Source organism: Camarhynchus parvulus, chromosome 17 (assembly GCF_901933205.1).
Source record: "Camarhynchus parvulus chromosome 17, STF_HiC, whole genome shotgun sequence".
NCBI classification, from domain to species: Eukaryota; Metazoa; Chordata; class Aves; order Passeriformes; family Thraupidae; genus Camarhynchus; species Camarhynchus parvulus.
In genome coordinates this window covers 1891688-2433843 of record NC_044587.1, presented here as the reverse complement: position 1 = coordinate 2433843, position 542156 = coordinate 1891688, and the positions used below count along the sequence as shown (strand labels likewise).

At 48.1% G+C, this 542156-nt stretch overlaps 18 protein-coding genes across 37 annotated transcripts; 11 read left to right on the top strand and 7 right to left on the bottom strand.

Annotated features, from left to right (window-relative positions):
- The first annotated feature begins 24671 nt into the window (after positions 1-24671).
- LOC115911057 (centrosome-associated protein 350-like) lies at positions 24672-34153 on the top strand. The gene is made up of 5 exons (XM_030961742.1): positions 24672-24794; positions 30256-30353; positions 30713-30823; positions 32559-32746; positions 34135-34153. Exons 1-5 carry the CDS (start codon positions 24695-24697, stop codon positions 34151-34153), a joined length of 516 nt encoding a protein of 171 aa, XP_030817602.1. The 5' UTR covers positions 24672-24694.
- A 10270-nt stretch (positions 34154-44423) lies between these two features.
- QSOX2 (quiescin sulfhydryl oxidase 2) lies at positions 44424-68646 on the top strand. Of its 2 annotated transcripts, none has more exons than XM_030961559.1 (12): positions 44424-44702; positions 49295-49395; positions 50563-50611; positions 51690-51795; positions 51990-52080; positions 53426-53571; positions 54098-54241; positions 55964-56093; positions 57965-58087; positions 59141-59291; positions 62736-62924; positions 65021-68646. In XM_030961559.1, the coding sequence occupies exons 1-12, from the start codon at positions 44426-44428 to the stop codon at positions 65569-65571; spliced, it is 2058 nt and encodes a 685-aa protein (XP_030817419.1). In that variant the 5' UTR covers positions 44424-44425; the 3' UTR covers positions 65572-68646. The 2 variants fall into 2 exon arrangements, with proteins under 2 accessions (XP_030817419.1, XP_030817418.1); XM_030961558.1 differs by having other exon boundaries at positions 51687-51795.
- Positions 68647-70593: 1947 nt separating this feature from the next.
- On the top strand, positions 70594-76548 carry LHX3 (LIM homeobox 3). The gene is made up of 6 exons (XM_030961461.1): positions 70594-70701; positions 73289-73460; positions 73647-73849; positions 74010-74161; positions 74253-74424; positions 75970-76548. The coding sequence occupies exons 1-6, from the start codon at positions 70632-70634 to the stop codon at positions 76386-76388; spliced, it is 1188 nt and encodes a 395-aa protein (XP_030817321.1). The 5' UTR covers positions 70594-70631; the 3' UTR covers positions 76389-76548.
- A 44519-nt stretch (positions 76549-121067) lies between these two features.
- On the top strand, positions 121068-125413 carry TMEM250 (transmembrane protein 250). Its single transcript, XM_030961416.1, has 3 exons — positions 121068-121180; positions 122344-122499; positions 124759-125413. The coding sequence occupies exon 3, from the start codon at positions 124871-124873 to the stop codon at positions 125288-125290; it is 420 nt and encodes a 139-aa protein (XP_030817276.1). The 5' UTR covers positions 121068-121180; positions 122344-122499; positions 124759-124870; the 3' UTR covers positions 125291-125413.
- Positions 125414-136636: 11223 nt separating this feature from the next.
- NACC2 (NACC family member 2) lies at positions 136637-185194 on the top strand. The gene is made up of 6 exons (XM_030961404.1): positions 136637-136806; positions 170699-171622; positions 179415-179582; positions 182154-182259; positions 182605-182702; positions 184580-185194. The coding sequence occupies exons 2-6, from the start codon at positions 170761-170763 to the stop codon at positions 185077-185079; spliced, it is 1734 nt and encodes a 577-aa protein (XP_030817264.1). The 5' UTR covers positions 136637-136806; positions 170699-170760; the 3' UTR covers positions 185080-185194.
- A 20885-nt stretch (positions 185195-206079) lies between these two features.
- On the top strand, positions 206080-223724 carry UBAC1 (UBA domain containing 1). 2 transcript variants are annotated; one of them, XM_030961552.1, is made up of 10 exons: positions 206080-206456; positions 210270-210390; positions 210630-210703; positions 211387-211494; positions 212036-212138; positions 212778-212886; positions 214068-214299; positions 215498-215584; positions 216267-216405; positions 218351-223724. In XM_030961552.1, the coding sequence occupies exons 1-10, from the start codon at positions 206319-206321 to the stop codon at positions 218464-218466; spliced, it is 1227 nt and encodes a 408-aa protein (XP_030817412.1). In that variant the 5' UTR covers positions 206080-206318; the 3' UTR covers positions 218467-223724. The 2 variants fall into 2 exon arrangements, with proteins under 2 accessions (XP_030817412.1, XP_030817411.1); XM_030961551.1 differs by having other exon boundaries at positions 206194-206456; positions 212021-212138.
- A 6496-nt stretch (positions 223725-230220) lies between these two features.
- CAMSAP1 (calmodulin regulated spectrin associated protein 1) lies at positions 230221-262707 on the top strand. 4 transcript variants are annotated; one of them, XM_030961292.1, is made up of 19 exons: positions 230221-230378; positions 238776-238938; positions 247220-247482; positions 247668-247829; positions 248447-248527; positions 249484-249516; positions 252695-252836; positions 253791-253930; positions 254030-254126; positions 254553-254730; positions 255320-255414; positions 255767-255851; positions 256213-258646; positions 259328-259464; positions 259553-259761; positions 259844-259946; positions 260293-260408; positions 260667-260785; positions 261219-262707. In XM_030961292.1, the coding sequence occupies exons 1-19, from the start codon at positions 230310-230312 to the stop codon at positions 261519-261521; spliced, it is 4929 nt and encodes a 1642-aa protein (XP_030817152.1). In that variant the 5' UTR covers positions 230221-230309; the 3' UTR covers positions 261522-262707. The 4 variants fall into 4 exon arrangements, with proteins under 4 accessions (XP_030817152.1, XP_030817154.1, XP_030817156.1 ...); XM_030961296.1 differs by lacking the exon at positions 230221-230378 and adding an exon at positions 237981-238133; XM_030961293.1 differs by lacking the exon at positions 230221-230378 and adding an exon at positions 238299-238399.
- A 7333-nt stretch (positions 262708-270040) lies between these two features.
- KCNT1 (potassium sodium-activated channel subfamily T member 1) lies at positions 270041-345510 on the bottom strand. Of its 6 annotated transcripts, none has more exons than XM_030961358.1 (32): positions 345342-345510; positions 333228-333407; positions 292718-292797; positions 291232-291331; positions 289520-289576; positions 289157-289205; positions 288950-289009; positions 288155-288229; positions 287728-287811; positions 287245-287339; positions 286223-286403; positions 285982-286146; positions 285119-285255; positions 284149-284212; positions 283643-283751; positions 283355-283463; positions 282394-282543; positions 281965-282203; positions 280250-280466; positions 279038-279143; positions 278784-278956; positions 278513-278584; positions 278110-278244; positions 277797-277908; positions 277409-277510; positions 277239-277322; positions 276367-276495; positions 276020-276040; positions 274882-275185; positions 273261-273323; positions 270732-270816; positions 270041-270168 (listed from the first exon to the last, which is right to left on the bottom strand). In XM_030961358.1, exons 1-32 carry the CDS (start codon positions 345461-345463, stop codon positions 270048-270050), a joined length of 3780 nt encoding a protein of 1259 aa, XP_030817218.1. In that variant the 5' UTR covers positions 345464-345510; the 3' UTR covers positions 270041-270047. The 6 variants fall into 6 exon arrangements, with proteins under 6 accessions (XP_030817218.1, XP_030817221.1, XP_030817220.1 ...); XM_030961361.1 differs by having other exon boundaries at positions 274882-275161; XM_030961360.1 differs by having other exon boundaries at positions 280250-280460.
- Positions 345511-352456: 6946 nt separating this feature from the next.
- LOC115911056 (putative UDP-GlcNAc:betaGal beta-1,3-N-acetylglucosaminyltransferase LOC100288842) lies at positions 352457-354063 on the top strand. The gene is made up of 2 exons (XM_030961741.1): positions 352457-352462; positions 352963-354063. Exons 1-2 carry the CDS (start codon positions 352457-352459, stop codon positions 354061-354063), a joined length of 1107 nt encoding a protein of 368 aa, XP_030817601.1.
- Positions 354064-354957: 894 nt separating this feature from the next.
- PSMD5 (proteasome 26S subunit, non-ATPase 5) lies at positions 354958-362168 on the bottom strand. The gene is given in 11 exon segments (XM_030961319.1): positions 354958-356824; positions 357300-357440; positions 357880-357989; positions 358164-358206; positions 358208-358356; positions 358801-358943; positions 359289-359398; positions 360052-360180; positions 361015-361128; positions 361678-361822; positions 361990-362168. Coding segments are annotated over 11 exon segments (1518 nt in total). The 5' UTR covers positions 362166-362168; the 3' UTR covers positions 354958-356566.
- Positions 362169-363392: 1224 nt separating this feature from the next.
- LOC115910995 (protein CutA homolog) lies at positions 363393-370913 on the top strand. The gene is made up of 6 exons (XM_030961624.1): positions 363393-363486; positions 365603-365751; positions 368450-368509; positions 369633-369678; positions 369912-369961; positions 370404-370913. The coding sequence occupies exons 1-6, from the start codon at positions 363406-363408 to the stop codon at positions 370504-370506; spliced, it is 489 nt and encodes a 162-aa protein (XP_030817484.1). The 5' UTR covers positions 363393-363405; the 3' UTR covers positions 370507-370913.
- Positions 370914-371912: 999 nt separating this feature from the next.
- On the bottom strand, positions 371913-379460 carry PHF19 (PHD finger protein 19). Of its 2 annotated transcripts, none has more exons than XM_030961726.1 (15): positions 379423-379460; positions 378141-378326; positions 377807-377888; positions 377610-377705; positions 377418-377518; positions 377169-377317; positions 376732-376827; positions 376438-376506; positions 376008-376128; positions 375530-375597; positions 374934-375104; positions 374760-374841; positions 374419-374504; positions 374221-374316; positions 371913-373927 (listed from the first exon to the last, which is right to left on the bottom strand). In XM_030961726.1, exons 2-15 carry the CDS (start codon positions 378315-378317, stop codon positions 373588-373590), a joined length of 1734 nt encoding a protein of 577 aa, XP_030817586.1. In that variant the 5' UTR covers positions 378318-378326; positions 379423-379460; the 3' UTR covers positions 371913-373587. The 2 variants fall into 2 exon arrangements, with proteins under 2 accessions (XP_030817586.1, XP_030817585.1); XM_030961725.1 differs by lacking the exon at positions 379423-379460 and adding an exon at positions 379271-379324.
- Positions 379461-383271: 3811 nt separating this feature from the next.
- TRAF1 (TNF receptor associated factor 1) lies at positions 383272-394467 on the bottom strand. The gene is made up of 11 exons (XM_030961534.1): positions 394285-394467; positions 392838-393057; positions 392141-392225; positions 390634-390732; positions 389553-389714; positions 387282-387353; positions 386628-386693; positions 386023-386427; positions 385403-385580; positions 384692-384840; positions 383272-383625 (listed from the first exon to the last, which is right to left on the bottom strand). The coding sequence occupies exons 2-11, from the start codon at positions 393044-393046 to the stop codon at positions 383410-383412; spliced, it is 1641 nt and encodes a 546-aa protein (XP_030817394.1). The 5' UTR covers positions 393047-393057; positions 394285-394467; the 3' UTR covers positions 383272-383409.
- Positions 394468-403555: 9088 nt separating this feature from the next.
- Positions 403556-422912, bottom strand: C5 (complement C5). The gene is given in 42 exon segments (XM_030961410.1): positions 403556-403685; positions 403942-404080; positions 404473-404556; positions 405252-405308; positions 405311-405340; positions 405696-405782; positions 405985-406090; positions 406187-406261; positions 406352-406454; positions 406802-406853; positions 407463-407544; positions 407791-407853; positions 408073-408225; positions 408610-408815; positions 409573-409744; positions 409991-410086; positions 410541-410700; positions 411123-411198; positions 411325-411537; positions 411757-411846; positions 412390-412450; positions 412953-413174; positions 413403-413542; positions 414119-414195; positions 414564-414654; positions 415167-415367; positions 415471-415536; positions 415831-415960; positions 416351-416500; positions 416680-416889; positions 417314-417517; positions 417709-417909; positions 418120-418235; positions 418458-418584; positions 419225-419330; positions 419647-419737; positions 419886-419968; positions 420582-420673; positions 421269-421339; positions 421660-421822; positions 422408-422600; positions 422848-422912. Coding segments are annotated over 42 exon segments (5034 nt in total).
- Positions 422913-424491: 1579 nt separating this feature from the next.
- Positions 424492-451611, top strand: CNTRL (centriolin). 6 transcript variants are annotated; one of them, XM_030961212.1, is made up of 44 exons: positions 424492-424722; positions 425777-426031; positions 426313-426446; positions 426934-427064; positions 428371-428512; positions 429034-429220; positions 429317-429510; positions 430280-430336; positions 431157-431276; positions 431787-432012; positions 432462-432571; positions 433067-433261; positions 435509-435662; positions 436085-436305; positions 436911-437087; positions 437377-437511; positions 437601-437746; positions 438149-438329; positions 438813-438992; positions 439241-439420; positions 439924-440040; positions 440331-440475; positions 440942-441081; positions 441552-441735; positions 441978-442282; positions 442468-442676; positions 442838-443030; positions 443352-443482; positions 443620-443760; positions 443872-443998; positions 444167-444331; positions 445050-445209; positions 445314-445429; positions 445905-446122; positions 446496-446653; positions 446911-446984; positions 447352-447540; positions 447890-448115; positions 448293-448498; positions 449253-449519; positions 449597-449659; positions 450387-450581; positions 450766-450846; positions 450994-451611. In XM_030961212.1, the coding sequence occupies exons 2-43, from the start codon at positions 425818-425820 to the stop codon at positions 450835-450837; spliced, it is 6885 nt and encodes a 2294-aa protein (XP_030817072.1). In that variant the 5' UTR covers positions 424492-424722; positions 425777-425817; the 3' UTR covers positions 450838-450846; positions 450994-451611. The 6 variants fall into 6 exon arrangements, with proteins under 6 accessions (XP_030817072.1, XP_030817071.1, XP_030817070.1 ...); XM_030961211.1 differs by having other exon boundaries at positions 425786-426031; positions 450766-451611; XM_030961210.1 differs by having other exon boundaries at positions 450766-451611.
- A 644-nt stretch (positions 451612-452255) lies between these two features.
- RAB14 (RAB14, member RAS oncogene family) lies at positions 452256-466698 on the bottom strand. The gene is made up of 8 exons (XM_030961216.1): positions 466516-466698; positions 459671-459729; positions 458743-458796; positions 457144-457321; positions 456038-456104; positions 455156-455243; positions 454821-454851; positions 452256-454202 (listed from the first exon to the last, which is right to left on the bottom strand). The coding sequence occupies exons 2-8, from the start codon at positions 459720-459722 to the stop codon at positions 454025-454027; spliced, it is 648 nt and encodes a 215-aa protein (XP_030817076.1). The 5' UTR covers positions 459723-459729; positions 466516-466698; the 3' UTR covers positions 452256-454024.
- A 5850-nt stretch (positions 466699-472548) lies between these two features.
- Positions 472549-493024, top strand: GSN (gelsolin). 4 transcript variants are annotated; one of them, XM_030961435.1, is made up of 18 exons: positions 472569-472628; positions 473030-473085; positions 484826-485027; positions 485576-485730; positions 486561-486722; positions 486927-487076; positions 487322-487411; positions 487940-488072; positions 488297-488385; positions 488567-488782; positions 489361-489494; positions 490000-490090; positions 490304-490474; positions 491106-491280; positions 491553-491677; positions 491846-491923; positions 492348-492408; positions 492644-492889. In XM_030961435.1, exons 2-18 carry the CDS (start codon positions 473053-473055, stop codon positions 492811-492813), a joined length of 2235 nt encoding a protein of 744 aa, XP_030817295.1. In that variant the 5' UTR covers positions 472569-472628; positions 473030-473052; the 3' UTR covers positions 492814-492889. The 4 variants fall into 4 exon arrangements, with proteins under 4 accessions (XP_030817296.1, XP_030817295.1, XP_030817297.1 ...); XM_030961436.1 differs by lacking the exon at positions 473030-473085 and having other exon boundaries at positions 472549-472628; XM_030961437.1 differs by lacking the exons at positions 472569-472628; positions 473030-473085 and adding an exon at positions 475764-475787.
- Positions 493025-493269: 245 nt separating this feature from the next.
- Positions 493270-502546, bottom strand: STOM (stomatin). The gene is made up of 8 exons (XM_030961377.1): positions 502368-502546; positions 499294-499397; positions 498399-498471; positions 497392-497474; positions 496022-496225; positions 495387-495521; positions 494772-494952; positions 493270-493881 (listed from the first exon to the last, which is right to left on the bottom strand). Exons 1-8 carry the CDS (start codon positions 502414-502416, stop codon positions 493751-493753), a joined length of 960 nt encoding a protein of 319 aa, XP_030817237.1. The 5' UTR covers positions 502417-502546; the 3' UTR covers positions 493270-493750.
- Positions 502547-542156: the final 39610 nt, after the last annotated feature.

Sequence of the window (542156 nt, the reverse complement as noted above, 5' to 3'; positions counted from 1 at the left end):
AGAGAGACAGAAGACAACAGTAAATTTTGCCCATCAGTTAAGGATTGCCAGGACACAGGAACATCCCTCCACTGCCTCCATGTCTTCATCATCCAGACACAGCAGAGCCAGGCACTCCCTCCAAAACACAAAGATTTGTCTTAATTAGCATGGCAGCTCTCCTGCAGCTCATGGAATGGATTGCTGGGGGCCTCTGCTGGGGTTTGTGTGCAAAAAGAGCTCTGCAATTCACGCTCCAAGGCTGACAGACCCCAGCTGAAATCACTACAGAACTGGCACTGTAATTGTCTTCTCTTTCTGGCAACAGCTGTGATTAATCACCAGATTTTGCACTGTCTTTTTTTTCCAAGCTGGCAGGTTCCAAAAGCACCTTGCTATTGTCCTGCATTCCATTTTCTAAATCCCTCTCAACACAGCCTGCAAGGAAGTTCTGGGTTTGAACCCGCCTAGAAAAGAACCACACAGCAAAACTGAAGAAACTTTACCTTGGCTTATATCAGTTTCACAGCTGTGAAATTACATGGAAATAAACTTATCTCGGAGGAAGTTTGCACCTTTTTTAAAAACAAACTATCCCAGTGGATGCAGCTTCCTTTGAGTGCAGGAGATGAGAGCTCACAGTGGGTGTTTTTCAGCTGGATCCAGTACGCAGAGCTGGAGGGGAGGGGATGATGTGCAGCCTTGGCCAGGGCTGCTTTCCTGTGGAACATCACTCTTGGTGCTGCCTCATGCCACTTTTTAAAGTGGAGATAACAAAAGAACTTGTACCCATCCCTCCTGGGGAAAGAACAATGGCTGGAGATCTCTAATGTGCCACTGAGCTGTGAGCACAGGAGCTTGAATCAGCCTGACAGCAGTGTGAAGATGGGTAAGAGAGGAGTTGGCTTTGTGAAAGAAAAAAGGAGTAATAAAAATGCCCCTGGAGGGTCTGAGGGCTGGTGTGCAAATCGGGGCCACACACAGGAACATTTGCCTTGGCTTTGGGCTTTTCATAAAGCATAATTACATGAGTTGCAACAACAACCTCCCCAGAACAGCCCAGAGTGGGGAGGGAGCAGAGATGGGTTTCAGCAGGAGAGCTGAGCTATTCCTTTAGTTAAAACAACGAATTAGGAACAAGGTTCAGTGTCTGTGCTTGGGGAGCAGAAGCCTCCATGCTGCTGAAAGATTGAACAGGTCTAAATAAAACTGCTGCGCCACACAGCTGCTTTTTCAGGAGCTGGAAAGAAATTACAGTTTTCAAGGGCTTTTACAATCCTTCCTTGCACTGAGTCTGATCCTAAGGCAACAAAACTCCTCTGATCAGAGGGAAGGACTCAGTGAGGAACCATTATTTTATCTCCGGAGTAGAAGCACAAAAGGTTATTACAATCTGCAGATAACCTGTAATAGAGACTCACAGCCAGGAATATTATTCATACCTGAAATAAAGAGGATCATCTGAGAGTGAAGAGTTGTTTTGCTGACTGTGATTGTCTCTTTTAAAAACCTCTTGGAGCACAGACATTCAGGAAAAGCTCTGAGTAATGAGCTCCTCTGAATAATTCAGCTGTGTGCAGGCACTCCTGAACCAGCCCCAAGTGCTGAGCACAGAGGGGCTCAGGAGAGCTCGGGTGCCCAGTTTGGGGTGGCTGAGCTGGATCCAAGCCCATCCCAGAACACACATCAAGACCTCAGTGATTCTCACCAGTTCCATCCCCTCGTGTTTGGGTGCGCCTGAGGATCTGGCCTGTGCTTTGTGGATATTTACACATCCTGTGTCTCTGATGTCCCTGAATTTCCTTTCCATTAATGCTCCTCTGGGCCTCAGAGGAGACAAACAAAGCAACAGAGCTCATCCGCTTCCTCCAGCCTTCAAGCCTGACTGCAAATGCTTCATTAAATAAATAGCAAGAGACCCTCAAAATGCCCTTGCTTCTAATCTCACAGAGAGTTTGATGAGATGGAGCCCTGTGGGCTGGCATTGCCCTGCTGGGGAGATGGGGATGTTTTAGGCAGGGCCCGAAGGGGCTGTCCTGATGCCTCTGAGATAACGTCATGTATCCCTTGGATCCACCACTGAAATCCTGCTCTTTGCCTCGGAGCAGAAAGACTGCAGAGTGCCTGGGAAGGCTTTTGAACAAGGTTCAAGCACAGGAGCTGATTTTGGGCAGAGTTCTGCATCTGTGCCCCAGCATCTCCTCTCTGGTGCTGTTTCCTAAGGGACACTGGGGCACCCAGTGATGGCTGCAGCAAGCTGGACATGCTGGAGGAACATTTCTGCTTCTTTTTCATCCCTTGGTGAATTCCCACCCCTTCTCACTACCTGGGAGCAGCTCTTCTGTTCCTGCAGCAGAATTCAGCAGCCTGGTGGTGCCTGTTGCAAAAGAACCCAACCCTTCCTGTTCAACCAGGAACCCAACCCAGGTGGGAGGCTCTCAGGGGCTCACCAGAAATATTCTGGATTTTTCTGACCTCAGAAGCCTTGATGGCAGTACCAGGGAGCTCTTCTTGGAGGCACCTTATCAAAGCTCTATTGCTCAGACAAATATCCCCGAGCTCAGTCGTGATCAGTTTCTATTTACAATGTTGGCAGTGGATTTGTTTAACCAACTTCAATTTCCAAGAGTCAACAGACAAAACCCCGATTTCTTCTGCTGGAAGTCTGGGAAAACCTCCTGTTGGCATTGACTGAAATGAAGAGTAATATTGTGTTAAGAATTGAAAGCCCAGAGGGTGAAATAAACATTTTCACCTTTGAAGGGGGCTTTATTTCAAGTTGTGATTATTGGTACTGACATTAATTACAAGCATGTTTGGATTTGTTTTTAAACAGACTGTCAGTATTTGCAGTGTAATTGCATTATATAGTCAGGCTTTGCAAGTGCTTTCCAAACACTCAGGGTGGGACTTGTTTCTGTGTGGCTCCCAACAATGCAGTGAACCAGAGGCAGGCGGAGCAGAAGTTGCTGCTGAAGTGACTCTGCCACCAACCACAAGGTCACCAAGGCCCCTGCAGCAGAGCCCCTCCAGTCCCCAAACCAGCACGTGGTGGCAGGAAGCACATTCTGGTTATCACCAAAACTGCATCAAACCACAGGCTCAGGTCTGAACCCATCGAGTTTCTAATCAGCAGTGAAAGGCACTGCAAAAATACCACCATGTACAGCTCAGCTCTGCTCAGTTTATGCACATTTTTCTACATTTCTTGCATTTGAAGGTAAGGCTGTTCTTAGCATTCTAGTCAAATATTAGGATAATATTTTAGCAACATTAAGCAGCATAAAAGTAATAATTCTCATTAATATTTATCTGTTACAAAAGTAATAATTCTCATTTTAGGACTGGTAACTGGCAGACACCATTAATGCTGATTTTTGAGCAAATAATAGAGCACAAGGAAAGTTTCAAAGGCCCAAAAAATCCTTCCATATGAGAGTGAGGAGGTCCTGGCACAGGGTGCCCAGAGAAGGGTGGCTGCCCCATTCCTGGAAGTGTCCAGGGTCAGGCTGGACAGGGCTTGGAGCATCCTGGGATAGTGGATGGTGTCCCTGGATGAGCTTTAAGGTCCTTTCCACCCCAAACCCATCTGCGATTCTGGGATTTTATTAAATATTTTAGAATAAAAGTAAATGGGATTACCCAAGTACCTCATTAATCCAATACTGGTGCAGTGCTAATATGGGAGGCAGTGAAAAGGGCTGAGGAATGTCTATCCCTTGCTCCAGAAAACTGTTCATCAAAGAAGCAATCTTTCATATCATTTCAGTTAATAAAGATAATTCTGCTGACATAATATATTTAGACTTCTGCAAAGCAATTGACTTGATCTTGCTTGACATTCTGTTAAAAATAGTACCAAAAAAAAAAAAAAAAAAACCAATGTAGCTTATTTTAAATGGATGGAAAAATTAGTAACATGCATCAAAAAGTAATTATCTGATGAAGGAATTTCTAGTGTGTCCAAAAGGATTTACTCTTGCTACAGTGTTATCCAACACTTTTATCAATCCAACACTTTTATCAAAGCACCATTGCAGCCAAAACTCTGAATAACACCTACAGGAGTGATGCAAAATTTGCAGGTGAATTGGTTTTTTTGCTTAAGTGATGTTTAAAGTCTGACTTAATCTTAGGTGAGAGATAACTTTATGAACAAGAAATTTTCTGGGAATAAAAAGTGTTTTAGTCCAGGAGAAAGTGGCACACACAGAACTTGTAGTGAGGCAAATTCAGCCTGGAAATAAGAGGTGATTTTTAATTGTAGATAATTAAACAATGGCACAATTAACTTTTCAGGAGCGGAGTGCAGCCTGCATTAGGTGGTGTCTGGAAGAACGGTGCCCAAAACCGCTGCAGCTCAAACACAAATTCTGGGGCTGCAGCGTTCACCCAGTGTTTGTGTTAACCCAGATCTTTAATTCGACAATCTGCCCTGTTAGCTGTGAAAACACTCCTCTTGTTTAACCCATTGATCCGGTTATCCACGGATATTTGAGATTTTCCCTGGCGTGTTTGTGGTGCATCGATCCCGCGGGTGATTAAAGCCCGCAGGGCCCGGGGAATGGATGGGAGCGTTTGCTCCAAGTGCCCACTGTGATCCAACATTGGTGCCCTTTGCAGGAAAGAACAGCCCTGCTTCTGAGGGAGAGCTTCAGACTGGCAAAGCAGCATTTGTCTGTCCATCTCCATCCCCTCTTTTCCTTCGAAAAGCAAAAGCACCGGTGTCACTGTCATGTTTTCTGAAAAATCCCTTTGCCAGGATTTTTTCTCCTGGGAAGCTGAGACGCCTCAGAGAAAAATGAAAACAAGATTATCTCATTTGCTTCTCCTGTGTTTTGCTGCTTTGGAATGTGGTTTGGAGATTGTTTATCCAACAGGTGCTTGTTTGATTGGTTTCATGTGAATTGTTTTAACTTAATGACTAATCATGGCCAAGCTGTGTCAGGACTCTGGAAGGAGTCACAAGTTTTCATTATCATTCTTTGTAGCTGTCTGTCTGTATCCTTTCTGTATTCCTTAGTATAGTTTCAATATAATATAATATAACATAATATAATATAATATAATATAATATAATATAATATAATATAACATAATATAATATAACATAACATAACATAATATAATATAATATAATGCAATATAATATAATGTAATATAATATAATGTAATATAATATAATGTAATATAATATAATATAATGTAATGTAATGTAATATAATATAATATAATATAATATAATATAATATAATATAATATAATATAATATAATATAATATAATATAATATAATATAATATAATATAATATAACATAATATAATATAATATAATATAATATAATATAACATAATATAATATCTTTAAATAATAACTTAGCCTTCTAAGAACATGGAGTCAGATTTATCATTTCCTCCTTCGTCCTGGGGACCCAGCAAATACCACACAGCAGCCCCTCGGAGCGGTGTCCGTCTGTCCGTCCTGGCTGCTGCTGGTGACTTTCACTCCAGAAGTGATGTTGGCATAGGAACCAAAAAGGGGCATGTGGGAACCCTTCCAGCCCAGGCTGTGACAGGACAGAACAGCACATTTCCCTCTCCTCATCTTGGTCTCTACATACACAACGCCTTCCTAGCAGAAAAATTCATCGAGCCCACATTTTCCTACCAAATTCTTGCATAGTGCTGGCACTCCTTGCCCCCTAAATAACCATCATTTCCAGGTGCCCAGGATCTGCTGTTTCTCCACACCCACCCTTTGCTGCAAGCAAACAGAAACTCCTCAGGCTCAGCTTCCCTGCTTACATAAACTGGGAGGGCTCTGGTTGCTGCAGCACTTTACATCAGCAGGGAATTGAGCCTTCAACATAAGCAGGGTTTATTTTCCATTGGAGATGGGCAGGCACTGATATCTGTTTTCCTTTGCACTTATCTCCATATAGATTCATTTTGTCAACATTAAGGCAATGTTTTTGTTGGTTTGCATGATTATCTGGAGAGACAGAGAGGAAAAAAAAATAAAAATAAGGCCAGACAAACAAATTCCAGTCAGTCAGAAATGATCTTGGGTTAAATGACTGTGCTGCCTGGCATCCCAGGGGACAGCAGGAATGAAACTCCAGCAAATCTGAGGGCAACCTGACTTGACAGAGCATAACAAGGCAGGAGAGGGCCTGTTGTGTTGGCTTAGCCTGCTGCTGCTCCACTGACACTGCTTTGGGTTGGCATTTAGTGGTGAAACAAATATAATCCAGGTGAATTTATGAGCAGAGGGTCAGCAACCCCAGGGGCTGTTCTTAGCAAGTGGGGTTTATAAAGCTCCTCTGCTCTCATAACCTCTGCTATCTGTGCTGGTGTCCCAGCTGGGACTGGGCAGAGCAGCTCTGATGCCAGGGCTGAGATGAATGGCCTGCAAATTGCTGAGGAGATAGAAAGAGCTGAAAGGTGGAAGGAGGGATTTTGAAGGCTGAAGGCCCAAGGACAGCACTCCAGAGAGGAATAAATGCAGCAGGGAAGTGGAACTCTGGCTGGCAGCATCTGCTGTGTGGGCAGGACTCAAAACAGGCAGCAGCAGAGGTTACAGGAGGACCCAATTCCTAGATTCTGATTGGACTCTTTGGATTTTGAACACACCATTCCTGTTGAAGGAACAGGCTAAATCTTGCCATTCTTGGTAGCTGTTTGATGCCTTGTTGAAAGGTTGAAGCAGAACAAAGTAACATGTGAAGAAAAAGCAGTGGAGCACAATAAAACACCCTCACAGAGTGCACAGAGCTTTGAGACTTTGCCACCAAGGACTCTGAATTTCCAGCTCAAAAGGAATTTTCCTTTTTATATTTAGTGACACAAATATAGCCAGGTGTGCAGCAACCTGCACACTAAGCCATGGTAAATCAGGAGACTTTGAGGTTTACAGGATAGGACAAAAGGGCAAATTGGTTAAACTTAGAGGAGCTAAAGCCCATCCTGGCCTCATGGTTAAAGTCAGATTTAACCACTGCCCTTACTGGGAATGGGAGCCCACAGGTGTGTGATGTCTGCTCCAGGGAATTATGGACTCGGGCACTCAGGACCTGGCAACACATGGTGATGAAGGCAGCACTGCAAAAATAATGTTGTTACTGTCTCACAGCACTGCATAGATCACTGTGCTTGAGTGCCAATAAATTGGGGCATCTGAACACAGTAAATCATTCCCATTTATCTGATCTCTTGTTAGAGAGCAGGGCTTGAGGCTCACAGCACATTTTGTCTCACTTTTAGGTGTAACAGGCTGGTTTGGGAGCTTTGCCAGATGGACTCTTCCCCAGCTCCAAACCAAAAGAACAAATTGGGAGCATCCCTGAGCTGTGGGGTCTCCAATCTGGGGGTTATGCAAGCAGGGAATGGACCCTGCTTCTCATCCCTGTGAGGTTGTTGGACACAGGGATTGTGCCTGCTGCTCTGGTTCGGGGCACAGGGAACACAGAGCTGCTCCTGCCCCCACCAAGATCCACAGGAATCTTTGCAGCATCTCCTGAGTGTTTTAGGTCAGGCTTTAAGACACCTCATCACTCTGTACTGTAATTCTCACCACCCACGTTCCCTTCCTTTCTCACTTGGCAGTGCAGGGAGACAAGGTGGAAGGAAATGTGCCATTTTACCTGTAGATTGGTAATTTAAATTGCCCACTCCCGGCCTGGCACTATAAATCCTCTCCTGCAGCTGGAGAGCCCCGTTTACTACAGCAGGTTTCCATGGCAATGCTTCGCTCTCTCACATTCCACTGCACCGTGCAGGCAGCCCCCCCTTCTCACTTCAGATTCCATTCACACAGTCTCCTATTGATAGGAAAAAAACCCAAATGGGCCATGGATAGCTATTTGCTATCTTAACACACTTTCCCCCAATAACTGGGTGATGGATCTGTATTTTAGCACATCAAGAGAACACTTGCCCTTTGCCAGACACCACTTGGCAGGCAGCATAAAATCCAGATATTCTGAAGGCCTAGTTCTATCCTGACACACATTACTCCTGTTATTTTAGGACATCAGTAGGAAAATATGAGCTTGATATTCCCTTGTGTTTCTGGCTGCCAGCCAAGCCAAGGCAGCGTGTCTATGTTGCAGCAAATCCTTCCCTGAGCTTGGGCAGCCTCGTGGCAGCCTCCCACCTGCATCCAAGCTGTTCTCAGCACTCAGTGCAACTCAGCCACTGAGGGGATGGCACAGCCCATGGGAAAAGGATCTGCTGCCTCCCAGCAACGTGGGAAGGAATTAGGAATTTCATCTGCTAGGACTGAAAGCAAAAAAGAGGAAATGTTATCAGTGGTACCAGCAAAAAATCAGACTCCTCCCCTGTCTCTGGGTGTTTTACATGAACACTGATATCTCACAACATTACCTGTGGAGGAAGAAATTTGTGTCTTATCTCAGCAACTGTGACATGGCACCATTAATGGGGCAGCCCATTTGTCTCGGTCTTATAATGCAGCTGACTTGAGAGATGATAAGTACTGCTAAGAATGACTTCAAAGCTTAGTGGTCCTTTAAGCTCCTTGCGGGTTCAAATCAAATCCCAATTTATTAAGTGTCTTTATCTTTGTCCCTTTTAACTTCAGGGAGTGTTTTGTCACAGATTCCAGGGGGTGCAGGACTGGGGCTTTGGCTGTCAGACTTCAGAGCAGCACACTTGGTGCTTTTATCAGCTGCCTCTTCCCTCCACATGCTCACTCCAAATTCATGTCACATCCAGCTTGCAATCGAAGTCCACATTTGGGCTTCGATTGTTTGCTAACTGAGAATTGCTGTGAAGATGGTTTACCATGAAAATTGCTTAGTCAGGCACTGTAAAAAATCAACAAAGAAATACCATTTTCTTTCCTTTAGCTGGCTGTGTTTCTCAGAAGTGAGGGAACCCACAACACTCCCACAAAGCCAGGCATGAGGAGCAAACCAGCAAGAGAATAAAGGGGTGTGGCTGCCAGAGCTGTGGGCTGTTTGTAAGATTCTTGGAGCGCGTCTGGAGGGTGCAAAAATTTCAAAACACCGCAACTTGGGAGGAATTTCTGGTTTTGGTTCACATACATCTGCACTTCCTGAATTTTGCTAGACCTTGTGGGTTACTGGGTGAAATATTTCCTAAACAGTGACAGTGCACAGCAGCAGAAACTGAAGCCTCTGGGAGGTGAGTCCGTATCAAACAAACCTTCAGAGTCCAAACAGCCTCGTACAAGGTTGAGTACATACCAAAGCCACTTGCCTTTGCCTTGCAAACACACCAGAAATCCACACACTGGAGCTCTGAGTGCCACAGTGTGGCAGAGCTGGGCACTTCTTGCCCCATTCAGCACCGTGTGTGCAAGGGAGAAGTGCTGGTTGGGAGAAAGAAGACTCAAACCCAGACCATGTGGGATAATCCCGTGTGGGGGGTCAGCAGCACCTCTCTCAGCAGGTTCTTAGATGAGAAATTCTGCAATATCCCTGCCAGAAAAAAACCTAAAATTCCTTTGTAAACCCTGCTCTGAATAGGCCATAGCCCATTGTCTCATTTGCTAAAATGAGTAGGTGGCATTTGGAATATCTCAGTTGGGGAAATTCAGTGTTTTGGGGGCTAGTGCCTCTAAAATGCTTTAGGAGTTCAAACCCAGGGCCTCTTCCTGCCTTGTTTCCGTGAGACAGGAGCTGTGGAGTCAGCAGGACAGAACTGTACATGCCTGGCTCATGTTGCTCCTGCAGATCTAAAATACAAATCCTAATGGGTTTGCTCCTCTTTGCCTCAGCTCACCCTCAGCTCCCTCACTGGGACTTTCACACTCTGCAGAAGTGGGATTTGGCCCAGTGATAGGTTTCACTTCATCTCTCAGCAGATTTGTGGTCTAACACTCCAAGATGTGCAGCATAACACAGTGGCAATCTGTCACTCTCCTGGCTCTTGTCAGCTCCAACAGCTTGCTGAGAAAATACAGAGCCAAAATAGGCACCAGTCCGACCTGAGGGACCCAGAATCGCTGCCTGCAGAGAGCTCTGCCTGTCACAGCACAGACATTCCTGCTCCACTTGGCTCTCCCACCATCCCAGCAGCCTGGGACCAGCCCTGGGCTTTCCTGGCAGCTCTCACAGCTCCCCAGCTTCCCAAATCTTCCCTGAGCGTTGTCCTCCCGCTGCTGAGGCTGCACATTGTGTTCTGTCCCCTCTTGGAGGTTCCACCCCTGAGCCCTGAGTCTGCAATTAGGGCTCTTATCACTCGTGCACCCTGAATAGCTGTGGCTCCTCTTGGGCAGGCTCTGCATTCCCAGCACTGAAACCTCTAATCAGGCCAGAACACTGGCTTGGAACAGCTTGAAAAGGGAACTTTGTGACTCCAGTCTGGAATTCCTTGTTTGGTTAGGCTTGAAAAGCTGAAGTTCTGGGATGTCTGAGCACAGGCTCTGAGCAAGGACATTTATTAGATTAGGCTGAATCTGTTTCTTCAGGAGGAATTCTCAGAGACCACAGGGATCTGTGGGCATGGAAGGAGTTGGTGCCAGTGTCTCACCTCACTCTCTGAGTGCTTTCCAGGAATAACCAACACTCACAATCCTGACATTGCTGCTAGAAGCAAATCTAGCTTCTAGACTTATAAAGAGTTACAAAGAATGAACGAATAATTGAAGATAAAAACCAGAAAAAGGAGTCAGATTCAATATAAACCAAAATGCTGATGGTACTGCACACAGTTGGCTCTGCTCAGCAGTGGGGTGGGAGAAGAGGATATAGAGCCTTTTCTTGGGATACTCACTGAAATTCAACCCACAACAGCAGTAAGTGGGCTAGGAAGAAATGTGTTTTATGGCTTTGCAGAGGTAATTTTTATGGGTTGTAAGAAATGCACTGTCAGGACTCCGTCCAGGACATCACACCCACTGAAGTCCATCGGATGCTCCATAAAAAGAATGAAAACGGAAAGGAAAGTGAATCGTTGCTGCTGTGAGAGTTTTGCTGCTGCTTCCCAGTCCAGGCTGCCTTTGTCCAAGGTGTCACCTGCCCCTCCCCTGGGCTGTCCCAGCAGAAGTTGGGGCCGGGAGGCTCCAGACGCCGAGTGCAGCAGCTCCAGTGTGTGTGCAGGCTGCGTTTGCCCTCTGCTGTTGGTTTATCAGACTGTTCCCTCCGGATAACCCAAAACCTGGAGAACCTGAGTGGTTACAGCCCAGATTTCAAATGCTTACACTTAAAAAAATGCGATGCTTAAAATAAGTGATAGCCACAAAGGGGGGAAAGCTTCACCTGAGAAGTTGCTCTTGGCTGGGGTCACCTCCAGCTAAAGCTGTTTTTAAAAACATCAGTAAAAATCTGAGGCACACACACAAAGAGTAAATAAAGAAGTGATTTCACCTCTTATCTTCCCAGTCAATTGCATTCTTTCCAACTGTAGGAAATAGCACATGGAACATGCTCAGACAAGCCAGTGTTTACACAGTAACCAGGAGCTGCAAAACTAATCAGAGAAGCAGCGGATGCCAGCAAAAAGCGTCTCCAGAAAAAACCCAAAACATATGTCTCCCTTCAAAAGAAAAATCTGCTTTTTCACAGCTACAAAGGATTGAAAACAAATTTTGTCATCAAATGTGGAGCTGTGCCAAATCACAGGCAGCCAGAAGAAAGCTTTGGCACGAAGAGAGCTTTGGTGAGTTCTGAGTTACTGGGAAACTGCTGAGATGGGACTGCTTTGGTGCTGGAGGGAAGGGAAGGTGACAGGAGATAGTGAAAACCCCTCTTTATGGAGACAAGTGTGTATTTTCATCAGCTTTCTGTGTGTTCCCAGCAAAATATCACAATGCACAGGAAGTCACACCTTGCTGAGGAGAGCTCTGGCAAAAGCTGCAGCATCAACACCCACCAGCTACAGCACAGAGAAGCTCCCTGTGCTTCTCCTCTGAGGGTTCCTTCCCTAGAGATAAACTGATGCAATTGCAACGTTTTGTTTGCTAACTTCGGCAGGAAATACTTAATGTGTTTAAAATCGTTTCTAAAAGATGAAGTGGGAGAAGGGAAAAGCAGGAAATTTAACCCAATTCCAGAATGTTCTTACAAATTAATGACAAGAACAGACTTCACTTGTTATTTTTGCATCTGTTAAATATTTGTTTCTGAGGTGGTTTATTGGCTGGGAACAGTTTCAGTTGCCAGCCTTTAATATTTATTTAATATTTATGGGCAAGGTTTTTTGGAAGCATAGTCCCAAGTCAAAGTTGCTCTTTGAATTTAATGGTTAAGGAATATTTTTGACATTTTGACATTGACATAGTTTTTATGTGCTGTAGATGGCAAGAGGAACAAAGATGAAACAGCTTTGAGTGACAAAAAGAGCAATGAGATTGTTCCAGCCCAAAGGTAAATAATAACCTGAATGTACAGAGGGGGGAGCTGCTGAAGGCACACACAAAGGTATTTAAAATTTTGGATGCAGGACTTCAGAAAAAGTTTAGCACCTTGCTGTTTATTAGGGAAAAAAAAGGATCAAAAGAGTCACCAACCAATTCCTCCCCCAGCTGTGACCAACAAGGCAGTGGAGGAAGGCAGAGCCTGGTACCAGTTCTCTGCCCATGCTCATAATTTCTCTTATCAGATCACAATTGGCACTGCACTTCCCTAACATTATCTTCATTTGCCAGACTGCTGGTGCCTGGCAAAGTGCTGATTCTGTGGAGATGCTGAGGTCACACCAGAACATGAACAAACTCAGCAGTCACTCATGTCAGTGCATTGACCAATTTAATAATTTTTAACCCTACATTTCTTGTTTCTCTTTTTCCAAAGAGAGAGAAGCTCTGCTGTTCTCTCCCCTGCTCACTCACAGACCTGTTTGCCTGGGAGCCCTGCTGTGATCTCTGGTCCATCCAGAATGTCCCCTCCGTCCCCCAGGGCAGCCTCAGGACGCTGCAGCCCTGCCAGGAATTGGGCTGTGCATGGAAAAGCCTCAGCAGGGACATGGGCACCTGCAAAGAGCCTGGACAGCTCAAAAAGTGACAATTTCAGGGAGCTGGGCGATTCAAGAGGATTCCCAGCACAGAAATCTCCCTGCTGCCTGCATGGCCCATCTCACTGCCCTGCAGGGAGCAGCTCCTGCTCTGCCCCATGTGGCAGCAGCACTCCCATGCCCACGGCTCTCCTGCTTCCCACATCCCTCCTGTCAGCAGCCAGCAAAGCCAGGGATCAGAGGCTGGAAGAGCTGTGCGGAAAATCACCCCAAAATAAATTAGAGCAACTCAAGAAGAGGATCCAGGAGCAGAAGAGAAAGCAGCAAGCAGCACCCTGGGAGCAGGAGTGCCTGATTTTCACTAAGGACCCTCTGCCAAAGAGAACCATGAAAAGAAAGGTTTGCAGAGTGGCCTCTGCTCCTCCTGCTCCAGCTCACAGAGGTCAGTGGTGGTCTGGAATCTCTGGAGAAAGGCTGGAACTGGGTATTCCCTAGCAGTGCTTTGGCACAGCTGAATAACTTAGCAGAGATTCCACCCCTCCGTGTGATATCTGGGGGACACCACCCATGTTCTTGTGATAAATCCATTTATTTCTGCAGGCCCAAACCTCCCTGTGCTGTACATCCCACCCTGCTCACTGAGTCCACTGGATTTACTCCCCAGCACACACAAATTCATAAATTTCCTCAAAATAGTAAAGAATTTGCTGCAAATCTCCCCTTTCCTCCCACATCCTTCCTTTTGCCGCATATAAAGCATGGAATAGGAGGCAGCACAGTAGTGAGGAGAGGCACCACAGGTATTTAAATCAGGAATTGTGTAGTTCAGAGGCATTACAGGGGATTTACCAGTTCATTCAGTGGAACTAGTGTGGATCTGAAAGCAAATATTATTAGACCTTCTTATCCTGCTTTGCTGCTAAATTTGGGGCTGAAGAACCATCCATGTAGAGCTGTCAGTTCAGTTTAGTGTGGTTCAGGATCTGGGATTGCTGGGAGCCAGGTTGGGGTCGGGAGTGCCCGGGGCAGCCCCAGCCAAGGGGATTACAGAGGAACACAGCACGGGAGGAGCCGGCCTGCAAAGCTGCCCCTCATCAATCTCATTGCTGTAACAGCATTAGCGTTAACTCCCTGGGCATCCCTGGCACACCCTGCCAGCCTCCAGGGCCGTTCCCCTTGGATTTGCTCCCTGCCACGTTTTGCAGGGATGCTGTGGTGCTGCCCTCAGGTCTGTGGCTGCCACATGTCCCTTTCCAGCTGCATCAGGAGCACTTTCTGTCACCAGTGCCTGATGTTACCCTCCTGAAGCCAGCAGCAGAGCCACAGTCCAGGCTGAGCCTCCCTGGGACATTCCCAAGGGAGGGCTTGTTCAGTTTGTTTCTAAGCCAGACCATTTTATGGTTTGAACTGCCAGACAAACTGTTCCACTTGTGGGACACACACAGACTGAGGCTGGGAAGTCACAGCTCTGGACACTCAGTTCAGCTGCATCTTGTTCACTTTGTCTGCCTGTCCCCTGCTACTGACAGAAGTGTGTCACAGCTGTTTGCCAAGCGTTCCCTCTGCAGACCCCTGGGAGCCCAGTGCTGCCCTCCACACATGCAGGAGGAGCTCAGCTGTTCAGTCCCAGCATCTGCACAGCTCCTTGTAGCCTAATGGCTCTCAAACTCTTGTTTTTCTGGGTTTTAGTGCTCTGAACCCAGCTTTGTTGTCTCCTAGCCTGGTGAAGAGCATAGAATACCAGGCAGAGAAGGATTTACCATCCCTGGACAAGGAAGGGGTTATAAAAAAGCCCCAGAGATCCCAGGTCAGCAATGAGGTATCATAACTGGGAACTTCCCCAAGTATTCAGGTTTGCTGTGCATGGAAAGGTTGGCCTGGATCTCCAGAGACCCCAAGGGGAGGTGTCCCCCTGCTCCCACAGGATGCAGCAGTCAGGGCAGGGATTTTCTTGTGTTGTATGGATGGACAGGGTCATGGATAGAGCCTCAGGGATGGATCCAGGCCCCTGCTTCCTTTGCTGGGACATCTACACAACAAAAATTAAATCAAGAAGGAGTGATGCATGTTTGGTGACCAGTTTCAATTAAAAGACTCCTGGTTTTGCATTCCAAGGGAATGGGGCTGGGATTGAAGTGTTGGGTTCAGCAAGTTTGATTTTAGCGACACTAATTCTTGTCTGTGTTTTATTTTCACCTCCTGATTAAAGACCAAAGAGAGAGAAGCTCAGCGTGGAGAATTCAAACAGAACACCAGAGGCAGCTTTCAGCCAAGTCCTGTGTTCTGGAGAGAGCAGTGGCAGGGAAAGGTAAGGCTGAAAACCATGAGAAATTACAAGGACCGATGGACAGAACTGCCTGCAGCAGCTGAATTGCAGACCTGCCAGGATTAAAATTCATCAGAAATGAAAAATAAGTCGTACATCCTCAGTGGGAAGAGCTGTCTGTCACCTATTCAGTTCTGTTTCCCTAATGAATTAAGGATGCCACCAAAGGCAGGGATTTCCTGGCCTGCCAAGCAGGGACTGAATGCAGTGAAAAGTCAGATGAATTATCCAAGTCCCAATTGCTGGTTCTCAGTTTTATTTGACAGGTATTTCTAAGGGCAGGTTGGAACTCCTGGTGTCATTTTACCCATTTAATGCTACAGCTTTGCATAGAAATGGTTGCATTCAAATGTTGTGGGGAAGAAGTGGAAGTGCTGTGGGTTGCACTTTACACCAGCCAAGTTCCCAAGTCTCTTGTGTGAAGCAGAAATAAAAAAATCCAAACTCTCTAATCCAGATAGAATTATCAGCATAGCGTGCTGTAGTCCCTAAGTATGATTTAAAATGCATGAAATATGTAATAATTTCCTTCTCCCTCCTTTTTTTTTTTTTTTTTTGTTTTAATGGATTGTTTGAAAAATGACTTGCTCTTCCTCTGAGAGTGGGTCATAATAAGAGCATGCCACGTGAAGCATTCATCATTGTAACTGCCAGTGTCATGGTGTCTTTATTGGCTATTAGTTTCTGTCACTGAAAGAGCCAAGGCAGGGCTACAAAGAGATGAATGAGGGGCAGGGGTCAGAGCCAGAGTACTCAGGAATTTGATGAATTATAAATTTGCTGTAGTTAACAAAAAATTAAGTCACTACAGCTATAAAATATTCATCTGTTCGTAGGTAGGGAAAAAACCCAGGAGAATATTTAAATCAAAAGAGTTTCTTCTATCAACCGTTCTCATCAGGAATGCAGGCTGCTTATGAACTTTAGCATCACAGTTGCTGTAGTTAATGAACACAATACAGATAAAAAGAAGATTTAATTGAAATAAACAACATGGTGATGCAAAGACTGTTAGATCCACAAAATAATTTGTCTGGTGCATTCAGAGGAGCTAAGATGGGGTACAAAATAAATGCATTTTTAGTACTGCTAAACACAAAACAAAGTGAGACAGCAAGGTGTTTCCTTAAAGACATGGATGGATCCCAGCCCTCCTGAGCCCAGCAGATTCTGACAATTCCCTCTGTGTTCCTGCTGTGAACACCATGCACAGATCTGGTGAGAATTCCTTGCAAAGGAACTCCATGGGATTGTAGGAAGTGACTTCAGCCCCACAGGGAGTGCAGCTCTTCCTTGTCTGAACACATCATTCTCCCTGTGACACGATTCACAGGAGCTGCAGAGCATCTCAGAGGCTGCTGCAAATGAAGAATAAAAGCTGTTGGCTGTGAACCCTTCAGTGGTAGAGAGGAGAAGAGGTTGCCTTGCACTGTTCCCAAAGCACAGGGGGATCTCAGGGCAGCCCCACTGAGCAGTGAGTCCTTGGAGAGTCCTTTGTGTCCAGCAGCTCCCCTGACCCTGAGGTGCTGCCCCATTGACTGAGCACTGAACCACGCTGAGCTCAGGCTGATTTCAGAGTAAAATCTTTCCTATTAAATAAAACCCTTCAGTATTTTAATTGGGGGAGATTTGGGGGGGGTAGAATTTCCATGCAAAACCCAACAAAGTACCTGTTCAGCCACCTTGTGCTGGAGAAGTGTTTGCAATAAATACATAATTGTGCCAGTATTGGCATGCTGTGAATGCAAGCTGAAATTATGAAGTAAAACAGTGATAAATGTTGTCTATTATGTGACACCACCTATTAAGCAAGAGTAATTTGTTTGTGCTGCATTCTGCACAGTTTATTTCTGCATTAGACATTGTCCCTCATCCTGTATCCTCCATTGATTCTTCCACACCACATCCTGCTGATTCTCACCAGTTTAAAAATGAATTTGTTTCCTCTGGTGAGTTGGAAGTAATCACTTCAAAGGAAGGAAAATAATAATTTTGTTATCCCCTTCCCTTCAGTTCTCAAATGTGCTGGTACCCAGGAAGTCCTGACCTTTTCTCAGTGTTCTTGAGGCCTCTGGGAGTCAGTGGTTTCTGAGTAAAACTTATAAGAACTGTGTGAATACACTTCAAGTGTTAAATGATATATTTGCTGATAGTAAAGCCTTAGGAAAGCACTGAAGCGTCACATTTTACACTCCTGAACTCATCTGATTCATTACTCTGGCAGCCTCCAAAGTTTGGGTGCTTTAAAAACTTTTTGTTATCAAAGTAGCACCAATTATTTTATTTTAATCCTGCTCTGACTGAAACTTTTTAGATCTCCTCACACCTTGAGCGTGATTGCTGAAAATCACCCTTAAATAGATTGGAATAAGAGAGTTAAAATGGCCTTTAAAGAACATGTGGGGCTTTAATAATTAAATACAAGCTCTCTGTTTCAGGTGTCAATCTACCTGGTGTTTCAGCATGGAGAGAAGGTCAGAAGTTGGCTAGAAGGCTGCTGGGTCCACCCCCTCCCCTTCCACATTTGAGGAGCAGAACTGGAGAGCAGAGCACAGCAAAGACCTTTGGTACAGCTGTCCCACTACAGCACTGGCTGTTTTGGCACATCCCCTCCCAAAAAGGCTTATTAAACCTAATTGAAACAAATTAAACCTAATTTCAACAAAAGTTTTCCAGGTCCTTCTGAGCACCTTTCATTAATGGCTCTTGCAATAACAATTGGCCGCTGCAAACTTCAAATTTCACCTTTACAGGTTTATCTTCTCCCTTGAATATCACCGATTTTACAACAGACAATGCAAATAATCTTCAGAGCTGTGGTAGGAAGCAGGCTGGGAGATGCACACTATAGATACAGGAATTGTTACTCTGTGAAATGATTACATCACTGTTGTTTCCAAATCTTTCCCACAGAACCTTTGGAAGGAGGTGGAGGACTCGGGGCAATGCCAGTGATGGAAAACAGCTGCAGAGTGAAGGGAAATGAACCTGTGGGGAGGAGCCCTGGAGCCCCAAGTGCTGTGGTGGCTCCCAGCAGGGCTGGAAGGGGCAGCAATGCACCCTCAGAGGGCACAAACCAAGCCCTCAGGAACCTCCTCTTGCAAAGGCAGTCCTGTGAGGAACACAGATATATCAGGGTTCCCAGAGAGGCTGTGAAACACCAACCCCAAGGGATCCATTCTCCTTCCCCTGGACCTTCATTAAGGAAAGATGGAGCCAAGCCCAGCACCTCAGGAAGCTGCAGCAGAGGAAACAGTGCATCTCCTCAGAGACAGAAAGAGTCTGAGAAAGAAAACCTTAAGCAACCTTCAAAGAGGAGGGCAAACCTTAAAAAACCTCACGCCTACAGCCCTGAAAGTGTTCGGGAATTTATGTATCGGAAAAAGGCAGAAAGAAAGAGAAAACTCCTCAAAGAGAAAAAGGTTTTGGCACAGGCTGCGGAGATGAAGGAGAAGAGGTTGCAAGAATTGTACAGGAAACAAAAAGAAGCTATTGGGAGGAAATCATGTCCTGATGAGATGCACAAACCCCTTGGGAAAATGGGTTCTGCCAAAGGAGATCCTCAGAGTGAACTGGAGCAAGTAAGTCCTCAGGAGTGGCAGATTGAAACCCCTCCAATCTCAGTGCAGCATGAGTAGGTCATGAAACACTTCATACAAACGGTTTGAGAGAGAGAAAAGGTTTTATCTAGAAAAGCAGAGCAATTAGCTTATAATTATGGCATAAATTGCTGGGCTCATTGGTAGAGCTGGAACCCTCAATTTCAGGCCAAAAACCTGGAAATCTCCAGTGCCTGAGCTAAAAGAACAGGTTTGCTGTGTTACATGAGCAAATTATTAGGTGGAATAAAAGCCAAACATTACCCTTCTGTTGCCAGCTATTGAGTGCTTACACTGCTGGGCTCTTCTCTTTCAGAGGCAAACCAGTGGGGGAGTACTGGAAAGGAGTTTCATGGCCTGGGTGGATGAAACATCCTCCCCTCCATCACCAGAAGATCACAGAGGCAGGTACTCAGACATAAAAGGCATCCTAGAAAGCCATTTTCTCAGCTCACACTGCAGACACCTCTCTCGGTTTTTTAACAGGAATCAACTCCTAGAAACAGCCCAATCACCTAAACAAGGAGAAGCATCAGGTCCTGCAGCACCACTGGAATCTGAACACTGGTTTCTCAGTCCTATGAAATGTGAAAACTTGAGGGACTGCTCTCCCCCAGCTCTGCATTCACCTCCTCTGAGGTTTTCTGTTCCTCAGAAAGATGCAAAACCTTCCTCCAAGGACTCATCTTTTGGACTTTCTCCACACAGAAGCAAACAGGATCAAGTGAGAGCCATTCATAATCTGTCCAGGGAACTTGCAGAAAAGATTGACGTGGCAAGGAGGAGGCTGAGTGCAGCCAGCTGGGCTAAAGCCTCTGCTGACAAACGATCAACAGAGACAGTTCTGGACCTGCACAGAGATCCTCCCTCTGCCCCAGAACCTGAGACTTCCAGGGATAGGCAAGAGAGGACAATGAGCGCACAAATGCCTCTGGACACCACAGACCCTGAAGCGCTTTGTGTGACATCCAGCAGGGAATGCCATGGACTGGGCAGGACTGGCCTGCTGGGCACACAGAGGGAAATGCCAACTCCTCTGCCTGGTGGGAATGCTGAGAGGGAGGAACTGCCCTGGATCACTCACAGTGCAGGACAGAGTCACCTCAGCTCTGCAGGAGAGCTGAGCAACACCTTGCAAGGTAAATCCTTTCCACATGGCACAGCAGGGATGCTCAGGTGCCACTGCCCAGGTCTTTCAAAGCTACAAGCAGGGGTTAAACTTCATCTCCCCTTGGCTATTTATTGGAAATGTTGTGCCTTGGAAAATCCCTGAGCAGTGGCTCTCCTACGTTTTACTTTCCTCCCCTCCCCTTGCTCCTGTAAAGCTACATCTCATAATTTATCTGTGGCTTTGCCACCAATTTTGGACATGTCACTTTCTGGTGCCTAGGCTTTCCCAGAAGTAAAAGAATTATAAACCTCAGCCCATGTAGTTAAAACCTGTGGATAAGAAGAGCTGTATTGAGTGAAGTGCCTACGTAAGTAGGCAGTGAATAGATGCCAAAGCTTGGGCCATTTCATTTCTGTGAAGAGCATATTTATTAAATGTCTTCATTTGTCTTTTTAAAAGGTTTCCCTGTGAATAAGGGCTCCAAGGTGGACATAAGTCTGTGGCATGAAAAGCCAACAACCAGCCCAGCCTCTCCAGCTCACAGATTCCTCACTAGAAGGTAAACAAAGCTGGATATTTTGTTCTCTGCTTAATGTGCCTTGCATGTGTCTAAAATAAGGAGCACCAATTCAGCATGGAGCCAGACTCAGGGTAGTGGGTCTCCTAGACTTCACTTTCCTCTCATTGCATCTGTGAAATGACATTTCATAATTTTATCTGTGGCTTCACCACTGATTTTGGACACATCACTTCCCCTTCTGCTGCCTGGGCTTTCCCAGAAGTAAGAAAGGAAATTTAAAATCAACCCCATGTAGTTGGAAATCTGGGGATAACAATGCTGGATGTATTATCCTCTGCTGAATGGGCCACACAGACTTAAAATAAATAGCGGCAATGGTGGATTCCTGGGAGCAGTGGATCCCCGGGAGGGATTGGTGGATCCCTGGGTCTGGTGGGCTCCTGGAAGCGGTGGATCCCCGGGTCCTGTCCGTGAATCCCGGGTGACTCAGGTCTGTGGATCCAAGCTCCGGTTGGTGGGTCCCAAATGGCTCCGGTCGATGGATCCCGAGTGGGTCCGGTCCGTGGGTCCCAAGTGGCTCCGGTCGGTGGATCCCGAGTGGGTCCGGTCCGTGGGTCCCGGGTGGCTCCGGTCGGTGGATCCCGAGTGGGTCCGGTCCGTGGGTCCCGGGTGGCTCCGGTCGGTGGATCCCGAGTGGCTCCGGTCCGTGGGTCCCGGGTGGCTCCGGTCGATGGATCCCGGGTGGGCGGTCGTGGGGCTCCGGTCGGTGGATCCCTGGTGGGTCCGGTCCGTGGGTCCCGGGTGGCTCCGGTCGATGGATCCCGGGTGGATCCCATGGAACCCGAGTGGCTCCGGTGGATCCCGAACCCGGCGGATCCCGGCCGCGCTGCCATGACGCTCTCTCGCCACCGGAGGGCGCCGCAGCCGCGGGCGCGGGGCGGGACGGAGCGAGCCCCTGGTAAAGCTGCCCCGGCCGTTTTAATTGAAGGCGGGATATTGGGCCCAGCGTTCTTTTCAAGAAGATTGTTTACAGTTTTACAGCGTGAAGTAACCAGGAGGAAAATGAAAATTGAACAGGTAAGTCCAGACAGATGAGCTTACCAAAGTTATGAGGAGTAATTACTGGCATTTCCCAGAATTAAACCCCTGTTCTTTGTGCACAACCACTACACTCACAAAGGCTGGGCTGATCTCTGCTCCGAGAGATCGGTTGCAAGGATTATGGAGCTGTTCTGTCACAGAAGATGGCAAATGTATAAAACATGAGCAGCAGGCACTCCGAGTGTGCAGTGGAAAGACTCAGAGCTATGTCTGCACTGCACCTTGGGGAGCACAGCCCAGCAGCCGTGAGCTCCATCACTCTTGTCCTGACACCACCCAAACTCACAGGAATGATGGTAGGTGCAGCACCCCCACAGCCCATTGGGAACAGCCCCCAGCTGTAAGGGACAAGCATCAAACCAAGGAGAAATGAGACAGATTGCAGCGATCTGCTGAACAATGCAATTACTGAGAAAGCAAAGCAGCCAGAGTCAAAAAGTCCTCAGAGCATCACTGAAAAAAACACCAATAAAACCTCTCAGACAATAAATCACAACCCTCTTGCAAGTGCTGCTTCAAAAGATGAGGAGAGCTACTTGCAGATAAAATATCGCTGTATTTAGAGATTAGAAGTGGAAAGTGTGGCCGTATTGTGAAGGACTCCAGACTCATCTCCTGTGCTGAGGGCTCCCTGTGATGCAGCAGCAGTGACAGTGAGGGACAATCTAAAGGAAAGAGCACCCCATGCTTAACCCTTCCTTAGCTACTGGTAAAGTACATAATTAATACAAAGGCTCAGAGTAAAAGCCAGTCTTTTGCTCTCAGTTTTTATTTGTATATAATCTAGAGTCTGATTTTGCACCTCTCCTGAAATCTGCACACTCACAGGAAGCAGAAGTGGATGAGTCCTTTGGCACACAGAGTGAGGCTCCCGTGATCAAGTTATTCCTGAATTTGGTCTGGTATCAACTGATTCACTACAGATCAAATCAGACAGAAAGCCACCTGATAAAGGAGCACCAGTGTGCCCCAAGGAGGTGACTGAGGAACTCTGCAGGGCCGTAATTTCTTCTTCTCCAAGAACATTTGCACTTTGAGTGCATGAACTCTCTGTGGGGAGCGTCAGCAGGCAGTGAAGGGAGCCTGTCTCTTAACTTGCACACAAACTTCACAGGCTGTGCTAACAGGAGGGGTCCATGCTGTGTTCTTGGCCTTGTAAACCTGTTTCTACAGAGCTCTCACTGATGTAGCTAGAGCTGGGTTAGAAAATGCGACGGTAAAAGCAGCTGAGTTGGGTCTGTGCTCTGACTCCACTGCTAAGGAGTTAGGAGTCCACATTTGGCTACAGCAGCCTGAGTTCTGTCTCTCCAATAGCTCATCTGAACAAAGCCACCTGTTAAAACTGACTGTGTGCCGGCCTCATTCACAAATACAAAACATGCAGCACTCCAAACCCAGCGCTCTTGAGCATGACCTTCTCCACAGCCAGTTTCAGCAGCACAGTTTGCTGTTTACATGTTTAATTATAGCTCTGGAAACAGCAGCTCGTGCTCATGCAGGAAATCCTGCAGGTGCCTGTTTCCATAAGCAATGTTCCCATTTCATGCCCGGCTGCTCCCCCGTCCGCAGGGGCGGCTGGTGAAGGTTTGTTGCTGATGCAAATGAATCACTGATGGGAATTCTCCAAACTGCCAGAAAATGTGTGGGCAATTCCATCTTCTTTTGTTTCTGTTGCCTCTATAAGTGGCTACACTCTCGAGAGTGAAAAAAATCATCCCGTTTTTGCTATAAATTCAGATTTGAAAGTGCTCTGGGTGGATTCAGGGGCTGGGACAGAGAGTGGTGGCTGGAGAGTCACCTGTTGGATCACAGCTCTGCCTCCTCCTGTGGATTCAGCAATGCTTTCTCTTCAGTGCAAACCCAAAGAGCCTCATCTGGGAGTTGTGGTGGTTTATGCAGAGCTGGCTGTGTCTGGAGGGCAGGTGCTGCTGGCCCCTCCTGTGAAAACCCAGTGTTTTCTGTAGAATCTGCATTGATTTCCACTGATGCCCTTCCCAGGACACAAACCTTGGCATCAGTCTCCCCAAACAGAGGAGGCATTTCCCCAGAGCCAAAGAAAACAGTGCCTAAAAAACCATCACAACACAATTGCAGAGACAAAACTCAGCACATTTAACCAATGAACATTAGAGCTGCTTTGTAAGAAATCCCTGTTTCCTCTGTTCTTTCTCTCCCATGCACCTTTGCTCCCACTTTCTGAAGACTACATCCAAGACGCGTTAGTGGAAGCTGTACTAATCGTTTTAGCAGTTTCTGGGTCATGAAAAACAAAGAAAAGCTTATTAACGAGAAAAATGAAATAAGATTTCCCTAAGCTGATTGCTGATAAAAAAAATTCCACGTTCATTTTTCTGTATAAAAAAGAAAACATCTGTCACCATTTCAGTGTCTCAGTGTCCCTGCATGTGGTTCAGCTGAGGCTTGATCAATAAATGCCCATTTTCACACCTTCTTTCTTAATCTTTTTAGTTAAGCTCAGATAGTTGCAGACCAAAACAAAGTAAAATCAGTTAGCTGAGGTCTTCATCTGAGGGACTTGGTGCTGACAATGTTTTGAAATACTGAAGTATATGTGTCACTCCCAGATCTTAGTTGGGCCACAGCCATGCTCAGCACAAGCCCCAGACACACTAGAACAGAGTTCAGGACTTTGTGTTTCTAAACAGATTTCTTTGCCAAGGTTCCGAGCTGGATTGTGCAACCAAGTCCCAACAATGGCACGGATTGTACAATGCAGCCCCCATAAATTAAGCTTCCACACTGCAAGGTTGTTGTTTGTATTTGCCACCAGGTTGAAAAATACCCAGCTCTTTCAGAGCAGCAATTAGAGTAGGTGAAAATGAGTGTTGTTAGCTTTCCTGACAGCATCAAGGTACAAGATTTTGTTCGTTGCCAGGTATGACTTCCCAGGGAGCCTTTTGTTTCCATTTGACAAAATGTAATAGTTCTCTTTAAATGAAATAACCTTTTTTTTTGTTGTTCAAAAGATTGCTTTATACACACCTCAAAAACATAATAATTGTTGTTGTTACCTTTGATGCAGCCCGCAGGGAGAACTCACAGCATGGAGGGATCAATGTGGATGTGAGACTGTTTTGAAAGTCCAGAACCAAGAGGAAATGGCCAACCCATCTCCTGGAGAGAGCCTGAGGATCTGGGAGAGCCTGAGCTTCCAGCCCTCTGCCACTCTGAGCACCGGCAGCTTTGAGCAGCACTTGGGTAAGGTGGCATCTCCCAGAGGGCCACTCGGTGCCCTCCCAAAGTATTTCTTGTGCTGTGGCAATCGAATGAACAGTTGCTCATTGCAACAGAATTCTTGATGATGGTTCTGGCCAGGGCTGAAAAATCTTCTGGGGCGAGGAGGAATTTCAGATAGATAGTTCTCTTCCAGATTTTGAAGGTGAAAAAGGGGTGCATGAAAAGTTGTCCTCTCAACATTCATGCACCAGATTATATTGGAATATTATTAAAATTGCATAAAATGCATAGAAGCTCTTTGCCTTTTCCATGCTGTGCTGTCACAGGTGTGAATTCAGCTCACAGTGACAGCTACAGGTGGAACAAACCCCATTTAGCTCAGAGACATTTCCAGCTTCATCTGAAGGTCTCTGAGAGCCTTACAATTAACTCTTCATAATTACCCCATCTGAGCAGTGTGGGATATTGCCCTGCTTGGACAGCAAGGGACATCAAAGCACAGGACATGGGCAGGGGGAATGGAGGGATGTGCTGCAGGGTGCCCAGGGCTGGCCAGGGGTGCAGGGCATGGCCACTTCTGCCCGGAGCAGAGGTTTGCACGGAAACAGGGAAAGTTTGTGGCTGAAAGGGTTAAAATCCGACCAGTAGCGTGCAGACCGCTCTGTCTGAAGAGATCTCTGCCTGCTCCCACCAAACAGGAGCAGATGGTGCATTGTTTTAAGGGCTTTTCCGAGACAAAAGAACAAGATCAGATAACCTTTCCTCAAAGAGGGTACTTACAAAAAGCCTTTGCTCTTATTAAGGATTCTTCATTGTTTTCCTCACAACATTTTATACATCATATTGGATTTTGGGGTGGCAGAGAAGCCAGCATTGTTTACTGTGCTTCTCCCTCCCCCCCTGGGACCAGGAGAGCATCTTAGAGATTGGGCAGCAAGGCTGTTGTCTGAAGTGTTTTACCCTAAGCGAAAGACAACCTATTTATTTACTATTAATAACTCAGGGCCCCAATTCTGCAAGGCCCAGCCACCCACTATTCACCACAGGAACAATAGGAGCTGCTGCCTCGTGTCTGTGCCAGGAGAACCCTTCCCCTTCCCCGAGCATTTGCAGGAGCTGCCAGCCCAAGGCTGGGCTGGAAGCAGCACTGCCACCATGGCCATGCTGCTGCACAGGAGGCACAGAACTGTCGTGCTCAGCACAAAGTGGGTTTGAAATATGGGTCACAAGTGGCTCTGTCACCACCCAGAGCAGGGATGGGGCATTCAGGCTCGAGGCTGCATTGTCTGCTCAAGGCATCACCCAGCAGTTGGCTCTGTGCTTTCGTGGGACACAGGAGTCACCGTGCACACGCAACATAATGAGGTGTAATTCTGCAACTGCTGCCAAATGCAATATTTACCTTTCAGAGGGACACACGTCACCTGACCACCCACTGCTGTGCCAAAGAAAGATTTTCTGTAGTAAACACACTTGGCAAAATAACAAATTTCATTTCAAACATCTTAAAGCAGAGAGAAGATGATGTTCACAAAATATTTGCTTACTGCCTCGGGTAAGACAGTGAACTTGTCCTGAATTGTTGCATTTTCTTTTTAAACACAGCCAGTATAAAACCCAGAATTGCAAATCCTATAAGCTCATGCTGTGGTGAGCAAAAACTCTCTCCACAGGTAGTGTTAGGAAGTATTTCACATCGCACTTACATGAATTTCTCATCACTTTAGGCACAAAACTTGGTATAAGCAATGAGCTGATAAGGAAGGGCTTTGCATATTGCACTACTATGTAAAATCTTTCTGTCATTCCTGCCCAGCCACCAGGGCTCTTCCACAGGGAGCTGAGGAGATGAGCTGTACTCTCCTTGCTACTCCAGCATGTCCTCTGAATACAGACCACAGTATCCAAATTTCTGTATTTTTATTAAATAAGAGAACTATATGATTTTTTTAAAACCCCAACATTTTGCCCATGCCCCTTCCTACAGACTAGGGAATGGCCTTTGAGTCAGATTGGACTGAATGAGCCAGAAATCTCATTTCATCAGACCAGACTTTTTGTTTCCTTTTCTTTTGTATTTGAGAGATATCAACATTTAAGCTGAAATTAATTGTTTATAAAGTATTTTCTAAATGTTGAAGATTAATCATGGCCAGTGCTTTAAAATAATTTGCACGAGGAAAGCAAATAGAGTGTTTTCCATTGTTCTTGAAATGCAGAATTTTGACCTGAATGTATCATCTTTCCCCTAAACTGCTGATTGACATATTTTCTTGTATCACTAGAGGGAGCTGCCTTCTTGCTTCTAGAAGAGGGAGAAATTATTAAATTAGTGGAATAAGCACAGAAATGTATCAGCATGGCTTCAGCTAATTGTGCTCTGATGGAGAGTGTTGAGCTGAGGCAGCTCTTTGTGTTCCCTCCCAAATCCTGGCTGGGTTTTGTGATTCCCACAGCTCCAGCGAGCTCCAGCCCTGCCTTCAGCACCTCCAGAGCTGTCTGCAATGATGTTGTCACTGACTGAGAGAGTTTAGAATAACTGATGAGGAGCAGAAGGACCATTCCACAGAAATTCAGGATTCTGGTTAGGTCTGGGTTCAGGCCCAGCTCTGTTGCTATCCTGAGCCAAGAGCTGCCCTGCAGCTCCTTGTGACAAGGGCCAGCAGCAGGGAGAGGCACTGCCATGTGCTGCAACATCTGGCTGGGAGCTGAACCCAGGCCAGCCCTCCACACCAGAGGATTTAGACATAAATACAAAATATGCAGAGCACAGGAGCAGCACAGGCCACATTAATCCCCTTGTTTGGTAAGCAGCCACTCTCCAGTGCCAAGCAGGATACCAGCCACGTTCAGAGAGGAGAGAAGGACCTGACCCAACAGCTGTGGAAATACAGATTCTCCAAGGTACTCCAGAGTGCAGCTCAGCCTGTGGATTTCCTCAGGGAACAGGCAGAGCCTTCACACTGAGAGTCTCTTGTTTGGGGAGTGCTCGTGGCTCCCAGGTCTTATGAAAGGCCAAACTGCCCTCTGTGATCAGATTGTACCAATTTTATCTTTTCTTCCTCCCCTTTTACCTGCCATCACTGCAGGTCCTTTCCTGCACAGAGAGTGCTGAAGTCTGTGTGGTATTTCCCCTTACCTGGAGAGCACCCTGACATAATAAAGCATTTGAGCTAACATGGTAATTTTGGAGAGGGGAAGGTCTGCCCAAATGGGGGCTAATGGGGAAATTCCTTCTGGATCTGCTGCTCCACTCCACAGCAGCATTTCAGGACACTTGACACCCCATATTCCTACCCTCCAGGCAATAATGCAGACAAAGTCTTGCTTACAGTTAAAGTTGCAACTATGTCTTTTTATAATAACTGGGTTGGTCTGATTGCTGACATGGGCAGAAAGAGAAAAAGCTGTCCTTGAGTAAAGCAGCAGTAAATGCTTCTGCCTTGCTTCAAGTGATTAGAAAAATGAGACTTTTAGCCTGGCTTTTTTAATTATATGTCAGGGAGATTCTACAGGGCTGTGCTGAGATTCTGCAGGTGCAGCGGAAAGTGATTTAATAAATAGCATTTTTTTCACAAGGCTGAGTGTATGCACATTGAAGCTATCTGGGGAGGCAGTAAATGCCATTCATCATCACCTAAAAGGACGTGAAGTTTAGCCAGATGGTATTTTCTTTAATGCAGGATGTTGCAACACAAGAAATGCATCTGGAAATAGCCACAATTAGGAAAATTACATTCAAAAGAAGGGAAAAGAGATCAGAGGAAACTTTTCAATCACTTTGAGGTCAATACCACTGGTTGGGCTTTGGTCAGAATAACAAGAGAATTGTTCTGTTTGAGGCACAAATTGAAAATATTTGTCAGGTTTTAAATTATATCCTAATAGATTATCATATTTCTGACTAGCCCAGATATTAGTGCTAAAAGCTACTCAGACAACATAGCACCAATAAATACAGCTTGTAACTTTTTTTTGTAGAATGAGCTTACTTGTTAGTATTGAAGGAGCTTTTGAAAGACCCACTGAAGAATTGTTCACTTGTCTTTTTTTCTATTGCATTGCTTAAAACCATGAATAAAACTTCCCTGTACAAAACCCAGCTTTTTCCTAAATAGGTCATTGCACAAAATCATCTCTAGTTAACTATCAGCATTAAGGAGTCTGACTCAGTCCTCAAAATTAGAAAGACTGGCTAAAATGAACATTCTTTCTAAAAAGATGAACTCTTAATTTGGCGTGTCTAGATAATTTAATACGGTTTTGCCTTTGTAAACCACCCTCCAAAACCAGGAAAGGCCCATTACCAAAAGAAAGGATGAGATTTCCATCCAGTGTGTTGACACTGAAAAGGAGGGTGTTAAGAGAAGCTTCATAGGAGAAGCCTCCTCCTCCACTGTAGGAGGCAAGTGAAGTCTGCAATCAAGCTGTTGATAAAAACAGAGCAGCATTCTAATGGAAAATCTGCACCAGGCTCAAAGATTTCATATTTTATTTCACTCACACCCACATAAACACAAAACTCATCCTGGCATGCAAACAAACATCTCTGCTCCTTGTGTGTTACAGACCCTTCAGTCTGTAAAGCAAAAACAAACTCTGCATGTCATGGGCTTATCCTGCACCATGGGGAAATTTGGATTCAGGTGACCTGGATAGAGACAGAGATTTTATCTCAAGTTTCCAAATCAAACCTATTTCTATTTATGACCCACACTTCCATTCTTTTATGACGCTGGTTGCTGTGGCAGTGGCACAGCGTAGAATAAACACACAACCTGTTTGCATAAGCTGAGCAATTCATCTGAGAAGCTCAAGCAGCCAAGAACATTTCACTGGTAAACAAAATATCAGCTCCACTGTCACACACAGGCAGGGGAGGTGCAGTAAGGAAGTAGCAGTGAAAAAGGTGCACCTGGAGCAAGAGGGAAAACTTCCCCACTTTAAAATGAAAGATTTTTTCCAGGGGTTTGTGTCCCCCTGTGACAAAAGAGAGAGGAAGCAGCCTGCATCCCAATGCAGATGGAGGGGACATGCAGGATGCTGCTCGAGTTCCCACAGTGACCTTTTTTCACCTGGGAAACCTTGTCACAATGTTGGGAAGTTTTTCTTTTGTACCCAGTGGCTCTGATCCTGTTGGTGCAGCAAAGGAGCAGCAGGACCAAGAGTGACAATAACCCACACTCTGAAATTCAGGCTTAGAAGAGGAATTGTTCCTCATTCCTCTCTCCTTAAGTCCTGACAGTTCCCAATACTTGCAGGACTTTATGCCCACACATTTCTTGACAGGATATAGGTACTGACATTTTCCTTCTACAGTTATGGTGGAAGAGGTAAATGTATGCAGAGAAGTTATTTCAGTAATAAAGGCAGATGTCAGATTTGGGAGGCTTCCAAAAATAGGCCCAGGGAGGATTCAAAAGGAGAATGCAGTTGGAACAATGTGCACATTCCCCTCGTGATGATCCCTTAACTTCTGCAGGTGAGGGAGATTTTGGTGGCACAGAGCTGGAGGACAAACACAGGAGACACCTGGACATTTTAAGGCAAACCTCCTTACTACTGGCTCACAAACTGAAGGTCAGTGGGAAACCTGTGATAACGAGAAAAGGGAATTCCAGTTCTGCTATCCCAGAGGAAAAGGTGTTCCCTATCCCCAGATTCAGCTGTGCTTGGGCCATAACCAGTTGGCATCAGCTGCTCTGAGCCAGGTTTATAAACCCTATGGACTATAAAGGTGAGGTGCCAGCCCTCATTTTGTGTTTGGAGACCTCAGTGTAGCTCTCGTGGGTAAGAGGATGTTGCTGTACTTGCCCAGGGCAGCAGGATGTGGCAGGAGCTGGCTGTGCAGCTCCTGTCCTGCCCTTTGGCCCCCAGCTCTCAGGTGTTGTGTCACCTGGCTAGAGATACCATTTGTAATGTGTCACTTCCTAATGCAGCTCCAGCAGCAGCAGCAGAAACATCGGCTTCTGGTGCTGAGGGAGAAGGCAAAGCAAGAGGTTGAGGAAAGCCACAGGTTTTTGAGGGGCCTGCTGCAGCTCAGTTCTGAGGTAAGTTATGATTTCAGACCTGGGTTACACCTCTAGGCCCCAGCTCTCATGAGAGCAATTCTAAACACACAGCAATTTGTGAGCTGCTGTAGCACCTCCCCCTCACATGCCCACAGAGTTTTCTCCCAGCCCATTAATTAATCAACTCTTTAGGAATTGTTGGCATAGGAAAAGCATTATCTACAATCAGGAGCTTTCCAAAGAAGATAAGGTTTAAATGTTTTGCTTTTCTAATAGATCATTGAGGCGTGTGACAATTTGTGTGTGTGCAGGACAGCAGGAATTCCAAAGGCAGCGATCCTCCTGTGACAAGACCTGACCAAACAGAGCAGACACAGAGAGGACACTGGCTGGAAGGTGACCTTGCTGCTGGCAGCTACAGGAGGTAGGACACAGTGAGGCACTCCAAGGATTTGGCCTGTGGTTTGACTACATTAATATCTTGGGGCACTAAAGTAATTGCTATATAGTCTTTAACACTCTGATTTATGCCCAAACTACAGTATTAACACCTTTCCAGTGTTGTGGGAGATCTTGCACTTTTAAAAAAGTAGAAACTCCTCTGAAACTTGTGTGAAAAGTATAATTTTCTTCATTTTGCTTTACTATCATACTGTTGGTATAAATTAGAATACTGTATGTGCATTTTTAAAGTTCATTTAAAGTGGCATAAAGACTTGAGAATTGCTTCCAGGGTCTTATGGATGCAATTACCAGAAAGGCACCTTTGCACAGGTAAAACTTTCAGTACCACATAAAAATGAGCAGCATTCTCGTTTGAAAAGATTCAATCTCCATGGAGGTCTTGGCTGTGAAAGTAAGGAATTGAAATAATATTTCTGACTGCAGTAAGAAAATATTTCCTTTTTCTTCCCTTCAGTAATGAAGAGATGGGTTCACTGAGACACTCTGCATTGAAGATAGAAAGAGATCCCAATCCAGTGGATCCCAAAATATTGGGAGAAAGAAAACCTTTAGGAGGAGGAGGTTCGTATTGCCCAGTGCTTTAAGGGGGTGAACATGACATTAAAGGATTTAGTGGTATTGGGAAAATGCCCCATTCAACCTGGTCTGGAACACAGTTTTCTAACTAATTTTGAAAATTTTGACCTGAATATTTATGTTCATTATGTATATTCAAACTATGGCCATGTTCTTTTGTACTCCTGGCCCTTCTAAGACAGTTGTGTTGGGAGCTGAGAGTTATCTACCCTGTTGATGGGCCCCTTTCTTAATTTTTACCTGTTTGCCATGATTTCACTTGTAAGGGAGGTTGATGTCCACACCTTGCTCCTGGAAGTGAACAGTTGAGGGATGACTCCTCCAGTTCATGCTGAGGGCAGTGCACGAGCTCGGCAGACAAATATTTGTCAAAGCCACCTTGAGTTCAGAAATGGATGTTAACTTGTACTGGGGGAGTTGTTTTTTGTGTCTTTTCCTTTCAGATACTTTATTTTTGGTGACATTAACTCTGTGCCTTGGGGTCTCTGCCAGCAGATCACAGGCACAGCCATCTCACCTCGAACCTGTTGTCACCGTGGGTGAATCTGCCCCATGGGGAGACCTGGGACAGCTCTGGGGACAGCAGTGACCAGGCCAGCTCCAACAGCCAGGTAACACCAGCTCTCGAAACAGTCTGAGGAGTGTTCCTCTCTCTGGGTTGGTGGTTTTTTTGGTTTTAGTCCCTCCATCAAACTGTTCACCCGATGACGCCGATACTCTGCTCTGTCCCCAGTGGAGCGCAGCCATTCCATGCTTTGGATGTTCCAGCACCTTCCATGGTTCCAGCCTGGCCGTGGTGGAGCAGTGCCTGAGGGCAGAGGAGCTGCGGGCTCGGCACCAGGCACTGCTCCTGCAGCTCCGGAGGAAGGCTCTGCGGGAGAGGGCCAGGGCCGAGCTGGCCTGGCTGGGCCACCGCAGACGGTGAGGGCACCGCCGCTGGAGGCCTGCTAGGCCAGGACTGCTTTTCCTCCTTTCACGGGAACACAATAAATGTAAAATCTTCTAAGAAAGCAAGTAGCAAGTAAAAAATTAAGAGAGGAGAGGAGCCTGTGTGGTTTTAGTGTCTCCAGAGCAGAGTTGAGCTTCTATTGAAGCCTCCTCTGTGGTGATATGATGCACCAACTGGACTGAGGAGCCCTCAGGGATGGACGGTGAGGGGCGTCCCTCAACGTAATGAGGATAAGGAGCCCCCATAGACAGTGAAGGGCATCCCTCAGCACTGACCAGGCTGAGGAGCCCTCAGGGATGGACAGTGAGGGACACTGACCACACTGAGACACTGTAAGGAACCCCCAGTGCTCAGGAGACTCCATTTGCTTCAGGAGAGGTCCAGCCACCACAGCCCCAGGGTGGTCAAATGTCTTCCAAGTCCATCAGAACTTTCTGCAGAGCCTTACACACCTACAGCTATTTTGAGAGGAGCTTTGCTCCCATTCAAGGCATTTAATGATCTGACTCTGGTTCTCATCCTTGATCTCCAGCGTTCTGGAAAACCTGCAGGATGGTACGGGAGCCTCTGCCATGGCAGCAAAGCAGCACAAAGTCCTTATGGAGCTGAAATGGGAGCAGGTAATGCTGCAGTGAGAGGAGCTGGCATTCATCTGATATCCACAAAGAGGTGTCTGGAGTTGCTGGAGCAAGTGGGGGTTGTGTTTAAAAAAAAAATCACTTTGCATCCATTATTCTGTGTGTTTCCTACATACCCACAGTGAGGTGGCTTTTGTGCCAAAGTCAGCAGTCTGTAAATCTTGGATAAAAGAAAACATCTTTTTTTTCCTCTTCTGCTACCTCACTGTTATTGTGGGTTTTTCTATTTATGCCATAACAAACAGGTCATATAATGTAGGTTTCCACTGATTTATGCTTGTGATGTTGAAATATATTAAATTAATCTGACAGCTAATTTTATAGTCTTGGTTATTCCACTATGATAGGTTCATAATTACACTTGGTAGTCAGAAAATTTCTGTCCTGCTCCTTATGTAGTGCAAGCCTCTCATTTAAGTAAAGGAATTCCTAGTGCAAACCACAAGCACCCTGTAGTTTTGAATGATCTGAAGACAATTGATTTTTAAAGGTCTCACCACTTGGCACCGCATCAAAACATCCCTTTACCTGTCATCAGTTTTCACAGGTGAAACCCCTGTTGAAAAATAAAACTTCAAAATTTTAATAAAAAAGGAAACTATTGTATTTTCAGGGTATTTTGGGATTAATAGTGCCCGATGTGAAGAAACATCATACATATTTTTAAGTATAGCTCTTCATTCTCTTCACTCTGTTATGCTTCTTTCTTTCTCTTTGTGTAGGCAGAAATCCAGCACCTGAAAAACATCCACAGGGCAGTCCATCAAGAAAGGAAGCTTTTGTTAAAGCAGCAGAGAGAAATCTTAATGATGCAGCATTCAACAGCACATCTCCAGGAAAAGCTGCACAGTTTGGCTGGGAAGCAGGAGGTTGTGAAGTCAGGGAGTAAAGACAATTGTGTCCAGCTAAAGTGTAAAAAGAGCAAGAAATATGAGGGGTAAGTAAAATGTTTCTCAGTGATTGCTGAAGGTAAGACCAAATCTGATGGAGACAGGTATGTCCTAGATAATTGTGGGAGCTTTAGATACTCCAAAGAGGAAGTGTATAATGATAAATTTTTCCAACTTCTGTGTTCAAGCAGTTGATAAATCAAGATCACTGCTTATCATTCTGTCCCAAATGGTGAGTTTCTCAGGGCACCTTTAATGATGCCACACAACTGCTAATGGTAGTTCATGCTTTCATGGTGGCTTTTAACTACAAACCCAAACACTTTACACCTATATATTAATTAGACTTCACAATACCCATATGGAATGAGTAGAAATGTATTGATTTAATTGGGGAAATTCACTCCTTTGTCACCCTCTGGCTCTGAGCCTCTGTATCACTCAGCCCCTCAGAGCTGGTCTGGGTTTCACTGAGGATTTAACCAGAGAAGGATTTTGTAATACACAGGGCTAAATTTTAGGCTTATACTGAAGCACAGAGGTGTCATGTAAAATCCTGCCGTGAGCTATAATTCAGGAGTTTTGTCAGACTGAGAAATCCCCATCCTGCTGTTCCCCAGGAGCATCCCTGTCTGCTTCCTGCTGGGCTGCAGGAGCTGAGCAGTGTGAATGAGAACTCCACAGCATCCACACTGCTCAGAACAAAAATCTAGTTTGCTTCAGGAAGAGAAAAAGCAGTTAAAGACATGTATTTATCGATGTGAATTAAAATCCCCTTTCATTCAGTGTTACCCAGAGCTTTAGCAGGGTGGTGAGTCAGGTTTGTGCATTTACTTAAGTCCCCACAGGGGAAGGCTTTCAAATAAATCCCTGCATGGAACTGATCTATAATTCATGGTGTTATTGATTACAAGTCAGAGAAATCTTTAAAAGGTTTCTTGGCTGTGCTTTCACTTCTTATTACTGACAAGGCTGCTCGTAGGAGAACAGTGAACATTGGTGTCAGTCTGGAGCAGCCAGGGGCTGTGGAATCAAATGCACCCAAATTCTGGCTGATTGTCCATAGATCTCTGTCCTGTGTAGGAGTACAGAGTGGTGATTGTGCTATTTATCCATCTGCATGGTTATGTTCATATTTTATACTGATCAGGAACAAAACATTCCATGTCTAACTCTTTACAGCTTTTCTGCTGAGAACAAGGAATCACTGGTACAACACCAGAAACAGGTGGAGGAGTTGCCAGGTTTGGAGCAGTCCCTTAATGCTCAGAATGATGTTTTCATACCTCTGGAACCTACAAATTCACCTGGAATGGAAACCTACAGCCACACTTGTTACAAGAAAAGGCCAGAAGTGTGTGTTTCTGGTAAGGATCACCTCTGGAATTCCACTATTGCCTAAAGAAAGGGTGCCCCAGATTATATTTGCCTTAAAATAGGACCAGCACTTAGGAACATACAGTCAAAATAAGTGTGTTGGTTACATGCACTTTTTCCGTAAGACATTAACTCTGTCTCCCAAATGTTTACTTTCTAGGAATCTGTGCTGGAGGAAAAGGCACTTCTTTCAAAACCTGATCCTCAAGACAATGAAGATATTAATCCATGTGGCAGAAAGAACACAGTGAAAGGCTTGGGGATGCTTCCTACTTGGTGTAACTTGTGCCTGGTTCACGAGGAAAACACTCTTGAAGGAACAGGTCAATCATATTTAATGCTATTATGTCCAATCTGTTTCAACTACTTCGATCAAATTTTAATTCAGACAGAAAGAGAGACAATCTTCTCATTTATTACCAAAGTGTCTTGCTCACTATAGCCAATGTATAAATCACTGCTGGGCAAGATGGTGGGGATCTCTCAGAGGTTTATTAAGAGATATGATTATACTGCTTCACCAGAACAAAATCATAACTTACTCTGATTGTGTCATTAACAATTTCCTCTCTTTTGATACAGTTTTTCAAGAATTTAGGGCTGTTCTTTTTAAAAGAACATAGATCAGTTGAAGATAGACTTGGACAGGACATGCTGGAGTTATTTTTGTTTCCAGGTTTTATCCTCAGCTCATATTTCTTACTCTCAGTAGGAAAGAAGAAAAATAAAACTGTCTGTTTATATATGAGCCAGTTATATCACTTACATAGTCCTGGGTATGCATAATTTCTGTAATATAAACATTTACATATTGCGGCAGTATTTCCTGTTTCTGTCATTTTTCTAATGAATCCTATTTCTGTGTTTCATAGAATATCTTGATTTGGAAGGGACCCACAAGGATCATAAAGTCCAACTCCTAATTTACTCCTAGAGATCATAGTGAGGAGCATGATAGATTTGAGTGTCCTAAGTGATCTATCAGCAAGCTCTTCTATAAAATATTTTTCTTTTAAATGATAATTTTAAAAAAATTATTTTAAATGTTCCAGTTAAAGAAGTGGAAGTGCCTGTCCCTTCTGAGATCCATCAGGTGCATGCCAGTCAGTGTTTGAAGCATTTGGACCATATTTCTCATGAAGCTTCTGATGAACAAAATTTAAAAGCATTTTCTGAGGGATTAGCTTCCACTGAATCATTGTCCAAGTCAAATAACTTCTTTTTGCAATGTGAAAGTGCCAAATCAGACTCTTCTCACTCAGAATTTCAGAAAGTGTCTGCAGTTTGGATCAGCTTCTCAAAAAGTTCCATTTCAGGCCCAGAATTAGAGCTGAAGCGTGGAGAGGACACAGATGTCAGTGTCCCAGAAGAGTTTGTCTGTGACAGTGGTGATGTGTTTAATATCTCAAAAGAGATGCCAATAGCAATAAGCAATGGAAAGGAAACATCACCTATTGACAAACACAATGAATGTGAGCTGCCTGAGAATGACAGAGCTGAGACTTCATCTCTCTCCCAGAAATACCCTGGAGATGACTTGGGTCATGGCTGCACTGATCACCTGCTTTCCTTCATCCCAGCAGACAAAGCAAATGTCTCCAGAACCGAGTCAGCACATTGCTCCCAGTGTGAAAACCCTTCTGAGGGAGTGGATGAGCCACCCCTGGGTGCCTCACAAAGCTGCAGCAGAAACAAGGCCTGTTCTCAGGAGATCCCCACACTGGGAAATGATGCAGCTGCCAGCCCTTCATCCACCGATGCGATCTGCAGTAGAGATAAGGGTGTCCCTCCAACTGATGAGGATACCTTGTCAGAAGTGCTGTGTCCTGTGGGTGAAGTATTGTCCTCTGGAAGTGCTGACTTGCCATCCTCTAACAAAAAGGATTTGTCATTTCCAAGTGAAGATCTTCCTCCTCCCCCTTTAGGTGCAGATGCAGTGAAAAATGGTGATCCTGCCTCCAGCACGGATGATTTCACATCTCCACTGGAACAAATGACAGGCTCGGAGTCTGATCAGGGCATGGATGAAGATCTATCACTGGAAATGGATGCATTACCCCCATTACCTGATAACACCATGCCTGAGGAATCTCCCCTGCTCACTACAGAGACAAGTGGTGCTTTTTCAACTCAGGATGGTTGTGTCTCAGAACAATCTATTACAGCTCTTTCCAGCTGTTTATCAGAAAACCAGCATGGAGAACCGGAGATGCCTTTGCAGCATTTGGAGTTTCTGCCTGTGTCAAATACAGATTCTTCTGGTGGAAGCAAAAGTCCTGAATTCCCAATGAAACAATGCAAAATGTGTGAAAAGCTGCCCAGTGCTGAGGAGGACAGTGATGACCCACTATCATCATTTGAGATTGGGGACAGAGTGTTGGTAAAGCAGAGCCAGCCTGGAACTCTGATGTTCAAAGGCCAGACTCATTTTGGCAGTGGTCACTGGGCTGGTGTTGCACTGGACAAAGCTGAAGGAGACAATGCTGGAACTTATGAAGGGGTGAAGTATTTTGAGTGCACTCAGCACTGTGGGGTCTTTGTCAGACCTGATGAGATTTCACACCTGTTTGGGGTTAACAAAAATAGTTCCAGTTGCATGGGGAATGAAGACTCAGACTCCTTCCATGATGATGATGACTCCCTCAAAGGAGACTACAAATATTCTGAAGGTGATGAGCAGAGAGTGGGGTTTACAGAGGAGAAAGCAGAAGACACAAGCAGTGCAGGAGGTTCAGAAGTGAAAGAAAACCAGTCTGGGTTACACAGAGCCTTGCTGTGTGGAAAAGGGCAAAAGTTTCCCCATTCCGACCAGTGTAACTGTAATGAATTCCTCTGTCAAATGAACTTAATGTGCTTGGGATCAGATAAAGAAAAACCAGAACTGGCACAAATAAAACAAACTATATTTGCAGATGCTCTTCCAAAGAAAAGCAAGACAGATGAGGTAAACACAAGCAAAAATATTTGTTGCTTGGTAGAGGATCAGAAAAGAATTAAACTTGCTGATGATATTGCAAGTGAACTCAGTAAAAAACTTCTGTTTGACATTTTAATTGCATTTTCTGAAACAGCTCAACACAAATATAAAAGTGCCTTTGAAAAAGACATGATGAATTATGGCAAAAGCCCGAGGCAAGAAGACAATCAGAAACCATTTCCCCTCAAAGAAAATTCAGTTGCTGCCTTATCTGAACCATCAGCAAAGGTTTCTGATGTTTTACTGGGTGATTTTGATACGCTTTGCAATAGTGATTGTCACACAGTAACAGACAGAATTGTAACTAAATTTATAGATGATGCAGTTAAAGAATATAAGAAGATTAAAAGAAAACACAGATCAAAAGCAGACAAGATACTTCATTTATCTCCAGAGACTTCTCCAACCACTTTGCCTGTAAGTACAGTGAGAAAGTTTTTATTTCACATGCTGGCCCTGAAGCTGGGTCTATAGAGGCAAGAATTTGTGTGGCCCAGTTTTCCATCATCCACAGAAATTATATCAATGTTAGGAACCAGATTTCTCACTTCATGTGACCCATTCCTTATTTAAGGAGTTATTCTGTGTCCATTGGGTAGTACATGTATGGTCTAAACAAAGAAAATGGGAGTTCTTTATTGGAATTTTGAATAATACATCAGTAAGCCTTTCCTTGAGCCCATGAATAAAATGGTTTTAAGTGTAAGCTTGACTAGTTGCTTAATAATCTCAATACCTCTGAAAATATGGAATATATCATCTGTCTTTTCTTTTTCTCTCTTGAAGCTCCTTTTAAAAATCCTTGATGCTGGTGTTTTTGGAAGCTCTGAAGATTTTGAGCAGCCTAATTCTGACCAAAACATGCTGATGAGACAGACACAAAAGCAACACTTGTACAAATTAGACCAGTGGCACTCAGCTCCTTGGAAGAAAACTGTGGAAGTTCCTCTTGTGATACCACATAACAGTTCTTATGTTAAAAATTTGTCTGCATATGCTGTGGAAGAATTATGGACCCCAGAGAACATAAAATCAAATTTCAGGAACATCAATGTGCCAAAGTACTTGGAATATAGTGATCTCCCAGGGAATGATTTGGAAGCAGAATGCAAGAGGATGTATAATCAGGTATTTTTAAAGCACTAGCTGTTAATTAATTTTTGTAGTGTTCTGGAGGCTGAATAATATTAGCTAATATTTAATGTTATTCCAGTTGCTAACACTAAATATAACTAAAGCAACACTGAAAGGTACTACCAGGAGTATTTTGCAATTTGCTGCAGAATAATTCCAGTAGAATAAATGTCCTTGTAGAGAATCCAGAGTTTTGCCAGAGTTCCACCATAAGCCGTTGGATACCTGCCCCAGTGTCTGTTCGGGTCAGTTCAGGGAAAGCCAAGTTCCATGGGAAACTGGGGACTGGAATCCAGTTTTCCTGACTTCAGTGTCCTGCTGAGTTTGTTACAGGTTATATTTGATTTGAGCCATGAGTTGCTGTGTGCAGAATATCAAGCGACTGCAAAGCCAAATATGTTCCCATGGATGGAAAAAAATGTGGGATCCCCCCGTTCCAGGCATCTCTGCAGAAGGACAGATGTCAGTGATGTCAAGGTATGTTCTGGCAATGTCAAGCACAGGAACAAGAGTGAAAAGTGCAGAGATTGCAATGGCAAAAAGAAATGTGAAATTTGGGACGATTATGGCAATGTAACTGAGGTGATGGGAGAAGAAACAGTATCACCCTGAAATGCCTGAATAAATACAGACTGAGCTGATTACTCAAAATATTCCATATGTGTGGAGTTAAGAATGGGAATGGGCCTTTAAACTCTCCATAATTATGACTATTTTGTGTGTAATATTATGATTAAAATGTGTTGGTTGGCCAGTATTTATTAGCTAACTCTAGATCAGTCCCCTAAACTTTGGGATGTTTCTGGGCTTAAAGCTGGATCTTCACACTGGCACCTGTCGCTCATCTGGAACCTTCACAGCACCAGAATTCTTATGAGGAGAGTTCTTCTCAGCCTTCTTTATTTTGTAGACGTTTGTCCAGGGTGAAATTATTAAAATAATGAACCTGGAAAAGAATGACTTAGAAATGAAAAGAAAATTCCTAAATATGACCAAGTATGGAAACTGTAAGAGAGACAGAGTGGACCTTATTCTGGTAAGCAGAATTTCCAATGGGGATTTGTTTATTTCCTCTAGATTTAAACTAGAAATTCTCATCCTGTTGTGAGAATCACATTTACTTAAATTAACTTCAGAACTTCAAATTACTGCCTCTTTAAAACTGAATTGATAATCCAGTATTTCCAGCTCTTGTGAGTGGTTTAAATTAAAAAAAAATAATGATGCACAGGTAAAGCTGTTGGATTAGGTGCAGTGTCTCAGAACTTTTGAGAAACTCTTCTTTTTGAAGTAAAAATTTGTTTCCATGTTATATTTTAGATCCAGGAGCTCTGCAAAGAAGAATCTCAGTGGACTTCCTATGGTGATGACGAATTAAGAGTGAAGATGAGGATGACTGAAGCCATATTTGATAGCTTGATCCTTGATACAATCAGAGTTCTTAATAAGATTTATCTGAAAAAAACCTGTTTGAAAGGTGACTGTGCACCATCTTTTTTCTTTTAATCCACTGTGGAACTGCTTGAAAGGAGCCTGGAGATGGCTTCAGGGAGCTGGCACAGGGAATGGCAGGACCTGGAGCCAGACAATCAGGTTAAATGTCTATAATTTTATGCAAATGAAGTAAATGCTGATGTGATGCACTTTAAATTGGAGATTTTTCTATCAGCACCTTCAATTTCTAACAATTAGATGAGTGCCTGTAATTGGGTTATTTATCATGCAATTCACAGGAGCCCATTGAATTTTTACAATATCTAAATGTGGGATGCTGAGAATGTACTTTAACAGACAAAAGAGAGGAAATCAATACTCTTTTTGTATTGGCAAAACTGGAAAAAAATCAAGATTTTGACAAGGAAATAGCAGCATTTCCTCAGCATGGTAATTGTTCACAATGCTAATTGCTGTGGTCCCATCTATTTTGTACTGAGAAAATCAAATTTTTGTTAGTTCTTTTTAAAATAAATGCTGTGCAAATATTTCTTACTGGAATTCAGAAACTGTTGATTATTGAATAATTTATTGTAAAGAGATCAGATTTTTTCCAATCCTATTCATTCTGAGTGTCTTTCAAAAAAGTAAAATCAGGATCAATAAATTATAGATAAACTTAAGATTTAAAAATGCAATACTTAAAATCTGCTTGGGGGAATAGAAAGACATTTTATGTTTGTATTTTTAAATACTGTTGGCTTAATTGCTTTTTGTACTTGTTTTCTGAATAAAATATGATACACATGGCTTATTTTGTTTATTTATTTTCACAGAAATCAGAATCACAGATTATCTTGTACACACTGCTCTTCTCAGCAGTGAAGGGGTGGATTTTTGTTTTGTTTTGCTGGGCACATTAAACCCTCCCCTGCTTGTTGCCATATGAACAGAAATAAAAAGGCAACTTCTGCCCCCACTGCCTTAACTGGTGATCTTATCCTATAAACTATTTTCATGTCTCTAGTGGTACATTTCCTTGTCTCTGACTTTATCCTCATTGATCAGTTAATCCACAGAAGTTACTTGCTTTCTTGTTGTCAGTTTATAGCAGAATTTAACTCCATTTTTTTTCTCCTGGACTTAGAGTGTTGGATACGATGACAAATCTATAAATTGCAGCACTCTGGTTTTTCAGTTTATTCTCACTCTGGTTTTGCAGAAGCAGGCTCCCTGTGTTTGGAACAAAATCTATTAAAAATATCACTTAGCTATGAATAAATAGCTGAAGGACTTGTTTGATTTTAGCCTTATGTTACACCTGAGGCAGAGACCCATCAGATTTGCAATGAGGGTTTGAGTGGAGCCTGAACCCTCACACGGTGCTCTGCAGGGAAGGACACAGCTATAAAGTACCTCCTGCTGATGAGAATAAAAAGTGTGTACACAGAACATGTCATACATGTTTAATATCCCCCACCATTCTCTGTTCAAAACCTGAGATTCTGGCACCCAGATATATTGACCTGTTCACTCAGTGGCAAGGCTTCAATATCAAGATTACTCTCCTTCAAGGTCTAATATTTTGTTTGCCTTAGGTTTGATCAATATTAACCTCCTGGGTCAATAAATCTTGATACTAGCCTCAAGAGGAGTCATTATCTTTCATAGAAAATGATTATTTCTCAGTTAAACCCTACATTTAATTCTCCTGTAATCCATCTCTTTCATCTTCATACATTTAACAATTCTTCTAAATAAAATGTGCCCTAAAATATCTTAGGCACTGCAGATTTTTAAAATCCTAATTAGCAACTGCTACAAGGTTTTTCAATTCTTGGAAGCTGTTGTAGCTCTGCTATTGTAGCCATCTATTTTGTTGCTTGTTGTACCCAGAAAAAAATAGAGAAAAGCCTAAAGCCGGGCTGTGATATGAGAAACCATTTAGGTTGTAGCTGTGGATATGGACCAAAAGATATGTGTTTGAACCATTTTAGATTTAATGGTCAAATAAAAGAAAGGGTCAGGAAAAAGCAAAAGTAGCAGAATTTTACTCTTGTATTGTTTGTGGGTTGTTGGCCACAAACAATGATTAATTAAGTTCTAACCCTGAACTCCCCCAGTGGGCCTGAAGTAAGAATTTAAACCCCTTTGTTCCCTGCTTGTTCTTCAAGGATTAAAAAAAGTGTTTGTGAGCAACAGAAGCAAGAATTATCTTTTCAGAGACCTCAGACTTTCATTATCTGAGTTTTTAAATCCTCTGAAATACTTCTCTGGGGATGTTGTTGGGTTTCTGCTTCTCATTAAGGTAATGAAAACTCTTGAGCCTGTATTTAGAAATGAAAGGAGACTTCCATACTGGGCCGGAGTGAAAAGGTGCTAAAATCCATGACTAGTGCTCATCCTGAATTTATGGAAAGGACAGAGCTTCTCTCAAACCACCTACACACAGCCTTTCATCAGAGCTCCAGTCTGAGGAGAGAGGCTCTTCCCTGCCGAGAGAGGTGCTTAGGGATGAAAGAGCTCTCGACCCAAAGGCCGCCCTGCTTTCATCTCTGCTCAGCGAGAAAACCCATGAAGTTCAAACTTCTCTTTCTATATAAATCATCACATAAATTTGGCCACCGAGTGATCTCACAGAAGGCCAGACTGGGTAAGACAGGAGAGGACCACAGTGGGTGCGGCAGTGCGAGCTCCTGGTCCAGCAGGGTTATCCCAGAGCCAGGATCGTGTCCCGACGGCTCTGGGACATCTCCGGTCAGGGAGGCTCCAAACCTCCAACCTGCTCCTGTGCGTGGCCACCGGTGACGAGCGCTTCTCTAACACTTGGAGCTTGTCCGTGGCTGTTTCATGGATTGAATCAAACACCAAAGAACATTCTTTTTTAATAAAAAATTATATATTCCGTATTTCGCAACGATCAGGGGACGCGGAGAGTCCTTGCTCCCCTCAGGGACACCGGGCGGTCCCTGCTTCCCTGAAGGACACGGAGAGTCCCGTCAGGGGCACGGACAATTCCCGATCCCCTCAGGGGACATAGGACGGTCCCCTCAGGAACACGGACAATCCCGGCTCCTCCAAGGGACGCTCGCCGCTCCCCTCAGGGACGCGGGACGGATCGCGCTGCCCTCAGGCCTCGCCGCCATGGCCGGCGCGTTGCTATGGCGCGGCCCCGCCCCGCCCCTCTCCGCGCGTCCCAACATGGCGGCGGCGGGCGGGGGCCGGAGGGCGCTGCTCCCGCTCCCGGTGCCGCTCCCGGTGGCGTTCCCGGCGCTGCTCCTGCTGCTGCTGGCGGCCGCCGCCACGGCGCGGCTGTACCGGCCCGGGCACGACCCGCTGACCGTGCTGACGGCCGGCTCCGTGCGGCCGGCGCTGCTCAACTCCTCGGCCGCCTGGGTGGTGCAGTTCTACAGCTCGTCCTGCGGCCACTGCATCGCCTTCGCGCCCACCTGGCGAGCGCTGGCGGGGGACGTCAAAGGTGAGGCTCGGACCGGGTCACCGCACACGGCCCCGCCGGCCCGGCCGCTGTCCCGCGGCCCTTCGCGGCCTCCCGCCGTGCCCGGAGCCGGTGCAGGGCCGCGGCGGTGTCTGGCGGTGCCCCGGGGGGCGCTGGGCTGGGGGACCGCGGGGCCTCGGTCACTGTGACCCCTGTGGGCCATGGCACGTGTGCCCGGGGGTGTGTGAGCATCACCTTCATCCCCTGCTTTGGTGTGTGAGCATCACCCTCATCCCCTGATCTGGTGTATGAGCATCACCCTCATCCCCTGCTCTGGTGTGTGAGCATCACCTTCATCCCTGCTCTGGTGTGTGAGCATCACCTTCATCCCCTGCCCTGGTGTGTGAGCAATCACCCGTCTGTCTTCATCCCATCCCCTGCCCTGGTGTGTGAGCATCACCCTCATCCCCTGCTCTGGTGTGTGAGCATCACCCTCATCCCCTGCTCTGGTGTGTGAGCATCACCCTCATCCCCTGCTCTGGTGTGTGAGCATCACCCTCATCCCCTGCTCTGGTGCTGCCACACAGCCAAAATAGCACATAGGACAGAGCAAGGGGTGGAAGGTGGAAGCACACCTCCAAATTAAAGGTTTTGAAGGAATCCAGGCACAAACCATTACCTTGCATGCACACAGCAGTGTGGTTGGCATGTAAGTGTCCCTGTGAAGCCAAGGTTTGTTTACACTGAACTCTTGAAGGCACGATGTTTATCTTCTAAATGTTCTATCAAGAGAGCAGTTGTTTCAGAGCATAAGCAAAAAATACGGTGGTACTGGAGGGGCCGTGTACACATTGATTTATATATTGCAAATTTAGTGTAGTGTGGATGGGCTCGAAGGGGGAAAAGGACCACCAGAAAATAATACAAAAATCAAGCAAAGTGAGAACCAGGTTTTCAGATTTATCAATCAGTGACTTTAAAAGTAATGGTGGCATCTACAGTTTATGCTCAGGGACCTGCCTTGCTGTCTCTTAGCCTGCTCAGGTTTTTTGGCAGGTGCTGAAGAGTTTTACTCTATTTGTAGATGTAAGGAAGCAAACAGACCCCTGAGGTATCAATTAAAGTTCAGTACTTCTGCTAGGGAGGAAACCTGAGATAGATTTGTAGGAAATGTTATTATGCTTAATACAGCAGTGTAAAAGGCTTTTAAACTACTCTTAATTCACATTTCACCCAGGAGATGTCTCCAGGATGGATACAGCAGTTTTTAATGCATCATGGTTTCACTTTGAGAGGAACTGAAGAGCTCTGGCCGTTCTGTGACACTCTGAAAAGCATTAACAGCTCACATGAAATGTAGGTGAAGTATTAGGTGTGCACTTAGATCTATGGAAATGGAAACCCACCCTAAAATAGGTGCATCACACACTGAGGAATTGTGATTGGTGAGCAAAAACTCAAAAGCAGAGAAACACAGAACTGTCATGGTTTTCAGAGCACTTCAAATGCTCCTTACTTACATGAAGGGTTTGTTTATAAACCAGTAACTTCCTTCTGTTTAATTTGCATAAGTTTATGTAACATTTTCTCTCCTGCTTTAATTTGCTTGTGGCCAAAATAATATTAGATCTTCTCCTTCTTTGAAGTAACAAGGAGGTCTTTGAGCACAGCAGTGGAGAGCATGAAGAGCCCAAACTGGCCAGAGCTTTGGTCAAAATAAGACCGGGATTTAGACAGGATTACAGCAGTGTGATACCTTTAACTTGTAAAGACTTCCTAAAATACATATTTTCTTCCTCACCAGCAGACGTGGTAACTGCAGATGCTGTCATGCATTTGTATCAGTGAAATCAATTAAAGGCCTCTCTCCTTTAATCCATTGAGCTTTTATGAAAACTTCCATTTAGAAAGTGGATTTTGAATACTTGTGGACATTGGCACAACCAGCAAATGCTATTGGCTTTTAGTGTTATTTGTCAGCCAAATATTTCCATTTTCAAGTTGGATGAGTGGATTTTAGGAGACTGAGAACAGTCACGCTTTTCATTGGTAGCTTCATCAAAGAAACCAAACCCAAAACATTTTGCCCACTTAATCTGTCTCAGCATTTCTTTTTCAAAGATATTTATTCATCTGCTAGGATATTAAAGGATATCCTCGAGGATACAGAACTCCTAGATCACTGGGGTTATGTTTGCTGATTTGGTGTCCAAACAAAATCCAGTTAAATTGGTGCAACAGCTTTGTCCAAAAAAGGCTTGTGCTAATAGACCTAATTTTAATTTTGTTTCTCATTTGTTAAATCTTGGCAATACTACCATTGCAGACTTCACAGCAGAACATAATCCTCCTGAAAAAAATCGGATCAGTGCTTGCTTTTGTGTAATTTATGTTTTTATTTTGATACTCCCTCTCAGAACAGGCTTTAAGCTCAGTCAGTGCTGCTGCTTTCCTAATCACACATTTCATTTTATTACAGCACTGGCCAAAGTGGCCATTAGAGTTAATTATCCTTTTTCTGGCTAAAAGATTATTAAGTTTATCCAGCAAAATAAATACAGCCTGGAATTATGTGTAGTAACAAACCCTTGGAAATCCCACATAGGACAACCTCTGAATTATACACAGAATCAATTCACTCCTCAGGATTGGAGTTACTGTCCAAATTTAGCAGGTTTTGTTTCAAATCCATAATAATGATTTCCTGCTAGAAACTGTTCTTTGAACACATTTGGTGGGGAGCTGCAGTCACCTTGTTCAGGAAACAGCCAAGTGTCAAAACAGGCAACTCTCAAGTAGCTGTGAGAGAGAAGTGCCTGTGATCAGCCTTTTAACCCCCTGACTGAAACTTCCTGATGGAAAACAGCCAGGTTTATGGAAAGGAAGTGAATTCCTTGTAATTCTCTGGTCGATGCTCTGTGCCATTTCTCACATGGGAGGTTTGACCCACCTGCGGGATTCCAGTTTGTCCAACACAGCCCTGTCATTCCCTGGAGCTGGTTTAGCATGAACAGAGATTGTGTTGGTTAATGCATCCCTCATCTGCCTCTTTCCCATCACTTGTGAGTCAGTATTTCAAAACCACTAATGCTAATTTCAAATTCATCAGCATTTTTTAAAACGCCAGCCCAGGCTACAGCGCTGCAGTAACTGCAGAGTGTCAGCTGTGCACTCCAGCAGCTCTGGCACCCCTAGGAAAGCAGAAGCTCCGTTTCCAGCAGCAGGAATGTTAAGCAGCACATCCCAGCTGGTGCTCTTTAACCCGGGTGTTTGGCTGGGGTGGGGCTGCTTTGTTGTGTGGGGTTATTTGCATTGAGTTCAGAGAGCTCCCATTCATGGCGAGGAGGAGGATCCAGACAGGTGGAAAAAGGAGGAGGAGTGGTGAAAGTTGAATGAAGGAGATAACCAGAAGCCAAACTTTTCTTTTGTGTTTTGCATTTTATTTGATGAAATGGGCTGTTGTGGCCTTTGTGCTGCTGTGAATGGGTGCCCATCTGCTCTCCTGGTGCCCGCTCAGCTCTTGGCACGTTCAGCACAAACCTCTCCATCAGCTGCCCTGGCCTCCTCCAAACACAAGTAAAGGTCAAGCTAAATTTCACAGACCAGAACTGCCCATCAGCTCTTGAACTTGGTAAAGCTTTCATGCTCTTTGCTATAAAAGCAAGTTTAATTTTAGTGCTTTTTAAGTTTTATTGGGAATTGTGGGGGACCTTCAAATTCTGCCCATGGCTGGTTTGATTTAACTTGGCTTTAAAAAGCAGCTGTCTAAGGATTCTCTTGGAGTGGTTCTTCCTTAAAGTGATTGCTGCAGCAGAGGCTGGCTCAAAAAGATAAAATCCCAGCAAAAAGAGAAGGAAAAAGCTGTAAGTTAGTTGAAAGCTTTTATTGAAGTTATATAAGCATATTTATGGAAATCCTTGAACTCTCGTGGTTATTGCCATAAAGGAAAGTCAGAGTGATGCTCAAACTCAACTATTGAACACTCTGCTTAAAACTCAGATATCTTTGGGGGTATAACTAATGTATTTCTGAACAATACTGCCAGGTAAATGCAGCTTTCAGCAGACACTACGTGAGCTGGGGTTGTGTGTAATTCTGAGGCCTCTCAGAAAACTGTAAGTTGGAGAAAAAGCAGCTTGTTACAAAAGCTCTAATACAAGGTGCATCAAATTTATGGGTTTGTAATTGACAGCCGTGTGGATGAGTAAGTGCTGGATGAATTTTATTCAGTTATATTCATTCTGCATGATCTATTTTATGAGCACAGCTAATGGGAAAAAGCCGAGGAATTCAATCCAGTTCCTTGCAAGTGTTGGATTGGCCCTGATTTCATCTTCCTGGATTCACCCCTGGAACTGCTGCACTGTGTGCTGGGATTCCTCTTGTTCAGGTGCATGGAAAACACTGATGCAGCCAAGAAAAACAGGGAGGTTTTGGTTATTTTAAACATCAGTAGATTGTATTACACTGGGGGATGGAAATGAATGGCAAATGAGAATCGACCCAGGGCTGGATTTTTATGCCACTGGAATCTCTCCGAGTCCTGCTGCTGGCTTCCATGGGAAGCAAGGTAATTCATCAGCTGGGATCCCTGGTCACTCCTGCTGAAAATTGAAAGATATCTTTGTTTGCAGACTGGGAATCTGCAATTAGAGTTGGAGTGCTGGACTGTGGGGAAGAAGGGAACTATGAGACGTGCAAAGAATATGGGATTCACTATTACCCAACCCTTAGGGTAAGTGCAGAACATCCTGCCCTAGGCAAATGATGCATGTTTTCTAGTAATTAAACTGGGTAACTCATTGTTCTGTAGTTGGAGTTTTGCTTTGCTGAGAAAACTGCAGAGTTGATAACAGATTAATTTGAGGGGGTTTTGTTGAAGGCAAGAGCTGATGCAGCTGTTTTGAGAAGTAATTCAGTTCTGAATCTGAAAAATTCTTACTGAAAGAAGATATCATTCTGTTATCACATCTATATAACCCCTAGTTTCAATAGATTTATTAGATAATAAACATTTTTATAAATATTTTTCAAATTCAGCTGTTTCAAGATTATTAATAATGTTTTTGGTTTTGGTGTGTGAAAGTAAAGGGAGCACATTGAAATTGCCTCATGAAAACAGCTTATTTCATGACCAATTAAAAATTTACTCTTGATAGATCCTTCACTATTTTTGTAATTAATTTCATAATATTTTTTAATAATAAAATGCTTAAATTGCCTTTTAAAGAGGATGCCACATTAGCCAGCATCTGCCATTGTTCATTTTTATGCAATTTTTACCTTCTCAGTCAGTCTGTATTAATCACATTATTAAGTATGAGCCGAATGTGGTGGATGGGGAGGGTTGAATAAACTGTTATGACAGGAGAGGGAACAGGAGACATTTCAATGTAGGATTTGTGATCTTTTACCCTGATAGTAAAACCAATTCTTTTTTTCTTTTCTTCTCCAAAGTTTTAGGTGTAAATTGTGATATCCTCTTTATTAAACCCAGAATCTTTTCCATGTTATTTTTTTGTAGCAGAAGGCAGCCAAGCTCCCTTAGATCTCCTGTTTAACCACTGGAGGGAGTTGGGAAAATGTGAATAGTGTTCCAAGTACACACACAGTTGGTAGCACAGATTTGGTGATCAGTTCATTTGTGTTTGGGTTAAAGTTTGCAGTGCAGGATCAATACACACCATTGAATTATGCATTAAGGGATTTTTCCTCTTGCCTTCAGGAAGGTGAGAAGCAGCTTTTTGGAACTCATAGGCTAAGAGGGAAAACTGTCTCCTGAGCAGATAAAGAAAAATATTTTGTAGTTAGAGCTGTATAAGTAAAAACTCCAGAAAGCCATTTTTATTCCTAAAATGAGCTTTTTTGTCTGATACAATGACTTTTCTTTTCTCTCACCCAGTACTTCAAAGCATTTACAAAGCAATTCACAACTGGAGAAAATTACCAAGGTAAGAACATTTTACTGTGAGAAATTCCCAGAGCAGTTTTCCTGTCAGCCAGGGCTGTGTCACACAACAAGCAAAATCCTGTCAGTTCCTTTGGGCAGGGATGGGGTGGACACTAAATAGCTCTTTAAGACAGAATATTTCAAGTATTCTACAAAGTGTTAATCAGAATTTTCGGCAGGCAAAATATTTCTCCAAGAAACTTAGGAATCACATTTCTTTTTTTTTTTTAATTTTCACAAATGGCTTGTTAATTTTTTTTAAATCCATTTTTTCCCATCACACTCCTCATCAGCAAGAGATCCAATTTGCTCAATCCTGACTTTTGATCCCTCAGCCATTTTCCGGGCATCCTGAGTTGCACTGGGAGAGCCCCTATTCAGATGGTGACTCCCTGAAAATAGGCTTATCCCAGGGTTTGTCAGGATCACAGCTTGAGGTGGTTTGTCTGGGACAAAAGTAATGTTGTCCCTTTCCACGGATGAACATTTAAAAGGCCAGAGGTCAGAGGAGAGACCACCTGCACCATTAACCCTTCCTGTACAAGGGAACCTTGGTTTTACCTCTTGGGCATTTGAAGGGTTTTCTGCTTTTTAATGTGGTTCTTTTAAAGCAAATAAAATATTCTCACACTTCAGTTATTTCCTCCTCTTGTTCCATGGCTTTATGGCCTCTCCATTTGGTAGGAATGATACACTTTGGCAGGTTTTAGTTTGTGGTTATTATCCTGCTGAAGTTGCCCACAGCAACTACTGCGAAAATGTTCACATTGAGAATCAAGAATTGTTTGAAGAGAAAATCAGCAAGGCAGGCAGATGGATACATTTGGAAAAGTCTTGAGGTTTTATTTATTTTAGGATGGGATGACAGCTTTTAAATACGATCTCACAGCAACATTAAAATGAAATCCTACAACAAAATTCTTAGTTCCTTTTCTTCAGCCAAATAGTATGCTGAGTTTTAAGTCTGAACTTAAAGCAAAAACCTGACCCAGAAAAGCATGCATAGCAAACTTTCATGTGAGTCATTTTTTCCCAGTTTTCTGAAGGGTTGTGTGTTTTTTTGGAACTGTTCTCAGCAGGAGGAGATCGAGAGCTGCAGACCCTTCGTCAGATGATGATTGACTTCCTCCAGAACCATTCCCAGGAGCTGAGGCCTCCTGCTTGCCCACCACTGGATCCAGTGTTGTAAGTTCCTTGGTTTCAAATGTAGCTGCTCTCTGTTTACTCAGTTAATTAAATAAATTGTAGAAAATTAAAAATCTTTTAGAAGTTTTTGGGTTTTTTTATACCAGTTCTGCTATGAGATTGTAAAAGAAAGTTCCATGAGTAACAATGGGTTTATTGCATTCTGTGCTAAATTGCTTTTCTTTTCCTCAAAGGTCCAGTGATCTCCCATCTCTTTTTGACAAGAGCAGCCACCACTACACAGCCATTGTGTTTGAGAGCAACAGCTCCTACGTGGGCCGAGAGGTAACGTGGGACCTGTGAGGGACAGAGTGACTGTGGATGGATGTCACCATAAACCAGCTGGATTTGAGCTTATTTAGCCAAGCAAGAGCTCCCTGAATGCAGCACTAGAGCAGGTCACACGTGTTTGGGGGATCATAAAACCCAGGGATTTTATAGGGCTGGCGTGTTCACTCACACAGAGGAACTCGCTTACAAAAGAACGTGATGTCATGTTAACTTCTTCCATTCTTATTTTAGTAGAAAGTTAATTTATCAGTTTCATTCCTAGCACAGTTTTCTTTCAAGAATTTGAAAGATCACAACAAAAATATTGCCAGATGACATTATTGTTTTGTTACTACTAGAGAACTGTTTTTGTACTCATTCTTCTGGACAACTGTTTGTAATAATCTAAATTCTCCAGTTCCCTTTCTTCACATATAAATTTTGGGAAATTAAGATGGTAGCATGAAGCAGTTCAGAAACACAGAGGAAGTGGAAGTCTTTAGTTTTGCTTCCCAATAAAATATTTGATTTGGTATCATTTCCCCACCTAATGAGCCTGTTGTTAGCTCAGACAACTGTTACTTTTCTGTTCCTTCTAAGATCTAGGATAAGTGAAGAAAAAAAATTGCATAATTACCCAGGCATAATCTGTGTGGAAATACCCAGTGTCTGCAAAATGTTTCTAGTTAGATTTGATGCTGAGATGGCCCAGTGTCATGAGTGGAGGAGGTTGTGCTACCAAGAGTGGGAATCACTTTGGGGTTCCGGCTGATTCCAGGCATTTGTTCTCTGGGAGCTGCTTGGTGATGCAAGTGGGCATTACTGAAGAAATATGAAGGTTATGAAGTTCCTCAGCTTTTTACCATGCTGTTTTTATTATCTACAGTTAGAGGAGAAGACAGAGTCATTTGATTAACACAAAGTGGAGTCTGCTTTCGGGATAAAAAATGTTTGTTAGTGTTATGTGGTATTTGAGCTTTATAGAATAGTTTAGTGGAACAGAAAATAGCATTGTTTTCATGTTTGCAACACAAAACAAAATGGACAAACCTTCCCATACTGCTGAAGAAAAGGAGGACATGTGTCATCAGTGATGGAAGGAAAGAGGAAAAGAACAGAATAGACCAAGAAAAAATAAAATAATAAGAAAAGGACGATAGGGGTAATAATTTCTAGAGAAGAGTAAATCTTCTTTAAGTGAAATTGTTTGTGTGCACGGAGCAGCCATAGCTGCACTTCCTGCAAACAGCTTAATGATGCCCTTAAAGGATGATGCACTTCACCTGTTTATGTGTCTTGTCCTGCAAGATTGGATATTCCTTGAACAATGTATAATTCATGGCATCCTCTCATTCCCCAGGTTATCTTAGACTTGATCCAGTATGAAAACATCGTGGTGAGGAGAGCCCTGAATTTTGATAAACCTTTCCTGGAGAAACTGGGGATCACCTCAGTCCCCTCATGCTACCTGATACAGCCCAATGGCAGCCATGGATTAATTAACAAGTAAGTAATTATCTGTCAGAGGGTTATGGGGAAGTTCACTTAACCTATAAAAATGTCAGGATTTGGTGTCCTGGCACCTCATCAATACATTGTACTGCCTGAACTTGTGTGTTCCCTATATTATCAATAAAAGACCTAATACTGCTTTTACTTATCACTGTTGCCTATTTATGCCTTCAATTTAGTACTGTGATCATTCTGAAAGGAAAAAAAATCTTTGGAATAAAAGTGAAAAAAATAAATGAAGAATCAAAGTTCTTAAACCCATTTCTTGTGTAACATGAACTGACATTTAGATTAACATTTTTTGTTCTTATTTTGAACAGAATTTCACACCCCTAATCCAAGTGATTTGTTATTCATAAATTGAACATTATTTCTTTTCACTTTGTATCAAAACAGGCCATGCTGCACTAGGACTGTAAAACATAAACCAAAGTAAATAGCTTATTTTATAAATACAGTTATTTACTTTGGACATTCACTTAGTCTGAGATTAAAATTATCTCTCTTTGTCCATTTGCAGTTTGAAGCCTCTACGATCTTTCTTTTCTTCATATTTAAAGTCACTGCCAGGCGTAAGGAAAAAACTCCTTTTGCCACTGCAGCTGCCTGCTCCAGAAAACAAAGAGGAGAGCACAGAAATCAAGGTGTGGAAAGAGTTTGATAAGTAAGTGATGCCCTTAATTTTTATAAATTTGGTTATTAAAAATCACCTGCAGCTTTTTCCTGCTACATGGGAAGCTGTGCTGTAATTTATCATAAAATCCTAGAGCGGTTCCTTATTTTACTTCATTTCACTCCATTCAGTTCAGCTGTGAGCAGCTTTTCAAACAATTCATGGATGAAATTACTGAGGTATTTTGGTTTTAGCAGCAAATGTCTGCACTGCTCTGGAAGGAATGTTTTTACCAGAAGCATTGTGAAATATTCAATTGCCTTGAAAATACCAAGGACTTATCACACCCACTACCTGAAAGAAGTGATCAGTGTCCCTGAAAAAATTCATGATAAAATGCCAAGCTGTAACATTTCTGTAGGAGATTCTCTGTGTGTGCAGTAGTGAAACAGTGCCCACTGGAAATGCAAGTATAATAGAAAATACTAAAGTCACTGTAAAAGATGTTTATCACCCCAAATCCTCTGAGGTTTATCTTCACCCTCTTTCCCTCTTTGAGAGAAGGATGCAAAGCCTTTGCAGAGAGATAATCCCTCAGCGTCTTTAGATGGAAAAGATGTGGGGCTGAGTGCTTTAATATAATACTTATTTTCCTTTCATGGACACTATTAGTGTCATCTTCTTTCAGTGACTATTATAAAATACTTTATATGGAACATTCAGTTAGCAAAACAACTTAGTTAAATGGAACTGCTTTCCAGCAAGGCAAAATCTTGTTGACATGAATCTCCACTCCAAGTATCTTCTAAATAGGATCCTTTTGGAGAACCTCCTGCATTCATGTGGATGTCTCTTTATTTAAGAAACTTGAAGCAGAATTTTGCTGGTTTTTATAACTTAAGTGAGTACTTTATTAATTAAAGAGATAAATTCAGAATAAGTCTGTGGCTAAATTAGATGTAGTATATATGATTATAGATGATTCTGTCTTTTAATATGTTCTTTCCTGTGTGTTATTTAGGAGGTGGGAGCAGCCAGTTTTTAAAATGTTTGTTGTTTAATTCTGTTTTTTTAGCAACAGCAAGTGCTGCTGAGCTCTTACAAGAAGTGTGAACTTCCTGAACTTCTGTTTGTTCAGTTCTATTGCTCTGTCTCACACTGCCTAAAAAGCTTTGAAAGCTGGGGCTGTGTGCCTGCTGCATTTGTACTTTGTAAAGCAGGTTTAGTTATGAAGATATTTGGTTGTGATAAGGAACATGGAAAATGTTTTATTTGGTCTATACGGTTTACTTGTACCTGTCAGAACTCTTGTCTTTAGAGCTGCTGTGTTTTAACTGGGAGGTGAAAGACCTGCCCTAAAACTGCTGCATTTGGGAGAGGATTTCTAATTTAGTCCTTCCCAACGCTGCCATTTCCAGTCTTGTTTGCACCCCTGCCCTGTGTGGGATCCCCTGTTGTTCAGGGCATGTCCTGTTTCTCTTTGTGGTCAGCCCAGCAGAGAAGCTGTAATTTCCTTACACCAGAGCTGTAATTTCATTACAAGGTAAAGCTGGCTGGGAGACAAAAAGTTCAGTCAAATATAAAAAAAAACTTTCTCATGCGTGGTTGTGCCTCAATTTTCCAAACTCTTCCTGTGCCACTGAGGCTGGGCAGGACTGCAATCACTCTGGGGGGGCTTTAATGACACCTCTGTCATCAATTTACCTGGTGAGTGGTGAGGGAAGGGCTGCAGGATGCTGCCAGAGCCTGCAGGATTATTGATGTGTGTTCCAGGTCCAGGCTCTACATGGCTGACCTTGAGTCAGGATTGCATTTCCTCCTCCGGGTGGAGCTGGCCACGCACAAGGCACTCGAGGGAGCTGAGCTAAAAACCTTCAAGGACTTTGTCACCATCTCTGCCAAGGTAGGCACTTCTGGGCTCTGATTATTTGTGAAGATGAAGTGACTCCTGCAGAAAATTTATCGTGGGGCATAAGTCTCTCAAAATGTCTTTCACAGTGTTTGAGTGTGTGCATCCTCAGTAGCCTAAAAAAAGAGTCTGGTGGGTTTATTTAAAAGCTATTTTGAGGTATTGTTTGCTGTTCTGACATACTTACAGGGTTAAAATGCAACTTAATTTCACCTTAGGGGGCTCAAAATTAAATAAAGCTTAAGTAGTCTGCAGCATATTGAACGAACACTGTAAATATAGTCCATTTATCAGATTTTCTGGATAAGTGGCTATTGTTGCTCAGTGGGATTAAACCAACCTTTGTTTTTCATTCTTGACTTCTGAATTTCATTAATGCATACTTGGCAAATGCTGTTCTATTTAGAGATGTTAGTAGCTTCTGTCTGCATTTTGAATATAATTGAGGTACTGATTTTGATTAAATAGATATTCAAAAATAACTGAGCTATTGAATATAATTGAGTATTTAAAAATTAAAAATGCTTATGTGTTACATTTCCATAAAAAGAAAATACATAAAATATAATGTGATATGACTTGAAAAAGTTTAAAATTATTTTGCTTTACAATGCTAGCTTCCTGAAATGACCAATATATCTTTATTTTTACTCCCTGTGTAGCTAACACTATGTTTTATTTTTAACAAGTGAATCAATAACTCTTAAGGGAATAATAAGGCCTATATGAACCATTTCCAAATATCTGGGTTTATCTGAAAACCAGACAGACAGTTCCTTACCCAGCCAGCTCCCCCCTGCAGCCATCAGAGGTCAGAAATCTGCAGCTGGCCTCATTTCTTTAAGAAAGTGTGTGGTAATCTTTCCATCATATTATCCCCTCTGCTCTTCCCCATGGTTCCTGGCCAGCTGATGTCATTTGACTCCCTGGTTGTTGATGGTAAATGGGGAATGTTCTCTTGTAGGTGCCTGCTCATCTCCCCCTGCTCTGTCCCACCAGGGGTTGCTATCCTTTATTTTATATTTTTTTGGTCATGTGACACTTTCCTCGTTTCTCTCATTCATATTTTCAGGTGTTTCTGTTAGAAATTTTTTTATCTTCTTCTCCTGTTTATAGTGATGGTCAATCCAAAGGCACAGAGGTCTCTGATTCCCTGCCTGGGGAGTTTGCATGACTGAAATTCTGCTCCCTCTGGAAGGGTCCTAAAGAATGGCACATACTTGACTTAATTCTGTAATAATTGCAACCCTCATTAAAGCAAAATAGCCTTTCTGCTGTAAAAGAATGGCCTTACCACTGATTTACAGGTCCTCACACTCATCTACCAGGCTGTGGCTCTGTAAGTTCTGAGTTAAGGAACTCCCTGATTCCAAATCACTGTGGAAATCACTGCTACACATGAAAGGAAAATGTCCTTCTGGATAACAGCTCCTAAACTCACAGAAATCTTACTAAAAATAACTAATTTTTTGATTGATCTTCCAAAAAGTAGAAGTATTTCAGCCTCTCTGTTTCGCTGAGGTGTCTTCCTCTATTTTGAGCGACATTCTGAACTGAATTACCTTAATGTGAAATCCTAGATAATGTCAAGTTGTTCTGTAGCATTCCTGCCTGCTAAAATTTTAAAATTTTAAAAAATCTTAACATTTTGCACAAAAAACTTTTGAATTTTGTAAGCAAAAGCTGGTGCGAGATGGCTTTTTACTGCAAGCAGAACAAGTAATTAATTTGCTCACCAGGAAACAAAATGAAGCATTTCACAGACAACAAAAACATTTGGGTAAAACCAAAAGCGTCTCGTTGCTAATGAGATTTGTGCTTGAAAATGTTTTCTTGTTTGTTTTGGTTTTTTTTATTTTTCTCAGCTTTTTCCTGGCCGTCAGCCTGTGGTGAAGTTGTTAGAGACCTTGCAGGAGTGGCTGGTGAGCCTTCCATTAGACAAAATCCCTTATGATGCTATCCTGGATCTGGTCAACAACAAAATGCGGGTAAGCTGTTCCCAGTCCCAGCATCCAACAGGGCATTAGGAAAGGATAAGATTCTATATCAAAGACATCACTTACTGCTGCTTCCCCACTCATAATGGAGTTATAAGAAGGTTAAAATGAAAATAAAGTGAAATCGTTAGCAGAAAAAAAACAACCAACGCACATCCACACAAAGAAATTGAAATGAGAGAATTGAAACATGCAATCCTGGCTGGGTTTTATAATGAGCAAGCAATACTTGTTCCCTAATGTCATCCCCAGGGATGCAAGATTCCCAGAGGATATTTCTGACTTTGCTGTGCCTGCTGTCAGCAGGATTCTCTTGAAGGTCAGAGTTTAAGTGATGGGAAATTTACCCACTGAAATGTGCATTATTCCTGAGGAGTTTCCCCAAATACTCTCCAATTTCCCTGCTGGAATCCCATCCCTTTGGGAAAACCCTGTCACAGGGTTGTCTTTGCACAAATTCATAATTTCTTCCCTGTGTCTGTCTGAAATTTGAAAGCCTCCTGTGTGTTTTAGGCAGAAGAGGAAAAGTCTCAGAAATTAAAATTTTGCACTGGATTTCAGGTGCAATGAATAAGGAGTGGGTTTGTCCCAAGAAGAAATAATATGGAATTTTACAGCCAGTTAAAGCTTTACACTGTAAATCATGTAAACCTTGTGGAGTAATAGGGAATTTGGATGTACCCAGAGAAGCTGGAGCTCTGGCAGTGTACAGGAATATTTTCATGTGTTGTGTTCTTAAAAAAATATCTTCACAGGTTAAACTACTTTGTGTGCTCTGTCAGACTGATTTTTGTAGGTTTGATGTCAATGACTGAACAGTTTGTATCTTGTCCAGTTTTATGATGATGCTTCAGAGTATCTGGCACATGAGGATTTTTGTTTGCCTGAAGCATGAACTGATTAACAAGTGCAGAAAGTCATTTATTGTTCTTTACCCTGCATCACCTCAATTCCATGTGGGATCAGCAGTGCTGCCACACTCAGTGGTACATTTAGGCCCCAGAGCAGCACATACCTTAAATAAATCTCTTTTTTTTTTTGCAGATTTCTGGGATATTTCTGCCCAGAAAAGTGCAGTGGGTTGGCTGCCAGGGCAGCAGACCAGAGCTGAGGGGCTACAGCTGCTCCCTCTGGAAGCTGTTCCACACCCTCACTGTGCAGGCTGCACTGAGACCAAAAGCTTTGCTAAACACAGGTGAGCAGCAAATAGTTTTTGGTGTGTAAATCCTCAAGGAATCAGTTTGTGGAGGAGAGTGGCTGCAGGGCTGCACCAGCAGGGGTCAGAGCTTGGCTGCAGCAGGAAGGTTTGGAAATGTGCTAAATAAAGTGTGTGGCCCTAAAGCTGGGAGTAATAAAGCAGAAAAAGGGGAAAAAAAAGAAAAAGAGAATTTCAAGCAAAGAAATGTTGAGCTCCCTGAAAAGGGATGAAAATTATTCAGGTTACCTGAGGTTGCAATGGGAATGAAGTTTGAGGAAAATGAGGTTTTACCATCCAGTTCAGTAGCTATAAAAGATGTACAGCCATTAACTTATCCTTCTGTAATGTTATTTCTTAAATACTGCTTGTTACAACTTTTTGGTTTATTTTTTTTTTCAGCTGAATGTACCTGTCATTAATCCCTGCAGTGATTTACAACTTTGCCAGCACTCTGTAAAATTGCTCATTTTCAGACTTGTAGCATCTTGTGAAGCTGAGTGTTAATATTCTGGTGATGATTCCTGTTTAAGAAACATGCTGGTTATAAAATCTATTCTCCTCACCCAATGAAAATAGAATCACTAATGCTAAAATTTGGGTTTTATTTTTGCCAGGACAGTGCTTTGTTTGATTACAATTCTATTTAGTTTTCATTTAAAGCCTTTTAAATGTCTTTTCCAAAGAATATGAGAATTCTACATGGGCATCATAAAACTCAGAAATTTTCATTTTACCAGTTGTTGATTGTATGTTTAAAAGGATTTTATTATTTCACATTATAGATCCATACATTTGTCCAGCATTATTTGCAGTCAGAGCGAAAATCCTTCAAATCTGAATAATTCTCCTGCAGAACAGGCATTTTTTGGTAGCAAATCATTCTGTTGTTAATTTTTGTTTCTGATTTTGTTTGTTTTTCATAGGGCAGTAGATGGAATTTCTTCAATTTTGTGCAGTGAGTTTGAGGGGTTTGTGCTGGATGATTTTGAGCTGTTCAGGAGGATCCTGCATAACTTAAATTTCCCCTTTTTAGTCTCAAAGTGTTCTGATTAAATCTATTAATTCTTAATATTTAACTACACAAAATTGCCCCTCAAATTGTGTATTTCAGGCATGAGCCTGAAGTTAAAAATACATTGTAGGACCTGAGAACTCTTTGGCACAGTTAACCCTGGCTGTAAATCGGGCCAGATATGTGATGATCACTTCTTATGGTGAAAGAATTGGGTCAGTCTGAGACTGTGGGATTATGTCTTGGGAGGTTTTCCTCTCCTTATTGCTTGTTTAAATCCCATCTACTAAAAAGCATGATGTACTCCCTAATCCTTCCCACCACAGGTAGGGTTTTATGCTTCTTGTCCACTTTAAAGATTAGGGTTACCCTGAATTGCAGTAGTTTGGGAGGAAAGAGAAAAGGAGGATTACACAATGATACATGGCAGATGTTAATAGAAGATTCATCTCGGGGCTGATAAAAGAAAAACAACCAAAATGAGCCATTTTGCAATTGTTTGCTTTCTGAAGCAGATGGATTTGTCCTGATCGTCCCCTCTGCTCGAGGGCCTGGCACTCTGGGTGAACTCCTGGGCCTTTCTTGATAAAATGATTTTATTGGGTTCTGTTTGATGCATTTTAATGCTGAGTGGGGAAATCTGAACCTGCAGTGGGAGTAGCAGGAGGGATCCAAAGGAACTCAGGACAGAGCTGCTCACAGCCAAGGATGTGTAAAATCATTGCAGAAATCATTTCCTGAGCACACTTCATTGCAAGAAATGTGGTTTTAGGTAACAGGAGGAGTTGGTGTGAATAAGACAGGCTTGTGGATTTTATAATGAATGATCTGGCATTTTTAAATCTAGTGCTGAATTTGACAGATTCCCCCACAAAATGAATTTTCAAGGGTGTACCATTACACTGAAGAACAGATGAAATTAAATTTGTGTATCAATCTCTTGTTTCTCTACAGAGGTAATTTTCTGGTTGTGTTTATTGTTTTTCCTAAATACATATTTCAGTATAAATGGTAAAACTGTTCTGCCTGAAATTTGTTTTAACTTCCAAAATAATTTTCCAGCCTTTCTTTTTAATACAGTAATTTAATCTGCTTTAATCTCATAGCTTTTATTTATACATGTCTGTTCAATCACAGGTATTGAATGGCTGAGGAGAAATCAGGGGTTTTTTAGGATTTCTTTTGGGCCTTAAGGACTTCTTTTTGGGGCTATGTTTGAGAATATCCGGTTGTTGTTCTAAAAAAGATGTTTTGATGACAATCTTTATATATTTCCCATATCTATAACAGATGAGTGCTCTGATAGTTTGAGCAGGTTTTGTTGATTTTTTTTTTCCAAGAAAACAAAGCAATAGTACATTAATTGTGGTGTTCAGCAGCAGGAGTCTGTAATTTGATCAATCTGCACCATAAAATGTGTTTAATTTGACAAGTGTGTGCTCGTGGTAACACACAGGACATTTTTAAATACATTTTGACATAATTTACTGGGGCAATTAAGCATGAATCAGAAATTCTGTGTGACAGAGATGAAACCATTAGGATTTCAACAAATTATATCAGGTTTTCAAGGCACTTAGAGATGTGAGGAGCTACCTGCTGACACAAGAAAGGCCACAAAGTTCCCAGCCTGTGCAGGCCTCATCTTCCTCCTGAATTCATTATTCTTTTGCATTATCTTTAGTGTGAAAATGCGAATGTTATAAAAAGAATCACGTGTTTGTGTTTATTTTAGCAGGAATTCCTGATTTATTCTCCAAAGTGCTGCTCAGCAGCTGCTCTGTGCATTCAGAGCCTGCCAAAAAAGCCATGGAATTAATAATTCTAATGAGATTGTGGAGCTCTCTAATTCCTCAGAATTGAGGAGAAACAAACAGCCCTCACAGGCACCTTGTGCAGGACCCACAGAGGGGGTTTGACTCTTGATTTTTCAGTAGCAAAGTCACCATAACTTCAGTGCCTGCCCATGAATATAGAGGTGAATGCATAATGTAAACATTTATATTAAATTTACATATTGGGCAAGAGCTTGGAGAAAATATCTTAATTCCACAGGAATTGTGGCATACAGAAAGTGTGAATTTTGCATATTTTAGCAATTTCACAATGTTCTCTGATAAAAATAATGTCTGGTTTTCATTAACTAAGTTGGGTTTTCCCCTGAAATTTTAAGATGCTCTGAAAGGAGAAGTTTTGCTGTAGAGACCACTTGACTGATATTTGGTTGTGGTGTTCAGGGTAGCTTTGAGCACAGTTGTACAGACTGAATGTGTGTAGGTGCTGGTACAAACAGCAACTTTAAATTGCAAAAGTGATTTATTTCAGCTCAGGTGTCAATTCTATTGAACAAGAATGGAGCAAATTTTCTTTTCCATGTCGCCTCCTTCCCTTCCCTGCTGTTGGAGCTGTGTCTGTCCTTTGTCTTGCAGGTCTGGAGGACAGCCCCCAAATTGTGCTGCAGGTGATGAGGAGATACATCCAGCACTTCTTTGGGTGCAAGGCTTGTGCTCAGCACTTTGAGGAGATGGCCAAAGAATCCATGGATTCTGTGAAAAGCTTGGACCAGGCTGTTCTGTGGCTCTGGGAGAAGCACAACGTGGTCAACAACAGGCTGGCAGGTAGGGGAGAGAAACTCCTGAGAATGAAAAACATCATTTTCAGAGCTGGTTTCTTCTGAGATTCCACCTGTTGCTTGGTGAGGCTCTTTCTGGAGCACAAATGAAAGGAGCAATTCAGCTGCTTAGCAGTGGGTAAAAAATAATTGCATTTCTTTCTGTACCACTTTAGGGTTAAAACCTGCCTTTGTTTTGGTTTGGAAAATGATGGCAATTGAACAAGAGGCTTCCTCAGGATAAAAGAGCCTCAACTCCTGGCAGATCAGCAGCTGAATAAAATAAAATTGCTGTATAAAGGAAACCTGTGCCCCCTCCAGATCCCTGTGTTTTCAGTTGAAAGTGCTGTTAAAATACTGGTTGTGTTTAATCCATTCTGTTATGGAGGTATCAAGTAACTAAAGCACTAAAGAAAATTGGTTTCTCTTTGCACTAAATCCCTGTCTGCTGTTATGGATCTGGGTAATGCAGCATTAGTTACAATTTCAATATGCTACATTGTGTTCATATTATGCTCCTGCTGCATTCCCAAGATTTATGAAGAATTAAATACTGTTGTGAGTACAAACAGTTTGCCTCCTTTCTCTGAGGAGAAAAAAGGTAAATAATAAGAGATTAAATAAAAACATCCTCTAATTTTTGTTCCTGTAACAGGCAACTCCTGTGGACTTGGAGTTGCCAAGTGGTGGAGCAATGCACTTATTTAGAACATTAAGGTATTGGAAAACTCACATGGATATTGATTTAGGTGATGCAGCAGCCAGCTAAAATACCCTTTTAGTAAGAACTATAAACACACTGGAATAAATAATAATGTTAAATTATGCTTTTTCAGTTTGCTAAAATTTCTCTGTGGGACAGTGATGTATTTTCACCCTTAAAAGCTGCATCTGTATTTGTGGTGCTGAGTGAGAAATGATGTTTGGTCAATGAAAACACCTTGGGGTGGGGGTCAGGAGGTGCCTGGATATGGCTCTGCCCTGTTGAATTATTCCCTGTTCCTTTGGAATGCACAGGATTTACAGCATTTCCCTCTTTGGCAGGAAAACACGAAGTACAGGGAGCTTTCTGTTTGTAACCTTGCTGTAACACATTTTGTTTCTGCATTTTTTATTGAAATAAATTGATTGCTGAGTGATCTTTAGGATAAAAAAGCCAATTTGCCCTTTTGCTCATAAATTTTAAGAAGACAAATATTTTTAAATGTCTTTTGAATCCCTATTTTACCCAAAATCATTGGGAAGTTTCCTACTTTTAAAAAGAATAAAAATAATAAAATGAGAAAAAAATGCAAAATTATTATTTCTAAAATATTTTAAGTGCTAGTGTACCAATCAGGTTAATAAATCAGGGGTTTTACCAGGTGGAGATTTTTTTTCTAAATGTTATCTCCATTCCCATTTTAAAATACTGGTTTTTAGAGCAAAGTGTGAGACCAACTGCAGTGCTCAGCTCAGAAACGTGGCCAGAGCTGTGAGCATCTGAAATGTTAAAATTGGATCTAATTCAAGACAGTGTTACATATTTAAAGACTTGGTTTTTTAGCTGAAAAATACATCTTAGACATGACCATGGCTTTTAAAATACTGCAGGTGTTTGTTCTGGTAATGATGCAGAGCTGTAGAAAAGCAAGCTTGGGATGGAATGGTTCACAACACAGAAACATGAAAATATCTGAGTGTCTGGCCTTGGAGCTGCTCTTGCAAACCAGGCAGAAAACAGGGATTAAGGAGTGAAAAGAGCAGTTTGTTTTGCACCATAATTCAGGTTAACCCTGCAGGGCCCAGGCTGTTGAGTGTTCCTGCCTTCTACAAGCAGCAATTGCGGGATTTGGGCTTGGGATTGAAATGCTGCAGCTTTTACTGTGAGAAAAGGGAAATAATTGTGAGTTAGTGTTTGTATTTTGAAATGTTTGGGGTCAGAACTGATGAGAAAACTTCCAAATTTGTGATTGTCTTTGTTTATTCAGTTATTGTGCTGTGGCTTTTTATGCCAACCTCACTGGAAGTGGAAAGCACTCCCTGGGCAGTGTCTGATGGTGCAGCTTTCCCTGGTCATCCCTCCTGACTTTTTTCCATTTCTGTTTTTCTCCTCCCAATTAGGTGATTTGACTGAAGATCCAAAATTCCCCAAAGTTCAGTGGCCAACTCCAGACATTTGTCCTGCGTGTCATGAAGAAATCAAAGGGCTGCACAGCTGGAATGAAGAGCAAGTCCTGCAATTCCTCAAGTCCCACTACAGCAGTGAAAATCTCCTCTATCAATACACCCAGAGCCAGGCTGACCCCAGTGACAACGAGCAGGGAGACACGAGGGAGGTGAAAGACAAAACCCTGCAGAAGAACTCGGGGGGAAATGGAGAAAAGAAGCTCCAGGAGAAGGAGAACCCAGGAGATCAAGACTCCAAGGGCTTGGAGAAGCCAGTGGGGAATCCTGGAGCTGTCCAAGGTAGCGGCAAAGGCGCAGCTGCATCTGTGAGCCTCAAAGGGACCAGGCAGGCTGTGTCCTTCCTAGGGATTGGATTTTCCAACCTAGACATGAGTCTGTGTGTCATCCTCTATGTGGCATCATCCTTGTTTTTGATGATCATGTACTTTTTTTTCCGGGTGAGGTCCAAGCGCTGGAAAGTGAAGTCTCACCGCTCCTCGGTGTAGGAGCTCTCGCTGTTCGTGGCTGTTGGGTCCCAGACACAGCTTTAATATTTATGATCAGGGATTTTATATGCAGTATTCCTTGGGTCACAGCCCTTTCTTCCTGAGGCATTTCCCAGGTGTTCAGCTGAACGGGTGGAGCTGGCCTTGAGATCCCCAGGCTTTGCCCGAGGCCACGTCAATGTCCTCACACGGGAGCGTTGCATTTGGCAGTTAAGGTTTTTCCATGACTTCCCACCAACATCCTTTGCTCATTTCCAGAGTAAACATTGCATTATGCAACTCACTGTGCCTGCTGGAGAAGGAAACTGGATATTGGTTTGTGTATTTTCAAGTCAGGTGTTGTGTTTTTTTTAAAATTCATCCAGAGCTGATTTCACCTCCCGAGTGCTGAGCAGTTCCTCTGAATGGTACCTTGGCTGCCTCATTGGGGGAAGCAGGAATTCTGATGATTTTTTTCAGGAAACATGAGTTCTCTTCTGATTAAATCAATTCTAAAGCTCTTTGACTTTCTGAAATATTATTTACATATATAAAGTAGGAAGCATTTCATGTTCAAATCATTCATCCATTCTCTGGTGCATTCCAGCCAAGGATATATGTGTGCCATCACTAGGATGAGAGTTCTGGGGCACAATTAGCAGCCTGATTCTGATTGCTAAGTAATTATGGTGTTATCCAGGTGGAAACCAATCCTGATGAGCTCTAGGAAGGGAAAACAATGTTTTTAGTGAAGGACAGCAAGGTTTGTGTTACCGTGGCAGAACAGCTTGGAAAATCTACAAATACTGAGTTTCTTCTGATGAATTTCTCCATCACAAGAGAGCAATTAACACTTCCCTTGGTATTTCCCCCCAGAGCTGCCCTGTTCTGGGATGTCCAGTTCCCTCTAGAGCTCAGTGTGGGGTACTTGGAGCAGCAGTGAGAAGAAATCATGGAAACATTACAAAATCATCCTTGGGAGTAGGAGTTGCTGTGATCCTGGCTGGGGGGGATAATTCACGTCCTGGATAGTGAAGTTTATAATCCTATCCAATGTAATTGAGCATGTTCTAGTTATCCATTACCTAATCTTTAGTTAATCCTAATAGGTTTTGGCCTCAATGTTTTCTCATGGCAGTGAGTTTTCCAGATTAATTGTGTTATATAAAAAGGCTTTTCCTTTCAATTCTACATTTGCAACTTTTAATTTAATTGAATGTTTGCTGGCTCCTCTGTTACACGAGAAGGAGTAAGGAGTCCCTGGCCAATTCCCTGCATTTATACCATTGCTGTGTCCTCCTCTGATTTCCCTCAGAAGCCTCAGCATAGAGAGTTTGAAGCCTGGCAACAAAAAAAGCACAGAAACTCCACAGGGTTATTTTCTCATAATCAAACATTGGCTGCTCACAAAATTGAGTATTTCTGACGTGTCTCTGCAGCATCCAGTTGGATGACAGATCTGAGCTGCAAGGATTCACTGTCCCTTGTAGCTGAAGTTTATCACCCATGCAGAGGAGCAACTTTGTGGGGCTGCTGTGAGGAGAGGAAGAAATCTCAGTTCCCATGACCCTGTCAGTCCTGCAGAGGAGCTGGGTCTGTGTCCTGAGGACTCTCAGAATTCCAGAGTTCTGACAGGAGGAACCATCCCGGGTCTTTCCTCTTTAGGAATTTATGAGTCCCATCCTTAGAGCAGCTGGGCTTGGGTATTCAAACACCCTGTGAGCACAAGGATGGTGGTGACCCCATGGGGAAGGGGCTCCAGGCTCATCAGGGCCCTTTGGTTTGGGCTGGAACCCAGTGAGAGATCCCAGGGTGAGGCTCATTCAGGGGAAAACCTGGAGATTCCACCCTGACTTTGGAAAATCAGGTAACCTTGGGGTGTTGTCAGCCCACCAGCAAGGACCCTTAGCTTTAAAAGAAAATCCAAACACCAAGAAAACCTAACCCAGCACAGCAATGTTGGATCTGGAAGATTGGGCCAGTTAATTCCTGCTGTCAGTGTTGCACATTCTCAAGTTGAAATTCAGTCATTGGTTGTTTAGAATTCCAGCAAATACACAGACCTGGTTTCATAAGCTTTGACTTGTTCTGCTCATTTTTGTCTGCACGTGGAAGCAAAAGGCCTTGGGGCTTTGTAGGGATGATTTTGCCATTAAAAACCAGCAAATGTGGGTTTGGAATAAAGTTTGGAATAAAGTTTTAACTTCCACATTGTTGTGACCCTGCTGCAAACACAACAACATGAACCAATACTCAAACATCAGTGGCTTTTGTCTCTTCAGTGTATGAAAGTGTGAAATGAATGAAATTCGGATATTGTTTGTCCATGTTGGTCCTCCAGCTCTTGCCAGTGAACCAGCCAAGGCTTTCACTTCATTGTCCTCATCTGGGAAGATTTTCTTGATTCTGAACTCACTTTAGTAAATCTTGGGTTTGTTTTTTGTCTTTCTAATGACAAATTTTACCATTTTATATCTCTGTACCAGTACAGTCTGTGCTGGGGAATGGGTGATGCTGCCAGGAAAGTGTTTCTGGTTTAAAAATTGCCTCTAAGCCCCACGTCCTCAACCTTGGAGGGTTTATTTGTGTGGTGTGCTGTCCACAGAGGTTCCTGCAGTGCCACTTCCCTGTGGGAATCGTGCTGTGCTGGGGCAGTCACTTGGCCCTTTGTAATTCATGGAGCTTTCTTTGCTCTCAGGATGTTTTCAAATAGGAAATATTAAAATAAAAGGAGTAGAATGTACCAGGAGAGACAAAAGCTGCAAGTGCTAAAGAAACCTGATGAAGTTATTTGTGAGAATTCCTAATTTTCTGTTTCCAGCAGTGCATCCACCCTGCTGTTCCTGGGCAGAACTGTCTGGGAACAAAGGTCCCAGGTGTGGTGTTGCACATGAGGTGTTGAAAATAGTGACAATACCATTTCAGTAATTTAAATGTTCTATTTATTTGAAGTCAATAACTTGGCATTTCCAAGTCTGTTCCGGTTGGGTTGGATTTTTACTGTCTCATTCCTCTCTTGGAAGGAAAAGTGACTGTTTTGTACTAAATTGTAAATTAATGTGCTTGTTTAAAATAAACTGCAAACATTTGGGCAAAGTGGATGTGTTTGGGCTTTTTATCTGTGTGTGCAAATTGTTTTGAGCTGAACTCTCTTGCCAGGACAGCTCATGAACATGTCCATGATAAACCAGATCCATCCTCTTGGGGAGGTGTATTTTTAAGCCCAGACTTCTCAGGAGCTGCTGGGGAATCTGAACGAGGGAAGAGAAAATAAACCAGGAAGAAATAAATGTTTGAGTGGGTTGGGTTTTATTAATGGGGTTTTTTTTTAAATTAATGGCTGGAGCCCAAGTGAGGAAGGCCATGGGCAGGTCTGGTGCCTGCTGGCCGCTGAGCAGGAGGGCACAGGAGGGTGTGCAGGGAGATCAGCACAAGGGCTTCTGTGGGGTCCTGGATGTCACAGCATGAGACCACGGGGCTGGCAGGGGCCACTGCTGGTCCTGGTGGGACACAGCCCCTGATCTCTGTCCTGGGTGGGACACAGCCCCTGATCTCTGTCCTGGGTGGGACACAGCCCTGATCTCTGTCCTGGGTGGGACACAAACCCCTGATCTCTGTCCTGGGTGGGACACAGCCCCTGCCCTCCCTCCTGCCCGGCCAACCCTGCCCTGGCACCACCCCACACGGGTTTGCTTAAAACTCTTCCTTAGAGGCTCAGACTAAAAATCCACTTGAAAACCGAGCTTAAAAGGGACCGTGTGGGCCGTCACTGTCCCCAGAAGATGTTCCTAGCCCTGGGGAGGGCCAGGTGCTGGCGCTGATGCCAACCCGGTGTCATTGCTCACGGCACAGGTCCCACTCGGGCAGGACCTGGACCCCAACCCCCGCCTGGCGTTCCTGGGTGCTTTATTTGGGGACCCCAGTCCTGGTCCCCAGAGTGTGCCCCTGCATTTCCCAGCCTCGCAGGGCTGAGCTGTCCCGCAGAGTGGAGCCTGTCCCCGGCCAGATGAACCATCCCAGGGGACCCGAACGAGGGAGGGTGGTCCGGCCCGGGTGCCTCGGGGTCCGGGGCTCGCTGGGGGCTCCACGGCCGCCCCCAGGAGCGGACGAAAGTCCCGGTGCCGCCGTCGGCAGGAGCATATGTGAGTTTGGAGGCTCCCGCCCCTAAGCTGCTTTTATTAATTTGTAATCCCCTGCGAGCAGGAGGTAAAGGGATTCGAGGGATTAACGGGCTCACAGTAACAACCACAATTATCAGCTCCGGCTGCCTGCGGCAAGCGGTGCACACAGGCACGGAGCTCTCCCCGGACAAACACGGCCCCGAGCCCCGGGAGCGCCCCGGGAACTCCGCACACGCGGGAACGCGACAGAAATTGGGACAGAACGCAGGCACAGGCTCCGGGCACGGGTACCCCACATCCCGCACCCCACACCTCACACCTATGGGCACGGTCGGACCCCGGTCCGGCCCCCCCGCGCTCCCAAAAACCTCGCACGGCCCCGCGTGTTCCGCACACACAACTCCGTCCGTGTCCGCCCCGTCTTCAATTAGCGCAATTAATCTCCTGCAGCGGCCGCACACCGCTGGCCGCGGGTCAGACACCCGCTACCTCTCCGCGTTCGTTAATTAATTAGCGGAGGGGAAAAAGCCCTCCCGCTGCCCAAGGGCGGCGTCGGGGGAGCCCCGCACCGCGGGGACAAACGAAATCTGGGCTCGGGGGCGGCCGGCGGGCAGCGGGGCCCTGGCGGAGGCTCCCCCCGAGGGCGGCTCCCCCGAGCCCCTCCGTGAGGGGGTCCCGGCGCCGCTTTGCGCCCGAGGGCGGCGGCTGCAGCCCGAGCCCACGCGTCGGGCGCGGCCACTCGTGGGACGACCGGGACAGCGCTCCCTCGGCCGCTTTTGTGATGCTAAAGAGCCCGGCGCTGAACCGCGGCCCATCTGCGGCCCGGTGCCGCCCCCGGCCCGCCCCCCGCGCCCCCCCGCTCCGCCCAGCCCCGCGCCGCTCCCTGCGCGCCCCTCCGCGCCGCTCCGCCACTCCTCCGCAGCCACCCGCGCACTTCGGACGGCGCCCACGGAGGCCGCGATGCTGCTGGAGCGGGTCCGCGCCGGTTCGGAGAAGGCAGCGGAGCTCTGCCCCTTCCCGCGGAGCCCAGGTGAGGGGGAGGCGCGCAGATCTCCGCGTCCCCCCGCGGAGGCAGCGGCGGCTGCTCTGGGGCCGGCCGTGCTCCGTCTGTGTCCCGGGGACACCGTCGGGGCCGCGGTCGGGGCTGGCTGCGGGGAAGGGCGGCCCGACGGCATCGGGGGATCCGTCCTGCTCCGTCCCGCGCTCACTCGCTCTCTCCTGCCTCGTCCCCGGTATCAGAGCCCCCCTCGCTGCCGGCCCCGCGGCTGCTCCAGGTCCCCGTCGATCCCGGGGAAAAGCGGCGCTCACGGGAGCTCTGCCCGGCCCGGCGGAGCGGCGGCTCCCGCCCCGGGTCCCACCGCTCCCCGCTCAACGAGGACGGGGACGAAACGGGGACTTCCCGCTGCCCGACGGTTCCCTCCGACTGCGGGGACCCCCCGCGCCCCCCTGCCCGGCTCCCACGCGGCTTTTCCCCCACTTTAGAAAAACTCCGTTAATTCTTCTTTTAAATGTTTTTTTCGTCCCGTTGAACGAACGTTTCTCCTGGCGGGGCGGGCAGAACCCGGCTGCGCTAGCCCCGGGGCTCCGGGGCTCAACGTGGGAGCCCGAGCCGGGTTCGGGGCAGCGGAGCGGGGCTGTCCCGGTTCTCGCCAACATCGAAAGCTGTCGATGTGGCTTAAAAAAAAAAATCAACGACGAAGCGGGGAGGGGGCTCCGCCGGTGTGCAGGGACAGAGGTGTCACCGTCAGCGGGACCGACAGAGCGGCCCAGCAGCCGCTGTGAACGAGCCAGTGCCGCCGGTCCTACCCCGGTCCGCCTTTCCGTGGCTGTCCCCGTGGGCTGTCCGCGGTGCGCACATCGCGGCAGCTGCGCCTCTGACCCGGCAACCGGGAGCTGCTCGAGCTCCCCAGGGGCAGAGGCGACACCGCCGAAATCGAGCCCCCGGTAGAACGAAGGACGCGCAAACTCCGTTTTCCCGCAGGACACGACGCTCGTTCACGGCCCCGCGGTCCTGGCCTCCGTCGGGGCCCGGGGAGGCAGCGGGAAGGGCTCGGCGGGGCTCGGCGGGGCTTACCGTGGCCGAGGGCCGGTCCCGGGGGGTTCGCGCCGCCGGGGGGGCCGCACCGTGGGGTGCTTTGCCCGGGCCGGGGGCACATCCCGGGGTTTGCGGCTCACAACGAGCTCGGGGCAGCGGCCGGCGCCGCCTCCCCCGGCGCGACCCCCGCCCGCCGCCGGCCCCGTCGGGGCTCCTTTCCAGGGCCCCGGAGCCGCGTCCCTCCCGCCGGGCGCAGCCGGGAAGGGGCGGCGGGAGGGGATGTGCCGCCGGCCCGGGGGCGGGGGGGATTAAATACAGCGCGCCGCGATGCCCTCCCTGCCCGGCGCTTCAGACCGGCACCGGCGGCGAGGGCCGGCGTCTAAAAATAACCCGCTTTAGCGAATTAAATCCCCGGCGCCGCGGGGGTGGCAGCGCCCGGAGCGGGGCACAGCAGCCGCGGATTTGGGGGGGCTCGGAGAGGGGGAGAGCGGCGGTTCCGAGCCCGGCCCGGCGGCGGGTGCGGGGCTGGGGCCGGCGGCGCCCGCGCCCCGCGGAAGATGCGCCAGAGCCCGCGGCCCGCCTGAGGGAGTGGAGCTGCCGCGGCCCGCGGATCGCCATGCAGCGTAAGAGCCGCGGACCGGGCTGGACCGGGACATCGCCGGGCTGTGCCGTGCTACCGTGCCCGCTGCCGGTGCCGGAGCTCCATCCTGGCCGGGGCCGCTGCCTTTAGCGCTGCCGCTGTTGGGGTTGTTTGTTTGGACGCGGTGAATTGTTAAGGATAACGATTATCACCTCCACCTCTTACCCCTGTGCACGGCGATCCAGCGTCTATATCTACATAGAATTATCTTTACATAGAAATACTCTCGTGTCCGTACCCATCTGTTCCTGTACAGCCGTGTCATACATCTCTCTGCCTCTATTTACACCGATATATCTGTATTTATGTACCTCATATCCATATTTTCACCCACCTATCTCTATCTATACCTATATACTGAAATCTGTATATTTATGTCTATATATCTGTACATTTCGTTCTCTATCTGCTGTGTCTGTTTATTTTTATATCTCTCCTTCTCCATACCTGTATCCTTATCTATTTCTGTGTAATCTCTGTCGGTATCTAGAGGGGGACAGGACAAGACTGCTGCGTTTTTATTTTCAGTGCAATTCTCGTAATTTTTGGTAGTTTCTTTCCTCACCCCATTCGCGCTCCCCCGCCGTTGCCTGCAGATGGATTTTGGAAGTTTAGGAAAAGGAAAAAGAGCCTGGGATAATTACAGCTTGGCCGGCGGCTCGCTCGGGGGGTTAATTCCGTTTCCATCACTTCCCTTCTTGTTCATCCCGGTTTTCCCGGGCGTTTCTCCCGGAGTGTGCTCGGCCCGGGCATTCGCTGCTCTCCACGAGGCTGCGATAACGAATTTGAACGAATAATGCTTTTTTTCGTGCTGTTCCTCGGGCCACGCCGGGTCCGCCGTCGGTCGGCGGCAGCCCCGGGGCTGCGGGCCGGGCCGGGCCGGTCGGGGAGGCGGAGGGACCAGCGGGGCCACCGGGGCTGACGGGGGCTCCCTCCCCGCAGAGATCCCGCTGTGCGCCGGCTGCAACCAGCACATCGTGGACAGGTTCATCCTCAAAGTCCTGGACCGGCACTGGCACAGCAAGTGCCTGAAATGCTCCGACTGCCAGACGCAGCTGGCCGAGAAGTGCTTCAGCCGCGGGGACGGCGTCTACTGCAAGGAAGATTTCTTCAAGTGCGTGGGAAGGGCCGGGGGGCGGCCGGGGCCGGGCGGGTGTCACAGCGCGGGCAGCCCGGGCGCGTTTGGGGTTCAGCACCGGGACAGCGGCACCGGGAGCAGCACCGCGGACAGCGCCGGGGCCGGCGGGCACCGTGCCCGGCTCCCCCGGCTCAGCGGCCGCCGCCTGTCCCCCATGCTCAGGCGCTTCGGGACGAAGTGTGCCGCCTGCCAGCAGGGCATTCCCCCGACCCAGGTGGTGCGGAGAGCCCAGGACTTCGTTTACCACCTGCACTGCTTCGCCTGCATCGTCTGCAAGCGGCAGCTGGCCACCGGCGACGAGTTCTACCTCATGGAGGACAGCAGGCTGGTCTGCAAGGCGGACTACGAGACGGCCAAGCAGAGAGGTACCCCTCGCCCCGTCCCTTCCACCCCCGAGGGCAGCAGGGGCGCGGCCTGGGGCGCTCCTGCCCTCCGGGACAGGCTCACACACCGGGCGGGAGGGTGCCAGGAGGGCCCGGGGAGGGTCCCGTGTAACTTCACCCCTAACTCGCCCCGTGCCGGCAGAGGCTGAGTCTACGGCCAAGAGGCCCCGCACCACCATCACGGCCAAGCAGCTGGAGACCCTCAAAAACGCTTATAACAACTCGCCCAAACCGGCGCGGCACGTCCGGGAGCAGCTCTCGTCGGAGACGGGGCTGGACATGCGGGTGGTGCAGGTGAGAGCGGGGTCCGGGCGGGCCGGGCCGGGGGCGGCGGGCGGGGAGCGGCCCCGCAGGCTCGGAGCTCCCCGGCGTGCCCCGCTCGCAGGTCTGGTTCCAGAACCGCAGGGCCAAGGAGAAAAGGCTGAAGAAGGACGCGGGGAGGCAGCGGTGGGGGCAGTACTTCAGGAACATGAAGCGATCCCGGGGGACATCCAAGTCCGACAAGGACAGCATCCAGGAGGAGGGGCCCGACAGCGACGCCGAGGTTTCCTTCACAGGTCGGTGCCCGCAGCCCCGGCCGGGTTTTTCCGGGCTGTGTCCTCCCCGCAAAGCTGCTGCCGTGCCCCGGCTGCTTTCACCCGCTCGGGGCCGCGGTCGGAGTTTGCGGTAGTGAAACAGCGGGTGAAACCGAGCGGCCGAGCGGGAGAGGGGCAGAGCCGCGGATTCCCCGCGGGGCGGAAGCGGAGCCGCGGCAGCGAGGGGCGGCCGGGCCCGGGGGGCTCCGCTCTGCCTCCGACCGGACCCCAAAGCTGCGACAGGGGCAGGGAGAGCTCCCCGGGCAGCGCTGCGGTGTCAGAGCCGCCGCTCGGACACGGCCTTTCCAAGGGATTCTTGGAAATACAAAAACCGGGAAGCCCAGAACCACGGAATGTTTCCATGGGAAAACGAGTGTGATAATTTTTTTTTTTAGTCATACTTAGGGATGGTTTTATTTCTGCAGTTGCTCACTAGGACTCTTCAGTCCTGTGGGAGCTGTTCCTGTGCTGCAACAAGGAAATTGGCGCATGTTAGGTGGCTTCTGCAGCAGTGTCCCCTTTTTGGAGCCGAGATTTCTGGTGACAAGCCCAGGACAGACCAGCAGCCGCTCACCCCGCACTCTCCAGATCCGCAGGGACAGGGCCCCGGCCCGGGTTACATTTGCAGGAACATGTTCTACACAATCCCAGCTCAATCTCAAATTTTTGTATCATTTTTAGGAATGGGAGAGAAACTGAAATGCAAACCTCTGTAAATATTTACACAGACTGTGTATTTATAAACACACACTTTTTCATCTCAGCTCCTCTCCCGTGCTCCTAAAAACTATTTGATTTTCGAGTCTGTTTATGCACCCTGTGTATCAGCTCATTAAATATGAATAGTCTATAAATAATAACTAAAAAATGTCAAACAATTATTGAGAGCTCGATGCCACAAACAGGTTTGTATCCCTGGCAACAGAACAGCTCTCAGTGTCCATAAAGCCCCTAACAAATACAAACTATTTTTGCTGGGAAGTTAAAAAATATTGCTCATTTTTCAGGAGTGTTTTTAAGCCATACAAATACATTCTGTGTTCCTGTGGTTTCATTAGCCTGTTCCTGAGCAGACAAATATCTTAATTTAATATCTCTTTTGCTGAGCAATGGTGAATTTATCTTGCATTGGTTCAGGTAGCTCCTAAAAGTGATATCAAAATTCAAGAAAAATCTCAAAACCAAATAGAAATAAAAGGTGGAAAGACATTGAAACAAAACAAAAGGTGGAAGACATTCTTTTCCCCTTGAAATAATTATTTTTTAATCACAGTCTTATATTTTAATGTGTACTTTTCATGCATAGTTTTAAAATCCAAGATGTATTAGATGTTTGTACTCAGAAAAAAAAATTAATCCCATGACTGCCTATGAAGATTTATCAACAAGAATGGGAATAATAAAGAATTACAAGAGGAAGAGCGTGACTGCTCAGCTCCCATCCTTTTAATCTATTTATACCCGGAGTCTGCAGGAGTTCCTGGGTGACCAGTGCTCTTCCAGTAAAACCAGTCCTTTCCCTTGCAGATGAGCCCTCCATGTCCGAAATGAGCCATTCCAATGGGATTTACAGCGCCCTGAACGAAGCCTCGCCGGCGCTGGGGCGGCAGGCCGGCACCAACGGCAGCTTTGCCCTGGAGCACGGCGGGATCCCGGCCCAGGAGCAGTTCCACGACCTGCGCTCCACCAGCCCCTACGGCATCCCCCCGTCCCCGGCGTCCCTGCAGGCGCTGCCAGGCCACCAGCCCTTAATCTCCAGCTTGGTGTACCCAGACAACGGCCTGGCCATCATGGGACAGAGCGGACCAGGGGTGCCCCAGCCCATGCGGGTCCTGGCCGGGAATGGACCGAGCTCCGACCTCTCCACCGGCAGCAGCGGGGGGTACCCGGATTTCCCGGCCAGCCCGGCCTCCTGGCTGGATGAGGTCGACCACGCTCAGTTTTGATACAGGGGCCACCCCTAGGCAGTGGGAAGGGAAAGGACTTGGTGCTGTTAAATGTCACCTGCTCTTGGAAAGGACAGAGGGACAGCCGTGAGTGCCGTGACACGGAGGGAGCAGAGGGGATTTCAGAGATGAGCCTGGCATGATGGTGATGAAGATGATGGTGGACAAAGGCCCTGGCACTGCAGCCATTGGCACCCGGAGCGTCCCAACCAAACTGACTCTTGTGTCTTTACCAAACACCAGTACTTGTGCTTTACAGATTTGATATGAGGTATTTTGCGTTTTGTTTTCGGTGCATTCTCCAAAGCAAGGACTTGCTCCGTCACTCATCCACACCGAAACATTTTAAAGGGAAAATAAAATCCTCATCCACAGTGAAAGTTGTGACAATGTCTATATTTCTATAGGAGAAATGTTCATAGTGAATCACTTCAGAAATCCATGGTAGGAAACTTCTCTGTTCTTCCAACAGATTTTTTAAAAGTGCACCAATGCGGTATGTTTTGTTTTACTTTGAATTTACATTAACTTTTCTAAAAAAAAAATGCTCTTTAATATGCCAATCATTTATCAACAGCCCTTTTCCTTTGTAAAATGAAAATCATATGTTAATTCTGCTTCTCCCCTTTTTAATTTGTAGATTGCTAGGCTGACTTTCCATATAAGCATTAAACCGTGAATAGATGTATTTATTACCAAGTAATTCCACGTTTATCACGAGGTCAAGAGGTGAAGTTTTGTGACCCAGGGACATCGGTTGTGGGTCTGGGTTGTGGATCTTATGCTTTTCCTTGAAATTTCATTGTATCAGTTTTACTGCAAAGTGTCTCAAAAATCACCCTGATGTCTTGTTGCCAAAAACCTTCTCGGGGGGTCAGGTTTAAGAGGAGCCCCTCCCCAGGCACTGCTGGAGTGAGCAGCCCCTTCCCTGGGGACACGTCCCTGCTCCAGGCATTTATGTATTTCCACAGATATCGTGCAAGCTGCTCGTGAGGAAAGGCAAGACAATGTGTATATTGTTATCTGTAAAAATTATGGAATTAATTGTAGATTATGTGGATGTCCAGTGTCTTTTATTTATATTCTCGCTCTCTCTCTGATGATCAAATACTTCAAGGTTACAAATAAATTTGACAGCTAAACTATACATAGTCTTTCGCTAAATTCACATCAATATCAGTAAATAAAAAACCTGAAATTAAAAGCTCTTAAAACTTGATGCCATGATTGAACAAAGTGTTGAAATATTCCCTTTCAACAGAGGAGCAAACCCACTGATGTAGAAATGTTTTGGAACAAAAAAAAATGAGTGCATGGGAGGCTGGCAGTTCTTGGGAGATCTGAACAGGATTGCTCTGGCTTTGATCATATTTTTGATGGGAAATTGTTCTTTTTCAGCATTTGTGGCAAAGGTGATGGCTGATGGAAATAGAGTCTGATGCTGTCTGTCTGCAGAAAGTCGTGAACGTGAAACACAGATATGGAAATATTTCAATCAGAAAGAAAGGAAAAAATTTCTAAGGGAGTCAGTTTGACCAAACATATGCATATATTTATATTTATGTACACACAAATACGTATCCAGACAAGCGCACACATCCACGTGCCCATGGCCACACTGGTGGGAACACAGTGCAGGCTGTGCTGAGCTCTCTGGTGCGAGGATCTGAGGACAGACACTTCTTAACACACGTGGGCTCTGAGGTTCTCACTGCCCTGGGCAGTCTGGGAATATTTAAATATAAAACTGAGATTTTCCAGCGCCCACGAAGAAGCACAGCCAGGGGTGATGCCCTGGTACCTGCGGGCTGGCAGCGCCTGGCACAGCCCCCGTGCCCCGGGGCACACCTGGAACATCCTGGATTTTATTCCTCGCCTTTTCTAAAGGACACTTGGCCTCTGCTGGGAGGTTTGGGGGCTGTGCTGCCCACGATGCCCATTGCCCCCTCCTGCTCTTTCCCTCCAGGTTCTGCTCTCAGGGAGCACAAGGAGCCTGCCCGAAGCAGAGCAGGTCCATGGGCACAGCTTTAGGGAAGAATTGCTCACCCAACAGAGAAACTCCCTCTTTTCTCTCCAGGAGATTCACTCCGAGAGCCATGGCAGGGACAGGAGAAATCTCAGACAAAAATTTGTTTCCTTCAGTTCTGAGCTCCTGAGTCCAGAGCTGGGCTCAGCACTCCCTTCTCCAGAAGTGAATAATAAAGAGACAACTGTTGCTGCCAGCCTGTAGTTACATCACAGGGACATTTCTTAAGGAAATTCACGGAGTAAATAGAAAACTGTGGGATTTAAAACAAGCAGATTGCAGAACTTGACTGAAAGAGAAAATAAGAGTTTTTATTTTCAAGAATTCTGTATCTAGAAATGCCCTCACCAAATCTGGGAAGGTGTTTTGCATCAAAATATTTTGGCAGTTCAAGTATCCATAATATTTTCATATAAAAGATTAAAACAATACTTTGAAATACTCTTATTTACTAAAAATTAAGAAATAACAACAGAAAGACAGAAATGCAGTTGGTTTTAGGATGATTCTGTTGTTATTAAAAACAGTTTAATAACTGCAGTAATCGAACCTGTGTTTTATAGATATTTTTCTCATCGTTTCCCTCCCAGTAGATAACGGGTGCTGTTGTTCCTCTGCCCTGGGAATTCCCAGGGGATGGCTGAATTTAAGAAAGGAAGAAATGCAAACCTCCCCCTGCCTTTGTGCTTTGCTCAGAAAGGCAGAACTGGGGCTGGAAGTTGCTGGTGCTTGTGCTGCTCTGAACAGGGAGAAGAGCTCTGAGTGTCCTGAGCTCAAATTCAGGGATTGCATTTCAGCCTCTCCTTTCAGGGCCGAGGCTCAAGGATTCCATTAATATAAATGCTTTCTTCCCATTAAAAAGAAAACCAATTTGAAAGAGGCAAATAAAACTAACACTGTCCAACTGACTGACAGCTTGTAAAACCCAGGCAGAGTTAGGAAGAGGAGGTTTGCACTGCTCAATTTGCAGGTGGCTTTACAACCTCCACTGATTTCCATCAGTGCATGACATGGGAGGCAGGAAATTTTTTGTCTTCTCAATGAGGAAATTCTACCTTTTTCTTTTTTCTTTTTTTCCCAAACAGCATATTCACCTTTGTGCTTAAACTTGTGTTCCCTACAGAAATGTTTAGATTTTATGTCAAATAGTAAAAGCAACTTATTTTTTTCTTATTTGGATTTCCCATGTGAGGCCAATGAAACTAAATCCCTCATGCCCAGGGGACAGACACCTCCTCTCCTACCCAGCCTGATCCAGGGGAGGAGGTGACAAAAGGGGACCAAGAGCTTGGGCACAGAGCTTGGGGACCTCAGTGCCCCTTTTGGACCAGGTGAAACCCCTCATCCACAGGGAGCAGGGAAGGTGGACATGGCCAGCTCATCCTCAGGTCCCTCTGGTGGCTTCTCCCAGATGTATCAGGGCATCTGAGCAGAGGTGCTCCCACCACCCTCATGTCCCACCTCACCTCCCCCTGCCCAAATCACCATCCTCAGGAACAAGGCAGCAAAACCTCCAGATCCTCCTCCTGCAGTGCAGGCAGAGCTGCTGGGTAGCACGAGGGAGAGTCCCAGAGATTTGGTCTCAGTAAATATTCCAGCAAAGGTACTGCCAACAGGACACTTCATCACCAGCCGCCCACACTTCAGCAAAAGCAAATTCCACACGTTTTTTAGCTCCCTGGTTCTTCTTCCACCGAGGCCTGAAGAGTGTCCCTGTCTCTCCAGGGAGGGCAGAGCCAGTGTCAGGCTGGACACAAGTCCTGCATCCCACTCCCACCCAGGCCCTGGCCTCTTCCAGCTCCTCTGCAGAGCCTGGAAAAAGGCTCCGAGTCAGCTGGAGGCGAGTAAATCATTCCTGACAGCTACATCTCTACAGGGCAGTTAGAATTAATGTAACAATTTGGCGTTTAATGAAGCAACAACATGCTGGGCTGCAGAGAATAGCTGGGACCTGCTGCAGTCATCTTATAATCCCTGAGGGACCCAAACGGCAGCGGCTCCATCAGATGCCGACTTGTCAGGCTGAGCAAACGGCCCGGAGGGGACAGCGAGGGACAGAGGAGTGGCCGGGAGCTGGCAGCCCCTCCTGCTGGGGGACAGGCAGCTGAGCACGGCCCCAGGGACCGAGCCCGGAGCCCAAATCCCCTGTGCTCCAGGGAAGGGCTCAGCCCTGGACAGCGGGAGCATCCCCGGGCATCCCCCAGCATCGCCTGCCCAGCTCTGCCCGGAGCTCGGGGAGGGCTCAGCCTGAGGGGTCACAGAGATGCTGAAAAGTGTTGTTTGTGTAAAAAAAAATATTCTGTGAAGCTTGTCTAAGAGGAGTAGAGAACTAAATTAGCACTGGAGGGGGGAATGGCAGAACAATGTTTCCTAAATAAAAACCAGCTCGATCAGGTGCTCTGCACCCCAAAGTCGGATTTCTGCACAAGTTGCAGGTATTCAGCCCTTTGCAGGACAAGGCCTTTTAAAAGCACTCCCTGCATGGAGGAGGGGGAGAGGGGAATGAATGCAAATGACTTTGGAGACAATCTCCCATTTCCCATGTACATACACACGCTCTCAAAGCACCGCAGGCTGCAGCAGCTTGGATGCTTTAAAATAAATCATGCAGCGCTTTTTTTCTTTTTCTTTTTTTTTTTTTGCTTGCTTGCTTTTAAATGAAAGCACAGCACAAAACAACACCCCCTCAGTCCCAACCCAGCCGTGCTGGAGCTCCTCTCTGGGGCTGGCTGGTGTGTGTGTGTGGCCATAAACCTCCCCAGGTTTTGTTGTGAAGCCTCACGGTCAGCGGCTTTAAGGGCTTGACAGGTTTATAAAGTGCTGAGTGTCCCCCAGGGAGGGCGGCACTGTTTGCAGGGAAGATGAAGCGTGCCATATCCAGCTGGTCTAACAAGGCAGCGGGAAATCTAAATTAATTCAGGACTCACTTCTGTTTTGCCCAGGGAGGATGTTGTTCTCAATCTATGGGAGCAGCCCATTGGAATACTCATTAACAGCAGGGATGGGGTGCAAGGCTGGGCTCCCCTCACTGTGCTGGGGTAAATCAGGGCAGGGAACAGAAGTGCAAAGCACAGGAGGGAAAAAGTGCAGGGACAGGGCCTCCCTCCCACAGACACCCACACAGGGCTGGCAGGGCCTGGGGTGGAAGGCTGATTTCCACTTGAAACAGCTGATTTCCCCAAATCTGCCTGGAAAAAAGGATGGACCTCACCAAGGCCAGCCTGGGCTCTGCAGGTGAGGCCAGAGGGGAATTATTTAATGACTCCTGGCTCCCTTTATCCAGGTCTGTGTCTCTGCTGATTCCTCTCAACGATCACAGGGTCACTCTCTGTTGACCATGTAGGATCTGGGATTGAGTCTTCCCTCTGGATTGAAGGTCAGTTGTGCTGGTTGTGTTTGGGAGAGATGGTTGCAAAATCATGAGGTGTGGGGTTGATTTCATCTCGGGTTAAAGTGCTCGCTGTTTTCCCAGCATTTGCCCTGGAATTTGTGCGGACCATAAATGAAACAGATAAGGAGGACCCCTGATTCTTTTCTTAAATGGAAAAAAAAACCCAAAAACAGCAGCTGCTCCAATGGCTCTGAGCAGCCCAAATCAGAGCCATGGGAAGCCTTTAGTAAATAAGGGAGGATTTGGGCAGCTGGACTCTGTATTTGGGAATTAGGCTCCAGTTGTTGAGTGTATCACATTGAATTGGCTTCATAGGATGTGATTCTTTTATGAGAGTGTTTGAGAAGGAGCAGAGCCAGGTCCTGCCTGCTCCTTGCCACCAGTACTTAGCACAGCCTTTTCATTTTCATTTCCTGAGCATTCCCTCCTCACTGTGGCCTGTTTCTGACAGGAGGCTGCCATGAACTTCAAAATTAATTTTCCTGGACTATCCTAATCATTCTAGTTGAAGCATCCCCTTGTTATGCCTTTATTGGGATCTGACTCTGGGGGTTAAGGGTGTTTTGATGAACCTGTCTAATGTGGCAAAATTAAAACTTATTCTGGCTTTAATTTGTATTAATCATACACTCAGAAATAAAGAATTGGTCCCCCAAGTGTTTTTCTGGACTGGAGGACCAGGCTCATTTATTTGCAGGGATTAATAAGCTGCATGCTAATTGTGGGATGCTGATATTTGCCATGCCACAGCACCAGGGCAGCACAACCACCCTGAGCCAGTCTGGAGCCAGGCTGCAGCCCAGCTCCATTGGAATACAGATTTGTGCAGGTTTTTATCACTGCATTTGCCAACAGAAAAACCATTATGTTCCAAAATAAATTCCCTTGTGTTAGTTGAAGCATTTCATTAACTTAGATGAACACTAATTGACATGCTTTGATCAGGTGGGATATTTCTGTCCCTCTTCAACATGAGGACCACGTCCTGTGTGTGAGTTGAAGTGTTTGGACCAAGCACAGGGACGCAGTGAGTCCTGAGCCACCCCTCAGTGCCAGCATTTGCAGGAGCTGTCACCAAAACAACACTGCAGTAGCAGCTCAGACATTTGCAGTCTGTCCATGGTGGCACAGGACGTGTCCCTGGTCCCTTGCATGACCCTGGAGGCCAGGTGAGCCTGTGTCATCCCTTTGGGCATAGCACTGCTGAAATATGACCCCTTGGTGTCCCTGGGGGCTGGCACATTACTTGTCATGAATATTGGAGGAAGCCAAGCAGGGCTCGAGTTGCCGTGGCTGCAGGGCCAGGGCTGGGCTGCCTGGGCTGGAACGGGCAGCAGGAATGTCAGGGGAGGCTGAATATCCAGGAAAGCTGCTGAAGGCTCATGAGTCAGGGCTGAGCCTGGCCCCACCACCCCTGGCTTGCTGTGTTTGTGGGGACAGGAGTCACTCAAGAGTCACCTCCTGCCTCCACCAGGGTGGATGTTTTACTTTCTAAAGCTCAGCAGAGGATGGAGGAAGGGAAAATCAGACTTCTCTTCATTTTTCTTAAGCTTGTCCCTGCTGGGAATTAGTGCAGTGGTGGTGCCAAACTTTATCCTACCCTGGGAATGGCTTGCTGAGGTCACAGGTGTCTGCAGCAGCACTTTTGGGTGTGTTTTGTGTGTTGGGCACAGTGTGTGCACACCATGACACAGCCTCTGCCCGGGGAGCTGCCAGGGGGATGTTCCACTACAGATTGGAAAGAAAAGCCAAGATTTATCTCAGGTGTTTTTGTGCTGTCTCAGCCCAGCCTGCAGCCTGATGGGGATCAGGAGCCAAATCCACCTTGGAAAAGCAGAGCTGAAGGGACGTGGGCTCGAGGCAGGGAGACACTGGTGGTCAAACCCCTCCTAGGTCTTGAAGAGCTCCCACAGCTCAGGCAGCTCACTCTGGAATCACCTCTCCACTATTAATTAAAGCTGGTTGGTGTGAGGAGGAATCGAGGAAGGGCTCTTGATGCAGTCACACTTCCCACAGATGTTACTGTGTATCCATTATGGTCCCTGAAAGCCTTGTCAACGTTTTTCCAGGGAAGAATGAAAATGTAAATAACTTTAAAATGATTCAATGTCACTATGGTATGGGGAAAGGTCATGCTGCTAAAGACCATTTATCTTTTTGCCGATTTAAAGAGCTTTTTTCCTATTACATTTTTTGAAATTAATGTTTTTAAACATTACCCAAAGTAATGTTAACAATTAGGGGTTTATGGGATTGATCGTTATGCAGGCTGGGATTTAAATTGGAAAAGATTTGTTTTAGGTAGTCATTGCTGAGGGGTTTTAACAGACTTTTTGATTTATGGCTTATAAAAATGTTTGTGCAATTTAATGGAAAGACAAACTGAGATCCTGAATTCCCATGTAAGTATGGAGGTAGGATATTCTCTGGGAGTGCGTTTGGGATTATGGAAGCGGATCTCATGTGCATGTAAATGTTAAAATATACAAACCTGAGGTGAGCCTGGAGTGACAGGAGCCTTTTTGTGGATTAGGGGTTGGAGGAAAAAGATGTTGGAGGCTTTGCTTCCCTTTGTCCGTGTGTAATGCTGCTCCTCACTGCTGGGAAGACATTTGGAGCTCTGTGCTATATGGGGAAAAAAAAAGCCCTTTAGGACCATCAAGCCCAAGATCCACCACTAAACCATTCCCCAGGCACCACGTCTGCTTGGATTTGCTTGGAAAGGTGGGTGTGAAGATGCTCTTTCGCACCTGTTCCACGGAGGGCAGCAGTGTCAGGCTGTTGGGAAGGTGGGACACGGTTCCTGCCCGTGTGCCAAGGGGAGCCAAGACCTCCTTGTTCTCCTGTGAGCTCCAGCCATCCTGCAGCTCTTCTCTCCTTGAGCCACTGCAGATTGTGACACCTGAAAGTCTCCCAGCTCCTTTCACAGGAAGAATTTCAGCAGCACTGACCCCTGCTTTGGGGAAGGAAGGGGTGGGAATAGCTCTGCTCTACCACAACTCTTGGCCTGCCCAGACATTGCCACATTTTTCACCTCTGTTGCCCCTGCTACAGCAAGTGTGAGGCAGCGGGGATGCCACAGCTGGTGCTCTGCATGTAATTTTCACCCTCTTGTTAATGACCTTGCAGGGATTAGCATGGCCTTCTCCATATGCCAGTAGATTATGTCTGTTGGCAGCTGCTGCTACTGGAGCAAAATGGGATAGTTTTCATTAGGAGTGCTTGACATTAGGTTGCCCTGGGTGTCGTCAATCCTAAACTGTCAGTGCCTGTGAATAAAGCAGTGTACAGATGTGATTTATTAGATGTGCTGCTGCTTTGCTGCAAATGTGGCATTTTCAAGTCAGCAAGGTCTGGCAGAAGTGTGAAAGGGACCTTCCTGGTGTTCCCTGCTCACTCACAGGCTCTGTGGGGCTGTCCAGCAGCAGCGGGTGGAAAATCTGCCCTGAAATGACTGAGGGACAGGAGGACTTGGATAAGATCCCCCCTGTGCTGCTCAGTGGAGTTACTCACTTGTAAATACAAGTGTGTTTGTGCTTATTGGAAGGAATCTGTGAATTTTTCAACAGCTTTAACTTGCAAGAATGCTTTGAAAGATCATTTCTATCCAACTTGAATGAGGGGCGGGGGGAGCAGGCTGTTCCTCAGTGTGGGAACACGAGTTGGCCTTGAAATGATTTTATTTTGATGATTAAGAAAATATTCAGATTTACTACACAGACCTCTTCCCTCCTAAATCAAGCAGTGCAGAGGAAAATCATCTTTCAGTATCACCTTATTCCTATAACTGAATCAGGGGTGCATCCTGAATTATTTTTGCAGGCTGAGGGGGACACAGCTCACGTCTGGGGACACAATTTCCAGGGTGCAGGGCAGCAGGGGGGTGAGATCCTCACCCAGCCGCTGGGGAGGGATGTTACAGAGGCTTCCCTGGGAGGAACCAGGCTCTCTGTGTTCTGCAAGGTTATTAATCCTCTGTTTATCCTGTTTTAAAATAAGCAGTTTAAAGGAGGCTGTCAAGATGATAGGCCACAAATCCATGTCATTCGTTTGATTTGCAGCAGCAGAGCTAAAGCCTCATGTGTCCCTCCCTGAGCAGAGGGGGTTGTGCTCCCCATGGGCTGCAGGAATATCCCAGCCCACCCTGGCTGCAGGGACACCTCCTCAGGCTGGAATGCTCCTTTGGAAGGGCCAAACTCTATTCCTGGGAGCATCCCTAGAGCCATGCCACAGAATTCAGGGGTGTTCTTTAGGGCTGTGCCCACCTGACAGACCCATCCATCACTGATTTATTGAACAGCAGACTTGGGGAAGGGAGCAGCTGCTGGGGGGGAGTCCCAAAGCTCCTCACTCTGCTTGGCTTTGTGCCCACTCACGAACAGGTCACCAGCCCTGCTGGCCAGAACAGCTTCACTGTTGCAATCTAAGTGCTTAAAGGCTCTTTTCTCAAGTTCAGTAACCCCCAATTCACTCTTACAATCAATGGGTAATTATTTAATCAGCAATAGTTCTATTAAATCTAAATTAATATTGAGATTTGGTTTGGAAGTGGTGATGTAAAGTGAATTTTGTTTATTGCAATACAAAAGCTTGGGGCAGAGCTGGAGCAGCCCAAATGCCCAACAAGTACAACCAAAAAATAGAAACAAGGAAACCTGAGAAAAACCTCAAATCTGGATCAAGCTCATTGATTGGCACATTGTAGTGTGAAAACATCATAAACAAACATTCCCTGTGGGCAAAGCTCCTGCTGCCCTGGGGCTGAGGGAGGGATTTGGGCAGCTCTGTATGGGCTGGGGGTTGTTTTGTGTCCAGATCCCTGGGGAGAGTGGGGTGGGGACTGCCGGTGCCTGGGGAACAACTCACTCTGAGCCCCTGAGAGATTTCCCAGTCGGAAGAAGACACTGGGGAGTGGTGAGAGGGTGTGGGCAGGGGATGATGAATGAGGGAGGAGGGAAAAAAAAAGCAGTGAGAATGGAGAATGTGAAAAGAAGTGCTTGAACTCTGACTGTGGCAGTGTTACACCCCAGATGGGTTTGACTTCTGTCTCTAGCAGCAGGAATAAAACATCTCCCTGGAGAGTTAGAGGCAGGATCACACAGCTATTCCTCCCTCTGGAAAAATAGTCCAGGTTAGTTAACAGGGGTAGCTCTAGAATGCCCAGGAGGCAATTAGAACATTCTCTCATATGTATCCCAAGCTCCAATCCCAAGTAAACACAGGGAAAAATGTAATGATCATAGCTGTTCTCTTGCCACATGTTACAGCAGCAGGTATTTGCAATATAAAATTCAGTAGGAAAGTCTCATTGGTTTATTTCCTCCACTTTCATTCTGTTCTTATTAAAGAAAAGCTCCCTCCAAGGTTATAGCTAATTATTTAGGCTACTGGTGTTTTCAGCAAGGTTTACATTCTCTTGACATTAGAGGTCTAAATTAGAGAGAATTTACATGAAAGCAGCTTTAACACATTGGTTGTCAACACCTATCAAACACGATGTGATTTCGGCAGAGTTAAATTCTGGATGCCAGGACCACACCACATCAGTCTGGAGGAAGCAGCATCCTTGCTCCAGTGTTCAGGGATGATTTCCTCTCCCAGAATCTGGCACATGACATTCCCATACTGCAGCTTCAAAAGCACATAGTCCCTGCAGCTGGGTTTATCAGGAGTGATAAACTACTTGGTGGAATATTTGGGAGGGGAGAAACAGCAATTCCCAATTTAGAGACTTTCCCTGGGGCACTGCCAGGTTCAAGCCAACCCCAAGGTGTCCTGGCAGCAGGAAAACCTGGCTTGTGTGGTCTCACAGAGAGGGAAACTTGGCCTAGCAGGTGCAGGTGCAGTCTCAAGGACTGAGATAACCAGTTAGTCCTGGTTTCAGGGACTAAAATAACTGTAATAACTCTGGATTAAGCTTACCCACTCCTTGGCTTATGACCATCCCTGGGTAGATTGTCACAAGCAGAACCAGAGGGTTAAAGCTGCTTTCCAAACCACCCAGGGACCACTGAGTTACCAGGATGCTCCTGATTCTTGACTAGATTTTTTTTAATGAAGTGTAAGTCTGTAACCACAAGACACTAAAAAGCAATTGCATTAAATCAAGAACTACATTTGACTTTATGGATTGTTTATGGGATCTTTCTTTTATTAATTCTTTATCCTTTAATATTATAAAGGATTTGTGTCTACAATAAATAATGTAAAGTTACATTACATCCTCTTTGGCTTAAAATTTTAATATTCCTATTGCCCATGTCCATAAAGAAATTGTATTTGAGGTCATTGCATATGTATAGCTGCAGCCATAACCCTAATGGAATTACTATTCAAGCAGAGCTGAGATTAGTATGAATGCCAAGAAACTACCCGGCTGTCAGGGGAAAAGGTAAAAGTTCAGAGTTCAGCTTGCATCCAAATTATTTATCTCCCTAATAACTTAATAGATTGAATATATTACTTGTCAGTGACCTCGATGTACAACAATAAAGACCCCTTGGTAGTGTCAGAAAATATATGAGACTATAATAAGTAGTACTTATGTAGTGGAATAAAAACATATTCTTTATGATAATGAGTCTCTTCCCCCCAAGGGCACTGCAAGGACATGAAACCATGTAAATATAAACACCAGCTTGTGTTTGATTATAGCCAGACAGAGGCTTCTCTCCTGAAATCAGCACTGAGGGAGCTACATCCTGCAGGTGCCCTGCTGGTGCCACTGGTGCCCCCACACACAGCAAGGATGGTTTGTGCCCTTTGCTGCTTGCCCAGAGTCACATCCTCCACCCCATCTCACAGCCACTTTCTGCACAGAAGAGCCTCCTGCTTTTTCAGACTTCCTGCCACTTCTAATTATTTTCCCTCTTGATCTCCCAAGTGTTTAAAAGAATAATTTAAATTAGAGTTTAGGATCAAAGGTAATAGTGCAAATAGGCCTGTTGTAAACATGCCTAAAAATAGGGAGGTAATTTCCCTGAGTGCTGTGGTGTCTGGAGCAGTGCAACACAGTGTCTTTATTTCTCTCTGTTTCCAGGTCTATTTTTCAAGGCTTCACACTCTCTAAAGGGGAAAACAATAAGCTCTCGAAGGATATTGTTCTTTAATAAGGCTTATGATTATGGATTTTTCTTCCTCAGCCAGCAGAGAATCACCATTAATATACTCAAATGGAATGAGTCTCTTCTCTTTAATAGGTCATTTTAATCATATATTTAAAGTTTCACTTGGAGATAGAGGGGGAGAGGGGGCACAGGAACAAAAGGGACTTATTTGATCTGTTTAATGTTTTTCAATTAATCCTCCCAGTGCTTCCGCCCGTGGTGTCCATGCCAAGCTGAGCAGTGGTTGTGCAGCTGGCTCTGATCCGTGTTGGGAGCAGCCCCCTCAAATCCTGGGGTAGCTGGGGTGTGGGAACTTGAAGTGGTCCCATGTCTAACAGGAACATCATGGAAAACAGCTCTGCATCCTGCCTCTGCTGCAAATCCGCCTTTCTTCCTCCAGCAGCTGCATGCTGGGCTGAGCCTCCCCAAAATCACAGGACCCAGCCCTTCAGGTTTGTCCCTGCTCCCAGAAATGCCACTGGAGCTGGCATCTCTGTGCCTGGGCTCCTGCTCCCACAGCAGCCTCACATTTCTGATTGTATTTATGGCCCCTTAATCTGTGCTAGCAGCCAGGATCAAATACATCTCCAGGTATTGATCAGCTTTAGGCTGATAGAAGTTCAAGCTCACGAGGTCTTGGTCTTTGACCCTCAAATAGGATATGAATCTCAATCCAATAGACTGATATTCACACACAGTCGCTGCCCAGGGTTGCAGGCTGCAAGGGAAAAATCAATGAAGAGTGCTAATGATTCACAATTTATAGAGCAGCTGCCATTTTAATATTAGAATAAATGTTATATTGCAAAGGGATGGGAACATAGGTGGTGGCATGGAAAATATTTCTTTGGAGCCTCTTCTGTGAGGAAATGATGTGCACAGGATTTTATGAAGTATAATTTATTGGCCTCATTTAGACTTATAATTTAAAACTCCTTATGAAAAAGGTATTTAACTAGAGTGGATTGAGTAAGGAACCAGCAAGGGCAGAGCTGGCTGTCTTAGAGTGCTCCAAGCACAATCTGGTGGAGAAAAGGAACCAATACCATAATACATGAGATTGGATCTAAGAATTCCCCTTCTGCTTAAACGTCCCTGCAGCATCTGGCAGCAAAGAGGCCCTGTTCTCTGTCCTGGCTCTTGAGAGCAGACTTGGAAATGAAAATATATGTATTGAACATGCTGATGAGGTATGTAGAGCACATTAGGATTAAATAATGGATCATGGCAGGGCAGAAATTCTGCTGGGTTGGGGTGTGAGGGTTAGAGAGAGACTGGGGGCAAAGAGAAGGGGCAGGTTGGAAGACAGATTTCAAACCACTGCAACATAGGAACTCTCTGTCCAGATCACACAGAGTTTTTTGTATTCTCATATAATTTTTACAATTAATTAGTTTCCTTTGAGATTTCTTTACAGTAGCTCATGCGGGTGAGTAATTGCTAGACTGGCAGAAAGGCAGGAATTACAGGGATGTCAGAAAGACTGGAGGGTACTGTGCCCTCCTGCCTTTTCCTGGAGCCTACACCAGGGAGGGAAAGGGCAGGAGGGAATGAAATGTCCTTGGCTGCTGCAGATCCCAGCGTGACCCAACAGCTGTGAGTGCAGTAAGTCTTCACCTGTAAGTCCAGTTCACAGGACACTATTTCAGGGTATAATAATGTCTTTCACTGCACAGATGCAAATGGTAAAAGGATTTTTCAGCACAAAGAACCCAGGCTTTTTAGAGCAGACAAGGAAAGATGGAAATCCTACATCAAACCCACAATTTATGGCATCTGGTTTGGCCATCTCTGTATTTATTTTTTTATAGAAGTGAAAAGAACTTAAATAATTCATCTGCCTGAGAGCTCATAACTCTCTGGTCTGTGTAGAATATCTTTCATATATCTCCTAACCTGGAGCCTATTGACAAAGTGTATGAAAAATAACAGCCCTTTCACTTGCAAAAGCAAAATCCAATTTATTGATTGTGATAGACTAAATAATGGCATTTCTATGGACCAAAAGGTATTGCCCAAACAGGTTAGAGTTTACTTAACTCAGGGCATGAGATGTCCCATGCATAACATCATAAACCCAGAATCTACTCCAGGCTTTTCCTTCCTTGGTTGTACAGCCTTTGTGACCAAACTATTGAACTTCTAATGAAATTAAACTCAAGATTTCTGGGAGGGGGAGTGGGAGGAGGAACAGACCCAGAGCATGACCACGTTTTTATAGTTTGATGAGATACAGCAAAGGTTTATCCACACAGCTGCAGGAGTAACTATTAGGGATTCTGGATTTTTATAGTTTGATGAGATACAGCAAAGGTTTATCCACACAGCTGCAGGAGTAACTATTAGGGATTCTGGATTACTAAGGGGATCCCAGTTCTCCTGCTGACAAAGTCCTAAAGTTTGCACCCTGGTCTGATACTAGAACCATCTGCAGGTCAGGGTGGGTTTGTTCCAAGGTCCTAAGTTTGCACTAAATTTTGCTTTTCCCCATCTTGACAGATTTCTGCTTTCCTTTGTTGTTTTTCCCCCCTCATCCTCTGTCAGATTCTCTCTAATTAGGCAGCAAAGAGTTTGTTACAGCCTCATAAAATACTGAGAACCCTTCCTCATCAATTCTGCCAGTTGGAAAATGTTGTTCTCCAATTCCAGCCTTGCCTACATTCTGTTATTTAATTCATAAATGTTGAAATAGGGGCCTAAGAGATCCCAACTGTGTCTTTTTACATAATGAAATTACAAGGAGTGATACGTTACTACCATCCATAAACTTATTGTGCACTTTACATAAAATTCAGATGGGGTGGCTCTGCATGCATGCAGATTTGATATTTTCAACTTTATTAAAGAAATGACTAGAGTGCTGGAAAGGCTGCTGCGCTGTGTGGTCAATTCAGATCCTGGGGGCCATAAATCTGAGGGGCTGTGATTTGTTGTTCTTTGCTCACCATAAATTAAGGCTTTCTTGATGGAAAGGTTGGCTCCATTTGTAGCAGTTTAGGTCACAGTGTTTGGACAAAGATGTGCTGGGGAGGGAGTCTGTGCTGGGTCCAATGAGGCAGAGAGAATATCTTTATTTTATCCAGCTACTGGAGCTGAAACCCAGCTCTGATTCTGCAGCACAGATTTTTGAATCAGGATAACCAAGTGAGATATTTGGCCGAGGGCTGATTGCATTTTAAATGCTTTTGATGTGTTCCTTAAAGATTTTCTTTCCCTGAATGAAGCAGTGGTTTAACCAACAGGGTGAAAGGCAGGGCTGGCTGCATGTGGGATTTGGGTGGCCCATCCAGCAGCTGTGTCCTCATTTCTTGGCCAGAAAGAGGACACTGGAGCGGTTCTCAGGAAAACAGCAAAAACAGGGCAGCACCATGTCCTGGGTAAAGCCAGCCCTGGGTAGTGCACATGACCTGGTATGGCGGAGACAGACACGTGGGCATTGTACAAGTAAAATAACGTAATTTTAACTCCATCTCTAGTAATAAATGTCCCAAATTGCTACTTAATGGTGTCTCCACTGGGTAAGGAATAGGATGATACACAGGGTCGGAGAAAGCAAAGAGTATTACTGCTTCAACCATGAAATCATAATATCATTTAAAAATCAATCACTTCAAAGTGCTTAAGTCTGTCATATCTAGCATGAAGGATGATTTAGTTGATAGTTATAATTTTCCATTAAGAAAAAATAATCACTATTCCTAGGTTTCCTTTTCCTTGCTGAGATTTAAACCTTCCTGTAGCCAGGAAGGCAAAGTGTTCTTGCCATTGAATAAGATAAAGAGCTGTTGGTTAGAAACAATCTCAAAGCAATGCTGAAATAGCCAGGTACTCTGAAAACACCCCAGAGTAATGACCCTTCCCATTGTGTGTTCCTTTCCTAGCACCAAATTTTGTAATTAATAAGGGAGATGAGCTGCAAAAGGGAACGCTGCAATTTGAAGGGAAAAAAAATAATCCAAGCAGTAACTTCTCTTTTTCTCCAGCTGGAAGATTAACACTGGGAGAGGTGGCACTGGGATAAATACAACACTCCCAGCTTGTTGTCTCAAAACAAATCAAACATAAAAATATCCAAAATAACTGCTGATAAATTGGCATCTGACTTTTCCCTGGAGATGCTTTTGTTGGAAACAGAATTGTTCTAATATCTTATACCTTTGTGAGAGCTTAGAGCTGTTTAGGAATCCAGTAAACAGCTCAGGGATATTGGCATTAATTTTGCCACACTAAGACATAAGGAGTTTAATATTTTCTGTAATATTATTGTAAGACAAGATAGGTAGGTGTGGCACATTCCAAATCTGCTCTGAATAAATATTGGGTGTGGAAACTAAATGTTATTCCAGTGAGGAATATATTTCAAGTTTATTATTGAAGTGGTGAGGTCAGCCTGGAATTCCCTCTCCCAGAGAGGCAGTGCTGGCAATTGGATGTTAATCTGTGTTAGATCCCACATCTGCTCCTTATCAGCATCTCAACTTTAATTCAGGAGAAGTTTAACCTTGACCCTTTGGGGCAGTGCCTGACTGGTCTGGGCATCCTGGGCCTGCTGGGACTTCCAAGGCTTTCCTGGTGCCAGAAATTCCCTGACTTGAGTCTGTGCAGAGCTGAGCAGCGCTCAGCTGGGGTTGTGATGTGGTCTGTAAAAAATCTGATTTTTGTGCTGGATGAATGCTTTACCCATTAATTGCCAGGTATTAATTGCCTGGCAGGTGCTGGCTGAGGGACCCAAACTTGCTATTAACACCTTAGCAAGAATAGGGGGATTAAAACACAAAATCAGAGAAAAATGGGAAATCTGAGCTGGTATCTATGAAATGCATGTGAACTTGTGTCCCCACTGTGCAGGGAAAGCTGCTGTGACCCTGCAGTCTGCACATTCCTCCAGTGCTGACACAAAGCACCTGACAGGCTCTCTCAAACAGCAGCCTGAACTTGAGGGGAATTGCTTTTGCTGAACAGCGATTATAATTCCATGCTGTATATCCAGATTTTGACAAGTAAATCTCATATTTTAAACACAGGATTAAAAATTTTTATTACTACAGTGGGGATTAAGTAGTAAAGCCTCAGAATGTAAGTCTGCAAAGTAGGAAACAGGAAAATAAAGTGAAATCTATTGTTCAAAATAACTTGGGCTTAACCCTCTGTCCCCTGGTGCAGACCCAGATTGCCATGGGCAATAATTATCCACGGGTCTCCTGTAGCATTTCACAGGACAGGTAGGGGATATGGGATTTCTTCCTGTTGTTTTCCAAATCCCTCCATTTCCAGACCTGGCTGCACCATCATGCTCAGAAATGACAGTGGCATTGAATAGCATCCGAATGAGAAACTCAAACCAGCCAGGTTCATTTGCTGCTTTGACTCGGCTGATTACAAAGGAGCTCATTTCCGTTCCTCCTTGCTTGTTTTTAGAGGAAAGTCTCCTTATTAAGAGTTTCATTGTAAAAGTGCAGTAAATAAAACAATTTCTCTGGCTGAAAAGCTTTCAAGCCTTTGGGTGAAACCCTGACACACTGGAGCCACCAGAAGGACACTGAGGACAAGGGCCAGGCTTCTGTTGTACCAAGGATTCAGCTATTTCTACCAATATTGCTTTTCTGAGCAAATAATGAACTCCTAGTTTCCAATTAGCTGTTCCTCTGGCTACAGCTTAAGAATCAAATAAAAACCACAGGCACAATCTGAATTCTTATGAATCTGAAATCTTTACTTTTGGTTCTTCTGGACAGGGAGAATTCTTACAATTTTTAATGGCTTTCTGCAAAATAATTTCCACGTCTTCAGGAAGAACCTATGAGCTTTGGATTTGTTTTTAGAATTAAAAGTGAAACGGTTGATAAACATAAGCCTTCAAATGCTCCCCCTGCTTTGCTAAGGGGCTAAATCTATCTGATCACAAGTTAATTACCAGCTGTTTTCACACTACCAAAACATCCTTAAAAAACAAATCAATGTGTAATAAATGATTTATGTGTGTCCAATAATTAAAACACTAATGCTCAGCAGTCACCAGCTTTTACCACACTGGAATTGTCAGAAGGTGCTATTTCATTCTAGCAGCATCAGGTTTTATTTTACCTCCTGATTCTTGGACAAGGAGATAAAATCATTGAACATACAATTATTTAAAAGCTCTTCATGGCAGGAGTTATAACTCTGCATTTATTTATTATGCCAACCACTGTTATTTTGCTTCCTGGCACCCTCAGTTACTTTCCTGTTTCTCCAGGTAAGGAACACACAGAGGTTTGGCTAAACTGCGTACAAAGGGAGCTGCAGGCAGGAGTGGAGGTCATTCTGGGGCCAGAGAAATTTCAAGTTTTTCTTTCCATGTAATTTTAGCTGTCTTTTGATATGGTTCTTAATTAACTAGTAAACCTGCCCTTTCATTTCCAATGAAATGTATTGACGGTGCATTCTGACTTGGCTTCTAATCTATTTTCCCTTTGCTGTTAGCAGTATGAACATGCCACAAAGCTACAGGTAACATTAAAAAGATCTTTTCTTTATCCCATGTGATTAATTTGCTTCTCTATCTCCTTTCCATTATGTAACTAGTGTAACAATATAGTCTAGAAGACTGCCTTGTAGGCAAGGTGGATTGAGGTTTTTGGTAGTATTGTCATCCTTGCTTGAAGCAGACCTGGAGACAAGTCCTGGAGTTGGGAAAAACTCTGATTTTCCTTAGGAAAGGGCTGCCTTGCAGGGTCAGAGCCCATTGTGGGGGCAGTGTGTGCTGCAGTTTGTGATTGTTTTCAGGAGGAGCTCTGCAGTTCCAGGGAGAGGAGTTCTACATGTGTGCACACACGGATGTGGGAATGCAGGATTTGCTCTGCTGTGTCAAACTATTGACTCATCCTTTCTGGTATCCTGCATTTGTTTCACAAACTGAAACTCATTATCAATTTGTGCCAATTTCCCAGGAGAAGGTGGCACTGGGGTGAGCAGGAAGTGAAGGTGTGAAGCCTAAAGTAATTCTTCGATAGGAAGGATTATATCTTTGTTTGCATTTTTTTTTACCAGACGTAGCAATTGCAACCTAGAGACTGAAATGCAGAGGTGGTTGTGGATGCTGTTGTTGAAACTGAAGCTCCCAGTTCAGACATTCTTTATGTTCAGGAGATGCCCGAGTTGGGGTCACTATGGGGACACAGCCATGCAGTTACGCAGCGCTTCAGAAACCTCAAACACAAGGTGGGGATGAAACGTGCTGTTCAACAGGTTGGCTCTATAGTGCTTCTCTTGTCAACTCTAAAGTTCTTTGTCATAAATAATAGATAAATACTGGAGGATAATGTTGCTCTGCTGTCGTGAATTGCACAGAGCTTTTATCATATAATACAGACTGTTTGTGGGGCTATTGGGTAAAAGCTGTGGGATTTGGCACAACAGAAGGAAAGAACAAAAGACGACAGAAAAGGCAAACGGAGGTTACAGTTTTTGTTAATTAACTTCCTCCCTGGCCTTTACTTTCACTCCTGCCAATAAGCTCATTCCTGCTTTGTCCATAAAGCCCCATAGTCACAGGTGACTGATCCTGGGGAGAGTTTATGTTACATTTAAGATAAACATAATGCCACAGGTAAAGCCAGAGGTAATGAGTTTGGAACCACTCCCAGAGCAGCTGGGTAAGGGAAGACTGGGAGAATTGGGCTCGTTCAGAGAAGAGAAGGCTTGGAGAGAGCTGATTGCAACTTTCCAGTACGTGAAAGGAGCCTACAAGAAAAGTGGAGAGAGATTATTTTATTTTTGTCTGGAGTGATGGGACGAGGGGGAATGGCTTCAAACTGAGAGTAGGCTTAGATGGGATATTAAAAGAAAAAAAATTTCTGTGAGTGTGGTGAGGCTGTGGCACCGATTTCCCAGAGAATTTGTGGCTGCCCCAGACCAGGTTGAAGGTCTGCCAAAGGCAGAGGATGAGCTTTAAAGTCCTTCTAACCCAAACTTTTCCGTGACTCTATGATCACCACGATCACCACTATCCCGTGTCCCCAGGTGCCATATCCATGGTTTTTTTAACCTTTGAGCGATGTGACTCCACAGGCGGGAACAGCGAGAGGCGGGAAGGCGCCGCCGCCCCCCCACCAGCTCCCCTCAGCCCTCAGGGCCCCGCGCCAACGGTGCCGCAGCCTCTGGCGCCCCCTGTCGGCCCGCGCCGCGCTCCCCTCACGGATCGATCCCGCTCCATTACCCGGGGCCAAACCTCGGGGTTTTAGAGCAGGTTCACCAAATTGTCAATTAAGTGCAAATCAATCCCCGGCCATTTATCACTGTGTTAATCCGCCCGCGCGCTGCGAGGCGAGAAATCGATCTGCTCGTGTCACCGGGGAGCAATCGCGGCGCGCTGGCAGCCCGGCAGCTGCCGGATCAGGGCAACCGCGGAAATTTATAATCCCGGAGAAAAATTGCGGTTTGCCAAGAGGCACATTAGGAACTTGGGGAAGTTGAGTGCGGGCAGGGGGAAGGGGCTGTGACAAAGAGGTTGTGTGAGGAGACCCGGCTCTCGAGAGGTCCTGCCGAGCGTCTTGGGCCTGAGGAGCTGCTGATTTATCAAGGACATAAATAAAGATTATTGTGAACTCGGATCAATGCCTTAATACAAGGCTTTGGGGGAATGGCTCATTCGCCCTGCAGGGTGGGTGCAAATATCCTGCAGCGTTTGGCTCCAGTCCTGGGAATCTCAAAGGGGAGCAACAAAATCTCTCTGCCAAGTAAGAAGTGAAAGGAGCAGAGGAAACGGCCTCAGATTGTGCCAGGGAAGGTTTAGGTTGGATATTAGGAAAAAGCTCTCTGTGGAAAGCGTTGGCACAGGGTGCCCAGGGAAGGAGTGGAGTCACCATTCCTGGGAGTCGCCCTGGACGCTTCCAGGGTTGGGGCGGCCTCAGCTTCTTTGGGCAACCTGTGCAAGGCCTCACCACCCTCATGGGAAAGAATTTCTTTCTAATATCTCTCTAAACCTGTTCTTTTTCAGTTTGAAGCCATTCCCTCTTGTCCTATCACTACATGGTCTCATGAAAAGTCCCTCTCCACCTTCCTTTCTTCATGTCCATTTGGACCTGATGATCTTAGAGGCCTTTTCCAACATTAACAATTCCATGATTCTGTGCCCATCATGGCTATTTTTTAAAATGCTGCCAGAAAATTCCTTATTCCACATTTGAGGGGAAATAAAACATCTCAATTATCTTACATGGAGCTCCCAGAATTGCTGGAAAGGGTGTCAAAATGCCTTCCCTGGAGGTTTGCCAGAGGTCAGCGTGGGCAGACCCTGTTCTGGAAGAGCCCATCAAGAGAAGTGACTATTGGGGAGCTCATTTCTTGAGCTTTCTTTAGGGTCTTACTGAATGCAAAGCTTGAAATCATAAGCGCAAGCCAAGAGCTGGGGAATTAAAATGGTGAAGTAATTATTAGCTTAAAGAGGTGAACAGTTATTTCCTCTGGAAAAGAAGGGCTGTGCTGGACAGCAGCCTATAACTCAGGGGATGCAGCATCCTGGGCTGACACTGCCACGGGATTTTGGGGTGGTGATTTCTCTTTCATAACTTCCTCTGGCTGCTTTTGGGAACTGTCATTGCTTCTCACTGGGAGTGTGGAGGGATGAAACTGTGCTCTCATCAGCTGGCTTCCCTTGGTGCCGTACTGGGAATAAAAGAGCAGCTCAGCTCGTAAAGGGAAATTGAAGCAGACAAGGAAAAGTGTAGTGAACCCTTGAGGTTTTCATTCCTTTAGTCTGAATGAAAAACCTGCCCTTTTATTTTCTTCATCGTTGTGTGAAGGTCAAGAAGTTTGGTTCAAGACTCAGATAAATAACTAAAAACCAAAACCCTGGTTTAAAATTTTACATCCGTTTTCACTGCTGTGTTTCAATATAAACCAGACTGAAAAGTGTCATTGTGTGTCTCAGTTTGCTCCCTGCCAGGATCATAATTGGGTAAGCACAGCTTTCTTGCAGAAAGAAAATCTATGTCCAATCAGGATTTGTATTTTTTGGCAATGCCAGCAATCTGGTTATAGATTTAAAAAATCTACTGATTATATTATTGAACTGTTTAGAAACTCCTATATTTCAGCTAAAGAAAAAAATATTTACTGGTTTCTTCTGACATTCAGGTGATCTTTATCCATAATGCTGTGTAGTTCTTTGAGTTAAATGGGAGGAAGGCAGAGTCATGTGGATCTTCTCACTCCCAGTGACTTCCATTAGAACAAAAAAAATATATTGAAAAGGAATCAACCCATGTTTGTGTGTGTGTGTGTTACATTTTTCTTGTAAAATCTGCTAAAATATCAGTCAGAATCAGGTTGGTTGGTCTTGGTTCCCAGATTAAGGAATTAAAGATCGACTAAACTCCTCTCAAGTATTTAAGAAACGAACCATCTGTATAAGAATCTAGGACAGATTACACTTAACCTTATTCTGAAGCAAGAGATTAAGATGAGAACAGCTACTGTAATTAAGATGCTGCAGATGCTGTTCACTAAATATGCAGCAAAGGAGATCCTGGATGCTTGTGCTACAAGAGAGTGAAAAATAACACAGGGTCTCTTCTGGAAAAGCTTCAATATTTTGTGAAAACTGTCCCACTCCAACAATTTTTGACTGAACCTGTTAAATTTTCTCAGCTGTGCTAGTGATTCACTGCTAGGCTCTCTTCCCGTGGGCTGTGGGGATGTTCCCCACTAAGTCTTTAAAACCAGGCCAGGTGTCTGTTGGAAGGTTGTTCTCTTGCCCCTACTACTGCAAAAGCTTCTGGAAATGGATTTTATTCCTTTTCTGGGAGGCCAAAGGAAATGGGCAGGCTGTGCCATCCCAGATTTACAGGTTATTTTGGGATTCCCAGCTATAACAGGTCGTTATCTCACCTTTTTCTGGGCAAAATTTACAATTTATAGTAGGGACTGTGACTCAGGAGTAAGAAGGTCTTGGAACTAAGATGGGAAGAGGGTTGGGTTGAGTTTTTTGAGCTTCTTTTAGTTTTTTTTCTTAGTTTTCAGTTTTTAAAGGTTATCCTGAAACCTGTCTTGAAAGTAAAGTAAATAATCAAGTGACAGTATGAAATACTGTGTGCCCTGTATAGAATCTGTTTACTTTCTGTTTTCCTGGGCAAAAGGATTCCTTGCTGACACTTGCAAGAACTCCAGGCTCCTCCTAATTGCACAGACTGCGAGCACACAGATATTGCCAAATCAGGGATTTTTCATGGATACCCACTCAAGGCTCTTCCTATGTGACCTTTGTATCTGGTAGCTAATGAAAGAATTTTGGCTGCTCTGACTCTTGGACAGAGCTGAAATACCAGAGCATCAATCTAACTGGTCTCGCTAAAACCACCAGCTGGGATCTGGTTCCCGTTGGGAAGCCCTGGCCTGGAAGTGAGCAGATCATTCCCAAGTGCTCATCTGTAAATCGTGTTGTAACTCATCAGTCTGGTGCTTAATGAAGTGTTTATTGTACAGCAAGCTTCCAAATTGTGCCAGTAAGAGACAACTAAATCCCCAGCAGCCTTCTAGCAACTGGGACTCCCAAATGAGCCAGGAAGTAGGAATAAAACCAGGGTGTTTTTAAAAAAATTATTTATTGACTTGCAGAGATCCAACTATTAGCAGTAAGAATTATCTTTCACTGTCCAAGTGGGAGATTTTTATTAAAAAAGAGAAATGACACCGAGGTGTTCCCTGAAGGAACTGAAGTTATTTGGCCATCCTGCCTGTGCTTTGTGGACCTTTACTATTCCAAAAGCCTCACCTGAAAGAAGGGGGGGACATCCTCAGAATATTATCTGTGCTTAATAGAAAGCAACACATTTGAAAGTGCTCCAAAAATGAGTTGTGCATTATTTAAAAAGGGAAGAGTATTGCTGCTTTCCTTGGGTCTCCCTCTTCTTGCCTATCAGATTATTGTTTTTTTTCCCTGGGATGGCAGGGAGTTGCTTAAAATGAAAAATTGATCCCGATGAACAGCTGAAAACTGGTTTGCATAAGTCACAGTTATTATTCAGATATTACAATGCAAGGCAGTGAGATCCATGAATACTCTCATGGAAGCATTTAAATATAAAAGCTTAGTACTTCCAACCCCAAACAATCCCTGCAGCCTGCCAACAAACGAGAATCTTACTGGAATACACATAAATCATCTTGTTTCTGACAAATCCTGAAGAAGCAGGGGGAGGGGGAACAGAATCCCTTGCTAATTCTCCCAAGCTGTTGTTTATTGAAATTAGGCAGCAAGGATAAACTGTAGCTGGATCAATAATTATCTGTCTAATATAATCAAGTGCCTCCTATGAGAGCCTGTCGGTAAAGCACAACTTCCTGCCAAAGCCTGGGCCAATGTTTCATGCAAAGAGCTGTCGGGTGGTTCCAATGACGGGAATGCCAACGAGGATTGTCCCGCCGGATGGCTGCGGGAGAGGGGCGCTCCCCTCATCTGTGCTGCAGCTCCCGCAGCTGCTGCTCGGTGTTTGCCCCGCGCCAGCACCCTGCAGGTGCAGCACCAACAGGGAAAGTCTGATGGACTCACAGGCTGCAAATCCCCCAGCAGGTTTGGCACTGGAGCGAGCCAGGAGTGGACAATCCCGTCATGTAACACAAAATGATAATTTTTAACGTGTTTTTTGGTTTTGCAATTCTGTTCAGTCCATTCTTTCTCCAAGTCTGAATTCTTCTGCCACCACCTAGCTTTCATGTCCTTGGTGGGGTAGAGTTGAGGACCTGTTCCCATGGGTGCTCTGAAGGAGACTGACTCTAACAGGGAGTGCAGCTGCAAATCCTGGAGCACAGCACCCTCAACCAGCACTTCTATTGAAACAAATGAACTGGGAGACAGAAATAAGCAGGAGACATTTCCTGTAGTGGGAAAATGAAGGGCAGAATCCATTTTGCCATATTCAAAGCCCTGTTGCTTGAAACAACCCTCTTTACTCTCCAGATGGTGGTTGCTAACGCTGCAGAAATTCCTGTGATTAGATACCTGTACAGACAGAGCTAATTGCAACTCTGTGATGAGGACGAAAGCAGAAAAGTATTCTGGTCGTTTTCTCCTTCTCTAAACTGCTTTTAACATTCATCAAGAGGTTCCTTGCATTTTTCTGATTTTTAGGCTTCCTACTTGAAGTTTCACATCTGAGCATTATTTTGACAGACAGCCCACTTACACTGTGAATTAGGCATTTACAAGTGACTTTCTTCTGTTTCCACAGTTCAGCTGCAGAATATTAAAGGCTTGTAGGTGTTACTGATAGTCATATATTGCAGCAATAATGTGTCCTACAGCGATGAACGTCGCTGCAGAATTCATCAGATCCATGAAAAATAGTTCCACGTGCACGAGTGTGGAAGTTCACTGCAGTGCTTGTGCCTGGCCTGTGCTGGCAATAGTCATAGATCACTCCATGACACTGCTGAATGCTTCCCCACATCCATATGAAAATGTCTCCCTGAAATGGAATTCACAATTTTGGGCCCTCCCCGACACCCCCACAGGTACATATGTTCCTGGAGCAACTTAATGTGTGTTCTTGTGATAGGCACAGCCTTATCTTTATATCTTCATTTAAGAGACTCTTTCCTGCCTGTTCTCAGCTTGGATTGGAGTATGGTGCAGGATTGGAAATATCCAGAAGTTTGGGGTTATTGCAGGAATTCTTAATTTCTTTAACAATTTGTGTTTCTCCTAAATTAAATACAATTAGATAATGATCATAAAATAAAAAGAAATACAGAGGCAAGTGGTTGGTGTTATCTGCACATGTAGCCAATCACTAGGACCAGTCAGGACTATGTGATTAAAAGCTTTTATGACTAATAACAGTAGCTATGAAGAGACTCTTCTGTTGGAAAGGCCACTTTTAATGCAGATGTGCTTTCCCCAGAGAGCTTGCAGCAGACATTTAGACTTTACTAAATGCAATAAGCAAATATATCTCTCTAACACATCCTCTTTGGTATTTGTGTTTCAGCTGGCAAAATAAAACCTGGTATTCAGAAAAGGGCTCCTTAAAATCTGTCAAGAATAGGAGAGTTTAATGCCTGAGCAGATAAAATCAGCTCCCAGCCTGTGAGATCTGCCTCCTCAGAAAACTGCCTGCCAGGTGAGCGTGAGAAACATTTAATGTTTTGATGCTCCATGGCTACTTTCTGATCTAATTTTACACTTAGATGAGCAAGTTGAGCTGCTTTGAATTCAGCCAAGTAATTTAAATCATTTTTTGTGGCCCCTTCTCTTCTGTACAGGTGTTGGGTGAAAGCTGGGATCCAGATCTGTGAGGGACAGGACAGGCACAGCTGTGGCCTGAATAAATCAGTAGGGGTGGTGTGGATGTCACCTGTGCTTTTTCACACTTTTCTTTATCATTTAGCCTTACTTAACAGAAGCTCTAGCAATAAAGGGATAATCATCTTTTGATAGGCACCTATGATTAAAAATTAATTTAAATGTTCATTATTCCAGAGGGAGAAAAATGAACTTGGATATCTCAGAGGAAACAGGAGTTTGCCTGTAGAGAAACCATGGAAATAGCTTTGAAACTGTTTGTAGCACTTAGACCTGGTGATTTGTGGTTCTGCTGTTTTGAGAGCTCTTATACTTCAAGTGCTTTATACAGCCAGAGGTCAATCCTGGCTGACTTAGAAGACTATAAGTCAGCAGCAATAATATGTAACCTGAGAAAGATTTGACCTCTGGACTGTATTTAGGGATTTTCAGCCGTACCTCAAAATAGGAATGTGCAAATAATAAGATACATTAAATTTAAGCCTGCCAGTCTTTCACTACTGGGCCTTTATCCTGACTTACACTGGAAAACCTTTGCAAACAGAACTCCAGTGTAGCAATAAAGTGGCTGGGCTCAGTAGGAATATGTGCAAAGCCAAACATGCACATGTATATTTAGAAGCTTGAAGCCCTCCCCAAACATCCTGCTCAGAGAATAGTTAAAGCCATGAATAAAAGATCTCCATTTGGCTCAGTGGTGTCTCCAGGCTGGGTTCATTTCCACTTACAGATTATTACTCACCAAATGTATAGTCTATGGAAATCTAACTAATTTGTTGTTGTTTTCTGGTAGCTGCATCCTGCTGAGTTATTGATTGTCTGGACTCAAGGTATGCGTGTTATTGTAATAGGCTCCTGAGCTGTTAGCACACCATTGATTCAATATTTCTCTGGAGCAAAAGCCTACTGCCAAGGAATTTCCAGGCACTGAGAGGCTGTAACTATTCCTATAAATTTTATTCTTAGCACTTTGAACTCGGACAAAACTCTTCTAGTTGTTGCCAAAACATTTCTCGTTATTAGGAGTAGAAGCGGGAAGCTGAATAAAAAATGGGAGCAAAAGAAACTCCTCTGCTGAAGAGAAGCTTCTAAATGTGCTTTACTGACCACCCCTAGGTTCTCTGTCTTTCCAGCCCCTAAATTAGGGAGGCAGGACATCCTGGTGAGGGGCAGAAGCAGTAAATAAGCTCATGGAATTCTCTCCCTGCCTGCCTGGTGCCAGCAGCGCTCCCAAAAATGTGCCTCCCATTTCACAGGATCACACACAGAGGCTTTCTCACTGAGCAAGGACTGAGTAAGGATGCTGAGCAAGCCTTGTGCAATCTACTCCTCATTGTCAGTGAGGCAATCTGGAGACATTTAGAAAAGGAGTGTGTTCATCACATTTGGTTGCAGGACTCTGCAAGATCATGAACAGAGATTCTAATTTATTTCAGATACACTTATGCCTAACTCTGTGCTTGGCTTTGCTTTTTTTCCTCGGCAGTGCTGTTTGCAGGGGGTGTAACATCTCCTGTGGAAAAAGTGACACTGGGTGGGGTGAGGGCTTTATAACCATAAGTAAGGATCAGCTCGTATTTGTCCATGGCTAATCCCTCGCCTGTTTCATCACTGATTCTCCCAGCTGAGCAACAAAGCCTGCAAGGAACCAACTTAAAAAAAAAAAAACCTGCATGAAACTAAAGGAAATCAAAAGCAAATTATTTTCCAGATTATAGCCCTCCAGAGCTGCTGAGATATTGCCCATTTTTCACAGCAGACAAAAACATTTTCCTGGGGATCAATTTAGCTTCCAGAAGTCGGCTCCTTTCAACCCATAATCCATCATATTTCCCCATTTGCAATCTCTCTGTGTCTGAGTGTTTTAAGTTTCCTATGAATTATTTTATAAAGAGTATAAAGAGTCCTTTTTTCCTGCTGAAATGAGGGAGTTGCCTTTCTGCCCTATCAGGTCAGATACCATTAGACTGTTGTACAAGGGGGCCCTGCCATCCATACCTCCATATTGGCAACTACCTTAGTAGGCTCATCTGTCAAAGAGATCCAGTAATCAATCACTGCAGTGATCAATATGCAGCTTATGCATTCATCATTCCTTTGAGGAGACTATTAGGATGAAGTTGTCAGTGAAACAGGAACAAAGGGAGAAATATACTGAGATGGCTGAGGGGTGGGAATGCATGTTGGGGCAAGAAAGAGATGCTTAAAAGGAGGAAATACAGCTCTACGAAAGAGGGAGAGAATTTTGCACCTTGAGGGAAGGAGAAGTTTGTGACAGATTTATCTGGATGCCCAGGAACGTGGTGCAGAAGGTGACTCATCTTTCAAGAGGCAGAGTGGTGTAAAAATTTCCAGATCTCTTGATTGGTGTGTCACTATGATTTGTGGGCTGCTCTGCCAAGGTAAAACAGGTACCACGAGGAGCTGGGCACAAGCAAGGCAAGGAGGAAGAGGCAGGAAAGCTTGGGAATGAATCCCGGAGAAGCACGTTGAGGCAGGGAGAGGACTATTAATTTATTGCTCAGAACTCATGCCTTTATTCCATTTAATCTGAGCCCAGGAATTATTGCAAACATTGATGACCACTTCTGCCTTGAAAAACACACCAGGGTCCCTCCAGGTCTCAGCAGCACAGACACTTGGAGGCATTTCTGATGAGCATAAGCTCCCTGCCTGGGGCACTGACCACAGACCCCCCCAAAGCCCACACTAAATCTGCCTCAGAGACAGGACTACCTGTCCCCTTTTCCAGAGGCACAGGATTTGGGCTGGTTAACAATCCTCAACCCAGGTCCAGTGGAGTAAGGGGAAAGGGTTAACATAGCTGGACCTTGGGACTTATCAGGCTCACTTATGATTATTCCCTTATCTGATGCAGAGCCATTATTTAGTCACTGTAATAATTTACATTAATTGGATGTAATGCATAACAAATTTATGAGGCTGGGGCTAGGCTCAGCTTTTGCATGAAACTCATCTTTGTGATGTGCTGACCAAGCACAACGGGCTGGGATCTGCCAGTCAGAGGAGAAGTGATGCTGGCCCACATTGCCCAGGGACAGCAGGGAATGTGCTCAGCCCCAGCTGGATGCTGCTGAGAACCCTTCAGCTGTGGTTGCTGAGGGGCTCTTACAATCAGTATCAGTTATGGGTAGGTCTCTCCAGCAAATGGCTCCCACAATTTGGAGAGAGGGATAAAGTTGTGTTTGCCGTGAATTGTCTCTTGTCTGGTTCCAAACTGGAGTGAAAGAGGAAGAAACCTGGATGTTTCTTCAGCTGGATGTCTGAGCCAAGCCACAGGTCTGTCAGCCAGAAAACTAGAGGCAAGTGCTGACTGGGAGGCTCTGACCAGAGGTCAGAGAGGACTCAGAAACAAAGAGGGAAGGGAAAAGCCTGTGATGTGATCCCTGCTGCTGATTAACTTGACCCCAGGGATTGTGTCTTAAAGCAACTCAGATGACCTGTGGCTGTGAGGTTCTTCAACTGTGATCCAATAGAAGTTGGAGGAATGAATTTTGCTTTGCATGTGTCCCCAGGGTATTTGTCTCTTAACTGATTCATAGTGAACCTGGGAAAACATAGGGTCCTTCCCCTAACCTCCATATTCTTACTTTACAAGATATGGTTTCCTTCTCGTACCTGATGACCGATCTTAAAAACTTTGGTGACCTCTAAGATCTTAAGTCCAGCACGTGCCAAGGGTCAAGTCCTGCTGCTTAGTTCCATTCTGGTGCTTTCTTCCCCTGGTACCTCCACTCTTTTCCTTTTTTGGGTGTCCCTACTGTGGCTGGTGACCTCAGTCTTGAGTCACCAGGGCTGGCAGGAGCACGACTGGCTCTGCACTCACCTCATGCTGGAGGTGCTGTAGCTGTCAGTGCTGTACTTGCACACATTTACCTTCCTCAGCCTCTGTTCTGCTCCATGATGGTCCAACCAGTGCCCAAGAGCCTCAAGTCTTTCTCTCTTGACAGTCTCTTCCAGGGTGCAATGTATCTTAGTCATTTGTCCTAATAATTTATTACAGAATTAAGTGTATTGCCTAGGAAGCATGCCAGTAATGCTCTGCCAGTATATGTACGACACTTTGTTAATTAAAAGTATTAGGCAATATAGACTCTATTGTTATGAATTAATCAGTTTAATTACAAAGAGGATCAAGTATCATAGTTAAAATAATAGCTTTTGTCATGCACCAAATATTTTTTTCATCTAAGCAGTAAATCATTGCCCACGTTCATGTTTCCCTTCCTCACCACAATGTGTGGCCACCAAGCTGCTGCCAAGGTGGAGTGACAGGGAATGGAATTCACTTTTTTCCTGTCTTTAGCCCACCAGGGTGGGACTATTCCGGGGCTGGGAAGGGCAAGTGGCAGAGGCAGCCCGGAGCTCTCCCTCTCCAGACCCGCCGGTATCCATGGGGAGGGCTGGGAGCCGTGTGACAATCTCACAGGGCTGGGAGCCGTGTGACAATCTCACTGGGCTGGGAACCGTGTGGCAATCTCACTGGGCTGGGAACCGTGTGGCAATCTCACTGGGCTGCCGGAGCTATCAAAATCTATTTCCCTTATTTATTTGGGGGATTACTCGTTTCTCTCGGGCAGGAGTGGAGCGCAGGGGCTTGAAGGAGGTTTAATCCCCGAGACAAGAGGAAACCTTGGAAAAGGTTAATTGCTGGGCTTTGCGTGTTGTGTCGTGCGGCTGCTCAGGTTACAGCAGCGATGCCATCTGCTCAGCACCCCGCCCTGCATAATTCACCAGCCTGGCATGTCGCTGTTGGGCTGAGCGTTCGGATGAGCGCTCCTGGGCTATTCATGAGGAAGTTACCTTTAGGCAGAGCTCAGGTAACCGGTTACCCGACACCCCAGACTGACTTCTGCTCTCTTGTCCTTTTGCCCTTATTGTTCCTGTCCCCGCGGTGTGGGAGTTAAGAGCCAGCGCAGAGGAGCTGGCTGGGTGGTCTGTCCCCGGCCTCCTCCTCCGAAGGCACAGGGCCCTGTCCTGTCCCCAGCCATTCCTCCACAGGCTGAGGCCGCTGTCCTGTCCCCAAACTTCTCCAAAGGCACAGGGCCCTGTCACAGGCAGTGCTGCTCTCCACCTTGCCCTGCTCAACACCAGCTGTTCCTGAGTCGCTCTTTCAGACTGGCCCTGCACGTTTGATGCTATTCCCCAACCAACCCATCTCCTTTCCCCGTGTGTCTGGACATGGACACGTGCAATGCAAGGACACTTCATTCTCCTTTTCCCATTAAAACTCAACCTGTTTGGAAGTTCCTTCTGGCTTCTCTAACAGCCACAAGCTCACATAGTGTTTCACCTGCCACCAGAGCTGTGCTTTAGGGCTCCAGGCTGCCACTTTATGGGTGACACTTCAGCAGCACAGTGTGACTGGGATGCTTTCCTACCTCTCCATGCCCAGGCCCTATGTGGGGTAAACCATTTCCACAGGGTTTTTAACTTGATATGGAGTCAGTCTCCTCTGCCAGAGCACCCTTCTCGTCTCTGCTGTGTAACCTGAGTTCAACTGCTCCCTCCCCATGAATATTTAACTGGGGATCTTAGCAGATGAGCTCCAGCTAACATGTGGCAAACAGATTTCCAGTACAAAAGGGCCTGCTAAAACGATGGTGCATGAAAGAAACCCTGGAAGGAAAGGGACGGTTCACGTTCTGGAGAGGGAAGTGCAGTTGAGCACAGTGAACTCCAGTGAGCTGAGCAAGGGGAGAAAGGAGCAGCAGGGCTCTGGCAGAGCAAGCAAGGAGGGCATTGGGGTGAGGGACAGAGGCAAAAACAGCCCAGGCAGATAAATTGGAGCTCTTCTGGTTGGCCTAAACCCTAATTTAGGTGAGCTTGGAGTGGTTTAATTGATATTGCAGCCTTAAGCAACCTGCTGATGAGAGACTCCTGGGTTAAAAGCAGTAGATGCAGATATAATGCATGAATTTGCACAGCCTTTTTAAGGTCCTTCATAGGGTAAACTTATACAGATCCTCCAGCAGTGAGTTCCATCATCCTGTAATGTTCTGGGGGAAAAAATAATCGGCCTGATGATTTTGCTGTATTCCACTTAATTCTTCCACAGAAAGGAAACTATGTTTTATTCTTTTCTTTGACTATTATCTTGATTATTTGCAGACAACTACTGTGTACAATTTCTCAATATACTCTACCCAGGTAAATCTGTGGTTCTGAGGTTCATTAAACACAAAATAGAGGATTAATTTCAGATCCAATGAGAGATTAATTTGGCAATTTCCCTTCACCGATGAGGTGAAAACAAGTAGTACTGTCAATAGCAAAAGGTCTTTCTGCTCTATTGAACAGCCTGAATATTAACAGTAATCTCTGCTGCCAAAAAAGAGATGCTCTGACCCCCACCCCCCAAGGACTCATTAATGATAAAGGGCCCAGATTACCAAATTAAACGGAATTGCTTTGACCCAAGTAAGGGCAACAGGTTAATTTTTGCATAAACCATGACCGTGTTCATGCCTGAATTGCTCTCCAGGCCCGTGCCTGGGTGTGGGGCTCGGGGACACTCAGAGGTGAAGGTCTCTGGGAGTCTGTGCTCCTGAAATATTGGCTGTTTCACCAGCTCTCCCTCCTGAGAGAGATGAGCAGGATTTACAAGGCAGGGCTGATTTGAACTGAAGCAGCCATTTGCACAGAATAATTTCCTTTTCAAGCCCTAAATTCAGACTTTATGGCTTCCCCTGCTCCTTTTGGTCTGCTGTGTGTCCTCCCTCTGATCTGACTTGTCGTTCACACAGCTCAAGGCAGAGGCTGCCCTGCCAGGGCCAAGGAGAGGTGACAGGAACCTGCAAACTGGGGCCCTTGTTTCAATGTGTAATCCCTGGATGTGCTTGTATTCCAAGAGCAAAGGCAGGCAGTGGGAAAGGGCTGCACTGGACCCAGCTTGGAGGCTGGAAACCTTTAACAGAGCTGGGGTTTCGGGCTGTGAATAGAGGTGCAGTTTCTTGGGAGAAAATTCCAGCCACCAAGGAGATGGAGGCTTGGCCATGTCTTAGCAAGCCCAGCCAGGAATTCTGGCACAAAGCCTGGGCTCACTCCAGTGCTTCTGGGACCAACAAGACTCTCCTTCCTAACACATGTTTAGAATTTAAAATGAATCTGCTGCCAGAAGGAGTGAAGAGATCCCTTGAGGAGAATGTGAGGCTTTGGAAAAGGACCCTCAACATTTGGGACTCCAAAGCAAGGAGCAGGGTCTGCCTAGCCCAGCTGCTCCTGCCCTCCTCCTCTCCCAGGGCCTCCTTGCTCCTCTCCAGTTGTTTGGGATCCCCAGGCAAGGGATCCTACAGGGATAACTGGGATTCCTCTGTGGTGCAGAGCCTGGGGGTGGCCCAAGGCAAGCGGGGTTCAGGCTGCTCTGTGAGCAACCTCTGGCTTTGTGCTAAGCTGGGAATTTATTGGTGTTAGTCAGGTTAATGTTCTATTACTTTGCATATTAATAATATCTTATTACATTTGTTCTTAAGAGTGGTATCATGTTGAGGCAATGAGGATTAATGGCACCTCGGTAATATTTACATATTTACATTATTAAAAAGCAATACATCTTTTAGACAGCCCTGGGCATGGTGTAGAATTGCAGATGCTGCTCTGAGCCCACCACAGCCTTCACCCTGTCCTGCTCAGAGTCACCTTTCCCAGGTGTTCAGCAGGTTCAGCCAGGGTGAGGAGGCTTGGGCACCCTCTGGGCAGAGCCAACCCCTCCTGCTGTCCCACCTGCTCCATCCTCCAGCTCCATGGGCCCAGTGACCTCAGCTCTCCCAAAGGGTGCTCAAACCACCCCTCCCTCCGTGCCTGGGAGATGCTGGGGGCTGCAGAAGGTGTTGGTTCCCTCCCTGGTGTGCCTGAGGACGATGGACAAGGGAGCAAAGGTTTCTCCCCCACCACGTTGCATCCCCAGGGAAAGGCTCTGCGACTCGGCTGGAGGCTCCCAATCACCTCTACAGTCCTAAACTTAATTAAAGCTGCCAGCTTCTAATTAAACTACTTAATTAAGTGCCACATTGTCACTAGGTAAAGATGGAACAGACTTAATTATTTAGCACAATGACATAGAAGAAAAAACCCGCTTTAAAAGCGTGACATCTCCTAGGTGGGCAGGAGCCCACCCTGCCCTGCAGTGCCAATGGCCCAGCCAGTGCTCCCAGCAGCAGCCTGCTGTGAGAAAGGCCTTTTGGAGCTGTTTTGAGTTTCTCCAGAAAGGAGACATCTAAAACTTCCAATGGCATCACCAGCCCTGCCTGGGACACTCCAAGTGGGGTCAGCACCCATCTTCTCACCCTCTCTCGGCTCTCCTGAATCACCCCCAAATGTGGCTCATGAACCCCAGACCACACAGGGGTCACCCTGACCCTGCTGAATCGAGCAGAACCCAGATGAGCAGAGCCCAGCAGCCTCCCCACGGTCAGGTTCTGCCTTCACACTCTGGCAGAGGCTGCTGGGTGCTGTCCCTACCCCAGGGCCTCTCAGAGCAACATTTAGCTTCACCCATCACCTCATTTCCATCTTCCTTTTAAAACTCTGGCTAAAGGCTCCTGTCTGCAGGGTGATGTAACCTGAGTGACTCCCAGGCTGGCATTCTGCAGGGAAGATTAATGGGCACTGTCTTGTCAATAAATCCATAAAGACCCCAAACCCGGTGATGAACGTGCAGAAGGTAAAGGCAATGGTTAATATCTTCCAAATAGGCCCCAGAGCCTTTGAGTGCAGGCAAAGAGGAAAGCACTGGTGACCCTTGTTAATCTTTCCACTGGCTCCAGCAACTATTGGCACCTTTCTCTGGCCAGAAATTTGCAAGTCCTTGGGGAGCAATGATTCCACAGTCGGGGTCTCTTTGAGAGAGGAAAAAAATTCCCTTTGCTCCTAAAATGGGACCATTCTTCCAAATGAAAATTGACATTTTGGTTTGAACTTCATGACCTCCAGCAATCACACTAATGGCCTTAGCTGGCTGGCTGGGAGGGAGCTGGCTGTGGCCAGGACTGATGGGACCTGTATGGATCGTTGGAAATGGGAGATGAGGATGGCAGAGGCTGCTAAGGCTGGGCTCTAACTGGCCAAGGCACTGCAGGGGATTTCTGACCTGCTCTGGAGGCTTTGAACTGCAGCAGGTTTGATCCTGGGTATTGACAGGGTGGTCACGGAGTGCTCTGAACCATCCATCCATCCATCCATCCATCCATCCATCCATCCATCCATCCATCCATCCATCCATCCATCCATCCATCCATCCCCACCCCTGTCCATCCATCCATGCTGAGCTGCTAAAGCTAGGGAGCACCCCTGGAGCTGGCAGAGGGCAGTTCCTGTGCTCTCCACAGCTCCCAGCCTTTCTCAGACACTGCCCCTGGCACTCCAGGAGCAGCAGCACTGGAGAGGGGCTCCCTGCCAGCCCCTCAGGCTCTGAGTCCAGCTGTGCACACTTGTCCAGGAACAGCACCAGGATCCTGGTTCCCAGGGCAAAGCTGGAGCCAGGTTTCGCTTTGCCCCCTCTGCAGACACAGTGAGCAAATGTTCCCCTTCTCCCCTCTTTTCCTCAGATAAAAATCCCCATTTCCCACTTGTTATCCACCTGCACCATGGTATTCCCAACCATGGGGTTGGGAATTGGCTGTAACTAAGAATGCAAGAGGGTCCTTTTATTTTATTTTTTTAATACCTCATTTAGTAGGTTAATATTCCATGTTATTTTAGGCTGTTTGTTCCATACATCTGCCACCCAAGCCTGTACAGATGTTTTAGGATTCTTTAATCCTGACAAAGGACTTAGCGTTAAGGAAAAATGGGTTACATAAAGATCCTTATCTCCTTAAGAAATAAAGCATGTTTTGGGCATATTGTGTACAAAACAAGACTAAAATAGAGACAGAACATTCTGGGGCCACTTACCAGATGTCCAGGTTGGGAGATGTGGGTCTGGTTTGCCTGCAGTTTTCCTGCCTGGCTCCTGAACCAGAGTTACAGCTTGGGATGGGCTCTGGGATCCCTCTGGGATGAGGGATGAGGGAAGAGGGAGATGAATCTGTGGGAGGCAAAAGTGCCAGCTCAGTGTGGAACAGGGAATTACTGAGTTCATGTAACTTCCCACTAACTGCAGCCTTCTGGAGTAGATGGCAGGAGTTTTGCTTGGGAGAGGACTTCTCCCAGGACAGCAGCTCAGGCTGATGCTCTGCCCATGGCAGGAAAGGTGATCCCAAGCTAAAATCTCTCCCAGCCAGAGCTGTTGGAGTTTGCAGGCTCGTGTACAGTATTTCATCCCATAAAATTGACACAGTTCTCACATTTTTGTGACTCTGGTGATTGATCCAGCCCCTGTAAATTACAAAAAGGAGTCACAATCCTCTAGGGTCTGAAGCAGAATATCAAAAGAGCATGGGCTCATGCTGCCTTAATTAAAACTTCATTTAATTAAAAACCTTGAGAGCTTTATTAGACGCAGTAATTGATTTAATTTTCTTGTGGAATTCTATTACAAAACACTTCCAGCACATTGGCTTTGGGATCTCCAGCACCATCCTCCTCCCTGAGCAGCACCTCTGCCCTCTCCAAGGCACAAACCCCAGCAGATCCCAGAGTCTCAGGGACATTCCTGCTCAGTGTGGGGATGAGGTCCTGGCTGGAACAGGCAGCACCTCAAAGCTCTCCCTTGTCAGAAGAGTTTGTCCCTGTCCCTCAGCTGGCAGAGCAGCCAAACTGATCTCCTCCTTCCAGAAGGAGTTGGGGAGTAGCTGCGCGTGAGATTTGTGCCCTCAAACACTCCCTAGTCTCTCTGAGGGGACAGAAATCCCTCTGGCTTCTCCCTAGGGCTGAGCCTGCTTTGGATTCACCGTGGTTTTTGCAAATACACCGTGTACAGGAGGAGAGCAGGAAAACCCAATCCCCATCCCAACAGGTTTTGCAGCACTTCCCAAAGGTGAGGGTGCCCTGTGCCACCCTGTGCCACCCAGACAGGCTGGCATTGGCCTCCCTGAATTCCCTTTTTGCTCCCAGCTCTGCTCCTCACTTGCTGCCTCAGACCAAAGCGGGTGGCTCTGTGCTGGGAATCAGCTGCCACATTTCCCCCAGGCCAGGCTGCAGCTCTGTGCCAGGAAGGATTGGCAGGGGGGAGAGCTCTGGGAATTGCCCCAACACCTCCTCCCCAGCCAGCTGGCAGTGGATACTCTGGAGAGATGATGGGTGTTGAAGCCTTTCTGGTCAGGACACAGGGAATCAAACAGTAAAATAAGAATAATAATAAAAAAAAAACTCACCACCACACAATGATTGTCTGATCTATATCTATTTCACAACATCCAGAATTAATAGGATACAGGAGTTAAAGCAACCATGGCAACTGAATGCAGAAAGGGCTGTCCTTGTAAATAAATGAATTCATAAATAACTCACAAGTGCTGATATAAAAAGTCATGGGAATCTAATGCAATGCTAATGCAATTCAAGCCTTCCCTTTTTTCCATGCAGAATTAGAATATTGGGTGCGCCTGGCTTTGCTCCATGCTACAAGTGTCATTCTTAAGATAATAGAACTTGCTAATTGTACCAGGAGCCAGGCTGTGATTGATGAGGGCTTTGGGTTTTTTGTCTCCTTCATGTTCTTCCCAGCAAAATGTTGCACCAGTAAGTTACAGGCTGGAAGTGAATTACAGAAAGTTAGGGAGCAAGGAGCAGGATTCATCCTGGCAGAGACACTCCAGCAAAATAAATCCCTTGGGTGACCCTCAGTGTGGCATTTTTGGCAGAAATGTTCTCAGATCTTCTCCCTGTGCTTCCTGTGGTTATAAAATATATATCATATTACTGGTGGAGGGGCAATTTTGCCATGGAGATCCACATAAGGAGAGGGGCAGTGCTGTGATCTACACCAAAATCAGCTTCATTTCCTTGCAATGATTTCCCCCAGTTTGAAAATCGTTCTTGATAAATTTGAAGCCAGTTTTGTCTTATAAACACTTTGTTCCTTTTCCTCGATGATTTTTATTGATATGGATTTTGCTACTGTTTGATGCTGGAAAGCCATTTTCTCCTTTGTACTACACAATCTATGCATAATCAATGTCAAAAAGACTCTGAAAAGCTTTTGAGCACCAGAAGTTTCTCTCAAACTGTCAGCAAAGCATTTTTCCAGATTGCAGCCAAATTCTTCCTCAGACCTCTTGGATTGCCAGTGCCGATTGCGGTGGGAACACAGAGAGAAAATTCCACTGAGCAAAAGAGAAAAAGGGTGCAGTTTGCCCCACAGAAACGTGAGAGTTTGGTTTATCCCCCCCAAAACAGAGGTGGAGAAGCCTCAGGGGCTGCAGTGGAGGATGGAGGATCCAGCCCGGAGGATGCAGGGGGGGGTTCCCTCTGATGGTCCTTCCCGCAGGCACCGCTCCATCCCGCAGCTGTGATGGATCAGGGAGACCGGGACGAGGGGCACATCCCTGCTTCACACCGGCAGAGCCTCGAGGGAGAAGTTTCGCCCTGAATTCGAAGCTTCCAAGGTTTCGGAGTTGGTTTTCCCCCTCCCAGCCTCTCCCTGCCGCCGGCGGCGCGGCAGCCGCAGCATCCCTGGGGCAGGAGCACCGCCACGTGGGGTGTGACCGCAGGCACAGCCCGGCCCGGGGACCCTGCGGGGACCCTGGGGGCTGCGGGGACCCCCGGGGGCTGCCCACGCCCCGGCCATCGGGGCTGACCCTCGCCTCACACGGGAGATGCTGCCCGGGGAGTTTGGGGTAGAGGGATGCTGCTCTTCCCTATTGGTTTTGAAAAAATAATAATTTTAGAAAGAGCTCTTACAGTAATGGACATTAAAATTAGATTATTAGAGATGTATTTAGAGCATCCCATCAAAAAGCACGGGGTGTTTTGGGTTCCTGGCCCAGTGGACCCTCTCGTGCTGACAGTGATGGTTAATCCCAGGCAGTGAGGACCTGACACTGACTGATGCTCTGGGATGAACCCTAAGAAATACAGGAAAACTCGCCTTTCCATTGATCCCAGGGAGCTGAATGCTGTCCCTAAATCTGACACTTGGCCAATGCCCAGGGTAGGTGATTTCACTGATTCAGAACTCAGGCACAAACCCCTTTGCCAAGCCAAGATTTGTCTCTGCTCTCTCCTGTCACCCAGCACTGTGGGTGACACAAGAGGAGGTTGCTGTGGCTAAAGTGACCCCAGAGCAGACAAATCCCATCCACATTGGAGGATCCTGATGGATCTATGTGATGAGTTTAACAGGACCCATCTGCACATGATATGACTGAGATATAGTGCTGAGGAACGGAAAATCAGGGAACTGAGATTCCCAGAGAAAAGTTGTTCCTTTGACCTGAAATATCACCCTTAGAGAAGCACTTTGCAGAGCCAGAGGGTTTGGGAGGCTTTCTCAGCCATCCCACCAAAGCTCAGCTCCACCAGGCAGGGATGGATTGGGTTCTACTGCCTCCTGCTTAAATTAGACCCAGCCTACAAAGGAACAGAAGGCAATAATGACACTTCTCCTCAAGAGTTTTCTGCATAATAAGCAGTTTCTGACAGCAGCCAGATCAGGACTCGCCAACATGATGCAGCAACAAGCTTTGGCAGGAATTCTGTCCCTGGCAAAGCATCCCATTCTATTTTCATTTGTTTTAGAGACAGTTACTCACTCACCATATGTGTGCAGCTGGCTCCTGCTCCAGCCCCCACAGGCCAGCAGGAATCTTTCCATGACTCCAGCATCTTTAAAATAACCACCTTCCCATTTTCCAGAGGTGGAGAGAACAGCCAGCCCAGCAAGGCTCTGTCTTTGGGGGTAGTCAAGTGTCCCTGCTATAGGACAACACACATTTTTTACGTGCATCAACCTTTTTGAGGGTTCTCTGGGATCCCACCCACGCTGACACCAGACTTTCCCTCCCTGTCCTGATCCCTGCAGCAGGGAGGGAGCAGTTTTCTGGGGCAGAGGGGAAGCAGGCAGCCCCCAGCCCCTGAGCATCCCCTGGTTTGTTTTCAGAGCAGCAGAGGCTGGCAGCAGCAGATTATTATGCCCAAAAGCAGCCTGAGGTGTCACGTAGATGGAATACATCAAACATTACTGTCTCACCGAGCCTCACACCAATCATTTATTTCTTTAGAAACTGCAGACTGCTCTAGTTTTATATTTTGCAAGTCACCTGTAAAATATATATCCATAAAACCCTTCCAGGAGGAGGATTCCTGCAGGGACACGGCAGCCTGGCCTTGCTGAGCTCCACAACCCAACCATCTGTGCTGGCACTGCTGCTCCCCAGCCTGCACGGTGCTCAGTGCAGGGCTTGCTGCTCTCTACATCCCTCACTCCCTCGGGATGCAAAGTTGCCAAACCCCAAATAACACCCCAAAACTCTGCTCCCTGGGGAGCTGGGAGTGATGCTCCAGGGCTGCAGAACTGGGAATTAGTTCCACTTTCTGCTACATGTCTTTTTATTTGGTTAGGCTAATAGGCTGCATTATTATTTACCACATGTAAATCTCCTCAAACTGATTCAAGCTGACATTTCCAGCCATAGGATGAGATCTGGAAAGAAGAAATAAGGAAAAATTATTTCATAAGTTCTGCACTTTATATTTGCAGGGAAGATTGGTTACATTTAAAATTTAAGGGCCAGACTCAACCCTAAATCTCCTTTAAGGAAAAGGAAAGAGTTAATTCCTTCATTTGTTGGGTTTTTTTGCTCAGCAAAACCCAAGGGAGTTTAAGATGCTGCTGGTTTTGAATGGTGCTTGTGGATATGACTGGAAGGCAGCAGTGAATACTTGAAAAACACCATGTTAACACTTTATTATCTTTAAACCCTGAAGAATTACGGATGTCTACATGGCTATGGAATTGCTGGGGAAGTAATTGTTTCTGGGTCACCCAGGGAAACTTGTTAACGATTTTTCTGGACATTCTCTTGAGCATAAGGATTTTGATTTACCAATTTATGCTGGGGACCAAATGGTGCTGAGTGCCAGATATTTATAAAGCACAATCTCCATTTCAAATAAAAAGTGGCCAAAATGGTCAGTTAGAATGTGGAAAGCATATTTTCCAGAGATAGAGGAGGAAAGTCTTGCAATGAGTTCATTCCCCCAGCAGCTAGGTGGACATTGTTATTTTTTGTAAAACAGGTGTGGAAAGGTTAAAGACCAAGTATGGGTGTGATTTTCCTGAGGTTCAGGTATTTTATAGGGTTGAATACACCTTAAAGCCTCCTTCACATGAACCTGTAATGAGAACCTCTCCATAAAACCTTGCTTACGCCTGCAGAAGTGTAATGTTTAGCTCTCCATAAGTAATGGTATTGAAAGCTTTCCTAGGCAGGGGTCAGGCCCATTTTATTGCAAGTGCAGATCCATTCAAAGTGCAAAAGGACTGAGCTAAAGGACATCTCAATATTGCAGGGCTGTTACTCCAGCTCCAGCCTAAACGACCTGAGCAGGCTGAAGGCAGCAGGGCTGGAGGTCAGTGCCCCAGGGAAAGATCACACTCACAAAATGACTCAAAAATAGGGAGGGAACAGCTCTGCAGGTTTGACTCCTTCACTCATCTCAGGCTGAAATGAGATTGACTCCATGGGCTAACACTGGAGCCATCCATCCACACAAGGGCTGTCCATGACGGGTGTTTGCTGGCAAAAATCCCCCTCCAAATGGGCAGAAAAAGATCTTTTCATTATAAAATGAATGTGGCAACTCAGCTGCAGTTTTTTGCCCTCTGCCTCAAAGGCATTTCTTGCATTCCTGCCTCAGCATACACCTCAGCGGCCCTTCACGTGCAGCACCACAGCAATTCATCATTACCCAGTCTCCAAATTATTCTAGTGTTGATTAAATTAGTAAATGCAATCACAATCTGAAGCAAGTTAATTGAGAGAATTTATTTGGCCCTGACAGTTTTATGCATGTTTGATTAAGTATTATAAGGTTTGTTTTTGATTTTGCATAATTTAACTTTAAATCCTGCACCGGGTGGGGGAGGGAGCATCAACTATTAATGACCAAAATAAACTCTTTTAAGGCACACATATTTATGATTTATTTCTAAAGGCAGTATCTTCCAGATTTTTTTGTTCTGTTGCCAAAGTGACAAATATGTTCAAAGCAATATTTTGAGCCGTCCGCTTCTCGCTATAAATCTTGCGAAATGTGCACAATTCATTAAAAGTTTTGAAAGGAGTACAAGTTAGCATTTATATTGCAACAAGTGACATATAAATGTGTATGTTTGTCTTCAGAGAGGGCCATAAAACACCCGAGGCCTGGCCGGCGGCGCTGACGGGGACGGATGGGCCGCTCTCGGGGCTGGTGATGAGTTCCACCACAAATCTCCAACGCTGTCAGCACAAAACTGTTCAATCAACAGGAATATGAGTTGTGTCTTTAGGAAAATTAGCACGGGGAAGAAATACAGCCCTGAGGGCTGTGGGCGGGGTCCGTGCGGGCTCAGCTCCGAGCCCTCCTTCAGGGTCTGATCTCCCTGAATGTCAAAGCTGCCATTCCTGCTGACCCCGGGGCACTCCCTTGTTTATGAAGCATTTCAGCAGCACGGAGGTCAAAAACTGAGAACTGAATGGGGCTGTGCTGGTTTTCTGTGCATTTCAGTAGCACAGAGGTCAAAAATTGGGAATTGAACAGGGCTGTGCTGGTTTTTGGCACAGAATCAAGGAATGGTTTGGGCTGGAAGGGGCTGAAAACCTCCTCTCATTCCAGGGGCAGGGACACCTTCCATGAGACCTGGCCTTGAGCTGAAGGTCACCCTGACCTAAAAACCTGGAAGGGTCAGCCTTGGCAGTGGTGCACACACGTGTTTGGGTTGTGGGGTCACTCAGTGGAACTCCCTGGGGTTTTCTGGAGGGTAGGAAAGACTTTTCCCACCCAAAGGACCCCAGCAGGACACCAGGAGCCCCCAGTGCAGCAGTTCCATTCAACAGCACCTTCGTGATTCCCCAAGGCAAGAACAACCAAATGCCCTCATAATTTTGCTGCTTGGGCTGAAATTCCCATCTCTGGGTTATGGCTCCAGTCCCAAGGAATGGCAGAGGGAATAAATGGAATGTGGGTGGCTCTGCTGCTTCTCCAAGTCACCAAACAGCTGCTCCCAGTTCCAAGCTACCGGGGAAATTTATCAGCTCCTCACATCCCCTTCTCCTGCCACAGGAAGGGCCTGGGGGACGTGGAGATGCCAATTTCCCAGGAGAGCTCCCCAGAATTCCCTTATCTAAATTCCCTCTGGTGTTTCAGGATCAAACTGCCCTGCAGGGCAGGGGAAGGGCCCGGCAGGAGCTCCGGGACACCGGGAGGGTTTGGCCTGTGCAGAGCAGCAGCTCTGAGAGGTGACAGATGGCCCAAGTTATTATTATTTAATGTTTGTCCACCGTGGCACTGCCCAGACAGAAAGCAGGGCAGGGAGCCAAGGCCAAAGTTTATGGAGAAGAATTCCTGATTCAATCTAAGGGGAAACAGCAGGGAGGAAGTTCTCTTCCTTCCCTTCATATTTCTTTGAATTTTTCTCCACCTGTTTTGGTTTTTAGGAACATTTTGGGTCTTTGGGGACTCTCTGGACAGCTCTGGACTGCCACTCTGGTTACACTGGTGTGACCCCGGTGTGACCCCCCGTGTGACCTCCTCTGTGTAATCCACGGTGTGAACCCCGGTGTGACCCCACCAGAGTGACCCTTGCAGTGACCCCTCCGGTGTGACCCCTGGTGTGACCCCCGGTGTAATCCGTGGTGTGATCCCCGGTGTGACCCCTCCGGTGTGACCAGGCCCTGCCGCCCCCGGTTGCCAAGGCAACGCGTCCCCGCCACTTCCGGCCGTGGCGCGGCGCGATGACGCCATCACCGCGCGCCGCCGCTCCCCGCCCGCCGCCGCCGCCGGAACCGGAGGAACCGGAGCCGCCCCCGCACATGCGCAGAGCGGGCGCCCGGCGGCCCGGGCCTCGCTCCGCCCGGGCCCGGCGCGGCCATGGGCACCACGGTGAGTGCGGGGCACGGCCCGGTGGGCGGCGGGGCCGGGCCTCGCCCTGCGGCGGCGGGAGCTCCGCCCGGGGCCCGGCGGTGCGGCAGCGCTCGGTCAGTGCCCGCCGGGCCCGGAGATCCCCGTTTCCCGGGGGGAATCGCGGCCGTGCGGGGCTGCCGGGGAAGGCCAGGCCGGGCTCCCTCGGCAGCTCCCGCCGGTCGGGCTCGGTGCGGGGTAGGCGGAGTCGGCGTTTCCGCCCCTCCCGGCGCTCGTCCCTCGGCTCTCACCTTTATTTGTCATTGTCCCCATCCCGTGCGGCTCCTCCCGGCGCGCTCGGGGCCCGCCGGAGGGTCCCGGCAGCTGCGGGCGGGTCGGAGCCGCCGGTGTGCGCCGGGAGTGCCCCGAGCCCGGCGGGTCCTGCCCGGTGTGCGCGGAGATGCCCGTGCCCTGCTCGCCGCCCAGCCCCCTGTAACGGAGAGGGACGGGAAACTCCGGGAAACGGAGAGTTCTGGGCGTTTGTAACGGCCGGGGAGGCCTCCCGGTGCGTGGTGCCGGGGGTGCCTCGCGGTGGAAGCCTCGGAGCTGGGGATGGTGCCCCGGAATGACCCAGGCGGCCCCAAAATGATGGAAGGGGTGTCCGGAGCTTTGTGTGGGCACCACGGGTGAAATCCAGGCTGGGGGATAATCACAGAATCACTGCAAGTTTGGGGTTGGAAGGGAATTAAAAACTCACCCCATCCCACCCCCTCCATGGGCAGGGACACTTCCACTGTCCCACGCTGCTCCAAACCCTGCCCAGCCTGCCCTTGGGCACTGCCAGGGATCCAGGGGCACCCACAGCTGCTCTGGACACCCTGTGCCAGGCCCTGCCACCCTGCCAGGGCAGGATCTGCTGTTCCATATTCAGTTTGGAAACTCTGTGCTCCCTGCATGGTGTTCCACGTGCCCCAGAGCAGTCTGTGGCAGGGGAAGGTGACCAGCACAAGATTTTCTGTCCTGCCATTAAGTAGCAGCTCCCTGATTGTTCCCAGCAAGGATTACAAGCTGGAATCCATGTATTGCTGAGTGCTGGGCTCTTTTTAGGGTCTTCATGGGCTTGAAAATTCATGCTTGAGGAGAGGCCTGAATTGTGGGAATGTCAGTGCACAAATTGAAAATGATTGTGCTGTTTTGTCTTTTAGATCAGCTCCTGTGCAGCGAGTTGTGAGTTTGTGAAGCACCTCAGCAGTTTCTGTCGCTCTTCCTAGAAGGTGTCACAGGAAAACTTCACTCTTTTGTTCCGGGGATTCAGTGGCATCCCAGAACGGCAGCGAGCTGGATGGCAGCACCCCTAAAATGTAAAAAATTCAGAGTTTGTTTTGTCCTCCCGGTGTTGCAGTGCTGATCTTTGAGTTCATCCAAAGAGCAGGAACCCACCAGAGGCTGTTTGTTCCCAGGGTGGGCACAGCAACTGTGCCAGAGTTTGCTGGAAAAGTTTGTGAGGGAAGTTGCAAGGAGAGGCTGAATCGTCAGGAATGGAATGCCAAAAATGGGATTTTTGACCTGTCTTGCTTTAGTCTTCCAAAAATATCTCTGAGAGCCAACTGTGAGCAGCTCAGAGCCATCATGTGGGAAGTGTGGGGGGTCACATGCTGCAGAACTGGGATGGGTTTAGGCAGGGTTGGTTCAGAGTCTGAGCAGTTCCTGTGCCTTGCAAACTCCACATTTTCTGACTGGCATTTCCTGGCTCCAGACAGGAAATAGGGCAAGAGGCACCCAAAATTATGAGACTGTCTGTGATGATTGAGGAGAGCCCTTGGTTTCCTAAATTCCTTACATCATAATTTAGCCCTTACTCATTTTTGGTGCTCCCTCATCCATGTAGAGCCAGTACTGCCTCACATTTCTGTAAAGGCAAAAAGGAATTGGAACGTGGGGCTGAGCAGAGAGATCAGAGCTGAAATTTCCATTTCCATGGAATTTGAGGCAGGAAAGAGGGCAGAGACTTCCTCACTGATACACATTGAATCAGAGAAGGATTTTGGTATCAAAACTGCAATTTCCTGCAGCTTTACCATTTGCTCTGTGGTTAGTTCTGTTAGTAACAAAACTAAAGAATTCTTGGAGTAATTCTTGAATTAGTTTTAATTTTAAGAACAGCCAGATTTGGGGTTCAACAAAGGAAAGATCTGCCTGGATCTGAACACTTGGGTGTGCAAGGAGTCTGGGGAAGTCCCAGTTGTTTTCCAGCATTATCTGATGAGTGCATTGTCATTTCATAATTCCCGGAATTTGGCCCATCAGAAGCCTGGGGTGAAGCAGAGAGCAGCTCAGAGGCTCCTGCTCATCACTCACACAACAACAATGGGTGTGTGGAAGGATGTTAGGATTATAAATCCTAAACACTGCAGAAGATCAAGATAATTTCACTTATCTCTGCAGGTCCCCAAGGGGAGGAATAAACTGGTGGATGCCTTTGAAAGGCTGCCTGGCCCTGCCTTGCAGTGACAGTGAGAGCACAGGGCTGGCCTGAGCCAGGGGAGGTGCATCCTGTGGAGTGTGAAAAACATGATTGCCTCATTGTTCTTCCCAGACCTTCCATTATTTTCAGTTTGTTTATTTGGTGAAGCTTTGCCAAGTTTGGAAATGAGCACAAATCTGGAATTCTGGAATCCACTTGCGAAAGTGCTCAGAGAATTCTTTTTTTTTGTTTTTCTTTTAAAGGAAATGTGACCCCATGCAAACACATTAATATTGCTGTTCTCACATGAATATTACTGCTCAGGTGGGTGGGCTCTCGAGGGTGGCTGTTAGATTAGGAAAGATCTATGAATTAGCCAAGATAATTTCAGACCAAACCTCTTTGCTGCCTTAACACTGGCATTGAGTAGCAGCTCCCCAATTGTTCCCAGCATGGATCACAAGCTGGAATCCATATATTGCTGAGTGCTGGATTCTTTTTAGATTCTTCATGGGCTTAAAAATTCATGCTTGAGGAGAGGCCTGGTAATTGTGAGCGTGAGATAAAGTTTATAACAGGCTACAACTGGTGCTGGCTGGGGAATTTATTTGGAATGTGGCACGGAAATAGAGTGTGTTTGTGTGGGGAATAAGAAGCAAAGAGAAGGCAAATATGTTCTTATTTTGCAGTGATTAAGGGGGACCCATTGCAGCTATCCTCAGTGTTCAGATCCTGGCATTTGCTTCTACTTTCCCCTGAATTTATTTGCTCCAGCTTTCTCACAGAGATTCTTCTTCAAAACAAAGATGTTTTAAGGGAAGAAGCTGAGGTTTGGAAAGGGTGTGCTGATACTGAAATCGGCTGGGATAAGTTGCTCTATTGAGCAGCTTCAGGAGAACCAAAACTTTCTATCGTTTCTTCTTCAAAACAAAGATGTTTTAAGGGAAGAAGCTGAGGTTTGGAAGGCAGTTGTAAGGGTGTGCTGATACTGAAATTGGCTGGGATAAGTTGCTCTATTCCAGCTGGGATAAGCTGCTCTATTCAGCAGCTTCAGGACAACTGAAACTTTGTATTGTCTGTGTTATTTAGAGAAAATGTCTCTTGCCTGCGCTATCTCTCAGCACCAAACCAAGCTGCTCGCTGTTCCTCCCCGCAGGTGTGTCCCTCGGCGGCCGTCCAGCCCAGGGTTAGCCGTGCCAGGCTGTCCCGCTGCCGCCTGATATGTGCCCCGGGGGTGGCCTGGGGCGGGCAGCGCGGGGCGGGGCCCGATGCCGGTGATCCCCATTCCGCGGCGGGTGCGCTCGTTCCACGGCCCGCACACCACCTGCCTGCACTCCGCCTGCGGCCCCGTGCGCAGCGCGCACCTGGTGCGCACCAAGTACAACAACTTCGACATCTATCTCAAGTCGCGATGGATGTACGGCTTCATCCGCTTCCTGCTGTACTTCAGCTGCAGCCTCTTCACCTCCATCCTCTGGGTGGCTCTGTCGATCTTGTTTTGCCTTCAGTACCTCGGCATCCGCATCTTCCTGCGCTTCCAGTACAAACTCTCCATCATCCTGCTGCTGCTGGGGAGGAGGAGGGTGGACTTCAGCCTCATGAATGAACTGCTCATCTACGGGATCCATGTGACCATGCTGCTGGTGGGGGGGCTGGGCTGGTGTTTCATGGTCTTTGTGGATATGTAAATAAAACCAAGCGCATGTGGGATCAGGAGGTGACTTTTCTTCCAGCCCCGAAATGTGTCAACATCCTCTTCTTTCTTTTTTTTTTTTTTTTTTAATATAAATTAATTTATTTCGCAGTGGTAATTTTTGTGGATAAATTAACATGCTTGTCTCTGGAATTTGTATCTCTTTGATGGTCGAGGTGCCATTTTGATTATCAAAGTGCAACACTTGACTGGGTGTTTTATTCTTTGCACGGTGCAAGTTAGTGTAAAGTTTCTTCTAATCTGTAAGAACCTATTTCGCTCCTATTCCTGTATTTCTGTGGCCATGAAAAAGGCAGGATTTATCTGGAGGACAGAAGCCAGATAATTTTGCACTCCACGCTTAATCCATCCTTACCATTTTCCTAAAAATGTTCCTTAATGCCTCAGGCATGTAATAAGTATCTTTCTTGTAGGTTTTTGTTTTGTATATTCCAAATAAGAATTTGGGCCCAAAATTCAACAGACTGTAGGGATTTTTTTTTCCTCTTTTATTTTTAGATGTATGCAAGACATACATTTGCCCCACTCCTGTTTCATCCACTTTAAGGTGATTATGTAGCTTTGAGTGGCTTTGTCCTTTTCAGGCATTTAGTGCTGAGTAATTGAATCTTTCCCTAACAGCACAAATCCACAGGAGGGATGGGAGCAGGGCTTGCTATCATGTGCTCCTGAAATTCCCAGTCACGGCAGATATGTTCTCATTTTGCAGTGATTAAGGGGGACCCATTGCAATGATCCTCAGTGTTCAGATCCTGGCGTTTGCTTGTGCTTTCCCCTGAACTGATTCGTTCCAGCTTTCTCACAGAGGTTCTTCTGTATCAGGGAGCACAATGAGGTGAGACTGTCTTACCTAGGAGAGATGGGAAGCTGAGTGCAGTCTGAGCTGGCAATAATTGTTCCCTGAAATGACACAAATTGTTCTGCCTCTGCAGCAGGGAGAGGGAGGGTCACTGCAGAGGGTTACCCTCAGCTCCAAAAGGCACTTGAATTTTAAGCTTAGTTCTACTGGTCTTGATCTAAGATGTCACTGTGCAGTCAGTTAAGTAACTCTATTTATGGAGCCCAGAAGCTGGCCTAAAGTTTATTTTTATTCTGCTTTTGTTTGTTTGTTTTGCCTTATGATGGAATATTGCCTTTTTCCCCGCATTCTTTAAGGAACTGTTTGAAAACAAGTTGGTAAAAATTACGCAGAAACTTTTTCCCTCCCTCCACAAAATCTTCGGGGTCAGTCATAGGGAAATAAGCAAAAGTGAAATTACATAACTGGTTTTTTGTCACCTCCTTGGTCAGAGCTGTGAGTTCCAGTTGCACACAGGGGAAGATCCTTCCCATTTCAGCTTGTGAGTGGTGCAGACTTTTAGTTTGGAGGCTTGTGGATAGAAAATAGAGAAATTTCTATGTGGAGCCCAAAACTGAAGCACTCCCCAAAACTCTCTCATTATGGAGTGTTACAGATAATGCAGCTGAACAGCAGAGCTGAATAAATAATGGCCACGCTGGTGTGAACTTTAGATTAGCCCCAGGAGAGGCAAAGGCTCTTTCTGCAGCTAAGATGCAGCATCAGCATCTGTCACAAACTGGTGTCTGGAACTTTCCTCCCAACAGAGAGCTCCCCAGAGCCTTTTCTGGGCTTGTTCGGAGCTGCTGGGTGTCCTGTAGGGGTGAGCTGCAGCTCGCTGTGTGTGCAGGGAGTCCCAGGAACGCCCAGCCCGGCGCTGCCCTGCCCAGCGCAGCTGCCAGCCCCGAGCACCGCGGGCTGGGGAGGCTCTCCGGAGGCTGTAATCCACATCTCCTACAGAAAACCTCTCACAGCCCACAGCAAACAGCCCTGGCAGAGCAGCTGGGATCCTCCTTGCGCGGTGGGACCTGGTTTCACCTGGAAGTGGCTGAATTTCAGCGCTCCTCGGGTAAAAAAGTGGTGATTTTGCGGTGATTTTGTGGTGATTTGTGGTCCCGCGCCTGCCTGGTCCTCAGTGATGGACACACTCAACTGCCTGGCCAAACCTGGGGTGGTTTGAGGAGATAAAGGCCTGGGCTGTCGGCAGGTCGTGAACTTCTCTGGTTTCACGGTGTTCTTTGAAAACCCCCACAGGAACAGGGTGACACGGGCGGCTTTGATGTGTGTGCGCCTGCAAAGGGAGCAGCGATCATGCGATTAACACATGAATAGCAGGTGGTTCTTCCAGCGCTAATTTGGTCAAGGAACAAAGGAGCTGGTGGGTACAAGGAGTCTCACAACCTTTTTCATCACTTGTAATTTGACTGCGAGCCAACTGCTTTATTCCATAAATATGACAGCCTGAGTGAGCCTTTTTTGAGCTGTCCCTGCTGAGCAGCTGCCGTGGGGGGATCTGGAGCCGGAGCCTCACAAGGTCACTCCTGGGGGCTCAGAGACCCTTGCCAAGTGTAGATGTGGGTAAGTGACTGATGCTGAGCAAAACCTCGGTGTCACAGAGCATTAAAATCCCATCTTGGGAGCCTCGGGGTGTTATCACGTCCTTGGTGAGCAGGAAGTTGAGCCTCACTTTTACACCTCCCCTCAATAAACCCATGTTGGCTGCTCAGATTTCCACTGGCCCTGTGTTCTGAGGAAGAAGGACGTGTCCTTGTTAAATGACAAAAAATAACCTGTGCCAAGTGCCCAGATGTTCCTCCAGAGAGGCCCTGGGGCTGAGCTGCTTTAGCTCAGGGACTCCCCAGATCTCCAAAGGTGGCCAGGTACCTGCACTGAGAGTGCCCTGAGGATCTCCTGTGGCAGACAGAGTTAGGCAACCCCAAAATTAAATAATTGAGGTGGCCTTAAGCACCATGATGTTGAAAAATCTCTGATTTTTGGTCATTACCAGCACTTGGACGCCTTGGTGGTGTGATCCTACCAGCACACTGGGGAAGTGAAGTCCCTGTGAAGTCACACTGGCAAGGAAGAGGAATTAATTTTCAAATTATTTGTTTTATGATGTAATAATTTAGACATTTTAGCTCTACCTGAGTGGAGCAATATTTGGCACTTTTCCTCTTCAAAGCCTTTTCCAACTGGAGCTAATTAAACCTCACAACATCCCCAGGAGGTTGCAGAGTAAGTAAGATCTTGGGAATGGTTCAGAATGTAAATTCATTGGTTTTAATTTTTTTTAAAAAAGCTTTCAGGATTATTTTGCCAAAGTATTTCTTTCTTGCAGAATTGAGATTCCAAAACTTTCTTAGAAGCTGAAAGGGAGCCAAACCACAACTGAGGGAGGGAGAAAGAGGCAGACTAAATGTTGTATTAAGTTTATGCAAAGAATAAGTTGAGCTTTTCCTCCCCTTTAATTTCGTTGAAAAACCTGGCATTATTAATAAAGGGACACACAAAACATTGTAGAATACAAGTAAGGAAACAGGGGAAGTTGAACTTTCAGCTTTTCAAGATGATATTTGCCAGAAATATTTCATGTCGAGCAGGTTCTTGCAAATTGTGCCTCGTTAGGGAATTTCATGTTCTTTCGGGTATCTCACTCTTTCCAAATTCAGTGTTGGGAGGAATGGATCAGGCTTTAAAATATATTAAGTCTATTAAAGATATAAATGGCTTTAACTCTAAAATTACTGCAATTTTCACTTCATCATTCCTTCATGCAGATCCCATCTTGAACAGCGAGAGCAGATGGTTTGTCTGGATTGTTCCTTTCTTTCCATGTCTGGTCTTTAAACATTGCCATTCTACACTGTGGGTTAAAAACCCTCTTAAAGACTAATCAGGGAAAATATTATAAATACTGATTTGGGAGAGTGTGACCATTGCAGAGCTATCCCAGACCCTTTGGAGGATGAGTCCTGCTGGCTCCAGGGCTTGGCAGGAGTTTGGGGGATCCCTGAGGAGCCGTGCGGTGGCGAAGCCGCCTTGGGCCTGATGTTCAGCCTGGAACGTTGGAAGGAGCCTGAAGTGTTGGAGTTTCACCTCGTTAACTCCTCAGAACATGGCACCAGCTGGTGTTTTGGGTGCCTGTAAGATTCTGTATGAAACATGCCACCTACATTAAACTTGGGTTGTTAACATGTTGGTGGATGGGTTGGGAAGAAAAAGGAAGGATTTCCTTTTCCTCTTCTCGTGGTGGTTGTGGGGATGTCCTGGTGGTGGGATGGCAGGGGGGGAGCACAGTTCAGGCTGAAGGTTGGGCTTGATCTTGGAGGTCTTTTCCAAAATGAATGATTTTGTGGTTCTCCAAAACAGAGCAATGCAGGGTGGAGGGGATGGGAGGAGCTGTCACTTCCCACTGAGGGCACAGCAGATAATTCCTGGGAGGTGCTGCCTTTCCTCCTTTCCCTGGTGGAGCTGAGCTTGCTGTGCAGAGCTGTAGTTTCAGGACACAATTGTGATGCTTCCTATGAGAATAAAGGGATATTCCTGCTGTGGTGGACACTGTCATTCCCATTATCCTTGTGTGGAAAGTAGTACAGTGATGCTCAACAGCATGAAGATGCTGGACAGGACTTTGCCACAAAGTCCTGGCAAAGCTGGAGTCCATGGAGCACAGGTTTTGGAGAACCACAGTGGTGTGGACAGGACCATTACAGACCAAGCTGGGGACACATTTGTGTGGCTGGAGCAGCCCACCATCCCCATGTGGGTAGGAAATGCTCCTTTCTGTTACCCCAAGACCTGAAGGGTCACAGGGGAGAGCCTGAAGGGAAAGGAGGTTTCTGAGAGAGAGCAGGATTTGGATAAGGGTGGATGTATTTTTACTTTCAGTAATATGTGAACATCGAGCCTTTGCCATCTCCTGGGGAAGAACTTGTTTGCCCAGGTCCTAGAGGGAGCTTTGGGGCCAAGTTTTGTCCCAGATTATAGCTGCAAGTCTCAAAAAGTCACTGGGAGCAGACTGGAGAGGAAACCAGCACCTCACCTGCCTGAAGGCTCACTGCAATTCTTCCCAGGGTTCTCCTACATCGTTGGCTTGATTTCCCTCCCTCCTGGGGAGGTAGGAGACAGTGTTTACTTCCAGTTGTGGAGAACAGCACAGCACATTTCCCTTCAGGAACAGCTTTGGCTGTTCTGGAGCCTCCAGCACACACAGATAGAACGCTGTTCCAGCAAACACGTTGCTGGAAAATATGAAGCCTTGTTATCTTTCTGCGTTTTTATTTAGCCAAACAAGGTTTCCATAGTGCATCAGTCACATCACAGACACTTCAACCCAAAATATTCCTCTACAGAAAGGAAGGGGAAACACAGACCGATTATGCCAGTCTCATTTACATGCTCAGCTCAGAGAAATCAAACGCCTGACTCTGTCTCTGGCAGTTTCTCACCGAGGGTATCATCATCGCCTGCAGGGCACACACGTGGCCACCTCCTCCCCTTTCCACCTGGCCAGAGTTACGTGCCCTGCCAGGGTGACCTGAGCATCTTGATTTACAGGCATCTTGCCTGTGTTCCTGAGCAACACCCACATCAGAAACAGTGAGGGGGGTCAGGGGATCTGCAGGGAGAGCCTGAGCACCATTTATCGCCTCAGCAGTCAACCGAGTGGTCAGCTTTAAATGAATTCAAATTATGAACCAAGAAAGACTTTGAAAAAGTGGTGGTTGATCACTTTCTCTGATCAAAAAAGTGATCAGAGAAATGAGCCACACTCTGAGAGGGTCTGCAGGGAGTTTGGGCTGGGATACATCCTGAGGTGTTGTTCCATGCCCCCAAATCCCCCAGGCTGGCCCCCTCCACATTACAGAGATGCCCAGGGAGCAGCTTTACCTCCTCTGCCAGACCCAAAGGAGAAGCTCCTTCCCAGTTTTCCAAACTCTTCGAAGCAAACGCTGACTCCAGTGCAAAGCTGCAGCAGCAGTGAGTCCCCTGGGAGCTGCCTCAGTGTCCCAGGGCTCCTGGATCCAGCACTGAGGGGATGTCTGCTCCCACAGCCAGGTGTCACAGGGTTCATCTGGGGAGCAGAAATCATGGGCAGAGCTCAGAGAGAGAGCAGGCAGCCAGAGCAAGGCTGGTGCTGTCCTGTGAATTGCGCCAGCTCGACTTAAATACCATTTCTGGGCTTTAGAGGCAATTAAATACCAGCATCATTTACCAGACGAGGCTCCGTCCAGCAGCACGTTGAGTCTTTAAGATGAAAGCAGATACTTTTATGGAAATTTATTTTAATGCTGCTCCTGGGAACACAGTCTGCAGGCTGTGTCCAGGGAGGTCAGAGGCTCCCAGGCCTGCAGCTCGGCTGAGCCAGGCTGTGAGCACCTGCCCTGAATTAACACGGGCAGAAAACGCCTCCCAGGGCTGGCCTTTCTCTTCTCCCACTTGCACAGGCACCACACCATTATATAATAAATAATTACTAAAACAGGCCAATGATACATGATTTTCTGTTGTTGTCCTGCTCTCACCTCGGGGGACCCAGCTGGAAACAAGCAGTGCCTTGAGCTTCTGGAGCAATTCCCCCGCAGGATCTGAAGGATTTCTCTATTTACTAACAAGTAAAGCCTTTTTACACACAGCCTTGTGCCAGTTTAGGCAGGACAATGCAGCTGCCTCGGAGACATCTCATTTCTGTTTGTTTTAACTTATTCCTAATCATTTTAATGTAAATCAAATAAGCCTGGCTGGAGTCAAAACAATCCACATCTGCACCGTGTCAGCTGCGTGGCACAGGGCGATGCTCGAGCCTTGTGTAGAGGCTTCATGTGAAGAACTCAGGGATTTATTCGTGGTATTCATAAAAAATAACAATTTAACTTCACCCCATCCCTGGAAGTGTCCAATGCCAGGCTTGGAGCAGCCTGGGATGGGGGAAGGTGTCCCTGCCTTGGATTGGGGTGGTCTTTAAGGTCCCTTCCAAACCATTCTGGGATCCCAGGAACATCTGGGTGCATCCCATCACCCCAGGAGTGAGTGCACTGTGCTGATGGGGGAAAGCCCTGCCCAGAGCAGTGGGGTGGCAGAGGCTGCCAGCAGAGCTTCCCTGTCCTGGCTGACATCAGGAGCTGGGGTGGATGGAGGGCTGGGAGAGCTGGAGCCATCACACCCCTCTCAGGGCTGGGAAGGAGAAAACCCCATGGAGAAAAAATGAGAGAGCTGAACAGCCACCAAGGACAACAAACAGAGGCTTTCGTGGGTAAGGAATCATCCCCTGGGTGCTGTGGCTTTGGCTGAACAAAGATTTCAGGGGCTTGTCCCAAAATGTGGTGTTAACACCTCATCCCTTGTCCCATGTGTGGCACTGGAGGCTGTGGGGGACGTTCACTGTCCCAGCTGCAGTGGCAGCGCCTCTTGTCACCACAGGGCTCGGTGGCAGAGACCTCACAGGGTCACAGCCAGGTCCAGAGAGCTCAGACACCATCAAAATGCCAATCCTGAGCCTCCCAGGGGAGCTCTGGGGGCTGACATGGAAACATTGCCGGGCTGGAATGAGACCCCCCGTGACCCAGGAGAGATTTACTGCAGCAGGGTTAGAGCTTTCCCAGTGAAACCCACCCCAGGCAGGCTCCCTGATGGGAGCACAGAGACATCCTGCAGCGGGAGGAGATGGACACACCACAGCACAGGAGGCAGGGCCATCAAACCTCTCAGCGTCCATTTTCCAGGGGGAAGGTGGTGTAAGAGCTGCCTTCAGCCCCGATTTGAGCTTTGTGGCTGACAGGGGAGCACCTGGAGGGTCCCTGCTCTCAGTGCCAGAGCCTCTGTCCTGCTGGTGGCCTCAATTCCCCACAGAACCAGCTCTCCCCTCACCCGTGGTGCTGTTTGGTTTTAAAGATTGTCTATATTCCTGCAGGAGGGAGCACCACAAGCAGAACCCATCACCTGGCAAAGTTCTTCTGTGAACAGCAGAAGAAAAGGCAGATCCCTCTGGCATGAAGAAGTGAAAAGAGGGGTTCTGGTGCATTTTATTTTGTTGTTTGTCACCATTCTGGGTGTGATGCTGATCCCAGGGAACTTGGCTGGGCTGTAACAGAGCCCTGTGTCCTCTCCTGCCTCCACGAATATCAATTGTGCTGCGGGGCTGGCTAAGTGGGCCATCCCAGGGAAAGCTTCTGGAGATCCTCTCCACCTTCCTCAAGGCCTGTAGCTCACAGCCCAGCCCAAATATTGGCCACACCTTGGGCTGGGGACCTAAAACTTATTCTACCTACAAAGCAAACTACAAAAATTCTTCCTAATGTGACAATTGAGGTCCTCTGAAGGATTGCTGCAGGAGAAGGAGTCTCCTGGCAGATTCCTGAATTTTTGCAGGTCATCCAGCACCTGCTCAGGGTGATCCCACCACCACAAAGTGCTGGGAATCACTCCAGGGGCATTCCCAGCCCAGCATCTCTGCGGGCAGGAAGATTAGAAAGACCTTTTTGCTTTCCAGAGTTTGCTGGAAAGTCACGTCCCTGCACAAAATAAATCAGAGGTTGGTGCAGCAATTGATGGTTTGCCGTGGGCTGGTCCCCAGCCAGGCTGGCTCCCTCACCCAGACATCCAGAAATCCACCTGGAAGTCAAGCTGCAAGGTGTATTTTAGCCACCTGCAGTGGCCTTAGAGCCCAGAATTTGGAGAAGGAACAAAATCCCTAAAGCTTTGCAGTGAACAGCAAAAGTTCAGCCGCAGGCAGAAAGGGTTAAAGGGACGTGGGATGCTGCAGGATTGTTTCTTCTGCTTCACTAAACCACTGTTCAGATGGAAAAAAAATAAAAAAAGTTAGCTGTTCTCCTGCAAGAATGTAAATGTTGGGTATTTTATCAAGTGATTTCTTCAGCCCTCAAGCCATTCTTCAATTTGAAATGCTAGATTGAAAAAAACGCAGGCAAGAGAGAGAGAGAGAGAGAAAGAAAATATTTCCGCAGCCCAGGAACACTTTGCAGACATTATGGAAAATGTTGCCTGGTTTGTTTCCTCTACTCACTGAACCAATCTTTCGCATTAAAATCAGCAGAGTAGTAAATAAACATGTTTTCTCTAGCCCCGGAGCCATTCTGAGGCATCAAATGGTACTTAAGAAATGTTTCTTTCTCCATCACAGAACATTTTTAAAATGTCCATGGCTGAAGTGAGGGAGATGCTCCTGCGCTGGAGCATTAAGGGCTCTGCTGTCTCTCCAAGCTGGGGAGGCCCTGGGCAAGTCTCAGAGCTCAGATCTCCTCTCCTGTTGGAGCACTGCAGGAGGAACTGGAGTTTTCCAGCTCTGCAGCTCCCCGTGGATGTGGTTGGATTGTCTGAGACCCTCAGGGAGCTGCTGGGGGCTCCCAAACCCCAAATCCCTGCGCTGAGCCAGGGCATGGAGCTGCTCAGCGCAGCACCTTGGGGCCACAGGAGTGCCCTGAGCCGTGTCCTGTGTGACACGGGGATGCTCTGATGTGGCTGTGGTGCTCAGGGAGGGACAGGGGACACTGCTGTCACCCCACAGGGGTGTTTGTCCCCCAGGAGCAGTGCTGTAGCCCCACGAGGTGCTTTGGGACATCTCCTGGGCCAGGGAAGTTCTTACAGGAGATATTTCTGATATTTCACCTCTCCCTATGCCAGGTGGCTCCAAGTCCTGTCCAGGGACGCTTCCAGGGATCCAGGGGCAGCCACAGCGCTCTGGGCATCCCCACCCTCCCAGGGAAGGATTTCCACCTCACCCTGCCCTCCCTCAGCTGGGACCATTCCCCCTTTTCCTGTCACTCCTTCCTGATGAGCTGATGTGGAGATGCTTCAATGAAAACCGAGGAAGAGGAGAAGGGTTCTACGGCTGCTCTGCTCAGAATGCAGTTGAGGACATATTTCTCATACATCATTTCTAAAAAAAAACCCTGAATTTATCTTGAGCAGAAAAGCAAATGTGTTTGTCCTGACCTGACACTGTTTTTTAAAGTGTCAAGTGCTAATGAAATTCCTCAGCCTTGAGCAGTTCTAGGCATTCAATGCTGATTTTTAAAATATGGGGATATTTTGCAGCAGATTTTGAGGCAGCCTCGAAATGATGAATGTTGGTGAGTGTGAGAGGAGAGAAACTTCCAGATCCAAAGAAGTTCTGACATAATCTCGCATGCAAAGCAGACAGCAAGAGGCTCCTGCTTTAAAGAGGTTTTTTGTTACTCCTTTGAAATTCCTTTAGCAGACGTAGGGCCAGCGCTGCACACTTTCATCATGCAAATTTGCTGATTTTAATATTTCGGGTTTAGGGAGGCAACAAAGCAAAAGGACTTTTTAAATTTTTTAGGCTGTAGGATGAAATTTGGAATGGAAATGTGCCCACAAGGCTCGAGTAGTCCCACCTCAGATTACTCTGTTTTTTCTGATGCTCGAAAGGCTTTTTCTGCAGGAGGAGGGTATGGAAAAGGGGCAGCCCTGGAGCTGTGGGTCAGCACAGGGCATCTCCCTGTGACATCCAGTCCGGGCTGGGATAAACACCAAAACTCCAGTGGGCTTGTTGGGGATGAAAGCTCATTATACAGTGAAATAATTAAGGTAATAAGTGTAATTATAAATAAATAAATAACAGGAATGAGATTAAATGAAAATTGTATTAAATGAAGTGAAAAATAAAAAAAGAAAAAAATAAATTATCAGGTTAAAAAAAAAGAAATGAAAAGGAAATTAGGAAGGAAATAATGAAATTAATTAAAAAGAAAAATAAAAGTAAATAAAATATAAACAGACAGAATCAATGGAATTTAAAAAGTGGAAGAGGAAAAGGAAATTAAAAATATAAACAGCAAAAAAAGAAATAATATAAAATAAAAGGGCTAAAATGAGACGAAATATTAAGCGAGAATAAAATAAAATAAAAATAAAATAGACTAAAATAAAAATAAAATAAAATAGACAAAAATAAAATAAAAATAAATAATAAAATTTAAAAAATAGAATAGAATAAAATAGAATAGACTAAAATAGAATAGGATAAAATATAAAATAACTAAAAAATAAAATAGAATAGAATAATAATAGAATATAATAGAATAAAATAATAATAGTATAGAATAACATAAAATAATAATATTAGAATAGAATAAAAATAAAAATAGAATAAAATAAAAATAAAAATAGAATAAATTAGAATAGAATAGAATAGAATAGAATAGAATAGAATAGAATAGAATAGAATAAAATAAAATAAAATAAAATAAAATAAAATAAAATAAAATAAAATAAAATAAAATAAAAGTAGAACACATTGGGAGCCGAAGGCAGCAGCCCGAGCCCCGCGGTTCCCGCCCCGCTCCGGGCCGTGCCCGCCCCCGCCGGGCCCGGGGCTGGGGGAGCGGGCCCGGGGGGTTCGGGGTGTCCGCGCCGGTCCCGCCCCCGCGGCTCCTCCCGCGGGTCCCCCCGGGCCGGTGCCGCCCCCCGCCCGCCCCCGCCCCGCGGGCGGCCCTGGCGCGGAGCCGCTGCCGGTGCCGGTCCCGCCGGGCCGGTCTGTGCGGCGGCTGCCGGCGCTGCTGGGCGAGGTCAGGGAAAGTCCATGTGAGGAGCGGCTGGAATCACTTCCTGCCGCCGCCCGGCCCCGCCGCGTCAGGCCCAGGGCAGCCTCGGGGGCCGGCGCCCCGCAGGTGAGCGCAGCCCCGGGACCCCGGCCCGGCCCCGACCCCGGCCCGGCCCCGGCCCGGCCCCGGCAGCGCCCGGGGCAGCGCCGAGCCCGCATCGCGCCCGGGCCGGGCTGTGCCGGGCTGGGCTGGGCTGGGCTGGGCTGGGGGACGCGCACATCGCGCCCCTCGCCCGCGGGTGCCGGGGGTCCCGGCCGGGGGTGCGGGAGGGAAGGGAAGGGCAGGGCAGGGGGACCGGCCGGGCTGTACCCCCGGTACCGCCGTGGGAAGCGGGGTTCGCGGGCTCCTGGCGGTCCTGCGGCAATGCGGGGTTGGGGTGTGCGGGAACCCCCCCGGGGGCTGCGGGTTAGGGGTGAATGCAGGCGCAGGCTCGGACTTTGGCTCGCAGGGGAGGGAAACGCTGCGGAACGGGAGAGACTGAAATCCAAAACCCGGCCGAAGCCCGAAATTGGGGTTTGGGGATGGACCCCCGAGCCGTGGGGCTGACGGGGGTCCCCTTGGGCGGGTGGGATGTGCCCCCATCGCAGCGGGGACCCCTCTGTCGGGGGCTGGAGCCGCTCCGGTGTGCGGGGACGGGAGTTGGGCTCGGCCGGGAGCGCTCCGTGCCCGCCGCAGCCCTGCTGTAGTTACAGCGCTCAAGGACTTCTCCAAACATCTTCCCTGCCCTAGGAAAAGCCAACGCCAGCGGTACATCGCGTGCTGCTCCGCCGGCCCGGCCGACGGCGAAGTGCAGGATCACTTCCAGCCAAGTCTCCATTACCCGCCGGCTCATTAATTTGAATATTCTTTTTTTTTTTTTTTTTTTTTCTCTTCCCCTCTCTCCCCCCTCCTCCTTTCCGGAGGCATTTGCGAAGCTTGTGGGCAGCTTGATGTACTCGCTGCCTGCCAAGTGTTTGCCTCTCGCCCTGCGTAATTGAGGGGCTGGCGTGCCGGCTCACCTTCTCCAGCTGAAATATTAAACAGCAGGAGAAGCTGGGATCGGTAAACAAAGCGGGATGATTGCTGCTGCTGCTCCATGGGGACACTGCCCCTGGGGTCCTGGGGAGAGCCGGGGCTGCTCCAAACTGCAGCATCCCAGCACGCCTCCCCCCCAAATCTCCTGCCAGATTCACAGCCTGCTCTGAAATTCTCAAAGCTTTTAACTAAAAAGAGCAAAGCTGAGCTGTTCCTTAGCAGCTGACTTGCTGTGGCTTGCCCGGCTGAGGACAGTAAGGCTGTGACCCCAAGGTGAGGATGATGGGGGTGATAATGCTTGGATTTGAAGTAAGTGGCAAGTAGAAAAAAAATAAGGGGTCTCATCCTCTCCCTCCTGAGAGTAAATGTCCTTCTGTGGCTGTAACTGCTGTGTTTTGGGGTTTTTCCTCCTGCAGAGGCCTTTTAATTAAGGCTTCACTGGGTAAAAGCTGTCGTATTGGGACAGAGGAGGGTGGGGATGGATTTCTGAGACTTAAAATTTGTCAAAAACATCTTTCCCAAGGCGGCTGGAATTACAGAGAGTGGAGTAAAGCCAGGCATCAGGGCAGGAGCAGGGAATCCCACGGGGGCCAGAGGGTGGTCTGTGACTTTGTTGGGCTGTGACTGTGCAGGGCAGTGCTCCCAAAACATTGTCCAGGGCTCCCCAAGCTTTTCCCAGAGCCCCCCTCTGTTCTGAGAGATGGATGCCATTAGCCAGGATGCGTGCGTTGATGCTGGATCACTTTGGAAGTGATATTTTTGGAGCCCTCTGGCAATATAAAAGCCTTTTAGCTCCCCCAGCCATGACTGTGCTTTCCTGAGGGAGCCTGCTGGAATTGGAGGCAGATTTTGGCTCCTCTTGGCTGGTGCCAGTGACAGGGCAGCATCCCCCACGCTCGCGGGCACACGGAGCATCCTCACTGCTCTTGTTGGTCCAGGAGAGAAAAATCCCTTCTCCTTGAACTTGAGCCTGGCTGGAGCATCCAGGTGAGTCCCTCTGGGCTGGGCTTTGGCTCAGATCCCAGCTGGAGGTGTCAGGAGGAGCGAGGCCACTTTGCAGCATTGCTGGCCAGGGGAGAAACACCAACAGAGCTCCTGCCAGAGCCTGATCCACCCGGGGAGATCAGGGCTGGCTTGGGAGCAACCTCCAGACTGTGCTTTCCTGGATGGGGACACAGCCCAGCTCACCTTGCAATGGAATTATTTATTTCAGGCTGTTGCACAGCCCCTGGTCCCTGCCTGGCCTCCTGCAGGGCTGTGGGGTGGGCAGGGATGGGGTCAGAGCTGGCTCTGCTGGCCCTGGGGTGACAGGGATTGGGGACAAACACCGTGGAACAACCCGGGAAAGAGTGCTGGGACTGGGCTCCTGCTTTGCTCTGTGTTTAAAAATACTCTGACAAAATGGGGTTAGAAGGAGGGTTCAGCCATGGCTTTGAGTTTTTCCAGGTTTTCTGAGCCAGCAGCTTTTCAGGTGGGGAAATAGGGTGGGATGTGCTGGGCCAAAGGGAACTGCTCCGAGACAGCTCCAGGGATGTGAGGAGCAGGGGGGGCTGCACTTGAGTGGCTTTTCCCCCTCTCTTTTCTAACCTTGGAGTTTACTTGAATGTAATGAAAGAAATAAAACCCAGGCATGCAGCTGGAGGAAATTAAAGGGAATTGTGAGTTCCCTGCCATACCTAATGGCCAGAGCGAGCATCGAGCATCGGATCTTGCTGCAATTAGGCTTCAAATCGAGCTGAGCCTGGGCTTGGCATCCAAAGAGCAGCTTCCCAGCCCATTTATTCCTCATCCAGGGAAGTGGCAGCACATCCCGTGGCCCTCAGCACCCACTGGGATGGGCACACCTACAGGAGGGTGTGGGTTTTTTTTTTTATTTTATTAAATCAAGCCTGTAGAGCAATTGAGAAATAGGTGAAGCGTGCTTAAAAGAGGGCGAGGCTGTTGGTTTTCTCTACCTGACTTTATTTGCGGAGTGACAGGAATTTTGACAGGCTTTGTGTCTTTTTTAGCAAATCAAGTGTCATGCCAGGTTTGCCTGTGGATGAGATCATTTGCAAAATATGTTTCCCAGCTTGCTTCAGGCATAATTCATTGTGTCAACTGCAATTGCTCATTTGCTAGGAACTGTGATTCATTAGTGGTTTATTTTTTGTTGGGGTTTTTGGTTTTTTTCTTTTTTTAAGTTCAGCTTGTTTTTGAGCAAATGTTTGGAGGCAGAACAGGCATCTGAAAAAAAAATAAAATTAAATCTTAACATTCTTTGTAGCCACAAATTCTGCTGTGAAGGGAAAACTTGCTAAAATGCTGTGTTCCCGGGGAGGGAGAGGCAATCCCAGGCGAGCTCCCCGGGCAGGATTGCGCTCGGCTTTGTCATGTGGTTACTCCTAAATGGGGACGGAGGTAATAAAAATCAGACTGCTGGGACAGAGGATGGAGGCAGAGTGTGGAGCTTCCTCCTGTTCCCTGCTGGGGGTTCAGCCCTGGGGAGGATCCCAGGGATCCAGGCTGGGCTGGACAGGAGGGATGGGGGATGCTGGTGCAGTTGGGGCAGTGGTGACGAGAGCAGTGCTTTGGTAGCTGTGACCAAGACCCCCTGAAAGCTGCTGGCTGAATGGATAAAATGAAGATAAATAGCCCTTGGCACAGGTTTTGTGCTGTGTGTGTTCCCGGGGCTGCTCGCAGCCGGCGCAGTTTGGCCTCAGGCTTTTCAGAGGTCCTCACGTCAGACTTTTCACAGAATTTTGCGTGTCAAGTACATTTTTTGGTGTTGCATTTCCTATGAAGACAAGCATTTCAGTGAGTTTTTTTTCCCCTAGGTGGGTGGATGGAGGGGGGGGCAGGAATTGCAGCCACAAACTACCCAGCGCTAACAGCCTATGTGGGCTGAACAAATTGATACACTTTTCAGCAAAAGCTTAAATTTATTTTTTTTTCATAAAACATCTAAGTGATTATGAAATGTACATTTAAACATAAGTAACTTGACAGCTTGTTTTTTTTTTTCCCCCCGGTGCGACAATTCTCTATAAATCACTCTTAAAATGTTTTAGGGTTTTTTGTTTTTTTTTTTTCCCTTGAGTATTTGCGCATTCTCTCTGGTTTTTAACTGATAAAAGACTTTTTTACAAGCCAGAGAAAATTGGGAAAGGGGGAGAGAGAGCACAGGAACGTGGGGAGTCTGCTGACTTGTGGCGCGCCGGCGCCGTGCCCAGGCCCTGCCAGTTTGCTGCGGTGCCAGGAGCCAAGGGCAGCAGAGCGTGAGCACAGGGAGGTGGCTCCATCACAGTGACCATATATAGTCACTGGGACGAGATTAAACCCTTCACCTCCCCGGTGTCATCCCCAGGGCCGCGGAGCCATGAGCAGGATCTGTGCATCATTCATGAGAAAATCCCTCTTTTCCCTCTGGGCAGCGATCAGGGCTCCTCTGGATGGATGGGCTGGGGGACAGCAGCCAGGAGTTTTTCATCCTGGGCTCTCTGGGCGCTGTGTTTCAGCAGCACAGCCTGTGCAGGGAGCTGGGGGGGCACTGAGGTGGAGGTGCAGGAGGGTCCTGCCAGCGCTGGCTCTGCTCCGCGCAGCGTTCCTGCTGTGGTACCCACTGGGAAGCATATGGCAGCCTGGGATATATATATACATTTTGTGTGGGGGGACATGTTTTACATGCCAGTTCTCCCTGTCATAGGACAAACATTTACACTTGGATTATAGGAAGCATTGGGGAAACAGGAGAGAACATCAATGCTTGCAGGGAGGCTGTGGGAGAGGCTGGGCAGTGGTGGCAGGGCAAAGGGGTGGTGATGTTTTTGGCCCTCCTGAGCTTTGTGGGGTTATGCTCCACACAGGTGAAATGTGAGACATCAATAAAGGGTTGGTGTTTCACGGTGTGCCGTGCAGAAGGCAATGGCCAGGTGCCCGAAGGAGATGGGGAGTGAGAGTTTATCCATCTGAAGGTGGATAAAAGGATTTGGTTTCCGAGGGAAGAGGCAGATGGGGCTTGCTGGGAGGATTCCAGTGGGATGCATGAGCCTGGCTGCCCTGTGGGATTACAGACCCCTCCTGGCTGCTCCACGGCTGAGATCCTGTGGGATGAAATCCCCACAAGCAGGAGTAACCTCTGTCCATAGGTGCCCCTTCACTGGAAACCTCCCTCAGCACCTCAGCAGCTGCAGAAACCTTAAAAGGTTTAAACCTGAGTAGGATAATGTGCATTTTGGTTATTCCCTTGTGGCTGGAATCACATCCTCGTGGCAAACCTAGGGATTATGATTTCCTAATGGGCGTAAGGAAGCTTTGAATCCCTCTGACTGGATTTTTCTCCCTTCTAAGAAGTTCTGATGGACTGGGAAGGAAAACTTTGTGGTTTTTGCATCACCCCTGCAGCTTGGCCTCAGGGCAGGTGACAGAGCCATATCTCTCACTTATTTCTACAAACCAAAGTTGTTTAAAACTTCATCTGCTCCCCAATTATCTGCTCCTTCTGTGCCTCCGTTTATCCATGCTAACATCATCAATACATGCCCATGCTTAATGAAACATTATTGCTTAGGTTTAATTGTCTTCTAATTAAGTAAAATAAAATTTTGCACGGCGGTTGCAAGAGCATCTTTCCTGTCTGGGAATCCTGCTGTGCTTGAGGAGCCTGAGCCCAGGGAGTGGTGGCAGCCACAGCAGAGTCATTCCATGGAGAAGGGGATGGACAGCAGCAGCAGCCTCCTCCCCTGAACCTGCTGCTCCTCTCTGTCACCCTGCTTAAATCTGATTAATTGCCAGGTTTTGGGCTTTTTTTATAAACCTGCTGCATTTGGTAAAGCTGCTGGGGTTGTTGCTTTATGGGTTTTTTTACATAAAACTTCTAAGTGATTATGAAATGTACATTTAAGCATAAGTAACCTGACAGGTTGGTTTTTTTCCCCCCCCTGAAACACACAACATGAGGTTGTGCTGAGTACCTGGGGAAAGGTGCCCCTGTTCAAAGTCAGGGCATGCAAGTGTAGGGCTGAATTTTTGACTCTTGTCTGAGCACAGTTTCTACTCTTAATGCATCATTAACATGGTTTTCTGCATTTCATTCAGTTCCCATTACAGCACTCAGTTCCGTCTGTTAATTTTGGTATGTTGATATTTTTGTTGTCAGCAGATTTTTTTCCTTTTCTTTTTTGAAGCATATAAAAACCATTAGTGTGAAAGAAGATTAAAAAGATACATTACAATTAAAATGTTAATGAAATCGGCATCATACAACTTTTGAAACCATTTAGGCATTAATCTTTCTTGGTCTCATGTCCATTAACTCGGGCGATTCTTATTCCACACTGACCCCTGCTGAGAGAGTCGTGCTATAATTGGATTTTAAGAACTGGGGGGAAGAAAAGCAGGGAGAGAGAAAAGCCTTGGAGAAAAGGGGAAGTTGGGAAGGTTGCCTTGGCTTTCTGCATGGTGTGCATGGAAATGAACCCAACCCAACCCAGCCCTGCTGCTCCATCACTCCCCAGTGCTGTGTTCCCCCCAGGGAATGGGGGAATGCTGGGCTCAGGGGCTGGGACAGAGCCCTGGGAAGCTCCAGAAGCTCCAGAAGCTCCAGGCTGGGCTCCTGCTGGGCTCTGGCTGTCACGGTGACCTTGGGCAGGACACGAGCACCAGACTCAGCTTTGGTTGATCCCAGTGTAACGTGAGCAGGGCCAGGGCAGGATGGCGAGAGGCCTTTTTAAGGCCCTGCGAGGAAGGGAATGGGAGAGCAGCAAGGAATCGTTTGTCATTATTGCTTCAGCTTTCCCCAGTTCCTCCAAAATAGTATTTCTGCATTTTATCTGTTTGGGTTTGTTGTTTTTTTTTTTTTTTTAAGAGGCTCTTTTTCAGCTTACACAATATTTGAATTGGGACCAGCCCCCCTCCCCAGGCGAAAGAGGAGGATTGACTAATTCCCAGGCTGTGTGTAGTGAATCCAACATCAGGACTTCTTGACTCACCACACAGCTCGCAGGATCTGTGCCATGGCTGCATCAGGGCCATGGGCTGTGCTCAGCCCCTCGTCCAGAACACTCTGTGCTGCTCAGTCCCAGCCTTGCACACTCCTGGACACCTTCTCCAGAGCCCAAGAGCTTGACACCTCCTGTGGGATGTTGGATCAATTGAAGGGCAGGTCCTTTAGGGAAGAACAGCGCCCTTGCCAGCATGGGAAGGGTTTGGGGTTTTTGGGAGGGTGGCTGTGCTGCTGTCCAGGCAGTGATGCACCTCAGGACTGGCTGAGCTGCAACTCAAGGGATGAGCACATCCTGCTGAGGGAGGAGTACCAGCCCAGCTTGTGTTTATGCTGCAAGCATGAATTTTTATTTAGGATTTTTTTTGTTTCTTGAGAAAAATCTGAACAGATCCGTGCGAGCTGCAGAGCTGCTGCCTCCCAGCACAAGAACTCTGGGCTGGGGAGAGCAGGAGAACTCTGGGCTGGGGAGAGCAGAGCAGCAGAGCTCTGGGCTGGCAGTGGCCTGGGGCTGGTTCATGCCGTGGGCAGTGAGCCGTGCAGCACAGAGCGTGCTGCTGGCACCTCATCACAGGGACCAGCCCTGGGCACCCCGGCTGGGGAAGGGCTTCTTGGAGCTCTGCAGTGCCTCTGCACACACAGCACAGCCTGGGCTTTAATTGTTTTGCTCCCTTTTTATGTGGGTAGGAAAAAAAAATTAATAATTTATAGCGGTGTTGTTTTGCTGTCGAGGCATCGCGTGAATTTATAACCTGAGAGAATTGGGGATGGGGATCCAAAATTGTCAAATGATGGCAGGGAGGGGGGAGGCCTTGCCACAGTGGGAGCCATCCTTGTCCCAGCTCAGCGGGTCAGATGAGCTGGGGGTGTGTTCTGCACCAGGGGTACCCCGGGGGGTGGTTTGTGCTTTTGGGTGAAACCAGCAGCATTTGTGCCAGCCAGGCTAAATGTCCTTAGGGGAAGGGAAAGTTCTAGGCTCAGGAAAATGGGAGCAAGGAAAAGCAGCCCTGGACATTCCCAGTGAATTTTCTGGCCCAGCACACAGGTGGGATTTCTAGCAGGGTGAATTTCCGTGCTGCAGGCTGAGTGAGAAGCACACCAGAATCAATATCTCAGTGGTCCAATAAAACCTGTGGGAATTTCATTTCAGCTCATTTCAAGTGATCTAATAACTGGCCTTTCAGATGACTGCTGGGTGTTTGGTTTCTTTGTGCGACTGTAAAAATGTGGATGGAGCCCAGGGTCCTTGCAGGGCTCTGGTTGGGCAGTGGGAGCCTCCATCCCAAGGTTTGCTCTGGGGTCAGGCAGTGAGCGCTGGGGTTTGGCTCTGGGTGGTTTTCACATCCACTGGTGGATTCTAATTCCAGCTTGCAGCGCTGATTTAGTGTCCATCCCACTTCTGCAGTCCCTTGGGAGCCAGTGGGAGCTTCAGCAGAGCAGCTGGAGGTACCTGAGCCACGGGGTACCTTCATGAATATTTTTGCAATCAAGTTTAGGAAGTTTCCTCATTTACCTTCCCTTTAAGGTCCCAAGCTGGCTGTTGCTTTGTTCATGAGTGCCTTAGGAGAGGTGTATCCTGCAGCAGTTGCTGACTAATCTGCATTTGGCAGGAGAAATGATGCAGGAGGGAGGACTTAACTCTTTGCAGGGGGACAGGAGGGCAGCACAACTTGGAGGGGGTGGAGAAACCAGGAGAAGCTGCAGCCTGTGTGTGTCTGGTCCAGGCTGTCACCCCAGCACAGCTTGGCAGGGCACTGAGCTTAATTTTTTTGCTTGACCATCCTGAAAACCCAGAGAGCTCCAGTGGCACACTGGTGATGTCCACAATGCAAAGTGTTGCGAGTGATTTTAAACAAAAATATTCCAGTGGCTTTTACCACTCTTCTGTAAGGTTCTACAGAGTGACAGTCATGATTTCTTGGTTCTTTTCCACACCTGCCAAGTGGCTTTTCCCCCCAAAATCCTGGAAGCACAGTTCAATTGCAGTGCATTTATGGAGCATCACAAGTGATGCCGGGTGCTCCTGCTGCCTCCCCTGGCTGTGCCTGAGGGATTGGTGCTGTTTGGCTGCCTTGGTGTCCCCTCCCCGCCCTGCAGCCTGCTCCTGACCTCTCCTGGGTGCCTCAGGAATGCTGTGTGAGACCCAGGGTGCAGCATTAGCAATGGAAATATTTGGTGCGGGCAGTTCCCGCACCCTGTGCCCGCCCTGGCGCACGTGCCTGCTGTTGGCTGGGAGGAGTTTTCCCTCCTGCTGTCCAGGTGATGGCTGCCCAGGTGACAGCAGGTGGGTTGGGAGCTTAGGAGTTGTGTCTGGTGGTGCCACCCACCAGTATGGATGGATATGTCAGTTTGGGGGCAAAAGGGAGAGATTTGCTGGCGGCTTTTGGAAAAAACCCAACCAACCTCCCAATGCTTGCAAAGCCATCTCAGGGAGCCTGGGATGAGGTGTAGCCAGGAGCTGCTTGGAACTTGTTTGAAAAGGTATGAAAAGGGGAGATGGGATGGGGTGAGGGATTGTTCTCATGTCCATGAGGTTGGACAAACTCTGCAAGTTACCCTGAGTTCTCGAGGGGAGGAATGGTCTCCTGGTTCTGGGATGGTTTCATAGCCAGGGCACTGCTTGAGCTGCCTCAGCAAGCCCAGACTGCCATCCCAGAGGATTCTTTCTCCTTGCCTTGGCTGCTCAGATCTGGTATTTGAATTTTAGTCTTGGTTTTGTAGGTGGGACAAGAACCACCCACGGCAGAGGCTGAATGATGCCCTGTTGTGTGTGTCACAGGCGTGGGTGGCACTGGCTGAACGTGCTGCCCACTGTGCTCCTCAGGCTGCCATGGGCACAGTGGCTCTCTGGGACACTCTCTGCTGCTGGCAGTGCCCTTGGCAGCACAGCCCATCCCATGGATCCTGCTCCATGCTCCACCCCAGATCTGAGCTGCATCATTTGTATGTTTGGTCCCAAAGCCCTCATCCCACTCCTCATTCCACCTCCTCCTGTCTCAGGTACCTCCCTCTGTTCCTGGCAGTTCAGGGAAGCTTGGCTCAGGTTTTAACCACTTGCCTGTGGCTGTTAAGCCTCAGTGACATATGAAGCATTTAATATCCAAGTGCATTAGCTGCCCACCCACATCCCCCTTTGGAGGGAAATCACCCACATCCAACAGGATGCTGCCCAGCAGAGTTGTACAAATGGCTTCCTCCTGCGCCTCTGCTTTGGTGTCTGGCTCCTGACCTGATCACCATGAGTGATGCTGTGAGCAGAGATCTCCTGGCTGCTCCGGCACCTCGTCCCTCGCTGGGATTTTGGGGAGATCCCTCCCTGCTGGAGGGGACCCCTGTGGGGTGTCACAGCCTGAATGGCCAGTGCTCCATCTGTGGGGCAGCTGGGCCAGAGCAGGGACCACCCAGCTAAACCAGTGTCCCTGCAGCTGGTGGCAGGCAGGACATGCCCTGGTGCTGCCACCTGTGCTGGTGGCACTGTGAGAGGGGACAATCCACCTAAATAACCACGTCTGGTGGTGTTACAGCTTCAATTCTGGGCCCTTGCTTAACCCCTGCAGCACATCAGAGGCTCTTGTGAAATGTAATGTGCTGGAGCAGCAGCGCAGGAAAAAGCTCTGCCTTCTGTGAAGCCAGACTGTTGCAGTGTAATTTGTTTTGTAAGATTTTGAAAGGCAGTGTTGCAATCTGTAACAGTAGAATAGTGGGAAGATGGTCAGGTGGTTCTTGGGACTTCAACAGACAGATTTCATGTCTGTGTGTTTTTGCAACACCTTTCTATAAAGGGAAACATAATTTAAAATATGATTACTTAGTGTTGTAACAGTCTTCTCAAACGTTTTTGCATTATGCAGAGATCATTATCAGAGGCTGATATTAACTTGCAAAGAATATTATGCAAATCATTCTCCTGTTCTTCTAAAAAGAAATTTCCTTCATAATGCAAAGCGTGACAAAAAAAAATTGTGCAGAGGCTTTTGGCAAAATTACATTCAGAAGATGTAACAGTTTTTCTGCTTACTAGCACAATCCGTTTCTGCCTTTTGACTGGATTTGCTCAACTCAAGCTGATAAAGGCTGAATTTTAAAAGCAGGCTGGGGCTGGGGGGAGTGAGTGGTACCTCGTGTGTTCAGGGGTGGTCAGGCAGGGTTTTTGGGCTTGGATCTTTGTTTCCAATCCACCCTGATGGTGATGGCAGGCTCTGATGTTCTCGGCTGTGTGGTGCTCTCTGGAATTCCGTGGTGGTGCCTTGTGTTCCAGGGCTGGGGATGCTCAGCACCACCCTGGGCACCAGCAGCAGCTCCAAGGAACAGGACTGGGATGGATCCCACAGGGACAGACTCCCCAGGTGTGCCCAGTGCCACCAGTGTCAGCCTCTGGGTCACTGGGACCAGTCAGACACCCTGGATGGGGTTGGAGCCATCCAGTGCGGGTGGGATGGGTGGTCCTGCCCCTTGCAGCCTTCACAGGGTCACCGAGGCTGGAAAAAACCTCTGGGATCACTGATGCCATTGATCAAAAGTAGCAATCATTAAATCATTTAAAAAGAATCAATCATTGAGTCCATCCTGTGCCCCATCCCCACCTTGTCCCCAGCCCAGAGCACTGAGTGCCACGTCCAGGCCTTCCCTGGGCACCTCCAGGGATGGGCACTCGCTGGGCACTGCCTGGCCACCCTTTCCATGGGGAAATTCCTGCTGATGTCCAAGCTGGCCCTCCCCTGGCACGGCTGGAGGCTGTTCCCTCTCTGCTGTCCCTGTTCCCGACCTGCCCTGGCTGCTCCCTCCTGTCAGGGATTTGTGAGAGCGCTAAAATCGTCCCTGAGCCTCCTTTTGCCAGCCTTGGCATCTCCCTGGTGTTTCCTGGAGGTAATCCTGGCCCACCTGAAGCCACTGAGGATTTTGCCACTGACTTCATCCCTGCTGTAAGTATTTTTGTGTGTGTGTGTGTTACAAACTGGCTGTGTCAGTTCAGAGCTGCCCCTTTCTCGCACAGAAATCAGATTGTGCTGAAATCCAGCTGATTGTTTTATGGGTATTGGCTGCTCTGCTCTTCTTATGGATTGATTGACAAAAATAGAGGCTGATAAATATTGTAAATGACTAAAATACTTGCAAGCTGTGCATTCAGTCAGCTTTGGAGAGGCTCTTTTGCTGTAGAACCCCGTTTTCCAGGCACTTAACACCATTTGGAGAAAACGAGCTCCTGGTTTCCCAATACAAATGTGATTGAAAAAAGTCAGTAATATTCAGACATGTAGATTGAATTAAAGCAGCAGGGAGAGTTTTCACTAACACAGGAAATTTTTCAGGCTCTCTTTTTGTGTCTGGTTAGATAACTCAATATTTAAAAATCAACCCAAATTAGATAAATAAGCTGGAAGTCATAGTTAGCATTCGTCAAGCAACTTAGGCTGGATGTTCCAGCCCTGCCTGACTCCACCTCTAGCTGCAGGGTTTCCCTGTTATGAACGGGTGAATTCTAATCCTTGTTTATTCCCTGCTGCAGAGAAATGGATTTATCCGGAGTTTTCTGCCTTGACAAGGAGCCCTGGGTGCAGGGGGCTGGGGCGCCCTGGGGCGGGTGTGATGTGCCATGCGAATTCCACCCTTCACACCTTCCACCAACACCAAATCCTTTATTTCCCTGACACCGAGAACTTTTAACACCCCGAAAGTGGCCCCAGGGTGTGGTTGTGACCTGAAAACCAGGGCAGTGAGGGGTTACATGAGCTGGCTCTGCTTCCCTGGCATCTCCTGGGCTCAGCATGGGAGCTGCTGGGGATCCCTGCTGGACCCACTGGGTGGGAAAAACTGACTTTTTTATTTTTATTTTTTTATTTTTTAGGCACTGTAAGGAAGGCTGAATCAAAGTAGGGAGGTGTTTTATTCTGAACAGTGTGGCGGAAAGGAATCTTTTTATCTTCTGGGTTTCTTTGTTTCCGGAATGTTTTGTGGCACGGACTTGTAGCAGAGCGGTGTTAAGCACATTCCTGCAAATCTCTTTCTGGTAGCCTCTGGAAAAGGGTGATGCTGCCAAAATCAAATCAAATATTTAGCTCTAAACTCTTTTTTTTTTTCCCTTCAAAGGGTGACTCTTTATGACTATTTTTTTTTGTTTTGTTTTGTTGTATTTCTTAGTAGAGCATTTGTAGTGTTCATCACAGGAGAACTGTTCCTGTTCATCACAGAACTTCTCCTGTTGTTCCAGGAGAAGCTGTGGCTGCCCCTGGATCCCTGGAAATGTTCAATGCCAGGGCTTGGAGCACCCTGGGACAGTGGAAGGTGTCCCTGCTCATTGCAGGGGTGGCACTGGATGGGCTTTGATGTCCCTTCCAACCCCAACTACTCCAGGATTCTGTGATTCCCTTTGTTTCCCCCCTTTTCCCAATTAATCTCATTTTAAGCTGTGATCACCAGCAGTGCCTTTTACCCTCTGCTGCCCTTCTGCAGGTTTTCCATCCCCACCTGCCTCACTCCAGCCCTGCTCTTAGCACCAGGCATTAATAAACCCAAAGCAGAGGCCGGCGTGATCATCCCCTGCCTCAGCCTGCTGCAGGGAAACCCTTCCCAACAGAGTGAAAATTGCAAGTGGTTATGGAAATTATGGGGCAGGGAAGAAATAGCATTCCAGCCTGGTTTAATTTGTGAGTGGATGTCCTGGAAATAAGGTATAGCAATGCATAGCACAGGTTGTTCTAACGTGGATGTTGGGCTCGCCCTTGTGTGAGCGTGATGCTGCCTCATGATGTGGGAGCAGATATTATAACCTTGAAGAATCTTGTAGGACATAAAAGTTTTAATTAAAAATCCAGCTTGGTTGAGGGTATTTTGGTTTAGTATGAATGTCTTCATTTCTTTTGAAAAAAGAATTAAATGAAACCCTTAGTATTTTTTTTTTTTTTTGATTCCTGCATATTTATTCTTGAAGTTGAAGCATTAGAAAATAATTGAGTAAAACAAAATCCACAAGGCTTCAAATTACCTCTAGCTTAATGTTTTATTTAAAAGGTTTGCTAACTGACATTCTTTATAATGAATTAGGTCACGCGGCTCCGAGGAGTGTTGTCGGTTTTCTTTTTTACATTTAAATTTGAGGCTGCTTCCCTTGAAACTTGGGCTCTGCTGCCAGAGCTGTGACTCCCTGGCTCAGGGAATCTCACTCTAATTATTCTCAATCACACCAGTGCAAATGAATATATCCATGTTTGGAGGGTGGCAGCGGTGTTGTCATGGCAATCTCCGGAAGGTCATGAGAAACTCATGGATATTGTTCTCTGCCTCTCCTGGGAGGCTCTACCTTTGCAAGACTCAGGGTTTGGGGAAGAACTTTGAAGCAGGATCTTGTTGGGGTTTGGTTGGAAGGATTTGCTGGTTCCTGCTGGGGTGATGGAGGGTTTGTGGCTCGCTGCTTGTCCTCCTCTGGGCACCACATCCCGAGTCAGGCTTGTTCTGGAATGTTCTGGGGTCCTCCTGAACCCCAGGGGCAGCAGAAGGACCTTGGGTTGGTGCTGGTGAATGGCGCTCAGTGTGCTGGGCTGAGCTTTGGATTGGGTTTTGTTGGGAGAGCTTCGCTTGTATAACTTAAAACTTACTTAAAACTTGTGCTTGTTGGCTTTGTAACTTAAAAAAAACCCCAAACCCCAAATAATAACATGCCCTAAAACAATAAAACACCCAACTTTGTTTTTCTTTAAGGCCATGTTGGGTGGAGCAGCCTGGTCTAGTGGCAGGTTCCCTGTCCACGGCAGCTCTGATGATTTTACAAATATCTGGTGTGGAAGGAAAAGGGATTCACTGAAACTGGAATTCACTAAAATTGGAATTCACTAAAATTGGTATTTTGCAAGTCTTGGTTGAGGCAATCCATGTAGTTGTGGTTTTATGGTTTTGTATTTCTAAATTCTTTTTGCTTAAAAAAAAAAAAAAACCAAAAAGAAATGTTATTGATAGCCACCAAAGCATTTTAATTTGCCACTAAATCCATGTTAAAACTGTAATTATTTTGCTAACCCAAGACATAGATACATATATGTATATAAATACATATATACATACACACCCCTAGCTCTTTGAGCCTTCAGACAGCTCTAGCACATCCCTGTGCCAGTTTTTTTTTTTGTGCAGCTGGCTTGGTCTGAAAGATCTGATGTTATTTAATGATTGATACCAATATTCTACAAAAAAAAAAAACACAACAACTAAAAGAAAATCTTGCACTTTACTGGCTGCAGAGGAGCCGTGGCCGTGCCCGCGGGGCGTCGGGTGAGTCTCTTGCATTATTTGTGTTATCTGCCCTTAATTGCTGCTGGTTGCTGAGTCTTTGGAGATGTTGAGCCTCTCTGATCTTGTCCTCTCACACCCAGCGTGTGTTCTCACGCAGCAGGGGAAGCAGACAGGTTTTCACAGGGTTTTTCAGCTGGCAGGTGTGCCCTGTTGGCCCATCCCTGCAAGGCCTGGCTTGCAGAGCCCCTGCCCTGCCCAGGTGTGCCCCTGTCCGCACAGGGCACCTCTGCCCTGCCACTTGTCTGCTGCTCTGGCCTCACTTTCTCTAGAGCTTGGCACGCAGGTTGGGTTAAGGGGCTTGAAATTGGAATTTTAGGCTGGCAGAGATGAGTCGGTGTTGAAACACTCAACGAAGCACCAAGCAAGTGGAACTTACAGTTAAAGACCTGTTTGCATTTAAAAATCATTTCAGTTGACCTTCTGGCCCCCTGGCTTGCTCATTGGCTGTAGGATATCCATTAACACTATTGGGCTCCTGGACTTGCCAAAAATCCTCCGAGCAACTTTGGTCCACTCTGCCTTGCCCACCCAACCCCTGGAGGAGAGGCCAGTGAGCTGTGGGGGGAAAAAGTGTATCTGACTAGGCTAAAAAAGGCACTGGGGAGCCTTTAATGCTGGGAAAAGAATTAACTGCAGCTTCTGCAGTATTTAACAGGGCTTCAAACCCCTCTGATTATCCCTGGCGTTGGCTTTTTGTCGATCCTTTGGTTGGCTAACGTGCCCCTTTCAGCTTTGGTGACAATAAAATGTGAGTAAGCAGAAAACTCAAATTTCTGAACGATGGCTCGTGGCAATTTCCTAATTTCCTGAGTGAGCACAGGCTTCTTAGAGTTTCATTCCTGTGCCAGAAAGACTATTTGCTCATACAAAGTTCTTCATTGTAATAGGAAAAAATCAATTTGATTACTTTCATGTCAGCATGCATGTCTAATGGCTTAGAAGTTATTGCAGCCATAAAATATACAGTATCATTTCTCTCTCACTCTGAAATTTGACAGGATTAATATAGTCAGCATGAAATCTTAGTCATAAAGTCGACCATAAGTGATGGTAAAATTAGCTGCTGAAATCGTCTGCTTATGGAAAGCATCTTCTGTTTTTCCTTCAGGGAAAAAATATCAAGGGGCTGGCTGGCGTGTGGATGGGAAGGAAGTGTTTGCTCTGATGGGAAGATGTCCATTTTATTTCATCTCTGTGGGTCTGTGATGTCCCTGACAGCCCCAAGTGTGGCTTCACCACCCGTTCCCCCCTGCTGGTGCTGCTGGTGGGGCTGGGCTTTGTGAGCAAGCCATGCCCTGTGTGAGACACAGTGCAGCTCACGCAGGGCCTGGAGAGCACCATCCCCTGCAGGGGCTGGGTTTTGGGTTAAAATCCGAGCTTTTGAGGTGTGTCCGTTGGCGCTGTGTGTTCCCCAGGGCAGGCTGGAGGGTGCTGCTCTGATTTATCTCATGCAGAACGAGCCTTGTGGTGGTTGAAAGGTGTTTTTTCCCTTGGCTCAGTGAGGTTGGAGGGAGGAGAGGTGCAGGTGATGCAGGTGAGGTGGTTTCACCCATGGGATTGGGTGGATGCTCTGCCTCCTGGTGCTGCCTGCTGCCACCTTTTGGGTCACCCACTGTCCTCCTCGCACAGACCCCTTGGGAAGTGGCTGAGCACCTTCAGGGGGCACAAAAGGGAGCTCTGAGCTGAGATTGAGAAAGCTAAAGTTGAGTTTCCCTCTGTGTGGCTGCCCTGAGAGGCACAGCAGCCTCTCCTTGCTGCTCACCCACCTCCAGACCTGCCCTTGGAAGTGCAGAGGAAGTGCTGGCTCAGGCAGGTGTGTGATCCTGCACCAGCCCAGCCTCTGAGCTCCTTCTTAATGGTTTTCCTTCATGATGTCTCATTTCAGCTGCATTGGGTAAGGTGCCCGTGCTGCTTTTTCTGCTTAGGAAGCTGATTACAGAAGGAATTAAGGAGCTTGGTATCTTTAATAGCAATGAGCTGCTATCTTTAATATCAACTTTAAAATTAAACCAAGGGAAGGCATCATCCTGCTTATGGACATTAATTGCCCATTCCAGAAGGTCCCAGAGCTGGGTTTTCTTGCCAGCTTGGCTTTGCAAGGGGAGGTTCCTCCTGTTCCTTGAGCAAAGACACAAAGTTTTGCTCCTCTGGGGGGATTCAGGGGTGCCTCACGTTGCCTCTGGATGTTCCAGCCTGGCTGGGAGCTGTGTCCTGCTGCTTTCACAAGTCCTGCCTGCCTTGGCAGCCCGTGGTGAAAAGTTAATATCTGGTCATTGCTTTTGGCTGCATCTCCAAGGCAACTTCATTCATAGGCAGCCATGCCTGGGTGACTGACTCCAGCTCCTGTTACATCCCCCAGGAGCTGTTAACTCCTTCAGTGCAGCAGGGAACAGGCACAGAGCAGGTGGAATGCCAGAAACTCCCAGCAAGTCTGACCTGCTCTGTTTGGTTTCCTTCCCAGAGCCTTTTTCAGCGTGGAGAGAGCAGAGAGCTCGTTGCTGTTTGAGATCCTTCTCAGTGCAGAGAGGTCTCAGACTAAGTTTGTTTCTCCTGGAATTATTTTGCTTCATTATCTTCTGGTTTGGGCAGAACGTTGCCTTTGGGATCTGCACTTACTGCAGAATTTCACTGGGGAAAAAGGAGCTTGGCTGCTCTCTGCAACACAGGGAAAAAATGGAATTTTGCATTGCATGCAAAACCAAGGGAGGATTTTCCCTCATGGGGCAGGTGAGGAGGTGACAGCACCACGTTCCCAGGTGTGCTCAGGATGCATGAGTCCTGTGGGATGGAGGTGTGCAGGTTAAACATGGACATGTCCTGGTCCCTCACTGCTGTGCCTATTTCTGTGTGAGTTCTCCAGATCCACATTTGCAGCCTCCAGAGACTGCTTCAGTTCTCACCAAAAGATGTAGGAAGGAGGAAAATGAGCCAAACTCTGGGCTTTTTGCTGTTTGTTTCTCTCACAGCAATGCAGAGTGGTGCTGTTCCAGGATATGATGATTTGTCCTTAAAATCCTCAGCTCTGGCTGGGATGGATCCTGAAGCAGCAGCCCCAGGAAAGCATCCATCTCCAGGGAGGAAGGACTGGCAGAGGGGCAGAACAAGTCCAGCTGAAACCAGCACCAAGCAAAGCTTGGCTGGAACTGGCTGAGCGTTGTAAAACCATGGAATGGTTTGGTTTGGAAGAGACTTTAAAGCTGTCTTGTTCCAAGGGAACCTTGCAGTGGACCAGGGTGCTGGGATGTGCCCTCTTCCATTGAGATTTCAGTCCATGCTCCCGCCCTGGTGCTCCTTGGAGGCCCTGGAGGTGATTTGGCAGAGGGGACAGGCAGGAAAAGCTCCCTGGGTTTCACTGGGCACATCCCTGCAGCCCAGGTGGGGCAGCTGAGCAGGGATCAAGGTCAGGCTGGCTCTGGGGACAGCTGAGATACACCAGCCTGACACCCTGGTAAGTTTTTAATGCATTTTGGGAGATGTGTTTTGCTCAGGCAGGGAATGGGACACGCTGGGGCTCAGGATGCTGCAGTGGGACAGGGTGGTACCTGTGGAAAAGTTCATTAGACATGGCACAGATGATCCCCAGGACCTGGGGTGCAGCCTGGGTCCCCTAAAACCTGGCCAAGCTCCCTGCTCCAGGTGCTGCTCTCCTTTCCCAGGGAGCAAAACCTGCTCTCGGACTCCTATGGAGCTGCTATAACTCTCAATTTTTAATAATAGATTACCATTAGTATCAGCCTTATATAATGCACAGCTCATTATTGCTTACTCAGAATAATTTTGCAGCCTCCTTATAGAACCTTGGAACTTTATTTGCTGAGTATAAAATATGCAGAAATGCATGAATAGTTTTAAGACTTGGTACCCTAAACTAATACAGTGTGCTGCTTTTTTTTTTTCTTTGCACCATGATTGAAGTCAAATTAACATATTTACCTTCAGTGCTCCCAGGAGTAGCATTAAAAAATTCAAGAGGTGATTCAGAATAGTCTCCGATTTACTGTGTTTAAAGCTGGATTTCATTTCTCACTAAAACCATGCAAACACTTGACTCCCTTTCAGCTTTGCAGCCTCTTTGCTCCCCGTGCAGGTCCTCAGACTTACCAACAGATGGGAGCAATATTATTACCACTGCGTTCCCAAAAGGAAGCTTTTTATTTTATTTTATTGGTTTTTCGGGATGGTGGAGAAAGCAGGGGCAGAGAGTAAGGGAGGAAATGAGTTCTAACAAATGGCACAGAAGTGTGGCTGCTGTTTCAGGCTGGAGTAAGGAGAAGGATGCAGTGTGGTTTCTGTCTTTCCTAGGGCAAATCACGGAGCCTGATTTTGGCTCTATGTTCCCATTTTCCCAGGAAAAAAAGCTGTGTAAAGGCCAGGGTGGGAAATGGAAACTGTTGCTTTATTGCCCAGCAGTTTGTTTATTCTTGCAAATGACACCTGTGTGCTTTGATTTGTCCCTGCAGCTGTAGGGTGCAGCTCCTGGAGCTCCGAGGATTTCAGACCCCACCACAGTCGGGTGCAGGGATGCAAATCCTGCTCCAAAGCCCCCAGGCTGCTCCACCACCATCTCTGTCTTTAAAACATGGAAGTGCTGCAGGAAAACCTTTGACCTGAACGCTTTTCCTGCCCCAGGCAATAAATATCCCAGGGAGAGGGTCTGTGAGAGGAGGCTGGGTCTGGTCAGCACCCTCTGAGCAGTGCAAATCTGCACTAGAGAGACTGCACTGGGTTTTTTCCATGCCTGCTGCTAGATTAGGAAGTTGTTTCAGCAGATGTTGTTTCCTAAGAAAATGGGTTAATGCTTGGTGGTTAGAATGGTGTGGCAAAAAAGCTTATTTGTGTGAGGCTTTGGCTAATTGCCTTGCAAGAGTTACAGAGCGTTGCAGCAAATTTCCTGATTTCGCAATCGCCACGGTTCTGGTTTAACTGGCCAGAAAGATCTGCAAAAATACACAAATAAATGGAAATACAGAGGCAAAAATCACTGGCTGGCTTGCTGCAAAAAGCTGGGGGGGCCTTGTGGAGATGTCTTGAGGTGTGAGCAAGTGGCTGAAGCTTGGGATCTCGGGGTTTTATAGAATTCCTGAATTATTTTCTTTGAAAAGGACTTAAAAGCTCATCCTATTCCATCCCCTTTCCACTGTCCCAGGTTGCTCCAAGCCCTGTCCAGCCTGGCCTTGGACGCTTCCAGGGATGGGACAGGACTGCTGCCCACTGCTGCCTCGGCTCATGGGACTGGTCCCAGCACACTGATGGAGCTGGGAGCTGCTCTGAGCTGGGATCACAGGGAGGAGCTTCCATCTGGAGGCAGGGATTTGGTAAATTGGGCCAGGAAAATGCAAATCAAGTGTTGCTGTTTCTAAGAGCATCCCCATGAAAGGACTTTTCACTGCATCAAAAAGCACCACAGCAATGAGCTGGTGGGGCTGAGAGGGACCTGGGGGGCTCCAGGGAAGGGTGGCCACTCCTGCCATCCTGTGCCATGGATAAAACCCTGTCTGGGCCAGAATTCCCAGAGCCACGTGCCAGCACAGCTCTGGGCTGGGGGCTCTGGCGTGGGCCAGCTCTGCATCCCCCAGTGCTGCTTAAATCACTAATTCAGTTCTGTCTGAGCAGCAGCCTAAACCAGGAATAAATGGACTTGGCTCCATAAACTTAGCACTTAAATATTTTCCCAGGCAGGGGAAAAAAAAGCCACCAACATTTGCTTTCCATGCAAAACATATAAATCTTGGCAAAGTTCCCAAAGTTGTGTGTTTAACTGTTCATATCTGTGTGCTTGTAGGAGACAAGTGGTTATTCCCCTGCATAATTATTTTCCTTTTTGAAAAGGAAGCTGGAATGTTTGTGAGGAAGACATTTTAAGCCAGTGGTGGGGATGAAGGAGAGTGAGGTTGGATGGGGAAAGGAAGCGCCTTCCCCTCATTCCCTCCCTGCCAGGACTAACCACAGATGCTGCTTTGACTTGCTGTGTTTTGGGGCTGTTTCTGTTTGTCTGATGAGTTTTAGTGAAACATGGATCTGGTTGCTGGTTTCTTTTTAATCTTACCCCAGTACAAGAGCTGTTAGTGGAGTTTATTTAAAGTTAAAATCCTGGGTGCTGCATAAAACTCAGCTGTTCCCTCTTTGGGAACCTGCAGCCAGGTGGATGCTCCCTTATTTCCTGCTCACCCCGTGACAGACCCCACTGTCATTATTCAAACAGAGATGCAGAGATAGATTTATTTTTGTATAAAATCCTTGTTTCTCAGGAAAGCCCCGAGGAGATGCTGAGCTTCCCTGGGGCTGGGGTGCTGCACAGCTCGCCCTGTCACCACCCTGTCCCCATCCTGGGGGTGCAGGTGGCACTGGGAATGGGGACAGGGGATGGAGGAGAGGCTCTGTGCTGCCTGTCCTGCCTGCAGGTTGGAAATTTTCCAGCCCACTGACCCCCCATGAGCACTGTGAACACACAGGGCATAGAAACTGGGGGATAAACCCACTGTGAACACACAGTGCATAGAAACTGGGGGATAAACCCACCCAAATCTCCTCTGCAGAGGGAAAAAACCCCAAAAACCATCCTGCAGCTTCTCCCCGCTGCACTCTGTGCCTTGCCGTCCTTGCAGTGCCCGTTCCAGAGCTGAGATGTTGAATTTATTTGTGTTCTAACACCTCTTGTGTTTCATAACAGGAATCACTCCTGGGTTTGGCCGGGAGGCAGCGGAGCTCCCTGTAATCCAGGAGTGAATCAAAGCAACTTTTTACAAAACAAGATTCTCTCTCACTGTTGCAAAAGAGCTTTGGGGAAATCTGGTTTTTGTGGTTAAGGATCTTACTCTTGATGCACAAGGAAAATTATGTGTAGCTTTTATTTGGCCCAAAGGATTCTTACAACATTATCCGTATTTCCTTTAATTTGTGGGATTTCTAGTAAATGGGCTTAAAAATAGGTCTGGGCAAGATGCCAGGGTACATAAGAAGAGCAGAAAAGCTTTGCAGGCTGTGAGCTGCTCGCTTTCACTTCTCCCTGGGTGCAGGCTGGGGGCACGGGGCGGTTGCTCACCTTTTGGGGTTAAATTTAATGATGTCTCTGGAATCCTTTGGAAGTTGATATGGCAGGGAAAAAAAATCGTTTAACTCTTTCTTAGACCTGATGCAGTGTAGTTGCTGAGCTGGAGTTGAGTCTGGAAAGGGGCAGGATGAGCTGCAGCACCAGGGGAGGGCAAGAATTGGGGAATCCTGGACCCATTCACTGATGGGATTTAGGAACCCTGGAAAACCAGCATACAGGTAGGAGCAGAATATGGCAGGAATGTACTAATTCCAATTTTTATCCATGAATATCGAGGTGCTTTGCAGATATAAAGTCTTCTGGTGCCTCTGTGAGCTGGTGGAGGTGTGGTCAGTTCATGTGTGCAGGTGAAAACACCTCAGCCCTGTTTGCCCCCAGGCTGCAGCCTTGGCTGATGCCAAGCTTTTCCCTAAAAGCTGATAAATTGGGTGTTGTTGTTTTTTCCCTAAAAGCTGATAAATTGGGAGTTGTTGTGGACCAATCCTCCAGGGCTGTGGGGTTGGACTGAGGTCCCAGGAGCCAGTGCCAGCCCCACACCATTCCCCAGGATCCTTTCTGGGGCAGGCAGGTGAATTTGCTGCAGCTGCCATAAAAAGGGCTGATATTTGGGATGTGTCTGGAGAGAGCACAGGGCTCACTGATGCCAAGCCTTTCCCTGGCAGAGGTGGAGTGGGGCCTTGAGCCTTTTCCACAGGACTGGTGCCTCACTGAGGGGCAGCTCCTGCCTCTGAGGGCTCTTCCATGTTCCAGGAGAAAACACAGCAGAGAGGAACAGCCTGTGCTGCCTCTGCCTGCTTTTGGTACATTGTGAGCAGGAATTGTTTGTTTCCTTCTGGACACGGAGCTGCTGAGTGCCAGCACCCCAAAACTTCCCTCATTAAACCTTGGGACTGAGCAGCTCCCAGCCCCAGGGCTTTCTCCTTCCCTCTCCCAAAGCCCTGACCTCCAGCCAGCCCAATTAGCGCAAGTTCAGATCTGAGCTGATGTTTCAAATTTGCCTCCTTTGCCTGAGATCAGCTTTCCCAGGCACCCCGGAGCAGAAGGCTCCTGGTGTTCCTCCAGAGAGCAAGGTTAAATGGGCAGCTGCAGCCCAGCCCCGTGGGAAGGGCAGGGCAGGTTTTTGGGGATGGTTTTGGGGAGATGGGCTGGCCCTGGGGGAATGCTGCTGGGTCCCTCACCAGGGCTGGGGCTGGGATGTGTCAGCTCCTCTTGGAGAACAGACAGCGTGAGCCCCTTTGATTTTTCTTTTTAAAAATAATTGGGTTTGTGAGCATGATTGGGAGGGGGGGAGGTGTTTAAAGATTTTTAACTGAGAGCCAGCAAATTTAATATTTTCTGTGTCTTGGCTGTGTTGTGATTTACATTTGATTTTAGGCATAATTAGAAATGCAAGTGGAGCGCTTTGTGTTTTACCTCTGCTCCAACTATTTATGGCATGATATGCAAATGAAGCAAGCTATGAATATTAAAGATTAGAGTGTGTTACAAAGTATCACTGTCTTTAATGAGTTGGGTAATGGGCACAGGCTGTGGAACATGGAGGGATCGGTGCTGCGTGCCGGCTCGCCCGGCTTTGGTTGCATCCCAGGAGAGCAGGGCTGGGATTTAAAGGCTCTCCAGCCCCTCTCGGCTGCAGTAGGTAGGTGAGATTCCCCAGCGTTCCCATGACAAAGGAGGCTGCAGCTCAGGGCTGCTGATGGATTATTTCAGCGAGGCTGTTGCAGTTCTTGTCTAGGTCAATCCGTTTCGTCTGCGGCAGCGCCGGGGATGGATGTGAGAATGTGAACGCGCTCGCCGACCTTTCAAGGTGCTTTGCAGCCATGGGAGGGAATCTTAAACACAAACCCTGCCAAAATGGAGCTGCTGCTCCCCCGGCACTGCCACCCCAAGACAGTCCTTCAGCTGCTCCTCCGGGGTTAGGGAATTATTTGGGGGGTTGTTGACACGTCTGAAGGAGCATCTTACCCACTGGGGAGCAGAGGGGTGGGAATGGGGCTCCTTGGATTAACCCCTTCTGGGGGTAGGAGTCAGGACTGCCTGCTTTGAGCTTTAAATCAGTAGCTGGGTTTAGTTCTAAATCAGCAACTGGTTTTAATTCTAAATCAGTTACTGGTTTTAATTCTAAATCCGTTACTGGTTTTAATTCTAAATCCGTTACTGGTTTTAGTCCTAAATCAGTTACTGGTTTTAGCCCTAAATCAGTTACTGGTTTTAACTCTAAATCACTAACTGGTTTTGGCCCTAAATAAGTCACTAGTTTTAGCTTTAAATCAGTCACTGGTTTTAATTCTAAATCACTAATTGGCCCTAAACCAGGCACTGGTTTTAGCCCTAAATCACTAACTAGTTTTAGCTTTCAATCAGTTACTGGTTTTAACTCTAAATCACTAACTGGTTTTAGCCCTAAATCACTACTTAGACTTAGCTCTAAATCAGTGATTTTATCTCTAAACCAGTGACTGATCTTATCTCTAAACCAGTGACTGGTTTTATCTCTAAAGCAGCCTCTAGAGCTGTAAAAGAGGAAGGGGGCTGTGTGTTTTGGGGTGCACGCAGAGGCTCCATCCAGGGCTGCCCTGCAGAACCAGCCCTGCTGGGATCCCTGTGGGATGCAGAGGATGCTGGGGGGCTGCAGGAGGGGGGGAAAACCCTGCCAGATACAGAAAGCAATGGATTTTATTCCAAATGGGGCTTGGGGAGGGTGGGTGGTGGGGAGGGAGAATGAAGCATGCCCCAGGGAGCGTGCTTTTCAGATTTGAGGTATTTAAATTACAAATTTTGATGAGGAAGATTGTCAGCAGTATTCAAAACAGTGCTTAAATTCTTTTGAAACACTGTCGAGCTGTGCTGTGGCAGTTGAAAAGTTTGGCACACAAGAACTTGGCCCAGAAGTTGCTGCTTGGGTTTTTTTCCTTTAAAACTCAATTCATCTGTATTCAAGTATCCCACATGCTTAAGGAAAAATAACCCCACCAGGCTCATACTGGTTTGAGACAGACCCTTGCCTGCAGGAGAGGCTGCACAAGTGATTGATCTCTAATATTAGAGGCTTCTGTGTTGGTTAATCAGCATTAATAAGTATTTATACTTGGAAAGAAGAAAGGGTTTTGCAGTGTTTGTGTCTGCTCATGAAAACAACCAGCGAACTAAACTGGGGTTTGGCATTTTTTGTGTTTCACTGGATTATGAGTCCATATGAATTAGATAGACCTGTGTATATTTTTGGGGGTTTGTCAGTGTTTGTTGGTGTGGGACCAGCTCAGGTTGTCAGCACTGGGGAGACTTTCTCACTCCAACCTCTGACCCCTCATTGCTGCAGAGATCTAAAAAATCCCAGATTTTGGGGGCTCTCCCAGCAGCTCAGAATTTGTCAGATATTGGTGGGCATCATTTAGCACATGATATCTATATAAAACCAATATATTGATCATTCATCACCTATATTATAATCTTTCATATCTAGAGTCATCAGCAGTGTATATATAATACAATATTCTGGGCTGCAGCGTTGTCTGGGGGTGGTTTAGGGTGTGATGCAGAAATAGGCACATTCTGAAGCTTTGGGCACACTTTGTTGCCCCCAGTGAGGGGTTTTGCTGCAGGAGGAGAGGAGGCAGAAATGAAATGTCATGTACATCCGTGCTCCTGGCAGCAGGGATCAGTCTGGAGGGGTTTTTCCCCCAGGGAAATGGGGGACGGGGAATTCTTTGCTGGACTACAAACAGTAAATGCAATATATAAAAAAAGCAGATTATCAGCTCTACCTGGGCAAAGTGGGTGTCAGGCTGGGGTGGCCACCTCGTGTCACCAATTTTGGATTTCTCAGGGGTTTTGCTGGATGACCAAGCCCCTCATTTTTGAAGAAGCTCCTGTGCAGTCTCGTATTTGCCTGTCTGAGCCCAGAAGCACAGAGTTAAATTTCTGCAGTCTCTAACTTCCCTTGTCTGCAAGCTTCTCTTTCCATTAAAGATCAAGCTCAGATGCAATTGTAGCTTTGCTTTATTGAGTATTAAAAGTTTAATGCATAAATGTCTCCCTTCACCAGAACTTTTTGGCAGCCCTGAAATTCCTACAAAACCACAAAGATCCCAATTGCTGCACGGGCTCAGCTGCCCTTGAAGGGTTAATTATACTATGTCTTTTTTTTTTTTTTTTTTAAGCAGGGACAATAAGCTATAGCCAAAAGTAAAAGTCATTAATTTTAAGACAGAGATGTAAGCAAAGTTTCCTTCCCCTCTGCAGGTTGGTCAGGGTAGGCTATGCAGTAATTGAAAAGTAAAGGCAATTGAATTACAGGCTCTGTCCAAACCGAGTGCGTTTCTTCTTCTTCTTCTTTTTTTTTTTTTACAACCTCCATTGCATCAGAACTAGGCAGTATTCCTGATGTTCTCATGTGTGTTAATGCTGACTCACAGACTAACTTGCACAAGAAAAAAAAAACACACACAGGCAGCTCCACCATACTAGGTAATGAGCTCTAGCGAGAAGCAGCGTCTGATGTTTTGTAAGCTTTTTTTAATTGACCTTTTAAGATATTTACTTTATTTTAAAGCTTTCTGTTCCGTAGTGGCACGGTGCTAGGACTGAGTCATGCATGTTATATATTGCTAGCTCTGCTGTTGTGTACCAGGAGTGAGGAGAATAGGATTCAGCATGGCACTTGTCTTTTTTGATGTGTTACGGATGGGAATTAGTGCTTGTGCTGGGATGCTGCAGGCAGGGTGATGGGGTGCTCTGTGCTTTCCTGTGGCCATAACTTACTCGGGGTCTTGACTTTTTATTAGATGGCAAAATACTCCGTTCTGCAGATTAATTGTATTTTCTAGCCATGTCTCTCCCTTCTCCCTTCCCCTTGCAGCAATCTGAGAGAGAGAGGAAAAAAAAAAATTAAAATGTTGCATTTTCTATTTTTGCTTCTCTTTGCTTTGAAAGCTCTTAAGATCAGTGTTAGGGAAGGGGGAAAGAAAGAAAAAAAAAAGCCTAATTAAATAATAATGGCAAAAGCACGCTTTGCCTTGGCTGAATGACGGCACTTTTGGAGCTGCCGGGTGGGTGACCTCGAGGAGCCGCGGTGCTCGCGGGGACGGTGACTCACCTTGCAGCAGGACAGACGGACAGAGCCGGGCTGCACCGGGGGGCTGGGCAGGGTGTCTGCAAAGAGACCCTCGGGGCAGTGATGGGGTCCCTGCAAAGAGACCCTTGGGATTGTGCCAGGGGTTGGGGAGAGACCCTCGGGACTGTGATGGCACCGGGGGGGACACACGGGGCAGTGCCAGGGTCCCTGCAAAGAGACCCTCGGGGCAGTGATGGAGACTGGGGAGAGACCCTCGGGGCAATGATGGAGACTGGGGAGAGACCCTCGGGACTGTGATGAGGAATTGGGGTGAGACCCTCAGGACTGTGCGAGGGATTGAGGAGAGACCCTCAGAGCTGTGCTGGCCCTGGGGGGGACATGGGGCTGTGCGGGGTCCCTGCAAAGAGACCCTGGGGGCTGTGCCAGGGATTAGGGCGAGACCCTCGGGACTGTGCTGGGGTCCCCATAAAGAGACCCCTCGGGGCTGTGCCAGGGGATTGGGGTGAGACCCTCGGGGCTGTGCCAGGGTCCCCATGGAGAGATGCTTGGGGCTGTGCCAGGGTCCCTGGGCAGAGACCCCTCAGGGCTGTCCTGGCATCCCTGTGTCTGTGCCAGGATCTTCAGAGAGACCCCTCAGGGCTGTGCCAGGTCCCCAGAGGAGATGTTTGGAGCTTGGTCCCCAGGGAGAGCCCCCAGGGCAGTGCCAGGGTCCCAAACGGGCACCCAGTACCCATCCCCTGGCAGTGGGGCTGCCCACACCTCCTGAGCTGCAGCATCAGCACAATTTTAATTCACTTTTCCCCCTTTCCCCCCTATTTTCCCCTGCCCAGCCTCTGGGGCTGCTCTTTCTGTGTGAACTTTGGGGGCTCCGTGCTGCATGTCTGCTGCGTGGGGGCTGCCCGTGTGTTACTGAGTAATATTTGCAAATTCACTTTCTGCTCTTAATAAGGCAGAAATAATCTTCTTTCACCCATTGCCACTGGCTACTACACTAAAAATAGGGTCTGTCCACGCCGCTTGCCACTTGCAGCATTTCAAAAATAAATACTTTGGAGCTGCAGATACCAGTGCTGCAGGAGAGGAGGCTCATTGCCATTTGATTACTGAACTTAACCTTGTTTTCTCCCCCCTGTGCAGGAATCCAAACCTGTGCTCCAGTCCCTCTCCCTTGCCCTCCTGGATTTTCTCACCTGGAAAGGGGATGCTCAGTTGTTGGGGTGGGGGTGCAGACTTTGCATTTTGGCTCCTTGGCTGCCTGGCACAGCCTGTGATGCAGGGGTTGGGGGAATATGCTCAGCCTGGACCTGAGGTGCATTTTATTTGGCTATTTATTTTATTTAACTCTTTAGTTTACTGAACTCTATTTTATTTAAGGCATTACAGCATCTCTGGGCTCTGGAAATGACACTTGGCCGCCGAGTTTGCAGTGAGCTGTTGCATATTTTCCCCTGGGTTTTTACATTTCCTTTGCATTAAAAAATGAGGAAATAACCCCCAAACCCTGCAGTGAGAGCAGGGCAGGTGCCACCCCTGTGCCTGGGGGATTGGGTGGCTTTGGGGACCCTGCCCAGTTGGGTGACATCCCCCTGCCAGCCTCAAATCCAAGGGTGGGATTTTCCCCCCCTCTCTCCTCATTTACAGAAGAAAGGGAAGTTTCCTTTGACCCTTTGGGGCCTTCAAGGGCAGGACTTTTCAGCTCTTTTCTTTCCTGGGGCTTTGGCTGGGGGGCTGGAAGCCTTTGGCTGCTTTGTCTCCCACCCCCAGAGGGTCCCTGTCCCTTTGTCCCTGTCCCAGCTGCTGCCCAGCTCACCTTCCTGGGGAGCTGCAGGACTTAGGGGATATTTGGGGGGTTTTGGGGGAAAGATTCTCCACCCAGTCTCTCTGTTGTTTAGCTAAGAAAAAAAAAGCCAATTTAAATACATTATCTAATTATTTCTGATTACTCCTGGGGGAGCTCTGATGGCAGCATCTCATTCTAGGTCGATGCTTTTTTCCTTTGTTGCTGTTGCCTCGCCCTGACCTTTCAGGCCTCAGAGCAGGGAATTAGTTTGGAAAAGAGCAAACCTGCTTTTTTCTTCTCCCCCAAAGCAGATGAATGCAGAAACTGAGAATTCCCAAACTCTCCTGGAAGTTGTCTCAAATAACAGCTGCATTTTTGAACATCTTGTGACTAAGGCTATGACTTTACAGAAATCAGGCAGAGATGTACAAATTATCCCCCTGGAGAAAGAGGCTGCCATCAGAAAACAAAATGATGTTTTGCTTGAATGGTCACATAGGTAAAATGATCAAGGTGGGGGATGTTTGTCTGGTTTTAATCCAGTTTTATCCAAGTTTTCCCATTTGGAGATGTCCTGTTGATGGTCTGTCACCTGTAGGACACTCCAGGCCAAAGGGAACTGGGTTTTTTGGGGTGATGATCATGCTGGGGGCTCCTCCTGCACCTTGGGACACAGCTCAGCTTAGGAGATGGGATTGGAAAAATACAGTTTACATCTGTAACCGCAAGGTCAAACTCCCTGCTGGCACAGCTCTTCCTGTAATCCAGATCAGACAGAAGCCATTTGGCCCCTTCAAAAAGTCTCTTGGTGCTCTATTTAAAAGAAAAACAATAATGTTTAATAGAGGAATTTTAAAGTTAGAAATTATCAAGCTTTATTGCATTTGCTGTCTGATCATAGTAGCTTTTTGTTGCCGTTGTTTTTAGGGAATGTGAGGTTTGGTGGTGAGCAGGTTCTCCTGGGCTTTCAAGACTGTTTTATTTTATTTCTTCACGATTTGGGATTGTTGGTGGTTTTGGGTTGGGTTTTGGGAGGCTTTTTTAATGTATTCTGGTCATAAAAAGGAAGGGGCAGAGGGAGGAAGAAGGGAAAATTCCAGCAGTCCTGATGGATGGTTTATTGGGGTGGTTTGGGCTTCTGCAGCTTCCTTGTGTGGCTTTGCACGTGTTCCTTGATGCTCTTTCTAAACCAAGCACTGTTACTTCGCCCCCCATTTCCCTGGGAGCTGCTGCATTTTGGGAGGGACCAATTGTGTGCAGCATCTTGGGAGGTTTTATCTGAGGTTTGCCAAAGATTTGGGATGCTGGGGCACTTTGTTGCTTCTCTCTGGCTTAAAACATTCCCTTAACCAGCCCAATTTGGTGCTTTCAGGGAGAGACAGGGGTTGCTCCTGACAAGCCTGTTTGTTTATAGAGCAAATTCTAAGTAATATTAATAATTGATATTTCTTTTAAGTTTGGCTTGTTCTGTGCTACTGAGCTGTCCTTGGCTGGTCCCACACATCCTGCCCTGCTGGGTCCAAGGAGGTCCATGAGGCCTCCTAGTCTTCTCAGCTCTGAGGAGCCCCTTCCTGGAAGAGAAGAGGAGGAAATCCTTCTCCACCCCTGTTCTTCCCGTCCTCGTGGAAGGATGAGGCTCCCTTAGGTGCCTGAGCAGTGGTGTTTTTTCTGTAACTCGGGTTTTTCACAGTGGTTTGCACAGATCCAGAGTGGATCGTTGTTTGCCAGGGCAGATTCCATCCTTTCTCCAGCAGAGGTGGGTGGTGTCATGCCTGGGAGAGGTTTTGGGCTCTCAGGCTTGGTTGTTGTGGTGTCACCTGTGATGTCCTCGTGGGATATCACCTTGGTCCCCTCTCATCAGCACCAGGCAGGGACCCCAGTGACCTCCTGAGGGGTTTGGATGAGGGTGGTGAGCATTCCCAAGGCAGGGAATGGGAGCATGGGGCTCTCCAGGCTCCGTGGGGCTGCAGGTCCTGTGGGAGTTGGGCACCCAGGGCTTTGCTGGGAGAGCAGCACTTCCCTGCCCTGGGCTTGAACTTCATGCACCGAGCATCCCTCAGGATGTGGAAGTGGAGCTGTGAGCAGGATCAGGAGGGAAGGGTCAGGCTGGAGCATCGCCGGCCCTGTGCTCCCTGCAGTTATCCTGCTCTGGGGATGGCCTCACCTCTCAGCCCTGGAATTTTCACTGTGTGTGACCATCAGAGCGCAGCAACTGAACCAAACCCGGAGGCAAGTGGCACAAGGAAAAACGCTCTGGGCAAGGGAGAAATAAGCAAAGGGAGGCCCCACCCTCTTTCCCAGAAAAAAGCACCAAACATGCACAATAAATGCGAAGGTAATTTAAAATCTGAATCCAGGAGACAATGTGACTGGGATTTCATTACTTAAGCAAATGGATTTGCTTTTAGTGGATTCAGCCACAGACTGAAAGAAGCTTTCCCCAAGGGGTAAACATTTTTCCTGCATTTGAAAGGCTTTCTTGTATTGGTGGGGGGGATCTGGGGGGGCACAGGAAGCAGGACTGTGGCTGCCCAAGGAGGAACTGCACCTTTATTTTGGGCAGATTTGGGCATTCCCAAAGCTGTGCTTTTTGGGCAGGTGCTGTTGGGGAGCTCTTGGGGTGGGATGCTGGGCCAGGTGGGAGGGTGCTGGGGGCATGCAGGGGTTGTTGTGGGGAGGCAGAGGATGCTGGAGGGATGCAGGAGGAGGCTGGGGGCACGTGGGGGTAGTGCAGGAGGATGCTGAGGCCATGCAGGGGGATGCTCAGGATGCAGGAGGACGCCGGGGGGATGCAGGGGGTACAGGAGGGTGCTGGGGGGATGCAGGGGATGCTGTCACCAGCCCTGCTCCCTGCCTTCCCCTGGCCGCAGGAGTTAACCAGCAGCAGTGCCAGCTCTGCAGACTGTTTGGAATAGTTTAAATGCTTTGACACTCTGGATGTACTAGATGGCAGGGGAGGCAGTTTACAGCGTAATTCATATGCAAAACTGCACTATAAATTTAAAACCTGTCTCAGTTGCCGTGGCACCACTAAGCATTTCATCAGCATACAGGATGTACAGTATTTCTGCCATCTTTGTTTGCATTGCAGTGACTCATCAAAAGTCTGTCTTGTACCAACACTGAGAGCATTCCTCTGGCACTGATATTTCTCTGTTTTTAAAGCTTCGGTTTGAAACTGGCATTTACTTCAGGTCCCTAATCAAAGGGCTCTATTCATTGCAGAGAGCAGCCTGAATGTTAATCTGCATCCGGCCTATTCATTTAGATGCTGTGCGCTGCCGGGGAGATTTGACTTGGTAAAAGCTCGAGATCCAGCAGATACAAACCTAGCGCTTGATACTATATTTTATTTTCCCCCTTCCCCGGGCACTCGGGGCACCGGAGCCCCTCGGCAGCGGCCGCTGCTCAAGGTACGTTCGCTCCCGGCCAGGCGAAGGCACCGCGAACTTCCTCGCTTGGAAGATTTTTTTTCCTTTTTTTTTTTTAACCATGCAGATACAATTAAATTGGCTCCGAGTGTGTTCCCTTTTCTTCCTGTTACCCCGTGGCCTTGCAGATAGGACTTTCTTTTTTTTTTTCCCCTCGGCAATGGGAACAGAGCAGCTCTTTGTGGGTTATTATTTTCTTTCCAGAGATTTTTTTTTAATCTTTCTCAGATAAACTTCTAATTTTTTTTTCTCCTTTTTGTTAAGTAAAAAAAAAAAAAAAATCGTTCTTCTGAGCTTTCAGTATTAGTTAAAGGTAGTTTTTCTTCAGTGGTATTGCAGGATTTTAAATCTCCTGGACTGTTTGGGGAGGGAGCACGGAGGGGTCTGGGCTCGGTGCATCCGCAGTGATTTGCTCTGCTGGAGTTTCAGCGCCCAGGCTGCACCAGCGCTACCTGCTCGGGCTCTGCGCACCTCGCAGCGCCCTTCCAGCGCCAGCCTCTGCTTCTGGGAGCTGGCAGCAGGAATTCTGCCCATGGCCAAAAGGTACAGCTGGCCCTGGAGAGCGGCCGGGGCGGGCTGCGGAGGGTCGGCGCTGCCGGTACTGCCGGTACCGGCGGCTGGGCTGGGGCTCCCCCTGCCCCGCTCGGCGTCTGGGGGAGGAAAATAAGAAGACAACTTGGTAGGCGGCTCGCTGCGGCAGGCACGTTGGTTTGTTTTATTGGGGCTAAAATATCTGGCTTAATTTGGAGATAAGCCTCGTTTTGTTGGAGGATAAATCTGTTGAGAAGGGGTTTAACTGTTGAAACGCTCCCTCTTTCTGGTGCAAATGGGAAGATTGCTTTTCAAAGTGCTTTTTCCTGGGAGCTCTCGCTCCGGCAGAATCCTGTATTTATTTCCGGGCAGAATGGCACATTGTTTTATAAATATCTTTTCTGTAGTTTCAACATAGCTGCTGGTTGTTGTGTTTCTTATATAATGCTACCGAGATCTGTCTGACTGCCTCTCGTTTGGTTTACTGTTCTCTCCCATTATCGTTCAGATTTTCCTGCATAAAGTAAAAACCCCCAGGGGAATAAATCAGTGGTGCTTATTTAAACAGACCACAACTTGAAGGAAATACTTGCTTTTTTTTGAAATATCCTTTGCCATCCACCAATGGCATTCCCAACGCTGCTCGAAACCATCGATAAGTAATTTTTGCAAGCGATCGCTTTTCCGCCTTGGCTCTGGGAGCTCGCCTTGTAGCCTTTGATGTTGGGTGAGGTGGGTTCCTGTGCTCCTGCCTGCCTTTGCTGAACTGTCTAAAAACCTTGTTCCTCTCTCCCCTGCCTTCTCCGTTTTTCAGATGTGCCCTACTTTGGATATTCCTGCATTGAATGTCTGAGGAGCTCCGGCCGATCCTGAGCCATGTCGCAGATGTTGCACATAGAGATTCCCAACTGCGGGAACACCGTTCTGGGCTGCCTGAACGAGCAGCGCCTGCTGGGGCTCTACTGCGATGTCTCCATCGTGGTGAAGGGCCAAGCCTTCAAGGCTCACCGGGCGGTGCTGGCCGCCAGCAGCCTCTACTTCCGAGACTTGTTCAGTGGGAACAGCAAAAACGCCTTCGAGCTGCCGGGCACCGTCCCCCCTGCCTGCTTCCAGCAGATCCTCTCCTTCTGCTACACCGGCAAGCTGACCATGGCTGCGAGCGAGCAGCTGGTGGTGATGTACACGGCGGGCTTCCTGCAGATCCAGCACATCGTGGAGAAAGGCACGGACTTGATGTTCAAGGTCAGCTCCCCGCACTGTGACTCTCAGACCACCATGATCGAAGACCCCAGCTCGGAGCCGCAGAGCCCCTGCAACCAGCTGCAGTCGGCCTCGGCGCCCTACGTCATGTCCCCCTCCATGCCCATCCCGCGCCTCACGCGCGTCAAACACGAGAACCTGGAGCTGCAGGCCCTGCCCGGCCTGCCCGGCAAGCGGCCCCTGGAGCCTGGAGCTCGGGACGGGCCCGGCGGCGGCGGCGGCGCCAGCGCGGGGCCGCTGAAGCTGTCACGCGTCTCCTACTACGGGGTCCCCAACCTGGCCACGCTGCTGCCCAACGTGCAGCAGGTGCAGTACTCACAGGGGGAACGCACCAGCCCCGGCGCCAGCAGCATCCCCACCACCGACAGCCCCACCTCCTACCACAACGAGGAGGATGAGGAGGATGACGAGGCCTACGACACCATGGTGGAGGAGCAGTACGGGCAGATGTACATCAAGTCCTCGGGAGGTTACTCTGGTAATGGATGGCTCTCTCTGCTTGGGTTTTCTGCTCCCTTGATGTGGTTGTGTGGGCCTTGTCCAGCTACCGTGGGCAGATTTGGGTTGGTTGCTGGGTTTTGGTCTTTGGGGATTACATTTGTTGGTTTTTGCCCACGTGGTGGGCTTGGTGCTGATGTCTCGGTGCCTCTCATTCTTTAGATGAGAGGCTGCCTCATCCACCAGGGTCAGCTCAGCCTTTTCTTTTTAGCTGAGGCTGCCAATGAGGAGCCTGGTGGCTGCACGAGCCCTTTGGTGGTGGCATCCATCCCGAGGTGATGGCTGAGCTCACCTGCCGTGGGTCATCCATGGCAAGGGAAGCACCAGCCCTTTTGGCCCAGGGCCAGGTGGTCACTCTGGGAGCTGTCTTCTGTCCTGGCTTTTTGGAATAAGAGTTTCCAAAAAAGTGATGAACACGGTATATTTGGAGGAAGGGAGAATATCAATGAAATAATTTTTGTTGAAGTTAACTAGGAATATCTGCAACAAGAAGGAAAGATGGACTTTTCTCCCCACTGCCTGAAGTGCCCCTCTCTCCTTGTCCTACACATCACTGTCAGAAAGGGAGAAGCATTTTTGGGGCTTCATGTTCTTTTATTTCCCCATTAGTGCCTAGAACTAAGTAAAACCCCTCTGCTGCCCTTCCAGAATTTGGGATTAAGGGATTTGGGTGTGAACAGGCCTCAGACAGAGGAGGCAGCTTCACTTTGGTGGTGCTTGGCTGGGAGCTGCTGCTCAGCCCCAGAGTGGGCACAGGGACACGAGAGCTCCTTTCCCTCCCACTTCCTTGGGCACACAGCCCCTTTCCCTGGCACCTTGCAGGGCTCAGACCCTCCTGAGGAGCCAGGACAGGGGGGATGCAGGTCCAGGGGGAGATGCCCCTGGGTTCTGTCCTGTGAGCATCCCCCATGGAAGCAGCTCCCAGCACCCCACACAGATGGAGCTGGCAGTGTCCCCCATGGAAGCTCAGCCTCACAGTGGCCTCCTCGTGGGAGCTGCAGGTGTTTGTGGCAGCAGCTTTGATCCTCAGGAGCTCCCCAGGGAGGGACACACAGCATCCCCTCGCCTGGAGCTGCTTCCCCTGCTCTGGCTCCTGGAATTGCTGCACTGATGTTGCAAATATTTTGACTCTGGTTCGTTGATTAGCTTTCCTCAAAGCCATTTGATTTTAGTCTTCACCAAGGAGGACGATTTGGCACATAGGACGATTTTTGTTACATAAAACAGGTAGGCTTCCTTAGTACTGAGAGTGGGCTCACTCCCACACGCTGTCCCATCCCATCCCATCCCATCCCATCCCATCCCATCCCATCCCATCCCATCCCATCCCATCCCAGGAGCTCAGCATCCTCTTGCCACATTCCCTGCCGGACAGTGAGCAGATTAGCAGGATTTTCCAAGGTGTTTTTTTCACTAAGCCTTATGAAAAAGGGGGAAAACAGCAAATTTACTATTTTAATATTAGAAATATTTGTTAGGAGAAGTGGACAAGGAGTTGTAGGAAGTGAGCCTCAAAATCCTGAGTGCTCTCCCTGTCCTGCTTCAGGTGCCAGTGGTTGGGATGGTGCAGGAGAGGAGTGGGATCGGGGTGGGACAAGGTCAGGGTCTCCTCCATGGCTGCTGTTGGAGCCAGACTGAACAGGAATTGTGCTGTTGCCCACTTGTTTTGGGTTTATTTTGCTTTTCCCTGCTGTAGAACCTGTGGTGAGCAATGTGGGTTTGCCTTCAGTTATTCCTTGGAGCAGTGGGATCGTGCCCTTGGAGTGTGTTTTCCATCCCTGTCACGGGGCCAGTTCCTGCAGGAACAGAACAAAACCAGTTCAGGAGGCAAGGACAGGGCCAGCCTGGGGATGGTGCAGGCAGCAGCTCTGAGGCTGCCCCTAATCCATGATGGGCAGGAATCATCCCAGCTGGAAAAGTGAAAATCTGAGAATCTTTCTCAGGTGTCACTGGAGATGCTGCAGCCCTTGTGCCAGGGCTGGGCATCCCACAGCCAAGTTTTCCTGCTTGTTTTCTGTAGGGAGAACCAGGTGGTGATGCCGAGGCCATGGAGGGAAGAGGCAGGTTGTGAGGCTCTAAATATCCCACATTTCTGCTGAAATTCCTCTTCCCCACCCGCACCTTTCGGGGGAGTTTCCTGTTTGAAATGAGGCAGCCATAGGTATCAGGCTTCCTGGAAAAGAGGGCATGCAAAAGAGAGATTACAAAAAGTAAAACCTAAGCTGTTCCATTATGGTTTGGACTTGTAGAGCTAACTGTGTTTTAATTACTCGGGATAAACTGTACCCTCTCAAAAGGTGCAGAATAATGAAACTGTGAGATGGAAGAGAGAAGGCAGCTAATCCTGCTCCTGGCATGGAGATCCCACAGCCTCACAAAGCCCTGGGGGAGGGGGAGCCCTTTAAACCAGGCATTGCCAAGGTTTCCAAGAGCCCTGTTTGTGAAAACAAAAACAAAGCCAAAGAGGAGAAGAGCAGACGAAGCTCTGAATTTCAGAGAGGGATGCTGGATTTTTTTTCCTTCTTTTTCTGGGCTTTTTTGTTCCCCATCTGAAGTGTTGGTCCTGGTGAGGGTGTGGTGGGACGCTGGTGGCTGAGCTCTTCACCTGCCCTCAGTATCACCCACCACCCTTGGAGGTGTCACCAATCCTCTTCTTGCCCCAAGGCTGGGGGGTTCTGAATTTATTTTCTTCACCCCTTTTTGTAGTCAGAACCATTCTGAATCTCCAAAGCTGGATCAGATCCACATCTCCAAATCATTAAGGTTGGAAAAGGCCTCCAAGATCAAACTTGACCAAACAACACCAAGAACAACTGAGTGCCACATACTTGGGCACCTCCAGAGGTGGGGACTCCAAAACCTTCCCATGCCTGAACACCTTTTCCATTAAGAAATTCCTCCTGATGTCCAACCTGAACCTTTTCTGGCACAGTTTGAGGCTGTTTCCTCTCGGAGGAACCCTGGGAGAAGAAGCTGGTGCCACCTGCAGTGGCGGCACTGCTGTGAGGGACCAGGACAAGTGTTGGACCTGCAGAAGGAGCAGCGGGATGAGGCCAGGATTAAACACAGCAGGGTCAGGCTGAGGTGTTGGCAGGCAGGGTGGCAGCCGGCAGAGGGAGGTAGGAAAAGCTGCCTCAGTTTCCCCCCAGGCTCTGGCCAGGTTTGGTGGCCACGTTTGCCGTGCCAGGCTGGGAGCACTGCGGTAAAATGGCTCCTGACTCCAGAACTAGGTCTGGGTGTGGAGAACATGTGGGCCTCGAGGACACGAGCGAGACTTAATGAGGTTTCCAGCATCTGATCTGAGGAACGCACAACTCCAGAAAATATTAAACAAAAGCAAAGTATTTTTATCCCTGTTAATTACAGCGTCGTGGGCCTGAGCTGAAGTGGGTTTCAGCAGGACTTGCAGATGCTCGGCGCTTTTCTGCACTGAGCCACGTTCTTGTCAGTCAGCTCTCTGCTGAGCAGATGCAGTTAATTTAATTTTGACAGGCACCAGCGAAGTTGTGCAAGGGTCCGTCCTCCTCCCCTGCTCCTGCTGCACCGGTTTGCAGGGAAAAGGGAAAATCTTGATGCAGCAAATGGCTGGAATGTAAAGGCTGGACTTGAAAGTTATGAAATCCTGAACTGACAAGAGCACGCTTCATTAAAAATTCATCTAAAATAGCCATTATAGAATAGTTGTGGTAATTAGCTGAGAGAATAGTTTTCTCTCCTGGCCTCTGATTCCTGACAGTAAGGAAAGAGGGCAAGGAACAGCCCAGAATCCCAAATGGTGCAGCCCGTGCAGCATCCCGAGCGGGGCCGGGCACGGCGCGCTGCAGCCGCGTAAATCACAGATCACACCAGGAATTGCAGCGGGATGGAGCAGCTGGCTGCCACTGCAGGGACAGCCCCTGCTCCTGCCAGCTCCCCCTGCTCCCCGTGGGGCCAGCCTGTGCACAGGGAGGATGCTCAGCAGCAAACAGCTCGTGGATTTTTAGGGAATGAAGCGGTCGAGGGCTGCGCCGGTTACCCACCAGAGCGCTTTGGCTTTTTGCAGAGGGATTCAAACACCTGCAAAGTGCTGAAAGCCTGGCTGTGTGTCTTCATGGGACAAGGTGGGGACGGGGCACAGGTTGGACTTGATGGTCTTGGAGGTGTTTTCCAAGCTGAGTGGCTCTGTGGTGGCACTGCCCCATCCTGACCCTGGCACGGTCGGAGCTGAGCCCCAGGCTGGGGGCACTCAGCCTCTGGCCTTTTTTGGCATTAAACTTCCAGCCCCATTTTCCTCCCTCTGAACCACAGATGTTTAATTTTAGGCTGGCAGATGTTTCACTCCTGGCTGAGATCTGAGGCGCAGGCAAGATAGGGGTATTTATAAACCAGTAATATTTTTCCTATACTAATTCCAGATTACCTCCCTGTATAAATAGGTCACAAATCAAAGGCTACATTTCAGTACGTTGGTATAAATGTACTATTTGGGAAATGTAAACTCTCCCCGTTGGGACTCTGTGATGGATCTATCCCAGGGTGCTTGCGTGTGTCCTCTGCTCCAGGTTTACATCTGCAGCAGATGCTGGGGATGCTGAGGCTGTGGAGGGAAGATATTTTTGAGGTGGTCCCACTGCCAGTGGAAAATAGGCTGATGGGAGAGAAATGTTAAAATATTGCTGTTTGAAAAGAGACTTCTGGCCGTGTACAGAAAAGCATCATCCACATGTTTGCATCCATGGTGGAGCAGGTGGAGATGGGCTCTCCAGCCTTTTCTGCAGGGCTTGAGATGTGTGGTTGCATGTTGGGGCTCTGTAAACATCAATTTTTGGGTGAGGCTCCATCACTCTGATCTTTCTGTGTCTCCCAATCCCATTCCTAAACCAGAAGCAGTTGTTTCTTACCCACAGGAGCACCTTGATGTTTATGTGCAGTTTGGAGAACTCAAACTGGTGGGAACTGGGGCTTCATGGCTCATTTTGAAGCTCTGCTTGTTTGGGCTGTCAGGAAGTAAGGAGATGAGTGAGTGCTGGGGCCAGGTGTGTGTCCAGCAGTTCCCAGGCACTCACCTGAGCAGCCCATCCCAGCAAAGCTCAGGTGGGACGTGCAGAAATCCCAATGCCCCCAAACCATCGTGGGCTCAGCACTAAGGGGCTGTGAGGGGTCTCTGGAGTTTGTTTTAGGGATAAGGAGGACACGTGCCCCAGCATCATGAACAGCTTGGAGCCATGGAGCATGGACCAGTGAGTTCGTTTGAGGCTGTTTCTTCAGCCCAAAAAATCCAGGAAAATGGGTTTTTCCCATTCTGCACCACCTGTTGCAGCTGCAGCCTCCAGCTAAGTTTGGGATAAAAGCATAATCCAAATAAATGAAATATTCCAGTGTTTGGCTGGCAGCTCTGGTGGCTTCCTCTGTAATGATTTCCTGCCCCTCTCTGCTGGCTGGGAGCTCCTTTCTTGTTCAGGAACAAAACTGTATTTAACAATACTTCCCATTGTTTGCCCTTTCATTCAAAGGGAAGGAGCCGCTGCCCTCTGAAGATACAAATTAATTAGAAGCAAATACTCTCCTGTTCTCTGGAGCAGAAAGGCCAAACAGAGTGGCTTTCTGTGGAAACATGGCACCAAAGTGGCTCCTTTACATAACTGATTGCTATCTGCTCAACTGAGGTGCCACTGAAAGCCCCAAACCTCTTTTTCTTTGGTATCGTTGGTTTTCTGCTAATGCTTGAATGGAAACAAAGCCCCCCAAAATGATTCATGGCCATGTTTAATAAGAGATTTATAGACAGTGAGCCAGCAGGACAGATGTAACCAAAATCCAGCAGTGGGTTGAGTTGCGCTTGGTCTTTTTAGCTGAATTTTAGTTTGGTTTATGAATTTTAGTTTGGTTTATGAAGTATGGTCCTGATGGATATTGTGGTGCTTTCGACCTGAGTCATTGGTTAAAGTAAAAATGAAATATTAAAAATTCAATTTTGATAACCTGGGCAGAGTCCTGTGCTGGGGTGGGATTGTATAGGTCACATATACAGCTCCTAGGGGTTGTATATTTAATTTTACCTCTGAATAAAATTTTACCTCTGGGACATGACTGAGGGGTCCCTTCCTGCCCTGGAGCTGCCCTGGTGGCCCTGCCTTGCCAGGGGAGGACAGCAGAGCAGGACTGGTTCCTCAGTACCCACTGTCCCTTTGCTTTTGGTTTATTTAAGCTGGAAAATACCAGTATTTAATGGGATATGGTTTGCTTATCACTCTTTAAAAGCCTCAAAATAGAGCTGGCCTTTGAGATTCTCCCTTCAGTGGGAGCTGACCTCTATCTCCAGTGGGATCTTGGCTCTGGATGCTTGGGAATGCAGGGAATATTGCAGCTGGGGGTATCAATGGCACAGATTTCCCACTGGTGATGGGGCTGCAATGGCACAGAGAGTTCAGAAACACCCTGTGAGTTGTTCTGCTGCTGTTGGCTCCTGTCTCCCTGAGCAGGGACCATCCTCCTGCCATTCCAGAACCCCTCCTGGCGTTCCTCAGGGACAGAGGGAGCCATCCAACCCCTGTCCTGAGGGTGGGGATGCCCCCAGAGCCTGCACGGGATGCCCCAGCCCAGCAGGGCACCGTGGCCATGTCCTACTTAGAACAGAACACTGCTCCCTTTGTCCCCGAGCCATCACCCTGGGTTACTGAGCAACAAGTCTGCAAAACTTGTTATTTTATCTGCAGGGAGGAAAAGTGAACCCAGAACTCGGCGATAATCGCAGGGAAAGACACCTCTGGAGCAGGTTTTGGGTTCAGAAATGCTTCTTGCTGGGGTTTCTGCTCCTCTCAGTGTGCACAGGTTTCGAGCACAGAGCTGGGTTTGGGCTTGTACGTGGCACTTGCCACTTTATCAAACAGTTTTGGGGGGAAAAAGGTGGATCATGGCAGAGCTGGGCTGCAGGTCAGCCCTGGAGCTGTTCCCACCATGTCCTGAAGTTGGTCTGCATGGTCAGCCCTTGTTGCTGTCAAAAATTGTCATTTTAAGCAATCTGGTGGTCTTGGACTGTAAATGTGCTTTACAAACCAATCCTCTGTGTGCTCACAATGCCCAGGTTTGGAGTGCTGGCAGGACAGCCCAGTATTTCCAGCTTTTCCATGTTACTGGTTGCTCCTGGGCAGTGGTGGGCTCTGGAGATGGTGCATCAGTGCAGGTTGGGAAAATCTGGTATTTTGGCTTTCAAGCTACACCTTAGTAACATTTATGCCTTGTGGATGGGGGCTTCTTTTGTTACTGAGAGGAAAAGCTGCAGAGACAGAGGAAGAGAAGGTGGGCTGGAGGTGGCTCAGGGGTGCATCTCAGGAGAGCTCTGGTGACCTTTCCCAGAGCAGAGGTGTCTGCAGGGCCTGGATTTTTACTTCAGCAGGAAAAACCATCAAGAGAAGTAATGATGGAGCTGCTGCAGGTGTCCATCAATTTGCTGTTTAGAAGCCCTGGTGAAATTCCTGCCACCCCCTGGGGTGTGTGGGGCAGCAGCTCCGTGTGCAGAGTGATGTCAGCCGTGCAGAGCTGTCCACTTTCACAAGTGATTGACGCAGGAGATGTTGAAGCATGATTAGATTCTGAGAATCCCTTTTGCAGAACTTGAGGCTGCTGTGGAGGGGGAGACCAGGGGATTTTCCCCAGCTTTCAGTGGCACCTGCCCCGTGGTTGGACGTCTGGAGGGGGGAACATTCCCAACCGCTGCGTGAAGGAATCAAAGCCTGACCTCCTGTCAGCGTCATGACGAGTTCTTTTGACAGTTTTCCCTGTCCATTTTGCAGTTGCCCAGGAGAAGGCAGAGCAGATCCCTCTGGAGAACCGCTCCTGTGTGCTGATCCGGCGCGACCTGGTGGCCCTCCCTGCCAGCCTCATCAGCCAGATCGGCTACCGCTGCCACCCAAAGCTCTACTCCGAGGGGGACCCTGGCGAGAAACTCGAGCTTGTTGCAGGTAGATTTCCCTTGGAATGCCTCTGGATTGCTGCTGTTCCCCTTCTGGAGCTGTGCTCTCCATCTTGTGTGCCCTTGCTGCGTCTTTCTGGATTTTTCATCACCAATCGTTTTTTGGAAAGTTCCGAGTTTCCTTTAATTTGCTGACAGAAAAATGTGTCATTAACAGGATTTATTCAATTGAATTAATTTAGCATTTTAATTGAATTCTGCAGCTTGTGTTCTTCCTGCTCGGTGTGGCTGCAGTGAGTGTGTTTTCATTTAGAATTATAGATCTAAAAACCCAACAAACCCCCCCTCAAAAATTGCCACATTGTAAGATTTTCAAAGCAAGGGAGATAAAATCTGTGTCAATGAACAAGCTTTGAAAAACCTGTAAAAGTTTCTTTATGAATTTACTAAGTGGTCAAACGCTGCAGCAGGCGGAGAAGGAATTGGTTTTAATCCTTTCTTCTGTCTTTGTTTTCATTTTGGGGGGAATTTACAATACTGAGAGAATTTACTTCTTCTCTAGAAAAGATATCTGGCCAGTGTGAGGTGGAAGAGGTTCTGTTTAGAGAATGTGGAACTGGAGGAGTGAAACCTGGTGGCTGTGGCAGCCCAGGCACACCCAACACTGCACAGGAAGTGTTTAACTGGAGTGACCAGGTCGAATTCCAGTGGAAATAATCACAATAATCATATTCTGCTTTTAGAAGTTCCCCCCAGCTTTACTTTGCAGTGGCCTGGCTGTGGGTTTTTCCCTTGGATGTGGCAGTGTGGGGATGACTGGGCAGGACATCCCAGACATGCCCCCAGGTGGGGAGGTTTAATTAATCCCTGCAAAGCCCTTGGTCCAAGAGGGACATGTGGCAGCACAGCCCATCCAAATCAGTTCTTCTTCCCTTGCAGTCATTTCTCTCTTGGTGAGTAGCATGATTTAATTTCCATTCTGGAAAAGAAGTCAGGATTTCAGGGGATGCCCACAAAGGTTTGCAGCTGATGGAGGACAGGACTTTGATGGAAGGCAAAGCACGGCGTACAACCACAAGTATTTATTTTGGATCTGGAATATTCATTTTGTACCCATTTCCATTTAATGTGAGACTTCTTAAAACCATCAAGTGGTGCAGGTTATTTTCACAGTGAGAGCTGCAAATTGGTTTGAGGCAACTCTGCTTGATTTACATTTTTCAATCTGGAAAAAAGCAGATTAATATCACTAACCGATAGTGGCTGCCTGGTTATTTTTCATTTATTAAAGTGAAGTTCCCCTCAGTGGTGGCTGGTGTTTGCTCTGATGCCTTATCTCTTAAAATACAAAATAAACTCCCCTAATTCCTGTCTCAGACCTGGGGGGGCTTGATCCTGCTGTGAAAGTTTTCCTCAACTCTCCAAGTGGGAGTGTTTTCCTTTTGTCTCTGGTTTTTCATGCTACAGTTGATTCAGCAAACTCGAGCAGCCCTCTCTGAAAAAGGGTCTGTAACAAGGCTTGCAGTCACCACAGCACATCTGAGGGAGGGGCTGAGGCTGTTACTCAAAAAAAACAAAAGAAAAAAGCTCATTAGATGGAAGAGGATACAAGGAGGATTCCTGGTGAGAGGTGGCATGGCTCAGAGAGGCAGAGGGATGCTGGATCCTGGGGCAGGATCAGTGTCCTGGCGTGCCCCTGGTGCCAGGGGAGGTGCAGAGGGTCAGGCCCAGGGGCTGCATCCACAAGGTCGGGGACAATCCTCTTCCCTGGAAATCCTGGAGGAGATGTTACTGCTCCAGCAGGTGTTTTTATATCTCCAGAACAGAGTGTGTTCTGGATCCAGCTATGACCCATTATTTAATCTTAATTAAAAGCAAATACCAAAACCCTCTCATGTTAAGGGAATGCTTGAAAAATGGGATAACCTCTCCCTGGAAGCAGTGCTGATGCAGGAGCAGGTTGGTCTGTGAGCAGAGTAAAAAGGTTTGATATAAAACCTGCTCTAAAGTACTGCCAGACCTCTGGACATGTCCAGCTGCTTTGCACAGAGTTCCTTTTTCTTCCAGAAAACATCCTTAAAGGCAGCAGCTTCAAAGGCAGCAGTTGCTGTGCATTAGAAGGAAAATTCCCTGCTCACCAGAGGTATCAAGAGGTGATGGGCTGGGGTTTTGGAAGCAGTTAGATCTGTAACCAAGTACCTCTTTCTGTGCTAGATGGGTTTTTTCTTTCATTTCCAGCTCTGTGTTCTACAGTCTTGCACTGGAAAAAAAAAAAAAGAAAGAAAAGGCCAAATGGATTGGGGTTTTCTTGCTTCGGAAAAAATAAATAATCTGATCTGTACATATCAAATCACAGTGTAAGCCTTGCACGGCGTGCATTGGTGAGAAAATAAGAATCCTTTCATTTGATTCCCATAGACTTCCTGTCTGTACAGATAAAACTAGGAGTTGTTATTGCCTGGGACTCGCCAAGGCCCCAAGGATTTGTCAGGATTCTCCAGAAATCCCTCTGTCCTTGTTGCAGCAGGTGGAGGAGAGGCTCCCACCAGCGAGGAGGAGCTGGGGGTGGCTCTGTGGGTGTGTCAGGGCTCATTCTGGATTTCCCTCTCCCCCCTTGCAGGCTCAGGTGTTTACATCACCCGGGGGCAGCTGATGAATTGCCATTTATGTGCTGGTGTCAAACACAAGGTCCTGCTCAGACGTCTCCTGGCCACCTTCTTCGATCGGTACGTCCTGTCCCGTGCTGCTGCTCCTCGTGCTCTGCCAAGGGATCCCTTCCCTGTTCCTTCACCTCCCAGGGGTCTAACCCTGGGTCACGAGCTCTTCATCCTCTGCACTCAGCTCTGTGCATTTTCTTAGTGATGCTTGGGAACTTTGTTCCATTTCCATGCACATTTCCCACTCCTCACCTTGAAATCCTGGTGATGCCTCACCTGAAAGGAGGAGGGCAGGGAGTGGCTGTGCCCTGGTCCCCTCTCCCAGGATGTCCCTTATAAATACAAATAATAAATCAGAAAGCTGATTTATTACTTTATGATCTATATTATGTTATATCCTTTGCCTCCCCACAGGAACACTCTTGCCAACAGCTGTGGAACTGGAATCAGGTCCTCCACGAGCGATCCCAGCAGGAAGCCCTTGGACAGCAGGGTCCTCAATGCAGTCAAATGTAAGGAGAGGGGTGTTCTGCTGCTGTGGTGGGACAGCACGGCCCAGCCCTGGGCAGGGAAGGGCACGCTGTTGTGTGGTAATGGTGGAATCAGGTTGTAGGAAAATCAATTTATTTTTTAGTTTGCATCGTTTTTTGGTTGCCCAGAGAAGCTGGGTGGGATCTGCTCTCCATCAGCCACTTCCCACTCAGTCACCTGTAGTGTTTTGGGACAGGAGGTGCTGGAGGAAACCCTGAAGGGTTCAGAAAGATCTGTTTGCCATGGGCTTCATGTGCAGTGAAAATCACTGTGTTCTCTCACCCTGGCTGAATTCTGGGGAGTAAGTCTATGTGTAAATATTACTGTGCTGGAGAACAAAACTCTTAAACAGTTTTTTTCATTTAGTTTTTAAGATTAGGAAGAGAAATCTTTCCCCTCCCTAATTATAAAGTCCAGGGGCCTTCCAGCTGCCCTGGGAGATCTGTGGCACCTGGGTGAAAGGGAGAAGAGGGCAGATGTTCAGTAATGTGGTTGAACGTGGTGGAGTCAACTCCCTGTTGGCAGTTTCATCCTGGAGAGTCCCAGCTCTGGACTTTGCATCCCTGATCCTTCCTGAGGGGAGCTGGAAGGGCATTGGTGCTGTGTGCCAGGGTGTGGGATGGGTTCCTGCTGCCTGGATTTGTCCCTGTGCAGGAGCTTTAGCTGACAGTTACTCACCATGGCAGTTCCTTGGATGCTGCCCCATAACATCAGGTGCTTGGCTCCCGCAGAGGAGCAGGGCACGAGGGATTGCAGGGCTCCTGCAGCTCCCACTGCTGCTGCTCCCAGGGCATATGCCAGCTCAGGGATGGATGCTGGAGCAGCCAGGGCCGTGCAGAGGTGGTGTGAGGAGAGGGACAGGCAGAGGACAATCCCTGGGGCAGCCCCTCAGCTCTGACATTTCCTGCAGCGCTGGGGGTTTAGGAGCCGTTAATGGAGCTGCTGCTGGGGAATTTGTGGGATCTTTTCTGTATCCACCTCTGGTTTGGCCATCCCCTGTGGCTGTGGGGGTCCCCATGCAGTGAGGGGCCTGTGGTGGTGTTCACAGGGGTCCCAGGACAAGGGAAGAGATGAGAACCTTGACTCTGTGTTTCAGAAAGCTGATTTATTATTTTATGATATATATTATATTAAAAGAAAATGATATATTAAAACTATACTAAAGAATAGAAGAAAGGATTTCATCAGAAGGCTAGCAAGGAAAGGAATGGAATGATAATAAAATCTTGTGAATCTTGTGACTGACCAGAGAGTCCGAGACAGCCGGACTGCGATTGGCCATTAATTAAAAACAATCACATGAGACCAATCAAAGATGCACCTGTTGCATTTCACAGCAGCAGATAATTATTATTCCATTTCTGAGGCCTCTCAGCTTCTCAGGAGAAAAGACCCTAGCAAAAGGATTTTTCATAAAATATGTCTGCGACAGGGGCCCTTCTGGGGTGTTCATCCCTTCTTGGTTGTCCCTTCCTGTTCGTACCTTCTTGGTTGTCCCTTCCTGGTGGTCCCTTCTTGTTCATACCTTCTTGGTTGTCCCTTCTTGTTCGTCCCTTCTTGGTTGTACCTTCCTGGTGGTCCCTTCTTGTTCATACCTTCCTGTTTGTCCTTCTTGTTCATACCTTCTTCCTGTTGTCCCTTCTTGTTCATACCTTCCTGTTTGTCCCTTCTTGTTCATACCTTCCTGGCTGTCCCTTCCTGTTTGTCCCTTCTTGTTCGTACCTTCCTGGTTGTCTCCAGCCAAGGAGCTCTGTGTGTGTGAAGAGCCCAGGCCCGTGGGTGAAGCCCCGCTCTGTCCAGGCTCAGCTTTGTGTCCCTCCCCCTGGAGGCTGAGCCCCATGTCTCCCTGTTTTCGCAGTGTACTGTCAGAACTTTGCCCCGAGCTTTAAGGAGAGCGAGATGAACGTGATCGCGGCCGACATGTGCACCAACGCGCGGCGCGTGCGCAAGCGCTGGCTGCCCAAGATCAAGTCCATGCTGCCCGAGGGGATGGAGATGTACCGCAGCGTCATGGGCTCCTCCACAAACACTGTCCCCCTGGAGCCCGACTTCCAGCCCGGCGCGGCCCAGCCCTTCGAGCAGCGCATCTATGCAGAGAGGAGGAGCGAGGCGGGGACTATCGTAGCCCTGAGAACTAGCACGGTGAACGTGGAGCTCAGCAACGGATCCAGCCAGTCCTTCGAGCAGGGCGAGGACGCCGAGGGCGCCGGCTCCGTCATCCAGGAGGCAGCTGCCACGGAGGCTGTGGCGTCAGAAACCCAAAGCACCCCCCAACCCTTCGAGCAGGGCTCGGGCTCCTCCAGCCGGCCCGAGACCCCCGTGAGGAGACAGGATGGTACTTATGGAGGGACTTTATAAAGAGAGCAAACATTTCATCACCTATAAGGGATCTGTAATACTAAAGCTGCTTGCATGCATTACTAATACGAAACAAAAAAAAAAAAATGTGATCAAGCCACTTACCTACTGAACTGCTACTGTTGCCTGAAAAAAATGTGATTTTTATTCTGCTTGTATTTAAAATTTATGAAGGAAATAATCGCATTCGTTATACTGTAAACGACTAGGTCTGTGGCGACCTACTTAAAAAAATATTGGGCTCCTTTTTTGATATTCCTGAGGTTAGTCTATAAGATTGTAGCCTTTTCTTTTTTTTTTTTTTTCCTTTCCTTTCCTTTTTTTTGTTCTTTTTTGGTTTTTTTTTTTTTGTTTTTTTGTTTGTTTTAAGAAGGGGAGGAGAAAAGCTAGCCACCCCCCACCCACCACCACCCCGTCATCACCCCATCCATCACTCAGCTCAGAAGTAAAGCCATCGTTAACCTTGTCCTCTAAGGAGAGTTTTGTCACTGAACAGGAAAGCGAGGCGTGTTCGGGTGCAGGTGCTGTGACTGGCTGCGTTTGTCTCGGGAAGGGCTCGAGCCAAGTGGGATGGGCTGGGGGAAATCGTGGCAGTGAAATCGTGGCCAGACCCCTCTGGAGGCAGGGGGAGCCGTGGCCGTGGGTGCTGCTGTCCCAGGGAGGTTCCTGCAGCCCCCTGGAGCAGGGATGGCGCTGTGGGAGTTCAGGCTGGCACGTGTCGGGAGGACTGCGTGGGATGCAGGTGGAGAGCCTGGCTGCCGTTGTGGTTGTGGTCTGGTTTTTGCCCAATATGGCTGGGTTTGGGTTTGGTTTCTCTCCCTCCTCCCTTCCTCCCTCCCAGCCTCTCCTTTTCCTTTGCTTCTCTGTGTTGGCACCTTCACGTCCCCACTCCTGGGGGGCCGGGCTCTGTCACCCCTCTGCACCCCAGGGCATTCAGGTCCTGGTGAACCCACTGGGAGGGGAGGAGCCCCCCTCAGCCTGTGAAGGGATTTAGGGAGGAATCTGAGCATGGAGAGCACGTTGTTCTTGCTCCAAAGGGCACGGAGTCTCTTGGTGTTGGCTCCTGGCAGCATCCGCACCAGAGGCAGAGCTCAGTGCGTGCAGAGCTCACCCTCTGCCCCTCCCTCCTCCCCAGGCCAACCAGGCTCTCACTCTTTAATAATTTGGAGTGTATTGGAAGCAAAAATTAAAAAGAAAAAATGAGCTTTGAGCCCTTCTGTGAAGAGGTTTTGGGGAGGAGGAAGCACTTTGCCTCCTGCTCACCCTCCTGTGCCCCTTCAGGGGAAAACCCGATGTGGAGTTATTTGTCTTTATTTTTCTTGCAGGCTGATGTCCCCAGGCTGTGGTGGCTTTGGTGGCCTCGGGATGGGACTTGTGGGTGTCCCTTGAGCCCGATGGGCAGCAGGTACCTGCTCTGTCCCTCCCCTTTCCAAACCCCAGAGTGAGCAGGGTCTGTCCAAGGGGACCCTGCAGCTTCCCCCGAGTGCTGGGGCCAGCCCGGGGGTCCCATGGGGATGGCACTGCTGGGGTGCCCCCAGGGGATGGGGACAGGGACATTAAAGCCAAGTTTGGCTTTTTCCTTTTTTTTGTTCCTTTCCTTTTTTAACGATGGTTATTTTTACTGTGATTTAACAACCTGCTTTAATGACACTTGCAGCTTGTTCTCTAACACGTTGGGGACGAGGAACAGGGTGCACAAAGAGTCACTTTTAGGCTGCTGTGGCTGTGCTCCTCTTTTCTTTCCTGCTTTGGTTCCCTAATCCAGACAGCGCTTTGCTCAGGGTTTTCTTCCTTCTTTGTATTTCCATTGGGAAAGGGGGAGTGGGGAGAGGATAACCCAACTTTTGGCCATTTGTTTTGTTTTCTTTGATACTTGAAGCAGTTTTTTTGCATCGTAATTAACGAGGCTGCCCAGCCTGTGCCACTGCTCCTGACACAACAAATCGGTGATGGGGGGGTCCTGCCCCATGCTGGGGTTTGGCACAGCTTTTTTGGGGGAGACTGTGACGCCCCAGACCAGGTTTTGGGGGCTGGTGCAGGTGCAGAGGTGTGGGATGCTTCGGAGAAGTGGGAATGGGCACGGCTCTATTTGCACTTTACCCACGTCACTGAACAACCCCGGGGACCACGGGCTGAGCTCGGGGGGTTTGTCCCCAGCCATCCCTGGGGATGGAGCGATTCCTTGGCCCTGGGGACAGCTGCTGGAGGGCAGCTCAGCCAGCTTGGTGGGGCTCAGGTTTGGCTGAGGACCCTGCTGATCCCCAAATCTTTGGGTTTGCCAAAAGTTTGAGGCGAGCTGGGAGCGGCTCCGGGTGCCGGAGATCAAAAGTCGTCCCTTGTGTGTGTGTCTGTGTGCATAGAGATATAAATATAAATATAGAGAGAAAAGATATTGCAGAGGATTCCTCCTCCTCCTCCTCCTCCTCTTTGGCACTTGCTGGGGGTGGGGAGCAGGCTGAGCCCCCCAGCTGGGGCTGCACTTGGCTGGAGGGATTAATTCTGGACCAAACCTGTTCCCAAACAGCCAGGGGGGCCACCGGGGGGGCAGCAGCAAAGTACTTGAATGGCTTAGGACAGAGAGTCTGGAGAGAGTCAAGTTGCACAGTGAAAATATATATTTTTATACCTAGCACAACTTCCTGTATATTTTGGGGTTTTTTTCTTTCTTTTTTTTTTTCTCCTTTCATTTCCTTTTTCTTTTTTTTTTCCTGATTTGGGTTTGTTTTATTAATTATTATTATTATTATTATTATTAGGAAGGCAAACTTCTAAAATGTGAAGGGCGTTGGGTTTTTCCTTATCTGGTAGATGAGGGCAAGCATTTTGCACTAATGTTTCCTGTGTGTGGAGGATTAATGATATGTTTGAAAATGTTATATGGTAATGATTGTATTCTTCCGAGAAAAAAACAACAAAAAAAAAGGCAAAAAAAAAAATAACCCCTTAAAACTGAATGTAAGGTGAGAACAGAGCAGTCCATCGATTGTATGCGGCTTTCCTGAGTGCCTTAGAATTTTTTGATCATTTTTTTTCCAAGGAAAACAGATTAAGAAGATCAGATCATAACCGACTCCTTCCTCCTCTTTGTTTACGACACTATTTTAAATTCTAGAATTTTGGGGCTGCTTTATAATGTGAATAGGAAACTGCATTCATCTAGGTCTGACAGTGTAAAATCAGAGCATCAGTATTTATGGTATGTCTGCACCTTTATTCTTATGCTTGACTATTAGCAATATTACCTGTATATTCTATATCTAAAGTTATACCAAGCACCTTTAACGAGCGCAGAGTGTAAAAGCACCCGAGTTCCCCGCAGCTGCCGTAGCGTAGGACCAGCTCCTCTCCTCCTCGTTAGCGCTAATGAAACACCGCTTCGCACAGCCGAGGGGCTGCATGACCCTCCCTCCGCCACCCCCGCTGGCGCACGGTGACACGGTGACATTCCCGACCTTTCCCGGCGGGAGGGCAGGAGCTGGGGCTGGGGATTCCCTGGGGATTCCTGGGGGATCGGGCGGGGAACCGCGGGCTCCGAGCCCCGCAGCGCCCCAAAACTGGAACTGCCCGCGGGCTTTGGGGAGCAGAGCCCTCCGTGCTGTCCCTGGGGCTGTCCCCATCCCTGTCCCCCGGGGCTGTTCCTCGGGGCTGTCCCCAGCCTTGTCCCCACCCTTTTCTCCCAGGGCTGCATCCCCAGCCCTGTCCCCATTCCTGTCCCCCGGGGCTGTCTCCAGCCCTGTCCCCATCCCTGTCCCCATCCTCCCCCCCTCCTCTCCCCCCATCCCTGTCCCCATCCCTGTCCCCCCATCCCTGTCCCCATCCCTGTCCCCCATCCCTGTCCCCATCCCTGTCCCCCGGGCTCTCCCCATCCCTGTCCCCATCCCTGTCCCCCATCCCTGTCCCCATCCCTGTCCCCATCCCTGTCCCCATCCCTGTCCCCCCATCCCTGTCCCCATCCCTGTCCCCATCCCTGTCCCCATCCCTGTCCCCATCCCTGTCCCCCATCCCTGTCCCCATCCCTGTCCCCCGGGCTCTCCCCATCCCTGTCCCCATCCCTGTCCCCGGGGCTGTGCTCAGAGCTCTCGTTTTGCTGGAAATCGCTCGCTGCGAATGGAGAAGGAGCCGTGGGAAGCCGGGATGAGCCCGGAGTGTCCCCAGAGTGTCCCCAGCTGTCCCCGCAGCCCCCCGTGGCCATCCCGGGATTCAACTGCTGTTCCAAGTGTTCCTGCTCTCCAAACCGTGCTGGGAGCGAGCGAGGGGGCGAGTGGGACACACTCACATTGGAAACCCCCCCACTCCTCCTCCTCCTCCAGTTTCTTCCACTCTTTAAAAGCGTTTTGCACACACAAAAAAAAAAAAAAAAGAAAAAAAATCGTGATTTTTATGTCAAGGTTATAATAAATTAAAAAAAAAAAAAGCCAAAACTTGCAATACTATTTTTAGCAGACAAGAATAAAAAAAAAAAAAGTAAATGAAATAATTAATAAATAATAAAAAACAACTGAGTATAAATGTATAAATATTTTTGACTTGAACATTTGGATGGCACTTGATTCAAATAGAACATTAATCCTTTGGACAGAATGTTTGGGGAGAAAAAAAAGGACTTAAAGTACAAGGTTGTTTTTAAAGCGTCTTCATAGGGTATTAAGTAGTACTGTAATTCATGACTGTTAAAAATACTTTCTGTGCTGTAAGGAAATCTCACAGTACCACTGAATTATGTTCCTCAACTGTCTCAGCCACGAACGATGCTAGCTTCTTTTTTTTTTTTTAATTTTATTTTATTTTTTACCGTGCATTATTCACTAGTATTTATGTGCTCTTACTCTGTATAGTTCAGACTGTTATTTTGTAGCCATGGCTGACATGATATATCAGTAACTAAAAAAAAAAAAGAGAGAGAGAAAACATGAAGACCCCCCCGAGCTGGAACTGTGCTCATAGCTGTTTTCATATGATGAAAAAAATCCATTTAAAAAAACAAAAACAAAAACAAAAACAAAAAAAACCAACAACCCAATGTGATCATTAATTGTAAAACGCTTTGTAAAATTCACATTTACAAAATAATAAAGTAAATTACAATTAAAAGGTTTCTTTTGCTCTGGTTTCTGTCGTTCTGGGTGGTGGGCAGTTTCAAGCAGGGGGTTGTTAATGGATGCTGAGGGGGCTCTGATGGCTCAGGATCCACTTCAAGGCATGAAACAACCCCCAGATTTGGCCAATTGAAGGGGTTTGCCCAGATTTTGGGATTTTGGAGTTCCCTGCACTGCCCTGGGCCTCACCCGCTGTGGTTTGGGCATCTTTTGGCTTTTTTACCTGGACACATCACACACTCCCTCCCTCCATTTACAAAAACTAATATTTGTTGTTATTATTATCATCATTTAAAATTGAATTTGCAGCACTCCCAAACGAATCTGGGGCTTTTCCAGAGAGTGGGGCCAGGACTGGAGGATGCAGCAGCAGCTGAAATCCTCCTGTGCCCTGCTCTGCTGGGAGCTCCCCTCCTCTCCACCAGGGAAAATCCTTCCCCAGGCTCTGAGAATGGGCAGGAGGGCTCCTGCCACCCCTCAGGGACACGTGTGACGAGTCTGCCAGGCCTCAGAGGGTGTCCCAGGGCCCTGGGGCGGGGTGGGGATGCTCTGGGGATGCTCTGGGGGATGCCCCAGGGGATGTTTGGGGGATGTTTGGGGGATGCTCTGGGGGATGCTCAGGGGATGCTTGGGGGATGTTTGGGGGATGCTCTGGGGGATGCTCTGGGGATGCTTGGGGGATGTTTGGGGGATGCTCTGGGGGATGCTCTGGGGGATGCCCTGGGGATGCTCCAGGGATGTGGCAGCACTGCCTCCCCTGCTCCAGGGGAGGTACCCAGGCACCAGCAGAGCAGATGGAGCACCAGGAGCTCCAAGCAGCATCCCAGGACCCCTGGCCCTGCCCAGGATGGGGCTGTCCTGGGGTTGTTGTTGTCTTTAGGATGAGGAGGGGAGAAGGTTTCAAAGGCAGAGAGGCTGAGCCAGAGCAGAGAGGGCTGGGGGTGTTTGTAACTCTCCTTTCTGAGAGTGGTAATTCTCCTCTCTCTAATCTTTACCCTTGTTTTCCCCCCAGCCCAATTGGCCATAAAATTGCTGAGAAGCTGCATTTCCTCAGCTTAGCAAAATAGAAGTGCCCAAAACCACTTGCATTTGGGGTTTCATTTAATCTCATCTCACTGCGAAGGAAAAACACAGAAACTCGGGTGCTTGGCGCGCAGTGCATTCCGCCGCGTTACATAAACCATTTCAAACTGATTTATTCTAAATGAGTTGTTATAATCAGAATTTTCCTTATGAGCAGCTTTCTTGCAAACGTCAGTATTTCAGGGGGGAAGAAGAAGAAAAAAAAAAAGAAAAAACCAACCCCAAGCCCATCGTAGGCCCGCTCCAATATTTCAAACTGATTACTTCTAAACACCAGTGCTAAAATTAGGGCTTTGGTGTGCGGTATTGTCAGAGTGGGTGTATTATGATCTGCAGAGAGTATAAAAAGATAAATGAGTTATTTAACCAAGTAAACGACGTTGCTGTAGAAATGTGCTGAGGGAAAATGCGCGGGGGGGGTTGGCTCAGGCCGGCTGGGCCCCGGGATTGCGGCAGCAAGCCTGGGGGTGCAAAGGGGATTTTCTTTGCATTGATGTTATCATTTTTATTGCTATTGTTATAAAACAGGCGTTTCCCCCCCTGCCTGGGGTGGGGTTGTGATTTTGGCAGTGCCAGAATGAGAGGGAGGTGGGTAAGAGGCGATGGGGCACCCATGGGTGTGCTCGTCCCCAGGGCATTAGAAATGGCTGGGTTTTGGTGTGTTCCTAGCACTTCACCTGCCTTAATTTCCTTGGGATCTGCTCCAGAGGAAGAGATGTTGGAACACGGCACCTTCTCGACTCTTTGAGTCTGGCTCTTTATTCACACCCACACAGCTGCAGGTTCTCCCCGCTGGGGGTCTCCAGGGACAAAACTGGATGGATTCTGGGATCAGGCATCAGCAGCCCAGGGACAGAAGAGCCTGGGCACTGCAGGGGTGGGCATTGCAGAAGGTGTTGGCCATTGCAGGTGTTGGTCATCTCAGCTGGCATTGGCCATTGCTGAAGGTGTTGGTCATCACAGATGCTGGCCATTGCAGGTGGCTTGGTCATTTCAGGAATGGGTTACTTCAGGGGTTGACTGTTGAAGGTGTTTACCATTGCAGGTGGCACTGGTCATTGCAGATGGTTCTGGCCATTGCAGGGATTGGCCATTTCAGGGATTGGCCATTTCAGGGATTGGCCATTTCAGGGGTTGGTCGTTGCCAGTGGCCGCTGCAGGAGTTGTTGGTCCCTGCCCCTGCAGCCAGCAAAAGGGAACCATAGCTGAGCCCTGTGCAGGGCAGGCTCCATCCCCCTGTCCCAGGGCTGCTGCCCGCAGGGTGTGAGCCCGGGGGCTCTGGGGGTGCCCCCGCTCCCCCTCCTGCCCCGTCCATGTGAGATTGATGCCAGCCGGGCCCCGGAGCAGCTGCCATAAATCCCAGCATCGCAGAATCCCAGCCCCGCTCGGGGCTGCCCAATTGCCGGGCATCCTCTGCAGTAACCGAGCCTGCTCCAGCGCCGGCCACGGCTCACATGGATCGTGCAGGACACAAAACACAAATAAAGGGTAAGGAGTGGGATGTGCATCATTCCCGGGGCCGCTCCGAGGGATTCACGGGGCCGGCAGCGCATCCATCAGCCCCGGGCGGGGCTGCGGGAGAGCTCCGGGCGTTATCGCAGGGGAGATAAGGGTAACAATGATGGGAACGATAATTCCGGGCTGAGGGGTGGTGACAGGAGTGGCACGGTGACAATGCAGGCACTGGGACAGGAAAGCTGCCAGCGGCAAGAAGCTGCTCAGGAGAGTGAGGAACTCGAATTTTGGCTCTGGGCTGGGGCTGGGGTGAGGCAGCGTTGGTGTTTTGGTACCCAAATCCCTCATGGTGGGTCTGGTCCTTGCCAGGTTCGGGCAGGGTCCTGTGGGACCAACCCTCTTCCCTCTGGGAGAGGAATTATATCAATTCAGGGACAGGGCAAAAATGGGAAAAAAAAAGAAAAGGCAGAAATGCCAAGCCATCAAACCAAGGCGGAAAAATCCAGGAGGGCAATGTAATCTCACTCACTGGGCCTCACCAGAAGTTACAATACATAAATTATTGCACCTAAAAGCATCTCTAATTTCACTTGTGAGTGATTCACCAGGACACACCAGGCTGCCCTCTGCATCTCCCCATTTGATTAGACATTTGTACCAAGACAGAGCTCACGCTTAAAATAACATTACTGGAATGGAGATGGACAAGAGAATTCATTTGAATGGAAATCAATTTGATTAGAAAAGTAAATTACCCGCAGTCTATGAGCAGCACATTGTGGCTCGGAATAATAATAATAAAAATAATAATAATAATAAAATAAATCAGTGGCAGCAAAGGATCTTAAATGCGTTTACAGACCCGGCAGCGAGTGAGCTGTGATCACTTCCCACATGGAAACAGGGCTGGATCCCACTCCTTGTGTGGGACCCTGCCAGGCAGAGCTGCCCCATGTCCCCATGTCCCCATGTCCCCTGTGCCACCAGGACGAGCCCCACGGTGACAGGGTGGGAGCTGGGCAGGGCTGGGCACAAAGGGCTGTGAATGGGCTTGTGTGGCTGCAGGGGCCCTCAGAGGGGGATTTGATTTACCCAGGGCTGGTGCTGGTCTGGCACCAGTCTGGCTGTCACTGCTCCCGTTTGGGTGACACTGGGGCACTGGCCTGGCTGTCCCTCCCTTCGTGTCACCCTCCACTGCCCAGTGTCACCACTGAGGTGACAAAGAGCCAGGCAGGCCCTGGGGGCCTGGCAGGAGCCCTGGGTGCTCCCCCAGGTCCCTCCCCTGTGCCAGCTGCAGTGCCAGGAGCTGCACACTTTGCTGAGATGTGGCACCTTCCAAATAATCAATTGGTATTTAATTCCCATGTGATAACTGTCTTATTAAATCTAAATTTAATGTGTATTTGGGAAACCCTAATTTAAAGTGTTACTGCATGCACCATCTGGTGTGCTCTCTAAATACAAATGCAATAACATAATTCAGAATTACATCATAAAAGTAAGTTATAAGAGATTAAAATGCACAACTCTGTTCTTCAGTCAAGGCAGCTTTTATGCTTTTGCTTCTGACTTAGACACAAATCACAGCCAAAACATCCCTACCCCGATTAAGTGATTTTTCTGCTGGGATTTTGGGTTTAATGGGGAGCAGGAGTGCACAGGAGGGAGCTTGCGAGATCAGGAACTCTGGAGATGTGGAAATGCTGCCCAGGGAAGCTGTGGCTGCCCCAGGAAGGGTCCAAGGCCAGGCTGGGCAGGGTTTGGAGCAGCCTGGGGCGGTGGAAGGTGCCGTGGCAGGGGTAGTGCTGGATGAGCTTTGTGTCCCTTCCACCCAAACCATTCTGGGTTTCCATGAAATCCCCTGCTCCCACCTGCCAGGGAGGTTCAGGGCTGGGCACAGGGGGACTCAGCCACCCACTGAGCTGCCTTTTGTTGAAAAATCAGTCAAATACAGCCCAGAGTTGGGTGCATCAATGATCTTTTACAGTGGCAGTAAATCTAATATCTTTGCAAAACCCCCTATTTTCCCTCTACGTTGAATGAAACATGAGATCCCTTAATAGAGAGGGAAATTAAAATCTGGCTTTATTGCAGTTCCTGTAACTGGTATCTAAGCTATTAATAATCAATCCATTCTTGCTTAAAAGCCAACATTTATCACCCCAGCTGAGCTGACGGGCACTGGGGGGAAAGTACAATTGACTGCAATTACACTTTGAAAAATGTTATCTGTGCCACTGACCACTGGGGATAAATGATGAGATTCCAGTCGCTCCTCCCCTCTTCAGGTTCATCCCCCCAGCTTTGATTATTGGGTGGTTTTGCTTCTCCTTGAGGATGCCCTGAGGAAGGATTTGAGAGGAGGGGTCTGTGCTGTCCCCTCTTGCTGTGTCCTGCTGGGTGCAGAGGGACCCCAAACCCTTCCAGAGCCAGCAGTGGCTGCAAGAGCGACTCCAAATCTCTTTTAGCAGCCCCAAACACAAGAGTTTACTGGTTTTACTCCTGCCCTTTCCAAGAGGCTGGTGCAGGAATTGATTTCCTGGAGCTCCTGGTATTAATGAAGCCGCTGACCGCAGACAACATCCCCTCTCCCCACCAGAATTCTCCAGACTCCAAACTTTCCAAATGAGTTTTTGCAGTTTAAAATTAATAATTGTTCTGTCTAGAACAAGGATAATTAAATGCCTGTTCATCCTCATTATTGTCAGCCGTGTGATTTGTTGTTTTCTCCGTAATAAAATTAACCGGTTTAACTAATGGGTGCCAAAACTTGATAATTAAAGCTGAGCAAATAATTTGCAACAAATAATTTACCCAGTGGGTTTGGAGGGGTTTGTGGTGGGTCTGTGGCTGATGGTGAGGGGCTGGGAGCCACTGGTGATGCCCAAACCCCCACAGGGCACCCCAGGAACCTCCTTTTCCTTACAATGGTCATTTTTAAATGAAAATCCTTTGGGTTTTTTTTTTTTTTAAGGAAAAAGGTTCCCTCCATGGGTTTTTGCTCACACCTGGAGCATGAGGCGGGTGTAGACTCACCTGTGGATGAAACACCAGAGGAAGGAGCAGCTGCTCTCAGGTAAATCCCAATGAGGACGTGGAGGTGGCCAAAAAATGGGAATTCCTGGAGAGGAGAGGAATTAATGAGCCAACAAAAGGAGTTTGGTCAGACACAATCTTCCAAGAAGAAAGGACTTTGAAATGATGGTGATTAGCCAGGTTTCATTCTGGCAGCAGCTAAGGAAGCTTTCGGAGGTACCACAATTAATTTGTAAGTTTATATTACACATCACAACGCGAGGGGCCATTAACGAGGCAGTGGCATTAAATTTAATGTACTCGGTGATGGGACAGTTTGTCTCTGCCCTCTGGGTGTATTCCCTGCGTGTCTGGGGTCTGGCCAGGCTGGGTTTCTCCCTGGGAGGAGCTGCCAGCGCCGGGGGTGTCACTGAGGTGCCACAATGGGGACATTGGGGGACATTGGGGGACATTGAGGGACATTGGGGGACACAGAGCTTTGCCCCAGCTCCCTGGCACAGCCAGCAGGGCTCCGAGGAGCACAAGGAGAACACGGAGTGTCTCATACCTATAACTTTAAATTAAAAAAGCAATGTGCTGTTTATTGGCGCTGCCGAGCGTCTCCGGAGCGGGAGGCTCATAAAGATCATATTACAGTACAAGCCATTATGCAAAGAGTTTACTATATATACATTTCTAAATGCTTCAGCAAACAGCAGCCTCCTTATGAGCAGAGCAGGATAACTGGTTCGTTTGGGGTAACAAATGATCCTTGATTTGATTTTAAATGCAATGACAGCAAAATTTATTTCTTATTTAATCACTTGCCAGAGCTGTTGAGGACGGGATGGCATTAAACTGCACAATGCAGCATATGACTACTGAATCAGTTGAAATAGGCATAAGAATATATTATGTTTATAGGATAGAAAAAGATTGTACAGCAATGCATATAACTAGAATGGGTATTTTTGTCATTTATACAGTAGCTTATATCATTATTCCTTCCCGCTTCCAATTTTTCAGTAATAAAAATACAGGGGATGTGATTCTCTTTGCATAAACCAACTTGATTCTTTATTAAATATTTTTATTAATCTGAAGTACTACAAAGCATTTGAGCAGATAAATCAGGCTCCGAGCAGTCATTTCCTCCCTGCTATGGCTCTATAAAGTGGATTCATTTATGAGCGAGCACTACCCGAAAAGAAGGATTCCAGATTCATTAACATGCTCCCTCATGCTTCTGGCTTTTCATCCCCCTGGACCACGCAGAAGGGTCTCCAAAAGAAGCAGGTCTTGGAAATCTGCCCTGTGATCCCTGCCTGGTTTTGTGCCCAATTTAATGAGGAGTCACCTCTTGGGTATCTCAGGATCTTTCTGGCTTTGGCTCCTCTCACACCCAGTTTGGGACATCAGCACCTTTGGGGTGATCTGGGGATGGACCCAGCGCCAGAATAGTCCCACATCACCCCAGCCACTCTCCCACAGGATGTGGGGATCCCATTATGCACCAGGGGGGGATTTATGGACCAGCCCCTCCTGGGAGGATGCCCAATACCGCGGGGCTTTTTGACCCCCCAAAGTGTCTCTGGCCTCCTGCTGCCCCTCCTCTCCTGTGACCCCACATCCTCTCGCCCCACAGACACAGGATTTGGCTGCTTTTGGCCAAAAGGTGCCCAGGGAGGTGCCAGCCCTGCCGGGGCTGCTCCCGGAGCCGGCGGGCTCAGCTGAGCCATTCACTCACCGGGGGAAGCTGCGGCGGGCACGGAGGAATGAAACCTATTTCAAATAGGAATTAAACCTGTTTAAAATAGGAATTAAACCTGTTTAAAGCCAGCCAGGTATGCAAACAAGTTTATCCTCTTGCAGCAGCTCGTGGGGAATTGGGAGGGCTCCACAAAGGTCGCAGCAGCCAGGTGGGTGTTGGGGCTCCTTGGGACAGGTGACATTTGGGACAGGTGACATCTGGGACAGGTGACATTCGGCTTTTGAGACTTGCTGGGACCCCCGGAGCTGCTGCCTGCAGCCAGCCGAGCCCAGGGCTGCAATTCCTGCCCTGAGCTGGGATCAGCCTCATCCTCCCCTCCTGCCTGCAGCACCCGGGGCTTTGATTTCAGGTTTTCCTGCAGCAGCTGTCTCACATTTGTTTGCTCTTTGGGAACGGGAATTACTGCACTCTGCAAAAAGCAGGGATGCTCTGGAGCTGCTGCTGGCTCAGCCTGGCATCCCAAAACGTTCCTGCTGCTCCAGGTGCCATCTTCAGGGGGATTTAGCCATCCATCTGCTGCTTGTGCCTGCCCTGGAGCATTCCAGCAGGGCTGTGGATGCCCGATGCCTCCAGCACTCGGGAATGAGCCCACCAGCAGCACCAGGACGGGGATTTACCTTCCCTCCTTCCCTTCCCCATCCCACTGACCCCACTGGGATCAGCTGGAGCACGGCCTGGTCCCTACAGAAGGGCTGCAGTCAATCCAGGCTGTTTCACCTCTCTATGTGCACCGGGGTGTTTTCCTTGCTGGGGGCTGCTGGGGCTGCCCATAAATCCGCCCTCAGCAGCAACTGTGTCACAGATGTCCCAGGACATGAATTTTTTCTCCGGTTTTAGTGCTGGTGTAAAGGTAAATTACGGTCGTTGTCAGCATTAGCAAAACCCACCGTCCCCATCCAGCCTGTAAAGCGCAGCAGCAGGGCCTGGGGCTGGCGGGGCTGGAGGAGAGGTGGGGCAGCTCCTGGATTCTGGGAACTGCAGAGATTGGGGAGCTGGGACTGGGAATTGCAGGGTCTGGGGAGATGGGACTGGGAATTGCAGGGTTTGGAGAGCTGGGACTGGGAATTGCAGGGTTTGGGGAGATGGGACTGGGAATTGCAGGGTTTGGGGAGATGGGACTGGGAATTGCAGGGTCTGGGGAGATGGGACTGGGAATTGCAGGGTTTGGTGAGCAGGGACTGGGAATTGCAGGGTCTGGGGAGATGGGACTGGGAATTGCAGGGTTTGGGGAGATGGGACTGGGAATTGCAGGGTTTGGGGAGCTGGGACTGGGAATTGCAGGGATTGGGGGGTTTTGGCTTTGTGGAGCTGGTGCTGGCGATTCTGCCGTGGTCAAGGCCACCAGCACAATGGCATGAGTGTCACTGCAGGCACCTCGGCCACCGGGAGCTCTTTCCCACCCCTCCACCTCCCTCTGGGTGTGGGCTGCACGCTCAGGGCCCGTGAGGAGGAGGGTGAAGGTGTGTCCGAGCTCCATCCAACCCAAACACTCCTGGCACTGCCCACGGACACCCTGGGAAGCACCAGAAGCTGGCACCGGAGTGGATGCAGAGCCCTGGCCCCTCCTTGGCACCGCTCAGCGCCCAGCCCGGAGGGGCAGGGAAGTTTCACACCTTTGCAAAACCCACTGGAGAAGGAAATGAGCAGCCAGCAGCTGTAATTGAGATGGATGAAAGGGCGGCTGCCTCCCCCAGAGCGTTCCAGGCACCACACTCGGGAGGAATATGAAGTGCTGCTGCTCTCCACAGATCGCCACGCTGCCGCTGAATTATTAATGAGCAGGAATGATTTCATATTTAATCTAAAGACTATTAATTACACTGCAGAAGAGCAACGCACCATCCTGAGAGCCCCTCTCGCCAGCTGAATAATGTAGTGGTGCCCCATATTTTACCTCAATGTCAGCGTGGGTGGGGAGGCCCCTCCTGCCTGAGCACACTGCGGTGGCCCAAGGGGCGGTGTTGGGGGCCCACCCAACCTGTGAGCCCCCCAGGCTGGGCACTGAGGGGTTATTTGGGGTCCCTGGGGGCTGGGGGCACTGCTGTCCCTCTGTCCCAGCCTCAGCAGCAGCCCCAGCTGTGGCAGCACTGAAGACAGATGTTTATTTGTCCGGGATTATTGGCTGATCACTGCGGGAGTGATCCAAGATGATCATTAAAAAGGGAAATGGGCTGTTTAATAACGATGCTGGGAGCACGCAGTGTGCCTCGCATTACCAGGGTGTTTAAGCACCAGCCCAATTAAGTCCCTCACATCCCTGCAGAATTACCCCAGTTGTGCAAAACTATTAGGCAAACTCCAGGCTCCTCGTAGTCACAGGCAATCCTGGAGCCTGGCACTCTGCTAGAGACCCATTTCTGTCCTGAAGCTAAATTAAAATCCTATTGTGCCAGTGCTGCTAATATTTCCTGCTCTTGTTTCCAACAATTAAATTGTGACATTCTGCCAAAACATTCAAGGGAAGGAGAAAATGCTCTCAATCAGCTGGAAAGGGAAGGCAAATCCTCCCAGCTGCCTCCTGCCACCCCGTGCCACGGTGACAGCCACAGGTGAAGCAGCAGCTGATGGATGAGGCAGTGCCTGCTGCAGGTGGGGATTCATCCTCCTCTGTGGGAAGTGGGACTTGGGGACTCCAGCTATGAAGGGGAAGGGTTTCTCTTCTCGGTTCAGGGGAGGAATTTGGGAGCTGGATCCATGCAGTGCCAAAAGGGAGGAGGCTGATGGGGCGGGTTTGTGGGGCAGGGGTTTGGGTGGAGGGCTGTGAGGCTGGCAGTGATGGAGCAGCTTCAGTGGCACCTGGAGCCCAGCTGGGCCCACCCCACCACAGCTGCTGCTCAGGAAGGACTTGAGGGACAATTCCCATCCCTGCTGTGTCCCCAGCACCAGCAGGGGCCTGATCCTGCCACCCTTCTCACACAGGTACTGCGCATCCTTTTCAATCTCCTGAATTCTAATCCTGTTCCCCCCTTGCTCTGCTCCCCCCAGCACTCCTGGGGAGGGCACAGCTGCTTCCCTGCCCCACAGCCCCTGCCAACCCCAGAGTGAGCCCACAGGGCCCCCAGAGCGATGTGCCCTGCTTGGGGTGGGCAGGAAAGAGCCCGTGGGGACCCCGAGGGTGCTGGGGACACTCCAGTGGGACAAGGAGGGACTGGCCCCTGCAGAGCTGTGCTGAGATCACATTAACTGCTGCAGGAAAAAGAGGAGAGGGGGAAAAAAAAAAAGCTGTTTAAGGAAGAAATGACTGTTTGGTCATGGCTTACAAGTTGGTACTTAGAAATTCCATGAATTTTAAAATAAAGAAATCGTGAGATTTGAACTTTCTTTTGAATACTCACAAAGTGCAGTGCCTAATACCTTCCCTGGCCATTAAGGAGCTGTGCTGGGAAGCAGGGAGAGCTAAGTACTACACTGATAGAGCAGTTAAACACTGTAATGGAATTGTGTTTGGAGAGGCTGCAAAGCCAGGTAGAGAGCCCATACATAAACAAGGCCATTACCAGCCAGGGTAAGTGGTGATAGAATTTCATGAATATCCCCACAAAAAGCTTTGTATATTTATAACAACCTGCAGAGTCGTTTTGAACACAGTCAGGGGCCTTTCAGAGTGACTCTGGAGTTAAATTGTACAATAGATCTGTGTCCCTGCATGGGGCTATCAGCTCCAGGCAAAGCTGGATGGGCAGAGGGATCCCTGACCCTGCCTGGGGAGCTGTGGGTCCTGAAGCAGGGCTGGCAATTTGGTGAGTACTGCCCACAAATTCTCCCAGCTTCAAACACCCTTCTCAGAAAGGTTTTTAAGATGATTTTGTGTTTGCAGGGCAAGGGAAGCAGAAGGGCTCTGCTCCCCACCCAAAATGGAAAAGGGAGCAGGAGTGGCTGCTGCTCTGCTGGCCCACTGGAGAAGTCACCAAAGGGCAAGAGAAGGAAGTTTCCACATCTCAGGTAAAGGAGAAATGAATCTGGGAGCCATCAGACCCAAAAGATCAGGATGGGGCTCTGCAGGAGCTGCGCAGAGAAGACTCAGAGCCCAGTGGGGAGCAGGGGCACAGCTCAGACCCCAAACTGGGGCTGTGGGGCACAGACTGGTCCTGCTGCTCCCCAGGGCTGCTGTGCTGCTGATCCTACAGCAATCCCACAGCATTCCTGGGACAGCCTGTCCAACAGCAGCCAAACACGTGGGTGCTGCCCGAGCCCCAAAACCTCCCCACGAGAAACCCACACTCTGCACATGGAGAACAGCAAAGCCAACCCCTGAGAGTACTTATCACTTTAATTTCAATAAATAGGTGCTGTAAACTTAGGGAAACTTGGCTCTGCAACTCTTGCAAAACCTAAACCCAAGTGATAGGCAAAGCTGGGGCACGAGCTGTAATAAAATGCTAATTGCAATTCATAAATTACGTCGGGATGCCTGGGAATGTTGAAGCTCCTGGATGAAGTGTAGCATTCAATTTATCCTGTGCCTGCTCTCGACAGTGCTGCCAGCCTCCTCCTTGTCCCCCTGTGTTGTTTTGTCATCTCTGTACTATCACCAATTCATCACAAAGGCAACTGAACTCGCCGGTGTCCACCCACCGGGTGACTTTGTCTTCGCTACTCTATGACTTCCAAATTAAATTGTCAAAACACATTACTGAGAAAAATATCGTGAAGGGGAAGTTCTTTACCCTCTTCTCCTGGCTGAAGAGAGAGCAGCTTTGATTTGGAGCAAACATGTCTGCTTCATTATCCCACCCGTTATCATATTTCTTCCCTCGGCGGCGGCGGGAGAGGAGTCGATACTCAAGTCTTGGATGACATGATGGAGCATCCCACAGGAGTTGTCTCCATAAATTCTGAGATTGCCCAGGAAAAGCTGGGGGGGGGTGGGGTGGGGGGGAAGGTGTGTAATTTTCACTCTCTTTTATTCCTCCCACTCTCAGACAATTTAGAAGAGATTACGGGCTGTGCTGGCGTGGATTCCCCCAGGCTGGGTGTTCCCACTCTGCCAGCACTGCCTGCCTTGGGATCTGCTCTTGGAGCCCCTGCAGGAGAAAAAACCAGACCAGGAATGGGACTGGGCAGGGCACAGGTCCTGCTCCCACACCTCTGCTCCTTGGGTAGGGAGGGACTTCAATAAAACTGATCCCATCCCACCCCTGCCATGGCAGGGACACCTCCCACGGTCCCAGGGAGCTCCAAACCCCCTCCAGCCTGGCCTTGGGCACTGCAGGGACTGGGCACCCTGTGCCAGGGCCTGCCCACCCTCACAGACAAGGATTCCCTCCTCAGATCCCATCTAACCCTGCTCTCTGTCAGTCTGAATTCATTCCCCCTTGTCCTGGCATCCCCTCCCTGTGAAAAGTCTCTTTTTGTGCTCCTTGTCAGCTCCCTGGGGTTTTGTTTCCTGCAGGAATCAACACTGATCTTGAGCTGCTCCCCCCGTTTCCCTGCACTACAGGGGGTGTCCGAGGGCTGTGGGCTCTGTCCCCTCTCCCCTGGCTCTGCTGTCCCCCCAAAACTGGAGGAGAGTCAGGCCAAGGCTGGATCCTTCTGCTGGATGCAACCACCGAAAATAATTCCCCTGGGGAAGGGAAACAAGAGGAGCCTTTCCTCCAAGGGAAAGAGCTCTTGCTTCCCCCTTTCCTCATTCCCACGCTGGTCTCTGGGCATAATGGATCAGCCATAAAAAGCAAGTAGAACACTGTGCACTCATTCCTTTGGCATTGGACAATACCAAGGTAATAGACACATATTGTTTATTTATTCTGCTGTAGAGCAAGGCAAGGAGGCAGCGCCCAATGTTTCGATGGGGTATTTTTAAATGCTCCCATTCCCTGGGCCCTTGTGATGCATTAGCCATCAGTAGTCAAATTGCCTCATATTTGCAATTTTATGGGTTCATTTTATCAAGCACACTGGAGCTGCATTCAAAGCACAGAAATAAAGTATTCCCCTTCTCTTAGGCAAGAGCTGCTTCAATGCAAGAGATGGCCAGAGAGCAGAAATCTCTTTTATTTTTCCCAGATATTGTTTCTCCTCTGCAGCAGCGGCTGCTGAGAGCCCCTGCGTGGCTGTGGAAGGTCCTGGGCACACCAAGAGCTCCAGACCACTGGAATTACCCTGCTGGGACATCACTCCCTGCTCGCTGGCTGCTTTAAAACAGCTCCCAGCAGAGCCTCATCCTGCTTGTCCCCAGCTCCAGGGCTCTGAGTGGCACCTCCCGATCCAGCCCCAGATTCAGCTCCCTCCATGGGGCAGGGGAAGGTTGGAAGCAGCAAAACCACCAGGAATCAGCAGGAAGGAGAAGTTTTCAGGGTGGGTTTGGTGTCATGCTCAGCCCATCACAAGGACCTGGGGTCACCCAGGAGCTCCAAGGCTGTGGTTTTGGGGAAATTCACGGGATTATTCCCAGCGGGAGCTGCTGCTGGAGGAGTTTGCAGAGCAGGAATCTGCTCCCTCTCGTGGGCTCTGGGGCTGGAGGCTGAGCTCAGCACAGCAGAAAGGGCTGGGATTCCTTGGCAGGTTGGAAAACGGGATGGGAAATGTCCCCTTGGAGCTCTGGGAGCTTCTGCTCCAGCACAGAACAAGGACAAACACCAGGGACAGGCGGCCCTGGGCTGGGGCTCCCCGTGACAGCTTTTGGCAGCCCCAAATTAACCCTGCTCCTTCATGGGCTCCAGTTCTGCCTCTCCAGAGCTCTCAGCTCCTCCTCACAGGACACTTTATTGCCTTTATTGTCTCTGGGCCTGATTCCAGCAGGATTTATCTCTGTTCCAGCTGTTTAACCAACCCCACACATGGACAGTGCAGGGCTCGCTCTCAGGGATGGATACACCACAGATTCCTCTCATTTTCAGAACAAGAACAGCTCCATCTCATAAATCCATCAACACCCAGTGCCCTTTTTTCATTTCAAGCCCTCTTTAATGGTGTATTTAACATTAAAAAACCCACAGCTTGTCAGGTGCAGGAAAGAGTGGGAAAACAATCAGGGCATAGGTGGGTGCAGAGAGAGCATGGCCAGCCCTGTTCAGTGGGATTTTTGTTGTTGTTGCTGGGCACAGACAGATCCTGGGGCTGCTCTGCAGAATTCCCTGTGCAACACAGCTGGGACAGATGTGGCATGTGAAAAATGCCAATTTTATGATTGGCTTTTGGCAAATATTCAAATGAATATTATATGTGCTGTGTGAGAAAGTGATGCTGTATTAATTTTTTTAACTAGTGTGTTAAATACAGTTTTAGGTTATAACATAATGTTAAAATAGAAACTGTGCTATGCAGGATACTTTTTTTCTAAGGAAAGGACTTGCAGGGAGGTAGCAGCCACAGGACACCTGAATCTTTTAGAGAAAAAGAATTTATTGCTCCATTATCAGGAGAAAGGAACTTCTTCCTGCCTTGCTTGGGCAGGATGATGCCATTAGGATTCAGAGGAAGAAGTTGACGATGACCAGACAGAATCCTGTGTTTGAATGGAATTTATGCATCAGGTATGAGGTGTATGAATATGCAACAGGTTATTGTTTTTAAGGGTTAATCCTCTGTTAATGTGGGTCCTTTTTCAGGCTTATGCTACCCAGAAAAGCTACCCAAACTCTTTGTTTCTATTGTCTCATATTGTCCTAATCCAAATTGCCCAAATTATTGTTACTCTAATTATACTGCCATTTTTATAACCATTGTATTACTATTAAACTTTTAAAATTTTAAAAACAAGTGATTGGTGTTTTTCACCATGGCACAAGTGGGACAGAGGTGACAGATGTGTTTTGGGGCTGTCAGACCCCCAAAATGCCTCTACCAGAAACCCACACTCTCAGCTCCTGCAGCTGCAAAGCCGGAGAGCCACTTCAGGAGGGAATTTATGGATTTAATTTAAATAAATCGGTGCTTTAAACTCGTGAAAACTTTGCTGTCCAACGCTTGTAAACCCGAACCCCAGCGATCGGCGCAGCTCGGGTGCGAGCCGTAGGAAATAACGCAGTTTGAATGACACATTTAAAGTTTTAATAATAAAATACAAAAATCAATCGCTCCCGGCTGCCGGGCATTGGGGCCCGCGGGCAGGCCGGGAGCGGGCCGGGCACCGCGGCCCGCGGGCCCCCTCTAACGGCCCGCCGGGGAACGCCCGCCGCCCCGGCCGCTCCGTCCCGCCCCGGCCGGGACAGCAGCACCGCCCCGGTGCCTCCCGGTGTCCCCGCAGTGTCCCCGACCCCTCATCCCTGCCCGGGCCGCCTCAGGGACCCCCGAGCCCCGCGGGACGGAACTACAACTCCCGGCATGCACCGGGCAGCGCCGCAGTCCCAGCGCGCACCGGGACACGGGGAGAAACCGCGATCCCACAATGCATCGGGGCAACTCCATATTAACTGCGGCGCAGCGGAGCCGTTGATAAACGGTCTTAAACGTCATTAAACGTCATTAAGTGTCATTAATAATTCACTGAATGTTTATTAAAGGTTTATTAGAGATTGAAAACTCAACTGCCCGCCCAGGGGCGTGAAGGGGAGGGGGGTTTTACGCCTTCACTTCCGGAGAAGCCCACCGGGGTAGAACCACATCTCCCAGCATGCCCCTGCCGTTCCCAGCATTTCCGTTTCCGGCCGCGGCGGGAGCGCCGCCGTGTCCCCGGAGGGACGGCGGGGCCCGGGCGGTGACACCGGCGGTGCCAGCGGGCAGGGCCGCGCCGGGCACAGCGACCGGAGCGCTCCCCGCGCCGCCCGGGCCGGGCCGCCGCTCCCCCGGGCCGGGCGGGGTCACCTTCATGGGCGGCCGGGAGCTGCCCGGGGCCTGCTGAGGCGGCGGCGGCGGCGGCGGCACCGGGAGCGGGAGCGATGTTCGTGCAAGAGGAGAAGATCTTTGCGGGGAAGGTGCTGAGGCTCCATGTGTGCACTATGGAGGGCGCCGAGTGGCTGGAGGAGGTGCCCGAGGACACCACGGTGGAGAAGCTCAAGGAGCGGTGCCTGAAGCACGTAAGGAACGGGGACCGGGCTGGGCCACCGGGACCGGGCTGGGCCACCGGGAGCGCCCGGAACCCGGCGGGGCTGGGGCTGGAGATCATCGGGGACCGAGGGAACCACCGGAATTAACAGTTCAGGGGAAGGAAAACTGTCCCGTGAGGAAAACTGATTCTTCCAACTGCCTTGTAGTGGCTCTAAAAGGAGGGGGAATCAGCTCGGGTGCACAGGTGCCTTTGTGTCCTGGTTCACTGTGTCTGCTGTCCCCCCCGAATTGCTGTAAAACTGTTCCAGGTGGAAATAAAAACCCCTCTTGGAGAGTTTTGGGTGTTGGTAAAGGAGGATTTGGGCAGAGATCACTTGGGAATGTTTGGTTCCAGAGTTTGGGGTGTGTTTTGGAGCAGTGTCAGGGATGCCCAGCTCCTGCCCGTGCTGTGGGAGTGGGATTCTAACCTGGTCTGTTTCTGTGGCTAGCTGGACTTTACCTGGTTTGTTTCCTTGGCTAGTTGGACTCTAACCTGGTTTGTTTCTGTGGCTAGCTGGACTTCACCTGGTTTGTTTCCGTGGCAAGTTGGACTCTAGCCTGGTTTGTTTCTGTGGCTAGCTGGTCTCTAGCCTGGTTTGTTCTGTGTCTGAGCGCAGGAGGAAGGTAGGAACTGAGGAGAAATTGCCTGTTGTGTTCAAATCTGAGTGCAGCCTCCCCCTGGGCTGGCACTGGAGCAGCTGAGGGGTTTTGGGGGGAGATCAAAGCTCTCCTGTGCTCTAAACAAGGAGACCTTGGTGGAGGTGGCCAGAGGGTCAGTGTGGAAGGGAGGAGGTGCCCAGGCAGGGGCAGCAGGGCAGGGCAGCACAGACTGGGCTGGGAGGAGGCTCAGGCACAGCCGGGGTTGCTGTCCTGAGTGACAGCAGCAGCCTGGAGCTCACCCCTGACCTGCTGCATTGCTTCCTGAGGGACTGCAAGCCCAGAGCTGGCACAGGCTGCAGCCTCAGCCCCTCCCTCTGCCAGCACAATTCACTAAATCACATCTGATTGTGGGGGGTTTGCCTTTAGAGTCTTGCAATGACTTTTTTTTTTTTTACATAAAACCTGTGCAATAGGAGATCCCTGTAATTTGTAACCACTTAGCTCCTGTTTGAAGGGTTAAAGGTTTTGTTTCCTGGGTGAAATAAAGGTGCCCAGGAACCCTTCCAGCACCTGAAGGAAACAGGGAGAGAGGGATGGAGCTCTACAGGACAAGGAGAAATGGCTTCACACTGACACAGAGCAGGTGTAGGCACAATTTGATAACTCAGGGTGATATTTGATTTCAATTTCTGCTGCTTTGTGCACAGATCCATCCTGGGGTGGATTTCCATTAAATAGTTTTGTGGAGGGGTGAAACAGACCTGGAGAAATCATGGCTCCTGCTTATGGACTAAATCTTGGCAACACCTTGAGATGATTTCTGCAGCCACCTTTTCCAAGAGACTGATGTTTGAGTCCTGAATGTCTCTGAAATTTGAAATCTTTCAGGAAGCAGAGGGAGATGTCTGTAGCAGGTTGCAGCTGGGGAAGTGGCCACTTTTCCCTCCATAACTTTCAGATGCTGGCTGATCTCTGAAGTGCCACTCTTGATGTTTTTATTTCCCCCAAATTTGATGTTTTGGGCTCTTTTGTTAGACAAAGAAATAAACCTCTCCCACTGGTTTTCCCCCTTACCTTTAATATTTGTTTAAACAGATGGTTTAAACCACCCAAGTTTAATAGGAGGGAGTGTCAGGGCTATTTTCAAACGTTTGTTATTAAAAGCAAACAAAAAAAAGGTTTTTCTGTATTTTAAAACAAACAAAGCCTTGTGGTTTACCAGGGTTCCAAGCTTTGCAAGAGGTGTTTGGCATCCCCAGGGATTAGGATTTCAGCAGTTGCTCAGGCACCTGTGACAAATGTTTGTCCCCTGCCAGGCAGAGCAGCCTGCTGGCAACTCCAGAATTAAAAAGCAAAGGTGAGAATGAGTAAAGGCACTGCTGGTCAGGTGTTTTTTCCATTTCCAGGGCATTTAAAGTGTGAAGATAAGCCAGGAGTTTCACTCAGCAGCCTCTTTGGTGTCTCTAGTGCCCATATCTGCCCTGTTATTCTCTGCAGTTGTTACTAAAGTGGTTGGAAGAACAGGAAATAAGAATTGGTATCCACAAAACTTTAATTTTTTTGCTTAAACTTTTACCTATTAGTTTTATGATTAATTGCTGCCCACATTATTATGTGATTATCCCCACATACTTTTTTTTTAATATGTGCTGGGGGAAATGGAAGTAGATCTGTGTGTCCACCCCAAAACCAGCTCCCAGCTGCCCCTTTCAGCTCCTCTCACCTCAGGATCTGTGACAGGAATGTTCTGAGCAGGTTTGCAGAGATGTTCCACTGATGTCCCCAGGCATTTGGGGCCCCTTATCAGCTCTATTGCAGGAGGTGCTCCCAGCTGGTAATGTGTTCTTTGGCCTGGGTTCAGCACTTCTTGGGCTGCAGGCTCCCTGAGAGGCTCCTGTTAGACAAAGCAGCACTCAAATATTCTCACCTCAATCTCAGGGAGGCATCAGAGCCACAGCCAGGTTCAGGTGAGGGCTGGGATCCGTGTTGGGAACAGGAATGTTCTGTTGGACAAACAGCAGGGAGCTGAGTTTCCATCAGCTGCAGGCAGCAGGAAAGGTGGTGGTGGACTAAAAAGGCTCCTTTGCAGGAGGCTGGTGATGAACAGCACCAAAATTAGGGATTTTCAGTGGGGTTTCTGTTGCACTAGAGGTGAACACTCTCTCCTGCAGACATGGTGGAAGTGGCTTGGTAGGAACATTTGGAAGTGGCATTAAAAGCTGTTTGCTGTGGGCAGAGCAGGCAAGGTCTGTGTGAAGTGTCCTGTTTTGTGGTGAGAACAGCAATTTCAGGTTGTTATTTCTAATCCTGCCTTTCTGGAATTGCAAGCACTTTGCTTTCTTTGCCTTGCACTCAAACAAATTGGAAGCCTCTAGATGCACTGATGGAATAATGTTCCTGAAATCTTTCACTGTGCATCTGGAGCCACTCTGGTGTGGGGAGGAGGCAGCTCAAGGCCTGTGTGAGCACTCTTTTTTTAGGATTTGAACTGATTTCCTGGTGAATTAATTGACATGCAATTTAGAATCGCAATAAGGAAATGAGCACAGAAAAAAATCCATTGTATTCTGATTATTTATGGTTGGGAGGAAGAGCTGTGAGTGGAACTTTAGTTCAGCCCTTTCAGCAGGAACCCAGGTTAGGGCTCCAGCAGGCAAATCTCTTGATTTCAGCTTGAAACAAGGTGCAGAAACTGCCCAGTTTAAGGTCAGAGAAACCCAAATCACTCCTGGCAGTGCCTTGTTTACTCAGAGAGTAAATAATAATTACGAGGTGAGGCAGGGAGTCTGTCCTGTTTGGACACTCCAAATGAGGACATGCATCATTCCAGCCTTCCCTCCTGTAAAACACTGCTGCTCTTGGTAGATTTGCATTTTTGCTTTGTGAAACCAGTTTCTGAGGGACCTCAGTGATCAGAATTAACGTGGCAGTGGGTCCTGGAGCATCCTTGCTTTGCTCCAAATCTCCAGCACTTCCAGAGCTTAGTGTGAGAGAGATGTCCTGAGAAAGCACAAATCCACCCACACAGGCACAAATCAAACCTCATTTTCTTTAATAAAATGTTTTATGTGCACTGACTTCTGGCTTAAGCTCTTGAGAAGGCAGGAAATGATGCAGAGTTTGTATGTGGAGGATCCTGAGTGCCAGATGCATGAGGAGCCTCATTTCTCTTTCTGATCTGCAGCGTTTATTGTCTCCTGCAGTGTCTTCCTGGGAGCTTGGAGGATCCCAAAACTGTGACACATCACAAGCTGATCCATGCTACTTCTGAGAAGGTGCTGACAGACACAAAAACAGTGTTGGAGGAGAACATTCAGGACAGAGGTGAGATTGTCTGGGTTTGAATTTTATCAGTCTGGAAGGAGGAGCTTGGGTTTCATCTGGCACGTTCCAAACGGTTTTTTAAGATTTTCTCTCTGCTCTGACATAGGAAGCTAAATAAATGGAACTAACACAAAATTCATCCCCAGGAGCAGTTAAATTTGAGGGGTATCTTGCAGAGCTGCTCTCCCTGACTCTCTAACCTGTGGCAGTGCCCTTCTCTCTCTCTCTCTCTCTCACAGATGTTTTGCTGCTGGTCAAGAAGCGCGCGCCGACGCTGCTCCCCAAGATGTCAGATGTGGTTGCAGAGGAGAAAGTGAGTCTGGAACACTTTGGATTAACTGCTTTATTGATGATGTGGGGAAGGGTTTCTGTGATGTACTCTCTTGGAGAGGCAGATGCTGCTCCCTATTTCTTCCATACTTAGAGGAAGCTGATTTTGCATTTTTAGCTGTCATTCTGAGAACATTTGCCTTAAAATAAAACACACAGATACACTCTGTGAAAATGTTATAGATTTGATCTTTGAACAAATATCTAATAACTAAAATACAGTTCAGCAAGTGCCTTAGTTTGTTAGAAAACACAAAGAAATATGTTGGCCTGCTGTCAGGTTGCCTTCTGTCGCCCTCTAACCGGCCTCTGGAGCTGGAATGTTGCCATTGACTGTTTTATTTTGTTTTATTGGAGTTGTTCCTGAGGGTCAGGATGGTGTTGGTGCACGTTGATGTATCACATAAACTCAGAGGCCTCCAAGTTCTCTGGGATCCATCACTGTCCCTGTTTGTGCTGGAATTTCCCTGCATGTTTAGGTGTAAGGACTGAAAGTGGGGCAGCCCAACAGGCCCAGCTGAGCTCTGTAATTGCAGGATGACACTGGGGCTGTTAATCCATGGCATTACAAGTGACAGAGCCCTGCTTGGTTTCTTGGGGAGGAATATGAAACTCTGTGCTGTGCCTATTGGGTTATGAAACCTGTTCCTGTTCCCTTCCCTGCAGAGGAAGCAGGAGCAGAAGGCTCCTGACAAGGATGCCATCCTCAAAGCCACTGCCAACCTGCCCGCCCGAAGCGTGGACCGCAGCGTGACCCACCACAACATGAGGGATGTAAGTACTGCATCTCTCAACTCACTCACCCACAGCCTAACAGGCTGCTTTCTGTTTATTTATTAATTTTTAATGCAGTTCTCTTTTTTTCTATAAGAGAAATTCAGATGTCTGTAATGTCTATGAAATAGCTTAATGTTTAGACACGTGGTGATAAAATACCGTCCTAAATTATGATTTAAAACGTTTTGTTTGTGCTTGGAAAAAGATTTGGAAAATGTGAAGTTATGGGGTTTTATTTCTTCAGTCTTAACTAATTCAGGGGTTTCCTGTGGTTTATTTCCCTTCCTTGACCACTGCCCATGGGGTGTGGTGGAAATAAACAGGACCTTTCTGCCCAGGAGCTTTTGCTTCCATGTAACACTTCACAGGAAGGTCCCAGACCTCCTGAGAGACTAAACAATGAAAATAAAGCCTTAATAAAGCAACTTAGTGTACAGAGGGCCAGGCTGCTGCTGTGTTACTAACAATAGATACATTAAGATTCACTGATAGCTGGTAACTTCCTGTCTAAATGCTTTGACAGTTTCCTTTCTTGCAGTTCCAGACAGAGCTCCGGAAGATTTTAGTGTCTCTCATAGAAGTTGCACAGAAACTGCTAGCACTGAACCCAGATGCAGTTGAACTATTTAAGAAGGCAAATGGTATGCACATATCTTTAGAGTTGTTGGTTCAATGCTGGGAATTTGTTTTTGGAGCATAGGAATGGGCTCAGAGTAAAGTTCAGACACTGATGTGGCAGCAAAGCTGCTGAAAACTTTGTGGCAAAAGTTCCACCTTGAATAAAAAGCATGGATATAAAAGGTCACTTTGGGATGGGTGAGAAGTTCCATTTAAAATTATTAGTAGGGATGGTAAAGAATAGTTGAAAATTCACAAGGATGTAATAAAATGAGGAGAGATGGTGGCTTTGGATCAGGTTGGCAGAAATGCCCATCCTTGAGATCTGCTACGGTCACATCCAGCTTAATTTCTAGAAAAATGCTTAATAGATCTTCATATATTTAATTGTATGGAAATCCCATGGTCATGTGAGAGTTAGTGGCCTTTTGTCTGAGATCTTGAACACATCTGGACAAAGTCTTTGTCCTGGAAGAATCAATCTGAGCCAGAGCGAGCTGAGTGCAGCAAATTACATGATGAGGTGGCAAAGTGGAGGCAGAAACAAAAGAAGGGATGGGAGAGAGAATGGGGCTTGAACTTAACACATGCCTTTCCATTGACACAGGGGTTTATGTGAGGCTGGAATGAATGTGAGCTCTGTTTTGTTTGTGTGTGTGCAGCCATGCTGGATGAGGATGAGGAGGACAGGGTGGACGAGATCGCGCTGCGCCAGCTCACCGAGATGGGCTTCCCGGAGAGCAGAGCTGTCAAAGCCCTCAGGCTGAACCAGTGAGTGGCCAGCACTGCCTGGCACTTCAACACAGATCTGCTTCAACACACATTTGCATCTTTTTGGTCTCCTTATATGGGTCACCTCAGTGGGGGCTGGAGAAAGCCTGAACTCCAAGAAGTGCTGCCTCAGGCACAGCGCAGGTGGCACAGGGGAGGGGGATCAGGGCTGGATGTGCTCTGCAAGGGCTGGGGGTCACAGGGCTGCCAGGCTGGCACTGTTTCCAAGTATCAAACTCACATTTTCTTCAGCTTTCAAAGTCAGATTTTACAGAGGAAAGGGCAGACTTAGCCCATCCACACTGGCCTTTCAGCTGTACAAATATACTTTGTGCTGATCTTTAAAAAATTCCCAGAATATTGTGAAGTCCAGGGAGCAACTGCAGTTAAGTAGGAGGTTATGTAGTTCTTCTCATGCCCCAAGAACAGGCAGCTGTACTGCCTCACTCCTAAGAGGGGTTTGTTAGGCAATTCTTGAAAAATTTTGGTGATAGAGTCCACAACATATTCCAATCACACTTTTCCAGTATCTCAGTAAGACTTTCTCCCCTGCTGTCCTGCAGCTTTCATGTTGTAACAGAAAAGCCAAATAGGCAAAGGCTTTTCCCTTCCATGAATATGCAGTAATTCTTGTGTGGCAAATGGAATTCCACATTCCTTGCACTACTGTTATCTTGGCTCTTTCCTTTCTGCCTGTTGGGGAGAGGTGTTTGGGGGCTCTGAGGCTCCATTAGCTGGAGCAGTGACGCTGCACAGCCAGTGATGGTGTCACCCCATGGTGTTCTGCTCCCCTGTCCCTGAGGAGCAGAGCCCTTGGCACCTGAGATGTGGCTCCAGTGCAGATTTGGAACGTGCTTTGTTGGCAGTTCTGTCCACAGCTGCAAACAGCCAGTGCTTCTTTGGGAAACTGTGCAGGTGCTGCAGAGGGTGAGGTGACCCCCTCAGAAATGCCTTTCAGAATCTGGGTTGCAGGTCCAAGCTGCACTTGGAGCCTCTCTTTTCCCAGATTCAGAGATGATCGTGGATACTCAGAGAACTGAGGTGCTCTGAGATTTGCTTCAAAACTTTCTTTATGAGTTTTCAGGTGCTAATTAACCTGCAGGTGCATCCAGCATGGGAATAAATGAGTGCACATGGAGCGTGGCTGCACATCCTCAGTGCTGTTCTCCTGTGTTTTGCAGCATGTCCGTGACCCAGGCCATGGAGTGGTTGATAGAACACGCTGATGACCCTTCTGTGGATGCTCCTCTGCCAGGTTCTGCCCCTGCAGAAGCCCCAGCTGAAGGTGCTGCCTCCTCTGCTGAGGCAGCTGCAGGGCCCAGCTCGGAGGAGGGCGGGGAGGAGGCCAAGGATGAGCTGACTGAAATCTTCAAGAAGATCCGCAGGAAAAGAGAATTTCGTCCAGACCCACGGGTGGGTGCTGCTTATCCCTGTGGGGCTTGTGGGACTGGGAGGGATCTCATGGGCACCATAAAATCCAAATGTTTCATTCATAAATGAAATGGGCCCTCTGGGTAGATGGGTGTTGTGCTGGCTTGGCAGTGTTTCAGTGAGGTGTTCAGGGAGTGTTTCAATTCAGGGATTTTACCTCAGGAATGCATCACTGTCTGGGATGGCAGGATCTACATGAAAGGCACTGTTACTTCTGCACCTGGAAACTCTCTGAGGGGGCTGACATGAGCTCCAGACCCCTGGCATTGCTGTTTTCACTGCAGGCTGGGAAGGAAGGGTGGCAGGACAGGAGTACATCCTTTGGCTGTAGAAAAGGCTGGATGGGGTCAGAAAACCCTGAGGTGGTGCAAAGTGTCCCTGCTCCTGGCAGGGAGTTGGAGCTGCATGATCTCTAAAGTTCCTTCCAACCCAAACCATTCCATGGTTCTGTGGAAAGGACAGAAGGACATTATTGTTTTAGGGGACAAGGCAAAGTACCAGCAGCAGGTTGAAGTCTTGCAGCCAGGACAGAAGTTGCCCTTTGTTCAGAGCACAGCATTACCTGCAGTGGGAATGTGTTGTTCCCCCACTGGGAGCACACCAGGAGGGGCTCTGTGGCACCTTGGGTTTACAGCTGGCTGCTCTGAGATTTGGGTCAAGAGCTGCAAATATGCTTGAGGCCTGGGTGCAATTTCTAAACAATGAAACATTCTGGTGCCATTATCTGGGTATGTTTGTCTAAATCACACTCACCAGCAGTGTAATAAATCTGGGAAGTGAAATTAAATGGGGTGAAAGAACCACAGATGCACATCACTGATCTGTTAGTGAGATGTGAGCAAGAGCTTTGTGACAGGAGAGGAGCTCCAGAATGAGGGGTTTTCCTCATTTTCCTTCTCTTTTCTACCCCAGGTACACTTGCTCTTTGCCTTGCATTCAGTTTCCAGTGTTGAGGGTAGGAACTACCTTCACTCTTAAGATTTTTAATTCTTCCATAATAAAGACACTTTTGATATAGAATATTTGAAAACTTTGTTAATAAAATTACTGAGTGCTCTGCATGTGGAAATAATGAGGGGATTTTACCTCACATAAAGCTGTGCACAGAAGGTGAAGGGATATGATTCACTCATTTCTGATCTAAATGTAAGATTTATTAAGCTGTGGGGTTTTGCTCTAGGCTGTCATTGCCCTGATGGAGATGGGATTTGATGAAAAGGAAGTGGTGGATGCACTCAGAGTGAACAACAACCAGCAAAATGCAGCTGTGAGTACAAAATCCTTGCTGCTCCAAGGGTCTGTCCCACTGATGCTTCTTTTCCTTGACTGGATCAGGTTTTGATCTGTCAGAAAGTAAACTGCTACTGAAGATTCAGGAGCACAAATTCTGTGCCTCCTTGAAATTGGATACACAACTGGAATGACTGCAGAGGGTCTGGACTCCTCAGAGGAGCTCAGGGTCTGTGAGGCTGAGGCTGGGCTGTCAAAAAGCCTTTGAGAAACTCCCTCACCAGAGTGTGAGATTGTGCTGTCATGAGGAAGGAGAGGGTATTCCCAAGGATAACTGGTTTAGGACAGGACTCAATGATCCAGGATGGATTCAAGCCATGTAATGTGTAAATTACCATTTGGCAGCAATGCTTCCACAGTGTCTGGAATCAGAAAACAGGAAGTTTTTCCAGAATTGATTAGTCCCTTGCTGTATATTAAGGAGAATTTTGTGGACACAGCTGACAGCCAGGGAAGCCTCTCTTCAGTATCCAGTGCTGGCTGCTGTTGGAGAGAGGATATTGGGTTGGATGGCACAAATGAATGTGTGAAAAGAAATGTACACCTCAGGCTTTAACTGGGAGAGGGAAAAGTATTTTTAAAATGCCACATTAGCAAAACTTTTGAGTAGAGACACTATGGTTCTAATAAAGTCTGATGTGCCTGCTGATTTCTTTCAGTGTGAGTGGCTGCTGGGAGACAGAAAACCTTCTCCAGAGGACTTAGATAAGGGCATTGACACCAACAGCCCTCTCTTCCAAGCCATCTTAGAAAACCCAGTGGTACAGTTAGGGCTCACCAACCCTAAAACTCTACTAGGTAAGTCCTGTGTGGGTTCCTGCTGGGTTTGCCAGGAAATCCAATCAGAGGTGATGGTGACAGCCCCCTCTGGGGGATAGGGGCAGCTCTGAGCCTGCTCCTCCCTTGCAGCTCTGTTTGTTTGCTCCATCCTGCAGCTCAGCTGAGCCCAGAGCAGGCCTGGGGGCTGTCCCAGGAATGGTTGTAATTCCCCAGGATTACACTTGCTGAACTCAGAACTTGAATAGCTGCTGGCTGCAATGTTTTGTGGATTTAGGAGACCTTTTGTGTGCTCCCTTTGGCCACGAGGGGAAAAATCAGGAATGTCTGTCTAGAACTCTGATTATTTCACAGAAAAAACAAGGCTGTGCAGCTCCCTGTGTGTGAGGCCTGATCACTGAGACAGAAGGGAACTTGTGGAAAAATATCCAAACAAGAAGGTTAAGCTAAGGCTTTGCCTGTCAAAATGGAGATAGAGTGGGAAAACACCCTTCCCCTTGCTTGAGTAAAGTCTGTGTGCTCAGGGTCAGAAGGCTGTGTGTGCCCAGCTGAGGAGACTGACAGAGCCCCAAATCCCTGAGGAATTGTTCTTTTTGACAATACAGAACAATGACTGGCTCTGTCATGTAGATGTAAAAAGTTTTGCATTTAATTTTTGGCTTCAAAACTTATTTGAAGCAATGCTTTTAAATAAAGGCTGTGTGCACAGCTCATTCAAGAGAGCCTTTAAAAATACTACTTTAATTAGGAGAGTTTGCAAGCCTTTAAATAATTCAAGAGCAGAACCTTCCCACTCTTGATTTCTGAACAAATGGTCTCTTCATTTCCAACAGGGGTTCCACACTGCAGCTCAGAATATAAATAGAAATTGAAATGCCATTATAGGAGCTCATGGAGCTTGGATGGACATCAGAGAATAAATTCCTAATTATGCATCTGCAAATTGCTTATGTCACAGGTTTTAATAATGAGGGTTTGCATTTAATGAGCTCCTTACAGAATATTGATAAATCTTTAGTTTTAAGCTTGTGAGTCTGTGTTAAAGAAAATAGTTCAAGTGCTGAAAGGGGAGATCTGGGTTTTATTTTGGGCTTTCCTGGAGGCAAGTTGCATGACCTTGAGCAAGGTATTAATGAGGAGCCTTTCAGAGGTGCTGGGCACTGGAGCTTTGTGCACTGGCACTCCTGGGAAAAGTAACCCTGACCTTGGGCCAGGCTCTTACAACACTGACATTTTGGTGAGTGTGCAGCTGCTTTTTTTGTCCCATTCTGTGATGACTGGCTCCAAACGCCCAGGAGCCCAGCTCAGTGGCTGTCCAAGGGCTTAAATCAGTGCCTGGCCCATTCCTCTGCCACATTGGCAGCTCAGCTCTTGCAGTGCCTGCCTGGTTCCTTCAGCATGAGTAGAAAAGTCAAAACTAGAAACAGTCAAAGAAAACAACAGAAAGGCAAACAAACAGCAAAGCTTATTGTAAAGACAGAATATTTGGACCACTTAGCACAGGGAGCAGGCAAGGGGTGACTGTGCTTTCCATGAACTGCCTTGGTTAAGTACCAGAGAGGAAATAAATCCAGGCTGGGATGTGGAAAAAGCTTTGATCAGAGGAATGGAGCTGCAGCAAAGTGTTCAGGAATGGATAAATTCCATGGCATGATCCTGGAGACAGAGGCCTGGACACATTTGTTAAGGCTTTACCTTTTCAGCCTCGTGTCCTTGAGGTTTTGTGGGCTGGCCTGTAATCCAGGCTGAGCATTTAATCACTGTCTGCAGTGAGTTCAGTGCTGGGAAGGGAGGAAAGCACAAAGCCTGTGGCATCATCCCAGGCTCGGGACCCTCGGGAGTGCCCAGCGTGTATCCCCACCATTCCTGAGCACTGCCTTTCAGCTGCAGCTATTTCTCACTGTCCTGCTGTTGAGACCTCCCAAACATTGAAGGACTAACAGTTGCAATCCCTTTTTCTTGGCAGCCTTCGAGGATATGCTTGAAAACCCCCTGAACAGCACTCAGTGGATGAACGATCCCGAGACGGGGCCGGTGATGTTACAGATCTCCCGAATCTTCCAGACACTGAATCGCACGTAGAGGGAGCTGCCAGTGCACTGTGCCACTTCCCCCTGGCCTCACTCCCCCTCCACCTCCTCAGGAGGCTGCCTGGATGGTGGGGAAGGGGTGGAGGGAAGGGAGGGAAGGGGGAAATCCTGGCTGGAGGGGTCTCTCGCACGAGAGCTTTCGTAGTTACGGCCAACAGGAGTGAGTTGCCTTGTGGATTTAGTGCTAGTGGAAGAGGTTTGAGGATTTGTTCATGTTTTCAGGTATTAGGTTTAAAATAAAGTATATATATTAAAAAAAAAATAGGAAAAAGGTTTTGTGAAAACACTTAAGAATCTGATTGTTGGAAAGAAATATTGCTCGTTCAAAAGGCCTGTGACAGTTTTCTGGCCAGTTTTGCTAGGATCTGGCTGGTGTTTACAAAAGGTCACTGACCACTAGCATAGGATATTAATCATCTCCATACAGTATTAATTTATAGCTCTTATCAAATTGCAAAACTGCTTTTTAAAAAAAAAAAATTGATTCTTAGGAAATGTTTTTTAAAAGCCCAAATCTTGGGAGGGCAAGCACATTTCTATCCAAGCTTGTTTATCTGGCATTCTAATTGAAGCAGAATCATTCAGAGATGGAATTCTAATAAATAGCATTACTTTTTCCTATTTATTTGCTGCGTTAGTGTTGTTGCAGTCCCACTGGGGTTGTACTTGCAGGAGGTTCTCTGTCAGGTACCATAAAAGGTGCAGGATCTCTTTCACCACAGAATTCACCACATCAAGACTTGGATTCCCAAGTGGCTGCAATTCCTAAGCTCACACTCTGCCATATCCCATTGCAAGGAGGGATATGTTCACACAGTGGTTTTTTTTTTTTCCTATTTTTATGTGCACAGTTTTGGCAAGGGGCTTGTGGGGGTTTTATTCTGTTTACAAAAAAAAAGCAGCTGAATTGCATGGGGGGTTTGCTGGGGTTCTGTAAAGCAGCAGAACCACACAGGTTTGTATCTTGTTTAAGGTATTTAAAGCACGCTTGAAATTGCTATCTTTAAGTTAGAAGTGGGTTTTTCTTTATACTTATTTTTACCATGGTCATACCAAGAATGTCAGGCTGGGTCTTTCCTATTTTGCCAGAAGACTGACTTGAGATTTCAGAGAGGAATTCTGAGCTATTAAGAACAGAACTCACTGTGAATATCCAGCTGGTGTTTATGACTGGGCTCTGAAGGTGTTACTTTTTTAGCAGTCTGCTAAAAAAAGGGGTTTATTTTTCAACTTAGTGCAACATGATTGACATCTGTCATTATCCCTGCCATGCCTTGTGCTTCACAGCCCTGCAGGAAAGGCAGAAGAGGCAAATCTTGCAGAGAAACCAGGTGGAGACGCTGTGCTTGAACAGCACAAAGGTGTCCTGTCAGACAGGGAGATCCTGAGCAAGTCACCTCTGAGCTGTGGGAGGGATTTAGGTGCAGTTGGGTTTTTTTAAACAAAAGTGCAGCAAGATGCAACCTGAAACCCTACAACAAGTTTTGGCCTGAACTTGGCATCTGCTCTGTGCTGTTATGCAGCTGAGGCACTGAAGTTGCCAATTTCTCATAATTAATATGAAGGGTGGGGAAATCAAAACAGCCTGAGATTTTATCTTGTCTTACTATCCCAGGATTCTTTTATTTTTTTTTAATTTTGTAATTTCATATTAAGCTTTACAGTTGATGACTGCTGAAATATTTACTTCTACATTTAGAAATTCCAAGCTTTATAGAGATGTTTCTTCTGTTCAAATTGGACAGTAAAACCATTTTTGTGGGCTCTTGCTAAGAATAGACTGACATGACATGAAATTATAACCTTGTCCTGTAACTGAAGCCAGGAGCCTGATCCTGCACCCCAGTGAGCTCAGCACAGCTACTCATGAGTAGCTGTGACTGAATATTGTGGTCTTATGAAAGGTTTTGATTATTTAATCCTTTTTTTTTTTTTTGCTCACTCCTGAAGCTTTTTACCTGTAATAATACCAGAAGACACTTTTACTTGAAGCTCTTAATATTAGAGAGAAATGTCCTGTACAGTCAGGATTGTGGTTAATATTCCTTTTAATGAGTGTTTTTAGAAGGCAAAGTTGGGAAAAAACTACCCTGTAGTTTGGTGGGAGGTTTTTTGGCTTCTGAATGGGTAAGAAGAGGTTCAGAATGAGCAAACAGATCCTTTGAGGCAGTTGTGGCTCTTGAAGAATGTAAAGGCTTGGGAAATGCTGGGTTTGATTTCAGGAGTCCATGGTTGGACTGCAGAGCTCAGAGGGATGCAAGAGCTCAGAGCTGCCTCCCTTGGAATGGCAGCACCCCTCAGTGCCACTGAGCTGTTCCAAAGGGTGGGGAACAGCACCACTCAAACAGATTATCCTTATGTGATAGGAGGTGAGAATGCCCAGGTTCAGCAGCAGCAGTTGAGAGACCCTAGGGATAAAGGAATGCTGCATTTTAGGGTGCTGGGAGGCTTGAGAAGATGTGGTTATTTCTGGATTTTGTTATTCCAGAGCTCAACACTTACTTCCACAGCTGAGGTGTTGTTTGGGATGGCTTTAACAGAGCCCTGCTTGGCTTGTGAGAACTGAAGTTTGCAGTGGCCAAAAGCTGAAGGAGACCAGAATTTAGGAGGTGTTGTGTTTGCAGCAAGGCCCAGGAGTTGATTTAAACCCAGCAAAAACTCCCCTGATGAGGTTGAAGGAATTGATCCAGACATCAGTGGTGCTGGGGTGTGAATTACAGCAGGGACTGTGTCCCATCACCCCAGGGCTGGGATTGCTGCTTCATCCCAGAAAATGCAGAGGGGAGTTGAGTCCCCTGTGCTTGGAAAGGCACAGATTGGCCCAGTTTTTGGAAAACCTGCAAAAGCTGAGGTGTCACCACGCTGGAGCTGGAAGGTGCAGCCATGGGGCACAGGGAATGTGTTGTGGCTTTGCCTGGTGAGGAGCTGTGCTGTCCCTGGGTGCAGGACTGGGGGATCTGCTCTGAGGGCCAGTGAGAGATCCTGAACACACTGGAAAGATTTTTGTTAAATAAAACCAGCAGGTTTTTGTGAGGAAGAGCTGCTCCCAGCAGTGAGGATTTACAGGCTCAGGTCCTGTGCTTGCACCTCAGGTGTTCAAGTTCCAACTAGCACAGACATGTCAGAGTTAATTTTCTCTTAACATGGTCAAGGGAATATTTGGAAGCCTGGCAGATGGAGCAGGAAAGGGATGGGGTGGTGGGTGACTAATAGTGTGATTCTTACAGTTCCTGCTCTTTGCTCCACTGGTAGCCAGACAATCTTGTACGTTTTGATGTTGCAGGCCTCTTGCAAGTAGCCAGCTATTTATTGAAATATATCTAACTTAAAATTGTGTCACCAAAATGCTGATATTTTTAATGGCAATGTACTACATGGAAGTTTGTTCTCAGGGCTTCATATTTATACTTCTTTTTAGGGGGATGCATTTAAAGGGATGTATTAGGAAAATAGGCCAGTGGCTACTTTGCAGCTTGGACCTTGATTGTCCTGCCCTGTGAGCCTGAGCTGGTGTAACCCTCCTGCTGAACCTCTGTCCCTGCTCCAGCCCAAAGAATCTGCCATTGCTCCTCTCCTGGTGAGCAGGGACGCGTGTCTTCCTTTGGGATTGCTGCATCCCTCCATGGGAATGGTCACACAGGATCACCCTGCTGGGCTTTGCACCATTTCAAGGACGTTTTGTGTTCTCCATGCAGCTGCAAAATGGACTTGCACAGTTCCCAAAGCAGCCATCAGGCCACTCCTCCTCTGGGAAGGTGTGAGCTTCTCTCCTGCACGAGTTCCAAGGCCTCCAGCTCGTGGCTGCTTCTCGGCAGCCCCTGTCACCGACCTGACCCAAAGCTTGACCCCCTCTCCCCCCTTTCTTCTCTCCTGGAAGCAAACTTCCATTTCAGAGATTGATTTTCATATCCAAGCAACTCTTTAGTGGGTCTTGAAATCCTTTTTAGTTAGGACTGTTCCAATTACTTTTTGTAGGCGTTCACACCAAAACAAGCATCGCACCAAACGAATGTATAGCGACAGTCAGCAAACATTGCCTGGGGAAGGGGCACAGGTTACTCTGAGCTCTGCTCCAGTGGCAGTTTTCCCAAAGGCTTGTGCAAAGGATAGCAAGTGTTTCATCCAAAGGAACCATCCTAGTTTTCTACTTTTAATAATAAATACCATTTTTATTAACCAACAGAACAGCGGCGCTTCCAGCTGGTGTTTCCATCCAGCTGAGAGTCCTGGAGATCCTGCCTGGATCCCCCTCTCTGGGACAGCTCCTCCTTGGAAGGATTTGTGCTGGCTGTGGCAGGGCAGTGAGGGGCAGTCCCCACCTCCCTGCACGGGCTGTTACATCCACGTGAATGTTCTCATGGTGGTTCTCACCTCCATCCCCACATCCAGTGTAGCAAAAGGGTTTTTTTAAGGACCTCTTGCCCTAGATTTGAAGATCTTCAATGCAGATCCTGTTTGCAGCATGTGAACTTCAGTAAATGTAAATGCATTAAATTCTTACTGAATTTGGGTATAGTTTTATATCAAGCTCTGTGGAGAGGGAGGAAATTGGATCACGTTTTAAACGAAGCCCCACAAACCCAAATGTCTCTGTTGCAAGCAGGTAACAGATGCCTGTAGAGATTTTTAATTTGCATATTTTTATCATGGCTTAATGAACTGTACACGAATGTGATTTGCTACCCAGCACTTCCCACGAGGCAGCACCAGTAAAATTACATTGCAAGGTACTGACTTCACATTTTCTCATTTCACCTGTGTATACAGCAATTAGGTACTGCATAGGATAACTTTGATCTGGCTCTGATGCCAGTGTGTGGCATGCACAGCTCTTCCTAAGGTGTAACATTACTTTTCAGAAGCTTAAACTAGGGCAGACATCCCTGAGCCTGTGGAATTCAGGATTCATTCTGGCCACGCTCGCGTGGGTCGCTGACCACTCCCTGAGCAGGAAAACCAGCAGGATTTGCTCCCTGCAGAAATCCTCCAGGCCAAAAGCAAGGAATGCTGCTAATTTGTGATCATTCTAAGCAGTTGCTGTTCTGAAATATATTCCTGGAAGCCAGGGAGGTGTTGGCAAAGCCAGACCTGTTCAGCCTGGAATTGTTTTGTGTGGAGATGTGGAACCCATGGCCAGGGCTGGAATGAATGCTGAGGCTTTAAACCTGCTCACACATAACCCCAGACACTGATGTTGTGTGTGCTGTACATTTATAATATATCTTCAAAATAAAGTTTTTTGATTTATTACAAGGTGTTTGGAACCATCATTTGCAGGAGCAGCAAAGGTTTGTGGATCCACGTTGTTCAGTGTTCCTTGTACCTACAGGTTGCTGGAATTGTTTCTCAGAAAGTGGGGTTTGAGAGCTGCTCATACAGAGTTTGTGCAGGAAACCCTGGTTCAGCAGCTGGTTTTGCACCCAGAAGGTATTTCTGTATTTTTCAGGAAAAATTGCTCTTGGGGAGATTCATTGCAAGGGCTTTGTGAAACACGATCTGGTGATCCCCTGGGATGTTCCAGTGCCACTGAAGATGGATTTATCTTGACAGTTGTTGAATGACAAATTGAAATATTTTCTTTCCCAACAAGGGAACGCTCATTAAGGAAAACAGCTCCAGCAAGCAGCAGCTGGTGGGATGCAGCAACCTGCACGTGACGTAACCAGAATTCCCATCTGGTTGTCGTGGTGCCAGTGCTGCTGTGGGACGTTGGGAAGCACTTCCAAGCCTTGGCCCTCTCTGTGGGTGCCTTGGAGGTAACTGATGGCGGTGAAATGTGTGAGTTTATTTCTGTAAAGGAGAGAGAATCTGTAGAGTTCATTTGGGGTTTTTTAATTAATTAGCATTTTCTTCCATGTTCAGGGCAAGGAACCTGCCAGCAGCCTGTTTATTTAGCAACTGCTGAGGAGTTCAGAGTGATTTTCATTGTGTCCCATGAGAGATGGAGAATTAGAGTGTGAGACATCAAAATGCTCCTTGTTCAGATCACGTTGGTAAATGTGGTGATGTTAAATGCAGGTGTTTGTGGTGTCAGGCCCTAACTCAGGTTTGCTGTAATGCACACCACAGCAGCAGGACAGTTCAAAGGTTTGGCTCTCCACTAATTTACAATTAAAACAAAAATTACCTTATTAGATAATGACACTTGTGAACCTAAACTGGTACAGCAGGTCTGGTCAGAAATCCACACCTTAAAAATGAAGAGGTGCTGCTGTGTGAGTGAGTGACAGGAGGGGCTGGAACTGGCGTGTGTTTGGCAGCTCCCGGAGCGCCGTCGGCACACGGACATGTCCTGGGGTGCTCCAGCAGGGATGAGCAGCAGCTCCAGCCCAGGAGCCACCTCCAGCAGGGCCCAAATCCATCACAGAGGGTGGGGAAGGGAAGCACGGGGTGCACTGGGCTGTGGAGAAGCAGCTCGGTGTTGGCAAGGTGAGCCACTGCTGACAGCACACTGGTGTGGCAAGAGTGGTTCCCAGCGCTCCATGGGCGCCGTGCCGGTGCCATCCCAGGGTTGGGCTGGGTTTTCTCCTTCCCTGTGTTCACTCCCATGGATTTGTGGTCGTGGTCAACACTGCCCCTTAAAAAGGAGCAGAATATTGTACAATTACCCATCAGCTCCTCTGGACAGGGTTCCAGCAACTGCCCAGAGAAGCTGTGGCTGCCCCATCCCTGAAAGTGTTCAAGGCCAGGTTGGGTGAGGCTTGGAACAACCTGGTCTGGTGGCAGGGGGTGGAACAAGATGGTCTGTAAGGGCCCTTCCAATCCAAACTGTTCTGTGACTGTGAAACAGATGGAAGCAGCAGATGCTTCCCCTGGGAGCTGCTGTGCCCTGACAGCCCGGTGAGCTCAGACCAGGCTGCCGTCCCCTTGGTGACAATCCTGTCATGTGCTCTCTGCTTGATCATGCTTTAAAACTGATTTTATTATAAGAGGAACTGGCCAAAGGAAGCAGCAGCTCTGGAAGCTGCTGGGGATGATTTGGTATAGGGAAATTGGGATTGGAGCAGAATTAAGGGAGAAATTACTTTCTCTTGTAATTCAAAAGCTTTCACTTCAACTGTAGGACTTGTGAGCTGGATGTGGGTCCTTGAAAATGGCTGGAAGGAGGGCAGGGCTGCAGTGTACGTGTGTGAGCTCAGTCTGAATGCCAGTGAGTGAGACCTGAGCTGGGACACAGCCCGAGCCCTGCAGATCCTGTGTCACCGGGAATGTGGGCACTGGTGGGGCTGGGGGAGGGACTCCAGTAACTCGAGCTGTGCTGGACCAGACCACGCTGGACTGAAATAAACCTGGAGAGGAGACCAGCTCTGTGAGCCAGGGCTGTGACTCGGATGCCTGGCCGAGGAGCTGGTGCCCAAACAGAAGGGCTGAGTTCAGAGCTGTGATGCCAGGGGGTCACTGGTGGCTCCAGCAGCACATCCAGCTGTGGCCTGCAGCTGGGGCACAAACCACCCGTGCTAGGGTCCTGCACCAACGCTGGAGCCTGGGGTGCAGCACTGCACCTTCTATTGTAAAACTGCCGCAAAGCGCGACTGCCGTAAAGACAGCGCTGTCGTAAAACTGCTGTAAAGCACGACTGTCATAAAACAGCGCTGTCATAAAACTGCTGTAAAGCATGACTGTTGTAAAACTGTCGTAAAGCACGACAGCTGTAAAATGTGCTGTAAAGCGCGACTGTCGCAAAAGGTGCAGTAAATCCACAGTGCCGTAAAAGCTGCCGTAAAGCGTGACTATAGTAAAGCGCGACTGTCGCAAAAGCTACCGCAAATCAACAGTCATAAAAAGTGCCGTAAAGTAGCACTGTCGGAAAAGCCGCCGTAAAGCACGACTGTCGCAAAAGGCGCTGTAAAGCGCGGCTGTCGCAAAGGCGCCGTAAAGCAGCACTGTCGCGACAGGTGTCGTAAAGCGCGGCTGTCGCAAAAAAGGTGCCATAAAGCGCGGCTGACGCAAAAAAAGTGTCGTAAAGCAGTGCTGTCGTAAAAGGCGTCGTAAAGCGCGAGCATCGTAAAAGGTGTCACAGATTAACACTGTAGTAAAAAGTGTCGTCAAGCAGTCCTGTCGTAAAAGGCGCCGTAAAGCGCGACTGTCGTGAAAGTCGCCATAAAGCAGCACTGTCATAAAAGGTGCCGTGAAGGAGCACTGTCGTAATGAGACTTTTGGGACACGGGGGAAGGAATTAAGCTCTTCAATAGCATCTCCCGCCGGGACGCGGCTGCCGCGGAGCTGCTCCCAGCTTGCCGGGCGCTCCTTGGGCTCTTTGCCGCAGGGGGGGCTCCCGCAGCAGCTGCCCCGCTCGTGCCGCGAGTCCAATGGGACGCGCCCCCCACCTTCCCACCGGACTCCCCGGCTCTGGTACCCGCGGCGCTGCTCAGCCCGGCCGCCCCGCCCCGCGCCCTCGCGGTCCCGACACCCGCCGCCCCACCCTGTCCCACCGCTCCCGCCATCCCCGCCTTTGCCGTCCCGTCGGTCCCCGCCCCCGGTTTCGCCGTCCTCGCGGCCCCGCCCCCGCTGCCCGCGAGCGCGCCCGCTCCGCCAAGTCCCCTCGCGTCCGCCGTCACGGCGCCGGTGGGGCCCAGGTGCCGTCGCTGCTGCGTCTTTGCAGCCCCCTGCGGCTCCGGATCCGCGGTGCCGAGCGCGCCCGGCGCCCCCTGTGCGCGTTGCCGCGGGAAGCCCCGCCCCCCCGCCCGCCGTTCACGCGCACGCAGCACAGCCCGAGCTGCCCGCGGCGGGGCACACGCCCACGGCAAACCCCGTCCCTGCCGCCGTTTCGGGCAATGTCCCGGTGCCGGCACAGCACCGCTTCCACTGGGACCGGGGCGCCCCGGCCCGCGCAGCCACCCCGTGCCGGGCGCCGCGGCGGCTACACCGGCGGCTGCAGCCTCTCCGTGCCTGGCGCCGCTCCCGCGCAGCGTCCCGTCAGCGCCGCCCGTGCCCGCCGGGCCAGCCCCCCATCCCCAGCAGCCTCCCGCGATCATCTCCCGCTGCCGAGCCCTCCCACCCCGCCGCCGCCCATGGTCGTTTTCCGCTCCTGCCGCCGCCGCTGCATGGCGGGCCGAGCCGCGCCTTCCCCACCGCGGCCCCCCGCCTCAGAGCTGCTGGATGGCGCGGCTCCGCCGCCTCCTGCAACCACGGCCGTCCCGCGGTTGCCCGCAGCCGCAGCTCTGCCGTTTCCGCACGCTCCCTCCCGCACCCCCCGGCCCGCCCGCCATGCGGCCGCCGGCCACGACGGCTTCCCACGTGGACCTAGTGACGTAAGCCAGGCATGCGCGGTTGCTACAACGCCCCGCACCAGCAGTATCACTCCGCGCCGCCTCATCGAACCACAGCGCTGCTTCCGGGATAAGCCGCACGCATGCGCAGTTCTATCGCCACGGCCCTGCCACCACCCCCCCACTGCTTTCGCCGCAGCTTTGGTACAGCCCGGTCCCGGTTCCGAGCCGCTGCGTGCCGCTGTGCAGCCCGGTCCCGGTTCCGAGCCGCTGCGTGCCGCTGTGCAGCCACAACCGGCATCCCTGTGCCCTGTCACGGCACCACAGCAGGCGAATACTGCAGCGCCCTCATGTATCCTTCCGCGTCTCTCCCTCTGCCGGAACTTGAGGATGTGGATCACCGAGAGATCCCTCCGCAGCGTCTGAGCCGCACAACCGATACCTGATGTGCCTCCGCGTTTTCACAAAAATCTTTTGATAATTTTCAACTAACAGACTGGCATGAAGTCACAGGCCAGGTTTGCGAAGAAGAAAGTCTAAATCCTTTAGCTGTGCCTGTGCTATTCAGCCAGCAAGCCGGTGGTCCTAGAACACGGGTGGCTATCCCGCCTCATGAGATAAAAGAATTGTGGAAAGCAATAAGGGACAGAGGTATCTGCTCCCCATATTTTAAGCAATGCTGAAAAGTACAATGGAAGGACACTCACACCAAATGACTGTAAAAATCTTGCTGGTGTAATTTTCACAGACTCACAATATGTGCTATGGGAACACAAATGGAAAAGACTGCTTAGGGTGGGAGAAATGCGTGCACTTTATGATTGGCTTTTCGCAAATATTAAAATGAATATTGTATGTGTGGTGTGAGAAAGTAATGCTGTATTAATTCTCTTAAGTACTGTGTTAAATATAGTTTTAGGTTATAAAAATTGTTAAAATTATTATTATACTATATTACACTACACCTAAACTGAATCTGCCAAGCACTCAACCCTGCACACACCGCACACAACTCGTGACTGTCACCCAACAGTCCTGGCACACACACACACCTGGCCCTGACAGGCCAAGGAAACAAAACCCCGTCACTCTGGGTAAACAATCTCCACGTTGCATTCTACTTTGGCACAAACACAGGCACAGCAAATGAGATAAAATTGTTTTTCCTTCCTCTGAGGTTCAGAGAATGTGAATCCCAGAAATATTCTTGGGAAGAACTGTGCCTTGCTTTTCTCTGTGAAGGGAAATGTGGTGACAGGTGCACCCTTGCCTCCAGGGCAAAGAATCACGGAATGGTTTGGGTGGGAAGGGACCTTGAAGGTTTATCTTTGATTTATCCAACACTTCAACAGGCAAGAGGGGGCTCATCTGCTTCAGAGCTGCTTGCTTTTCTCACGCCTTTCACAAGCAAAGTCACTTCCCAGGCCGAGCAGCCCCTCAGATTCCCATGGGTTCCCGTGGGCTGTATTTATAGTTTGCTGGGCTAAAAATAAAAGCCCCAAGTGTTGGGTTCCCTGATCCCAGCCTCGTGGAAGGAGGGATGCCCAGGAGCCCCCAGGAGGGGTCTGGTGAGGAGTGTTCCCTGGGGCTGTGATGCCTTGGGGGCTGCTCCCATGGAGGATTGATAAAAGTTTATTTTTTGGAGATGATGTAGCTGCTGCATCACTGGCTGCTCTTGCTCAGCACAGAGCCTCGTGCAGGACTCTCATCCCACTAAAAATACTTCCTCTGCCTCATCAGGCTCAGTGTAACAGAGCCTGTGAGTGGAGGGGATGGAGCCACCAGTGCTCCTGGCTGTGGCTACCAGATGGCACATGAGGAAACCCTGCACGGCCCAGCTCTGAGAAAATGTGCTGCCAGATCCCTCTGAAAAACCTCTGTACGTGCAGCACTGGTTTGTGCTGGTGCTGAGCCCCCTGTGTGTGTGCCCAGCAAACATTCCTGCCTGCTCCTGACTGGTTTCCAAGCGAGGTCCCTTTTCAGCTGCCACCATGCCGGACACAAGTGCTGGGCACTGCAGGGCAGCGGTCCAGAGGGAGGATGTGCAGGAGAAACGTGCCTGAACGTGAGGGGCCCAGTGCATCCCCTCTAAGGGGAGACCTTCCCTTCGTGCCAAGGGAAGCCAAAGTAATTTCTCCGCTGTTTCCTTAATCTGGGGCATTGTAAACAGAACTGAGGTCCAAGGGCAGCGTGGGGGAGCGGGATCTCGTCTGTCCCTCTGCCTCTGTCCCAGTCCCGCCACGCCACCAGCACTGGGCTCCAGCATCTTCCCCCCTCCTGACTCCGTGGCTCTCCTGCAAAAAAAAAAAAAAAATCCAAACAGCCCAGATCCCGGTGTGACACTGCCTTGCGGGGCTGCGTCTGAACGCTTTCCCCGTACAAAACCTTGCAGCTTTAACCAAAACCAAAGCGGGCATATCTGCTGCCGGCATGGCCCCGCAGCCCCCGGCCCCCTCCTCCGCAGCTCTGATGTCACTCGGCAGGAGCGTGAGTCAGCCCGCAGTTGCCGTGGTGATGCCGGCGATGCCGGGGAGCGCAGCGCGGCCCCGCTGCCCCCAGCCCTGCCCGGGGAGCGCAGGGCACCGAGCCCCCCGGCGCTGAGCCCCGGGACGTGCCATGGGCTCCCATGCCACGGGGAGCTGCCCAGAGCCCCCGGCGACCCCCGAGGCTGCGAGGATGTCGGCGGCGGGCGGCGGTGAGTGCTCGAGGGGATTCGCCGGTCAGGGTCTGCTCCCGGGGGGCTTTGGGCGGTTCGGGGTCGCGGAGCAGCCGTGTGTCCGCCCGGCAGGACAGACAGCGGCACCCAGTGCCCCAGCCCCGCGGGTGGGGGCGTCCTTTGCAGCACGCCCTTCTCCACGTGCTCCTGGGCGTCTCATCACCCCAGTTCCAGGGCCGGCTGGGGGGCACGGGCTGCTCCCAGCCAGTTCCGAACCCCGGGGAGGGAATGGAGCCTGAGGCAGGCGGTGTTGGGCTGGCAGCAGCCTTGGCACGCGTGGGGAGTGGGCTGGGATGGCACAGCACGGGGGCACCGGCCCACGGCGGCGGGGGGGCACCGGGCTGGATGCCGGGCACCGGCACGACAGTGGGATGGCACCACGGGCACAGGCGATCCCGCACCGGGCGATCACGGCCGGGCGGGCTGGGTGGGGGATGCAAGCACGGGCACGGGATACGGACCCAGGGCTGGGATGACCCGGGACAGGGGGTGGCGCGGGGCACGGGCTGGGATGACCGGGGCACAGGGGCTGGGATGGCACAGCACGGGGGCACCGGGGCTGGGATGGCACGGCACGGGGGCACAGGGGCTGGGATGGCACGGCACGGGGGCACCAGACCACACAGCCCCACCCGTGTGGGCAGCACCCACAGCCGATGGCCCAGGTGAGCAGCGCTGTGGATGGGGACAGAGGGGCCACCCCTGTCACAGCAGAATGGCACAACAAGCCATGTTGTGTTCATCCCCGGGTGCTGCTCATGGTGTTGTGGTCACTGTCCTCACTCAGACCCACCCTGGCGTGGGGCTGTGTCCTGCCCACATCTCTGCCAACCTCGGCAGGTGCCAAAGCCACTGGAAGGGGTTGTGGGGGGAATCTGGGGATGGGCACCCCAGGGCATGCAGGACCCCCTCTGTGCCCAGCTCTGCAGCAGGGATGGACACACAGTGTGCCCCTGGGCTTTGGCATCCCTGCCAGGAGAGTGGGGACCAGGCTGGCCACTGCCCACCCCTGATCCTGGGAGTCAGCTCTGAGCTCCATCAGCCAGAGCTCACTGCCAGTGGATGGCTCTGGCATGGTTTGCTTTCCTGCTCGGCGTCTCAATTTTACAGTCGTCAAGTTCTTGCTGTAAATAAGACCTGGACGAGCAGGATGGAGATGTTTCAATCCCTCTGACTAATTTGTAGATCCCCATATTTCTCTGGCTGCAGATTTGAGGGCGTTGGAACATGTGCAAGCTGGCTGGGGCCCAAGCGGGTGAGGAGGGCAGTGTTTGCCTTGGCATCTCCCTGCAGGCAGGGCAGGAGGGGACAGGGCTGCCAGGTGAAGCCTTTGGCTGTGGCACAGAGCTGGCAGCAGGGGAAAATGGGAGCTGCATCCCACCAGAAAACCAGGAGCTAAAAATACTGAATGGGAATGAGGCAAAATGCAGTGGGAAGCCACTGCCCACCCCCGCCAGACTCTGCTGTGGGGGAATTAGAGGAGCTTTAATTTGCTTTTGAGGCAATTTTTGCTGGACTGAAGCACATCAAAAATCACCCAGAGCGAGTTTCTGTGCTGGCCCCTGGTTTATATTTGTGGAGGAAGAAGCCTTGAAATCCAGAAATGACAACCCTGTCCTCAAAATATCCTCTGTATTGCAAGCCCATAGCTCAAATCTGCCACAGGGAATGGGAAGTGCTGGGTCAGGTACATCCCTCCTGTGGCTGGGATGGATTTTCCAGGGCCTGGCAGGCAGTGTTTGCCTTTGTGCATCCCCTGGGGGACCTGGAACAAGGCAGCCCCAGATTTGTTCCCTCCCTCTGTGCGATGGATGTAGAACATATTGGTGAAATCACCATGCTGTAACAGCTTTTTGGAAAGGGTTGGCTGAGTTGACTGTGAATTCCCAAAGGTAATGCTTAGCAGGGGATCAGGATGTTGTTTTTGAGGATAACCACGTGCCAGCTCATGGCAAGAGGAGGGCTCTGTGCCATGCTGATGGATGCCAGGCTATTCCTGTGCCAGGGATTTGTACTGCTCCACAATCCCAATGGCATTTATTGGGATGGTGATGCTGAGTATGTTCCATTTTGCTCTGGGCTCCTGCACCTTGCACAGCCAGGAGCAGGGGGAAGATGTATTTTGTAATACAATTACATTTTTTTTCTTGTTTTTTTTTCTCCTATCTTTCACTTATTCATTGATTTCCTCTAATGTTTAAGTGGTGAAAAAGTTAGGGATAAGTAATTCTGTCTTTGCATAGTTGTACAGCTGTGGTAAATATAGTTTTACTCAAAGTGTCCTTAGGAAAAAAATGCATTTTAGAAAGAAATCATCTGGGGAAAAAAAATCAACAGTCCCCATTGAAACTGATTTGTTTGAGCAGTACCCAAATGTAGTTGCTAAAAGTGGTTTAATGAATATAAAGATACATGGAAAGATAGAAGCATCTCATTTGCTCATTAATTAGATCATGACAACACTCAAAACCCTTTCAGCGCTCACCCAGCTCGTCCCTGGGGTCTCTCTGCTTGGGGTTGCCTGAGGAATGACAAGGCATGGTGGGATGAGACTCCCAGGAGAACCTGCTGGGCTCTGAATGCTATTGACCCATTATCCTCCTAAACATAGTCTAGGGACTTTAAAAATAAATAATCTTATGGATAAAAATATCTTACAGGCGAACCCCCCTCCTATTATTGATGCAGGCACTCAGAACCCACCAGCAGCACTTCCAGAGCTGTAATTGCTGGAGGTAACCAGAGGCCTGGGGATGGAGCATCCCGCTCCCAAGAGCCGGGGAAGGAAGCTCTGGCTCCCAGCAAGGAAGGCAGGCAGGGTGAGCTGTCACCCCTCCCTCTGCCAGCTCTTCCCCCTGGCAGTAACACAGTCATTAATTAATGTTTGCACAGCACTTTGAAGATAAGTGCTGAACACAAGTATTCTTTTAAATGTGATGGGGCTTGTCCCTGGCTGGGGGGAAGTCCCTCTCTGTGAGGAGCAGAGCTGCCTGTGCTCCCTGCCCATCCCATTTCTTGGGTTTGATACACATCAAACACTCCAAGCAGTGGAAAAAGAAATCAATCTGAATAACTTGTTGCACTCATCAGCATAACAACTGAGTTGCATATACATTACCTTTGAAATAACACAAAAGCATGAATGAAATAGAGCCCTACTACCTGCACTTCATTTGTTTTCTTTATTTACATGAAAAATGCTGCTCGTTGCCTGTGGTTCCCTGATGCACAAGGCCTTGCCACTGCATATTCCTGCCGAGCCACAGAAGTGGAGATAAGGAGCTGCTGACAGCGGCGCTGTGCCTCAGGAGCGTTCCCGTGCTGCTGGGAATGGCACTGAAGTGACGCTTCCATTACTGAGAATAATGTCCTGCTCTCTGCTCCCCGAGGCTGCCTCCCTGATGGGCTGTCACAGGAAACTACTTTGTACAAGGGAGGAAAAGACACGTGGAGCTGTCAGAGCAGCAAGAGCATGAGGAGGCTGCCAGCCCTCCCACTCCCCCTCGTGTTGATGGGACCCAGGCTCCTGTCAGTCAGGAGATATTTTAAGTGTCTTCTTGACCACATCTCCTTTTCCTTCTGGAATTTCTAGTAAGATGTAACTTTTGTTTTGATCTCTGTGGTATGTTTAGGATACCCAATCCGATGGGCAGAGACGAGACAGACCCCTCTGTCCCCCAGGCAGTGCCAGCGTTGGCCCCACGCTGTGACCTCGGGGTGTGCCCAGGCTCTAAGTCAATCCTGGCTGGGGATATTAAGTGCTCAGCACCGGGGCAAATGAGGCCCTGCAGAACTAAGCACAGGGAAGCAGCTACAGCAGGGTTCAAAATTAGTCCAGGCTGAAAATAGGACCCTGAGGAGAGAGCTGCAAGCAGCCAGGGCTGTGAGTGTGCATGAGCTGCTCGCTGCTCTGCTGGGGCCATCTCCAGCTCTCATGGCTGTCTTGGAAATTTTGCAAGGATAAAAGATAAAAATGTTCATTCATTTGAGTGTTTTCTCTCCCTGCTCTGCAGAGCACAGGCAGCAGCTGTTGGGCAAGACTGAAGGCAAAAAAATCTCTTCCCAGAGAGAGCCACCTGCCTTTATTGGCTGCTGAGGACAAGCTGTGGCTGCCCATCCTTGGAAATGTTCCAGGCCAGGTTGGATGGGGCGTGGAGAAACCTGGGATAGTGGAAGGTGTCCCTCCCACTGCAGGGGTTTGGAACAAAATGATCTTTAAGGTCCTTTCCAACCCAAACTATTCCAGGAATGGAAGCCCTTCCTCTTCATAACCAGGACCTATCTTCAGCCTGTAAGTCCCAGGACACAGCACATTTATATTCTTACAGAAGATATTTTTTTTACAGCATTAATTTAGATCTGCTCTCCTTGGGGACATCAGGTATTCTGGGAGCTGATACTCTTATTCTATTTGTAGTCTTCCAATATTGATAATTGAAATGAGGTGGAAGAAACCAAAATCCCAGGTTTTTATCCAGTGTGGCAGAAAACAAGCACGAGGGTCCAGCTTTGCTACCTGCAGTGAGTGTCACATGTGAATATGGTGATTTCTCAAAGGAATTGCCTGCCAGTAATTAACCTCAGAGCTCTGCTGGAAGACAAGTTGTGTCAGTTCACGTGTACACCCACTCTCAGTGCGTGAGGAATCCGGGAGACTAATAGGAAAATTATTTCATGTAGAAAAGCAATGTATTACCATTTTCCAGAAGAAAAGCCTTGGAGCACAGAAAGAAACAAGCAGCACGCAAATTACAGATGAATTTGTCGCTGCTGAATATGGGAGAGTCATTTATTTTCTCACAGAAAAGGCAAACACACTCAGCAATGCACTGGTGACCCTCCCACTTTAAATGCAGGCTTTTTATCTCCAGGACAAGTTTGAGGACGCTGGTGTGGGATGATGCCTAGTTCTTGACAAACCACTTCATCATCACCCAGAAAGTTTCCCAAAACATCAATTTTGGCTTCCACTTAAGGACATGCAAACGGCCTCAATAGCAGAGTTTCAGGGAATTACCATAGAGGAAGAAGAGGCAGCACATTCCACACCAGACTGAGAGGTGCAGAGAGGAGCAAAAGGGGCAGAGCAAGAGGGAATTCCAGGGCCAGGATCCTCCGTGCAGCAGAGGCCTGGGAAAGGAGAGTGCTCCCCTTTGTACTTTTTCCATTTTTTTATTCCAAGAGTTTCAGGATTTGAGGTGATACTGGCTGGGTTTTGTGGGGGTTTTCTGCTGCCTTCTTAGAGCATATTTTTGTTCCTGATAAGTTTAACAATTGGATCCATTCCTTTCCTCAAGGAAAAATATGTCAGAGGAAGATGCAGGTCAGTTTTCTCCTGCTTACACCTTCACCCTCAACACAGGTCACCTGCTCCAGGAATCCAAGGGCTGTTCTGTTCCTATTGCCCAATCCACCAGGAAAATGAAAACATTCTTCTCAAATATAAGGGGATTTGGCTTCAGCCTTAATGCTTAATCTAAAAACAACAGCAGCTTGTTCTGATGATAACACCACAAATCAACAGCCTGCAACCACTGTGTTGAAAACCGAACCCTTCAAACAGAGATTATTAAACAACCAGCAAGTTGTTTGCAAAGACAATTTAATTGCACACAATCCTGCAATATGGAAGAGTGATGGAGGCTGGAATAACCTTTGGACACCAGCTCGTGTTTCCTGGTGACACAAACAAAGAATGCCCTCCCCTTGCACTTTGAGAAGACACAGGAAAATAAATGTTAAATCTTAAGACAGACCCAAATGCATCTTTAATGATTCTGAAATATTAATATAATCTACCAGTTACATGCAGCAGGAAAATGATTTATGAGAATCATAACAAAATTAGGTAGAATAAGGTCAGTCTGCTATCGCTGTTGTGCAGCTATACTTATGATCACGGTTTCAGTAGATGGATATGAAGATAATTCATCCGGCCAGCACGGGCATTAAAGGCTTGAAGCTCAATCATGCAGCTTCACTTTTCAGACGAGCCCTAAAAGTCTCTTGTCAAGTGAGCTAATCTGCAGGATCGAGTTTTGATCACGAGCCTGGTACACAGCGGTGGCCAAAACCGCAGAGAGCTTTGGGCACCACAAGATAAGCAGGATCTAAAACTGTCAGAGAGCATCCAAAGGAGGCCATGGGGATGGTTGGGTGTCTGTGCAGGGACACAGGCTGGACTCAGTGATCCTGTGGGTTCCTTCCAGCTCAGGATATTCCATGATTCTACTCTAGGACTCTGTGACCCCTGCTTGCCATGCGGACAGCAGGACAGCGGGAGATGGGGCTGGGAGACAAGAGTGTGTCTAACAGCAAAACCCCCACATCTTGAACCTGTCACACATTTCTTGCTGTTGTTACAGGTCATGATGTAAAGCAGGGAAAGGAATTCTCTTTTTGCCAAGAAACATAAGATGTGTAAGTCAGGCTTCGGCCTGAAAACTGTCTGACATCCTTTGATGGTGAGCAGGGAGTAACTCAGCAAATCTTGAAGGACATTATTTGTAATACCATGAAGAAAAATATTGCTGATACTTTTTGATACAAATCCAATGTTTTATTGAGCCATGCTGACAGCAGAGAGAAATTTCAACACTTCCCGCACTTAATAAAACGACTGCTTTGGTACAGAGGAATCTATAAGGCACCTAAAGTTTCCCACAGCTGGTGGTTTTTGTGGAGAGGCAGTTTCTTTGGCATTTCTGTGCTTCCCTGCATCCAAATGGAAGGCTGGGATGTGACTCCATAGGCTGAGGATGGGGATGGGGGCCCAGCAACCCCAATTCCGCCTCCTGCGCAGGAGCTGATCCCCAAACCCCTGCAGATCCCACATTTCCCCCGGGCTGTGGGCTGGGAGCGCCAGGACCTGCCTGACAGGTCACAGGAGCGGGACACAGCTCAAGTCACTCTCATTCACCCTATTTTTAACCAAAGAGGCTCTTTCTCCATCACGACTCCCACAGGCTGGATCCTGGTGCTTCCCTGGCAGCCCTGCCCCTCAAGATGGGGTAGAGGGCAGAGCTATGAGGGCAGGAGGACCGTGATGGTTGTGGGTGCGTGAGGTGGGGCGGCTCCATGAGGATTGTGGGTGTGCCAGAGGTGCGGGTCCGTGAGGGGCCGTGTGTCCGTGAGGGTTCGTGGATCTGTGAGGGGCCGTGTGTCCGTGAGGGTTCGTGGATCTGTGAGGGTTCGTGGATCTGTGAGGGGCCGTGTGTCCGTGAGGGGCCGCGCGGGCGACGGGGCCGTGAGGGGCGGGTCCGCGCTCCCCGCGCGCGCGGGCCGGGCGCGATCGCCATGGCAACGGTTGCCTGGCGCGCGCGCGGGCGGCGGGCGGCCGTGCATCCCTCGCGCGCGCGCACGCGCAGGCGCTCCCGCCTCCCCTCCCCGCTCCCTCCCGCCTCTCCCTTTTCCCGCCGAGCGCGCGCGCGCGCGCGCCCCGGGCCGGGCGAGGCGGGAGCGGCGGGCGGGGGGGAGGGGGTCGGAGAGAGGGCGCGGGCGCGGGCGCGGGCGCGCGCGCGGGGCGGGGCAGGCGCATGCGCGCGCGCGCGCGGCCCCGAGCGCTGTGGCAGCCGCGGCCCCTCGGCGGCGGCGGCGGCGGCGGCTCCGTCCGTGCCTCTCTCATCGGCACCGGCGCCGGGCCCGCCAAGCCTCCCCACCGCCGTCCCGCCGGGGCTCCGGGCACCGCCGTGCCCCCTCCTCGCGCCGGGGATGAGGCGGCGGTAGCGCGGCAAGGTGAGGCGGCGGGGCCTGCAGGCCGCGGCGGGCGGGGGGGAGCGGCGGCGGCGGGGGCTCGGCGGGGGCCTGCGCGGAGCCGGCGCCGGGTGGGCTGCGCCCCCGCCTCCCCCGCCCTCGCCGCCGCCGCCTCCTCCTCCGCCCGGGTGGGGCGGGGATGCGGGGAGGGGCGCCGCCGGCCCCCGGCGCTGCTCGGCCCGGCCATGGGCGTGCGGGCGCGGAGCCTCTGCTGCTTCTCGGGGGCGCGGCGGGGGAAGGAGCCGCAGGTGCTGCCCGCGCTCTGCCCCTGCCCCGGCGCGGCCCCGCGGGCGGGGAGGGGGCGGCGGTACCTGCCCGCATTGTTCGGGAGAGCCCCATCCTCCCTTTATCCCGCCGGCAGGTGACGGGGCTGCGCCTTTCTCCTCTGCCTCGGCTCGGGGCTCGCCGAGCCAGGCCCTGCCCTTGACAATAAGGGATGCTCGCCCCGGGCCCCGATGCCTTTTGATTTCCGAGCGGGTTTGGAATCGCTACATCAGCCCTGCCGATGGAAATCCCGAAGGATGTCGGGCCTGTTGTGTGCAGCCTGGCCAGCCCCTCTCCCGTGTGCCTTTAGAATGAATCGTCGGCTCGTGTAAAAGTCTCTGCCTTTTGTTTTTGTTTTAGATGGTGGATGTTGATGTTTGTGCGGGTGGAGATAGTACCAGAAGAAAAATGGATGCTCTGACAGATAGTGCAGTTGAGATTGTCCCTTTGGAGCTCTATGATTCAGCCAGAGCAAAAATAGCTGCTAATCTACAATGGATCTGTGCTAAAGCCTACGGAATAGGTAAGATCACCTCTGTCACGAAGTCATTCTTGATTTTGTTCTTGCTTTTTCTGTCTCCCCTGCTGTTTGAGGAGTAATTAAATTTGGCTTTGTTTTAAATATCAATAATATGGCAGCCTGTTCTCCTGTAATAGTGTATCTTTGCTGGTACCTTAAACAGGAATAACGGGACTGTATGAGATGCCCTGAATCAGCAAACCTAATGGTGAACGCTCCCAGATGGTGCTTGGCAAGAACTGCCTGCCTCAAAATGTTTAAATCCTTGCTTTAGCTAAGCAGACTTTGTTCCACAGGGCTTTATGTCACTGCTTGCAGGCCCCAAGTCCCTCCAGGCTTTAGGTTCTTCCTTGCCTGGTCGTCTTGGCCAACAGATGCTGGGAGCTTGACACCCTTTGTGTGCTCAGTTAGAACTTCTTTTATATCACATTATGGTTTTACATTCAAAATGTTCTAAAAAATAATCTGTTTATGTTCAGCAGCATTTTTCTTTTGTGGAAAGAAATGTTGCATGAGCAGGTGTAGTTTGGGCTCTGTGACATTAAAGAGCAGGTTGTAGTAGGGGATAGAGGAGCTCTTCCTTCCCTCACATTGTCATAAACTTTTACTGTCAAACGTGAAAAAATAAATATTCTTGGAGTATATTTGTACAGTGTTTTCTGGCAGCTATTGAAATATGCTCTTTTGTTTTGAACTAGATCTGTCTCAATGTACAAGATGCATCTCGAGTTTAAGTAGCTTCATTGGGAAGAAATGGGATGCACTACTCAGAACAAAAGATATAATAAAAACATGTATAGAGTCTTGTTTTGGAAAATGAGGTGGCCCTGTTAATCTAAGTCTAATTCTCCAAACTCATAATATGCTTAATGGATTAGCACTGGCTTACTTGGTGACAAGGCTGAAGAAAAGTGGTCCATTCCTGCCATTAAATATTAATCCTAGCTGGGATATTTTTTATCAATTATTTTTCTTCTTAAACATTTCCAGCCCTGTCAGTGTCTCCCTCATCTTGGTGATTGTGGGCAAAGACAAATCATGGGGTTTACAGTGTTTAATGTATTTTGTTACAAGCAACAAGAGGCAAAAAAAAAAAAAAACCCACGGATCAGATGACGTCTGAAAATGTGGGAATTTGGGGAGGCTGTCAGTGGAGCATTGATAACTCAAAAGAACAGAACAGCCACTTCCTGATGTAAATATTTCTCAGTTACTGGAATTGTTTGTAACATTTCCTGAAACTTTTTAGCCATCCCTGATAAAACAGTTATTCCAGACCGGGGGATGCACTATTTATATTGTGACTTTGTGTCGAAGGAAAGCTGATCCTAAATGGGAAGGGACTGGCACGGATCCTACGCTGCAGAGAGAGCTCGGTGGCCTCGTGCTGCTGGGTGGTGTGTGCTCCAGCACTCAGGGCTGTGTCTGAACCTCTTGGACCAGTTAATTGCTTAATGGCAAGTCTGTTTATGCTCCTGACAACACAGGTTGTAAAAGTATTTGGCTTTCCTGTGACTAAAAGCCAAAAAGAATCAGCTTTTCCCATGGCAGAGCTGGGATGTCTGGCTGCAGCAGCCTCTGCCAGTTATTCTCCTTGCAGTTAGGCTTCTTCAGATTACAAAGAACAACATTTAAATGCCACAAACAATAGGAAAAAGTCATTTTTTCCCCAGTGAGTGAGGATTGGTGTCTGTGTGTGTCTTAGCAGGACTGTGGCCCGTGGAAATGTAGTTTGATTTTTGAAATGGCTCCTGCAAGTCTCTGTCACATGTTAGCCATTACTGCTGGAATAGCATTGCACAATCCCTAGAAATTTATAAGCCTCTTTAATTCATAGAGAGATGGGTTTAAGAAGGTTTCCTGTGTGATTATAATTTTGAATAATACTTGAATTTAACACATTACTTATCTCTCAGGGTTGTGTTATAGTTTTAAGATATTGGATGTTGTTCAGTGAGTCTTGGGCAGCTACAATCAATTGTGATTTTATTATTTAAAATTTCAAAGGGCTTGAGGACTTTTTATTATTTTAGAATTGTTTCTGGTTAATTTGGTAAAAAAAAAAAAAGTTTATCTGTTTGTAACATTAAAACACTTCTGTTCTGAAGTAAATCCTACCAGGTTTCCATAACTGCCTTCAAGTGAATGAATATTTTTCTTTGGATTTGGATTTATGAATTGACATAATTTTGTGCCTTAATCCTTCAAATTCTGGTGCATTTCATTTTCATCTGAGCTCAGGTAAAGCTGAGCTCCTGGTGGAGAGTGGAAAGAGTCAAGAAGAGGAATTTGATGCTGGTGTAGACTGTTACTGAAAGTCATTCATCACTGCAGGTTCTACCTGCAACTTTATTTCCTCTTTGCTGTTAAAGGATATTTGAATTCTCAGCTTCCAAGCTGGTATTTAAATAGGAAAATTCTTTATTCATCCTTTGTTTTTTTTTCCTCAAGGACAAATCACAGGCAGCATGCATGACAAATACTTTGAAGTCCTAGTTTGGGCTTTGTTTTATTTGCTAATACAAGATGATGCAGTCCTCCTTATTTTTTTCACCTTCTGGCCATGAAAAGAGAATTTTGGTAGCCAAACAACAGAGCAGCTCCACAAACACTGCCAGGCAGCTCTTCTTCTTGCACAGGAGTTGGGCTGGATGGTTTGTTCCTGGAAACCTGCAGCTCCTGGCTGGCACAGATGGGCTCCAGAGGGAGGTCCTACAACTGTTTGTCTGAGTTCCAGAAAGCAGAGGGGAAGGATGGCATGAAGGAAGGTTTTTCTCCATTCGCTGTCATCCATCTCCCCAAATAAATCTGGGAGTACTGACATGGATCACTCTCACTGAGCACATCTGGAAACCTTCTGTAGTCTGGAAAGGTTCTAAGTCCCTTTAGCCGAGACAGTGGTTTGAGAAAATGGAGTTTAATTAGACCAGAATTAGCTTTTTTCATCCTCAGACTTTGATGAGAACCCAACGGCCACTTCAGGGAATTCAAAGTCCTGACGTTTAAAGGGTTGAGGAGCAAAGCTGCCACTGAGTGTGGGGAACTTCATCTGACAGAGGGTGAGTGTGGGAGGGCTGGGGAGCCTTGGCAAGCCCTCCATGGGGAGATCACTTTTCCACAGTGCTTGGAATGATCCGGATTGCCAGGCAGGAATGAGGCCACGCACAGCAGTGGGAAGGGGACCTGGCCCTCAGCTCCACTGGCCCCTGGGGCTCTGAGCAGCAGCAGTTGGAAAGAGCAAACTCAGGATGGTTTCATTTGGTACCACTTGGGAAAGTGGACAATAACAATGAAAAATCCTGATTTCTCAGCAGATTTAATGTGGCACTAATTTATGTGTGGAAATTATGTTTTCCATCATCATGGCTGTAATATTAAAATTTAGGTATTGAAGGATATGGACGTGTCTCAGTGTTGCAGCTTGCTGTGAGCGCTGGGTTCTTTCAAACCTTTCCATAGCAAATATTGTTGATTCTGTAAAACAGTGTGCAAAATTGGGATTTTTCAAAAGGGACCTGATGGGTTTTACTTATTTATCAGGGCTGGGAGCTTTACATAGTTTCCAGACTTAATGGTGACAGTAGCCTGAAACCTTTGGCAAGATGCAGGCAGGAAAGCCAAGGACCAATGGAATGCATTGGAGGGGAAACGCAGGTTTGGGTTTTTTGGTCTTTGAATACTTAGAACTTGCTTGCTAAATAAGGTTTTGCAGTGCTGTAATAGCTCCCCACAGTTACCAGCCGGTAGAGGCAGTGTGAGGATGTTTCCTGGGCTAAATTCCCTAAATCCCTGGATTCCCTGCTTGTCTTTTGTCAGCTTTCTTCTCAGGCTCGTAGTAAAAATCCTTTTAAGAAAGCTGTTGTGTTTAGCAAATATTAACAGTTAAGCATTTGTTTCTTGAATAGCTCCTGTTTGATAAACACTGAGTATTACTGTGTGAAGTTTACAGGGGTGAAGGATCCCATAATTATTATTTTGTTTCTTCTGCTTTATCCAGGATTGTGGCTTTATCCTTGATCAAAAGATATGGTAATAAGTGCAGTCACTCTCCCAGCAGTTTGCAAAGCCTTTAGCCTGGGGTTTTCCTGCCTGTTGTATGTAAATTTTCATGTGTCCTATTCCAGATCACTTACAGGCTTTAGAATTCAGTGCTGTAATGAGAACCAACACAAAATATTTATATTCTCGTGGTCTTAGTGCTGACAAGGCGGAGTTAGTGCTCAGCCTGGACATTCAGCAGTGCTGAATAATTCTGGGAACAGATACTGATACTGATGAAATCCTACTCAGAATGTGAATAAGCTTCGTGCTGTTTACCAGGACAGCTTGGCTCCCTTTCCAGGTGAAACCAGTTCTTCGTGCTTCTGCAGGTAAAATAACATCTGGGGTGGATCCACCCCCTCAGTTCAAGGGATAAGTCAAATTTGTTCAGATTACTGTATTTTTCTTTATCAAGTCAGAATCAGGTGGTTGTCTTTGAACAGGTTTTTGTAAGGGAGATGATAAAGAAATGCTCCCTCCCCTGAAGCAAGGAGAGTCTGGCAATAATTGTCTCTCTGTCAGTTGTTGTAAGTTAAGTTATTTTTGTAATCCTCTCAAGGATTTTTTTGTACTTGAAGATTTATACTCACAACTGACAGTTTTTGAGATACTAGAACTCATTGATACCATGGAACTGACCAAAAGAATGGCTGAGTGAAAGAATTGTACTGGAGGCTTCTTTATGAGCAGAAAATAAGGACATTATTTAATTTGGTTTCCTTTAGTATGATTTGTTAAACTGCTCAAGCAGAAATTTTGTAGCTATAGCTTAGGTGTTACTTTCTCAGGAGTTAATTTTTTGTGCTGATTTTCTCCAAAATCCAAGGGATAAATGTGTAAAAACTCAAGTTTTAATGAGCAGAACTTTTCTAACCTCCAAGTTCAGTTATAGGTCATGGAAAGAAGGTGCTGGAAAAGATGCTGATAGAAACTGGGGCTTGGAAAGCCTGGGACATTTTCTTCCAGAAGAGGATTGGCACATTCTGTAGTGAGACAAGCACAAAGCCTGTGACACCTTTGGTTTGTCTGATCCATAAAAAGTGGGGAGAAAAGGTGCCCATGATAGCAGGGGCTGCTTATGTGGCCATGGTGTGTGATTTAATTAGCACTGGGTAAATCTGGTGGGGTGCAGTTGTTCTAAAAGTGACAGGGTATTCCTTGGCACTGTGGGAATTTTGTCATTTTTAAGGGGGATTGGAGAAGGAGCAGCCCTGGGTGCTGCAGGTAAGGATAATTAACAGGTGTGAAAGGTAAGATCAGTGTCTTCAGTTGCACTTTCAGATGCAGATTTCAAATATTGAAGACACCTTTCAATTAAAGCTCTTTTTTTTATCTGTTCTGTGTTACCCCTTTTGAGACAACTGCATTGAGTACAGGACATCAATTCTATTTGGAAGTTTCCCAACTCAGAATTATACACCTATTTAGCATCCTGTTTTCATTACAAGTTTTCCTGCCATTTATTTCTCTTTTATTTGTGCCTGCCATTATGTCCAGCATGAAATAAATTTGAAATAGTAAAGTTAGTATTGTCACTCTTGAGCTTTGATGTGGTTTTTGTATCTTTTTTTTTGTGTATATCATTAGTCAGGACATAAATCAGCTACAAGGCTGTTCCTGTGTGTTCTATGTACTAATGTGAAAAATAAACCTGGGCAAGTGTTTACAGTGAACTAAATTGCAGTTATGGGAGGATTAATGTTGATTAATAACTTCCTGTGATGGTAGGAAGTGAAATTATTAATCCTGTTACCAAAAGTTTCCCACCCAGCCCTACCCTTAATCCTGGTCAATCCAAATCCATTCAGTCCTTAAGCAGTTATATGGAGATCAGAAACATGAAATTAGAGGAGTCTTCAGTATAAAAGGAAAAGGTTTCAGGTTTGTTGACTGGACATTCAGATTGAATGGCACGATACAAGTTGGAGGCTTTTTTTCTTCTTTTTTGTTTGTGTGCTTTGGGTTGTTTGTTTGGGTTTGTGGTTTTTTAACATATTGATTTCTGTGACATGGAATCTCCTCACTAAGAACTAGATCCATTTAGTGGTAGAAAAGTCTTTTAAAAATCATTGAAATGAAGCTGCTTTAATCAGAAATTGATGTGGGAGCTCTGCCTGCCCCTGTCACAGGGGGGCTCAGCTCCCATGGCCTCTCCTGTGTTGGTAATGTGTGTAAAGACCCCAGTCCTATGGATTGCTTCCCTCCTGGGCGTGTCAGTGCTGCAGAGAATCCCTTTTCCTTGCTGTGGTTACAATCTATAAAATAATCCCAGTCTCTCTACCTTGTGGAGAAGGGAAAATCCCCAGGAAAATCCAGACTGTGGGGCAGGAGAGGTTTCAGGGCTCTTTGTCCACCATTCCAGCCCAATTCCAGGCAGTCACCTCAGTTCCTGAGCTGGTGGAGAGCAGGTGTTGGAACAAAACCCCTCATCCAAGTGCTTCAGATGTCAGGCTTTTGGGATTTGCATCTTTTTTTTGTGTTGTTTTAAAAAAAGCCTTTAAAATTTGGAGTGGTGCTCATGCTCTGCCAGAGATATACAACCTCATGGATATTTTATGAGCTTGTATTATTTCCTTTCACAAATAATTCTAGTACAAAGCAACATGTCTTTGGTTGTTAAAGGTGTAGCTGCCTGTAATGAACTAAAATGTTGAATTATATGAGCTGCTTTGCATTTGGATTTTTGCATCTTTCCTCAGTCTTTAGAAATGGAAGCTGGAGTTCTCTATCTGGAAATGGAAATGGCCATTAACTGGAATGAGCTTTCAACAGCCTTTGATTTTAGGTCAGGTTCACTAATGTTAAGAAGATTAAAAATATCTGAATTTATTATGTGTTTCACTAAAAATGGCCAGCCATGTTAACAAATGCTACTTAGATGGTGCCACTTGGTTTTATTTTGTCTCCTCCAGCCACCTTCAGTGGAAAGTCACATTCAGTGTCACAGAAAAGAAAAATAATTATCTTAATTTTTAAAAATTTCAGAGAGCTTTTTAAACTTTCTTCCCATTTTGAAAAAGGGTTAGCACTGTCTGACTAGCAGGAGCTGTTAGACAACACTGGTTTGCTGCATATTTTTATCTGAGATGTAGCTCGTGCAATAACACTCTGTCTCCATCCCTCTTCTTCATGAACATCAAGTGCTCTGCAGTATACAATTATTGTGTGCCTTATTTTGCAGCTCAAAGATATGGGTAGGAGTTTCTTGGAATGGGAAAATTTAATTATTCTGGAAACGAGCTGAATGAAAAGTAAATATGCTGCCAAATTAATAATTCTTTTAAGTGTAGATGTATATATTTAAAATGAACTGTTTAAGTGACTTTGGGGAAAGATATTCAGAGTGACTGGATTGCATCAGATAGAATTTTATGTTTGAAATTTAGGAAATGTCAGGCTTCTATTAAGACAATACACTTGAGGCTAGAAAATATTTTTCTTGGAGCTGCAGACTCTCATTATTCCTGCTCAGTTGTTATAAAGATCAATAGCTTCCAGCCTGATTACCCAACATGAGGAGAAGGATTTATTTTGGGATATAGAACAAGGGATGGATTTGAGATGTCTTGGACATATCTAGAGTGATTGGAATATTGGTTGTTGTTAGTGCCTTTCTCTCCTGCCAGCTCTGAGCTGTGCTGGGAGTAGTAAAAATGTGTTTATGGCTGGGGGTGTGCAAGGGTGAGGCCCTCTGTGTTGCTAATTTTAGCTTCTTCTAAATTACTACACTCAGGGTCTAGGATCAGTTTGATAAAATTCTAACACAGCTTGTGGAAATTGGGCCAAGGCAGAAGAAGTTCCATTTTAGACTTGGTTTAAAGTTCCTGCTTAATCCAAATGGAGTGGTTTTGCTTCCTAGGCTTGAATTATTTAAAGGCTGAAAGCTGCAAGAGTTTGATTAATACTCTTGACAAAAAATAGATAATCAGCTCACTGGTTGGTTTGTGAAGTGTTCAAGGTTTTAGTCAGATATTTTGGTCTTTTCCTTCTGAATTGCCAAAATTCATTAAAAAATTGGTGGCTTGGTTTAGAGACCCTGTTGGTGATGCAGCCTTGCAGTTCTCCAATTGCTGTGCACAGATGCTTGGGGATTTTGCTGTGAAGATGTGGATAAACCTTGCCTATCTGATTTTAACCCTGCCCACCCATTTTAACCTGTGGTAAAACGTGGATCCCACTAACATTCCCCAAGCACTCCTGGTGCTCAGTGGTGCCACACGCGCTGTTCTCTCTGCCCTTGCAGACAACGTCCCGGAGGAGCTGAAGGACCCGTTCTACATCGACCAGTACGAGCAGGAGCACATCAAACCCCCAGTGATCAAACTGCTGCTCTCCAGCGAGCTCTACTGCCGCGTCTGCAGCCTCATCCTCAAGGGGGACCAGGTGGCAGCTCTGCAGGGACACCAGTCCGTGATCCAGGCGCTGTCTCGGAAGGGGATTTACGTCATGGAGAGCGATGATACACCTGTGTCTGAGTCTGATCTGGGCTCTGCACCAATCAAAATGGTTCGCTTAATTAAATCCACCTAATCATCTTCTTTTTATTTAACGCTAGTTAAGAGCTCTTCACTCCATTTACTATTTTAATTTCTAGGTCGTTAACCTTAGCAATGTTTTGGTTTAAATACAGTTAGAACGTACCTTGTTTAAAAGGGATTTTATTTTCCAATCCTCTTTGTTTTCTCTTTCAGAGTTCTCATATGGCAATGATTGATGCTCTTATGATGGCCTACACTGTAGAAATGATCAGCATTGAGAAGGTGGTTGCCAGTGTCAAGCGTTTCTCTACATTCAGTGCCTCAAAAGAACTGCCCTATGATTTGGAGGATGCCATGGTTTTCTGGATTAACAAGGTAAAATTTACTTTGGGAAAAGCCTGCCTGTCTTTTCTTGTCACCTTTCAGATTTTTAAGATGGATTCTGATGCGTGTCTTCCTTTCTTACTTGTGCGTTTCTACCATCCCTTTTACTTTAGCAACTTTTTTTCTTAGGGAAGGATAAAGCTGGTAAATTTAAAAATAAAAAAGATAATAAGGAACTAACTTAGAAAAATTGTAAAAATTGAATTCTTTATTTTCAGAGAAGTTGCTATGAGATGTTTTTTTGGTTGGTGGGGGTTTTTTAGGTGAAGCACTGTTCCATGCTAAATAAGAAGATGGACTTAACTCTGACTAGATGGAACATTTAACAGAAGTGCTGGAATTTTTCCAAGGGCAGCAGTTAAGTTACTCTAATTCTTTTGAGTGACAAGAGTCACATTCCAAAGAGAATGTGTCCTTGCAAACCCAGGATTGTGATTTCAGCTCCTGCTAATAGAGACTTGGTTTAGAAAACTGCTGTACCATGCTTTTCTATGAACTTTTTATGTTTGTAGCATGAGTTGACTGTTAAGTAACAGGAGCAAGAAGGACACTTGTGGAAACATATCCAAGGTGTATTTTAATTCATTTTCTATGCTACTCTCTTTTAGGTGAACCTTAAAATGAGAGAGATAACAGAGAAAGAGATTAAATTAAAACAACAACTAATGGAAAGTCCAGGGCATCAAAAGGTAAAACAAATTTGTCTTCAGTTGTAATATTGTGTGTTGATGATGAATGGATTTAAATATCAGTATTTTCTTTGTCAGGCAAGTGTGAGGGCTCCAATTCTCAAAAGTGAGATTTTCTGCATGCACTTTGTTTTGTCTCTGTCATCAGTGCCCTTCCCTGCCTTTGAAGCCCACTGGTATCTCCTGACTTTCCTTTAAGTTTCAGTAGGATGAAAACAACTTGTTTCAACTAAAATAACCTGTATCAACTGTATGTGGGTAAATATGACTCAGCTTTCACAGCACAAAATATATGTTATATATTTTGAAAGCTCTTGGGGCATGTTCTTTTTGCATGTTGTTTGTCCAGTGTTTATTTAGGGACTTATTCAGGTTCTGTCCAGGAAGGATACTCTTGGCATTCAAATATTGTATGTGTGTGTTTGTAGTTTTTTCCAGCTTTTTCCCTTGAAATTATATTGGAATGCACTAATATTGCAAAATATAGCACACTTTCATTTCTGGAGAATGTCAAATAGGTCTTTCTCCAACATAATATCTATCCGAGCTCCCAATTTGTGATTTCATAAAACCTTAAATTACAAATAACATATTCTTTCCTCAAATTGGCATTACTAGGCAAAGGGCTCAAAGTGTGACCTCTGAACAAGGCACAGTTTAATTTTCATGTTAGTGGTGAAGGTGTTTATGTACCTTTTATGGAAAATAATATCCTTCATCAAAAAAGAGCTGCTTAATTTACAAGTTGATCTGTGGTCTAAAGGATCTCTTGAATTATTTGACCCTATTGGCTATTGGGTCTCATTTGGTATCTTTAAATCTCAATTTCTAGGCTACAAGGCCTCTGAAATATGAAAGTGTTTGTTGCTGAAGTGCATTTAAGTATTACTGCTTTTAACTTGCATTGCTGATGTTCCTTTCCTATTCCTACGTTCCTTTCCTTGCTTCCTGAGCAGTCTCCTTCCAAATGGTATTGGAAATTAGTACCTGTAAGTGAACTACTTTTACACCAGTTGTCATCCACAAAATCATGGCTTTTTAAACTTCCTCAGAGTGTTTGCTTCCATTGCAATGCTTCTCAGCTGCTCTTTGCAAAACACCTTTGTGAGCTTTTGGGTCATCAGGCTTTGTTTCCACGCCGTGCTTTTTGCATACTGTACAGCACACAGCATACTCCCTTTGCAGCATCTCCAAATTGCTTCCACACTGCAGGAGTCAGGGAGGTGGAGTAGCAATAAAAAAATTTTCAAAAACTAGAAAATGACCAGTTGAAATGGTTGCATTTACTGGGTTTGGTTTGAGTAGGAAGTGATGACAGCACTGAGGTGAGAGAAAAGCTGGGCAGCTTAAAGGGCTGCCTAATCTTGGAATCCATAGTTAAGATACTCAGATGTTTGTGCTTAAATAATGCTCTTACACTGCTCCTGCACCTGCTCTGCTGCAGATTTGTGAATCTGTCAGAGCCAGAGCACTGCTGTTCACTGAGGTGGGGTAGGAGATGGGCCAGCCCAGTTTGCTGGGACACTTGCTGGGATTGTGTGCTCAGTTAAGGAGCCTGGAGCTGGCACAGTGGGAGGGAAGGCAGTTTGCACTTTGGAACAAAATACAGATTTTTCTTTCTGCTGAAGTGTGAAATTGGAATATCAATTCCACTATATATTAAAAAAAAAAAGAAAACAAAACAACCAAAATGTGCTTATAGAAATCCTTCTTTCTTTTGTCAGAGTTTTCTGGGTTTATTTCAACTTGCAGAGATTTTTCCTTTGTTCCTTTGCTTTCCTTTGATGCCCTTTCTCCTGCCCTTGCAGGAGCTGGTGTTACTCATTTTCTCTCTGGGAAGATGAGCTGTTGTCTCAGTTGTTAATTCCAAAGGGCAGAGCACTTGGAAAAGGCAGGTGTGATCAGGCAGCCTCCCCATGATCCCTCTGCCTTCCCACGGGGAGCTCAGTCCCACTGCAGCCTCCTAATCCTTTGTTTGAGCCAGATCTGTAGGCTGGAGTAAAAACTTTTAAATATCTGAAATTAAAGGAAGGAGTAAACAAAGGTTGTCTCACTTCTAGTCCACTTGGATTTTAATGGTTTACTGGCAGGTTTTGCAGTCTCTCAAAGTTGTTGTCAGGTTCTGTCAATTCTGTGCTTTTTTATTTTGTGATTTTTGTTTGGTTGGAATAGAATAATCTCTATTTCAGTAGCACTGCTTCTGCAATTACTGCATACAAATGTCATTCACTGTATGCCTGGGCAGGAGGGTTACAAACTACAACACTTGGCTTAGAAAATAAGGAAGAATTCAGAATTTTCAGTGTAAAAGACTGAAGGGTTAACAGAATAACAGCTGAGAAAAAAAAATAATTAAATCCATAAAAACCCTCTTTGATAAATTTGTTGGGTTTTTCCACTACAGCTAAAATAAACAAGGAATCTTTACAGATTTTAGTTCTTGGTATTGACTGTCATTGATTTAAATTCCATTTAAGCCTATTGGAAAAGAAATATTTTTATCTGCTTTAACTACAGGAGGAATTAAAGTTGAAAAAGAATTTCTGAAGGTTTTTTTTTAATATGCTTATTTTAAGTGGATAAATGCTGACCCTTTCAAGCTAACCAATTTCCCTTGGTGTGCACACTTATTCTACCAGACTTAACAACCACATTTCTAGTGCATAATGGATGTTGCTGATGCCTTTGATTTGTTTCTTGTTTGAATAATCACCATCCTATATCTCACTGTTTCTCTCTGTAAGCCTGATCTGATGCATGCCCTATCTCACTGCATGCTGGAGCCAGTGGAATATGCTCGTGTGGTACAGTATGATTCCCATCCCATTCCATCTTCATGGAGTGCTCCAGGCTGGGGAAAAACCCAATTTGCACCTGGGAAAAGGACAGGAAAAATAACATTAGCATGCAGAGATAGCTTTGAGTTCCTTGGGAAACTTGGGGTGTAGCATATGCAAAATAAAGAGAAGAAACTGGTTCTCATTGCTCCAAGTGATCTTCATTGCTCTGAACAGATTTTTTCACAGCCTGTGCCATCCAAAACTGACACCTAGGACTGTGTGTGTGTGTAGAGCTTTCCCAGGCTGGCTTGGGAAGTGTAGGATGTTGGTAAAACCCAGCTTTCCTCTGATGAGTCAGTGTGTGATTGGTGTGCCTGCAGAGCAGACAAGAGATTCTGTTCAGTCCCAGTGCTGTCAGTGCCCTGAAGTGTCCAAGGGGTGTTTTCCCAGCACTGCCAGGTGTTTCTGCCAGGCCCTGCAGTGCATTCTGCTTTTGCTCTCCCACCTGCTTTGCTGCTCAGTTTAGACACAGCTTCCCATAGTGTGTGGATGCTCAGGAAACAGCAACCCTGGAACTTGCAAAACTTGCAAGAAGCAATGCCAAGATTTGTTCTTCAGCTGACTGGCTTTGGCAGCTCCAAATTCCCTGAGGGCTGCAGGATGCTTTGCACCAGAGCTCGATTTTGATCTGTAGTAAATCAAGGGGAGTTTTGCTGGGGATGTCAAGGCCTCCTCCTCTCTGAGTATTTTGGAAAAGGTGGTTTTTATTTTTGCACAACACCTGTGTTGCACACAGGTGTGCCACGCTCTGGTTCCCTCTGAGAGAGCTTTGCTGTCTGTGGGCGCAGCAGCAAACCCATGGATGTGGGTAAGGGATGAGAGATCACCAGCCCCTCAGAATTATTTTTGCTGTGTTTTGTTTCTCCCAAGCTTTAAGTATTCTCATGTAGCTCCCCATGTCTCATTCTTTGGATCTGCTGCATTCATGCATCTGTGGGGAAGGGTTTTGAGTTAAATTGATGATAATAAGTTAAAATGTGTGAATGAAGTGAGGAATCCAGCAGCACAGATTGCCCCTGGCCATGAGGAGACTGAATGGCAGGTGAGCAACCTGCCCTAGTGCAAGGTTGGGTTGAATGATCTTTAAGGTCCCTTCCAACCCAAACTATTCTAGGATTAAAAGGGAAACACCATTTCCTTCAGAATTGGCTTCCACAGGGAGAAAAGCACAACTTTGTCAGCTGGGTTTGACTTGGGGCAGAATGGCAGAAAGGATCCAGCGAAAAGAGTTTTCAATGCTTAACACAGATTCCTTTTTCTTTGCTTTTTGGGTTTTTTTGTCTTTTAGCCTCTTCAGCATGATGTGAACCCTTGTTTCTCTCTGTAGGTGCGTTACAGAAGGGACCACCTCTCCAGCAGGCAGTTACCCTATTTCCCTGTGCTGGAAGATCTGATGAAGGATGGTAGTGATGGTGCTGCTCTTCTAGCTGTGATTCACTATTATTGTCCAGAGCAAATGAAACTGGATGGTATGTAATAAAGGTTTTGAGGGAATCAAAGGAATAAAAGGCTTTCAGGCTTTGAAAGCTGAACTAGAAATACATGAAAAATTTAAAATGCAGCACATTTAATGGGTAGTGGAGTATGGGAGGTTGGAGGCAGGTCACATATGGAATCTGCATTTTTAAAAGAATCTCTCTTGGATCTTGGTTTTTTTACTTACTGTATTTAGAAGACTGTGTATTATGAGCCACAAAAGAATCCTTTCTTTTCCAGTTTTAGAATATGTGGCTTTCTTTGCTCAAATAACTGAGCTTGGTTTCAATGCCATAGAAATGGAGTACATCTCCACCAGTGTTAGCTGATAATTCTCATTTTTTTCTTGGCATAACTTGGCATTTTAAAATGTAGATTATGAAATAGTTTCTCTCAATCTGCAGAAATTGTCACTCTTGAGCATTGCAAAACTTGAGTTCTCCTTCCCAGAAAATGTTTTTCTTAATAAATCAATGTCCTTGTTGCATTAACTTCTGCAAATCAACATTTTGCATTGGTTTTTAAATTCTCAGATATGTTGTACCTTGCAGAGCTCCTGAGTGTTTTCAGAAGGAACCAGCACTGTGAATCCTAGGAGTAACCCTTTATTATATGCAAATCAAGATGTCTGGTTTTAATTGCTTTTGTATTTTGTCATTATGTGTGTTCTCTGTAGCCTGTTTACCTTTTCTGTGGCTGTGGTAGACAGAATCCCCTGTGGATTCAGAAATGAATGCAGAACTGATACTGTTCTCTGTGGTTTTCTTCCTCCTTTTCCTGTCCCTCTGGCACTGAGCAGGTAGAGAAATGTCACTGGTAGCCAGCAAATATCCAGTGCTGGTGTAGAGTCTGTGAAGTTCCTGTATTTAGTGTTTCTGTGAGCTGGGGGTGGAAGGGTGATCCCTTGGGAAAGTGCCAGAACTTACTCAGCCCTCTCTCCTTCCCAGATATCTGTTTGAAGGAGGTGACATCAATTGCAGACAGCCTCTATAACATTCAGCTCTTGAGAGAATTCTCAAATGAGTACCTAAACAAATGCTTTTACCTCACCTTGGAGGACATGTTGTATGCTCCTTTGGTTTTAAAGGTAAGAAACATAACAAAAGATGGATTTTTCAATAAAATGTGGGTAAATCAGGAGTGTTTTGTTAATGTGAGGTGTAATTTTCCTTTTTTTCTGTTTCAGCCTAATGTCATGGTGTTCATTGCAGAGCTCTTCTGGTGGTTTGAGAATGTCAAACCAGACTTTGTACAGCCAAGAGATATCCAGGAAATAAAAGATGGTAAGTTTGTGACCACAGATAACTGACAGCATATTATTAGAAAACACTTACATTGTAGTGAAACTGTTGCCTAGTCGTGTTTCCTTGGAAAGTTTATTTCTACCCAAGTTTTATTCTTGCTGAGGCTCTTTGAAAAGCAGTAAAGTAGAAGGAAAATTAGTCCTAGATCCACTTGAGTTCTGATTTTTTGGATGGATAATTTTTGAACATACAGTTTTCCCCCTAAACCCACTAATTAATTATTAATTTTAATTATTAATTTGTTTCATTACGCTCACCAGAATACAGGTATTTTAAATAAAGACCAGTACTGCAGGTTACAGTGTAGACAAAGTTTCCCTTCCACCCTGTGCAATGTGAGAGCTTCCTGTGCTGTTTGCTCCTCCCTGCCCCTGCGTGGTGCTGACGCTGTCCCTTTGTGCCCAGTCAAGGCAGTGATGCAGCAGAAGAGCAGCCGGCCCCCTGTCCCCATCTCCAACGCCACCAAGCGCAGCTTCCTGGCCACTCCTGCCAGCCCCAGCCCAGCAGAGCTGCAGCCCCCAGCCCAGGCAGCCCCTGAGGCCTGCAGCAGGTACTACCTGCACCCCGAGGAGCCTGACTACCTGTGAGTGTGTCTTCATCTTGTTCCACCTTCTCTTTGTGCCTCTGTTTGGATAACCTGGGGATTTGTGCTGCTGAGCGTTGTCATTTTGCCACAAACTGAGTGACTTTAGAGTCCCCAAGGGGCTCCAAAGCTGTCCAGGGCCTTGCTTGGAGCAGGCTGCTCTTGTGGAAGGTGTCCACGGAACTGGATGGTCTTTAAGGTCCCTTCCAACCCAAACCATTCTGGGGTTCTGTGAAAGCAAACTTCAGCATGATCTGATGTGGTTAATGAAAAGAGTTTTCAGCTGACATAAATTTCATGGTGACCTCTAAGTCACTTCAGCCTTTGCTTTGTCTTGAATTTACTATTTACATAAGCATTGTCTTAAATCTGCTGCATTTAGAAACTTAGTTTAATTTCAGGTAATAAGTTTACTTTTGTTTTGTTACATGTGAAAAACTTCTTGTTAAGGAACTTCTAAAAAATCCCTGATACTATGTTTTAAAGAGGATGAGGGTAACTTACCAATGTGACTTTGCAATTTGATATTTCTTCTGATTATAGAAAAAGAAATTCTTTGTAGTAATGAATTTTTGCCTTTCTGGATTAGTGGCAAAGGAGGAAGCCCTGCCTTCAGCCCTTCCCATCCACTGCTGCCTTTGAGACAAAAGCAACAAAAATCTTTACAGGGAGAAGACAGCCCTGGTAAGTCTGCCTTGAATCTGCCTTTCAACAAACAATGACTGTCAATGTCAATACTATAATTCATTAAAATGTGAGTCAATTTCTGTAAGTTATTTAGAATTTAATTAGTCTGCAGTAACACAAGTGGGTGAGCATGTTGAGTTTTAGTAAATCTTAAAGATCTTTTTAAGAAACGTAGTGGATTTTAATTTTTTTCAGGCTTTGACTGTGTCTGGTGGCAGCTGCAGCAAATCTGTTTTCTGCTGCCATCTGTTGGGGAAGGAGTTGACTCTGTTTCTATGTTTGCTGTTAAATGAGGCAAAAGAGCTGGTTTAAGGACCATTTCTAAACTACCAATTAAAAACCATTTCAGGCCATCGGCACCGTTCGAATTCTCTGACCCGCGTTGATGGGCAGCCACGAGGGGCTGTTCTGGCATGGCCAGAGAAGAAACCCAGGTAATTATTTATTACAGCATTGCTTGAGGAAATGATACTGGGACAATTTGATTGTGGTAATGTGGTATCACTGCCCTAGAACTGCACTGACAGTCACTTAATTTTGTTCTCTCCTTATGTGCACTTTCAGAGCTGACTGATTTTAGATTTGCAATTGAAAATTCGTTAGCCGTGATTTTCAGCAAGTGCTCTTGAAAATGGAAGTATCTGAAGTTGCTGCTTGGTATTGCTGGTCACTCGTGGTACAGGATGCATTTTAAAAATAAAACAACTATTTTAGCTCTCTGAATCATGGTCTTTATTTCAACAAATTGTACCTTGTTGTGCTTGAGTGTCAGTAGATTCTTCTTATCTTTTTTAGGCCTCTATCTCAGCCAACACCATTTGCTCTTCATCATTCTGCCAGTACTGATGTGGACCCTGGCTCTGGTGACAGCATTAGCCTGGCCAGGTCCATCAGCAAGGACAGTCTTGCTTCCAACATTGTCAATGTTACCCCCAAAAATCAGCCCCACCCTCCATCAGTGAAAGCTAATGGGAAGAGTTTGCTGAACAATGTAGAAATGGAGGATGAGGATGAAGAGCTCATTGCAATCATCAGATCTGAAGAAAGGCCAAACCGTGGTGACCCTGAGGTGCAGAATGCAGCGCCCAGGGTGCCCAGCATAGTGGCCACAGCGTGGTCTCCAAAAACAAACAGTGACCCTGCAGACAGCAAAGCTGAGAGTTTTTACCTGGAGCCTTTAATGCCTGCAGTCCTGAAACCAGCCAAGGAAAAACAGGTCATCAATAAAGAGGATGAGTGTGGGGAGGGGAAACAGAGGAGTTTTGTAACCAAGAGGTTAAATGAAGGACACTTGTCTTTGATCCGCAAGAAAGCCTCGAGCAGTCATGGTGAGCATGACCTCAATAGGACTTTTACTCCCATTTCTAGCTCTGATTTCACTCCAGTTGCAGATGCCAGTTCTGCAGATGCAATGGCCCTGGGGGAGGCAGGTATAGAAGCTTCCAGACCTTTGGCTAGTAGCAGTTTAGATCCTTCCTCTCAGGAGCTATCCACTGGAGGATTCTTTCTTCATGCTGCTAAAGCTGATGACGAGGTAACGAGTAAAGTCAATGTGAGTTATGGGAAAGGTCTCAGCCTGCACGTTCAGGATACAACCTGGACCATGGTGAGACAGGACTCAGAGCCAGATCTATTGGACATGGAAGATGCTGACCAGGATTTGGTGGCCATAGACAACCATCCTATAGTCACTAAGTACATTGGTGAGGAGGAGTCTGCCAAGCTGCAGGAGGACATGAAGGTGAAGGAGCACGAGGACAAGGACGATGCCAGCGGTCGCTCCAGCCCCTGCCTGAGCACCATCTCCCAGGTGAGCAGCGTGTCCATGGCCAGCGGCAGTGTCCGCATGACCAGCTTTGCAGAGAGGAAGCTGCAGAGGCTCAACAGCTACGAGACCAAGTCCAGCACCAGTAGCTCCCAAAAAACCACCCCAGATGGATCAGAAAGCTGCCCAGCACCACTGACCACGTGGAAACAGAAGCGAGAGCAGAGCCCCAACAGGCAGAACAAAGACAATGTGAATCTTTTAGCTTCGGAGCTGGTGCAGCTCCACATGCAGCTGGAAGAGAAGCGCAGGGCCATAGAGGCTCAGAAGAAGAAGATGGAAGCCTTATCGGCAAGGCAGAGACTAAAATTGGGCAAGGCAGCTTTCCTGCATGTTGTTAAAAAAGGGAAGTCTCCTGATGGTCCACAACCTCTTAAACCAGAACATTTTGCAAAAGAGTATTCCCGGCACAATGGGGAAGATTTAGATGAAGTTTCTTTGGGTTCCAAATCTGAGGAGTTTCTTGTGAAAGAGGAGGAGAGAGAAGAAATGCTCAATGATTCTCAAGAAGTAGCAAAAAAAATGCAGGAAAGCCTGGCTTTTGCTGAGCAACACAAAGCAAAAGACCCTGCTGCTATGCACGATCTGGAAAAAAGTAAAATTATTTCTGTTGCCCTCCTAGAAGACAATGTGACTGAAGCAGATATAAATGAATGTGATCTTTCTATCGAGAAGCTGAATGAAACAATCAGCACCCTGCAGCAGGCCATCTTAAAGATATCCCAGCAGCAGGAGCTGCTCATGAAATCTCCAACAGTGCCATCCCCAGGAACCAGAAGTAACTCTCAGGACCAAAAGGTGAAACCTTCAATTCATTTTGTTGAGCCCCTGTCTCCAACTGGAATGAATAGCCTGCGGAAACCGCCGCGCCTCGGCCAAGGAAGGACTCCCCGGCCAGGAAGGCCCTCAGAGCTGAAAGTCCCTAAGGACAGGCAGCAGAATTCAGCACGTGTGAAAACCCCAACTCCCAGCCTAGAAAACCTTCCACATTTGAGACCTTTCCCACCCAGTAGCTTGGCAAAGACACCCACAGAAGTGGGACTGGAAAGCAGCCCTGACCATGGGAGTGGTTCCCAAGAGAAGTGTTTCTTTGATACCTATAGACTTCATGACGAGAGCAATCAAAGGGCTCTTGTTCTCTCCACCTCCAAAGATGCAAATATTCTGTCTGAAATGAGCAAAGAGGTGAATAACAGCTTCAAGGAAACAGGGTTGAATTCTTCTGATGGCTCAGGAAAAGAAAATGTCCCAGTGGATGAGCCCCTGAGAAGCAAGGCCAATCTCATTGAAGTAGATTTGTCTGACTTAAAAGCTCCAGATGAAGGAGAACTTGAAAACCAGGATAGCTCCACGGATTTGATTAGTGAAGGTGATCAGAAGTCTGGTGTGGGTTTTTTCTTCAAGGTAAATGTGCTACTTTTCTCTCTTTGGTTCCTGTTACACACTCACCCAGCATTAGAACTGGTGTTTCCCAGGCTCCTGATGGAGCACAGGCCTCATTGGTTGCAATATTTGGATATAAAAAAGCTGCAGTGGAAAACAGTTACTTCTGGAAAAAGAGATAGATCAGCTCTCAAAACATTTAGTGTCTTAACTTGTGTTTAGCAATGATTATTGTCAACACCACAAACATGCTGACATGATACTTGCTCTTTTAATTTCTCTTTCAAGAAAGTCAAACAAGTCTCAGTCTCAGGGAATTTAACTTTGGGGTCTTTGTAGTGTGATTAATTTGGACTGATTGTCATTCACTGGGATTGTTTGTGGTGTTCATCCTGGCCCCCATCATTGTTGCATTGTACTTTGCAGGTCTAGAAGGTTTTGTGATAAACATATTTAAAACCAAGTCAGGCTAAGATGAGCCCCTTTTTTCTCCTCACAGACTTAAGGGAACACTAAAACTCTCTCTTAATATTTTCTTGAGCAATAAGATATTTTGATTTACGTTCAATTCTATAATGTAAAGATTTCCAAAAGTAACAGTTTTTCTTCAAATTTTCCTGCAATCATCAGCAATCTTGTGATGTCCAGCTTTAATATACTGTTCACTATTCCTTAAGTTTTCCATCCCTTTGGGTTTTTCAGGATGAACAGAAGGCAGAGGATGAGCTGGCCAAGAAACGGGCGGCGTTCCTCCTGAAACAGCAGCGCAAGGCCGAGGAGTCGCGGCTGCGGAAGCAGCAGCTGGAGGCTGAGGTGGAACAGAAAAGGGATGAGGCTCGGTAATGATGCACAGAAAAGAATTTCTCTGTAAATTAAGGTGAGGAGGTGGTTCCATGCTGAATTCACTGTCCTTGTGTTCCATGGCAGCCGCAAAGCTGAGGAGGACCGGATACGGAAAGAGGAGGAGAAGGCTCGGCGAGAACTCATCAAGCAGGAATATCTGAGGAAAAAGCAGCAGCAAATTTTGGAAGAGCAAGGGCTTGGGAAGCCCAAATCCAAGCCCAAAAAACCCAGGCCAAAGTCTGTCCATCGTGAGGAATCTTACAGCGATTCAGGCACCAAGTGTTCTTCCACACGTAAGGATTGGATTTGTTTGCTCTCCCTGAGTTTCAAATCTGCTGTCACCAATGTGTTGACATTTTCTCTCCTGTTTTGTAGCTGATAATCTGAGCAGTGCTCAGTCTGGTTCCAGTCTGTCTTTGGCCTCAGCAGCAACAACTGAGCCTGAAAGTGTTCACTCTGGTGGCACTCCCTCTCAGAGGTACAGCCAGCTTCTCTTGGGTTTCTCTGTCCTGGGGGATGAAACAGTTTTGGGCTTCAGTGCTGATTGCTTCACCTCACTGGCAGAGGAGCACAATCAGCATTGCTGAATTCATCTGGTGTATGTGGCTGCCAGCTGCAGTGTTCTGTGCAAACTTTCAATTTTGTTTTATTTTCTCCCAGAGGAGTCAGAGTTTTGCTTTGATTTCTAGCAAGGAGAATCCGACTGTTCTGGGGAGGAAAAGGGAGAATATTCTGTTCCATTAAGGGACAGCAGCATTTATGTGAGATTACAGGGCCAAACCCCAAAATCTTGGCATATAATTTTTTATTTATTTCCCTCCCAGAGTTGAATCAATGGAGTCCTTACCCATTCTGAGCAGAAATCCCAGCAGAAACACAGAGAGAGACTGGGAGAATGCTTCCACAGCATCTTCTATTGCTTCGGTGGCAGAATACACAGGTGCCTGCTTTGTTTTAGTTTAGTTGCTTTTGTTTAGTTTTTTTGTTCATTTATTATGAATACTAGGTCAGGAAAATCTGTGATGTGTTTCATGTTATTTTTGAGAAGCTGTCAGGTGTATTTTGTTCTGTTTAATATCTTTAAAAGTAAGTCATTCTAGAAAAATAATGAGGGTTTTTTTCTTTTTTTCTCTTTGAATGAAAATCTTAGCTTTCATAAATGTCAGGCAGATAATTTTGACTTATTTATCTTCCTTAGGTCCAAAATTATTTAAGGAACCCAGCAGCAAATCCAACAAACCCATTATTCACAATGCTATATCTCACTGCTGTCTTGCTGGAAAAGTGAACGAACCACATAAGAACTCAATATTAGAGGTAAACATTAAAATTATTAATGCACTCTCAATCACATGGGTCTGTAATGCTGATTTCATAATCCCACTGCTGTGCAGCGTGAATTCCATTTCCTATAATGTGGCTGTAGAGAGCATTTTTTGCTTTCCACGTGGAAAACACGATTTACTGCATATTTACTCGGAACTCTGTATTTAGAGTTCTGCTTTTAGATTTATAAAGGGACTGGAAAATTATGGTAAGAGGAGCAACTATTCAGCTTAAAGCTTGGCATGGTTGTCCCAGTGAACAGCCCGTATTTACTCTGTATTTACTCAGAACTCTTTATTTAGAGTTCTGCTTTTAGGTTTATAAAAGGGCTGTAAAATTTTGTTAAGAGGAACAATTATTCAGCTTAAAGCTTGGCATGGTTGTCCCAGTGAACAGCCCCTGTACCTGGTTGTTTTTGCTGCAGGAGCTGGAGAAATGTGATGCCAACCACTACATCATCCTGTTCCGCGACGCCGGCTGCCAGTTCCGAGCACTTTACTGCTACTACCCCGACACGGAGGAGATCTACAAGCTCACTGGGACAGGGCCAAAGAGCATCACCAAGAAAATGATTGATAAACTCTATAAGTACAGCTCGGACAGAAAACAGTTTAACGTGATCCCAGCCAAAACCATGTCTGTGAGCGTGGATGCTCTCACCATCCACAACCACTTGTGGCAGGCCAAGCGACCCGCGGTGCCAAAGAAGGGCCAGACTCGGAAATGACACCCAGCTCCTGGGGAGAAGGTTGGCTCACTGGGATTGCATTGACAGAAGACATGTTTACCATTTTCCTCCAGTTTGGTATGAAATGTGCAGAACCATAGACATTTTTTAAGAAGCTTCGGGACAGAGAACCGTGGATGCAAGTTCTTGAGGATGAAGGAACGTTGCCAGTGTTTTCTATGAATGATGAATCTGCTGTTACACCCAATGCTAACTACTGTGGCTTTCAGCTGACGAGGGACTGTGCATGTAGCAAGATCTTGAACAAGTGGATTTCCTTTTACTTGAAGCTTTTCATCGGTACAAATTGGGAATTATTTAATTCTCTTTCCTCTCCACCTCATTCCCTCCTTTTTCCTGGCGTTCTTAAAAGTTGGCAAGCTCCGAACTTGGGTAGAAGGATTGAACAGATCTTGGGTGAAGTGCTTTGAGTTTGGTTTGGTTTTTTAAACAGTCTTTAGGGAAATCTTCCTTTCAGACCTTTTTGAGGAACTGTTGAATACATCCAGTTGTTGTACTGTACCTACTGCCAACGTAAGTCCAGCTCTCAGATTTCTGATAAAAGCCCCAACTTGTGCTGCTCAGAACAGAGTTTACTTGCAGGATCTGTGTAGGATAAGCATTGCAAGGATTGCAAAAAAGAAGCCAGTCTTTTTCTTAAAAAAACAAATATAAAAAAATAGTTCACAAATGTAAAAGATCTCTGGAATACAATCATGAAGAGGCATAACAGGTGCTACTAGCTGGAATGTGCCTGGCTGAAACTTAAGGCAAGCTGAATGGAGCCCAGTGATTACTGATTTCAGTTTCAGGTAGTGTCCTAAAGATTTGTTTGCTTTAATAAAGGTGGATGCTGGTAGGTATAGAACATTTCCACTCTGAGCACGCTACTCCTGTACGACGGTGCACTTAATGATCACAGATTTTAATGTTTTTATTACATCATGAAATGTAATTCTACTTTCTTTGTCCTGTCTTTATTCTGAATGAGCAGCATGCTCTACAATGAAGAGTGTGTTATGTTTTTTATTTTGGGTGATATATTAATATATATTGATTTGTTTTTCTCATTTGAAAGCAATTTTTAAACAGAGACATTTGCATTTGTTTCAAAAGCCCAAATAAGTCGAATGGCTTGGATTTCTTTTCATGTTGAAATATTAAATCTTGAGTTATGACCTTAAAAGTCTTTGTGTTTCAGCAGATTAAATTTTTGTCTGTGGTAACAGGGTACATTTGCAGTTCCTTTTTTTTTTTTTTTTTTTATTTTTAACCACTCCCATGTCTCATTCTTGGCCCCAGCTGGTTCCCAAGCAGGTTTCTGTAGCTATTCCCTAATTAATTTAATCTGCTAACGAGCTCCTGCTCCCTGGGTTTGACACTTACTACCTGCAGCTCCTGTAGGTTCTGACGTGGGTTTGCACATGTTTACTTTTCTTTGAAGTGTTACTTGAATTAGTGTCTCTCGAGTGCAGGAGGCCCTGCCCGTCCTCGAGAGGAACTGAGCTCTAAATCTCTAAATCCAGAGTAATTATTGACCTTGGAGATGATGGAAGGTGCAGAGAGTTATTGTACATAGGGGAGCTGGGGGATGGCAGAAAGTGAAGCTAGCTAGGGAAAGGGAAGGTCTTCCAGTGCAGTCTCTCCGTGGTTTTTCCCCTTCCAGGACTCCCTGACTAGGCTGCTGCAACTTTGTAAATGATGTTAGATAGTTTGCTGCTTGTAAATAATTAAAGGCTTTATGGTTTCTAAAGTGCTAAGTATTAAACACCGTCATGAGTGTAACTTTTGTTACCATGCTTTTCATGCTTGTGCTTTATTTCTCACTGTTTGATATTATAAACCATATTTATTTTATGAAACACTGAAATTTAATAAAAATCATTAACTGATTTCCTTTTTATTTCATGTGTACTTTTGTTGGTGTGACACTTCATCCCCTCCCAGAACTAATACACTTTAAAGATGTGCTGTTCTGTTTGGTAGAGCTTCACCTGCAGGGAGCTGCAATAACTTTGTGACAAGAGCATGCAGTGGGACAAAAACCTCTCAGAAAAATGGGAAATAGTTTAAGGATTTATTTCATCAGACTCTTGAATCTGTCTGCTAGAGCTCCTTTGATCTGTGCAGTCACTCAGTGGCAGAACTTTGGTAATTTTCTAGTCAGTGTTGAAGTTTGGGTTAAATTTGTGGAATTCTGAATACAGAGGATTTCTGGCTGAGGTTTTAGTGCTCTCCTGTTTAACCCTTCCCTGCCAAGGACAGAAAATCCTGATGTCCTAATAAGGACATAATGAAATCCTAAAATCCTAATAAGGTGATCTGGACCCTGATAACTTCTAAAAATCCCTGCTTAGAAAATGGGGTTTTGTCCTTGCAGAGCACAGTGTGAATGCCTGAAATCAGGGAAATGTGTGGGAATCCTGTTCCCTCAGCCCCAGGGCTGGGATCCCTGCAGGTAAATGGAATTAAATTGGCAGCCTGCAGCTTAAGCTGCTTGTTTGGGTTGGTTTTCCCCAGGATTAATTGGAGCCAGGATTGTTCCCTCTGAGCTCTGTCCAAACAAGCAGAACTGGATGAAAACTCCTCCAGCTGCTGCCAGAGGTTCTGGTTGTGTTCCTGGGCAGGAGGAGGAACTGGGAGCTCTGTCTGGGACCCCTTTCTCTTTCTTACTAATAAATCCAAGAATGTACATCTTTAAAGTGCTTTAAATGCAATTTCTGCCTCTCCAGCTCTGTCCATGAGTCTGTGTGTTCCATGTGCTCTTTACATCTGTACTTGGTGTGGTTTTGTCCCATTTTCATCCTGCTCTCAGCTGGGGGAAGAGTTCAAGCCAATATAATCCAAAATCATTTGGAAAATGCTAATTTACTTTGGAAACCTTCACCTACACTGGGAGGGCTGAGGGTGCCAAGAAAATAAAGGTGATTTTTGTCCCCACTGCACTGGGGAGTTGAGTGTAGAAATCTCTGGAGTTTGGGGCTGTAGTTTGAACTAAGAATGACAGGAATGAGCTCTCAGGACTTGAATTTTCCATTCCTTTTGCTTTTTTCCCCCACAAATCCCAGAACTGATGACTAGAGCAGTGTCAGACCACCCTAAACCCCCTCACTTCCTATTTTATTTGATTTATTGTTTAAATATAGCAACAATGAGGTGTCTCCTGTTCACTCTGAGCTGACTTTCCTGGGACTTTGGTGCTGGTCCCACCCCTGGAATGGAGCAGTCCTTGTGGATGTGGACTAAGCTGCTGTGCTTATCCAATTAAGTGGCTTGCAGTTAATTAGGAGGTTAAATGTAATTAATTTTCAGCAGTTGAGGGAGAGGCAGGTGGCTGAGGGGGGTGGGTTTGGGGGTCAGAACGTGCCAAACATTCTTGGGACAAGGCTGTGCTAGGATTCTCCAAGGACATCACTCCAAAAAGAAGATTTTGGAGAAATTTGGTACCATTTTATTGCTGTTCATCTGCAGAACGGAAGAAATCTGGGGAGTATTTTGGGGTTGTATGCTTCAGATAAGTGAAACTTTATATAATAAACTTCTTCAGACCAGTTGAAATTTGGAATATTCATATGATCCACTATAATAAAGTGTATTTTCCACAATGCATTGAAAATTTTACAATTAATTCCAGGTTACCACTCAGACACTGGACTTCTCTTACCATGTAGTAAGTGAAAAATAATTATAGGTTTTTAAAATTTTGTTATTCTAGAAAGAAAATATTTCCCTGAGCTTTCTGTTGCAGGTTTGTTAAGGCTTGGTTTGGTTTTAGAGAGTTTGAAGATTTCAAGCTCCCTCTGGGCCTATAAAAGGTGCATTTTTACTCTTCTGCTGCAAGTGGTAAGTTCAGCTCTTCTTTGAAAAAATGAACCTAAATTTTTAAGGAAAATGCCATTCCAGAACTGGAATTTTCTGCTCCTTCCTTCTCCAGCCTGTGCTGAGCACGGGGATGTTCCAGTTGTAAAAATTGCAGGGTGGATTTAATTTGCTTGTCTGTGCTAAATATAAATTCACTTTTATCTTGGTGCTGAAATCCTGTCATAGTTTTCTGATCCATCCCTCTGAACTTGTTAGGAAATAACACATTTATTGTAGTGGAGGGGAAAAAAAACCTCTGGGGAATTGTGTGCAGCAGGGATCATGAAATATTCAATATCCAGCATTTGTTAAAATTCAAATGAGACACTTGAAGGAATGGTTTGAAGCCCATAAACCTTCCCAAATTATTGTGGCATTACCTGGAAATCTTGGCAAAGGGAATCCTCTTTCTTTTGACTCTGTTTTCCAGAGAACAACCATAAAAATTGAATTTACAGCAAAAATAAAAAATCCTTCCTGGGTTTGGTTTCCTTTTTGTTTCCCAGCCACACCAACCCTATTATTTTTAATGTATGTTTTAGTGCTCTTTATTTTCTTATCTGCTACAAGGAATTTGTAGTGTTAGAAGTTGATTTTCTTCAACTGGGGCAAATATTTGAATGAATTTTGATTCATTTTGCAGATTTTTTTCCTCTTTTCTGTATCTGTTGCTGTGGAAGGTGGAACAAGAGGAAAAAATGAAGAACCCACTGCTGGGAGGTGCTGAAATCCCCTTGTGCAGAGCATTAAATCCTGATCTGCAGCCTTGGATGGGTTTTTATCCACTGAGAGCTGCTCTTGGTGGTGTTAAAATCACCTTATTTTGGGTGTAATCATTGCAATTTGGCTGTCCTGGAAAATCAAAAGGATTTTGTTCTCCATGTACAGCTTTGTCTGGTTTAAAGCCAATAATTAAAAAGTCATTTAGCAGGGACTTGGCTTCCTGCTGTCCTTTTACTTCCAGCTTCCTCACGTGTATGTTCAGCCCAGAATGATCTTCCCTATTTAAGGGATATTGTTTGTGTCCTTCTGTGGGATTTTAAATAAATAGATTTTTACAAAATGCTGAATAAAAACAATCTCTGCTTACCTGCATTTGATGTCCAAGCTAAAATCTTTGTGTGTGAGTGTAGCATGCTCTAAAAATGTTGGGATCTTCCCTGAAAATCTTGGAATCTTTGGAGCCAGTGACTAATTTTGAAGTGTTGGCAGGTAGAAGAACATGTACTGAATCTTGGCTGAACATCAGTTAAAAAAACCCAACCCTTAAATAGCTACAAAATGTAATGCATTTATTAAATCAGAGACATTAGGATTAAATAAATGAATTGAATAATCTTTAAAAGCTTCTCTACCACACTAGGCTCTTTGTGCCTGAGGGCACAAAGAGTTTGAAAATAAAATTAAAAATTAAAGTTGGGAAGAGCTGCCTTGAGCCTCAGCTTAAACCACATCTTCCCACAGATTTTAAACCAGACTCCCAGAAAAAACAGAAAAACCAGACAGCAGTGTCTCCTGTTGCTGCATGCAGCTCTTTTATTGTCATTTATCTTTACAGAAATGTGAAGCATCTTCACAAGAATTGTACAAAACCCTCTCCCCCTGGCTGGCTGATCCCAGCAGAGCAGCTCCCGGCACTCGGTCTCCGAGAGGAACGACGGGAGTCGCTGTTGCTGATAAAAATCCATGCAGGAGCTGAGCTTGGAATAAAACTGTCCTGTTCTATAGAGGTTAAATAAAAAGGGGGATAACTGGAAATAAATATGCTCATAACATTGGTTGGAGTAGTTGAGTTTAATGCAGGATATGTGGGTTTAGTCCATATCAAACCGTTAGTGGACACGGAACATGCGCCGGAGCCGCTGCTGGAAAACCCCAAAACATCCCAGCTGTCCTTGTTTCTGCATCCTCCAGGGCCTGCCAGGTCTCTGCATTGGAACACAACTATTTCCTGCAGAAAATGGGATTTTTCCATGGCTGGAAGCAGTAGCCATTCTCCTGCTCCCATGGAAGCTCCTTGTGGGCCCTTTCAGCGGCAGGAAGGATTCTTTGTCGCTGCATCGACGTTTCCAGGACCATTAAAAAAATAAACTGCTTTTGTTTTTACATTAGTATTGTAACTGAGGCTAAGGAATTAGAAAAACGAACCCTTGGTTCTCAGACTTGCATTGGCCACAGGTGAGTATTTACAGGGTTTTCCCCATCCCATGGGAAGGGCGGCTGGAAATTTACACCAGAGGAGGAACCCGAGGCTTTGTACACGGAGCTTCCGTTTCAAATGCAGGGACTTTGTACACTGAACAAACAGAAGCATTGTCAAAATACAGGAATATCCAGGGCATTTTGATAATAGCACAAACCACACAGAGGCCTCAGTCCTTTTGGCACGTGGTTTCTCCTGGGATCATTTTGTCCCCGGATTAAGGGCAGGAAGGAGCTGTGTGTGCCCGCTGAGGCAGGAGGGACCCAGCACCACGGCCAGTGGAGCCTCTGGAGCACAGACCCTGGATTTGGCCCCATGGCTGGCCTGGCTGCTCAGGGCTGGGGGTGAAATTTTAAGTAAATTAAGGGTTTTTAAAAGAAATTTAATTTTCTTGCCATGGGAGGGTTGAGCTGAGGAGCTGCGCTCGCTTCCCTGCGCTGTCACACGCAGCTCACAGCCAAACAAACAAAAAGTAATAAAAATGTTCTCAGTAAATATATTCAAATAATCACACCTTTTGTTTTATTTGGGCTGGGCTTTTGTTTGTTTGCTGGTTTGGGTTTTTTTTAACCTGTAATACTGCTTTGTTCCACTCTCCCTTGAAAGCAAAGTGGGGTTTGGAAAATGATCCATATTAAATGCAGAAAATTAAATACATTCACACCCCATGATCTGAGCATCCGGAGGCTTCAAGTTACCACAGAGCCCTCGTGTCCTTCTGTACTTCAACCACACCCACTTTTTAGCCTATAATTTCTTTTTGCCATTTTTAAATAACAAATTTGGCAAGTGAAGCTACAAACAGAAATAAATAAAACATTATACCTGCCTAAACCAAACAGATCCAAAACTAATCATTAAAAATCCACCAAAACAACCCAAAAAGCTTTAAAGACAGTTCTGTTTGTGCCCACAGCTCAGCAGGGTGGGAGGGTTGTACTCTTAGTTTTTACCTGTGGTACCTCACCGAGCCTGGGATGTGCCACAACTCAGGGGCTCCTGCCTGGCACTTCAGGGAAAAACAACAATAAAAAAATAAAAGCTGGACCCCAAACCTCATCCAGGCACAGCAGGGTCTCTCTCAACCCTCTCTCGAGGTGATACCAGCCTTGGCACTGGTCCTACCCTGGGCATCTCTGCTCCCCCTCAGGGCCATGGGCAGGATGGGCAGCACGTCCCCACAGGCTGGGGCATCTCCCCAGCTGGTTAAACCTCACTTAAATCAGGTTTTGGCTTGTTTTCTTTTTTGTTTTCTTTGTAAACATTGATTGGGGGTGCACTGGGGAGCAAACAGTGAATGGTAATGGCAATAAACCATTCAGTGAGTGCAGGAAGCTGATGGGATTTCATGGCCATGTTGTGCTTTACAAGCTCCTTGCTAAAAAAAAAAATCACATTGGAATTGTAAGATATGAACATGAAAGTATAGAAAGTCAACAACTCAGTTATTCACGTGGCAGTCAAATAAACCCTTTCCACACTGAAGTTGTAGAATGTGCAAAAGCAGAATGGAAACACGTCTGGTGTTTGTGGTGGTGCCAGGTCCCTGCAGGTCAGGGGGACGTTCATGCACCTCTGCTGCAGGGGAAGCCACGGGGACAGGGGGGACAGAGCCGAGCAGGGGGGGCTGGAGCTGCCAGGGGTGGCTGGGGGGACAGGCAGGACCTGCTGCCATAACAGTGACCGTGGGGAGGGGAAGGACAGCAGGACATGGCCAGGACACACAGCGGGGGTTGGACGCCAGACTGCCCTGGCTGGAAAGGGCGAGTGGAGCCACCAAACCTCCACAGCCCAGCCCAGCCCAGCATCCCTGATCCCCCGGGCAGCTCAGCCCCAGCAGGACACAAACCCAGGGGCCCCGAGGCTCTGCCACAGATCTGGCCCCGCTCTCAGAGCCCTGGGCTCGGTGTGTCCTGGTTTGTGAGGTGCTCCAAGGCATGGGGGCCCTGCCGTGCACCGTCCCCTCCATCCCAGCTGTGTCACCAGAGTCCTCGCGGCCACCCAGAACAGAAACCCAGCCGAGGATGAAGAACGTGAGTGACAGAGCAGGAGTTTGGGTACCCTGGGGGACACCTGGTGAAGGAGGAGGAGGAGGAGGAGGAAGAGGAGCAGGGTTTCGGTGCAGTTTTCCTCTGTCTTTACCAACCTGCACCCTCCAGGCTGACACCAACCCCAGCCCTGCTCCCATTGGCATCTGGGCTCAGCCCCCCCAGCACCAGCGAACACTTTCTCACTAGTTGCGGTATCGGTAGAAAAGTTAAAATCCCCGGGGCGCGCCCACGGCCACCGGCTGCGTCCGGCTGTGCCGCCCCTGCGGGGCTCCGGGCATCCCTGCCGCGGGCACGGCCGGGCTGGGCATCCCCCACCAGGCTGGGCATCGCCTCCTGCGGGGCACCGCGGGCAGCAGCCGCCTGCCCCGGGCCGGGCCGGGCCGTGCTGTCCTCGCCCGCCCTGGGCGGCGCTCACAGCTGGGTCTCGTCGCGCGTCTCGGGGTTGCCCGAGCCCAGCTTGTTGCTGCAGCTGCTCTTGCGGCTGTGGCCGTCGTTGGCCACGTGGGCCAGAGGGTCGGAGCGGATCAGGTACCTGCGGGACACAGCCTGGTCACACTGCTGGACACCCCGGCTCCCCCTGGAATTCTGGCCAGGACGCACAGGGATGCCCCATGGAGATGTGCTGCTTGTAGAGCACGGCAGTTGTTTGAATAAAAGGTGTTAAATAATAAGAGGTGATCATGTAAATGTCATGAAATAATAGAATAAATAATCGGGTGTTACTCCTCGGTGCTTGCAGAGCATGGTAGTTATTCCTCAGGAATAACTCCTGAAGATATTCAGGAGTTATTCCTCATGCTTGCAGAGCATGGTAGTTGTTCGGATAAAAGGTGTTAAATAATAAGAAGTGTTCATGTAAATGTCATGAAAATAATAGAATAAATAATCAGGAGTTATTCCTCAGTGGCAAAAACCAAAGGAGAATCCCACAGTGCCCATGGGAGCTGAGATGGGGCTGGGGTGGTTTGGGCACTGCCCAGGAGCACAGGGAGTTGGAGTGGGCTGGGAAAGAGGCAAAACCCGTGGGTATTTATGAGAAATCCTGGGCAGCAGTGGGATGGGGGCAGCCTGGGGACAGGGTGAGGTGACACTTACACGATGTCATTGAGCTCCAGCCGCGTGTCCGGGGGGGGGTTGATCAGGACGTAGGACAAGGTGTTCTGGTGGTCGTTCATCTCATCTGCAAGAGCAGGGGCAGGGCTGGTGAGGGAGGGACACCCCCAGAGACACCCCAACAGGCAAGGTGACAGATCCCATCCTGGCAAATGGGTCCCTTCACCAGGAGAAGCCGTGGGCAATGTCACTGCCTCCGGGGGGGCACCAACAACGTCACTGCCACCTCCCTTGTCACCTCCCCAGGCTCTCCCCACCACAGCACGGCCCAGGGGACTGGCAGAGGTAACTCTTCAGAGTCCCCACTCCCCCCAGAAATAAAGTGAGAGTCTTACCTTGGTGCAGTGCGAAAGAGGGAACAGGTTAGTCCTGCCGTGTCAGGTACAGCCCAAGTCCAACCACTGGCTCAGGGCAGCTGAACCCCCCGGCGCCGCCCCAGTGCTCTGCCCACCCCTCCCCCTCAGTCACTCAATTTAGCTCCATCCAGGCCCAGGGTCAGTGCAGGGATTGCTCCTTTCCCCTGCCCAGGGGGAATCGCCTCCATGGAGTTCCAGAGCCATCAATGCCATCTTGGGGATGGCTCTGGACCAAGTGACCTCCCAGGGGGGCTCAGGGCCACCAAGAGCAGCACCCACGGGGGCAAACAGGGGGTCTCAGTGACGGGGGGCCCCTGTGCTCCCCGAAATAGCCAAGAACAAGATCATGGTGAAATGGATGGGGGTGCGAGGCTGCGGGTGCCAGGGGGGTGGAAGCTGCGACAGGTGACACCATCTCCAGACAGGGTGATGGGGTGTGGATGGACAGGGTGGGCAGGGGACGGACAGACGGACGCGGGGGCAGCATGAGGAGCACGGGGGGACACCAGCTCGCTGCAAGGCTTCTCACTGGGACACCTCTCCAGGCTGTTGGAAAGGCCCCTCTGAGGTGCAGATGGAGCAAATGGAGCAAATGGAGCTGCTCTGGGGACAGCAGGAGCAGGACCTGCCCTGGGATGGGCATTAACTCCAGGCTGGGGCTGCTCCTGCGGCCTGTCCTGCTGCTCCCACCTCCCCATCCCTGCCTGGCGTGGGGGACCCCCAGCCAGAGGCTGCCCTACCCCATGGTGGGCACAGCAGTGCCAACGGGTGCCAGATCACCCTGGCACTGCTTTTCTCCAGCACTCAGATGCAACTCCAGCCACCACGGGCACCCAGCACGGGGATGCAAACGGGTTTCCTCCCAAGGTGCCCTTGCCAGATGAGCCCCAGGGCATCCCCAGGGCTGTGCCACGTCCAGCAGTGCTTGCAGGGGGCCCCCAGACCTTGGTGTGGCTGCTCAGGCACATCCCTGTCCCCTCTGAGACCACAGAAGGTGCTGCAGCCAGGGGGACCCTCAGGGAGGCGCTGCCTGGGACCACCAGCCCGTGCCAGGGTGTCCTGTCCTGTGCTGGGGCCACCAGGGTTGGGTTTTGGCCATCCCAGTGCTCAGCCTTACAGGGAGACAGGGGTGGGGGTGGCAATGCCAGGGCAGGGGTGGCACACGGACCCTGGCACCCGACGGGACACACGGGGGTGACATGACAGGGAGGTGGGGCCGGGCTCTGGCTCTGGGCAGCTCTCCCTGCCCCAGGGAAGGTCCCTGACCCCATGCAGCCAAGCCAGGCCCTGCTGAGCACACCGAGTATATTGCTGCCCCTCCACTGCCCCAGGCAATATACTCTGCTGGCCTGGGGCTGCCTGGCTGATGGAGGACACGCTTTGTAAGGAAAATGCCAACGTTTCACCTTAAGCCTGGGCTACTCAAGCCAAAAATGAAGCTGGGATGGGCTGTTGCTAATCCTGGGGCTGCTGCAGCAAAAAGGAGCCTTTCCAGGGCATGCTGCATCCTGGTGTAAAGGTGAAAAAAAGATGGAAAAACCCAGCATGTCCCACAGAGCCCCACAGGGTGCCTGGGGTGGCTGCAGCACCAGGGGCCCCTGTGGCTGCTGTTGCTGCCTCATGCTGAGCCCAGCACCCCCAGTCACAAAATGGGGTCTTCTAATGCTGGAGAGGGGTCCAGGAAGGCAAACCAAGGTGTGCAAAGGGATTTGTAAAGCACTGCCTTGCCCTGGGCTGTGGCTGACCCAGCAGGAGCTCCAGCATCTCATCACAGCATGCACAGGCAGCTCTGGGGCACTTGTCCCCCTCCCTGTCCCCTCCTCAAGCTGCCACTGGCTGCACAGCCCAAAACCCCCTCACAGAGCCATGGAGGGAGGGTTTTGGTAATGAAAGCCAAGGGCTGTGATTTCCCTGTAGGAATTCAGCTACAAAAGGGTCCCTGAGGTTTCTCTCTCCCTGATCAGGCAGAGCCCTGCGTTTGCACCACCACCACAGGACACTGATTGGTTTTCCAACGCCACCCAACAAATTAGTGCTGAAAGCTCGGGGATCTAAGGTGAAAACTGGCAAGGGTGAGGTTTGGGCTTAGCTGGCATGATCTTGTTGTACGCTGCACGCCATGAGTCACGCGGGACTCCCAGGGAAAGGGAATTACCTTGCAAATATCCCAGGTTTACCCGATTCATCACATCACTGGCTGTTAAATTTGCTACATCCTCTACAGAACATACAAGGAAAGGCACAGACATAAACAGAGAGAGAGAGAGAGGTCAGCAAGCCATGGTTTGGCAAATATCAGAGACGAGCTCCTGCGCTGCAGCCAAAACGTGAGCAAAAGAAAAAGGAAAGGGGCAGAAGGCAGAGCAACGTTTTCCATGGGTGTCCAGACACTGACGGTGACACGAGGTGACAACACACAGTCCCTGCACTGCTGGGTGCCCAAGGAGCTGCTGGTCCCCACACTGTGCCCAGTGTCCCTGTCCTGAACCCCCCCACTGTCCCCTCTCCTGCCAGAGCTCCCCCAGTTGGCTTCAACCAAAATTTGCCAGGTGGGCCAGGACAAGGATGCCAGCCCTGACCCCAAGCTGTGCCCCAAGCCTGACTGAGGCCAGACAGCCTCCCTGGAACTGCAACAGAAACTTCTGGGATTGGGAATCGAGGGAAAAAAGGAGACGGGGGTACACCCCTGCAAGGCCGTGCCTGCAGTCCCCATCCTTGCCCCATCCCACCACACTCCAGCTCTCCTGCCCCTCTCCCCGGGGATGCTGGCAGTGCCCACAACCACCCCTGGGCCCCCACTCCAAACCCCTCCTGCACTGCCCTTCTGGACATTTTCTCCTCCTCCTCCTTCCCGTGCCTAGAGCCAGCATGGGAAAGGAGGAATCCCACCCCCAAAATCAGCTCCCATCCCAGCTGGGGCTCCCTGCCAGCCTGAGTGTGGGCAGGGGGTGGACGGACACTCCTGGAGGATGGAGCAAACAAGCAGCAGCACAGGATGGCTTCAAAGAAAGAAAGAAAAAAAAAAAAAAAACCACAACCAAACCAACCAAAGGGAGCTGTGGGCTACAGATTTTGTCATAACCAAGGGCTGGGAGCTGTCCAGCGTGACACAGATGCCAGCACCGACGGGCAGGTCAAGCTTGACGAGAGATGTGGCTGCACAGAGGGACCCTGAGCGCCGTGGCTGTCACAGCCACACACCCGTGTCACACGCAATGAAGCAACTCAGCCCTGCAGCTACCGAGAGCTTTTCCACGAAGAGTTTATGACAGATTAAAGTCCATAACAAAAGGGGGCTGCGCCAGCTGACGGGGTTGGGCCTCTCCCTGCCAAATTACGGGGCCTCTCGGGCGCAAGGGTTGTGCTGACCTGGGGTCGGGCTGTCCTGAACCACCATCTCTGCACGGCCAGAAAGTGGGGCACAAACGGGGCTGTGTGGGGACACCGGGCCCTGCTGCAGGCGCAAGGGCCACTCTGCCACTGCCAACTCCTGCCTGGAGCCATCCCAGAGCCCAGAGATGGGGAGGCTGCCTGCAGCTGGCCGGGGGTGCCAGGGGAGGGGGGGGGGTCTGCGTGGGGGACCCCAGCCTGGGGCTGCACAAGCACAAGCAAGCCGGGGATGAGGCGCAGCCCGGCTGGGACGGGCTCGGCGCTAAGCCGGGCATGGGGTTAGGCTGGCGTGGGGTTAGGCTGGCTCAGGGGGGTCGGGTTAGGCCGGGCCGGGGTTACCTGAGGAGCCCGCGGGCGGGAGGCAGCGGCGCTCCAGCGGCACTTACCGTACCCGGTGGTGGGCAGGCCCAGGTGCTTCATACGGTTCTTGACGAGCTCGGAGAGCTCCTGGCGCTCGGAGCGGCGGTACAGGCTGAGGCGCTGCTGGCTGATCCACTCGGCCGTCTTGCTGGAGTGCTTGTTGCCCTTCCTGCTGAGCCGCCGCGCCCACTGCATGCTCTTGCGCCGCAGCAGGGGGTGCTCGGACTGGTCGCTGGAGCACGAGTTGCGGTGGTGGCTCGTCTTGATGCCCCAGTGCTCCTTGACATCCTTGGTGTCCTCGCAGTCCTCAACATTGATTGAGATCTGTGACTAGAAGCCCAGCAGGTCACGCGGGATGGGGGGTGGCCAAGGGGGCTTTGGCCTGTGCCTGGCACGGTGGGGTCTCTCCCATGGGGTGGGATCTCTCCCACGGGGTGGGATTTTTTTGGGGCTTTTTTTGGGTTCCTTCCTCTGACCCCAATGGGCTCTGCCAGCACTTTGCCTCTGCACTGCAAGAACTGCCAGGCTGGCAGATTTCACAGAATTCCAGAGTGGTTTGCATTGGAAGGAGTCCACTCCTTGCCCACTCCTTGCCATGGTCCACCAGACCAGGCTGCTCCAGGTCCTGTCCAACCTGGCCTTGAACTTCCCAGGATGGGCCAGCCACAGCTTCCCTTGGATAAGCTGAGGGGAGTCTTGTGGGCACCTCACACAGGATCACCTCCGGGATATCTGCCCCAGGAGCAGCCATGCCCTCATCTCCCTCGCTTCCCTCTTACAGCATCTGTGCTGCCACATGTCTGACCCAGCAATCCCCACTGGTGAGCAGGAATTTATTAATAAAGCCTTTTAAAGCCTCTCAAGGAGCTGGGTTGCATTTAATTAAATGTCAACTTTCAGCTCCCTGTCACTGCTTCCTTACAAAGTTGAACACTGAAGGTATTTAAAGGGATCCCGGCTGCCTCCCTTGCTCCTGATCCCAGTTAATTACATCAGGGCACCGAGGCTCAGCCAATATCTCCCTTCCATGGGGACTGGCAGGGCTGTGCTGGCACTGGGGCTGAGAGCTGGCACAAAGCACAGGGTGGCTCCCATGGCCAGAGCCAGCCCAGGGCTCAGCCAGGGTGGGGGACGGGGGCACGGCCGGGCGCAAGCGGCACTCACCTGCGCTCGGATGTCGTGGGGCTGCAGCAGGCGAGGAGGAAGGGAAAACCACGAGTCAGCGCAGCAAAGGGGCAGCCCTGCTGTGCCCACCCTGCTCCCCAAGGTGCCCAGGGTGTGGCAGAGCCGAGAACATCCAGCACTGCCCAGAGAGACCCCGACCCAGCTGGGGAACCAGGACAGCACCACCCAGCGCAGCCCCTCGAACGAAATAAACACAAAAATTCCCCTTCCCCTGCTCTCTCCCCTCCCCACTCTGCTGCAGCCAGGTCTGAGGTGCTCCAGGGACCAGCACCCTCCTGGATCCCAGCTTGGCTGGCACCACAGCCCCCTCCCAGCCCGTGCCCTACCTCGGAGGTGGCGAACATGTGCGACTCCGTCCTGTAGATCCCAATGGGGATCTCGGCACTGGAGGAGCAGAGCTTCTGGAACAGGCGTCCGTACGTCCGGATCCACAGGTCGTCCTCAGTGATCTTCATCTGAGCAACACAGGGCCAGCATGGACCCCCACTGCGCCTCAGGCTCCTCCTGAGCTCCACCCACTTAATCCATGACCATCCCAAAAGTGATTTCCACCAGAAAATCAGGGGCAATTTCTGACCTCGGCCTTCAAAACAGGGAGCTTGGTCCTCGGCAGCTCTTGGGCTTTTGGCAGCACTGAGGTTCCCCAAAATGGAGGGGAACAATGACCTGGCAATGCTGCTCTGTCACTGTGATATTTTATGAAAAATCCCTTTGCCAGGATTTCTTCTCCTGGCAAGACCAGAAGCCTCAGCTTCTCCATGTTTTGCTGCTTTGGAATGTGATTTGGAAAATTGTTTACCCAGCATGTGAATTGTTTCTAATTAATGGCCAATCACAGCCAGCTGTGTCACACTCTCTGAGGAGTCACGAGTTTTTATTATTCATTCTTGTCTAGCCTTCTGTCTGTATCCTTTATCTTTCTTTAGTATAGTTTTAGTATATCATTAATATAATATCATATCATATCATATCATATCATATCAGCCTTCTGAGAACTTGGAGTCAAATTCTCATCTCTCACATTGCCCTGGGGACCCCATAACCCCATGCTGCTCCCTCCGGGGGACCCCACAACCCCACACTGCTCCCCCCCAGATCTGCAGAAGAGGAGAACCCCCAAGCCCGTGCACAGGGTGACAGATACCACCAGATCCAGGCCCCTTGCTGGTGGTTTCAGCCCAGGGCACTCAGCACGTACCGCACAGAGGTACCCGGAGCCCGGCGTGGTGTCGAGGCCCAGCAGCAGCCGAGTGATGGTGATCATGTAATCCTTCACGAATGACTGCAGAGACATTTGGGCAGCAAACCAGGGAAAGGTTGGCTCAGCTGCTCCCTGGGGGATGCCACAGCTGCAGGGCTGTGTCTCACCTGGTAGAGCAGCGTGTCCAACATGCTGATGCTGAAGACTCTCCCGGCGGCGAAGGGCAGCCGGAACATGAAGGCCAGGTTGGAGCCGTTCTCTCGCTCTCTCTGCAAGAAAAAAGGGAAGTTTGAGCTCAGATTGCACAGAAAATTAGAGGACTCATGGCAATGGGAGGGCACAGGTGTAATGTTTCTGGTGGGTGTGGCAGGAGGAAACCAGGGCAGCATCTTTGCACTGTAGAAAAAGAGGGTTTTTTTCTCCATGGAAATGTGTGAGACATTATTGGGTTTTCTGGACATGGGAAAAGCACAGGACTTTAAAGAGCTCAAATGTAGTCAGTCACTGTCAGTGTTGACTTCTCAGGCCCCTGTGAAGGGAACAACCTCCTCTTACCTTTTCTAGCTTGGAAAGGGCCAGAGAGTAACTGTCCTTTGCTCTGAACTGCATGAACCTCATGTTGGAGGGGTGGGTCAGCTCCGTGATAATGCTGAGGCTGGGGAAGAGCCTGCAATGGAAAGAGAGCTGTTGTCCTGCAGCTGTCTCAGAGGATTTAAAGCCTGAAGAACACGACAGTCATCCCTGTGCTGTCTGAGGTCAGAAATAGCTGGTTATATGCTGCCCTGCAGCAAACCCAGTGCCAGATGTGTCCCGCTGTCCATAGCCACCACCCCAGGCACTGGCACCCATCCTGGTCTTGTCCCCTCACCTGAACATGGTCTGGACGTTGACAATGGTCTTGGCATCTGCCATGTAGTCCTCCTCGGCACTCATGGTGCTCTCCTTGTCCACCACCACCAAGTTGTCAGCGTAGATGATGCCACACTGCAGCAAACTGTCCAGGCTGGGCAGATCCCAAAGAGAAGAGCGCAGGGTCAGCCCTTGGAAACGACACAGGGAAGCAGCACAGGGGTTCCACGGCGAGCCCAGGCTGCTCCCAACCTGCTCTTCACCTGCTCCCATCTCCCAGGGAGGGGTTGACAACTTGAGAAGCCCAAGGTGGGCTCAGCTCTATGCTACCAACCCTGGGGCTTCTCACGGGGTGACAGAATAGTCTGGGCCGGGGTAAATGCAACAATTCTGGCACGACAGCCACCCGTGGGAACACCTACTTGTCAATGGTGCCCTCCATGTAGTAAACCATGGGGAAACAGCAGATGGCCTCCAGAAAGTGGTGCTCAGGCCTGGGGGGAGAGCCACAGAGAGCGAGGTGGTTCAGCACGTCCATGCAGCAGAGACAGACACAAAACCCCAGTGCCAGCCAGCCCAGGTGCCCAATGGTGCCACCACTGCTCCCTCACACTCCCACCCCGCAGCATGAGCTGCCCAGGCAATGCAGGGAGGGCTCTGTGGGAGGGAGAACACCCCTGGAGAAGTACTTGCTTGTTGTCCAGCAGCAGCACGATGGGGTTGAGCTCCTTGCGGGAGCGGTAGTAGGCGCGCAGCGGGACGATGAAGTTGTAGAGGCCGTTCCCCGCTGTCTCTGCAGAAACGATGATCAGCTTGTTCTTGAACCCGTAGGCCTTGGCGTCCTCAAAGCTGTTGTGTTTGCAGCCCTGTGCGGGGTGGGACAGCCCAGCTCTCAGTGGACACGTCCTGGGGGCTCAGCCCAAGCAGCCCCCGCAGCCCCTGCACACCTTGTCCAGCCTCAGGCAGCAGAACGGGGCTTTCTCGGGCAGGAGGTGGCACAGGGTCGGGGAGCTCCCGATGTAGGGCGAGTTTGGGGGGTAGCCCTTCACGTACCTGCAGCAGGGAGAAATCTGTGTGAGGACAGGGAGAGCTTGCCATTTATCCAGCACTCAGGTGCCGGGGAAAACATTCAACAGCAACACTGGCAAATGCCCTGCAAAACTCTGCTGCAGCAGCTGGGAACTCCCTGAATATACATATCTGAATATACATATCTGAATATACATATTTGAATATACATACTTAGGAGTATTTTTTGCAACATAAAGAGCCATGAGGTTGTAAAGATGCAGGAACAGAACGCTCATGGAAAAGCCAGCAGGAGCTGAGCCTGGGCACCCCAGGGCACCACCGAGCACCTCTCATGTGCCATGGTCCCAGTGCCTCTGAAACTGGAACAAACTGGGCACAGCCATGTCACTGTGATATTTTATGAAAAATCCCTTCGCCAGGATTTCTTCTCCTGGAAAGATGAGAAGCCTCAGCTTCTCCATGTTTTGCTCCACTGGAATGTGATTTGGAGAATTGTTTACCCTGCATGTGAATTGTTCCAACTTAAGGACCAATCCCAGTCCAGCTCTGTCAGGACTGGTCAGTCACGAGTTTTTATTATTTGTTCCTTTCTAGCTTTCTGATGTATCCTTTATCTTTCTTTTGTATAGTTTCAGTATATAATTTTCTTTTAATATGATATGATATGTTATGATATAGTATGATATGATATAGTATGATATGATATGTTACTGTATAATATGGTATGGCATAATATGGTATAATATGGTATAACATGGTATAATATAATATAGGTATAGTATAATATAATATAATATAGTACAATATATTGTAATGTAGTGTAATATAATGTAATCTAGTATAATATAATATAGTATAGTATAGTATAATATAGTGTAATAAAATTTAATATAATGTAATATCATATATCATATCATATATCATATAATGTAGTATTGTGTCATATCATATCATATCATAATAAACTGGCCTTCTGAGAACTTGGAATCAATTCTCATCTCTTACATCGCCCTGGGGACCCCAACACCACCACAACAACTGGTGAGCACACAGCCACAATGAGCCAGAGGCAGCTGAATCACACCAAACCCCAGTGGAACGAACCAGACAGAGAGAGAGCGACTCACTCGAGCACTGCCGAGCCCTCCTCATCCGACTGCGTCATCTCGTCCTCGGACTGGTCGCTGAGGAGGTCGCAGGGCAGCAGGGAGGAGGTGTCAGCCAGCTCCAGCACCGGGGCGATGCTGGGCCGGCGCGTGCCCGAGCCGTTCTCGGCAGGCAGGGCCAGCTTGCTGCTGTTGGCAGGGCGGCACTCGGTGTTCTGCAGGTCCATGGCCACTGTACCTGGACACACACGGGGGAGGGAGCACGGCAAACACGCTCTAAGGGAGGGAAATGTCACAACAGCCTCCTGTCCCCAGGCCCTGCACAGGGATGAGGCAGCCCAGATGATGCTCAGCTGTTGGTGGGCAGGGGGAGTGCAGGTAAAGCCCTCACTGGTGGTCTCCACCTGTGCGCAGCAGCTCACCAGGGCTCAGCTGTCCCTGGGCTGTGCCTCTCTCCATTCCCCTCACAGTTCCATGGCCAGCTGAACCTCTGCTCTCTGAACTGCCAAACCAGGCTCTGCAGGAGTTTTTGCCAGGCTGATGTGTCTGTGACAGGACAGCCCTGCAGCCCAACCCCTGCCCACAGCTCCTCACAGGCTCTGGGAGACACCAGCCAGGTCAGGAACCACATCTGCCCTGGCACTGCCCTCCCTGTGGATGTCCCTTCACCCCAGGGAGGGGCAGGCAGGCAGCAATGCCCTCACCCCCCTCCCACATCCCTCCCGAGCAGCTCCAGGCCTTAGAATCTCAGAATCCTTAAGGATAGAAAAGTCCTCTAAGATTGAATCCAGCCATTCCCCCAGCACTCTCAACCTGCCACTAAATCATGTTCCCAAATGCCACATCTACAGGTCACTTAAATCCCTCCAGGGATGGTGACTCCACCACTGCCCTGTGCCAATGCTTCACAGCCTTGTCTGTGAAGGAATTCTTCCTAATATTCAACAAGACAGACTTCCCCATCCAGTCCTCCAGCAGCTTCTAAAAACCAAACACATTGATGGAGTGTCCCAAGAAGCAGAGCCCAGACATTGGCCTTGGCAAACACCCTGCCCTGCTGGCACTCACGTCATGTCTGTCTGTCCCTCTCATCACCTCTGCCAGAGGTCCCTCTGAGTGGAGCTGTGTGAGGAGAGCTGTGACAAACAGCGCTCAGCAAAGCGCTCTGAGGCCTGCTGGGGGATAATCTATGCAAATTGCTGCTCAGGAGTACAAACACATAAATTATTTGCTTGAAATATAATGTGCTTGTGTGGCTCAGCTCCTCCAAAACTTGCTCTCCCCAGATACAAGAGGGAAGTAATGACTCATGGTATTTTTCACTTGCACAAATGCACCGCTGGCTGCAGGGAGAACAACAGCTTGGGAACCATAAATGTGATTTAGGGTGTGCCCCACGGCATTTCTTCCTCCAGCCTTGGAAATAATTGGGGCCTAAATCCAGGCTTGGGGCATTTATGCAAATACCCTTAATGATAATGGACATCACGAGGTTTAATAATGATATTTGAGCTTGTTGAGAGCATGCAGAGTGCAAGAAAATGTGTATTTTACTGGTGAGATGGCTGGGAGAGAGCATGGAAAAGGATTTTGTGGGGGAGCGTGGCAAGGAGAGTGCAAAACACAAAATAAACCCAAATGTGGGGAGGAAACTGAACCCAAAGGAACCCAAAGGTGCGGGAGGCGATGGAGGGGGGTGTGCCAGCCCCTGCTGCCCCCCGAGCCCCCCGACTCACCCATGCTGGCGATGATGCTGTGCACGGGCAGCCGGGAGGGGCCGTCGTAGCTGCCCCTGCCCGCAAAGCCCTTCTTCTTCTGCTTCTCCTCCTGCTTGAAGATGAAGGCAGAGTTCTCCTCCTTGGTGATGTTGATGTAGAAGCAGGTGTCCGAGGCTGCCATGATGTGCCTGGGGCCGGGGTTCAGCAGGATGCTCTTGTTCTCCTCCCTGCGGATGCCGATCAGGCAGACACCGTACCTGCGGGGGGAGCAGGGGCTGGGCATGGGGAAAATCCCCTCATGGAGGGGGAGCAGGGGCTGGGCATTCCCAGCTGGGGAAAATCCCCTCCGGGACACTGTCCTCGCACAAAGAACCTCACAGCAGCCCCAGCCCTGCCCCCAGGCACGCAGACAGACAGATCCCCCTGCCCAGAGCCCCCTGCCCTCACTTCTTGTGCGCGTGGAAGGCGGCGTAGGTGAAGCTCTTGCCCTCGTACTCCATGAAGAACTTGCTGTCCCCCATGCGGATGTGATAGACCTCATTGCCCGAGCAGCGCCCGTACATCCGCTGCCACTGCTCCGGAGACTCCTGGCCCTCCCTGCAAGGGCAGCAGCAGCGTCAGCGGGGACCCCCGGGGCTGGGATGAGATTCCCAGAGGTGGGATGGGAGCCCTGGGCTGGGATGGGACCCTGGTTCTGGCACAGGTCCCAGAACCCCAGCCAGATCCCGGGGCAGAGCACCAACAGCCTCTGGAGCTGCCCCTGAGCCCGGCAGCAGGGAGGTGACAGTGACACATGGCCACGGGCTGCTGCTGGTGCTCTCCCAGGATGAGCTCGTTCTCACTTTGGGCTTTAAGTGCCTGTTTATTTAACGAGGGCCCCTGCAGAGTGCAGGGGGAGGTGCAGAGCCCGTGTTGGCAAACAGCCCCGAGCACGGGGCGAGAGGCATCTGGCAAGGATGTTTCATAACTGATTCCATGGCACTTTACCCAAAATTCAGACATTTCTGACTCACCAAGGAGTGCAGGGCACACACCACTGCTCTCCTGAGCTGGCAGAGCTCCTTGCAGCCATGCTGGATATAAACCCACCAAAAAACCCTGTGGGATCTGGGGCTGCTGTGAATTCACCTTCCTGCCAGCAGCACTGTGCCAATACAAAGATATTTTTACCTCCAGCCTCTGCAAAGTTGGCATTGCCCAACCCAACTGCACTGGTGTGGTCCCCTTAGAAAATGGGCTTTTGGTTTTGACCTGGAGGGGGGACCCAGAGCCCACTGTGCTCCCCAGAACCATCCCAGAGCCCACTGGGCTCAGGGGCCTCAGTTCTGCCACCCTCCAGGCTCAGGCAGGGGTAGGGGAGGGCAGGGACGGGCAGGGACAGCAAGGGACAGGCAGGGGCAGCACTCACTGGCCACGGGAGGTGTGCACCAGCAGCGTGATGAGGGTGGAGGTGGCAGGGCAGACACAGTTCAGGGCCAGCATGGCGTATTTGCACTCCTCCTCACACACAACGTGATCTGAAAGGCAGAGGGAACCATCAGGGAGGGGAGGGGGACAGATGGGTTCCCTGGCTGGCAGTGCCTGGGAATGGGGTCATTTTGGGGTGATGTTGGGCACTGGGTGTTTCCTCCTCCTGCCAGTCCAGGAGGGCTCCCAGCTGACCAAGAGCTGCTGCTGTGCAGCTGCTCCAGCTCACCTGCAAACTTGACATGGAATTTATTTTCTGGCTTTAAGATCTGAACGTAGAGAGGACAGTTTGGAGCAAAGTCTTTGACAGCCCAGGCCCTCAGGATGGTCTGGTGGTCCTGGACAGGGACAAGAGCAACACGAGCTGCTTGGTTGATGGTTTCTTGGTTGATGGTTTCTTGGTTGATGGTTTCTTGGCTGATGGTTTCTTTTCCCTAAGGCTTCTACCCCTGGGATGAACTGCAAAGCACCCAGCCACCCTGGAGACGTACAGCAAGGGCTCCTCCTGCCCCTGGTGCTCCCCAAACCCAGCACTGATGGGAAACCAGCAGGAGGAAGGTGAGCCCACAGGGCTCAGCCAGCAGTGTGCTGTGCATGTCTCTGTGCATCCCCAAGGCTCTCCTTGGCACTCAGCCCCTTCCCAGCACCCTCCTTTGCCGGGAACATGTGATGCCAACACCACCCCAATCCCTCCTGCCTGAGAAATGCCCCGTGCCCACCCCTGGCTGGACTCACAGCTGCTGTTCTGTCCACCTCGTTCCGGCTGCTGAGGATGAAGCAAGCTTCTCCATTGTCCATCCTGCCAGGAGAGAGCAGAGACCCCATCAGCTGCAGGGCCCACCCCACCAGGCCCCTGCTGTCACAGACATATCTGATGAAAAATCCTTTATTGAGGATCTTTTCTCCTGAGAAGCTGGGAAGCTTCAGCTTCTCCATGTTTTGCTGCTTTGGAATGTGATTTGGAGAATTGTTTGCCCAGCATGTGAAATTGTTTTTACTTGATGACCAATGGCAGCCAGCTGTGTCGAGGCTGTGAGCAGTCACAAGATTTTATTGTCATTCCATTCCTTTCCTTTCAAGCCTTCTGATGAAATCCTTCCTTCCATTCTTTAGTATAGTTTTAATATATCATTTTCTTTTAATATAATATATATCATAAAATAATAAATCAGCCTTCTGAAACATGGAGTCAGATCCTCATCTCTTCCCTCGTTCTGGGACCCCTGTGAACACCAGCACACCCTGCCAGCCCCCAGACCCAGCACAGGCTGGGGTGCCACTGTCACTGGGGTGTGCAGGGTGTCCTGTGGAAGTTTACAGGCAGCCCCGACACGGGAAGAGATGAGAATCTTGACTCCATGTTTCAGAAGGCTGATTTATTATTTTATGATATATACTACATTAAAACTATACTAAAAGAACAGAAGAAAGGATTTCATCAGAAGGCTTGAAAGGAAAGGAAGGAATGGAAGCACAAAAGCTCATGACTCTCAGAGAGTCTGAGCCAGCTGACTGTGATTGGCCATTTTTTAATTAAAAACAACAACATGAGACCAATCAAAGATGCACCTGTTGCATTCCACAGCAGCAGATAATGTTTCAATGTTTACAATTTGTTCCTGAGGCCTCTCAGCTTCTCAGGAGAAAAAGTCCTGGCAAAGGGATTTTTCAGAAAATATCATGGCTGCAGTGTCCCTCTGCTCACTTGGCTCTCATCAGGTCCTGGTCCTTGAGTGCAGAGCCCTGGAGGTAGATGACCCTCTGGGACCACAGGGGGATCTGCAGCACGCGCCGCACCTGGATGTCCATCTCCGTGGGGCACAGGATCACCACGTAGTAATCCTGCAGCAGAGAGGCCACTGCTACAGCAACCTCCTCCAGCCAGCTCTAATCAGCTCTCGGAGGTCACACTCAGGATAGCTCAGCTTCCCTTGGAAGCATAAAAATCAGCAGGATGGCTTCTGTTGCAGTGTTAGAAACAAAAAGGTTTAATAAAAGGCAAAGTGACAAACAGAAAAACCAAGCCAAGTGCTGGACGCTCTTGCTCCTGGCAAAACACTTTACAAAAACAGAGGTTTTTAGAATGGGGGTTCAGGGGACAAGGAATCTGGGCGTGTCCAGCCTTTCTCCTTCTTCTTGGCCTCCATCTTCTGCTCTGATGGTGGCACTTTTAGATTGGTTTAGAGTAGAAGCTCACTGTCTAACATAGGTGATGGATATTGGGAAGTAATTGTAAATATTGTACACATTGTTTTAGATTGGTTTAGAGTAGAAGCTCACTGTCTAACATAGGTGACAGGTATTGGGAAGTAATTGTAAACATTGTACACGTAGTTTTTAGTATAAAAAGATAACACTGCCCTGGGCAGTGTCCTGCTGAGTGGACCTTGGCTGGACAGGAGAAAGAATTTTATAGATAAGATACAATAAACAACCTTGAGACCAAGAACTGAAGAGCTCTGACGTCCTTCTGGGAAAAAAGACTTTCTAACGCATCTCAGGTCGCTCTGACCAGCAGAGACCCTGAGAGTATCCTACAGGACAGTGTGAGCCCGGCCTGGGGCTCACCTGCAGGCGAGGGTGGGCGTAGAACTCGTTGAGGAAGTCCATGAGGAGGTCGATCTTGAGGGAGCTGACGCACAGCACCACGTGCTTCTCGGTCTGCGCGCGGTGCCGGCTGTAGTTGCCCCCCGACTTCTGCCGCTCCATCCACAGGTACACCAGCTCCTCGAACTGCAGGGGGCACGGAGCTGATGTCCCCAGGGCAGGGCTGGCAGCCCCTCCCCGCCCCCAGCCGTGCAGGTCTCACCTGGAGAGGCAGCACCACCAGGGCCACGCAGATCATGATCACCACGAGCAGCTGGGAAGGCCAGATCTTTGGTGTCACGTCTCCGTAGCCCACGGTGGAAAAGGTGACGATGCAGAAATAGAAGGACTTGAAGAGGGAGAGCTTCTCACCTGCTCTTTCTAAGTGCTGGATGCCGCAGGTCCTGGAAGGGAAAAGCCCCATCACGGCAGGGAGCACCCCACACACCTGCAGCTCAAAGCCACCCTGCTGGACACGAGAGTCACCCAAACCTTGCTGGGCCCAAATTGTACCCCCCCCCTCCACCAAACTCATCCAGCAGCAGGGCTGGGAGCACCACTGAGCTCTGAAATAGCATTAGTCATCCACATCAGAGCATGGTCTTTATTGCCAAAAGCTCATGAGCCTAAAAGCCTCATTTCCCCTCCATTCAGCAACTTAATGGTTTAATATGCCTCAAACCCAGAGCAAGGGAGCCAGAGGAGAATTCAAAGCCTAATTCAGAGCTAAATAGCCAGTGATGAGCTCTGCTCCCCTGCCCAAAGGAACACCCTTGATGCTGGCAATGGCAGGGAAAGGGCCCAGTTAATTAGCAGGAGCCCCAGTGGCCAATTACACAAATGACCTGAGGAGCTGTGAGGTGTGGGGGAGGAAGAGCTGGAGCCTGGGAGTGAGATGGGTTCTGGTGAATGAACCATCCCTGGTGCATGAGCCACCCCTCACCTGTCCCTGGGGGATCTGCTGTCCCTGCCCTCGTGTCCACATCCCCCAGCTGCCTCTGGCAGCATCCTCACCCTCACTAAAAACTCCCTGACCAAACCCTAGAACAAGGCAGGATCAGGAGTTTGGCTTAGAAACCCCCTCACAGTGCTGGGGATGGAGCAAAGCAGGGGAAGGTGTGAGGCCTGCAAGAGCCCAGCTCTGCCAGCTGCCCCAGAGGGGCACAGCTGGATTCTGGGGGGGTGGGCACAGCTGGATTCCCAGGATCAGGAGGGGGCTTTAGAGAAGTGGAGAGCAGCACTCACCCCGTGAAAACGAGACACAGGAGGGTGCAGATGAGGATGAGCACCTGGTTGAACATTGCTGACTGTGTCCTTTGGATGGCTCGGTGCAGATCGTTCTGGGGAGACAGGGGAGGGTTCCCACCAGCTCACACAGCCTGGGGGCACCAACTGCTGCCTTGCTGGCTCCAGCAGTTGCCTCCCCAGTGAAGGGCAAGCCTGGATTTAACCCTCGGGAAGGGATGTGCATTCCCATCAGCAGGTGTGGGATCTGAGAGCTCCGGTGGGAACAGGGGAATGGCTGGAACACCTCACCCCAACCACCCCTCTGTCACTGTGGTTTGGACTGTGAGGGATTCCTGGTCACAGCCTGGCATTCCCAGCCTGGCATTCCCTGGCACACACCAAGCTCCAAATCCTGCCCCAGAGCTGGGGGCAACCAAGGGTCCCCTCCCAGTCCTGCTGCCCTCCACATCCCCGAGGAGCTGGAGAAAAGGGATCACTCACAATCATGTTCTCCAGGGCGTACTTGGCCAGCCAGCAGTTCAGAAACACAGGAATGAACAAATTCCGCAAAGGAGGCCAGAATATCTGCAAAACCAAGGGTTGTGTGCAGAGAAATCCACGTTCTTTTAAAAAATAGAGCCATAAGCAGCCAATCCTCCCTGTGTGGAAGGATCCAAACCCAAGCTGAGCTGAAGCTGCCACCAAACAGTGCCCTGCTTCCCTGGCTGCAGCAGAGCAGCTGGAAAGGGAGGATGGGGTTTGGGATAACCCTCCAGAGAAAATCATTATATTGTCAAATATTGAAGGGAAAATTTCCTGCCAGCCTTAAAAACCACTTGGCCAGACACTCATTTGTCTTTATTTCATCACCAAAATACAGCAATTACTACACTGAGAGCCGCTTTAAATGTCACCAGGACACACTCACCGTGATGATGAACGGCACCGTGTTGATCATCTCCAGGATGAAGGAAATGCGAAAAATCTGCTCCCAGATGTTCCCCTGAGGAATTGAAACCAAAGAAAAATTAGATAACCTTAGAAACTTCCCAGAGGACAATTAAAGTGATCCCACTCTGCCACAGACCCTGCTGGATGAGGGAAATACGGTGCAGGAGAGGTGCAGTGGTAGGAGGCACTCTGGGAGCAGGAAACATTCCCAAACTCCTCAGTCCTCTCCACAGCCACTACATCTGTCTGTCTGTCACTGCTGCCACCCAGAGCTGGGGGACAACAACCCTTCCTGCAGGGATGGACAGTGGCAGTGACAGATTGCTGGCACTGGGAGCAGGGGGTGACACAGGGTCTGAGCCTCTGCTGCCAACCCTCCCCCGGTCCCTGAGAAGATGCCATTTGTCAAGGTCACTTTTTCTGGCCATTTCAGGCGGCTTTGGTCCAAAGGAGTCAGCTTGTGCCTCTCCTTGGAGCGGTGCCACTCCCCGGGGGCAGGAGCAGGAGTGACCCTGCCGAGCTCGGGGAGCCTGGGATGTGTCAGCCTGGCACCAGGAACAGCCAGCCGGCATTAAACAACCCAGGATCTCTGAGAAAGCACGGAAAGAAGGGATTCTGCTCTGCACACCCAGCAGCCCGAGGGGGAATGAGACAGGAAAACATCCAGAGGTGGCAGACAAACACATCCTGCCGGGATGAGCAGGCTCCAGGCTGGAGAAATCCATTCCTGAGGGGGCAGAGGAGGCTGAGCCCTCCCGGCCCGGGCTCTCACCTTGTAGCTGAGATAGGTGAGCAGCATGGTCTCCAGGAAGCTGATGAGGGCGATGCTGACCTGCAGGGACACACACGGGGGCTCCAGGGCTCTCTCCAGGTGATGGGAGTCCCCCGAGCCCCCCCTGCCCCCGGGGGTGCCACAGGTGGGGCAGAGCCCCCAGCCCAGCCCCTCCGGGCTCCTGCACACCCAGCAAGGGCTGCTCACCTGCACGGCCCACAGAGGGGTTTTCCTGTCCACCCAAAAGATGTGGGACCTGCAAAGAAACCCAGAGGGGATCTGAGCTCACCTGTCAGGGTTTTCACCACCCCCAGTGCAAACCCGAGGCCATCCCTGACTCAGGAGCTGCTGCTCCCTCCTGCACGGTTTGCTCAAGCAGCCCCTGCACTGGAATTCAGCCATTCCCAAGGGTGCAGCCAATGGATTTGATTCTGGGATGCTGCTCCACATCCCTGGAACAGCCCCAGGACCAAGAAATGGCCTCAGGGAGATGCAGGCAGAGCCACCTCCATCCCTCTGCTCCCCCAGCCTGGCAGGGCTGACCCGGGGCACTGAGCAGCTCCCACTCACCAGTTGATGTTGGTGGACTGGTTGAAGGCTGTGTAATTCTGCTTCTCACATTCCCAGCTGGGGAGAAAGAGCAGGGAAAAGCAGTCAGGGGAGAACAGGGATGCTGGGATTGACCCCCTGGGATCCCTGGGCAGCATTTCCATGGATCCAGACACCCTGATTCCTATAGCCAGGGCTTTGCACAGGAGAAGTCTCCCCCAGGCAGCCTTGGGCATCTCATTACTGGAGGACAAAACCCCTCAGGTGCTTCAGCCCTACCAGAGATGCTGAGGAATGCTGATTCTCCCTGGCACAGGGCTGCAGGGAGCTGGGAATTCCCAGGCTGCAGTTAGCACAACTTGCTGAGCTGCAGCTTCTGGGACGAGGCTGGCTGTGCCCCAGGCCCCTGGCAGGCAGCAGCCCCGAGCTGAGCTCTGCCTGCCCTGCTGGGAGGGCTCTGCTCCCTCTGCCAGCCTTGCTGCTGCCACACTCCCCCGGGAAAATGGGATTCCCTGAGCTGCAGCTGTGCTAGAGCTCTCAAGGATGAGCATCCGTGTCCTGCTTCGTTCTCACAGGCCTGGAAGCGCTCCCAGAACGTGCAGACATGCTTGGGAGCCTGCAGCCTTTACAAGGAGAAAATCAAATCGCCAATTATCCAAGCTCTTGGGGGAAAAAAAAATCACATTGTACATGAGCTAAACGAAGCAAGGACACATTAAAAATAGGCTTATACTGAAAGCCAGCACAAAGCTGATGTGTGGAATCATCCATCACCTCAAGGATCCACACAGTGCACCGTATTTCCCTCTCAAGTGCTTCAATGGGATTTAGTGTTAATGCCTCCAAGGGCCTCAGCCTTCACAAAATATTTGCATGGTGCTGCCCTGGAATGGCTGAGCTCTCCCTGTGCCTGAAGGCCACGCTGAGCCCCTGACAGAGGCAGACAGAACTTGGAAATGAGCATGACCTGAGTTTTTCCATCATGCTCTGCTCAGGGCCAGTAGATGCCCCCACACCCATCCATGGGATGTGAGCAGGGGCCTCCAGCCTGGGAAGTTTTGTTAAAGCCCCAATTCAAACAGCTGTGTGTGGGAATCTACAAAATTAGAGGGGTTTTGCAGGCCTCAGAGACAGCAGAACTGTGGTTAGAGCTAAGCAGCAGCCATGAGATAGGTCAGTAGAAAAATTATTTTAACTTTGCCTGATCAGCCTCCAACCGTTACCCAGATGCTAACAGCTTGCAGCAAGCTCACTTCTTCACTACATCTGACTAACATACAAGTCAATGCCTTAAGAAAAACATTAGAAGATTATCTGACACAACGTACAGATAAATTTGAAAAGCTCCTAGAAAAACAAGAAAAAATCTGAGAAAAATCTGTTAGTATTGTACAGTTAGACTCTGCTAAAAAGACTTGTTGCTTTGCTTTACCAATCACACAAAGCAAAACCACATTGCTACTATCAATATGCTTTTGCTTCGTGTTATTGGTCAAGAAGCTTATAAAGTAAGTTGTAACATTAAGTTCTGTGTCTGCTGCCTGGGATGTGAGCTGCTGGCATTATCATAACCATGTAATGAGACTGATGCTGAACAATAAAACAGCTCAAGGCACGTTCTGCAGCAGCCCCGTGGTCTGTAAATAGCCCCCTTGCTAGTAACAGCTGTGGGGGATGAAAAGCCCATCGAGAGCCGTGGCACAGCCCCAGGAGCCCTGGGGGCACTCGCTCACCAGCCGATGCCCTCCTCGGGGTTGTCCAGCAGCACTCGCACGATGTACAGCAGGCACGTCAGCAGCTTCAGGGAGAAGTTGAAGAGCCGGATCCTCAGGCCTGTGGCGGGAGGGCAGCAGGGATGGGGCAGCATTGCTGGGCATCCCCACAGACCCCAGAGAGCCCAGCAGCCCCCCAGGCCAGCCCCACAGCACAGGAGCCCCCTGATCCCCCAGGGAGCTGCAGCAGCGCTGCCCAGGATTTGCCCAGCTCCACGTGTCCTGCCCAGTGCCACAGACACGGGAGACCAACACAGAGATAAAGAACCATGAGTCAGCTCCTTGCTGACCCCAAAAATGTGAGAGAGACACGAGGAGCTGCTGGAGTGTATCCCCCTCATTAGCAGGCATCCATCTAACAGCAGCAGAGCAGCACTGACCACATCACAGGCACCTTGCAGGAACAGGGATGGTGAGGAAAAGCTGCTGCTTCATCCACTCTGCCTCCCCAGCCAGTTCATGGGGTTATTACTCAGATTACAAGTGAGAAATCCATCACATTTTCATTAAAAGCTTCCCCGTGGGCACCCTGTTGTGCTGCGCTCCAGCTTTTTAGCAAGACAACAGGATGCAGGCGGGAGAAGAAAAGGCAAATTTATAAATTAACGAGCAGGCCCCCTCCAGACAGCTAATGACATCTTGGAGGAAGAAAATAAAAACACCATTAGTCAAGTGGAGACTAATCCCCATGGCTGGAGCAGGAGAGGGTAACTCACAGAGCCTCAGGGAGGCACAGCCAGCTCCCTGATGGGGACACTGGCTCCCTGATGGGGATATTGGCTCCCTGACACCCCCCTGCTCCCAGCCAGCTGTTTGTCACACTGTGGCTGTCCCCAGGGAGCAGAGGTGGCGGGATGTCACAGACATATTTTATTTATGAAAAATCCTTTCCTCAAGATTTTTCCTCCTGAGAAGCTGAGAGGCCTCAAAACCAAAATGTAAACAATGGTTATCTGCTGCTGTGGAATGCAACAAATAAATCCGTGATTGGTCTCATGTGGTTGTTTCTAATTAACGGCCAATCACAGCCCAGCTGGCTCGGACTCTCTGTCCGAGCCACAAGCCTTTGTTATCATTCTTTCCTTTTCTATTCTTAGCTAGCCTTCTGATGAAATCCTTTCTTCTATTCTTTTAGTACAGTTTTAATATAGTATATATCATAAAATAATAAATCAAGCCTTCTGAAACATGGAGTCAGATCCTCGTCTCTTCCCTCATGTTGCGCACCCCTGTGAACATGGTCACAGCGGGAGGGAACCCCATGGAAATCCCCCAGACCAAGCTGACAACAGGCAGCAAAGGGGCAGGCGGCAGCAGTCCCGGGCTGGGGACACGCGGGGACAGGGCCACCAGCAGATGGCAATGGCTCCTCATCCCGCAGGCCGGAGCGCGGCCCTCCCGGCCCGGGCAGGGCCCGGCTCTCGCACCCCGCGCCCGCAGCACTCACTCGATCGCTGGTTTTTGATGAAGAAGAGCTTCAGCCGCTCCTTGAAGGTGTTTTCATTCACGTAGAACTCGACCTGCACCCTGCGGGGAGAGTCCCCAGCGGGGCCGTCAGGGGGGTGGCTGGGCAGGACCCCCAGGAACCCCCAGAGCCCCCAGAGCCCCCAGAGCCCCCTGTGCCCCCATCCCCGCTGGGTGCCCCCGCTGACACCCCACAGTGACCCAGGCTCCCCGCAGCCCCAAAGCAGCAGCAGCACCAGCCAGGAGCCCCAGGGACCCCCAGAGCAGCCGATGTGACCCCGGGCCAGCTCTGCTGGGAACCAGGGCTTGGCTGTGGTTCACACACAGACAGAGAGCAGAGCCACATCCCTTCACACACTTCACAAGGTCCAAAACCTCCCAAAGAGCAGCTCTGGAGCTGCCTCTCCCTGTTTGTCTGCTCCAGCAGAGCAGGAGCTGGCAAGGACAATGTCCCCAGTGTCCCCAGTATGTCCTGGCTCTGTCCGTGCCCTGCTCTGCCTGGGGAGGAGAAACACTCAGCATGGAAGCTGTAAAAAAAAAACAATTCCGCTGTAAACGGAGAAAATTTCCCTTTGTTGCTAAGATACCACTCCTGGACATTCCAGAAAAACCCAGGAGCTGACAACCAGCTCCAAACACCGCCTGTCACCCAGGGCCGCTGGTGGTGGCCCATGCCAGGGCAGAGTGTCACCTGTCAGAGCACTGACAGCATCCGGCAGGGAGGAGCAGCAGGCGGGGCTGGAAATTCCCATCCCTGCCTTCCCTGGCTTCTCCTGCCTCCCATCCCCAGCCCTGTGCCAGCCCCACATCCCAGGGATGGGGCAAAACTCCCCGGGGCTGCATGGGGGCTCCTGCAGGCTCTGGGATGCTGCATGGAGGCTGTGCAGGTAAATCAGTCCCAGCTCAGCTCAGCCGCCCCTCCTGGCTCTTTATCACCGCCCGCAGCCCTTCGCAAAGCCAAATCCATCTCCCTGGATGGCGCTGCTCCTGCTGAGTGCAGCGGCTGCTCCTGCCCCGGCTTTACACCGAGCGCAGCAAACCCTGCTTCTCCCTGGCCGGCCACAAAGGAGTTCAGGGCCGTGGATTCCCCCTCTGGCTGCTTTCAGCAAGCCTAAGGAAGCGCTCCTGTCATTGCTCCTTTCCCTGCTGCTTACAAGAGGTCACCGAGCCCTCACCAACCCAGCCCGGGCAGAGATCGAGGGCAGCAAATTCCCGGTGACAATCGCTGCCATCCCACCCCATCCCGCAGGTGCCAGCTCCGACCACATCCTGATTTATTGGGGATGGAGGGATGAATATTTACCAAACATCCATCCCCAGCTGATCAGGCAGCAAATTGGGAAGGGATTTTACGAGATTTTCACCCCGGGCTCCATCCCAGCCTGAGGGGAGGGGAAGTGGTCAGAGGGGCTCTGCACCACACCTGGTTCGTGTCAGCACGAGAAGGGACAGCCCCAGAGCCCACTGCAGGAGAGAGCAGCAGAATTTACAAGCACGATGCCTGAGGAGCAAACAGCCTCAATGCTGAGCCTCAGACCCCAGCCTTTACACCTGCTGAAATTCATCCTTTCCAGAGCCAGACGCCGCAAATCATTTTTCTGTGCCAGGGCATAAATCAGCTGTCACGACTGCTTACAACGCTGCACACGAGATAATTGCTCCTTCTCCTTATTAAAAATGGCCAGGAAGTGCTGGGAGCTGGCTTTCAGCTCCAAATGAGCACCCCATTCATCAGAGCCCCCGAGGACTGAGAGCCTTGAGGAGCCGCAGATTCCTCTGCCAGACACTTGTCTGGGATCAAAGCAACAAACAGCTGAATAAATCTCTGCCATCAGACAGATGGTTCACTGATCTGTAGAGCTGTGGCCCACCTCGAGACAATGACTGTAATTGCTGGTGGATAAAAGCACTAAATGATCAGATCTAACTCTCTGTGATAAAGTGGCCCACGTATTCATCCATCCCATGGCTGCAGGAGGAAGGAACACTGGGAAAACAACAAAGCAACAAAAAGCCATGTCTTGACTGGGGGGAACAGGGTGTTTAACACTGCAGAGAGATGAGGAAATAGAAGAATGTGGAGGGAACACGTCCCTGTGCAGGCAACCTGCCAAGGCTGAGCCCCAGACCTTTGTGGGGACCCCACCCTGCAGGTGAATCCAACACCCCACAGCTGAACGAGGGATGGCTCTTCCCAGGCAGCAGCACCATCCAAAAGTATCAAAGCTCCTACTCTATTTCCAGCTGAGGGAAGGAGATGATCTCATGTAAAACATACCCTTTAATTTCATTGTCAGGAAGTTAACTGGGAGTAAGAATCAAGCAAAACTCTGACTGCATTATCACCACCCCAAAACACACCGTGACAGCTCTGCCTTCGCAGCAGCTCAGCCAGGATGGGGTGCTCAAAGTGCCCCCTCCCTGCTGCCATGGCATCCTTTTCCAGGTGGGCATCCTTTTCCCACCTGGAGCATCCTTCCCATCCTGGTGCCAGCCCATCCCAGGCCACTCCAAGTGTACCCAGCTCCACAGTTCCCCCACCGAGCCCCCCCATGCCATGCAAACAGCGATGCTGGTACAAGTTTAGTTCCAGCCCTCTGCTTGGAAGTGTAATTACTGCTATTATGCACTTCATAATGCCTGAGCGACTTCGTTTTCTTTGCTCGGTTATTTATTGTACTTTATTAATCTAAGATTAGAGGCAATTTGTTGTAAGATGATGAGTTCCCAAAAAAAGACACAATAGTTTGTTCAGAAGAGTGCAGGATGAAAGGGCAGGAGGAGCACATCACAGCCCACCAGCATTAAAATAGACACTGAGGGGCACAGCCCCTGCTCCAGCCTTTCCATTTCCCCAGAGCTGGGACAGTTCTCTCAAAAAGGAGGAAAACATAAAAAATTTGAACCCATACAGGGACTTCTTGTCCCAGGAAGCTTCTCAAGGAATTTCTCCCTTCATGTAGCAGGATGCAAACAAGACTCTTATGATTTTTTTTTTTTGTGGGGGGAAAAAGTACCTAACGAATCAGCAAAACCCCAGAAATCTCCAACCTGGTGGGTGCCAGCAGCCACCTCTGCCAAGGCAGCCAAAGTGAGACCCCACTTCACCCCTCTGCTCCAGCTGAGCTCAGCTGACAGCTCTGCACCCTCCATGCAAACCCACACGGATCAAACAGACAGAAAATGTGGCTGCACCACGCTGGGATTACAGAAATGTGCTGCTGGCCCCGCTGCGCTCCCCTGGGGACAGGCTGTGGGTACCAGACACGGCTCAGAGGAAGGGGAGGACAGGGCTGGCGGTGCAGGTCTGCAGCATTTCCTCTCCCAGCAGCCCCAGGAGGCTGTGCAGGATGCTCAGAGGGCACCGTGCCATGGCCAGGCTGCCTCCAGCCCTCGCTCAGCGCCGGGAGCAGCCGGTGCCAGCTGGAACCTGAGCAGAGCCAAAATCCTTCCCAGATAAACCACAGAACCTGCCAGGCTGGGGCTCAGGTACCTGCTGATGAAATTTCCCAGGCAGCTCCAGCCCTCCTGATTCCCTTTGGAGTGTTTTTCCTTTTTCCTCCCCACTTTTGTGATGGTGTTTGGACACACGGGTTTCACCAGACGGGTGCCACGGGCGAGTTGTGTGCCCTGTGTTTGCCATCCTCCATCCATCCAGGGTGAGCAGAGGATGGGACAGCTCCAGCCCTGCCCAGGAGAGCTCCCAGAGCAGGGTTTGGGGACAGGAATGGGAATTGCTGAGCAGCTGTGTGCACACAGACAGCCTGGGCGCCTGCCAAAGGCAGCACAGGCAGCGCAGAGCTGCCCCCGCAGTAATTGAACAATTACTCAAAGGAGGAGGAACGGCTTCAAACCCGGGCAGGGATGGCTCCAGGGGCTTCTCCTGCCCTGCCGGGTCCCCCACGGGCTGGGGGATGCTTGGGCTCACCCTCCTGGCAGCATGGAGCCCTGCCCAGGGCTCTGCAGCCGGGGATGTCTCGGATTCTCAGGGCACCACGGAGCACCCGGAGCGCTCCCACTGCGGCAGCTCCTCCCGGGAATCTGGGGCACGTTTTAAACAAAACAGCACAAAACAGGCAGGGAGGGACGGGAGCTGGGGCTGGCTGTGCCTGCTTTGGGAGCTGAGCCCCCCCTGATAATGCTGCTGATCCAGGGAGGGAAGGGGAGAGGGGGGATCTCAGTGCTGGGGGAGGGACAGGACAGCACTGGGGACACCACGGGCAGGGCCAGCATGGTCCAAAAGGCCAAGTATTGCAAACAGGGCAAATCTGCCCGCTTTCAGTGAATTTTCTCATCCCACATCCCTCAGTAGGTGCAGCTCTGAAGCTGCTCTCCCCCTCACCCCAGAATCCCAGGTGATCCTCGGGGATCACAGCAGCACCCAGCCCCGAGGAGATCAGCAGGTCCCACACCAGCCTGGCACAGGCAGTGTCACATCCACCATGGCAATGGCACTGTGCCACCATCGCAGCCACCGTGGCACTGTCAGAATCACCACAGCACTGTCACAGCCACCTTGGCACTGTCAGAGTCACTGTGGTATCACCACTGTCATTGTGGCACTGTCACAGCCACAGTGCCACCACCACAGCCACCGTGGCACTGCCACAACCCTGCCAGGAAAGGCAGCTGCTCCTCCTGGACCCTGCAGCACCAAGAATGATTTCCCTGCTGAGGTTCATCCCAAACCACGACCAGCAGGACCCAGTCCCACATCAGCAAACACTGCCCAGGCAGCCAGGATGCTGGGTCACATCCTGCCCCTCAAGCCCAAGGACTCATTTCTTCAAGGTTTCATGCATTTACCATGGGAATCAATCAGAAAAAAACCCTCCTGTTTTAGTATGGACTGTGATTTTTTTTTTGCCCAAAGAAAGAATTGATATTGCCAAGCACTCTGCAGCAAATTAAACCCAGCTGGGTGCAGGTAATGTCATCCTGGCTCCAGCAGTAATGCTGCAGCTGTATTTTGGGGGTTGAAAAGCAAATTCCAAGCAGCCACTACAGGAAAAATCCCTGCCCAAGAGTAGGTTTGGCCTCCAGGGCCATTTATCTCTCACCATGCCCTGAACCCATCCTGGTGTGCCAGGGGGACAAGGACTGGCACAGACTGCAAAGGGCTCCATGGGCCTGAGGAGATGTAACAGAAATCTCCTGCTTGACTTTTAGTTCTTTTATACATATATGTAATATTTTATTAGGGAGGACATTGCAATGGAAATGGGATTTTTATCGATTCCTCATTCCCTGAAGGCAGCTGTAATCCCTCCCAGCAGCTGCAGAGCTCATTTCCAGGCACCAAACCAAACACTGGAGGAAACAGGGACATGCCCAGGGCTTCAAGCTGTAGATAATAAAATACTTTGGGCTGGAGAGACCTTAAAGTTCATCCTGTTCCACCCCCTGCCATGGGCAGGGACACCTTCCACTATCCCAGCCCTGTCCAACCTGGCCTTGGGCACTGCCAGGATGGGGCAGCACCTCCCATCCAAGGTTTGGATGGTGCTCATGGCGGGGCAGGGGCACCACTTGCTCCGAAATAAGATAATTACACTTCTATTAAAGGTTAAAACCCCCAAAGGGAAGCAGCAATGGGATGGCAGGCTGTGCTCTCTTTGGCCTATTTGTTTTGCAACATTGGAGAGAGACACTCATGAGTCTGCTCCTGTAATTGCTTGTGCTGATGAATCTGCATTGTTTAATTAGGGCTGTGCATGGAGCTCATCGTTAATGGATAATTGCTGATTTGCTGCTCTCAATTCTTCCTCAATAAACTTATCCTTATTATCCTTTCTTTTAGTTACTGTTAATGAAGTTTTCTTCATACCCTTTTAAAGTTTTGAGCCTGCTTTGCCATACTGCCAATCCCATCTCACAGCAAGAAATGAGTCAATAAATTCCAGGGGGTGCCCTGGTGTTTGGCCAGCTCCAGACCCACCACAACTGGGAGCAGGGAATCCTCCCCAGGGTGGGAATTGCTGGAGGATTTGCTGCTCCCATGCACAATTTCTGGATGCCCAGAGCAGTAAAGGACAAATCCTGTGTTTATCAGCTCCCTTAAAAGCAGGATCATGGTGGAGCCACAGACTGGGTGGGGTTGGAAGGGACCTTTGAAGGTCACCTGGTCGCAGCCATGGGCAGGGACAATTCCACCGGACCAAAAACCAATTCCACAAGAGCAGAAACCAAACCCCATCCCTCCTGGCCTGGAGAACTTCCATGGATGGACCAGCCACTTTAATCCACAGTAATTAGAGCCAGGATTAACCACAGCTCCCAGCAGCAGGCACTGCCCATAAACCCAGCTCACCGCGTGCTCCAAACACCCCAAATTCCAAGGGGGGTTTTGCCCTGTGGAGAGCAGGGTCAGCTTTACCCCAGGGCAGGCCAGGGTCCCCTGTCCCTCCCCGTGGCGCCGGGAAATGCAGGCAGAGAACTTACTGTGAGAAGGAGGAATCCACGCTGAAATCCTCGGCGTGAGGCCTAAGAGCGAGAGCAGCACACAGAGCGTGAGGGAACCCCGGCCCCAGAACGGCCCCGACGGGGCTGGGACACCGGGGCTGGGACACCGGGGATGGGACACTGGGGATGGGACACCGGGGATGGGACACCGGGGATGTCCCCACTGGGGATGTCCCAACGGGGCTGTGACACCAGGGCTGTGCCACCAGGGATGTCCCCACTGGGGATGTGCCACCAGGGGTGTCCCAATGGGGCTGTGACACCGAGGACGCGCCACCAGGGCTGTCCCCACTGGGAATGTCGCACCAGGGATGTCCCCACCAGGGATGTGCCACCGGGTATGTCCCCAGTGGGACAGTCCCACCAGGGATGTGCCACTGGGAATGTCCTACTAGGGATGTCCCCATCAGGAATGTCCCACCAGGGCTGTCCCCACTGGGGATATCCTGCCAGGGATGTCCCACTGGGGCTGTCCCCACTGGGAATGTCCCCTCGGGGGCTGTCCCATCGGGGCTGTGCCACCAGGAATGTCCCACTGGGGATGTCCCCACTAGGGATGTCCCCACTGCGAATGTCCCCACCGGGGCTGTGCCACTGGGAATGTCCCCACCAGGGCTGTGCCACCAGGGCGGTCCTGCTGGGAATGTCCCACTGGGAATGTTCCCACTGGGGCTGTCCCACCGAGGCTGTCCTCAGGAGGATGTCCCACTGGCAATGTCCCACCTGGAATGTCCCACTGGGAATGTCCCCACCAGGGCTGTCCCCAGCAGCAGTGCCAGCACCACAGGGACCAGCAGCCACCCAAGTTCTCAGCCAAGGTCACACCGTGCCTGGGACGTGTCCCTGCTCAGCTCCCAGTGCTGCTCTGCCAATCACAGCCCCTCAAGGCCTGGCCTCTGTGGATAATCCCAGGTTCTGGGCCTGTTTTATGCCTTTTGGTTTTTAAAGGGTTCTCCCAAACGGCCTCGCTGCCCTGCCTCTAATGGGGCCACTCCTGTGCACAGAAATTGGGCTTTGCAGGTTTGGTGCCATCAGGAATCAGCGCTGTGCCTCTCCTGGGCTGCTCCACAGACACCAGTGATGCAGAAAAGGGGAAAGAAAATAGAGCAAAAATAAACCAAAAATCAAATAACAGAGGAATGATGAGGGGGATGAGGGAGTCAAGGCAAGGGGAGGAAGAACACGGAGAAAAACAGGAGTGGGTGGGAGGCAAAGGGCCTGTGCTTGTGTACTGTACATCCCACAGACAGACAGACAGACAGACTGACAGCACAGGGCTATCCAACACAGCAATTCCAGCTGCAAAGCAAAAATCCCCTTGTGAAAAGGATGCTGTCACCAAGACACCCAGGGATGGCCCTGGGTCCCCGTCTCTAACTGAGCCTGAGCCCTTCCCTGTCCCAGCAGTGCCCTCCCTCCTTTCCTGATTTACTGCGAGCCAGGGACATCGAGAAATATCATCACAGCCAAGGGGCCACTGCAGAGCATAAAGATTTTTCTTGCCTTTTGCTTTTGCTTTACAAGTCTGCAGCGCTCCAGCACAGTTCAAACTAAATAAAAGCAATAAATTCACATTTCAGCAGGAATGCAGGCCAGGAGGAAGCTGATCCATCCCTCAGCTGCACGGAGCAGCCTCCCTGGGACAGGATTTATTTTGCTCCCACTCCTGGGCTCTGCTCTGTGCAGAGCCTGGGGAGGAGCTCATTGCTCCTTCCTCCATCCCAGGTTGCTCCAAGCCCTGTCCAACCTGGCCACAGACATTCCCAGGGATAGAGCACCCTGTGCCACCCTCACAGGGAAGGATTTCTGCCCAATATTTCATTTAGCCCTGCTTTTTATCACTGTGAAGCCATTCCCCCTTGTCCTGGCACTCCTGGCCCTTATCCAAAGTCCTTCTCCAGCTCTTTTGGAGCCCATTTTTACTGGAGGCTGCTGTAGGATCTCCCCAGAGCCTTTTCTTCTCTGGGCTCAGCTCCTGCCCTGCTCCCTCCTGCCATTCCCTCTCTTCCCTGTTCATTTCCAGCTTTCTCCTGGAGCACTAAGTTAATTCCCACCAAAGTTCTCTCTCGTGCCACCTCTGACAGCAGGAACGAGCCCTGGGGTGGCTCTGCAGCTGAGCTGTGCCTCAGAGCAGCCCTGGCATTCATTCCTGCCCAGCACCTTGGCTTCGTGCAGCTGCAGAGCTGGGGAAGGAGCCTGGGCTGGCTCCTGCAGCTCAATTGGATTATCCCCCTGAGCACGGGGGCTGCTCGGGCCCCTCCTGCCCTTGGTTTGGAGCAGGGGCCTTTCCTGCCTCACAGGGATCTTTATGGGGAAAAAAATCAGCAAATTATTTGGTTTTCTCCTCATCTGGTGCCAGCTGGCAGCCGGGGAGGGTGGGGGAACAGGAGCTAATTCCAGCTGCAGAGCAGCACTCCTGAAAGCCAAACAGCCAAAAAAACCCACACAGATCAGTGGGGTCCTGCAGGACAGGAGGGTTCTGGAGAACTGGGGTCTTCCCCCAAACCCACGGGCTCTGTGCCTCTCCCAGAATCAGCCACAATAAACATCTCACTCACATGGAGGCATCACCAGCAAAGGGGATTCCAAAGTCATGGACAGACAGAAACCCCCCCAAGGGTGGCTTTGGCCATTCTGTGCCCTGGTTAAAGCACATGCAATGAAATAACCTATAAAATAACCTCTTTTTTTGGTTAAAAAAAGGTGCTTTTGGCTCCCAAATGAGTGAATTTTGTTGTGCTGGTCACAGAGGGAAGAAGTGATTTGAGGTGTCCCACTGAAACCTCTCCTTCTTCTCACCAGGCACCCAAATTCTCAGCAACAGCCCAACTGCTGAGAAAATATGGAGATTTCCCCAAGAAAACCAAAAATCATTCCAAATCTCATCTGGAAAACAGCCATTTTCCAGATCCCAAAACCACTTTAACAGTGATTTATGATATACAGAACCTAAGCCACTTAATGGAGTCAGAAAGGTTACTCTGGCTTTTAATGTGTTTTAGATAATCTACTTCAAATTGACCTTTGGATTTCATGCAGATCTGGCTCAGTGAGAGCAGACAAAGCTCAGCTCGTCTCATTCCCATGGAAAACAGCGACAGCACAGGCACCCAAAGGACCTTGGCTGTCCTGCAGGGTCCAGGAGAGCAGAGCTGTCCCCACCCAGGACAAGCTGGGGTTCCCTGGTGCTGCCAAGCATCCCCCCCATGCCAGGCTGGCCCAGGCTGCACCTCCCAGACCCCAGGGCAGAGCAGGGAAGGGTGGCAGAAAGGAGAGGAGCAGAGGGGGAAGGAACTCCTTGGCTGCTTCAGGTCTGCCCCCACCTTTCAAGCTGCAGCCCCTGACAAAAGGGGAAGGCTCTGTCAGGAGGTGAGGAGACAAAAGGCACGTTTATTATTAGAACAAAGCCAGAATAAAGCTGGCTTATGTAAAAGAGACAGCAGCCCACCCGTGCTGGAGGCTGAGCAGCACCTTCCACCTCATCCTGCCTCCCCTGCTCTGGCTCCAGCACCTCCCAGCAAAGGCAGGGAGCCCTGAGCTGGGCAGGGTGTGCACAGCACCCCAAGGTCTGGGCCAGCAGAACCAGCTCCCTTCTCTCCAGGGAGGAGGCAGTTCCAGCTGCAAAGCCACCAAATAATCCCCTTGTGAAAATGCTGCCACCACAACGCCCAGGGATGGCCCTGGGTCATCTGCCACCCAGATCCTGCTCTGCCAGGGCACTGCAGGATCTGGGTGGCATTGATCTCCTGTGCCTCATGCAGATAATGGGAGGCTAAGTGCTGTCCCTGTGCTCCAAGTGGGACAGAGGGACAGAGCAGCTCAGCCCAGCTCACACAGGGTCCTGCTCCCTCCCAGCAAACTCTGCTCCTTCCACCGCTGTCTCCTGAATTTTTGGTAAATGAAGAGCATTAAAAATTCACTTCTGGTGGTGCATTTCCTATTCCATTTACAGCCATCCTTTCCAAGCAAACAAACAAAAACATCCATGCCTTGACTTGAAGCCTCTGGAGTTACAGACACGAGTAATGACCTGCCAACACTGCTCCTGGCTTCAGGCTGCTTTAATAACCACTTGCAAGGCTCAGAGGCATTTCCAGGCCGGGGTGGAAAGGTGTTAAATGTGATGGCTTTCTCCCCTGGCTTTGGGAAGGGTTTAATGCCTTTTCACCCTGCTCTGGAAATGCCTTGGAGGCAGGGTCAAGGCAGGGGGGTGAGGATGAGCCAAGCAAGGTCAGTGCCTGGGGAGGCTCCCCAGAGCAGAGCTCATCCTCCAGAGACAGGAGCTGCACCACGGCTCCTACCATACTGACAGAGAGAAACTCAGCCCAAAATAGCCTGATGTGAGAAGGACAGATGGGAGGAGATGAAAAAAGAAAGTAAAGAGTGGGAGAGGGAGCGAGCAGGAGGAAGGGGAAGGCGAGAGGAAGAGGCACAGGTCTGCTCACAAAGCTGTGAGAGAGGGGAGGGAAGGGCAGCTCCCCTGCCTGCTGTGGGATGGGCAGGGATGACCCCAGGGAAAGGGCTTGAGCCTCAGCTCCCCTGGTGTGGAGGAACTCATCCAGCTGTGCTGGTGGCACCTGGAAAAGCCCCCAGCAGCTGCAGAGGTGCCACAGGGACAGGCAGTGCCACCGGAGCAGCCCCACGGGCAGGGAGCAGCAGGAGTGGGCTCAGCTGCCTCCCAGGGTGCTGCTGCTTCAATCACAGGAGCTCTTTTGCTTGGCATTCCTCTGCAAAAGGAAGCTCACAGCTCACAGCTCACGCACACAAAGTTTGGGAAGCAGCGGGCGCGGTGCCAGGGCTGCAGCAGCCTGGCTGCAGCTGGACAGGCTGATCCCAGCCCAGGGGCCAGCCTGGCCTGGAGGGACCTTCCAGAGAGCTGTGCCTCTCCCAGAACAGCCACAGATTCACTGAGCTTGGAAAGCACCTCTAAGGCCATCAAATCCACCATCAAACCTCACCCCAGCAGTGCCAAGCCCAGCACTGAGCCATGACCCCACAACCACACACCATTCTGATCCCTCCAGGCATGGGGGCTCCGCCTCTGCCAGGGCTGGACAATCCTTGTGGTAGAGAAATGTTGTCCCAAATCCAACCTAAATCTCCCCTGGCACAACTTGAGGCCGTTTCCTCTGATCCCAGTGATTGTTTCTTGCAAGAAGAGACCGATCCCACCTGGCTAAAGGCAGATGGAGAGGGCAGGCCCTGCCAGGCCTGGGCAAAAAGGCCCTGCAGATGCTCAGGCTGCTCTGACACACAGCTCCCTGCCCTTGCTAATGAGCTAAATGAGTCCCTGCAGTCCTGCCCAGTGGCTGATCCTCGTGGGGGAAGGACTGTGGGCAAATTTGGAGGTGGGATGTGAGACCCTGACGTGCCACGGACCCCCATGGCCCACTCAGAGCAGTGCCACCTCTACAGCAAGCAGGAAAGGCTCCCCTGAGGGGGGAACGTGCCAATGCCCGTGCCCTGATGGGACCTGGTGGGGATGAGGATCCCAAAATAACCAGAGCAGAAGCCCAAGTGCGAGTGCTGAGCGTGGCATCCTTGGGTGAGATCGTGGCTGCCTGTCAGGGCTATGTAGGGCACCGAGATCCTGGCAGCTCCCCAGGGCCGTGGGAGGAGAGCTCAGCCCTCCCAAAGCTCAGCCTGCTCCCCCAGCCCTCCCAAAGCTCAGCCTGCTCCCCCAGCACCCAGCCCAGCCCTCCCAAAGCCTGCTCCCCCAGCCCTCCCAAAGCTCAGCCTGCTCCCCCAGCCCTCCCAAAGCCAGCCTGCTCCCCCAGCGCCCAGCTCAGGCTGGCATCACCCTGTGCCCACAGGGCAAACCCTTTCTGGGTCTGTCCCCTTTCAGGGAGAGCCTGGGCTTTGGGAGGTGGGCACCACACACAGGAGCAGCCACAACACTTCCAAAAGCTGGAGGGAGCTCAGGGCTGAGCCAGGCTGGGACACGGCCATGCCAGGGCTGTCCCTGCAGAGGAGAGGCCACAAGGCTGGGAGGGTGGGCAGAGCTCGGGGCCCTTCCAGCACTTTGGGGCAGCTCCAGGGCAGGAAAAGAAGCAGCCAGGCCTGAGCCCTCCCTCACAAGGTGACACTGGTGGCCTCAGCTCAGAGAGCAGGGCAGGGCCAGGTCTGGCACAGCCCATCCTGGCACCTCCAGCTCAGCCTGCTGGGATTCCTGGCACAAACCCCCATGCCCAGGCAGCAGAGGGGCAGCACAAGAGCCCAGGCTGGAGCTGGGCAAACCCCACACAGGGCATGGCCCTGGCACAGCATTTCTCCTGCACAGACCCCCTCACCCAGAGCTGAGGCTGCAAACCAGCACGGGGCATTTGCTGAGGACACAGAGAGGGCTCTGAAAGGCCTTTGCTGGAAGAAGCTTTTGTTAAAGAAAGGTTAAAAATGAATAAATTGACTTTTTGTCCCTGCAGGAGGGAATTCTGCAGCACAGCAATGGTTCAGCAGGGAATTGTGTCCCATGGAGAGCCCCACCTGGAGAGCTCCTGCAAGCACTGAGTGGCTGCACTGGCCAGACTGGACCCTCTGGGGTTCATTTGTGTGCAAGTGTCAGGCAAAAAAACCACATTTAGCAAGTCCTGTTTGTTAATACCAGGCTGCCCCCGAGGGGGAACAAACATCCATTGGTCAGAAATTCTATTTTCAGACACATTTGGGTGAATTCCTCCCTCTCTGAAGTGCTTTACCTCCAAGAACCTCACATTAAACTCGGCCTAGCAAGTGCTGCTCCTTCCACAGAGGAGACTCCAGCACCTTGTTGACTGTACCAGGGCTGAGGCAGAGTCCCATTTATTCCTGCCAAAAATATCTCAAACTGAGAGACAGGGCAGGGCTGGGGGAGTGTGCAGCCTGAAGGAGAAAGAAAGGGAGGGAAGGATCCAGCTGCTGCCCTGGGCTGCCCCAGGGGAAAGGAGCAGGATCAGCAAGGGAACAATTATTCACTGAGAAGGACCAAACCCAGCACCCAAAGAAGATGAGAAGTGTCCAGTGAGATGTTCAAAACTCAGCAGGACTGGTCCTGAGCCAGCTGGGACAACTTTCAAGCCAGTTCAGCTCCAGGTGCTGTCCAAGCCCAGCTCCTCTGCCATGCTAACCCTCCTCCCAAAGCTCAGCAGCTCAACAGACACAGCTGAGGGGGGCTCAGAAGGGACACAGCCCTGCCGAGGGCTGGGCCAGAGCATCCAAGCCAGACACAAACAGGAATGTTTGCAATCCCTCTGGAGCCCCTCAGCGTGCCCTGGGACAGGCAGTGGTCACAGAGCTGGTTATCTCACAAAAACCTTCGTTTGTGTTTTTAGGGAGATCACTGTCCATGAGATGGGATCCAAACTGATGTTTGCCTGTCCTGCCCCTGCCAGCAGCTCCTTCCCAAGCACAGAGTGTTCTGTGCAGCTCTGCCTCCCCTCACAGCTTCCCCATCAATCCCCCAGCACAAGGGACAAACCTGCCTCAGGAAAAGCCTGGCTTGAGGAGACTCAGCCTCTCCTGGCTGGTTCCAGTCACTCTCACCTGGTGCCAGGGGAGGCTCGGAGCCCGGGCAGCCGCTCTGCATGGCCAGGAGGCTCCAGTTCCATCCCCATCTCACAGCAAGCCCTGGCACACAGAAAGAGCTCCAAGCCTCTTTGCTGGAGGAAGCTTCCACATGGGCAGCCTGGGCTGGTCCCATCCCACCTGCAGGTCAGCAGACACAGGAAAATATCCCTGTGCTGGATGCCCAGGGGCAGCCCTGAATTCCCCCTTTTGCTCCCAAGCTGTGGAGTGGATTTTCCCTCAGATGAATTCCAATCCTTTCCTCCTGTTTTGACTGGGAACCCCTAAAAGCTTTGAGATGCTGCAGTGACTCAGAGACAGAGTAAGGAGGTAAATCAAGTAGGTGAGAACAGATTACCCTGGCTTCAATCATCAGGAGGGATCATTTGCATCCTGAGAACACCCTGTAACACACATCTGCTTCCACCTGCACCTGGCAATTCACCCCCAGCTCCCAGGGACAGTCAGTAACGCTGCTGGAGTCTGGCTTTGGGAGACACAGAGCACCTCAAACTCCCTGCTCATCCCTTCCAAACCCATCTTCCTGCCTTTGGTGCAGCAGGGGAGAGAAGTGCAGAAAGCTCAACCTTCACTGCCAGCTCATGGCTGGGCAGCAGTGCCAGGGAAGGAGGAGATCCTGGGGTGGGAACTAAACCCACAGGCTGTGGCTGGCAGGGCCCTGCCAGGGGTGCCAAAGTGTTCCACCAACATCTGCATCCCTCAGCAGCAGCCTCTTACAGCAAGATTGCTGCAAATCACTTAAATTCCTGTGAAACCCAGGGCATTGGGTCTTTATCCAGCCCTGGGGCACCTTCTCTAGAGGGTCCCCCAAAACACCGTAGTGATGCGATTTTTGGAATTGCTGCCCTCCAGATCCTTGCAGTATCCCTAGTTAATTCTGTGCTCCCACAAAAGACAAGGAGGATCAGCCCTGGGATGAAGGTTTGTTCCCCTGGACTTGGGCAGGAATCCACCCAGCCCTGGGTGCCAGGGAGGAGAAGCCCTCTCGGGTGTTCCATCAGTGCTGAGCACAGGGATGAGTTTGTAGCAGACTCACAGCTGTATTTTCCTGGTCCCTACACTTCTGGTTTGACCACTGACCCTGTCCTGAGGGGACACCACCAGAAATTGGGAGAGCACAGAGAGGAAGCAGTCTTGCCCCAAAGGCTTTGCCCAGGATGTGCCCTCAGAGATCCAGGTACCCCCAGGACAGCTCCAGCTTTGGTGCCTCTTTACAGCAATGAAAGCAAGGCACAAAACCAGACCACAAACAGCCTGACCAGCCCTGGGAGCACACCCAGGCTGCCAAAACATTCTGAGACCACACCAGCTCCAGGGATTTAGTCCCGCAATGCCCGTTCTCAGCCTTCACACGTGTAAGCCTGGCAGAGTCAGTGCCCACCAGCTCCCCGTGTTTGCCCACCCGAGCCCCAGCACTGGAGCCTTCTGGAGGGCTGTCACACCACCCCAGGGACACTCCCAGGTGCTCAGTGTGCCAGGGCTCTGCCTCCCAGCCCTGCAGACCGAAGCGTGTGCCCGGCAGGGCAGCGGCCGTGCCGGCGCTCCCCAGCACACACCTCCCTCCCCGGCTTCCCCAGCTGCTGCTCCTGGCTCCCTGCCACCCTCCCCCCAGACACGCCAAGAGGCAGGAGCTGAGGCATTAATTCATTCCAGCCTAAAGCCTCAAACAAGTAAAATTCCCCCCCTCTGAGCAGGAGCTTCCCTGCCGTGCCCGTTTGCAGCAAACGACATCCTGGGAGATGTACAGTACACAGTCACAGGTGAGCAGCATGGATGGGCTGAAAGGCTGGGGAGATGGTGGGGAAAGAATGGAACAGAAAATGGAGCAAACAGAACGAGAGCTGAATTAGTGACATTTGCATCCTCATCGTAACTAGGGGACCTGGCTCCTTCTGAATCACTGAAATCCCAGTGCAGCACAGAGCATCCTCCTCCTCCTCCTGAAAAACAGCTCCTTCCTGGCTCTACACTCAGCTCTGGGCTTGCAGGAAGGCTGCAGCATTTCCTATGGCAGCGCTTTTTTTTTTTATTATTGCAGTTACAAATGAATTATTGCTCAGATGGGGGACTGAGCATCTCTCCTGCCACACAAACATGGTGATAATGCACAGTGGGTACTGTGGCGTTAGCAGTGTAAATAAGCTCGGGGTTTCTGCTGCACAGGGAAGGTGCAGTGCAAGTTAACAGTGGTGTGTGGCAGCCCCATGGTCTCAGGCTGCCATTCAGACATGCTTTAGGCATATAAAAAGAAAAATAAAAAATCAAGAAGCACCTATAAAAAATTTAAAGGAACTGGTTTCCTTCTGCTCCAGCTCCCTCTTTCATAACACAACTTTAGAGCTGCCGTGGCTCTTTAACATAGGATTGATCCACCACCCGTCCAGCCCGTGGAGGCACTAATCCTTTCCCTCTCATTTCAAAGAGAAAAGGTGCTGCCTCCCCCCCAGCCTCCCCAGCAGCCCTGCAATACCTTTGTCCGACATCACTCCCCATGGATCCCATCCTCCGAGACGGTAACAAGGGGCTCACCCCGTGCACATCTTCTGTCGTGCCTGCTGGGACGGTTTTGACATGGGAATTGCTCTCTGAAGGGGAATTCTTCAGCTTGGCTCTTGCCATCCTGCCAGCCTTGGCTGCCTGTGTGAGTTGCTCCTGCTTCCCCCCTGAACTCTCTCACACATAGCAATCCTCACCGCAATCACTTTAGAGCTGTCGGCACGTACCATCTCCTTCCTTCTTCTCTCTCCCCAGTCACGGCTGCTCAGTGGAACAATCCTGCCCTGTGCATTTATTTTGGTAGTGAGGGGAGTCAAGGCAAACTCTCTGGCCTTGCTGCCGCAACAAATTTGGTGCAAAACCGCCGAGAAAACGTCCACGATGCAGAAATCTCTGAAAAGGCTTTGTTTGCTAAATAATGAAATTGCCTTGCCTGACTCTGTCAAAAGAAGGATTGCACTGCTCTTATCACCACAGGCAGGGCAGGGGCTGGAGGATTATTTTTTCTCCCCATTGCTGTTTTTTGGTAGCAGCATGAGGAGGAGGAAGCTATTTTATCTTGTTCCTCTGTGCACAGAGCAGCGTGCTCGCTGCGTGCCAGGGAACACACTCAGCAGCTTTGGCTCCCTCAGCCATGCAGCAGCAGAGCTCTGTCCCCTCCTAAATGCTGGGAGCCAGCAGAGAGGAGCTCCTGCTGCTCCCTCAGAGGGGCCAGCAGGGCTCAGTTCCTGCTCACCTGGCCAGGCAGGTGCATGTCACCTGGCCCAGGCTGACTCACCTTTCCCTCTGCAGGTGACAGCAAAAGCTGCTGCTCCTTCAGCACTCCTGGCATCCATTTCTCAAGATCTCCGGCAGAAAAGGGAATTCACGGTGGCCAGGGGAGAGCTGAGCTGCAGAGAACACCTGAGTGCACAGGTGGGGTTGCAAAGGAGTGCAGGGAAAGGGTCCTGTGTCCTTCCCTCTTTGGGGAATGCCACCAGCCCAGAGCTGCTCCTGCTGTGTTTGCTGGCAGCCAGGAACAAAAAACATCCTGAAGGTGCCACAGCCTGGCTGGGGCCCAGGGCTCAGCACCACGGACAGCAGCGTCACCACAGCACCATCAGTGCCACCACAGCACCATCAGTGTCACCACAGCACCATCAATGCCACCACAGCACCAGCAGTGTCACCACAGCACCATCAGTGCCACCACAGCACCATCAGTGTCACCACAGCACCATCAATGCCACCACAGCACCAGCAGTGTCACCACAGCACCAGCAGTGTCACCACAGCACCAGCAGTGTCACCCCAACGTGCCAACCCCACCCCAGGTGCTGTCAACACATCACAGGGCTGCCCAGACCCACTGCAGGGCAGTGCTGCCCCTCTGCAGGCTGGAAATAAAGAATGAATTCACCGATGGTCACCACGTCAAGGTCTAAACAATGTGAATAATCAGGCGCCCCCACAGGATTTCTTTAAATGTTGTTGTACAAAAAGTCAGTGCGTTGACTGGAAGGGTCTTACCAAAGCCTGGGACCTGCAGCTGTGAGAGGGCTGGGAGGGCAGGGCAGGAGCTGCCCTGGATGGCAGTTCTGGGATCCAATACTTTCCTTCCAGAATGAAATGCTGACAATTCCCTTTGGCTCAGCTCCATGCCCTAACCACACCTTCCACCCCCTGCCAGGCTGTCAGAGCACCCAGAATCACCACCCTGTGCCAAATGCTGGGAACAAAAGGCCAAAAGGGCAGTCCTTTGCTTCCTCCCTGTGCCAGGAGCTGCTCTGCCCTCTGCTCTCCCCCAGCATCAGTGCCCAGCCACCACTCACCCCATGGCACAAAGGCAGTCCCCAAAGTCCCCATTTCCTGTTAACCAAATCCTGGTTTCCCTGCTCACAGCGTTATTTCTCAATGGGATTTCACCACCCGTACTTTGTTTCTGCATTTTGAAATGGAAAATGGATAAAAACCCGCAGCCCTTTTCTTAATGTGCCAGCTTTCAGCACACATTTAATTTCTTGTTTTGCCTCAAAATGATTCATTAGCTCAATACATTAATTTTCCACCCAAGTCATTCCTTTCTGCTTCATGGTTTGATTCAGGCTCTTCAACTTATTTTTCCACATCTCTTTACTTGGGGGTGTTGTCCTCAAACACCAAATAAAATCTGTTATGGCCAAATATAATCTGTCAGCCCTCTGGGTTGGTGTGCCCTGATAAATCCTCCTGGACCACAGAGCCACTGGGATGGGGCAATCAGGTGTCTCTTTTTGGATGAATTCTACATTCCATTGTATTCCTAATTGCAGAAGAACATTAATTTTAGGCTTGAGATTAGATGTGAAAAGGGGCTTAGGCTTAAGTTATTCATCTCAGCACTAATGCCCTCACACAGCAGCAGGAACAGGAGAGGGATTAGGGAAAGACCTGGGGAATTTTAACAGAACATGTAAACCGTCCTGCCATTCTTGTGCTGTGCAGAAGGTGACAAAAAGCACAAAGAGCCCCGTGAGAAACTCAGATCCTGCCCACAGAAGCCTCTCCGTGGTGTTGCCTTTTCTGTCAAGCACTTAAACACAAACCAAGAGAGGAAAACCAGAGAGAGGGGAATGATCTGATCCCAGGTCACCAGAAACTGCACCCAGGGCTGTGGGTCAGAGCAAATGTTCCCTTCTGGGGAGAGGAGAGGTGGCCAACGCTGAGCAGAACCTCTGAGAGCCTGCATGATCCTCCAGGGCAACTTGGGGCGCCCAGCCCTGCCAGAGCAGCTCCTGTGCTGTGCTTCCACCAGCAAACTCCTCTCCCAGCAGTGCAGGGCGTTCCCCAGTCCACCTGCAGACCCAGAGCCCAGCAGCCTCTGCCCTCCCAGCCCCAGCAGAGCACAGGGAGCAGGGCTGAGGCAGGAGCTGAGCCAAGGCAGCCCCGTGCACACCCAGAGCGCTGCCCCTGGCAGGGAACAGCCTGTTCCTAGAAAGAGCCGTGCTGTCACCTGAGCCAGCCCTGCAGGGACACATCCCCTGTGCCTCTGCCCCGGGGACACCGCAGCCAGCTCCAGCGGAGCTCCTTGTTTGAGCAGCGCCTCCTCCCAGGGAGGGGGCAAAACCAACCAAACACAACCTTGGCAACATCAAAGCCCCAGTCAGAATTCCTCAGGTCCAGCAGCACCTCCCGGGCCAGCTGAATGCCAACCATCTGAGTGCAAGCCAGGAAATGCATGTTTAATTTTAGTTTGAGAGCCCATTACAAAGTGCTGATTTCTCATTTCGGCATCTCCAGGATGCAGAGACCACTGCTGTGCCGGGGGCTGGAGACATGGCTGGGAATTGCTGAGCAGCAGTTGCAGGGGTAATAATATTTCAGAAAAATAAGATTAAGAAAGAAGCAGATTCTTCATTGCTCTTAATTGAATCCACAGCAACTGCGCTGTTAAATATTCTCCCTTTTATCCAGGCTGCTTTCTGTCCTGGCTGCCAAAACTCCCTTTACTCACATATCCAACTTATTAATAATAAAGCATCACCCTGTCCATTAGAAGCAGTTGATGATACAGGAAGGGGTTGAGTTTTTCCCATTTTCTGGCAAACAAACCTGCTCTGCTGAGACACAGCCCAAGGGGGTTACCTTGCAGGACCTCTTCAGGGAAAGCCAGGTTAATGTATTTTAAAATCGTGAAAGGAATCAGCTCTGCAAAGATCATTCCAAACCCACAAGGAGTAACCTGGGTGGGAAAACACACTTTGGAAGAAGAGCTTGTGCTCACAAGCAGTCAGAAGCTCACAGGAGACGTTGCCAGAGCTGCTGCTCTAAGGAAGGGCTGTGTTCATACAAATAAAGTGTAAACTGCAGGACCCCGAGCTGAAAAGCCATTAATGCTCATTGTTATCCCCCCAGGAACCCCTGGACACACTTGGCAAGCAGCTCTAGGAAAATCACCTTTCCCTGCATGGCCCCTCTGTGTTGTGCAGAGCAAGCCTGACCTCCCTTTATTTAATAACACCGAGGGAAAACAAGATCCCACGTAATTTATGACTGCCACAAACACCTCCTGTATCTCAAGACCCCAACAAATGTCACAGCATGACATTATCAGCTCAATAAACTTCAGAGGGCCACTAATGCTCAGATAAATGCACAAAGCTGCCTGGCACAGCCTCTTGCTGGGGTGTTTTTCACAGAGTGCACACGCACCAGCTCTGCCCCTGAGCCCCAGGGAATGCCCTACGTTGTCACCAGGCACCCTGCAAAATTGCTTTGCAAAAGCTGCCAAGGTCTGGAGGTTGCCAAGGCTCAGGCAGAGCCCTGCAAAAACCACCCCCCATCCCACCAAGATCCTGCAGCCAAGGCACAGAAAACACCACTGAAACATCCCTCTGCAGCACAACTGCCTGGGAATGTCCACGCTTCTGAGGAAATCCAAAGATTTGATTTATTTTCTCTATTCACTAATCGTTCCCTTTCCCAATGGGAAGTTAAAATCACAGATAAAGGAGCTTCTGCTTCCTCACCAGAATGTTTTTTTTTTTTCCTCTTGACATTTGTCTCAGTGAAAATAGTAAATTTGCCAGAAAGGAAAAAAAAAGAAAAATAAAATATGAAATGCTGGTGCTTCGTGCTCTTTCTCTGTGCAGAACTTGGCCTTTCCATGCCTGGCAGTGCCAGAGCTGCTCCCACACACACATGGGGTGCCTGGACACCCCCAGAGCCCTCTGGGCCAGCCAGGATCCCCCCAGCTGCTCCCCCAACAGCACACCCTGCTCAAGAGTGCCCCAAGGAACTCTTTTCCCAACAAAACAAATCCTTCTGCCAGGAATTCTGACTTCCACCAGCTCCTGGAATTACAGTTGGGGAGAGAGTTGAACCCAAGGAGCTCCAGCTCCTTTCACAGTCAGACAGACAATACCAATGCATTGATTAACTCAGATTGGAGATATTACAATGTACAGCAGATGCCTGGGAAGGGATTTATGCAGATATTTTCCTAAAAGTGCTTTTAGGAAATACTTTTACCTATTGATCCCGAGTCAATTATAAAACTTCTCTCCATTTTCTTTCCATTAGCCTGGAGAGGAAGGGCCCTGGCATGGGAGCAGGAGCTCAGCACTGCAGGGCTCTGCCAGGGATGAAATTTCAAATTCACAGGGGATCAAATCCCTCCTGAGGGGCTGCAGAAAGCCGGGGTGGAGGGGGACTCCTACCTGCCAGTGCCAGGAGGGGCATCCAGGTGAGCTGGGGCTGATCCCATGGGACAGACACGGATCTGTGGGGCATCCAGGTGAGCTGGGGCTGCTCTGGGGCTGATCTCCCTGGGACAGACACACATCTGTGGGGCAGGTGCTGCTGGAGCAGGGCAGGGCCAGCCACACTTTGCAATTCAAAGCACTTGCACACCAGTCCTGCCTTGGTCTCCTGTCCCCAGGGTGGTGGGTCCTGCCTTCCCCGCTGCCTGCAGCTGAGTGCCAAAGGCAATGGGAGGATTTCCCAGGATTTTGGCTTGCTCTGAGGCGAATCCATGCAGTAATGGGCTGCGAGCAGCAGGGCAGCACTGAAAGCATCTCAGGGACTCTCCCAGCAGCACTCACAGGCCTTGGTCACTCACTGCCCATTACTGCCACAGCCAAAACAAGCCTCCACTTGCCTGGGCTCCCTGCAGGCTGGAGAGGGCCAGGATGCACCAGGGGGATGTAGAGCAGGACTGAGAAGAGAGGAAAAATGCCCAAAATTCAGTGACTTCACAGGAAGGGGTTATGGCTTCTTTGAGTCTTCCCACTAAGAAACTAATCAATGATTAAAGTAATAATTTCAATGGAATTTCTCCATGCACTACACAGAGAGCACCAAGGATCAGAGGACACTCAGGAGCTGGGAGGATATTCCCAAGCCATGGGGCTTTGAGCAGCTGGAGAGGAAGGGCAGGGGGAATAACACACACCAGGGTCAGAAACACCCACTTGTCACAGACATCTTTCCATGAAAATCCTTTCTTTAGGATTTTTTCCTCCTGAGAAGCTGTGAGGCCTCAGAAACAAAATGTAATCAATGGTTATCTGCTGCTGTGGAATGCAACAGGTGAGTCTGTGATTGGTCTCACGTGGTTGTTTGTAATTAATGGCCAATCACAGCCCAGCTGGCTCAGACTCTCTGTCCGAGCCACAAACTTTTGTTATTCATTCTTTTCTATTCTTAGCTTAGCTTTCTGAGATGAAACCTTTTTCTTCTATTCTTTTAGTACAGTTTTAATGTAATATATATCATAAAATAATAAATCAAGCCTTCTGAAACGTGGAGTCAGATCCTCGTCTCTTCCCTCAACCTGAGACCCCTGTGAACACGGTCACACTCACTCAGCAGGAGCCAGGGCACAGCAAACCCACCCTGAGCCCTGCTCTGCCTTTCTGTCCCCTCCTCCCTGTGCCTTGGCAGGGTTAATGCCTCTCACCACAGGCTCTGACGAGTTCCCTGAGAAGCCATCAGATGGATCTGCACCACGTGGAGCCCTCTAGGACTCCTTTCTGACATTTGTCTTTAAAAAGCAACGCCATTCATATGAAAAGTTGATTAATTCCACTTGTTCTAATGAGGCTCACAAATAAAAGCAGCTATTTCCCCCAGCTCACAGGGGAGATAATGGTCCTTACCCTTCTCACACAGCCCTGCACTTCCAGGGGTGAGAAGCTCTGTACCCAGCACTAAGTGTTATTATTAAACCGTCATTAAAAGCATTTCAGGAAAAGTTCACAAGCTGCAGGGATTTCTGTCATCACAGCATCTGGCTGGGGCAGCGCTTGGGCTGAGTGCTGCTGCCAAAATCCCAAATTCCCTCTCTTCATTCCGGAGTGCCAGCCCAGGTTTGGAGGGGACTCACGTCCAGAGGTCTCTGTGGGATCAGCTCCCACCACGGCGGGCCTGGGGGGCTGCTCCATCCCCTCTGCCCTTCTGGGGGGTCCTTGGCATCCTGACAAAGCAAACAAACCCACCAGGAGAGAGCCTGGAGCCGGGGAACACTGATATTCACTGACACCATCACACACCCACAGAAACCTCTGGCCGAGTGGGACCACTGTCACAGAGATCTTTTATGGAAAATCCTTTCTTTAGGATTTTCATTCCTGAGAAGCTAAGAAGCCTCAAGAACAAAATGTAAGCAATGGTTATCTGCTGCTGTGGGATGCAACAGGTGGGTCTGTGATTGGTCTCATGTGGTTGTTTCTAATTGATGGCCAATCACAGCCCAGCTGGCTCAGACTCTGTGTCCGACCCACAAGGTTTTGTCATCATTCCTTCTTTTTCTATTCTTAGCTCGCCTTCTGATGAAATCCTTTCTTCTATTCTTTTAGTATAGTTTTAATATAATATATATCATAAAATAATAAATCAAGCCTTCTGAAACATGGAGTCAGATCCTCGTCTCTTCCCTCAGACCCCTGTGAACACGGTCACAGGACCACCAGGAAGATTTGCATGGCACAGGCAGAATTCACTGCCTGTGTTTTATTCCCTCACTTTCCCCATTTAGCCTTGGCAGCTGAACCAGGCAGCAGCTCCTGCATCACCCAGCAGCTCCTCAGCAGAGTTTGGGAGAGTTCTGCAATAAACTGGAGCAATGGAGTTCTGGGGAAGGAGGAACAGCTTGGAAAGCATTGATGAGAGTGTATTTAGCAGCTGCAAGAGAGCTGGAAACAGAAGGAAGCCTTTGAAGAGCTGGGCTGATGGAGAGAGATGGAAAAATTATGTAAAGTAAGAAAACACATCCAGAGCTTGCAGCAGGCTGTGAGCCCAGAGGGGGACGGGCTGGTACCAGAAGAGCCTTTGATTTCTCTCCTCTTGCCAGTGCACCCTGCATTAACACTGCAACTATTAACAACTTCCAAATGTTAGGGTTCAGAGGAGAGGACCCAGGGCTCCAGAAAGTGCCCAGTAACAGGAGCAGTGCCCTGAAATCTCCCACCCACCCAGAGCCAGAGGGCTGCTCCACTGCTCAGCTGTGCCCTGCTGGCTGCAGATGGATGGGGGGGATTCCCAAACTGAGCCCCTCTTTTGGGCTGGATGGGATTCCCAAAGTGAGCCCCTCTTTTGGGCTGGAGGGGGGGATTCCCAAAGTGAGCCCCTCTTTTGGGCTGGGGGGGGATTCCCAAAGTGAGCCCCTCTTTTGGGCTGGAGGGGAGCAGGGAGGGCAGCTCCCCTTGCCCAGGAGCTGGATGAGCCCTTATGTAACTGCTGAATCCCAGAACTGTCATCACTGCAGCCTTTGCAAAGCCGTTTTTACCTCTCTGAGTGTGGCTCATCAGCGACACAGGAAAGCTGCAAACCCAGCGTGGCAACTCGGGATGCTTAGCAGGGAGAGGGAGAAATGGAGCACGCCCGAGCAGCTGCTGAGCAAACCTCCCTACAAAGCCACAGCTCCCACTCCTGGGTGCGTTTGACAGGCTCACAAGCAGAGCAGTGAGACCCTGAAGCGTTTCAGTGACTCCCAATCCCCTCCTGCTCCTTCCCAAAGCCGCTGGCAGGTTAAAATGGCCGGAGGAAAAAGGGAAGGTGAGTGTGTACCTGTCGCAGCTGCTCAAGCCAGCGAGGAAATTAAAAGCCCTCGGGTAAAATCTAAATATACATCTGCAAGGGAAGCATGAGACGTCTCCAGGCAGAGCACAGTAATGAGGCACGGCCGAGTCACTTTTCCAGGTGAGTACAGAACGGGGTCACTCTCTGCTGCCCGAGGTTTAATGGGAGCAGCACCGAGTGCTCCAGGCAGGGCTGGGCAGCAACGAGTCAGCCCCGAGAGGAGCAGGGCAGGGAGGGAGGCAACGATGAGCTGGGGGGATGCAGGGCAGCACCCAAACCTGGCTGGGAGGAGCTGAGGAGATGCAGGGCAGCACCCAAACCTTGCCAGGAGAAGCAGAGGTGGCAGGCAGCACCCAAACCCCTCCGGGAGGAGCTGGGGGGCTCCAGGCTCCCCCAAGCCCAAAGCTCCCCCTCTCCCCTGCCAGCAGCTGCTGCTCGCTGCCTCCCAGCAGGGATGATCTTTGCACCATAAATGTTTATGGCTTTAAGCATCTGTGCAGCACTTTCCCACCGGGAGTCTGAAAACACCTTGGAGATGGCCCTGGGTACCACAGGAGGAGCAGGGCAGGAGAGGCAGAAAATCCACCTGGTGTGGCAGAATTACCGTGGCAATTCCTCCAGCCTCTGCCAAGCCTGAGTCCCACGGGTGCCTTCGAGGCCAGGATCCCCCTTGGTGTCTCCTTCTGCAGGGGCTGAGGCAGCACCTGGGACAGACAGGAGCGCTCTGGGCACCCCCAGTGACCAGGGCAGGGCAGGCAGCAGCCACAGCCCCTTCCCATCCCACCCAGCACCTGGGACACCCCAGCTTCTCCCAGGGGATGTGACGGGCAGCCAGAGCTGCAGAGGCTCCTCGTGGCACCTCTCACGATCCCCTCTGGCATTTGGTTTCGTGCCCAGCAGCAAAGCGCCCGGGGGAGCCGGGGATGGAGCCGGCACCGCGGCATTCCCTGCTGCTGCAAAACAGCCCGGGCCGCCTGGCAGAGCTCAGCAGGAAGCGATTTCACAGGGACTTTCAAAATGCCAGAGTGATTCCCACTCTGCAGTTTTAAAGGACTCCAAGCTCTTTTTTTTTTTTTTTTTTTTTTTGCATGATGTTCTTTGCTTTTAAAGTATTGGAATTGCAATGCGATGCAGAGCAGTGTCTGCCTATTGAACGGTGCTAAGGGTTTCTGCTGAGAAACGTGGAGAATTTTAGCGTCTAAAAACTTCCACAAAACTTCTAAAAAAAAATCCAAGAAAAATGATTGACATTCAAAGAAGAAATGTTGGCTTTGGGGCTCTCCATCAGCACTGCCAATTATGTCTCATGGTAATGACATTTTCTTCCCTCCCCGGGGTCGCTGGATGATGCCAGGTACCATTTCCCATACAGTTTTTCATTTCTCTCAGCATTCTTTTTGTGATGCATTATATAAGACAGAGAAAATGGCAAGTCCCCCTAAAGAGGAATTCACAGTGTGCTGCAGAAATGAGGCATGAACTCCATGGAGTCTGTGACAGCCTCATCAGGCTGTGTGGGCAGGACGAGAACAGGGGGCTGTGCCAGACCATTGATCTCCAAGAACGTTTCTTATTTTAACTTCAATGAGGAAAGATTTGCTTACCCATCAACATCCTGCTGTAGCTGGGGGTTCTGCTGTGAGCCAGGAGCCCCTGCAGCCAGGTGAAGTGCTCAGAGAGTCACCTGCAGCCAGGGGAAGGGCTCAGAGTCACCTGCAGCCAGGGGATGGGCTCAGAGTCACCTGCAGCCAGGGGATGTGCCAGAGTCACCTGCAGCCAGGTGAGTGCAATGCCCAAGTCACACAGGTGCTGTCCTGGAGGTGACAATAACCATCTCTCTTTTCTCATCCAGCCAAAAGCAGGGGTCAGCCCCGAGGCATAAAAAGGAAAAGGCAAGGATGTGTGAAACTGCACCCCTGTTGTGAAGTTTTGCACAAAAACCCCTGGAATTGCCCCCAGAGCTGCCTCACACATGTCAGAGCTGCCTGCCCAGCCAGGGCAGGAGCCAAAGGTGAACTAAAGGCACAAAAGGTGGTGGATAATTTTAAATTATCCACCACCACTGCCCTTATCTGCCCATCAGCTTTTGGTTCAACTGCCATGACCAAATCCTCTGCTGGAAAGGGAACATCCACTCCAGGAGCTGGTGTGACAGCAAATGCTGCTTCACAGATCTTGGCTGCCTCCAACATTTACAGTAAAAAGAACAGCAAAAAAAAAATACCTTGGCCTGTTCTCATCTCTCATATAAAGACACAAAAATGAAAAAGAGAAGGCTGCAATTTTTTTTACAGTGTCTCCTTAAAGACTGAACTGCAAACATCATCCTCTCCATTTATACCCATCCTGGCCAGGCAGAGGGGTTTAGGAGGAAGGATGGTTTAACAAACAGACATTTATAACAAGTGCCAGAGCTTGCAGCTTCATCATCTGGAAAAGAGTTGATTAAAGCAAGTGAGAAACTCCCTGATCACTAAAAGTGTCTAATGGAATTAAAATTGAATTATATCATGATTAATATCTTCACCAGCATGTTCAGCTGTACTCCTTTCTCTCCCTAAAATCTGCCTGTGGGAAATGGAGCATAAAAAGGTTAGAGGGGGAAAAAGGCCCTAAAAGTTTGGGTAATTGTTCCAGCTCTCCAAAGTTTCTCAGGAAGAGCAGCCATGAGGTCCCAAAGAGGATCTTGAGGTGAGCACAGGTGAGACTAACCTGTGCTGGAACAGCAGCACTCGCTGCTCTTTGTGAACCCTCCTCCTTTGAAAGGGAACAGAAATTCCAGCAGCACACCCAGACACAGCCCTGGCAAAGGGCACAGGACTCACCCAGCCCCTGCTCTCAGCCTCACAATTCCCTGCTGCAGAGAGGAGCATCCCCTCTATGCCTCCTGCTAAAATCCAATCCTCACTCACTTCCCTCACTCCCAGGGCTCTGAGGCCCAAGCTCTGCTGTTTGTCAGAGGTTTTTGGTTTTTTTTTTTTAATTCTCCCCATCAGGAAGGAGTTCAGCCCTTGTGCATGCGCAGTGAGGTCGGCACAGGTCTGCAAGCAGAGACATTTGTGCTGCTGAACCCTGGAAGGCTGAACATTGCTGAGGCACAGAGCACAGCATCCACCACTAAAACCATTTACAAGTTCTTAGCACGAAAGAAATATTTCCCATTAGAGGCCTAACAAGAGCTGCCCAGAAAATTGTTTTTCCTCTCAATTTTCACACAATAGCTGCTGGCAATAAATCTCCCCATCAGCACTGGGCAGTTCTAAGTGCAGTTACTGTGTGGGAAGAGTCCAAACAAAGTGACAATACCGAGCTTTAAAAGCATTTTGGAGGAAGATGAAAAGGAAAAATCTGTTAAACTACAGCTCTGGAAGAGGCTGAGGAGCTGTAATGGCTTTTGTGTCACCATCTCACACTCCCAGTGACCCCAGAGAGCAGCAGCTCCTGCAGCAGAGCCTCCAGCTCATGGCAGTCCCTGAACAGCAGCTCTGAGATGACAGCTTGAGACATCTCCACTCTGGAAAGAGACTGTAAAATGTTCTTCCACACAGAAAAACCTCATGGTGCTGATTTACTGACCTGGAACTGATGGGTCTTGAGAGGTTTGAGAGAAGCAGGGATGGCAGGCTGGGTAGGGAACACAAACCTCCCCTTCCTGGTGTGCTGGCTCCTGAGCGAGCACATTGCTGCACACGTGTGTGTGAGCACCTCGGGACAGGGCTGTCCCTGTGCCAAGGAGCTGGAGCTGCTCCAGGTGAGCAGAAAGTCCAATCCCAAACCATCTGAAGTGGGAACTGAACGTCAGAGGAGGCCTCGACTCTCAGCAGCGTGAGTGTGATTGCACCAAACTGCAATGAAGGAAATCCATCTCCAAAATCCAACTTCAAGAACACTAACTGAACAGCTTCCTCCAGTAAATGCCTTCCCAGAGCCCAGCTGCAACTTGTTGCTGAGAAATATGGGCAGCACCTAATCCCCACTTCTGTTCTTGAGCAAACACCGTGACTGTGCATTAGAAACACCAAACTAAATTAACACGAGTGTCCATGCCAATTATTCCAATTAAACTCTCTTCTAAGAGCCAATTACCACCCATTTGATTAAATGAGAAAATTTTCAAACAATACTCCCATATGGAGCTCTCAGCCCAGATACAATTATGCACTTCACACACTGGTACTGGACACTGGGCAAACGAGTTTCTCTGGATCTCTGCAATGCCACCACAAGCACATTTGTCTGAGAGGAGTTTTAGGCAGTGTTTTAGCTCTGAAAAGCTGTATTTAGCACCCATCTGCAGCACCCTTTTCTGTTTGAACTGCTTTTTGCTCACCTGCAAAGCAACACGGTGCCTCAGTGAAAAGGGCACTCTCAAATCAAACAGCTCAGGGCAGTGATTGAGGCGCTCAGAGCAGGGCAGAGCGGCTCAGGCACACGGAGTGCTGTGAGCTGGAGCAGGATTCCCACTGCTCCAAGAGCTCACGCTCCCCAGGCTCCGCGCTGGGAAAACGCCCACTTTTGGCAAAGCCCTGCCTCGCTCCGTAAACATTTCCCTGGGGGATTTTTTTTTCTTTTTTTTTTTTTTTTTGCTGCTTTCTGACAGGATAACACATTTCTCAGCAGTGTCACTCCTGCCCACAGGATGGCAAGGTCTCAAGCTGACATTTGCTGAACATCTTCACCACCTGCTCCCCAGAAACATTGCTCTCTCCTAGACAGAGGAGACCTTTTCCCTGACAGCTGCTGCCACCAGGGAGGTGACACAAACCTGCATGGAGCCACCGGGGAGGTGACACGTACCTGCATGGAGCCACCAAGCTCCAGCTGCTCCTGAACCCCAGCTTGTGCTGGAGCCACAGGGCACTGCCCCATGGCCGAGGCTCACACAGGGCTGGGAGCAGCGTGTGGGGCTTTTGCAAAATCCATTTCTGCAGCCAGAAACTCTTTGCAGCAAAGCTCCAGGAAAGAAACGACTTTGCTAACAGTCACACACGGGGAATGAGGCACGCACAGCAGCTCCGTGGCTCTGCCCACGGCCCAGAGAGGAGAGCTCCCCGCCTGGAGGGAGATGCTAAATTTGCAGAGCCGCACTCGGCTGCTCTGGAGGCTGCGTGGGCTGCAGGAAGCGCGGCAGAGCCGCCGAATCCAAACACAGCCGCAGCTTCCTGCAGCCTCCCCGGTGCTCCGGGATGGGGAAACACCAGCCCGACAGGAACGGGAATGGGAACAGGAATGGGGTGGGGAAACACCAGCCCTAAGGGAATGGGAATGAGAATGGGAATGAGCTGGGGAAACAACAACCTGACAGGAATGGGAATGGGAACAAGAACAGGAATGAGCTGGGGAAACACCAGCCCAAAGGTCCAGGAATGGGAATGGGAATGAGAATGGGAACAGGCTGGGGAAACACCAGCCCGATGGGAACGGAAATGGGAATGGGAAAGAGCTGGGGAAACACCAGTCTGATGGTCCAGGAATGGGAAGGGGAACAGGACTCATTCCCAGTCTGACAGGAATGGGAATGAGCTGGGAAAACACCAGTCTGATGGGAATGGGAATGAGAACGGGAATGAGCTCAGGAAATACCAACCCAACAGTCACGGAATGCGAATGGGAACGAGCTGGGGAAACACCTGCCCGCTGGTCTGGGAATGGGAATGAGTGGGAAACCTCCCCTGGGGGCCACAGGCAGCAGAGTGCAGAGTAGGGGATCACCACCCGAAGAAATCCACACCCAAACACCACCAGCCCCTGCAGATCCCAGTCATGGTCACTCACACAGGGTGGGCTTGCGGTTGGCCTCGCCTCAAAGTGAAGCTTTTTTGAGAATCCTGCTGTTGAAGCAGAGGCTGAGAGCACACAGCAGCCGTGTCCATCCCCAGCGGTGCAGGAGAGGGACAAAGCCCATCCTGGAGAGAGGAACTCGTCACAGCCCTCTGCAGAGCAGGACCAGGTCTGAGGGAGCCATGGCACCTGCAGATCCATCCACGTCTAACTCCAAGAGTTTGGGACGTGCAGAGAGGAGGATGGCAGCACATCCCTCAGGACCCTCCCTGGGTGATGGATCCCAGTTCCCAGCCTCGGCAGAGTGGCCGTGGGTGGCTGCACAGACAGGAGATGGGGACAGACCCATTCCTCACTCCCCTAGACCCCACAGACAGCGTACCCAGCACCTCAGGGACAAACACCCCACAGCAGCCAGCTTTATGTCAAGCTACAACCAAAAGCTCAAAGACAGGTGACAACAGAGGGCCCTGGAGAGAACAAGAAATGCCATTTTCGCCGGGTTTGTGGAGCTGGACGGCAGCGATGTGTGCGCCGGCCTCCAGAGGGCCCCTCCGCAGTGAGATGGCAGAGCAGCAGCAAAAACCATCGTGACAAAGGAACCGGTGACAGCAGCGACATCAAATCCTGCCCAGCAAAGCACAGGCAGCGGGGCAGAGAGAGGGACAGACAGACAGCCCCAGGGCCAGGGCAGAGATGTCACACCAGGGACAGTTTGTGTGTGACATGGACACCCCAAGGCACAGCAGGGGCGGCGCAGAGCACAGGGGACACCTGGCCCTGCTCCATCCCTCCGTGTGACACCCAGACCCGGCCAGGGACACAAACCCCGCTCTGGGTGGCAGGAGGCTCCTGAAGGAAGAGTCCTGGCCCTGCTCCTCCCCCAGTGCCAGGAGCTCCAGCTCCAGCCCAGCAGAGTGTGCCACACAACAAGGGCACAGCGGCACAGTGACACGGGACAGCCCAGCTCCATGGAGAAAACCAGGATATTTCTGCACCACCACAGGTACAAACCCACTCCTCACCATTCCTTAGCTCACATCAGGCAAGATTTTCGTTCATCCAAAGAGCAGCACCACGAAGGAAAGGTGTGATTGAAGCTCCCCGCTTCACTGAGGGACGCCTGGCTGTGTCCCCACACTTCAGTCAGTCACCTCCCCCGGTAATTCACGGTTAATTCACGGCTCTTTCACTCCACGTTATCCTGCTGACCTCACTGGATGGCAGGGCAGCGTGTGCTGCTCTCCCTCCCCACATCCCTCCTTCCTTCCTTGCTCCCCACATCCATCCATCCATCCATCCATCCATCCATCCATCCATCCATCCATCCATCCATCCATCCATCCATCCATCCATCCATCCATCCATCCATCCATCCATCCATCCATCCATCCATCCCCCCAGCTCTGAGCCCCCCATGGCCACCTGTCCATGGTGTTCCACACCCCTGCTCTCCCACCCACCTGCTGCAGGCAGGAGCACAGAACACAGCCAGGCCATGGGGATGGCAGAGCACGAGCAGGATGTGTCCCCTCCATGGCTACAGGGACCCTGTTCCATGGGGCAAAACATCACAGGAAAGCACAGGGGAAACACCAGAGCAGAAAATACATCTGGCTGCAGAAACCTTCATCCCCACACTGAGGGCTGGCACCCAGCACGCTGGCACTGACCACAGATGGTTCTGGGGGTGTCCCAACCCCGAGGTGTTGTGCACATCCACAAACTCTGCTCCCCACCTTCCTCTCACAAAACACCATTTCTAGGGCCAGCAAACAGCTCCAGGCTGCCTCCTGAAGGGACAGGAGCAGATGGTCTGTCTGGAGCAAGGCAGAAGCAAGACCAAGCAATTGTGGCCCCCGTGCAAGCCAAAGAGGCAAAGCCAGCTCTGAGCTCCTGGAGTTCCTCCAGGAACCACGGACGGCCCTGGCAGGGCACGTCTGCCCCTGCACCACATGGCTGGGGGAGTTTTAGGACAGAAAATAACTCTGAAAACGCTTCCAAGCACTGCTTCACCCACTACTTGCTTTAAAGGACAAGTTTTCTCAGTTTGAGAAGTTTGGAAAATGTTGAACATTGGATTCCTCTAATCTGCTGGCAGCGTGCTGACACCCATGGCATTCCTGTCTCACCAAGGCCCTGCATCTCAACTCTATCGCCACAAACTTCTTCATTATCAATTATTTATTACCTAGAATAATTAAAGGGGAAATGCTGAACCTGCCAGGGGATTTGCAACCCTGAAATCCTCCTTCCAGCCCTCTGGCCGTGCAGGGGAGATCTTAAAACATCAGTGAGGTTGTGGGGACAGAACAGAGAGCAGAGTCAGAGTGGCACCACAGGGACCAGCCTGCTCCAGCAGGCTGCACTTTGATCCTCTCCCTGCAGGAAAACAGCAGCCAGAAATTTGCTAAAATGGCAACAAAAAGCTTCACAAAGAGAGGAAATGAGGTCACGGAGCTGATGAAATTCAATGCTGTTAATTGATACAAAGTGTGATGGAGCAGCAGAATCCAAACTCTGAACTCTCTGGAAGATAATTATTTTTTTTTTAATTGCAGCAATGCAGCAAATTAATGGACTGATAATAGAGGAAAACTCCAGATTTGGGGGCTGGGAGGCTGCACTGCCAGCCCTTGGTGGGCAACCTGCGAGCAGCTGGCAGGAGCCTTGCCCAGAGCCCGTGTGGGCCTCTCTGAGCTGGCAGCCAGGAGCAAGAGCAGGGATTTAATTTGCACATGAACACCTCCACCTCTGCTCTGGATCCGGACAAGTGCCAGCGGAGCAGAGGCAAATGCAGCATGGCAGGGAAATCTGTGCTCGCTGCAGGGCTCCACTGGCAGCAGCTCTCATCTCTCAGTGAGCAGGGCTAGAACAGAAAAGGATTGCTCCTGTCTGTTGGGGGCACTTCTCACCACCAGAGATGTTTGGATTCAAATTCCAGCCTTTTGTTGCTGTCCAAGCCCCTCTGCTGCACAGACCACAATAAAATGAGTGAGATGCCTCACAGGAGCAGGCACAGCAGCACTCACCAACCAAGTTATTCACTCTGCTGGTGATCTCAGGGGCACACAGGGGTCTGAGGGAGAGCAGCTCACACCTGAGCGGGGCTGGCACCACCACAGGGCTGGGACAGAGGGAGAGGAACCTCTGTGTCCCCCGAGAGGGGAATGCCTGAGCTGCCAGGCACTGAGCAGGCTGTGCACAGGAAAAGCAGTGAGCAACACCTTCAGAGCAGCAATAAATTATTTCCCTTGGGAACAAAGGTGCAACTGTGATGAGAGAAGGTGGTGGGAAAACACAGCAGTAAAATTTAATGCATCCTCTGCAATTACAGCTACAGCTGCCAAGTTGTTTCTCGTGCTGTCACCACAGCAGCAGTGACAGCTTTGGGCTCAGCCCGACCTCCCAGCCTCACCTGAAGCTGCACAGCCCTCCTGGGGATTCCTGCAGGCCCAGGGCCTTGCCGTGCTGACAAACAGCAGCGTGGGGTGTGCACATCCCTGGGCTGGAGGCCCTGGGAGATCCCTGCCCAGGTTTCACACCCAGCCTGGATTCTCCCCTGGCTGCCCCTGGAGCTGCCCCTGCCCTTTCCCCGCAGGCTGAGGTGGCACAGGAGCTCCCCTGGCAGGGAGATGCCCCAGGGCCACCCCAGGAGCCACCAGAGAAGCCCCAGCGAGCTCCAGAGCCACGCCAAGACCTCATGGAAGGAGCTTTGTCCCATTTACCATGGCATGAGCCAGGACTCCAGCATCTCTCACACCCCTCTGCACTCTGCCTGCCAGGAAATCTCTCCATTAGGACTCCCTGTGTGTCCTGTACGACTGCTTGAGGGGAGTAAAACAATTCATTTTGCCCAAATGAGTGAGCTCAGCACCAGCCCAGGGGCTGCCCTGGAACGTGCCCACCTCACCAAGCCCCTGCCCCTGCGCCCCCCTTCACTCAGGTACCTTGAAATGCTGATTTCTCTTTCAAACCCATTCCCCCAACAAATAGAAAAAGAAACCAAAGGGAAAGTAAATAAGTGGGAAGAGAAAACCACCCCAGGGAGGGACGGAAATTTGAGCCCACAGTGTTAAATTGCACTAAATAACTGAAAATCAATGTTGTTCTTCCTTTTCCTCAGGGCACAGGCATACACAGCAGCACTCCAGGGACACCTCTGCTCGTTCCACCAGCCTGCTACGTGCACTTTCTTTTATTGCAAGCAAGGGCCCACTGCTGACAGTGAAAACAATATCCCCGGAAAAAAGCAATGGCCATTTTTTAAAATAAAATAATAGTTACAATTACAAGAGAACTGCGTTTCTTCTTTGCTCTATTACTTTCATAATTTTCCTAATACTCCTGCCAATGTCCAGGGGTACCTGCCTTAAGATGAAGAGACAAGAGCACACCAATAGCTGCGAGGAAACATCAATTAAAAAACTCCGAGCAGCACTGCAATTAAGACACAGCACTGGGAATCATCCCTGCAGCCTTTCAGAAACAACTGGAAAAACAAACCTCAATTAAGAATGCTGTCATTAAAAAAAATCTGCAAACACAAGAAAACCCAAATCAATTTCATAAAGCTGCCTCAGGCTTCCAATGCTCCTCATCCTGGTGCGTCCCACCTGGGGCTGGGCTCAGCAATCCACTGGCAGCATCTGCTGGTTTTGCCCCTGTTAAGGGTGAGGAGGTGCCCACACCATGCAGGGCTGGCAGGGGCAAACTCCTGCTTGTGCTGTCACACAGAACTTCCTCGGCAAAGCCTTGACTCAGGGAAACAGCCTAATCTAATTATTTAATTAATTAAACAGCCTAATCTAATTAATAACTGGTTTGGTTTTGCTTTGCCAGGTGGATGGAGCAGAGGAGGAGCAGTTTAATTCTGCTGGACTCACAGGCACTCCATTCCCAAGCTCCTGTCTGGGATCCCAGCACCTTCACAAGGGAAATTTGTTACTTGCTCTGCTCAGGCATCATCACTGAGCTGTCCCTTGAGAGGTTCTGCACCCAGGGATGGTGGGAATAGGTCTAAACACCATTTTTGAGGGAAGGGATATTAGCAATGATATCCATCCTGCTTTACAAGCAAGGGGTCACACTGCTGGGGGATGAAGATCCTCCCCCAGGGGAATTTTGTGGCACACAGGAACCAGAGCTGGATCTCCTGATTCCAGGTACAAACCTTCCCTGGCACAGAGGCTGCAGCCTGAGCAGACTTTGCACTGATTTAAAACATTGGCCATTACCTCACCAGCAGAGAAATAAATGTCTCTAATTTCTGGATACAAACTGGAATTTTCAAATTGGCATCTGCATCTTCCAAATAAAATGAGGAAAATTGGCCATTAAATCAAATAGCAATGAAGTGAGGACTCAGCCACAGAACCTGCCTGGGGAACACAAAACTCCCCAGCTCCATTAATGTAATGATGCATTTTGATGAGGAACTCACTTGGGGCATGTTAAGCGTGAAAACTGCAGGGATAAGATCCTCCAAGGCTGATATTGCAGCACTTCACTTTGCTCATGCCAAGCATAATCTGACCTAAGAGTCAGAGCCACCACTTAGTGACAAATTAGAGACAAAGACCAGATGTCAGATCACAGACAAAGAAGTTGTAAGACTCTAAAAAAACTGAAAGCAGAAACTTAAAAGAATTGGCCCCGGTTGACAAAATCCTCTTTTCTCGGTTATGCAACATCCAAAATATCTTTGATTTGAAATGGGAGACGTTAAAATTTTATAGAGAAGTTGCTGAATTCTTCTGCACAAGCAGCTTTTCCAAACATTCTCATCCATCAAAATTATTTTTTTGCTGATAATTAGCCTCAGAAAAATGCACTTAATCAAAGTGACATCCATTACTTCTCACTCCTGTAAATAGGACTGTGGCTTCTGACGATGATTTTCTGGAAAGTGTTCAGACTATTCAAATTAGGCAACAAATAAGCTCCTAATGAACACTTTTCTGAGATACAGTTTAATTTTACTTGTGGGCTTTTTTTACACATGCCCCAACCCAGCTGTCAGCACTGTCCAAGAAAAGAGAAATGCAGGAGATCAAAAACTGCCACAGCCAGGACAGCAAACATCAAAGGGATGCCACAGCTTGGGGTGTGAAGCAATATTTATCCACCCAGCAGATGTGCTTTCTCAGCTGCCTTTAATCAGCACTTGCAGCATCCCTTCAGAACAGGAGCCTGGGCAGGCCCAGCCCTGGGGATGCTGGGCTGAGCTCCTGATCCCTTCCCCAGCACCCTGGCCTGGCTCTGGGATGCTGAGCTCAGCTTCTGCTCCCTTCCCCAGCATCCCTGGCCCTGCTCCCACACCTCGCTGGCCCACAGGATTCCCATGCCAGGAAGGTGAAAAGGCAGCCAGGCCCCAGCAGGGTTTGTGCCCCCAGTTCTTCACCTTCTCTTTGCCACAGGCTCAACATCTCCAATTCTGCCTTTGCAGAGGCTCTGGATGCTTTCATGGCCACAAAACATCAGTGAGATAAGAAAGGCAGCACTGCCAGGAGCCAGCAGAACAAATCCATTTTTCTCCCAGTACTGGCATTGACAGCACCTTCCAAATGGGGAGGAAATTTCTGAACTGGGCAGGACTAATGCCAGACAACAGAGGCAACTGCAAGGCTCCAAAGAGAACCTTCCCTCCCCAAGGCAGAAATCACCCCCAGGCCCCAGCAGTCAGATTCCTGCCCTGAGAGCGTTTGTGGCCTCTGGGAATTCAGAGCTGAATGACACCTCACCCTGCTCCTCCTGCCTGGCAGAAATGTCAAGCCCAGGATTCAAGCACAGCCGAGCCCAAAGCCTTCCACCCTTCGTGGCAGTGAGCTCTGAAGATAGTGAGATGATCCTGGAAGGAGCACTTGGGCTTGACAACTCTAGATTTGCTTGTCATTAGGCTTTTCTCTCTCTGTCTCACAAATCCATTTTCCTCCCACATTCCCTTCCCAGCCAGCCGTTTCCTATTTGCTTCCTGGCCAATTTATTGCATCCACCACAGGATGTTCAGAGTGTTATTTCATTCTCCTGTCAATCAGTCCACCTGCCAAAGAGCCAGCCCTGCTCAGATTGACTGCGTCCGTCTTTCACATCCCAAAACCAAAAGTAAATTAGGAGCAGCCTCATTTACCCATTCCACCTCACACTCACTGATTAGTTCCTTCTGTTTCAGAGGTTATCTGGACCCACTCTCTCCCCCTGCTGTACCACAGCTCTCTAATTATCTACTTGTTCCAACGAGCTCTCATCTCCTCAAGCTCCAGCATTACCTCATTCCAGGGTTGGTGTCTCTTCAGCATCCCCTGTGATGAGGATGCACTAATTCATCTCCAGCAGGAGCAGTTTTAACTCTCCAGAAGCAGCTAAACCCAGGCTCCCCTTTGGCCTCTCATCCTTTTATTCTATGCTGACCCCAGAAACCTCCTCGCTTCCCGCAGCACACTCATTCCAGGGTAACGCTCAAAATCGGATCTTTGATTCTAAGCATTCCCTTGACAAATAAATGAGATATTCAGCATTATGGGTGCTTTCCTTCAGTGTTACACCTCCAAGCCCAGGGAGCTCTGTTTTACCCCTCCAGGTTCCCTGCAGAGTTTGTGGGGGGATTTTCCTCAGCACATCCCTGCCAGGGCTGCAACAAAGCCCTTCAAAGCACAGCTCTGAGCTGCTTATCATCCACCAGCACAGCAAAGCCAGAAAGTCTTTCTGCTTCTCGTTTTTTTCTTCCTAAATCAGCTCCTGATTCAGTGGGTTTGGAGCAGGCTAATGAACTAGTCATAATTACTCCAGCGAGCTCGGTTCAGCCACAAGGTCCCACTGATATTAATGACTTGGACTGGAATTTGGGCCTAATAACAACATTTCCCAAAGCCCACACTCATCTCAGCTCCCAGGGAAGTCAAGTGGACTCCAGCGAACAGCAAATGTGGGCTCAGATACCTGCATGCCCCCACACAATGAAATTATCAGTGTTTTCCAGATGAAGGGGAAATCAAATAACTCAAGGAAACAGCACAGTGAAACTGAGATATCTTGAGAAACAATGCTAATGAATTCTTGAGAAATGGGGCTAATGAATTAACAAAACAACCCAGAGTATCTCCACATTAAAATTAAAGAGAGATGCTGAATCAGAAAGACTCAAATTTAGAGGAAAATGAAGGTTAAGGGGTGTAACCAGAGAAATACATAAAGAACACAATCTGCTATTGCCATCTTCATATTTCAGATGCTTCCAAATACTTAAATATGAAAACTATTAAATCTTCAAACTTGACCAAATGAGCCATATCACAACCGTTCTGAAAGCCAGACATTTTCTGCAGCAGGAATTTCCTGTTAACTTCTCACTCAGTATCACAAAACTATATTAATGTTTAAGTGTCTGTTAAGGAAATCTGGGCTTTAAAACCTCCAGGATCACAGATTCCTTTTCGAGCCAGACCAATTTTATGCAGCGATAAAAGTTAGGAACACTTAAAGAGAACATTTGTAAAACCCACATTCACAGTCTCAAAGCCAAATTCACTTTTTTTTTTTTTTTTGTGATACTTGTACATATAAAAAAAAGAAATTATCTCTTAAGAGAGACCCACAAAAGATTTGATGCAGGTGTACCAGGCACACAGCAGCTAGTCAAGGACTAACCAGTAATTGAAAGGTTTTCTCCAACAAGAATTACATCTCTCTATGTTTGCATCATGCAATTAATTGGTGGGGAAAGATAAAAATCTGACTCCCCATTAGCACTGGTATTTATGGCATGAGCAGAGTTGAAGGGAAGGTAATTGTTCCTCTTGATTGAACCGCTCTGCCCATGGAATTCTCGTGCCACTCACGGCATTCCCTCTGTTCTCACTCAACCTGGGGATCAATCCCAGCCAGGCAGGAGCAGCAGGCTGGTGCTCAGCACAAAAAAAGCCATTCCTCTGGTCATCCCGAGGAAAGGAGAGCAGCACCACAACCCCAGCAGCTCTCCAGAGTCACCCTGCTGCCAAGACAGCATCCGAGGGCAGCCTGGAGGAGCCGTCCCTCCTCAGTAAATGCCTGTCAGCTCAAATTCCACACAAATTCACAGGGAGTTCCACCAGCCCCTCACCATCCCACATCTCGGTCCCTTATCCTGCTTGCCAGCCCCTGGTGGGACTCCAGGATGCAGCCAGGTGCCCACAGAGCTCTGCTGGCCCAGCGCACCCACAGCACTCCCAATGCATCCACAACATTCCCAGCGCACCCACAGCACTCCCAGTGCATCCCAAATACTCCCGGCGCACCCACGGCGCTCCCGGCGCGTCCAGCCCCGGGGCACCCCGATGTTCCCGAGGCACCGCGGCCTCCACCCGCACGCCCGGCGGTGCCACACGCCGCTGGATCCTCCAGCACATCCCAGAGCCCGCAGCTCCGAGCACCCCCGGCCATCCCCGGCCTCTCCTGCCCTCAGCACCGCGGAGAGCTCCGCGCCAGGATCGGCCCCGCGCCCGCAGTACCGCGGACAGCTCCGCGTCCGCGTCCCCTCCGGCGTCCCGCGGCTGTCCCCGGCGTGTCCCCGCACCCCAGGTGCGTCCCCCCCGAACCCAGGTGTGTCCCCCCAGCCCCGGCAGAGCCCCAGGTCCCTGTGTCCCTGCCGGCGGTCGGTGTCCCCGCGCTGCACCCCGAACCTGTCGTCGCTCTGGAAGGACTGGTCCCCCAGCAGCAGATCGCGGAAGCGGTACCGGGGCGGCAGCGGCAGCACCTCGGACTCCAGCTCCGTCATCTTCAGGGAGGCGATGTCCAGGATGACCCCGCTCTTGCGGCTCCCGCCGCCGTCCCCGCCGCCGCAGCCGCCGGGCGACGAGAGCCTGCGGGAGAGAGAGACAGAGGGGACAGCGACAATGGGGGGGCGCGGGGGGCCCTGCCCTGCCCTGCCCGCCCCTGCCCCTCCTCCGGGGCCGGCCCCGCGCCCCCCCCGCACCCCCGGTTACATTGCGGGGCAGGCGGTGCCCCCCCGGCAGAGCGCTCCCCCCGGGGGCATGGGTGGCTCGGGGCTCCGCCGCTCAGCACAGCGCCCGGCGGGGCGGGCAGGGTCCCGCCGAGCGCCCCGCACAGCGGCGCCGGGCTCAGGACATCTGCTGCGAGCGGCAGAGCGACGGAGAGCAAGAGGAGCCAATGGAAGAGCCCAGCCGCCGGGAGGAAACCAAACTGCTCGCAAGATAACCGAGAGCCGAGCCCAGATCCACCCCCAGGCTCCCCCCGCGGCGAAAAGTAGGGATGGGAGGCAGGCAAGGCGATGGCTCCACAGCCGTGCTGGAAGCACAAGCACAACCTCCTCTCCGGACTGCTGGCACTTAAATCATCCCAACAGCCCCGGGAGTAAATGAGAAACCGCCAAGGCTGATGAGTCAGTCGTCTGTCCATCTGCCAAGGGCCACGGCCAGGAGGATACATCACCCACCCCTGGCATGGCCATGGCCAGGAGGATACATCACCCACATCACCCATCCCTTGGCATGGCCGTGGCTCCATCAGGGGTGGGCAGTGCGTGGGAGGGACCCAAGGTGGTGGCTCACAGACAGCTGCGTGTGGCCACTACACACAGGGAGGAGATGAAACCCAGCCAGCCCTCAGGAGGTGGTTTCAGAGGGTTGAGTGCTTTCTCTGGTCTCTTTTCTCAAAGCACATTTACCAAACAGAACGTGGGGACAGCCCTGCTGCCCACCACAGCAGACTGGGGTTGAACTGAAACCTCACAAAGTAGCAAAGCCATTCATTGCAGAGACCCCAAAGGCAGCACCCCAGGTCCTGATCTTGTCTGGTTGGGCTTCATCAGTGGAGTGCATCCCTGCCATGACAGGAGCACCAGTTTCACAGACTGCTGGTGGGAAGAGGGGAGGACAGGGCTTGGAAGAGGACACTTGGTGCCTCTGAGCTGATTCTTTGTCCCTCACATGTAACTGGAGTGTGAGGCAGCAAAGAGCTGGAAGGCTCCAACTCCTGCCTGATGTTCTTCCAAGAGTCTCCTCCAAAGCCTCTCCAACCCATTCCCAGCATCTTCCCCCAGCTTTGCCTCCAGAATACCCTGCACAAGCAAAGGCAGAAGAGCCTCCAGCAGCTGAATACTGAACCAGCACTGAGCACAGATCAGGGATTCGCTGCAGGGATGGGAGCTGAGGCTCCTCAGATCATCTTCTCTCTCTACCACCTCACAGCCCCTGTAAATCAGCTCCCAGCTGAGCAGATCCCAAAGCCCTGCTCAGCTGCTGCTCCTGAGTTTCCAGAAGAGCAGTCAGCACGCAGAATTTCAGAATTTCTGCTGAGCACAGCCCCAGCAGACAGCCCGGCCCGCCCTCAGTGCTTCAGATGGTTCTCACTGCTGTTATTTGCCACTTAATTCTGTCCCCCCAGAGCTGCTCAGCTCCTTTCAGCTGCCATATGCACAGAGCAGCCAGGGCTCTGCGCTGACTAATGCATCTGTGCAGGGCCTTGGGCTTCAGGGAGGTTATTCTATGCTACCCATTGATCCAAAACTTGGTCTTTAGGATAAATCAAACCAAGCTCCTGTCAACTCAAGCACTCCCTCTGGATCCACTGATATAAACACCGAGGTTTGCTGACCACCTCCAGCTCGTGTTGCAAAGGAGGATCTAACATTAAACACAAAAAGAAAAGAAAAAAAAAAAACAAAGAAAAAGAAAGCCACAATTAAGTCTTTCCTCTTGGAGCTTAACTATGATTAATGAGGCCAAAAGCAGGCTGTTTCTAGGCCATCAGGACAGCACACTCTGAAACGCAAATTTCAGCGTGAGAAAATGCAATTTTGAAAAATTATCCACCCTCTTATTACAACCATGGTTTAAAGCGGGGAGCAAGGTGCCTGGCTCCAAATGTGGGTGATTGTAATTGTGTTTGAAGGAGGCTGTCACACCCAGCGCTCTCCTGTGGCTACCCAGTGCCCGTTTAAAGGAGCACCTTGCTTCCTTTCCCAGAGGAAAGGAGTGCTGCAGCTGCACAGCCCTGGACACGCTGCCTGCCGTGTGGAAAGGGCATCTTTACCCACAGCTGCCACCCCACAGCTCCTGGGCAGGCAGGGCCATCCTTATCCAGCCCCTCTGGGAGCTGTGGGTGCTCACAGCTATTCCCAGCCCTCCTCCTGCATACCAAACACATCTTTTGGGGTTGGGGTGCTGTTTGGTTTTTTTTCTTTGCACATGATTCTTTTCCAACTCAATCCATCTCTCCTGGCCTCAGATCATGAAACAAAGCAAATATTCACCACTGTCCTTTATCAGCACTTAGAATCTGTAGTAAAATCCAATTATATCAGTAGCTCTGGAAACACAATTTCTGCTATTTGCATCTGAGCTTCTTCACCCATTGGCAGTACCAGCTACATTATGAATGCATTTTCTCTTACTCTTGCATACAAAATCATTCAGAATTTTTAAATTTTGGCACATTTGTTTATTCTGGATGAAGCTTCACTACACTAAATACTGCATTTGCTTGTTTGTCATGATGTCTTTATCAACTGCACAGTGACTTTGAGATATTGTACATCGACGTCTTAGACAAAAGTGCTCCTGCACAGCACACAAATCCCCTGACACTGGCACAGAGGATTTACAACCTCTCCTCCCAAACACAGGGATCCTGAGCTATGGAAATGCCACAGCAACCTGGCTACTTCTTCAAAGCTGTAGTGGTATAAAATAAAAAATTCATGAACAAGCTCATTTATTGCATAGTCTTCAAATACTACAGAAAAAAAAATAATCCTGGAGTGGTTTATAGCTAAATACAGATCTGCAGCTTTATTTTTATCATCCCTTTCCTTCCTTCCTCCAGAAGCCTGTACCACTAAAACAGCGTGCTGCCATCAGCATATGGAAACCTCCCCACTCTTCACTCTCAGCTCCAGCAGCGTCTCTCTCCCAGCCTGGGCAGCTCCCTGGGGAGGGGACACGGCCCGTCCCAGCCTCCTGGAGCTGGGCTGAGCGCTGTGTGACCCAGCCAGAGCTCTCTGCTCCCGCTGCAGCCCAGCCAGAGCCAGCCCTGCCCGGTTCAGCACACACAGGAGCCCCAGAGCCACGCCTGCCTCAGTTCCCTCCATCCTTCCCTGAGCCTGGGCCGGGCTCAGCCTCCTCCTGCCCTTGCTGGTGCCACCTCAGCACCCTGCCCTGGGCTGGGGATGCCAGCACAGAACCAGGGAGAGCCCAGGAGGAGCTCGGCGTGGCTCTGCAGTGCCACGGGCTCCTGGAGCCCCTCAGAGCTCCCCGGATCCAAGAGGCAGCTCTGCCTCACAGGAAAATCCACAGGCAGGGAGCTTCTTGCGATGGATGTCAGGGTTTCCATTGTTATTTGTAGCTATGTCTGTCAAAAAGAGGAAGGACACAACCCGAGTTCCTCCTCTGCTTCCTCTCACACCCCAAAACCCACAGGGCACCTCCTGCTTCCCACCACAAACCAGCAGGGTCACCACAGACCCCACACTGCTGCGGGGTGGACCTGCCCAGACCTGCCAGGAGCCCCAGAGCCCTCAGGGACTCCTCTGCTCTGTCAGCACCAGAAGTTTCTGGAGATATCTTCTCCTTCTGCGGGCAGGGCTGTGCAAATAGAACAGGTGCACCTACATTTGGGGCAGGCTCTTACATAACCTCCAGTCTGAACCTCTCCTCTCCCACTCCGAGCTGCCAAAGGAGCCAGAGGCAGCAGGCCCTGCTGGCAGGATCTGCTCCAAGGCCATCCTTCCCCAGGAGCATGGCCAGGGAGCCTGGATGAGCACCAACATCCCCTCCTCAGGCAAAGCCACCTCACGGTTTGGGACCCAGCAGTCCCTGCAGCACCCAGGAGCTGCTGCTGTGCCTCCTGTCACCTCTGAGGGCACGAAAGGACAATCCCTGGCTGAAACAGGGGGGCAGAATCACACGCAGGGTCTGGTCTCTGGCTGTTGGCACCCACACAGGACACGAGCTGCTGGCACAGCCCAAGCTCTGGGCAGCAAACGGGCACCGGCCGGGCAGGAGCCTGCAGCTGCTCTTTGCTGGCCCAGACCATCATAGGATGGGTGTCTGGATGGCACTCAAGGGCTGGGACACCTCTCCAGAGGGTCCTTGGGCACAGCAAGGGCTGCCACGTCCTGTCCCCCCTGACCCAGCCATGGCTGCAGAGCCTGTCCTGCATCCTGGTCCATCCTCAGCCACCCCAGGCAGCACCAGGCTCCCCGAGCCTCCCCAGGGAGCCAAGGCACGCAGGGAATGCTGCCCTTTCCTTTCCTATAGTTATTTAAATATATACAATCATCTCGTGTTTGTTTCTCCTCCCACAGCTCTTCTGGTTACCAGGTTACAGTTGTTCTCCCCTCTCTTTACGGTTTGGGGGTTTTTTTTCCCCTCTGAGTGACATCCCTGTGCGGTCTCCTAATGGCTGGAGTGTGTGGGGACACAGGTTTGCTCCCTGGAGCCAGGCTGGGGGGCAGCACGTCCCCCCTCCCAGCCCTGCAGGGACAGCCCCATGGCAGGGCCAGGGTGCTCATTTCAGAGCTGATTCCTCTGCCAGCACCTCCTCTCTCTGTGAGCAGCAGCCAGGGCACTGCTGGCTCTGCCTTGCCTTGTTGACGAAGAGCCCCAGGCCCTCATCCCCTGTCCCTCCCCAGAGGTGTCACAGGGGCCCATGGTGGGTTTGAGACCTCCTGATTCAAAGAGTTTGAAGAGCTCTGAGGGTGTGAACAGGCCCATCCCAACCCCAGCCGTCATTCCCAGGCCTGAGCAGCTTTGGCTCCAGCCCTGGTTTGGGTACAAACCTGCAGAACGCACCCTCACCCATCTCCACACACATACTCACCATGTGGGAAGTCTCCCACATTAAATTCCTGCATCCCAGCTCCCATCCCCACAGACAGCTGGACTGTCCACGTCAGGAGCTGCTGCTGCTCAGAACTTGTGCAGAGCAGCTGAGCCCTGTGACAAATCCATCCAGCCGACAAGCACAGGCAATTTAGCACCACAGGCCTCACACAGAAATTAGCATTTTGTGTGTTTCACGTGGAAAATGAACAGGAAGAGTGAGTCAGTGCAAAGCTCCACAAGCCTTTCCCCCCACTGGCAAATGCTGTTTTCTAGAAGATAAAAGTAGAAATTGCACCTTCCAGGTCCAGAGCCACTTTCCTCATTAGACAGCCCTGCCTCAGCATTCGAGCCCCACACCTCCCCGTCCCTCCTGGCCTGGTGCACGTGAATGTTTTGTGTGACAGGCTCACAGGAGGCACAGCGCCACTGAGAAACCTTTTCCCTCTTCTTTGATCCCACAGCAGCCCATGGGGGGCAGAGGCAGCTCAGCATCCCCAGCCCCAGTGCAATTTCCCAGCTGGCCCTCCCAGAGGGGCAGAGATCCAGTGGGAGGGAGGCACAGCCATTCCCTTTGCCCAGGGGGATGGAAGGGCTGCCAGAGCTGGTTCCCAGCAGGCACAAAGGCAAACCGGCCATGCTGATGTCCCTGGGGACTGCAAAGCCCAAATAACCCTGGGGAAAAGGAGGGAAGGAAAGCTCATCCTGCACATCCTGGGCTCCTGCAGGTGAGGGGAGCAGTTCTCCCATTCCTCAGGCCTGGGCTGGGGCCTCCTCATCTCTTTGATAAGAAAAACCAGCCTGGAGTCGTGCAAGGTCTGGTGGAGCCAGCCTGGGCTGTGGAAGGTTCCCTGCCCAAGGCAGGGGGCTGGAACTGCAGGACCTTTAAGGTTCCCTCGGCCCAAATCCTTCTGTGATTCTGTGACTTGCAACCAGCCCATTCTACTGTGTAAATATGCAAATAAAATGCAAATTTTCTCAGCTGAGCACTTGCAGCACAACATCCCAAGCTGAGGACACAGCTCTGCTCCCATCCCTTGTCCTTGGGCTCCCAGGGCTCATTCCCAGCCTCGGGAGAAGGGGCAAACCCAGAGCACTCAGCCTGCAGAGCCAAGGTCGCCAGCCCTGCCAGGAAATTCCTGACTCAGCCCTCTCCAGGCTATTTGTGGATTGCATCAGGCCCCTCTCTGCTGTGGGAGCTCTTTGTTGAGGAGCAGATTTCCCAGTGTCCAGCCCTTCCCAGCAAGGACATCATCCCTTTCTCCCCCTGGGTTTGTAGGGCAGCCTGGGAGAACACATAAATTCTTCTGAAAGGCTCTATCAACACCAGGGCTCAAGAAAAGCAGGAACCAGGACTCACTGCTGGAGAAACAATCCCTGGGGGAGGCTCTGCCAGTCCCACTGGGAATTCTGGAGGCTCTGCACACCAGATTCCTCAGGAAAACCACCCAGCCTTTCACAGGGTGCTGCAGGGACAGCACCAGGCTCATCATTCACACCAACCAACCACCACAGATCTTAAACCTGAACAGATTATTCACCTGAAAAGAGAACAATTCCCTGGCCACGGCCTCCAGAGCTGTTCCTGAGAGCCCACGGCCAACCCTCCCCTCCTGCCTGTGCCATCCCAAGGGACACAATCCTGGCAGTATCTCACTCCCCTCGCCCCAAGCCAGAACATCCTCAGCCACGTTTGTCAGTAGCCTTCAGGCTTATGTGAAAATAAATTGAAGTCTGCAAGACGGGGAAAGTGCTAATTCCTGCTAATAAACTGCTGGGAAAATCCTCCCCTCCGCCCAGCCCCAAGCTGCTACAAACAGCAAGGGTTGGAGCATGGAGACAAAAAAACTTCTCTATGTTCCAGACTCCTGCAGAACAGTCCCTGCTATGGAAGCAGAAAATAATAGAGGCACGTGGGAGGAGGAAGAGTCTCTTCACACCGAACAAAGCCACAAAGTCTTGCAGAAATAAACCCCCAGAGGCAGGTTTGTCACCACACCTGCCGGGCCAGGACGTGATGGGATGAAGGGAGATTGGAAGGCAGGAGACAAACAGAAGGGGAGCACTGAAGCAAATATCAGTGGGGTCCCACCAGGCTCTCCAGGACTGCATGGCTTCAGAGGGGATGGGGATGACTGCAAATTATCCACTGGAGTCCCACCAAAACCAGACTGCAAACAGGAAGACCCTGTGGCACTGACCGACCTCGTGATAAAATGTCAGACAAAAATTAGCATCCATAAATTCCAACTGATCCAAAGGGAGAGGGGGCAAACATCTTCCTGCACAGGCACAGAGAGCTCTGCAAATCAGCACTCAGGAAAGAGCCGCAGCCACAGCAGATGATGCCACAAAGCCAACAGCTCTCAGAGATGGTCAAAACCCCAAATTTTAGGGAAGGATTTTTTTTTTCCAGACAAACCCACCATGGAGTCACACACACCTCTGGCTCCCCTCCTCAGAGCTGAAACAGCACAGAGAAACAGATTATTCAACTAATTCCAGAGGTAACTGTGGGTTTTAAAGTGATTTGTGCAAGGCAAGGCCAAATAGACCAGGAGGAGCCTCCAGCCTGGAGAGAGACATGATGAAAAGCAGATAAAACCAGAGAGGACAACCAGGGAGCAGGAACATCACAGGAGCTGCAGGAGCTCAGGGAAATCACAGGCAGCAGCTCAAAGGAGCAGCAGCATGTTCTGTCACACCACAGGGCTCCCATCCCCTTGTGGAAGCAGAAAGTGCCAATGGCTTCAGGAGGGAGCAGGTGAATGCCCAGGGAATCCACCAGGCTGGCACAGCCCTGGGAAGGGCTGCTCCCTCCTGCCCTCTGTCCCTGCCACAGAACCCCACAATGGTTTGGGTTGGGAGGACCCTAAATCCCCTCATTCCCAAGGGCAGGGACACCTTGCACTGTCCCAGGCTGCTCCAACCCCATCCAGCCTGGCCTTGGGCACTGCCAGGGATCCAGGGCCAGCCCCAGCTGCTCTGGGCACCTGTGCCAGCCTCACAGGGAACAATTCCTTCCCCAGCTCCCTCTAGACCTGCAGTTTGTGTCACCAGGCACTGCCAGGGGACAGCAGGGCAGGGGCACCTGAGCCCGGAGCTCTCCTGGCTCCTGGCCTGGCTGATTCATGAGAAGGATGAATGAGATGTTCCCACTCCAGCCCAGCCTGGCAGGGACGCAAGAGAAACGCTCAGGGCTCCAAAACAAATTGCGTGCAGCGCTCGGGAACGAGGCGTGGGGTCAGGGAGAGGTCGCTGCAGGACGGGCAGGATCCAGAGAGATGCTGTAAATATTTTTGCAGAGCAGAAAGAGCCCTGAGCACAGGCAGTGACCTACTTTGCTGTTCTCCAGTGAAGGGTGACACGGCCATGCCAGAGCCCCAGGGCAGCTCCTGAGGAGGACATTGAGCACACTGGGGCTCCTTTTATGGACAGAATGGTGGGGAAGGTCCCAAAACCTCTTCCCACCGAGCCAGGAATGGTCCCAAAGCCTCTTCCCACTGAACCAGGTGTGCTGGTGGGTGTTCCCCCTTTCCTAACCATCTGAGGAGGACAAGAGCAGAATTCTGTCTTTTCTCTGCCACATAAACATCCTGAAAATAGAGGATGTTTGGCCCTGTATTTTATGGCTCCCCATTGCAGTTTCTCCTGGAACAGCAAGGCCCGGATGCCCATGGGCAGCCAAAGCAACAGTTGCTGCTGCAATCCACCAGGCTGACTTTCTGGAAGCTGACAAATGTCCAAGCTGGTAATCACGCCCGGAGGAACTGATTACTAATTAGCTACAGAGCCTGGGTCGGTGCAAGCTCTGCCAAAGAAGCCTCTTCTCATCCATTTGCGGAAAATTGAGAACTTAAGAGACAACAACAGCCTGTCAGCTGCAGGGACCATCCTTGTGCTAAACTGAGGCAGTTCCTTGGATTCATGGAAAGATGAGCAGGAGAATCATGGCAGAGGCATCCTGGACCTGGATGAGTGCTCACACTTAGCAAGAATCCCATTTAATCTGTGCTTTTTTTCTTTTCTCCTGCCCTTGGACTCAGGCAGAGTGGCAGAAGGTGCCCATGGGCATTTTTAACCCGGCTGCCACTGCTCCAAGCATGGCTGTGAATTTTAGGGCCAAAAGCCCTGTGCCAGCCAGGCGGGACTGAGCACAGCCCCCTGGAGCTGCCATCCCACAGGAACACCCCGAGGCCGGCAGCTCGCTGCTGTCCAGCCCCAAGCTCAGCCTCTGTGCACGGGACCCACCGCCCCTGCACCCCCCGAACCCCTGGCACGGCCCCCAAACCCCCGCTCCCACGGCCTGCGAGCAGCGGCAGCCGCACGGATCCCCCCAGAGAGCAGGCAGCAGAAAAGGCACGTACGTCTAGGGCAGAGCCAGGCGCGCCCTAAGCAGCAGCTCCAGGCGGCCCCGGGCGCTCCCTCCGGCCGCTCCTCCTCAGCCGAGCCATGCGAGCAGCAGGACGGAAACCCGAGCCTCCTCCCGCCCATCCCTGCCTCTCCCGCTGGCCCCCGGAGTCGGGCAGGATATTTTTGGGTGAGTCCTTCCATCTGGCTGCCCATCCATCACCGTGCCCGTACATGGGCAGGCGGGGGAAATCCTGAGCTCCCCGAAGTGACAGCCTGGATCCTTGTGCAAACATTCACCCACATTTCCCACGAGGTAGGACAGCGAAATTTAGGCTCTTTGTACCCTCTGGGTGCCAGAAATGTGTATTTACTCTCCAAACAAACTCTCAAGTGCTTTTACAATTAACCCTTTGCTTTCCACCAGGGAGGGACTTTCAGGACCATTATAGAGAGGGCCAGGAGGAAGCTCACAGACATTTCCACACACACCTCCCCTCTCAGGAAACCGAGCAGACAAAATTTCTCTTTAGCAGCTTTTAAGCCAGCTCTAGATTCGCTAAGTGAAGGGATAATTGAGCTTCCCCTTATTTCAGCGGGGTCAGCCCAGCTGAGGTCCCCTGAGCACCCAGCAGAAGGTTCAGTGAGTGTGTTCTGCATCTTTGCTGCTCTACCCCGGCTCCCACATCCCTCACACACGTCTCTGGTGACATTGCTCGTCTGCCCTCACACCTGCAAGCACGTGGAGGACACAAGGAGATGGTGTTGGGCTGCTGAGCCCTGCTCTGCCCTGGGGCTGTGCACAAACCCCACCTGGAGAGGAGGGGAAACCCACGGGAGGTGAGGGAGAAACCCTTGTGGCAGGCAGGGGCCGAGAGGCAGCAGGTGGTTAAATGTGGGTGATCATTTGTGACAGGATTTGTGCCCCCAGCCCCATCTGCAGAGGAGGAAAGCGAAGAGCAGATCAGGCAGGGCCCCCTGGGACGGTCTAATGGTGCTCATTGCCTGCTCTGCCCTTTCTCTTTAGCCTGTCTCTAACAATCCTCTTCTGCTTCTTCAGCAGAGCAGCGCTGGAAAAGTGCATTAGACACCAGTCTGCTCCAAGCTGGGGAAACTGCAGATCCTGAGGGCTCCAGGCAGATTGTTTAATATCTCCAGAAGGGCAGCAAAGGGCTGAGCACAAGGGCAGGCAAGACAAGCAATGGCATTTCAACCTCTCTCCGGAGCCTGAGGGGGTTAGGAACACATCGAGCTGCAGAGAAATAATTAGGAAACAAAGTTCCTCTGTCCAGATTGAAAGAGACAGGCAGGAGGATCTCTGGGCAAGGATTTTGTAGTGCATTGGGTGAGGATAAATCACCCCAGGCAGGGCTGTGGTGTCAGTAATGAGGAGCAGCTCCTCATCTTCCCCTAATGCTGAGGTTGGAAATCTCCAGGAGCTGCTGTCTCCAACCCCATCCCTGATCTTCACAGACACAGGAACCCCCTCAACGGTGTCATTTCTGCAGACACATCAAGCACAGCTGCAAAATGAGGCAGTTTGGTGGCTGGGGAAAGCACTGTGCTCTGCAGCCACCCTGCTGTGCCCAAAATAACCAAATGGTGCCACCCAGAATGGGGGTCCTGAGGCACCACGGAGCCTTGGACGTTGTGTCACTGACAGGGAGAAGGTAATGAGGGTCTTAACCCTAAAAAAACAATATTCAAGGATTTTATGTACTGAGAGTTAAAGAACAGAGTGTTCCTTCTTTTTTCATTTAGGTTTTTAGTCATAAAAGATCATTTCCCTAAATCGTGGCAAGCAGATGAAGACATAAAAAAATCCCAGCTGGGCAGCCCAGGGCACAAGCCCAGCTAAGGTCCTAATCTGCCAAGCACGAATTGATACACACGACTCATCTGCACACTTCAGCTGGCACTGGATGAGTGTGACAGTCAGAAGAGGCACACGAGTAAATTTAACCAGAACAATGATAATAAACAACATTTTTTCAGGAAAAACGGGGATACTCTGGCAAGGACCACTTGTGAGGAACAGATGCTGCTGCCAGGCACAAGAGGATGGTGGCACTGAGTCCCCCCGATCTCAAGCAGCCCCCCCCTCACACTGGACATGACAACTTTGGCACAAACCCAGCCCAGAAATGGAGCAGGGGCTGGGCAGCACTTACAGGAATGCAGCCTTTTCCCGGGTGTATTTTAGCCCCTTGGCTTTGGGGTGGCTCCGGGGCTCAGCCGAGGCCTGCCTCACCCTCACACCCCGGAGCCCGCCCAGAGGGATCAGCACGGACCCTCTTCCCATGAAGGATGGCACTGCTCGGGGGTCTCCAAGAGCCCCTTCCCCGTCCCCGGGCAGCTCCCGACTGCCCATTCCCGAGGTGCTGCCCACAGGGACCCCGGGCGGGCCTGCGAGTGCCGCGGAAACTTTCCTGCAGGCTCGGGGCGCCGGGAGAGCGGCGGGGACGGGGCACGGGGGTCCTGCCGGCCGCCCCACCCGCCCCGGGAGGGGAAGGGGCCGCTCCGGCTGCCCCGAGACCCCCGCGCTGCAGCGGCCCCGCTGCTCCCCACGGCGGCAGCCCCGGGGACCCTCCCCAGCCCCGGTACCTGTGGGCGCTGCCATCGTCGTAGACGAAGGAGCGGTTGGTGTAGCACTCGGAGCACACGGGCCGCCCCTCGGCCGGTTTGTAGATCCCCTGCAGGCTCCGCTCCTCGCCCGAGAACGGCATCGGAGCGCCGAGGCGGGGCAGAGCCGGGGGCGCGGGCCGGGGGCTGCCGGCCGCGGGCAGAGCCAGCGCCGCCGTCCCGGTGCCGGGGCCGCCGCCCGCCGCCCATCACGGCGCGCCCCGCAGCCGCCGCCGCGGCAGCCCGCGGGCCGCTCGGGAGCTCCGCATGCCGGGGCCGGGCGGCTCCGCGGGGAGCGCGGCGGGGAGCGGGCGGCAACAGGTGCGGGATGAGCGGGGATGCGAGGGGATGGGCGGGGAAGGGCGGGACCGGCGGGGCGGGGCCGCACCGGGCGGGGCCGGGCTCCGCCCTACGCGCACCGGCGGCCGCGCTCGCCTCCGCCCCCGGAGCTGCCCCCGCGACCCCCGGAGTGCGGCAGGAGCCGGTGATCCCCCCCGATCCGCGTCCCTTGGCCTCTAGTTCCTGTCAGCACAACCTTTGAGCGGCTTGCTTTATTTTTCTTTTTCTCTCCTTTTCCCCTATCTTTTCCCCGTCATTTTCCCTTTCCTTTCTCCTCTCTTCTCCTTTTTCCTTTCCTTTCTTCTATTCCTTTTCTATCTTTTTTTTTTCTTTTTTATTTCCCTTTCTTTATCATGGTTGGATTTTTTTTTCCACTACCCACACAAATATTTGTGTTGAGCGCTGCTGCGCCTCGGGGTTGTGCCGAGAGCAAACAGCGCGGCCAAGCCCCGGCAATTCCTGTGCCGTGCTGCGCGGCCGGGCCGGCAGCGTTCATCTTCCCGGGGGGCCCTGCTGCAAAAACACCGCCCCGCTGGGGAATGGCCCCGGGCCAGGGACAGCGTGGGCAGCCTGGAAACGAGCCGGCCGCCTCCAGGAAAGGGTTAACGGGACGGGCTCCAAGGTGCGTCCCCTCCAAGCTCAGCCCCATGTGCCAGGAGGTGCCACCTGAAATGATGTGGCCAAACGTGAAGCGCCCCAAAGCCGTGTCCCCTCGCAGATGTGAGCGGCTGCCAAGGGAGCGGCTCCGAGCAGGGTCCCACTGAGCGCCCCCGGCACAGGCAGCGCGTTCTGCCCCAGCCCTGCTCCACTCCTCTCCTTGTGCTTCTTTCTCCGTTCCTCTCTCCGAGCCCAGGGCGCTGGGCAGCTCGCTGTGGTGCCATTTTTTGGGATGCCGGAGCCGTGCTGGTGAGCAGATACCCCAATAAAGGAACTGCTCCCGCGGCGGCCACACAGCCCCTCGTGCTTTGTGCAAAGCGCCACCTCAGTCACCCGAGCACTTCAGCGCCACCCGGGGAAGGTGACACCGCCCACGCTGCGATCCCGCTGCTCCCGGAGCTTTGGTTTCTCTCCGGAGCTCCCAGTCCCGCTGACCCGGGGTACCCCACCCTCCACGGGCCCGTGTGATCCGTGGGCACCCGGCGGGTCCGCAGCCCCCGCTGTGCCACAGCCCCCGGAGCCAGAGCGAAGTGCCCCCGCTCGGATGCGCTGGGCTTTGCGCTTCTCTCCAGCACCGGAGACTTCGTTTCTCCCGCAGCATCTCTTCCTCCTCCTCCTCTCTCTCCATATGGACTCTCCTACACCAGGAGTCACTGGAGAGAAAAGCAATTAATGCTCCCCGTGCAATCCACCCGTGTGATGCTTCCCAGCCCAGCCCGCTTTGAAGTGGGAAGGTTATTCTCCATTCACTAATTGCCTCACATTATCTGGTGCAAAGTGTCAACGTGCAGCTCGGCGAGGAGAGGGGTGGGTGGCACAGCAGCGTATTGACATGCTGGGTGATAACACAGGCGTGGGGGAGGAATTATTTAAAACAGTCAGATGCCGAGAGAAATGAAAAATGAAAGAGAAAGAGCCAGAAGAAGAGGACATCCCCATCCAAATGCTGGAGTTTGAGTGGCAGAGTGGGGCTGGTTCTGCCTGCCCTTGACATTAGAACCACCCAGTCCCACCACGAGCAGCTGCTCAGGCCACCACAGGGACAAGCTGAGCAATCTGGTGCCATCCTGCCTGAGGAACGAGCTCTGGGCCTGGGGACTGCTCCCAGCTCCAGCACAGAGCAATTCCCTGCACCCCTGAAACCAAGAGAGGAAGGCAGGGCAGTGCTCTCAGCAAAGGCGTTGTTCTGAATTTTGGGGTCATGGGGCTGAGCTGGTCCTTCCTGCCTCCAGCTGCAGCACTCCCCAAAATGTTATCGATGCTACAAGTCCTCATTTCCACAGCTGGTGCTGTGTGTGAGCACAGAGCTCTCTGCTCTCCAGGCTCGGGGGGCAGCACAGGGGGCTGCCAGGGGAGGCACAGCCCCTGTCTGAGAACCCCCAGGGCTGGGAGCAGGGGAGGGCCCAGCTGAAGGCTGCTCTGACAGATCCCAGCCCAGCTGCCCGAGGAGGGGCCTGGACAGGGCAGGGAGACTCAACTCTGCTGTTCCTGCGTCTGGGAGAACAATAAATAAATCTGTGGGAGGCACCAGTGGGATGAGTCAGAGGCGAGAGTGAGAGAAAGTCGTCATGCACAGAGCACATCATCCGTGTCCAGCGATCCACAGGGCTCCAGGGGTTCCTGTCGGGGGGCCCCTGTCCTGCTCCAGCCCCCAATAATCCCCTGCCAGGAGGGCGATGGGCACAGCCCCACCAGCGGGAGCCTTGGCCGTGCCTGGGGGGCTGCAGCCCCTCCCCAGCCCTGGGGACCAGCAGGAGCACAGCTGGATCCATCCAGCACCTGGAGAGGGTGGGCTGGGGCATCACTTAAGCCCCAGGAGCTGCATCCAGCTCCTGTTTCCCCCCACGACCTTGGGCAAGCTTTGCCTTTTTGGGTGCATCACCCCGGGGCAAGGAGGTGCCCAGGAGAAATGCTCCAGCTGAAACTTCTCCCATTTCTCCCAGGAGAAATGCCCAGTGAGGGCAGAGCAGCCACAGGCGTCAGGAACAGCGACACCAGATCTGCTCCCAGCTGGAAATGTTGTCAGAGCGTGGAGGGAATTTAATCAGAGCAGAGCCCGAGCCGAGACTCCGGCGCTGCGGATGTTGTGCGTGTCAAATGAATTCCATGAGAATCTCCATTTGCCAGGCACAGATACAGCCTGCAGGGAATGAAAGGACAAGGCAAAAAGCACCAAAAAAGCATCAAAAACGCGACTCACATAGCACAGTCTGAGAATTAATAACAACAAGGAAACTTCAGGCCCGCTGCAAAATAAGCAAGTTTAGTGTCAAGTTGACATCTTGGCAGGGAGAGCACTTGGGGAACCTGCTCGGCCCTGTGGCCTCACAACTCAGCATTTCACACAAGTTTTGCTCTTTCCACTCAGCTCCTGTTAAACTCAGGGCTCCCGAGGCTGAGTGCAGCACTTGCAGAACACACAGGGGGCTGAGGCTGTCGTTACCCAGGAATGCAGAGGTAGGGAATTGTCAAAGCTGTCAGTAATCTCAAGAAGGAATAATCAAACTTACCATAAAAAAGGAGAGAGCTCTGTAACTCCTAGACTGATGTATGCAAAACAGAAAGAAGAATGCAGGAAGCTTGGCTATAAAGACATGGGTTTAGTCTCATCACTGAGCCATTAAATCAGAAGCAAAGACACCTTCATCTGCACGTTGGGAGCCACAGAGTTGTTTGTCTGCTGTGTCAGTGCTCAGGTTGGCTGGCTTGGTTTTCAGCTTCCTACTTTTATTTAATGCCCAAAGCAACATTAAATATCAAATAACAAGTGAAACACACACTGTAGAACTCTTACAAAGCCTCTCCTTCCATCATTTCCCAAACCCCATTGAGAATGTGAGGTGAAGAACTGCCTGCAAGAGCTGAATCATGTCTCCAAGCACAAACATTGCTATTAGGTGACTAAGACCCAAACAGCCATCTCTATTTATTGCAACTGATGCTGTTATTAAAAACCAGACAGGTCCCTCTGCAGCCCCTCGTGCTTTCAGGTCTGTGTGTGCTGGTGAAACTGCAAAAGGCAGGTTGGAATAAAGGGGATCCTTTGTGTAGCATCCAAAACACTCTGGAAACCTGGGAGTGCTTGGTGTTCCCAGAGCATCCTGGCTGGGGACTGCTGGGGTGACAAGGGGCATCTCTGAGCCCTAGAATCAGACAAGTGAATCCATCAGAGCACAGGGAATGCTTCGTGGAAAGGGATGTTGTTCCTAGAGGGGTTCTGAGCTATCCCTGGAGCAGGAGGCAGCAAGGGAAAATTTGCAAACCTGCCTGTGGGAATCAAGCTGGAAGAGCCTGAGAGCATCATGGGGCACCATGGTGGGCCCAGAGAGGGGTGCCCACCCTGCCCAGAAGGACATCTAGGGCAGGCTGAGCTCAAGCTTTCACATTTGAACAAATTCTTATTGGAAAACCTGATTTTCACTGGATTTTCCCCATCCACCAGTCCCATCCATCCCCCTCTGCTGCTCCATCTCCTGAGAACGCTGCGTCATCCAAAGCCTTCGCATTTTCACCAAGTGAAGTGGAGCAGAGCTGAGGGAAGCCAGGCTCTGCTCCCCCTTCCAAATGTTCCCAGCACTGGGAGGGAAGCCAGGAGGCTTCAGGAGATGTTTTAAGGAGTTGCAGGTTGGGCTGCTCCCCTGCAGCACCCACTGCCTGCCCCAGGCTCCTCCTGCTCCACAGCATCTCCCACCACCCTCCTGGCAGCTCTGCTTTGACCTTTGGGTATCACAAAATAAATGCTCTCCAAAAAACCAAACCCAAACACCCTTCAGTCTGAGTGCTCACAGCTTTAGGACAGCTCAAGCTGCTCACAGTGTTACATCTCTGCTCCTGTAATGAGGTTTTCATGGACATAAAATTTAATGAAAATGTGAAAACATCTCACAGACAGCAAATTGCAGCCCCGTGGCTCAGGAAAATCTGCTCTCCTGGTTGACTGCCTAATTTACACCCCCAGGACTGTGCAGGGTCTCAGTGCAGCTGTAGGAATGCTGTTCCCATCCCCACTGACCTGACTGCAGCCATTCCAGGGTCCTGAACTCATTCCTGTCCAGGAAACTCCTGGATCTCCCTGGGAGTGAAGATTTCCCCAAACGAGCTTCACTTCACCCTCCTGAAAAGTGAGATAAGGTCACACATGAGCTGCTGGTGCTGTGTTTGCCTCAGACCTGGGGCTAGAGGTGATGGAGGGATCACCCCCAGGCAAACCTCCTGGAGCTCAGGGACTCACTTATTTTCCCCTTCAGCAGTCCTTGCCCTGCTGCTCCTCAGCTTTCTCCCAGTGGGACTCCACCAGGCTTTGTGGATAAATAAAAACCCACATCCAAGAGCTGCCTGTGCCCTGGCTGGGACTGGGGAGTGTTAATTTTATATATTTGGTATCAAGGTGCTGCTGCCACCACAGAGCAGTGCTAAAGGAATGGCTTCAGCAGTGCTGCCAGCACCACGCTGGGCCTAATTGCACCAGGGATGATACACACGTGGGGCTGATCATTACTATTATTTTATTATTCTAAATATATTCAATTTTTAATGTAAGAGGTTTCAAAAGCTGGTATTTATTTGCTAATTAAATGATTCAGCTGGAGACAGAATATCTTCAAAGAAGGATTTTTTTTTCCCCCAGAATGGGTATCTGGAGTTGCAGGGCTGTATTATTGTACATGAAAAAAATGTCCTTATTAGCCTTTTATTTCAGGGCACACATTTAACTGACACTTCCCGTGCTGACAGCTCACCCAGCTTCAAAGCACAACTTCTGTGAGGACTGCAGAGTGTGAGGCTGGGCTGGATGAAGCTGTGGCCCAGCTGACACACGAGCCCTGGGGAAGTTTTCCCTCTTTTTGGAGAGCCTGAAGCAGAAATCCACACTGAGACTTGCCCACTGGGAGTGTTTTGGGGTTTTTCAGTGGGGTAAGATGCACTTCCAAGCTGTGAGCAGATTTTGGGAACCTGGCTTGTTCTGTAATTCCTCTGTTCCCTCTATCAACACAGCTGGGAGAGCTGAGCAGCTCAGCCAGAGCTGGGGATTAACCCTGGAGCCCTCAAGGCAGAAATCAAAGCTCTTCTCCATGTCCCTGGGACACTGGGCTAATCCAGGCTGCCCTAAGGATGCTGCAGGGAGCCTTGCAATGGTCCAGCCAAGACAAACCAGAGCAGTGCTGTGCTCTCCTTTCACCCAAGGATGCAGAACAGAAACGCACCCTGACCTCTGAGAAACCTCAGAATTAAAAAGAAACCACGATCTCCCTGCTCTCCCAAGGAGGCAGGAGTTCCCACAAGGCTGAGCACCCCAACCCACCCCTCAAACAGCAGCATTGCCACCACCCAACCCTCCCCTGCCCTGCTGGGATCCCAAAGCCCCTCTCCCCTCGGTGCTCCCCAGCCCCACTGCCAAAGCCAACTGTCCCCTGCTGACAGCTCCATCCTGTTTGTGGTGTCTTTGGCACTTCCCCCTGCAGCACTTCCAGGCCCCTGTGGCTCCCCAGCCCCCGTGGCTCCAGCACAGCCAGGGCTGAGCCAACAGCAACACACGGAGCAGCCGAGGCACAGCCTGCCCAGGAGAGCCCCAGGGCTGGAGCCAGCCTGGCCCAGCAGCACCCACGGCCTCGGCGTGGCCTCCACCACCCCACACAAGGCAATGCCACAAGTTCCCACCCCACACAAGGCAATGCCACAAGTTCCCACCCCACACAAGGCAATGCCACAAGTTCCCACCCCAAAGCTCCAGCTCAGGGGATGCAGAGCCCAGCAACTGCCCCAGCCTGGGGACAAACACAGCCCCCAGGGCCAGCAGGTCAAGGACAGACTCAGCAGTACCAGGGGTTCCTCTGGCCAAGTGAGCCCCAGCATTTGCTTCACTTATTCCTCAGAGTGCCAGAAATTAAAGAAGGGAAAGGCCAGGGTTTTGTTAGCTTTGTGTTTTATGTGCCTTGCAACACGATCAGCCCCGGGGATCATCTTTCCTGTGCCCAGGCAGGTGAGGTGGAAGCCACAGGCTGCAGGTACTGGGCAGTAACTGGATCCTGCAGACCCAGATAGAGCCAGAGCCAGGAGACACTGCCCAGAGAGCCCCTGCAGCAGGGACAGCTCCCAGCACCATGCAGGTAAGTGCTGCAGCCCCTTACAGCTTTCACAGAACTGGGGTGGAAGGGACCTTAAAGATCATCTCGTTCCACTCCCTTCCACTTTCCCGTGCTGCTCCAAGCCCCATCCAACCCTGGCCTTTCCCTCTGGATTCTAACCCTGGCAGCTTTCATAGGGCGGTGTCAGGCCAAATAACAGAAGTTGTCCTCCAAGGACACATTAAGGGGCACCTCAAGCCTTCAGTAACAGCTTAAAAATAGTCAAAAATTATTCATAGCAAGTCATACTTCAGTATTTCCACACATGGATGCACAGAGAGGAGCTTCCAACATGGTAACATCCTTCTCAGTCTGGGATCTCCCTGTGCCTCAAGCAGATTTCCTAAGTTTCTAGGAGAAAAAAAGCCTCACTAATAATAGAAAGATTAGCCTAGAAGTTGTGATTGCTTTGCATGGCTATATTGTAAAATGAGGGAAAGCCTTTGGCAGGAGAGTTCAGTGTCCATGTTGCTGCTCCCCAGCTGACGCTCTGCAGGCTCCGCACACACCAGTGGTGCTTCATCCTCTGCAATGTGCTGCTCTTCCACGTGCTGCTCTTTGGGGCAGATCTGCTGGAGCAATACTTCCTGCAGTCCCTGCCTCTCTCCTACACCGATGCAAAGGCTCTGGAGATCCGGGACAGGGCCAGGAAGCTGGATCTGGATCCTCTGAAGGCCAACCTCTCTTACACCAGCAGCAGTGCAGTGACTTGCTCCAACCAGGAGATATTCCTGCTCATTGTGGTCTGCAGCAGCCCGGAGAACAGGACAAGGCGCAACGCCATCAGGCAGACCTGGGGCAACGCCACGGCCTCCAGGGGTTACAGTGTGCTCACTGTGTTTGCTGTAGGGAAGGCAGCTTCACCAAGCACCCAGCTGGAGATCCAGGAGGAGAATCAAAGGCACCAAGACATTATTGAAGGCAGTTTCATCGACTCCCCCCAGACACAGACACAGAAGATGCTGATGAGTGTGGAGTGGACGGTGATTTTCTGTCCCCGTGCCAGGTACATCCTTCACACAGCCCAGGATGTGTTTGTGGGTGTTCCCAGCCTGGCTGGGTACCTGCTGAGCTTAACCCAGCAGGAGGACATCTACCTGGGCAGGGTGGTTCACCACGGAGTGCCCAACAGGGACCCCCAGAGCCCCGGCTTTGTCCCCATCCATCAGTACCCCCAGGAGTTCTACCCGGATTTCTGCCACGGCAGCGCTTTCCTCATCTCCCAGGACGTGGCCCGGAAGGTTTTCGTGGCTGCCAGGGAGGTGCCCCTGGCACTGCCCCCCGCTGCCTTTGTAGGGATCTGTGCCAAGAGAGCTGGCATCAGCGCCAGGCACAGCTCCCGCTTCGCTGGGGACAAGCACATCAGCTACAACCCCTGCTGCTATAAATTCATTTTCACCTCTTCTGACATGAGAGAGGACGAGCTATTTAAGGACTGGAAGGAAACGAGCAATGGGGAGGATTGTTCCTTACTGGAAACCTACTACAGCCTGGTGTCCTGCAAGGTTCTGACCTACATTGATAAGTTCAAACAGTTCAGCTTGGACAGGATAAAAAGTGAGCTCCTTCATTTTGTCAATTAATGCTTAACTTCTGCATGAAGAGGCTGGATTTTCTTTCATCAGCTGTGTTATCCTGTTAACATTCAGTACAAAGGATGCCCTCCCGAAGTTTGCTCTTTTCCCTTCAGCAGCAAATGAATTCTCACTGTTACACTGTGACAGAGCAGAACTGGATGTCCTCTGCCTCTCTAAGTACCTACAAGTGCATGCATGGAAGTAAAAAAGAGTATTCCAACCAACTTGTCTATATCCACGGTTTTTCAGACTTTTGAGTCTTCAAAACTCCTTTTTTATGTGAGTGAGACATCACCTACTTCCAACGAATTCTGGAACAAAGGGGAAGTTTTCCATCCACAAAAGGAGCTGGTTTTGAGCAGGCTGGTTCAGAGAGACACAGAGCAGCTCCAGCAGGAACAGACACTGAGCCATCATGGAAATTTCTCAAGCAATGCTGTTTGTTAACATCCATCAAATGACAAGGTTTGGTTTGGGATTTTTGGTTTTAAACCAAATGTTCAGCATGTTACCTCAATTCTCCAGCATTCCATTTCGGGTTTTCCTCAGCTATTTCCACCTGTTACTTTAAGGGGGGATGACAAAAACGACACACTTCAAAATTGTAATTTCTATCAGCTACAGCAGCAGCATGTAATCCATATGGCAATGTACTGCATGGGCAGGGAACTGCCTCTGAGTAATAAGGGGAAAGTGATCAATTAATCAATCAACTCTGAGCTCAAAGCTCAACAAAATAAAGCATATGTGTATACATAAAAAAAATCCCCTTGTTTGGCATCTCTGCACATTCTAAAATATTGTCTTTGGCAAATGTACCATGCAAAGCAGATGCTAAACACTCAGCACACAGAGTAGCCTTCAAAAGCACCAGCTGAAAACACACATGGAAGAGGCTCATGAATTGCAGAACAGGTTTATATATTGATTTCTTTTACTGACATTTCAGCACAGGGCTCGTACAGAGCCACCAGCACACAAAGCCACCTAAAATAACAGAGCTGAACTGCCCAGAACAAGCGCAAGCTAAGGACTTCTACATTCTTTTATTTCCTTTTTAGTGCTTTACTGTGTTTGCTGGATGCAGGATCCATGAAGCTCCTGTGCTTTCTCCAGACATGACACACTGCAGTGCATTTCTCACTGGCAGATCTTTATTGGGCACATTTAGGGTAAAAGCAGCAGCATTGGGATGCAGGATGACAACTCAGGGACATCTTGGGCAACAAGGCACCTCACCTGCATTCAGACAGCTTAGCAAACATTAAGGGATCTCCCCCAGCTCCTCTGAGCTCTCCTGGGCAGCAATTTTTGGCAGGCAATGCCAGCTGAACCTCCACCTCCCACAGGCAAAGCCAGAGTTCCTGCAGGACAGACCCTCCTGTCACACTTTACTAAAAGAAGCCCCAAAGTATTAATTTCTTGTTTTATTCTGCTCCCCCTCAACAAAAAGAACACAAGGCTTTGACAGAAAGTACCCTGTGGTCTGTTTATGGGCAAAGACACATCACATGTCATGGAGTGCCCAGCCACTCCTGATCCTCTGCCACAGCTCTGACATCTTCAAAAGAAGATTCCAACTTCCTAAGATGCCACATTTCCATACTCCCACTTCATTCACTCCCTTCAACACAAGAGCTTTATGTTCTTATCCCTTTTAATTTAACTCAGGTAACTAAAATACCACATTTCTTTAAATAACACTTTAAAAAAATTGCACCTCTGTTAAAAAATAGTGTAAACAATTCAAGATTTGGTTCTGAAGTAGCCTTGTAGTGCTCCAGCCACTAAACTGAGCTGCCACCCCACAGCACAGCCAACCAGGGACACAGAGCTCCCTGGTGGGTTTGATCCCTACAGAGTGCAATGATTTGTTTTAAAAGGGCTAAAAACTTTTTCTTTTCAAATCCTCAGCAGAAAATGTAAACAATATTTAGGATGATTTATTCCAGCAAGACTCACACCCAGCAGGTTGAAATCAAGAGAATCCAGTCCATACTCCCTCATGTGGACAGCGTCACTTACTCAGCAACAGGATTCTGACAGAACAGACTGTTCCATGCAAGTTCCGACTTTGGCAGGTAAAAAAAGGAATTAAAAAAGAATATAAATTATGGCAGCATCTGAGGTTACAAACCTTGAGGTGTTTTGGTGGTTTTTTTTAACTGAACTGTAACCTACTGATAAAACACAACAGAAACTCCAAACCCAAGAACAATTTAAACAAACACTGATAAATTCTGCCAAATAAAACACAGCCAGCAGCTGCTAAGTGCTCACCTGGGTTACCTGCCTCATGAAGCACACAGGGAACTTCTGCCATGACATTTTAGGGGGAAATACCAAACAACCTTTAATTTGCTCTCCTGACTCATTTCAAATAGAGTCAAAATATCTTCACACTCCTTTAAAGAGACAACCTCCAGTGTGGAGAGTTTTTACACCTTGTACCTCAACACCTGTGCCAGGACTGTGTTCTGCAAGAGGGGCACCCCAGACACCAAGGACACTATTCTGCTCCTTCCACAGCTGTAGTAGAAGCTGCTTTAACATAATAGGGGCCCTCGAGCAGGTAAGCCCTGAGCCTCAGGTAGTACTGATTGCCAAAGATCTCTGCAATGGTTTTGGAGTTCACCAGGGCCTTCACCAGTTCGTATTTTGCATCCTTTGAAGCTTTGTCAGGCTCCACAGATCTGTCCACAACGTACTCCACAAACCCTGGGCTGCTCAGCATCAGCTTCTGGGCCCATGGTTGATTTGCAATGGCCTGAATAGGAAACAAAAGATGTGAGAGGTGGGGGAAACATTTTTTAAAAAGCAGTTACACAGTAGGGGTTTTAGTACAGGGACAAGGGACAGGAAAAATTAAATAAGAAACCACCACTCAAATCAAGCAGCAGGGTTTAACACTGGAGAACAAGTAGAGCTCAGTGCTTATCTTCAAAGTTTTGAGGGAATTATCACAGCAGTGCCTCTGCTAGAGAAGCAGCACCTTGGAGCACAGCTCTTGCCTTTTTTTTCCCCCCTCTCCAATTTATCAGAAAATTAGCATTACAGACATGATGTGTCTGCTGCATCATTTAAATGGGGAAGCCAAGTGGGGCCTGAGGGAAAAGGCCTTTTTCTGACCACTTCTGAGCTTCAACTAGAACTTGATGGTATTCACTTCCAATAAATAACTAAATCTGAGACTGAATGGCACCACAAGTCCCTCCCTGATGTTTCAAACCAAAAGCACTCACAGTAAACACTCGTAAAGCCCCACAGTGGAGATCAGGGAATGGCTGAGTGCTGATGCTCCTGAACAGCTCCAGGGGCTGGCTGGACAAGGATGTGAACCAGGATTCAGTCATTCTTAAAAGGTCTTCTGTCTGCTGGTCTGGCTGCATAAATCACAACAATGAGTTTGATTAGGATTATGAAAAGCTTTCAGGTTTTTGGGGTGTGTACAAATGGTTTAATCACCCCTTTAGAGCTACACTGTTAACCCAGATCCCTGAATCCAAAGACCACAGGGACTGGAGCAGTTTGCCCCCATCTCTCTGAGCACAAGGATATGAACCTGCTTACTCTCATTCCCTCATCAATGAAGTCTTGACTCCATCTTTTATTAACATTTCAGAACACCTGGCACCTTACAAACAAACCCAAACCTTTAGCAAACCAGTCAGGGAATTTCAAACCAGTAAATCCATGACTCACTGAAAGCACCACTGCCACCCAACCTAGAGGCTGCAAAATGTCTCTCACAGTTACTCAGGTGCGTGATGAGTTCATTCTTGGAGATTTAAAGAAAAACCAAAGTCAAAAAGCCCAACTTACAGGCAAGTAAAGCAGGGATGAAATCGCATCCAAGCACCGGAGCCGTAACTTGGTGGGGGCATTCTTGGCCTGGTGCCCTATTTTGCTTAAGAGATTTTGAAATCTACTTCCTTTCAAAACAAAAACAAAGTGCTTTTAATTAATTCAGCCAGGAATATTGTTACCCAGCAGTTACATTATAAATTTATTCATTAGATAAATGAACATATTTTTTATTTCCTTTCTGTATCACCCCAAACCAATTCACTCTTATGTTATAAAGTATTATGAAAAAAGATACTAACTGGTTTTCTGTAAAACCTGTTTGCCTTCCACATTTGATCCCAAGGATTCCCAGTGTGTCCACAGCCACCCCAATCATGGTTGGATCCTGACTTTCTGCCATTTCAAAGACTTTTTCCATAAAGACAGGGTAGCGCTCACAGATCTGCTGGGGACTGTCCACAACAGCCAGATTGCCAAAAAATTTAACAAATCCTGAGAAAACAAGACCAAAAAAGCATTGAGTGAAAGAACAGCAACTTCAGCAAAGGCAAAATTAAATGTAGATTAACGTGAGACTGATTTGTTCCTAAACATGTGGTATTAAGGCTGAATAGTGTTGGTAAAAAGCTCAAAATAAAGACAGAACTAAGCAACAAGCCAAATATTTTGACTGTTGCTTAATTCATGATGTTTGTATTCCTAAAAAAGGGTACAATAACACAAACTTTAAAGCTACAGCACAGCCTGCCCAGATCTTACTGAGGAACATCCTTCAGACTGGACATGTACAATACTGGATATTTAAAAAATGCTGAGGGACAATCTAATACTCAAAATTTCCCTTGAGCTTTCAGCAGAGAGGCTTGGCAGTGCTGCCCATTTAACCCAGTACCAAAGCAAGCAGCAAAGGCTGGCAAGGAGGAACTCAGGTGGCACCTGGCAGGTAGAAGCTGGAGAAGGGGTCAGACTGTGCCCCCAGGATGATGTTGGAGATCCTGTCGATCACTCCCTGCTGGGCCAGGTACTGCCGGCCCTGCGGGCTGTGGGCCAGCGCCGTCACCATCTCGATGCACGTGGCCCTGCAACACCAAAAAAACCAGATTTGGGTTTGTTTCAGCGAGGCTTGAAGCACTCAGTGATTTTAAAAAAGAAACCACACCCATAAGACACAATCCCAGCAAAGAAACCCAAATGATCCCAACTGCTCTGCTCATTCATCTCTTTAGATCTGGGAAAGAGCTTGAAGTGTTTCTGCTGCAGCCACACACGGTAATTATCACTCCATTAAGATATTAACTATTTGACACCCAAGGCAGTTTAAGGAGAGGCAAGCACAGCGTTTTCCTTTTTACAAGAAACACACACAAATACATTTGTTAGTTTTACCAATGGTGGAAATGTCCTGGGCACACTCGCCAACATACCTGACCAGCACATCCTCTCCAGTCAGCTCCCCAATTAACTCAGAGATTAACCCACTGCTGGCACAGTAATTCAGAGACTCTGCTGACACTGATGAAATCTCCACAATTAACTAAATAAAAGCAAAAAGGACAGTTTATAAAAACATTATTATAATTCACTCCAACAGCCAAATACATCTTCTGTGCTAATTAACCTCACATATACTGAATATGGAATTAATCACATTTTTATCATTAACCCAAATGTCTGCCTGAAGCAACTTCATAAGGAGTTCCAAGTTTCCAGCACTTGCATTTGATCTCTATTCACAATCAGCTCTTCCTGTGCTATCCCCATTAAGCTCCAGAATGATTAAATTGTGTTATTCCTCCTTTGCCAAACATCTCTAGACTGACAGCTGGCATCTCCCCAGAACTCTTAGCAGCACTTCCCACCCAAAAGTCAAGAGGCTACATTGAACTATTTTACTTTTATTTTCAGAGAAACAAACACTTTCTGGTGCCTTTAGTGATTCTGTGTAGCCCTTCCAATGCCTTAGGCACCACAAGTTAGAAAATGAACAGCAATTCACACTTTTACACCGAAAAATGAGAAAGAGAAGTTACTGCAGCATGGGGTCTCTGACGATGTCATCTCCCTACTCCTTTCTAGTTTTGGTACAACACAGACATGAAGGGAAGAGGGTAAAGCAGACAGAAACAACGATGTAAAAGCCATAAAAGCCAGGCTGGGAGCAGGAGCAGCAGAGGAGGTGCCCTGTACCTCATAGACCCGGTAGCGAACGACGTCACTCGTGGCCATGACCCTCCTCAGGTCACCCAGCAAGCTGCTCCCAAACAGGGCCTCCAGCCCCTCCTGGCTCTGGGCTATCCTGGACAGAGATTTGATGGCCTGCAAGCAAAAACAGGAGCTTGTTACTGTGAAAAATGCGTGGTTTATCACTGGCTTTTGGCAAATATTCAAATGAATATTATATGTGTTGTGTTATAAAGTGATGCTGTATTAATTCTCTTAAGTAGCGTGGTAAATATAGTTTTAGGTTATAACAAAATGTTAAAATAGAAACTGTGGTTTCTAAAATAGAAACTATGGTAAGGTACTCTTTTTAAAGAAAGGACTCGCACTGAGATAGCAGCCACAGGACACCTGAATCTTTCAGAGAAACAGAATTTACTGCCCCATTATCAGGAGACATGAACTTCTTCCCGTCAGGATTCAGAGGAAGAAGCTGACACTGACCAGACAGAATCCTGTGTTTGAATGGAATTTATGCTTCATGTATGAGGTGTATGAACATGCAACAGGTTATTGCTTTTAAGGGTTAACCTTCTGTTCACGTGGGTCCTTTTTCGTGCTCCTGCTGCCCAGAAAAAGGCACCCAGACTGTCCATAACTCTTTGTTTCTATTGTCTCATATTGTCCTAATCCAAACTGTCCAAATTATTATTACTCTAATTGTATTACTATTTTTATCACCATTTTATTACTATTAAACTTTTAAAATTTTAAAAACAAGTGATTGGCTTTTTTCACATTATTAAACAGCAATAAATCAGACAGAGAAGAAAATCTGAGACTATCAGGTTTTAGTTCTTTATTAACTTCTTAACTACAGCTATACACTTAAATTTAATTATAATTCACTTTCCACTGATGACAGCTCATTATTACTGCCACCCAACCACCTCAGCTGGCAGAGGAATGGGACAATAAAGGCACCTTTACCTCTTTGGCCACTGCTATTTTCTCTCCACCAATGCAGTTTATGATTTGCTGTAACAGCTCAGGGCTGTGCAGAATCTCTGGGACAGCAGCTGAGTCCTCAACAATCCTCCCAACCTGATCAAAGAGACACAGAAAATAACATGAGAACAAATTCCTTCCCACTGTAAGGATACTCAAGCACTGGAACAGCTGAACAGAAACCAGAGTCACAATTTTTTGAGGTTTTTGGCTCAAAACCCAACTGGACAACACCTGAGCAGCTGATCTTAGCTGAATTTCTAAAATCCACCCCAAACCACAACATCCCACAATCCTCTCCTTTGAAATCAACGCAGCAAGTGTCAAGCTCTCACAGCCTGTTTGGTGTTTCCAAAATAGCGTAAAGTATCCTGAATATCAAACTGTTGTTATTTTTAATTCTTCCATCACCTGGAAAGCTTTAACCAGGACACGTGGCAGAAGTTTTATTCACAACCTGCTTTTGTCAGGACATAGTTTTGGGCGTTATTACTGACATATCACAAAGCATTATATACAGTGCACAGTAATTATCCCAAATGGAACAAGTGCAGGACACAATTTCTGCTTTTATCACAAAGGCTGGAAAGAGCAGATGGGACTAACCCAGAGCTCTGTCCCCTCCTCCTGGAGGAAACCCTGTACCTGGGACATGGTGAGGATCTTCACGGAGTCGTCGGGGTGGAAGAGGCCCTTCTGCAGCTCCTCCCTGAGGCTCTGGATCACGTAAAGGGGGTCCAGGGCCTGCAGCAGCCTCTCCAGGATGGAAACACACGCGGACACCTGTTCCCTGGGCGGGACGGAGAGAAAACCGAGCCCTTGAGCAGAGGGACATCGCTGTGCCACCTCCCGCCCCGAAAGAGGGCAGGGAATGAGCCGGGGAGGCGGCAGGAGCCCCCCGCTCCGGGAGAACAGCAGCGGGGCCGGGCAGGCCCGCGGCACCGCGCCGGAACTCACCGGTCATTGACGGCGAGGAGGCCGAAGAGCGCCCTCAGGTGGTGCTCGGCGAGGCGGGAGCGGAGGGCGGCGAGCGGCACGGCCTGCACGGCGACCCGCAGGGCCCGCAGCTCCTCCGGGGCCGCGTCCCGCCGCGCCGCCCGCTCCAGCAGCTCCGCCGCCGCCTCCTCCGCCATCTTGGCCGCCTCCGCCGTCTCCCGGGAGTCTCGCGAGAACTCGCCCCGCCCGTAGCGACCGCCGGGCGGGGATATCGCGAGAACTCGGGTCGCCCGTAGCAACCGCCGCGCCGTTGCTAAGGGCGCCCTTTGCGTCTGGCAAAATGTAAACAAAATGTCCGCGCGCCACGCCCCCCTGGCTCCGCCCCATTGGCTGTGCGCGGAGGGGGCGTGGCCTCTGTAATGATGTGGGCGTGGTCCCGGTAATGAGGGGCGTCCTTTAATGAGGGGGCGGGGTTCCGTTGATGGAGGTGTGGTCCCGGTAATGAGGGGGCGTGCCCTCGGTAATGAGGGGGCGTGGTCCCATCGGCATGGCGGGTCTCCATCCCCTGAGGGGGGTGGGGGTCGGTGCTCGGTGTCGCCGTTTTTTGCGAAACTGCCATAAACGGCGTTTATGTGGTTCGGGAAGGGAAAGCGCCGATCCCGAGAGCGCAGGAACAGCCGGTCCCATCCCGGTGTGTGCCCGGGGCAGCTCCCGGCGCGGAGAACGTGCCAGCCCCTCATTTTCTCGCGTTTTGCAAACAAACTGATGCTGTCAGATAACTCCTGTAACTTTGTGCTTCCAGCTCTGCGCAGGATTCCCTCAAATAAACCTGTGACAGACAGGCGGCTCCGGCAGGCTGGCAAGGAGGGAATTCTGAGAGATCGTGGGGACAGACTGGGGGACAGTAAAAAGTTACACGGGGGACAATAAAGTTACACGGGGGACAATAAAGTTACACGGGGGACAATAAAGTTACACGGGGGACAAAGCGCCCGGCTCTGCCCTCGGGAGATTTTGGGTACAGCCCCTGCCCGGCGGTTTCCATCCACAGAGCCCCAAACAGACGAGATCTGAGGAAATACCAATTTTATAGACAGGGAAATGGAAGCAAAGGGGATAAATGGGTCAGCGCGTCTCAGAGCGCCGGGATGGCTCCGGGGCTGGCACTGAGGGACAGCCTGGAAACTTTGGCACCAGCTCGGGGCTCTGAGCGCACTTTGGGGTGCCCAGCCCCGGTATTTGCGCCCCCAGCCCGGCAGGTGCAGAGGCGGCGGTGGCAGGAGCGGACCCCGCGCTGGCCGGTCCCGCGGCGGGCGGGCCCCGGCCGGGAGGAAGGACAGCAGGAGGAGGAGGAGGAAGGAGAGGAGGAGGAGGAGCCGGCGGCGCTGTCCGGCGGCGCTCCCGGCTCGGGCACAGCAGGTGGAGGGGCCGGCGGGCATGGAGGGGCCGAGGCAGCGCTGCCCGCTGCCCCCCGCTGCACAGGGCTGGGCCCGGCCCGGCCGCGGCACCGCGATGCTGGTGAGTGCGGGGGGACGGACCGACGGACACGGGGACGGACACGGGGATGGATGGATGGATGGATGGATGGATGGATGGATGGATGGATGGATGGATGGATGGATGGATGGATGGATGGATGGATGGATGGATGGATACAGAGATGGACGGACACTGGGACGAACACGGGGATTGACGGACAGGGGGGTGGACAGACACAGGGACGGACATGAGGATGGACACAGGGATGGATGGACATGGGAACAGACATGGGGAGGGACATGGGGACGGACGGACATGGGGATGGATGGATAGATGGATGGATGGATGGACATGGATGGATGGATGGATGGATGGATGGATGGATGGATGGATGGATGGATGGACATGAGGATGGGATGGACACGGGGATGGACAAAGGGCTGGGATGAGGATGGACACACAGCTGGGATGGACACGTGGCTGGGATGGACACGGGGCTGTGATGGGGATGCAGGACATGGGACACTCCCTGGGGAGCACAACAGACCCCAACCCACACCGAGCAACCATGGAAATATCTGTGTGTGCCTCTGCTAGCAAACCTCTCCCCAAAACCATCGTGCAGGAGGGGTGCACTCCCTGTGTCTGCTGGGAGAAAAGGAAATTTGCAAGTTTTTTTTACACTCAGCATTGCCACAAGTTGTGCTCAGTTGGGGTTTTTTAACAGAATCTCGTCAAAACTAGGCAAAAAGTCCTGGCAGGGCGATTCTAAACCTGACGGTGTTTATAGCTCACCAAAGCCAGAAGAAGCGTTGCAGAAATCTGAGTCTCTCTGCACTAAACTGGCATTTTGTGCTTTTCAGTGAAGTTCTTAAATCCTCACAGGGGTGTTTTCAGTTTTTTCACTTCAGTATTTTGGCAATCATTACTTTGATTGGTTTATCAGGCAGGAATCCTGATGTTTCACTTCTTTTTTGCACCATCCCTTAGCAAATACAATTATTCTGGAAGAAAAAGGGGGAAAATCTTCCTTTTCATAAAAAAAAGGTGGGGAAACACCAGAAAACAAAACAAGGTAGCATTCATGTTTGTACTGATATTCAATCACAATTGATCCTGGGGATTTCCTCATCACGTGCACGTACATCTTACAAGATTAATCATCATCAGGCTGAACAGGTTGGATGTTTGGTTTTTTTTCCCTGAGCAAGGAGCATGATTACATTTTAATCTGGAAAAATAGGTACAGCAGCACAACTCTGTTTGGCTTGTAACTCACTGAGCAGCTTCTGGGATTTGTTGCATAATATTTGTTAAATGGTTTAGTGGGGAAAAAAGGAGCACAGAAGGAGCTCTAAAAATTAGGATGACAAGTCTTGTGGTAATAAAGAATTTCCTCAAATGGATCGGGAAAGAGGAGACAAGCAATACAGCACATCAGTCATTTTCCAAATGGAAAGGAGTTCCTGGCTTTGTGGTGGCAAGAGAGATTTTTAATTCAATTTAAAAAAAAAGAAAGAAAAAAAAAAGGAGAAATTTCTACATTAGTGCTGTAACGGCAGGTTTTTCAGAGGAAAAAGGAGGGTGGAAATAAGGGGGAAAAGGAATATATTCTTAGCATTTTTTAAATCACTGCAGCTGAACCAGGGCCAGATGCTGTTTATGTCAAAAACAAAACAAAAGACAAAGGGAAGGCGCTGCAGCCCAGAGTGGCACCATCCTTCAGCTGCTCCCCAGCACTCCAGATTAACCTCCCCATTCCATGTCCTACCTCCTTATGCTCCTGCAGAAAGCCAGTCCTGGCTGCTGGGCTGGGGTCTGGAGCCCCCATTGGTCTGGGGGTGACCTCCCACAGTCGAGCCCTGGGCTGATACAGCCTCAAAAGTGCCCTCTCCTGCCCTGAGCATGAGATCGGCCCTCTAGGAGGGGAATGAATCCCCCTAGGAGCAGGTTCTCATTTTAATTCACTCACCTGAGCACTCACCTTAATCCAATTTAACCGGTTAAATTGAAATAATTCAATTAATAAATTAGTTAATTCCATTTACCTGGTTCCTGCAGTGCTGAGGAATGTCCCTCCAGCCCCAGACAATGCAAATGCTGTTTTCCCAAGTGCAATATTTCACCTGCCACCTCCTCTGGTGTTCTCTCCGAGGCGCTGGCGCTGCTGGTGCTCCTGCACCCCCTGCTCCGGGGCCTGGCTCTGCAGCTGCACTCGGCTCTCACGGGCAGCTCCGTCCCCGGGACGCACTCGGTGGTTTTTGTCACCTGCCTCAACGAGCGCATCGCCAGGGACATCGCCAGGTACGGCCACGCCAGCCCTGCCCGGCTGCTGCAGGGGCTGCAAGGCTGCAGCAAAGCTGCATTGCTCCTTGGCAATTCGGGCTGCCCAGAGCAGCTAGGGCTGCCCCACCCCTGGCAGGGTTTGAGGTCAGGGTGGACATTGGGATTGGAGCAACCTGGGATAGAGGAAGGTGTCCCTGTCATGGCAGTGACATGAGATTTAGGGTCCCTCCCAAGACAAACCATTCTGGGATTTACCCCATCCATGCTGCTTTCCACTGAGTGTACCACAAGCCCTTGCCCAGAGCTGCTGTGTCCCGAGGAAAGCTGGCATTTGCCTCTGGAGTCAATGCCATGGTGACAGCAGGCAATTCTCAATGCGTTTCACTGCCTTGTGTTTTCCAGACCCATTTTCGTGACTCTGAATTTCTGGGTTCTCAGGTGGATTAAGTTCCAACCTGCCACATCCTTTATTCCTCCCTAGAACAGCACAGACAACAAAATGCCAGGAGGGATATTTATAGAGAGAGACCAAGCAGAGTGCTCTGACATGAGAATAAAGGAAAAAGGGTCCACAACAAACACTTCTGAGGCACCACTCTGCTCACCAGGCAAACTCCAGGGAATGAGGGCTTTTCCTCGATTTTCTCCTTCTGTTTCAATATATGAGACACTTTGGGTGATGTTTTGCGTGCAGAGTTCTTTTCACACATCTGTCAGCCCTGCCTCAATGGATGGTCTGTTCAAAGAACTGAACCCGTGTTGCCTGGGGAAGTGTTTATGATGGACCGTGGAGTTTCCTGCAACACCTCCTGTGCTGTTTTCCTGCTGCCCTGCTGCTGCCAAAACCCCTCCATCTCAGCAAAGGGCTCAGGAACTGACAGGCTACTGAAAGGGAGTTTGTGTCACCTTAAATACTGCAACTGTGTTGAGAAACTCAAATAGAATTATGTCTGCTCTGCTCGATGTCTCCTAAAAAAAATTGGAGCAACTGTACCTGGTGAAAAGAGCCTCAGTTCCTGAAAATGCCTCATCTTAACAGCTTTGCAAATGCTTTCCACTCTTTGTTGCTCATCTTGCAGGGAAGGGAGAGGAGATAAATCACTCCCCCTTGCTGAGATATGTGTACTTTGGTTGTGGTTTTACTGGTGGAGTAATTATTCCTTTGTTCTGGAACGGGGAGCAGTGAGCCCTGATTGCAGGGGATGACCCAGGGCTTCTACACTCATTTTCCCCCACTCCCTTTCCTGTGTTTATTCTTGCTTTGCACTGCTCAGTGGAGCCCTCGCTCAGATGGATCAGTCTGCAAGGAAATTTTCCACTGGTTCAAGGGAAAGGGGTTCAAGCTTTGGGAAAGCAGAAGAGCTGCAGGTAGAATGCAGCATCTCAAGACCTTCTTGCCTGTCCTGGGGGGAGCTGACCCCCTTGGCTGAGTGGTGTGGCCACTGCACCTCACCCAGCTTGCCCAGCACCCCACCAGCCCCCACTGCTGCCTTAGATTTGTGTTTATCATTTTCTTTGCTTTTCTGCTTATTAATATTTCATCTGTCTCACTTCAGAGCAAAGAAACACACAATTAAATACCCAACCCAAAGTGATCATGTATTATGCAGACATTTTCCACAGATCACATTCAGCTTCTCACAATGTTCTCTGTTCCCCTGGTGGCCTCTTGTTGCTGCTCATCTTGCTGGGACCAAGTTCAGGATCTCAGGATCTCAATTTATGGGGACAGAGCACTGAAACCAAAAGGTTCCTGTGCTAAAGGAGCGGCAAGTTGCAGGCAGCAAATCCAGACTGATTTGTGCCATGTGTGACATGACAGGCACAGCAGGGGTGGCTCTGCTCGTGCTGCTGCACTCTGTTGCTCCAAAGATTAACTCAAGATGCTCCAGGAGCGTTGAGTGCCTGGACCTGCCTGCACATGGTGGGAGCACACAGCCCAAACAGCGCTGAGCCTCCTGGGGAGCTTCTCCTCTCCAGCCATGGTCCCCTCAAACCAGTGCTGAGGCAAACCAAGGGTGGGGTCACTGGTGCCCTGCCTGAGGGACAGCTGCCACCTCTGTGAGAAGGGCCAGACGCTGCTCTGGTCACCAAACACAACACTTCTTCTAAAAATCTTCTAAAAATCCTTCTTCTAAATCCTTCTTCCTTTCTTCTAAAACTCCTCCCTGAGGTTGTTTCAGTGCTCTGTAATCTCTGAGGTGTCGCTTCTTCCCGAGCAGCTCTGCAATAACAAACAGCCCTCAACTCATGGAGGCAGCCCAAGGGAGGGAATCTATCTGGGCTTCAGCCTTCTAGGATATTTTGGGTTGAAAAACCTTGATGTTTTTCATTAAGGATGCACATTCAGGCTGCTCTGGGAGGAAGGGGCACAGCTGGACAGTGGCAGACAGAGCCAGGCTGGGTTTTTGTGGTCCCACATTTCAGTCCCTGCCCTGGTGACCCCACAGCCAGAGGGACACGGGGCTGGCACTGGGCAGGGTCCTGCAGGCCAGGAGCAAGCCCCAAAGTCCCTCCTGAGCACAGGGAGGGTCCCAGAGCCCTCCAGGAGGGCCTGATCTGAAATATCTCCAGCCAAAGTTCACCTTTGTTTTCTCAGGGTAATAAGTAACCCAAAATTCAGAGTCTCCAGTGTCAAAGCTGACAAGGGAATGTCCCCAAGGCTGGGGTGAGCTGTGGGCTGGGCTGGCACTGAGTGCCCTCCTGTGTCCCCCAGGGCCATCATGGACAGGAGGCTGGCTGCCTGTGTGAACATCCTGCCCAAGAGCTCGGCCCTGTGAGTAGTGCTGGGCATTCCCCACGGGAGGAGCAAAGCTGGGCTCTGCAGGGAGGGAGGGAGGGGGGGGATGGACACAGAGCTCGGTTCCAGAGGCTGCTGGGTGTGTTTGTTGTTGCAGATGGTGGGGATGAGGCTCACTGTGCTCGCTGAGGAGGGCAGATGCTCTGGCTGCCCGTGGGGCTCGTTCATTTATTGGGCACTTGGCTGCACAGACATCCAGCAATTGAGGGTTTATGGTCTTGAGGACGTGGTGCCTGTTATTAGAGACTCGAAAAAGCAGCCAAATAGGGACCAGAAGAGGCTTTTGCAAAATGAAGCAGCTTTTTCAGGCAGGAGGAACAGCGGGTTTGACCTTGGAACAGGCCCAGCCCTGCTCTGCAGGTGTCCTCAGCTGTCCATGCAAAGGGACTGCACTTGCTGGAGGGATTCAAAGCCCCAAAACAGCTTTTCCTCACAGAAACCCCCGGCAGAAGTGAGGAGCAGATCCCACCCCAGTTTCCCTCAGGAGGGGATCCCACAGTGCACCCCATATCCCACCTGAGGGCAAACCCAGTAACCCCTTCTTCCCCTAATCCATCCTTTCCTACAAACCCAGAGGGCAAACCCAGCAACCCCTTCTTCCCCTAACCCCTCATGTCCTACAAGCCCAGAGGGGCAGAGCAGAGCTGCTCCTGCAGCTCCAGCTGGATCCTGCTCCAGGATCCTGCCCTGCCCGGAGCCCTCCCCTGCAGGCAGATGAGATCAGGACAGCTCCTGGCAGCGGAAATGTTTTCAAAGGTCACATCTGACTCATGAGAAGTGCAGCTCCTCTCCTGCAGGGAAAGAGAGGAAGAAAGCTCAGCCTCCCTGCAGGCCCCGTCCCCCAGCCACGCTCGGACACCCCAGCCCAGCCAGTCTGCCCTGCCAGTCCCCCTGGGCAAATCCTCTGGAGGAGGCTCCTGTCCATAAATCTGGGGTGCTCACCCGTGTGCTCAGCAGTTTTGGGGCCAGAAATGCTTCTCGAGCCGCTTTGTAAAGAAATGGCCACGTGCAAAAAGCACCAAGCAGGGACAGTAACCCGAGGGTTGGCATGGCTGCAGCAGAGCTGGATTTGTTGATGCTGCTTTTCTTTTAAATCCAGATATTTCTGGAAAGGGGAACTGGAAGAATCCACTGAAATACTGCTGGTAAGTGATCATTCCCTACATCACAAAAATCCCTGATGCAAAAGGCCCCAAGGGTGGCACCAATCTGCTGGGTTTGGGATCATCCCTGGGAGGGAAGGAGCCCTGGGAGAGCTCCTGTCACACCCTGGCCGTGCATGGACAGCTCCTGTCACACCCTGGCCATGCTGCACACCAGGACCCCTCCATCCCTTCACATCTCCCCTGGGGTTTGTTCTGTTTTTTACTCCCCACAGTTGGTGAAAACAAGGACGTCCAGAATAGAGGAATTGTCCAACTACGTCAGGTGAGGCTCTGGCTCTGCAGGAGCACTGGGTGTCCCATCCAAGGTAGGCTGTCCCCTCCTGCTCCAGCTTTGGGGGTTCCTTGAGCCCCATCCCACCCAGTGGGGGTTAAGTGCTCCTGCTGTATCTCACAAGCCAGAAAAACCCAGAGATGGCACCAGCAAAAAGGAAAAGGTGGCAGAAACATCAACTGCTGGGCTGGATTCGAGGAGGGACGCTGCTCCTCGCACCGGTTATCATTCCCTGACAGGATTTCCTGCAGCTCCCGAGCGGGGGGCACTGGCAGCTTGGGGCCAGCCCCGGCAGTCTGCGGTAACCCCAAAGCCAAAGCAGAATTCCCACGTGGCCCAGAGGAGCCGCGGGTGCTTTGAAGTGCGGGAGGGCCGGGCAGGGCTGGAGCGGCTTCCTGACTCCGCTCCTCCTCCGCGCCTGTTTCCACTTTAGATCCATCCATCCCTTTGAAATCCCCGAGATCATCAGCCTGCCCATCGACCAGGGGAACCCTGCCTACCTCCGGTGGATGGAGGAGAGCGTCCCACGGCACTGAGAGGCGCAAAGTGCCGCTCATTTTTGGGGAGCGGCTCATTTTTGGGGAGCCGCGCCGAGGCAGCTTTTATCTTCTGGGGTTTGCTGTGGCACAGGAGCTCGGGATTGGGAAAGCTCCGGGAGCGCTGGGCAGCCCGGAGCCGGCCCAGGCTGAGCTGGGGAAGAGCTGCCTGCACCCAGAGCTGTGCGTGAGGATGCGGAGATGCCCCTGTCAGGACACTCGGGGCTGTCAGCAGCGAATTCCAGCCGGGAGCCGTGGCCTGGCGGTGCCGTGTGTCCCCACAGCCAGCCCTGACCCTGCCTGGGCCCCCAGCATCCTGCCCGATGTGCCCCAATGTGCCCCGGCCGGGCACCCCCTCCCCTGGCGGCTCAGCCCTGCAGAGCCCGGGGAAGCAGCAAAGCCCAGCAAAGCCCAGCAAACCCCAGCAAACCCCAGCAAACCCCAGCAAACCTCTACAAACCCCAGCAAACCCCAGCAAACCCCAGCAAACCCCAGCAAACCTCTACAAACCCCAGCAAACCCCAGCAAACCCCAGCAAAACCCCAGCAAATCCCAGCAAACCCCAGCAAACCCCAGCAAACCCCAGCAAACCCCAGCAAACCCCAGCAAACCCCAGCAAACCTCAGCAAACCCCAGCAAACCCCAGCAAACCCCAGCAAACCTCTACAAACCCCAGCAAACCCCAGCAGGATTCAGCTCTCCCTGTCATGGAGAGCTGGGATGAGCTGGGTGGGCCAGCTCAGGGAGCCCAGGTGCCAGCAGGACCACAGACAGTGGTATAAAGGACAAGAGTAATCCAGTGGTTTTAGGAGCCACTCATCTTGGTGCAAGTCCAAGTGAAAGTAATGGACCTCTCACTAGTCCTAAACACATTCATACTTTTAACCCTAGTAACCCTCTCCACCCCCACCTATCTCCACTTCTACCCAACAGCCTCAAGAACCCCCCAGCACAATTACAAACACAGTCAAAACCTCCTTCTCAATCAGCCTAATCCCAATAGCAATCTACGTCCACTCCTTCTGAGAGTGAAAATTCATTATAAACTTCAAAACCCCCATCAGCCTAAAAATAGATTTCTACTCCCTCACCTTCTTCCCCATTGCACTGTTCGTGGTCCTGCTGGCACTGTGTCCCCACCCCACCTGAGCTGAGCTTTCTGCCAAGCTGAGCTTTCTAAAAGGATCCTCATGTTCATGGTTTCTGGGACATAATTTAGGGAACATTTTTGGGGTATTTATGTGACTGGGAAGGGAATAAACAGGAGTTTCTTACCTGGGCAGGAGGAAAGGCCTGTCCTGGCCTTGCACACCTCAGCTGGCACAGAACACAGCCCAGCAGCACAACCCGTGCTGGGCACTGGGCACCCCAACCCAATAATGCTCACACTACAAAAAAACAGTGACTTTGAAAAAAACCCCACTTTTTAATTGTACATCAGACATATTAATTACAACTCGGGTATAACGAGAGGTGCTTACAAGCAGCAACCTGAACTCAGAAATCAGAAGGTGCACAGAGTTGTTATAACCTCTATTACAGCGAATGCAAAATATACTCTGCAACAAAAATACTTTTAAAGGCTCCACATTCAATTCTCTGCAAGAAGCCAGGAGAGAAGGAGAGGGAACAGGGAGGGAGCAGAGAGGAGCCAGGGCCACATCCTGTGGGTGCTCCCACTGGGATAACCCTGCTCAGCCCTGGCACAGCTCTTGGCAGCCCCTTGGAAGGGCTCCATAGGCACTAAGAAAGGGAAATATTTGAAGTGATCCTTCAAGGACAAAGCTAAGGCAGGACAGGCAGTTCTCCAGCTGCTGGACCCCTCCCTGCCAGGGATGGGGGGACCTGGCAGCCCCTGTCCCAAAGGGACAGGGACATTGCTGTGGATGAGTGAGATCCCACAAGCACAGGTAGGACAGGACCCCACAGCCCAGCATGGCCCAGCCTCCATCCCCTGGGACAGCCACAGTGGGATGGGGGAGAGATGAGGAGGACATTAAAATATCTCTCTGTCTCTCTAAAGGATAAAAATCTAACACATCTATCTGATATTGTAATATTTTTTAGAAGCCAACTGCTCTGCTCCTGCCCTAGCTGGCAGTATTGCTTTGTTAAAGGAGGGGCTGCTCCTTCTCTCCTGCAGACAAATCAAGCCCAGTGCTCACAAACATCAGCACTACGAGAGAGGCACAGCCAGGAGGCCACAGGGATGGACACAGGGATGGCCACAGGGACCCAGCACAGCCCCTGCCCCCCTGCCCTCCTCAGCCTTTTTTGGTTTGTCTGCTGGTTTGGCACGTTTGGGATGAAGATTCCTGTAGAAACAAAGGCCCTGGGCTCCGCTCTGTGCAGTGCCCATGGTGGTTTTAAGGCAAAGGAGGATTTTTTGGACGATCTCTTCCAAGATCATGATTGTCAGAGCAGGGAGATGAAGCTGGTGCAGCAGCACACACAGTCCAGGCTGTGGGGTGAGAGCCCATCTGCCCCACGGCTGCAACAGCCACACCTGGGCTGGGCTTGGGGCATTTTCCTCCCATCTAAAGCAAACAACATTCCTTCAGTGAATGGATTCAGGACGAGGTGGAAAACCCCGGGAGCTGTCCCCAGTTTCCCGAGGGCACAGGGATGAGCTGAGAGCCCAGGGATGAGGAGGGGCTGGTGTTTGGGCAGCAGGAGCTGCTGCTCGGTCAGGCTGGGACGGCGGGAGGAGCCAGGCTGTGCCAGGCACAGGCCGAGGTCCCTCTGTGTGAGCAGGGGGTGCCCCCCGAGCAGCTGCTCCAGCTGTGCCAGGGGGACCCTTCTGGAGGGGCCGGACCCCCTCAGTGCTCTGAGCAGCCCCGGGCTCCATCAGCAGGGCACGGCTGGGCCACGCTCTGCATAAACACAGCCAAGGAACTAAAAATCGTTAGCATTAAAAACTAGAGTGTCAGGGCTTCAGGTTTCACTCCTGGGCAGCCCTGCCTGCCTGGGCGCTGCCTCCCCCCGCGGGGAGGGACCAGCACCTCTCCGGTGCCTCGGCCTTCCCCAGCAGCCCGATCTCCTCTGCTCTGGCTCCGGGAGAGGCTCGGGGGCGGGCGGGGCTCAGTAGGGGGTGGTGCCCTCCCACTCCACCAGGTACTGCACCTTGCCCTCCAGCGTCACCCGCCGCGCCAGCACCTGGTACTTCTCGCCGCACACCAGCCGGCCCGCGGCCCCGAAGTAGCTGCTGATGGAGGACTTGAGGTGGGACAGCGAGGAGTCGTCCTCGCTGATGCTCTCGAAGGTGTGGCTGTCGATGCCGTCGTCGGGGCGCTCGGGGCCGGCCGCGGCCTCGCTGCCCTCGGGGCGCTGCCCGCCCAGCTCGGCCCCTCCTCGCCGCTTGGCCCCCGAGGCGTAGGCGGGCACTGCCAGCTTGCGCTTGCGGCTGCCCACGGTCCTGCGGCTGCCGGGAGGGCACAGGGCAGGAGTGAGGGCGGCACCCAAAATGTGCCCCGCCCGGGCTGGCTTCTGGAGGGAGCCAGGAAGGCTCCATCCCATTTGGGAGAGCCCAGCAAGGACTGATGGCTCCGATCCTGCACCCCCAGCAAGTGCCACTCTGGGACCCCCAGCCCGCTTTGGGGCACAGGCAGGAAAAGCTCCTCAGGATGGGACATGAAGAGGGGACACACAGGACCTCGCCTCCCTGGCCATGCCACCAGGACCCCTCCAGAAGGGGGCAAGGGGCACAGTCCTCACCTGGACTCGTAGGAGAGGCTCGTGGTGGCCGAGCCTGAGGTGCTGGTGGCATCTGTGGAGTCCACGTCCGATAGGAACGTCTGTCCTGAGCTGGCACTGTGGATGGGGTGGGATGGGACAGGCTGGGATGCAGCATCGCCCCTGCCTGGCACAAGCAGCACCCCTGCCCCACCCCAGCCCTGCTCTGGCTGCACAGACCTTTTCAGGCTCTGGATCTCGTCCAGCGTGAAGTCGAAGATGCTGGCCAGGTGGTGGTTGGTGCTCCAGGCCGAGGTGAAGTCACTCTGTCACAAAAACAAGCTCACTCCTCACTGCCTGGCACAGGGGTGCTGCCCACGCCCCGCGGCTGGCACCCCCTGCCCGGGCCCACCACGCTCCTTCCCAAAGCAGCACGGAGTTATCCTGCCCTGGAAGTGGCTGGGCTGAGACACCCCCCGAAGTGAGGGACAGGAGCTCTCAAACCTGCGGGCAGCCCCGGGCCGGGCAGTGCCCCTGGGGCAGCCCAGGGCCGGGCAGAGAGGAGGGGGCGAGGCACTCACGCTGGGAATGGCATCCTCCAGCAGGAACTTGGCCCTCTTGCGCCGCGTTCGCTTCTGCTGCTGGAGCTGCCGCGGCAGGAGGCTGCAGACAGGGAGTGAGTGAGGGGGGCAGGGGGCTGCTGCTGCCGCTGCTGCTGCTGCTGCTGCTCCCGCCGGGCCAGCGGGGCCGCTCACCTGTCCTTATGGGCGTATTTGCTTTTCCCCCTCTTCTTCAGCTCGCAGGAGCCGCCCTCGCCCTCGCCGGGGGCCTTGTCCGGCAGCACCTTGCTGGGGGGGTTCGGGGGGACGCGGATCCGCAGGCGGAAGATGCATTTCTTCTTTTTGATCTCCTTCCCACACAGAAACCTGGGCGCGGAGGGGAGGGAGCAGAGCCCTCAGCCGGGCTGGCACGGGAGCATCCCGCATCCACTCCGCGCCATCCCACATCCCCCCGCATCCACCCTGCGCCATCCCGCATCCCCCTGCTCCATCCCGCATCCCCCTGCTCCATCCCGCATCCTCCCTGTGCCATCCCGCATCCCCCTGCTCCATCCCGCATCCCCCTGCTCCATCCCGCATCCCCCTGCTCCATCCCGCATCCTCCGGCTCCATCCCGCATCCCCCTGCTCCATCCCGCATCCCCCCTGCTCCATCCCGCATCCTCACTGTGCCATCCCGCATCCCCCCTGCTCCATCCCGCATCCCCCTGCTCCATCCCGCATCCCCCTGCTCCATCCCGCATCCCCCTGCTCCATCCCGCATCCTCCGGCTCCATCCCGCCCGGCTCTCACCTGCTCTTGTAGCTGTTGAGGGCGTTCAGGAGGTGGGGGCCGCGCTCCGAGATCGGGGTGCCCGTGAGCTGCGGGACAGGGGCACGCAGGGCTCAGTGCCCGCCCTGCTCATGCAAAATCCAGACAGACGGGGGAACCCGAACTCCGCCTTTCGGCTCCTGCCCGAGGCCGGGCAGCGAGGGAGGGACGGAGGCAGCCAAGGCCCGGCCAGAGCCACCCAGGTCTGGCAGCGCTGCCCTCGGGGAGTGCCCCGTCCTGCCCCAGGACAGGTTTGGTGGTGTGGGTGCTTCTCCCAGCTCCAGCTCCCGCTGGGAAAGGCGTCAGGTCTGACACTCCACCACGGAAAATCCCAGCGCAGAGGAAGGGGATCGTTAAACTCCTCTGGAGCAGGAGCTGCCCTGCTGAGTGCTGCACAAGCCGGGGTGACATTTCTCACTCCCATGGCTGCTCTCCAGCCCAACCCAAGGTGTGTTTGTACCTTCCCCAGCTGCAGAGGGTCCCAGTGGTGGTTCACAAAGGCCAAGATCTCCTCGAAGTCAAAGTATTTCTTCTTGCTCTGCACACCCAGGTTGTAGAGGGCGAGATGGACGATGTCCACCCTGCAGCAAAGCGGGGCACAGGGTCAGCAGCCCTGGCAGGATGGTGCCACCCCCATGCCCCGTTCTGCCAGTGCCACTACAGCTCCCAGACCCTCCAAACCCACCAAGTGTGGAACCTTCCCACACCTCACAGGGGAAGCAGCCCGGCCCAGAGGTGTATCCCAGTGAATGCCACAGCCAGAACAGCATCCCTTGAGCTTTGGGGGGAGGTGGGACACTGCCTGCAGCTGAGCACTGGCAGGGATCAGCCAGCCTGGTGTCCCAGAGCCACCTGGGCACATCCCAGAGGAGGCAGAGCCCGTTCCTCACCATCTCAGGGGCAGGCGCTTGATGTACTCTGGTCCCTGGTTGCACACAGAGCAGAAGAACACATAGAACCTGCAAAACACCAGGGACAGGCTGGGAATAAGGATCATCCTCAGCCATGCAGGGCCTGGGACAGCTGGGACAGGGCCAATGGTGACAGCAAGGCCGGGGGGGTGGGGCTCTGTGGGACAGGGACACCTGATCCACGGCAGTGTCAGATGGGTCAGGGACACAGAGCTGGGGTGTGCCCATGGGTCCCCCCTGGAGCCACCCCAGCCATGCCCAGCAGGGCTGTACCTGTCCCCAAACATCATGGGGTCGCTGAGGCACTGGGTGCAGGCTTCATGGAACCACTGCCGGCAGCGGTGGCACTGCAGCATCTTCAGGTACCACCTGGGCAGGGACACAACGGTGACAGTGAGGGCAGCATGTGGCAGCCACTGCCCCAGTCCCCTCCCAGACACAGACCCCAGCCAGGGGAGAAAGTGTGTCCCTAACCCGTGTGTCTGTGCAAACAGAGACCCAGATGGCAGAGGCAGCAAAGCTGCTGGCCCCAGGGCAGTGCCCTGCAAGGTTGGGATCAAACATCCCCACCCTGATCCCATCTTCCTTTCCCCCACAAAGCCATTGGTGACACTCAGGCTGCCCTTACTGTCCCCACAAAGCCACTGGTGACACTCAGGCTGCCCTTGCTGTCCCCACAAAGCCACTGGTGACACTCAGGCTGCCCTTACTCTCCGGGTCCCCCGCAGTAGCAGTAGCACTGCTGCTGGTTGGTTCGGTGTGGGGAGTCCCACTCCAGCAGCTCGGGGTTGTAGGACAGCACCATCTTCACGGCTTGCAGCGTCCTGGCAATGGCTCCTTTCTTCAGGGCACCCCCTTTCTGCGGGAGAGGCAGGGCCGGGGTCAGCAGGGCCGCTCTGGGACCCCGTCCTGCCCCTTGTGCCGGGCACGGAGCGGGAGCGCGGAGCAGCCGCACTCACCCGCACGGCCAGCGCGAAAATGCAGCGGCGGCAGAACCACGGCGTCCCCAGCGGGCCCTCGCCGCCGCTCGCCACCGGGATGTGGCACTGCTGGTGGTAACCTGCGGAGAGCCCGGCATCAGCCCGCGGGGCCGGGCCAGGCTCGCCCGGGGCGGGCACGGCAGGGCCCAGGGAGGGGACACCCACACTCACCCAACCCGCACTTCCCGCAGATGAGGATCTCGTTCCTGGGGCCCGACTTCTTCCCCAGGCAGATGCTGCACTTGGGCTCCTCGCCCGGGACGCCGGCTGTGGGACCAGGGTGACAGAGGTGGCACAGCCACGTCCCCGTGCTGCCGGGAAAGGTCCCACTGCACGGCAGCGGGAAAGGCGGCTGGAGAAACACTCACCATGCTGGATGTCCTTCCAGAGGACCCAGTACTTGGAGTTGTCCTCAAACGTGACGAGGCAGCTCTGCTTGGAGCCGCTCACCTGCCAGAGGAGAGCAGAAGAAGGGTTGAGGGTCAGCTCCCATTCCCAGCACGTCCCTGCTTTCCCTGGTGCCTGGTCCTGTCCCTCGGGCTGCGGGCACTCGGGTTGGGGTGTGACACCCCGGGGCAGGACGCCGACCCGAAACGCCCAAGCCACCATAGGCCAGCACCCCCTGAGCCAGGGAACGGCACCGGTTCCGCTGGCACCGGCACCACTTCGGGTTCTGCCGTTCCCCGGGGGTGCCCACGTTACCCTCTTGATCTTGCCGAGGTAGTAGAGCCCGTCTGTCCAGCGGCACAGCACGTACTGCCCCTCGCTCAGCCGGACCATCAGCTCCCGGCAGCCGCTGCCCCTCCGCGCCGCCTGCGGGACACGGCCCGCGGCCGCGTACACATCGCGGATCAGCGGGCTCAGCTCCGTGCCCTCCATCGGCACAGCCTGCAGGGGACACACACGCTGGCACCCGCCCCCCGGCACGGCAGCATCCCTGAGCGTTCTGCCCGGCAGGACCGAGCCTGGAGGCGGCTCAGCCCCACCAGCAGGGGCTCAGGACACTGCAAAGCAGAGCCGGCGAGGCGGTTCCTTTCCACGAAATCCAGGGAGCAGCCAAAATCTTTGCTGCTGGTGAACAAGAGGGATTTAACCCCCCACAGGCTCCCACAGCAGCGGGACACGCCACAGGTCCGCGTGGTTCCCTTTTGGGAAGGGGCACATAAGGAATAAAAGCTTTAAATGTACTGTGATTTTAAAATCACGATTTCTGCGCAGTTTTGCGGGCTCCCAAACCACCGGGACTGCTGCCGGAGCAGGGATGTGCCAGTACCACCCACAGCGAGCGAACCCAGGCGGCCAAATGTCACCGCCACGAGGTTTGGGGCGCAGGAGGCAGAGAAACCACGCACAGCAGAGCTGCGATCCCCACGGACACCACGGAAACGACTTGAAAGGGACTTTTCTCCCCTTGGAGCTCCCGTCACGGCCACACGTGTGGCCTCATGGCACCACGCGTGTCCCGGTGCCGCGGATCGCGACACGAGCCCGCTCCGCCCGGCCCTGCCATCCCTGAGGACTCCCCGCTCCCCGGGAGCCCCGGGAAGGGCAGAGCGATCCCGCTCCCGGCAGAGCCCGGGGCTCACCAGCCGCGATCCGTCCCGGCAGCGGCGCCCGCCGGGTTCCCGCGTGGGAGCGCGTCCGAGCGCGGCGGCAGCTCCGCTCCGCGCCCCCGGGGCTCCCGCAGACCCCCGCGCTTCCCTCCGCCGCCGCCGCTCCCTCCCCGGGGCTCCCGCCGCTCTCCCCCCGGCCCCGCGGACACGCGCGGGAGCGCCCACGCCGCTCCGGGGCCGGGCAGCAGCGGGACCGCGTCCCCCGCGCCCCGGTGGCACCTGCCGGGGGTGGCCGCGGGCAGCCCCGAGCGGCGACCGCGGCCCCGCCGCCATTGGCTCATTCAAAGGCGGCCGCGGCGCCTCCGCCCGCCCGTCCCGCCCGTCCCGCCCGTCCCGCGCGGTGCCCGCGGCGGGGCCGGCGCCGCCCTTACCGCGGTGCCCCCGGCGCGCTCAGCGGGCGCTCGGGGCGCGGGCCCGGGGGGCTGCGGGGCCCGGCGGGGGCCGGGCGCGGGGCGCCATCTTCCCGCGCTTCCCCCGCGCTCCCGCCGGCATTGACGTCCCGGTTATGCAATTAGCGGGGCCGCCCCCGCCGCCTCCCACGGGTCCGGTCCCACCGCAGCGCAGCGCATCCCCGCGGCACCCACCGGCACCGCACGGGCCGGACCGGCACGGCACACAGCGGCACCGACCGGCGCGGCGCGGACCGAACCGGACCGGACCGGCACGGCACCGATCCACTGGCGTGACACGGACCGGCAGCGACTGGACTGGCACCGACCGATCGGCATGGACTGGCATCGATAGGAACCGAGCGGACCGGACCGGCAGGGCGCACCCGGCTCGGCACATCCCGGTGCTCCGGAGAGCGCAGGCGGCATCCCCGGGGCCGGGACGGAGCACCCAGGGTCGGCCACGCACCCACCGCCCGTGGAGAGGCACCGTCACCCTCTGCCACACGCGGGACGTCCCCGCTGTCCCCTCGAGCCGCGGCTGCGGCCACGGAAGGGCTTCCCCCGGTGCCCCGGGGCGGGGGCGGGCAGGGGGTGGGATGCGGGCAGTGCCTGCGCAGCGTTGTCCCGAGAGGGAACGACCTGTGCTCGCCGGGATTCCTGGAAGCGGGAGCAGCCTTTCAGCCTTTCTCTGAATCTCACAGAGAAAAATCAGTCGCTGTAAAAATGCTTCGGTCGGTGCCAAGAAGAAATCTGTAGGATTTGGTGTTTGTTGGAAAGCGCTGCTGGAAAAGCAATGTTTTCCAGGCTACTCGGGCCATAGGAGAGCTGATTCCCAGTGCGGGGTCTGGGCCAAGCAGAGTCCGTTCGTTTTCCTGTCCGTGGTGGATGCGGCCCCGGGAGCTGGGGCTCAGACGTGTCACAAAGCTCGAGCTGCAGGCGAGCGGCGCCAGGGGAGAGCGGCACGGCCCGGGCTGAGCCTCCCTTTCAGCACCCGACACGCGGGAATCATTTATTTAATCCAACTTTCCCCATAAAACACTGGTGTCACAGTGCTGCACTTGCGGAGGGGTCGGGAAAGGCGATTCCCTGAGCCGCGGGTCCGGCGCGGCCGCCCTGCCGCTCCCAGTGCGGGGCTGCGTGAGAAAAACCCTGCGTGCCAAGTGTGCCACGCCGAGCCGTGCCGAGCCGTGCCCCCAAGCAGCCCCGGGCCCCAGCTCCCCGTGAGTCACACCGGGATCAGCGTGAGTCACCTCGGGACTGAAATAACCCGCAACCCTGGAGGAGCCCCGCTCCTCGCTCCGTGCCCCGCGGCTGCTGCCTTTGCCCGAAATGCCCGGGGCTGCTGCGCTCCCGGACAGCGCTCCTGTCCCGGCCTGTCCCGGGGGCACCGGGGGAGCAGCTCCCTCCTCCCGGCCCCGCAGCGCGCTGGGCGCTCGCCGCAGGAATGCGGATGGAGCGACACGGAAATCAGAGCTGGATGGAGTTCACCGGGGGTGTACGCAGGGAGAACCTGACTGAAACCCTTCCACACGGAGAGAGAGCACGGGAACATCGCGTTGGGACAAAACTCTCCAACAAAAGTGGAAAATAAACCACCAGAATTTGAGATGTATTCTGTGTTTTCTAGTAACATAATTACAGCAACATAAACCAGATTTAAGTCTGGTTTCTTTGCAGGTGCTTCTGTCACAGCATCCAGCAAGCCTGGTGACAGATCGCACTGCAGTGAGCTAGTGGGTGCCGCCCTTCTTCTCCTCTTCCTCCTCACCTTCCTATCTCCTCTTTTTCCTTCTCTTCATCCTCCTCTTCCTCCCCTGCACACGCACCTGGCTATCCCCTGATATCCCATTTCTGTGGCGCTGTGGGATGGCGGTCCCTGGCGGGCTCTGGGGCTGTGACACCGCTGGAGCAGCTGGGCGCTGGTTGGGCACCCAAGGCTGTCCCTCTGTCTGTGCCGCAGCAGGGCAGGAGTATCCGGCCGGTAAAAGCAGATTATTCTCTGAGCACGGGAACAGAAATGAACGAGAGCCCCAAAAGCGGCCACAGCTGAGGGCAGCAACCCCGCACCCTCCTCGGCCAGGGAGTGGGGCCAGCGCAGCTCCAGAGCAGGACTATGGAATCCCAAAAAAAACCCAGCTTTTGCAGAAGGATTTGAATGAAGCCCCGTGTAGATAATACTCCAAACTCCCATTTTTTCCTTAAAACCTTTTGCTTGCTCCCCACACCCTGCCCTTGCCGAGGGGAGGTGCTTTCCCCCTTGCTCGGGGATGGAGCGCCCGGGAATCTCGGCCCGCGGGGAGCGCGGGGAGAGCAGCTCCCAACGCTGCCTCTGCTTTGAAAACTGCCCAGAAATCGCTGCAGCCTCTTTTCACAGTGTTTTTCTTTCTTTGAAAACAGGAGTGGGAGGAGGGGTTGGATGTTGGCGTGTAGCCTTGGAGACCGAAGCCGAGGAATATTGAATGGAAACCCAAACACGGAGCTCCCGGGAGCTGCAGGCCTGGCGCGGAGATCGGATCTGCGGGAGCGGCTCTCGCTGGCCCCGGGGGCTCCCACGGATGGGCACCCAGAGCGGCTCCCAGGGGCCACTTCCAGCTGAGGAGCAGCCAGTTCGGTGGGACACATCCCCGACCGTAGGAGCGGCTCCCACAAGCTGCTCATTCCCGTCTCTTCTCTCTGTTCCGAGGGTCTCAACCCCACCGCCTCTCCACTGGAGCCGCCTGAGTGACCAACAGAACCAGTTCAAGCCATCATGTGCAGGGTTTGAGTTCTTTCCCTGTGCTGAACAAGGGCTTATAGGTCAGAAATTTGCCTGTATTTTTTTTTTTAGCTTTATTAGTCCATTAAAAAAAAAATCTCCCTCCAAACCGTGTCCTTGACTATTTCAGATCATCCTAGCTGCAGGAGCATTTTGTCTCTTTGCCAACCTGGCCATTAAACACGGAGCAAATGCTGCTGATTTAACTCCCTCAAAGTCTCTGGGATTTTTCTGCCTCGTTTGGTTTGATCCAGACACAATCACACAGGAATGATTTGCTGGATCAGAGAACTCTTGATTCGGCCCCGATTCCAGCTCCTTTCAGTGCCAGCCACTTCCTCATCGAGTCGCTTTTGCTGCTGAGGGTCTGGGAGATGAAAATGGGGAAGGGCCGGGCTGGGAGCGGAGCCCCGAGCCTGGAAAGGGGATCCGGGGATTCCTCCGGCTCCGGCCGAGCCTCGCGGGGCAGCCCGGGCTCCTGGAGCCCTCCCAGGGATGGAAATGCCCTCGGGGAGAGCCCGGGGTCCGAGGGGTGCCTGCACCTCAGAGCAGACCAGGCTGAGATGGGGCTGCTCTCTGCCGGCTGTGCCTTTGAAAGGAGGAGCTCTGGGCACCGGGTTTCGTGTCTGTTTGTTTATTTAGCATGGATCTGATCCATATCCGTCTTTTTTTTAAACTGAGCTCTCTCTGTGGGTTCTGTTGAAGAGCCTGGAAGTGCTCTCCCAGCTAGGCAGGTTTGAGGGAGGTGGACAGAGATGTTCTGGGCATTTCCAAAAGGACCTTCCCTTCCCCAGAAAGAAGGAAAGGAAACAGCAAGGAAGGAAAGTGTAGCACAGCTCAGCCGTTTCTATAACATCTCCAAGCTGCTCAATTCCCTATCTGACAGTGAAAAAAAACCATCAAGCCTTTCTTAAGTTAGTGAGTTTTATTTAGGAAATAAATAAAATCATAAGAAAATATCAATTATTGTAATAAATACAGCACTTGTCAAAGTGATACAGAGAGAAGAAGCATAATATGTTTAGGTAAATTACTCCAGTACTCTGTCCCTGAAAGAACATTTGAAAGGTGGAACAGAGGAAAATACCCAGAATATCCAGTTCCTTCCCAAACAAACTTTGATAAATACTTGTTTATGGGGTGGGTGTTTTTGAAATGTGATGCTTTATCACAACTAATTATTTTAAAGGCCAGCCACACTTCAGGAGCTGCTAATTTGTCTCTATGATGCACTTGAGGAAAAGCGTGTCCTCCCTCACGTAGGCGTGTTTGGGGGACTGCAGCTTGGCCAGGGGCAGGAACAGGGGGCAGCCACTGGCCACGTTCATCTCATTCACTGGCCTCTGGAAGGAAGCAGAAGTCAGGTCTGGGCGAAAGGCATCGATTATGTGCTCCCTGTTGTTTTGGTCAAGCAACATAAACGTCACCTGGAAAACGGAATGTGGCAGTGAGGAGTTACTGGGGTGGAAAACAAACCAGGGACAGAAGTGCTGCAAAAGCAGCTGATGTTCCACTGATAATTAAGTACAAACTGTAACAAAGGTTTCCAGCCTGCAAGGTCGGCTCATGTGAACTCCCAGATGAAGTGTTTAAAACTTTCCTACCCATAAAATGAAATTAAATTAAATCAAGTAAGGAATTATTCCTTGGTAGAGAACTGCACAGTCCAAAGTCTCTCTCTCCTGACAGCCTAAACAGCCCCTGGGGTTGGTTACAGTCATTGCATTTATTCTGTTATTGTGCTTTGGAATCAGAAGAAACAGCTCAGCTGCCCATGCACAAATGTGTAAAAGACACAACCTAAATATCAGTATAGAATCTCCCCACCTCATTACCCCTTTTAGTTACTCACTGTTCTATAGCTTGAAATATGAAAGAACTGTAACAATCTTTTAACACAGCAAGGATTGGGAATTTTGATTTCTATTTTTTTGGCTGTTAGCTGGCAGTAAAACTATTCATAGGAAAGGTTTACACAATTATTACCCCACAAAGGCAAGTGCCAGAGCACAGGTCAGGCCCTGCCATGGTTTCACTGCCTTCCCAACCATTGTTGCCATTATCAGATCACACTTAGGGGAAAAACCAGACCAGGATCACCTCAGACATCTGCGGCACCTCTGTAAGTGGAACTCTCACCTCACCCTTGTGATGCCTTCAGGCACCAAATCATAGTTCCCTCTAAACTGATATTACTTGTCTTTAGCAAGGGATGTGCCCAGCTTCAGCCCAGGTGGACACAGGTTGGAATATTCCAAACACCACGTTCTGGTGGTGAAAATCCTGCCTGGCAAAGTCTGGAATAGCAGCAGGAGCAGCTTTCCCTGCAAGGGACTCCAGTCAGAGACAAATCACTACCCAGGGCTGCAGGGCAGCTCCTCACCTTTGGAAAGGGATGTGGAAAAGCACTCAACTCCCACAAAACTCCAGGGAAAGAGTCACCTTGTGCTGGCTTTTGGCTGGGATCAGATGTGGGAGGGTTTCCTTTCTTACCTTGTGCCTGAAGGGCCACGGGAGCAAAGCGTCGTAATCTCCTTTCATGACAACGAAGAACAGGGACATGTGGGTTCCTTTCCCTGTCCCATCCCCGTTCAGGTACACCCTCAGACACACCTTGTAGCCATACTTTGCAGTGTAGAAAGCTGAAAATCAGAGCTCTTCATTAGTAAGGATGGTTTTTGGGGAAAAATAAGGCATAATGTGTGTTCTGGCATACGGGAAAAGGGAATGTGTGACGTGGTTTGCTCTCACAGAAAGGAGAACAGAGAAATCAGCACCCCCTGGAGATTACCAGCAATGAAAACCCAGTGGCTGGGATCCTTTCAGTGCCTCAAACCTTGGTGAAAATGACCTGTTATTAGCCACACAAGTGTAATTTACCTAATCCAGTTATTTCCCACATGGGAAGGAGCTGCAGCCACGTGGTGCCAGCAGGCACCAGCTGAGGGCTGGGAGGGATGGATCCACTGCAGGAGCTGTGCTGGGGCCAAGGGGCAGGGTGAGAGCCCAAACCAGAGCACAGCCCTCTGGAAAAGCACATCCCATGCCCTGGGTTACAGATCTCTGCACAAACAGCAGCCTGGCTTCAGGAGCTGTTCAAAGATGCTCCTGCTGGCACCAGCAGAAAGGAGCAGAGTTCTGGAGAAAGGGGAGGATTCTGAAGGGTTGGGGTTTGTGAACACACATGTCCATCCTGTGCTTTACCTGGGGAGTACAAACTGACTGTCCTGCCAGTCACAGAGTCCTGGAGCTTCCTGCCCACCTCAGTGATTTTCCAGAGGAAGATGCCATCGTAGGAGGCTTGCTCAGAGAACAGCAGGCTCTTGTGCAGGCTGCTCAGGCCTGCATCCTTCTGCATCAGGCACTGCTGCAGCTCTGCAATCTGAGAGGAAAAAACCAGCCCTCAGCCTCCCCCTGCTCCAGGCTGTGCTGCAGGGGTGGCTGCATCCTTCTGGAGTCCTCATGTTCTGGGAGCTCTGCTTTGATTCCTTTCTAAGTGACAGCAATATGTCAAAACATACCCAGAGATGTTGTTTGAGCCTCCAGGCAAAATGTTGCTGTGAGAGGATCAGGCAATTAAACAGCTCTGCTGCCTGCTCACAGTGTGATCATGGCAAACTAACACCCAGAACTCCCAGGAGTATCTCAATACCTAAACGTGGATTTAGAGAACAAATGTATCAAACACCAAAAGGATCCTGAATATGTGCCCAGAGCTGAGCCCTCCACAGCTCAGACTCCTGTTCTGGTCCCTACCCCTGATGTGTGTCAGCATTTGTTGTGTACAGAACAAGCACCCAGACAATCCCTGCTGCCATTTTTACCTTCAGCTCAAGGGCCCGTATAATGTTCTGGTCCAGCTCACTCTGTCTCCTGAAGGCCAGGATTTCCAACTGAGAGCTCTCCACCTCCTTATTGAGCACTGCCACAATGTTCTCAAACACGTGCAGCTTATTTTCCAGCTCAGAAATCACCTTCTCCCTCACGAGCTGCTGCAGGACAGACGCGTCCCCAGGGACAGAAGAAGCAGGGAAACAGTCCAGCTCTGGCTCTGCTGGGATCTGCAGCTCACAGATGCTTTTCCCTGCGCTCTTCAAGCTCAGCTCTGGCCGTGGGGAGAAGCCCTTGGGGCACAGGGATCCCTGCAGGTGCCTCATGTGCTGCAGCAGGAGCAGCATGTGGGCTCCCACCGCGGATTTTTCGTGCTCCTGGATCTTCTCTTTGCTTCCCTGGAAGAGACAAAGCTGTCACTGTCCCCTCCATGCCACCCCAGCCACCCTTCAGCCCCTGGGAGGTGGAAAATTGCAGGGTGCAGGGGCAGCTCCATCACCTGGCAGCAGAAGTGCTGGGTCTGTTTTGGGAGACATTTTCCTGATGGGAATGTCCAAACCAGGGTTTGGAATATCCTGAAGGGACCTGTTTCACTCACCCTAAATGCACAGCCAACTGCAGAAAAACAACAGCCATCCTTGCTGGCTGAGGATGTAGAGTGGCTCTGTTGAAAAAAACCCCAAAAAACATAGGAAATAATCAAAACCAATTGAAGGGAATTCTTTTATTTCCCTACAAACACCTAAACCACAAAACCCAGCAGCTGTAAACCAGATTAACTCAAATCAAGGTAATTCCACAGCTTCCAGTGCCCAACCAGCTTTGGAAATGGATTGTAAATCAATTAAGAGTGTGGTGAGAGCAAGTGTCCTGCACACAGCGTGGCAGTGAGGTGTCCATCTCACCCCAGAATGACAGAACAATTTAATGAGCACAGGGATCACCCAATTCCTCACAAAGATGCTGGAAATGCTGTACAGCACACTCCTGGTCAGGTGGCTCTCACTCAAACTATGAGAGGAAACAAATATTTGCCCATTTTACAAGGTTAATTGAGAGGATAATTATTGAAGGCAATTGTGGGAGCAGGGGAGGGGAGGCTGTCAGCAGGGCTTTGCTGGGATGTAAAGAGCAGCCAGAAACAACTGCTGGATCTGAAGATGTTCTCAGGTGTTCATTTAATCTGAATGAACAAGTGAGAATTTTATTAATTGAAAGAAAGCTGCATTGCACTCCCTCATCTTTCACCCACCGTTTCCTCTGATGCTGTTTCTGTTTGCACAGGTTTTTGTTCCTTGCATAAACTGCCTTCACATGAATGCTCCTGTCATTAAAACAAGAAGGAAAAAATTCAGTACCTTATTTAATAATTGAATTAAAGGTCACCCTGGGATATTGGATACAAGATTGGCAATGTGCAGGTGTTGCCAGGTTCAAAGTTATGTGCACACACAAAAAAATGTGCACTCACATACATGCAGTGACAAGCAGGGGGTTACAGAACAGGAAGCAACAATGACCAGCAGAACAGGAAATTCAAATATATACAGATATATATATATATGAAGATAAACAGGTTACAGCACAGGAAACTCCAATATAAATTCTGATTCAAATATAACTCAGATATAAACTCTTCCTGCATTGACTCCATTCACTTTGCTCAATGTGCAGACCCTTCTTGCATCCTGCTATGAGCACTTTGGAGGCTGCAATCCAAATTCTCCCTCGTGGTGTGCTGCAGAAAATGCACCACACTCCCAGGAGCTTCCTGCCTTTTCTGCCTGCAGGAAGGGTGAAGTGATCCCCTGCCCCTGGCTCTGCAATATCTGTATTTAACACAGCAACTGCCAGCTTTCCCCTCTCACTCTGCAGAGGGGGTGGCTTCCATCTTCACAAGCTCCTCTGCAGTTCTGAGGTTTCCCTTTCGGTTCTCAGAAATGCAGCCACGGGGTTTTCTCACTCTCTAACTCATTTTTTAACACTCTCTATCTTGCCAGTGATCTTATTCATTTCTGCTCTTTTACTCCTCCAGCTCACCAATTTCCTGAGGGGGAGTGGGACTCTCCTTCTGAGGAGAGAAGTTTATTTAAAAATAGAGCAATACAAAAAAATCACCAGACCTTAAACTGAATGAATAAAATGAAGAGAGCAAGAGCAGCACCCAAAATTTACTATTTTCTCCCAGAGGGTTGTGGACACATGGAATACCCACAAATAATCACAATTCTGAACTCGGTGCAAATTCATTAGAGCAGATAATGAATTCTACACATCCTAAAGGAGGCCGAGAAAAAGCCCCACCTCAAGGCCAACCCCCTGCTCGGTTACCAAGGTTTCCCAACCAAAATATCCAAGAGGTGGTGGCTGAGTGGGAGGAAAGGAGCTCTGGGCAGAGGAGGAGCCGGGCTCAGGCTCCCCAGCAAGGCTGGCAGCAATTCCTGGTGCCACCTCCTGGTGTTCCCAGATTTGGGTTTAGCACAGGCAGGATGAGCCTGCTCCGGGTTCTCCTCTCTCTGCAGGTCACTGAGGGATGAGCAATGCAGGTTTGGGCTTCTTTTTTCTACCTCTGTTGAGGTTGGGATTGAAGGCACTTGCTTCCCTGTTGGGATTGAAGGCACTTGTTTCCCACCCTGAGATATCCCACACTTTGATCCAACTCCACACCTGGAATCCCAGTGCTATCAACCCATTTTGGAAGCCTTCTCCACAGCCTCAGGTCAAATACAGAATTTTCTTGGGAGTCTGTGCCCTTCAGCACAGAAAGTTTAAAATTCTCAGCACCCAGGACTGCCCAAGGAGCAGATTTTATCAGAGCACCCCATTCTTACCCCAGGAGGACTCATATTCCTTATAAATCTCTCAGCCCAGTATTTGAAAGGTACCAATTTGCGACACTTTGGACACACAGAACTATTTCCATCTCTGAAATATTCACAGCCCTTCTCTCCTGTGGGTCTTTAATCACCGTGCCCAACTGCAAGGCTGGCAATTATCCTCTTGAGATCATTTGGAGGGAACAATATTCATTGTTTTGAGCAAATAACATTAAAAAATATAAAGCAAATACGTTTGAATGGGCACTGAGGTATTTGTGGCAGATTCAGAGTGAGATCTTCCTGGTCTGTGGACATCACTGATAATTTGGAGATTTGGTCAGATCCAATAGAAATAATATCTGACAGAATCCTGCCCTACATTTTGTGGGTAGTTTTAGTTTGAATAAACTTCAGCCACTTGCAAGATCCCCTCCTGCTGCTGTCTGTGCTTTTCTGGTTCTCTCTTGCCTCACACCAGGACTCATTTTGAGGCAGGAGCTGAAACCAGGGGAGCACCAGGGCACTTTGTCACATCACCAGCACATTGTCACATCCATTTCCCCCCAGCACTTGTGTGGGAAAATGATCAAACTCAGGAAAATTAAATATTCCCCGAGTGCAATGAAATCAGGATGGGAAAATGGCACCACAGATCATTGACAGCATCAACAAAAAGCCTTTATTTGAGAGAGAAATGTTCTTACCTGGCACTCAGAGCTGGCCAGGCTGCACTGGCACTGCTGACACGCTGTCACATTATTGACACATCCATTTTCCAAGTGATCCACCAGCTTCCTCCTCATCACCACGTGCCCACAGCCAGTGTGACAGGGGATCAAAGCATATTCACATAAACTCTGATGCTCCTGGAAGTACAAAGTTATGAAGCAACACGTGAAGTGCTCATTCACATTTATCTATAAATAGATATTCACATTTATCTATAAATAGTCTCTGTTCTGGCAGCCCAGGGCTCTGATCTGCATTTCTTCTAAGCTTGGGTAAAGTCCCACCCCACAAAGTTACTGAGATTACTGGTGAAAAATTCACCAACTTTACTGGGGCTTTTTTTTTTAATTATTAATTTTGAAAAAAATCTCAAAACCAAAACCAAAACCAAACAACATTTGGTAAATTCAAACGTGAGGTCTCCCTTAAAAAGCCCCTTAGGGCTTTTGCTTGAAAACAACATGATCCTGGTCCCAGCTTTCTCCCTTGTATTCATTACTCAGATTTGCATGGTAGATTCCACAAATCTTGCCCATTCAAACATTTTAACTGAGGCATTTCAGATCAGTCTGAAGAGTGATGAATACAATCAATACATTGACAGAGGAGGGAATTATTTCTCCAATAAAACATGCCAAGGACATTGCCTGAACAGTGCCCTGGAGGCTGAAGCGCTCTCCCTGCCACCACCTGCTTGTAGCAGCCTTGCATTAAAATAATTAGAAAACCACTGGATAAAATATCAAGTTGATGTAAGTTTGTGCAATGTGAGGTTCATTCAGAATGTTCTGGATTTGGCCAAAGCCCTGCTAAAGTTAATCACAGAAGCACAGAATGATTTGGGTTGGAAGAGACCTTAAAGATCATCCAGTCCCAACCCCCTGCCACGGGCAGGGATAGATTAATGGCACATTTTTAGACAAACACATTGGTATAAATCACAATACTAACGCTGATTCTAATTAACTGCATTAATTTTTGTCGGCTGATATCCTGGTTTCATTGCCCCTCTGTCCCCACCCCATGTTAATCTGAATAAACTCTCTTTGAACATACTTCAAAATCTTTCATGACGCCAGCCCAGCTGCACCCAGGGGTCACACAGCGGACTCTGAGCTCAGAAATCTCTTTATTAATGGCAACATCACCAAAAGCCTGGGAAGAAAACAAAGTAATAAAAAACCATTGGTCAGAAAGCACTTTTGGATGCACCCTTGGAATAGAAACAGGGTGCTAGAAATACACACCTTGATAAATCTTTAATTTTTTTAAATTTACTGTACTACATAAGACTCTGTGACCTGGCAAGCTAACCTTAGTGTAGTAGAAGCCCAAATAATTATGAAATAACTTATTTCTTAGCACTCAAAAATAATTTATTTGACACGATATTAATTTACTGAAAATAAGCCCAACTACAGCTCTTATTTTGCACTTCTTTTCACAGGAGCCTGAAATATTTCACATGCAGCGATGTGCTGACAGGACCCTGCCTGTGGGGTCCCTTAATGAATGCATTTCATTAGCGGGGTCATTAACACCTCCTAAACGTGCTGCAGTGAGCACTCGAGAGTCTCTGCACCGAGAGCACTGCTCAGATCCGGGCTGCTTCCATTTAGCAGGCACCGAGTGCTAAAAAATCGCAACCAGATGGGAGAGAGGCTTGTTCTTTGCACTACGTAGATTTCTGTGCTGTTCTAACACGAGGAATTGTACAATTGTTATGTAATGATGAAACACTGCTCACTTTAATACTACACTTTGCACTAAAATAGGGATCCTGGCACAAGAAGAAGCCCTGCCACAGTTAAAGGCATCTGCCATTGGGAAATTCATTCCAGAATTGAGGTGTTTTCTTTTTCCTGGGATATCACCAAGTTCAGCATCAGCAGCAGATCCATTATTTTGCTGCTTTCTAAAGTTTGGCTTTTATGCCACTGTCAGCTGCCTGTTTGTTTTCATTTCCCCCCCCCCAGAAATGTAGACAAATGATGTGTCTGTTGATATCCCTGCATGTAATCATAGAGGAGGGAAAAGGACAGGCTGGGACTGGGCCTTAGGGCCCACTTTGCATTTGGGATACAGAACAGCACAGCAATCTGCCAGGAAAATCACACAAGAAGAGATCTGCACCATTAAATTACAGATGAAACATTGGCCAGGGCATGGTTTGTATCAATTATTATGTTCAGCTTCATGTTTGAAGGGTACAAGAAACCATGAGGTTGGAAAATCCATTAAAAAACTTCCTGAGGATAATAAGTAATAGTAAAGACATTATTACAAGTAGGAAAGCACCACTTACTTTGAGACAACAAAAAGTTAATCATATGGAAGAGTTTGGGATTTTACATTGCAGAACCTCGATTTGGGAAGTCCTGAGGCTGCCATTACGCTTTTTAAAATCAAAAACTCTGGGAAATCCAAGTTATTAAAGCTTAAGTTAAAATGTGTGACTATCAGCTGCTATTGCATTTCATATTATTCCCTTCTGGACTCCAGTCCAATGATGACTACAGAGAATGGTTATTGATAAATTAATGATCTGTGAACTACAACTTACCCTGTCTTCTGCCAAAAGGCTCTCCTCACCTAAAGTGTTGGGATCTTCCTCTTTACATTTCTGGCAAATTGCATTTTTATTGTTTCTGGTAAAAAAGAAAGAAAAATTAAATACCAATCCCATGGTGTACTGCGGTTTAGGAGGTCTCTGTGTAGGCACTGACACAAATAAAACCATGAAAATTGTGATTTTCACTCAGAATCCATAGTCCTTGTTCACTAAAGGCCAATTCTTGAGCATACTGGTGTCGAAAAAGTTTTGCTCTTCTATTGTTCAAGATCAGGAGTATGCCCATTAATCTTACCTGTATTGCAGGAAAATAAGGGCAGCCTGAACCATAAACAGGAATAAAGATTTATCCCATGAATGATTCAAAAACTCCAAGTAGGAAAGAGAATGTGAAAACTGAAATCTTTTAAAACACAGAAAACGCCCATGTTGCCCAGACAGATACAGACATATATGACATCATATTCACCAAAACCCCATTAACATCCCTTATCAAAGGGCTATGAAGTGCCAAGGAAGCCTTCAAGGTTAAATCAGAATTATTTTATCACAGACAGAAAAGCTCCACCAGGCCCCAGAGACACCCATGGCAGAAACAAGGAGGAGGCAGGGAATACCCTGCAGTGCCCATCCTTGCAGCAGGGAATGCCAGCAGGCCAGGCAGCCCCTGGCACAGCCCAGCACCTACCTGACGATCCAGGTGAGGCAGGCAGAGCAGTACCTGTGCCCACACAGTGTCTGCAGGGCTTTCTTCAGGATGTTGTGGCAGTTGCTGCACAGGAACTTCTGCCCAGGCACGTCCTCACAGATGCTGGTGGGGTATCCAAAGGGGAACTCGTCCTCATCGGGGCCAGAGCTGGGGGGGTCCTGCAGGCTCCTGGGGCTGCTCTCAGCCATCTCAGCGAGCTCTGGCCAAGAGGAGAGAAAATGCAGGCGCTCAAACACTCACTTGGATGTGCGGGGATGCAGCAGAGCCCCCGAGCAGTCCCAGAGCTGAGCAGTAAGCTCGCTGTGCTCGGCTGGGTCTGCAGTGACAGGCGCGACCAAATGTCACAGAGGGGTTTGACCTGCCACCAGCAGGAAATTACACCTTTAAAACTTCCCTCAAACACAACACAAAAACAGACCTAAAAGTGTCCTAAAAAGGGTGGGTTGGGGTTTTCTTTCAAGAGTTTTTAGCTTGTAGAAAGATGAGCTACAGTCCTGTCAGTCCTCATCACACAGGATTGTTTCTGCAGAGTAAATCCCCAACCACACCAATTCTCAAAATTCGTGATTTCACTTCATGCACACAGAAACTGAGCAGCTGGTGTGTTGACAGTGACTTTCCCGAAGTCATAAGACTTGTGGTGAGATGACAAAGGAAATCCCAAGGCCACAAGCCCTTGATGCTGTGCTCTGGCCAGGCCCACCTGGAGCCATATGTGGCAAGGTGTTGAGCACATTCAGTTTGGTTTGGTTTGCTGTGCAGTGGGACACTGATTCTGATGTCTCTTGGAAAGTCCAAGGAAGGTTTTCACCCAGGGAACTGGTGAAGTTTAATTATAACAACCCCTTCAGTAAGGCTTTTTTTCCCCCATGACAGCACTGACACAGCATTACCTGTTTCAGTATTACCAGCAGTCACGCTGACTGAGAAATCTGAAAATAAACGACTGCAGGCTGCCGTGGGCAGGCCGGGCTGGCTCTGTGACCGCCGTGATGGGCAGGGCACAGCCCGGGCTGGAGGCTCTGTCTGGGAGCCAGCAGCGTTTTCCACGGCCTGGCTCGGCCAGTTCCCTCTGCAGCATCGGCCTGCCAGAGCCCCGGGTTAGAGCCGGCAGCACAAACGCCATGGAACCGAGGGGGTTCGAGCGGGTGCCGGGGGCACGGGGCGCTCACGGCCCCAGCCCCGCCCGCGGAGCGCGGCCCCGGCACGGAGCGCTCCGGCCCGGGGGTCCCTCCGCCCACCCCGGCTGGAGAGCGGCCAGGAGCCCCGGCCAGCCCCCGCTGCCCTCCGGGCGCGGTTCGGGCACCGGGCCCGTGTGTCCGGGGGCCGCGGGCGGGTCTCTGCAGCGGGGCCCGCTCCTCTCCATCCCTCCCTCCATCCCTCCCGCTCCCCTCCATCCCTCCCTGCATCCCCGCCTCTTCCGTACCTGAGCCCGCCGGGCCCGGGCGGGCGCTCACCGCGGGTACCGGGCGCTCACTGTGGTACCAGGGCCGCTCACCGCAGGTACGGGGGCCGCTGACCGCGGATATCGAGCCGCTCACCACAGTACCGGAGCCGCTCACCGCGGGTACCGGCCGCTCACCGCGCGTACCGGGGCCGCGGCCGAGGGCTGGGCTGGCTGTCGGCGATGCTGCCTCGCTCCGGCCGGGAGGAGCGGGGAGCCCGAGCCGCGCCCCGGGGCCGGCGGGATCGGGGCTTCCCCTGCTCGGGGCTGCGGCGCCGTCCCGGCCGCGGGCACTGCCCGGGGAAAGGCCCCGCCGGGCGGATTCCCCCGGGCCGCCGAACTGGAGAATGTGGCGGCCGGTTCCTGCAAGCGGAGCGGTGCCGGGGGTGCCGTGGTGCCCTGAAAGCCCTGCCTGCCCCGAGCCCGACATCCCCGCACGACCCCGGATGCCCGGGGCAGCCCCTGCCCGGTCCGGGAGCCCCGAGCCGCCGGAGCCTCCGGGAAACCTCGGCGGGGCAGCCCCGCTGGGCCTCAGCCCGGGGTGGCACAGCAGGGAAACACAGGAGGTCAGCAATGCCTGCAAAGCCTTCTTAGAGTGCAGGGAAGATTCTACACAGCAAAGTTTCATTATCAGCAGGAGGTTCTCTTCACCCCTGACACGGCCTGCCACCCTCTCTAGTTCAGACAGAGGATTCAGTCAGAAAAAGAGTTGTACATGCAAATCTGCTCACTCTTCCTTGTGGGGAATATCCCCAGGGGTGAGGCCCTGCTGAGCATTGACAATGAAAAGCAGAGGTGTTTCACTGGCTGTGCACTGCTGCCCTGGCAGGAGCCACCAGTGCAGGTTCTGTGGGTGTGTGGCTGCTGAGGGATTCCTTACACAGCGTTTGCCCGAGTCTGGCACCTTCCCCTGCTGGGTGTGCACAGACAGACGCAACAGACACCTCAGCTCCACTTCCCTCCTCTCTGGGCTGATCTGATGGAGATCTGTAGTTCAGATCAGCAGGGCTGGGTGTTAACTCAAAGCTAGAAGGAAAGTGTGACACAGCCCCAGTGAGGCCTTGGCCTGACACATTTGGCCTTGTTTGGGTTGTTAAAATTCATCCTAAGTTAATTTGGCCCAGGCAGTTTCTGCCAGGATGTGAGTTAAAACCTCTTTCAGAAACGAAAAGATTTCTGGATGTAGTTTTTCAAACTTTGGGGATACAAAGAGGTGTAAGATGTTAATTTTAGAATGATCACAGGGTCAGGTTCAGGGATGAAGTGGCAGCTCCACCTCTTCCCTGTGCCCTTAACTCACTCCTCTCCTCTGGCTTTGAGACTGCTTGAAAGTTTCTGTGATTCTGCTGCACCTCTGTCTCCAAAGGTGCTGAATTACACAAAGAAACTAAAGATAAGGTTTTGGTACTTTCCAAACTAGAGAGATTTCCTGTGGTAAATTTCCCCCATATGAGATCAGTTAACTGAAAACAGGATGTGGCTCAGAGAGAGATTAAAATTTGAAGCTTAGTTTTACTGTAGAGCCATTCCAGCAGTGCTCAGCATTGCAGGGCACTGTGTTACTATTTAGGGGGAATGACCATTTTATATCCTAGGGGAAAAGTGCATAAGGGAATATATTCCTGTATTTAATATCACCTTTTAAAAACAAGCCAAGGTATTGAGACTTTTAATGCTACAAATTTCATAGGACATTGAAAATGGAATGTAGGCTCAGATGCTCTGGGTTTTAAAGACTGTAGTCAAAAGGAGAGTTGTATTTCAAAGAGATGTTTAAGATAGGGATGTCTCCTTCCATCAAAACATGATTTTCAATTAGTATAAATTCGCTGGAAATGTGCACATGTTCTAGGAAAACCTGAAAAATGGGTAAAACACTGGAAGGAAAATTTGCTAGCAAAAGCAAATCCAGTGCCCATGAGATCCAGTACTTCTAGGAACTGGAGCTCAGTGCTTCAAGTCAAGATTCCTGCCTGCTCAGAGCTCTGATGTGAGGGAGCTCTGTAACTTCCACACTATTACTTGTTTTCTGAATGGAACACCGTGTCTGGGAGGTTCCACCAATTAAAGATTAGAAGAAGAAGAATCATTAAATCTGATTATTGTTATCCTCAGTGAACTCGACAGCTTTGCCACAATTCAGCCTCCTGTCTCAAATAAAATCTTTTTACATGTTTCAGTTTGATCTGTCTGTGCCTACTACCAGTTGTAGCTCTGCTTTGTTTTGGTGCTACCCCAAGGACCAGCCCAGCCCTCATTACAAGAGCAGGAAAGTTTCCTACTAGGGTTCACAAATCTGGACTGTAACCCTCAAAGAGACATCAGGAATTGATTTTATTTCCCTCATCCCTGCCCTGCCTCAGGATTTTTCCCAGATCATATTCTTTGCAAGAGAGAATTATCATAGGAATTTTTTCCTCCAAAGAATAGATGCTCTGGAGCACCTCTCCAGCATTTGACGGGAGAAAAGCACCCAAAAATAGACACTTTATTTATATGTATGTGTATGTGTGTGGCTCATTTCAATCACTCATTAAGCAGTTTCCACAAGCCAAGCCAAGGAATCACCCTGAAGAGCAGAGAGAAAATGAAATCATTTCTCTCTATCACAGTGGCCTTGATGGTTTCCTACAAGCAAGAGTATTTCAGAGTAACTCCCTGAGAGATTTCTGAGACTGCCTCTGAGTTGAGGCCACCAGGCAGACCTTGTTCATGTGGGGAAGCTCCCTGGTGGCCTCGTGCCTCAGTCTCTGTCCCCCAGAGCAGGACAGACGTGGGCTGCAGTGTGTGAGCCCAGCATGGAGCACTTTGTGCCAGTTTCCCCAGCTGAGGCTCAACTCCCTGGCCACATGAAGGGTTCTGCTGTACTTGTGGTTGTGCTTCTGTTTCTCTTAATGTACAGAAAGCCTGAGCTAAACTGGAAAATTCTGAGCTGCTTCTTTCCATTCTTAATGCCTTGGAGAGAACTCTGGGAATGGGAGCTGTGCCCACGGGGAAGGCTGCCAGAACCCTCTTCCAAAGTCTGGATGTGACATGAAAAAACAAGTTCAGTTTCAGATATCTTTTGACTCTAAACCAGCTGGGAAAATGTGGATATTCTATTGATTGACTGGGACTAATTAGTGGAAACAGAAAAAGGAAACATCAGATTTATTTATCTTCATGAATTCTCATAAATGACAAGAACTGAGGGGAAAGTGAAGGTTATGGCAAATCCCCTTTAACCCTTTCAGAAGCTGCTCATTTTGCTAATAGCAATGAAAAATAAAGATGTTTGAAGATGTTTTCCACATGTCAGAAGCAGGAGACTGACTCTGCACTAACTTGCATCTCTCCTCCACTGAGCCCATAATTCCCTCTGCTATTGCAGGATGACTAACAGCATCAGGCTCAGCTTTCCAATGGTATTTTTCAGTGTGATTCATAATCCTGAATAATTTCCACACCACCACTGACATGTCTCTCTGTACCTGTATTTTATGGGCAACACACCCAGGGAACACAGAAGCTCCAAATGTTATCTGAGGTTTCACAAGGGGAAAACAAAATTCTCTTTATCCATGTTGTAAAGGGAAAACAAAGCCCTCAGTAAAACACTGCTCCAGCAAGCAGGAAAACTCCTGAGTGTTCACAAACCAAGATGTTTTAAGGAGCATTCTCAAGGAGAAAGGAAAATGAATTTTAAGCACAGGGGGATCCTGAATGAAAAATTACAGCTGGAAGTGGGGAAAGCAGGTAAAAGAGTAACAGGCCTATATTCTGAATAGGGGAAACAGGTAAGTGTCTAACTCCTGAATAAAAGGAGCCCTCTCCTGAGGCCAGACCTCTTGGCAGCTGTGCCAGGAATGGGACCCAAGAGCCCAAAATCCCAGACATGTTCCCAGCAGGATCCTTGGAATCCAGCCAAGGAAACAAAACTTGTAGCTCCATGTCCAACATCTGAATCACAAACTGGGTGTTGGAACCCCAAAGCCAGAGGAGGGAATGTCCCCATCTGCCCAGGCTCAGGGGAAGCACCAAAACAACCAAAGCCTGGCTTTGGAGGGCAGCAGGAATTGTGCTGAGGCTTCACAAGCAAAGCTTGGGGTTCCTTGAGGCAAGACACGGACTGAAGGAAACGCAGCATTTCCTAAATCTGGTTCTCTAAAGTCACATCCAAGAGTTTTTCTTATCATGAATATCTTGTTTCAAAGCCCTGGGAAGTGTTCCTGGGCTGGGACTAATCCCAGTTCAGCCCTGGGCACGGGGATTGGCAGGATCAGCTCATGTGGGTTTAGGTGCACCCCCTCAGTTTCTGGTATAAATCCATGGAATCCTGCTAAATTATGTCAAGGATTAAGTTGATCCCTCATGGTTCCATAGGAAGCTTTTGATCCTACCTTGTTTTTGAGATTCCTGACCAAAACAGAAGCTTAGAAGGAAGCCCACCCTTTAATATTACATAGATTGGTGACTTCAAACTGCTGGAATTCACTGCTGCTGGAAATGAACACCCATTCCTACCTCCCTGTCAGAGCCTGGGGATGAATATCCTCTAGGACCTTATGGCAGAAGGTTTTAATGGAAAATGTTATGATTTAAGCAGTGAAAATGACATTTTTATGGCATATTGCTTTTTATAAGTAACAAAGGAAACCTGGCTAATCAGCCATGCAGCAAAGGAGTAATTTCAGCCACAGCTGCCACTTAGGCCCAGCCTGTCACCAACACCTCAGCTGATGTCTGTATTTTGCAATTCACCCTTCAGCAGGTACAAACTGGCACAGTGCATCCTTCAGTGGGGATGGGTGAGGTGTTCCTGACATATTTCCTCTTTGGAAAGCAATTTTCCCACTGGTTTTTCATGCTGCAATTGAAGAAATCCTCTATCTGCAGATGTAGACGTCAAGTGTAGCTCCCTCCAAAATAATTTCAATGCCACTCATTTGTTCTAGCTGAGGATGTGCTCCTCATGGTACAAACTGCAGGGAACTGCCAGTGGTCACAATGTGCTGCTGGGGCTCCTCTTGTAAAACCAAATTAGACAATTCAAGTCCATACCAGGGCTCCCTGGAACCAGCCTCAGAGCACTAAACCCAGCTCTGAACCTCTGTGTGCTCTGGAGTCCTTTAAACTGGCACCAGTGGGGCTGCTGCCCTTAAGAGAAAATAGATTTTCCACTGTAAATCCCAATTTTGGGGGTTTAATATCTCAGCTGATTTAAAGTGTGTCTAATATAACTTTTTGTTTACTTTGTCTGTAAAAGAAATTGCCCCTTTTAGCTTCAAGTAGCAAATAAACAAAGGAATTATAGTCTGAGCCACAGCACCTTAGGAATAATCTGCATTTCGTGACTTCTAGCTCTGAATGTGGGTAAATATAACCATTTTATAAATAACCCCCTGAGTGTAACAAATAGTTCCTGGGACAGAAAAGAAAGGGCTGAATAGAGCAAGTTTTACTCAGGATCTCTCTGCTATTGTTTTCTACACTTGAATGTTGTTTTTATGAGAGTTGTGGTGTTTAATCCAGTTTAGTATTTTCCAGGAAATCGGTTGCTGCTTAAACATGTATCCAAATTCCAAGTTCATTCAGAACTTGAAAAGCAAAATTTAACACAAGGACTGGAATTCTGTAATGATCCAGGAATTGGCAAAAGCAAACTCTTGGTTTCCCAGGAGAATGAAAGAGCCAAGCCCAGATATTTCTCCTAATTAGAGATGAAAACATTATTAAATATCCTAAAAATTGAAAGCATATGTAACTGCTCTAAGGTGGGTGTTTTACTGGAAAACAACTGACAGCCATGCTAAATTTCTGTGTGTTCTGATGTAAGAATTCGGCAGGAGATTAAGAACACATTTTGCTGGGAGACATGTCTAAACATTAACATTTACACAGGCTGAAAATAGGCCTCTGTAGGCAGGGTCAAGTGAGACAACGCACCATGGATGGACACCAAATTGGCAGCTCCCAGACAGTGATTTTTTTAAATTACAAAATAATCTCCACTCAAAAGAAAAGATGGATTTCCTTACTCTGTGTTCCCTCATCTCCTGACACCCCTTCTGTAAATGGAGCTACAGACCCCTGCCAGCTGATTCCACAGCTCCTCCTTTGTGGAAATGGGTGCTTGATAACGTTTCTTAAAAGAGTTTAGAACTGGAAAGGAATCTTACCAAGGATCTTATTCAAGGATTTTGTATTGCTCCACCTGTTTCCTGAGAAGAGGGACTGTCCCTACACTGAACATCCACACTGCTGTGCAAATACAGAAAAGAATTTTGGTGTGATATTCTGGCTTTGCATTGCCCACAAGCACTGAACAAACTCACTGTGATGAAGTGCACATTTCTCCCATTCCAAATCATTTCAGATGAGAGTGAAGCATCATAGCAAAGTAAAAATTATGTGCTAACTTGGGCTGGCACCCCCTAGCTCATGGGAGCATTCTTCTCTTCCCCCTAGTATTTAATAAATGTGTTGGGGTCAGCCAGGAGAGAATTGTGGCAGTCACTGTGGAGGTATTCAGAAGTAATAATACTAGTAATGATGCTAGTAATACTAGTAATAACACTAACCTGCAATAGGGATTTATCATTCCTCTTCTAAAATTGTCAGGTGTTCCTAATTCCACACCATTTTTGGCAGAGCACTTGCCTGAGTAAGAGTACCTAGGGCTTGTGGCGTGTCCTGAAGGATTCTGCACACAAAATCACTTCTTCCCTGCTTGGGGAACAATGGCCAGAGAAAGGCACCCTTTGGCTCCCTCCCTAAATTAGTCACAGCTCTTTGGCACAGCCCAGCAGCTTTCAGCCCAGAGCAAAGTGTGAGTTTCACATGTCACTGTGCATAACAGGCTGGAATTTGGGCTATTCAAGTCACTCACCAGCTTGGGTCATTGAGATTAATTTCTGGTTGCAACGAAAAGAGAAATGTGTTCATTTTGTGATGCTTAGCTGTCTAAAAAACCAGTAAAATACAAATGGAAATGTACAGAAATAGGTATTTTTAAAAGAGCTAGAGGATAACACAGTATTAACCCTTAGATTTGTTATAATTCTGGAATTCAACCAACTCAAGCTGCCAAGAGAACCCAGGGAGAATCACATTTGAATGGCATCTGCTGAGTTTCCTTATTCAAAGGGAAATTATGAAAAAGGAATAGAAGTATAATGCCCAAACTTATTTAATTGCCCTTAGAGAGTCCTGCTTTGAGATGATCTGTGCAGGCAAGGTCAGCCATCCTTTTTTTTTTTTGGAAAAGAGGGGATAAACGTGGGCAGGAGCACTCAGCTCTGAGTGCTTCATCAGCAGAGCAGGCACCTGGCACTGCCTGGCCTCTGGGAGCACTGCAGCAGTGGGGCAGGGAAATCTGAGTTTTTCTGGAAGCACTACAGCTCTTGGCTGGGGATTCAAAGGCTGGAACATTTGGAGACTTGCACATCACAGACATAAACAAGCAGGGAACAGAAAAACAATGTGTACAATTCAGAGAGAAAAGCTCTGGTGTCCAGAATCCACAGCAAGCTTGGAAGGACAGAATGTGCTTTGAAATAATTTCCATTTCATAATACAGATGAGTCACCTAAGCAGTGATTATTCCAAGAATTTCCATGTTTGCTGGGATTAATCCTGGGGGCAGTTTGGCGCCTCAGAACTCTCTGACCGTGAGGCACCAAGGTTGGCACTGAGCTCTAAAATCACTCCCATGTCACTTCCACCTTCTCTTGTCCTGCAGAAATCTGCCAACATCCTTTGCATGTGGAAGCAGGTGGACACACAGATATACCTTTCCCCCACGTGATTTTGCTGTGAAAGTCAAGCCATGCCAGGTGGGGAAGGGAAATCTTCCTGACACTGGGATCTGTGCACACCTCCATCCTACACAGGGCTAATTATCTGTACAAATTTAAATACATGCATTTTAAGTATATTACTGATCCCAGTGATATACTGGATAGTTAATTCTGAATAGAAACCGAGATAACATATAAAATTAAAGATTGATTTTTTTTAACTAGTGACTGCAATTGGATATTTAAGAGCAGCATTTTCATGTGTTATTTTTAAATAACTGGTCTTCAGGAGCCTTTTTTGCAGTCTGGCTCACTAAAAATCAATAGAACTGAAATGTCACAAGTCACCTGTGAAAACAAGACATGCTCCTGTCATTTAAAGAGCAAATTAGGTCTGACAATACACAGCCACCAGTTCAGAAGCAGAAATGTTTACAGGTGGCCTGTCTAGACAGCCCCACTGAGCATTTCCATGTACTGCTCCCTGCAGTTTGAGTTTATATCCAGTTGTTACTGGACACAGTGTGAGCTTCTTGGGCTTCTTAGAAAGTTTGGAGGATAAAAAAAAATTCAAATACTCACAGAGCCAAAATTAAAAATTGCATCATCTCTGAATATCTTCTTTCCACATCTTAAATGTCCTGGATTGAGATATTCCTAAGAGAGAGGGAAAACAGTAATTTTAAAGTTCTTGGATGTGCTGCTTTTGGGCAACTCCTCAATACAAATAAAAACGTGTGCAACTGTACTTTGTATCAAATTCTCTTCTCAGTTTTACTGGGAACCAAGGTGATTTGTGCCAGGAGCTGTAAGCAGGAAAATTGGCCTTTCATCTGCCACTTTCCTGCAGGCAAGGCAAGATTTTTAACTGTCAAATTCACTCATCAAATGCAAAGTAACATTTGTTTTAATCCACCTAAGTTACAGGAGATGTTGATTCAGTTGACGGTGTCTTAAAACACAAATAATAAAGGCACACATATAATTGAAGAATTTTGTTTGTTTTGTTTTGTTTGGGTTTTTTTTTTTAACAAGAAAGCAGAGCATAAAACCAGCATCAGTTACTGTCAGGAATGGAAATGCAAGAATTCAAAAAAAGAGTACAAAAGGAAAAGCTAAGGAATGGAGTTTCTTTCACAGAGAGCTCACAAAGTGGCTGCACATATTTATGTTCTGATGAGACTTGGGTTTAGGGACAAGACAGTGCTTTTCATGTTTGTTTTTGCAGTCAATCCAACTCTTTTGACTTCAAATGTCTTTGCACCATTCTGCGTTATTCTCTCATCCAAGCTTAAAAATCATATTGGAGCATTACTCTGCTGTAATAACATTGCTATAAAATACATGCCAAGATAATTTTTCATGATAACTACTAATGAGTGTTCAGTCCAAAAGAATTAATAAATAGGTGAGGATTTTTCTTCTTTTCAATGGGGTTTGATCTGGATTTTTAATTTAAAAACTGTCCAAGTAAATTAACAGCCACTGATGAGGAGATCTTCAGCAAAATCCTCCATTGTGTTCAGAAACTCCTGACAGGATGGACAGGCTGTATTTGAAGGCCACCACTCAATCCAAGTGCTGGAGTCCAAAGGATACTGGAATCTAAGAAGACAACAGAAAATGATCATTTGCTGCTAAGATTTGGGAAGGAAAATGTCAAAGAGAAAAAAAAATTACAATATGGAAATGCTGGCTCTGTGTTCATAATCCTGCTTTAAGTGTGCACATGTGACACCACATTGTGTGACTGCTGGTTGAAATACTTTCAAAATTAAATCAGTTCTGTACCTCACCAGAATTATTACATACAAACACTTTAAGATTAAATCTCAGCATATCCTGGTGGTAAATGACTTACTTGAAACTGTAACCAATGGGTATCTTTAGGGCTTCTTTTCCCATGATCAAATACTGCTCTCCTGGGTTCAATTCAACTTCTGTGCAAGTCTTCTTTTTAACAAAGGTTATTTCATTATTTTTTTGAGCAAAAGCCTGCCCTGAAAAAAAAAAACCAACCAAAAAAATCAAGAATTGGACAATTACACAGAAAGAATTTCCAGTAATTCATATATTAAACAGAAAACACTAAAATGTTCTACAGTACTGCACAGCCAGGGGATCTCTTTGCCACTGTTCTGTAATAGGAAAATTTAATTATATAAAACATGTCTCTTGTAAAAGATTTTTCAATTAAATCTGAATGGCAAATAAGCCTTGTGCACATTAAAAAATTTAATATTATAGTAACGTTAAGGAAATATGGGATGCTTAAACTCAGAGGACAAAGGAGTGAACATCAGCTTCAGTTCCACAGGCCCAACAGGTAATACAGTGAGTGCCCAAGAGCATTCCAACTCCTTTCTCCCAGGAGCAGAAACATGGAACTCACCCCTTTTATAGAGATCCAGGAGATTTGCAGAATACTTCACAAAAAAACCCTCCTCACTGCGAGATAAGATATTCACTTTATAAACTGCAGAAAGACACAAAGCAGAACCTGGTTATTCCTTGTTCCTGCTGTGCATCCTGAGTGTCTTAGAGGTGCTCAGAGGGAGAATTTTGGTTTTTCCAACCCTGATTTCTGGGAATGCAATGGTTCCAGGGGCAGAAAGCACTGGGAAGTGCCACCCACACCAGATCTGAGGGCAGCTGTGGGCAGAGCTCACCTTTCTCTACATCACTCTATGCACTGGCAGCCACACTAGATTTCTGAGCACTACAGCTGTAATTTGAACAAGATGCTGTGCAGCAGCAGCAGCCAGAACAAAGAGCCATCTGAGAGCAAGGGGAAAAGGCAATGGGCCCAGAAGGACAAGCCAACCTACAACTAATAGCAACCAAAACTGCCACCACCCTCCATTCCAGCCTAATTAAAGCCTACTCAGGATCATTTGCCTAATCCATCCTCATCATCCTCATCTCCACATACAGAAACAACCAATGGCCTTCAACCTTCGTAAAAACCACTAAATCCTGAAAATCATCAACACCAGATCTGAGGGAAGCTGTGGGCAGAGCTCACCTTTCTCTACATCACTCTATGCCACTGGCAGCCACACTGAATTTCTGAGCACTACAGCTGTAATTTGAACAAGATGCTGTGCAGCAGCAGCAGCCAGAGCAAAGAGCCATCTGAGAGCAGGGAAGAGGCAGTGGGAGCCCCCTTACCATAAGCAGTGTCCCCCTGGCAGGCAGCCTCTCTCCTGCTCTCAGCAGTCACCGAGCCCCCAGTCTCTCCTGGACTTTACCACACTCAGCTGTGAGGAGAAAGGGAAAGGCAGAGGTAAGAGAATGCCAACACATGTCCCCAAAGAAAACATGCACTTCCATCATCCTGCATGGGAAAATTAACTGAGCAACACCATAAGTCCAGGATTGCATGCTGGAACAGTGAATATTTAAAATATACCTCGAACACCAGAGTTAATCCAGTCAGACTTCCATGATCACACTGCACACAGCTTTAAATTTCTTTTTAATGTAAAATTTGGAGGAGAAACAGCTGTGTTCTTATGGGGACTTTTTCCTTGTGTTCAGTGTGGCTTTGTTCAAAGCACTCCACTGCATTTTCCCACAAAGTAAAATGAAAAAACATCTTCAAATAAAGCTTACCTTCCATGCATTTGCATTCATCTCCTTCACACAATCTCACCAGTTTTTCATCTCCATAGGGGTTATAAAGTATGGTGCATCTTTTGTCTAGAAGATCCAGAAAGAAATAAAAAATACATGTAGAAAATCAAAGTCTAAGATGTCAACAGTGAAACTTGGCGAGGCAAAAGTCACCTGAGCTTCAAATAAAATGGAGTAAAAAAATCTGTTAAAGCTGGGAAAATGTAATTCTTTAGGAGGAATACAGAGCTAAAAGGCAAAAAAGAATGTGGTGAGCTAGAACACATACCTGGTGCATGATACTCATACACAGTGAAGGTGGCAGGGTTCAGCATTCCAACCCGGAAAAGCTGACTGATCCTGAAGCCAACACACAGGAACTTGTGAGCTGGCACCTGTTTGAGAGACACATGAATTAAGGAGCTCTAAAAGAGGCCAAATGATTCCAAAGAGTAAAAGCAGTGCTTACAGTCAGGGGAGGGGTAACATACAGAGTCTATCTGCACGAGAACATGCCCATCTTTTATCTCATAATCTGCTATCAGCTGATCAACTCCACTCGCAAGCTGCAGGGCACAGAAAAAGATAAAGAACAGTAAATATTACAGCTCTGTCATCTAAAGCCAGTAAGGGAAGAACCATTCTTGAATACTTGCAGTAGATAAATCCTCTGGATTGGCCTCCACTCCACTGACCAGCCCTATGTCCATCACAGCATGAGCAGAGCCCGAGCGGGGCTCCCTGGCACTGGGCCTGTACCTGAATTAGATTAGAGCCAGTGTTAGTTAATTATAACTGAAATTAAACAGATCTATTTGAATGTGATCCCAGAAAAACCTGAGGAAAACTGTCAACATTTAGGCCCCAGTAAACTATGAAGCAAAACAGTCCAGATAAATCCATTCAGATTTCTGCCAATACCGTGCACGAAGAAGCTTTTAATGCTTATGTTCCAGGAGAACACAAACATAACCAGAACACTCCTCCCCACAGAGATCATGACCTCTGGCTCTGATTCAGTTCACACATGTACGTAACAGTGAGGAAACAGAAAGAAAAGATCAGGAGAGCTGATGGAATTATTAATAAAAGCCTCACTCACTTACTTTGCACAAGCCTCCAGGCGCCCCAGGGGTTCCCCCTCTCTTTTTATGCGACCTGTTTGTGGCAAGTGGAGCCAAAGAATTTCAGAACTCTCCAGAAGCAGTAGCCCAAAACTCTCACAAAGCATTTTCACCGTTGGAAGGTAATTCTTTACATTGTTTTGGTGGCTGTTTTTATAGGAAATCATTATCTAGCCACAAACAAATGACATTTACCTCCTTGGTAATTCAGGTGAAATGACAGCTTTAAGGTTTAATGTAGTTTATTGTGTGTTTATATTGTTTAAACTCAGAATTTGGTTCTGTCCCCTGTTGTAATTGGACTAGAACTCTCAGGACTTTGTAGAACTCACTGTAACCTCTCCCACTCCCCATCCTATGTCTTTCTTCTCATTTCCCCACCTGTAAAAACCCTTCCATAAATGACTAAAAATGAACCTAACAGAAATAAAGGAAATACTAATTCCATTCACAAAAAGGCAGTAATTTCAAACAGGGCTAAAAAAGCTTTTAGCAATTTCTTTTCCAGTTTTGCATTTAGAAAGTGGCAGAATTTATTTATTTCTTAATTAAAAAAAACACTAGTCAAAAACCCAGGATTTTTTCCCCTCCCTCCCTTGCACTGACCTGAGTAGCAACATTTAAAATTATATTAACCATTTACCATCATCTCTCTTAGGAACAATCTTCAGTTCAAAGTTACAGGACTCTTCAGAAGTGCCAATGGTGTTATACACTGTCCTCACCTGCACACACACAAATAAATCAGACAAAACAGAAGCAGCAACAAACAATCCTCAAAACTGGCATAAAACTGTAAAAACTCACACTGGGAAGAACAGAAACAAGTCTGGTTTATTGGTAATATAAAAATACCAGCAAAGCAGAGCCAACAAATTATCAGCATAGAAAAAAATGGGGAGTTCTTGAGCAAAACCACAGCATATTAAGAAAAGAGAAATTCCATTTAAAAAACCTGCTTGCATACTTACATTTACTGTAGCTATGCCAGTGCTGCTGCCAGTGCTTACATACAGATCATCTTGCAAAGGTACCTGAAGAATTGGTGAGGAGAAAGAAGTTGCACATTAATAATAAAGATTAGCAACAATTAGCAACAATGCAGGTCAGTTGATCTGCTTGTCTTGCTTATATTTCAAATACGTAACAGCTTCTGCAGAAATACTAAATTTAAACGAATATTCAAATATATTAAATTTACCAAGATGCTAAGAATTCTGGTTTGCATTTTTAAAGCAATATTATTCACTCACTGTCATAGTTCTTCCCACGAAATTGTCTTCTGTCAGTTTAAACAAGTTTAGGGCTCCACCATTTTTGTAGGACACTTTAACATCCATGTCCAAACGCAGCCGTTTGACAAGAAGGGAATATTCAGTCAGGGCCTCCAGGGCATTAATAGTGTCCTGTCAGAAACCAGTCATAAAGAATTAACTCCAGAGATTCTATTTATAAAATTTCAGTTTATTTTAATGAAGAGAAGTCAGATTTCCCAGAGACCAAGAATATCATGCCAATGGAGCCATTTGATAGTAATCCCATACACAGGAGTCTGATGTTGGCAGTGTGGTCATTTAATTGAATTATCCTCTTCAAATGTTGCTACCATAGAATTATGGAATGGTTTGGGTTGGAAGGGACCTTAAAGCCCCTCTCATTCCAGGGACACCTCCCACCAGACCAGGTTGCTCCAAGCACCATCCAACCTGGCCTGGAATGCCCAGGGATGGAAAAAAAATGTTTCAGATTTTGGTACTTGAAGAATGAGGACAAAACACATAAAAGCACACCTGAGTGGAATAAAATCCTCCCCCATATCTCTGTTCTTCAGAGAGCCATTTGATGATGGGCTTGGCATAGTCTCCATCCCCTCTCAGCAAAGTAGTGAGCAAGGCATAGGCTGTGGTTTCAACCATTTGTGCAGTGACAGAGCTGGGGGTTGGCTGCTCTTGTGCTTTGAAGGCATCTTTCCAAAACCTGTAGATGGGGGGGTCACCTGCAGGAGGAGAAAGAGGGTTCAGGTGCAAGCCCAGCAGCAGCTCTGCTCCACCAGGTGAGGCACTGCCCAGCCAGAGCCAGGGATGGGCAGGAGATCACTCTGCACCTACCAGGGATGGAAACCCAACTCTCCTGCACTAAAACGGATGTTTGCAAAGTGCTGAGTGCAGATGTGGTGCTGATGGGGACAGGGCTGGCCAGGAGCAGTGGGGATGGAGCAGTACCTGTGCCAAAGGCCTCTGCAGGGCAGAATGGATTTAGTACCTGTGCCAAAGGCCTCTCTCTGTAGGGCAGTGGGATGGAGCAGTACCTGTGCCAAAGGCCTCTACAGGGCAGAATGGATTTAGTACCTGTGCCAAAGGCCTCTCTAGGAGTAGTGGGGATGGGGCAGTACCTGTGCCAAAGGCCTCTCTAGGGCAGAATGGATTCAGTACCTGTTCCAAAGGCCTCTCTCCTCAGGGCAGAATGGATTCAGTACCTGTGCCAAAGGCCTCTCTAGGGCAGAATGGATTCAGTACCTGTTCCAAAGGCCTCTCTCCTCAGGGCAGAATGGATTCAGTACCTGTGCCAAAGGCCTCTCTAGGAGCAGTGGGGATGGGGCAGTACCTGTGCCAAAGGCCTCTCTAGGGCAGAATGGATTCAGTACCTGTTCCAAAGGCCTCTCTCCTCAGGGCAGAATGGATCCAGTACCTATGACAAAGGCCTCTCTAGGGCAGAATGGATTCAGTACCTGTGCCAAAGGATGGATTCAGTACCTATGACAAAGGCCTCTCTCTTGAGGGCAGAGAAGGCCGCCCGTGCCGCGCCATGGTTGGGGTCCAGCAGGGCCAGCGCGTAGGCGGTGATGGCCATGGTGAAGGGGCTCTGGGCCTGCTGCACGTTCTGCACCAAATAATCCCCTGCTCTGCTCCTGGCATCGTGGATTTTCTGAAAACATGGACAGCTTACAGCTCACAGCCATCACACTGAGCCTACAGAAACACAGCTTCTCTGTCAGGACTATACAGATATAGCTTATAATATTTTGCTGGCTTTGAAAGACAAAGACTAACAAAGCAAAGAAATCTGTGAAACTGAAAAAAACTCCTGACTTTTTAAAAAAAAAGTTAAAGAAAAGGGAAGAAATTAGAAGCACACAGCACACCAGCTGGCAGAAATAAAAATAATGTTTACCTGAGTAGGACATATTTTCATTGACTTGTCAATTCCAATAATAGAAAATGCTGTGAGATACAAAGATTTTTCTTTAGCTTCTTGAGGTAATGTACCCTACAAAAACCAAATAATAAAAATAATGAAATATAAGTAAAAGTTCATTTAAATAACAGAACTTCTCAGTGTTAAGTTGTGGAAACAAATAGAAATTCCTGTAAAAACTATAGTTTAGTTAAACCTGAAAATACATTGACTCTTTGTAAGGTAATAGCTCATTTGTAAAAAAGAAACCAAAATATATGAAGTTATTCACAAGCCAGGACTATAAGATTATGAAATGAATCTAAACATTCCTTTTCTGAATATTAAGAAATGGCAAGCAGCTACTTTTTGTGAGAAAACAGAAAGGTCTGCAAGACTGTGCTGGGCTTTAAATGAATTTAGAATAAAGAGAAAAGTTGTCTTGAATCAGTGTTTTGATGAAACACAACCTAAAATATGAAACACTTTATCTCCTGGTGCCTTCAGCTTTTACTGCCTAAGCACAGAAAAGGTTTGGGTTTCATACCTGCAGTTTCACTGGTTGGTAGTTTGAAAATTCATTGAATGACCCATCTAACATCTGACAGTTGTCAATCAGCCACAGAAGGGAATCACAAACAGACATTTTATCAAGATTAATGTATTGATTCACTTGTCCAAGGATTCTTAAAGCAAAAGCTGTCAGCCTGCCAAGAGAAGCAAAGAGATGCTGCTTGTTTAGATTGGCAGGTACTGCAAAGGGCACACACAAATTTACTTCAAAGGGATAATGAAGGTTAATTTTAAATTTAACTTAACAAATGGGCAGTAACTACTGAAATAATTTTAAACCAGGATCAATTCCCATGTATTGGAATATAAAACAGGAAATTGCATCACACTGCAACACCCATGTTTCAGGGTATGAACTCATTCCATCCCAAAGCTATCTTGGTTGTTGTGGTGTGAATTATGGACTCAAAGAAAAGGTTTGGCAAGTGAAACCAAGGAATCAAAAGGTATTATTCAGAGTTGTAAGCACTGCTTAAATCTACCATCACACTCTTGTCTGGTGCTTACTGAAAATATGAAATAAGGCTTTTTCCAGCCCAAATCCCTTTCAGCTCACCATGTGCTAGCTTGCCCATTCTTCCACATGCTGTAGGAGCAGTCAGCATTCCTGAAGGACGAGATGCTCACAATTCCTGAGGGATACATCAGGCACAAGGAAAGTTATGAGAATCACATTTGCTCCCTCAGATGCATCACCCTTCTCACTCAGCAAAGGACCTCTACAACCCTGAAGCAAGAGAAGCAGCAGATTTTTCTACCTTCTTTCATCTTCCTCCTCATCTGAGTCCTGGCGCTCAGGGTCTCAGGGCCCAGTAGATGCCAGTTGTCCGACTCTTCCAGGTAGCGGAACACGTAGAACACGGGGGCAATGCTCATCAGCTCAGCCTCTGCACTGCCCCTGGGCAGGCTGCTCAGCACCTGCAGGCCCCTGGGGCTCAGCACTGTGCCAATCACTTCACCCAGAAGATGTCCTGTGCAAGGAAAAGCCCCAAAACTGATTGAAGCAACAGGTCCTGAAAGCGAATCTAAGGGCAGAATCTGTGAGCAACCATTCTTTGGGAAGTGTTTGAATTTCTACACTAAAGGGGACTTGCAAAGCCTTGTCTCCAAAGAAAAAGAATAAATCAGATTAATTGAGTACAAAATAGGAGGAAAGGTACATATGCAGTGCACTAAAAGTTTCTATTTACCTTTTACGCTGACACTTCTGTCAATTTGTGTTTTAGGGACCAGATTTAGTGGGACTTTGTATCGAAATTCTTGTCGTCTCTTGATTAAACCTGAAATTGAAGATATATATATATATATATATATATAGATATATATATATATATATATAATACTGCACAATCTAAATCAACAGATGATTCAGCTGTAATTGACAGATTGAAGGTTACAACTGAGAATTCAGCAACCAAAATACCAAAACTTGAAAACCAGAAATATTCCCAACTGCACAGGCAAACAACATCAAGCTTTGAAAAGGAACAGGGGAAAACTCTTTATCTTTCTTTTGTTACCAAAAAAAATCTGATCTGGACCTAAACTTTGTGGTTTCTTTGGTTAAATGAGAACATATTATATTCCCATTAATAAAGCTGAGGAAAGCTTACAATCATATCACACTAAAAGATATATCTAAAGATTCCTTTAAGAAATTAATCCAAGTTCCCTTAAGCCAAAGCAGGAAATCCTTGGGAAAGGATATATTTACAATATCTCAGGAAGGAGAAACTCCAAGTTTTTCACATTATGAAAAACTTGATTATCAAGAATCAAGACCAGGAAAAAATAACACAAAGACAATTCATCAATTTTCTTACCATAAACACCCTGTGGATCCAAAGTGAAACCTGCATGGTGTTCTTTCTTAACGCCTTCTGGCTGGGATCATCATGAGAAAAGAGGTAGAAAATGGAAACATTTTTGTTTAATCAAATATATCAGCTGAAACAACAGGTTAAACCCACAGTATTTTTGCCTTCTTTTTCTGTAGTTTGACCTAACTGTTGTACACATGAATTTTGGTGTTCTAGCTCACACAATTCTTAAGAAAATTTAACAAAAGATTAAAGTTAATCCTTAGGAAAGGAAAAGATCGCGTTTCAGTGAAAATCCAAACCAAACAACTACGAATCAAGTATTCTCCCTTGCTTACAAAGTCTAATCTATTTTTTTTTATACATGTAATCTTTCAGTTCTTATAATCAAGGTTTAAAACTGAGTGTGCTCAAATACTCAGCCATTCCTTTTTCCACTGCACACGCCTCAGTGAATTCAAGAACATTGTGTGATATTAAAATAAAGCAAAAATTCTATATTGACTCAATTGAACCCTAATTGAAATTCAAAAATGCTTAAAAAACATGGAGATTTTTTCCCTTACCACGACACGTAAAGTTTTAACTACAATTTCACTGTTCCTGGGGGTCAGCAATGTGAAGTTGACAGTGTGAAGACCCAATTCCAGTGGGAGGATCCGGAATGTGACTGCTGCGGAAGAGCCAGCATCCAGATTCTTCAATTTACAGCTCTGCATCCTCGACCCTGCACTTGCAGAATCTCCAAAGGTACAGACTCCATTTCCAGCTGCTATTTGAACACAGTACTGAAAGGTGGAGAGATTTTAATGTTTCATTTCCATGGCAGGTATGACACCAGAGAAATACCAAATCCTGTACTGAGCATTCTGTTACTGTAATGCTACTTCTCTGTTTCTGCCTGAAGGACTGAAGAAATCTCATCCAAGGATCTGTTTATCTTGAATACTCCCAGGAAAAATGCTTTTTTAGTTTATTATTTCAATCCTTCTGCAGGACTCGTTAACACAAATTACCTTAATTGCAGAGGCTTTATGGTTATAAACAGATCCTTTTAACTCGATTTGCTCCCCTCGTACCACGGAATAAGGAACATAAATGCTCAGGAAAATATCCTTCACAACTTGGATTTCCAAAGGTGCAGCAACACAAATACCTGAGAGAATTAAAAACATGAAAGCACAGTGTCTCATCCACCCTTCTGATAAACAAGTATGAAAAGGTCTTGACATACTTTAGTGATGATTTGTGATTTTTCAGTGTGTACTTTGAACAGTCCAAGCTTTTTAAAAGTTCCCAGGTTTTTGCTTCCTCATCCAAGCTGCTCTCACCCCTCCTCACACCCCAGCTGACCTGAACCTCGTCCAGGTTCTTCGGGTTTCTTCTTCCCAAAGAAATTCTCTGCTTGGATTGCCAAATCTCTTGGAAAATCTCAAATACCTGAGCTCCAGGTAGCAAGACAATGTAAAGTTTTCCAGGGAAGAGTTACTCAATATTTTTTCTTCTTCTTACTCTTTATGAGCCACTGTCACACACAAGACAGGCTTTGTTTTCCCAGCCCCTGACACTGACATGACATGAAGTGATTACTTTCCCTAAAACACATATTTTTGTTTTCTTTCCCTATCAACCAGAAAATGAACATTTTAGAACATGAGTATCAAACTCATTGATAGGGTCTACAAATCTTCCTGATTCTTTAGCTCCAAACTAGCTGGGTTGCAGGACTTACCTTTATTTGAAATGCCAACACCTTGTACTTCCCAGGTGGTCAGTGAATCAGGCAAGGTGATAGACAGAGTCTTGGACCTGTGTTAAAAGTGTTTTTACATTTATCCATTACCAATCACCATCTGTTAACAGCACAGCTCATCACCAGCAACACCACAGGAGAGACTCAGGGAAGCTCTGAGCCAGAACACAGGAATTCTGGATTTTGGGTTGAATAAACTTGGTTTAACTGATTTCACAGAAGCTGGTACTTAGCAAGGTCCAAAGTGAAAGGAAAAGTGGCTCAACAATCTGGGCACCACACAGCACATGGAAAGGAACATGGCAGGAATAGTTTGTTTGGATAAGACTCCATTTCAGCATACATCTCAGGTACAACTAAGTTACCCAATTTACCTCAGTTTCACCACTTCCTTTCTATAAAGTTGATTTGAGAAAAGCAGTACCTTGAAGAAACTTGGTGAACTTCCCATAACCAGCTTTCAGGGAAGTAGCTACGAACTTGTGCCTCATTCAGTTCCAAGAGAGCCTCAAAATCTGAAGAACATAAATAAATCAACTAAAAAAACCCTGATACAAGAAAAAAGGTATCTAAATACCCTCAGTCAAAAATCTGTGTTCATCCCACCTCATATATTTGCACATGTGAATACCTGTCCAATATCCTGACAGATCACCTTGTTAACAAGCAATTAGAGGGAGATAATGGAAGACAAGGAATTTAACTCTCCCACAGATCTTTCCTGAGGTGTTTCCCACTGGTTGTCTGGGGCCTGGGCAAAGGATTCAAATTTGGCATTCAAAGTTACTCTCAATAGTCTCTGATTGCTATTCTGCTTGTTCTAAATGTGGGTGAACAGAACAGATAGCTGACTACAATAAAGAACTGCTCTCCTGCCCTCCTCAGGGATATTTAACTAAAACTTGGGGACCGTGGTCAAATTCTGTCTGGAACAACCCTGCCAGGTACCAGGGAGGGGTAAATAGATTCCATCACCTCTCCATCCCCTGTTCTGCTGGAGCAGGACACCCAGAGCTCTCATACTCACGCATTCTGGCCAATATCAGGAGCTTGTTTGGCTCTTCCAGCCGCAGCTTGTTGGCAAATTCACAGCAATCTGTGAATGCAGAAATGCACTTCTGGCTCCTCTGAATCCTCTGAGCTCTCTCCCTGCAGGTATCAGAGACTGGATAAGTTTTTACTCCAGCCCTGCAGCACATCTGGGCTTCCCGGTCTCGGTATTTGGCCACTGAAATAAAAATAAAACAATTAGCTTCCTTGAGATGAAGTTTCTATTTCCAAATGGATGTGATTTTTTACAATAATGATATACATAGAAATATTTGTAACACCTTCTTTGAGTATCTTTTCCCTGAAGTCAGATCGTTTGGTTCTTAACACTTCATTGCAAGGTTCACCTGTCCAGAAAAATAAAAAAGTACACACAACATGACCTTTTCTTGTAGTAGAATTGTCCTCTTAAAAAAAACTCCACAAGATCACATTCCAAATGCATGAAACTTTTTTATGTTTGATGTTTGAATTACATAGAGGTATTTTAATTTTAATTACAGTAACTGTTCCACAAGATGTTTTCCCTCCTCAAAAAGCATCAGTATATGCACCCCTATGAGTTCCAAGATAATAACTGAGAATGCCAATGGAACATTTCAGAAAATGCACAGTTCCATGCCTGGACCACAGGGCTGTACCTGCTTCCTCTGAGTCATCAGCATTTGCATTAGTGAGGAAGGTGAGCCCGGCCATCCTGAACACAGCAACGTTGTTCTGTCCTCCCCCAGCCCCACAGCCAAGGTCACTCTTCTCCAGCTGCAGCATGATCTGAGGAGAAACACACGTGCCATGCTACCAGGATGTCTTCAGAACACAGCCTGGAAAGGCTCTTTGTGAAACAAAGGAGATCATACTCTCCATGGCTCCTTCAGCAAGGAGCTCTCCACTGCAACCTATTTTTGGCCAGGTCTGTGGAGCTCTGATGAGAGAGTTCAGATCTGCCTTTAAAATCACAGTTTATGTCTACTGGAATTCAAAAGATTGTAAACTGGTTCTTTTAATAATTTTGAACTGTAGATTTAAACAAACAACTTTCACTCAGCCTTGAACTGCTCTGCTGCCCATTTTCAGGCTGGCTGAGTGCATGACACGTATCAGTTATTGCATGTGAAATGAAACAAAGAGCAACTGGATTTTCTTTTTTGGCTGCTAGCTCACCTTTTCCATTGCCCTCTTCCTTCTTCCTGTGACTCCATATATTGCCTTGTCAATAGATGACAAAGCAACAAAGGTATTGGGCTGGGTGTTTATGGTGAGTGATACAACATCTGCTGGTTTCAGTGTCTCTTTGCTTGACTGCAGCTTAATCTATAAATTGAAAAAAAGATTGGTAATTCTGAAAGCACATTGTTCTGAAATCAATCCAGCTAATGGCAAACACTTACTATAATCATTTTAGTGTTAAAGAACTTGTGTAAGTCCAAGATAAAATCTGACCATAAAATGAATGCACACCCACAAATTTGAGTGTCTACATTGCTACTCACATCAAGGCTATTCCCACATTTCTGTTCCACATTCAGCCAAACTGAATCAGCCACTAACTCTGCAGCTCCTTCTCCCGTGACTATGTAGTAAACAATGAGACGTGCTGAAGGAACCATCTCTTGGGTTATCCGTAAAGTTAGATGGTCATATTGCAAATCCTTAATTCTCTCCTGAGTTCCAAAGCTCACTGTCTTCCCTTTTGCTGTGATCTATAGTTTAAAAAAATGATGGAGAATAAAAAAGTCAAATTTTATATTCAGTCTATTTTTCACATGTAATAATTATTTGAATTTATATCTTCCACTAAAAAGAAGTGCTGTCACTGCACTTCTTGTCCTTCGTCTACATTTCACATTCTGAAATAGCCCTTGAAACCAACATACTTGTCCTCAATCCCAGTCAATGCCAGATAAGAATTTTTTTAAAGAATAGACCATATAAATATAAAATTTAAGCATGAGACTGTTATTTTTTTTTCCTATAAAGCTGACAGATTGTATCTTGAAGGAAGCAGTTGCCTGAGCTGCACATATTCTATGCTGAGGATAGTTCTTGATTGCTGAGGTTTTTCATCCATGACCATCCGTATTAAATTACAATTCAATATTTTATGCAGAAACATCTGTTACTCACCAAATAGCTGTAGTGATGTATTTTATCAATGTAGTGACTTTGTGGATATACATTAATATTTATTACATCCCCCACTTCCAAGGTTTTGTGGTTTGAAGCCCAGTCAATATGGAGATAACTCTGACTCAGGGATGAATAAGCTCTTGCTTCATAACTTTTACTTGCTTGGTTTTCATCTGAAAGATGTGGATCTGCAGTTTTTACCTGGAAAGATAATGAAATTTCTGAATAGTCTGAGTACAGAATGATACCTAAGCAAACAAGCAATAATACTAAAATCATGCTGCAATATGTTGTTCAGAGGGATTAATGAAAGAGAAGCCATCTCAAGACCTTACCCTCAAAGAAATAATTGCACCCTTGAAGACATAATTTAATGGAACAATTTAACTCACTTGAAACTCCAACATTCTGCTGTTTGGTGGGATATTAACAACAAACAAAGCAGTTCCATCACTGGTGCTTGTTTTTCTTCTCCCAGATTCTGAACCCTCTGATATCAACTGAGTCTCAACCATTTGATCATTTAAGGATTTGGCAGTGACAGTTACAGGGACATTCCCAACAAAGTCATCCATGGGGTCTTTCACCTGCACCTGTTCATCAAGACAAAGAAATGGTGACAATTTTCAAGAAGAGTCTTCCAAACTGCTCAGCTGCTTCTACAACAGGGAGTCAAAAAATGTACAAGCCAACAGAAGTGAAAGTGTTTTTATCAGCCATAGAGTGACACAGAGAGAAAATGACAAAGTTTGTGCATGATGGGGTTTATGCTTAATGTGCACCCCCTGCTCCTGGGAACTGACCTTGATGAAGAAGGGAAGTCCAGGCTTCACAAAGAGAGGAGTGGCAATCAAACTCAACTTGTAAGGAGAGACAGCAAACCTGACTCCAGTGAACTCCACCTCTCCACTGAGGCCACCTGACAAAACACAGCACCCATGGAACAAATAGCTGAAAATAAGTTTAATCCCTAACCATTGCTACAGTGAGAATGGGCTGCTCTTCCTTACAAGCTTTTGGAAGAAGAACTGAGTATTAAAGAAAGTCTGATATTATGAAAGTCAGCCTTGCCATTTTCTTTTCTAGTTCTGTTCACATTTGCAGAAGTGTTTAGAAAAATTTCAATTAAAGAGCAACTTACCGCTAGACTCCAACACTGATGCCACAATATATAAATATGAGCCATCCAGTGCTTCCAGACTGTCAAAGCCTATAGAACTTGCTGCTCTCTTACTGTTAAAATTGATCTTAGCAACCCCATTTTCAATCTGGAAATGAAATAGAAATTATCACTCCATAGTCAATCATTTAGAAATAATACAAAGACCATATGTAGATTCAGTGTGTTTATGTTCATTGTCTATTTTCAGAGGAAATCAAAGGGTGGAGATGTTTAAATAAAGAATTCTTTATTCCCCAAAATTATTTTAAATTGATCAACCAATGGCACATATTGCAAAGTTTGTGTGCAGGCTCAGCAAGAGGTGGGGATAACACAGAGACATCTTCACTAAATGAGGGAATGGGACAATTAATGTAGAACAGACTCCTCAGAATTAATCAGTATCATTTTGATCTGCTTGTCTCCATTTGATTTCAGTTATTCTGTAATAGATAGAATTGAAGTTATTTCATATAAATTTTAATCACACAGTTTGGCCAGGAGAATAACTACAGCAGATTGAAATGCCATTGTCTCAGATGCTGCCTCTGAATTTCATTTCCAAGTGCCTTTCTCTGCCCCTGATGACAGCCTTACACAGGAAAAGTCCACACTGGGGAGCTGTGGATGCAAATTACAACTTGAGGCCCATTCTCACCAAATTTAATGGAAAAACTTCAGTGGGATTGGATCAGTCCTGAGTTATGCATGTGAATTCTAAACAAATTTGATTTGCTTCTTCTTACCCTCGTTACATGCATTGCCTGAGGCATCATTCTTTTCTCACTTTCTTCAATTATTCCATAACGAAGAAAAACGTCAGCACTGGGAAGCTTTTTGTTGGAAAAATAGCTGAGAATAAAACAATATAAATGCTTTTAAGATTACTTTAATGGCTGCAACATAGCATTTGTTTTTGAAGAAGAGTAATTGCCTAGGCAAGAGATGGAAAACAAATGTCTGTATTTTAAACACTTCTGCTGAAAAATAATCACTTTGAGAGAATTTTAAGAAGGGTCTCTTACATTTATTACAGAGCAGAAATTATTTTGATGAAAGAGCTTCTTGAGGAAAGCAAAGGGGAAAAGTCTGGACTCAGGAGAATCATTCCTCAGGTAAAAGAAAAGGAGACACAAAATATTCAGGATTCCAAGGCAAATTTCCTCACCTGGCTTTCACAACAATCCCAAAGTTCTCAAATTTATCAGAACTAATGAAGTTACTCTCTGGCTCGATGGTGATGGAAAAGCTTGGCATTGCTGCAAATTGAGTGGAAAAAAGGTCACTTGGGGGTGTTTTACCCATGAAGCCACAGGTGCTCAGCCACTGAAGAATCATGACCATTTCAAGGGGTTTGAGTTCCTGAAAACACTAAAAATGCAGGTTCACAGCATGGGCACACCTTACCATATTCCTTAACTTCAAATTTTGCCACAGCTGAGGTCACAAAATCCTTCTTGTACTTGGCTTTAATCTTCCAAATTCCATATCTATGAAATATCAACAATCAAACAGGTTCTAAGATGAAAATTAATGATAATAATGGTGATAATTTCTATGAGAGGAAAATTCTGCACCAGACTTTTGGAGGTGTTCAAGGCCTGCTTTGAGCAGATTCTCTTTGACACATCACTAATTATTTGACACTTACTTTAAAGCACTGAAATCAGTTATAAACCAGTTTCTCAAGCCCCTGCTATCATCCTTCTGCCAGCTCAGCAATGCTTCAGCACCCTCTCAAGACTAAAAGGAGAACTGAACAGATTTTTTTTTAAATACTGCTGTTCCTGGAAAACTGCTGGTGATTTGTATGAAACACATATGAAATATGAAATCCCCACGTCTTTGTCACTGTTTATGTCTCTACAGTAGAAAGCTTTAATTGTCATTGATGTTCTTTTTTAATTGAGCATGAAAAACCTGCCACCCTCTGTTGTTTAAGGAGAATACTTTGCCATAAGGTCCCTGTTTATATCATGATTCTACCCTACGTGAAATGTTAGAAATCTCCAAGTTTCAAGTCATGCTCTCCATGCAAAACCACTCTATGACAGCCACTATAAAAAGGCATTATAATGTTAATAATTCACAAAAAAAATCTACTTAGGATTATGAGGGATCTTGAAGTCAGGAAAAGAAACTATTCCAGTGAAATCTTTTTCTTCCAGAATATCCACTTCTACTCCTTCAGGATCCTTGAAATGATAAGAGGACAGAGTGAGCAGTTACAGATTGTTCTTATCAAAAGGGGAATCTTCATCCTTCAGAGGGGATTTCAGAGGCAGCCTGGCCATAACATATTTTTCTTAAGAGCTTCAAAGCATAAAAACACAAATATTAATAGAAAAAAATCAGGCGAAATGCTGATAAAATACTTTAGTTCCACTAAGTAAAAGCTATGCTTAAAATAGCTAAAAAATTACAGTAATAACAAGCCAATTCTTAAAGGCTAAAAAATATGGTAGATAATGACTATTTTTATGTCTTAAATGAAACAAACAGTATAAACCCCATATATTATTAAAGTTCCCTCAAAAATAATTTTCCCAGATATTAAAGATAAATTTTTTTTTCTATTCTGGAACAACTTCAGATCTGGGATTTAAAAACCTCTATCCAACCTAGAAAAATCAATTTTAAATCTTTTAAAAGATCTCTGGCTACCTGCAAAAACATCTAAGAGTTTTATTAAACATTGACTGCAATAATGATTTCCCATCTACCTACCTACCTACCTTTATTTGTTATTAGAGCTACAAAATATTAATATTAAATTCAATTACAACTCACCACAAAAGTCAGGACAGTCTCCCTGTAAGCTGGCTGCAGTTCTTCATCCAGAGAGTAAACTCTGACTTTCACTGTAAGAATTACAGCAATAAATCTCAAAATCAAAACAACCAAACAATTTACTGATCTTTTTAACAAACTCCCAGGAATATCTTTCACTCTTTGTGCCACAAATTACTAATTTAGGGTGAGGACTGCAGGGAGAAGTGATTAACTTTTCCAGTATGATCAAATAATTCAAAGTATTGTTCTGCTGATAAAAAAATTTAATATCAGCTGATGAAAATGCAACACAACCAAGAGCTTAAAGAACAATTAAATCCTAATTCCTTGACAGAGTCAGCAGACTTTTAAAATTAAATACCGGCCAGGAGAAATAAGCATCATTTACCTGACTGATCAGGAGTATAAACGGGTTTATCTGTATGAATAAAAAGAAACCCATTCTCATAGGAAACAGGAATTTTTTTAAATCTTGTAAAATGTGGAGAAACAGCTTCCAAATACAAATACTTGTCTGAAGTATCTGTTCTTGGTAAATCTGCTGGTTGTACCTGGGGGAGATGAAATAAAGGTTTTTGAAGATTATTAAAGTATTTTTCATGTATTTTTTCCTACAATATTTTTTTGATGCAAAAAGTATCTGAAAAGCAATTACTGTGGTTTAATATCATTACAAAATATCAACACTCACACGGATTTATTCTTCCTTACATGGTAGAGAATGGTTTGGAGTATTAAGCTAAGAATATTCGGAAATTTTGCATTTTATTTATGCCCAGAACTAAACCAGCAAAGTTGAAAGCCCAGTAATGAGGTCACAATTGTAGAAATTATCAGATTTCCTTTTATGCACATGATGAATCCTGGCCACAACAAAGCTGCTGCTGTGATTGGTACTTTGATTTGATTCTCTCTATTTTTAAAGTTATGCAATGTTTCTAAACCAGTTTGATTCTATGTTTAACTTCAGTGTTGTTACACTGATTTTATTCAGCGTAATTTCAATTTCAGACCAAAAATCGGGGCATTAGCCCTTCCTCCCCAGTTTAAACAACTAAAAACTTCCGTAAAGTTCATCTTTTTTTAAGCCTAAATGTGATAATTAAAAGAGTGCAAGAAAGGTCTGAATTCCTTACTGTTAAAGTTACAGCATCTTGGAATTGGTTGGCTGGGGTTAAGAAGATCGGAGCAGACGAATACACAACCAGCTTATCTGGGAAGCTTTTCAGGGCAACACTGACTGGAAATTCCTCCTGGTAACCAAAAGCTTGAACTACAATTTTCTCAGAGGCCCCAGCTCGGATGATCTTTGGCGCTGTAAGGACATATCTGTACAGAGAATATAAAACAGTAACAGATTTCTTTCTAATTTTTCAGATTTCTTACTTCCCTTTCAGAATTCAGTCACATGCAGAGCGTTAAAGCAAACAGGATAATCAGGTTATTATAAGGCACTAATTAAAATCCTATTTTGCCCTTTGTATTGGCTCTACTTAAATTCTGGATTTATTTACCCAAAAGAGAGGACAACAACCAAGTAACGTTTCCAGTAAATTCCGTATTTGCTTTTACTTACGTTTTCTCTTGGCTAAAAGTCGTTCCAGAAAATAGCAAAACAATAAAATATATTAAAATAGCCATTGTGTCTGGGACAAGAGCAAACCATAGATGTTAATGAGGGTGGGTTAAACAGCCTCTGCTGTGGCTGAGCAGAAATGCCAACACATTTCACCCACAGTTAATAATTAATGGCAGATCATTCTTTACTAAATCATCATTGCCACTTCCTGAGGAAGCCAGAGCTGCTAAACTTGGCTATTTTTTAATTTAGAATTTCAATTTTTAATATGTTCACAGCAATCCTGTGTCAGTCCTCACTTTCCTTATGACAAACTGCATAATAAAATAATTTTCAGAGGTAGAAAAAGCCCCAACAAACAAAAAGACGGATTCAGTTTGTCCTTAGTAAAATTTTTTTTATAATTAAAGTGAGTTTAAATTTGTGTCTGAAGTAACAAAAGCATTTGAGTTATATCAAACAAGGTGTGGATCTGTTTGGACCAGCATTATTGTTTTTGTTGTTTTGAAATAACTTTTCCCTTGCAAATTTCTTTTAGCCATTTGTATTCTAGATTATGCCAACTTTCTGACAATTCCATTACAATTAAAACCAGCAATACAGAAATATTAGGGCACAATATATCAACATGCACCATTTTAAACAGCATTTTGCAAAAAAAAAAAAACAAAAAAAGAATAAATTTGCAAAAAATCCCCCACAACCATTGATGACAAAACTTTTGCAGGCCTGGCATTTGGGATAGCACCTCGAAAAATGGGTTTATGTAAAGTTAAATAAAGTTGTGCAAGAATGCTGAAGTTTAAACAAATATCGTGGTCAACCTTTACGGGAAAAGCGTTTACAAAACTGTTTCTGATCAATATAAATTGAAATTACAGTAAGGTCAGCTTCTCACCAAATGTAAGGAACTAGAAGAGAAGCAATAATTGAATAAAAGCTTATAACATGTAGGATGTCTAACGTTATTGAAATGAGCGGCCAACATATGTATTATTAAATAGCAATAGGATGGTGTGTAAATGAAAAGTCAGATAGTGAAGGACAGTGGGAAATGCTTTAGAAGTCTAACAGTAATCTGAAATAGTGTTTTAAAAATCTGATTCTGCTTCTTCTCTACATTTTTCAGACACACAACCTGCTGGTTTTTCAGCCTTGCATTTCACACTTACATAGATGCTGAATTAACACAATCCCAAGTGTTAAAAGGAGATTTATTTACACGCCTCTGTGAAAATAACTGTGATTTAGACCGGACACGCAGAGTTTATAACTGTAAATAAACTGTGTATTTCCAAAAAAGTCCATTTATATGTAATCTTGTAGTCAGATGCTAACTTGACACACACATAGCGTACAGATAAGGGTAACACACCTATCAGCAGAGCAGGTTTTATTGTTTATACAGCGGCTCGAGTTTGAAATAAACCAAAACCCCTCAAAGTTGTATTGTTTATACAATGATTTGCGTTTATTGTTTATACATTGTACAGTGATTTGAGCTTTATTTACCACAAACCCCGGAGGGCTCCCTTAGAGGGGACGCGGCGGGAAATGGCGAGGCGCGGGCGGAGCCTCAGCGGCGGGAAACGACGAAGGGGCGGGGCTTGATTGAGGCTCCGCCCCTCAGCCGCACCCGCTGCGATCGCCGACCGGACAAAATGGCGGCGGGGCGGCCCCTAAGGGAGCGCCCTTAAAGGAGCCGCAGCACCGGGGGCTCGGCGGTGCGGGCGGCGATCGCTCGCCGCGGGGAAGGAGGCGGCGGAGAGCTGCCTGGAGAACCGGTGCCATCCTGCGGGAGCCCTGCGAGGCCGCCCTGCCCGGCCGTGCCGCGGCGGCGAGCGGTGAGCCGGCGTTACCATGTCAACGCAGGTAATCACAGCGGAGGCCTGAGGGGGCGGCCCGCGGCCGCTGACCGGGAAGGGATGGGGACCGGGAGAACGCGGGGCCCCGATCCCCGGGGCTGTCACTGCGAAAGCACAGCCTGCCCTCAGGAAGCAGCGGTAAAACCACGAACTGCGCTCCTTGGAACATGAGGAACGCCCCAATGTGGCTTTGCGGTAGCGCGCCAGCATCTTCCTCCCTCTCCTGTGCCTTCCAGTCTCACTGTCCTGATCCTCTATGAATTGTGTTTCTAAATAATGGATAGAAAACAGTGGCCCTTTTTCTTGCCCCATCTTCCCTTGTCCTTATTTCCTTTCCAATTTCTGAGGAAGAAAAATCCATCGCAATGAAGAACATATTCTCAAGGCACGATGTCATCACTCTCAAAGCCTCAAGTTCCCTTAACAGAAGAGTTTTCTATCTTGAAAATATCTTAAAATGTGCTCCTTGTTCAGTGGGTGGAGGTGTTAGTAAAGCTCTGTCCCTTGGAGATGGTTGCTACAAGGGCTCTGTCACTCCATGACTTTTCCTGCCCTTATCCCTGGGGAAATATGTTCATCCCTGAGGTAGGTTTCTGTTAACATTCTCTGGAATTTCCCAGGCAGTCACAGGATAATTTGTTTGCAGAAAGGAAAACTCTGGGAATGCCAGGGCTAGACTGATCCTAATTTTTATTTCTTGATTTCCTTTTTCTGCTTGCATTTGTTCTTACTGCACAGTGGGAAGTTTTGGGAGCAGTTGGGATCCAGTCCTCTGTTTGTGTCGCTGCCAGCTCTGTTAGCCTGAGCTGAGAGCATCTCCAGAGCTGGCAGGGTTTGTGTAAAGCACAGCCTGCAGGACAGGAGGAAGATGAGCTGCTCCATCAGTCCCTGAGGCTGTGCTGTACTAGGGTGGGAGTATAAAGGTAAAATTCTTCCCAATGCCAGGAAAACTGGAAGCTGGCACCCATTTGAGATGTGTTTTTTGGCAGCTTCTGTAGCACCTTTGTTGTCATGCAAACCTTTGAGATTTAACTTTCCACACAGACTGATACTTGTTCCAGTTCTTCCAGGTGTTGCCATGTGATACCCAGCATTTCTGGCAATGAAGAAAGGCTCTGTAAGGAAAGTTCTAGGTAGAAAACCACAGGCACCAGGATCCCTGATACCTCGGCCAATGTCACCTGTCACTTCTGGTGCCACACGTCCACGTCTTGGCCAACAGAGCCCTCCAGCTGCTGCCAAAAGCATGGAGCAGAGACCCCAACAGTGGGAGATTCCAGCAGAAAATGTTGGGGCTGCTTTTAAATTTCAGGAAGGTATTGTATAATCAATAATACTGGTGTCCAAGCACATACCACAAGCATTAAAAGCCAGTGTGATTAAAGATGTATGATCTCTTGGAAAGAAGCCTAAAAAATTGCTTTAATCTTTTTTTTTCTTTTTTGGAAGTGGGAGTAACGAAAGCTGGGGAGAATAATAAGACTTTTACTCCTTCCTGTAACTGTTTCTGAGGGATTAATTTTCAATATTTTTCCAGTATTCAGTGTAAAGAAAACAGCAAATATAAAAATCATCAATTCCTTCTGTTTAATTTCAGGTGAACGTGGTGTTAGCCCAGGGGTTAGGTACATAACTGAGCCCCTTATAAAGGGTCTGTCAAAACAGCAAAATCTGGCTTGTATAAGCTCACTGAATCTTTCTTCCCCAAAGGATGGGAACAAGAAATTTAAGGTAAGTGTTTGGAAAAAAAAAAAAGGGAAATTAAACTAAGTTCTGAATAATTAGCATTTATTAGGCTTATTTTTAAGTGGGTATAAACAGCACAATCTAATTCTGTTAGCCTAGTTCTGCAACCAGCTTCTGTAAAAACAAGGCAATTGAGACTTGAGCAAAAGAAAAAGAATTGGCTCATTAGAATGATGCTTAAAATAGATTAGTTCATGGAATTTTTAGGTTCTGGATTCGGTTGGTTTGGGATTTTTTTGTTGTTTTTTTAATAACATGTTGCTTTTGATGTAGATGAAGACTAGCCCATTGTAAATTTAAAATCCAGCTTTCCAAAACTGTAGAAGACTGTACCTAAAGGGGAGTTATAGAACACCACAATGAACTGTGATTAATAAAATATTAGAGTATTTGGTATTTTTAATTAATAGAAAGCTGCTTTTCTCTTTTGAAAAAACCCAAACCCTATGCTAAGGGATTTTCTGTTCTTTAGTACATAGAAAATTTGGAGAAGTGCTACAAACTAGAGGTGCTAAACCTTAGTAACAACCAAATAGAGAAGATTGAGAAGTTGGATAAACTGCTGAAGCTGCGTGAGCTCAACTTGTCCAACAACAGGATCAGGTAAGAGGAGACACCCCAGGCTTTGGGGAGCCCAGGGTCAATAAAGCTGATTTTCCTTTCCTGCTTAAGTGAGCTCTCTCACAGGAGTGAACACTTGAGGTGAGATGTCAAGACTGAGAGGCTTTGAGGTCTTTGTAAAGAGCCCAAGCTCTGAGGTATTGGAAGAATAAATAGTTCTGGGAAGTGCTGTCAGTGTACATGGCTGGCGTTTAATTTGTTTTCCTTGGAAACCAAGCCAGAAGTGCAAGTTTCCAGATACCACAACAGAGAGTGGTATGAAGAGCAATAACCCAATGAAGTGCATTAAAAGTTAATTAAACTTTTACTGTTTATTATTACAGGTAATATAATAAGTTTTTCTTTTAGGAGAGGAAGCTGAATGGGCTTGATGAGGCAGGCCATAAATTCCCTAAATTGCTTTTGAACACTTTTGAGAGCCTGGTGTCTTGTTTAAAGCGTTGAAGGGTAATGGTTCATGCAGTAGCAAAACTCTTTATCACTTTTAATTTTCCTGTCAATGAATTATGATCTTTACTATTATGAAACTGCCTTTGCAGCAGAGAGGCTGCATTTCAGCAGAGACATTTACAATGGGAAGTGAGTAAAACCCCAGAGTTCATTTCTACACATTGCATTCACACAACTTCCTCTCTCAACAGGAATTGAAAAGGCCAAAGTAGCTTTTAGCTCCTGCTCTGTTTTCACACTTTGGTTATTTACAGCTCATACATACCCAAAAACCAGCACAGTCACAGGAGCACATTCTGCTGTACTTTGTTGTAATACTCATGGTTTACTTAATGTTCACACATACTCGTAAAAATGCTCAAGTAAACAACCTAGCATGGTTTCCTCAATAATTTTAATGAAAACACTAAAAATTTAGCTCGTCATGCTGTCAGTTTACAGCTGGTCTTCCTTTGTATGGAGGGGAAAAAAAACCACAAAAAACAACTTTATTTTGATTCATCTTTGTCTCATTACATTCTCAGGAGAGAAAGAGCAAATTTTGCCTATTAAAATGGAGTTAGCACACATTAAAACAGTGTTAATATTGAAATGAAGACATGCAAAAGTAATGAATTTGAGACAATGGCAGAAAATTGTGCTGTGATTTTTGGTCTTAATTTAGTACTTGTAAGCTGGTGTAATTTCATTTCCAATGTCCATGTCACTAGATAATGGTTTTGCTGATCTCTTGGTTAATTAATTGTGACAAATTTTGTTTTGTTTATCCATAATGCCTCAGTTTCACTTCAAATTTGCTGTGATTCATGACAAATTCCATTCTCCTTCTCATTTTCAGCAAAATCGAAGGCATAGAACATTTGCAGAACCTACAGAGGCTGAACCTGGCAGGGAATGAGATTGAGCACATTCCTGTGTGGGTAGGGAGGAAACTGAGATCCCTGCGCAGCCTGAATTTGAAACAGAACCAAGTGTCCTCAGTGAGTGATTCTGGTTAGAAACAGGCACTGTTCAGTCTGAGCTGGGTATTTACACTGATTAATTTACTCTGGGTAATTGCTGCGTGTCTTTCCACACAGTCTGCTGGGAAATGCAGCAGTTGGGAACCTAATAAAGTTATTTATTAGAGAAACTCCTCTTGTGCAGGTGGTGAAGATACAAACCTATATTATGTTGTTTGGGAAGGCATAACTTTTTGGGGGATTATACATCCACAGGCCTTGGTATCTTGAAATTTCCAAGATAAAACTTGATTGCATGGCAGATTGCAAAGCAGATTGCTCTTTGCAGTGGCATTTTTATAGAGGAAATAATTTCATTTCAAGAAATTACTTTAGTCATAATACTGTGTATTTTGGTAGGTTTTTAGAGATTATTCTTTAGCATAAAGGTTAAAATAAATCTTTTAATACATTCCATTCTACATAATCAGAAATTTACTCCTGGGGGTTTAATTCTTCTCAGAATGGATGTCTAATCATTGTTTTGTTTCTCTTTGTAGCTCCATGATATAGCTAAACTAAAGCCTCTGCAAGATCTGACCTCTCTGTTCCTTGCTGGAAACCCAGTTGCAAGTCTGCCTCACTACTGCTTGTACACCATATTCCACCTGAGGGCACTGGAAAACCTGGATGGACAGCCAGTGACAAACCATGACAGGCAGGAAGCTCTGGAGAGGTTTAATTTGGGTAATAATCTGTAAAATCTAAAGTGAATGAAATGAAATTTAAGTTTGGAAGGAAAAGATTTTTCTATTGGAATGTTCCTCTGATTTTGTTTTTCAGAAGAGATAGAAAAATTAGAAAAAGAGTTGGAAAACACAAAAAAAGAGATGGAGAGTGTGAAGCTTAACCAGACCAAAGTGCTTGAGCAACTTCAGCATCAAGATGAGCTCAACAAGTCACTAAAGGAAAAGGCTGTGCAACAGAGACAAAGCTTTGATGAGCTACAGAGGGACCTGGGCACCAAAAATGAGCTGGTAAGATAATCCCTGGCACTAAGGAAAACTTCAGACTGTCAATGTGAGCGTTCAAGTGACTGAAAATTTAATTTTAAAACTGACAGACTTCCAATTCTTTAGAGAGTGATTATTGACCTTCAATATTCTTTCTGTGGAAAAAGTTAAGTATATGGAAGCAGGACTCAGTATTACTCCTGTGATTTGTAGTAACTTCTTTGTTTCTAGTAATTATTTATGTATTTCTGTTTAAAATTTTGTCTGTTGGTGGAAGGTTAAGCTACTGAATTGCTGATGTTCTGAATATCCTGCACTGGTCAGCCTCTGAGGGGCTGCTGCAATAAGGAAGAAAATTGCTCCTTTTACAAAAACAAGATGTGCACACAAGTTGTATGTCAGTAATAGCCCTTGAATGTTATTTTTGGTAATGCTCACCAGTTTAATTGTATTTTATTCACATCACCCTAAAGTCTTATGTTAGAGTCTCTTCCATTGGTAGCCATAAAATGCAGGCAAAGTCCTACTGACTTGAGAGTGCTGGGTTGTGAATGACCGGATGGGAACTTAATATTTGGATTTTGTCCTGTTAGACTTGTCCTCTAAAATTTTATCCTTCAGACTCTCCTACCTGGTACTTCTACAGCTGTTTCTCTGAGCACACACCCACTAACCAGCAGTCTGCTTCTCAAATGAAGTTTAGTATAAGGAGATTTAGCAGCAAATACTTTGCAGCTTGAACTCACTCTTCTCCTTTGGATGACAAATTTGGCTCACTTCTGTCTCCCTTTAGCTGGTGTCTGGGTTTGTCACAGTCCCCTTCCTGCAGAGCCTTTGTTCCTCACTCAAGGTAGCCCCACTGTGCCCTTGGGTTGCATGGTTGGTTTTATTTCTAGGATGTATTTGCACGTTCCCTGAAGTAGCAACATTATTATGAAGTGTCCCAGTGAGATTTTATATTCGCTATGGTTTGGAATACAATTTTCTTGCTATTTTTTCCCCTTTTTCTCTGAAACAGAGTTAATTTTTGCATGACATTTATCAGGTTTTGAAATCTTTAAGCCTTTCCTGTTCTATTTCTTTTCCTCCATTAGTTCTGCTTTCCACTATCTATTGGAATTGTGCTGCATGTTCTCCTTCAGGTATTCAGTGTGAAAAGTTGATTTAAAAAGAAATCACATGATGGACCTTTACTTAAAAATAACCTAAAAACCAATCTAGCACATGGTTAAGCTAAAATAAAATACACAGACTTTGTACTCTTGACAATTGAGATACTTTGGTTCTTTTACAGACCACGAGTGTTAATAGCCCTCATGCTCACTAGTAGCAGTAAATACATTTGTTATTTTGGCCTAGATTTTGCTAAAGGATCATACCCAAATTATTGTTTTATCCTAAATTAGGTTTAAAAACAAACTTGTCATTTTGATGTACATGAATTTAAAAGGCCTTTCATGTGATCATTTGTATTCTATTAATTGTGGGGCTTTTGTCTCCTCTTAGTGACCATTGTAAAATTGCCCTTTGTGATATCCTTGATCCTGAGCTGTGCTGTGAGCTTTGTTCCCACGTTAGGGGCTGTGCCCTGCTCTCTGTGGAGCTGCAGTGTGTGTGCCAGTGCTGAGTGAATTCCAGGGAATGATCTCACTGGGTTTGTGGTTCTTTAGCTGAAGCAGAAGACAGTGGAGCTGACCCGGGCTTGCCAGAAGCAGTATGAGCTGGAGCAGGAGCTGGCCTTTTACAAGATCGATGTCAAATTTGAGCCCTTGAATTATTTGCCCTCAGAGGTAATAATTTTTAAGTTGTGGATCTTTTTATTGCGGTTTCCCTTGATTCTTCAACTTGGAAAATAAAAACCTTACTAGTTTTTCTATAATCTAAAAGATACTGTTTTATTAAAGGCCCAACCTCTGTCATACCTGCAAACAAAAATGCCAGAATGAAATCCGTAAGAAAAGTAAAGATCAGTAGTCATTGACTACAATTATGTCTCAGTAAACTTAAGTGCAACAATGTAATGGACTAAATATAATCTAAGTAAATTTAATATACTAAGGAAAAGTTCTTCCAGGCATCTGCAACAAACTGGGCACACCTCAGTTGTGTTTGTTTGGTTTTAATTCCGTTCTGAAATAACAATGTTCAAGGCCAAAAATGTTAAGTATAATCTGTTTCCTTCTTTTTCTTCTAATTTCAAATTGGTTTTCCTTTTTATGCTTGATAAGAGAGCTAAATGTATGCTAGGAGTTGGCTGCAGCCATAGTTCTGGGATAAAGACTCTGCTTCTTACATTTCAGGAGGTTGAACTTGATAATGTACCTGGTGAAAGTCCCTACATTGGCAAGGCCAGGTACAAAAGGAACATGTTCATAAGGGAAGGCTACATCTCTGACCAAGCTCAGCAGCTGCAGCTTGGGAAAATGCAGCAGGAGGAAGATGACTCCTGTAGGAAACCCCAGCTGGAATCACACCTCCAAAGTCTAGATAAAATACTGCAGGATAAGGAAGAAAAGATTAATTCAGGTAAAACCTTTTTTTTATTAAATGAAGATAAAAACATTTGTATCAGTGTGGTTTATTCCAGTGGTTACATGCTTGACATCAGAGTAGAAACAGTGTGTCAAAGGCTGGAAGTGCTGTGGTTGTTAAACACTGGACTTGATGCATTTTTGGTGCTACAGTTTCTTAACTGCTGTTATTTTAAGATAACTCAGGATGACAGCATTACATGTTATTGAAAACACAGTTCTAGGGAGGTTTCATATTTGATGCATGAATTTAATTCTGTTGTACTTGTTAAATAAACTTTGGACTTGCTTTCTGAGAAAGCAGAATGTATTAGCTGTGATTATCAAGGTTTTAATGCTGTGCTGATTAATGTGTTCATACACAGCTGTGTGTCAGTGTTTACACAATATTACAATGTATTTTGTGGGAGTGTGGGTTTTATGTTGGATTTCTTTTGTCTGCAGCACAAAGAAGATTAGAAGAACTGCAAAGTGAAATTGGAGATGCAGAGCAACAAGTGCTGAAAGTAACAGAGGAACTGCAACAACTGGAGGATGCTCTGGCTCAGAAAAAAGTAAGTTTTTCCACAAAGAGCAAGGGAAGGTGTTTGAAGCAGTGTTGATGTAAGAAAATATAACTTTTTCTCCCCATTCTTATAAAGAGGCCACTGTACAGACATAAATCCATGTGTCAAGCATCAGAAAAATCTTCCAGTTTTTAGAGAGCTTGTTCATAAATCAGCTGTTAGAGCTGTAGTGCAGTTAATGGCATCTGTTCCATGTTGCTGCTGATTTATTGCTGACTTTCCCAAACCCTTTGGAAGAACCTGCTGTGTAGGTTGAGTTGTGCAGCTGATAAGCAGTGTGGCTACAGAATTGGCAGCAAGAATTAATTTATCACCATTAAACTAAAACAGCATCTTCTACTTCTTGAACTGTCATCAGTTGTTCCTATTTTTAATTTTTAAACTTGCCTGAAAATCAGTGACCAAGATTGTCTTTGTTTAAATGTTAAATATATTCTTGATCATCTGTCTATTTCCAACCACTCAACCTAATGCTGTCTCCAGCTCTCCCAGGCCAGCAAGGAAGCAATTGAACAGAAATTGAGTGAAAAGTTACAAATCCTGCAGGAACTAAGCAAGGAAACCTTAGAACTGGAAAAACAAATAGAGAAACAGAAAAGAGAAATAGGGAAAAAGCAAAAAGAGGTTGAAGATTTGCAGAGTTCTCTTGGTTCTGTAAATCCTGAGGATCCAAGGCATGTAAGTAAAACCAGAATCTGAAGTGATTATATACTGTGCAATGGACTACAGGCAGCTTTAGCAGGTGCCCATTCACTTGTGCTTATTTAATGAGTTATATTCTTTTGCTGTTTATCAAAGTCATTAACTTATGATTTGAAAGTTAAAAAATCCCACCAAACCAACCAGCTTTGGTAAAACACTTGAACAACTCATATTCCCAGGAGGTGCTGTAGAGCACATTCAGAACTAAATCTTTATGCTTTGCACAAATACACTGGGCAGAGCCTTGCAGACAATTTCTGTGTAAGAAATCCTTCGTGCATCTCTTTGTGGAGTCTGGCCTTAAGGGTTTTTAAAGATCTGTGTGTGGCAGTGCTTATCCAGCCTGTTTGGTGGGGACTGGTGGCCTCTCTCTGCTGTCAGCTCCAGTCCTGAGGGAATCAGCAAGGCCCAGAGGCCACAGCTCCTGGGGCTGGGGTGCCAAGGACAGCCCGAGCTTCCACCTGACTTTATGATCATCAGGGATGCAGGACTTTTTCTGAGTTAGAACTGTGCTCAGCTACAGCAAACACTTATAGAAATGAAACTAAAATGAAACAGAATTCTCTTTAATAGTGTTTTCTAAAAGCTTATATCTCTAAACGAAAGTTCTTCAAGCCAGCTGGGTGCTTTTAAGTGAGACATGAAAGTATTTTTATTCTTGGCTCAGTTTTCTGCAGAGGCACGCAAACACTTGTTTAAAAAGCTCCTTTTGTATTTTAAACTTAATTTCTTCGGCTCTTGGGTGGCAGAAGGGCCGAGCACGTTCTGGGAAGGCTCCCGGGGGGCAGGAGCGGGGCCCGGGGGCAGGAGCGGGGCCGGGGGCAGGAACGGGGCTCGGGGCAGGAACGGGTCCGGCCCTTCCCGCGGCCGCCCCTCGCTTCGAATCACAACACAGGAAACGCCGTGCGAGCCAACGGCCGGGAACGGGGCTGGGAACGGAGCTGGGACGGGGAACGGGAGCGGAGCGGGCAGCGGAGCCTGGGCGGCAGCTCCAGCTCCAGCTCCGGCCCCCGCCCCGGCCCCGCGGAGACTCCGCTCAGTTCCTGCCCGTGCCGAAGCTCCCGGTGCTTTATTCAAATGAATTCCCGCTCAGGGGTGGGGCGTTCTGCAAGTGCTGTCTCAGGAAGAAAAGACAAAGGCAAAGCTGTAAGTGATCGGGGACCTGTGGCTTTTTGTTTCTTTTTAAAACTGCATTTTTGGTGCCATTCGGCGACTGCAGCAAGATGGCTGAGTGGCAGCGGCTCGAGGTTTACTTGTTGAAATTTCGGTTTTGAAAGCTGCAGGGCAGTTTGTGTTTAGCAAGGTGACAAGTTGAACTGTGCTGATATGGATGTTTAAGTTAACTTCCGGTTTAATCCATTAAAGATACAAAAAGCTTTGGTTTTACCCATTTACTTTTGTTATGGAAGCAACTTCGTAAGTGTTCTTTTTTCTGAGAACTCATATTTAAATTTTCTACTGTAAGCTTGATTTATTTTTTTTGAGTAGTAAGAAAAACATGCAGTTAATCATGACAGTATAATTCTGTATTTTCCCAAGTTTGTGACATTTGAGTTGTTTCTGAGCAATTGCACACTGGTAAGAAATAACACTTTATTCTGTTGATAACCAAGTTTTGGTAAACAGCTGAAACAATCAGTTAGTTCATACTAAATGCATTAAGTCCAGAGCCTGTGTGAGCTGTGTGATGTATTGCTCAGAAATATTTTAATAAAATAAGATTTACTTAGGAATATTTACTTAGTAACCGTCAAGTTGACCCGACTTGCTGTTTATTCAGAGTATTTTCATTCAAGTGCTGACCTGACATGTTCTAATGCATCATCTGCTGTGAGGGCAATGCAGGATGACAGGATTAAAGGTTCTGGGAGAAATCATGTTTGTTCTTGACCGAGAGAGGAAGTGGTAGAACAAAATGTAAAGGCAGGAAGAAAGATAGTAGCCATGAGTACTAATTTATAAATGCAGGCTTTATTCAGCCTGGGCAGGGGGGAGCCTGCAGACAATGCTGGTAGTCACAGATTGCTGCTTATCTGGGGTCCTTTGTGGGGCAGGACTGAAGGAAAATACCAACAAGTAACAAACCCCAAAGCACCATGGTGTGTGCTGAGCTTGTGGGTTTTCTTGCTGATAGTGGGACACTGCAGAACTGAGAGACAAAATCCCAATTTGATGTTTTAAATCTGTGTTGATGCCCTGCTTTACCTTTCTGTTACTGGACAGGCTCACATGAAAGCTCAAAAAGCAAGTAAAGAGCAGCACCTGGATATCATGAACAAACACTGCCAGCAGCTGGAGACTCGCCTGGATGAGATGCTCTCCAGGATTGCCAAGGAAACTGAGGAAATCAAGGATTTGGAGCAGCAGCTCACTGATGGTAAACTTTAATTTTTGTCTCAAGGTATTTCTTGTACTTAGGGCAACATGACAATTGAATTGAGGATTGATTTGTTTATCTTTGCTCAAATGAAATAAAGAATAGGTACAAAAGTGCTAAAAAACTATTCTTAAATGATGTGAAGGAAACTGTGTGTGCTCACCTCACTTCTACCTGCTTGGGAAAGAGGGACAGGAATGCACAAAGAGCTGCAATTCCTTTTAACTCTTCCAGTGGTCAGGTTAACACAGTAATATTGGGAATCCTAACCCTAAAACCAATATTTTCTCCTTGAGTTCTAGGTACTTGTTTTTACTTACTCCAATGGCAAACATTTGAAATGATGAAGGAAGGCAGTTTGGTTTGCTTGGTAAATAAATGTGGCTTTTTAACTACCTCCAATTCATTTTGCATTCCTGCAGGTCAAATAGCAACAAATGAAGCCCTGAAAAGGGATTTGGAAAGTATTATCACTGGCCTACAGGAATACCTGCAGAGTGTGAAGCAGCAGGCAAAACAGGCCAATGAGGAGTGTAAGAAGTTGCAGAAGGAAAAAGAATCTTTGCTGGGAAGATTGGCAGGTCTGGAGGAGGATAAAAACAACCTGGAAGTGGTTGCCATGGATGCAGAAAATATGAGAAAAGTAAGGCTTAATACCTCTTTTCCCAAGTTTAGATATCTAAGAATAAACTTAAATAAATAAGCTGGTGATCAGACTGGGACTAGGGAAGCACAATTCCTTGGACAAAATAATTTCTGGTATGGTAACATGATGAGATGCCCACACACCTCAAGAATAGAATCTGGCCTTTAAAACCAGTGGTAAGAGACATGCAGTAAAGCTGTACTTTGTGGGACATGGCTCAAAGGGCAGGTTTCACCTTGCAGACATCAGTGCAAATGGATTTGCAGTGACACTGTGGGGATGTCAGTGAACCCTCTGGCACTGGCCAGGGCTGTGTGTCAGCAGCTGGGGTCTGTCCTGTCAGCCAATGACCCAGAGCTGTCTGGCATCCTGGTGAGTGTTGTGTGAGCCTGAGCTCCTGGGACAGCTCTGTTTCACTTCCAGCTCCACCTTTCTAACCTGGGTGTAGATTTTGGACAGCCAGTGGCACCACTGACCTGGCCTTGCAGGTAGAAGTGCCACCCCCCTATAATGGAATTCCTGAGTTAAAGGGAAGGGAGGGGAATACTCTTACATTTTGGCTCTCCCAGGTGCATCCTTCTAAAAGGGGTATTAAATTCCAGGAAATTGCAATGCTGGAGAGTTCACTCCAGGAGCAGAGGGAGATAAATGAGTCCCTGCAAGGTGCTCAGGAGAAGGTCAGCACCCACAAGGCTGAGCTGGAAGCTCAATTAAGAGAGAGAGATGCTGAAGCCAAGCAGCAAAAAGAAGAGCTTGAAAGACTGAAACAACTTAGCCAGGTAAGAGCAGAGCTTTAGTGCTGCCAGAGGTGTTAGCTACCCCAGGACATCTCATCTCCAAAGCTAAATCACAAACTGCTGGTGCAGGTGTGTCCCCAGTGTCAGTTTGCTGGGATTTAAACTTTGCTTTGAAGCAAGGTGCAGATGGTTTGCTTGGGGTTGCTTTGTTGGATCTTTTTTAGGTGTTGTCACGTTGTTACTGTTTTAAGAAATACATCTGTTGTGTGTTTGGGTGACAGGTTGGGGTTGGGAGTGGGGATATTAATGTGGAGGTTTTGTGGTTTTGTAGATGGAGCTGTCAGCCCTGCAGGATGAACTTGAAAAGGAAAGACAGCTGTTAGAGAATGCTCAGACCAAAGCACAACTGGCAGAAGAAAAGGAACAACAAAATTACAAACTTCATTTACAGTTCAAGCAATTGCAGGTGAAGTTTTTGGTGTATTCAAAATCCTAGTTTTATCACTTGTGGATTTGTTTGCTTACATTTGTGTGAATTTTTTTGTCTATTTTTAGGGAGACAATAATTTCCTAAAACAGCAGCTTAAAGATCTCCAGAATCAACTAAACCATGCAGTTGGTAATTTAATTCATCCCGAGGATGTCATGGCTTGTATAAATGAACTCAGGAAAAGGCTACAGACAGGAGCAGGAGAGATGAAGTGAGTAAAATAAAAGTACAGTGTGAGATTTGAGCATATGGAAGGGGCAGGACAAGAGGAAATGCCCCAGGTTGTGGCAGGGAAGGTTCAGATTGAGTATCTGAGAAATTTTCCTCACTGAAAGTCTTGCCAGGCATTGGAACAGGCTGCCCAGGGCAGTGGTGGAGTCACCAGCACTGGAGGGATTTAAAATATATTGAGATGTGGCCCTTGGGGACATGGGTCAGTGGTGGCCTTGGCAGTCCTGGGGGAGTGGTTGGATTTGATGAACTCAGAGGGCTTTTCCAGCCTCACCTGGATGAATTACACAGCATCTCTCAAACTTGCACTAATTGTCATTCATGATTTCTGTATCTGGGATCACAACTTAAAATCACTGTTTTCTGTCTTGGAACTTTCCAGGTGTCCAAATTCAGCTGATATTTTAGGCAAAAACCTTGCAAGTCTGCAGAAGGAATTCAATGACATCCTTGCTGATGCACAGAAGGAAAAAGAGAAAGCATGGGCTGGACAGAGGCAGTTGCAGGAAGAAGTGATATCCCAGCAGGAGAAACTGGAAGAAATGCAGGAGAAATACAGACAGGCATGTATCAAACAGCACAAGCAAGAGTGAGACAATTTCAGCTTAGTCTAAAAAATGTAACCTGCAGCTGAAGGATCAAGTTTCACTCAATGAAGCTTTGCTGTGCTCTGTCCTTTGTGTAACAGTGGAGTCTGATTTGATTTTTCATTAATAGTCTTCCTAATTTTTACCTGATTGTTTGGTGAATTGGAATTTAGTCAATGATCTTTCTCAGAGGCAACAAAGACTTTAATGACCACTAGAAAAATACAGCTCTGAACCTTGTTGAAAGATCATTATATATATATATCTGTAATAAAATACCTGAGGCACTCTTAAAATATTACAGTTACAGTGGCACAGTAGTTACTTTTCCTTTCTGTTTTGATGCAAAGTATGCTGGTAACTGCATTTCCCAGAAATTTAATTAAATAATTAAAACAGGATGGCTTTTGATTGGAAAAAAAATTTATGGCCACTTATTTTAACATATTTTACTTACAGGTTAAAGCTGAAAACAAGCAAAATAAGAACAAGGTGCATCAGTTAGAGAATGAAATTCAACGTTTACATGAAAAAATAAAGAGCATGGAAGAGATTCAGGGCCTGACTGATCAGCAGCTCCAGGAGGCAGATGAAGAAAAAGAGGCTATTCTTGCACAGCTGGAGGATTTAGAGAACAGGGTAAGGATGGCTGAGGGCAGGTCTGTGCACTGCTTGATTGCTCAGGAAAGAGAAACAAAAACTTGTGAATTTTTGCTTTCTAAGCTAAAACAACACATTCAGGAACACAAATGTTAAATATAGCATCTTGCTTTTCCTTAAATTTCACTGCTTGTCCTCACTTTAGACTTTTTTCTAAATAATACAAAATGTGGTGAGGGGGAGGATGAAAGAAAGTACATTGTAAAAGTCTATTTTCCTGCTTTCAGAAAAAAAGAGAAGATGCCAGGGCACAGGTGCAAGTGCTGAGTCTGGACAAGGAGCTGAAGGAGCTGCAGAGAGCAGTGATCACCTCAGACAAGCTGGCAGCCACTGAGCTCTCCATCGCTGCAAAGCAGCTCAAGGCTCTGCAGGGAACTGTGCTCAGGATCCACCAGGAGAGAGCTGAGGTCAAGCAGCCTGGGCAATTAATTAATTGCTTGTTAATGCTATTGCAGAGGGAGCAGGGCTGGTGTCCTTCAAATGAGCTTCAGAGCTTTCTCCTAAACTGTTCTGAGCTGCACAGGAGCCCCTGCTTTGGGCAGAGTTTGAGATGCAGAGATGAGGGAGGAAATGTGGGTATGGACAGGTTCCTGCTGTGGGAGGGAAAGGGAGGGGGAAGATCATTAATCTCTTATTGACTAAAAGGCAAACAATAGATAATACATTGTTCTGTAGCCAGAAAAACAAAAGAAAGGACTGGAAACTCCTTTTCAAACTGGGAAGCACTTTTGGCTACATAATAACATCTCCACTGTACCAGTGCTGTGAAGTGAAAGGAGAAACAGTATTTTACATGAATCTGGAGTTCCAGAACAGTCAGGTTCTCAATGGTTAGCTTTTCACAATGGCACATCTCAAGCCTGAGAAACGTTCCTGCAAACTACAGCTCAAATGAAAATCTCCATTTCAGGAGCTTGAGGAAGCCCAGGAGTTCTGTGCTGAGGCAGCTCGTGCTTCCCAGGCTCTTGCCAAAGCAGAAGCAGAAAGAGAATTGCTACAACAACTCCTGAAGGAGAAGGAAGAGCAAGTAGGTTGTTTGCTCTGTGTTATATGATAAAACACCAGTGAGTTTCTGGAAATGTCGTGTTTAGAGGTTCTTGCCCTGCCCCTTTCCCCTCAGGTTGTCCCAGATCAGTGTTCTTCTCTCCCCTGACACCTGCCCCAGAGCAAACTGAAAACCTCACTGCCTGGAGCAGCTGAGTTTTAAGGAAAACCATCACCTGTTCACTCAAACATCCCTTGTGTGAGGGCATGGGAAGGACAGCTTTGTGCCATTGAGTGGGAGCTTTTTGTGATTTCAACTTCTATTTCAAATAGCTTCTGCAGGAAATGGAGAAAGCTGGTGAGAAAACTGCTGCATCAGACACTCAGAAGTTTGAAATCGATAAATTAAGTGAAGCTGTGGAACAGCAAAAAGCAGAGATTGACCGTTTGAAATGGTTGTTGGATAATATTGGGACAGGTAATTTCTCTTTTCTCTCCACTTCTTGCAGACAGACAGGGATACAGAAGATTGTTATTCCCCATTTCTCACTGTTTGAATCTGGAGAATAGTGTTGAGAATATCCTTCTGTACAGGTTTATACAGGATATGTGTCAATGTTCATTAGTTTGCACTTTTTACAGCTCTTTAGGAAACACTGATTGTGCTGAGCATTCCATTTAAACTGCTCAGGACATTGGCAGAGCTCTGTGTAAGGAAAACGAGCAGCACTTCCCTGGATCTGAACTTGTATTTCCACAATCTTAAACCACCAAACCCCCTGTGTATGTCTGTCATTATAGATCACGTTTAGTTTGTTTCCCTCAGCAACCATTTTATTTAAATATAGTTCCAGTTGAACTGGATAGCATTGAGGGAAAAGTTGAATGCAGTATCTATTTAACTGTTTGCCTTGGATGACTCTAAAACTGTGCTTAATTTGCAGGTAACAGAGATGAAATTGAAACCTTACAGGATGAAATTGCAGCCCTCAGAAATGTGCTCTTGCAGCAGAATGATCACAGCCCCAGTACAGCAGAGCCCCTGAAAAGAGGGGGATGCTGGTACTACCTGCCATCATCACAGGTCAGGAATAAAAATCCTCTTATGGGTTGTTCTCCTTGTGGAAGCCCTTAGATGGGGGAAAGTGCATTATAAATTTAGTAGATTTGGGAGAAATTTAAGAACAAATATTGGCTGGCATGTAGGTGAAATACTGAAATAAATCACACACAAATGTTCCCTGGTAAAGGCCTTTACTGTGCTGATGGGAGTCCAGGTACATCACATGGGGAGAGAACTGTTCAGGGGGCACTACTGAAAATCCATTTAGGTAAGGGCTAAAAGGAGGTGTTACAGACAAACATTTCTTTCAAGAGAATATTTGTCTGAATTTAAAACCAATACTGTTAAAATATATTCAGTGCTTTTAAAGCAGCATCATGCTTAGAACTGAGAGACACCAGGGTATGTGTAGCCTGTTCTGAAAAATCATTAGAATGTTTGCAACAGTTCCTTTATTTGCCATGATTTATCATTTCTGTATTTTTCTTTAGGCTTCAACTCCTGCTTCCCAGAGCACCAAAGACTCTGGAGTGTGTTTGGGGTGCTCTGGCACATCCCCAGCCAGGAGAGGGGGTGCTCAGGACACACCCTGTGGGAGGGAGGACCTGCCCAGCCAAGGATGTTGGGTTTACTCACCAGTCAGAAATAGGCTGTACAAAGCAAATTCTGGCAAAGGTGAGTCAGTGTCAGTCTCAGAATGTTTAGGAGCAGACTAAAGATGGACTTGCTTAGAGTTCACAGAGAGGTTTGTTTTTTTTCTTGATGGGCATGAGTGAATATAAATGTTTGTTACTGTTGAATAACTTTGTTTAAGCAACATTTTTGTAAATTACATAGAATTTAGAATGTGCATTTCAAGACTATCTCTACTGAAAAAGTTATTAAAAGTAACATGTTTGGTTTTGTCTCTTTTAAAGAAATAAGAGCAAAAGAAGATGGTGAAGGAAATGCAGGATCTCCTGTCCCTGAAGCCTTTGTCCCACCCCCGGGCACAGTTATTTACACAGCCCTTCCAGATGGGACCCCTGCCCCTCAGGGTGTGGGGGTTTCTGGCCCCCCTCCTGCAGCAGCCACTGGAGCTCCAGCTGCTCCTGGCTGCACCATCCATGGCCCAGCTCCTCTGGGATCCCAGGTGGTTTGTGGCCCTCTGCCTCCAAACTTCACCGTGCCACTCCTTCCCCTGGGAGTGCTCCTCTGCAACGTGCCTGAACATCAGGACCTGGTAAGAACCAGAGCTGCAGCTGGGACCCTTGGGAGCTGACTGACAAATGTATTCTAGGAAAAGCTCCCTGCTAGGAAGGGTCTGGATCTGGATACAGCCTTTGCCAGCTGGAGCTGCTGCTGGGTGTCAGGAGGCCTCAGCTGGAAAATGGATCCTGACTGTGCTGTTCTGTTCCCTGTGTGCAGGAGAGTGAAGTCTCAAGGCTGGAAGACACTGTGTGCTATTTAAAGTCTCAGAAATACAAAGAGAAATGCTCAGAGGCAGCTGAGCATAAATACAGAAAGGAGGTGGAAAGATTGCATGGGAATGTTGAAGAACTGGAGCAGGAAAGAGCAGAGCTGGAAGGGGAGGTGGCAGAGCTGCGCCGGGCGGCTCAGAACCGGAGCACACACAGGTGGGGACGGGCACTGGAAGGCAGCCTGTGCAAATACCTCACCCTCTTCCCAGCAAAAGTCAGCTTTTAAACCATTTACAAATCTAGAACTTCAAAAGGCTCCCAGATCTTTGGCATCTCTGTATTTTAATTCCATGTTGTATTTAATTCCATCCTTTCAGGGACTTTATTGATGGCTACACCGACAGCCTCCTTGCAGAGCTGCAGCTGGAGAAGTCCCTCCAGCAGCAGGAAGATGTTGCAGGGGAGATTGAGTGTGCAGAGAAAACTCTCCTGAAACGCCGGGCTGAGCTCCGAGAGGCCAACAGGCTCCTCACAGAGGCCCAGGTGGAGCTGGAGAGCACCCGGGGCAAGGTGAGGGAAGGCAAAGCCCTGAGGGCAGAGGGATTTGAGTTGTTTTGTTTGTCTAGGCAGTTTATTTTCACTTGGGTAATCTGGAACCTCTTAAAATGCTTCTATATGGAAGTAAGTTGGGAAATAAACTGTGCTAGAAGAACTTGGTTTAGTCCTTGTTGAAGAGGAGGAAGGTTTTCTGCTCTGGACAAGAGAGGAGAAAAAGTTATTCATGGTAGAAAGAGGGAGAAGGCTGAGGTGGAATATTCCAGCCAGGAGCTCACCTTTAAACAGAAAGTGCAGCATAAGGTGAAATGTCTCAATCTTCAATTTTTGCTCTAGACTAAAGAGACTCTGCAGAAGTACAATCGTGCCAAACACCATTTGTCCTGCACTGAAATGGAGGCAGAGGAGCTGGAGCAGAGGGCTCAGGAAACTGCCACCAAAGTTGTGAAAGCAACTCAGCAGCTCAGGTACCCTGGGTGCTCCTGTGGGTTTGTGTCACACTGGGTGAGGACAAGGACTGGGGTCTTTCCAGTATCAGGACACTGCTTTTGGAGAGGGAGAGCTGTTAAAATGTTAATATGAAAAGGAATAAATGCTCTTCTAGGTTATTACAGACAGATACAAGGGGTTTGGAGCAGCTTAAGAGGGAACAAGAAGGTATTTTGAAGGAAATCAACAAAATGGTGGCTGCAAGAGACTCTGAGTTGGAGTCATTAAACCAGAAGATAGAAATGCTCACTGAAAGGTGAGGACTTTCAATTTACCATGGACTGTGTGAAGTTAAACATCTCCTCCAGTGAGTCACTGCCTAAGATATTCTCACTTCTGCTGACTCCTGCTTTAATCCTCACTCCAGCCTTCAGAAGCTCCAAGGAGACATCCGACTTGCAGAAGGGAACGAGGGCCAGCATCTCCAAATCATCAGAGAAGCAGAAAACCTTGTTCAGGGCAAGAAAACTGAACTGGAAACATTGAAAGATCAGGTGAGGCTTGGCCTACTAACCCTGGGCTATCCATTTTGTTGGGATTGACATTTGTCTCCCAGTTATGATCCCAGGCTCTCTGCACTTTTTCATGTGGGTCTTTTTTTCATGTGTAGCTACAAAAACAAAAGCTTGCACTGATTCTTCTGTTCAACTTCTCCACTGTAGATTTCTGCTCAGAAGCAGGAGCTCCTGTTCCTGGAGCAGCAGGTGACTCAAAGAAGAGAAGAGCTCCTTGGCCTTCAGGACTGCATTTCCCAAAGGAAAGGTGACCTCAAGGAAGCTCTTCGAGATGGAGAGACTGAAGCTCATGAAAAGCTTCTCCAAATAAAGGCAAGTTTCCTAAATGAGTTTTCAATAATTTCAAACAAAAGACTTGAAGTACTACAAACATTCCAGGAGGTTTCCACAAAATCAGTTTTGCTTTTTGTGCCCTCCCCAAACCCACTGAGAAACAGAACATGGAATTTGATGGGTTTGTGTGACTAAAAGCTTGGTCCAGATGCACGAGGAAGAGCTCCCCAGTTCCAGCAGTTCTTACAGAACTGGTCCCTTGAGAGCTAAGTTACATTAAATATGAGTCTGTGAATGACTTCCTGGTGCTGGGGAGCAGCTGCTGAAGGAAATCAGTGTGATCAGGGTGTGTAAAACACAACACAGCTGCCCCAGTCTGTCCCCATCCCCATTTGCACAGAGAGGAATCTGTACTTCCCTGCTGAAATCAAAACCAAGCATCAGGGCTAATTAGATTTTGTGGTTTATTTTCTTTTGTGAGGGTTTCTTGTCTGGTTTTGTTTTAAGGCCTATTATTCACTTGAATGACAATGTTGTGGTGAGATTTGGAGATCAAAATCTTTGCAGAATTACTACTCCAAATCATCAACAAACAAGACCTTTACTTAAATATTCTGTATTTTTTGTTTGTTAAACCACAGTATTGATGACAGACTGTTAAATTATTTTATAAATATTTAGAATTTCAGTTTAAAGGAAATATTAATTTTAAATTGCAAAGAATGGTATTCCTTGTACCATTGATACTTTCTCTCAGGAAATAAAAATACTTCTGGGAGAGCTTAGTGCTGAGAAGAATGAACTGGATGTGCAGATGAATGAGAGAAAAGCACAGCTTCTGGTCCTAAAGAAGGATATTAGAAAGGAGGAGGAAAATCTTGAAGCAATACTTGGGCAAATCAGCAAGCACAAGATGGGTATGTCCTGGGATTCACTGGGTTTTGTGAGATTGGGAAGGAGCACACAGAGCTCTTTAGTTCTCATCCTAATCCAGTAACTGCTCTTTATTTCACCTCCCTAGAACTGAAGCATGTGCTGGAAATGCTGGAGCTTGAGAAGAATGAACTGGAAGGTTTGAAACTCCAACATGAGCAGAAGGTCAATGAGCTGGAAAGGACCCAGGTGGCTGTTCTAGAGGTAAGAAATGCTTCTGTGGCTGATGCAGGAACTGAGACATTTGTGATTCTCCTAAGCCTTGAGTAACAGAGTCCTGATAGTTTTAAATCAATCAGTTTCTAATCTGATTTCAGCTTATCACAGAAAACTCTTAAATCTGCCTTGGCCCTTTAAAATAATGGGAATTTTGGTGCATGTGAGAGAGAGGGAGCACAGAAGCTCTTCTGGGGCTGTAGAATGATGGATGCTGGTTTTAGGAACTTCAGAGTCTTTTTATCTGGATCCTGTCACTTCCAAACAATGAGTGTGGAAGGGAGTTTAACTCAGCTGGGGGATCTCTGGCACTAAAAATGTCCCCAAGGCACTTGGAACCATTTTATTGTCACCTTCCTCCATTGAATGCACTCAAACCACTCTGGCTGCAGCCAAGGATGTCAGTACTTGTTCTGCTTCTGGGCCACAGAAACGTGGTGCTCACCATGCCTGTTTTCCCCAGGAGAAGTTAAAGCTGGAGAATGCCCAGAGGTTGTTGCAGTGCCAGCAGGGGGAGGTGGATTGGCAGGAGCAGCTCCTCAGGAGGGACCGGGAGGAGAAGGAGCAGCTGGGCTCCCACCTGAGAGCTCTGCAGAGCAGCATCGAGGCTCTGAGCAGGGAGAAGGAGAGGCTGGAGGAGGACTCCAGGAGCTTGGAGAAGAGGTTGTCACAAACCAAAAGGTGGGGGAATTTCTTTTTTCCTGCAGAGATCAGAAGGGATGGGGAAGTGTATGAGTGTCTGTGTGTTGTAATTAAAAATACAGCTCCAACTCTGAGGTGCCCAGTGATACAGAGCAGGCATTTTCTTATGTTCTGTGGAGCTTTTGCTTTAAGCCTTTCTACAGCAGATTTAAAAAATATTCAGCAATGGAGCTGATGAATCAGCAGCATTTTTATATCCTGGCAATGCCATGAGAAATGTTACAAAAAGTAAAGTGTTGCATCTTGGAACAGGACATTTGTCTTGCTCTGACTGCTCGAGGGTTTTACTGACATTTTTTAAGTCCTCACCAAGGATTTCCAACTAACCGAGAATGTGATTCACGTTTTACAGGGACTTAACTGCTGCTGAAGACAGCAGCAGAACTGCACTGTCCAACATGGAAAAAGTGGAATTGGATGTTAAGAACCTGCAGCAGGACGTGGAGCTACTGAACAAGCAGAAGAAATCACTGAATGCAGAGATTGTTGCTGTCCAGGAGGATCTTCAAGGTTAAGATCAATTTTTGGGTTTAAGGAGTGATACACTTGAAGAGAAATTCTGTTAAAAGACACACTTTAACTGAACTGTATGATATTAAACATTCAGCATGCTCACATGTCCATAGGCAGAAAATTTAACATGTTGAAAAGATGGACATTTCATAAACTGTATTTGTCTTACTCTTTGCTCATGAAAAGACAGAATTTCTGTGTATTGGTATTTCAGACTGCTGATTGAAAATTCTTGTCACCAAATACTTTTCTAGGGAAAAAGGAAGAACTGGAAACACTGCAAGTAGAACTGAATGACTCGAGGCAGCAGCTTCACCTTGTGGAACAGGTTGGTTTTGGTGAAACATCCTTATGGTCACTCTGGGAGTCTGTTGTTGTTCCTGACCTGTTCATGAGGGCACAGCTCGACACCAGAGCCCTGAAGAGCTAAGAGCAGGGATTGCTTTATTGCCTTCTTCTTGCTGAGTGTGGAGTGGGTTTATTGCTTCTTGGGAAGAAGATCATTTAACAACAACCAACCAAGCAGCACGTCCTGGCTTTTTATCTGGTGGCTTCTTCTGATTCACCCTGTGGCTGGTTTGAGTGAAGGAGCCCTGAGTGTGCCAGTGGCCAGCTCTGACCTCTCAAACCCAAACCTTTGGGGCTGCTTCTTCTTCCCAGCTCCTCCTGCCACGTGCTTTTGTTTTCCATTGCAGGATTTGGAAAAGAACTCCAGGCAGCAGGAGGAGCTGCTCAGGGAGCAGGCAGCCCTGAAGGAAGAGATCCGAGAGTATTTAAGGAAACGTAAGGAATGCCAGGAGAGGCACAAGAAGAGGCAGAGCCAACTGCAGCAGCTCCAGAAAAAGATTGAGGAGAAGGAAACAGAACTCGCCCAACAGGAAGCGGTAATGAGCGCCCTGAGTTGCCTCACTTCCTCCTGACCTTAAAAATAATTCAGAAAGTTTGAGGTGTGAGTTTACAAATAATCACAAAAGCACAGATTGGTTTGGCCAAATTAGCTCGGGTTGGGTGAGGAGTTTCAGCAAAGTGTGATCCAAAAGAAAACCTGAGGGAGCTGTTCTGAAAATGAGAGAGGCAAGAAAAATTGACAAACAGTTTTTGTCAGTAGGGACTGTTAGACTGCAGTTCTTTCCAGTTTATGCTGGTTTTACTTCTCTCATGTCTCTTAGTGATGGTTTTTGTTCTCCCTGAGTTGGTGCTGCTTCAAGCTCAGAGTGTGGGGGTTTCTGGCAGGTTCTTCATCGCCTCAAGCAAAACTCGGAGCGTGAAGGGAAAAAACTGGAAGAATGTGCAGCTAAAGTGAAGGATCAGAAAATCCTGTTGGAAAAGGAGCTAACAGATCAGCACAAGAAACTGGAGCAGGCAATAGCCAAAGTCAGGCTGGCAGAGGAGAACCTTGGGAAGCTGGAAAAGGAGGAGTCCCGGTGTGCAGCTCTTGAAGAAACCATCAGAAAAAGCAGTAAGAGTCATTGCCCAAATGAACTGCCACCATCTCTGGGGGCTGAGGATAATGGCACAACAAATATTTTTGTTCATCTTGTTTGGGTTCTTGGTGTTTGGAAAATATCTGCTATGTATGAAGTGGGCCAAGATAAGTTTTGCTAATCAGGATTTTTTTTTTAAATGTTCTTTACAGAACATCAGCTCTCAGAAAAAGAATTACAGTTGCAACAAAAAGATAAAGAAATACAGTGTCTTCAGAAGGAACTGGAGGTCTCCAAGTCTGAGCTAAAGCAACTTCAAGGTCAGATAGTGTCAGAGAGGAGAGAAGCAGAAAAACAAATCTTGAATCTGAAAGAAACACAGAAAATGCAAAGGATGGAGCTTGAAAGCAAACTGCAAGTAAGTCCTTGCTGAGTGGGGAAAGTTTGGGGGTTTGGGTTATTTTAAACAGCAGAATGCTGGAACACCCCTTTTTGCCATTGGAGGTACAAAGTAATGCAACAACTTCCTGAGCAGAGTTGAGGCAACGCCCTCTGGCATTCCCAGTGCTGCACAACACCTGAGTTACTCCCGTTTCTGCCTCACAGGAATCAGGGTTCTCTTAGCTCATGTTCTGTAGTGGGTGCTGCAGTAAAAGGCTGGGAGCAGGAGCAGGGAGGTGGCAGCTTGCAGAGTGCCAGGGCCCTGGCTGAGCTCATCCCCCACAGTCAGGGGGGACTGCAGCCACCCCCAGAGCCAGGTACAGCTGGGGGCCACATCCAGGGGGCTGAGGGTTCATGGCTTCAGCCAAGCTCATTTTGTATTGGTTTTGAATCTTCCTCTTGTATTCATGATTGAAAATACACCCAGAGTTGTCATTTATGCAAATCACTGAATGTTAGAAATCTTCAGAGCTACTCAGCAGGCATTTAACAACTTGCCAGTGCCAGCTTGGGCCAGCTTTTTCTTCTTTAAATACTCACTTTAAATTAAAAAGTGATTCACCTTGTCTGACTCCTTCTAGTCCTTCAATAAACCCTTTCTAAGTTGTTGTGAAGCCCTTTAAAAACAGAGAAGAATGTTGTTGGCGTTTGGGAAGGCCCTGCAAGGTCAGAGTGTGAGGCAGGTTTAGGTTAAGGACTGGTGTTTGTAACCCAACTGTTTTGTACTGCAGGTTAAAACCCAAGACCTGGAAGAGAGACAAAGGGAAATGGAGAGTGCAGCAAACTTGCTTAACCTGGAGGTTGAAAATGAAATTAGGACGGGGTTTAAATCTTCACGCTCATCTTCTCTAGACCCCTTGGAAGATTTGGAAGAATCAATGGAAGGAAAGAGGAGCCTGCAATGTGAGTGTGATAACTCAGAGACTGCTCCCTTCACTGCTGACAGACAGCTCCTCTCCTTGGAAGAGAAGTTCAACATTTCCAGATTCTTCTTACTGGTAAAATGCTTTGGACAGGTGGCTGCTCCTGGTGCTGTGTTGGTCCCTCTGGCTGAATGTGCTTTTTTTTCCCCAAGGATGAGCAGTGGCGGGGAGAGGCACGCCGGGAGAAGCTGCAGCAGCATGAGGACAGGCTCAAGGTGCCACATCCGTGCCCCTCACATCCCTTGGGCCCCTTCCAAACATGATCTGAACAACCTGGGGGAGTGGGGATCCTCCTCCAGCTCGGGCAAATCCACTCTGTAATGACCAGAGAGAGGAGCCTTGGGTGGGAACAGTAAAAGCCTGGCTGCACCAAGATAAGTAATTTTAATTGGCACTTAATTGGATGTTGGAGTATCCCAACAAGATTCTCTCATTTATATCATCCTGTGGTATATCAGCAACATGACAGAGGAGTTCAGCACCACGCTGATCACCTTAAGGTCTAGGCTCAGTTAGAACACGGCCATCAAAACAAAACTTATGTAAAAATAAGTCCCAAACCCACTCCCCTCTGCTTGTGGTGTGAGACTCAACCTTCCAGCCTTCAGGGCTGACTTTACACAGTGTTCTCATGCCCTTTGTGTCTGGCATGGGTGTGCCCAGCCCCAGTGTGACCCGGTGTGCCTGGCCTGCTTGTGCCCAGCCCAGTGGCCCTAGCCCCAGTGTGCCCATCCCTGTGTGCCCAGCCCCGGTGTGACCCTTTGTGCCCATCCCTGTGTGCCCAGCCCCGGTGTGACCCTTTGTGCCCAGCCCCGGTGTGACCCTGTGTGCCCAGCCCTGTGTGCCCAGCCCCGGTGTGACCCTTTGTGCCCAGCCCCGGTGTGACCCTGTGTGCCCAGCCCTGTGTGCCCAGCCCCGGTGTGACCGTGCCGTGTGTTGCAGGCGCAGCTGCGGCGCTGCATGGCCAAGCAGGCCGAGGTGCTGCTGCAGGGGAAGCGGCAGACGGCCGGGAGCCTGCACAGCCTCCAGCGCCAGCTGCAGGTGCTGGATGACCTGGTCAACAGCACTGCCTCAGATTCCTCCTTCCTGGCCAGCAGCCCCAGCCTGGGATCCCTTCACAGTGTGACAAAAGCTCAGGTAATGTTCTGCTGGGACCAGGATTCTCATCTGGGGAGGTTTAATGGTTCTTCTCTCACTGGGAGGTGTTACAGCCATGTGCTGCCTCTCTGAAGGTGGTGATCTCACCCTACCCCTGCTCTGGCAGTAGCTGATGCCTTTGGAAAGGCTGAGCTTTCCTCACAGTGCTTTGGGGTTTTTCCAGGTCCCCAGCAGCCCGGGAAGCGCGTTGGGATCGCCGGTACTGCGTTCCAGCTCCCAGGGAATCTCTCGGTGAAGGCCAGAGGTGAGATGTGGCTTCAGGCCAGTTCCAACCTGCCAGAGACACGAGTGGCTGGAAGGCTGAGGGGCCGTGGGGCTGCTGTGGCTTCACAGCCCACACAGCCCCTTCCCAGTGACAGCATTCCTGGGGCTGGTGTCGGTTCTGCTTTAGGTTTCTGTGTTGTGCAGAAGATTCTGGGTGAGAGCTGCTGGGAGCTCTCCTGGGACATGGAGTTACTGCTGCATAAATTGTTGCCATCCCTGGTCTTTCAGGAACTTTCCTGGTTCAACTGTTCAGCCCCATGGCTGAATCTCTGGGACAGCTGGTTCTACCCCAGCCTGGTACAAAAATGTTCTTTTGTAACGGTTTAAGGTACAAAGGTTACTTGAAAAGTGGCTTCACTTTACAAGCAAAGCCCAAAGCACATCCACAGCTTGGACAGGGGCCCTCAGGTGCCACCTCTGAAGAGTTCTCCTACCTCACTGGGTGAGCCTTGTCTGAAAAGGCCTTTGCCACCACTCGCAAACAGCTGCTGCAAGGCCTGTACTGTGAAGGTTTTGTACAATTGACAACAGGTTTTTATATAAAAGTTGTTTTAAAAAAAAAAAACTTCAATGTGTATTTAAACATGTCCAAACCAACCTCCTATTTAAGTGTCCAGCTAGTGGCCAGTTTCCACTTTAAAGAAACCTTGTTACAAGGTCTGATCTGTTGCCAAATGCACGGAGGTTTAAAATACAATTATTTTCGATACTTCCCTAAAATAAACTTTTGTGATTGATGCTTTTATCTGGGGGTGGTTGCAGATTCTTTTCCTTAAAGCTGTTCTCCAGGACACTGATACTGGCACAGCCCTGGACAGTGACAATGCTCTCAGTGCTGGGGCTCCTCCTTGTAGGAATGTGTCCAACATTGGCAGCTCTGTCCTTGTCCCTCTTCCTGGCTGCTGGGTGAGCACCTCTTCCTCTCCCCAGGCTTGGCTGCATCACTTGTCTGAACCAGGAGGATACAGACAATGGCTTCTTAACAAAATTACAATCAGCTTACTCCCTACTTAGAGAGGAAAAGCCACTTTGTAAATCCTTCAGGCAGCAGGACAAGGCACAGGCCAACACAGGCCAGTGGCTGTGCAGGGATTGTCCCAGCCCTCCCCACCCTTTCCCAGGGATGGGCTTTGGAATCAGCCTCAGTCTTGCCCTTTCTCATCCTCTTTTAAGATAACATTTTCTATGCAGCCATTGTCAGAGTTCACTGGGAACAGACACACCCAGCCCTGCTTCCCTACGAGAGCAGCTCTGGGAGCCACTGGCAGATTCCTCTGGGAAAGGCCCAGGGTGAAGGCTGAGCACAAATCCCAGCACTCCAAGGAGCTCTCTCCCCTCAGGTCCCACCCTCAGCACAGAGGGCCAGAGCAAGTCACACACAGCAGGGACGTTTATCTAGATACAGGTACTTTATTTACAAATATTTAGATTAATAGCATTGTTACATCAAATGAGGAGTACAGCAGTCCAAACAGATCCTTTCTGTGACAGAAACAATAAGACCTACTGTAACTTACTCTGGGAGTACAGGTATTGCACCTCAACAAGCTGTAGTCATTACAACACTGACTTCACATCAGCAGCAGGTCGTGGTCCCTGGGCAAACCCTGGTGCAGCCTTGGGTTAAGCAGGATGCAGGAGCTGGAGATCTTGAACATACCCATCTACTGAGGAACAGGAGTTAAAAAAGGACTAACCAGACAAACAAAGGGACAGCACACAAGTTACCCAAATCCTATTGTCTGCACATTCCAGTTTTGGCTTTTATTTAACATTGACTGTACAATACTCTGGTACCAGTGGTTACTTACAAGTCTGAACATTGTAGAGTTTTAGTGTCTAGAGAGGGATTTTCAGACTACTTTGTATTTGAAACACTGCAGTAAGCCTGAAGTGGTACACTGGATTGTGGTTAAGCACCTACCCCCTTCCATTTTAAAACCTTGTGATGTTTTCCAAGTGAAGCTGCACAAGGAGCCTCAGTAAAACCCCACATGAGTGCAGCAACACCCCCCCAGGCAGGGTCACCACGTGACACCCCCTCACACACAGGCCAGGCTGTGGCACCCCAGGAAGGATGTACTTGAAAGCTTGAAGCAAAACCCTTAAAAAAGACCCCTCACACAGCACTGTTAAAAAATACAAGAGTAGTTAAAAATCCCTAGAGAGCACACGTTGTTCCAACTGTCCAGTTCAGCCTCTGCCCAGTCCCAAAGTTACAGGTACAAAAGCGGGAGGTGTGCGAGAGCCCGGCCACGGCTGAAGCCCGAGAATGCCAAAGAGAAGCAGGCAGAGCACTGCCGAGTGCAGAGGGGAGCATTGCACAGTGCAGAATGAGAGCCACACCCCACTAGTGTTAATGTCTGTGTCCCCAGCACCATGGGGACCCTGCAAGTGACACCCAGCAGCTGCAGCCCCAGCTGGGCTGTGCTGCCACGGGGGCGCAGAGAGCTCAGACTGTACAAACGGGGGGTTCTTACACACTGCTCTAATGCCAGGCATCATTTTCTTCATTAAAATCATATACACAGGATGTATTTAACTGTTAGCTCAGTTCCTTCAAATTTTATACATATTTACGTTCTGTTAACAAAGGTAAAGGATAAAAGTGGCAAAAGAATGACGTAAAGCTATTGAGCACAAGAATGAACAGATCGCTTCCCTGCGCCACCCCGACCCCAGCACATCCCACAGGGAATTCTTCCAACAAAAGCACATCATTACAGAGCCCCTCGCTACCATCAGAAGTCATTTCACAGCAAAAACTTATCCTTTACTACTGACAGCTTGAACAGTTAGAGGTGGGGAAGAAAGGCCAAAGAACCATAAAATAAACCATACAAGACAAAGCCCTGCAAAAGTGTAAAATCAGGAGTCCAGCATCAGTGCTCAGTTTAAATTATGTATCGGTGACACTATCACAAGGACAATCAAGGAAAAAAAAACTTCTAGATTTACCATGCAGGAGAGGTTTTATTACTCTACTTGCCTTTGATAACCTGATTACATCTAAAGTTGTTTAGCAGTTTAGTACTGTGTTAAACTTGTCTCAGAGTTTTAATTAAACCCAGTAAGATGTACAGAAGATGGGGAAGCGGTCAAAAGCACCACTCCCTAGAGCCAGAGGTGAGGGGTCAGGAGGAGCCACGGAGGGGTCACTAGCAGCCACAGCCTTCTCTCTGGGGCTGGGGTTCACTCGTTAGCCGCCCCCCCTGCGGGGCTGACGGTTTGTGCTGTACGCCCGACTCGGCCGCGTTCAGGTCCAGGCTTCCGTCTTGGATGTTCTGGTAGATTTTCTTGGCAGCCTCCAGGAACGCATCCTCCACGTTCTCTCCACTGCAAGAGAGCAGCAGGAGTTACTGGGGCTGCAGTGCTGCTTCCAGAGGGATTTGGGCAGGCACTGTGCCCTCCTCCTCAGCCCAACAGCCCAGCCCTGGCACAGGGCAAGCCCTCCCTGGCCTCACACCCCTATCAGGACCAGCAGGAATAAAGAATTTGTGCCAAAGAACTGAGGAGCAAAAATAAGCCAAGGCATCAAGCCACGTGCACAGGACAGTTCTGAGAGACTTAAAGCCAAGGGAGCCACTATGGATCAGAACCTCTTTTTGTTACAAAGTTCTGTTCTGACAGGTGCCAGTGGGAGCCACATTTCCTGGTGGCCCTGGGGATCCCCCAGTGACACAGCCAGCCCCAAGCGTGGCACAGCAATTCTTCAGTTACTGGAGGGGCTGGTCATTGCCTACAGACCAAACTTGCAGCTCTGAACAGCCAGGGGAAGGAACCCTTTACACACCGAACACATTCCACACTTAAATAAGGCCTGAAATCCAAATCAGCTCATTTGAATTCAACCAGTCTTTGCCTGAAATGCAGCCAGAGCTCTCAGTTCCAAGTTACTTTCAAGACACGACAAACAGACCAATGTGAACATCACCAAAGCCAAAAGTCACTTACGTTTTTGCACTTGCTTCAAGGAACAATAAACCTGTTCAGAGACAGAGGTTTAACAGTCAGTGCACAACACACCTCAGAGAGCCCAAAGTCAGACACACCACGACCTTCCCATTACTTGCAAGACACTATTTTAGCTTTTGTGACTATGTTAAGGCATCAACACAAGCTGATTTCTAGAACTACACACAGTTACCAGACTGCCTGAGGCACAGCAGGAGTTTGTACATACAATTCCATCACTCTGGAAGTGTAAGCTTGCAGCTATCAATGCTGAGGATTCACTTTAACATCACTACCTTGTAGGAAAGTACCAGCTCAAGAGAAAAAAAACACACCATTTTCTTCAGCAAATTGTTTGGCTTCTTCATATGTAACATCCCTCTGTGCTTCCAGGTCTGCTTTGTTTCCTATGAGGATTATCACCTGGGTCAGGAGAGAAAAAGTTAGTCTAGGAAAAAGCTTAAGAGCCTTTTCACTGCCACCTTCATTATTAAAGAGACTTTTTAAAAACCCAAAAGGAAATAGGCAGAGCAGATTATCTACAGAAGCCTTCAGGAGAACTCTGCTCTAGCATTCCCCACTCTGGGAAAGCAGGAACAGCATCTCCAGCTGTCACTTTCCAAGGCTTGAGGGTGTTCTCATGAGATGAGGTCCTAAAAAGCTGCTCTTTACTCATGTGAGCTGTACCTTGAGCCACTTCTGGTATTTGCTTAATCACCAGACAGAATCGACAGAAACTTTAGTTTTCTCATCAGTTTGGTGCTAAAGTATTTTAGAGGCATTCAGGAACAGGCTGAAGAACAACAGCTCTGTGGTATGGGCAGAGAGACCCAGAAGGATCTTCCTCCACAAAACCTGGTCAGCTTTTGCTGGAGATCCAATTTACATTCCAGCCTAAGGACAGCATTCACCTCATTACTGACACAAAGCAAGGAGGAATAACACAATCAAGGCTGGTGCAGATTTCATCCCAGTTTTGTCTCCAACTGCTTCAACCAGACCCTGAAAGGTGAGTGGCACAAGAAGACTTAGAGGAAGCCCTTTTGCTGCAGCTGCAGTAGGGAAGTGAATCACTGCACTCTGCAAGTGGGGACAGGAGCAGTGCAGAAAACACAGGCAGCTCTTGCAGAGACCACTGCAGTGCTTTGGTCTGAGCCTCCCACCACTTCCTCAGGGAGAAGCAATCTTGCTTTTAAGCTAAATGAAGTCCAACTTACAGTATTTGGATTGGTGAGGTTCCTTGCATCTGTCAGCCAGCTGCTTAAGTGATTATATGTACTTCTTCTGCAAAGAATCAAGAGGACACTTTTAGCCTTTTATAAAATATTTAGGTGCCAACAGCACAGTCAGCATCAAAACACAGCAACATCCATCATCCCTGCTCTTCTCCCCACCTCAAGACAGACAAAACAGCAGCAGTGTGGACTCAGACCACAAATTCAAGTCAACTTTAAACCCTTGGAGCAGCTCTTACACTGCCAGTGGAAAGCCAGACCAGTCCCCACTGCTAACCACGTTCTGCACACAGACCAGGCTGGTGCTGTTTTCAATAGAACGTGTTAAAGGTTTCCTGTCAAATACTCTTACAGAACACAGTGCAGCAGAACAGCACTTCAGTAACAAACTGCACAAGGTCATGTTTTAATCAAGATTTACACAAACAGGAAATACACCTACATATGCAGGAAAAAACAAAGAGGTGCCTGAAGAGTATCAAGAACAGCCCCAGAGGAAGATGAGAGATGTGTGAAAGCAGAAGTATTTCATGTTGCATCTGATGCACTATTGTTTGAGCAGCATCTTTAGCTGTCAGCTCTAGAGGAAGGCAGGGCAGGGTGGCTGCTGTGCAGTGCCAGGCTGCCAGGGAGGAAGCTCAGGTCAGGCTGAGGCCAGGCTCTCTCCCCACACACCACGGGCAGCTCTGCACGTTCACTGTGGCTCTGCTGGGCCCCTGAGGACGCCCCTGCAGGTGAGCAGCACTGCCAGGCCCTCCACAGCAGCAACAGCTACCTGCTGAACAGCAGATTCCACAGGCAGAGCCAGTTCTTTTAAACACTTCAACACATGGGCAGTCACAGCCTGAAATGCAAACTCCTCAGGCTCATCAGCTGTGTGATTTTCCAAGAAAAGCTGCTCTCATCACTCCCTGTGCCTCATCTGCAGCTCTTTAACCACTGGGGTGTTTAGGTAAGGTGTGGCAGGCAGGATGCTGCACAGCCAGACACACACACAGCCTCTGAGCCAAGGGACAGACAGACAGACAGCACCTACAGGGCTGTACGTCCCAACCTCAGCAGCACAGCCAGAGCTCTGCTGCCCTTACCTGGTGATGTCGTAGACCATGAGAGCTCCTGCTGCTCCTCTGTAGTAGCTTCGTGTGACAGCCCTGAATCTCTCTTGTCCTGCTGTATCCCAGATCTGTAGTTTAATTTTTTGGCCACTAACTTCAATTATTCTTGTGCCAAATTCAACACCAATTGTGTGGGGACAGTCTGCCATAACTGTCATGAAAAATAAGAGCAAAGATCAGATCTTCCTAGGACAAGGTTTCCTTGCTGCAAAAATATTACTATCACAAGTTTTCAGTTATCTTTACTTGATTTTCAATCTCTAAAAAAGCATTTTTACAGCTACAGTTCCCAAACTGCATCACTTAACCAGAAACAAAATGCTCCATTTCCTGAGCTGCTGTTAGTTTTAAGAACAGTTATAAAATTCCTTGCCTTCTCTGCTGCTCTTTGGCCATACATATCAGAAGGTACCAAGTCAGCTGACTCCCAGTCTATCCTTGCAGAAGGTTAACTATTTTAATGCAGTAGGAAAAGATAATTTTTAGGGAATTACCAAGAAAGATACAGTTAAAAAGTCTGTCACATTTTCAAAAACAAACACCCAAGTTGGTTCAGACAGGGCAATAGCATGATTGTCCAAGAAAATGCCAGTTTCATAAGCAGCTACAAACACACCAAATCAAATCCAAAAAGGCATCTTTCTAGTTATGATAAACTCCTGTTAATAAGCTCATCTTTGAGGAAGATCAAGAAAACACAGGAAGAGGAGCTACTGAGGCTACCTAGAATTAGGGGCAGAGGTGTTTGGCACGTCAGTTTGGTTGTACTGCTTTGGCTTGGTGCTGACACAACTTTCTCCTCATGGACAGTGTGACCATGTGCAAAATGCCTTTTAAATAACTGGCTGATAGTGCATTTTCATTAAAAACAACAGTCAGAAGTTCCTGTTTCTAGTGGAAAACAAATATTTAAACTGCAGCTCCTACCCACTTGTTACCTCATCTCAAGCAGCACATGGTGATGCCCGTACTGAGCAATAGCTCCAGACTTACTCACTGAGTGAGGCAACAGCTGCTGCAAAGCCCAGTGCAACACACACCAGCAGGAACTGAACCTGATTCTTAATTAGTGATGATAAAACATGAGAAAATGTTTCATCTGAGAGAGACTGCAGCAAGCCCTAAACACCATCACCCAGGGCAGGCCAAGTGTCCTGCAGGGCTGCTTAGGCTGCAAACCAGAACTCTAAGGAAAATTTTTTTTCTTCCTTTTGAACTCCTTAACAGCACTAAAAACTCCAACTGCTTGTGATCAAGCTACACCAATACTGAAAACATGCAAAGCTCAGACACAAAACTTCTCTTTGTCCATATCAAAATCCACAGAAAAGCTGTAAAATCAGATCCAGTCCTCCCACTCCTCACAGGCAGGATTGGCTGGAGCAGGTTTTGCCATAACTACATCAATATTTGTTTCTGCATCTGCTGAACTCAAACCAGAAATGTGACCCAGTACAATCCAAGCTCATAGAGAGTAAGACAGACCAAACTGAGCTCATGCATGATGGAAACAGGCAGGGAAAAGGGATGAAAATGCCACTTAGAATAAATATCATGAACTGAAATACTCACACTTCTTTTCTGTGAATTGATGAAGCAAACAGGACTTTCCTACACCCATGTCCCCTGTTGCAGAAAGAATAGTTAAATCATTGTTGCAACAAGCACATTTTCTTCCTCCCACACAACAAATGGTACAGAGACATTCATTTCTCAGGTCAGATGGGCAGTGTTCTATCCCTGGCTATAGCCTTGAATTTATCAACTTGCCACTAAAGCTTTGGCTACAGATACAGCTTGCAAGCAAGAGCAGATCACTCATGAAATAGTTAATTTGTATTACTGATTTTATAATTGTATTTCACAAGGTTATAAAAAGTACAGCTGAAGAAACTGAAATGTAAAATATACTTGATGTTTGCTCCTGTCTTACTGTGGTGAGAACATCAAAATACTGACAACCATCCAGAACACCTCAAGAAATTGCTTTATTTCCACTGATCCTCTTGCACAATGCCAAGAGTGAGACACAGCAAGATCTTTTAAGAACCAACTTTTCCACAGGCTGAGGCTGTCACAGCAGCCTGACTTACAAACCTGCAGATCATTTACACCTACACAAGATCATTAACAATTAAACAATTAACAGTAAGACCAGTTCTTCCAGGACAGCAATAAATGCAATCCCTTAGAGTCCCTGACTAAGCAGCCAAGGAAGCTGCAGCTAAAAGCAACATTTAAACACAAAAATACAGCCTGACAGAGGTTTATGAGCCTCATGCAATGGTTTCCAATCAGCACTCATGCCTTCAACATAAATTCTAAAACCTTTGAGATTAATGATGCAAAATGCTCCAGTAAATGCTGAAGCTGTAGAGAAGTGTGGTGACCTGTGGGGACTGAGGTGGGACAAGCACAGACTGAAAGCAGCCTGGCACAGCCACAGGCTCCTCATGTACCCACACAGAGCATCCACAGGTGTGAGCCCACTGGTACTTACCAATAATGATGTACTTAAAGATGTAGGAATAGTTGTAAGGTGCAGTTGCCATTGTGGCACTAAAATAAAAAAAAGAGAACACGTCAGAACCGATACTTGTTCTCTCAAGGTGACCCACATCATCCAGTTTAGTTCATATAAACACAAAAAATCCTCTTCCTCTCTCCCCCAGCCACCCTTTCATTCACAGTTCAAATCTGTGTAGCTCCCCAGTGTCACTGAATGAGTGGCACAGCCAGCAAAGTTCCCACATTGCTTGCTCTGAGCCCGTCAGCAAGGTCTCCAAGTAGAAACACAGATTATCAATTTTATCCAGAAGGACTTAAAGCTGCTGAAAAGCTCCGTCCCTCCTTGCTCTGCACAGTCACTGCCAGACCAGCACTCACCCGTCAAAGAGCTGATGGATCAACCCAAAATAAAATCTGACTCCAGCACAAAACCTGGAGAGATTTAACAAAACCAGCAAGTTGGAACTATTACCTCACACTTTTAAGACTTGCAACAGAAGAAAGGAAGCAATGCAGCTTGCAGCAAACAGCTAAGATTTAAAAGAATGCTGTAGTAGCCTTAACTGGGGCCTGGGGAGCTGCCTGTCCATGTCAGAAAAGCGCTGCAAGCCACAAATCAGATGTTCAGGAAGTTGGTTAACATCTCTGTGGCTTTGTCAGCACAGCAGTGCTACAGCCAGGCTGCTGAGCAGTTTCTCTCTTTTAACAGGCAGTCAAAATACTTCTAACATTCCAGAATTTTCCTAAATGTCGAGGGAATTAGAACTGGCTTCGGCTGTTTAAATCTGCAAGGAGTGAAAGCTGACTTGCTAACTAACACATCAGTTAGCCAGGATTACACATCTGTAAAAGCCAGATGTTGCCAGGTAACATTAAAGATGGGAAATGCCTGGTTTGGTCCCAGGCTTTAAGTTAAACTGGATCCACTGATCAGTTAAGCAAGTGGAAAATTTCTAGCAGGAATTCAGCACTTCCCTTGCTGCTCCTGCAGGGCAGATAGCCAGCCATTACAAACACATGGTACTCCTTACAAGGAACACTGCTGGAGCCTAGAAAGATTTTCATTAGGTCATGTGTCATTCACATGACAAATGAAACCAATACTGGAAAGAAATACAGAGGAAAGCTTCCAGGCCTGGGACTTTCTCAAAAGCAAAGCACCGTTCCTTGCACCACAATTAATCCCTCTCAACAAACTGCAGTTGTAAGAAAGATGAACAAATCTCATTCCCAGCTCAGAGCCAGCAGCCTCTGCTTCCCAGCACTGAGATTTGAGGCAAACATGCTTATCTAGACCTGGGAGGGGAACAACTCCCAGAGCAGCTCAGAGGGTTTGCTGAGTGCCAGGCAGTGCACCTTGTCTCCCCTCCACGCCTGGCTCAGGAGATGGAAACACTCCTGGGTCCTTCTGTCCCAGGCAGAACACAAAGCATCTCTGCTAAATCCAACAGAGACACACACTATTCTACTGAACCAAGTTTATTCCAAGATAGGAAATAAACTGACAATTTTGGACACTAATTTAGCAAGCAAGCCAGCAGCTTTATTGCTTTATTTCCTGGAAGATTCCAGAATTACAGTACCAGCTTCAACACGTGAATGGTTATTTTCAACAGCAGTAAATAAAGACAAGTCACTGCTCCATATTGAGTTCCAAAGGAATGTGTCACTGTGGAAACATCCAGTCCTTCAAGTTTCCTGAACATCTTCACACATTATGTTCTCTTTCTTCCCCGGCATGTCCCAGCACAGTAAACTGGGCACACAAAGCACATGTTCCTGCAGGACCCTTCACCTGCCACCTCCTTCCTGGGCAGGGCAGGAGCACCACGCTCACAGCTCAGCTCCAGGGCCAAACTGGGGCTCCTTGAGGTAACTGGAAGTACAAAAGAAAGCTTGAACAAACTGATTTATACATGCAAGTACTTCAGGAGGAGGGCAGGAACTGCCCTGTTTTCCACAAAAACCAGCTGGGTGTTACAGCCACAAGACACCAAGAGCAGCACTATGCACCACAGATCTCCTGTGCATTCTGAGGATGGAAATATCCACTGACTGATGCTGTTAACAACCCCAACCAAACCAACAGCACCATGAACTCCAAGACAGGGAACCAAGCACCTGTGTGGCTATGAAATCTGCAGAAGCCTGCATGCCCTCTCCTCTTCCCAAGAGCAGGAGGCCAAGGAGTGCCAAGTACTCCAAACACAGGGAAGTTTCATGTTTCTGAGCACATGACTTCAGGATATCACTGTGTGGTAAACAATGTTGAACTGCTCTGCTGTTCCAACCAGGAGGGAAATGCATCCTGCAATCCAAGTCTGGAAAGTGAGGAGGACTTTTTTTAAAGCATGGACAAACTTGGAACTCTGTGCAGTCTCTGTCACAAACTGAATTTGAAGCAAGTCTCAACTAGATCTTCATTGCTAAATATACAGCTCTGTTTGTCAGGCTGTTTCTGCTTGCTGAGCTATGATCATTTTCAGCATGCCCTCTAAGTTAAAAAGTCTTAACTATGCTATTTCAATACAAAAAACTACTGGTATTACATTTATTCCAAGGGTCACATTACAGAAAAGATTCTGAAATACTCCAAACCATTAGTAAAGGTCAGGAATATTTTCTGGAGAACAGATGATTCCTTTAAATAAAAAATCAAGTAAAAACCCAAGCAATACTAAAACAACCAAATAAACTTTTAAACACTCAAATTCCAATAAGGATTAGCAGGAATTCAAACTGTACTCAGATCTTGGAATAGAAGTGATATTCCACAAGGACTCTGCGCTGAAGGAGAAAACAAAAACTGCAACCAACTAAACACAGAAATCCTGCTGAGAATTCAGCCTTGGAAAACTGACCACCTCAGCATTTAGTGCAGACGAAAGAAGGAAGTCCAGACAAGAACAGGGCACAAGAGGGGTCAGTGAATTCTAAACTATCAGCTACATGTCAATGCAAGGGGCTGATGCCTTGAGAGGAATCACCCATGTGCAGGAACTGGAGTTCTGCCTCCACCCTCTCTGCTCCAGACACGTGAAGCTCAATGATTCCAACAGGGGGATGGGGCTTTCTTTCCTCTTGGGAGAGCAAGAACTGCAGGGCTGAGAAAGCTGCACAAAAATATCCAGAGCTCAGCCTCAGCCATGCTGGCACTGTGACATCAAAGTTAACCAGCCATGAGTTTACTGTTAACAGAAAGCAGAAGTTTAGTCTGGGAGCTTCTGGGCAAGGCTGCCAGCTCGGTGCTGGCTCCCTGCTCCAGGTAAGGCTGCCCTGGAGCCCAGAGCTTTAGTGCAGGATGGCCACTGGCCAGAGGATCTCACCAAGCACAGATTTATGCTCATTTGAAAGCCTATACAATTCATTTCTGTTTTACATTACAGTTGGAAATTTTGCAGCGAGCAGTGTCACCAAATCCATTTCCCATATATCAACTTCTTCTTACAGGTTTTTTTTTTAAATAACATTAAAGATGACCTTTAATAAGACACCAGTACATCTACATCTCCTCCTCTAATCAACAAGCAGCACACAGATATTTAGAAATCTCACCGAAGCCTTATTTCAAGTATCAGCTACATCTGTACTTCCTGAGGTAAGACTGTTCGGGGCACATTGCTGTAACATTCTTTATCACAGTAACATAACTGCAAATATCAGATTCATACCAGCCTCTGTGAGACCTGTGCAGTTCCTTCCAGCTCAAGGACACAGCTTTAACTCTTCACTGGGTATCATTTGCATGGAGAAATTTGGTATCTTTATGCTCAAAAAAAAGCAGGTGTGTTATGCAAGGAGACCAAAACCTGCATGCAGAGGGTTTATGAGACACTGCTGTGGTTCACACCATCAGCTGATGGATGGTCCATGTGCAGGGATGAGAGCTGGGGGAAAAACCACCATCTTCAAACTCAGCACTGCCCAGCTGCTACTGGATCCCTGCAGAGCACAGCACTCTGAGCCAGGGAAGCACTGGGTAGTTACTGTGAAGCAAAAGGTATTTTGTGGTCTATCTGGGCAGCCAGGTGTTCTGTGCATCATCCTCCAAGGATGTGCAGCAGGAAAAGCTCTCACAGTTGAAGCTGCAGATTACTTGGATGTTAATTAACAGACAACAGTAAGATTGATAAGGGGGGGGAGCTGGAGAGGGGTAGAATTGTTTCATTTCACAATTGCACCTTTCCCCTGATAAGGACTTTTGTCAAGCACAGAACAATGTGGTTCAACTGGTACCTCATTCAGCAGGCTGCTAGAAAGAGTCAGTGAGTGCTTCAGTGATGGTCACCTGTCAGATCACAGCACACTGAAGGTAACAACAGCTCTGTTATCAATTAAAAATGTTATCAAGCACTGAATTCCTATAGGTCTGTTGGCCACAGCAAGCTATGAGGTCTGCTACAATTAAATTCCACTGTGGTTCTCTGGCTTTCACACACCAAGGACATCCAGGTCTTCCTGAACCACATCAACACCTCAGCCCTCTTTAAGATGATGCTCTGCAGCCACCCTGCTCTGCTTATTTATTCATTTTTGCAGGTTTGGCTTTACAAAGCCCTGCTGAGCCTGGTCCCTGAGGAGCCTCAGAGCCTGCTGCAGCCTTCACACCTGTGTGACACCATCACTTGTTGCTGGCCAGCTCCTTACTCATCCCTCAGCTCCTCCAGAGCCATCCTCCCCTGCTTCCCCCTTTGGATTTCACCAAAGCATCCAATGAGCACAAGACAGGAAATCTGGCTGAGGTGATCTCTGTTCACCAGCAGCCTCTGGGAGCTGCTGCCAGGATCACTTTGCATTTCCCCACTGTTCCCACCTCTGGTTACTCTTTCCCTGACAGCACAGGAGGCCTGCAGGCTCTGGGGCTCAGACTGCAGCCCTGCAGAGCCCCTTCCAGGCTATTCTTAAAGAAATGCATTTGATATGTTCCCCAATCATGTCAAACACCTTCACCGAGCCTGAGGCCTAGGAGGTTTTTCTAAAGGCCTTCACTTCTCCTTCCACCAGAACTTCATTTTTTTTTTTAAATCAAAGCTACATAACACACTACCTTCACTTTCTGACTTTCCTCACCAGCTCTCCAGTCACACCCACCTTGTCCTGGTTGTCCTTCTACTGGTTTCACATCCTGCCTCATTAAGTTACTCCATTTTGCTTCCTAAACTTCCTGCATGTATATGTGTACACCTCAATTCTCCCTAGCCACACCCCAGCAGCAGAGCTCAACTAATCAATGCCTGCCTGTCCTCATCAGCTCCAGCACCTTCTGCCCTCAGCCACCCTTTATCCACTTGTATCTCCTCACTTCTCCTGCTCTCCTCTTCCTACAGAACACTCCAACCTGTTGTGTGTCTGCTCACAGCAGGAGAACCAAGGTCCAGAGATCTCAGCTAAGTGTGGGACAGAATATACAAAACCAGAAGAGTTTTCTGTCATTCCAACAAATCAGAACACTCTGGAGTCCCCACCTAGGGAAACACAAGTCACAGACGTTTTAGGTAAATATTAACTGAGATCCACCTCCTGTTTCAGGAAGATTCAGCAAAATGAGAATCAATCTTAACCAGGTTTCATTAGATGCCCAGGAGTGAGCAGGTAATTTTAAAGTATTATTTACATTTTACATCCCAGTACCTCCAGTAGAACAGGTTTGTTTCCAAACTGCTGCCCTTCATAAGAACTCCTCATTTTTTTGTTACTCACAAAATGGAAAAGAGGAACTTCTTCCTTCCACTCAGACTTACGACATTTTCAAATCCCTACAGGAAGCTAGCAAATTCCTTTATAAACCAGATTAAATTGTGACATTTAGTAATTAAATTCCCCAAGGTTTTTTCCTGCCATTAGCAAGTACTGCCCAAGCACAAGGGCCCCTCAGTCCAAACCATGACAGGAATCAATCCCAGGCAATCCATTCCACAGGATAACATCTGTAAAAGATGTGGTGACTTGGGGCTTGATATGGTTTAGGATACAGCCAACCCGAGTGAATCCTGCTCACTAAGGGCCTCTGAAAAACATCCCAACACAGATCTACCCCGTCTCAAAGCAAATGCCACAGCGAGTAAACCTCCAGAGCCACTGGCAGGGCCACTCCAGTGCAGACCCCCACCTCTGCCTGGCTTTAGTGCAAGGATAACTCAGAACAACTCCAATTCAACACAAAGCCACCAAGAGGTGTTGCAGATACTTGGTGTGCTGCAAACAGGCAATAAACAATTAGGAGAAAGAAAAGAATTTCACTCTGTTTAGCTTAAATAAGCTCTGACAAAAAACCCAGTCTAGAATACTTTCGCTGCTTTCTCAAATAGGAAGTGGCTTTTCCCTCAACCCTCAAAGTTATTTTTCTGTCAAAGTTCATGACGGCACAGGTCAATATAACAATTAAAAGTAGAGATAACGCTGCACATCAGCCACATATACGATACAATATACACATACACACCCTACGTGCAACTGCAACAGCTCTTAAGGGGGAGATACAGAAACACACACATAAAAATATCGCCTGTGGCCGGGTGTTGGCCGACTGTGCAGTGCCGAGGAGCGGAGGGAGGCGGCGGTGACACAGAGCACAGCGGCCTAGTCCTGCCCGCAGCCTCCCCCCGCCGGCCCGGCCGCCCCTTCCCCTCCCCGCCGGCCCCGGGGCCCGCCCGCAGCGCCCTGGGAGCCGCATGGCGCCCTGCGGGCCCGCCGTGCCGCGGCTCGGGGCGGCACCGGGCCGGGAGCGCGGCCGCCCGGGACCCGCCCCGCTCCGCCCGGCCCGGCGGAGCCTCGGCGCGGGGCCTGGCGCTGCAGGCCGGGCCGGGCCGGGTGGGCGGCGCTGGCAGCCCGCCGTACCTGTGCTCGGGGCTCAGGGAGCTGTGCAGCGCGGCTGTGCGGGCGGTGCCCGGTGCCCCGCGGGCTGTGTGGCTCGGCTCGGTCCGGGCTCGCTCCGCTGCCTCAGACGCGGCTCCGCTGCGCCCCCATCACCCCCGCAGCCAAGATGGCGGCGCCCCTCGCACGGGGTTTCCCCTCCCACTCTCGACGGGCGCCGGAGCCGCACAAAGAGTGGGCGCGAGAGCGCCGCGCCGCAGCCAATCACGGCGGCCGCTGCCCGGCGAGGCTCCGCCGCCCCCCGCCGGCGCGAGGGGCGGGGCCGGGCGGGGCGGAAGCGGCGCGCGCGGCGGGGCCGGGGCGGGGGCGGCGCGGGGCGGGGCCGGGCGGGAGCGCGCGCGCCCTCGGGCGGAGGAGCCGCGGCGGCGCCTCAGGGCGGAGCGCGGCCTCGGGCACCGCGGGAAATCCCGGATTTCCGCGCTGGTCTCCCGGAAAATCCCGGATTTCCGCGCTGTTCTCCTGGAAAATGGCACGGAAGCCAACAGTGACCCGCCCGGAAGCCCCGGCTCGCCGGGACGCGGTGCGAACGGGAGCAGCCCGGCTCGGCGCAGGTACGGGGCTGTAGCGGCGTCCGGCACCTCTGAGGGGCTCCAGAGCCCCCCGTGTGTCTCCAGTAACATCATCCGGTGTGTCCCGTGAAATGCTCCAAGGTGTTCATTTGGGCTTTGAATATTTTAAATCGGCTTTTTAAACACTCGTGGCATGCGATCCTAAAGACCTAAACCCACAACATACTGCCCAAATCTCAGAACTCACGGGATTCAAAAAATAAATCGGTGTTTCAGGACATGTAAAAATGTATCAATAAATTTCCCCAATAAGGATTTTATTTCAGTCCCACACATTATGGAAAGCGTCAGATTCTGCTGTGTGTCAGTGTCCAAGATTCCAATTGCAGCTTCCCCACTGCCATAACATTTCTGTGGAAGTGTTTTCCAGAATGGGCATTTTCCATCTCCATTACTGTGACATTACTAATTCTATTTCCATGTTGAGCAACACCCAGGGAATCCTCTGCTTTCCATGAATCAGCCACCCCCTAATTATTACTCAACCTCTACCAGGGAGAAGCTGCTTGGTGGATAACACTCCCTGTTACCTGGGCAGAAACCTCAGAGAGTGAAAAGCACTGGTGAAAAACAATTAGAATTCTTTTCCCCTATATCTACACACTAAATAAATAAATCTCTGAGCGATGAAAAGCAAAGATTCAAAAATTCAATTCAGTTCAATTGTATTTTTCAATAGAAAAATACAAAATCTGCTGGCAATGTAGTACAGATGTAGGACTCCCGTCAGTTACTGTCAGGGTTCTAACTTTGAAACAGACAACACTACAACGGAATCCTTTTCAAGTTTTGCGAAACCTTATATGGAGTGACTTTTACTAGGAAAATAGGTCAAAACAAGCCAGTGACAATAATTTCCACGAGAGGGAGTCTTTAAACGGAAAATGACCTGACTGTTGTGACACAGTTGCAGTCTGGTTTACTGGCTTGAAAAAAATACACTTCCCTGGTGCTGCCCCAAATATGAGTCTATTAACACAGACACTGTAATGAGAGGTTTTCAAATTCAGAATTGTTCAAATATCACACGCGAAAATACATCGAGGACTTCTCTATCTGTGTTTCAGTGTTGGCAGAGTCAGGCAGGCAGGGTGAGCTTCCCTGTTCTCACAAGATGGAATTGGTGACAGATAATTATTGCTGTTATCCATGGGAGGGTGGCAGTGGCTGATTGGAGCTGCAGCTTCTTTCCCAGGGGGATTCCAAGCAGCCCTTTCCCCCAGGCAGGCGCAGGCTCCCCGTGGATTTCCTCACCCTGCAGCTCTCCAGTCACACTCACAGGGTGCCACTTCCCCTGCAGTGCCCATGGAGACACCTCAGGATTACTCAACAACTCGGAAAATCACTGTGGTGGCTCAGTTCACTTTAATCTGGAGTCTGGCTTGTGGGGAATTTTAATTGTGAACAGAAATGAGAAGCAGTTATGGGTAGAATTACTTTTGTTTCTTACCTGCAACAAAATTAAAAGCCATTACCCAAATGTGAATAAGATTCAGCTTTTTAACTGAAATGCCCAAATATATTTTATGTAAAAGTGCTTCCTTTCTGAGATGATGTAAAAGGCAATACAGATTTGCTTCAAAGCTCCTGCTTTTGAATCATTTAATATGCTCTGCTCAAATATTCCTACAAAGTTTAAAGTTAACAGAAGCCATGAGCGAGGAGGATCGAGCAACAGCATCTGCATTTCTTTGGTTCTTTATTCTTGTGAGTGCTTGAAAGCCTGCAGCAGTTTTTCAACAACAGTTATTGAGAAAAGGCTGACTTCAGCCCATTCATTGTGAACATCTGGACAGAACCTAACAACAGTAATTAAAACCCACTAAATTGGTAACAATACCAAATTGCCAGGGATGGAATCCTCCTCTATGGCCCCACCCTTCCCTGTGGATTTCTGCTGGGTCAGTCCCCTCTTGAAGAGCCTTTTCCACGTGTCCCTTTCTGAGGCCTCTGTCAAGAGGGAGCAGCATCCAAATGTTCTGCTCACGTGAGCCTTGCTCGTGGGTTTATTTCTGTACCACAAACCCCAGGAAAAGTAAAGACTGAGTTAATGCAGTTGATAGAAGGTTTGAGGATTTTCATCTTTGCAAATAAATTACATAGAATGATCTGTAGGATCTGCTTCCTTCTTTAGAATGCATCCTTGTAAGAAACCTAAATATGATTAAATTACACATCAGCATTCATGAAGAGGATGGGATTGAATGGAATTTTTTATCTGCAACACTCTCTTTTCCCCGAGGAAAAGAGAGTGTCCAGCAGTAAGCAGGACAAATTGTCAGAATTTAAACTGTCAGGCCACAAATAGACAATAAAAAAGTAGCTAAAGTCAGGTTTGTCTGTCTGTCTTACTCCCCTGAACCTCAGCTTCATCTTCTGGCTTTGCTCAAGCTTCTCTAGACAGAGACAGAAGGGAGAACATGGGATTTTTCAGGAACTACTTTGAAATGCACTTCTGTGGGAGTTGATCACGTAACACTGGATTGGTCACAGATGACTAACTGGTCTTTACTTGTATTTTATTTTTGAGTTGCCCAGTTCTCCTTTCATCTCTTACCATTTCAGTTTTGTGGTGTCTGTAGAAATGTTCCTGTGGTCAAGGTTTTTTTTAGTTCCCTCTTTATCTTTTTTAGTTCCTTCATCTCACATAAAATAGGCAGCCCAAGCCCATTGGCACTTCTACAAACCTCAAAGCTCCAAATTAAACTGATTAATGATAGAAGAACATTTGGGCCAATGGTAATTCTGGTGTCAGTAGATGCAGCTCAGCTGGATTCTCTCTGTCAATATTTTGTGGGAATGGCAGTATGGAATGGAAGTGGACCCCTTTCCACAGGAACTTTAATATTGATATGGAGAAATACTTCCAAATACTCACAGCAGTGAGCCCACTTGATGGGTCAGTGCTCACCATGACTCCTTTGTCCTGACTGAAGATAAATCTGAGCTTTGCTGACTTCATTTGACTTATTTTGGAGTTCACCTTTCAACTCTGATGCCTTGAGCATAATCCTCAAGCATTCATACTTCGATGTGCCCTTAGCAAGTAGCTTATATTTTAGCACAAAACCAGTTGTAGAAATGCCTGCAAAATAGCAGCATCTGCTTTTCAAAGGCATGCAAGTGCTGTGGTTTCCTGGCTGACATGACAACATGCCCAGAGACCAGATCCTGACAGTGCTGAAAGACTTGGTGAGTCAATCATCTTGCACAAGGCAAGGATTGATCCACACAGAGCTGATTCTGGGCAGAAAGCAACCTCAGGAGCTGACAGGAACAGCCTCCAGGGGTTTGTGCCCCTCCTCAAGGCGTTTCCTTGCTGAAGGACTCTGCAGTGCCACAGCACAAGGCTCCCTGAAAACCTTTCTGCCCTCCTCATCAATCACAGCAGTTTCTGACATCAGGAGACTCTCTTGGTTCTGCTCTGAACCTCTGTGGTTCCACATCTCACTCTCTGCACTGAGACGTTGCTTCTTGGAAAGAAACTCCCTCAAATGGTTCAGCATGCCAAGGTCCCTCAACAGCACAAGTGTAGCTGCATTTCCAGCTGAATGGTGGAAAAGGGGACCTACAATTTCCATGGAAACATTACAATTTAACAGTACTTAAACTAAATGAACATAGTGTTTTTAAAAGGCTAAGTCATTTTGCATTAATCGTATTTGATGGGCAAGTCTTTTTGGTTTAGCTGTGTAATGATGTTACAAATGCATGATAGGATATGAACATGATGCAGAACATCAAGTAGATGAGTTATGGGAACAGAATCTGTGTGATTGTGCAGTGGCAGTGCCTCTTTGTAAAGGATCTTTCTGATTTAATGAAAGGTTTGCTCCTGCCTTGGTTATGCACAGTTCTTCCAGACTTCAGAATCAAAATGGCAGATGGTTCTTAGCCCACCTAAAATATTCTGGTTAATAATGTTCTCATACACAAAAGCATAACAAAAAACTTCTTCAGTTACAGCCATGACAGAGGAGAAATACCCACCACTGGCTTTATCAATAACCATGTCTTTGTTCCACACAATTCCAGCAGCAAGGGGAGGCATTGTTGGTGGCATAGAAACCTTTTTTGTGAGGACCCACTGCAGGGTGGCACTGTCTCGGTACAGTGCTCCTCTCAAGAGCACAAGGCAGTTCTCTGATTACATGATGGAGAGAGCAAAGAAAAACAACAGCTGTCTGTGGCCTGCCTGCCTGTCTTAGATTTACCACAACTCACTGGTAGTGCCGAGGAAAAACTCCATAAGAAATGCAAGTTAGAAATTTCTGTTGTTTGAGTGCCTTTGGAGATGTCTGACTCGCTCTCAGATGTGCTGTTACATACAATGTTTCACAAAAAACGCTCCCTGGTAAATTGCTCTGAAGGATGGTGTTCCTTTCTCCAACTTCAAACACAACCACCACGGGAGGGATGAGTGTGCTCTGTGTGACATTCCCAAGCTCATGAGCCATGAGGTCCACGTCTTCATGTGTGCTCTTAACGGTGTTCAAGTAATTTATTGTCACACCAAACTTCTTAGGAGCTTAAAGGGCTTATCTAACCAACAATTATAACTTGTCACCTGTATAATCCCAATTTGTTCCCCAGATCTCTGCTCACCCAGTGCCCAGGGGTGGTAATGGAGATGTTCTGAGGGACACTGTAGCTGGTGAGCATCAGAGCTGGGCTTGCTGTGGCTCAGGGCCAAGAGGACATTTGTACACACTGATCTGTGCATCCACACAGCACACATGGCCTGGAGCATGGCTGCAGGACAGCGTCACCATAAATAGGGGACAGGAAGGAAGAGGTCCCTGGCCTCCAGGGCACAGCAGTGCTGGTCCCAGCAGTGCTGCCCGTCCTCCTTCCATCAGGATCAGGGTGTGCACGGACACTGACAGCTCCCAGCCCTCGGGGATGGGTTATTGGGACATCCCCCACTGTATCCCAGAGTGATGTTTAATTAATGACTGTCATCGATAGGGGACTGTACTACAGACCCCCTGTACGTGTGCTTGGTGTGGACATACCAGTAACTGCATGAAAATTACAAAACAAGCAACGGAATTCATGTAACAAGGCATTCAGACGTGATCTGGCATTGAAGAGGTGGGAAGATGTGGCAGCCGAAGGGCAGACGAGGCCGGGATCCCGTGCGGGGACTCCGGGAACGCGCGGGGGCCGAGGGGCTCGGCGGGTCCGGCCCCACTGGGGCCGGGGGCACGGGCGGTACCAGCGCCGTGTCTGGGCTCACGGCTGCGGGCTACCTGTGCCAGGCAAACTGCCTGGGTACCTGTGCCGGGGGTAACTGTGCCGGGCTACCCGTGCCCAGGTGAGCCGTGCCCCTGTCCCGGTGCCCATGTCCCCGTCCCTGTGTCCCCGCGGTCCCGCAGCCGCGCCCAGGGAGGCGGGCGGCAGGCGGGGGAGCTCCGGGTCCCGCCCCTGGGGCTGCCCGGCCCTGCCCGGCCCTGCCCTGCCCTGCCCGGCCCCGCAGCTGCCTCTGCCCGCGAGTGCCAGCACCAGGTAGGGCCGGGAGCGGCTGCCGGGGCTTCCCCCGGCTCCCCGGCGCACGGCCGGGCGGCGGGCACGGGGACTCGGAGGGACGGAGGGAGGGGAACGCGGGGCCGGGTCCTGTCCCCGCTCCGGTCCCGGGGCGTTTCCCGCGGCATCTGCGGGGCTGTGCCGGGCTGTGCCGGGTCCCGCTGCCCCCGGGAGCAGTTCCCGTCCCGCCGGGCCGGGGGGCGGAGGAGCCCCCGCAAGCCCCGTGCGCCTGTGAACGTCGGTGGAAGCAGTGCGAGTGGTGATGGGAACGGTGGGGGCTTGTTTGTTTTGTTCCTTGCCTGGGGGAAGAATGTTTGAAAGCTCTGTTTGAATAGAAATTCGAAAAATGTAGACACTGAAAACATATTTAAAATGTTTCCTAGGAAGAGTGTTAAAAAAAAAAGTTATGGGGATGACTTGTTTCAAGGAGGCCTCATTAGTAAGTAGATCCCTCTTGGAATAAAATTGCTTTGAATGTTATTTGCTCTTGGATGTAAAAAATCCAACTTTGCTAACAAGGATGATACTAGCATTGTTTCCCCTTAAGTCTCTTATTTTTCTTACTGATCATTACAATTTCCATTTTCCACTACCAACTCTGCATGATGCAAGTTTATCAGCAAAAAAAAAAAATTCCTTTATTTCCTTTGTGGGAGTAGAGCATGGCTCAGCTAAGGGTGTCCTGCTCTGGAGTCAGAGGGGGTGGGGGTTCCTTAAATGCCTCTCCTCCTTTGGGTCTCTCAAATTGTTTTATATATAACATCCATCTGGAAAAATGAAGTGAAACCTGAGTACTGAGGAATGGGTCTCTCCCAGGTTATTGCAGCTGCTTTCTCTTGGCCACAAGACAGTTTATTCCATAGTTTCTACCACAGAGAGATGGGAAATGGAAGCTTAGCCTGTGCAGGAGTAGAGAGAAGCAGAAGTCAGCCCCGTTTGACATCTGCTCCCTGGGATGGGTGCTGCTGGCATTGCTGCCTCCCTGCCCACCCCAGTGCCCGGGCTGGCCGTGGTTCCAGGCTCTGCTTGAGCTCTGTCCATCTCCAGAGTGGATAATGGGAATGCTGGCCTGGCACCAGCCCGGGCTGTCAGTGCCCATCTGTGCCATCACCAGGCTTGCTGAGTGCTGGGGAGTCCAGCTCCTGGATTTCACTGGAATTCAGCATGAAGACAGGGTGGGAATTTTAGTTACACCTCGTTAGTGACATGGGGGGATGGTGAGCGCCTGAAATGTTCAGTGTTTAAAGACAGGGAGAGATTTCCCAGTGGTTGTCTGAGAGTTCAGCTGAGTTTCAGTGAGAGCTGAGTACCTGCAGTGTCCCCAGAGGAATGACTCTGGCTCTTGGCAGAGCACAGGCTTTCTCTGGCTGGATGGAATTCCAGTGCTGGGGGGAAAACAGTGGGGAAATTGAAGCAGCCATCAATCTCTGGCTGCTTCTGAATGTCAAAAGGGTGACAAGGCAGAAATGCTACTGCTGCTGCTAGTTTAACTTGGATTTTACAGGCACAAATACAACCTGTTGTGAATTTGTTCCTTTCATCAGCAAAGCAGGGATGAGAGCACTCTGCAATCCAGGTTCATGGCTCTGATAATGTCACCAGGGGGGATTGCTGCCAGCTCTGGCTAAAAGGCTGCCTGATGTGTTCCAGTGCAGGGCTGGTTCTGTAATGATTTCTGTAATTCTGGGAGTGCTGCAGCCACATCCAGCGCTGGTGGTGTGGGCAGCACTGTCACTGAGCCTCTGTCCAGGGAAGGGACAAGGAGCAGCAGGTTCAGCTGCTGACCCAGGCTGGGCCAGAGCTTTCCCCCATCCCATATTCAGATAAAATAACTTTTTGTTGTAGCTTGGGTGTTTTACAGAATTCCAGTGGGAACCAAACAATTTTTTAAATAGCCCTGTGACGTATTTAGAGTTCAGGATTTGTATCTGCTTTCAGCTCACTTATAAATACAAGCTTTCCATTTTAATCCAGCCCCAGACATTAGTGTTGCTGCTGAGTGGCATGCATGGGAAAGAGGATTTTGGACAGAAATGTGCAGCTTCACAAAACAACTATTTCCCTGTTTTACTTTGGAATCTGGAGACCTAAAGAAACTTTTTTTTTTGTTATTCTTTAAGCTGAGGTGATCAAGTTTTGCAGCTTGATTGCAGTAAAGCAGAACATGGTTAAACACAGATATGAAGTGGTTTGGGTACAATAATTCCTGCCTAGAGAGAAGCAGCTGCTCTGTTTCTGTTCCCTTCCACAGCACTCGGGAATTATCATATGAACAATCAAGTTCTGAGCGTGTCTCTGCCTCTGCTTGATTATTATCAAATATTTTTCCTGAAGAGGCAGAAGTTTCTGATATGAACAATTGTCTGTAACAAGCTGTGTATTCTTTCTGTTGGTTAGTGATTGTCTGGTTCTCTGGACCAGGTATTTGATATCCCTTCTAGCAATTTCAGCTGAAAAGAAAATGGTATGTTTTGATATTTCATATGTTTGCTTCTAATCTCTTTTGGATCTTTTTAAACTCAAGACTCAAAGAATGTTTTATGCAGTGGCTTTCAGAGGTCACTCAGGTTTTGCATTAGGAAGAAAACCTCAAGTTATTTTTTTTGTGGAGCTTTTTTGCAGCTCTTTGTGTACCTCTGTCATTTGTTCTGCTTCTCACAGCATTAGTTCAAGTGTGTGTCTATTCAGTCCCTTAATCATTAATTAATCACTTCAGACACTAAGAAGCCTAAGGGAATCAGAAAGAAACGCTCTGGATGATTAATTCATTTTCCCATAAAAGCACTAAACTTGCTGGAGCTCTGAGCCATGCTGGAACTATTTTCCCTGTGTCAGGCACAAGCTCCCTAGGTGGGGATCGTGCACAGCTCTTGAGCTGAAAGCTGGGCTTGGGCAGTTCGGGAAGCGTTTTCCTGCAGGAGGCTGCGCAGAGCAGTGGGAGAAGGGAATGCAGCCGGAGACAGCCCCGGGGCACGGCAGAGCTGGCTCAGCACTGTCTCACAGCAGATGTTTGCACGGAAATGAGAATGGAAAAGTGCTCAGGCACTCTCCCTCAGGTCTGTCCTTGTGACTTGGCAGTGGGGAAGTGTCTGGATCAGGGATTTCTGACTCCGTTCAGGTGTTTCAGTGAGGAGGAGAAAGGTAAATGGCTCGGTGGTGGGAGAGTCCAGGCACCGTGTGTGCACCAGGCCTGCATTTCAGGGGCTTTGCCTCTGCTTCCCAGCAAGGCACAGGCGTTGGCAGATTTTCAATATTTACACTGTGTCCTACACCCTGATAGCACCAATGGCCAGAGCAGATTCATCGGGCCCCTTATCAGCTGTCAGACACTGCTGGGTGCCTGTTTGCCCTGCAGCAGGGTGTTCCTGCCCTGCGGCTCCAGCTGCCCTGCTCAGCAGAGGGAAATGCAGGAATGCTTCCCTGCACAGCACTGCAGGCTGTGTCCATGGTGTGCCCCTGCTGCTCCAGGGCTGTGCCAGGGCACTGGTACTGTGGCACTGTGGCACTCAGAAACCCAGCAGAGATGAAATCGGGGCAGGCAGTGCCCATTAAATGTCAGCCCGGACTTCACACCTGCTCAGGGAAAGAAAGTGGGCTCAGAGAAGTCGGTAAAGGTGATAGCAGCCTGTCTCAGCAGGACAGCCAGGTATTTATCTCTGCTTATCCACTGATGATGCATTTGCAAGGTTAAATAGAGCTCTGACAGGAGTGGGGTTAAGCAGAGCTCCGGGTGCTTTGCAGTGCTGGGCTGTCTGGAAATGCCAGCTTGGAATGGCCATGCTGGATCCGGGCCCTCAGGGAGCCTGGTGCTGCTGCTGCCATGGGAGTGGCTGATTGGGTTCTGGGGATCTCACACTGCCCTCTGGAGAGCAACCTTTGTTTTACTTCGTTCAGTTCCCCAGCTTTGGGACTTGGTGAGCAGCTGCGTTCTCAGTCAGGATATTCCAGGTTTTTGTGATCAATATTTGGGATGTGATGGTGTCTGGATGGTATGGACTCTGAAGATTTATATATGTTTTCCTTTTGCCGGTTTCAAAGTGTTCTTTTCTGACTATAGACTGTGGTTTTGGTCTTTCCTTTTCTCCTTTTTTTGTTCCTCATTCACCTCCCACTGAGAACCTGGAGAGCTGGAGCCGATCTCAGCTGAGGTCCCAGCACAACTGGAGTGGGAGAAACAACAGTTTGTCTGTATTAGGGCAGTCAGGCAGTGGGACACTGTCCAAACCCAAAGTTTAGACTTATGTTATTTACTCAGTGTTTCCACATGCAGTAAAAGTACGGCTACAATTCAAAACAGCATCTTTAAAACACTGGAGGAAATGAATCATGCCGGGATCTCTCAAGATGGACGGAGGTTGCTGCAGAGAGCACTGACACCGTGAGGACTTTCCCTTCTCTCGGGCTGTCTGCTCTGACAGATCAGAATCAATCCTTGTGGCTCCTCCGCGCCAGAGCCCGAATCCTGCTTGAAATGAAATGAAATTAAATGAAACGAAACCCTCTCCTGTTAATCCCGTAGCTCCCAGGAGGAAGGGATGGTTGTGGCCTGTGTGTTTCCAGCGCTGCCCTCTTGTGGCTGTGCCGGCGGGATGGGAGCTCCGGCCGTTCCTGCCCGTGCTGCTCCCGTGCCTGCTGTTGGGCGGCTCTGGAGCTGGGAACTCCTGCGTGAGAAGCTCGGAATGTTCAGCCACAGTCATTAACGCCCTGGCCACACCTGTCTGTGTCAGGAGAGCTGGGACAAAATGGAGAGGAGAACTCTGATAATTCCCTTCCCACAGTGATTACTGGGAAGCTGGTGTTTGTGAAGGAAGCCACTGCATGGGAAGTGGGGAATGGGGGAGTCCTGTCTCTCCCTGAGGAGGAGGCTGGTGGAGATGTGTGTGTGCTGGGGCAGGACTGGAGGAAGCTTTCAGTCACAGGCCTGTGACTGTTCCCTGCCAGCAGGTGAGCACAGGAACCTGGAACCCTCAGCCTCGTGTTCTGCTCCTTGGCTCATCTAGAAGGAGCACCTTGATTTTTATTGTGTATTAAGGAAGCTTTTTGTTGTTAATCCTGAGTTGCTTCCTGTCTTGTGGAGGCTCTTGATGTGGAAAGTTGAATTCTGTGTGGAACTGATGTGGAAGGCAGGAGCTGATGGACTCCCACTGGCTCTATGGTGACACCAGACCTGCTGTGCCCCATCACTGTGGCCTCAGCAAAATTCATTTATGTGCTTTTTACTCACTTATACTCAACCCTGACATCTGCCTGCAGCTCTCCTGCCCTTGTCCCACGTGTGGCAATGACTCCTAAGTCCTTTCACCCCCTTGCCTGGGCCTGATACTGCACAAGGAGTGCAAGGCCACGCTCTGTGCTTCCCTTTTGGATTGTTTGAGGCCCTCTCTCCTGCTTTCCAGCCTTTCTCTGGCAATAATGTGTTGCTTTTGGGTTATGGATCACAGATTGAACAACTTCTGTGCTGCAGAGGAATGTATCAGCTTGTTCTCTGGGGAAGAAGAGTTTGCATAAAGTTGCAGATGATTTCCCCTGAACCTGGAGACTGGAGGAAGAACATCTGTGTCATTTCCCTGCAGCTGACCACAGGCATGTCTTCACTGCCTTCCTCAATGTGTTCTGGCTGTCACCAGCAGCTCTCTCTCTGGGACATAACTTGGGGAGGTAGTCATATTTTAATGTGCTGGTTTATGTCTTATGTGTTACATAAACACTCCTTAAATATTTTTTCAGCACTGAACAATGATTTGTGTTGGAGCATAATGCAGGATTTATTTTTGCTCCCCAGTGAATGAAAGTTGTTGGTGCTTTCCACTGATCCAGCTTTCCCTGTGCTGTGTATGTTTAAGTGCATGATTCAGCTCTCACTTATGCTCAAGGCAGGGCTCTGAACCAGCTGATTGTATCAGCAAATTTCCCTGGGTGTGTTTCAGATGGCAGACCTGTCTAATCTCCAAAGCTTTCTCCTGTGCAAGTAATATTCTTCCCAATTTACATCACTGCAACTGAGAGGAAGCTCAGGTTTTTGGTTGAAGTTTTCTGCCTGGGTGCATCGGGCTGGAAGCTCTGTGTTTACTAAGTGGGTTGTATTCAAAAGGTAGAGCCCAGAATAGAGTTGATGTGACTCACAGTGCAAACAAACAGCTGGAAAAAGTGAACAATACTCAGATCTTCTGGGCCTTCTAACTTGCTCAAGTGGTTTAGTAGGAATCTTAATTTAACAAATGCAAAAAACTTACTTGCCAGTTGCACAGCTAATGCTGGACTTCATGTCCTGGACTCTTGATCTGACTTAGGCAGCTCAGTTGGAATTTTTTTGGATTTGTGGCTTTTCTGTTAAGATGTAGCTGCAGGGAATGCCATTAACTGTGCTGCTCCTCATCCAGGGAGCTAAAATAGTTTATGGAGTCACCATGGCTGGGGAAGAAGGAAACTGGCTTTCTCTTGCCAGTTTCTTATCCCAAATAACCTTTGTTTTCTGGCTTCTTCAAGGGATGGAAGGAAAGGGGTTGGGTTTAGATTTGTATATATATGAGTTTAGGGCTGTCTGGAGCCTAAAAACTGACTTAATCCATCACTTCAGATATTTCTCAATTCCTGTCCCCTTGGTAACAAAGCTGAAGTCCTGCCAGAGTTATTTTCAATGGTTTACTGAAGAATTATTGATATTCTATACTGTTTTGGCAGGGAAGCTGAATGAATAAACAAATATTTCCATTTTCAGGGTGTGCTGTCATCGCTGTGGATCCTGTGCTGAACTTTCTCAGTGTTCAGCAGCATCATGGCCTGAGTTTTGGATTGTCAGAACTCAAGTGGTCCTGTGCTGTTCACTCTCACAAGCTTTGTAAATTCATCAGAGTTTTTATGGGGCTGCAGCAGACCAGAGAATAAAGAAATGGCTACATGGTAGTCAGACAGTGTAGATTATGTTCAGAGTGCACAAAGGGCTGAACCTGAAGCAAGCAAATAACTTTATTGGGGTTTTGTTCGTGTGATCTCTTCAGTGGCGCTATTATAGACCCGGGGAGTGCAGCCCTTGCTCTGGGCTGTTACTGTGGCAAGCACAGCCTGTAGATTTCCTCAAACTGATCATGCCAGGAGGATTATACCCCTTTGCTCTTGCAAAACAAGGATTTAGGGTTTTCCTGTTGTTGCAGCAGAAATACAGTGGTAATTTACCTCTTCTGGCACTTGGTGTAGGCAGCCTGGAATGCTGTGAGATAAGGGAGGCTTTCTTTTTTGAGGACATATATTGTTGTTTATTTGGAGCAGTTCATATTCTCCAGGCAATGTTTGACAAATAAATAAAAGGAAGGAGAGAGCTAGTTGGGTGGAAATGCAAATGTGTGCCCCCAAGGTACAAAAGGGATTGGTGCATGAGGGGCATTTTTGCAGCATGACTGTAGTGTGGATACAGACTCTACTCAGATTTACTGTTCTCCTCCTATTTAAGAAACTCAGTCTGTATTTGCAACTTATTTTGATGTTCTGCAAGTGCCATCCATTAAAATCAAAAATCCAGCCTTTGCCATGTAGAAAGGCAGGAATTGATCCAGCAGTGAGCAGCAGGTGGTTTGGATGCTCTGTGGTGAAGTGTTGTGCTGGCTGCAGCCCTTCCTGTGTGGGTTTTGTTTATGAAGCAGATTTAGACAAATTATCTGAACCCATCACGAGTCGACGCCGGAGCTGCAAATGAGCACAACCACATGGGGATGTGGGATGCCCTTGTGTCTGTCTCATTTAGTTCAGCCAAGCTTTCCTGAGCAGCCCTGTGCAGGTAAGTCCTGACTGTATTTGTGGGTATATGCAGGTGTGAATTGCCACAAATTATTACAAATTAACCGGGCCTCACAAAAATTGTTGTGCTCATTTTTCTCTTGTTAGTGGCCAGTTACTGAATGAAATAAAGATTTTTTTTTCTTTCCCTGCTGTGAGTATTGGATGATATTATCTTGTAGAAAGTTACTTTAGTGACATCATTAAGCTTTAGGTGGTGGCAGGTGTGAAGATGTGAGAGTGTATTTGATGTGGAGGAACCACACATTAATTATTCCCTGTAATGGATTTTGCAGTGTGATGAGACAGAGGAAGAGATTCCAGGCTCAGTGTCCACAGGTTTTTCCTGAAGGGAACCAGACATTCCTCTCAGTGTGGCTGTGCTGGGCAGTGCAGAGCTGGGCAGCTCCTTGGCAGAAATTCAGAGGAGAGTGGAGACAAACAGCCAAGGGGCTCCTGGTGTCAGTCTGGGAGGGCAGAGGTGACTGTGACAGATGGGAGGGAGGCACAGCCACAGGGATGAGTGTGCAGAGCAGAAATGAAGAATTTAGGGAGGGAGGCCAAGAGAGCTGTTTGCTACAAGCTGCAGGGTGGAAATAGGAGAGGTGGTGTGGGTTGGATACCGGGAGAGGCAGGAGATGAGTCTGGGTCGGAGGTGGTGGAAGCTGCAGCAGCAGTCGGGGCTCCCAGCACGGCGCCAGGAGGATGCACAGCAGGGCTGGGATTGCTGAGCTCAGGCACTGGGACCTCTCTGCCTTTCCTGGCCTTCCCCTGAAGCAAACAGCTTCCAGCCTCAGGGAGCTCCTTCATTCCACACTTCCCTGCAGTAGCAGCTCCAGGCTGCCACTGGGCTGTGGCCAGACACAGACTTTGATCAGTAGTTGCCTTTCCTGTTGGGTGCCCTGGGATTGTTCCTGCAGGCCAGACTCCATCCCAGGGCATTCCTGGGCTGGCCTGTCCTGCTGCTGTGACTGCACATCTGGAGACCATCACGAACTTGTTGTCTTGCAGTGGTTGCTCAAATCATTGGACTCATTTTCCCAAGTTCTTGTTTTCATCACTATGCAGCCAAGTGTCATTTAGCTGATCCATCTGCCCCGAAATCCTGTATTCCAAGCCCTTTCCATGTTTTCCTTAAACAACTTTCCTTTGCATAAGACATTGGCTGTGCATAGCACCCTTTCTGGGACCAAGCTGGACACTTTTATGAGCAGCAGCTTGAAAAGTGCCTGTTTTCCACGTCTCCATCAGGACACCCTTTTCAGCAGGGCCCTGGCGATCTCAGCTGGCAGCTGCCCTCAGAACAATGTCCAGAGCAAACAGTTCTGGGGCTTGATTTAACAATGCAACACTTGCTGCCAGCAGTGATAACCCAAACCAGCTGCTGGGGTAGATTTACACCTATTCCCTCCAGGAATGGCTCAGATTAATTAATTTTATGAAAGAGCACTAAAATACACCATTTATGCACTGTAGCCCTCCTTCAATTTTTTGCCTGTATTTATATATTGCATCTCATTGGCAATGCAAGCTTGGACTTACAAAATGCCAAATTAATTAGAAGGCTAAATAAATGCTTTTCAAAAATATTGTGTCTACATATATCTGCAGATTACAATATCCTACAGTGGGATGTTAACAAAGAAGATGATCTTGGGTCTTTGTGCCTTCAGTCTGTGAGGTTTGCCCAGGTGTGGGACTATACAGGTATTTAATTTAGTAATAAAAAGTCCAGAGTATTTTTCCATTTGGAAAGGACCCATCTCTTTCTAATGTTATGCAACCCAGTCATTTTGGTTTGGGTTTGCTGCAGCTGCCAAAGCCTTTCACAGCTGCCTTTCTTAGAGTCAGGGTTCCAACATGTTTTTCACTGAGACTTAGACCTCTGACACTCTGAACTTCCTTCACAGAGATCAGAAATACCAGCAGGACTAGCACATTGTTTTTATTGTCTGTTTCAGTTTGAGACTTTCCAGTGAAATTTTCAAAGGTACATTGCCAAGGTGACATTTCAAATTAAAATGCATCGGCTTGGACAAGAGAGCAGCAGAGTGTTCTTGGGAGAGAGGGAAAGAAAATATCCTCATGGAGAGTGGAGAAAGCACAAAGCAGGGTCTGCTCTTTCCTTCGTGGAAGTTTTGTTGTGGAGTTTTATTGGGTGGAGGGTTTGGAATCTTTTGAGAGATTCTGACCATGGCAAGCTCAGCCTGTCAGGAATTCTCCCCTGGGTGTGTTGAGAGCAAAAGTTCCCAGCAGCTCCACATTGTGTGGCTACTCCATTCCTGAGGGCCGCAGGGAAAGGTTCCTGCTCGGGTCACTCACTGCAAACACTCGGCAAATGTGAGAGATGAACTTGCTGCAGTGTGAGATAGTTGGAAGAATAATCTCTCTATTGGTGGCAGATTGTTGGGGTGCTACAACCAGCCCTGTTGTAATTCCTTTGGCCTGAGTAGGTTTGATGGCTCTTGTGTTCCTGTCACAGGCTGTTGCTACACCCTCAGAAATACTTGGTTGTGAAATGATTGAATTGCTGAATGAGCTTTTGTTCTGTCACCTACAGACTCTGAATGCTCTGTTGTGCTCTGGGAGCTGAGATCCAGCTGAGATCCCCAAACCCTCCCGAGCTGTCGGTGCCAGTGCTGGGTGTGAGGCTCATTCAGGTGCACAGCACGGGCTGAGCTCTGCTGCTCCGACAGCTTCAGGGAGCTGAGGGTGCATTCCCCATCCTCAGGCTGCTCCCTTGAATCCTCCTCTCCCCAAATCTCTCTCCCTGCGCCCACTGCCAGCTGGAGCCGCCGTGCTGCTCTCTGTGTCTCATCAACTTCGCAGCTCTCAGCTGACAAAACGTTGCCTCTGTTGCTGATGTCTCTGAGTTTCCCCGTGCGGGGCCGTTTGGCCCGTGTGACCCTGAGTGCTGTGGGTAATGGATCGCACATTGTGCTGGGCTCTGGCTCGGGAGAGGCTGCGGGAGGCTCTGCGATTCCAGCAGGGCTGTTTGCACAAACGCGTTACGCCCCTGGGCTGCCGAGGGGGTGGGTGTGTTTGTCCCCGATAAAAGATTGGCTTCTGCCCCTCATCTTCCCCAGCAGCCAGTGGAGCTGGGACTCCCCACGGCTCTGCAGGAACAGGGAGAAGCCCATTTGCTCCTAGAAATGGGCAGGAAGGACTTCAATTATCTTTTCCTCACCATTTGCTGCGCAATGGCTCTGAAGCTGAACTGTGTCAGCTCCATGTCTGTGGCAGGGCTTGGATATGTTGTTACAGCAGCTCTTGTGCTTTCAGCCATGGTAAGTGAGGAACATCACAGTTAAACACTGAAAAACTTCTGGTTCCAGCTACTTACAGGAGTCCCTCTCCTTTAACTCTTTGTCAGTTTTTAGTGGGAATTTGGTAGGATTCAGGCAGACTGGAATCATGATGATAAAGTTCATTCTTGTCCATCTTCGATATCTGATTTCAGCTTAGGAACCACTTTGATACCTAACTTACTGTTTTGCTTTCTAGCTTGTAACATTCTTTATTTCTGCCTTGAAAACTGAGCATATTTTACTTTTGTCCATCAGCTGCTGTGAACCATGTTCTTTGTCAAAGTACTGAATGCTTCTAATGTGATATTGTAATGTTTTCTTCCCTGTTACCTGATAGCTCTCAAAGGTGTGATGTGATGTGATTGATGGACAGACTTCATTGCCAATACACCAGAAATGTTTTATTTCCTTTCAGAATTAACTAAAGTGAATTCTTTTATAAGAAAGTGTTCATTATGTTTATTAAAAAAAAAGGATATTGCACTGTGTTGATATATTGCATAAGGATAGCAGTAAACATATTAAACCAAAATTGCAGTGTCCTTAGGACAGGATGTTGTGTAAATTAATGTAATTCCTACAGGGGAGCAGTTAAGTAACAGGTCAGAACAGAAGAGCTTTCAGAAGCCTGTTAATTACCTAAATATTCAGTGACAGTCACAGCATTTTCCATTTGGTTTTAGAAAACCTGTAAATCATGTTTGTGCAGGATGTACAACAAGTGGAGTTAAAAGGGTTTTCTTTCCCACAGCCTGGAATGACAAACTTCACTTATGTGCCATACTAAAAGTTATAAATTAGTAAGAAAAATGCAGAGATTAAAATCCCCAGAGAGAGACACAATAGAGTCTAGAAGAGGATAAGCCAGTAATAAACCAGAAAGTAGAGGTGATTGGAAGTGAAAATTAACAGTGATCAGTGGAGAGGGATTCTTTCCACACACATCCTTATTTTTTTCCCCCTTCCAAACTCAGTGCACGAGAAAAAAGGAAACTTTCCACTTTTTGCCTGGCACAACAAGTTAGGGAGATGAGAAGCAATTTAATTTAAAGATTTCCTTGTGTCCTGCCCACTGAACAACACCCTCTGTCTTGCCCTCAGCCTGTCAGCATGGTGGAGCACGCCGAGTTTCTGAAGGCTGGGAAGGAACCCGGCCTTCAGATCTGGAGGGTCGAGAAATTTGATTTGGTCCCAGTGCCCAAAAACCTGTACGGAGACTTCTTCACCGGGGATTCCTACCTGGTGCTGAACACCATCAAGCAGCGCAGCGGGAACCTCCAGTACGACCTGCACTTCTGGCTGGGTGAGTGCTGGGAGTGTCCCTGCAGAGCTGGGAGCCCAGAGTGACCCCTGGGCCTCTCTGCTCCAGCCGTGGCCAGGAAATGTTACCCAAGGAAAGGAAAAGCTGCACAGTGAGAGTGCAGTTCTGGGGGTAAATAGCCCTACTCATGTCAGATATTTGTGTGGTCTCTGAAGTAGAGAGTACAGCCACCTCTGATCCTAAACCCTAAACCCTAAAATCCCTTTTCCTGGGCAATAGGACAGGTAAGTTCTGCAGAGATTCACCGGGAAGATGAGATCACAGGTGAAAAGTCTGGCTGGAATCCTTTCTGCCTGAGAGGAGGGAGGTCAGGTGTGTTCCTCCTGATCAGGGAGTGGAATTTTTCCCTCTCCTAAGTGCCCTCTGCTGTCCATGTCACAGAGTGCCATGCCACGGCTTCCCTCACAGCCTGCAAACCCCAGGCTCTTTGACAGTATCACAGTTAAATCTGCTTTCTCCTCCTGTGTTTGCAGAGTTGAATGCAGAGGCAGACCCTGCATCCCCTCCCAATGTGTCTCTCCACGTTTCAGGTGATGAAAGCTCTCAGGATGAGCGTGGGGCTGCTGCCATCTTCACTGTGCAGATGGATGAGCACCTGCAGGGGAAGGCTGTGCAGCACCGCGAGGTGCAGGGCCACGAGTCCCCCACCTTCCTGGGCTACTTCAAATCTGGCATCAAATACAAGGTGGGTGACAACTGACCCGAGTCTGCAAGAAATGGCATCCTGCCCAATTCCCAAGAGAGCGAGAATTGCACTTTTTCCAGTTGCTTAAAAGCCATTCTCAGCCAGATGTTTTCAATGAGTTGGAACTGAGCAGGGTGGAGAACAGCAGATCCCACTGGAGGAGATTTGGCTGAATTAATAATACACAAGGAAAGCCCCAGAAAGCTTTAGGAATCGAGGTTTTGTTTTTCTTCAAGAGGCAGAGGAAAGAACGGTCCCAAGGCACCTGGAATGAATTTAAGAAGCAGCAAAGTTAATGGGAAACGCCTACCCAGGAGATTTGATTTCTCCCCACTTGCATAACAGTTTGACCTTGCAGTCTCTGTGCTTAGCCCACCCTCCCAGCATGTGCAATGTTTTGGTAAAGGAGATGAACAGTAGTGGGAGTTACTCCTCCCTGCCATCACAATAAAGTGGGATAGAAGTGAAAACATGCAATCGAGCAGTTGTGTCTGTTAGGAATCCAAAGGCACAAGGAAAGTGATAGCAGGTCACATGCTTGCAAAGTGCTGACATTTCCTCATGTCTGAGACGTTCCTGATCTTTCTGGTTTATTTATTTCCCACTTGCTTGTTGTTACTTTTGTTCATTTAAAGTTGGTTGTGCTTTTTTTGAGGGAAACTGACATGGGTCCTGTTGCCTGCATTGATAAATAATTCCCAGTGTCTATGAGCAGAGAAAGTGAATCCTGAGCTTGGGATAATTTCTGGTAGGCAGGACATGTTATACACATGGGAATACACTCTTCCCCCAGCCCTGGTGTGAATCCTTGCTCCTGTGTTTCCCCCCAGGCTGGTGGTGTGGCTTCTGGCTTCAGGCACGTGGTTCCCAACGAGGTCACTGTGCAGAGACTGCTGCAGGTCAAGGGCAGACGGACAGTCCGGGCCACGGAGGTCCCTGTGAGCTGGGACAGCTTCAACACAGGGGACTGCTTCATCCTGGACCTGGGCAGTGTGAGTACCACGTCAAAGGCAGGGGTGGCAGAATGCAAGGGGAAGGAGGTGTCTGACCTTCACATGAGTTTTATTTTCCCCCAGTCTGGTGAAGCCATCTCAGTGCTGATCATCCCGAAACACTGACATTGTTCAGCCCCAGCTGAGTCCTGTCTCACCTAGGGAGGTGCTGTCATGCTCTGACACAACTTTTTCCTTCCCCAGAACATCTTCCAATGGTGTGGCTCCCAGAGCAACCGGCAGGAGCGGCTGAAGGCCACGGTGCTGGCCAAGGGGATCCGGGACAACGAGCGCAACGGCCGCGCCAAGGTCTACGTGTCAGAGGAGGGATCCGAGCGCGAGGAAATGCTCCAGGTTATTCCCTCTGTGCCTTTGTCCCTGCTGGAGTGGCAAGTGGGATGTGAAAGAAAGGTGGGGTGGGTGCTGTGTGTGGTATAAACACATAGCTCAGTGCAGAGTTGGTCCTCTGCCCTGCTGGGACATCAGAGGGAATTTACATGACTGATTTGGAATTCTCTTCCACTCATTGTCTTGACTGGAGCACCTGGGAAGGAAGATCCTCTTGGACTGGCTGGTAATGATTTTTCTCTCCCTCACAGGTTCTGGGACCAAAGCCCAGTCTGCCAGCAGGAGCTTCTGATGAGACCAAAACCGACACAGCCAACAGGAAGCTGGCTAAGCTGTACAAGGTAACGAGGAACCCTGACAGAACTCTGGGGAGAGTGGAGTGATCTTTGCGAAATTGGATGGAGGTGCAATAGCAGAGAGGAGCTGAGCTGCTCTGGGTCCTACTCCTGCCTCACTCTGCTTCTTAACAAGTTTTATGTATGAACCTTGGTTGCTCACACTGCATGTCCATGTACTTTCTGTTGGTTTGTTGCCACTTAGGACTGTAGTGAGACAGTGTGGGAATTTTTGTGAGAAAGGTGGAGTGTGAAACAAATAAGGGGAAAAGGGAGTTTTCCCATTTTGGACCAATCTCTCCGTGGTCCCAGCAGTATGTACTTTGCTAGAAATAATTGAAATCTTCAGAGTAAATGTTATGTTTTTGCCATATTGTTACTGTGTCAGAGGTATCCTGTTTGAAAACAATAGTGCCTGCAGCAGCCAGTGCATTTAAATGGATTTCCCTTCCCCTCCCTGAGTTCCGAGCTATGGCCATGGAGCAGCAGGGAGCAGAGGGTGCCTTATGTGACCTCTGTGCTGTGTTGTCACAGGTCTCCAATGGGGCTGGGAACATGGCAGTGTCCCTGGTGGCAGATGAGAACCCCTTCTCCCAGGCAGCCCTGAGTACAGATGACTGCTTCATCCTGGACCACGGCACAGATGGAAAGATCTTTGTTTGGAAAGGTACCTGAGAGAACTGGGAGAAAAGAATTAATATCATAAATAGAAAGGCAGTTGTTCTCTCTCAGCCATCACAACAGGCATGAAAGAGATCCAGCAATGGTCATTTGTTATTTGGCATCATTTATCTGGAAGGCTGGGCCCTTGTACTTTGGCAGAAGGTACCTGGGACAGTTTCTTCTCTGGGTAAAAAATCCTGACCCCTTTTCTTTCTATTTTCATTAAAGGCAAAGGTGCCAACTCTGAAGAGAAGAAGGCAGCACTGAAAACAGCCTCAGAGTTCATTGACAAGATGGGTTATCCCAAACACACCCAGGTAAGGACCTGTGGCAGCCCCAAGCACTGGGGTCACTTTTCTGCCACATGGGCACAGGGTAGTTAAAGTTTCTTCCTCTCAGATACTCTTTTACCTTTTCCATGACCTCTTCTAAGAGTGGAGAAGAGTAGATAAACCTGTTGTTCTTAGGGACATGGTTCTAAAGGCTCATTCCTTTCAGATCCAAGTCCTTCCTGAGAGTGGTGAGACACCTTTGTTCAAGCAATTCTTCAAGAACTGGCGGGACAAGGACCAGACAGAAGGGCTGGGGCAGCCTCACGTGTCCGGCCACGTTGCCAAGATCGAGCAGGTCCCTTTCGACGCTGCCACCCTGCACAGCTCCAAGGCCATGGCTGCCCAGCACGGCATGGAGGATGATGGCTCTGGCAAGAAACAGGTCAGTGGTGGCACAATCCCTCTGGGAAGCTTTCCAGACTTTGATTTGCTACTTGATGGCATTGCTGCAGGAGCCAGGAGGCCAGAGAGCCATCCACGGTGAGGTCTTGTAACTACTGGGGGAATTTCTGACACCAGAAATAGCAGCAGGGTCTTGAAAGCCCTGCAGAAAAGAGGGGTTGATTGTGATCCCACAATTTCCCAGCACTGTGGACATGAGTTTATTCCTTCTCCTCCTGATTATTCTCCCTGTTGCCATCGCATGTATGAATGTCTTGGAGCACCTGGGTTCATGACTTTGAGCATAGAAGCAGGGGTGGAGCTGGGCTTGAACGGGCTGGGGGCTGTCCAGAAGCCCTCAGCGGGCCTGGCCGAGGTTTGGCTGTTTAAAAGCGCCCGAAAAGCCTCCGTGCTCCGTTCGGGACCCGCCACTGGAGCGGATGGGAATTGTCCCGTCAGGTCCCGGCAGAGGGCGCGGCAGCACCGCCGGCTCCGGGATGCGGAATTCGGGGATAATTCGGGGATAACGCGGGCCGGCAGTGGGCTCGCTCTGCAGCGCCTCTGCTCCTCTCCCGCCAGATCTGGAGAATAGAAGGCTCCGAGAAGGTGCCGGTGGACCCCGCCACGTACGGGCAGTTCTACGGCGGGGACAGCTACATCATCCTGTACGATTACCAGCACGACGGGAAGCGGGGACAGATCATCTACACCTGGTACGGGATTTATCCTGGGGCAAGTCAGGAAACGCTGGGGCTGCGTGGGGCTGCGAGTCCACTCGGAAAATCGAGCACTGCTGGTTCCCGCTTCCAGAGGATCTTTGGGGGATAAAGTTTCACCCTGGATAACTTTCCCTTGCAAACAAAACTATACCAGAGGTCTGGGATGTTTCATTTGAAGTGGAACAATGGAGGGAATTACTGTGTGAACACTTTTTTTCCCATTTCCCCCCCCCCACCCCCCACCCTTGCCCCGATTATTACTCCCTTCTTTGGACCAAGCTCTTCTTATCAAGGAAAATGCTGCTTATTTAGGAAAGGTTCTTATCTCCCCCTGTACTCACTGTGCTACAATAGAGGATAAGGAATTTCTCCTTTGTGTTGAAGGAAGTGCTGCAGAGATTCAGTAACAAAGGGTTCCCTTACTCCTCTTGATCTCTGTAAGGTGTGTGTGGGGAGGGAAAAGCTGAGAATAAAGCTGGGATTTGGCCTTGTTCTCCAGGCAGGGCGCTGACTCCACTCAGGATGAGATTGCAACCTCTGCATTCCTCACAGTACAGCTGGATGAGGAGCTGGGAGGTACCCCTGTGCAGGTAAAGAGACCCAGCAGAAACCAACCCCAACACTGGGGGAATAAAGTATAAAGTATATATATATGTATATGTATATGTATATGTGTATGTATATATTAAACACCTGGCCCAGCTGGGTGCTCTGTGAATATTCCAGCTCAACAAAGGGTTGTAAAAGCCATTTCTGGTTAGTCTTGCACTCCTCAAAACTGACAGGAAGTTCATTTTTTTCAGAAACGAGTAGTGCAAGGGAAAGAGCCCCCTCACCTGATGAGCATGTTTGGTGGAAAGCCCTTGGTTGTTTACAAGGGCGGAACCTCGAGGGAAGGAGGCCAGACTGCACCTGCAGCAACGCGGCTGTTCCAGGTGCGCTCCAGCACCTCCGGAGCCACCAGAGCAGTGGAGGTACGTGGAGGTACAGTCAGCCTTGGGGTGGTGTGTACAGCCCATGATGGGAACAGGATCCACTGGAGATTTCAGTTCCCTCCATGGAAGAGGAACTTGGGCCAGGACACGGGTTCAGAGCCCCACTGGTCTGAGAGAAAACGCACACAAACACCTCTGTGCAACGACAAAGGGGAGAGTAAATCCTGGTGAGGAGAGGGCAGTGGTTTATTGCTGCAGGAACTCCCCACGTTTCCAGCTTCAAGAGGCCTGTCTTTGTTGACACAGAGGAGTTGGTGTTAATGATTGATCAGTGTTGGCAGCAGGGACTGCTCTGCCATGGGCTCCCCGGTGAGCTCCTCAATCTCCTGCCATAACCACCAGGACTGGCACAATGACAGCCAGGCATTCCTGCTATAGGTCATGTGCACCTGTAATCACACACAGAAAGAGTTATTTACTCTTCCCATGTGGAAAATCTAACTCATCACTTGGATACAGGGAATACACAACACATCTGACAGCTTTACATGCTCATATGGAAAATCTTGTTTGCAGTTTATTCAACTGTAGGCTCTGGTTTGATTTTGAAGTAACAGGCTCCCTGCAGAGGATGGTTACACCTGACACCTGCAGTGTTCCTTCTTTTCAGCTGGATCCTACAGCCAGTCAGCTGAACTCCAATGATGCCTTTGTCCTGAAAACTCCCTCTGCTGCCTACCTGTGGGTTGGCCAAGGAGCCAGCAACGCTGAGAAATCAGGAGCACAGGAGCTGCTGAAGATTCTGGGAGCTCGCCCAGTACAGGTTGCTGAGGGCAAAGAGCCAGGTGAGGGGGTCACAGTGGAGTCTGAGATCATTTCTGTGTAGCTGCACATCCTCAGCAATTATTTAATGAGTATTCTGTCTCCCAGAACAAGATGTGGACATGGGCAAGAGGGGCTTCTCGGGGTATATTCATAGTTTAACAGCGCTCTCATGTATGTCTGCAGGCCACTGGGACTTTCTGACCTGGAAGAATGCTTCAAGTCCTGCCCAAACCACAACCCTGGTGTGGTTCCATGAACAGGAGAAGCATCAGTCTCTCTCTCTGTTTTCCAGACAATTTCTGGGCAGCCTTGGGTGGCAAAGCTCCGTACCGCACCTCGCCCCGCCTCAAGGACAAGAAGATGGACACGCACCCCCCGCGCCTCTTCGCGTGCTCCAACAAGAGCGGCCGCTTCACCGTGAGTGTCTGGGGGATTCATCCAGCACCCACCTGGCAGGGGGGGAGAAGCTCAGACCCAGCTGCTCTGAGCCCCCCAGCAGCGTACACCTCATCTTTCTTTGTGTGGTTTGTCCTGTGCAGGTGAAGTAAGTGAAGCCTGTGTTCATCTGAACCCTCTGTTTTCTAGATTGAAGAAGTTCCTGGTGATCTGACTCAGGATGACCTTGCCACAGATGATGTGATGCTCCTGGACACATGGGATCAGGTATGTCACGTTTACAGGGGGGCAAGAGGAGCAAAGAATAGGCACAGATTGGCTCTAGATCGAGACCTGAACCACAATAGCCAGAGGTGCTGTTGTATTACAGATTCAGCACACATCAGCCACAAGGCAACTCAGAGCTGAATTTTGATGTTTTGTGGAAAAATGTTCATACATCTGCTACTTTCCCCTGATGTTAAGCTGGTGTAGAATTTTTTCAAGGGTCTACAATGCATGTAGATAAAATGCAGACAAAAAACTTCCCATTATTGACCAACAGAGCTTTGGTCATGTTTGTCAACAACGCAGGCACTCAACATGAGGATATTCTGGTTTGTGTCATGCTCTGTTCACTGAGGATTCATCTAAATTATCCCTTCATAAAGAGAATGATTGATGCTGAAGTAATTAATATTTTTATCTTTAGGTCTTTGTATGGATTGGGAAAGATGCCCAAGAAGAAGAAAAGACTGAGGCACTCAAGTCTGGTAATGTCACATTTTCCTCTCTGAACTATCCCTTTCTCATTTTCCCACTGTGTGATCATGTCTCAGGCAATCTATATTCTGACAGGCATAGATAAAACCATAGGGTCCAAACTTTCAGTGGGTATTTTTGTTCAAATGGCCGATGTGAAGCTGCCTCTCTGGCAGCCATTTAGCCCCAGCTGAGCTGCTGCTCTGCAGGGCTGGTGCTCAGTGAGCTCCCTCCCTGTGTCCCCAGCCAAGCGCTACATTGACACAGACCCCTCCACGCGGGACAAGAGGACCCCGGTGACCATTGTCAAGCAGGGCTTTGAGCCTCCCACCTTCTCTGGCTGGTTCCTGGGCTGGGACGATGACTACTGGGCTGTGGATCCCCTGCAGAGAGCAATGGCAGATGTGGATGTGTGAGCAATGTTTGAAACAGAGCAAGTTCAGTGCCTTCAATGCCTTCAAGAGCTCCTTCCTCCTGCAGGATGTATGTTAACGAGGGAATGATGTTAATAGCCAATTAGCTGTGCAATAATTTCCGAAAACAATCACGACCAGTCATTGACCCTACTCCTTGCTTTGATTATATTTAATACAATAAAGCTTGTATGAAATATGGGAAGAACAGAAATGGTGGAGTTTGTTACGAAGAGGAGAACATTAAAGAGCAGCTGTAGATCCCATGTTTGAACACACCTTAGAAACCAAAACCTTCTTTGTGCCATCTTTTGCATGTGGACTTTTTAGTAAAATGTTACAGAAATTATTTTGAGGAGTTTGGGACTGCTTTGCTTTCCCCTCTTCAGAATTATATGCATTTGAGACCCTGATAAACAGTATTTTACTCTTTCAGAAACTCACTCATTAGTAAACAGCATGTTTTTTTTATTCAGGATGAGAGCAAAAAAGCATCCTGTGTTATCAACAAGAATTCACAGGGGTGGCACCTGCAGCAGCAGCGGGAGTTACAGGGTGACTCATCTTCCCCAAGGATTAACCTGGAGCTGTGCTGTGGCTCTGCTTCCCACTCCAAGTGCCTGAGCACAGCAATGCTAATTATTCCAGCTTTGTTAACTGTTTCTCCCGCTCCCAGCCAGAAGTTAAGCTCAGCTTACATCAGCTGCCACCTTGACAAACACAGAGTATATTGCTTTGGTGATGCAGAGGAAAACCTGCCCAGCAGACAGGCAGAAAAACAACAGCACATGGGCATCTCCTGCCAGTGACAAAGGCACAGCGTGTCGAGGCACAGGTACCCAGGCCTAAATCACCTGTAAATACAGAGCTGATTGGAGCAGAAAGGGCATAAGAAACTACTTATGGAGTTATGCTGGCCAGTGGGAGAAGGGCACTTACATCAGTGATCTTGGCATTTCAGTTCCACTGCCTCGTCCCAGATTTTATGGATGTCAGACTCAATGCTGGTGGCAGCCTGACGAGTCTTAGTCTTCCCTACGCTGTCTCCATCTCTTCTCTTATTAATCCGTTCTACAGGGGTACAAAACAGGAAGTTTAACAGCTTGGGTTATGTGAGCTGAGGCCCAGCTGCTTTGAGGTTGAAGTGTAAGCCCTTATTGACACAACAACCACTCCAGGTCTGCACAGAGCAGCACCAACAGGTAAAGCACCAGTGCAGTGCCTTCTGTTAAACACCACTTGTCCCTGCTGCTAGTTACAGACGTGTCATTTCCTAGAGAAATATGGTTGTAGATCTGGATAAAATGCAGCACTTTGGTTTTTAAAACATATTTTTAGGAGAAACAGATGTAGAGCCTTTTCAGTGCTTTAAAGCAGTGCAACTCTATGCAGACACAGCCTCATAACAATGGCAGCCCATCAGTGACCACAAGCACGTTGTATCCATAACTACGGCATGTTTGTGCCATTCCTGGGTGGCAGAAAGTCAGAAAGTTTCACTAACAACTGTTTCTCATCAATGGGGACTGGTTTAGAGAACACAAACCTGATTTTCAGGAGCCCCCAGGACACTATTCCACTTCCCTTGCAGGGCTACAGACCCATTTTGTAGAAGGAATAATCCCAAATGTTGGATCACCTCTACCACAACTAGCTTTCTCTTCTGTTTGAAAACAAGTTTTGGATTAGAGGTGTTCCATCCAGGACAATATGGATAAAGTTTATTTAAGATCACAACCTGCTTGTACTCCTTCTGAGAGGCTTTCAACTTCAGATATTGCGATTGTCCACATTCACAAACATTACATACAAGTTCTGTAACACACTCAGTAAAACAAAAAGGTTCCTCAGCAAACCCACTTTGCTAACACTGCCACAAGCTACAATACACAGGGAACTCAGTGCTGCAAACATGGGCTGACCCCGTGCTCGCCCCTCCCAGTCTCCCTACTCCATCACACCTAGGAGGCCCTGCAGGATGTTTATGGGCAGGGGGAAGACGATGGTGGAATTCTTCTCGGCAGCGATGGTGGTCAGGGTCTGCAGGTAGCGCAGCTGGAGAGCAGCAGGAGACTCCGCGATCACCATGGATGCCTCCTTCAGCGCCCTGGACGCATTCATCTCCCCCTCAGCCGCGATCACCTGCGGAAGCAAACGGGCCAGACTGAGCTCAGTCCTCAAACTGAACTCCAAACAGGAGGAACAGGGAATGCACAGGCTGTGCATTCAGGGTACCACCCTGCTCAGTGACCTGCCCTGGGCACGTGCTTCCACCAGTCACAAGCTGCTCCTGTTTGCTCTCCAGGCCCCAGTGCCTGGTATCCTCCCATCCAGAATGCAGGATCACAAAAGCTGGCATCAGGTCTTGAGAATGCAATGCAAGTATTTATTCTATCTTCAAAAGCTTTTGGGCTTCTTCCAGCACTGCCTCTCAAAACCAGAGGCACTCCCCACAAATAACTGAAATTACTTTCTCCCTCAAGCTGTACTTTTCTGTATCTACAAGGGCTTGAGAGGGAATGGTGTCTTTCTTATTTGGGAAAAACCAAATCCAGCCCCCAGGCTGATGTCATTACCTTGGCTCTTGCTTCCCGAGCAGCCTCTGCTTCTGCAGCCATGGCTCTCTGCAGCTGGACAGGTAACTTCACATCCTTGATCTCCACACGTTCCACCTTAATGCCCCAATCATCTGTTGCCTCATCAAGTGTGACCTACAGAAGGCAGGACAGGTAAGTGAAGCCACACACCTGCCTCAAACTAGTGCCCAAATATGAAGAATGACCAATAAACCAAATGAATTCTCTTCAAATTCTCAGACCTTCAGGGCTTTAGTATTTGTAGTATGATGTGACAGCTAAAAGAGCACAACTGTTTTAAAGTAACAAAAACTCCCAGAGCTTGATTAATGAATTGAAGGAGTTCTGTGGCACAGTTTCCTTCCACAGTGAAGGACAGACACAAGGATCCAGGGAAGCCATCCTCTCCTGTATCCCTTGTTTCCACGTGCTAGCCCCACTGGCCCTAGGTGCTTTAGTCCCTCATTCTTATTTTACATTCTTAGTGTGCCCACCCAAGAGATCTTGTTAAGGCTTTGCCTACAGCTCCAAATCACAACTGATCACTTAGAGATAAAATAAATCCCCACCTTTAAGTGATCCATGGGACTGCTGCTCTACCTGCTGTGTGATGGATTGCTCCAAGATGCTCCTACCTGCATGCTGCGGGCAATTTCCTCACGGTCAGAGAGGATCTCAGAGAGGCTTTTGGTGCCCAGGACGTTCCTCAGGGTGGTCTGTGCCAGGAGCCGGGTGGCTGAGTCGGCGTTGGTGACATTTGCCACAGCCAGGGTGGCGTTCTGCACCCTGTAATAAACCACTCCATCCACGTTGATTGTCACCGAGTCCTTGGTCAGGATCTGAAAAGCAGTGGGGAAAGTACAGATTCACCTGCCCTGTCCCTTCCCAAACTACCTCTTTTAGCAGGCTTTTCATAACACAAAGGTAAAGAATGAGTAGCATGCACAGAAATCATGTTGAACAAATAAAAATTGATTTCTGCCTCTACGTAAGGAACACAAACAAACCTGAATCCATAAGCGTAATTTAATCAAGTCAAAAGAAAAACTGGATTACTGATGGCCTCACTAATGGTACATCAGCAGCTGCAAGCACATTCTGCCTGCCAGTGATTTGGTTTCTCCCAATTACCCTTTAGAGTGTACCAGGACAGCTGCCATTTGTCTCAATCTACAACTAACCATGAGCAACAAGCCCACAACAGATCTGACAGGAAACAGATGCAGCACACAGGGAGCATCTCTGTGTCTCAAAATGCCCCTGATACATGAGTGATACAGTTACAACCATCAGGATACAATTGTTCAGTAACTTATTTTTAGAGGGACGCTTGGGTTTTATTCTTTTGTTATCCATTGTGTTGGCAGCACTGAGTTCAGCTGGCTTAATGCTCTGGACACATTCTGCTACAAAGTTAGGATGTCCAAGGAAAATCAGACTAGAAATCAAAGTAATTTTTTTGTTCTCTAGGACCTGCCATCAGTGGCAGCACCTTCATCATGTTCCTGTGCAGGGCAGGGCACAGGAGCCACGTGCACACCAACCCAACAAAGGGAGCTGACCACTCATTCCCCCAGTTCCTATAAATAGCATTCGATGTATATTCCAATTTCATCCCATTACTTGAGCCATTTTATACATGTAGATAAACTGGCACAGGACAGATCCCTGCTGTGCCTGGAAATCTTCCAGATTTCACAGATGCAATTAGGGAATGTTGTATGAAGCCCAGCAGCCTTCGTTCCAAACCCCTCCCATTCCAGCTCTCAGGCAGTATTCAATTATCTCATTTGGTCCTCAGAGCATCATCTGTTTTCTTTCAGTGCTCTTCCCTTACTGGATGACATTTCTAAGGGATATATGTATTCTTCACAATACACTGCACCTGCACAGGGAATCTGTATTCAAACTGCACATTACCCAATACTGAGAGGGGAGAAGGTAAAGCAAAGTGCACAAAATTCTGCAAGGACTTTAGCAGGTGCAAGGGCAAATGCAAACTCACCTCCTGAGGAGGGATATCAAAAGAGATGGTTCTCATATCAACTTTGATGAAGCTGTCTGTGCAAGGCAGGACAAAAAACAAACCTGTGCCAAAAAATCCATTCAAGAAGATGTGAAAATGGGTCATTAGAGCAGACAAAACTTGTTACTGCAATAAGCTGAAATCCAACTGTTGTGGCTGTGCAGCTCTTTGTAAGGAACTCAGCAGCACAGCACTTGTTAGTGGCTTCCAAACCAAGGTAAGATTTTCAAAAATGCATGCTAAGAAATTTCAATTTATCTGGGTATCACTTACTTAGAGATTATTAACATTTGGAAATAGAACAGCCCCAAAACTATTAACAACTACTTTTAAAAATATTCCCCACATAGTTACTTGTGGGGCCTAATTCTGGCAAGCACCAATCTCCTGCCTTCTGTTCTGGTGGCTCACTGAGATTCTTCAGCTTTCCAGCAATGTGGAACATTGCAAAGCCTGGGTGAAAATGAAGGAAGAAGCCATTGCCCCTTTCTGTCACTCTGAGCAGCAGGAGCAACAGCAGAAAATAACATTCTTCCAGGTCTCAGAGTTTCTAACAACTTGTCAAAACTATCAAATACTCTACTAGCTTCTGTTACTTTTGAAGGATATTGAGGCTTTCAGACTCATTGGGTTTAGCTGATACATCAAACTTTTTTCAAATAACCCATCTGATGCCATTATTCCTCCCTTTACATTTAGTGCTTTTGATTCTGCCTGCAGATCATACATTAACAAAGGAGAGCTGGGTAGAATTAAGTTTCCTGCCTTCTCAATCCAGAGTACAAATCAGAACTTTATAAGCTGGAAGAGACCCACGAGGCTCATAAATTCCTGTTGCAACACATCCTCTTCCTGTAAGAGTTAACTGTAACTTGTCCCCAAGTTACAGAATTCTTGAGAAATCCAGTTGCCACTTTACTGCAATGTCTCTACACCATGATTGTTTTGCTGATGACTAATTGAACAAATTGCTGTCCAGGACATACCTGGTCCCTTTGCTCCCCCTTTCAGGATGCGTCCAAGGCGGAAGATGATGGCTCGCTCGTATTCCTTGATAATCTGGAACAGATTGTTGGATGTCATGCACATGATGGATTCCACATTATGTACACACCAGGCTAGGACAGTCTTGAGTCTCAAATTTAATACATATTTCTCTACTGGCTGCTTTTGAGAATTTTAGCTAAAACTTTATTGTCAAAAAGCAAAGAGCAAAAGGAAAAAATCAGGACAATAGCCCACAAGAAATATTCCTCAGACTCTCAACAGGATGGCACCTGGGCAGGTTCAGGCACCAACAGAGCCATGAGGAATATCCTGGCAACAACACAACAAAGTGCAGCATTTGTGACCCAGCAGGGATTTTTCCAGCTCCAATTCTGATGCCACATCAGCCAAGCCAGGAGGAAATACTCCTCCTGTCTGGAAACTGCAAACATCAACCTCAGAGTGATCACAGACAACACTGTGTCTTCAAATGTGTCATGTGCAGCCACATCCATGTACATAATTACAGATTTCTATTTACATACTTCATATTTACATGAGTGATATACAAGGAGATACCTTAAAAAAAATCAGTCCTCTAAGAGTAGTTATGGGTTCTTGCAATTATTCTGATCCTTCAAATGAGCTTATTTACTAATGACAGGTGGGCAGATGTAGTGAAGACACCAATGCAGGAATTATTTTGACCAAATATTATAATACCACTTTTATTTTTGGTTTGAATGCACTGCAGTGCTGGGGTCTACTATAGCTCAAGAAAGAACAGAGCTAGATTAATTTGTGTTTATTTTCTCAATAAATCCAATTGAGAACAATAATAGCCACTGTGCATTGCTGAAAGTTTTAATCCACCTTAGCAGTGAACAATTTTACCTTTATGCACATCCATACTGATATAGGAAATGTAATAACAGTGAAAAGAATTGAGGCCATCACCAGGATCCATCCACAAAAACCAAGGCCAGAGTCGACCTCATCTACAAAAGAGCAGAAATTGTCACTTTTTAAAACCAAGAGTGCCTATTAAAGTGCCTAAATTGGATATTTATGTTAAATGTTCCTAGAAATAAGTCACTGTTAGCACTACTCCTCTGGCCAAATGCATTAGGTTTAGATCAGAAGTCAAATTAAAAGGCAAATTCTGCTTTGATTTTCATCAGTCTCTAAGTTGTACAAGACAGCTGAGGCAGAATGCTGTCCAAGCAGCATTTATGCAGAAGTGTACCTACACTGAAGTTTCAATTCCCAAATGCCTTTCTCTCCCCCAAGTTCTTCCAGCAGAGTGACTCACAGGCAGCAGTGGAAATCGTGTGCCTTTGCTTTCTGACAAGTCAGAGGAACCTCATGTAAGGGGTAGAGCACAAATGCCCCCCAGCCTGCCACCTCTGGGACAGCATTGCTGGAACCTGGGCTCTGCTCCAGCTGTCATGGGTGCACATCTAAGGAAACCACAATTCTCACACCCGTTGGATCTGGGAAGTTGGATAAAATGAGGTGCAAGATTAGCTGGACATGAAATAAAACCTCCATAAAGAATTTCTTGGCCAGAAACTCCTCATGCCTTATTCCTCCGTCAGTGGAAGACACCTGAAGGTAACTCTGGGATCAAATAACGAGCTGGTGGTTTCAAAAGCTCCCCAGCTAAAGCCATGCCAAAATGTGGCCTGGGAGGCATTCACAGAGCTACAGGAAGTTTCTTATCCTGCCAGCTGAGACTCCTAACGGGCTGCCAGGAGCCTGCTGCCAAGCAGGGATGTCCCTGGGTGTCCCAGCACTGACAAACATCACCCTCCTACTCTGGAGATTTGGAATTTCATGTAGAAGTCACACCTCAAATGATGTGCAAATTTCAAGATTGAGCAAAGAGGATGCTTTATTTAGCACCAATGTGTCGTTCTTCACAATACAAGAAGGGAGAGAGATGCTGTCTTGTGGAAAACTCTGTGAGGTACAAGAAACATGCCTGGCATTTGTGGGATGAGCTAGTTCTGCAGCTCCTGGAGGTGATCCCCAACCCTGCCCCACCGGCTGAAAACAAAGGCTTGACCCTGCCCTAAGTGCTGGCTGACAGTATCCCTAAACTGCCACTGGAATTTTCTCTGAGCTAAAAGGCAGGCAAGCCCCCACCTTGGGTTTATAGCCTGCTGTGGTGGGCAAGTCTAAGCAGGCTATTAAAAAAATGCAAATATTCTTGAGCAACTTTTTGAGAAATAAACCACAAAGAGAAGGACTATTGAAAAAATAAAAACAAAAACTTAATTGAATCAGCCTTCAATGCCTTTAAGGCTGACTGGAACAGTTACCATTACTTTAGCAAGAAATTATCACTTGGACCATCAACCTGTATTAAGAATTTATAATACACACTTAGTGCTGGAGGCTAAGATGGAAGGGGAAAGTTCTCATTACAGCTTGAGGTGTGGCACACGGTTCATTTGTGATTTATTTCCTTCTGCAAAGACTCCACAATCCAAATAAGCACACCACTGTCAAACAGCAAAAATGTGCCCTGATGAAAACAAAACGCCAATTTCAAAGTGAGTTATGTGTCTTCACAGATGCTTCACAGAGCATTTCAGATGGGAAAACCCCAAAATTTTGACATCCAATAACCAAAACTACGTCTAATGCCACTTACTCCATATTTTATTGTGATCACATGAGAGCTGCAGGAGAAACCACCTCAGCAGCGTGTTCAGTGCTCAGTGCTCTTGCAGAGACAAGATTGACACCAGTGTGATCACAGTGAGGTATTAATAACTAACATAGTTACACATGAAATGCAGATCCTCTCCAAAGATACCAGAGCCAGGATGTGCCACTGGGCACCAGGGCCAAAGAGATCCACAGTTATTTATACAACAACTCAAATTACCCAGCCAAAGGCTTCGTACACAAAGCTTTCTTATAAATACATTTCCTTCTCTGGCTGCAAACAAGAAAAGCATAGAATAAATCAGGACTTTTCTGTTGCCTGTTTCTGAACAATGGAAGTAACAGGAAAACATTCCAGCTTCCAGTGAGTGAAATTGCCAGTTGTGCTACCTCAGTGCATCATCTCCAAAATGTCCTGACCCACGTCACACACTTACGCCTCCTAACTGGAAGGACAAAACCCACATCAATAACGATACCAGGAAGTAAAAATTCAGTACAATTCATTGCCCCACCTGAGGACTTCTACCACTTCCTCCAGTCACACCTAGACAGGATTTGGCTGTGCTGAAAAGCCACAGTAGTGTCAAAAAACAATCTCTAAGTTCTCCTTGTTCTCCTTTACTGGTGCAGCGTCCCAGAGATTACTTCTGTTGACTCTGTCATCATTTCCTTAGTTTCCCCCTTAGTGACCCGAGGCAGCTCCTGGTGATGCTCCGGCACTGAGCGGTGTGAGGACCTGCCGGGAATCACCACCTGCAGCCACGGTACCCGAAGGGGCAGCGGGGTCAGTGCCCCGTTATCCGAGGCTGGGAGCTCCGCAGCCCCCGTTAGCCAGGGCTGGGGGCTCAGCATCCCCCGTTACCCGAGGCTGGGGGCTCAGCATCCCCCGTTATCCGTGGCTGCGGGCTCAGCATCCCCCGTTATCAGTGGCTGGGGGCTCCGCACGCCCCGTTAGCCGGGGCTGGGGGCTCAGCATGCCCCGATAACCGGGTAACCGGTTCAGCAGCCCCCGTTAGCCGGGGCTGGGGTCGCTCCGGGGCCGCCGGTGACCCCTGGGCAGCCGGGGCTCAGAGAAGCGGAGGCTGCCCGGGAAGCGAAGCACTCTTCGCTCCTCCCGCGGGCTTAACTTCGGTGAAGCATCTCCAAACTTTCCTCCTCGACTAAATGAAGCAGTAATGAAAACGGAAACCAAAAAGAGGAGAGAGAGAGACACGAAGGCGCCCCGCGAGGAGCGGCCGCTGCGGGGCCGTTTGGGGACAGCTCCTGCCCGCTCCCCCTGCGGCCGTTACCTGTAGGCCGCCGGGGCTTGGCCGCGTACCCCGCTTCCTCGTCTGACATGGTCCCCGAGTTCCCTCAGAGCCGCCTCGGCGTCAGTCCCGCGTCCCCTCCGAGCCGCCTGTACGCTGCCCCGCTGTCACCACCGCCACCACCACCGCCGCCTCAGCGCCGCGGTCCCGGCGCGGCTCCCTCAGCGCCGCCTCAGCGCAGCCGCCACGCGCCCGCCCCGCCCCGCCCCGGCCTCGCGCTCCGGGTGGGGCCGCGCGCTCCCGCCCCCCGCCGCCAGGGGGCGCCGCTGCCGCTGAGGGCGTGAGGGAGCGGCCATGGAGCGACCCCCGCCCGCCGCCGCGCCCGGCCCGGGACGGCGCAGGGGAAGCGGCTGGAGGGCAGCCCAGGAGTGCAGGCAGGGCAGGAAGGCAGGGAGGACCGAAGGAGAAGGCAGGGAGGGCCGAAGGAGAAGGCACGGAGGTCCGGAGGGAAAGGCACGGAGTGAGCGGCCGGCCCGGCGGGCAGCGATCGCCTGAGGTGAGTGAGCCCCGGGCATCCCCTCATGAGGGGAGCAGCGAGGAAAGTTCCAGCTGCCCCGGCCTCGTGCGTGGTTTAATGCTCTGTGAGGTTTTATTGCTTTTCTTCCCCACACTCTCTTACTCTCACGTGGAGAGTTGGGATCTTTAATCCCTTGTGGAAGAGGCCAGAGGAACGATTTCTGCTGCTTTCCAAGGTCCATCCACAGAGACGAAGTCTGTGCAAAAGTACATCACCCACACAGGCATTGCATACCAGATTGTTAAATTTGACAAGAGTTCCAAAGTCGAATTCAATATTAGTGTGAGTTATGAAGTCCATAAATAATTACTGGCTATCCTTTAACCTTTATATCTATCAGATATTGGTAATTAGTGGGCACGTGCAAACGTGCATCTATCACGTTACACTGTGTACTGGGAGTGCAATTGCTTCTTCTTCATAAAACACATTTCAGCCTATGAACAAAAATGATATTAGACTACTAAAATAGATTTCTCTTCAGTGTTGATGTAATCTGTGTTAAACTCTTCCTTGGAAAAGCCTAAATGGACAGCCTGGATCTTGCTGTCCATTACGTTCCCGATGAGCAAAGGTTTTGGTTTGGTAGCACAATTGGTTGAGGCAGAGGTAGCAGTGGAGCTGGATGCTAAATGTACTCGTGGTTCTTGATGTCTCCAAGTGACAAGAACAGCACTGGAGAATGACCAACACTTTCTCCCGTGAGGGTAAGATCCCTCTTGAACACTTCCTATTGCTGCTGTGAGCTCCTCCTGCCACACTGGTGCCAGTTGATTTCAGACTGATCCAGATGAGCAGTATGGGAAACTAAAGACTAAATCTGTCTCTGACCTTTCGAAAGTCCTTCTGTCCATTATCTTTACTCATATGTGTGCTATTAATACATTTACGGGTGCTGACACCTGCTGTTCTCATATTAGTAATTCCACAACCTTTTTGTCCTACTGTCTACAACTTTGTGAGTTTACCTATGCTCTGTGTGTAACACAGGGGGCTAATTCTTCACATAGGTGAAAGGAAGGGAGAACCTGTGAGCTGTCTAAATGAGAACCGATAAATAATCATTCAGTGCTCAAGTTGTCACCTGTAGGCAGCTCGCAAATGCCACGAAGAAACTTACAATGCAATGTGATATTTGACCATGGGCTGTAAATATCACCATGCTGTAATTGAATGAGAATCTGTGAGATTTCATGGGCTGGTTGACCTTAGGATCTCCTGGCAAATAGGCTGGTTTAGAGTGCATCAGCATCGATAAGGAAGGAAGGATGTGCTGGAAATGGGAGGGAAAGACTCTGTGGAAAGAGCAGATGAGCTGCGAGGAACCCCTGTCCTCTGCAGCAAATTTGCCACTAGAAAAATCTGAGCTATAAGATAATGGTTCTATGATTCTATAGGTGCTTTGAAAATTTATACAAATTGCTCATTAAGAGATGTACAGGTTGGGTTTACCTTGTTTCAGCAAGGAAGAAGAAGCACTTATTCATTCCTCCTCTCTAAAGTAAAAAATAAGCAATTAAGACCTCCATGAGCTGGGAGCCCTGGTTCAGCAGTGTCTCAGCAGCACGCTGTGTAGTGATGTACAGATTTATGTTGGCGTTTTGCTTACAGAAGAGGAAGCTTCTCTCTAATTTTAGGTGGGTGCATTCCATTAACTTTATTCTTTGGCTATTTGCCAGGGAAGTTGGACAAGCCCCTGGGTGGGGTGGGCAAGGACGCCGCTGTCCTGTGGGGCATTGCTGCCATCTGCTGCCATCGGGCTGCTCTTCCACAGGGCATTTCTAGGACACTGACCAGCGGCACAGCTTCCCTTCCCCTCCCCTCTTTCTTCCCTTTCCCCTTTCCCTCTCCTCTCCTTCTTTGCTGAATAATAACGTTGGAATATCTTCTCTCCTAATTTTTGGTTCAATAACTAAAGGAAATGAAGAACTTGATTTCTGTCTGCCTAGAAGAAAACAGTGGACTTGCAAATTGATTTATTAATCCGTAGGTCTTATGAAGAGGAACATTTCATGGGATTTTGACTTTATTATTTCCATAAGTCTCTGTCATTTCATATATGAGAGTTCTGGCAGCAGCAACTCCTTGGTACTGTTCTGTAGTGAAGCCTGGTTTATTTAACCTTTCCTTGAATTCCAGTGTGTCTGGCGAGGAGTGAATTAGAGTCCTCACCACCAACGCCAATCAGGAGTGTTGAGGTGTACCAAAGGCAATACTCTCCACTCGGGGCGTTTACTCAGATGTGCTTTGTCAGTGGGATCCCTCTGCAGTGTCCCAAGCAGCCGTTAGATGTCAGCAGGGCACTGAGCACAGCCTCTGCGGACAGCCCTGCTTGAGGCTTCTCTTGAGCGCATGAGGTTTTGTCACCTCAGTGGTTTTTTTAAACACAGTTAAGTAAACTGTAGCCCCCAAGGATTATGGAACAATAGCAAAGGCTATTCCTGAAACTGTTGTTGATTCTTACTTTAAAAAGTAGCTGGATGTGGAATATTCAGATTCATAATTATGGAGCTGGCTTATTACACTAAATTTTATGTGAAACCTCAATTTTACTCATTCTCTTCTAAACACATGAAGTGCTGTGTGCTGTGAACTTCCCACAGGGATTAGCCATGGCATGGCAGTGAGGTGTGCTGGTGTGCCCTCCTTTAGTGTGCTTTTCCCAGTTTACAATACATTTAAGGCAACTCTTACCATTGTTTTCCAGTGCTGTTTCCCATTCTGAGTTTTGAAGGATGCATTTAAGCATGTCAAGACATCTGCTGGGTTCCTGCTGCATATGTGTTTAAATATTTTGTGGAATTTTTAATTCTCTGGAGAGCTTTTTCACTTCCCTTTTACATTTCCAGTAGGTCTGTCTCCACATATTTTGGCTTTAATCTTAAAAGCACTGCTTTGAATCATTTTCCCCTAAAACATCTAGAAGTAATCAAACCCAGAATTGCAAGTTCCACAAACATTTCCCACGCTATAGCAGCCTGCATTTCATTTAGTTGCCTATTTTTATATCATGGGACTATTTGTTTTCAGTGGAAATAGAGTACATATATGTTGGATAATAATCCCAAAATAGGAATGTCCTAAAATCAGGTTTCTTTAAACAGAGTAATTTCTCCCACATTAAAAGATTCATAGTTTAAAATAGCCTTGAGTCTGGGAGTTTCATTATTTTTATGTTGTTTACACTTAGAGAATACAAATGAAAGATCATTCAGAGCAAAGCTCCTCCTGAGGGAATCCCGAGCTTTGGAGCTGCTGTACATGGATTTACTGGAGAAAGCAGGGCTCACAGCAATCTGCCTGCCCTGTGGGGTGCTGCTGCTGGGGGCATCTGAGCTTTGAAACAAATCACTGTGCAAAATAATCTGCATTTTTTTTCCTGACTTAGGATACTTTCATTATGACAAGTATCAAGAAAATCTGGTCAAATTTTCAGCAAATAGTTATGCTGCCAAACTATCTATGAGTATTACCAGTATTTTAGAAATCTAGAGAATTCTACACAGCTAATTCCTTTGAATTCTCCTATACATCCTGTTAAGGGATATTCAGGTCCACAAATACAAATCAAAGTCAAATTAAACTGTCCTTGCTGATGGTACTTGCTGACAGAGAATATCTGGGAGACAGTTTTTGTTTTCTGAAGTGTTTCTCACAGTTCAGTGAGGCAGAGGACTGAGTTTTCAAGACTTCTAGCAGTCCAAGAGCTCCTCCAGCCCCGGAGCCAGTTTGGGGGAGGGGAAGAGAACAGAAGGGGATGTAGCAGTTGTAAATTTCCTCCAGTCAGTTTCTCTAAGGAGAAACCTTCCTCCTATTTCCTATGCTGGTCGTGTGCACAGAGCCTTTACTTGTCATTTCTGGGCTTACCCAGGATCCATCTGGGCAGCCGGGGCTCTTTTTGATTTTTCAATATAATGATTTCTTTACTTCTGTAGGTTTGGCAAAAGAGAAAATTTGTGTCTGACAAAACAGAGGAAGCCTGAGGTAACACACACAAACCAAGCCCATGTGCTAGAACAAGTCAGAGTCATCAAGGTGCCTCAAAGCAGCAGTGGGATGTCACTTTGCTATTCCAGAAACCCAGGCTCAGAAGGAATCCTCCTGCATATGTCACTGAAATTACAAGTTTGTCTCACACTTAGATAGCCTGGGGGGGTTAGCACTTGTAACTGCTCCATCCCTGGAATTAAGGAGCAGAGCTGCATTCCAGAACAGTGGCATGCTTGAAAGATTTAGTTGCAGAGTAAGAGATGATGTTACTGTAAAAACAGGATACTGAAGGGTTGTACATTTCACTCTGTGTATTTAATAGTTCTGTATTTTAAACCAGAATAACTGTGTGAGACACTGAAAGCAGTTCTGGACAAACAATACAACCTAAATCTGATGATAAAAGTAACAGAGCTCTGGGGACTGTGTAATAAAAATGTCTTTTATTGCAAATACATTTCTGGCAGCAGTGATTAAACTGTACTGGATGCAGAAAAAGAACTAAAGGAAAGGTTAAGAAAATGAAGAAAAACATTTGTATTCACTTTTATTGACAACAAAATTGGCTCTGAGCTGGGGGTCAGTGGCAGTAGACTCTAGTGAGTCATATATTTGTGTCAGAATATTCCTGAAATGACCCAGTCCTGTGTTCATCATTTGCATGACATTATTTTTTCCATAGTCAAGGTTCCTATGGGGCTCAGATTTCTGTAACAACCTTTGACAGGAGATTTGAAGTCCAGATGGGAGTTACTGGCACTGAAAGACCAAACCCCACAATTTTCCCTGTTGTTCCCCTGTCCATGGCAGCTGTTGTTCTTCCCCTGTCTTTTTATAGAATCATAGAATCATTTAGGTTGGAAAAGACTTTCAAGATCCTCGAGTCCAACTGTTACATGAAATGAAAGAGCTAATTGGCATTTTTGAAAATCTAGCATTAAGTAAAGCTGAAAGTTTAAAAACAGGTTTGATAGAGAAGCCGGGAGCCCCATGATGTGTTTCTATGGAAACTCCAGTTTAAGGTTTTATCTGATGGATTCTGAAAAGGGTACAATCTGCCTCTTTTTTGTGATTGGGTAGACAGAGGAGAAATACAGCAGAATCAGTGTTGCAAAGTGATCTTTGGAAAGATAGTTAATGAAGTGCTTCAGGATGAAAACTGCTGTATAAATGAAAGGTGACATTTCTGTCTTAATCACTGCCTTTAATGATGAGATTTTTAGGACAGATTGCTGGAGAGAAGCTGCAGCTCAGTGGTTGAAGTACTGGTGTGAGTTTCCATTCAGCTGCTGTTGCTGAAATGTTTGATTGTTTTTACTGAGTATCTGAGCATTAACTTCGTGCTTAGAGTTGGTCATGGGATGTGGGCATTTCCTGTGCACATCTCTGGGCATTTCCAGTCCTGACTTAGCACATTTGTGCCTTCCTCATTCTCTGCTGGCAAATGTCCACCCTGCCCTGCTGAGCCACATCCCTGCAGTCCCAGAGTCCCCACAGCTCTGCCGGTGGCCTCTTGGCTTCTCTGATTGTTGTGGAATTCCAGAAGGGTTTGGGTTGGAGGGGAACTCCATCAGTGGACTCAACAGGTGCCTCCAAGCTCCACCCAGCCTGGCCTTGGACACTTCCAGGGATCCAGGGGCAACATGTGCCAGGGCTTCCCCACCCTCACAGGGGAGAATTTCCTCCCATATCCCATCCAACCCTGCCCTCTGTCCATGGGAAGCCGTTGCCCTTGTCCTGTTCCTCCCCTTGTCCTGTCCCTCGTGGTGCTGCAGCAGCCTTTGCTCAAGCCCTGAGCCTTGGGCTGTGCTAACGAGGCCAAGACTCTGCAGTTCATTCCTCAGAAGTGGAACGTGCTGGTCAGAGGTGAAAGCTGTGATTCACAGAGCCCTTGTGCTCTTTCTGTCCATGCTTTTATTCACTCGATTTCACTTTCTTAATCAACACAGATCAGTTCACAGCCTTAGAATTCATTATGCACCATCCATTCATCCTCACTTTCTACCAGATCTTTCAGTAGTTCATGGCAGAGACTGATTCTTGCTTAATCAAGTTTGAGTTCAGAAGTCAGTGGCACCTTGTGCTGGCTGTGGTTCATTCCCTCACAATTCCATGGCCATACAAATGGCTTCATTGGCAACATAGCATATGCTCATGTTTAGAATTGGTTGAGGATGAGACATCATCTCTGTCTTCTAACACTGACTGTTAGAGCAAATGAAATAACTCATGTATTTTTACTCATTTTCACTCTAATGAGTTCAGGAACTACTTAGACTCTTTTACAAGTATAGATTCACTCCCGAATTGATGCTTTAAATGGAAGAGTAATATGGAAAAGAGCAGAAATTTATTTCCAATTTAAGGAATTTTATTTCTTCCCACCTCCTCATAAAACTCAGAGCTACCTGCAGTTTCTTTCCTCTCGATTTGGCTCTTCATCTTTTGTTGAACTATTTCCCATGTTTGATGCTACTTTCCTTGGGGGAAATACTGTTGCACAGGTAAAATGTGGAATATAGTGTAAAGAGCACTGTTTCCAACAGCAGCTACCAGGCAGCCCTAAAGTTCAGGATTTTTCATTCTGACACAATTGTTTGATGCTGGAAATGAAATATTTCTGCTCTGGCTCATTTGATTTGTTCCTTTAAATAGATCAAGTGGAGTACACCAGGTGTTTGGAGCTCTAGCACAAAATAAAAGGAGAAATTAATAAGGGTGTAGATAATTTTAAAGATAGTGCGAGTGGTTTAATGGGAGAAAAATTTACTGTTTCCATTGTACAAAACCAAACAGAAACAAGCTGGTGCCAGCAGCTGAACAATGTAAAATAATGACTGCCTTTGTCTCTGTGAGGCTGTTCAAACCAAATGACTGAAATTATCCCAATGACGTGTTCCCAGTTGAAGAGATAAAAATGAATTCAAGAGAATTGTGCATTTCTGGCCTTCATAATTCCACTCTCACTTCTGGCTGCATCCTCCCCAGAATCTGGGATAGCAGTGCAGGGCTCTGGATAGGTAAATTGCTGGCAGAGGGTTTGAAAAGGATTAATTATTACCATGCCAAGTTAGAAGAGATTTTTTTCCTTCCTTGATTTGTAATGTGGTTGCAGAGACCAGCAGTTGCTGCTCTGAGTGAAATCCCCAATCCCAGAGAGGTCAAATTTATTGTGCCCGTTCTGCAGGTGGTTGCAGAGGAATTCACACAGATTTCAGACACGTTCTGCAGAGTGCTGACAAGACTGTACTAAACAGAATCACCAATCTTAACACCCAAGCTTCATTGTGAGCAGCTCAGGCTCCCTGTCTTGTGACAAAAGGACACTTCTTAGCATCCAAATCTTCTGTGTTTACTCTGTGTATTGGGAATTATGTCCACACTATCAATATGGTTAACTACAAGTCCTGGCGGAGCTGAAGTTGCTGCAGTCATTCCAAATATATCATGTGCAATATTCTGCAGTAGAACAGGGGAGTTACAACAAACTGTTTGTCCCCCAGGCCCAGCAGTAACATTATTTGAAAAGAAAACTGAAATTATTAAACCATTATGGCCTCTGACTCTCTTTCTGACTCTGATCTGTTTGGTTAGAAGGTTTGATAAATTTGATGACTATGTTTAAATTACAAGATAAAGTGATAAACTTTTCAAGAGGATATTGCTATATTTAAATCTCTCTAATAAAGCACTGCTTGTAGAAGCTTTTACTCAAGCTTTCTTTAGACCTGTCAAGACACTCTTTAGTCAGTGACTTTTATTGCTTGTCTCTATGCAGTGTTTGTTGAGCAGCTGATTATCTGATCATAGAACAGTTTCTGGTGTGCTTTGTGAAAGAAATATTTTATTTTTATTTCTACTGCTTCAGCAGGACAATTTCATATTGGGTGCATCTGTTCTTATTAGTCATAGCTAAAGTAGCTCAAGGGAGCCCCACAAAGCTATACAGATTCTTTAAAAACTTCTGTGACAGATATATTGCTTTATGACTCCCCACTGGGCTGATTTTTGCTATTTTCTGAAACTTATTTAGTAAAAAGCCTTTTTTAGTATTATTGCTGTTAATTATTTTCCTTAAAGTAATGAGATGCTATTTTTATTTACAACAGGAAAGAATGTTGGTGTATACATAAAACATCATAATCTGACTTCAGTGCTATTTTGGTTGAACTAGAGGAATTAGAAGCAATTATTTTATGTATAAATTATGTGGATATTCCTGAAAAGTGTGGAGGTTTTTTGTATAAAGTCTCTTTCCTTGCATTTAACTCAAATCAGTTTCCAAACATTGGACAGGGCCTGATTTTAGGAAGAAATCTCTACGGAACACTCCAAGTCAGGAGGGAATTGTGCTGTAATTTCAGTAATGGTAAGAGTTTACTGGCAGTCAATATAGAGGTTAAAACATTCCAAGTGTAGCATAAAACAATCCCTGACATCCTCTGCTCCATAAGATCCCGTGACATCTCTTTGGCCTTTGCCTTGTCTGGGTTCTGCTCATGAAGAGTTTCCCTGGGCCCAGTGAATTTCCCTGCTGTGTGTCAGATGTGCCCGTGCTGCTGCTGTGTGAGGCTCAGAGCCTGAGGCGGTGTGAGATCCAGGAAATGGATGTGCCTGCGAGGGCCAGGAGAGCCCTCAGGAGCCCTCCAGGTCAGCTGTGCCTCACATTCCTGGATGGGAGATTTGACTCCAAGGATGGTTCCTCTGGCTCAGCAGCTGCTGCAGTGTGCCCCAGTGGTCAATGGAACTGTTCCACTGTAGCTCACAGAGTGCATTGAATCTGCAAAGTGCTGCTGAATTCTCAGGCTGGCAGTCTGTTATTACACCATGGTGCATTTTTACTTTAATGTGCTTCTCCCTCCAGAAATGGTGCTGTAATTAGCAGTGTGGTGGATGTGGTGTGTGACCCTCTCAGTGCTCCGTGCTCCCAGCACAAGTCCATTCATTTGCTGATTGTTTGGTCCTTTCTGATACTCCACCTGCTTCTGTTGTGTTTTGCTGCTGTCTCCAGGGAGTGGGCAGTGGTGTGAATGTCTCTCCTCACACAGCAGCTGAAGATGCATTTCTTTCAAAGCCTGCAATCGATTTCCTGAGTTACTATTTTTGCTCAATTTGTGATAGACTTGAGGTCTCGTTCCTTATTAAGTTGTTGTAGAGCTCTCTGTGACTCTGGTTAGGCTGGAATCAACACGGAAAATGGGGGAAATCCCACTGCTTGCCTCTCCTTTCATCCACAGGACTGTGTCTTAATGGCTTGCAAACTTTCTCAGCTGAAATCATCTCACATTTGGAAGGCATTTATGTTTCTATTTCTTGCTCTATGGATTTGTCCTTTGACTTTTTCATGTAAGTTTAAAATACAATGGAAGTGCCTGAACAGTCTGTCCACAGAGATGCCAGTTCACTGAAGTAATTAAACTCGTGCCAGTGTTTCCACTATAAAATGCATTTCTCCAAGTTTTATTACTCGGTTTCAATAGTTTGTTCTTGTAAACAAGATGTACACTCAGATAAATTGTTTTGAAATGTGTTTTAAATGTCCCTTTGCAAATTTTTTGAGCCGTAACACAACTGGGGAGAGACCTGAGCACTTGGCTGAGTTTTGGCTTTCATAAATCACAGAGAAATGTATTATTTTTCCTAGTGAAATGGTGCAACTTGTACCTAATGAGCCTCACTGCTGGTGGGACATTAGGCTTAGCATTTGCTTCTACTGTGATTTCAGGGAAACATAAAAATGAGAAACTATTACTGTTATGCACAGATTAAAAATTCTACCTAGGCCTAGGTAGCTATAGGGCATGACTGAATGTTTCATTTTTTTCCCCCCTTAATTTACAACAACAAAAAAAACCTTTACAAGACTTTATGGCACTAGAGGAGGTACAAAGGCTTGAAGGAGAAAAATAATGTCAGTAGGTTAGATGTTAAAGACTATAGTGCTGATGATAAATATAGCCCAATTAAACTGAGCCACAAACTTTTCCAGCAGGTTCTATCCTGCTTTAATGGCTGGGATTTACTGCCAGCAAACTCCATCTCCTTGAGACTGATATAAATAGAGACATAAAATGTCAAGCTTGACAAGCAGCATTTCATATCAGGCGCTGTCTTGCTCATTGTGTTCTCCAGTCACAGATTGTCCTTTAATACCAAATTGTAAACCCACCTTTTCAATCAGCTTCAAGCCAAATGTTCTCTATTATAGTGTAACAACCTCTGCAGTAAAAAAGATTTTGGCTGTGCTGAGCAAAGAATTTGCCCTGTGCATGACACTTCCCATCTCTGGATTTCCACGTTGATTTTAAATATAATTTGTCATTTATGGAGATTTCTTCCCATTTCTGTTGCTCTTGGGTGCAATCATAACTTTTTGGTAATGAGAAATTATTTTCCTGCTTGCAATTAAAAAAGAATAGAAATAAGATCTATATCAGTGCATAGGTTAAAGCTGTCCTGAAGTTCTAGCGTCATTTAAGTGTGTGCTTACAAGAATTAGAGTTTGAAGAAGAGGGGACATCTGCAGCCTGTGTAAATACCCATAAGTGTTTGGGATTATCAGAACTCTCTAGGGGGAAATCTCCCAGTCTTTACATTATGGAAAACATGGAGAGAAATTCCATTGAAGAAATTTAATGAATTCAAATACTCATATGAAAATCAGTATTCCAATTATTGTACAAACTAAGAAGAGACAGTGATCTTTTGTTGAATATTGGAAGTAAAAGGGAGAAACCCCTAAGCAGCAGGACAAATACGCTGTTCCTTTGGGGAGTGAGAAAATGCATCAGTGAAGGGAACCCAGAGCAGGCATAACGCAGTACCTGACGTGGCTGAAAGGACAAACAGACAGTTTTAGGAGTAGGATGCAAGAATGGAAGTGCAGAATATTTGCACTGGAGCAGGACTGGGTGACTCAGTTGCTGTGGAAGGTTTGTCAGTGGGAATGCAGTGGAACAGAAGGTCAGAGCACGATTCTGAAACTGCAGAGTAGAGCAAGGTGAGGAAGCTGCAAAACCTGACTCTGCCAGAGGAAACACTCAACATAATTACCATCCCAATTTGTATTACATAACTTCAGAAGATGAGGTCTGCATTTAATTTATGAATGGGATACAATCTGGAAGGATTTGGATGTCTTCTTCCTTCAGTCACTCACGCTGAATATGTAAGTGTGCACTCACAGTGCCCTGTACCCTCAGCTGAAGTGACTGCTGGTTGTTAAAAATAAATTCAAGGACAAGCAGTTGACTTCAGTTAAAAATATAAGCAGTGAAGGGGTACAGCTGTACTGGGATAGCATTTGGGCTGCCATGGCCTTGATACCTTGTTCATGGTGTTATAAAGCTTTGTTGTAAGAAATGACTCAAATATTCCTTTTTATTCCTTGAGCTTATTCTTATATGCAGGTTTTGAATGGGAACATTTCCTGAGTGGTAAATTCTATTTTGCCTTTGTATCTTCTGTCTCCATCTCTGCCATCTCATAAAATGTTCATTATGTTGAGCCCAAAGTGACTGAGCTGAACTTTCATGGGATGATTTGAGCTCCACAGCAAAGCCCAAGATCCAGGCACTTGCCTGAGCTCATAACTCTCAGCAAGCAGTTGTAACCTCTGAGGATCTGTAGTGCTCCTCTGAGTTTGCAAAGTGCTTTGAGACTTGTGGATGTAAAACACTGTGTAGACGTATTGTTTATCTGGTTTGTAAATATTGATGCCCAGAACTACATTGGTATTTTTAGAATTAGGCTGTAGTGAATCAAAATGGTGATTTAGCAGTACCTGGGGCTGCAGTTTGTGCTTCCTTTGGGGTACAAACAGAAGAGGCTCTGAAGATACCTCAACCCAATTCTGTATATTTGTTTGGTTTGTCTCATGCTTAGCCTCGCTTCCTCTTGGGAATTGGGACAGTGAAGTACATTTCCATGTTTCCTGAAGTAATTTGCTTAAAATCTCCCACACGTGATGTCAACTATGTTTGGAACTAATGAAATAGAGTAGTAGGAAGTTCTTAATGTGCTTCCCTGCTTCTTTTTCCTGCTTCCTGTTCAGACAGGGTCAGCTCTGAGGTCAAATCAGGTTCCTCAAGGCTCTGTCTTGTCTGGTATTGAGATCACCCCGTTTTGAAGTGGTCAGGGACAGAGTATGGGGGAAATGAAGATTTAAATGCCATTCATTTCTCACTGTGGTGTTTCTGTTCCAGAAGGGATCCTCCCGAATCCCCCACAAGAGGGAGTTTCAGACTTTGCTATGGGGGAACAAAGGCGGCACCAAAATTCGAAGAGCACTGGTGCCCAAACTGCTTTCTTCAGATAATCCCACTTAAAAGGGCTTAATGCACCCATACCCATTGCCCCAAATCCCAAGCTAGGTCGGCAGAGTTGTCCCCATCATTGCTGTACTTCAGCTGTGGGGTCTTGTAGGAGGAGCTGTTTCCCTGTGTCTCCATCGCGGGTGTTTAGGGGGGCTCTTGTCACTGACCTGTTCTTGTTGTTGCTCAGCTGTGCAGTAGAGGTGCTGGCTCTTCCTGCTGTGCAGCCCAGGAGCCTTTGGAGCACGTGTGGGCCCCACTCTGTCATCCCAGGCTTGCTCTGTAGCCACTTGTAGGGAACACAGGGCTGGAGGAAAGGCTCTTGGGTGTGCAGGGCTGAGGACCCTCACCCAGCATGGGCACTGCTGAACTTTCACCCTGGGGGCAGATGCAGCCCCCAGCTGTTGGTCAGGTGTGTTTAACACCCTCTGGCCAGAGGGAATCAGTCCCAAGGCTCAGCACAGTCAGAGGGAGACACGGGGATCAATAGCAGATGGGTCTGTGGCCATGAACTGACAAGCCAAGTAAATGATGCTGATTGATCCTGAAAGGCTCAGCTGTGAGGAAGCCAGGAATGGGTCTGCTCTTCGCCCTTTAACTGAAACTGTTCCGCACTTCTGGGTGCTTCCAGCGTGCTCAGGAAGGTCAGAAACGTAACGACAGACTTTGAGTTATTCTGAGCAATTGACTATGAAAACAGGGCTGTTATTTATTCTCCTGCTAAAATTATTTGTGCAGAGAGTGAGACAGAGCACAGTTGTATCATGCCATCCACCTTCGCTGGTTCTCAACTGCAAATTAAAGTAAAAAACTAGAGCAACTTCAGTTTAAGTGAATTTGAAAAACCTCTCCTCAGGATGAAAATAAGGAATAAAGGCAGAAGTCTGTCTCTACAGATCTTCTCTAAAGCACCAGATCTGAAAAGGGGCCTGTATTGGTAAAAGCTAACTGCTTTTAATCTATTGTAAGGCTGCACTCTTATGAAAAACCTTCTGGCTGAATGATACATTCACTTATGTTTAACCAGAAAATCCATTAGAGGCACAGAATAGATCTTCATTTCAGATTGGGTAAAAAGAAACCAAGGTTGAAACACCAAGAATATGTGGCAGAAGTTCAAAAAAAGCTTGAGTTAAAGGTTAAAGGAACCAAATTAAGGAATTCAAAGAAGTATGAAATTATTCAAAGGTCTAAGAAAGGCTGTCATGAAAATACAATATTTCTGATGACCCATACATTGTTCTGCAGTTCCTGTTCAAATTATCAAAGTTTTGGGAACACCACCCAGTTATTATCTGGGACCTGTAAAAGTTCTCCTGTGTTCTTCTCCTGGGAGAAAATGCTGCCTTTGTGGACACATATGGGGAACTGCTCTTTCTAAGGGCCTTTCTCCAGTTCCTCTCTGGAACTCCTGCACCATGAAGGGGACTTGTGTCCTTAACACCACGAGCAGGCTGCACAGTTTGCTACAAGGAGTAGCTGGGAGCTCAGGAAGGTCTCTGTAACAAACACTTCTGGTTTTATACGGAGACAAACATAATTACTTTCAGCTTAAGTGCCCTTCCTGCTTAAACTACTCACTTCATGTTGATTTAGGAGAATGGGTCTTACATATCAAGTGCAAATGATACTCCTTGAGTGCCATCTTGATACTTGAGATCAAAAATCAGATTTCTCTTGGGTGAAAATGAGTGAGGTTTGTTACAGGTTAAGTCTCACTGTTGCTACTGTATTAATATGAAGTTCTGCTCTGTGGGAAGGAATTAGATCCTCCTCTTAATCCATGCTCATTGTGTTCATGCAGTGTGGTTTGTGGGCATGTTGGAAGGGATTGTCCCACCTGAAACCTTTGCTTCTCTTCTTTGGTTTCATTCAGCAGCACAGCATCTTTTGTCAATCCTCACTTTTTTATAAAGGCATATAACTTCCCATGTTTATTTGTAATGCATCTATCAACAAAAATAAATGTTCTAAATGCATTTTATAAATTCTCATTTTAAAATATGAGGCATAAGTTCCTGTAAGTTTAGAGAAAAGCCAGCACAGATTTTGTGGTAAATCAGTTTGTGAGATTTGTCTAAAGCATTCTGTAACTCTGCAGTCAGTGAACTCAACATCTTTTCTCTTTGTTAAAGAGAATGCTCAAATCCATTAGTTAATTCAAGCTGAATAAACTCTGTGGTGTGCCAAATACTATAAAAGGGAATATTGAATTGTTCCTTGGAAAGGCCCCTAGGATCTGTCATGTCCATTCAATATATTTTCACTAAGATGCAGATATGCTCCTGTGTCTTAATGAACCATCATAATGTGAGGTTAGTTCTGTGTGAGCAAGTAAGAATATGAGCCTGATGCTTGCTCAGCTGACAGCACTTGGTGAATCCAGGGATTGTGTTGTGAACTGCAAGGTCCTGAGTTCAGGTTCAGTCAGCTGGTGACACAGTTCTGTGTGTGGGTGTGGGGTTGTGACCTCCTACTGCAGCAGCTCAGAGCAATCCATTACCCTTGGAGTTATTCATGGCACTGCCACTCCAGCTCAGCCATGTGGCATTTCAGAATTGCACAGAGCCCAGCTACAGGGCCTGGAGTGAAAGCAAAAACGGGAGGGCAGGGGGTGTGCCTGGGACCCTGGGGTGCTGGGAGGCCTCCAGAGGTGAATATTCACATATATCTAACTGATAAGGCTCTATCATGTCATCTGTTTGTAGAGCAAATCCATCTTGGCTTGCTGCTTCTCCCTTGCCCATATTCAGCTCAGCCAGAGTGAGGGCACAAGACTTTTCCTCCAGAGCAGGACTAGGAACAAGAAGCAGGAGGTGTCTGGGGCAGCAATGCAGAGGCACTGGCACATCCTGGCCTCAGCTGCTCCACTGGGAGGGAGGAGTTGCTGCACAGCACAGCTGCAGGGACACTGCACAGATATGATTTCTCCATATTTAATTTATGCTGCCTGTATTCAGATAGTGAAAGATCATCCAGGGAGACCTTTTTGCCATTGGAATAGCAATGCCTTTTCTTTCCAGCCTTCTTTGTGCTTTTGGAAACTTCATGCTATTTTCTGTGACTGTGTGCTACCTTTATATAACCCAGGTAATATTTCACAAGCATTTCAATGGACAATGGTGCTGTCAAGGACTGTGGTGCTGCTTCTCACATTATATTGCTAAGCAACATACAATACAGCAGCATGATACCTTCTGCAGTTGGTAAGGAGTCAAGCTCCAATATTCAGTAAAATTATTCTGATCTGCTTTTCTGTTACACAAGAATTCACTCATTTCAGCACATAAAGATTTGTATAATTAGTAACAAAATCATACAAAAGTTAGACATTTTTGTGGGTTTTTTAAAAGAGTTAAATATATATTTATATAAATGTTTTTTCCTAAATTCCCCCAGAGAAGGTGGTCTTAGCTATTTTGAGGTTGTGTGGCTTTCACTGACTTTGTCAAGATTTGCTTTTATCAAAGTACCAGTTAAGTAAAAAATGCGTCAACCTTGAAGCAGGTTTGTTTGCTTACCTGCTTAAAATTACAGATTTGCTGGAATACCTCACTCAGAATGGACCAGCTTGAGAGCAGAGAGAAGATATCAAATCTCTGTTCAGATCAACACAGATATTTCATAACATCTACCTGAACACAGACTATAGTATTTGATAAGGTGGAATCTCACTTCTCTCATGTATTCCAAACTCCTCTGTTTAAAGCCAAGGTAATGATGAATTTGAAAAGATCTGATCACTTTGTAAATTCACATCTGACATTTCATAGTGGAGATCATTTTTGTCAGCTGATCTCATCTCTAGAGAAACAGATGAATATTTTTGTTTATATTGATATTTTAAATAATTCAATAGGACCATCACTCACAATGTGAACCTCCTTTGAAGGGGTCTCTCTAAAGTATTTCAGGAGAACCTGAAAGGAGAATTGTAAATGGCATTTGGAGGTTTAATGAAGCCTTTCCTGGGAGTTGTTTCCCACTGGCTTTCAGCAGCCATTAGCACCAGTTCCACTTGCTGGCCCTGGGAAAGGAAAACTCTCATGTCGCTGCTACCAAGGACTGTTTCAACATTTTACTCTCAGCATTAGCTCCTGTGATAGGGATCAAAGGAGACTTTGTATTATTCATCTTTTATCTTAAAGGCTTGGAGCATGAGGTCAAAATCAGAGTTATTGTCAGTAATGAAGTCACAAACTCTGCAATATTGAGCAAGGCAGGATCGGCAAAACCAACGATGTGGAACAGAAATTATTTAGGTGCTTCCAGGAGGGGCTGCTGGGAACAGCTGGGTTGATGTGGTGGGAGGGAAGGATTTGGGACTATGTGAAGCTGTTTCACAAGAAAAAACTTGATCCCCATGGAGGTGGTCTCCCCTTGGCTGGGTGTGGGTTGTGTGGGTGGGAATGCTGCCCCTCCAACAGCCAGAATGGTGCCAGGGCCTCTCCTTTCTGTGGGTGCCAACGTGCCCGCTGTGCTGGGACTGCCTGGGAGGGAGGCAAGGCCTGTGTCTGGGAAACTCTCTTCTTCCACATGGATCTTCATTTCCACATCTTAATTCTAAAAAGAGAGACTGAATTTTGGGGAGCTGAATACCTCTGGAGGGGTACGTAGCTCTCCAGGTGGCATATGGAAGAAAATGCAGGCTTTGAGGATAATAACAGTGGGTAGGGGGTGAGGCAGAGCAGCTCACTGTGTGAGAAATGGTCTTCACTGGAACAAGAGCACAGTAAACAGATTGACTGATAATGCTGAATACCAGGCAATTTCCTTTTAAATTAGCAGATGGGAGGGAAAGGAATATAAAAGGAAGTAAGAGAAAAAGAGAAGCTAATGATGAATGTTGAACGGGAACAAAATGTTGCCAAGACATCACGAGAGAATGAAGAATTGATGAAGAAAGGGAAATTAAATTGGTGCTTGATGCAGGAACTCAAAGAGCTTTGAAGCCCCGGCTCCAGTGTCTGAGGAGGGCTCTATAGGATCCTGGGACAGATGTGTTTTACTGACATGCCCCTTGTGGCTGCAGAATTGGACACGGGGAGGACTTTGTGCTGATGATAAAAACCTGCAGCAGAAGAGAAGCCCAAGAGGGGATCTAATAGTCTGTGCAGCCTGAAAGGCATTTCTGAGCATCAGGCAAAGCTAGTTTCATCTGACACTAAAATTATTCTATCAAGTGATGGGAACTGATTATAGAAATTTGTTGTATCTCCTTGTCAGAATAAGAAGGCAAACGAGGACAGAGCTAAATCAGATAAAAGTAGGCTGCCAAAAAGAAGGAGGAAAAAAAGTACTTTTAATTCTTCCAACCATTCTAATAATTTCAGTTAGAACAAAGCTGGAAGATTGGAGAGTCTGGAGATGCTAATATTGCCTAGGGAGAGGTGGACACACACGTCTGAACAAACAGCATCAGCAGCTGAGTCTCAAGCAGTTACATACTGCCCCAAGTCAGACTTGATACAGAAAATGAAGAAGTTAATGAAAAGATGAAGAAGCTGAAACACCTTACTGGAGTTTCTAGAGGAGATGAGATATACAAGAAGATCAGTTTTAAAACCCAGCAAGTTCCACCAGGAAAGGGGGTCTAGAATGAGTGGGTAGAGTAAGCAGAGACAGAACGCCTCGATGTGGAAATCCAACTGTATCAATCACCCACATACACAGAAAGAGGAACTTGTATATTTAATTTGGGTTTAAGCAGACTAAAATGGTTTTCTTTCATTTCTTGCCTTTGTAGCTATATTGCCTAAAATGCTGTAAGTAAATGTTAATTCGATTTGACCTTCATCTGTTCTGAGCTAAGAAGTATTTCAGGGTAAATGAGTGAAGCATCCCTCACCTGAGGGCTGACCTGTGGTGGAAGCATGAATCAAGAGGGTGGGATTCCCAAATAACTGTTTCAGATTCCCAAAATACTCCATAGGAAAAACAAAGGATGAGCCTCACATGGACTAACTGGAGAAGTATCATAGGAGTCAGGAAAGGAAGTGCAGGGTAGATGATTGATTAGTCAGGGTTTTTTGTTCATCAGCATAATGAATAGCAGGTCTGAACCTCCCAAGGATGCCAAGATGAGCGTTTCTTTTCTGTCTTTTCACCTTATGTTTCCTCTTCCTGTTGATTTCAGTGAAGTTTCACGTTTTCTATCCAAGTCTGAAATGAGATTTGCTGGAAGTACTTTACACCCACACCAATATCTCAATAATTCTATGAAAACTGGGTTAAAACTGGTTTCTCTGTCAGGTATTTCGATCTGTTTCTGAGGGCTTGGTTCAGGCAGTCTAATTGAGTAAGAACAGAGACTGTGTTCTCATACTTTTATTCTGCCTAAAGCAAGGGAGAATATTGAAAAGTGAATATGAAACCAGAAGTTACTGGACAACAACAAGGAAGACTGACAGTAATATCCCAAAAAGAGACATTATAAGCTTTTTTTTTAAACCAGAAACAGATTAGAAACCCTAAGAAAGAATAAGCCATCATTTATCTTGGGTTTCACTTTGCAAGTGACAGCAACAAACAAAAGTTAGCTCAAAACCTTTGCATTTTGTTATGGGAGCTTCACATAACACACAAACCCATATGGAGTAATTTAGCTCCAAAAAACCATGAAATGAAGGAGCTGCTTGATCTGGGAGGACAACAATTGGCTGAATCTCTAAACTGAAAGGGAGAGAAGGAGGGAAAGACAAGAAACAATAAATGAAGGCAAAGAAGGAGCAGGCTGAGAGCAGACAGACTGACAGCCTTTGAGGGCTCACACTACATTTTAATGCAGCAGCGTTGTTCACGTGCCTAAACACTCTCTGGAATTTCTTCTTCTTTCTAAGTTCCATGTATTTCTGGAGAGAACTTGCAAATGGAAAGGAGTCCAGCATTTCTATACTGTAACTATGGATGTATGGGAATAATCTACTGCTCTGTGGACATCAAGATTTTAGAGAATGTGGGTGTCAATTTTTTCCCTCATTTACACTGAGTATGACACTGGCCATACCTGGAAGAGGGAAGAAAAGATGATATTCAATATACAAAAAGATGTATAAATGCTACACCAGGGCTACTTTTCCAGCAGACATTATTGAGGATTTAGTAGTTTATTTGCATTTTATTTCTTTTAGCCTGAATCTTCACAGAAACATCAGGTAGAATTTCTGCCCATGTTTCAAGAGTCTGCATGTGATTCCCCCATGTTGCTGTGCACTAAGATCCCTTCAGAGCTCCAGTCACTATGAATTCAGCTTGGTGCAAGAAGGAAGGGTGAGTAGATTTCAATGTAGTCTACACTTGTAAGCTACTGACCCAATGTTTGGGTATCCTCAGGATCCTGGTTAAGTATCCAAATGTTTCTATGAGTATTTCTCTGAATTGCACTTTCTATGGTACTTTCATGGGAGTTTTTATTAATGATACATTGATGTTACACCTGTTGCTGCTGGATCCCATTTCCATAACACAGCAGTGAAGAGAAATGCACTGTCCCAGGCTGTCCATCCACACACTGATCCCAGGGCATCCGGAACGTGAGCAAAGCTTTGCAGAGTTTTACAAAAGAGCTGAGAAAACAGCAAATGCTTCTTGTTCCTGTTTCTAGGAGACAACTGCAGGAACATAGTGAGGAATCTGTAGAGTCAGCTCAGATGGAATCTCAGCAGACAGCTCAGTAAATTGGGCACAGAACTCTGGGTGTTGCAGACCTTTTGTTATTTCTGCCCAGGAGTCAGTTTAGTTTTATTTTCCTCCATTAAACTGCCAGTAGGGTTTTACTAAAGAAGCCCTAAGACACTTTCCTCAGTCTGAGGTTTACAGTAGCAGGAGGTGATGTTATGTTCTAGTGACCCTGAAACAATGTCCTGATGTTATTATCAATTTTTGGGGTCTTTAAAATATTGACTATATTTGATTGTTGGCATTTTTCACAGTAGAATATTTAATGTGTGCTCCTTTCATAGCAATAGTTGTATTTTCTATAATTACTATGGAGCCTGTTACTCTGAAGCATTTTGTTATTTTCTTTTCTTTAGAATTTTGTTTGTTAATGATTACAAGATTTAGTAGCTTGTGGCAGAGATTTAAATAGAGATAAAAGGCTCAGTCTGTTCAGCAAATGGCTTCTGAAGGCAAAGGGGGTTCAGGAAGTGCCGTGCTTTGGGCATTTACCAGACACAGAACTGCTCTTCCACCAGAGACCATGCTGATACACCAAACTCCTAATGCTTCACAGCACAGAGAGCACTGAGGGAAGGTGTGACAGGAGCCAGTCCTTGCACTGATTTCCTGGGGAATGTCTTTCACATTGCCTCTTTCTCCAGCACTGATCTTGGAGCTTTTCACACTCCATTTAATCATTACACCTTTTTTTGCACATGCTTTTTCTCTGTGGTGGGGCTTTGCTGAGTTCTGGATGAAAAGTTACCACCTCAGATGTGTGATTAGAGCATCACCTTCTTCTGAAAATTAAGATAAAAGCCTGCTGACTTAATAGCAGGAGCATTTGCACAGATAGAATCTTCATAGCTGGGGCTGCTCTGCAGCTGGGGCCTCCTGAAGATCCCAGTAATATTTAACTTCTCTAAATGAAATTCTTCCCCCCCAGTATGAAGTAACCAAGGCTGCATCATTTCCATTTGTGCCTGTGACATATTCAAGCACATTTCTAAGAGCTGTAGTTCAGCTCAAGCAGCAAAGCAGCACAAAAGGGCTTTGGCATGAACTTGTGGAGTCGGATGATCCCTGCACTTGCTGTCCAGGGCAAGATAAGCTGAATCTCAATGGGAACAGCCCCAGCCATGAGCAGTGACTTTGAAAATGTGCCAGGTAAAGCCAAAGAAACTGAAGCCGGTTACTGGGTATGAATTGTTATTCAGCCCTCACAAAAGAGGAGGCTTTGACAACACCCCCGGTAACCTTGGCAAAGGGTTTTGTTAAGCAGGTCTGTGCCTCGCTGGCTTTTCAACCCGCAGGCATTGATTGCTCCCTCCTACATGGGAATTTGTGTTCCGGGAGGGGCCGGTTGGTGGCAGCAGCTGGGGCACCACGCTGCGCCTTTGCTCCTCTCCCAACAGCCGCCTCCAGCCGCCGCCAGGGAACGGAGCCCGCTCTGCTCCCCGGGAAAGCAGCGGGAACTGCCCTCGCTCCTTCCTGCAGCCTCAGGGGCTCTCATGGCTCCTTGAGTTCTGGAGGCATTGAGGGTGGAAAAGACCTTTAAGATCAGCAAGTCCAACTTGGGTTTCTCCCATAGTGGGACACTACTGAGGATGATGAGTTATCTTCTGGATGAATGGAATATTATTTTGAAGAATGGAGTGTTGTTTTCACAATGTCTCTTGGCTGCACTTGTTTATGCAATATTTTGACTTACTTTTTCCTATAGATCTTTAGGCACCTGGTAGAACAGAAAACAGGCTTTTTATAGACTCTGCTGGCTGTGTTCTATTGCTGCTCTACATGACGTGGGGAAAGCTGGTCCAAACAGACGTACAAAGGAGACTCTTTCCCCTGAAATAAATTCGAGACCAGTTATATCACCAGATAACACTGCAAACTTAGGCTATTGCTTAATCTGGAAATAAACAATTACTTCATGATAAAGATTCAGTGCTGATCTGTGTGGCTGATAAAAGAGAGATGAGGTGATTTGCCCCAAGCTTTACAGCAAACCAGAAGCAAGGGTCATCTTTCTTGTTTACAATTTCATGTTATGGTGTAAAATAAATGCCAATGTGAGTGATGATTCCATCTGTTAGCAAAAGACATAGGAGTTAGGAAGTAGCAGCTCCCAATTCCTCCAGTGTAGTCTGACATATTGAGCACGACTGGAGCCTGGGACATAAAAGATGCTGAAGCAAACATCATGCAGCCATCAGGCAATTAGATAGAAATTCTTTTTCTGTCTCCAAACTGGCTATTGAGGAGAATGCAGAGATGCTCTGATTAGACAGTAACAGAAGACATTTAATTTCTCTTTCCATCCAACAATTTCTAAATTCCTTCCTTGAAGAGTCAGCTTTCCAAAACTCTCCATTTTGTGTTCCACTTAACCTCGTGGGTATTGCAGAGAACATGCTCGCTGGACTTCCCTTTCCACACTCATTAGTTCAGTGCGCTTGGCTCATTTCCTAGGATTTGGTCTAGCACAGCCTCTGACCATCCAGGCATTTGTCTGAAAATCATTTCCCTCTTCACTTCTGCAGTTTTCCTTTCAGTGCCTGAGCAATTAAAATCCCGAGTGATCAAAGCCCTGGTCTTCCAACTGTCCCTTGTTTTTCACAATCATGGCATGAGCTCCTTTGCCTCTCTGCATGAGCTGAGCTCAAACAAAGAAGGTATGACAATTGCTCAATTGTTAGGAATTGTGAAGAGTCTTAGCCAAAATATTGACATCATTCTGACTTACACATTAAGAATTAATTTTTACTAGGTCTGTAACTAGAGATTAGCAAATCATTTGGATGTCATTAAAATCAAATTGGTTGTCACAAAAAATCGTTGAGGTCTAAACAACTATTGCTTTTCACTTTCCTATCTTGATTTCTTGATCTTAACTATTCTGTAGTATTCCTGGATTATTTCTGACTCTCCACAAGGAAAGACTTCACAGGTGTTTATTCTTTTCTGGCTCAAAATTGTCTCTATTATGTATATGCAGCATCTGTTTCATGGCAGAATACAAATTGTTTCTCTGTATATAATTTGTCTTGACTCAGATGTTCCTTGCAGAACTATGGGTTCCTTTACGTCGACAGTCCTGATTCTCCAGGCATTTTTAGTCCCTTGTGATAGAAGAGTCAGTGAGTCACAGCCTGTTTGTGTATCCCCACATCCTGGGGTACAGAACAGGCACATGATACCCGCTCAGGCCTCCTCACCCCCAAAAGGTCTCTAAATCCCTTCCATGCCAATTTTTGACATCCTGGAGGGATTCAATGTGTCAGTCAGAAGTTAAGACACCTTTTTCCATCAGGCACTGCTCCTGGCCTGTGGACATGACCCAGAGCAGGTGGAGCACTGCTGACAGGCTGTGCCAGTGCCTGCAGTCCCGAGTAGGTGTTTTTGTGGGGAAGGTGGAAAGAGGGAGGTTTTTTGTTTTGTCAGCGAGTGGGAGAAGTATTGAAGTTGTAAAGAACATCGGGAGCGTAGGGTGCGAGGGGGGAGAATAGAGGGTTTGCAGCACTGTAATTTCCCCCAGGGCAGAGATCTCAGAACAGTATTTAACAGGCTATAGACTGTGCAATACTTAAAACAAATAGATGGAAATGAGTCTTTCTTCTATTAATATGGCCTAGTCCTCAGGAACAGTGCTAAAATGGGTTTGCAAGGCACAATTACCGCAGAGTCCTGTCAGGCTGCTGTTAATTCCTCCAGGCAGAGCTCCGTGTTTTGCTGCCTTCAGCCAGCCATTCATTTGTCCGCCCACAGCCCGGAGCCCCCGGCGGCAGCGCGGAGCTCCAGAGCCGCTTCCCTGGCTCCGGGAAGGGGGAGCTGCTGAGGCAGGAGCGTTACCCAGGGCCCGAAATAGCAACCCCTGCCTGCCTCAGGGCTCTGGCACCAGCCACGGCAACCCCAAAATGCACTCAGGCTGCTCTAGGTGCTTAGAGCGATTCTTGCCTTGGATTCTGTGACAAACATTCTTTTGAGACAAGGTATGTCTTAATGCCTTCGCTGGAGTGTAGAGGAAAGAGTTTGAATTGTGAGTTCGAGGTAAAATTGATCCTGAAAGCTAAATTTGAGGAATTATTTCAGGATTGTTGTAACAGCAATATGAATTTACTTTTCGGAGGCACAGCTTGGTTTAGAGTTGGACTTTGATATATTTTTCTGTTATTTTGTGGACTTGTCTTCAGAGAAAATGAAATTTTTATTTCTCAGCCAGGTGGTGGAGTCTTCTTCCTCAGCCCTTGTACTGTATCATTTATCCAAGAAGTTCAAAGCATGTAAAGCTGGGAGGTTTCAGCTCCTTTCCTGTGAGCTAAGATGTATTTCAATGTCACTATCACAGAAGATTGAGGCACAGGGAGCAGTTGTGAGTTACGAGAGGTCTCGAGGAGGCAGTGGCAGACCCAAGGAGCAGAGTGAAGGTGACCTGCCTTGCAGTGCTGCGATCTGGCTGTCACCTGATACGGGCTCTGTGGAGACTCTGGTGTCATTTACCATCCGAGTCCAGCCAAGCTGGGGCTCGTCCTTCAGCTCCTTTGCAGGAGCTCTTCCAACGCCAGCCCAGCAGCAGCCCTGGCTCGGCAGAGCAGGGAAATGCAGGACAAGGTCCCCAGCCAAAGGCTGCTGCTGCAGCAAGTTCCCGGTGCCCAGCACAGAGTCCCGAGCTGCCTCCCAGCCAGGCACGGGCTGGGCTATTCATTGTGCAAACAGCCTCCTTCCTCTCCATGCCAGCCCGAGGGACACGGGGAATGGCAGAGTTTATTATAAACTGAGTGGAGGAACAGACTATTGCTGGAGGAGATCCAGGGTTATAAAAGATTGGAGCGGGGGGGGGGAGGAGGAGGGAGCAGGACATAATTTGTGTTTGTGCGTGAGGGGGTGCAGACTGTTGGTTTCAGCGAGGCATTCCCCAAACCCTCAGGACCTCTGCCTGGTTTTGGTGGGATTTTGTGCAGTGCATCCCGTGCTGTGTCAAAGCCCACTTACTTTTTATTGTATCAATCATCCTCTTTATGCAGCACCACGACTCGGAGAACGCTTGCAGGTCCTGTTCTGAATGAGCTGCGCTTGCTGCCAGCTCAGCCTAGTTACTGCTGTAACTTAGTCTGGGGGATGGGAGAAAAAGGTTGCTGCTACTTTAAATATAATGCATTAAGAGGATGCTGGAAAAAGGCCTGCATGCTGTAATACCCAGCCATCGAGTTGGAAAAGGAGCCAGATGTAATACAAAAGAAGAAACACAGCCTCTTATGGATGCTACACTAATTCATAAATCAGGTGAATCAGCTTAGGCAACTGCTGTGTTTTTATGCCTCTGCTGCATGGAGAACTGCATGTTGGATGCTTTTATTTGAAGTAATGGAACCAGATAATCCTTTGGACCAGGACAACTCCAATGGTAAGAAGTAGGAAACATAGAAGAGAGAGGGGAGAAAAAGGATAATGAGAGTGTCTGAGTTCCCCATCCTGCTAAAGGCACAGGGGTAGGCATGTGTTTGTACTGTCTTCTGCATGGATAAGTGGAAATGAATGTGGGAATGTGCTTCACAAGAGCTTAGAAATCCCTCTGTTTACAGGATCTGGAGACAAACATGTAGTAGACTGATACATTGAGATATTTATTCTACTGGAAGGAGCAGGAAGCAGGCAGCATTAAGCTGTCTCCTGAGCAGTCTGTGCAGAGGGAGCAGGGACCTGTGCATTCCACCTTATTCAGCTTGGGGGGCTTTTTGCCACTGAGAAAGAATGGAACTTTGTGCTGTATGTGCTGTCAGATGTAGCATTTGGGAACAGATTCTTTATCTGCAGAAAGCTTTCCTACAGGCAGATGCATGAGTAATTTACTTAGGAGGATATATTTAGCCAAGGACCACATAAATTCGCCCTGGAATTAAAGTCCATGGTTAAAAATGCAGCTATTCCATGGATTTATAGCATTCCACATGCTGATGTTCTGCTATCCAGTCTATTGGAAAGCACACAAAAAAGCATAAATTGAGGGGAAAAGTTGTTTGTAAGTCTCATTTCTCTGTTAGTGAAGAGAATTGGCTGCATTGAGGACAACAAAGTATTAATGTTTAAGAAAACAATTTCAGATGGTGATTTTTGGAATAAATTGATTCTCAACTGTTTAATATGCATTCGATATATTCTGAATACAGCTTGAAATCCACTAAATATTCCACTTCCCACATAAATATTGTTCAGGAAGTAGTTATGGATTTCCCACAGCATATTCTCTGCTGGTAAACAGAGCTTCAAGTCCGACACAACTGCAGTTTTAATATCACAGAGACCTAAAACTGTGTGGAAAGAATGTGGTTAAGGGAATGAAGTAACATTTAAACTATGTGAACAGTTGACTGGGCACATATAAGCAGGCAGCACTGCTTTACTTGGGGCTCTGTGCCCTGCTGAAATAGAACTTAAAATAATCAAGGACAGATTTCAGTGGTGTTTCAAATGATGATATTTGCATTAAAATATTAAGAGGGGAGTCTCAAACTTCTTATTTCTCTTTTCTATTCTATTTCATATGTAGTTATATTAATTCCTCTCTAGAAGAACAGCATCTACCTCTTGTGTCTCATACCTCCTGTTAGACCACTGAGACACAGAATTAAATCTCATTTTCTTTACAGCAGGAAGTTTTAGGATTTTCAGAGAAGTGCATGCATAGTTGAGCTGATATTAACAAACATGTAAGCAGGTGTTCTTGCCCATCCCAGTGTTAGAATCTGGCCTTTAGGAGTCACAGAGAGTGTCTGGGTTCTGAGGGAAATACAAGTTTAACTTTATTTTCTCTAATATGTTAAATTCCTCATTAAATTTAGAATGCATAATTTAAGATACATAGGTTCTCATTCTTTTCTTACAGACATCTAAAGTATATTCTGTCACATTGTGTAGAAACTTCGTTTTCCTACAAAATATTTGAATAAGTCGGCAAACACTGCCAAGGTTCATAAGCTGGGAAATGAGAGATAAGCAAGCCCTGCTGGTACCAAGGATCTGGGAAAAAACTTCATTGCTTCCCCTTCCTATGTAAATCCCCATCTTCCTTTTAGTTGCGTTTAAATTACTTTGATTTAAACTATCTCATTGTAAACAAATGGGTTGAACCATTTATTGATCACAAGGTCAATTCCTTCCCTGTGCTGCTGCTGGAGCTGCAGGACTGAGGGACTCAGCTGCTGCTCTGAGATCCCAGGCATTGTTTTGCATGAATTCAGTAAACAGAACGTTCTCAGAAATCAGCCAGCAGAGTGCTGTTCAGGAAGATTTGCCCCTTGGGAACGTTCCCTTGTTCTGGAAGCTGCTCCTCGGTCCCTTGGATATCCAGCAGCTCTGGACATGCTGGGAACTGTTGTGTTTATCCAAGTGGGCTGCTCATGTGACAAGTCTTAATGCCTTGGGGAGTGACCATGACTTAAAACTCCTGTGCTTGCTGTAAAAGTGCCTTTTTAGCTTCAAGAATGCCAAATCAAATCCCCTTTTCTGCCAGCCGAACGAAGTCCATTCTTTAATTTTTGCTCTACCTGTGGGTTAACCATCTACCTTAAAATTCAGCCTTGGTTCCTTCTGTGTTGCTTTTTGCCAGCACAATCAAGAGATGATTAATGATGGAAAAAGCTGTTCTGAAGAATTTGTGGCAATAATGTACTTGAGAGTTGCTTTTTTTGCCTGCTGCAGCCCTTCCATTTGCTTCCTAACGTGGATGAATTCAGCTCACAGGACGATGCTGGAATATTCAAGACTGGGAAGCTGTCTCTCATTTCTTAGCACAGGGGTTTTTTTTCCTAATCAAATCAAGTTGCCAACTTTTCATGGAGATGCCTCATAGATTTATTATTGCTTGTAACTGAAGCAGGGGATCACCACTCATTTATGTGGGGGCCTGAAATGAGATTTAAGCTGTGTTGGTTGCCTTGACAGCCCCTGGAATAAAACCGGTGGGTTTTGCATCACCTGTGGGTGCAATGGTTACTGGATTTTTCTCTGTGATTCTCCAGGGAGCTGCAGTGCTCAACTGCCTTGAACACAGCCTGACAGGCTGCTCTTCATTTGGAGATTTGTGCAGGGAGTTCTGTAACTTTTCTCCTCACATGGGATAAAGGCTCACAGAAACTTACAGGTTCTCATATGGATTTTAAAAATCATTAAAACAACCCCCACGTTATTTTCTCCTTCTCCCCCACCCATTATTTTCTTTCCATTCTCTGGAATGCAGGCATGTAGAGAAACACTATTGTCATTTTGCGGTGGCTCACAGCTCTGAGTTTTTGAAGTGTTCTTTTTAATGTAGTGACATGGATTTACTTCTTTTCACCAAAAAAAAAATCTTGGAAGAAACTTGCTGAAGAATGTGCTGATTCTGAAACCATAACCCTAAATTACCCATTTTGGAGGGATGACATATCAGAGCTATGGATTTCTCTTTTGTACTATAGCCACTTGCTGCTCCACATATAAAAGACAGCTCAGCCGCTTTCTGCAAGCTGCTCAAGATTTATAAGATGTTTTATTTGTGTGCAAACTCCTGAGTACAAAATATCTATGAATTATGTATTCTTTGTGTCTTCTAATTGCTCAGATCTCAGTTTGTACAGCTCTTGTCAGCACTGGAACCACCTCTGAGTTTATTCTTTTCTGTGTCCTGACAATATTTCTTTGTGATTTGGTTGTTAATCCTTAAAGAGCACAAGATTTTTATTAGACTTTTTGAACAACCTTGTAGACCAGATCCCAGCTACTGGTTTTGGTGGAATCATATTCCCTACACAATAGGTGTGAATCACAGATGCAGATTTTGTGCCACAAAGAAATAAAATTAAACCGCTGTGCTTTAATAACACAATAATTACAGCATATTTTTTTCAGTCTCTGACGTACACATTGAACCAGGTGAATTACTTGGATGGCAGCCAGGCTTGAACTTTGCTGTTGGCAATTGAGATTCTTCAGGCACTGTTCGAGGGCAGTAATGACATCCTGGCTTCAATGACACCTTGGCCTGCATTAGAAATCACACCTGGTAGAGGGGAAAGCAGAAACAAGGGCTGGGAACACAGAACTTTTTGTAGGTTATGTGTGGTAGCAGAGTTGAGTGGGAAAGCTCCAGCGGAATGGGAGCTCAAGGATTCAGCAGATTACTGCATAATGATTTGTAGATGCATTCTGCAATTTCCAGCTTGGAAATTGAGTTGGGTACAACCATTGCATGCAGTGGCTTCCTTTCAGTCCCTGCTGAAATCAGTAGAAGGGGGCAGAGCAGTCAATAAATGAGCCCCTCACTGGATTATGGGCATTTAACAAGGGAGAACCATCCAGATGGAATCCTGAAGGAACATCCAATGAATGGAATGTAACCATCCATTCTTGGAGGTGCTGGAAACAGTCACAGTCATCTCTTGGTTCTTTGGAACTAAAGAAAAGGGTAATTTCCTAGTCAGGCAAATTCAAGACCTCTTTAAATTCCTCCTAAAAGAGAAGAACTTCAGAGCATTGTGAGGGATCCTCCCAGATCCATCTCTTCCACACAGCACTGCCAGTCTCCCTCAGAACTTTCTACATCAACCATAGCTGGAAGGTGAATTCAGCATAACTGGGTGGGATGGAAGAGTGCACAGGCAAGGGGTTTCCTGGGAGCAGAGGTGAGCAGGAGTTCCAAGCATACATTTGATGTATTGAGGTGTTTATAGGTGAGAAGCTTTCACATTAATGAGACTCTGGTAGCAGCTGAAAGGAGCTGGAGAAGCCCAGAAGGAAGTGTCCCTTGTTAATGAGATCGGAGCCCCCCTGGGGTTTCTGAGCCCTTCAGCCAAGGGTTGTTGGGATGCCATGGATGAAACTCGACGTTGGCCAAGAGCCTCCTCTTCTGGTGCTGCCCAGAGAGATGGATGGGTGCTGATGCCTCCCATCCCTGGCTAACAAATTCCCCCTAGGGATGGATGTACAGAATGAAGAGCTGCTTACCCTGGTCCAGTGTTCTTTGTGACATCCAAATGGGATGTTTGCCCAGGAGGTTCCTCAAGGCATACATGGGGTTATCCCAGCCCTTGGAGCATTGTGGGGATCGTGTTTGGATTTAGATGTGCTTCCTCTCTGAGCATCTCCAAGGAACCAGCACATGGAAAAGCTGTAATTGCAGAGCATACCTCCTGCTGGTAGAGGCTCAGAGGCCCAGCATATGCCTTGCTCGGTGAGTCAGTTGTCAAAATGATTTTGGCTGCTATGGAGCTTAGTGCAGGGATCAGAAAATACCTGCCAAAATGAGGCTTCAGAAAATGTTTGTTTTCTAGCAGATCTAGATATGCCTCTAGTTTTGTTTTACACCTTTAAACACTTCTCTAGCTGCAGCTGGAGGTTGGTGGGCAGCTGTGGCAGATGTTATAACATGAGCCCTTGTTCTTTGTGCTGGAGCTGCTTGTGTGGGTTTGTTTGCTTAGCGTTGGGTGGGCAGGGCCTGGCTGATGGAGCAAAACGATGCCTCTGGATGTGGGTCCTGCTCTGAGTCCTAGGGAGAAACCCTGATACTTGGTGTTTTGAAAATAGAAAAGTAAAATGCAAATAGCATTCTCTTATTTGGTCCGGAATGAAGAAAAAGGAAAAAAAAAGGCAAAATAATAAATAGTAAAAGTTAGTCCAGAGTTCACAGAATTTTATTGTCTCTCTGACTGGCCCTGTGTTTGCAGAAGTGCTGTTAGAGCCTTTCTCCTGGCAGGGAGAATATCCCTGAAGAATTTTTCACAGTCCATGTGTCAGACAGGAATGCAAAGGATCAATTTACAACCAGAGACAAAGATCTGAAAATGTCCGGGGGGACCTGGGGGAATGTTTCTCACCCCAGACAGTTTCAGTGATGGAAGTGATCCCACTTGCCCAGGGTTCAGCCCTGAGCAGCAGCAGTAAAAGCAGAGTCTGTGCTGCAGCAGAGCTGGGGCAGGAGCACCAAGCACAGCACAACCTCCTCACAAGCACTTCTGTGCAGAGCTGGAGAGAATTCCAGCGTGTTGAGGAGAGCTCAGGAGTGCACCACGGTATTCCAGGGAGAGCCCGGGGGCTGTGCCTGTTTCCATGAGGAACTGGCTTTGTTCAGCTGATCATCCTTTATTCTTGGGTTGCAGCTGTCAGAAAAAGCAGGCATTGAGCTGAGGAGTTGTATTTAGAAGTGCCCTCTGGATGGGATGGTTTGGGAGCTGCACAGAGCCGTTGGAAGTAGTTTCCAGTTCAGTTTAGCCAGCTTTTGGATAATGGTTTTACTTTCCCTGAAAGTTGGTAGTCTTTTTTTTTCATATATTCTTAGAGATATTTGTTTTATTGTCATTTAAAGTTTCCTGGTAAACTTCAGGCAAAACCAGAGGATGTATTAATCTATTTCATGTCATTTGCAGCAGGGTCTGTAAAGTCAGGCCTTGATCTTAGAAATGCATATTGATGTATTCAGCAGGAGATGGCATGAGGGGTTTGTCTGAGTTGTCTGGAAGAGCGCACGCACAGTTCATCCTTTGTTTTGACTCTTACAAATGATTGTTGTTTTTAAGACTGAAAAAAAAAGAAGATTTAACTATTGTGACTTTAAACCCAAGATGAAGCTGATCACACAAACTCAAGACACAGAAAAAGTGATCAGCATTTAGGATTTAGGGAGAAAAGCAGGTGCATTCAAGTTGAACCCAGTGCAGAGCACACTGAGGGCTCTGACCCGCCTGCCTGTGCCTCTGCCGAGGAGAGAGGCAGGTTTTATTTTCCCTGCTTATTCATTTTCTGAGTCATTCATCTTGTGCTATAGCTATTGAAAACTGTAACAGAGTCTGGGAAGCACTTGGCTTTTGAGTGCTGCCTCCTGATTGGGCTGGGGAATGCTGCTGTTCGGGAATAATGTGTGAATACCATCTGCTCCGAGGAGCCGGGAGCCTCCGTGGATTCTGCTGGAGAGGCACCTTCAGCCAGGACTCCAGGCACGGGGAGCACGCCTGCCTTCCCTCTTTCTTACCCAAACTTCTGCTTGTCACTGGATTTCCTTTCCGTTTCTCTGTGGAACTTTTTTTGTGCTTTGCCCGAAGGCTGAGTTGCTTCTCCTGTGGGTTTTGGAGGTGTTTTTCCTTTATTTTTTTCCCTGTGTGGGATTTCTTCAGGGGTTCAGCATGCACACCAAGCCGGGAAGTAAATCAGGGAGTTTTGCAGCTGCTTATTGCAGCACGAGAGTTAACGTGGAATGTCTGAGTTGCTTTGAGAAACTACTTCCAAAAATTTGACCTGCTTGTAAAAAGGTAAGCAGGGAAAGACTTTGGAATTTTGGGACTGACTTTCTCCTTGCAGGGGGGGTTGTTTTTTTAGTAATGAATGTGAATCATTTGCAGTGTACAGTTGCCTCCTAGCAATGCCTGGGATCAAAGACTGGGGTTTGTCTCTGAATTTCTTTAATGAGCAGAGTTGGAACAATGATTGTCTCTTTCTCTTTTGTGTAGCAATTGTTTTACAATAAGTCTTAACCCAAACTTTCTGCAGTGTGAGTGTAATTGTAATTCAGAACAGCAGCTCTTTTTTTGGGTTTGTATCTTTATGCAGAGAGCTCTCAGGTCTCATTTTCCTGCTTATGGAATCTCTTCTTCTGTTATGTCAGACCAAGCACAGTTAGTTTGCAGCAGTCTGTATTTCCTCTTGCAGAGGACAAGATGCAGTTTGTGAGCCTGATAAATCCTGCCCACCAATGACCTGCTGAGAGAACTGGGGCCATTCCTTCACCTCAGGACAGCAGAGCTGACACCACAGCCTGGGGCCACCACTCTCCCTCTCTTAGCACATCCTGAACTCCTATATGTGACCTCTAAAATATGGATATGAATTCCTTTTCTGCAGGTTGTGTTCCAGTCAGACTCTTCTATCTACGCAAAACAAAGTTAGCAAAGGGAGGGCAAGAAATATTAATGGTTTGTAAAATCCTGTCCCTCCTTCCAGTGAGCCATATTGTTAATTTTACGGTGAACTGTTCCAGGGGGAAATCTGCAAAAAATAGTTCTAGGACTTTGCTGAAGACTCATTGTAATTTATTTTTGACAAATACCTGATTTTTAGCTTTTTTTGTGTTGGTGTGTTAATGGTAACTGTGCAGCAAGTGTGTGAGTTGTATACTGATATGTACTACAAGGCAAATGTTCAATACCTGTAATTAAGGGAACAGTAGATTTATGTAACTGGTGTTTGATCTGACCTGAACTTTTCATATCCAGTCAAGTTCAGATAAACAGGAGAGGGTCATGCTTCTACTGTGCTTCCTTACACCCAGGCACCAGTATGGAGCAAATGTTCCAGAGTACAGCAAGGAGCTGTTGCATTGACAGGGAGGCATCTTTTCACTTAGTCATTTTCCTGGCCCACTGCCAGATCATCAAAAGCAGCTCCTTTAATGAAGAAAAAACTTACTTTGCTGTAATTAGGAAAACTGTGGCAAGTCACGGAAGGAATTAGGAGCTGGGCTTTGATGATCCCTGTGGGTCCCTTCCAGCTCAGGATATTCCATGGCTCTGTGAAGGAATGCCCAATCACACCAAGCTGCAGCACCAGGACAGTCCATCAGCTGGAGGGCACTGTGCTTGCTGGGGACATGGGATATGTGGGCTAAGGTCTCACAGTGCCACGTGTGCCTCTCCTCTTATGGATGCTCAGGAACCTTTGAAAGGTCTTGTGTGCCCCAGTCCAAGTGGAGTTTCCAGTAATATCTCCTTTTGGGGACAGAAAAGCTATTTCTTATTCATTGATACTAATAATAACTACAACAACAATAAATGCTCACTGAGTTCTGTTTTCCTGGAATTGTATTGTCAGTCATAGATTTCCCAGCCTGTCATTGGGCCATTGGGTGATGAGTATAATGAGGAATGGAATCCTGACCTCTGAACTCCAGAGGATCTCTTCCATTCCAGACCTGGCTCCAGAAGGTTTCTCAGCCACTGGCAAGGGTGACCAATAGAATGTGGGATGTGGAATCAGAGCTCTGCAGTTCCGTGGGATGTCCATATGCATGCTCAGATCAAACACCAGCTGGTTGGAAAAATGTGTTTATTTTTTGCTTTTCATGCTTCATCCAACAGCAGTTCCTTGGTTCACTGGCCTGACTGTGATAAATATTTTTGCAAGGATAGAATTTCCTGGTTGTAACCCTTCTGCAGAGGGCTCCTGCTGGATCCCTCCCAAACCCCTCCACAACTTAGCACTGGTCAATATTTCCTTTTAATGGCATCCTGTGTAGCTGCAAAGCACTTTTTGTTTGCCTGCCTATGGCTGATGTGCTGCTCCCATCATCAGCACTGCAATGCTCCAGTGTTTTTCCCTCTCTAATCCAGATAACTTCATGCCAGCTTAAATGTGCTGCTTTTATCCCCTTCTTCTGAAGGGGAGCTGAGTTAGAAGTGCCTTGTCCAGGGTCACACACAGGGAGTTTTTCTCATGGTATTGCAGTGGCACAGCATCTCCTGTGTTCCCCATTAGTCCTTTGCCATTCTTGTTGCTCCACAGTCTTCCTCCTTGCCCATTTTCCCTTTCTTTGCTCTTCTTCCCAATTATAAATTGCTGGAGGACATTTGTCATTTTGCTGTGGAGAGTACAATCCACCTGGCATGTCTTTGGAGTCTGGAAAATCTCAGCACAGGTTTTTCAGCAGACCAGGATTTTTGTTTCCTTGAAGATGAAGAATTCTCATTTTCACTACAAGAAAGTACTTTATTTTGCTACAGTGGCAACTCTGGCAATGCAACATTATTGTATATTTACAGCCTAATTTCAGAAATCCACACAGATTCCTTTCCTCTTCTCCTCCACCACAACTCTCTTGTCTGACTTGGTTGCCAGACTTTCTCTGGAAGTTCAGTCTCACTTAATTCACAAAGAATGTGGCTCATTCTGCCATACTCAGTGCCTGGAGTCTAAATCAGGACATTTCTGGTGAACTTCAGCTTAAGATAAGTCTGACCTACCTAGAATTGAGGTTTCCAGACCCAGAGTGATGAGGCTCTGCCATTACCATGAAGTTCTCTGCCTGTATCTGTGCTAGCCTTGCCTTTTATATAATCTAATAGTCCTTTGCCAAGGAGTAAAATGTAATAGGAACTATTTTTGTGATCTTGGGAGTATTTTTGCTGGCTCTGAGCTCCTTGGAATAGATGCCGCCTCCTGTTATGATGTCATCGCTCCTGGTGCTTGCCAATAGACTATCAACATTTTCAAAATCAAGATAAGAAAATCAAGATAAAAAATTGGTATTTTGCCTCCATGTAGGTCAGATGAAGCACAGAAATCAATTTTTTAACAGAAGAGGAGCATTGATGGGGAGAGAAGGACTTCAGAAAAACTGGGACAATCCAGTGGCAAGCACAGGAGACCAGAGGGTTCCTGGTTTCTGGTTCAGACTATGTGAAACCATTTTGCAGAGCAGCTGTGGAAGTGAAAATCAGCAAAAGGACGGTTGATTTAGAATTTCCTCATGGAAATTTTGGAAGTCCTTCTTTCTGTCAAGGAATTTCAGCCCACATCTTCTCTTTTGTCACAGGAAACTGCCAACAGCCTGCCCTGGGGTGGCCTGTCCTTAGATCCCTGACCCAGAATGTCATTCTGGGAATGGTATGGAGAGACTGGAGCAGGGACTCCAACAAATCTTGGGAATTTAGTCTTGGAAAAAGTGTAGCCAGAGCTTCATGGCAATTCTGTGAGGGGCTTTTGAATGCTCAAACCCTGTTTTCCTACTCCCTTGTTCTGAGACTGTAATTTTTAATTTAGGAGCAAAGAAAGCAAAGAATAGTGTCAGTTGGGATGAGGCTTGTACTAAACTTCCTTCTGCAGCCCCATCTAACAGTGCTGAAATTAAATGGCTTAAGGACAGTGTGGAAGAACTGAACCTCTGGAGTAAAGTCAAGGTTTGAGAATTGGTGTCTTTTTAAAGTATTTTTGGTAAAAAAAATATTAAAGACCTTTTGAGATTGCTGTTGTTTTATGTGCCTTTGGAAAGTGCTGCCTGACTTCTTCATCTCAGGCATTTGAGCCATCTAAGAGCAACTTGGTGGATTTTTTTAAAGTTCTGTTTTGAAAATGTTAGTGCTTTGTCAGTAAATCCGTTCAGTTCTGGTTCTTACTATCATTTTCCTTGCAAATGGATCCCTCATCAAGAAATGTTCTTGAATATTTTAAGCTAATTATATATGTACATATTTTGGTGTTGGGTAGAGATTAAATATAAATTAAAAACCAACACAGAGAAACATATTCCCCAATGGATTGTAAGAAACTTTCTCCCACTGTAAAAAACTTGTGTCCCAGTAGATGTAACATGGATATTTTGAGAGCACTGTTATGTTTAAGGGTTTAGAGATGGCTCTTGCAGATGCTTTGGATGTGTTCTCTAGAGGCCAAGCCAAGGAACAGTGTGTCCTGTCCTTTTGTCTGTCCTGATTTCTAATGAGTCAATCCCTGATTTTCCTCCAGTGAATGGGCAGATACACACCTTAAGAGAAAGAATACTCATTTCTCTGTTCATGATCTTCCATGTTTCAGGGAACATTGAAAACTTCCAACCCTTTCCTTGTTGTTTCTTCTTTTACCACTTGAAAATGTTCTTGGGAGATTTTATCTTGCTCTGTGGATTGCTGGGTGCATTAGCACAGCTTCTGCTTGCCAGAGCTCTCACTAAGCAGAACTGGTTTCAATAAATCATTGCAACTTTGGAAAGTCTGGAGTTCCAGTCATGGCAGCTCAGAAGAGGGAGGGGGAAACAGGAGTACAAGAGCTTTTGCAGCTGGGGAAAGAGCAAAGGTAATTCTCCACAGAGGAGTCTGAACAGAGAGGTCTCTGATGGAAGGCTGTGGGTATCATTCTCTTACAGGCTGGATTAATATTTCATCCAGAGAGGTGGAACAAAGTCTTGTTCTGGTTGAAAGTGGAGGAAGTGAGTGATTCAGCTTATTTTGTCAGGCATCTCCCTGCCTGTGTCAAGGTGCAGTACAGCATTTTTGTAGCCGTGGAGGAAGAGTGCTGTGTCTGGAGTGCCAGTTGGAGATGCTGGAGCAGTTGCTTGGCCTTTGTCTCAGATCTGTGCAGCTGATCCCTGTCTTGCTTTCCTGAGCAGTAAAATTCCCTCCCCAGATTTAAATCTCCCTTTGTCAGTGATTCAGACTCATACCCAGCACCTCTATTTCATTCATATCCAGCCTGCTCAAGATAACCTGTGTCTGTCAAGGTTTGAAGGAGTGATCTTCTTATTTTTAATAAATCCTTTAGCATGAAACTGGCTTTAATCTCCCTTTGCTATTCCTGTTCCCTGTCCAGGGTAAGCTTGGAAGTTGGGGTTTTTTTTTGTTGTTGTTGGTTTTTTTGTTTGTTTTTTTAATTGCTACTTCCTCTCATAAGCCATACGATGCTTTTGATAACAGTCATCAAATTTTACAGCTATCACTATAATCTCAGTGCTGTTAACCATCTGCATCTCTCCTCGTGTTCTGTAGAAACTGAGGAGAAAACAAATATGTAGTTAATTTTAGCACATCACTCCTCTTAATGGATTTTGTGTCCCAAGTAGCAGCACTGTTTAATGTGTCTGCAAACAACCTCCTGGAAAGGAGGAAGAATCACACACAAGGACATTCCTCAATGGCTTCCAGCCCTTAGGGCTGCATTGCAGGGATCAGGAGTGGGCTGCAAAGGGTTTGAGGCCTACAAAAGGACCTGTTTGTTTGAGTTATAACTTCTGTAAGTTGTAACCTCTGTTTGGGGATTTTAATTCCATGGAATCTGAACTTTTGAGACATCATCAGACAAAGTCAGGTGAAGAGTCACCTGTGTCTGTGCCTGGTGATGAGCTGTGAGCAGTAACAAGAGAGCACATCTGGGAAAGGGGAAAAATCTGACTTGAGTAAAGAGAAATCTGGGCAAAAAGTGTGGAGAAGCTGTGCTCTGTGAACAGGCAGGCAGCATGGATCCAGCCCTGGGATCCTTTCCTTTGATCCTGGAAAAGGCAGAGGCAGCTGGAGAGGAGCAGTGACCCAGCTAACGGGGCAGCCTGTGCCCACAGCCCAGTCCTGGCTTCAGGGAGCCATTTATCCTCCTCACTTCCCAGCATCCAGCCCTAAGGAAGGGCTGCCAGATGTCACACCTCATACAGGATTTCCTGTGCTTCACCTCAAATCCTGGGATTTGTTTAAAACCATGTGCAATATTACCTTCCTTGTGCCTGAGCTGAAAGATGGGAATCACTTGACAGGCAGTGACCTCCCAGGCTGTGCTTTCCTGACTTCCATGGCTGCTCAGGAGCCAGAGGAGGTCCTGTGGTGTTGGACAGGTGGAGATGCAGCTCTGCAGGCACCTGGCAGCACTCCATGGCCAGGGAACGCTCCTGGTCCTGGCAGGGCCCTCCCTGGGGAGTGTCAGTCCCTCTGCTCTGACATCCCAGGCCTTACAGAGGAACCACACACCTTACAAAGGTCATTCTGCTGCTGCTGACCTTCAGGGAGTACCAACTGCTCTGCAGGTGCTGTCCCACCTGAATAGTGCACAGGAATTTGCCCTTAATTGAAATATACATTAGAGTAGGCTAAAGTTAATTTTTTTTTAATTACCCCCCCAAAGAACATGAAGAGAAAGCTGTATCTCATTGTGTTGTTTGATTTTTTATGTTATGAAAACCACAAAGGAAAGGGTTTATTATTAAGGTAATGATAAAATGCAACAGAGGGACTGAGTCAGAGATAGGACTGCCTTGAGAGAAAAATTACCATTTCGTTTAGGCTTCACTGGAGTGGTCAGGATTGGTGTTTAAGATGTCATCTGTGTTCACCAAAACCTTCCAGTATTATATTTAACCATTGTGGAGACATAGAAGGGGCCCCACAATAAAAATGATATATTTTAAATTTCCTGATCATAGTGCTTTAACCTTTATATTGCTGACACCCGATTCAAATAGAAATGCACACTGAAACTCTGTAATTTTATATATTCCATTTTTATAGGAATCCATTTAAAATTACACAAGAAACCTCTCTTCATCTTCTGAGTGTTTCACTGATTAGCATAATTTATAGCCAGTTTTGTGAATAAGGTGATTGTACCCAGGTGATTGCAAAAAGGTCTGTGGATCTCAGCTTTATAAATATTATTCTGAATCTGACTTTGTTAAAGTAATTGATGTAACATGAATCAGTGCTGTGCAGAGCTCTTCAAGTGCAGAGACCACACACTGTGTAATCTCTGGAGCCAGTCCTCATCATGCCTTTGCTTTTCTTAGCAACAAAATTAACTCCA

Bases quoted from the DNA above. Each gene is read 5' to 3' on its own strand.
- LHX3 (XM_030961461.1), top strand. From the start codon at position 70,632: ATGCTGCTGGAGCGGGTCCGCGCCGGTTCGGAGAAGGCAGCGGAGCTC. The intron at 70,702-73,288 runs GTGAGGGGGAGG...CCCTCCCCGCAG, and splicing joins CCCCTTCCCGCGGAGCCCAG to AGATCCCGCTGTGCGCCGGC. The intron at 73,461-73,646 runs GTGCGTGGGAAG...CCCCATGCTCAG, and splicing joins TGCAAGGAAGATTTCTTCAA to GCGCTTCGGGACGAAGTGTG.
- QSOX2 (XM_030961558.1), top strand. From the start codon at position 44,426: ATGGCGGCGGCGGGCGGGGGCCGGAGGGCGCTGCTCCCGCTCCCGGTG. The intron at 44,703-49,294 runs GTGAGGCTCGGA...CTTTGTTTGCAG, and splicing joins GCTGGCGGGGGACGTCAAAG to ACTGGGAATCTGCAATTAGA. The intron at 52,081-53,425 runs GTAACGTGGGAC...CTCATTCCCCAG, and splicing joins GCTCCTACGTGGGCCGAGAG to GTTATCTTAGACTTGATCCA.
- TMEM250 (XM_030961416.1), top strand. From the start codon at position 124,871: ATGCCGGTGATCCCCATTCCGCGGCGGGTGCGCTCGTTCCACGGCCCG.
- NACC2 (XM_030961404.1), top strand. From the start codon at position 170,761: ATGTCGCAGATGTTGCACATAGAGATTCCCAACTGCGGGAACACCGTT. The intron at 179,583-182,153 runs GTAGATTTCCCT...CCCCCCTTGCAG, and splicing joins GAAACTCGAGCTTGTTGCAG to GCTCAGGTGTTTACATCACC. The intron at 182,703-184,579 runs GTAAGGAGAGGG...CTGTTTTCGCAG, and splicing joins GGTCCTCAATGCAGTCAAAT to TGTACTGTCAGAACTTTGCC.
- GSN (XM_030961434.1), top strand. From the start codon at position 483,569: ATGGGCAGGAAGGACTTCAATTATCTTTTCCTCACCATTTGCTGCGCA. The intron at 487,077-487,321 runs GTTATTCCCTCT...TCTCCCTCACAG, and splicing joins AGCGCGAGGAAATGCTCCAG to GTTCTGGGACCAAAGCCCAG. The intron at 490,091-490,303 runs GTAAAGAGACCC...CATTTTTTTCAG, and splicing joins TGGGAGGTACCCCTGTGCAG to AAACGAGTAGTGCAAGGGAA.
- LOC115910995 (XM_030961624.1), top strand. From the start codon at position 363,406: ATGGAGGGGCCGAGGCAGCGCTGCCCGCTGCCCCCCGCTGCACAGGGC. The intron at 363,487-365,602 runs GTGAGTGCGGGG...GTTCTCTCCGAG, and splicing joins GCCGCGGCACCGCGATGCTG to GCGCTGGCGCTGCTGGTGCT. The intron at 369,679-369,911 runs GTAAGTGATCAT...TACTCCCCACAG, and splicing joins AATCCACTGAAATACTGCTG to TTGGTGAAAACAAGGACGTC.
- STOM (XM_030961377.1), bottom strand. From the start codon at position 502,416: ATGTCAGACGAGGAAGCGGGGTACGCGGCCAAGCCCCGGCGGCCTACA. The intron at 496,226-497,391 runs GTGAGTTTGCAT...ACTGCTTTTCAG, and splicing joins TTGATATCCCTCCTCAGGAG to ATCCTGACCAAGGACTCGGT. The intron at 493,882-494,771 runs GTGTGATGGAGT...GTACCCCTGTAG, and splicing joins CATCCTGCAGGGCCTCCTAG to AACGGATTAATAAGAGAAGA.
- PHF19 (XM_030961725.1), bottom strand. From the start codon at position 379,324: ATGGCGGCGGGGCCGCGGTCGCCGCTCGGGGCTGCCCGCGGCCACCCC. The intron at 377,706-377,806 runs GTGAGTGTTTCT...CTGGTCCCACAG, and splicing joins CTGGAAGGACATCCAGCATG to CCGGCGTCCCGGGCGAGGAG. The intron at 377,519-377,609 runs GTGAGTGTGGGT...GGCTCTCCGCAG, and splicing joins CTGCGGGAAGTGCGGGTTGG to GTTACCACCAGCAGTGCCAC.
- KCNT1 (XM_030961358.1), bottom strand. From the start codon at position 345,463: ATGCCGTTCTCGGGCGAGGAGCGGAGCCTGCAGGGGATCTACAAACCG. The intron at 283,752-284,148 runs GTGAGTCCAGCC...GTCCCTGTCCAG, and splicing joins AGGTGGACAGAACAGCAGCT to GACCACCAGACCATCCTGAG. The intron at 277,511-277,796 runs GTAAGAGGAGGT...TTTTTCTTGCAG, and splicing joins CCCTTTCCAAGCTAGAAAAG to AGAGAGCGAGAGAACGGCTC.
- TRAF1 (XM_030961534.1), bottom strand. From the start codon at position 393,046: ATGGCTGAGAGCAGCCCCAGGAGCCTGCAGGACCCCCCCAGCTCTGGC. The intron at 392,226-392,837 runs GTAGGTGCTGGG...CTTTTTTACCAG, and splicing joins TGCCTCACCTGGATCGTCAG to AAACAATAAAAATGCAATTT. The intron at 389,715-390,633 runs GTATGTTCAAAG...TTGTACTTCCAG, and splicing joins GCGTCATGAAAGATTTTGAA to GAGCATCAGAGTTTATGTGA.
- UBAC1 (XM_030961551.1), top strand. From the start codon at position 206,319: ATGTTCGTGCAAGAGGAGAAGATCTTTGCGGGGAAGGTGCTGAGGCTC. The intron at 206,457-210,269 runs GTAAGGAACGGG...TGTCTCCTGCAG, and splicing joins AGGAGCGGTGCCTGAAGCAC to TGTCTTCCTGGGAGCTTGGA. The intron at 212,139-212,777 runs GTATGCACATAT...GTGTGTGTGCAG, and splicing joins ACTATTTAAGAAGGCAAATG to CCATGCTGGATGAGGATGAG.
- RAB14 (XM_030961216.1), bottom strand. From the start codon at position 459,722: ATGGCAACTGCACCTTACAACTATTCCTACATCTTTAAGTACATCATT. The intron at 458,797-459,670 runs GTAAGTACCAGT...TTTCTGCAACAG, and splicing joins CTTTAAGTACATCATTATTG to GGGACATGGGTGTAGGAAAG. The intron at 456,105-457,143 runs GTAAGGGCAGCA...GATTCTTTGCAG, and splicing joins ATGGTCTACGACATCACCAG to AAGAAGTACATATAATCACT.
- CAMSAP1 (XM_030961292.1), top strand. From the start codon at position 230,310: ATGCCACGGGGAGCTGCCCAGAGCCCCCGGCGACCCCCGAGGCTGCGA. The intron at 252,837-253,790 runs GTATGTAATAAA...TCTCCTTCCCAG, and splicing joins AGAGCAAATGAAACTGGATG to ATATCTGTTTGAAGGAGGTG. The intron at 259,465-259,552 runs GTAATGATGCAC...GTTCCATGGCAG, and splicing joins CAGAAAAGGGATGAGGCTCG to CCGCAAAGCTGAGGAGGACC.
- LOC115911057 (XM_030961742.1), top strand. From the start codon at position 24,695: ATGGCCAACCCATCTCCTGGAGAGAGCCTGAGGATCTGGGAGAGCCTG. The intron at 24,795-30,255 runs GTAAGGTGGCAT...TAACTTCTGCAG, and splicing joins CAGCTTTGAGCAGCACTTGG to GTGAGGGAGATTTTGGTGGC. The intron at 30,824-32,558 runs GTAAGTTATGAT...CTCTGTCCCCAG, and splicing joins TGCTGCAGCTCAGTTCTGAG to TGGAGCGCAGCCATTCCATG.
- CNTRL (XM_030961211.1), top strand. From the start codon at position 425,818: ATGAAGAAAGGCTCTGTAAGGAAAGTTCTAGGTAGAAAACCACAGGCA. The intron at 442,283-442,467 runs GTAAGAACCAGA...CCCTGTGTGCAG, and splicing joins TGCCTGAACATCAGGACCTG to GAGAGTGAAGTCTCAAGGCT. The intron at 450,582-450,765 runs GTAATGTTCTGC...GGGTTTTTCCAG, and splicing joins ACAGTGTGACAAAAGCTCAG to GTCCCCAGCAGCCCGGGAAG.